Source organism: Crinia signifera, chromosome 9 (assembly GCF_055691185.1).
Source record: "Crinia signifera chromosome 9, ASM5569118v1, whole genome shotgun sequence".
Taxonomy (NCBI): domain Eukaryota; kingdom Metazoa; phylum Chordata; class Amphibia; order Anura; family Myobatrachidae; genus Crinia; species Crinia signifera.
In genome coordinates this window covers 145,282,799-145,805,880 of record NC_139225.1, presented here as the reverse complement: position 1 = coordinate 145,805,880, position 523,082 = coordinate 145,282,799, and the positions used below count along the sequence as shown (strand labels likewise).

The window sequence follows — 523,082 nt, the reverse complement described above, 5'->3', positions numbered from 1 at the left end:
TCGACATCCAGGTCTTCTGGCAGCTGCTGTCGACTTCCAGCAGCTGCCGGCATCTACCGCGACGCTCCCCGGCTTTCAGAGCCAGAGAGATCCTTCCTCTTCGGCGTCTGGGCTCAGAATGAATTCTGGCCAATCAGGAGCCGCCTAGCGGCCAATCAGGAAAGGTCTTTCCTGATTGGCCGCTAGGCGGCTAGGCGGCTCCTGATTGGCCAGAATTCATTCTGAGCCCAGACGCCGAAGAGGAAGGATCTCTCCGGCTCTGAAAGCCGGGGAGCGTCGCGGGAGATGCCGGCAGCTGCTGGAAGTCGACAGCAGCTGCCAGAAGACCTGGATGTCGACAGATGAAGAAAGAAGACCATCCATGGAGGACCTGTGTGAGTAGGATTTCCTTCCACAGGTCCAACATGGATTATCCTCGGACAGGACGCCGGAGCCGCCGACACGGAGCCGCCGACATGGAGCCGCCGACACGGAGCCGCCGACACCGGAGCCAGCGACCTACCAATGGGATCAAGATAGGTAAGTATCAGTATGTGTGTAATGTGTGTATTAAACTTTTATTTAAAATGGGTGTCAGTGTGTTTTATTTAACTATTTTTTTTACTGTGGCACTACAAGACCCAGCGGGCCCTTTAATGCCCAGCAGGCTGGGACTTGTGGTTCTCCAAGTCCCACCTTGCTGGGGAGGCTTGCTGGCACTTGTAGTGCCACAGTAAAAAACAATAGATTCATCTTTTTTTTACACCATAATCAGCCCGATGCCCACCGCCCAGGGGCATCGGGGACAGTACCAGGCTTCAGCCTGGTCAGGTAAGTCCTGGAGGGGGGGGACCCCTTCATTGGGGGGGTCCCCACTCCCCCAGGGCCCATGGCCAGGCTGACTGGTCGGTAGGGTTAATTCTTTGGCCTGGGGGACTTGCATAAAAAGTCTCCCCCCGGCTGTGGCATTACCCTGCTGGCTGGTTTTGCCTGGGGCTGGTTCTTAAAATACGGGGGACCCCTAGTCATTTTGTCCCCCGTATTTTGGGAACCAGCCCCAGAGCAGGAGCCTGGGGCTGGTTGTTAAAAATCGGGGATCCCCTATTTGTCGGGTTCCCTGATTTTTAATTACCGGCCCCCGTTCCTTCAGCCTGGTGCTGGTTTCGGCTGTGGGGGGGACCCCACGCCGTTTTTTTTTTATTATTTATTTAATTTTTCTATTTTTTGACACTGAAGCCTGCACGGATCTGATTGATCCGTGCAGGCTAAAACGCAAATAGAACAGGAAAATGGTGTTCTATTTTCCTGTCGTATTTGCGTGGGTGTTTCACACCACTAAGCAGCCGTATTGTCAGTAAGGCTGCTTAGTACATCAGGAATCACCATTCTTTTGAATGGTGATTTCTGTCGTATCCTATCGATGGTGTAGACATTCGTATTTGTAAATACAAATACGAATGTTCCATCTTTAGGACTACGAATTGTTGTATTTTTGGGATTGTAAATCCCGAAAATACAAATTCGTAAAAAAAAGGTGTATTTCTCCCTACGAATACACCTTTTTTCTACGAATCCATTTTGGTAAATGTCCCCCTATGTGTCTTCTAATGTCCAAAAAACTCTTTAATGAATGCTCCAGTAAGTTCAGTAACAATGCATTACACCCTGTTCTTCAGGTGCAGTATTTAAAACACTTCTGTTTATTGTCTTTACTTGTGGCAATTTATTTTAAACATGAATATGCCTGAAAAACTGTTTTGCATCCCCTATGCTGGGAACATGAATGGGCTGCATTACGGCATATAGAATACACGCGCGCTGTTGCCAGCAAACAATATAATGTAACCGACACAGACAGGATGACTCCCTGTCATTACCTAAATGCTACATATTCTCTGTATGTCAGACCCTCACATCCCCCCTCCCAGCATCAGCACAATGGCCCTTATTCTGATCGGTGCGGATATATCCGCGTGCGTTCGGGCCGGCGATGTTTTGTGTCTGCGCATGTGCAGAGGCGTCTCTGCGCATGTGCGAGCGGGGCGTACGGCCGAATCCCGCATGATATGTGAACACTCCGAACAGGGGGTGGAGAGGGGCGTGAAGGGCTATTTGGGCTCATTACCATATGCATACGCCCCGCGTTTCATGGGAGTGCCCATGAAAACGCTGGGCGTACGTATGGTAATGCGGCCGTGACGCACGTGTAGGGGGCGGACATATGACATCGCCGGATGTCAGCTGCCCGCCCAGATCCCTGCTTTTACACGGAAACATGTCCGTGTGGTCTGAGGTTGCGGGAGCTGGTGGAGCATTCGGTCCTGCATTCGATGGTCTGCGACCATCGAATGATGGGGGAGGTTCCCTTAGATGGAGGAGGCGTATTCCGTGAAAAATACACGTGCGGTTCGTTCGGCCAGCTTCTTACCGCATACGGACGGAGTTGGCGATCCGTATGGAAGGCGGGGTTTCGCACGCACGGTCCTGGCCGCATAATCGGCTCTGGCCGCACCGATCAGAATAAGGGCCAATGTCACTGACACACATACAGTACGCTCTGTATGTCAGACCCTCACATCCCCCCTCCCAGCATCAGCACAATGTCGCTGACACACATACAGTACGCTCTGTATGTCAGACACTCACATCCCCCCTCCCAGCATCAGCACAATGTCGCTGACACACATACAGTACGCTCTGTATGTCAGACACTCACATCCCCCCTCCCAGCATCAGCACAATGTCACTGACACACATACAGTATCCTCTGTATCAGACACTCACATCCCCCCTCCCAGCATCAGCACAATGTCGCTGACACACATACAGTACGCTCTGTATGTCAGACAATCACATCCCCCTCCCAGCATCAGCTCAATGTCACTGACACACATACAGTACGCTCTGTATGTCAGACACTCACATCCCCCCTCCCAGCATCAGCACAATGTCACTGACTGTAGGATTCTATGTGTACATAGCTGTCTTTATTATATCCTAAAACGTCTGTTGTGTAACTTCTTGTCTGCTCCTTGACCTCCCCCCTCCCATCCCTGTTTTATGTCGAGTGCAGACTCTATTTGTCCAGTGTGCAAACTTCTTGCTGAGTACAAAAGTTTACCAAACATGTAGTTCTGCTGATGCAGTATCCCCCTACGTCAGAGCCACCCCTATGCACCACTTTTGGTCCAATTAAATGTATAGTTCAATGTTCATTTTCTTGTCTACTGATATATATACCTATAATCTGTAACATTAAAGGCAGAGTTGTACCCTGCATACTTGGTCTTCGATTATTGATCATTCCTATACAGGGTCTCTCTCACGGAATTCTAAGGAGTCATCACATTGAGGTCTATCAGGTAAAGGAGAGATAAAATTACATCTCCCAACACTGACACACATACAGTACACTCTGTATCAGACACTCTCCTCCCCCTCCCAGCATCAGCACAATGTCACTGACACACATACAGTACGCTCTGTATCAGACACTCTCCTCCCCCTCCCAGCATCAGCACAATGTCACTGACACACATACAGTACGCTCTGTATGTCAGACACTCACATCCCCCCTCCCAGCATCAGCACAATGTCACTGACACACATACAGTATCCTCTGTATCAGACACTCACATCCCCCCTCCCAGCATCAGCACAATGTCGCTGACACACATACAGTACGCTCTGTATCAGACACTCTCCTCCCCCTCCCAGCATCAGCACAATGTCACTGACACACATACAGTACGCTCTGTATGTCAGACAATCACATCCCCCTCCCAGCATCAGCTCAATGTCACTGACACACATACAGTATGCTCTGTATGTCAGACACTCACATCCCCCCTCCCAGCATCAGCACAATGTCACTGACACACATACAGTACACTCTGTATCAGACACTCTCCTCCCCCTCCCAGCATCAGCACAATGTCACTGACACACATACAGTACGCTCTGTATCAGACACTCTCCTCCCCCTCCCAGCATCAGCACAATGTCACTGACACACATACAGTACGCTCTGTATGACAGACACTCACATCCCCCCTCCCAGCATCAGCACAATGTCACTGACACACATACAGTACGCTCTGTATGTCAGACACTCACATCCCCCCTCCCAGCATCAGCACAATATCACTGACACACATACAGTACGCTCTGTATGTCAGACACTCACATCCCCCTCCCAGCATCAGCACAATGTCACTGACACACATACAGTACGCTCTGTATGTCAGACAATCACATCCCCCTCCCAGCATCAGCACAATGTCACTGACACACATACAGTACCCTCTGTATGTCAGACACTCACATCCTCCCTCCCAGCATCAGCTCAATGTCACTGACACACATACAGTATCCTCTGTATCAGACACTCACATCCCCCTCCCAGCATCAGCACAATGTCACTGACACACATACAGTATCCTCTGTATCAGACACTCACATCCCCCTCCCAGCATCAGCACAATGTCACTGACACACATACAGTATCCTCTGTATCAGAAACTCACATCCCCCCTCCCAGCATCAGCACAATGTCACTGACACACATACAGTACCTCTGTATGTCAGACCCTCACATCCCCCTCCCAGCATCAGCACAATGTCACTGACACACATACAGTACCCTCTGTATGTCAGACACTCACATCCTCCCTCCCAGCATCAGCTCAATGTCACTGACACACATACAGTATCCTCTGTATCAGACACTCACATCCCCCTCCCAGCATCAGCACAATGTCACTGACACACATACAGTATCCTCTGTATTAGAAACTCACAACCCCCCTCCCAGCATCAGCACAATGTCACTGACACACATACAGTACCTCTGTATGTCAGACACTCACATCCCCCCTCCCAGCATCAGCACAATGTCACTGACACACATACAGTATCCTCTGTATCAGACACTCACATCCCCCCTCCCAGCATCAGCACAATGTCACTGACACACATACAGTACGCTCTGTATCAGACACTCACATCCCCCTCCCAGCATCAGCACAATGTCACTGACACACATACAGTACGCTCTGTATATCAGACACTCACATCCCCCCTCCCAGCATCAGCACAATGTCACTGACACACATACAGTACGCTCTGTATCAGACACTCACATGCCCCTCCCAGCATCAGCACAATGTCACTGACACACATACAGTACATTCTGTATGTCAGACCCTCACATCCCCCCTCCCAGCATCAGCACAATGTCACTGACACACATACAGTACGCTCTGTATCAGACCCTCACATCCCCCCTTCCAGCATCAGCACAATGTCACTGACACACATACAGTACGCTCTGTATCAGACACTCACATCCCCCCTCCCAGCATCAGTACAATGTCACTGACACACATACAGTATCCTCTGTATGTCAGACCCTCACATCCCCCTCCCAGCATCAGCACAATGTCACTGACACACATACAGTACGCTCTGTATCAGACACCCACATCCCCCCTCCCAGCATCAGCACAATGTCACTGACACACATACAGTAAGCTCTGTATGTCAGACACTCACATCCCCCCTCCCAGCATCAGCACAATGGCCCTTATTCTGATCTGTGCGGATATTCCCGCTTGCGTACGGGTCGCCGATGTTTATCGTCTGCGCAGGGGCGGATCCAGGATAAAATGACAGGGGGGGCACCATGATAAAAGAGGGTTTAGGTGGGGGAGGGCCAGTGTTAGTGGTGCCAGTGTACATGCTAAGAGAGCGGCAGAGAGGGTGGGAATGGGATTAAAAATAGGCCCTGGCATTTAAAGTACGCAGGCCCACCATGGCAACAAAAGTGAAGGATGTAGTTGTGCGCGCGCCGAAGGAAAAGGGGGTGTGGCCACTCAACAGGGGGCATGTCCTTGAGTGTAGTGTACAACACCATATACAACTTCTACACATTATGCAACAAAATACTAGACCCCATTATACTTGCCCCTTACACATGATGCCAAATGGAATGAGCCAAAATTCACATAATGCCACACGGATTGTGTCAAAATTCACATAATGCCACACGGATGGAGCCAAAATTTACATAATAACACACGGATTGAGCCAAAATTCACATAATGCCAAATGGATTGAGCCAAAATTCACATAATGCCACATGGATTGTGTCAAAATTCACATAATACCACATGGATTGTGTCAAAATTCACATAATGCCACACGGATTGAGCCAAAATTCACATAATGCCTCACGGATTGAGCCAAATTCATAAGATGCCATATGGATTGAGCCAAAATTCACATAATGCCACACGGATTGAGCCAAATTCATAAAATGCCATATAGATTGAGCCAAAATTCACATAATGCCACACGGATTGAGCCAAATTCATAAAATGCCATATGGATTGAGCCAAAATTCACATAATGCCACACGGATTGAGCCAAATTCATAAAATGCCATATGGCAGGGGTTCCCAATCTTTTTTGAATCGCGGCACCCTTCTAGTATCAGAATTTTTCCAGGGCACCCCTAGGCCCCCAAAAAATACAGTAGATTGTGTTTGTATGTGATTCTTTGGTTCCATTATGTGGTAAAGGGAAGGATTTGCTTCTGTTTGTACATATTTTATGATTGGCAGCCACCAGCACTGGTTTTGTCCATAAATAATTGATCATGAATCATTTGAATTGGTCCTGGACCACCAGCCCAAGGCACCCCTGCAAGTGTCCCAAGGCACCCCAGGGAGCCACGGCACCCAGTTTGGGAACCACTGCCATATGGATTGAGCCAAAATTCACATAATGCCACACAGATTGAGCCAAAATTCACATAATGCCACACAGATTGAGCCAAAATTCACATAATGCCACACGGATTGAGACAAAATTCACATAATGCCACATGGATTGAGCCAGAATTCACATAATGCCACACAGATTAAGACAAAATTCACAATACGCTTCATAAACAGGGACATTGTCCACCAAAGGCGTGCATTAAACATTTACACCATAATGTCCATTGCACGTTAAGTTACACGGCATGATGTCCATTATGTATTATGCCAAACACCATAATGCCTATTAAAAATTATGCTACATACAGTAAGTGCTACTTATCTACATGCTCATTGCCAAGGGTTTCGTGCTCATTGCCAGATGTTCCATGCTCGTTGCCATGTGGGATTACATGCTCGTGGTAAATGAGGGACAGCCGCCGCCAGGCAGAAGTGATAGCTACTGACAGTGGCAGAGCCTAGCTGTATTCCGAGCACTGCAGGTCCCAGCTATTTGAAATAATAGCCCTTTCACACCAGAAAATGCATTCCCAGGTTGGCCCCTTTTACACCAGCCTAGTTCCTGCATTTTCTGGTGTGAGGGGGAGAGAAAACCACCCCTCCCCCCCCTTTAACCAGTTATCTCATTTAACCGGCTATATCTTCAGAACTAACTGACCCATTTACATGAGACAAGTATCATATTGAACTTTTGAGTGGGCTTTGAATGATTTTGGTCCAGTAAAACTGGAACGTTTGGTTCCAGAGTAATCTGCCCTCAAAGAACATGAACAGCAATGAAATTACATTTCAAAAATAAAAAAATCGATTTACACGCTATATCTCTGGAACCGATTGACCGATATGGACTATCCTGGTATCATATTAAAGGCCCAGCGATTTGGAATTGAATAACATCAATCACAAGCTCCTGTGATGCCAGGGGGGGAACTGGCAGCTGTCGGAACCGGGTGGGGGTCGGAATTGACGGGTCCCATATTATCCTATGGGGAAAAAATGTTACAGCTTTGCCAGGCGATATCTCCGGTTCCCGGGGGGCTAGAGACATGGGGCTGGGCTCGTTGGAAAGCTCTGGTCCTCATCTACAAAATGAATGACAGGGGGGGCACGTGCCCGGGTGCCCCCCCCCTGAATCCGCCACTGCGTCTGTGCATGTGCAGAGGTCACTCTGCGCATTTGCAGGCGATTTCGCCGCATGGATTCTTTGTACGCCGCACAGGGGGCGTAGAGGGGCGTGAGGGGCTACTTATCCTCATTACCCTATGCATCCGCCCCGCGTTTCATGGGCGTTCCCATGCAAACGCGGGGCGTATGCATGGTAATGAGGCTGTGACGCGTGGGTACGGGGCGGGCATCTGACATCGCCGGATGTCAGCTGCCCGCCCCCATACAAGATTTCACACGGACAAGTGTCCGTGTGGTCTTGTGTTGCGAGACCTGGCGGAGCGTGCGGCCCTGCATTCGATGTTCGGCGACCATCGAATGCAGGGGCTGCTCCCACCATGGAGGAGGCTTATCCCCGTCCACATTCATGCGGACCGCCACATATCCGCATACGGACGGAGGTGGCGATCCGTATGGAAGGCGGGGATTCGCAAAGACGGACATAACCGCATATTTCTGATCGGGCCGCACCGATCAGAATAAGGGCCAATGTCACTGACACACATGTGGCAATCCACTCTGAGTGCCCCTGTGCCCTCAAAAAGGTTTAATGGCAGCCAATGCTGCTATTAGGAAAGACTGCAGCTTCATAGACACTGCAGGGATGTGAGGGGTTAACAGACCCAGCTCACATCCATGTGCAGAGAACCTGACACCCCTCTGATTAGCTGGCTGAGGAGGAGGTCAGAGGTCAGCTGTGCTGAAACTGAGGGAGAAGTCTGCAGCAGGATGAGAGGAAAAGAGACTCACGTGCTGCCAGAGAGGAAAAGCTGTGTAGTGTGTGTCCAGTAGCCAGAGCTGGGCAGCATGAAGTGCAGCAGCCAGGAGAGACCAAGAGAGAGAGAGCATCAAAGCAGAGCAGTGACCCCACAGACCCTGGATGCTAGAGACAGCTGCAGGAGGAGAAGGGACAGCTGCTGAGAGGAAGCAATCGTTACTGGCTGGAGCCAGCATCAGCAGCAGTAATCACAGGTACCCAGTCCCCCTTGGCTGACCCACCCATGTGCCAGCCTGCGTAGAACCCAGCTGAGGCCCAGTCCCAGGGACACCCCTAACCCAGCACCTGGAGAGAAGGAGGCCCCTTGAGAGACTCCCTTGGTGAAAGCTCCCTATTTTGCAAAGTGCTTCCAAAGCCTGTTGTTACCTGAGTACAGGAGGTTACCCCAGGAAACGGGAATCTGCCTGCCCCTCATTGAGGATTATTTTGTGAGTTACCCTGTTGTGGGTCTGTATAGATAAGTGTGCACACTGTTAGGGCCTAATTCAGAGTGAGGATTTGTGCGTCGTGGGACCGTTATTGCCCTCAGGAACTCTGTATGGTATCTGAGACTGCTGTTACAGGGTGTGCAGCGCCACCCAGTGGACAATCTGATTTCTAGCAGTACAGGTGTAGTTAAGCATTTTAGTGTCATATTATTGTCTTTAATGTTTCTCTCTTTAATAGTATTTTCTTTAAATGTCTTTGTCTTGGTTATTGATGTTTACATATGTGAAGGAGTATATCACAGCGACTAGTGCAGTTGTTTTTCTTTAATAAATATTTGTCGCTGTTAACCTAAGTAGCGTTGTCTTTTGTGGGTCCCTTGGGTTGTGCCGTTCCCTGCCACAGGTTCTCCAGCAGAAGCCGCGAAGAATCCAGAAGCCGCCGCCGTCACCAGCTCCAGATTAAGGTACGCCATCTTGCACCACACCGTACAGGGGCACTGTCACACACATACAGTAACCTCTGTATGTCAGACACTCACATCCCCCCTCCCAGCATCAGCACAATGTCACTGACACACATACAGTACGCTCTGTATAAGACACTCACATCCCCCCTCCCAGCATCAGCACAATGTCACTGACACACATACAGTACGCTCTGTATGTCAGACACTCACATCCCCCCTCCCAGCATCAGCACAATGTCACTGACACACATACAGTACGTTCTGTATGTCAGACACTCACATCCCCCATCCCAGCATCAGCACAATGTCACTGACACACATACAGTACGCTCTGTATGTCAGACACTCACATCCTCCCTCCCAGTATCAGCACAATGTCACTGACACACATACAGTACACTCTGTATCAGACACTCACATCCCCCCTCCCAGCATCAGCACAATGTCGCTGACACACATACAGTATGCTCTGTATGTCAGACACTCACATCCCCCCTCCCAGCATCAGCACAATGTCACTGACACACATACAGTACGCTCTGTATGTCAGACACTCACATCCCCCATCCCAGCATCAGCACAATGTCACTGACACACATACAGTACGCTCTGTATGTCAGACCCTCACATCCCCCCTCCCAGCATCAGCACAATGTCACTGACACACATACAGTACGCTCTGTATGTCAGACCCTCACATCCCCCCTCCCAGCATCAGCACAATGTCACTGACACACATACAGTACGCTCTGTATCAGACACTCACATCCCCCTCCCAGCATCAGTACAATGTCACTGACACACATACAGTACGCTCTGTATGTCAGACCCTCACATCCCCCTCCCAGCATCAGCACAATGTCACTGACACACATACAGTATCCTCTGTATGTCAGACACTCACATCCCCCTCCCAGCATCAGCACAATGTCACTGACACACATACAGTATGCTCTGTATCAGACACTCACATCCCCCCTCCCAGCATCAGTACAATGTCACTGACACACATACAGTACGCTCTGTATGTCAGACCCTCACATCCCCCTCCCAGCATCAGCACAATGTCACTGACACACATACAGTATCCTCTGTATGTCAGACACTCACATCCCCCCTCCCAGCATCAGCACAATGTCACTGACACACATACAGTACGCTCTGAATGTCAGACACTCACATCCCCCTCCCTGCATCAGCACAATTTCACTGACACACATACAGTATCCTCTGTATGTCAGACACTCACATCCCCCCTCCCAGCATCAGCACAATGTCACTGACACACATACAGTACGCTCTGTATGTCAGACCCTCACATCCCCCCTCCCAGCATCAGCACAATGTCACTGACACACACACAGTACGCTCTGTATGTCAGACACTCACATCCTCCCTCCCAGTATCAGCATAATGCATACCCTCCAACATTTGAGGGGCATAAAGCGGTACATATTTAGGAAGGGGGTGTGGCCATGGGCAAACCGGGCGTGGTCATGGGCAAAGTGGGCGTGGTCACGTCCCCTTTCCGAATGTGTAATGAGCATTTTTTTCCCCCACATTATTCTTGAAGTCTTGAAGACAGTGTGAAGTAATATAGTGGCCCTGGGGGGCATATGGCACTGACCCTGCCCCCTGGCCGAGCACCTAAGGAAGCTGATGGGCTGCTGGCATATTAAATCAATATATTTAATATACTTATTTTTTAAATAAGTATATTAAATATACTGTTTTAATATGCCAGCAGCCCACTACTAAGCCATGTCACATGAGCACTGCACAAAACAGGAGGAACACGATGCTGGATTATACTATGAGAGTCACTCAGCTCAGCTGGCGTGATAATTAAATTTACACAGCCACCTACTTGCTGTAGAGCAGTGGTCTCCAACCTTATTTGACCATGAGCTACTCGAGACAAAAAAAGACAAAAAAAACCTCCCGGAGAGCTACTAAAATTTGTCCAATGACCCTGATACTATGCCTCACACCGTAATGCCCCTGCACAATACGCCGCACACCGTAATGCCCCTGCACAATACGCCGCACACCGTAATGCCCCTGCACAATACGCTGCACACTGTAATGCCCCTGCACAATACGCTGCACTGTAATGCCCCTGCACAATACGCCGCACACCGTAATGCCCCTGCACAATACGCCGCACACTGTAATGCCCCTGCACAATACGCCGCACACTGTAATGCCCCTGCACAATACGCTGCACACTGTAATGCCCCTGCACAATACGCTGCACACTGTAATGCCCCTGCACAATACGCCGCACACCGTAATGCCCCTGCACAATACGCCGCACACCGTAATGCCCCTGCACAATACGCCGCACACCGTAATGCCCCTGCACAATACGCCGCACACTGTAATGCCCCTGCACAATACGCTGCACACTGTAATGCCCCTGCACAATACGCTGCACTGTAATGCCCCTGCACAATACGCTGCACACTGTAATGCCCCTGCACAATACGCCGCACACTGTAATGCCCCTGCACAATACGCTGCACACTGTAATGCCCCTGCACAATACGCTGCACTGTAATGCCCCTGCACAATACGCTGCACACTGTAATGCCCCTTCACAATACGCTGCACACTGTAATGCCCCTGCACAATACGCTGCACACTGTAATGCCCCTGCATAATATGCTGCACACTGTAATGCCCCTGCACAATACGCTGCACACTGTAATGCCCCTGCACAATACGCTGCACACTGTAATGCCCCTTCACAATACGCTGCACACTGTAATGCCCCTGCAATATACGCTGCACACTGTAATGCCCCTGCATAATACGCTGCACACTGTAATGCCCCTGCATAATATGCTGCACACTGTAATGCCACTGCATAATATGCTGCACACTGTAATGCCCCTGCATAATATGCTGCACACTGTAATGCCCCTGCATAATATGCTGCACACTGTAATGCCCCTGCATAATATGCTGCACACTGTAATGCCCCTGAACAATATGCTGCACACTGTAATGCCCCTGCATAATACGCTGCACACTGTAATGCCCCTGCATAATACGCTGCACACTGTAATGCCCCTGCATAATATGCTGCACACTGTAATGCCCCTGAACAATACGCTGCACACTGTAATGCCCCTGCATAATACGCTGCACACTGTAATGCCCCTGCATAATACGCTGCACACTGTAATGCCCCTGCATAATATGCTGCACACTGTAATGCCCCTGAACAATACGCTGCACACTGTAATGCCCCTGCATAATACGCTGCACACTGTAATGCCCCTGAACAATATGCTGCACACTGTAATGCCCCTGAACAATATGCTGCACAATCTCACTGCACATAATCTCACTGAGCACAGCAGTCAGCCTCCCAGTGATGGGGAGGCTTGCTGACACTCACCGCGCGGGTCTGGCCTCTCCAGGCTTCCAGGAGCTCGAGTTCTGCGGCTGTCTGGCTGACACCCAGCCTCTGACACTCACCGCACAGGGATGGCTGCTCCAGGCTGCCGGGAGACATTGGGCTGCGGCGGTCTGGCCGATACCCAGCCACTGACACTGCGTGGGGCTGGGGCTGGCTGCTCTGTGCCCCCTTTGCCCCCCTCTGTATTTGCGCCTGAGGGAGCACAGCGCTGCAGCGCTGTGTTTCCTGTCAGACGCTAGAGGTCAAATATGACCTCCAGCGTCTGTCTCCTCCGAAGTGAGGAGTGTGTGCACTGTGCAGGGGAAGGCGGCAGGCAGCGGACACACGGGAGGGCGGGCGGGAGGATGGACACACGGGAGGGGGCAGGAGGGCACAGTGGTCGAGCCACCCGTTACGCTCAGGCGAGCTACCGGTAGCTCGCGAGCGACGGGTTGGCGACCACTGCTGTAGAGTCACTGGCTCTCTGGAGGATGATCCGGATCGAGCTGTGTGGCAGGCAGCGGGGCCGGACCGGGACCAGGACCCGCTGCATCCTCCTGTTGAGATCCCCCCTCTTGCGCGCCCCGGCTGGCCACCGCACCCTATCTGGCCTCACATAATTGGCGCCAGTGAGGGCAGAGTCTCTCATCCGTCCCCTGAGTGCGCGGCATGGAGCGGCGCTGGCGGCACGTGACAACATGACGTCATGCAATGCCTGTCTGCCCGCCGCAATGCACTCATGGGAACGGAGCCTAGGAGGGGAGAGCCGGCGCACCACAAGTGCAAGCACCAGAAGCAAGCAGCGCCGGGGCCAAGCACTAAAAAAAGGTACATTCGGTACAAAGGGATTTTGCCGGTACAGACTGTTAAAAAACGGTACTGTACCGGCAAAATCGGTACAGTTGGAGGGTATGCATAATGTCACTGACACACATACAGTACGCTCTGTATGTCAGACACTCAAATCCCCCCTCCCAGCATCAGCACAATGTCACTGACACACATACAGTATCCTCTGTATCAGACACTCAAATCCCCCCTCCCAGCATCAGCACAATATCACTGACACACATACAGTATCCACTGTATGCAGCGGAGTAGCTACGTTTTGGGCGCCCCTGCCGCCCATTCAAACCCCCCCAATCCCCCGCAGCCTTACCTTTCACGCTGGTCCTGGCGGGTCCGTTCTTCTGCTGAGGACCACCACAAAATGGCCACCCACATACAGCAGACAGTTTCAGAGAACTGTGTGCTATATGGGGGCGGGCATTTTGTGGTGGTCCTCAGCAGAAGAACGGAGCCGCCGGGACCAGCGAAATAGGTAAGCCTGCAGGGGATTGGGGGGAGGTGTAACTATAGCACCGCAGCCCCCGGCACCCCCATATGCACAGCGCCCCTCCGCGGTGGCGGGGGCTACGGTGCTATAGTTACGCCACTGTCTGTATGTCAGACACTCACATCCCCCTCCCAGCATCAGCACAATGTCACTGACACACATACAGTACGCTCTGTATGTCAGACCCTCACATTCCCCCTCCCAGCATCAGCACAATGTCACTGACACACATACAGTACGCTCTGTATCAGACACTCACATCCCCCCTCCCAGCATCAGCACAATGTCACTGACACACATACAGTATCCTCTGTATCAGACACTCACATCCCCTCTCCCAGCATCAGCACAATGTCACTGCCACACGTACAGTACGCTCTGTATTAGACCCTAACATCCCCCCTCCCAGCATCAGCACAATGTCACTGACACACATACAGTACGCTCTGTATGTCAGACCCTCACATCCCCCCTCCCAGCATCAGCACAATGTCACTGACACACATACAGTACGCTCTGTATGTCAGACACTCACATCCCCCCTCCCAGCATCAGCACAATGTCACTGACACACATACAGTACGCTCTGTATGTCAGACACTCACATCCCCCATCCCAGCATCAGCACAATGTCACTGACACACATACAGTACGCTCTGTATGTCAGACCCTCACATTCCCCCTCCCAGCATCAGCACAATGTCACTGACACACATACAGTACGCTCTGTATCAGACCCTCACATCCCCCCTCCCAGCATCAGCACAATGTCACTGACACACATACAGTACGCTCTGTATGTCAGACCCTCACATTCCCCCTCCCAGCATCAGCACAATGTCACTGACACACATACAGTACGCTCTGTATGTCAGACCCTCACATTCCCCCTCCCAGCATCAGCACAATGTCACTGACACACATACAGTACGCTCTGTATCAGACCCTCACATTCCCCCTCCCAGCATCAGCACAATGTCACTGACACACGTACAGTACGCTCTGTATGTCAGACACTCACATCCCCCTCCCAGCATCAGCACAATGTCACTGACACACATACTGTACAGAACGCTCTGTATGTCAGACACTCACATCCAGGGCCGGTGCTAGGGTGCCCGGCGCCCTCCTGCAAACCATACATTTTGCGCCCTTTCACATTGCCATTGCAACAAGCTGCAGCCTGATTGTGGGAGTGTATGCAACATGCGATCCTATGGAGGATCTCGGGTGCATGTACATGTATGCATACACCATCTCAGTGCTGTGTCCGCAAAATGTTGCAAGCACTAAAGGTGCCCATACACACTGTGAGAATCGCATACGTTATGGGCTAGATTGCATCGCACGGCATGCATGCAATGTGTGTGCAATGCGATCTGAAAGCAGTACAAAAAGTATGTCCAGCACTCGTGACTGAGGGGGAAAGGAGGGGAGAGAAGGAGGAGATGGAAGAAGAGGGGAGGAGATAGAGGGGGCGGAGTATTGAGGACTGGCAGCGGCACTGGCACAGCACACTGAGAAGAGGAAAGGAAGGGGAGGCGGCGCTGCTGCCTGTTCATCATTTGATTGACAGGCGCAGGGAGCAATGGGTAGGGGGTGGATCCGGACATGACATGTCATCCAGGCATTCACAGACTGCACTACATGCCTCAGCGCAAGTGTCCGTGAGGAAGAGGGGGCAGGTCGCAGGAGGAGGACAGTGTGTGTGCGGTGCAGGGAGCTCTCAGCCTCTCCATACTGCCGCCCACAGTCAGAGAGGCACTGCAGGCGGCGTGCAGGAGGAGGGCAGTGTGTGCGCGGTGCAGGGAGCTGCTCAGCCTCTCCATACTGCCGCCTGCCCGCTGTCAGACAGGCGCTGCGGGCGGCGTGCAGGAGGCAGTGACAGTGAGGGCTGAGGCAGCTTTAGCAGAGCAGGGAGGGAGACAGCGCCTTTTTATCATGGCGCCTCCCTGCTTTGCAGGAGCTGCTGAGTGGGTAGCGCCGGCCCTGCTCACATCCCCCCTCCCAGCATCAGCACAATGTCACCGACACACATACAGTACGCTCTGTATGTCAGACACTCACATCCCCCTCCCAGCATCAGCACAATGTCACTGACACACATACAGTACGCTCTGTATGTCAGACCCTCACATCCCCCTCCCAGCATCAGCACAATGTCACCGACACACATACAGTACGCTCTGTATGTCAGACCCTCACATTCCCCCTCCCAGCATCAGCACAATGTCACTGACACACATACAGTACGCTCTGTATGTCAGATACTCACATAACCCCTCCCAGCATCAGCACAATGTCACTGACACACATACAGTACCCTCTGTATCAGACACTCACATCCCCCCTCCCAGCATCAGCACAATGTCACTGACACACATACAGTACCCTCTGTATCAGGCCCTCACATCCCCCTCCCAGCATCAGCACAATGTCACTGACACACGTACAGTACGCTCTGTATCAGACCCTCACATCCCCCCTCCCAGCATCAGCACAATGTCACCGACACACATACAGTACGCTCTGTATGTCAGACACTCACATCCCCCTCCCAGCATCAGCACAATGTCACTGACACACATACAGTACGCTCTGTATGTCAGACACTCACATCCCCCCTCCCAGCATCAGCACAATGTCACCGACACACATACAGTACGCTCTGTATGTCAGACCCTCACATTCCCCCTCCCAGCATCAGCACAATGTCACTGACACACATACAGTACGCTCTGTATGTCAGACCCTCACATCCCCCATCCCAGCATCAGCACAATGTCACTGACACATGTACAGTACGCTCTGTATGTCAGACACTCACATCCCCCTCCCAGCATCAGCACAATGTCACTGACACACATACAGTACGCTCTGTATGTCAGACCCTCACATTCCCCCTCCCAGCATCAGCACAATGTCACTGACACACATACAGTACGCTCTGTATGTCAGACCCTCACATCCCCCATCCCAGCATCAGCACAATGTCACTGACACACATCTTTTATCTGTTATATATTTAGCCAGATCTGTCACTCATCTCCTGTGTATATAACGTTCCCGCCCAGCGGCATACACCAACCCGCCCCCCTAGGGAAAAGACCAGTGTTTTATGTGTATAACGTTTTCATGTGTATAACGTTCCACCCCCTTGACATCACCTCCCCCCGCCCAGCCAGGGCTACAGTACACGCCTACCATCCACCATTACTCCTGCAACCCCCCGTCTCCCGCGACCCCCCTCCCGTGATTCGCGAGACCTCCGCACCCCCTCCCGCGATTCGCGGGACCTCCGCGCCCCCCCCCTCCCCAGCGATTCCCGGGACCCCCGCGACCCCCCCTCCCGCGATCCGCGGGACCCCACAACCTCCTGCGTTTCGCGGGACCCCCGCGACCCCCCCTCCAGCGCCCCTTCCCACAATTAGCAGACCCCCTCCCGCGATTCGTGGACTCCTGCGATTCATGCCCCCCCCTGCGATTCACGGCACCCCCCTCCTGTGATTCGCAGACCCCCCTCCCCTCGATTCCCGGCACCCCCGCGCCCCTCCCGCGATTTACGGACCTCCACAACCCACCCTCCTGCAATTCACTGACCCCGACAACCCCCATCCCGCAATTTGCGGACCCCCCTTCCCGAGATTCAAGCCCCCCACGGCTCCTCCCATGCTTTGCGAACCCCCTCCCGCTAATCGCGGATCCCCACACACCCCCTCCTGCAATTTGCAGACCCCCTTCCGGCAATTCCACCCCCCAGCGGACCCCCGCGACCTCGCTCCTGAATTTCACGTACCCCCGGGAGCCACAAGCAGGTGCCGCCCCTAGGTGGGAAATCTGGCCCTGGCTGCCGCGCTGCAGGTTCCCCCACTGCCAGAAGTGACCCCACAGTCCTCTGCACCAGCGCCACAACTTTTATCAATGTCTTGCCCACATACCACTATTATACAGCCTCCTGCTCTCATGTACGCTCACTCCCTCCCTGTGGGTGGAGACGCTCACCCACTGCCGGGAGCTGCATACTGTCCCCCACCCTCCTCCAGTTCTAGGGATGCCCATCGACCATCAATTGTTTATGGCCGATAGTTGAATACTTTTGCCATCAATGTGGGAGGACCAGATGGCAAAGGAGAACCGATCAAGTTTCAAATTTTTTTAAGGTGCCGGGATACGGAGCATAGGTCCGCCCCCCACACCCGGAAGTCCCGCCACCGAGTTGTGATTGACCCACGGCCTATTCAGTCAGATATAATGGATGACCATCGATAGCTACAACAATCGATGGTTATCCAAGTAATATGTTACTACTATCGATGGCAGGGTGCAAAATCGCCATCAATGCCAACCATCGATGGCATCTGCACCAATGCCTATCCCTACTCAGCAACAGCCAAAAACCTTTACTACCCCTCATGCCCACACACCTCTATCACCCAGCCTCCTGCTCTCATGCACCCTAACTCCCACCCAGTAGGAGGAGACACTGACTCAGGGGCACCGTCCTGTACTCCTGTGCTGCCACGCTGGACCCTCACCCACTGGCAGAAGCTGCACAGTGTCCCCCACCCTCCTCTTTAGTTCCCCTTATGCCCACACACCCCTATCACTACCCAGCCTCCTGTTTTCCTGTGTCGTGACCTCCGCCAGTGGGGAGCCGCTGACTCAAAAACACCCTACTATACTATTGTACACACACACCTCAACAACACGCACACACCCCCCACACCCACAAATGTCACTGTACCATCCACACTATCAATGTACATCTTACTCTGTAACCGCTTTTTAATTCAACAAAACAATACACACCCCCTTCCACATCATATGCTCTCTATTTAACACATTTCACCTATAACTCAAGTTGCAATACAGGCATCTTTCATACAATTCTAACCATATTTCACACAATACAAACGTTCACAAATTAAGGGGGCGCAGCCCCTTACGCCGGTGTGAAGAGCGCCCGTAGGGCGCGATGAATCACCTAGTACAGAATATATGACAAGACAGTGACTGCACTCAGAGGGTTTATTACTGCAGCAGCAGAGGAACAGGTATAACAGTGTAATCATGTCATAGGTAATAGGACAGCAGATTGGGGGTGGGGGGATACAAGAGGTCAGAGACTTCTCCATCACTACTCGGAGCTTCCTCACCAGCAGCACCACTGATGGTATAATGTCCATGTTCTCCTCTGTGCTCCTGGTCTTGTACATCTGCAGCCGGGGTACCTGGCATGGTGTGTTCCAGTCTCAGGCAGCATCTCTCAGGCATCAGGGAAACTGGAAGCAGGTGTGTGGGGAGGCACTGAGGGCCCTGTACAGGTGTATCTGACACTGGTGTGTGGGGAGGCACTGAGGCTCCTGTACAGGTGTATCTGTCACAGGTGTGTGGGGAGGCACTGAGGATCCTGTACAGGTGTATCTGTCACAGGTGTGTGCGGAGGCACTGAGGATCCTGTACAGGAGTATCTGTCACAGGTGTGTGAGGACCATTGAGGCTCCAGTACAGGTGTATCTGTCACAGGTGTGGGGAACCACTGTGGTCACAGTCCGCATGGTAGTGGGAGCAGTCTCTTGGAGGGTGTGCGCTATAAAGGCAGGAATCAGCAGGTGCAGCAGATTGTGGATCATTAATATCACTGCAGTGTGCACAAGATATTTCAGCAACCAGAGGTCTAATCCAGGACTGGTGGTTCTGGCTTACATGGTGCCAGAGAGCTCACCTTATCATTCCAGCCTAGTGGGACGTAGTTGTCTACAGCATCTCCTGCCAGAGCAACCATCTTTTTTCCTTGGTAATTTTCTTGGTCATACAGGACCCAGCATCCTGACTGCACTTTGTGAGATGAGATCATATTATTCATATCAGATGAACGTAGTGAGCGTGTTTCCTCTTTTATAACCACACGCTTGCCTCCATAGAAATAATGCTCATACACAGTGATCTCGGGATTATAGAGACCCCCTCTCACAATCCTCACAGAAGAGATCTTGTCGTCAATTCGAGGGAGGCTGCTGTACTTTCCTGCCTGGTAGATGTAGAATTCTCCAGCATAGTTCTTCTCTGTAAAGAGGACCCAGGCATCCTGCCCAATGATCTGCAGGGAGGAGGCAGTATTATTGAAGCCATAACCTGACACTGACAGGTCACGGACATCAGAAGTCACACTGATGGAGTTCCCTTTAAAGTTTCTATCTTCAAATAGCAAAAGCGAGCCCATCTTGGCAGTGGTCTGGTACAGGAGGTATCACGGTGTCTGACAATGGTCTGGTAGAGGAGGTATCAGGGTGTCTGACAATGGTCTGGTAGAGGAGGTATCACGGTGTCTGACAATGGTCTATTACAGGAGGTATCACGGTGTCTGACAATGCTGTGCTGCCCTCAGTACATGGCTCTGGTTTATATACTGTGGATATATGAGTTCTCAAGAAGTGGGGGTGGGAGGGGAGGGAGGGAGCTTTGGGGGTTTGGAGGTGGGGATAGGTATAGGTGAAAACTGGAATTGCTCACTGTGGATCTCTCTGTGCACGTCCCTGCCAAGAGTTGTGTAACTTTATGTATGTGACACAGCTAACACAGGAAACTGTAGGTGGATATTATTGAGAAAAAAACACTACACTGAACCTTATGGGGAATGCTCAGAATTGGAAGGTTTGCAAAGAAAATATAACGTAGGTTATCTGGATATGGGCGCCTAATTAAGAGCTGATTTGTCACGCAGCAAACAAAAATGTAGGGGGTATCACTCCCTCAAAAACACAAATAAACATGAAAAAAGCTGTTTATTGTAACTACATATATAAGAGACATTAAAAAACACAAATACTATAAAATGGAATAAAACAATTTTGATAAAAAAGTAAATGAGAAACGCTGAAGCTGCAATGGCAGGTGGTAGTCAATGGACTTTCCACTGTTATTAAATTGTGATAGTCACCCGTTTGGCCGTGTTTGCTAAAGAACTCGCAATGTCCTGATCACTGGAATGACCAGTGGGAGGGGGACTGGATTTGAATGGTTTCCTGATTCGTCTGTATCCTGGCCTGATTAGAGAGGTGGCGTTCCTCCATAAAAGGATTCTGCCGAGGTTAGATGAGGAAAGTTGATGAGCACAGGAATAAGTTCCCAAACCAATATATCCCACTGGTTTCTTCAGTATGACTGCACCAGCTATGTCAGGTGGGTGTCATGGTGTCACAGCATCAGCTTTCCAAGTGCCAAGGACCAACGCATTTCACTGCTTTTGCAGCTTTTTTTTTATGTCTTTTATATATGTAATTACAATAAACAACTCCTAAAGTGATATGCACACCTGCACATTACACAACCTTTATTCCTATATATTTAATTTTGATGGTTTGTCTGCTAAAAACAGTAACACTAGCCATGGGCAAAGTGATTCATTGAAATGAGTTGAGACACAAGGTTCAGCTCAGTGAAGTGTGTTGAATCAGTGACTCGGCTCTCGAGACACTACTCATATGGAATTACAGGCACAGAGAGACAGTGCGCGTCTCACAGCACACTCAGGGAGTTGCAGAGGCTCAGCCCCTCAGTGTGCTGGCAGACAGGAAGTAAGAGTGGCTGGGCTCACAACTCATATGGAATTATAGCAGGCACAGAGAGAGACAGTGCACGGCTCACAGCACATTTGGGGGCACATTTATCAAGTAATATTTGCGGCTAAATCCCTGAAAACACTCAGGGGTTAACCGCAGAAATTAAGTATCACCTACATGTATTAAAGGGGGACCGCAGCAGGAATCTCCGATCCCTCCTGCGATCTCCCCTGCAGTGCCGCCGGCCGCATCCCCCAGAGGTGTCTCTTTCGGATATATCAACATCGGGCAGCCCGGTTTCGCACCCCTGGGCTATCGCCATTCTGGGATGGCGATAGCCCATTGTAGGCTATGGCTACACATCACTGAGTGGCAGTGCAGTCAGCAGGGTCGTAGGGGGGGGGGGGGGGGCAGTGCATTACCGGAGCCCTGTCCCTGCGCCCTTATAAAGATACATACCGGCGGTATAGCTCGACACAGCAATGTGATGTCCGGTGATGTAATCGCTCTGGCATCGCTCTATAGTGAGTTGCAGAGGCTCAGTCCCTTGCTGCTGGGCATACAGTGCACTCTAGTCTACTCTGAACTGACTTGGACTCAAGTTCAACTCCTTCCTCCTGCTGAGCCAGTGATGACTCAGAGAGGAGGGGCTGAGCCTTGCTGCTATGCTATAATACTATGCTACTGCTGCTGTCTCGACTCATCCAACAGTGAGTGTCTCGAATCATGCAGCAGGCTTAATGATTCGAGACACTGAGTCGAGGCAGCGATTCACTAGCCATCTCTAATTAACACAGACCACTGATTACCTTAGGCAGCCAATTCAGGTGTGCATATGGTGCACTGATTACCTTAGGCAGCCATTCCAGGTGTGCATATGGTGCAATGATCACCTTTGGCAGCCAGTTCATGTGTAAATACGGAGCACTGATCATCTCAAACAGCCAGTGTGTGTGGGGGGGGGGGGTAGTCTGGATGCAGGGTTAGGAAGTATGCCAGCATTAGAGCGCAGGCTGCAGGGTGGTGAAGTGCAGGCTGCAGGGTAAGGGTGCGCGTCAGTGTGATAGAGCGCAGGCCAGGGGGTGAGCTAGTGTGTCAGTGTGATAGAATGCAGGCTGCTGGCTGATGAAGTGCATCCGTGTGATAGAACGCAGGTGGCAGGGTGAGAGAGTGCGTCAGTGTTATAGAACACAGGCAGCAGGGTGAGGGAGTGCGTCAGTGTTATAGAATGCAGGCAGCAGGGTGAGGGAGTTCGTCAGTGTTATAGAACGCAGGCAGCAGGGTGAGGGAGTGCGTCAGTGTTATAGAAAACAGGCAGCAGGGTGAGGGAGTGCGTCAGTGTTATAGAACGCAGGCAGCAGGGTTAAGGGGAGTTCATCAGTGTTATAGAACGCAGGCAGCAGGGTGAGGGAGTGCGTCAGTGTGATAGAGCGCAGGCCGTAGTGTAAGGTAGTGCATCAGTGTGATAGAGTGAAGGGTGATGGAGTGCTTCAGTGTGATAGACCACAGGTCCCAGGGTGAGAGAGTGCATTAGTGTTATAGAGCACAGACTGCTGGGTGAGGGAGTGCATCAGTGTGAAAGCTCGAAGGCCACTGGGTGAGGGAGTGCATCAGTGTGATAGAGCGGAGGTCATGTGTTTTGGTAGTGCATCAGTGTGATAGAGCGAAAGCTGCAGGGTGAGGCAGTGCACCAGGGTGAGGGAGTGCGTCAGTGCGATAGAAGGCAGGCCACAGAGTGAGGCAGTGCATAAGTGTGATAGATCACAGGGTGAGGGAGTGCATCAGTGTGATAGAGCACAGGCCCCAGGGTGAGGGAGTGTAATATATAACAGGCCGTGGGGTATGGAAGTGCATCAAAATGATAGAGCACAGCCTGCAGTGTAAGGGAGTGCATCAGTGTGATAAAATGCAGGCTGCGGGGTGAGGGAGTGTATCAGTGTGATAGAGCGCAGGCCATAGGGTGAGGGATTGAGTCAGTGTGATATAGTGGAGGCCGTAGGGTGAGGAAGTACATCAGTGGGATAAACCAAAGGCCACATGATGAGGGAGTGCATCATTGTGATAGAACGCAGGCAGCAGGGTGAGGGAGTGCATCAGTGTGATAGAGCGCAGCCCGTGGGGTGAGGTAATACGCCAGTGGGATAGAGCACAGGCTGCCAGGTCAGGGAGTGTGTCACTGTGATATAGTGCAGGCCCCAGGGTGAGGGAGTGCATCAGTGTGATAAAGCGCAGGTGGAAGGGTGAGGGAATGCTTCAGTGTAATAGAGAACAGGCTGCGGGGTGAGGGAATTCGTAATTAGTATGATAGAGCACAGGCCCCATCGTGAGAGAGTGTGTCAGTGTGATAGAGTGCAGGCCGCAGTGTGAGGGAATGCATCAGTGTGATAGAGCACAAGCCTCAGGGTGAGAGAGTGCGTCAGTATGATAGAGCGCAGGCCAAGGGTAAGAGACTGCATCAATGTGATAGGGCACAGGCCACAGGGTGAGGGAGTGCGTCAGTGTGATAGATAACAGGCTGCGGGGTGTGGAAGTGCATCAAAATGATAGAGCACAGCCCGCAGTGTGAGCACATGCCCCAGGGTGAGGGAGCGTATTATATAACAGGCCGTGCATCAGTGTGATAGAATGCAGGCTGCAGGGTGAGGGAGTGTATCACTGTGATAGAACGCAGGCCCCAGGATGAGGGAGTGAGTCAGTGTGATAGAGCGGAGACAGCAGGGTGAGGGAGTGATTCAGTGGAATAGAGAACAGGCAGCGGGGTGAGGGAATTCATTAGTATGATAGAGTGCAGGCCCCATCGTGAGAGAGTGTGTCAGTGTGATAGAGCGCAGGCCGCAGGGTGAGGGAGTGCATCAGTGTGATAGACCAAAAGCTACATGGTGAGGGAGGGCATCGGTGTGATAGAACACAGGCCGTTGGGTGAGGTAGTGCGTCAGTGTGATAGAGCACAGGTTGGTGGGCGAGGGAGTGTGTCAGTGTGATAAAACACATGCTGTAGGGTGATGTAGTGTATAGTGCAGGTCGCGGGGTTAGGGAGTGCGCCAGTGTTATAGAACTCTGCTGTTTCACAACACGCTGTTAATAGCTCACCAAGTTACACACAGCATATGTGGAAAACTTAAACACTGCTGCCAGTTGTCACGTATCAGCCTGTACAGTTATAGAGGATATATATACACACTAGGTGATTCATTGCGCCGTATGGGCGCCATTCTTCTTTATTGCATGAAATATGGGTTGAATTATATGGAGGATTTTCAGTATTGCTTCTTTAGTTAGAGGTAATATACTTTAGATTAAAAGTGCGTGTGATTGTGAAGGGGGTGTAGTGTATTCTGTTGGTATGAACAGTGCTTAGAGAGAGTAAGATGTATTGTAGAATGGAGTTATGGAGGAACTTTGTAGTAAAGTGTGTGCATGGGTGGCGGGGGTATGTGCATGGGTTGCCTGAGTGGGGGAGTGGTGGGTGAAGTGGTACTGCAATTGTGTGCGGCTTAGTTGCAGGGTGGGTGTTGCTGTGAGCGAGGTGTGTGCAAGTGTGCTGCGTGTGGGTGCGGTGATGATGGGGGGTGCAGGAGGGTGTCTGGGGGTGCGGTGGGTGGGGTAGATGTGTGTGGGAGGGTAGTGTGGGTGCTGGAGGTGTGAGTACTGTGGGTTGTGGAGGTTCATGTGCGGGGATACTGTGGTAGGGGAGTAATGGGTGTGGGGCGGCAGCGAGTGGTGGAGGTACGGGCAGGGCCGGATTTGGGGGTCAGGCCTCCGCTAGGAACCACACTTTAGTCCGCCCCCCCAGTACCTGCTCGGCCCATCTCCGGCACTCAGTCCTGCAGCCAGGCTCAGCGCCTCCACTTGGCTGGTCAGCCTCTTCACCTGCTCCCACAGCCGCCGGTCCTCGGCCTGCAGGTCAGCGACGGAGGAGGAGAGCAGCCCTGACAGCACGTCTTCAGTTCCAGCTGCCTCTCCAAGCCAGCGGAACTCCTCCATATCCGCCTGCAGCATCCCCCTGTCACCCTCCCGCCAGAGGCTCCTGTAGCTGGCAGCCGGCCACACCAACACCTCTGAGCCGGGTCCATGGATGTGCGGGAGGGAGAGTGCACGCCGGCTCGGGCAGCATTGAGGAGGAAGCACTAGCATCGGATACAGCACAGGTACTGCTGGACACCTGTGTGAGCAGGAGCCTCGCCCGGCACAGGTCACTAGCTCCTGGTCTCTACAGGCAGCTGTGCAAGGGGTGATGAGAGTGCTGCCGCTCGGTCATCCGATGCTGTTATCCATAGAGACCCGGAGCTAGTTACATGTATCGGGTGAGGGTCCTGGCTGCCTCACGGGCCTAGTGGCAAATCTGGCCCTGGGTACGGGTGGGTTGATGGCAGAGCTCTGTGCTTACATACACACAATAGTGGCAGCAAAGCACTGACTACAGTGTGTGCAGTGACTTTCAGCAGCCAGGCACTATATGCAACAGGTGTTAGTGCCTGTGACCGGGCCTCATTTTCTGCTATGTGGCCCAGGCAGCGTGCAGGAGGGTAACAGGCAGCAGAGCCGCAGGGTCACCCCCCATATGGCACCCCCTTCCCTGGCACTGACAGGCCTGTACACTAACATGCAGACCCAGGTCATCCCCAAGTCTGTGAGCAGGGCAGTGGGGGCTCTGGGATGGGTGTAGGCAGCCTCGGGGCTGGCAGCGGAGTCATGTTATAAAGTCACACTTGGAACTGTCCATTTACACAGCGCAGCCTGCACTCTTCCCCACATACCGGAGCAGGTGACTTTGGTACCTGTAGGAGGCCTGACCCCGGGTGCTGCACCTCATCCTACCTCCCGCAGGCTCTGTTTCTTCAGCAGTAGCGGCGGCGGCTGTGGAGGATGTAGGCAGTCCTGCCGTGACTCCAATGGGGACGGCTGTGGAGGATGTTGGCAGCAGGAGGGCTAGTCCTGAGCGCTGCACCTCATCCTCTCTCCTGCAGGCTCCATGACTGTAGCTCCGGCTGCTCTGTAAGATGTCAGTGGCAGCGCTGTGCTGTTTGAGGCCGTGCAGTGTCTCTGGGGAGGAGGAGGGGGTGGGGAGGACTGATGATGTAGGTGGGGAGGTTGAGCACCAAGGCCCTTATTCAGATCGGTGCGGATATTCCCGCATTCTTACGGAGCGGTCCGCACGCCACGGTGTTTTGCCGCGTGCGGCCATCGTCCGTAGAAACGCCCACGTGTCCTCCGCATTCGGACGGACTCTCTCTTTAAGAACAGGGCGTGTTTACGGACGACATACAAACCATGCGTGTGCGGGAGAAACACTCCGATTCTGCACGGTATTACAGAGTATTACAGAGTATGCTCGGGAATACCGCATCCGAACGGGAGCCAAGCGGTGCTACCGCACGTAAGCGGAGTATTTACGCCAAACAACCCACTATTAAGTATCTTCTGCAAGACATCACATGACCCACTTATTTAATTACCTATCCTCATAAAAAACTGCTTATTTGGAATTGGAATCAATTAGATGCCAATATATCCTTACAAGCATGCCTAACACATGCATTGCACACATTAACCCTTACAGCAATTTAAGTGCAATGGTTTGTATTAGACCCTGTGTAAAAGATTATAAACAATCTACACATATACTGTTTAATGTGCAAAGAAAACCAACAACTGTGAACTTGCATAAAGAATTTATTAGAAAAAACAATTAACATATAAATAAAAAAATATCAAAACATAAATTAAATAAGCAGATCTTTGAGGTCCTGCAGGTCGGCTAGCAGGAGCCTCAAGTGGTGCTCCGCCCGCAGGAGGGCCCCACGCACCCCCTCATCTGCCGGTGTGGTGTCATCTGTGGGCATGTGAAAGGGGCAAAAATTAGTCATGTTATTCATGCATACATTTCACATACTGCGACATAAATTCCACAAATGCTAGGTGACATGTGTGTGTGTATATATATATATATATATATATATATATATATATATATATATATATATATATATAATGCTAGGTGACATGTGTGTGTGTATATATATATATATATATATATATATATATATATATATATCTCTATCTATGTAGAGAGATAGAGACACACATAGATAAATAGATATGACACATACATATATACATACATGCAAACTTATTTACTACATACTGTCTTTTTTGGCCTCTACCCTTTACTCTGCAGAAGACATAACAGTCATATTGTTTCTTCTCAGTCACAACCCACCCATGACTAACCAATGACAAGCATGTCATGGCCTCCGTCAATAAGAACTTGTCACAATCTGCTCAGTCTAAGTTCAGTGATGGTTCGTGGCATGGGAGTTATGCAAATGTCAGGAATGCACAGTACACCTCCTCAAAATCATAATTCTGTCTAAACCAACCTACAATTCTGTGACGGCAAAAAAAAAATCTGAACTACAGGGGGTGTTTAGGTAGAGGAGGCTCCTGGGACACTGGCAACTTCTGACTCCATTCCAAGGTAGGCCGGCCCATACTCCATTTATAGCATACATCCTAGAGTTTATAAATAACATTCACCAACAATATAGATTCCACTATTTGATGGGTCATAATCTACGATTGCAGCAGGTGAATTTAATCTACAAATGATCCACTCATCCCTTTACTCCAGGATCCTGTTTAACTACAACGGTTATGTGGCAGTCAAAATGGAGCTCCAACCCATCCCACAAACCTGTGTAATTGAGAGGTGTCCTGGATGAAAGGGATGCATTGGACACCCCATCTAACCCGTACCTGTATCTGTAGCTACCCACTTTGGGGTCTATATGAATAGTATTGGCACACAATTTTTAATCACCAGTGCTACATAACAAATACCAGTACAACTACTTCATGAATGATGCATTATGTAAACATACCGATCTGCTGGGACTCCGGGGCTTGGCACGCCTCCTCCCCCTCTGAATCTGACTCCTCTGGGGCAACCGTGGCCTCCTCAGCCCCCTCCTCCGCCAGCTCCTCTGCCACCATCACCACGTCCACCTCCTCCGCCACAAGCACCTCCTCCTCCACCTCCTCCTCCTCCTCCTCCACCTCCTCCTCCTCCACCTCCTCCTCCACCACCACCACCTCCTCCTCCTCCACCTCCTCCTCCGCCACCAACACCTCCTCCTCTTCCACCTCCTCCACCAACACCTCCTCAGGCACCTCCTCCTCCTCCACCACCTCCTCCACCATCTCCTCCACCATCTCCTCCTCCTCCACTTCCTCCTCCTCCACCCTTGCCGCCACCTCCTCCTCTGGGTGTTGGGCCTCCTCCTGGGCCAGGGCTGCCTCGGCCTCTTCACGGGCCTGTCGGCCTCGGGCTCGTGCTGTGTGGTAGAAAAAAAAATCATGGTCAATGTCGGGTCATTGGGGCACATGTATTAATCCATAACAAGACATACATGGAAGGGTGATAATGATGGCAAACGATGCAGGCAAGTAGCTCCTTACTGTTAATGGACTCAAAAAAGTGACATTTAAATTATTATGTGATTGTTAGTAATTTGTTCAAACATTACAACCCTGGCATTTATCAATGTGTAACACATATTAGATCTGGCACATTGTATGCATCAGAATCCTCAATGCTATGTCATTACATATAAAAGCCACATGACTGCATGTTAACCAGGAAGAAGCACACATAACAGTCTATGGACTTTTAAACCCATGGACACCCACTTATCATGAGACACATGTTATTGTTGATATATGCTATGTTGTAAGTGCGAAATTTCATAGCTAAAATACTCACATTCAGCAATTTCGCCCCTGATTTGCTGCAATAGCTGGGGCTGGCGCCTGCGGAGGTCCGACCACCGCCTCTCGAGCTGCCCGAGGGACCTCCGCACCCGAGTGCGGGCGTAAATACGGCGCCCTGCCGCAGCATATGCCCTCCGCTTATGGCGGTTAGTTATAAAGGGCCCCGCACGGCCCAGCCTTGTCTCCATGACGGAGACCAGAACCCTCAGCTCCGCATGTGTAAAGGGGTCTGCCCTTCGTGTCTCCGCCATGTTAACAATGGCATCTATCAACCAATCAGGTGGTGGCATTGGTTGATCACAGTTATTTGTGTTAATAACTTTATTGTTCATCTTTACATGAACAGCGTCTCTGCGCCAACACAAATGGTGACAAATTCGCATGCCTTAAAAACAGTAGTGCTGATGTATGGCAATGAACAAATCTGATATATATAAAACACAGTGTGTATGCACTTAGCAAATCCAATGACGCCTGGCTCCGCCAAGTAACGCGTGCTATAGCTTAGCAACGCATAGCTGTAGTTAGCATTACTTACTCTATGCATCTATGTGTATGCGTACATTTATGTGTCAAAGACACATACACATACTTGCAGGTATCCTGAGACCAGCATTATACACCAGCCCTGCCTGCCTGCCTGCCTGCCTGCCTGCTCCTTGAAATGTTGAAACATGTGAATAAATTCAAATATCATATATATATATATATATATATATATATATATATATATATATATATCTGCAAACAAATCATACATCAACACAGGAAAAAATCCCCAACACATTAGAGAATAAATCAATGTACTCACCAGTCATCAGGGATAGTATCAACTACAATAATGAAGATATAACAAACACATAAGATCCCTTGTACAAGGTATAATAATTAGCACCTATATTGAACTTCCCCCAAAACTAAGCACATATGATAAATATCTCCTATTTCTTTGCCATTAGGAGGGCAGGCTGGCTAATTTTAGTTTTGTAACACTGACAACTAACACACTGTACTTATTTGAAGGGCTGATTTTGACTACAATTGGTGTGTTCTGTCAACTCGATAACATGTACCTGAAGTATCTTTGCGCCACAGAGTCCCGCAGCTGGTATCCCCTCCGGCATTCAGGGGCGCGGGATGGGCGCATGGGCGGATCTTGCGGCTCAGATGGTACCTCCCACTCATCAAAGGGTATCTCACGCCGCACAGCAATGTTGTGGAAAAATATACACAGGCCCACGATCCTCGACACCATTTGAGGCGCATATTGTAAGTCACCACCAGTGCGGTGGAGCACTCTAAATCGACCTTTTAAAAGGCCAATTGAGCGCTCCACCACTTGCCTGGTGGCAACATGCGCCCGATTGAATGCCTCCTGTGGGCCCGGTGCTGGGTAGCTGTACGGCGTAAGTAGCCAGGGCGTACATGGGTAACCGGAGTCACCCAGAACCCACGCATCACGGCCTTCCAGCTCTTGGAGTCTTTGCCATATCCCGGTTTGTCGGATGACATGAGAGTCATGGGCACTTCCGGGAAACTTCGAGTTGAAGGCGAGAATTTCCATGGATGGGCCACATACCACCATCACGTTCAGTGAGTGGAACAATTTGCGGTTCCTATATATCTTCTCACTTCGAGATGGAGGCACAAATGGTACATGGGTGCCATCCACAGCCCCTATCACATTAGGGAAGCCAGCAATTTGATGGAAGGCCTGCTGGCTTCTGCGCAGGGTCTCGGTGGCAAATGTCATGGCCATGAAGTGCCCCTTGCGCCTGAACATGGCCGACGTCACACGCCTCAGGATTCGGCAGAAGGCCGGCTGAGATATTCCAGCAAGTACTGCCACTACTTGTTGGAATGATCCTGAGGCGCAGAAATGCAACACCGCCAGCAGCTGTGTGTGAGGCGGAATTGCTGTCGTGATCCCGTGTAGAGGTTCCAGATCGCTCTGAATTAAGGTGAGCAGATCCAGAATGACATGTGGCGGTAACCGGTACCTAGTAAGTACCTCATCATCGGGCATAGCAAACAGAGTCACCCGTGTGCGATAGATTCTAGCACGTCCTGGCCTCCTTGGCCGACGAGTGGGGAGAGCCGCAAGTGCCCTTAGCCTCCTCTCCATGTAGCGCATCATTGCTTCAGCAACCTATATAGAAATGAACATAAATACTGATGCACCTATGCACATAATGGCCATATCCCACTACAAATAGATTTGTAGCCTTCAATACGTACAATAGATGGCCGCCCCGTGAAATCCCTCAGATCCATTTGACTCTATAATGATGACACAATAATATGAACTCAATACACACCGTCCCAAACACTCAGATAAAGGTGTCAGCATTTTTTGCCCACATCATGTACTATGAGACATTTCATCTATTGCTGGGACATGTTGTCCTGCAATAGATGAACCCACACAGGTTTAAGACCTGTGAGTGAAATAGTGAACATGTGACATGTTGCAATAATGCTACACGCACTTTGCTGACCCAACAATCTGTAGTCAGTTAGGCAATGGTGCATACATTCATACACTTACATTGTTAATGGATATCATATCTACAAGGAGCATGGAAGAGCTTACCTTAGACCCTGACAAGTCCAGATCTGGAGACAAATGCAGCAAGCAAGTCACTATTTATAGGCCTCTCACATGTGTGGTCTATAATAGTAGAGATGAGTATTGCATGACTTGTGGGCTGGATTATCTAAGGGATTGGGCTACTTTTAGCTTGCAATCAAACGCAACAATACCACAGTAGTCATGACTCAAATGTCATGTCATGCTAGCAAATAGCATGTGTATTGTGCAATAGTCACAGGTGTATCAGAAGATTCTATGCAATGTTAGCATTGGTGCCCAGTATTTCATGTAGAACTTTCGCCAGGTTTTACACAATGGAATTTCCGCCACCGTATGCGGCGCGAAAAAACAGCGACGTACGCTCACGCACGGAACGCAGCTGCCGCTGATGTCCGCCAAACAGGATACACAAACAGTATATAAAGGTGTATTAGAAGGTGACCATGTTGTTGCTAACATGTCTGGATCACAACCAGAGCTGGACCCAGATCTGCAGCAACTATTTGACCAGATGGACTCCAGCACCACCTATGTGCCACTGCACATGCGGGCAGTGGGTAATGAGGAGGCTGCTGGCCCTTCTACAGCAGGGCAACCTGCACCTGACCATTCTACAGCAGGGCAACCTACACCTGGCCCTTCTGCAGCAGGCCAACCTGCAGCTGGCTCATATGCACCATCAGCAGAATTGATTGGAACACAACCGGGGACTTCACAAGGTAGTACCATGGCCAGCACTTCAAGTGCAGCGACACGTGACAGGGGGCGTGGCCAAGGACGTGGCAAGGGGAGAGCCAGGGCAACAGAGGAACCACCCAAAAAAAATAAGGCATATGAAGCACAGGAGCTTGCCATCCTGGTTCCCCGAGCACGTGATTGGATTGAGTGTCCATCGGAGAAGCTGACACACACACGCAGATGGAAGATTTGGGAACAGATAACGGCAGAGATTAATGAAGTAGCGCCACAAGTTCGTGAGACGGACCATGTGAAGAAGAGGCAAGTTGTTTTGTGATACATGTGCCCAGTAATAGCCAAGTAATGATTGAATTGATGCTTAGATGGATTTTGCAAATGGCCCGTGAGGTTGTTGCGATACACATACATTATTGCCATGTTATTTCGGTGAGAGTTAGAGTAGGGTGATTGTGAATGTGTATTGTAACGGTGGATATCATAGTTGCATGTAATATTATCTTTCGGACATTAATCACATGTCGTAATATGTAGCACAGAGCAATGGCTGCAACAGCTAACATCTGGAGTGACATGTATTAATATGTCAACTTACATTGCAGGTGGCAGGACTTCAAAACCAACCTGAAGAGGAAGATGACCAAGCGGTGGGAACACAGCCAGACATCTGGGGCCGGGCCCATGCCATCAGGGCTAGAGCTCACCCCCCTGGAGTTGCTGGCCGAGAGCTGTATATCAGTTGAGGAGATCAGGGGGGTGAGCACGATGGATAGCGAGGCCCCAGCTGAAGTGTTTGCGTCTTTTCTGGAAGGTAAATATTGGTCATGCCATAAACTTGTGCAAGTAATTATCTTAGAATGTCTCCTAATTGTGTTTATCTTTTTCCACAGACACCCCACCGCTTGGTGACGACTCTGCTCAGGAGGTGGAGGAGTCCGTGCCACCTGGCCCCAGTGGTAGGCCTGTGCAGCAGCAGCCGCCATCGGCCCAAGCCGATTTGGCCGCCTTGGCCCAGATGCTTGGGGACATCAACCAGCAGGGAGACTTGGCATCAGAACGGATGCATAGGACCGAGGCGATCCTGGCGAGCTTGGTCAGCACCCAGCAGGCCATCGCTGCGAGCATGCAGGCCATGGCTGAGTCACATCAGGCCATGGCTGCAAGTGCTCAGGTGCTGGCCGAGCAAGCCACCCGCCAAAATGATCTCCTCCTCCACCATAATGAGCTTATGGTGGAGCTGGTTACCAGCAACAGGGTCCTAATGTCATCCGTTTCTGGTGCATTACCACCGGCAACACTCCCTGCTGGCAGGAGGGGTAGACCAGCCAACCCCTCAACATCATCTGCTCCACCTGCCCCAGCATCTGGCCGTCCCCGAAGAGCTGCTGCACAGGCCAAGGAGCCTACCAAGGCCAAACGTGGTCGCAAATGAACTTGTGGCTGCATTAATCTCCACCGTTATGTGGTCCCAAATCTTCCATTGTGCTGTGTGTGTCAGCTTCTTGTGTCCAATCACGTGCTGAGGGTAACCAGATGAGCCCTTGCTTCATATGTCCTTTTTGGTTCCCCTGTTGCCCTCTTTTGCCTGCCATTAGTGTCAGCTGTACTTGAAGTGATGGCCATGGTACTATCTTGTGAAGTCCCCGGTTGTGTTCCAAATGATTCTGCTGATGGTGCATATGAGCCAGCTGCAGGTTGGCCTGCTGCAGAAGGGCCAGGTGTAGGTTGCCCTGCTGTAGAATGGTCAGGTGCAGGTTGCCCTGCTGTAGAAGGGCCAGCAGCATCCTCATTTCCCACTGGCTGCATGTGCAGTGGCTCATAGGAGGTGCTGGAGTCCATCTGTGTGCAATTATATTTGTTTTGTATTATTATTTATTTTGCTACATTCCTGCCATGTTGTTTCTTTTTTGTATTTTGTATTTTTTGGTCATTGCATCACAGTGGCATTGACTGTGACATGTATACAAATAAATTTGTTTACTTTACCCAAAAATGTGTGGTTTCATGAGTACATGTCGAATACACATGTGTATTGATAGTATTAATATTCAGTCATGTCCATTGTTAGCAGTTTTTAAGTGTGGGACAAGTACAGCATATGTGGGGGATTACTAAGGTTTCCTTGAAGCAGCAATGGTTTCAATTAAAGCACTGACAAGCGGCCTATTAGTGAGTAATGAGTAAAGGAGTCGATTCTATTGGGTTCAGGTGTTAATGCTTGTAGTCATTAGGCGTACGTTCGCCTACCGCATGAACGAGTGGTGTCCGCTAAGCAATAGTACACTTGTGGACACCGCACATTTCTGCCCTTTTTGATCGCGTGCATTCGGAGTGCTATCCGAATGTACGCCCCCCAACATAAGTGTACTCCCCCGTATCCGCCCATGTTTCCGCCCCGTTTTGCCCACTTTGAAACTACGCCCATGTGTCATTCCGCATGACGCCCATAATACGCCCATATTTCCCGACTGATTGCGGGGAACAGTTTTGGACGGGATTTGGCCGAACTGGTACGGAGTCAAGGCGTGGCACATGCGCGTTGCGTTCTCCACGCATGCGCAGACGCCGAAAACACGCGATCCGAAAGTATGCGGTAAAGTCCGCGTCAATCAGAATAAGGGCCCAAGATAGGAGGAGGCGAGTGGAGTGGATGGAGGGCGGCATCTCAGCAGCAGCATTGCGTGCTGTCTGAGGGGATGCGCATGTATTCTGTGCAGGGCATAGGCGTGCGCAGCACATTGTATTAGGGGGTGCACTGTCAAAGGGGTGTGGCTAGCACCATCTATTGGGTATGTCTAATACCGCCCATTGGGTGTGTAAATCATGCGTGTCTACCATCATCTATTGGCACTCACTACAAAATGAAACGTCTCTCAGTCACACCATAATCTGCTGCCTATTTCAGTTTTAATCTGTGTAACAGTACATGCAAATAAAGTCACAAACATATATACATACAGGTATGTAGTGATATGACAATGGTCTAGTACCGTTAACAATGCAAACACACATAATTGGTTGATGGCCGCTTCTTTTAATGGAATACAGTTCAGAAAAGCAAAAGTAAGGGTGGGCACAGCATTAGGGGGTGCCTGTGCACCCCTAACACAATGTGCGCACACCTATGGTGCAGGGTCATTATGCGGGCTTGCCCCTCATACTACTGTTTTGTAAGTGTGATATTATTTTAGAAACTTTGTTATTTCCTATATACAGATGGGGTAGGTCCCATCCTTGCCGCCAGGCCGCCATGGCGGAGGTTCTGGCGCTCCGATATTCTTCTTGCGCCGGCGTCCGCCAAAGGGTGTGGGTGCACGTCATGCAATACAATCCGCCACCACTGGGTGGCTAATGCTCCATCAAGCTAGAGTCGGAGTGGTATACTGCAATGTGCCAATGGAAACCCGCCATTCGCTGTACGGAGCGCGCTTACAGTATGAGACGCTCGTGCGCGATGAGCCGCTCATAGGAAATGAGACGCTCGTGCAAATGAGTCGCTCGTGAACATCGGAGCGTGCAAAAGGGCTGTGTAGTGTCATGATCCTATACAAGCATTTACCTTCACGTTCACGTAGCCTATGCTGAATAATTTGAACTGTTGGTAATGTGCATAATGTGTATGCAGCTGAAGTCAATCGCCTCCTCCCTTTCCAGGGGTGGAGGGGGTCGACTTGATCTGAAATACAGTACAGTACATTACATCACATTACAGCGCTAATTCATTAAAGGACCGTATCAGATGCTGCCGGGACTCGGGTTTCGCCACTGGGGCTGCGGATGCCACAGATTATTATATTAGCACTCTACCGACCATACACATCACTGTGTTGCGTAGTGTAGTGGGTAGCTGTACGCGTCTTCATGCTGGAGACCCGTGTTTGATTACGGTGTCAATTTTTTCTTTTATTCGAATATTTTGTAGAGTGATATTTCTTAAAACTAGACCATGAAATGTAACCGTTTTAACAAAACTAGACAAATAGTCCTGTGCGGAACAAGCGTCGCATTCTGCGCGCCTGCCAGTGAGTAGTGAGTAGTTTATCACTGGCCAATCAGCTCCTACAGTAACTGTGAATTTACTGTACTGTACATGCTTGTCTTGAAAAAATGACAGGTACTGTACAGCACAGTAATGTACTGTACTACAGTATACAGTAGCAGCTGCTTGACCACTGATAAAAACCAGACATTGTATCACTTCAACGAGCTTACTAAATCTACAGTACCACTGTATACTGTACATGACTGTAACTGTGTAAAAGTAAAATGATCCCTATACGAATCAGTAACTTACTGTGAATGTCATAACACCAAAATGTGGCGACCGTTAGAACATATACTGAGACGCATTAGCGTCCGTGCCGCTCCAGTATAGTACCAGTATAGTACCCGTGCAGACGCTCAAGCACCCATGCACATTTAGACGCCAAGAAAGCCTTATTGGTAACCGAATTTTTTAGGTGTGTTAAAACTGCAATACTGTACTAGCCAAAGGCCAGCACCTTTCAACAAAACCAATGAGACGTACAATACAGTACAGTATAATTTAATGTAATGATTCTGTACGCAATGCAATGTAATTTTATTTATTAGTGTGTACACTATCTATAGAACAGTACAGCTTGGTGGACACAGCACAATAGTAGTAAAGTACTTTACTGTAGTACCCTGCCGTAATAACAACTCAGACGCAAAAGCGTCTCATTACTGGAACGTCTGTGCAACTGGGTCGCAAGAGCGTCCGTCAGAGACGCTCCTTCGTGTCAAACAAATGCAGCACCTCTCCGCCCGCGTCAGCATGACCCTCTCCTTCAAAGAGACGGGATCATGCTCGTGCCGAAGGTGTGAGAAAGGCGCTGACTAGGCTTGCCAGGGACAATAAATTATTTACGGCAGCACAATTTTTACGCATGCGCAAAGAGGTATTCAAAAGTGACATCTGGTGGATGATCACTGGTATTGCACTCATCGGAGACGCCATGGCGAATCGGCAAGCATTTAAAATGTATTGCGATGGCGGGCGCCGTGGCCAGCCATGGCCAGCTGGCGGAACTCTCGCCATAGGTAGCAAGGATGGGACCTACTCCATCCGTATATAGCCCAGAAATGTCAATCCATGACTTCACCCAGCGTTATACACACACTCACAGATTGACAGTTCTTGACAGCTATTATAAGAGAAGATATATACAGTCATACAGGATATATATATATATATATATAAGTCATAGAGGATAGTCCCCACCCACAGGAGGAGGGTTTTGGCCCGATGTTATTGTACGAATGCATATGTACCCGTGTGACTGCTTCTATACAACGGGATTTTTTTGCCTCTACTCTCTATACCCTCTCTGTCGGGTGCTGTCATACTGCAGTAAGTGCAGGGAGACACAGACCTTGCTTACTATCTAACAGCACTGTGACTACCTGATTGACGCTCAGTTCAAGGGGAAAGAGAAGGATGTCTATAGGCAGTGCACAAAGAAGAGATAATAAAATATAACTTTTATTGGTTCATCAAAATAAAACACTGCGAGACTGTAAAAGCAAACATATAACATATAAGACTAAAGAGAACAATTTAATAAGCATATGAAAATCCTGGCGTGGCGGGGTTAATGTGTCTGTAGTCTGTTACTATAAAGAGTTGAAAAATGCGTGGTTTGTAAAATGCAAGAATCACTGGTATAAAAATTGATACATTTCGTGCTTTGCCAGTTAATACAATGGGCGGTATTCAATGAGGCTGATTCGCCAGGTTTTTATGGCGATTTTGTGCTGTAAGGCGAATTTTTGACTAAAACGGTGAATCACCCTATTCAATGTCCAGATGGCGAATACATTTCAAGGTTTTTTTCGCCATGATTCACCGAGTAGCAATCACTATCTTTTTATGGTGAAGTGGAATGTGAACTTTTAAAATAAAGTGTTTTGTTTTTTGCAATTGGTATGCTATTTTTTTTTGGTATGCTATTTTTATTCATGTGCTGTAAGCACATGAATATATATTTAATTTAAAAAAATATATATATATTTTTTTTTTACACAGACCAGCCAGCAGGGGGCCGGAGCCGAGCCGCTCATTAGATATTCATATATTCACTTCACCCGATCATTTCATATGCATGATCGGGTGTAGTGAATATACCCGGTCCCCTGCTGGCACCCCCGGGGGAGCAGCCTGTGCTGCCTGGCACCCGGGGAGCCCACCTCCCCCCCACAAACATTCTGGATCTGGCAGGGAGACTTCCATCTCCCTGCCTGCCACCGTCCTCAGGCTCCCTGCCTGAGGATGGTGCCGGCGAGGCTCTGGAACGCGGCGGGCAGTGGCGAATGTGCAGCGAATCCTAAACAGGATTCGCTGCACGTCGTCAGTATTCTAATACTGCCCAATGTATCCAGTAGTAAGACTGTGCTGAGTAGGATATAATTAATATTCTAAGTGGAAGCTGACAATTTTTGGCCTGGATTGTTAAAGCTAATAGGGTGACCTCCCTGATAAATATCAGGTACCTTAATTTGTTACTTAAGGTATATAAAGTCAGGAAGTAGCTATCCAGCAGGAGACTAACATCAGGGAGACTTTTTCTTAAATGTTAAAATCTTCTACCTCCAATCAATTTCAAAAGGGGAGACGGTTGCTATATATCTTGCTAAAGAAAGTGATGCATAAATATTGGTACTTATGTAATATCTGGGCTCCCGTTTTTCTTATGACACCGCGTCCCCTTGCGGGGCTCGCTGCACTCGCCACGCTTTGGGCACAGTGGCTCGCTGCGCTCGCCACACTATATAAAATCAACTCCATGAGTAGTTGGATAGTAGGGGTATGGAAAAATGGGGTGCATTTAACATGGGAGCCCAGAAAATACATAAGTACCATATTCTAAATATTTATTATACCTGGAATAAGATTTAGATATTTTTCTATAATGTGAATCACTATATACTATAATCATATTCACTATTGCTACCAACCATTAGACAGTCTGAAGTGACTTAATTAACCAATTAATATAATGCCAAACTTTGCTGTCTGACTAGTATTTTATATAAGACACGGAAGGTGTGCACTTTTTGGTGCCTGATTATATCTGTTTATGTGAATTTAACCTGGTCCCAATGGTTTCCAGCTAAATATTAGATACTTTATGCGGTACTTGTTTCCTAGCACGGCGTCCGTCGTGGGTCATCGCATACCCTAAGTTAAGGTATGCGATAGATGCGACCGACGCGATTTTAGGGCTATTTTTAGCCTTTTCCCCGACACTTAAAAAATCGCGTCCATCACCTCCACCGCATGCCTTAACTTAAGGTATGCGATGCGACCAACGCGATTTAACATTGAATACATTAATTATAATGGCATACAATGCGACCGATGCGATGGACACGATTTTACATAGGGAACAATGTTAAATGGCCCAATGGACCCGATTTTTGATTGTATACCCACCCTGATGGGTAATTTGTATGTAAAATGCCCCCCCATCATTAACGCCACCCCACAATGAACGCCAACCCGAAGCGTGGCGAGCGGCGGCGGTACGCGTCCTCCGACCTTTTCATACCCCCACTATCCACGTTGCCATGGAGTTGATCCTATATAGTGTGGCGAGTGCAGCGAGCCACCTAGCCCGATGCGCGGCGATCGGATGCGTAATACCTGTGAAGTAATGCTCGCCACGCTTCGGGCTCGGTGGCTCGCTGCGCTTGCCACACTATATACAATCAACTCCACGCCAACGTGGATAGTGGGGGTATGAAAAGGTTGGAGGACGTGTACCGCCGCCCCTTGCAGGCTCGCTGCCCTCGCCACGCTTCGGGTTGGTGTTAATCGTGGGGTGGCGTTAACAATGGGGGGGGGGCATTTTACCCATTAGGGTGGGGATACAATGAAAATTTTGGTCTGGGGGGCATTTAACATTGGGGCCAATGTAAAATCGGGTCTCAGGGACAATTTTACATTGGTTCCAATGTAAAAATCACGTCAATCGCATCGCATGCGATTTGGTTGCACGCAATGCAATCGACGTGATTTTTTAGGTCCCGATGGATACAATTTTTATCGCTGGTGCCGTGCTAGGACACAAGTACCCTTTATGCTTACCACGAATTTCTCTATTTACACGACAGATACATTGGAAACATTGTTACTGTATACCCTGGGCAATAAGATACTAATTAAACAGCCTGACCAGACTATCTAAAAAACAGAAGTTGGTAACAAAATGACTTCAACTCTGTCATTCAGTGTTCTGTATGTTGTCTAAATTCTGTTCTGTGACCATTATTGCATTTAAACATAGATAGTGTGCTTTTGTGGTGTATACCCCCAAAAAATGTACCCTATCTGACTACCAGTGCCCAAACTGTGAGGAGACAGTTTGTTATAAATTCTTACGCACAGACTATGCACCACTATACAACACTTTTGTGTAAGTGCGAATGAGATATAAATTAATTGGTTACACAAGACTGCTTTATTACAGAACTTATAGATAAAACCTCCAAACTTGAATACAAATACTTGTATTACATTGTTGTTTGTTGTTGTGTGTTTTCTCTTACTGTCCATATATATTTTAAAAAATACTATTAAAAATTATGTAATAAATAGGTTTTGTCCCTCATACAAAACACAGATCGGCCATACTTTGGACACAGATATGTGTAGTTTGCTATATTATACTTAAACACTTATCATACATATTTCTCTAAGAAATTTCTTTCTTTCATAAGAGTGCCCAGAAAAAAAGAGAGTGCTTTCTTCTTCTTTTGCCTTTAAACTTATATTATTCTCTAGGGTGCTGCACCTCCACGACAATTACTACGGATGAGAACGCATCTCATCATAAACATTAGGAATTGTGGATGACTCTTATCAATTAACATTACCTTACGATATTGACCTGTGCACTGGTTTCCCCATCTCTCCCTTTCCCTTAACACAATATGTATTTGAAAAAATGTCAGGTAGGAGCTGATTGGCTGGCTGTTTGTCACTCTCCAATTTATCACTTTTGAAGCTTAGTGCATCTTGCCCAATATCCGTTAAAAATGCCAGCGCTGCTCACAGCGACTGTTCTGTTTTTTTGGAAGCAATATTTAGCAAAAACTTCAATTCTTTGACTTGTGTGTATTTGTATTGATAACGCTGATATTTATCTGATAAGATTAGATATGATTAATAACCCAAACCAAATATATTTACTTTATTACCTTTAAATATAACGGCAACGCTGAAATGATTGCACACCCACACAACCTTGTTATAAAATGTATGGCAATGCTTTACTTAAAGAATAGCTTCATTACAGGTATTTGCAAATGCAGACTAACACAAGAAACATAAAACTGACTAGCTAATACTTAAACAGTAATTCTAAATCAAATCAAAATGGACACCTTTCAAGGACAGTGATCAGCCATGATTAAACCTCCTTCATAATTACCTCCAGCCCCCCGTGCTTGCTGGTTCTTCCTCAACTACCTTTTCCCCTCCTTCTATAACTCTGATATTTAAACCTAAATCACATTAATTAATTAATTAATTAATTACTCATAAGCATTGAGTCTTATTGGAAAGCTCTGCTTTCAATCATGATGTCATAATTAACCCAACACCCAACTTCAGTGGCCCTGTGGGTCTACGCATGTGTGGCCTTGTTCCCATATAGTTGATGATTGTGGAGTCTAGGTGTCTGTCCTTGTTCTATTATACTGTCAACATCACATTCTTAAGCTTCTAAAACCAAAAACAATTCTCTATAAGAAATCACTTTTACAGCTCTGTTCTGAATGATTAGCCATTTTATAATATTATTATGCAAGTCATGGTTCAACAAAATGGCTGCCGTTTCTGACATATTATAACTGTTTAGCGCAAAGGGAAGGCCTCATACGCAGTGAATAGTACATTGTGCAACAAGCTAAAGTCATCTGCAGCAATAATAGCAGCAGTCAGGAAAACAGAATATAATAAAAGCATAGATTTATTGATTCGTTGATTTTCTGTATTATCAGTCCATCCTCAACTTTTTTCATATCTCCGAAGAAAGTTCATATCTCTCGTACTGTGCATCATTTGTTTCTCTCTTAATACATCGGAAAACCTGCTTGAAGCATTTCACTAGTATACAGAAAAATCAATAATATTATCTTGGCAAAAACATTAAACTTTTTTAAAGCATATATAACATTGACTTATGCGAACCAGTTATTGGGGTTCAACCAAATAAACCAACTGTAGGGAATCACATCACTCACACCTGTTCAATAAACTAATTTTTACCCCAAATAATTTCATTCAACTTTCCTTTTAACGTCATCATCCGTTTAGTATTTGTGATGCTTGTACCATATTTTAATTATATTCACAAATTCAAACACAATTTTATAAACTTGGGATATTGTAAATAAGTGTGTTTCTTTAATATACCATGTGTTACTTTCAAATCTTCATGTTGAATCACCACTGTATTAATTAGTAAAAGTACATTTTATTACAATAGATCTTGTTTGTAACCATTTAGAAACCTTATAATCCTTGTGGTAATGTCCATGGCTTATGAGACAGTATGTTTGAGAAAACATCTTAAGAAACAATTCAATGAGTACCCTTTTTTTTTATCTAAATTTTCCACTAGCTCACCCAACTCTGTCACATGATAACTACATGTTTTGTTTTACTCCAAAATATCTCCTGTTATTACACTCTTTACCAATTTTAAACCTAGGGAGAGTCAGTAACCTTATAAGATTCACTTGTGTAAATCCTACATAGAAAATTAAGTGTTGTTTGATTTGACTGCAAATATAAGTAGCCATTAACCCAACATTACTGGAGTGATACCGTAGATGACAATATAACCAACAATCAGTTTACCTTATTGTTCTTTTTATCAGCTCATGATGAGCGTCTTAAAGAAGAAATGTCAGTTTGCATATAGATATTAGGTTTGCACCATTGTTACCATCCTTACTTAGAATGCCTCTTCTTTACTGATACCTTACTAGATGTATTCTATCAATGGTTCCTGTGTGGGCGTTCTCAGTAACTTTTATGTTATTACTCATATATTTATTTTAAACCTTCTAATTAGTTTAACATATTGGCCATCAGTATTTTATTACCATCCTCTGATGCATACCGAAACCTGGGAGCATCAGTAGTATGATGTATATGTGTGTCTGTTATGATTATACTTGTGGGATTAAAATTAAAAGCAGAAGTAGAATACACCACCATGACTCTAGTAATACCTCTTTGATAACTATACACACTGTCCTTGCCAGCAACCAATCCCTGGTAACCCTCATTCACTATAAAAATATGAAAACTTAAAAAAACAAAAATGACTTCTTCAGTTAGTGAGTGTATGGGAAACTTGGTCACTCATGGGGATCATTGTTTTACACCTTGTCCACAACCCGCAGGGACACCACTAAGGATGCCCCCCGATTCCGTGGACCTTGTCTTAGTCTGTGTGGGGGCCCTGGACAGGCCCATCATCAAATAAGTTTATTAAGTTAGAATCAAAGTCACAATATTTATCTGCATCAGTTTCTATTTCTTTCAACTGATATCACCACCAGGTCGGAAACCTTCTTGCAGTGAGACGCATTAATTCAATTGGTTTGTTTTACAGGGACGGGTCTTGCCTTTGATCTACGAGACATTTAATTGTAAGAATTTTCTCACCATTGCATAGTCTCCAGGCTGGACCTTATAACAACATCCCTTCATTAGCTTGTTTGCTTTTCTGGTAAAGTATTTAGATGATGTGAGAATTAGAGTGACAAGTCTGCTGCTGGATGTTGAATAGGGTTTGATGTTCTCCCAAAAATAAAAAAAAATGTATATATAAATTAAAATAATAATCTTATAAGGGGACAGGTTCAGTGGCTGCTGAGGAGTAGTGTGAATGTTACACAAAACCGAAGACAAAACTTCAAGTCAACTCATGGTAATTTCCACACCCACCCTAAATTATGTGTTCTCAATATGCATTTGTTAACATGTTCAATTTTGACTAAAACCTTTTAGTGAATGGTGAGTGCAACCAACCTTCAATAACCATATATTGACTTATTCCTTAGAATACCTTTCCTGTCAAATATGTACCTCTATGATTATTTTAATACCATATACCTTATGGGATGACATATCTGCACACAAATTTCTCAATAAATTTCTTTGCTGCAAAGGATGCTGTACATGGGACAGCTGGGATGTTCCTTATAATCAAGATAACATATCAGATACCATTTAAATAAAATGACAATTTTGTATGCATGTAAATTCAATACATTTATTTTTAACCTTAGGAATGGACCAGTGGTAGGGGATATATTTGATGGTTCTATAGGAATTATTTTCCTGAGTTCATTCTCTTGCAGATGAGTTTGGGACTCCTTTTCTCTGCATAAGATGAAATCAAAATACATGCCCTCTCTCTCCTTACATGGGTCATCCCATGGGCAGCTTCTGCATATGCCAGGAGGAGGGGTTTGGGAAGCTATTGGTCTGCCCCCACCATCTTTACATATTCTCTGTATGTCAGACCCTCACATCCCCCCTTCCAGCATCAGCACAATGGCCCTTATTCTGATCGGTGCGGATATATCCGCGTGCGTTCGGGCCGGCGATGTTTTGTGTCTGCGCATGTGCAGAGGCGTCTCTGCGCATGTGCGAGCGGGGCGTACGGCCGAATCCCGCATGATATGTGAACACTCCGAACAGGGGGTGGAGAGGGGCGTGAAGGGCTATTTGGGCTCATTACCATATGCATACGCCCCGCGTTTCATGGGAGTGCCCATGAAAACGCTGGGCGTACGTATGGTAATGCGGCCGTGACGCACGTGTAAGGGGCGGACATATGACATCGCCGGATGTCAGCTGCCCGCCCAGATCTCTGCTTTTACACGGAAACATGTCCGTGTGGTCTGAGGTTGCGGGAGCTGGTGGAGCATTCGGTCCTGCATTCGATGGTCTGCGACCATCGAATGATGGGGGAGGTTCCCTTAGATGGAGGAGGCGTATTCCGTGAAAAATACACGTGCGGTTCGTTCGGCCAGCTTCTTACCGCATACGGACGGAGTTGGCGATCCGTATGGAAGACGGGGTTTCGCACGCACGGTCCTGGCCGCATAATCGGCTCTGGCCGCACCGATCAGAATAAGGGCCAATGTCACTGACACACATACAGTACGCTCTGTATGTCAGACCCTCACATCCCCCCTCCCAGCATCAGCACAATGTCGCTGACACACATACAGTACGCTCTGTATGTCAGACACTCACATCCCCCCTCCCAGCATCAGCACAATGTCGCTGACACACATTCAGTACGCTCTGTATGTCAGACACTCACATCCCCCCTCCCAGCATCAGCACAATGTCACTGACACACATACAGTATCCTCTGTATCAGACACTCACATCCCCCCTCCCAGCATCAGCACAATGTCGCTGACACACATACAGTACGCTCTGTATGTCAGACACTCACATCCCCCTCCCAGCATCAGCACAATGTCACTGACACACATACAGTACACTCTGTATGTCAGACAATCACATCCCCCTCCCAGCATCAGCTCAATGTCACTGACACACATACAGTACGCTCTGTATGTCAGACACTCACATCCCCCCTCCCAGCATCAGCACAATGTCACTGACACACATACAGTACACTCTGTATCAGACACTCTCCTCCCCCTCCCAGCATCAGCACAATGTCACTGACACACATACAGTACGCTCTGTATCAGACACTCTCCTCCCCCTCCCAGCATCAGCACAATGTCACTGACACACATACAGTACGCTCTGTATGACAGACACTCACATCCCCCCTCCCAGCATCAGCACAATGTCACTGACACACATACAGTACGCTCTGTATGTCAGACACTCACATCCCCCCTCCCAGCATCAGCACAATATCACTGACACACATACAGTACGCTCTGTATGTCAGACACTCACATCCCCCTCCCAGCATCAGCACAATGGCCCTTATTCTGATTGACGCGGACTTTACCGCATTCTTACGGATCGCGTCTTTTCGGCGTCTGCGCATGCGTGGAGAACGCAACGCGCATGTGCCACGCCTTGACTCCGTACCAGTTCGGCCAAATCCCGTACAAAACTGTTCCCCGCAATCAGTCGGGAAATATGGGCGTATTATGGGCGTCATGCGGAATGTCACATGGGCGTAGTTTCAAAGTGGGCAAAACGGGGCGGAAACATGGGCGGACACGGGGGAGTACACTTATGTTGGGGGGCGTACATTCGGATAGCACTCCGAATGCACGCGATCAAAAGGGGAAGAAATGTGCGGTGTCCACAAGTGTACTATTGCTTTGCGGACACCACTCGTTCATGCGGTAGGCGAACGTACGCCTAATGACTACAAGCATTAACACCTGAACCCAATAGAATCTACTCCTTTACTCATTACTCACTAATAGGCCGCTTGTCAGTGCTTTAATTGAAACCATTGCTGCTTCAAGGAACCCTTCCTAAACACCCACATATCCTGTACTTGTCAGACACTTTAAAACTGCTAACAATGGACATGACAGAATATTAATACTAGCAATACACATGTGTATTCGACATGTACTCATGAAACCACACATTTTTGGGTAAAGTAAAAAAATTTATTTATATACATGTCACAGTCAATGCCACTGTGATGCAATGACCAAAAAATACAAAATCAAAAAAATAAACAACATGGCAGGAATGTAGCAAAATAAATAATAATACAAAACAAATATAATTGCACACAGATGGACTCCAGCACCTCCTATGTGCCACTGCACATGCAGCCAGTGGGAAATGAGGATGCTGCTGGCCCTTCTACAGCAGGGCAACCTGCACCTGACCATTCTACAGCAGGGCAACCTACACCTGGCCCTTCTGCAGCAGGCCAACCTGCAGCTGGCTCATATGCACCATCAGCAGAATCATTTGGAACACAACCGGGGACTTCACAAGATAGTACCATGGCCATCACTTCAAGTACAGCTGACAGTAATGGCAGGCAAAAGAGGGCAACAGGGGATCCAAAAAGGACATATGAAGCAAGGGCTCATCTGGTTACCCTCAGCACGTGATTGGACACAAGAAGCTGACACACACAGCACAATGGAAGATTTGGGACCACATAACGGTGGAGATTAATGCAGCCACAAGTTCATTTGCGACCACGTTTGGCCTTGGTAGGCTCCTTGGCCTGTGCAGCAGCTCTTCGGGGACGGCCAGATGCTGGGGCAGGTGGAGCAGATGATGTTGAGGGGTTGGCTGGTCTACCCCTCCTGCCAGCAGGGAGTGTTGCCGGTGGTAATGCACCAGAAACGGATGACATTAGGACCCTGTTGCTGGTAACCAGCTCCACCATAAGCTCATTATGGTGGAGGAGGAGATCATTTTGGCGGGTGGCTTGCTCGGCCAGCACCTGAGCACTTGCAGCCATGGCCTGATGTGACTGAGCCATGGCCTGCATGCTCGCAGCGATGGCCTGCTGGGTGCTGACCAAGCTCGCCAGGATCTCCTCGGTCCTATGCATCCGTTCTGATGCCAAGTCTCCCTGCTGGTTGATGTCCCCAAGCATCTGTGCCAAGGCGGCCAAATCGGCTTGGGCCGATGGCTGCTGCTGCACAGGCCTACCACTGGGGCCAGGTGGCACGGACTCCTCCACCTCCTGAGCAGAGTCGGCACCAAGCGGTGGGGTGTCTGTGGAAAAAGATAAACACAATTAGGAGACATTCTAAGATAATTACTTGCACAAGTTTATGGCATGACCAATATTTACCTTCCAGCAAAGACGCAAACACTTCAGCTGGGGCCTCGCTATCCATCGTGCTCACCCCCCTGATCTCCTCTACTGATATACAGCTCTCGGCCATCAACTCCAGGGGGGTGAGCTCTAGCCCTGATGGCATGGGCCCGGCCCCAGATGTCTGGCTGTGTTCCCACCGCTTGGTCATCTTCCTCTTCAGGTTGGTTTTGAAGTCCTGCCACCTGCAATGTAAGTTGACATATTAATACATGTCACTCCAGATGTTAGCTGTTGCAGCCATTGCTCTGTGCTACATATTACGACATGTGATTAATGTCCAAAAGATAATATTATATGCAACTATGATATCCACCGTTACAATACACATTCACAATCACCCTACTCTAACTCTCACCGAAATAACATGGCAATAATGTATGTGTATCGTAACAACCTCACGGGCCATTTGCTAAATCCATCTAAGCATCAATTCAATCATTACTTGGCTATTACTGGGCACATGTATGACAAAACAACTTGCCTCTTCTTCACATGGTCCGTCTCACGAACTTGTGGCGCTACTTCATTAATCTCTGCCGTTATCTGTTCCCAAATCTTCCATCTGCGTGTGTGTGTCAGCTTCTCCGATGGACACTCAATCCAATCACGTGCTCGGGGAACCAGGATGGCAAGCTCCTGTGCTTCATATGCCTTATTTTTTTTGGGTGGTTCCTCTGTTGCCCTGGCTCTCCCCTTGCCACGTCCTTGGCCACGCCCCCTGTCACGTGTCGCTGCACTTGAAGTGCTGGCCATGGTACTACCTTGTGAAGTCCCCGGTTGTGTTCCAATCAATTCTGCTGATGGTGCATATGAGCCAGCTGCAGGTTGGCCTGCTGCAGAAGGGCCAGGTGTAGGTTGCCCTGCTGTAGAATGGTCAGGTGCAGGTTGCCCTGCTGTAGAAGGTCCAGCAGCCTCCTCATTACCCACTGGCCGCATGTGCAGTGGCACATAGGTGGTGCTGGAGTCCATCTTGTCAAATAGTTGCTGCAGATCTGGGTCCACCTCTAGTTGTGATCCAGACATGTTAGCAACAACATGGTCACCTTCTAATACACCTTTATATACTGTTTGTGTAGCCTGTTTGGCGGACATCAGCGGCAGCTGCGTTCCGTGCGTGAGCGTACGTCGCTGTTTTTTCGCGCCGCATACGGTGGCGGAAATTCCATTGTGTAAAACCTGGCGAAAGTTCTACATGAAATACTGGGCACCAATGCTAACATTGCATAGAATCTTCTGATACACCTGTGACTATTGCACAATACACATGCTATTTGCTAGCATGACATGACATTTGATTCATGACTACTGTGGTATTGTGGCGTTTGTTTGCAAGCTAAAAGTAGCCCAATCCCTTAGATAATCCAGGCCACAAGTCATGCAATACTCATCTCTACTGTTATAGACCACACATGTGAGAGCCCTATAAATAGTGACTTGCTGCTAGAATCATTTGTCTCCAGATCTGGACTTGTCAGGGTCTAAGGTAAGCTCTTCCATGCTCCTTGTAGATATGATATCCATTAACAATGTAAGTGTATGAATGTATGCACAATTGCCTCACTGACTACAGATTGTTGGGCCAGCAAAGTGCGTGTAGCATTATTGCAACATGTCACATGTTCACTATTTCACTCACAGGTCTTAAACCTGTGTGGGTTCATCTATTGCAGGACAACATGTCCCAGCAATAGATGAAATGTCTCATAGTACATGATGTCGGCAAAAAATGCTGACACCTTTATCTGAGTGTTTTGGACGGTGTGTATTGAGTTCATATTATTGTGTCATCATTATAGAGTCAAATGGATCTGAGGGATTTCACGGGGCGGCCATCTATTGTACGTATTGAAGGCTACAAATCTATTTGTAGTGGGATATGGCCATTATGTGCATAGGTGCATCAGTATTTATGTTCATTTCTTTATAGGTTGCTGAAGCAATGATGCGCTACATGGAGAGGAGGCTAAGGGCACTTGCGGCTCTCCCCACTCGTCGGCCAAGGAGGCCAGGACGTGCTAGAATCTATCGCACACGGGTGACTCTGTTTGCTATGCCCGATGATGAGGTACTTACTAGGTACCGGTTACCGCCACATGTCATTCTGGATCTGCTCACCTTAATTCAGAGCGATCTGGAACCTCTACACGGGATCACGACAGCAATTCCGCCTCACACACAGCTGCTGGCGGTGTTGCATTTCTGCGCCTCAGGATCATTCCAACAAGTAGTGGCAGTACTTGCTGGAATATCTCAGCCGGCCTTCTGCCGAATCCTGAGGCGTGTGACGTCGGCCATGTTCAGGCGCAAGGGGCACTTCATGGCCATGACATTTGCCACCGAGACCCTGCGCAGAAGCCAGCAGGCCTTCCATCAAATTGCTGGCTTCCCTAATGTGATAGGGGCTGTGGATGGCACCCATGTACCATTTGTGCCTCCATCTCGAAGTGAGAAGATATATAGGAACCGCAAATTGTTCCACTCACTGAACGTGATGGTGGTATGTGGCCCATCCATGGAAATTCTCGCCTTCAACTCGAAGTTTCCCGGAAGTGCCCATGACTCTCATGTCATCCGACAAACCGGGATATGGCAAAGACTCCAAGAGCTGGAAGGCCGTGATGCGTGGGTTCTGGGTGACTCCGGTTACCCATGTACGCCCTGGCTACTTACGCCGTACAGCTACCCAGCACCGGGCCCACAGGAGGCATTCAATCGGGCGCATGTTGCCACCAGGCAAGTGGTGGAGCGCTCAATTGGCCTTTTAAAAGGTCGATTTAGAGTGCTCCACCGCACTGGTGGTGACTTACAATATGCGCCTCAAATGGTGTCGAGGATCGTGGGCCTGTGTATATTTTTCCACAACATTGCTGTGCGGCGTGAGATACCCTTTGATGAGTGGGAGGTACCATCTGAGCCGCAAGATCCGCCCATGCGCCCATCCCGCGCCCCTGAATGCCGGAGGGGATACCAGCTGCGGGACTCTGTGGCGCAAAGATACTTCAGGTACATGTTATCGAGTTGACAGAACACACCAATTGTAGTCAAAATCAGCCCTTCAAATAAGTACAGTGTGTTAGTTGTCAGTGTTACAAAACTAAAATTAGCCAGCCTGCCCTCCTAATGGCAAAGAAATAGGAGATATTTATCATATGTGCTTAGTTTTGGGGGAAGTTAAATATAGGTGCTAATTATTATACCTTGTTCAAGGGATCTTATGTGTTTGTTATATCTTCATTATTGTAGTTGATACTATCCCTGATGACTGGTGAGTACATTGATTTATTCTGTAATGTGTTGGGGATTTTTTCATGTGTTGATGTCTGATTTGTTTGTATATATATATATATATATATATATATATATATATATATATATATATATATATATATATATATATATCTATATATATGATATTTGAATTTATTCACATGTTTCAACATTTCAAGGAGCAGGCAGCCAGGCAGGCAGGCAGGCAGGCAGGCAGGGCTGGTGTATAATGCTGGTCTCAGGATACCTGCAAGTGTGTGTATGTGTCTTTTACACATAAATGTACGCATACACATAGATGCATAGAGTAAGTAATGCTAACTACAGCTATGCGTTGCTAAGCTATAGCACGCGTTGCTTGGCGGAGCGAGGCGTCATTGGATTTGCTAAGTGCATACACACTGTGTTTTATATATATCAGATTTGTTCATTGCCATACATCAACACTACTGTTTTGAAGGCATGCGAATTTGTCACCATTTGTGTTGGCGCAGAGACGCTGTTCATGTAAAGATGAACAATAAAGTTATTAACACAAATAACTGTGATCAACCAATGCCACCACCTGATTGGTTGATACATGCCATTGTCAACATGGCGGAGACACGAAGGGCAGAACCCTTCACACATGCGGAGCTGAGGGTTCTTGTCTCCGTCATGGAGACAAGGCTGGGCCGTGCGGGGCCCTTCATCACAAACCGCCATAAGCGGAGGGCGTATGCTGCGGCAGGGCGCCGTATTTACGCCCGCACTCGGGTGCGGGGGTCCCTCGGGCAGCTGGAGAGGCGGTGGTCGGACCTCCGCAGGCGCCAGCCCCAGCTGCTCCAGCAAATCAGGGGCGAAATTGCTGAGTGTGAGTATTTTAGCTATGAAATTTCGCACTTACAACATAGCATCTAGAAACAATAAAATGTGTCTCATGATAAGTGGGTGTCCATGGGTTTAAAAGTCCATAGACTGTTATGTGTGCTTCTTCCTGGTTAACATGCAGTCATGTGGCTTTTATATGTAATGCCATAGCATTGAGGATTCTGATGCATACAATGTGCCAGATCTAATATGTGTTACACATTGATAAATGCCTGGGTTGTAATGTGTGAACAAATTACTAACAATCACATAATAATTTAAATGTCACAATTTGGAGTCCATTAACAGTAAGGAGCTACTTTCCTGCATCGTTTGCCATCATTATCACCCTTCCATGTATGTCTTGTTATGGATTAATACATGTGCACCAATGACCCGACATTGACCATGATGTTTTTTTCTACCACACAGCACGAGCCCGAGCCCGACAGGCCCGTGAAGAGGCGGAGGCAGACCTGGCCCAGGAGGAGGCCCAAGACCCGGAGGAGGAGGTGGCGGCAAGGGTGGAGGAGGAGGAAGTGGAGGAGGAGCAAATGTTTGAGGAGATGGTGGAGGAGGTGGTGGAGGAGGAGGAGGTGCGTGAGGAGGTGGTGGAGGAGGATGTGGAAGCGGAGTTGGTGGCGGAGGAGGAGGTGTTGGTGGCGGAGGAGGAGGTGGAGGAGGAGGTGGTGGTGGTGGAGGAGGAGGTGGAGGAGGAGGTGGAGGAGGAGGTGGAGGAGGAGTTGGAGGAGGAGGTTCTTGTGGCAGAGGAGCTGGCGGAGGAGGGGGCTGAGGAGGCCACGGTTGCCCCGGACGATTCTGATGACGAGGGGGAGGAGGCGTGCCAGGCCCCGGAGTCCCAGCAGATCGGTATGTTAACATAATGCATCATTCATGAAGTAGTTGTACTGGTATTTGTTATGTAGCACTGGTGATAAAAAATTTTGGGCCCATACTATTCATATAGACCCCAAAGTGGGTAGCTACAGATACAGGTACGGGTTAGATGGGGTGTCCAAGGCATCCCTTTCATCCAGGACACCTCTCAATTACACAGGTTTGTGGGATGGGTTGGAGGTCCATTTTGACTGCCACATAACCGTTGTAGTTAAACAGGATCCAGGAGTAAAGGGATGAGTGGATCATTTGTGGATTAAAATCACCTGCTGCAAGCGTAGATTATGACCCATCAAATAGTGGAATCTATATTGTTGGTGAATGTTATTGATAAACTCTAGGATGTATGCTATAAATGGAGTAGGGGCCAGCCTACCTTGGAATGGAGTCAGAAGTTGCCAGTGTCCCAGGAGCCTCCTCTACCTAAACACCCCCTGTAGTTCAGATTGTTTTTTTGCCCTCACAGAATTGTAGGTTGGTTTAGACAGAATTATGATTTTGAGGATGTGTACTGTGCATTCCTGACATTTGCATAACTCCCATGCCACGAACCATCACTGAACTTAGACTGAGCAGATTGTGACAAGTTCTTATTGACGGAGGCCATGACATGCTTGTCATTGGTTAGTCATGGGTGGGTTGTGACTGAGAAGAAACAATATGACTGTTATGTCTTCTGCAGAGTAAAGGGTAGAGGCCAAAAAAGACAGTATGTAGTAAATAAGTTTGCATGTATGTATATATGTATGTGTCATATCTATTTATCTATGTGTGTCTCTATCTCTCTACATAGATAGATATATATATATATATATATATATATATATACACACATGTCACCTAGCATTTGTGCAATTTATGTCGCAGTATGTGAAATGTATGCATGAATAACATGACTAATTTTTGCCCCTTTGACATGCCCACAGATGACACCACACCGGCAGATGAGGGGGTGCGTGGGGCCGTCCTGCGAGCGGAGCACCATTTGAGGCTCCTTCTAGCAGACCTGCAGGACATCCGAGATCTGCTGCTTTAATTTAGTATTTTATAATTTTTTTTTTCTATGTTAATGGTGTTTTGAAATAAATTCTTTATGCAAGTTCACAGTTGTTGGTTTTATTTGCACTTGAAACAGTATATGTGTAGATTGTTTATAATCTTTTACACAGGGTGTAATACAAACCATTGCACTTACATTGCTGTAACGGTTAATGTGTGCAATGCATGTGTTAGGCATGCTTGTAAGGATATATTGGCATCTAATTGATTCCAATTCCAAATAAGCAGTTTTTTATGAGGATAGGTAATTGAATAAGTGGGTCATGTGATGTCTTGCAGAAGATACTTAATAGTGGGTTGTTTGGCGTAAATACTCCGCTTACGTGCGGTAGCACCGCTTGGCTCCCGTTCGGATGCGGTATTCCCGAGCATACTCTGTAATACTCTGTAATACCGTGCCGAATCTGAGTGTTTCTCCCGCACACGCATGGTTTGTATGTCGTCCGTAAACACGCCCTGTTCTTAAAGGGCGGGATGCTATATAGCAGAAATGCGGTAAAAACCCCGTTTTCGGGGTTTCTACCGCATTTCTATATGCTATATGGCGCCTCCGCAGTGTCAGCGCTGCGGAGGGAATCGCCAGCTAAAGCTGGCGAATCCCTGCAGAAGCCTATGGGCTTCTTACCGCAGCGCTGTTTGAGGGATCCGTCACAGATCCCTCCCAGCGTGCCCTGCGGCCGGCGCCGGGGTCTGCGCATGCGCAGATGGACTCCCGGGTCACAGACCCGGAAGTCCAGCGCCGGCACCGCATCGCAAGGGACAGCTCTTACCGCAAGAGCTGTCCCTTGCATGAATAACGGCATATGTTATAGCATATGCTGTTACTAATAATGCGGTAGCCGGCGATAATGGGCGCGGATGTTACAACATCCCGCCACAGGAGTGAGTCCGTCCGAATGCGGAGGACACGTGGGCGTTTCTACGGACGATGGCCGCATGCGGCAAAACACCGTAGCGTGCGGACCGCTCCGTAAGAATGCGGGAATATCCGCACCGATCAGAATAAGGGCCAATGTCACTGACACACATACAGTACGCTCTGTATGTCAGACAATCACATCCCCCTCCCAGCATCAGCACAATGTCACTGACACACATACAGTACCCTCTGTATGTCAGACACTCACATCCTCCCTCCCAGCATCAGCTCAATGTCACTGACACACATACAGTATCCTCTGTATCAGACACTCACATCCCCCTCCCAGCATCAGCACAATGTCACTGACACACATACAGTATCCTCTGTATCAGACACTCACATCCCCCTCCCAGCATCAGCACAATGTCACTGACACACATACAGTATCCTCTGTATCAGAAACTCACATCCCCCTCCCAGCATCAGCACAATGTCACTGACACACATACAGTACCTCTGTATGTCAGACCCTCACATCCCCCTCCCAGCATCAGCACAATGTCACTGACACACATACAGTACCCTCTGTATGTCAGACACTCACATCCTCCCTCCCAGCATCAGCTCAATGTCACTGACACACATACAGTATCCTCTGTATCAGACACTCACATCCCCCTCCCAGCATCAGCACAATGTCACTGACACACATACAGTATCCTCTGTATTAGAAACTCACAACCCCCCTCCCAGCATCAGCACAATGTCACTGACACACATACAGTACCTCTGTATGTCAGACACTCACATCCCCCCTCCCAGCATCAGCACAATGTCACTGACACACATACAGTATCCTCTGTATCAGACACTCACATCCCCCCTCCCAGCATCAGCACAATGTCACTGACACACATACAGTACGCTCTGTATCAGACACTCACATCCCCCTCCCAGCATCAGCACAATGTCACTGACACACATACAGTACGCTCTGTATGTCAGACCCTCACATCCCCCCTCCCAGCATCAGCACAATGTCACTGACACACATACAGTACGCTCTGTATCAGACCCTCACATCCCCCCTTCCAGCATCAGCACAATGTCACTGACACACATACAGTACGCTCTGTATCAGACACTCACATCCCCCCTCCCAGCATCAGCTCAATGTCACTGACACACATACAGTACGCTCTGTATGTCAGACCCTCACATCCCCCCTCCCAGCATTAGCACAATGTCACTGACACACATACAGTACGCTCTGTATCAGACCCTCACATCCCCCCTTCCAGCATCAGCACAATGTCACTGACACACATACAGTACGCTCTGTATCAGACACTCACATCCCCCCTCCCAGCATCAGCTCAATGTCACTGACACACATACAGTACGCTCTGTATCAGACACTCACATCCCCCCTCCCAGCATCAGTACAATGTCACTGACACACATACAGTACGCTCTGTATGTCAGACCCTCACATCCCCCTCCCAGCATCAGCACAATGTCACTGACACACATACAGTACGCTCTGTATCAGACACCCACATCCCCCCTCCCAGCATCAGCACAATGTCACTGACACACATACAGTACGCTCTGTATGTCAGACACTCACATCCCCCCTCCCAGCATCAGCACAATGGCCCTTATTCTGATCTGTGCGGATATTCCCGCTTGCGTACGGGCCGCCGATGTTTATCGTCTGCGCATGTGCAGAGGTCACTCTGCGCATTTGCAGGCGATTTCGCCGCATGGATTCTTTGTACGCCGCACAGGGGGCGTAGAGGGGCGTGAGGGGCTACTTATCCTCATTACCCTATGCATCCGCCCCGCGTTTCATGGGCGTTCCCATGCAAACGCGGGGCGTATGCATGGTAATGAGGCCGTGACGCGTGGGTACGGGGCGGGCATCTGACATCGCCGGATGTCAGCTGCCCGCCCCCATACAAGATTTCACACGGACAAGTGTCCGTGTGGTCTTGTGTTGCGGGACCTGGTGGAGCGTGCGGCCCTGCATTCGATGTTCGGCGACCATCGAATGCAGGGGCTGCTCCCACCATGGAGGAGGCGTATCCCCGTCCACATTCATGCGGACCGCCACATATCCGCATACGGACGGAGGTGGCGATCCGTATGGAAGGCGGGGATTCGCAAAGACGGACATAACCGCATATTTCTGATCGGGCCGCACCGATCAGAATAAGGGCCAATGTCACTGACACACATACAGTAACCTCTGTATGTCAGACACTCACATCCCCCCTCCCAGCATCAGCACAATGTCACTGACACACATACAGTACGTTCTGTATGTCAGACACTCACATCCCCCATCCCAGCATCAGCACAATGTCACTGACACACATACAGTACGCTCTGTATGTCAGACCCTCACATCCCCCCTCCCAGCATCAGCACAATGTCACTGACACACATACAGTACGCTCTGTATCAGACACTCACATTCCCCCTCCCAGCATCAGCACAATGTCACTGACACACATACAGTACGCTCTGTATGTCAGACACTCACATCCCCCCTCCCAGCATCAGCACAATGTCACTGACACACTAACAGTACGCTCTGTATGTCAGACACTCACATCCCCCCTCCCAGCATCAGCACAATGTCACTGACACACATACAGTACGCTCTGTATCAGACACTCACATTCCCCCTCCCAGCATCAGCACAATGTCACTGACACACATACAGTATGCTCTGTATCAGACACTCACATCCCCCCTCCCAGCATCAGTACAATGTCACTGACACACATACAGTACGCTCTGTATGTCAGACCCTCACATCCCCCTCCCAGCATCAGCACAATGTCACTGACACACATACAGTATCCTCTGTATGTCAGACACTCACATCCCCCCTCCCAGCATCAGCACAATGTCACTGACACACATACAGTACGCTCTGTATCAGACACTCACATCCCCCTCCCAGCATCAGCACAATGTCACTGACACACATACAGTATCCTCTGTATGTCAGACACTCACATCCCCCTCCCAGCATCAGCACAATGTCACTGACACACATACCTGTACAGTACGCTCTGGTTTTTCAGACACTCACATCCCCCTCCCTGCATCAGCACAATTTCACTGACACACATACAGTATCCTCTGTATGTCAGACACTCACATCCCCCTCCCAGCATCAGCACAATGTCACTGACACACATACAGTACGCTCTGTATGTCAGACCCTCACATCCCCCCTCCCAGCATCAGCACAATGTCACTGACACACACACAGTACGCTCTGTATGTCAGACACTCACATCCTCCCTCCCAGTATCAGCATAATGCATACCCTCCAACATTTGAGGGGCAGAAAGCGGTACACATTTAGGAAGGGGGTGTGGCCATGGGCTAACCGGGCGTGGTCATGGGCAAAGTGGGCGTGGTCACGTCCCCTTTCCGAATGTGTAATGAGCATTTTTTTCCCCCACATTATTCTTGAAGTCTTGAAGACAGTGTGAAGTAATATAGTGGCCCTGGGGGGCATATGGCACTGACCCTGCCCCCTGGCCGAGCACCTAAGGAAGCTGATGGGCTGCTGGCATATTAAATCAATATATTTAATATACTTATTTTTTAAATAAGTATATTAAATATACTGTTTTAATATGCCAGCAGCCCACTACTAAGCCATGTCACATGAGCACTGCACAAAACAGGAGGAACACGATGCTGGATTATACTATGAGAGTCACTCAGCTCAGCTGGCGTGATAATTAAATTTACACAGCCACCTACTTGCTGTAGAGCAGTGGTCTCCAACTTTATTTGACCATGAGCTACTCGAGACAAAAAAAGACAAAAAAAACCTCCCGGAGAGCTACTAAAATTTGTCCAATGACCCTGATACTATGCCTCACACCGTAATGCCCCTGCACAATACGCCGCACACCGTAATGCCCCTGCACAATACGCCGCACACTGTAATGCCCCTGCACAATACGCTGCACACTGTAATGCCCCTGCACAATACGCTGCACTGTAATGCCCCTGCACAATACGCCGCACACCGTAATGCCCTGCACAATACGCCGCACACTGTAATGCCCCTGCACAATACGCCGCACACTGTAATGCCCCTGCACAATACGCTGCACACTGTAATGCCCCTGCACAATACGCTGCACTGTAATGCCCCTGCACAATACGCTGCACACTGTAATGCCCCTGCACAATACGCCGCACACTGTAATGCCCCTGCACAATACGCTGCACACTGTAATGCCCCTGCACAATACGCTGCACTGTAATGCCCCTGCACAATACGCTGCACACTGTAATGCCCCTTCACAATACGCTGCACACTGTAATGCCCCTGCACAATACGCTGCACACTGTAATGCCCCTGCATAATATGCTGCACACTGTAATGCCCCTGCACAATACGCTGCACACAGTAATGCCCCTGCACAATACGCTGCACACTGTAATGCCCCTTCACAATACGCTGCACACTGTAATGACCCTGCACAATACGCTGCACACTGTAATGCCCCTGCATAATACGCTGCACACTGTAATGCCCCTGCATAATATGCTGCACACTGTAATGCCACTGCATAATATGCTGCACACTGTAATGCCCCTGCATAATATGCTGCACACTGTAATGCCCCTGAACAATATGCTGCACACTGTAATGCCCCTGCATAATACGCTGCACACTGTAATGCCCCTGCATAATATGCTGCACACTGTAATGCCCCTGAACAATACGCTGCACACTGTAATGCCCCTGCATAATACGCTGCACACTGTAATGCCCCTGAACAATATGCTGCACACTGTAATGCCCCTGAACAATATGCTGCACAATCTCACTGCACATAATCTCACTGAGCACAGCAGTCAGCCTCCCAGTGATGGGAGGCTTGCTGACACTCACCGCGCGGGTCTGGCCTCTCCAGGCTTCCAGGAGCTCGAGTTCTGCGGCTGTCTGGCTGACACCCAGCCTCTGACACTCACCGCACAGGGATGGCTGCTCCAGGCTGCCGGGAGACATTGGGCTGCGGCGGTCTGGCCGATACCCAGCCACTGACACTGCGTGGGGCTGGGGCTGGCTGCTCTGTGCCCCCTTTGCCCCCCTCTGTATTTGCGCCTGAGGGAGCACAGCGCTGCAGCGCTGTGTTTCCTGTCAGACGCTAGAGGTCAAATATGACCTCCAGCGTCTGTCTCCTCCGAAGTGAGGAGTGTGTGCACTGTGCAGGGGAAGGCGGCAGGCAGCGGACACACGGGAGGGCGGGCGGGCGGATGGACACACGGGAGGGGGCAGGAGGGCACAGTGGTCGAGCCACCCGTTACGCTCAGGCGAGCTACCGGTAGCTCGCGAGCGACGGGTTGGCGACCACTGCTGTAGAGTCACTGGCTCTCTGGAGGATGATCCGGATCGAGCTGTGTGGCAGGCAGCGGGGCCGGACCGGGACCAGGACCCGCTGCATCCTCCTGTTGAGATCCCCCCTCTTGCGCGCCCCGGCTGGCCACCGCACCCTATCTGGCCTCACATAATTGGCGCCAGTGAGGGCAGAGTCTCTCATCCGTCCCCTGAGTGCGCGGCATGGAGCGGCGCTGGCGGCACGTGACAACATGACGTCATGCAATGCCTGTCTGCCCGCCGCAATGCACTCATGGGAACGGAGCCTAGGAGGGGAGAGCCGGCGCACCACAAGTGCAAGCACCAGAAGCAAGCAGCGCCAGGGCCAAGCACTAAAAAAAGGTACATTCGGTACAAAGGGATTTTGCCGGTACAGACTGTTAAAAAACGGTACTGTACCGGCAAAATCGGTACAGTTGGAGGGTATGCATAATGTCACTGACACACATACAGTACGCTCTGTATGTCAGACACTCACATCCCCCCTCCCAGCATCAGCACAATGTCACTGACACACATACAGTACGCTCTGTATGTCAGACCCTCACATCCCCCATCCCAGCATCAGCACAATGTCACTGACACACATACAGTACGCTCTGTATGTCAGACACTCAAATCCCCCCTCCCAGCATCAGCACAATGTCACTGACACACATACAGTATCCACTGTATGCAGCGGAGTAGCTACGTTTTGGGCGCCCCTGCCGCCCATTCAAACCCCCCCAATCCCCCGCAGCCTTACCTTTCGCGCTGGTCCCGGCGGCTCCGTTCTTCTGCTAAGGACCACCACAAAATGGCCACCCACATACAGCAGACAGTTTCAGAGAACTGTGTGCTATATGGGGGCGGGCATTTTGTGGTGGTCCTCAGCAGAAGAACGGAGCCGCCGGGACCAGCGAAATAGGTAAGCCTGCAGGGGATTGGGGGGAGGTGTAACTATAGCACCGCAGCCCCCGGCACCCCCATATGCACAGCGCCCCTCCGCGGTGGCGGGGGCTACGGTGCTATAGTTACGCCACTGTCTGTATGTCAGACACTCACATCCCCCTCCCAGCATCAGCACAATGTCACTGACACACATACAGTACACTCTGTATGTCAGACACTCACATCCCCCCTCCCAGCATCAGCACAATGTCACTGACACACATACAGTACGCTCTGTATGTCAGACACTCACATCCCCCCTCCCAGCATCAGCAATGTCACTGACACACATACAGTACGCTCTGTATCAGACACTCACATCCCCCCTCCCAGCATCAGCACAATGTCACTGACACACATACAGTACGCTCTGTATGTCAGACACTCACATCCCCCATCCCAGCATCAGCACAATGTCACTGACACACATACAGTACGCTCTGTATGTCAAACACTCACATCCCCCATCCCAGCATCAGCACAATGTCACTGACACACATACAGTACGCTCTGTATGTCAGACCCTCACATTCCCCCTCCCAGCATCAGCACAATGTCACTGACACACATACAGTACGCTCTGTATGTCAGACACTCACATCCCCCCTCCCAGCATCAGCACAATGTCACTGACACACATACAGTACGCTCTGTATGTCAGACACTCACATCCCCCATCCCAGCATCAGCACAATGTCACTGACACACATACAGTACGCTCTGTATGTCAGACCCTCACATTCCCCCTCCCAGCATCAGCACAATGTCACTGACACACATACAGTACGCTCTGTATCAGACCCTCACATTCCCCCTCCCAGCATCAGCACAATGTCACTGACACACATACAGTACGCTCTGTATGTCAGACACTCACATCCCCATCCCAGCATCAGCACAATGTCACTGACACATGTACAGTACGCTCTGTATGTCAGACACTCACATCCTCCCTCCCAGCATCAGCTCAATGTCACTGACACACATACAGTACGCTCTGTATGTCAGACACTCACATCCCCCCTCCCAGCATCAGCACAATGTCACTGACACACATACAGTACGCTCTGTATGTCAGACCCTCACATCCCCCATCCCAGCATCAGCACAATGTCACTGACACATGTACAGTACGCTCTGTATGTCAGACACTCACATCCCCCCTCCCAGCATCAGCACAATGTCACTGACACACGTACAGTACGCTCTGTATGTCAGACACTCACATCCCCCTCCCAGCATCAGCACAATGTCACTGACACACATACTGTACAGAACGCTCTGTATGTCAGACCCTCACATCCCCCCTCCCAGCATCAGCACAATGTCACCGACACACATACAGTACGCTCTGTATGTCAGACACTCACATCCCCCTCCCAGCATCAGCACAATGTCACTGACACACATACAGTACGCTCTGTATGTCAGACCCTCACATTCCCCCTCCCAGCATCAGCACAATGTCACTGACACACATACAGTACGCTCTGTATGTCAGACCCTCACATCCCCCATCCCAGCATCAGCACAATGTCACTGACACATGTACAGTACGCTCTGTATGTCAGACACTCACATCCCCCTCCCAGCATCAGCACAATGTCACTGACACACATACAGTACGCTCTGTATGTCAGACCCTCACATTCCCCCTCCCAGCATCAGCACAATGTCACTGACACACATACAGTACGCTCTGTATGTCAGACCCTCACATCCCCCATCCCAGCATCAGCACAATGTCACTGACACACATCTTTTATCTGTTATATATTTAGCCAGATCTGTCACTCATCTCCTGTGTATATAACGTTCCCGCCCAGCGGCATACACCAACCCGCCCCCCTAGGGAAAAGACCAGTGTTTTATGTGTATAACGTTTTCATGTGTATAACGTTCCACCCCCTTGACATCACCTCCCCCCGCCCAGCCAGGGCTACAGTACACGCCTACCATCCACCATTACTCCTGCAACCCCCCGTCTCCCGCGACCCCCCTCCCGTGATTCGCGAGACCTCCGCACCCCCTCCCGCGATTCGCGGGACCTCCGCGCCCCCCCCTCCCCAGCGATTCCCGGGACCCCCGCGACCCCCCCTCCCGCGATCCGCGGGACCCCACAACCTCCTGCGTTTCGCGGGACCCCCGCGACCCCCCCTCCAGCGCCCCTTCCCACAATTAGCAGACCCCCTCCCGCGATTCGTGGACTCCTGCGATTCATGCCCCCCCCTGCGATTCACGGCACCCCCCTCCTGCGATTCGCAGACCCCCCTCCCATGATTCACGGACCCCCGCGCCCCCCCGCGCCCCCCCTCCCTTGATTCCCGGCACCCCCCGCGCCCCTCCCGCGATTTACGGACCTCCACAACCCCCCCTCCTGCAATTCACTGACCCCGACAACCCCCATCCCGCAATTTGCGGACCCCCCTTCCCGAGATTCAAGCCCCCCGCGGCTCCTCCCATGCTTTGCGAACCCCCTCCCGCTAATCGCGGATCCCCACACACCCCCTCCTGCAATTTGCAGACCCCCTTCCGGCAATTCCACCCCCCAGCGGACCCCCGCGACCTCGCTCCTGAATTTCACGTACCCCCGGGAGCCACAAGCAGGTGCCGCCCCTAGGTGGGAAATCTGGCCCTGGCTGCCGCGCTGCAGGTTCCCCCACTGCCAGAAGTGACCCCACAGTCCTCTGCACCAGCGCCACAACTTTTATCAATGTCTTGCCCACATACCACTATTATACAGCCTCCTGCTCTCATGTACGCTCACTCCCTCCCTGTGGGTGGAGACGCTCACCCACTGCCGGGAGCTGCATACTGTCCCCCACCCTCCTCCAGTTCTAGGGATGCCCATCGACCATCAATTGTTTATGGCCGATAGTTGAATACTTTTGCCATCAATGTGGGAGGACCAGATGGCAAAGGAGAACCGATCAAGTTTCAAATTTTTTTAAGGTGCCGGGACACGGAGCATAGGTCCGCCCCCCACACCCGGAAGTCCCGCCACCGAGTTGTGATTGACCCACGGCCTATTCAGTCAGATATAATGGATGACCATCGATAGCTACAACAATCGATGGTTATCCAAGTAATATGTTACTACTATCGATGGCAGGGTGCAAAATCGCCATCAATGCCAACCATCGATGGCATCTGCACCAATGCCTATCCCTACTCAGCAACAGCCAAAAACCTTTACTACCCCTCATGCCCACACACCTCTATCACCCAGCCTCCTGCTCTCATGCACCCTAACTCCCACCCAGTAGGAGGAGACACTGACTCAGGGGCACCGTCCTGTACTCCTGTGCTGCCACGCTGGACCCTCACCCACTGGCAGAAGCTGCACAGTGTCCCCCACCCTCCTCTTTAGTTCCCCTTATGCCCACACACCCCTATCACTACCCAGCCTCCTGTTTTCCTGTGTCGTGACCTCCGCCAGTGGGGAGCCGCTGACTCAAAAACACCCTACTATACTATTGCACACACACACCTCAACAACACGCACACACCCCCCACACCCACAAATGTCACTGTACCATCCACACTATCAATGTACATCTTACTCTGTAACCGCTTTTTAATTCAACAAAACAATACACACCCCCTTCCACATCATATGCTCTCTATTTAACACATTTCACCTATAACTCAAGTTGCAATACAGGCATCTTTCATACAATTCTAACCATATTTCACACAATACAAACGTTCACAAATTAAGGGGGCGCAGCCCCTTACGCCGGTGTGAAGAGCGCCCGTAGGGCGCGATGAATCACCTAGTACAGAATATATGACAAGACAGTGACTGCACTCAGAGGGTTTATTACTGCAGCAGCAGAGGAACAGGTATAACAGTGTAATCATGTCATAGGTAATAGGACAGCAGATTGGGGGGTTGGGGGGATACAAGAGGTCAGAGACTTCTCCATCACTACTCGGAGCTTCCTCACCAGCAGCACCACTGATGGTATAATGTCCATGTTCTCCTCTGTGCTCCTGGTCTTGTACATCTGCAGCCGGGGTACCTGGCATGGTGTGTTCCAGTCTCAGGCAGCATCTCTCAGGCATCAGGGAAACTGGAAGCAGGTGTGTGGGGAGGCACTGAGGGCCCTGTACAGGTGTATCTGTCACAGGTGTGTGGGGAGGCACTGAGGCTCCTGTACAGGTGTATCTGTCACAGGTGTGTGGGGAGGCACTGAGGCTCCTGTACAGGTGTATCTGTCACAGGTGTGTGGAGAGGCACTGAGGATCCTGTACAGGTGTATCTGTCACAGGTGTGTGCGGAGGCACTGAGGATCCTGTACAGGTGTATCTGTCACAGGTGTGTGCGGAGGCACTGAGGATCCTGTACAGGAGTATCTGTCACAGGTGTGTGAGGACCATTGAGGCTCCAGTACAGGTGTATCTGTCACAGGTGTGGGGAACCACTGTGGTCACAGTCCGCATGGTAGTGGGAGCAGTCTCTTGGAGGGTGTGCGCTATAAAGGCAGGAATCAGCAGGTGCAGCAGATTGTGGATCATTAATATCACTGCAGTGTGCACAAGATATTTCAGCAACCAGAGGTCTAATCCAGGACTGGTGGTTCTGGCTTACATGGTGCCAGAGAGCTCACCTTATCATTCCAGCCTAGTGGGACGTAGTTGTCTACAGCATCTCCTGCCAGAGCAACCATCTTTTTTCCTTGGTAATTTTCTTGGTCATACAGGACCCAGCATCCTGACTGCACTTTGTGAGATGAGATCATATTATTCATATCAGATGAACGTAGTGAGCGTGTTTCCTCTTTTATAACCACACGCTTGCCTCCATAGAAATAATGCTCATACACAGTGATCTCGGGATTATACAGACCCCCTCTCACAATCCTCACAGAAGAGATCTTGTCGTCAATTCGAGGGAGGCTGCTGTACTTTCCTGCCTGGTAGATGTAGAATTCTCCAGCATAGTTCTTCTCTGTAAAGAGGACCCAGGCATCCTGCCCAATGATCTGCAGGGAGGAGGCAGTATTATTGAAGCCATAACCTGACACTGACAGGTCACGGACATCAGAAGTCACACTGATGGAGTTCCCTTTAAAGTTTCTATCTTCAAATAGCAAAAGCGAGCCCATCTTGGCAGTGGTCTGGTACAGGAGGTATCACGGTGTCTGACAATGGTCTGGTAGAGGAGGTATCAGGGTGTCTGACAATGGTCTGGTAGAGGAGGTATCAGGGTGTCTGACAATGGTCTATTACAGGAGGTATCACGGTGTCTGACAATGCTGTGCTGCCCTCAGTACAGGGCTCTGGTTTATATACTGTGGATATATGAGTTCTCAAGAAGTGGGGGTGGGAGGGGAGGGAGGGAGCTTTGGGGGTTTGGAGGTGGGGATAGGTATAGGTGAAAACTGGAATTGCTCACTGTGGATCTCTCTGTGCACGTCCCTGCCAAGAGTTGTGTAACTTTATGTATGTGACACAGCTAACACAGGAAACTGTAGGTGGATATTATTGAGAAAAAAACACTACACTGAACCTTATGGGGAATGCTCAGAATTGGAAGGTTTGCAAAGAAAATATAACGTAGGTTATCTGGATATGGGCGCCTAATTAAGAGCTGATTTGTCACGCAGCAAACAAAAATGTAGGGGGTATCACTCCCTCAAAAACACAAATAAACATGAAAAAAGCTGTTTATTGTAACTACATATATAAGAGACATTAAAAAACACAAATACTATAAAATGGAATAAAACAATTTTGATAAAAAAGTAAATGAGAAACGCTGAAGCTGCAATGGCAGGTGGTAGTCAATGGACTTTCCACTGTTATTAAATTGTGATAGTCACCCGTTTGGCCGTGTTTGCTAAAGAACTCGCAATGTCCTGATCACTGGAATGACCAGTGGGAGGGGGACTGGATTTGAATGGTTTCCTGATTCGTCTGTATCCTGGCCTGATTAGAGAGGTGGCGTTCCTCCATAAAAGGATTCTGCCGAGGTTAGATGAGGAAAGTTGATGAGCACAGGAATAAGTTCCCAAACCAATATATCCCACTGGTTTCTTCAGTATGACTGCACCAGCTATGTCAGGCGGGTGTCATGGTGTCACAGCATCAGCTTTCCAAGTGCCAAGGACCAACGCATTTCACTGCTTTTGCAGCTTTTTTTTATGTCTTTTATATATGTAATTACAATAAACAACTCCTAAAGTGATATGCACACCTGCACATTACACAACCTTTATTCCTATATATTTAATTTTGATGGTTTGTCTGCTAAAAACAGTAACACTAGCCATGGGCAAAGTGATTCATTGAAATGAGTTGAGACACAAGGTTCAGCTCAGTGAAGTGTGTTGAATCAGTGACTCGGCTCTCGAGACACTACTCATATGGAATTACAGGCACAGAGAGACAGTGCGCGTCTCACAGCACACTCAGGGAGTTGCAGAGGCTCAGCCCCTCAGTGTGCTGGCAGACAGGAAGTAAGAGTGGCTGGGCTCACAACTCATATGGAATTATAGCAGGCACAGAGAGAGACAGTGCACGGCTCACAGCACATTTGGGGGCACATTTATCAAGTAATATTTGCAGCTAAATCCCTGAAAACACTCAGGGGTTAACCGCAGAAATTAAGTATCACCTACATGTATTAAAGGGGGACCGCAGCAGGAATCTCCGATCCCTCCTGCGATCTCCCCTGCAGTGCCGCCGGCCGCATCCCCCAGAGGTGTCTCTTTCGGATATATCAACATCGGGCAGCCCGGTTTCGCACCCCTGGGCTATCGCCATTCTGGGATGGCGATAGCCCATTGTAGGCTATGGCTACACATCACTGAGTGGCAGTGCAGTCAGCAGGGTCGTAGGGGGGGGGGGGGGGGCAGTGCATTACCGGAGCCCTGTCCCTGCGCCCTTATAAAGATACATACCGGCGGTATAGCTCGACACAGCAATGTGATGTCCGGTGATGTAATCGCTCTGGCATCGCTCTATAGTGAGTTGCAGAGGCTCAGTCCCTTGCTGCTGGGCATACAGTGCACTCTAGTCTACTCTGAACTGACTTGGACTCAAGTTCAACTCCTTCCTCCTGCTGAGCCAGTGATGACTCAGAGAGGAGGGGCTGAGCCTTGCTGCTATGCTATAATACTATGCTACTGCTGCTGTCTCGACTCATCCAACAGTGAGTGTCTCGAATCATGCAGCAGGCTTAATGATTCGAGACACTGAGTCGAGGCAGCGATTCACTAGCCATCTCTAATTAACACAGACCACTGATTACCTTAGGCAGCCAATTCAGGTGTGCATATGGTGCATTGATTACCTTAGGCAGCCATTCCAGGTGTGCATATGGTGCAATGATCACCTTTGGCAGGCAGTTCATGTGTAAATACGGAGCACTGATCATCTCAAACAGCCAGTGTGTGTGTGTGTGGGGGGGGGGGGGGTAGTCTGGATGCAGGGTTAGGAAGTATGCCAGCATTAGAGCGCAGGCTGCAGGGTGGTGAAGTGCAGGCTGCAGGGTAAGGGTGCGCGTCAGTGTGATAGAGCGCAGGCCAGGGGGTGAGCTAGTGTGTCAGTGTGATAGAATGCAGGCTGCTGGCTGATGAAGTGCATCCGTGTGATAGAACGCAGGTGGCAGGGTGAGAGAGTGCGTCAGTGTTATAGAACACAGGCAGCAGGGTGAGGGAGTGCGTCAGTGTTATAGAACGCAGGCAGCAGGGTGAGGGAGTTCGTCAGTGTTATAGAACGCAGGCAGCAGGGTGAGGGAGTGCGTCAGTGTGATAGAGCGCAGGCCGTAGTGTAAGGTAGTGCATCACTGTGATATAGTGCAGGCCCCAGGGTGAGGGAGTGCATCAGTGTGATAAAGCGCAGGTGGAAGGGTGAGGGAATGCTTCAGTGTAATAGAGAACAGGCTGCGGGGTGAGGGAATTCGTAATTAGTATGATAGAGCGCAGGCCCCATCGTGAGAGAGTGTGTCAGTGTGATAGAGTGCAGGCCGCAGTGTGAGGGAATGCATCAGTGTGATAGAGCACAAGCCTCAGGGTGAGAGAGTGCGTCAGTATGATAGAGCGCAGGCCAAGGGTAAGAGACTGCATCAATGTGATAGGGCACAGGCCACAGGGTGAGGGAGTGCGTCAGTGGGATAGATAACAGGCTGCGGGGTGTGGAAGTGCATCAAAATGATAGAGCACAGCCCGCAGTGTGAGCACATGCCCCAGGGTGAGGGAGCGTATTATATAACAGGCCGTGCATCAGTGTGATAGAATGCAGGCTGCAGGGTGAGGGAGTGTATCACTGTGATAGAACGCAGGCCCCAGGATGAGGGAGTGAGTCAGTGTGATAGAGCGGAGACAGCAGGGTGAGGGAGTGATTCAGTGGAATAGAGAACAGGCAGCGGGGTGAGGGAATTCATTAGTATGATAGAGTGCAGGCCCCATCGTGAGAGAGTGTGTCAGTGTGATAGAGCGCAGGCCGCAGGGTGAGGGAGTGCATCAGTGTGATAGACCAAAAGCTACATGGTGAGGGAGGGCATCGGTGTGATAGAACACAGGCCGTTGGGTGAGGTAGTGCGTCAGTGTGATAGAGCACAGGTTGGTGGGCGAGGGAGTGTGTCAGTGTGATAAAACACCTGCTGTAGGGTGATGTAGTGTATAGTGCAGGTCGCGTGGTTAGGGAGTGTGCCAGTGTTATAGAACTCTGCTGTTTCACAACACGCTGTTAATAGCTCACCAAGTTACACACAGCATATGTGGAAAACTTAAACACTGCTGCCAGTTGTCACGTATCAGCCTGTACAGTTATAGAGGATATATATACACACTAGGTGATTCATTGCGCCGTATGGGCGCCATTCTTCTTTATTGCATGAAATATGGGTTGAATTATATGGAGGATTTTCAGTATTGCTTCTTTAGTTAGAGGTAATATACTTTAGATTAAAAGTGCGTGTGATTGTGAAGGGGGTGTAGTGTATTCTGTTGGTATGAACAGTGCTTAGAGAGAGTAAGATGTATTGTAGAATGGAGTTATGGAGGAACTTTGTAGTAAAGTGTGTGCATGGGTGGCGGGGGTATGTGCATGGGTTGCCTGAGTGGGGGAGTGGTGGGTGAAGTGGTACTGCAATTGTGTGCGGCTTAGTTGCAGGGTGGGTGTTGCTGTGAGCGAGGTGTGTGCAAGTGTGCTGCGTGTGGGTGCGGTGATGATGGGGGGTGCAGGAGGGTGTCTGGGGGTGCGGTGGGTGGGGTAGATGTGTGTGGGAGGGTAGTGTGGGTGCTGGAGGTGTGAGTACTGTGGGTTGTGGAGGTTCATGTGCGGGGATACTGTGGTAGGGGAGTAATGGGTGTGGGGCGGCAGCGAGTGGTGGAGGTACGGGCAGGGCCGGATTTGGGGGTCAGGCCTCCGCTAGGAACCACACTTTAGTCCGCCCCCCCAGTACCTGCTCGGCCCATCTCCGGCACTCAGTCCTGCAGCCAGGCTCAGCGCCTCCACTTGGCTGGTCAGCCTCTTCACCTGCTCCCACAGCCGCCGGTCCTCGGCCTGCAGGTCAGCGACGGAGGAGGAGAGCAGCCCTGACAGCACGTCTTCAGTTCCAGCTGCCTCTCCAAGCCAGCGGAACTCCTCCATATCCGCCTGCAGCATCCCCCTGTCACCCTCCCGCCAGAGGCTCCTGTAGCTGGCAGCCGGCCACACCGACACCTCTGAGCCGGGTCCATGGATGTGCGGGAGGGAGAGTGCACGCCGGCTCGGGCAGCATTGAGGAGGAAGCACTAGCATCGGATACAGCACAGGTACTGCTGGACACCTGTGTGAGCAGGAGCCTCGCCCGGCACAGGTCACTAGCTCCTGGTCTCTACAGGCAGCTGTGCAAGGGGTGATGAGAGTGCTGCCGCTCGGTCATCCGATGCTGTTATCCATAGAGACCCGGAGCTAGTTACATGTATCGGGTGAGGGTCCTGGCTGCCTCACGGGCCTAGTGGCAAATCCGGCCCTGGGTACAGGTGGGTTGATGGCAGAGCTCTGTGCTTACATACACACAATAGTGGCAGCAAAGCACTGACTACAGTGTGTGCAGTGACTTTCAGCAGCCAGGCACTATATGCAACAGGTGTTAGTGCCTGTGACCGGGCCTCATTTTCTGCTATGTGGCCCAGGCAGCGTGCAGGAGGGTGACAGGCAGCAGAGCCGCAGGGTCACCCCCCATATGGCACCCCCTTCCCTGGCACTGACAGGCCTGTACACTAACATGCAGACCCAGGTCATCCCCAAGTCTGTGAGCAGGGCAGTGGGGGCTCTGGGATGGGTGTAGGCAGCCTCGGGGCTGGCAGCGGAGTCATGTTATAAAGTCACACTTGGAACTGTCCATTTACACAGCGCAGCCTGCACTCTTCCCCACATACCGGAGCAGGTGACTTTGGTACCTGTAGGAGGCCTGACCCCGGGTGCTGCACCTCATCCTACCTCCCGCAGGCTCTGTTTCTTCAGCAGTAGCGGCGGCGGCTGTGGAGGATGTAGGCAGTCCTGCCGTGACTCCAATGGGGACGGCTGTGGAGGATGTTGGCAGCAGGAGGGCTAGTCCTGAGCGCTGCACCTCATCCTCTCTCCTGCAGGCTCCATGACTGTAGCTCCGGCTGCTCTGTAAGATGTCAGTGGCAGCGCTGTGCTGTTTGAGGCCGTGCAGTGTCTCTGGGGAGGAGGAGGGGGTGGGGAGGACTGATGATGTAGGTGGGGAGGTTGAGCACCAAGATAGGAGGAGGCGAGTGGAGTGGATGGAGGGCGGCATCTCAGCAGCAGCATTGCGTGCTGTCTGAGGGGATGCGCATGTATTCTGTGCAGGGCATAGGCGTGCGCAGCACATTGTATTAGGGGGTGCACTGTCAAAGGGGTGTGGCTAGCACCATCTATTGGGTATGTCTAATACCGCCCATTGGGTGTGTAAATCATGCGTGTCTACCATCATCTATTGGCACTCACTACAAAATGAAACGTCTCTCAGTCACACCATAATCTGCTGCCTATTTCAGTTTTAATCTGTGTAACAGTACATGCAAATAAAGTCACAAACATATATACATACAGGTATGTAGTGATATGACAATGGTCTAGTACCGTTAACAATGCAAACACACATAATTGGTTGATGGCCGCTTCTTTTAATGGAATACAGTTCAGAAAAGCAAAAGTAAGGGTGGGCACAGCATTAGGGGGTGCCTGTGCACCCCTAACACAATGTGCGCACACCTATGGTGCAGGGTCATTATGCGGGCTTGCCCCTCATACTACTGTTTTGTAAGTGTGATATTATTTTAGAAACTTTGTTATTTCCTATATACAGATGGGGTAGGTCCCATCCTTGCCGCCAGGCCGCCATGGCGGAGGTTCTGGCGCTCCGATATTCTTCTTGCGCCGGCGTCCGCCAAAGGGTGTGGGTGCACGTCATGCAATACAATCCGCCACCACTGGGTGGCTAATGCTCCATCAAGCTAGAGTCGGAGTGGTATACTGCAATGTGCCAATGGAAACCCGCCATTCGCTGTACTGAGCGCGCTTACAGTATGAGACGCTCGTGCGCGATGAGCCGCTCATAGGAAATGAGACGCTCGTGCAAATGAGTCGCTCGTGAACATCGGAGCGTGCAAAAGGGCTGTGTAGTGTCATGATCCTATACAAGCATTTACCTTCACGTTCACGTAGCCTATGCTGAATAATTTGAACTGTTGGTAATGTGCATAATGTGTATGCAGCTGAAGTCAATCGCCTCCTCCCTTTCCAGGGGTGGAGGGGGTCGACTTGATCTGAAATACAGTACAGTACATTACATCACATTACAGCGCTAATTCATTAAAGGACCGTATCAGATGCTGCCGGGACTCGGGTTTCGCCACTGGGGCTGCGGATGCCACAGATTATTATATTAGCACTCTACCGACCATACACATCACTGTGTTGCGTAGTGTAGTGGGTAGCTGTACGCGTCTTCATGCTGGAGACCCGTGTTTGATTACGGTGTCAATTTTTTCTTTTATTCGAATATTTTGTAGAGTGATATTTCTTAAAACTAGACCATGAAATGTAACCGTTTTAACAAAACTAGACAAATAGTCCTGTGCGGAACAAGCGTCGCATTCTGCGCGCCTGCCAGTGAGTAGTGAGTAGTTTATCACTGGCCAATCAGCTCCTACAGTAACTGTGAATTTACTGTACTGTACATGCTTGTCTTGAAAAAATGACAGGTACTGTACAGCACAGTAATGTACTGTACTACAGTATACAGTAGCAGCTGCTTGACCACTGATAAAAACCAGACATTGTATCACTTCAACGAGCTTACTAAATCTACAGTACCACTGTATACTGTACATGACTGTAACTGTGTAAAAGTAAAATGATCCCTATACGAATCAGTAACTTACTGTGAATGTCATAACACCAAAATGTGGCGACCGTTAGAACATATACTGAGACGCATTAGCGTCCGTGCCGCTCCAGTATAGTACCAGTATAGTACCCGTGCAGACGCTCAAGCACCCATGCACATTTAGACGCCAAGAAAGCCTTATTGGTAACCGGAATTTTTTAGGTGTGTTAAAACTGCAATACTGTACTAGCCAAAGGCCAGCACCTTTCAACAAAACCAATGAGACGTACAATACAGTACAGTATAATTTAATGTAATGATTCTGTACGCAATGCAATGTAATTTTATTTATTAGTGTGTACACTATCTATAGAACAGTACAGCTTGGTGGACACAGCACAATAGTAGTAAAGTACTTTACTGTAGTACCCTGCCGTAATAACAACTCAGACGCAAAAGCGTCTCATTACTGGAACGTCTGTGCAACTGGGTCGCAAGAGCGTCCGTCAGAGACGCTCCTTCGTGTCAAACAAATGCAGCACCTCTCCGCCCGCGTCAGCATGACCCTCTCCTTCAAAGAGACGGGATCATGCTCGTGCCGAAGGTGTGAGAAAGGCGCTGACTAGGCTTGCCAGGGACAATAAATTATTTACGGCAGCACAATTTTTACGCATGCGCAAAGAGGTATTCAAAAGTGACATCTGGTGGATGATCACTGGTATTGCACTCATCGGAGACGCCATGGCGAATCGGCAAGCATTTAAAATGTATTGCGATGGCGGGCGCCGTGGCCAGCCATGGCCAGCTGGCGGAACTCTCGCCATAGGTAGCAAGGATGGGACCTACTCCATCCGTATATAGCCCAGAAATGTCAATCCATGACTTCACCCAGCGTTATACACACTCACAGATTGACAGTTCTTGACAGCTATTATAAGAGAAGATATATACAGTCATACAGGATATATATATATATATATATAAGTCATAGAGGATAGTCCCCACCCACAGGAGGAGGGTTTTGGCCCGATGTTATTGTACGAATGCATATGTACCCGTGTGACTGTTTCTATACAACGGGATTTTTTTGCCTCTACTCTCTATACCCTCTCTGTCGGGTGCTGTCATACTGCAGTAAGTGCAGGGAGACACAGACCTTGCTTACTATCTAACAGCACTGTGACTACCTGATTGACGCTCAGTTCAAGGGGAAAGAGAAGGCTGTCTATAGGCAGTGCACAAAGAAGAGATAATAAAATATAACTTTTATTGGTTCATCAAAATAAAACACTGCGAGACTGTAAAAGCAAACATATAACATATAAGACTAAAGAGAACAATTTAATAAGCATATGAAAATCCTGGCGTGGCGGGGTTAATGTGTCTGTAGTCTGTTACTATAAAGAGTTGAAAAATGCGTGGTTTGTAAAATGCAAGAATCACTGGTATAAAAATTGATACATTTCGTGCTTTGCCAGTTAATACAATGGGCGGTATTCAATGAGGCTGATTCGCCAGGTTTTTATGGCGATTTTGTGCTGTAAGGCGAATTTTTGACTAAAACGGTGAATCACCCTATTCAATGTCCAGATGGCGAATACATTTCAAGGTTTTTTTCGCCATGATTCACCGAGTAGCAATCACTATCTTTTTATGGTGAAGTGGAATGTGAACTTTTAAAATAAAGTGTTTTGTTTTTTGCAATTGGTATGCTATTTTTTTTTGGTATGCTATTTTTATTCATGTGCTGTAAGCACATGAATATATATTTAATTTAAAAAAATATATATATATTTTTTTTTTACACAGACCAGCCAGCAGGGGGCCGGAGCCGAGCCGCTCATTAGATATTCATATATTCACTTCACCCGATCATTACATATGCATGATCGGGTGTAGTGAATATACCCGGTCCCCTGCTGGCACCCCCGGGGGAGCAGCCTGTGCTGCCTGGCACCCGGGGAGCCCACCTCCCCCCCACAAACATTCTGGATCTGGCAGGGAGACTTCCATCTCCCTGCCTGCCACCGTCCTCAGGCTCCCTGCCTGAGGATGGTGCCGGCGAGGCTCTGGAACGCGGCGGGCAGTGGCGAATGTGCAGCGAATCCTAAACAGGATTCGCTGCACGTCGTCAGTATTCTAATACTGCCCAATGTATCCAGTAGTAAGACTGTGCTGAGTAGGATATAATTAATATTCTAAGTGGAAGCTGACAATTTTTGGCCTGGATTGTTAAAGCTAATAGGGTGACCTCCCTGATAAATATCAGGTACCTTAATTTGTTACTTAAGGTATATAAAGTCAGGAAGTAGCTATCCAGCAGGAGACTAACATCAGGGAGACTTTTTCTTAAATGTTAAAATCTTCTACCTCCAATCAATTTCAAAAGGGGAGACGGTTGCTATATATCTTGCTAAAGAAAGTGATGCATAAATATTGGTACTTATGTAATATCTGGGCTCCCGTTTTTCTTATGACACCGCGTCCCCTTGCGGGGCTCGCTGCACTCGCCACGCTTTGGGCACAGTGGCTCGCTGCGCTCGCCACACTATATAAAATCAACTCCATGAGTAGTTGGATAGTAGGGGTATGGAAAAATGGGGTGCATTTAACATGGGAGCCCAGAAAATACATAAGTACCATATTCTAAATATTTATTATACCTGGAATAAGATTTAGATATTTTTCTATAATGTGAATCACTATATACTATAATCATATTCACTATTGCTACCAACCATTAGACAGTCTGAAGTGACTTAATTAACCAATTAATATAATGCCAAACTTTGCTGTCTGACTAGTATTTTATATAAGACACGGAAGGTGTGCACTTTTTGGTGCCTGATTATATCTGTTTATGTGAATTTAACCTGGTCCCAATGGTTTCCAGCTAAATATTAGATACTTTATGCGGTACTTGTTTCCTAGCACGGCGTCCGTCGTGGGTCATCGCATACCCTAAGTTAAGGTATGCGATAGATGCGACCGACGCGATTTTAGGGCTATTTTTAGCCTTTTCCCCGACACTTAAAAAATCGCGTCCATCACCTCCACCGCATGCCTTAACTTAAGGTATGCGATGCGACCAACGCGATTTAACATTGAATACATTAATTATAATGGCATACAATGCGACCGATGCGATGGACACGATTTTACATAGGGAACAATGTTAAATGGCCCAATGGACCCGATTTTTGATTGTATACCCACCCTGATGGGTAATTTGTATGTAAAATGCCCCCCCATCATTAACGCCACCCCACAATGAACGCCAACCCGAAGCGTGGCGAGCGGCGGCGGTACGCGTCCTCCGACCTTTTCATACCCCCACTATCCACGTTGCCATGGAGTTGATCCTATATAGTGTGGTGAGTGCAGCGAGCCACCTAGCCCGATGCGCGGCGATCGGATGCGTAATACCTGTGAAGTAATGCTCGCCACGCTTCGGGCTCGGTGGCTCGCTGCGCTTGCCACACTATATACAATCAACTCCACGCCAACGTGGATAGTGGGGGTATGAAAAGGTTGGAGGACGTGTACCGCCGCCCCTTGCAGGCTCGCTGCCCTCGCCACGCTTCGGGTTGGTGTTAATCGTGGGGTGGCGTTAACAATGGGGGGGGGGGCATTTTACCCATTAGGGTGGGGATACAATGAAAATTTTGGTCTGGGGGGCATTTAACATTGGGGCCAATGTAAAATCGGGTCTCAGGGACAATTTTACATTGGTTCCAATGTAAAAATCACGTCAATCGCATCGCATGCGATTTGGTTGCACGCAATGCAATCGACGTGATTTTTTAGGTCCCGATGGATACAATTTTTATCGCTGGTGCCGTGCTAGGACACAAGTACCCTTTATGCTTACCACGAATTTCTCTATTTACACGACAGATACATTGGAAACATTGTTACTGTATACCCTGGGCAATAAGATACTAATTAAACAGCCTGACCAGACTATCTAAAAAACAGAAGTTGGTAACAAAATGACTTCAACTCTGTCATTCAGTGTTCTGTATGTTGTCTAAATTCTGTTCTGTGACCATTATTGCATTTAAACATAGATAGTGTGCTTTTGTACCCTATCCGACTACCAGTGCCCAAACTGTGAGGAGACAGTTTGTTATAAATTATTACGCACAGACTATGCACCACTATACAACACTTTTGTGTAAGTGCGAATGAGATATAAATTAATTGGTTACACAAGACTGCTTTATTACAGAACTTATAGATAAAACCTCCAAACTTGAATACAAATACTTGTATTACATTGTTGTTTGTTGTTGTGTGTTTTCTCTTACTGTCCATATATATTTTAAAAAATACTATTAAAAATTATGTAATAAATAGGTTTTGTCCCTCATACAAAACACAGATCGGCCATACTTTGGACACAGATATGTGTAGTTTGCTATATTATACTTAAACACTTATCATACATATTTCTCTAAGAAATTTCTTTCTTTCATAAGAGTGCCCAGAAAAAAAGAGAGTGCTTTCTTCTTCTTTTGCCTTTAAACTTATATTATTCTCTAGGGTGCTGCACCTCCACGACAATTACTACGGATGAGAACGCATCTCATCATAAACATTAGGAATTGTGGATGACTCTTATCAATTAACATTACCTTACGATATTGACCTGTGCACTGGTTTCCCCATCTCTCCCTTTCCCTTAACACAATATGTATTTGAAAAAACGTCAGGTAGGAGCTGATTGGCTGGCTGTTTGTCACTCTCCAATTTATCACTTTTGAAGCTTAGTGCATCTTGCCCAATATCCGTTAAAAATGCCAGCGCTGCTCACAGCGACTGTTCTGTTTTTTTGGAAGCAATATTTAGCAAAAACTTCAATTCTTTGACTTGTGTGTATTTGTATTGATAACGCTGATATTTATCTGATAAGATTAGATATGATTAATAACCCAAACCAAATATATTTACTTTATTACCTTTAAATATAACGGCAACGCTGAAATGATTGCACACCCACACAACCTTGTTATAAAATGTATGGCAATGCTTTACTTAAAGAATAGCTTCATTACAGGTATTTGCAAATGCAGACTAACACAAGAAACATAAAACTGACTAGCTAATACTTAAACAGTAATTCTAAATCAAATCAAAATGGACACCTTTCAAGGACAGTGATCAGCCATGATTAAACCTCCTTCATAATTACCTCCAGCCCCCCGTGCTTGCTGGTTCTTCCTCAACTACCTTTTCCCCTCCTTCTATAACTCTGATATTTAAACCTAAATCACATTAATTAATTAATTAATTAATTAATTAATTACTCATAAGCATTGAGTCTTATTGGAAAGCTCTGCTTTCAATCATGATGTCATAATTAACCCAACACCCAACTTCAGTGGCCTTGTGGGTCTACGCATGTGTGGCCTTGTTCCCATATAGTTGATGATTGTGGAGTCTAGGTGTCTGTCCTTGTTCTATTATACTGTCAACATCACATTCTTAAGCTTCTAAAACCAAAAACAATTCTCTATAAGAAATCACTTTTACAGCTCTGTTCTGAATGATTAGCCATTTTATAATATTATTATGCAAGTCATGGTTCAACAAAATGGCTGCCGTTTCTGACATATTATAACTGTTTAGCGCAAAGGGAAGGCCTCATACGCAGTGAATAGTACATTGTGCAACAAGCTAAAGTCATCTGCAGCAATAATAGCAGCAGTCAGGAAAACAGAATATAATAAAAGCATAGATTTATTGATTCGTTGATTTTCTGTATTATCAGTCCATCCTCAACTTTTTTCATATCTCCGAAGAAAGTTCATATCTCTCGTACTGTGCATCATTTGTTTCTCTCTTAATACATCGGAAAACCTGCTTGAAGCATTTCACTAGTATACAGAAAAATCAATAATATTATCTTGGCAAAAACATTAAACTTTTTTAAAGCATATATAACATTGACTTATGCGAACCAGTTATTGGGGTTCAACCAAATAAACCAACTGTAGGGAATCACATCACTCACACCTGTTCAATAAACTAATTTTTACCCCAAATAATTTCATTCAACTTTCCTTTTAACGTCATCATCCGTTTAGTATTTGTGATGCTTGTACCATATTTTAATTATATTCACAAATTCAAACACAATTTTATAAACTTGGGATAATGTAAATAAGTGTGTTTCTTTAATATACCATGTGTTACTTTCAAATCTTCATGTTGAATCACCACTGTATTAATTAGTAAAAGTACATTTTATTACAATAGATCTTGTTTGTAACCATTTAGAAACCTTATAATCCTTGTGGTAATGTCCATGGCTTATGAGACAGTATGTTTGAGAAAACATCTTAAGAAACAATTCAATGAGTACCCTTTTTTTTTATCTAAATTTTCCACTAGCTCACCCAACTCTGTCACATGATAACTACATGTTTTGTTTTACTCCAAAATATCTCCTGTTATTACACTCTTTACCAATTTTAAACCTAGGGAGAGTCAGTAACCTTATAAGATTCACTTGTGTAAATCCTACATAGAAAATTAAGTGTTGTTTGATTTGACTGCAAATATAAGTAGCCATTAACCCAACATTACTGGAGTGATACCGTAGATGACAATATAACCAACAATCAGTTTACCTTATTGTTCTTTTTATCAGCTCATGATGAGCGTCTTAAAGAAGAAATGTCAGTTTGCATATAGATATTAGGTTTGCACCATTGTTACCATCCTTACTTAGAATGCCTCTTCTTTACTGATACCTTACTAGATGTATTCTATCAATGGTTCCTGTGTGGGCGTTCTCAGTAACTTTTATGTTATTACTCATATATTTATTTTAAACCTTCTAATTAGTTTAACATATTGGCCATCAGTATTTTATTACCATCCTCTGATGCATACCGAAACCTGGGAGCATCAGTAGTATGATGTATATGTGTGTCTGTTATGATTATACTTGTGGGATTAAAATTAAAAGCAGAAGTAGAATACACCACCATGACTCTAGTAATACCTCTTTGATAACTATACACACTGTCCTTGCCAGCAACCAATCCCTGGTAACCCTCATTCACTATAAAAATATGAAAACTTAAAAAAACAAAAATGACTTCTTCAGTTAGTGAGTGTATGGGAAACTTGGTCACTCATGGGGATCATTGTTTTACACCTTGTCCACAACCCGCAGGGACACCACTAAGGATGCCCCCCGATTCCGTGGACCTTGTCTTAGTCTGTGTGGGGGCCCTGGACAGGCCCATCATCAAATAAGTTTATTAAGTTAGAATCAAAGTCACAATATTTATCTGCATCAGTTTCTATTTCTTTCAACTGATATCACCACCAGGTCGGAAACCTTCTTGCAGTGAGACGCATTAATTCAATTGGTTTGTTTTACAGGGACGGGTCTTGCCTTTGATCTACGAGACATTTAATTGTAAGAATTTTCTCACCATTGCATAGTCTCCAGGCTGGACCTTATAACAACATCCCTTCATTAGCTTGTTTGCTTTTCTGGTAAAGTATTTAGATGATGTGAGAATTAGAGTGACAAGTCTGCTGCTGGATGTTGAATAGGGTTTGATGTTCTCCCAAAAATAAAAAAAAATGTATATATAAATTAAAATAATAATCTTATAAGGGGACAGGTTCAGTGGCTGCTGAGGAGTAGTGTGAATGTTACACAAAACCGAAGACAAAACTTCAAGTCAACTCATGGTAATTTCCACACCCACCCTAAATTATGTGTTCTCAATATGCATTTGTTAACATGTTCAATTTTGACTAAAACCTTTTAGTGAATGGTGAGTGCAACCAACCTTCAATAACCATATATTGACTTATTCCTTAGAATACCTTTCCTGTCAAATATGTACCTCTATGATTATTTTAATACCATATACCTTATGGGATGACATATCTGCACACAAATTTCTCAATAAATTTCTTTGCTGTAAAGGATGCTGTACATGGGACAGCTGGGATGTTCCTTATAATCAAGATAACATATCAGATACCATTTAAATAAAATGACAATTTTGTATGCATGTAAATTCAATACATTTATTTTTAACCTTAGGAATGGACCAGTGGTAGGGGATATATTTGATGGTTCTATAGGAATTATTTTCCTGAGTTCATTCTCTTGCAGATGAGTTTGGGACTCCTTTTCTCTGCATAAGATGAAATCAAAATACATGCCCTCTCTCTCCTTACATGGGTCATCCCATGGGCAGCTTCTGCATATGCCAGGAGGAGGGGTTTGGGAAGCTATTGGTCTGCCCCCACCATCTTTACATATTCTCTGTATGTCAGACCCTCACATCCCCCCTTCCAGCATCAGCACAATGGCCCTTATTCTGATCGGTGCGGATATATCCGCGTGCGTTCGGGCCGGCGATGTTTTGTGTCTGCGCATGTGCAGAGGCGTCTCTGCGCATGTGCGAGCGGGGCGTACGGCCGAATCCCGCATGATATGTGAACACTCCGAACAGGGGGTGGAGAGGGGCGTGAAGGGCTATTTGGGCTCATTACCATATGCATACGCCCCGCGTTTCATGGGAGTGCCCATGAAAACGCTGGGCGTACGTATGGTAATGCGGCCGTGACGCACGTGTAGGGGGCGGACATATGACATCGCCGGATGTCAGCTGCCCGCCCAGATCTCTGCTTTTACACGGAAACATGTCCGTGTGGTCTGAGGTTGCGGGAGCTGGTGGAGCATTCGGTCCTGCATTCGATGGTCTGCGACCATCGAATGATGGGGGAGGTTCCCTTAGATGGAGGAGGCGTATTCCGTGAAAAATACACGTGCGGTTCGTTCGGCCAGCTTCTTACCGCATACGGACGGAGTTGGCGATCCGTATGGAAGACGGGGTTTCGCACGCACGGTCCTGGCCGCATAATCGGCTCTGGCCGCACCGATCAGAATAAGGGCCAATGTCACTGACACACATACAGTACGCTCTGTATGTCAGACCCTCACATCCCCCCTCCCAGCATCAGCACAATGTCGCTGACACACATACAGTACGCTCTGTATGTCAGACACTCACATCCCCCCTCCCAGCATCAGCACAATGTCGCTGACACACATTCAGTACGCTCTGTATGTCAGACACTCACATCCCCCCTCCCAGCATCAGCACAATGTCGCTGACACACATACAGTACGCTCTGTATGTCAGACACTCACATCCCCCTCCCAGCATCAGCACAATGTCACTGACACACATACAGTACACTCTGTATGTCAGACAATCACATCCCCCTCCCAGCATCAGCTCAATGTCACTGACACACATACAGTACGCTCTGTATGTCAGACACTCACATCCCCCCTCCCAGCATCAGCACAATGTCACTGACACACATACAGTACACTCTGTATCAGACACTCTCCTCCCCCTCCCAGCATCAGCACAATGTCACTGACACACATACAGTACGCTCTGTATCAGACACTCTCCTCCCCCTCCCAGCATCAGCACAATGTCACTGACACACATACAGTACGCTCTGTATGACAGACACTCACATCCCCCCTCCCAGCATCAGCACAATGTCACTGACACACATACAGTACGCTCTGTATGTCAGACACTCACATCCCCCCTCCCAGCATCAGCACAATATCACTGACACACATACAGTACGCTCTGTATGTCAGACACTCACATCCCCCTCCCAGCATCAGCACAATGTCACTGACACACATACAGTACGCTCTGTATGTCAGACAATCACATCCCCCTCCCAGCATCAGCACAATGTCACTGACACACATACAGTACCCTCTGTATGTCAGACACTCACATCCTCCCTCCCAGCATCAGCTCAATGTCACTGACACACATACAGTATCCTCTGTATCAGACACTCACATCCCCCTCCCAGCATCAGCACAATGTCACTGACACACATACAGTATCCTCTGTATCAGACACTCACATCCCCCTCCCAGCATCAGCACAATGTCACTGACACACATACAGTATCCTCTGTATCAGAAACTCACATCCCCCTCCCAGCATCAGCACAATGTCACTGACACACATACAGTACCTCTGTATGTCAGACCCTCACATCCCCCTCCCAGCATCAGCACAATGTCACTGACACACATACAGTACCCTCTGTATGTCAGACACTCACATCCTCCCTCCCAGCATCAGCTCAATGTCACTGACACACATACAGTATCCTCTGTATCAGACACTCACATCCCCCTCCCAGCATCAGCACAATGTCACTGACACACATACAGTATCCTCTGTATTAGAAACTCACAACCCCCCTCCCAGCATCAGCACAATGTCACTGACACACATACAGTACCTCTGTATGTCAGACACTCACATCCCCCCTCCCAGCATCAGCACAATGTCACTGACACACATACAGTATCCTCTGTATCAGACACTCACATCCCCCCTCCCAGCATCAGCACAATGTCACTGACACACATACAGTACGCTCTGTATCAGACACTCACATCCCCCTCCCAGCATCAGCACAATGTCACTGACACACATACAGTACGCTCTGTATCAGACACTCACATCCCCCTCCCAGCATCAGCACAATGTCACTGACACACATACAGTACGCTCTGTATGTCAGACCCTCACATCCCCCCTCCCAGCATCAGCACAATGTCACTGACACACATACAGTACGCTCTGTATCAGACCCTCACATCCCCCCTTCCAGCATCAGCACAATGTCACTGACACACATACAGTACGCTCTGTATCAGACACTCACATCCCCCCTCCCAGCATCAGCTCAATGTCACTGACACACATACAGTACGCTCTGTATGTCAGACCCTCACATCCCCCCTCCCAGCATCAGCACAATGTCACTGACACACATACAGTACGCTCTGTATCAGACCCTCACATCCCCCCTTCCAGCATCAGCACAATGTCACTGACACACATACAGTACGCTCTGTATCAGACACTCACATCCCCCCTCCCAGCATCAGCTCAATGTCACTGACACACATACAGTACGCTCTGTATCAGACACTCACATCCCCCCTCCCAGCATCAGTACAATGTCACTGACACACATACAGTACGCTCTGTATGTCAGACCCTCACATCCCCCTCCCAGCATCAGCACAATGTCACTGACACACATACAGTACGCTCTGTATCAGACACCCACATCCCCCCTCCCAGCATCAGCACAATGTCACTGACACACATACAGTACGCTCTGTATGTCAGACACTCACATCCCCCCTCCCAGCATCAGCACAATGGCCCTTATTCTGATCTGTGCGGATATTCCCGCTTGCGTACGGGCCGCCGATGTTTATCGTCTGCGCATGTGCAGAGGTCACTCTGCGCATTTGCAGGCGATTTCGCCGCATGGATTCTTTGTACGCCGCACAGGGGGCGTAGAGGGGCGTGAGGGGCTACTTATCCTCATTACCCTATGCATCCGCCCCGCGTTTCATGGGCGTTCCCATGCAAACGCGGGGCGTATGCATGGTAATGAGGCCGTGACGCGTGGGTACGGGGCGGGCATCTGACATCGCCGGATGTCAGCTGCCCGCCCCCATACAAGATTTCACACGGACAAGTGTCCGTGTGGTCTTGTGTTGCGGGACCTGGTGGAGCGTGCGGCCCTGCATTCGATGTTCGGCGACCATCGAATGCAGGGGCTGCTCCCACCATGGAGGAGGCGTATCCCCGTCCACATTCATGCGGACCGCCACATATCCGCATACGGACGGAGGTGGCGATCCGTATGGAAGGCGGGGATTCGCAAAGACTGACATAACCGCATATTTCTGATCGGGCCGCACCGATCAGAATAAGGGCCAATGTCACTGACACACATACAGTAACCTCTGTATGTCAGACACTCACATCCCCCCTCCCAGCATCAGCACAATGTCACTGACACACATACAGTACGTTCTGTATGTCAGACACTCACATCCCCCATCCCAGCATCAGCACAATGTCACTGACACACATACAGTACGCTCTGTATGTCAGACACTCACATCCCCCCTCCCAGCATCAGCACAATGTCACTGACACACATACAGTACGCTCTGTATCAGACACTCACATTCCCCCTCCCAGCATCAGCACAATGTCACTGACACACATACAGTATGCTCTGTATCAGACACTCACATCCCCCCTCCCAGCATCAGTACAATGTCACTGACACACATACAGTACGCTCTGTATGTCAGACCCTCACATCCCCCTCCCAGCATCAGCACAATGTCACTGACACACATACAGTATCCTCTGTATGTCAGACACTCACATCCCCCCTCCCAGCATCAGCACAATGTCACTGACACACATACAGTACGCTCTGTATCAGACACTCACATCCCCCTCCCAGCATCAGCACAATGTCACTGACACACATACAGTATCCTCTGTATGTCAGACACTCACATCCCCCTCCCAGCATCAGCACAATGTCACTGACACACATACAGTACGCTCTGGTTTTTCAGACACTCACATCCCCCTCCCTGCATCAGCACAATTTCACTGACACACATACAGTATCCTCTGTATGTCAGACACTCACATCCCCCCTCCCAGCATCAGCACAATGTCACTGACACACATACAGTACGCTCTGTATGTCAGACCCTCACATCCCCCCTCCCAGCATCAGCACAATGTCACTGACACACACACAGTACGCTCTGTACAGGGGCGGATTGGCCCACCGGGAAACCGGGCTGTTTCCCGGTGGGCCGGCATAATTTTAGGGCAAAGGGCCGCCCTCCCTCCTTAACAGGGCCGGCCGCGGCATCTCCGTGTACTTGGCCCTGTTTAAAGATGGCCGCGGCCGGCCTCGAGCTGGTCCACAGTCAAAATGGCCGCGGGAGGGCTGGTGCGCATGCGCGGGCGCACGCAGCTGCTCCCGCGGTCCAGACAGAGACAGCCAGGCTTCCTGCTCTGGCTCTGCCCACGTGATCCAGCCATCCCAGCAGCGCGCAGGATTGCTGCTGGGTTGGATCCGATGGGCGGTAGCAGCACAATACCCGGCCAGCGCACACAAAGGTCAGAGGAGCACCCAGGTCACAGGTTGTTTTTAAACAATCCATTAATGGTGTGGAAGAATTAATATTTATCTATATATATATATAATATATATATATATATATTAGTGTATATATATATATTAGTGTATATATATATATATATATATATATATATTTATCGGGATCCCGGGATTTGGCCCCCAAATGCGCAGTCTAATGCCGGGCAGCGTCTGAGCATACGCTCAGACGCTGCCCGGCTTCTCCCATTCGCGGCAGAGCAGCGTAAGATGGTCGACAGTCATTAGGACGACACTATTGGGTCGACATGCTAGAAGGTCGACAGGTGTCTAGGTCAACATGGCAGAAGGTCGTCATGAGTCTAGGTTGACAGGGGACAAGGTCGACAGCTGTCTAGGTTGACATAGTGTTCCCGCTAGGCTGTTTTAGCGGGGCGCTGCGCCCTGCCCGATTTTTAAAGGGCAGAATGCGCCCTGCCCCTCTAGCAGCGCCCCGCTAAAACAGCCTGCTGCCTGCCCGCCGGAGTGCACCGGTGAAGCCCAGCGCCGCCATAGATTGCGGTGCAAGGCGCTTTCCCGGCAGCTCGGGGACGTAGTTACGGCCGGGCACGCCCCCTTCAGTGACGCGCGGCCCGGGCACGCCCCCTTCAGTGACGCGCGACCCGGGCACGCCCCCTTCAGTGACACGCCGGCCCGGGCACTCCCCCATTTGTGACGCGCCGGCCCGGGCATGCCTCCATTTGTAACGCGCCGGCCCGGGCACGCCCCCCTTTAGTGACGTTGGCGTGCCCGGTCAGCCCCTCCAGCGCCCTGCCCCGTTTGGTTCCTAGAAGAAACACTATGACAAATGCGTTAGGTCGACATGGGTTAGGTCTACATGGGTTTTTTCACAGTTTCTTGAGCTAACATGTGCCGACAGGCGGTATTTCATGCCCTACCATCCACCAGGGTGTGGTGGGTGAATAAAAAACACCGTGACCAAAGCATGGCGAGCGCAGCGAGCCATTTGAGGGGACGCGGTGCACTTAAAACAGTGTCCATGTCGACTGTGTCAACATTCGGGTAAAAAACCCTATGTCGACCTTAGCCACGTCGATTTAGACACCTGTCGACCTTGTCCCCTGTCGACCTAGCCGCATGTCAACCTTCTGCCATGTTGACCTAGACTCTTGTCGACCTTCTTTTATGTTGACCTAGACGCCTGTCAACCTTCCAGCATGTCGACCCAACAGTGTCGACATAAGGACTGTTGACCAAATAATCCCAACAAACACCTGCACAGTATGCATTGGATTAAAAGTCTCTTACTCTCTTTACTGCTCTTTACTTCCTGCCTGTGCCTGGTTCAGGGGCGGATTGGCCCACCGGGAAACCGGGCCGTTTCCCGGTGGGCCGGCACATTTTAATAGGGAAGCGGCCGCCCACCCTCCTAACAGAGCCAGCCTCAAGTCCTCCCACAGTTAAAATGGCCGCGGGAGCTGCTCCCGCGGTCCGTAGAAAGCCTGGCTGCGCTGTCCACGTGATCAGCCATCCCAGCAGCAGCACGCAGAACTGTTTCGCGTGCTGCGCTGGATGGATCTGTTGGGCGGCGGCAGGAGCATCAAGCAGGGAGAAGCCAGCACGCAGAGGCTAGAGGCCGGAGGGAGCACAAAATAAACAGCAGCCGGGGACGGTCTGACAGGAGGCCACAGGAGGAGGGTAAATACAAGGCACTGGTGCACTGGTGCTGGCAGAATTAATAATTTGTGGCCTCAGTATATATATATATATATTTGTTGTTTTTCATCTCCCTAGTAACCGGACTCCTGCATTCTGATCAGAACTGTGATGCATTTCCTGTGACTCGTCTTCTGGAGAAAGCCTGCTGGGAGAGGGGCGGCGCTGAGCGGAGGTCAGGTGAGAGCGACTTCCGCCGGTGTCTGCTTGCACAGTGAGGCTGACTGCCGGTTTTTCAATGGCGGACGAAGATCTGCATGCACGGGCTTTCTGTCAGGTACAGGGTTAACCGGAGGGTGGACGGGGTTGTTGTGGTGTGTATATATATGTCTTTTGTGTATTGTATTGTTTGAGTCCCTGATGACGGGGTAGATACCTGGTAACGGCGTAGGACCATCAATAAAAGTTTTTTGCATTTATATATATAGCTCCGATGTCCGGCCCGGGCACTCATTCCTTCAATGTGTGTCTGCTCCGGTGCCTTACAATACAGATTTTTAAGGTAAATGGATGAAGAAATGGCGGCACTTGAAGACTGATATAAACTGGGTAATTTTATAAAATCATATAGCAGTGCATCATACTCCGACGTTTCGGGGGATACAACCCCGTTTTTTAAGGTGCAGAAAGTGACAACGGTTGTCACTTTCTGCACCTTGAAAACGGGGTTGTATCCCCGAAACGTCGGAGTATGATGCACTGCTATATGCTTTTATAAAATTACCCATTTTATATCAGTCCTTGAGTGCCGCTATTTCTTCATCCATCTACCTTTATAAATAAATATAATATATATATATATATATATATATATATATATATGTATATAGAAACGATTTTTAGTGAAGAAATACCAACGTTTCGGGGTCTGCTAACCCCTTTTGTCAAGGTGTATAAAATAAGACAAATCAAACATACTGTACCTTATATAACAGTGCTGAGGTGCGTGCGGGAGCTCACGGTACTGCGGCGGGCAGGCGGCGTCTGACGTCACTACCGGTGTGATGCGTCATGTGGGGAAACTCTCCCAGCGCCTTAGATTGCTGGGCAGCGTTCCCGGCGTCTTGGGTTGCCAGGCAATGCTCCCAGTGCATGGAAGTTGCTGCCTGGGATGAAGTTTTGTACCCCCACCCCCTTAATGGGTATCTTGGTGTGTGTGGTATATGTATAATTAGCATCACGGTGTGTGGCATATGTATAATGGGCATTATGGTGTGTGGCATATGTATAATGGGCATCACGGTGTGTGGCATATGTATAATGGGCATCACGGTGTGTGGCATATGTATAATGGGCATCACGGTGTGTATCATATGTATAATGGGCATTACGCTGTGTGGCATATGTATAATGGGCATCACGGTGTGTGGCATATGTTTAATGGGCATCACTTTGTGTGGCATATGTATAATGGGCATCACGGTGTGTGACATATGTATAATGGGCATTACGCTGTGTGGCATATGTATAATGGAGCATCACGGTGTGTGGCATATGTATTATGGGCATCACCTTGTGTGGCATATGTATAATGGGCTTCATGGTGTGTGGAATATGTATAATGGGCATCACCTTGTGTGGCATATGTATAATGGGCTTCACGGTGTGTGGCATATGTATAATGGGCTTCACGGTGTGTGGCATATGTATAATGGGCATCACCTTGTGTGGCATATGTATAATGGGCTTCATGGTGTGTGGAATATGTATAGTGGGCATCACTGTCTCCCCTCCCTGCATCCTCCACCACTTTGTGACTCCCCTGCCTGCATCCCCTGCCACTCTGCATTCCCCCTCTTACCCTGCATCCTGTGCCACCATGCCCCCCTCACACTCTGCGTCCTGTGCCACCCTGTGTAAGTCCTCCATCCCTTCGTTCTCAGCCACCCTGCATCTCCTCTCCCAGCATTCTACACCACCCTTCGACCTCCTCCCTCCCTGCATCCTCTTCCACCCTGCCACTACTCTCACCCCTCGTCACCCCCTTCTCACCCTTCATTACCAACCCCTCTCACCCTGCACCAACCCCCTCTCACCCTGCACCAACCCCCTCTCACCCTGTGTCTTCTCATTCCATTGCATAATGTGAACTTTAGCTTATTTTTTTTAAACTCACTCTGTGTGGCATTTTGTGAATTTTGGATCATTCCACGTGTCATAATGTGAATATTGGCTCATACTGTGTGGCATAAGGTGTACAGGTTTTTCGATAGAAAAAAGGGCCCTCTTGTTATGGTGCATAATGTGTTCAAGGGAGGTGGCCCATACTCAAAGTCCCACGGGGCGGGAGGGGGGGGGCAGTTGGGAGACCCCCTGTCTCTATCTCCCCAGCCCCACAGGCTGCAGATTAGACCCTGTACACATGCGCCTATTCTGCAGCCTGAGGGGCTGGGGACATAGCCAGCAGCTCAGAGAACCACTAGCCATGCCCCCACAGCAGGAAAAAATTTCAGTGGCGTGGCCTCGTTTAAATAGGCCACACCCCCATTTTGATAGGCCACGTCCCCAAAAAAATTGGGCGCGCCTGCGGCGCGCAACTCCGCCCCCCCCTTTAGGGCTGCTTCAATATATTTCCCGGGCTGGTTTTAATTCCCAATCCGCCCCTGGCTCTGTATGTCAGACACTCACATCCTCCCTCCCAGTATCAGCATAATGCATACCCTCCAACATTTGAGGGGCAGAAAGCGGTACACATTTAGGAAGGGGGTGTGGCCATGGGCAAACCGGGCGTGGTCATGGGCAAAGTGGGCGTGGTCACGTCCCCTTTCCGAATGTGTAATGAGCATTTTTTTCCCCCACATTATTCTTGAAGTCTTGAAGACAGTGTGAAGTAATATAGTGGCCCTGGGGGGCATATGGCACTGACCCTGCCCCCTGGCCGAGCACCTAAGGAAGCTGATGGGCTGCTGGCATATTAAATCAATATATTTAATATACTTATTTTTTAAATAAGTATATTAAATATACTGTTTTAATATGCCAGCAGCCCACTACTAAGCCATGTCACATGAGCACTGCACAAAACAGGAGGAACACGATGCTGGATTATACTATGAGAGTCACTCAGCTCAGCTGGCGTGATAATTAAATTTACACAGCCACCTACTTGCTGTAGAGCAGTGGTCTCCAACCTTATTTGACCATGAGCTACTCGAGACAAAAAAAGACAAAAAAAACCTCCCGGAGAGCTACTAAAATTTGTCCAATGACCCTGATACTATGCCTCACACCGTAATGCCCCTGCACAATACGCCGCACACCGTAATGCCCCTGCACAATACGCCGCACACTGTAATGCCCCTGCACAATACGCTGCACACTGTAATGCCCCTGCACAATACGCTGCACTGTAATGCCCCTGCACAATACGCCGCACACCGTAATGCCCTGCACAATACGCCGCACACTGTAATGCCCCTGCACAATACGCCGCACACTGTAATGCCCCTGCACAATACGCTGCACACTGTAATGCCCCTGCACAATACGATGCACTGTAATGCCCCTGCACAATACGCTGCACACTGTAATGCCCCTGCACAATACGCCGCACACTGTAATGCCCCTGCACAATACGCTGCACACTGTAATGCCCCTGCACAATACGCTGCACTGTAATGCCCCTGCACAATACGCTGCACACTGTAATGCCCCTTCACAATACGCTGCACACTGTAATGCCCCTGCACAATACGCTGCACACTGTAATGCCCCTGCATAATATGCTGCACACTGTAATGCCCCTGCACAATACGCTGCACACCGTAATGCCCCTGCACAATACGCTGCACACTGTAATGCCCCTTCACAATACGCTGCACACTGTAATGACCCTGCACAATACGCTGCACACTGTAATGCCCCTGCATAATACGCTGCACACTGTAATGCCCCTGCATAATATGCTGCACACTGTAATGCCACTGCATAATATGCTGCACACTGTAATGCCCCTGCATAATATGCTGCACACTGTAATGCCCCTGCATAATATGCTGCACACTGTAATGCCCCTGCATAATATGCTGCGCACTGTAATGCCCCTGAACAATATGCTGCACACTGTAATGCCCCTGCATAATACGCTGCACACTGTAATGCCCCTGCATAATATGCTGCACACTGTAATGCCCCTGAACAATACGCTGCACACTGTAATGCCCCTGCATAATACGCTGCACACTGTAATGCCCCTGAACAATATGCTGCACACTGTAATGCCCCTGAACAATATGCTGCACAATCTCACTGCACATAATCTCACTGAGCACAGCAGTCAGCCTCCCAGTGATGGGAGGCTTGCTGACACTCACCGCACGGGTCTGGCCTCTCCAGGCTTCCAGGAGCTCGAGTTCTGCGGCTGTCTGGCTGACACCCAGCCTCTGACACTCACCGCACAGGGATGGCTGCTCCAGGCTGCCGGGAGACATTGGGCTGCGGCGGTCTGGCCGATACCCAGCCACTGACACTGCGTGGGGCTGGGGCTGGCTGCTCTGTGCCCCCTTTGCCCCCCTCTGTATTTGCGCCTGAGGGAGCACAGCGCTGCAGCGCTGTGTTTCCTGTCAGACGCTAGAGGTCAAATATGACCTCCAGCGTCTGTCTCCTCCGAAGTGAGGAGTGTGTGCACTGTGCAGGGGAAGGCGGCAGGCAGCGGACACACGGGAGGGCGGGCGGGCGGATGGACACACGGGAGGGGGCAGGAGGGCACAGTGGTCGAGCCACCCGTTACGCTCAGGCGAGCTACCGGTAGCTCGCGAGCGACGGGTTGGCGACCACTGCTGTAGAGTCACTGGCTCTCTGGAGGATGATCCGGATCAAGCTGTGTGGCAGGCAGCGGGGCCGGACCGGGACCAGGACCCGCTGCATCCTCCTGTTGAGATCCCCCCTCTTGCGCGCCCCGGCTGGCCACCGCACCCTATCTGGCCTCACATAATTGGCGCCAGTGAGGGCAGAGTCTCTCATCCGTCCCCTGAGTGCGCGGCATGGAGCGGCACTGGCGGCACGTGACAACATGACGTCATGCAATGCCTGTCTGCCCGCCGCAATGCACTCATGGGAACGGAGCCTAGGAGGGGAGAGCCGGCGCACCACAAGTGCAAGCACCAGAAGCAAGCAGCGCCAGGGCCAAGCACTAAAAAAAGGTACATTCGGTACAAAGGGATTTTGCCGGTACAGACTGTTAAAAAACGGTACTGTACCGGCAAAATCGGTACAGTTGGAGGGTATGCATAATGTCACTGACACACATACAGTACGCTCTGTATGTCAGACACTCAAATCCCCCCTCCCAGCATCAGCACAATGTCACTGACACACATACAGTATCCACTGTATGCAGCGGAGTAGCTACGTTTTGGGCGCCCCTGCCGCCCATTCAAACCCCCCAATCCCCCGCAGCCTTACCTTTCGCGCTGGTCCCGGCGGCTCCGTTCTTCTGCTGAGGACCACCACAAAATGGCCACCCACATACAGCAGACAGTTTCAGAGAACTGTGTGCTATATGGGGGCGGGCATTTTGTGGTGGTCCTCAGCAGAAGAACGGAGCCGCCGGGGACCAGCGAAATAGGTAAGCCTGCAGGGGATTGGGGGGAGGTGTAACTATAGCACCGCAGCCCCCGGCACCCCCATATGCACAGCGCCCCTCCGCGGTGGCGGGGGCTACGGTGCTATAGTTACGCCACTGTCTGTATGTCAGACACTCACATCCCCCTCCCAGCATCAGCACAATGTCACTGACACACATACAGTACGCTCTGTATGTCAGACCCTCACATTCCCCCTCCCAGCATCAGCACAATGTCACTGACACACATACAGTACGCTCTGTATGTCAGACCCTCACATTCCCCCTCCCAGCATCAGCACAATGTCACTGACACACATACAGTACGCTCTGTATCAGACCCTCACATTCCCCCTCCCAGCATCAGCACAATGTCACTGACACACATACAGTACGCTCTGTATGTCAGACACTCACATCCCCCATCCCAGCATCAGCACAATGTCACTGACACACATACAGTACGCTCTGTATGTCAGACACTCACATCCCCCTCCCAGCATCAGCACAATGTCACTGACACATGTACAGTACGCTCTGTATCAGACCCTCACATTCCCCCTCCCAGCATCAGCACAATGTCACTGACACACATACAGTACGCTCTGTATGTCAGACACTCACATCCCCATCCCAGCATCAGCACAATGTCACTGACACATGTACAGTACGCTCTGTATGTCAGACACTCACATCCCCCCTCCCAGCATCAGCACAATGTCACTGACACACATACAGTACGCTCTGTATGTCAGACCCTCACATCCCCCATCCCAGCATCAGCACAATGTCACTGACACATGTACAGTACGCTCTGTATGTCAGACACTCACATCCCCCCTCCCAGCATCAGCACAATGTCACTGACACACGTACAGTACGCTCTGTATGTCAGACACTCACATCCCCCTCCCAGCATCAGCACAATGTCACTGACACACATACTGTACAGAACGCTCTGTATGTCAGACCCTCGCATCCCCCCTCCCAGCATCAGCACAATGTCACCGACACACATACAGTACGCTCTGTATGTCAGACACTCACATCCCCCTCCCAGCATCAGCACAATGTCACTGACACACATACAGTACGCTCTGTATGTCAGACACTCACATCCCCCCTCCCAGCATCAGCACAATGTCACCGACACACATACAGTACGCTCTGTATGTCAGACCCTCACATTCCCCTCCCAGCATCAGCACAATGTCACTGACACACATACAGTACGCTCTGTATGTCAGACCCTCACATCCCCCATCCCAGCATCAGCACAATGTCACTGACACATGTACAGTACGCTCTGTATGTCAGACACTCACATCCCCCTCCCAGCATCAGCACAATGTCACTGACACACATACAGTACGCTCTGTATGTCAGACCCTCACATTCCCCCTCCCAGCATCAGCACAATGTCACTGACACACATACAGTACGCTCTGTATGTCAGACCCTCACATCCCCCATCCCAGCATCAGCACAATGTCACTGACACACATCTTTTATCTGTTATATATTTAGCCAGATCTGTCACTCATCTCCTGTGTATATAACGTTCCCGCCCAGCGGCATACACCAACCCGCCCCCCTAGGGAAAAGACCAGTGTTTTATGTGTATAACGTTTTCATGTGTATAACGTTCCACCCCCTTGACATCACCTCCCCCCGCCCAGCCAGGGCTACAGTACACACCTACCATCCACCATTACTCCTGCAACCCCCCGTCTCCCGCGACCCCCCTCCCGTGATTCGCGAGACCTCCGCACCCCCTCCCGCGATTCGCGGGACCTCCGCGCCCCCCCCTCCCCAGCGATTCCCGGGACCCCCGCGACCCCCCCTCCCGCGATCCGCGGGACCCCACAACCTCCTGCGTTTCGCGGGACCCCCGCGACCCCCCCTCCAGCGCCCCTTCCCACAATTAGCAGACCCCCTCCCGCGATTCGTGGACTCCTGCGATTCATGCCCCCCCTGCGATTCACGGCACCCCCCTCCTGCGATTCGCAGACCCCCCTCCCATGATTCACGGACCCCCGCGCCCCCCCGCGCCCCCCCTCCCTTGATTCCCGGCACCCCCCGCGCCCCTCCCGCGATTTACGGACCTCCACAACCCCCCCCCTCCTGCAATTCACTGACCCCGACAACCCCCATCCCGCAATTTGCGGACCCCCCTTCCCGAGATTCAAGCCCCCCGCGGCTCCTCCCATGCTTTGCGAACCCCCTCCCGCTAATCGCGGATCCCCACACACCCCCTCCTGCAATTTGCAGACCCCCTTCCGGCAATTCCACCCCCCAGCGGACCCCCGCGACCTCGCTCCTGAATTTCACGTACCCCCGGGAGCCACAAGCAGGTGCCGCCCCTAGGTGGGAAATCTGGCCCTGGCTGCCGCGCTGCAGGTTCCCCCACTGCCAGAAGTGACCCCACAGTCCTCTGCACCAGCGCCACAACTTTTATCAATGTCTTGCCCACATACCACTATTATACAGCCTCCTGCTCTCATGTACGCTCACTCCCTCCCTGTGGGTGGAGACGCTCACCCACTGCCGGGAGCTGCATACTGTCCCCCACCCTCCTCCAGTTCTAGGGATGCCCATCGACCATCAATTGTTTATGGCCGATAGTTGAATACTTTTGCCATCAATGTGGGAGGACCAGATGGCAAAGGAGAACCGATCAAGTTTCAAATTTTTTTAAGGTGCCGGGACACGGAGCATAGGTCCGCCCCCCACACCCGGAAGTCCCGCCACCGAGTTGTGATTGACCCACGGCCTATTCAGTCAGATATAATGGATGACCATCGATAGCTACAACAATCGATGGTTATCCAAGTAATATGTTACTACTATCGATGGCAGGGTGCAAAATCGCCATCAATGCCAACCATCGATGGCATCTGCACCAATGCCTATCCCTACTCAGCAACAGCCAAAAACCTTTACTACCCCTCATGCCCACACACCTCTATCACCCAGCCTCCTGCTCTCATGCACCCTAACTCCCACCCAGTAGGAGGAGACACTGACTCAGGGGCACCGTCCTGTACTCCTGTGCTGCCACGCTGGACCCTCACCCACTGGCAGAAGCTGCACAGTGTCCCCCACCCTCCTCTTTAGTTCCCCTTATGCCCACACACCCCTATCACTACCCAGCCTCCTGTTTTCCTGTGTCGTGACCTCCGCCAGTGGGGAGCCGCTGACTCAAAAACACCCTACTATACTATTGCACACACACACCTCAACAACACGCACACACCCCCCACACCCACAAATGTCACTGTACCATCCACACTATCAATGTGCATCTTACTCTGTAACCGCTTTTTAATTCAACAAAACAATACACACCCCCTTCCACATCATATGCTCTCTATTTAACACATTTCACCTATAACTCAAGTTGCAATACAGGCATCTTTCATACAATTCTAACCATATTTCACACAATACAAACGTTCACAAATTAAGGGGGCGCAGCCCCTTACGCCGGTGTGAAGAGCGCCCGTAGGGCGCGATGAATCACCTAGTACAGAATATATGACAAGACAGTGACTGCACTCAGAGGGTTTATTACTGCAGCAGCAGAGGAACAGGTATAACAGTGTAATCATGTCATAGGTAATAGGACAGCAGATTGGGGGTGGGGGGATACAAGAGGTCAGAGACTTCTCCATCACTACTCGGAGCTTCCTCACCAGCAGCACCACTGATGGTATAATGTCCATGTTCTCCTCTGTGCTCCTGGTCTTGTACATCTGCAGCCGGGGTACCTGGCATGGTGTGTTCCAGTCTCAGGCAGCATCTCTCAGGCATCAGGGAAACTGGAAGCAGATGTGTGGGGAGGCACTGAGGGCCCTGTACAGGTGTATCTGTCACAGGTGTGTGGGGAGGCACTGAGGCTCCTGTACAGGTGTATCTGTCACAGGTGTGTGGGGAGGCACTGAGGATCCTGTACAGGTGTATCTGTCACAGGTGTGTGCGGAGGCACTGAGGATCCTGTACAGGAGTATCTGTCACAGGTGTGTGAGGACCATTGAGGCTCCAGTACAGGTGTATCTGTCACAGGTGTGGGGAACCACTGTGGTCACAGTCCGCATGGTAGTGGGAGCAGTCTCTTGGAGGGTGTGCGCTATAAAGGCAGGAATCAGCAGGTGCAGCAGATTGTGGATCATTAATATCACTGCAGTGTGCACAAGATATTTCAGCAACCAGAGGTCTAATCCAGGACTGGTGGTTCTGGCTTACATGGTGCCAGAGAGCTCACCTTATCATTCCAGCCTAGTGGGACGTAGTTGTCTACAGCATCTCCTGCCAGAGCAACCATCTTTTTTCCTTGGTAATTTTCTTGGTCATACAGGACCCAGCATCCTGACTGCACTTTGTGAGATGAGATCATATTATTCATATCAGATGAACGTAGTGAGCGTGTTTCCTCTTTTATAACCACACGCTTGCCTCCATAGAAATAATGCTCATACACAGTGATCTCGGGATTATACAGACCCCCTCTCACAATCCTCACAGAAGAGATCTTGTCGTCAATTCGAGGGAGGCTGCTGTACTTTCCTGCCTGGTAGATGTAGAATTCTCCAGCATAGTTCTTCTCTGTAAAGAGGACCCAGGCATCCTGCCCAATGATCTGCAGGGAGGAGGCAGTATTATTGAAGCCATAACCTGACACTGACAGGTCACGGACATCAGAAGTCACACTGATGGAGTTCCCTTTAAAGTTTCTATCTTCAAATAGCAAAAGCGAGCCCATCTTGGCAGTGGTCTGGTACAGGAGGTATCACGGTGTCTGACAATGGTCTGGTAGAGGAGGTATCAGGGTGTCTGACAATGGTCTGGTAGAGGAGGTATCACGGTGTCTGACAATGGTCTATTACAGGAGGTATCACGGTGTCTGACAATGCTGTGCTGCCCTCAGTACAGGGCTCTGGTTTATATACTGTGGATATATGAGTTCTCAAGAAGTGGGGGTGGGAGGGAGGGAGGGAGCTTTGGGGGTTTGGAGGTGGGGATAGGTATAGGTGAAAACTGGAATTGCTCACTGTGGATCTCTCTGTGCACGTCCCTGCCAAGAGTTGTGTAACTTTATGTATGTGACACAGCTAACACAGGAAACTGTAGGTGGATATTATTGAGAAAAAAACACTACACTGAACCTTATGGGGAATGCTCAGAATTGGAAGGTTTGCAAAGAAAATATAACGTAGGTTATCTGGATATGGGCGCCTAATTAAGAGCTGATTTGTCACGCAGCAAACAAAAATGTAGGGGGTATCACTCCCTCAAAAACACAAATAAACATGAAAAAAGCTGTTTATTGTAACTACATATATAAGAGACATTAAAAAACACAAATACTATAAAATGGAATAAAACAATTTTGATAAAAAAGTAAATGAGAAACGCTGAAGCTGCAATGGCAGGTGGTAGTCAATGGACTTTCCACTGTTATTAAATTGTGATAGTCACCCGTTTGGCCGTGTTTGCTAAAGAACTCGCAATGTCCTGATCACTGGAATGACCAGTGGGAGGGGGACTGGATTTGAATGGTTTCCTGATTCGTCTGTATCCTGGCCTGATTAGAGAGGTGGCGTTCCTCCATAAAAGGATTCTGCCGAGGTTAGATGAGGAAAGTTGATGAGCACAGGAATAAGTTCCCAAACCAATATATCCCACTGGTTTCTTCAGTATGACTGCACCAGCTATGTCAGGCGGGTGTCATGGTGTCACAGCATCAGCTTTCCAAGTGCCAAGGACCAACGCATTTCACTGCTTTTGCAGCTTTTTTTTTGTCTTTTATATATGTAATTACAATAAACAACTCCTAAAGTGATATGCACACCTGCACATTACACAACCTTTATTCCTATATATTTAATTTTGATGGTTTGTCTGCTAAAAACAGTAACACTAGCCATGGGCAAAGTGATTCATTGAAATGAGTTGAGACACAAGGTTCAGCTCAGTGAAGTGTGTTGAATCAGTGACTCGGCTCTCGAGACACTACTCATATGGAATTACAGGCACAGAGAGACAGTGCGCGTCTCACAGCACACTCAGGGAGTTGCAGAGGCTCAGCCCCTCAGTGTGCTGGCAGACAGGAAGTAAGAGTGGCTGGGCTCACAACTCATATGGAATTATAGCAGGCACAGAGAGAGACAGTGCACGGCTCACAGCACATTTGGGGGCACATTTATCAAGTAATATTTGCGGCTAAATCCCTGAAAACACTCAGGGGTTAACCGCAGAAATTAAGTATCACCTACATGTATTAAAGGGGGACCGCAGCAGGAATCTCCGATCCCTCCTGCGATCTCCCCTGCAGTGCCGCCGGCCGCATCCCCCAGAGGTGTCTCTTTCGGATATATCAACATCGGGCAGCCCGGTTTCGCACCCCTGGGCTATCGCCATTCTGGGATGGCGATAGCCCATTGTAGGCTATGGCTACACATCACTGAGTGGCAGTGCAGTCAGCAGGGTCGTAGGGGGGGGGCAGTGCATTACCGGAGCCCTGTCCCTGCGCCCTTATAAAGATACATACCGGCGGTATAGCTCGACACAGCAATGTGATGTCCGGTGATGTAATCGCTCTGGCATCGCTCTATAGTGAGTTGCAGAGGCTCAGTCCCTTGCTGCTGGGCATACAGTGCACTCTAGTCTACTCTGAACTGACTTGGACTCAAGTTCAACTCCTTCCTCCTGCTGAGCCAGTGATGACTCAGAGAGGAGGGGCTGAGCCTTGCTGCTATGCTATAATACTATGCTACTGCTGCTGTCTCGACTCATCCAACAGTGAGTGTCTCGAATCATGCAGCAGGCTTAATGATTCGAGACACTGAGTCGAGGCAGCGATTCACTAGCCATCTCTAATTAACACAGACCACTGATTACCTTAGGCAGCCAATTCAGGTGTGCATATGGTGCACTGATTACCTTAGGCAGCCATTCCAGGTGTGCATATGGTGCAATGATCACCTTTGGCAGCCAGTTCATGTGTAAATACGGAGCACTGATCATCTCAAACAGCCAGTGTGTGTGTGTGTGGGGGGGGGGGGTAGTCTGGATGCAGGGTTAGGAAGTATGCCAGCATTAGAGCGCAGGCTGCAGGGTGGTGAAGTGCAGGCTGCAGGGTAAGGGTGCGCGTCAGTGTGATAGAGCGCAGGCCAGGGGTGAGCTAGTGTGTCAGTGTGATAGAATGCAGGCTGCTGGCTGATGAAGTGCATCCGTGTGATAGAACGCAGGTGGCAGGGTGAGAGAGTGCGTCAGTGTTATAGAACACAGGCAGCAGGGTGAGGGAGTGCGTCAGTGTTATAGAACGCAGGCAGCAGGGTGAGGGAGTTCGTCAGTGTTATAGAACGCAGGCAGCAGGGTGAGGGAGTGCGTCAGTGTGATAGAGTGAAGGGTGATGGAGTGCTTCAGTGTGATAGACCACAGGTCCCAGGGTGAGAGAGTGCATTAGTGTTATAGAGCACAGACTGCTGGGTGAGGGAGTGCATCAGTGTGAAAGCTCGAAGGCCACTGGGTGAGGGAGTGCATCAGTGTGATAGAGCGGAGGTCATGTGTTTTGGTAGTGCATCAGTGTGATAGAGCGAAAGCTGCAGGGTGAGGCAGTGCACCAGGGTGAGGGAGTGCGTCAGTGCGATAGAAGGCAGGCCACAGAGTGAGGCAGTGCATAAGTGTGATAGATCACAGGGTGAGGGAGTGCATCAGTGTGATAGAGCACAGGCCCCAGGGTGAGGGAGTGTAATATATAACAGGCCGTGGGGTATGGAAGTGCATCAAAATGATAGAGCACAGCCTGCAGTGTAAGGGAGTGCATCAGTCTGATAAAATGCAGGCTGCGGGGTGAGGGAGTGTATCAGTGTGATAGAGCGCAGGCCATAGGGTGAGGGATTGAGTCAGTGTGATATAGTGGAGGCCGTAGGGTGAGGAAGTACATCAGTGGGATAAACCAAAGGCCACATGATGAGGGAGTGCATCATTGTGATAGAACGCAGGCAGCAGGGTGAGGGAGTGCATCAGTGTGATAGAGCGCAGCCCGTGGGGTGAGGTAATACGCCAGTGGGATAGAGCACAGGCTGCCAGGTCAGGGAGTGTGTCACTGTGATATAGTGCAGGCCCCAGGGTGAGGGAGTGCATCAGTGTGATAAAGCGCAGGTGGAAGGGTGAGGGAATGCTTCAGTGTAATAGAGAACAGGCTGCGGGGTGAGGGAATTCGTAATTAGTATGATAGAGCGCAGGCCCCATCGTGAGAGAGTGTGTCAGTGTGATAGAGTGCAGGCCGCAGTGTGAGGGAATGCATCAGTGTGATAGAGCACAAGCCTCAGGGTGAGAGAGTGCGTCAGTATGATAGAGCGCAGGCCAAGGGTAAGAGACTGCATCAATGTGATAGGGCACAGGCCACAGGGTGAGGGAGTGCGTCAGTGTGATAGATAACAGGCTGCGGGGTGTGGAAGTGCATCAAAATGATAGAGCACAGCCCGCAGTGTGAGCACATGCCCCAGGGTGAGGGAGCGTATTATATAACAGGCCGTGCATCAGTGTGATAGAACGCAGGCCCCAGGATGAGGGAGTGAGTCAGTGTGATAGAGCGGAGACAGCAGGGTGAGGGAGTGATTCAGTGGAATAGAGAACAGGCAGCGGGGTGAGGGAATTCATTAGTATGATAGAGTGCAGGCCCCATCGTGAGAGAGTGTGTCAGTGTGATAGAGCGCAGGCCGCAGGGTGAGGGAGTGCATCAGTGTGATAGACCAAAAGCTACATGGTGAGGGAGGGCATCGGTGTGATAGAACACAGGCCGTTGGGTGAGGTAGTGCGTCAGTGTGATAGAGCACAGGTTGGTGGGCGAGGGAGTGTGTCAGTGTGATAAAACACATGCTGTAGGGTGATGTAGTGTATAGTGCAGGTCGCGGGGTTAGGGAGTGCGCCAGTGTTATAGAACTCTGCTGTTTCACAACACGCTGTTAATAGCTCACCAAGTTACACACAGCATATGTGGAAAACTTAAACACTGCTGCCAGTTGTCACGTATCAGCCTGTACAGTTATAGAGGATATATATACACACTAGGTGATTCATTGCGCCGTATGGGCGCCATTCTTCTTTATTGCATGAAATATGGGTTGAATTATATGGAGGATTTTCAGTATTGCTTCTTTAGTTAGAGGTAATATACTTTAGATTAAAAGTGCGTGTGATTGTGAAGGGGGTGTAGTGTATTCTGTTGGTATGAACAGTGCTTAGAGAGAGTAAGATGTATTGTAGAATGGAGTTATGGAGGAACTTTGTAGTAAAGTGTGTGCATGGGTGGCGGGGGTATGTGCATGGGTTGCCTGAGTGGGGGAGTGGTGGGTGAAGTGGTACTGCAATTGTGTGCGGCTTAGTTGCAGGGTGGGTGTTGCTGTGAGCGAGGTGTGTGCAAGTGTGCTGCGTGTGGGTGCGGTGATGATGGGGGGTGCAGGAGGGTGTCTGGGGGTGCGGTGGGTGGGGTAGATGTGTGTGGGAGGGTAGTGTGGGTGCTGGAGGTGTGAGTACTGTGGGTTGTGGAGGTTCATGTGCGGGGATACTGTGGTAGGGGAGTAATGGGTGTGGGGCGGCAGCGAGTGGTGGAGGTACGGGCAGGGCCGGATTTGGGGGTCAGGCCTCCGCTAGGAACCACACTTTAGTCCGCCCCCCCAGTACCTGCTCGGCCCATCTCCGGCACTCAGTCCTGCAGCCAGGCTGAGCGCCTCCACTTGGCTGGTCAGCCTCTTCACCTGCTCCCACAGCCGCCGGTCCTCGGCCTGCAGGTCAGCGACGGAGGAGGAGAGCAGCCCTGACAGCACGTCTTCAGTTCCAGCTGCCTCTCCAAGCCAGCGGAACTCCTCCATATCCGCCTGCAGCATCCCCCTGTCACCCTCCCGCCAGAGGCTCCTGTAGCTGGCAGCCGGCCACACCGACACCTCTGAGCCGGGTCCATGGATGTGCGGGAGGGAGAGTGCACGCCGGCTCGGGCAGCATTGAGGAGGAAGCACTAGCATCGGATACAGCACAGGTACTGCTGGACACCTGTGTGAGCAGGAGCCTCGCCCGGCACAGGTCACTAGCTCCTGGTCTCTACAGGCAGCTGTGCAAGGGGTGATGAGAGTGCTGCCGCTCGGTCATCCGATGCTGTTATCCATAGAGACCCGGAGCTAGTTACATGTATCGGGTGAGGGTCCTGGCTGCCTCACGGGCCTAGTGGCAAATCCGGCCCTGGGTACGGGTGGGTTGATGGCAGAGCTCTGTGCTTACATACACACAATAGTGGCAGCAAAGCACTGACTACAGTGTGTGCAGTGACTTTCAGCAGCCAGGCACTATATGCAACAGGTGTTAGTGCCTGTGACCGGGCCTCATTTTCTGCTATGTGGCCCAGGCAGCGTGCAGGAGGGTGACAGGCAGCAGAGCCGCAGGGTCACCCCCCATATGGCACCCCCTTCCCTGGCACTGACAGGCCTGTACACTAACATGCAGACCCAGGTCATCCCCAAGTCTGTGAGCAGGGCAGTGGGGGCTCTGGGATGGGTGTAGGCAGCCTCGGGGCTGGCAGCGGAGTCATGTTATAAAGTCACACTTGGAACTGTCCATTTACACAGCGCAGCCTGCACTCTTCCCCACATACCGGAGCAGGTGACTTTGGTACCTGTAGGAGGCCTGACCCCGGGTGCTGCACCTCATCCTACCTCCCGCAGGCTCTGTTTCTTCAGCAGTAGCGGCAGCGGCTGTGGAGGATGTAGGCAGTCCTGCCGTGACTCCAATGGGGACGGCTGTGGAGGATGTTGGCAGCAGGAGGGCTAGTCCTGAGCGCTGCACCTCATCCTCTCTCCTGCAGGCTCCATGACTGTAGCTCCGGCTGCTCTGTAAGATGTCAGTGGCAGCGCTGTGCTGTTTGAGGCCGTGCAGTGTCTCTGGGGAGGAGGAGGGGGTGGGGAGGACTGATGATGTAGGTGGGGAGGTTGAGCACCAAGATAGGAGGAGGCGAGTGGAGTGGATGGAGGGCGGCATCTCAGCAGCAGCATTGCGTGCTGTCTGAGGGGATGCGCATGTATTCTGTGCAGGGCATAGGCGTGCGCAGCACATTGTATTAGGGGGTGCACTGTCAAAGGGGTGTGGCTAGCACCATCTATTGGGTATGTCTAATACCGCCCATTGGGTGTGTAAATCATGCGTGTCTACCATCATCTATTGGCACTCACTACAAAATGAAACGTCTCTCAGTCACACCATAATCTGCTGCCTATTTCAGTTTTAATCTGTGTAACAGTACATGCAAATAAAGTCACAAACATATATACATACAGGTATGTAGTGATATGACAATGGTCTAGTACCGTTAACAATGCAAACACACATAATTGGTTGATGGCCGCTTCTTTTAATGGAATACAGTTCAGAAAAGCAAAAGTAAGGGTGGGCACAGCATTAGGGGGTGCCTGTGCACCCCTAACACAATGTGCGCACACCTATGGTGCAGGGTCATTATGCGGGCTTGCCCCTCATACTACTGTTTTGTAAGTGTGATATTATTTTAGAAACTTTGTTATTTCCTATATACAGATGGGGTAGGTCCCATCCTTGCCGCCAGGCCGCCATGGCGGAGGTTCTGGCGCTCCGATATTCTTCTTGCGCCGGCGTCCGCCAAAGGGTGTGGGTGCACGTCATGCAATACAATCCGCCACCACTGGGTGGCTAATGCTCCATCAAGCTAGAGTCGGAGTGGTATACTGCAATGTGCCAATGGAAACCCGCCATTCGCTGTACGGAGCGCGCTTACAGTATGAGACGCTCGTGCGCGATGAGCCGCTCATAGGAAATGAGACGCTCGTGCAAATGAGTCGCTCGTGAACATCGGAGCGTGCAAAAGGGCTGTGTAGTGTCATGATCCTATACAAGCATTTACCTTCACGTTCACGTAGCCTATGCTGAATAATTTGAACTGTTGGTAATGTGCATAATGTGTATGCAGCTGAAGTCAATCGCCTCCTCCCTTTCCAGGGGTGGAGGGGGTCGACTTGATCTGAAATACAGTACAGTACATTACATCACATTACAGCGCTAATTCATTAAAGGACCGTATCAGACGCTGCCGGTACTCGGGTTTCGCCACTGGGGCTGCGGATGCCACAGATTATTATATTAGCACTCTACCGACCATACACATCACTGTGTTGCGTAGTGTAGTGGGTAGCTGTACGCGTCTTCATGCTGGAGACCCGTGTTTGATTACGGTGTCAATTTTTTCTTTTATTCGAATATTTTGTAGAGTGATATTTCTTAAAACTAGACCATGAAATGTAACCGTTTTAACAAAACTAGACAAATAGTCCTGTGCGGAACAAGCGTTGCATTCTGCGCGCCTGCCAGTGAGTAGTGAGTAGTTTATCACTGGCCAATCAGCTCCTACAGTAACTGTGAATTTACTGTACTGTACATGCTTGTCTTGAAAAAATGACAGGTACTGTACAGCACAGTAATGTACTGTACTACAGTATACAGTAGCAGCTGCTTGACCACTGATAAAAACCAGACATTGTATCACTTCAACGAGCTTACTAAATCTACAGTACCACTGTATACTGTACATGACTGTAACTGTGTAAAAGTAAAATGATCCCTATACGAATCAGTAACTTACTGTGAATGTCATAACACCAAAATGTGGCGACCGTTAGAACATATACTGAGACGCATTAGCGTCCGTGCCGCTCCAGTATAGTACCAGTATAGTACCCGTGCAGACGCTCAAGCACCCATGCACATTTAGACGCCAAGAAAGCCTTATTGGTAACCGGAATTTTTTAGGTGTGTTAAAACTGCAATACTGTACTAGCCAAAGGCCAGCACCTTTCAACAAAACCAATGAGACGTACAATACAGTACAGTATAATTTAATGTAATGATTCTGTACGCAATGCAATGTAATTTTATTTATTAGTGTGTACACTATCTATAGAACAATATCTATAGAACAATAGTAGTAAAGTACTTTACTGTAGTACCCTGCCGTAATAACAACTCAGACGCAAAAGCGTCTCATTACTGGAACGTCTGTGCAACTGGGTCGCAAGAGCGTCCGTCAGAGACGCTCCTTCGTGTCAAACAAATGCAGCACCTCTCTGCCCGCGTCAGCATGACCCTCTCCTTCAAAGAGACGGGATCATGCTCGTGCCGAAGGTGTGAGAAAGGCGCTGACTAGGCTTGCCAGGGACAATAAATTATTTACGGCAGCACAATTTTTACGCATGCGCAAAGAGGTATTCAAAAGTGACATCTGGTGGATGATCACTGGTATTGCACTCATCGGAGACGCCATGGCGAATCGGCAAGCATTTAAAATGTATTGCGATGGCGGGCGCCGTGGCCAGCCATGGCCAGCTGGCGGAACTCTTGCCATAGGTAGCAAGGATGGGACCTACTCCATCCGTATATAGCCCAGAAATGTCAATCCATGACTTCACCCAGCGTTATACACACACTCACAGATTGACAGTTCTTGACAGCTATTATAAGAGAAGATATATACAGTCATACAGGATATATATATATATATATATATATATATATATATGTCATAGAGGATAGTCCCCACCCACAGGAGGAGGGTTTTGGCCCGATGTTATTGTACGAATGCATATGTACCCGTGTGACTGCTTCTATACAACGGGATTTTTTTGCCATGTCTGCATAGCTTAGGACTTACTGGCCCGCTGCGATCACCTCAGCCTGTTTGTTTCCAAGGCTGACGTCACAAACCCTCCCTGCTTATCCATAGACACGCCCTGAATACGGTCAGCTGACACCTTCTTCCGCCCATATCCGCCCTCTATCTGTCACTGTCCTAGCAAAGGACTGCATGAATGCTTTCTTTGCACAGACCCCATGCCCAGCGGCAATCCGCTTTGTGCGGGTACAATGTGGGTGCGTATTGCGGTACATACGCATGCCCAGTTTGGACCTGGTTGCAGTCGTGCAAAAAACGCAGCCGTGCGATCAAGTCTACATGACGCCCTGTGTATGGTCATTGAAATTTTAACACATTACGTTTCTTAAACCATATTTCACGCAATAAAGGCGTCTACAGGTTAAGGGGGCGGAGCCCTTTTACAACGGTATGAAGAGTGCCCGTAGGGCGCGATGAATCACCTAGTATATAATATACAGTATAGAGATCAGTCTAACTGGTCACTTGATGAGTGCCAATTTTAGTACAGCCTCTTTCTTTTCTTTGGCTACCTCTTCAGCCGCACATCTAAGCAGACGATGCATGCACTTTGTCACTCAGGTTATCCAGGTACGCCCTCCATCTCCCCCGCTACTCTCTTTACCCTCTCTGTCGGGTGCTGTCATACTGCAGTAAGTGCAGGGAGACACAGACCTTGCTTACTATCTAACAGCACTGTGACTACCTGATAGCCGCTCAGTTCAAGGGGAAAGAGAAGGATGTCTATAGGCGGTGCACAAAGAAGAGATAATAAAATATAACTTTTATTGGTTCATCAAAATAAAACACTGCGAGACTGTAAAAGCAAACATATAACATATAAGACTAAAGAGAACAATTTAATAAGCATATGAAAATCCTGGCGTGGCGGGGTTAATGTGTCTGTAGTCTGTTACTATAAAGAGTTGAAAAATGCGTGGTTTGTAAAATGCAAGAATCACTGGTATAAAAATTGATACATTTCGTGCTTTGCCAGTTAATACAATGGGCGGTATTCAATGAGGCTGATTCGCCAGGTTTTTATGGCGAATTTGTGCTGTAAGGCGAATTTTTGACTAAAACGGTGAATCACCCTATTCAATGTCCAGATGGCGAATACATTTCAAGGTTTTTTTCGCCATGATTCACCGAGTAGCAATCACTATCTTTTTATGGTGAAGTGGAATGTGAACTTTTAAAATAAAGTGTTTTGTTTTTTGCAATTGGTATGCTATTTTTTTTTGGTATGCTATTTTTATTCATGTGCTGTAAGCACATGAATATATATTTAATTTAAAAAAATATATATATTTTTTTTTTTACACAGACCAGCCAGCAGGGGGCCGGAGCCGAGCCGCTCATTAGATATTCATATATTCACTTCACCCGATCATTACATATGCATGATCGGGTGTAGTGAATATACCCGGTCCCCTGCTGGCACCCCCGGGGGAGCAGCCTGTGCTGCCTGGCACCCGGGGAGCCCACCTCCCCCCCACAAACATTCTGGATCTGGCAGGGAGACTTCCATCTCCCTGCCTGCCACCGTCCTCAGGCTCCCTGCCTGAGGATGGTGCCGGCGAGGCTCTGGAACGCGGCGGGCAGTGGCGAATGTGCAGCGAATCCTAAACAGGATTCGCTGCACGTCGTCAGTATTCTAATACTGCCCAATGTATCCAGTAGTAAGACTGTGCTGAGTAGGATATAATTAATATTCTAAGTGGAAGCTGACAATTTTTGGCCTGGATTGTTAAAGCTAATAGGGTGACCTCCCTGATAAATATCAGGTACCTTAATTTGTTACTTAAGGTATATAAAGTCAGGAAGTAGCTATCCAGCAGGAGACTAACATCAGGGAGACTTTTTCTTAAATGTTAAAATCTTCTACCTCCAATCAATTTCAAAAGGGGAGACGGTTGCTATATATCTTGCTAAAGAAAGTGATGCATAAATATTGGTACTTATGTAATATCTGGGCTCCCGTTTTTCTTATGACACCGCGTCCCCTTGCGGGGCTCGCTGCACTCGCCACGCTTTGGGCACAGTGGCTCGCTGCGCTCGCCACACTATATAAAATCAACTCCATGAGTAGTTGGATAGTAGGGGTATGGAAAAATGGGGTGCATTTAACATGGGAGCCCAGAAAATACATAAGTACCATATTCTAAATATTTATTATACCTGGAATAAGATTTAGATATTTTTCTATAATGTGAATCACTATATACTATAATCATATTCACTATTGCTACCAACCATTAGACAGTCTGAAGTGACTTAATTAACCAATTAATATAATGCCAAACTTTGCTGTCTGACTAGTATTTTATATAAGACACGGAAGGTGTGCACTTTTTGGTGCCTGATTATATCTGTTTATGTGAATTTAACCTGGTCCCAATGGTTTCCAGCTAAATATTAGATACTTTATGCGGTACTTGTTTCCTAGCACGGCGTCCGTCGTGGGTCATCGCATACCCTAAGTTAAGGTATGCGATAGATGCGACCGACGCGATTTTAGGGCTATTTTTAGCCTTTTCCCCGACACTTAAAAAATCGCGTCCATCACCTCCACCGCATGCCTTAACTTAAGGTATGCGATGCGACCAACGCGATTTAACATTGAATACATTAATTATAATGGCATACAATGCGACCGATGCGATGGACACGATTTTACATAGGGAACAATGTTAAATGGCCCAATGGACCCGATTTTTGATTGTATACCCACCCTGATGGGTAATTTGTATGTAAAATGCCCCCCATCATTAACGCCACCCCACAATGAACGCCAACCCGAAGCGTGGCGAGCGGCGGCGGTACGCGTCCTCCGACCTTTTCATACCCCCACTATCCACGTTGCCATGGAGTTGATCCTATATAGTGTGGCGAGTGCAGCGAGCCACCTAGCCCGATGCGCGGCGATCGGATGCGTAATACCTGTGAAGTAATGCTCGCCACGCTTCGGGCTCGGTGGCTCGCTGCGCTTGCCACACTATATACAATCAACTCCACGCCAACGTGGATAGTGGGGGTATGAAAAGGTTGGAGGACGTGTACCGCGGCCCCTTGCAGGCTCGCTGCCCTCGCCACGCTTCGGGTTGGTGTTAATCGTGGGGTGGCGTTAACAATGGGGGGGGGGCATTTTACCCATTAGGGTGGGGATACAATGAAAATTTTGGTCTGGGGGGCATTTAACATTGGGGCCAATGTAAAATCGGGTCTCAGGGACAATTTTACATTGGTTCCAATGTAAAAATCACGTCAATCGCATCGCATGCGATTTGGTTGCACGCAATGCAATCGACGTGATTTTTTAGGTCCCGATGGATACAATTTTTATCGCTGGTGCCGTGCTAGGACACAAGTACCCTTTATGCTTACCACGAATTTCTCTATTTACACGACAGATACATTGGAAACATTGTTACTGTATACCCTGGGCAATAAGATACTAATTAAACAGCCTGACCAGACTATCTAAACAACAGAAGTTGGTAACAAAATGACTTCAACTCTGTCATTCAGTGTTCTGTATGTTGTCTAAATTCTGTTCTGTGACCATTATTGCATTTAAACATAGATAGTGTGCTTTTGTGGTGTATACCCCCAAAAAATGTACCCTATCCGACTACCAGTGCCCAAACTGTGAGGAGACAGTTTGTTATAAATTCTTACGCACAGACTATGCACCACTATACAACACTTTTGTGTAAGTGCGAATGAGATATAAATTAATTGGTTACACAAGACTGCTTTATTACAGAACTTGGAGATAAAACCTCCAAACTTGAATACAAATACTTGTATTACATTGTTGTTTGTTGTTGTGTGTTTTCTCTTACTGTCCATATATATTTTAAAAAATACTATTAAAAATTATGTAATAAATAGGTTTTGTCCCTCATACAAAACACAGATCGGCCATACTTTGGACACAGATATGTATAGTTTGCTATATTATACTTAAACACTTATCATACATATTTCTCTAAGAAATTTCTTTCTTTCATAAGAGTGCCCAGAAAAAAAGAGAGTGCTTTCTTCTTCTTTTGCCTTTAAACTTATATTATTCTCTAGGGTGCTGCACCTCCACGACAATTACTACGGATGAGAACGCATCTCATCATAAACATTAGGAATTGTGGATGACTCTTATCAATTAACATTACCTTACGATATTGACCTGTGCACTGGTTTCCCCATCTCTCCCTTTCCCTTAACACAATATGTATTTGAAAAAATGTCAGGTAGGAGCTGATTGGCTGGCTGTTTGTCACTCTCCAATTTATCACTTTTGAAGCTTAGTGCATCTTGCCCAATATCCGTTAAAAATGCCAGCGCTGCTCACAGCGACTGTTCTGTTTTTTTGGAAGCAATATTTAGCAAAAACTTCAATTCTTTGACTTGTGTGTATTTGTATTGATAACGCTGATATTTATCTGATAAGATTAGATATGATTAATAACCCAAACCAAATATATTTACTTTATTACCTTTAAATATAACGGCAACGCTGAAATGATTGCACACCCACACAACCTTGTTATAAAATGTATGGCAATGCTTTACTTAAAGAATAGCTTCATTACAGGTATTTGCAAATGCAGACTAACACAAGAAACATAAAACTGACTAGCTAATACTTAAACAGTAATTCTAAATCAAATCAAAATGGACACCTTTCAAGGACAGTGATCAGCCATGATTAAACCTCCTTCATAATTACCTCCAGCCCCCCGTGCTTGCTGGTTCTTCCTCAACTACCTTTTCCCCTCCTTCTATAACTCTGATATTTAAACCTAAATCACATTAATTAATTAATTACTCATAAGCATTGAGTCTTATTGGAAAGCTCTGCTTTCAATCATGATGTCATAATTAACCCAACACCCAACTTCAGTGGCCTTGTGGGTCTACGCATGTGTGGCCTTGTTCCCATATAGTTGATGATTGTGGAGTCTAGGTGTCTGTCCTTGTTCTATTATACTGTCAACATCACATTCTTAAGCTTCTAAAACCAAAAACAATTCTCTATAAGAAATCACTTTTACAGCTCTGTTCTGAATGATTAGCCATTTTATAATATTATTATGCAAGTCATGGTTCAACAAAATGGCTGCCGTTTCTGACATATTATAACTGTTTAGCGCAAAGGGAAGGCCTCATACGCAGTGAATAGTACATTGTGCAACAAGCTAAAGTCATCTGCAGCAATAATAGCAGCAGTCAGGAAAACAGAATATAATAAAAGCATAGATTTATTGATTCGTTGATTTTCTGTATTATCAGTCCATCCTCAACTTTTTTCATATCTCCGAAGAAAGTTCATATCTCTCGTACTGTGCATCATTTGTTTCTCTCTTAATACATCGGAAAACCTGCTTGAAGCATTTCACTAGTATACAGAAAAATCAATAATATTATCTTGGCAAAAACATTAAACTTTTTTAAAGCATATATAACATTGACTTATGCGAACCAGTTATTGGGGTTCAACCAAATAAACCAACTGTAGGGAATCACATCACTCACACCTGTTCAATAAACTAATTTTTACCCCAAATAATTTCATTCAACTTTCCTTTTAACGTCATCATCCGTTTAGTATTTGTGATGCTTGTACCATATTTTAATTATATTCACAAATTCAAACACAATTTTATAAACTTGGGATAATGTAAATAAGTGTGTTTCTTTAATATACCATGTGTTACTTTCAAATCTTCATGTTGAATCACCACTGTATTAATTAGTAAAAGTACATTTTATTACAATAGATCTTGTTTGTAACCATTTAGAAACCTTATAATCCTTGTGGTAATGTCCATGGCTTATGAGACAGTATGTTTGAGAAAACATCTTAAGAAACAATTCAATGAGTACCCTTTTTTTTATCTAAATTTTCCAGTAGCTCACCCAACTCTGTCACATGATAACTACATGTTTTGTTTTACTCCAAAATATCTCCTGTTATTACACTCTTTACCAATTTTAAACCTAGGGAGAGTCAGTAACCTTATAAGATTCACTTGTGTAAATCCTACATAGAAAATTAAGTGTTGTTTGATTTGACTGCAAATATAAGTAGCCATTAACCCAACATTACTGGAGTGATACCGTAGATGACAATATAACCAACAATCAGTTTATCTTATTGTTCTTTTTATCAGCTCATGATGAGCGTCTTAAAGAAGAAATGTCAGTTTGCATATAGATATTAGGTTTGCACCATTGTTACCATCCTTACTTAGAATGCCTCTTCTTTACTGATACCTTACTAGATGTATTCTATCAATGGTTCCTGTGTGGGCGTTCTCAGTAACTTTTATGTTATTACTCATATATTTATTTTAAACCTTCTAATTAGTTTAACATATTGGCCATCAGTATTTTATTACCATCCTCTGATGCATACCGAAACCTGGGAGCATCAGTAGTATGATGTATATGTGTGTCTGTTATGATTATACTTGTGGGATTAAAATTAAAAGCAGAAGTAGAATACACCACCATGACTCTAGTAATACCTCTTTGATAACTATACACACTGTCCTTGCCAGCAACCAATCCCTGGTAACCCTCATTCACTATAAAAATATGAAAACTTAAAAAAACAAAAATGTCTTCTTCAGTTAGTGAGTGTATGGGAAACTTGGTCACTCATGGGGATCATTGTTTTACACCTTGTCCACAACCCGCAGGGGCACCACTAAGGGTATCCCCCGATTCCGTGGACCTCTTCTTGCCCACAACCCGCAGGGACACCACTAAGGATGCCCCCCGATTCCGTGGACCTTGTCTTAGTCTGTGTGGGGGCCCTGGACAGGCCCATCATCAAATAAGTTTATTAAGTTAGAATCAAAGTCACAATATTTATCTGCATCAGTTTCTATTTCTTTCAACTGATATCACCACCAGGTCGGAAACCTTCTTGCAGTGAGACGCATTAATTCAATTGGTTTGTTTTACAGGGACCGGTCTTGCCTTTGATCTACGAGACATTTAATTGTAAGAATTTTCTCACCATTGCATAGTCTCCAGGCTGGACCTTATAACAACATCCCTTCATTAGCTTGTTTGCTTTTCTGGTAAAGTATTTAGATGATGTGAGAATTAGAGTGACAAGTCTGCTGCTGGATGTTGAATAGGGTTTGATGTTCTCCCAAAAATAAAAAAAAATGTATATATAAATTAAAATAATAATCTCATAAGGGGACAGGTTCAGTGGCTGCTGAGGAGTAGTGTGAATGTTACACAAAACCGAAGACAAAACTTCAAGTCAACTCATGGTAATTTCCACACCCACCCTAAATTATGTGTTCTCAATATGCATTTGTTAACATGTTCAATTTTGACTAAAACCTTTTAGTGAATGGTGAGTGCAACCAACCTTCAATAACCATATATTGACTTATTCCTTAGAATACCTTTCCTGTCAAATATGTACCTCTATGATTATTTTAATACCATATACCTTATGGGATGACATATCTGCACACAAATTTCTCAATAAATTTCTTTGCTGTAAAGGATGCTGTACATGGGACAGCTGGGATGTTCCTTATAATCAAGATAACATATCAGATACCATTTAAATAAAATGACAATTTTGTATGCATGTAAATTCAATACATTTATTTTTAACCTTAGGAATGGACCAGTGGTAGGGGATATATTTGATGGTTCTATAGGAATTATTTTCCTGAGTTCATTCTCTTGCAGATGAGTTTGGGACTCCTTTTCTCTGCATAAGATGAAATCAAAATACATGCCCTCTCTCCTTACATGGGTCATCCCATGGGCAGCTTCTGCATATGCCAGGAGGAGGGGTTTGGGAAGCTATTGGTCTGCCCCCACCATCTTTACAAAGGCCATTAGCCTTTTGACTGCATCCATTCATCATCCATTGGCACATTCCTGTTAAATACACAACTCTTGATGTTTTATGAGATTCTGCTGGTCAATTGTAAAAACATTAAATTGTATAGTGGTGTGATTCACAACAGTGGCCATCTTATTTTTGTTACCAAGTGCAACAAGATCACTTTATAACATGTGAGCTTGACACTTAACAACTACTGCCTTTGCAGGGAGTTGCACAGCCTCAATGAGCTCCTTTACTTGCTGTGATATTAGCGTATTATATCATAGCAAAATCACGATGGAAAATGAGGATCTCTAAATCCAATACTACCACATATCCCGTATATGGCCATCCTGAGTCTCCTTGTTGGTGACAACTACAATCTTTGTAGATGGTAGTGGCGTGTCAGAGATATCAGGTCTAATTGGAGAAATTTTGCTTAAAATATTCCTCACAATCATGTTCTAAATCCTGCCTCTCATCCATCCTCTGGGACTCCCGGGTCCCACCAGGTAGCAGAGTAGCAGGATTTAACGTACCACACCTGACAATGGTCAAGTCATGTGGCGCCGGGAGCAAAAGTTCCCAACGAGAGAACCATGCACTGGAAATGTGTCTTGTCCGTGAAGAGTTCATTAGAAAAGATGTAGCATTAGAGACACATAGTGTGCGGTGTAATTTCTATACAAAGGCTGCAGCAGCCGCCACAGTCCTTAAACATGTTGGTAAAGCAGACGTCACTCGGTCAAGTGTGCAACTGTAGCACCTGATGGGTCTATGTGAACCCCCATGTATATGTGTTCAAACTCCCAAGGCCGCTGCTTGTTGTTCATTACAGTAAAGAAAGGTATATGATAAATCTGATATATCCAGTGCTGTGGTTTCTGTCAGTGCGTGTATCAGAGCCTTAAATGAACAATGATGTCAGTATATTGTACTTTGTCAGCTCTGTGTCAGTTAGATTTAGTAGTAGTAATAGAAAAGGTGTCTCAGTTCAGAGTAAGAAAACTCACTGAGAAGTAGACGTCACTCTTTAGACCATATTCTGAAAACTTATATGACTGCACGGAGGGAGGGTTTTACACATAGATCTGGGGGGTTGGGGTTAGGCTGTACGGAGGGAGGGTTAGGGTTTTACACATAGATCTGGGGGGTTGGGGTTAGGCTGTACGGAGGGAGGGTTAGGGTTAGACACATAGATCTGGGGGGTTGGGGTTAGGCTGTACGGAGGGAGGGTTAGGGTTGGACACATAGATCTGGGGGTTTGGGATTCGGCTGTGCAGAGGGAGGGTTAGGGTTTTACACATAGATCTGGGGGGTTGGGGTTAGGCTGTACGGAGGGAGGGTTAGGGTTTTACACATAGATCTGGGGGGTTGGGGTTAGGCTGTACGGAGGGAGGGTTAGGGTTAGACACATAGATCTGGGGGTTGGGGTTAGGCTGTACGGAGGGAGGGTTAGGGTTAGACACATAGATCTGGGGGGTTGGGGTTAGGCTGTACGGAGGGAGGGTTAGGGTTAGACACATAGATCTGGGGGTTGGGGTTAGGCTGTACGGAGGGAGGGTTTTACACATAGATCTGGGGGGTTGGGGTTAGGCTGTACGAAGGGAGGGTTAGGGTTAGACACAAAGATCTGGGGGGTTGGGGTTAGGCTGTACGGAGGGAGGGTTAGGGTTAGACACATAGATCTGGGGGTTTGGGATTCGGCTGTGCAGAGGGAGGGTTAGGGTTTTACACATAGATCTGGGGGGTTGGGGTTAGGCTGTACGGAGGGAGGGTTAGGGTTAGACACATAGATCTGGGGGTTGGGGTTAGGCTGTACGGAGGGAGGGTTAGGGTTTTACACATAGATCTGGGGGGTTGGGGTTAGGCTGTACGGAGGGAGGGTTAGGGTTAGACACATAGATCTGGGGGGTTGGGGTTAGGCTGTACGGAGGGAGGGTTAGGGTTAGACACATAGATCTGGGGGGTTGGGGTTAGGCTGTACGGAGGGAGGGTTAGGGTTTTACACATAAATCTGGGGGGTTGGGGTTAGGCTGTACGGAGGGAGGGTTAGGGTTAGAAACATAGATCTGGGGGTTGGGGTTAGGCTGTACGTGTCACAAACCGTGGGTCTCAGCCCCGTCTGAGACCACGTCCATTACCTTCCCGGTGGTCAGCGGTGAGAGTAAGGCCTCTGGTAGCTGTCAGCGCCTGGCGAGATGTCCCATGTTTGGCTGGTGTTGACCCGTGCAATCGACATGCCGGCACGCTGGAGCCCGCGCGTCATGGGCGCCGCCATGACACATGCGCTCAGCTGACCAGAGGGTCCAATCCCACGGTCCAGCCAGGGTGACCTCTGACCCACACACCTGCACACCTCTCAGGTGTACTCACTCTTTCCCTGGACTGATTGGTGCTGCTGACGCTAACCAATCAGTGCGCAGCAAGGGGGATATATTCCGGCTTCTAACTCACAGTCATCGCCTTGAATATGTGTTCATCTGACCTCAGTCCCTCCTGTGTTCAGCTGTTTCCAAAGGCTCCTGGTTATCCGGTCTCCCCGTGTACCTCTCGCAGTTTCCTGCATACTACCTGGTTTGTCATCTCCAGAAGACTCCTGCCATTCCACTCTGCAGTCGAGTATTACTCCTGTTACCATCTTTACCTGGCATACCATCTCCAGAAGCCTCCTGCAAAATAACCATCGTGCAGTTGAGTGATCTCATCGACCCTGCTGTCGACATCAGTGTTGACACTTTCACACTGTGCCCTCCAGAGACTATTCCAATTCCCAGTGTCTCCAATATCACTACCACTCTCCGCCTACGTCCAGAGGACCAGGGCAGAGGGCCGCGACCTGCCTGTCAGACGCAGCGAAGTCCATATCCCCTTGCGGGGGTCTCTGGTGAATACCGCTGGCAGGTTAGACTCCGCGCCTCTGTTTCTGGTTTCAGCCAACACTCTGGTACGCAAGGCAGTGCCTCTGTGCATGTCATTCATCAGGCCTCCGGCCTTCCGCTACACAGCGCCCTCCACTGGTCCACCACGGTCAGGGTCGGGAACACAGCAGACCCAGAACCTGACAGTATATTCAAGGCCGATGGACTCGGCCCAAGACCCAAGTGTGGGACCAGCGGTTCTTCAAAATGTTGCTGCCAGAATGGAGACCCAAGAAGCTACTCAGCAGCAGGTGATTAAATTCTTACAAGATGTATCCAGTCTGTTGGACACCCTGCAACAGTCCCTGTCGACTTCTGTGTCAACCACTACCGTAAGATCAGCAACACCAGCTTTATCATCCCGTCTCCACCTGCCAGCACCCACCAAATACGATGGTGACCCCAAGACCTGCAGAGGGTTTATCAACCATTGCCAAATTCAGTTCGAATTGGTTCCTCATAACTTTCCTACGGCCAGAATTAAAATCGCATACATGGTGTCATTATTAACTGGCTCGGCCCTGAAGTGGGTATCACCCTTATGGGAAAAAGCAGATCCTCTGCTGACAGACTATGACCAATTCCTCCTGACCTTCCGCCGCATATTCGACTTGCCAGGTCGACCCGTGTCAGCAGCTACCGACATCCTCCAGGTTAAGCAAGGGTCCCGCCCCATGGGGCAGTATGTAATCCACTTTCAAACTCTCGCGTCTGAATTACAGTGGAACAATGAAGCCCTGACAGCTGCCTTCTGGTTAGGAGTTTCTGACCGGATCAAAGATGAGCTGGCATCTCGCGACCTTCCTACCCCCTTGGAAGATCTCATATCTCTATGTGTCAAGATTGATCTACGTCTTCGTGAGAGAGGACTAGAAAAACACAAGAAGTTAATTCCCAAAGTTTCTCCCAAGATTCGTTCTGAGTCTCCTACGCGTGAAGAACCAATGCAAGTGGGTAGATCACGACTGACTCCCGAAGAACGCACCCGTAGGCAGCGCAATCGCCTGTGCATATATTGTGCTGCTCCCAGCCATTTCATTAACAATTGTCCCGAGCGTTCGGGAAACGACCGGGCCTAACCTGCAAGGGAGGAGTCAGGTTGGGTCAAGTGGCAAAATCTCCTCCAGAATATGACTTTGTCTTACCCGTATCTTTGGATACCCCTACTGGTACCCATTCCAGTACCGCCCTGGCAGACTCCGGCTCGGCCGGGAACTTTATTTCTCAAGACCTGGTTACTAAACTGAAGATTCCAATGGAACCATTAGTTCCACACCTAGCTGTGACAGCAGTTGACGGCAGCAGAATCCCAGGCAGTGAGGTTCGCTTCTGTACCAGTCTCCTCACCCTCAGAGTCGGCATGCTGCACCAGGAACAGATCAAATTTCTCGTTATTCCCAAATCTTCTTATGAAATCGTCCTTGGTCTTCCCTGGTTTCGTCTTCATAACCCAAACATCAATTGGAAAACGCTACAGATCGAGCAATGGAGTTCTCATTGCCAACAGCAGTGTATCAAGTCAGTGGTGCCCACTCGTTCAGCCAATGTAAAAGTTCTTCCTGGTCTCCCTGAAGTCTATAGTGAATTCGCTGATGTGTTCTGCGAGCAGTCCGCTGATACTCTTCCTCCTCATCGTGATTGGGACTGTACAATTGACCTTCTCTCAGAGAAATTCCCCCCTAAAGATCGAACTCAGGTCAAGGAAGTTTTGTCTCGTCTTCGCAGAAACAAACTGTATGGCAAAATTTCCAAGTGTACTTTCGAAGTCCCTTCTGTGCCCTTCCTCGGATACATCATTTCTGGGTTCGACCTACGTATGGATCCAGAGAAGTTAGAGGCTATTAATGGGTGGTCACAACCCACTTCCCTCAAAGCAGTCCAACGCTTTATAGGGTTTTCCAACTACTACAGGAAATTCATTCGAGGCTTCTCCACGCTGATTGCACCCATCACCGCACTCACAAAAAAAGGGGCTAATCCAGCCAACTGGCCCTCTGAAGCCATCGCAGCCTTCCAGTTTTTAAAACAAGCTTTTGTCACTGCTCCTATCCTGTCCCAGCCTGATGTCGACAAACCCTTTTTTCTTGAGGTAGATGCCTCTCACATAGGAGTCGGTGCTGTACTATCTCAAAAGAACAGTGATGAAAAACTCCACCCCTGTGGGTTCTTCTCTCGCAAGTTTCTTCCAGCAGAAAGAAATTACTCCATTGGAGACCAAGAATTACTGGCCATCAAATTAGCTCTCGAAGAATGGAGATATCTTTTAGAAGGTGCTAAGTTTCCCGTGACGATCTTCACAGATCATAAAAACCTCCTGTACCTCCAGTCTGCCCAGTGTATGAACCCCCGACAGGCTCGTTGGTCCTTGTTTTTCTCTCGTTTCTCTTTCAAGTTGTTATACCGTCCAGGCACTCAGAATGTGAAAGCAGATGCCTTGTCACGTTCCATGCAAGAAGATTCTGACTTGCAGGAAAATCGGCCCATTCTGGACCCCATCGCCTTTGCTCCCACTCAGGTGTCGCCTGTGCCTCCTCCTGGTAAAATCTTCGTTCCCACTGAATTACGTCAGAAGCTTCTTTCTTGGGCTCACAAGTCATTATTCTCTGGGCATCCTGGCGCTCAAGGGACATTAAAAATTCTTCAGAGATCCTATTGGTGGCCGCAGATTGGCAAAGAAGTAAAAGAGTTCGTGGCATCATGTCCAGAATGTGCACAGCACAAAGTATCCCGACAAGCCCCAGCCGGCCAGCTCCATCCTCTGTCCGTTCCATCTCGTCCCTGGACTCACATCTCAATGGACTTTATCTGTGACTTACCCAAATCCCAAGAGTACAACACCATATGGGTAATAGTTGACAGGTTTTCCAAGATGGCCCGATTCATCCCATTACCCGGGCTACCGTCCGCTCCCACTCTGGCTCAGCTGTTTGTACAGCATATCTTTAGAAGTCATGGCTTGCCTAGCGAAATTGTGTCCGATCGGGGGGTACAATTTGTGGCACGGTTCTGGAGAGCCCTGTCTAATGCATTCCAAATCAAATTAAAGTTTTCTTCAGGCTATCATCCCCAGTCCAACGGTCAGACAGAAAGGGTGAACCAAGATCTGGAGACCTTCCTTCGTCTATATATATCATCCTCTCAAGATGACTGGTCGAGACTCCTCCCGTGGGCAGAATTTGCTCATAATTTCAGGTCCCACACAACCACTGCTCATTCCCCTTTCTTTATAGTCTATGGACAAAACCCCCGGGCCCCCAATTTTGAAATGTTACCAGCGATAGAGATACCTGCAGCCGCAGCAGCCATTAACCATTTCTCTCAAATCTGGCGAGAGGTTCATTCCAACATCACGAAAGCCTCAACAAGGTATAAATTCTTTGCAGATCGCAAGAGAAGAGCTGTTCCTGAGTTGCACCCAGGAGATAGAGTGTGGCTTTCCACACGGAATCTCAGACTGAGAGTTCCCTCTATGAAATTTGCTCCCAGATTCATCGGTCCCTATACGGTTCTACAAAGGATCAATCCTGTCGCATACAAACTGAAGTTGCCCAAATCTTTACGCATCCCCAACTCATTTCACATCTCTTTGTTACGTCCTCTCATCCTGAATCGCTTCCATACTTCCTCACCCTCACTACCCAAAGTTCAAACCAGCAGGGGAGTAGAATTCGAGATTAACAAAATTGTTGATTCTCGTCGGAGGTATGGGCATCTCCAATATCTCGTTGATTGGAGAGGATATGGTCCTGAGGAGAGGAGTTGGGCAGATGCAGAAGATGTACATGCCCCCCGACTAATCAAAGCATTTCACGAAGAGAACCCGTCCAAGCCTAAAGGGTGTTCGGTGCCCACCCTAAAAGGGGGGGGTACTGTCACAAACCGTGGGTCTCAGCCCCGTCTGAGACCACGTCCATTACCTTCCCGGTGGTCAGCGGTGAGAGTAAGGCCTCTGGTAGCTGTCAGCGCCTGGCGAGATGTCCCATGTTTGGCTGGTGTTGACCCGTGCAATCGACATGCCGGCACGCTGGAGCCCGCGCGTCATGGGCGCCGCCATGACACATGCGCTCAGCTGACCAGAGGGTCCAATCCCACGGTCCAGCCAGGGTGACCTCTGACCCACACACCTGCACACCTCTCAGGTGTACTCACTCTTTCCCTGGACTGATTGGTGCTGCTGACGCTAACCAATCAGTGCGCAGCAAGGGGGATATATTCCGGCTTCTAACTCACAGTCATCGCCTTGAATATGTGTTCATCTGACCTCAGTCCCTCCTGTGTTCAGCTGTTTCCAAAGGCTCCTGGTTATCCGGTCTCCCCGTGTACCTCTCGCAGTTTCCTGCATACTACCTGGTTTGTCATCTCCAGAAGACTCCTGCCATTCCACTCTGCAGTCGAGTATTACTCCTGTTACCATCTTTACCTGGCATACCATCTCCAGAAGCCTCCTGCAAAATAACCATCGTGCAGTTGAGTGATCTCATCGACCCTGCTGTCGACATCAGTGTTGACACTTTCACACTGTGCCCTCCAGAGACTATTCCAATTCCCAGTGTCTCCAATATCACTACCACTCTCCGCCTACGTCCAGAGGACCAGGGCAGAGGGCCGCGACCTGCCTGTCAGACGCAGCGAAGTCCATATCCCCTTGCGGGGGTCTCTGGTGAATACCGCTGGCAGGTTAGACTCCGCGCCTCTGTTTCTGGTTTCAGCCAACACTCTGGTACGCAAGGCAGTGCCTCTGTGCATGTCATTCATCAGGCCTCCGGCCTTCCGCTACACAGCGCCCTCCACTGGTCCACCACGGTCAGGGTCGGGAACACAGCAGACCCAGAACCTGACAGTACGGAGGGAGGGTTAAGGTTTTACACATAGATCTGGGGGTTGGGGTTAGGCTGTACGGAGGGAGGGTTAGGGTTTTACACATAGATCTGGGGGGTTGGGGTTAGGCTGTACGGAGGGAGGGTTAGGGTTTTACACATAGATCTGGGGGGTTGGGGTTAGGCTGTACGGAGGGAGGGTTAGGGTTAGAAACATAGATCTGGGGGTTGGGGTTAGGCTGTACGGAGGGAGGGTTAAGGTTAGACACATAGATCTGGGGGGTTGGGGTTAGGCTGTACGGAGGGAGGGTTAGGGTTAGACACATAGATCTGGGGGGTTGGGGTTAGGCTGTACGGAGGGAGGGTTAGGGTTTTACACATAGATCTGGGGAGTTGGGGTTAGGCTGTACGGAGGGAGAGTTAGGGTTAGACACATAGATCTGGGGGTTTGGGATTAGGCTGTACGGAGGGAGGGTTAGGGTTAGACACATAGATCTGGGGGTTGGGGTTAGGCTGTACGGAGGGAGGGTTAGGGTTTTACACATAGATCTCGGGGGTTGGGGTTAGGCTGTGCGGAGGGAGGGTTAGGGTTAGACACATAGATCTGGGGGTTTGGGATTAGGCTGTGCGGAGGGAGGGTTAGGGTTAGAAACATAGATCTGGGGGTTGGGGTTAGGCTGTGCAGAGGGAGGGTTAGGGTTTTACACATAGATCTGGGGGGTTGGGGTTAGGCTGTACGGAGGGAGGGTTAGGGTTTTACACATAGATCTGGGGGGTTGGGGTTAGGCTGTACGGAGGGAGGATTAGGGTTAGACACATAGATCTGGGGGGTTGGGGTTAGGCTGTACGGAGGGAGGGTTAGGGTTAGACACATAGATCTGGGGGTTTGGGATTAGGCTGTGCAGAGGGAGGGTTAGAGTTTTACACATAGATCTGGGGGTTGGGGTTAGGCTGTACGGAGGGAGGGTTAGGGTTAGACACATAGATCTGGGGGGTTGGGGTTAGGCTGTACGGAGGGAGGGTTAGGGTTAGACACATAGATCTGGGGGGTTGGGGTTAGGCTGCATGGAGGGAGGGTTAGGGTTAGACACATAGATCTGGGGGGTTGGGGTTAGGCTGTACGGAGGGAGGGTTAGGGTTTTACACATAGATCTGGGGGGTTGGGGTTAGGCTGTGCGGAGGGAGGGTTAGGGTTTTACACATAGATCTGGGGGGTTGGGGTTAGGCTGTGAAGAGGGAGGGTTAGGGTTAGACACATAGATCTGGGGGGTTGGGGTTAGGCTGTACGGAGGGAGGGTTAGGGTTAGACACATAGATCTGGGGGGTTGGGGTTAGGCTGTACGGAGGGAGGGTTAGGGTTAGACACATAGATCTGGGGGGTTGGGGTTAGGCTGTACGGAGGGAGGGTTAGGGTTAGACACATAGATCTGGGGGTTGGGGTTAGGCTGTACGGAGGGAGGGTTAGGGTTAGACACATAGATCTGGGGGGTTGGGGTTAGGCTGTACGGAGGGAGGGTTAGGGTTAGACACATAGATCTGGGGGGTTGGGGTTAGGCTGTACGGAGGGAGGGTTGGACACATAGATCTGGGGGGTTGGGGTTAGGCTGTATGGAGGGAGGGTTAGGGTTAGACACATAGATCTGGGGGTTGGGGTTAGGCTGCATGGAGGGAGGGTTAGGGTTAGACACATAGATCTGGGGGGTTGGGGTTAGGCTGTACGGAGGGAGGGTTAGGGTTTTACACATAGATCTGGGGGGTTGGGGTTAGGCTGTGCGGAGGGAGGGTTAGGGTTTTACACATAGATCTGGGGGGTTGGGGTTAGGCTGTGCAGAGGGAGGGTTAGGGTTAGACACATAGATCTGGGGGGTTGGGGTTAGGCTGTACAGAGGGAGGGTTAGGGTTAGACACATAGATCTGGGGGGTTGGGGTTAGGCTGTGCAGAGGGAGGGTTAGGGTTAGACACATAGATCTGGGGGGTTGGGGTTAGGCTGTACGGAGGGAGGGTTAGGGTTAGACACATAGATCTGGGGGGTTAGGGTTAGGCTGTACGGAGGGAGGGTTAGGGTTAGACACATAGATCTGGGGGGTTGGGCTTAGGCTGTACGGAGGGAGGGTTAGGGTTAGACACATAGATCTGGGGGTTGGGGTTAGGCTGTACGGAGGGAGGGTTAGGGTTAGACACATAGATCTGGGGGGTTGGGGTTAGGCTGTACGGAGGGAGGGTTGGACACATAGATCTGGGGGGTTGGGGTTAGGCTGTACGGAGGGAGGGTTAGACACATAGATCTGGGGGTTAGGGTTAGGCTGTACGGAGGGAGGGTTAGGGTTTTACACATAGATCTGGGGGGTTGGGGTTAGGCTGTACGGAGGGAGGGTTAGGGTTAGACACATAGATCTGGGGGGTTGGGGTTAGGCTGTGCGGAGGGAGGGTTAGGGTTAGACACATAGATCTGGGGGGTTGGGGTTAGGCTGTACGGAGGGAGGGTTAGGGTTAGACACATAGATCTGGGGGGTTGGGGTTAGGCTGTACGGAGGGAGGGTTAGGGTTAGACACATAGATCTGGGGGGTTGGGGTTAGGCTGTGCGGAGGGAGGGTTAGGGTTAGACACATAGATCTGGGGGGTTGGGGTTAGGCTGTACGGAGGGAGGGTTAGGGTTAGACACATAGATCTGGGGGGTTGGGGTTAGGCTGTACGGAGGGAGGGTTAGGGTTTTACACATAGATCTGGGGGGTTGGGGTTAGGCTGCACGGAGGGAGGGTTAGGGTTTTACACATAGATCTGGGGGGTTGGGGTTAGGCTGTGCGGAGGGAGGGTTAGGGTTTTACACATAGATCTGGGGGGTTGGGGTTAGGCTGTACGGAGGGAGGGTTAGGGTTTTACACATAGATCTGGGGGGTTGGGGTTAGGCTGTACGGAGGGAGGGTTAGGGTTAGACACATAGATCTGGGGGGTTGGGGTTAGGCTGTGCGGAGGGAGGGTTAGGGTTAGACACATAGATCTGGGGGGTTGGGGTTAGGCTGTACGGAGGGAGGGTTAGGGTTTTACACATAGATCTGGGGGGTTGGGGTTAGGCTGCACGGAGGGAGGGTTAGGGTTTTACACATAGATCTGGGGGTTGGGGTTAGGCTGTACGGAGGGAGGGTTAGGGTTTTACACATAGATCTGGGGGATTGGGGTTAGGCTGTACGGAGGGAGGGTTAGGGTTTTACACATAGATCTGGGGGGTTGGGGTTAGGCTGCACGGAGGGAGGGTTAGGGTTTTACACATAGATCTGGGGGTAGGGGTTAGGCTGTGCGGAGGGAGGGTTAGGGTTTTACACATAGATCTGGGGGGTTGGGGTTAGGCTGTGCAGAGGGAGGGTTAGGGTTAGACACATAGATCTGGGGGGTTGGGGTTAGGCTGTACCCCAACCCCTCAGATCTATGTGTCCAACCCTAATCCTCTCTCCCCACAGTTTAAACCTAACGCTTCCCTGCCTGCAGCCTAAACCTAACACACATACCCCAATCCCAAAAACATAGTAATAGATCACATTTCACTTACCTGGATTTCTGTATTATGCTTTTTCTCTGCACCCCCGGACTACCCCCCAGTGTTGCCTATGCTTGGGTTGGGGTAGATGATCCCTGAAGAACAGGGCTGCCATCAGAAATGATGGGGCCTGGGACTTAGAGATAGAGAGAGATCAGCCTGAACAAGAATATATAGTATAATACAAGTACTCACTGTGGTGGGCAGGGAGATCCTTGCTGCAGTGTTTGCTTTGAATCCCTGTGACTTGCTGGCAATGCTAGGTCCTCCTCTTCCCCTCATCCGCACAGGCAGTGCACCATGATCTCCTCTTACCGAGAACTGCTTTCAGGCATCCATTAATCTGGTCTGCTCTGGTCCCGGACAGCAGGGGCTGCTGGGACATGTAGTTTTGTTTTAAGTGCCTGGCTGCCAGACACTTAAAAACAACAACATGTCCCAGCAGCCCCTGCTGCAGCGAGACCAGAGCAGAGTCTGGCTGCAGCAGAGCCGATGGACACACCACGGGGACAGAAATCAGGGGCAGAGATAGATAGCTGGTAAGGACATATTTAATATTTACAGTTGTAGGACCAGGTATGGGTCCCCTTCTCTGTCAGGGCCCGGGACTCCAGACCCCACCAACCCCCCCTGTAGGCGGGCCTGCGGGAGAAGCTAGAACATAAATGATACCTTAATATGCTTTTATCACCTGAACCAGCAGTGTCAGTAGGGCACGCTGGATTATCACCCTAAAAGGAGAGAAAGAATCACCTACTGTATATTCCCCTTTATTTTCCTGTATAACAAAAAGGAATACTACGCATGTGGTTTCCTTTTATTTTTCTGTCCACAATCATCTGGGAGGAATTCTGTACAACAAACTTAAGGTGGCCATACACATGCAGATTTATCTGCAGATCTGTCTGGTTGGAACAAAAACATGGTTATGGATGAGAGCAAATGACAGTTGACCATTTGCTTGGAAATGCTGGAAAACTGACAAACTGTCAATCATCCATAACCATGTTTTTGTTCCAACCAGCCAGATCTGAAGATAAATCTTACTAGTGTATGGGCACCTTAAGATAGAGGGACAGACAGATTGGACTGGTCTGATGAACATCAAACCCAGGAACGTATTCTATACACCTTTATACATCTGACCCACTAAGGCAGCACCATAGAGTACAGACTGGACACATTTTCTGGGTATGACTGTATGCAGGGCCGGATTAAAGCAGGGGCAAGTACCCCTGGGCCCCCTCTAGCTAGGGGCCCCCTGTATTTGGCATGTATTTTTTTTTAGCTAAAGGTTTTGTGCATGGGAGTGGGGTCGTGCTGCAGCTTCACCTATCTGCCAATGTGACAATGATTAATAATGCTGAGCATCGGGAGCCACGGCACACTGACTGCACAAGTGTGCAGTGCGTTACTGGGAGTTGACTGAAACTTTGCACAAGAAGGCAGAGGCTGAGAGGATTGTGCTGAGCTCTCATTCCATGCTTCTCAGGCCCATGGAGGACAGCAGCAGCCTAGTCATGGGAGGGTTTTTAATCAGAGGCAGCACTGGGACAGTGAGGTCTCCTACAGTCCTACAGAGTAAGGTGCAGAGGGAAAAACACAGGCTTTTCAAGTGGTATGTATGTATCTATCTATATATATATATATATATATATATATATATATATATATATATTCCCTGCAGTTACCCATTGGCCAAGTTCATACTGCCTTTACTCTGTGTTTTGACAGTGTAATATTCTCCCATGCAGTTTGCATCAAGTAATGGCAAGTGCAAGGGGGCCCCCATGTCTAAAGTGCCCCGGGCCCCCTGAAGGCTTAATCTGGCACTGACTGTATGTTTCTTATTACAGTGATAGGCCATATCTCCTGCGCCAACAGGGAAGAACCTTTCCACCAAATGTCCTAATCATTTCCTCCATCTATTGCCCCACAACAGCTACAAACCTTTGATCTTATACAAACCTCCGTTATCTCACTTACACCCACATCCCTCATAATCTTCTCTAAGATTACACAACTTTACACTAACTTAACGCTATCTTACCCCTAGAAATACAGATGGAGCCATCCTCATCTAGCCCTTTAATAGGATTAAGTGAGTTTACTCTGCTAATCCTTTATTCAGTGTTTTGCGCCCCCGCCAAATATTTCGGCAGCACCACCCCCTGCTTCCCCCCCCCCTCCCTAGATAAATTAATCCTCCCCTGCCTTTCCTCTCCAAAAGCTGCTTCTGTAGAAGGTTTCCGCACCTTGTCTGCGGTCCAGGCACCCCTGTCCGCTCCTGGCTCCAGCTTCTAATGGAAAGGACCATCACAAAATGTCCGCCCCCATATAGCAGACAGTTTTTCAGGATGCTAGAGAAGGCTGCCGCCTCCTCTAGCATCCTCAAAAACTCTCTGCTGTATGGTGGCAGACATTTTGTGGTGGTCCGTTTAGATCAGTGGTTCCCAACCTGGGGTACTAGTACCCCTGGGGGTACTCTGCAGACCAGTTGGGGGTACTTGAAAATAATATTGGTAATGGCGGACGATGAAAAGGTCTTTTGATGGCTGAAGAAGACCCGTTGCCATGGAGACCAACCATGTTGTGTCATATGCCTGACCAGCAATCCACTGGGAGCTTCCCGTGCTGCCCTCAGACATCAGCAGTCATCTGCCCAGCACTGACAAAGGTGGAGGAAGCAGCGGCATTAATCCTACTGGTGTTAGCGGGAATTCTGGAGATAATACACAACCAGTGTCTAGACACAGAAGGGCATGATTCCTTGCTGTATACTACTCCTCCGCTCCTCCTTAATATAAGGACATGCATAAGGATCCGCATACCGCTAAGTACTGTCCATATTTCAAAATGAGAGGAGGGGGTACTTATCAATGAAAAGCCTAATCAAGGGGTACGGGAGAGAAAAAAGGTTGGGAACCACTGGTTTAGATTAATAGCAGAAGCCAGGAGCGGACAGGGGAGCCAGGACCACAGACAAGTAAATGTGCAGGTCCCAGACACAGATCCGTCAGGGGAGGTCCTGGCAGGCAGCAGCGGCATTACAATAGCCCCACAGACCCCGGCGCCCACATCTACACATTGCCTCCCTGCCACTGCAGGGTCTGCGGGGCATTGTTATGCCACTGCCCCAACTGTATTGTTCTATGTATTGTATTGCAGCTGAGAACAATAGGCCTTGGCTCAGCATGGCTCACCATGGCTATCCAGAGATGGCTAGCTGAGGCTGGCTCCATCTGTAAAACACATGGACACAAATCTTACCGCTAAAAATAAACACGCGGACACAACTGCATGAGTTAAAAGACACACAAAACGTAATACCCGATAACAGTGGGTATCGGGAGAAGGGACGCCGGCATCAGGGGTTAATAGGATAGGATTTATAAGTGGTGCCCACATAGCAGTTATCTTCTCATAGTCTTATAGATTAAATATTGGCAGTGCCTCCACCACAATCACTACAGGCCCCATGGGTAATGGCCAGGTCTTCCATCCACGGGAAACCTCTGTCCCAAACCTGCTAAACTGATATAATCAACCGGTATAAACCACACAAGGTTTGTTGCCAAGACCACAATCCAGTGTGATAAACGCACAATCTCCATTGGCAGCGGCATTTGGTAACGACGTTAATTACAGACACATTATCAGTACTTAACGTTAATCTTTATATAATTACAGTGGTGCAGGGAAGGTGCAAGCCCCCCGCCCGCCCCAGGCAAAAAAAAACCCTGCGCCGCCCGTCCGCCCGCCCGCTTGGGGGGGGCACGGGTGCGGACGATACTGCGGCACGGGGGGGAGGGGGTGCGGCGGGCGATACTACCCCCCCCCTGGAGCATAGGTGGTGCCGCGCTGAAATCCCCCCAGCGGGGAGCGGGCGGCGCGAGGGGAGCAGGGACCATGCCACGGGCGAGATAGGAGAGGGGAGAGGGAGGATGGATCACACAGACTTACCTGCTCCCCGCTCCCTGCTTTCGGGTACCTCTTTATGGTACCTCAGTGGCTCAGTACCGCCCTCTAGCGGCCGGCGCCCTAGGCAAATGCCTAGTCCTGCCTAGTGGTGGCACCGGCAGTGGTGTCATTATTATGTGAAGTGTATTAGTCACGTGGGAGTAAGCGAGGTGACGGAGGTTTGTATAAGCGCCCAGGATTGCGGCTGTATCACATGAAGTATATATTTGATGGGGTTATAGAGGACTGATTTGATGGGGTATGGGTCATTGGATCGCCCAACCAAAGGTTGACATGCAATGAGTCGACCACTGAAGGTCGACACCTGAAATCGGTCAACATCCCTAAGGTCGACATTTGTGGAAGGTTGACGCAAGCATTAGGTCGACACAATCATTAGGTCAACACTTTTTCACTGTTTTTTTTTTGAATGCCGACATAGTTGACATGGTCACTGTATCAGTGTACCACGTCCCCTCCCATGCCATGCTCGCTATTATATTCTCCCTCCACATCCTAGCGGATGATGGGGCACGAATAACCGCCTGTCATATGTTGGCTTAAAAAAAGAAGTGAAAACCCATGTCAACCTTATGATTGTGTCAACCTTTTATCCATGTCGACCATAGACATGTCGACCTATTTCAAGTATTGACCTAAGCCACGTCCACCTTCAGTGGTCAACCCAATGCATGTCACTCTAACGACCGTATGATGATTGGATGGACAGCAATGGCAGCATTTTACATTTGGAGCTGGTTACTTGTAGGGATGTGCACCGGCCACTTTTCGGGTTTTGGGTTCTGATTACCTTGAGGTTTTGGGTTCTAATAGGTTTTGGCAAAACACCTCCTAAATGTTTTGTGTTAGGATTTTTTGGGGTTTGGGTTCTGATTTTTTTGTTAAAAAAGCATAAAACCTGCTAAAATCGCAGAATATTGGTTTTTTTTTTTTTTTTGCTCCTACGCTATATTCATCTCAATAACATTCATTTCCACTCATTTCCAGTCTATTCTGAACACCTCACAATATTGTTTTTAGGGCAAAAGGTTGCACCGAGGTAGCTGGATAACTATGCTAAGCCACACAAGTGTGCGACACAAACTCGTGGCTCATGTAAGAGTGGCACTGCAGCTGTAGATACGGCAGTACTAGGCACCAGACAGGTAGATAAGGCAAAACTCTGCACCAGACGGTAGATACGGCAGTATTAGGCAGTGAGCCCCAGACCAGACATGTAGTTACGGCAGTATTAGGCAGTGAGCCCCAGACCAGACATGTAGATACGGCAGTATTAGGCAGTGAGCCCCAGACCAGACATGTAGATACGGCAGTATTAGGCAGTGAGCCCCAGACCAGACATGTAGATACGGCAGTATTAGGCAGTGAGCCCCAGACCAGACATGTAGATACAGCAGTATTAGGCAGTGAGCCCCAGACCAGACGGTAGATATGGCAGTACTAGGCACCAGACAGGTAGATAAGACAGTACTAGGCACAAGACAGGTAGATAAGTCAGCAATACTAGTATTGTGCACCAGCAGAATTTATAATAATTAATTTTATTATTAGGTACTGCTTGGCAGTGGCACTCAGTGGCGCACGTCAGTGCACCAGCAGCATGGAATTATTTTTTACAGTCCCACGCAGCACAAGTATTATTTTTTAATTAAATTAGATATAGCAGCCTAGTATGTAGTTGTACTACTAGGTAGGTACACTTAGGCAGTAACACTGCCAGTGGCAACAGTGGACTGAGTAAATAATACTGGCAACCTCTATTCACAGTATTCAGTGCAGGCAGCACCAGTGGACTATATATAATTCAATTAATTATTAATAAAATAGCAGCCTAGTAGGTAGAGCAAATAAAGTACTAGGTAGGTAGGCAGGCAGGCAGTAGCACTGCCAATGGTCACCACAAAAGGTAGTTATTAATATTACACACCACCAGTAGCTTTATGCAGTGCACCAGCAGAATTTATATAATAATTAATTTTATAATTAGGTACTGCTTGGCAGTGGCACTCAGTGGCACACGTCAGTGCACCAGCAGCATGGAATTATTTTTTACAGTCCCACACAGCACAAGTATTATTTTTTAATTAAATTAGATATAGCAGCCTAGTATGTACTAGGTAGGTACACTAGGTAGGCAGTAGCACTGTCAGTGGCAACAGTGGACTGAGTAACTAAATAATACTGGCAGATTCAGTGCAGGCAGCACCAGTGGACTATATATATATAATATAATTAATTATTAATATAATATTACAGCACAGCACCAGAGGTAGGCCCCAGCACAGAGGAGACAGTAGTACTACAGGTACACAGTTAGACTGTTCTCCTAAGCAGAGAGGAGAACAGAGTACACAGCAGCACTGAGGGAGACAGCCCCAGCGAATAAAATAATTTCAGCGCAGCACACCAGAGGTAGACCGCACAGAGGAGTCAGTAGTACTACAAGTACACAGTTAGACTACACAGCAGCACTGAGAGACAGCCCCAGCGATTAAAAAATATTGCGGTCAAGCTCAAGTTTAAGCCCCAGCAGCAGCACCAACACACCCTCTCCCAACCCACTATTAGACTGGAGTGAAGATGGCGGGTGCAGCAGCCGCTTTTAAAGCCTCGTGAAATCCGGCGCCGGGAGATGACGTTCTGACCACGCGGACGGACCCGAGTCAGGCGGGAATCTCCGAGCGCTGCTGGAAACCGGGCTCGAAATGATGACGTCCGTGGGGGCTCAGATCTCCGGAATCTGAGTCTGCACATCTCTAGTTACTAGCCAATCAGAGCTCCTGAGCCAGCAGCCAATCAGGAGCAGTCGCAGTTCTTCACTGTTTGCTGGTCCACATACTCCAATTTTGGAATGCGGCTAGGGATGGCCATTGGTGCAGTCACCATCGATGGTTGAAATTGATGGTGATTCTGCATCCAGACATCGATAGTTAAAAACTATGTAATGGACAACCATCAATAGTTTTAGAAATAAATGGTTATCCATTCTCTTTGACTGACTGGTCTACAAGCCAATCAGAACGTGGGTGCAGGGCTGCCGAGTTGTCGGGGGTGGAGCTATCCTTCCCCATTGATGGCAAAAATATTCAACATCTGCCATAAACCATCAATGATTTTGAATCATCGTTTGTCGATGGCCATCCATAAATACGGCGTCATGTCCCTCTATAGCAGAGCTGGGCAACACCGGCCCTCCAGATGTTAATGAACTACACATCCCAGGATGCTTTGCATTAGTTTTGCTATGTGGCCATGCTGAAACTGATGCAAGGCATGCTGGGATGTGTAGTTCATTAACATCTGGAGGGTCGGTGTTGCCCAGCCCTGCTCTATAGCTTCCGTGTGCTGCTGTGGTCCGGCCCACTGCAGTCATGCATGCGTGTGAGGGAGGTTTAATGAAACCTGAATATACATGAATACCCATGCTCAACACAGGGGGGATGCACCAGGGGAGTTGGGGGCAGCTGCACTGGACACGCGTCCTCTCTGCTCACTACTGCTGGTAATTCCTGTACAGCAGCACATCAGGGAGTGACCGCAATGCACCCCTTTACATACTCAACCAGTAGCAGTGGGCCCTCTATCCGGGCCCCCTGCTTACCCCCCCCTCTTGGCACCACTGGTCATGGCTAGGAGCGCCATCTGATGACCTGCCGCTGGGGCCAAGAGCAGTGAATTGTCGGGGCTTCAGGGGGAGATTAAGGTGAGGGTGGGAGGTCCTGCCGATACTTCTGATGTAAAGATACCCCAAAATATCTGGTGCTTACTGCCCTGGCGGGTGCCAATCAGTTCCAGGTTGGGATGTCCGGGTGGCGTGCAAATTTGGGAGACTTACCTTTTATAGGGTAATGTCTATGTGTTTTGTAACCTTGATGAAAAATGTATTTAAAACACCTGAAATGTTGGCAACACGTGCTGGCGGACCTGTCACATATGCTGTTTATACCAGGGAGAGCTGCCTATCCATATTCATTGACACGGACAGTGTATTGGTTAGCATTACTGCCTCACAGCACTGAGGTCATGGGTTCCATTCCCACCATGGCCCTAACTGTGCGGAGTTTGTATATTCTCCCTGTGCTTGCGTGGGTTTTCTCCGGTTCCCTCCCACATTCCAAAAATATACTGGTAGGCTCATTGGCTCTCAACAAAATTAACCCTAGAATGTCTGTGTGTGCCTGTACATGTGGTAGGGAATATACAGTAGATTGTAAACTCCACTGGGGCAGGGACTGATGTGAATGTTCAACTATACTCTGTACAGCGCTGCGGAATATGTGTGCGCTATATAAATAGCTGGCAATAATAAATAACTTTTGTTTCAAGTTCGAGATGCCCCTGTAGAGCTGTTATAATCACTGCAATACTGGTCTGACTGTTTGGTTATATATTAAATGTTCAAGTAAAATTATGCTACGAAAATGTAATTAATTCAGAATATTTATACACTGTTATGTTGGATTCAGTCATTATTCTGTAAGGGGAGGGGGTACAAGACATTTTACTGAGGTGAAGTCAGCATCTTAGGAAATCTATAAGTAGCAGAGGTTACTGTACCCTTAGCATTTTCGGGCAGTTGTATTAAACTTGGCGAAGAGATAGGTGGAGATAAAGTGGAAAGTGATAACAACCCAGCCAATCAACTCATAACTGTCATTTTTCAAACACAGCTGATTGGCCGGTGTGTTATAACCTTCTACTTTATCTCTTCACCAGGCTTAATACATCTGCGCCATTGTCCGGTTCCGCCGGGCTGTGTCCAGTTCCAGCCTCTGTGGAAGATGCCAACCGAGAAATGGGCCGTGGCGCTATGACTGATATTACAGAGACAGAACAGCAGAGGTCGCTATATGCGGGGCGCTGGAGTTCATGTAAGTAGAACATTTTCTACAAGGTAGTTTTAAATGTTTCCAATTGTAACGTATCCTAATTATCTGAATTTGCATAGCTGGGATTTTGCAGCATTACTAGGTGATTGTTCTCCTTTAGAAATCTATTGCACCAAAACGTTTGTGGCACAATTTCCTGTCTCCCTTAGTATTGGATAATTTATTTAAGAAATTCCAGATCATCCTGTACAACTTCCTTTATCCAGTCCATCATATGGAAGACATCGGTATGGAAGTCCCGGGAATCTGCTGGAACTGGTGTGAAAGGCCTTCTAGACCCGATGCAGCTGTTCACGTTCCCCCAGCTTATAATTCCCACCTAAAGAAAAGTAAGGGAGACTCTTAGCTCAGCCACAGTAATAATGTCACCAGTTACCGACTGTAAGAACCAGAAAACATAAAATACAGGAAAGGATCGCTGAGACATATATGCCCTATAACACAGTGGGGCTGATTCGGAATCAGAGGATTTTCTGTCTGGACATGGACGCCGGCTTACTGCATTATTATAAGACGAGTGTCCTGACAACTAGTCCACAGTCAGGTTCACCACAGTTAATATTGTCTCCGAAACATTGGCGGGCACCATTTTTCTGGAGCCAGTCAGTAGGTTGCTATGGTCAAATGGCTGACATAGGAAAGGTGGAAATGGGGAATGTTGACATGGTCAACGTGCCAACTGAGTCAACATGTCAACATGAATAGGGTAGATGCATGAACCTTTTTGTGTCAATGTTGACAACTGTCGACATGGACCCCCAATTAGTTTAATGCCGAACCTCACGTGGCTCGCTACACTCACCATGCCTCAGGCTGGACACAGTATTATATTCTCCCTCTATGTTGACTCATGTTGACTCATGTTGACCTTGCCATGTGTCTACCTCTTTCATGTCAACATTTTGACCCTGTTGTATAAATGGGAGAGGGGGTGGGAAAAGGGGATCTGGGAGGGGATAGACCTGAGCACAAGTGACACTGAATGGTGTAGGTAATATCGTTGGGTCTTGTACTGAAATAAATTTACCACAGTAACTTTGCATCAATTAACAAATTAATTGGTAGATAGTGACGTGGCGGTGCTCCCCTGAGAGTAAGGGTAATATATCAAAGGTGAAGAAGAAAAGTACTCTCTTCTGTTTGGGGGCACTCCTTTAAATGGCAAAAAAGGTTTTTAATAAAATTTAACTTTTAATGGTTCCATAAAACTTATAATTCGACATACAGACAGACAACATCAAACATTAAGGATGGACAGTTGAATGATATTTAGATATTATAGAATAAATTTGTATTCAACTGTTGGTATACACACCAGGTTAATCTGATAGGAATCAAATAATAAGTAATGATCAGACAATCGGGGCTATTGTTATATATCAGCCAGGTTTCAGATTCAAATTTTCTTGTTCCTATCACCTGTGGTAAGGAAGTGATAAGCGAAATATAGATATCCGATTATTTGGCCAGAGAGAAATTGTTCTCCTCTGGTGCAGTCCGGATATTATCCCTTATAGCCTAGGCAGTCTCAGATGAGTCTATTATTCAATCAATCAGTTATACCGAGCTGCTTAGTGTGACATAGTTCAGAGATGCAGAGCCAATCTAGGTATGTAATTGCGTAGGTAACCGTTACAAGAGAGGGGGTATAAATGTGGAGATGTATATCAGAGATAAGTGACACTCACAGTCGTAAAGATTGCGGAAGCTGCTGCTGATTCTCTCAACCGTCCTGGTTCTCTGAGAGTCAGTGAGCGTTCGGCAATTTTTTAGCTGTATGTATAGAGTGTCAGAGTTAGAAAAGTGGGGTGTCTGCTTTCTCCTTTTTGGTAGTGCAACTACCCTGTTGTTATAATAACAGTGCAGGGTTGGGTGCCAATAAATACTTTCTGGAGATGAGAGTACCCCTAAGGAAAGGGATGTGCAAGAGGGATACAGTACAGAAGTTTTATGGAACCATTAAAAGTTAAATTTTATTAAAAACCTTTTTTGACATTTAAAGGAGAGCCCCCAAACAGAAGAGAGTACTTTTCTTCTTCACCTTTGAAATATTTTGACCCTGTCAACCCATTGCATAGGGCCATTTTTCATGTCGACCTTTTGGCGCAGTGGAACTATTGCACGTCGACCATTTGGGGTAGACCTATTGATCAGATGTGAATCAGGCCCATTGATGGGTGGCATTATTTGTAAGATACTCTGCTTCAGGCTTGCTAACCTCTCACAGGATGCAGCAGAAACATTTAGCACTGACTGTGCTGGACAGCTCCCCTGATCAGCTCTCCTCTCCTGTGACATCACCACCACGCCCCCTCTTCCTCTTTCCCCAGAACCGGACAGAGCTGTGGGGGTTATTCTAGTTCACTCTTTCTGACAAATTCCTTCTTAGATGGACAAAACCATGTGCACTGCAGGTGGGTCAGATGTAACATGTGCAGAGAGAATTAGATTTGGGTGGGGTTTTACTTCAAAGTGAGATCTATATTGCAGTGTAAAAATAAAGCAGCCAGTATTTACCCTGCACAGAAACAAAATAACTCACCCAAATCGAATTATCTCTGTACATATTACATCTGCCCCACTGCAGTGCACATGGTTTTGTCCATCTAAGAAGGATTTTGTCAGAAAGTGTGAACTAGAATAAGGCCCTGTGTGAGGTGCAGCTTCCTCTGCTCGCTATACACTTATACTGTAGATTTATTGTCCAATTTGGCTGGTTGAAAGGCAAATCTAGTAATATGTGGGTGTAAATGACATTTGTTAATTTGTTCCCAAACACTGAAAAACAGCCAAAAATTGAAAGTCAGATTAAATCCATTTGATTTTAACCAATTTATCTGAATGACTATTTCTGTCAGTTTTCCGGCACTGGGTCAGATATCATTGCCATACATTACCAGATTTTCATTCCAACCAGCCAGATTGGATAAATCTGTAGGTACAGTATATGGCCGGCTTAAGAGCTGGGGAGAATTTATCTGGCATCTCCCCTCCTCTCCTGCCCCAGCAGTTGTCTGGGTGTCAGGTGGTGATGGCACAGGTGAGCCTGCCCGGGGACACGGAGGTTCTGACTAGTCTTGGTGACTAAGAGCATTTATCTTCTGCTGCTTTTCCTGACGTTTGTGAGCTGTTAAACTACAAAATAGTTCTTATATTATAATTGTGCACACACAAACACACATACACACACACACACACACACACACATATATATATATATATATATATATATATATATATATATATATATACATGCATATACACACACACACACATACCCCTCTCCTAATACTCCATTGAGTAACCCAGTGTACATAGCCCTAGTCGCTGGTCATCTCTGCAGCCACCTGGTCCTCTCTGCAGCTGCCGAATCTGTACACTGAGGGCAGCGCTGGATAAATCACAGTGGATCACAATAATCGGGCAGACACACACGGGGAGAATGAAGGATAAGGTGAATAGAGGCCAGGAGGCCCCACAGAAACTGGCAACTGACTTCCAGCAGCCACTCAGTTGACATTTCTACTAGGTCGCATTAGATGCGACCATGTCAGGGAAAGCCCAGCCCGTTGTGGTTCTATCTGATATGACCACACCATGCAAGTGGCTAAAGGAACGACACAATAAACCTTCCTGTGAGTTATCATTCCATATATAGGGCAATAAGGATCATTAATTTGCTGCCCAATACGAAGACGAACAGAGCGTTACTGTTATTTCATTATAACGAATGTACCAGGAGTAACTCCGTGCTCACTTTCTGCTTGTTGTATCTCTTGGTACAGTCATTATGCTGGATCCTAACCTTTATGCAAAATCTACCATTGTGATCACAAGAGAGACGTTCACCTGCATGTAGCGTTTTTTGAATTCCACAATAAGAGGTCCTCCGGAGTCTCCTGCGACAGAAAATGGAGCAGTTAAATCTCAGATGCAGCTTGTTACCAAATACATGTCTTCTGGATTAAATTGAATACATTAATAAAATAAAATACAAAGGTAAGCTAACAAACCGGCCATAGGACCTTATTCTAAATGATCCAGTCCTCCGTGCGTTCGATGGTGTGCGTCTGTTTGCAGGGGCGAATTTAGGGGTCAGGCCGCCCCTAGGCACAACATTTTTGGCCACCCCCCCATATGTATGTATACGTGCACCTGCATATAATATATATATATATATGCCATAATAAATAAAAAACACCAGTACTCAATACTGGTGTTGGAAACACACAATAATTAGCTCTGGTAAGAGAGGCACAAACATTTTGCAGGCTAATTTAGTAGCACTTACTGTTACTAGAAGGGATGCAAACAGTTAAAGTGTCTGCTCCCGACACATAAGAGCGGAGGGAGGGCTCCGTAATCTGCACTGCAGGGAGAATACACACAGAAGATCAAAGTTTTTCACAGCCTGGGTGGACGGACTCCTCCGGAGTTTCAGGCTGTCAGCACATCATGCCCTGCTCAGAACGAGGGAGGGACGGGACAGGACTGTAGTTTCAGCCGGCAGCAGCAGCGCTGCCACTGAGACACAGGCAGTGCAGGAACCGCTGTGGGGATACAGAGAGCACCTCCCTGCACTGAGGAGCGGCGGCTCTGTCAGTGTCAGACTGACAGACTGTATGACAGCAGGTGCCTGGCGGCTGCCGCCCATGGCAGGTGCCGCCCCTAGGCCCGTGCCTCACGGGCCTAGTGACAAATCCGGGCCTGCCTGTTTGCCAAGGTGCATGTACCCTACACAGCGGGCAGGGGCGGGGGGCGCCAGGCAGCCCAATTAGCATATGGGAACACCCAGCATTTCATAGGCGTTCCCACTTCTCCTGATAATGAGGCCGTGATGTGGGTGCGGGGGGCGGGCAGCTAATGTCAGCGGATGGCAGCTGCCTGCAGATTAGAGACACCAGCTGTGAGTGCTGGAGAAATCAGTCGAAGGTCGCAAATGCAGGGGGGGGGGGGGGGCATCTGATGAACTCAGAAGGCTGTGTATTTCGCAGCCTTGCGAGTCAATCAGAATAAGGTCCATAGTGAAGGAGACATAGGATACATAAATTAAAGGCGATGGCCGGGACAGGAGGTTAAACATTCTGCCTAAACCACCACTTAGTAAATTTACCCCAGGGATCCCTTGAGTGAGATAGGCGATAAAACAAACACGCAGTCCCAGAGGACAGGTGAGGTACTGCAGTTGCTTCTTGATACAATCCGTCAGATTGCATTCCCTATAGAAACATATGGGGGCAGCTCTATTGGTTGAAAAACGAAAAAGTGTTATACAAGACATCCCAGTGTAGATCAGAATTACCTTTATTCTTGAATATTAAATTATGTCCAAGGTATTAACCAGTTTGGACACAATATCATCTTTAATACACTGATTGGCGTTATAATAGCGCTATATGTAGATATAGACCAGCGCTACCATAAGCACTCATTCCCAGTCACTGAACGTGGGGATAAAACCTGTATTCTGCAATACAATTGGCTGTGGACACAGTAATCAGTGAGGACAATAGCACTGTTCTTCAATATCCAATAGCAGTGGCTATTGGATATTGAAGATTTTTAAGTAGGGAGAAAAAGTTACATAGATTAAAGATTGGACTTATTCTGGAACGACTGTGATGTAACGCCTGTCTTCTTCTTATTCATCTCATTACAGGTATTTAACCTTACATGCCATTGCCAGTATTGAGTCACCATCACTCTGCCTGCATATTGCATTCTTATAGGTATTTAACCTTACATGCCATTGCCAGTATTGAGTCACCATCACTCTGCCTGCATATTGCATTCTTATAGGTATTTAACCTTACATGCCATTGCCAGTATTGAGTCACCATCACTCTGCCTGCATATTGCATTCTTATAGGTATTTAACCTTACATGCCATTGCCAGTATTGAGTCACCATCACTCTGCCTGCATATTGCATTCTTATAGGTATTTGTGCAATTGTATTAAGAATTAAAGTGAGTTTGAATGTATTAGTGGCTGGGATGGTATGTAACCTCTTACCATTTGTTTATCTTAGTTTTATTGCTAGTGGGAGAGGGGCTCTGGCTGGGTGGGGTCTTAATCAATTAACTTAGAAACAGCATTTAGTATTTAGTGAGAATACTAGGCGGACACAGCCTGGCTGACTATTGAAAGCTGACTATTGATATTTTGTCAGCTTTTAAAGTAGGAAGATTTTTAAGTAGGGAGAAAAAGTTACATAGATTAAAGATTGGACTTAAACTGGACAGAAACTGCCAACCAACTTAACATCTTGATATCAAAGTGATTCAGAAAAACAGAAACTACAGCAACTCAGAAAACCAAAGGACTGCTTTGAGTGAGCTCACTTCATACTCACAACATACTACTCCTGGGTATCTGACTGTTCATCCAGCTTATCACCATTTCTGCAACTGCTAAAACTTTGAATATCACTGTTAATGCTGGTATTTGCACTGTCTGTTTTGAAAATGCCCTGCTGTACCTCTAATGACTTCACCTCTCCTGCTCTTCCATTGATAATAGGTGTCCCCCCAAATTTTATTGGTCCTCTTCTTCTCTATCTCTATATGTCCTCTCTGGGTGAACTTATTTGCTCACTTAACTTCCACTATCACCTATATGCTGATAATACTAAAATCTACCGCTCCTTTTCTGATCTCTCTCCTTCCATCCTCACTCATATCTCCTACTGTCACTCTGCTATCTACTCCTGGATGACCCAGCGCTTTTTTAGACTTAAAATATCAAAGACTAAGCTGACCTCTTCCCACCCTCCAGCATAAAACCTGACCATCTCTCATCCTAACCTACTGTTTATGCCCACTTCTTTCCCTTCTGTGTCACCCCGTCTGTCTAACCCCCCCCTTTTAGAATGTAAGCTCTCACGGGCAGGGCCCTCTCTCCTCTTGTGCCTTTCTTAGAATATATAAACCTCTGCCACCCTGATGATTGCTTCAGTGTCCTGTCCCCTGATGCAACTATCCATATTTACCATGTACTTGTCCTAAACTGTCTTGTACTGTAATTTGATATGTGTTTTTGTTCCTAATTATGCTTTGTAAAGCGCTGCGGAATTTGTGTGCGCTATATAAGAAACTGTTAATAAATAAATAAATAAATAATAGTGGCGTAACTAGATATTTGTAGGTCCCATTGCAAAAGTTTGTAAGAGCCCCTATGTTCCACCCAATGGTGAAAAATGTATGTACACATGTTACTTGGAAAGGGAATGTGGGTTCCTTTCAGCTGTGGGCCCCATAGGAATTGCACCCCCTGCACCTATGGTAGTTACGCCCTTGTCCATTAGTGTATATATTGAGCGCCGTCCCTCAATAGCATTTATTACGGTTCGAACATTGGAGGGGAAGTACAGTGCAGTCCCAATATACTTACTAAAGTGGACAACAGCACTATTGATACCTAAGTAACAGTATACCAAAATACTCCTGGATTGTATATACCACTATTACAACCAAGGCATAGCTCACTGTTTGCAACAATTGGCAACATTGCATGAATAATGTTATGTTTAACATAAACACTGTATCAATTAGGTTTCTATAACATTCATTTCTAACTGGATTCAATAGGACATGGTGGAAATGTACAGTACACTAATAAAGTGCACACAATTGTAATCCTTTCACTTTTCAACACTTTACACACTTTTTTTGTTTATATCTCACTAGCTTTAAAATAGTTTTTTACTTGGAATAATAAAAGTTACATTTTAACAATAGTTAATTGTCTGCAATTAATATGATCAGTTATCTATTATTTACTTGTTTGATTATTAGTCCAAAGAGTACCCCATCATAGGAATACTTTTCTCTTTCTTCACTCCATGCTAGTACTTAATAGGGTAGATGTATTAAGCCTGGTGAAGAGATAAACTGGAGATAAAGTGGAAGGAAATAACACACCAGCCAATCAGCTGTGTTTGAAATATGACAGTTGGGAGATGATTGGCTGGTGCATTATCTCCTTCCACTTTATCTCCACTTTATCTCTTCACCAGGCTTAATACATCTGCCCCAATGTTCCTGGGAGTAGGAGCACCTCCTAATGTAACTCTGTGAATTACAAGACTAATAATATATATATATGTATATGTATATATATATATATATATATATATATATATATATATATATATATAGTCCCAGGGTGGCCAGGCACTGCCTCCTAAGTCGGTTACCGTCTGGGTGCTCGCACCAAACAAATGTATGTATATTCCCAGCGAGGGTGCTGCACTCCAACAAAATGCTTCAGTTAGTCCATATAAAATGAAGTTTTAATAAGCAACGTTTCGATGTCAGCGCGACATCGTCATCAGGCTTCAACATAATAAAATACAAAAGAACATACCTTTATAACAAACACCCAGGTGAGTTCCCAGACAGTGAACGCTGGAGACCAGCCCCTCAGCGCAGGCAGATGACGTCAGCAGCGCGAGGAGGGTCATCCAGTGATTGTGCACCCATCACCAAGACAACAGCAGTAAACAAATGGACGCGACCATGTCTTGTCAGGATCGTATACAAGCACACTGAAAAACAGAAAAACACATATCAATATATGCTGGAGGTATACTGAAAAACGCTATGCTAAATCATTAGAATTAGCATTAGATTTAGCATAGCGTTTTTCAGTATACCTCCAGCATATATTGATATGTGTTTTTCTGTTTTTCAGTGTGCTTGTATACGATCCTGACAAGACATGGTCGCGTCCATTTGTTTACTGCTGTTGTCTTGGTGATGGGTGCACAATCACTGGATGACCCTCCTCGCGCTGCTGACGTCATCTGCCTGCGCTGAGGGGCTGGTCTCCAGCGTTCACTGTCTGGGAACTCACCTGGGTGTTTGTTATAAAGGTATGTTCTTTTGTATTTTATTATGTTGAAGCCTGATGACGATGTCGCGCTGACATCGAAACGTTGCTTATTAAAACTTCATTTTATATGGACTAACTGAAGCATTTTGTTGGAGTGCAGCACCCTCGCTGGGAATATATATATATATATATATATATACTGTACATAGTATAGGACTAATCAGCCAATAGTGAATATAGTGGTCTGTGCGGATATCTCCAAACCCAGATACAGCTTACAGTATATACAAACACCATTATTTTTGCTTACGTATGTGGTGAATATATGGATACAATTCTGAGGCCACTTGAATAATCGTTTTTTTTAAGAATTTAATAATAAATATAAGTTGGCTTAAATGAGAGTTAGGTACTTCCAAAGTAGATGAAATTTAGTTTGTTAACGATTCCCTTAAATTAGAATTTGGAAAGGGAGGATGATTCTGGTGGCAGATCCTAATGCAGGGCTGGGCAACACCGGCCCTCCAGATGTTGATGAACTACACATCCCAGCATGCCTTGCATCAGTTTCAGCATGGCCACATAGCAAAACTAATGCAAAGCATCCTGGGATTTGTAGTTCATTAACATCTGGAGGGCCGGTGTTGCCCTGCCTTGTCCTAATGCATGAATTCTTAGATATTTTTTTTGTTCTCTGTGGATGTCTCCTTTAAAACAGTTACATTTTGAATGTAGTAACTAGATGAGAAGTCAACAGCCAATGTGTCAACAACAACGACTGGGATTGGGAACGGTAAAATGTTCTGAGTGCATCAGTAGTGTAGCGAGGTACCTAGCGCAAAACATTGCGAAGGAAGAAAGTAATTCGAATGAACGTGGTACATTAATGGGGGGAACCACACGCTCAGGAACCAACATTGACACCTGAAAAATTCATGTGAACATTTTTATTTGCCAACTTTTTCCATGTCAACATTCTGCTTGTTTTGACCTATTGACTGTTTGGTGTCATCCTACAGGCTGTCTATCTACACACTGTCAACTCCGTGATCTATAGGGATAAATTTACTAAGATAGGAATTCTGTTAAAGATGGGATGTAGCAAACAATCAGATTAGCACTTGCTACTTTTAAGTTTGGACTGGTAAGGATCTCTGCCTATGCTGCTATATTCCCTGCCAATCCCGGAATTTGTCCCTTTCATTGTCACCCTGTCCGGATTGCCCCCAATATCTCCCTCCATTGGAGATCTACTTCCATCGCACATCTGTGGTTCAACTATCCGCATTATCGTGAGGACCTTTCCACTAAACAGGAATTCGATCATCCTCCAGCGTGAGACCGACCACAGTGACCATCAACAATCAGCGCATCCTAGTGAGGACTCCCCTATTGGGAACAAGATCATCCTCCAGCGTCTTTCTATACAATCCAGGACAGCCCACTGTCTCCACCATCCTATTGGGCAACTTCCAAGGAATTCTAAAGCCCTTCAATTCCAGGGACATACACGGCAGCTATCCAGAGACCTAAGTATCACCTTACCTTGTCCTATTTTATTGTCATTTCTAATTATATTGTCATTATTCAATTTTTTATTATATATGTTCATTCAGCTGTTATTTTAACTTTATAAATATTTCATTAAATTTGTAATATTCAATTGATCCATTTTTAGCGCTCCACAACCTTTTTTTGCAGATTATATCTAGTATCTTCTAGAAGGTGCTAAATAAATAATAAATAGAATCTGATTGGTTGGTAGGAATAGATCCGAGAATAAGACCATCAGGATATTTCCCTGGGCTTCTTTGGAACATGGAACGGATCAGTGGTCTAGCACAAGAATGATGAGAAGCGTTGCTTTGGGCAAGGATGGACAAGCTGAAACTTAGACTGCTATGAAGATCTAACCAATATTAAGTCAGCTAAAAATTTCCCCAGATGGCCAATAACTTGAAGATCTTGAGCCAAGAGATAAAGGTCTATAGGGAAACCCTCTCAGAAATGCAGCTTCTTCTACCAATCCAACTCTAACACCAGGGGCAAAATTGTACGACACATCATACAGTATGATTATGGTCCCTACAGATGATAAAGATACTAGCCTAGGTTTATCAAAGACCTTGGGAAAAGTCCAGATAAATGCAGAAGAATGGAACTGGTCACTCAAGTCTTCCCAACAAGCTATGGTGCTCCAGGCAAGGACCTAATCTGATAAATATGAGATCATGAAGGCTACTTTGGCCCGTTTGAACTTCTCATCTTGAAGTGTCTTGTTTTGAGCATTGTTATCTGTGGAAACCAGTACAATCCGGTATATGAGAATCTACAGGTTAGGAACTCATTGGGCAAGAAGAGGAACAGCAGGTGTGGAACCAGAAATTTCACTAAAGTCCACAATGCCGGCAGAAGGAGTTGATAGGTATACAACATATATGGAAGAACGGAAACAAATGAAAAGTTAAACAGTTCTAGAAGAAATCATTATCCCTAATTACCTTTGCATGTTTGAGGATCAACCTGTGGTTCTATACCTCCTGTGCATAAGAAATTATCGGTCACAACGTCTGTAATATCGGCCACATTCTCAAACTGTTTCATGTTTTTGACATCCGTTAGGCAGGCGTCCCTCTGTGGGGGAGGAGAAAGGTGTCAGATGCAGGAAGGGAGATATAACCATACAGGGAAGACCGGACCCGGCGTCTGTGAACTATATTGTACAGGATCTGGGATATGACTGGTGTCCGGGACAAAGCGACATCACAGTAGGGCTGCCCCTGAGTGGGACTATCTCCTCAGCATTGCTCTGTGCCTGGACTTTCCTCTTAATTTATGACTGCCATCACCTGTGGTAAAACACATTTCTTATACATTAACCTGTTCAAAACAGGCGATGGCAGTCCAGAAACAGAGCATTTTGTCCCTCCTGGAGAGGGTCATGTTGGGAGGTATGATACAGTGCAGATAAATTAAATATACTGTAGGTTGTTGTTATCATTGTCCTGACGACAGGGCAGTGTGGCCCCAAAACGTTGACCACGGATTAAAGTTTGGTCCCACCCTTCAAGTCTCTGAGTGCCACTCCTTTACCTACTACAGAGGAATTAACCACTTACTGGAGCCAGTTACCCGCTATATATATATTATATATATGTGCCCAATGGATGAAGATACAGCGACTAATTGCTCTGATTTAAGATATGGATATAGCGGTGGTGCAAGCCTGAAGTTTTAAGATCCTATATAAATATAATGCTGGTGATTACAGTGTACATAGACCTGACCAAAGGTATATATATAGAAATAATTAAATATATAAATAATTGGTAAGAGAGTATAAAAGTATAAATGTAAAAAAATATATATTTATTTATACAGCATAATAAGAAGAAATAAAAGCAAAAAGATTTCTATCCTAAACTGGTTTGGAGATAATCTCTTACAGCAGTACTACAATGGGTGAAAAGTATATAAAATAAATCTAAGGCGCAAACAACAAGAAAGTGCTTATCTTTAGGCGAGGCAGGAGGGCTAGAGTCTCCCAACTTGTTTCGTCCTTCTGACTTTATCAAGGAGGTCTCTCTGAGATGCATCTTGTTTGGAGTTACATTGAGTTATACATATAGTATAATATAGGAGGGTGTGGTACCTTGCTCCTCTGCTTTATGAGAACATTCATCTGCTTCAGATCTCCTTGTGTTTCCTCAGCAATAAACATTGCTTTGACCAGTTCTTCTGAAAGTAAAAGGTTCCCTAAAAAAACACAAAAATAAATGAATAAAAATAAATGTAAAAATCTAAAAGTTTTACAACGTTAAATATATTACAATGCGAATATCTGTTATCTGAACTATTCCAAAAACAGTAGTTTTAGGACTGTACTTTTTTTTTTCTCCTGCTGACCGCCCACCCGGCACTTACAGCATCCCCTGGCAGATAAAGGCTCCCATGTACTGCTGCCCGCCCACCCGGCACTTACAGCATCCTACGGCAGATAAAGGCTCCCATGAGCTGCTGGCCGCCCACCCGGCACTTACAGCATCCCCTGGCAGATAAAGGCTCCCATGCAGTGTTCCCTCTAAGCTGTGCGCACGTGCGCGCGCACACAACTCAACGAGCGTGCGCACAGACATTACAACAGAGCGCACAAAGCAGCAGTGGTCCCTTTTTCCAGTTGTGGACTCAATTAATGTGTGTTTCACCTATTAACTACATTGTGTGCTGTGTTTTGAATGTTTAAATTTTTAATATTATTTTGAAGTAAAGTTAACACAAATGCTGAATGTCATTTTCCAGTTATGTATAAGTGACGCACAAAAATTTTAATTTCCTTCCAAAGTTGCACAGCAAAAATCTTTTGCCGCACACAGCCTTCGTAAAATTAGAGGGAACGTTGCTCCCATGTACTGCTGCCCGCCCACCCGGCCCTTACAGCATCCTACGGCAGATAAAGGCTCCCATGAGCTGCTGGCCGCCCACCCGGCACTTACAGCATCCCCTGGCAGATAAAGGCTCCCATGTACTGCTGCCCGCCCACCCGGCACTTACAGCATCCCCTGGCAGATAAAGGCTCCCATGTACTGCTGCCCGCCCACCCGGCACTTACAGCATCCCCTGGCAGATAAAGGCTCCCATGAGCTGCTGCCCACCCACCCGGCACTTACAGCATCCTACGGCAGATAAAGGCTCCCATGCGCTGCTGCCCGCCCACCCGGCACTTACAGCATCCCCTGGCAGATAAAGGCTCCCATGCGCTGCTGCCCGCCCGGCTGTTCAGAATCACGTTCACAATGAAGCATTGCGCGGGAGTGCAGGTGATGTATTGATGTCACCTGCGAAATGCATCTTTGAAAGCAGAGATGCCACTAAAGCCGGGCGCCGGGGATGCCTCTCAAGTCGGGACCGCCCCTGAAGCCAGACGCCAGGGGGCCACACAACCAGGTGAGTATGACATTTTTAAAATATTCCAAAATATGGAATAATCCGTTATCCAAAATGCTTCTGGCTCTGAGCATTTCAGATAAGGGACACTCAACCTGTATAACGAGGCGTACAACATTGCACATGTTTTCCTGCAATTAAAGCCCCAAAAGAACTGGAAGGTAATGGAAACATTTCACTGATACAGCTCATAGAGCAGGTACAGAGCATGTACAGAGCAGGTATAGAGCAGGTACAGAGCAGGTATAGAGCAGGTGCAGAGCAGGTGCAGAGCAGGTACAGAGCAGGTACAGAGCAGATACAGAGCAGGTATAGAGCAGGTACAGAGCAGGTACAGAGCAGGTACAGAGCAGGTACAGAGCAGGTATAGAGCAGGTACAGAGCAGGTACAGAGCAGGTACAGAGCAGGTACAGAGCAGGTATAGAGCAGGTATAGAGCAGGTACAGAGCAGGTACAGAGCAGGTACAGAGTAGGTATAGAGCAGGTACAGAGCAGGTACAGAGAAGGTACAGAGCAGGTAGAGAGCAGGTACAGAGCAGGTACAGAGCAGGTACAGAGCAGGTATAGAGCAGGTACAGAGCAGGTACAGAGCAGGTACAGAGCAGGTATAGAGCAGTTACAGAGCAGGTACAGAGCAGGTATAGAGCAGGTACAGAGCAGGTATAGAGCAGGTACAGAGCAGGTACAGAGCAGGTATAGAGCAGGTACAGAGCAGGTACAGAGCAGGTATAGAGCAGGTACAGAGCAGGTACAGAGCAGGTATAGAGCAGGTACAGAGCAGGTACAGAGCAGGTACAGAGCAGGTATAGAGCAGGTACAGAGCAGGTACAGAGCAGGTACAGAGCAGGCATAGAGCAGGTACAGAGCAGGTATAGAGCAGGTACAGAGCAGGTACAGAGCAGGTACAGAGCAGGCATAGAGCAGGTACAGAGCAGGTATAGAGCAGGTATAGAGCAGGTACAGAGCAGGTACAGAGCAGGTACAGAGCAGGTACAGAGCAGGTACAGAGCAGTTACAGAGCAGGTACAGAGCAGGTATAGAGCAGGTACAGAGCAGGTATAGAGCAGGTACAGAGCAGGTACAGAGCAGGTATAGAGCAGGTACAGAGCAGGTACAGAGCAGGTACAGAGCAGGTACAGAGCAGGTACAGAGCAGGTACAGAGCAGGTATAGAGCAGGTACAGAGCAGGTACAGAGCAGGTACAGAGCAGGTATAGAGCAGGTACAGAGCAGGTACAGAGCAGGTACAGAGCAGGCATAGAGCAGGTACAGAGCAGGTATAGAGCAGGTACAGAGCAGGTACAGAGCAGGTACAGAGCAGGTACAGAGCAGGCATAGAGCAGGTACAGAGCAGGTATAGAGCAGGTATAGAGCAGGTACAGAGCAGGTACAGAGCAGGTACAGAGCAGATACAGAGCAGGTACAGAGCAGGTACAGAGCAGGTATAGAGCAGGTACAGAGCAGGTACAGAGCAGGTATAGAGCAGGTACAGAGCAGGTACAGAGCAGGTATAGAGCAGGTACAGAGCAGGTATAGAGCAGGTACAGAGCAGGTACAGAGCAGGTATAGAGCAGGTACAGAGCAGGTACAGAGCAGGTATAGAGCAGGTACAGAGCAGGTATAGAGCAGGTACAGAGCAGGTATAGAGCAGGTACAGAGCAGGTATAGAGCAGGTACCAAGATAATAAACATCTGGATGTTTACATGCGCAACAAAATACAAGCGACTTCCATTAACTAGTACTCAGGGTTTATATGGGGTATGGGTCATAGGGACAACGGTATGAAGGTCGACATACATTATGTCAACCACTGAAGGTAGACATTGGTAAGGTCGACAGTCAAAAGATCGACATGAGTTTTTCCTGTTTGTCGTAGTCAACATGGACACCGTCCACTATTATATTCTGCCACCCCGTCATAGTGAATGGTAGGGTATGACATACCACATGCTGGCTCAAATAAAACGTGAAAAACTCATGTTGACCTTTTTACTATCAACCTTCCCATTGTCGACCTAATGCTTGTGTCGACATTCTAAGCAGCAGTTGTTCGCTGTTCTGCGAGCCCTGAAACGCCGCCCAGCCGAACGCCCCCTCTGCCGAATCCCCTCTGTACCATGCAAGAAGATGTATGCAAACATATCCCCTCGAATGCGGCTGAAGGGGAGAGAAATCATTCCGACCATTGAATGATTTCCGAAAGTCGGCTCTTGATTGGCTGCTAGGCGACCAATAGCACACTTCGGAGTGAGAAGTGCTGAATGTTAACAAGTTCGGCATGGTACGGGGGTGCGGTTTGTTTTTTTGCCAAGTATGTGGATTCTACATGGAAAGAAGAGGACGTGATCCCGCCAAGGTTTTGGTGAGTATATTTTCCTATATGGAATATCTACTGGACAAGGGGACCGATACCTACATGTCAAGGTAGGTGAGTATAGTATGTATGGGGTGTGTGTGCGTGTAATAGTTATACAAAGTTATACAAGTTATACATTTCTGGTGTAGATGTATGTTTATTTGGTTATTGGTTCTATGAGCCCACAATGGCCATGAATGCACTGCATGCTGGGACTTGTGGTTCTCCAAGACCTACTATGTGGGGGATGCTTGCTGGGACTCATAGTTTCACAGCAGAACCCAATAGTGACTGGGGGACAGCCCCGGGCTTTAGCCCTGGCAGGGTTAATCCTGGAGGGAGTACCCCTTCATTGGGGGGGGGGGTCCCCACTCCCCCAGGGTCCCTGGCCAGGCTGACCAGTCAGCGTCAGCCTGGTTCAGCCACGGGACCTTATATAATAAGTCTCCCCCCGGCTGTTGCATTACCCTGCTGGCTGGTTGGGACCGGTGATGGTTCTCAAAATACGGGGTACCCCTAGTCACTTTGGGCCTTATTTTGGTTCATTCTTTCTGACAAAATCCTTCTTAGATGGACAAAACCATGTGCACTGCAGGGGGGGCAGATGTAACATGTGCAGAGAGAATTAGATTTGGGTGAGTAATTTTGTTTCTGTGCAGGGAAAATACTGACTGCTTTATTTTTACACTGCAATATAGATCTCACTTTGAAGTAAAACCCCACCCAAATCTAATTCTCTCTGCACATGTTACATCTGCCCCACCTGCAGTGCACATGGTTTTGTCCATCTAAGAAGGATTTTGTCAGAAAGAATGAACCAAAATAAGGCCCTTTGTCTCCCATATTTTGGGAACCAGGACCGGCCCTTGAGCCTGGTGCTGGTTTTAAAAAATGATGGGGAACCCCTACTTTAATTATTCCCTGAATTTTTAAAACCAGGACTGGCTCTTTCAGCCAGGGGCTGGTTATGGGGGAACGACCCCACAGCGCTTTTTTTTCCCCCATTATTTATTTATTTAATTTTTTAACAATGAAGCCGATCAGTGCAGGCTACACCCAAATACGGCTGGAAATGAGTTCTAATTTCTAGACGTATTTTTGCAGCAATTAGCGGCCGTATATTACATGTGGCTGGTTAGTACATTAGGAATCGCCATTCAACTGAATGGTGATTCCTGCTTGTATTCTTTCGATGGCATAAAGACGAATGTGCCATAAATACAACTTGCATACGCCAAATACCCAATCCAGGTGTATTTAGCTTAGTAAATTCCCCCCTTTATGTCTTGGTATTTTCTATTTTTAATTCTTGAATACACTTCCCAATATTGATTCTTCATTTAGAACCCTTCCCCCAAGATGCCCTCTCCCCCGCACTCACTATGGTCGTTGCAAGACACAGATTTCCCTCGTAGCTTTAATGCCCAGGAGGCCCCAGTTGTACATGGAACACAGATGGGCCTGCAAATAGAAAGGACACTTTGAGATTCACTCTTGGCTTATACTGAATTCTACTTTGCTATAAGAATAATAATGTCTGGGGCAGAATTAGCATATTTTTATCACACAAATCAGTACTTTAATAAAGCAGACTCTAGAAACGGCGATGGCGATATAATGTTACTTGTGGTACATGGAGAATAGAGACATACCTCCCAACTTTTATTGGTGGACCAGCTAAATTTCTGGGGTGTGGCCTCGCATGAGGGGGCGTGGCATTCAAATCACATCACACGTGTGAGGCCACGTCCCCGTTTTGCCACTGCTGCCCGTCTGACTGCGGGGAATAGATGCCGTGCGCATGCGCACAGCGTCTATTCCCTGCTGACATGCGGATGGCAGCGGGGACTCCCAACTGCCCCCCCCCCCCTCCATGGGACACTGCTGGCCCCAGGCGGGCCGCGGGAACGTCCCTGAAAACCTGGATGTTCCCGCGGTAAACGGGACAGTTGGGAGGTATGATAGAGATGAGTGGTAAGCAACAACATAACCTGGAGACTAATGGAGTAAATGCAGGGCTCAACCCACGTCATACTTACCGACTTTCAAACTTACCTCTCCGGGGGCGGGATGTATCAACATACATCTCCGCCCTTCGCACGGCAGCCGCCGCGATGCTACCGCATATGTACTAACATATGCGGCCAGCATCGGGCTGCGGTAACGGAGACACCCTCTGGGTGGCGATACCCTATAGGAATTTCACCTTTTTCAGCTCGGGAAATTGGGTGAAAAGTGTGAAATTGTACAGTATATGTTTTATCTCCGATTCGATGCGCAGTCTTATGTGCATCGGATCGGAGCCAGTGATCGCAAGGGCTGTATTAAAGATTTGTCTGATCCCGCAGCCCCTGCTGTGATTGCATGCGATATACCATAGGCAAAAGGGCCGTGTACGATATATTGCATGCAATCCTGCCGCCAGGGAAACTCCTGGGTGGTTCAATGGGGGATTGTATGCAACTTCTCCCCTCGCATAGTGTTGCTTTTAGTGACTAATTACAAAGCACATACTCGGACTGTATATTTTATCTTAAGAAATATATACGCCTGGATTGGCGTATTCATAGGCAGTCATATGCAAATAAAATTCATATTCCTATTCATGACACATTCGTATTTACGAATGCAAGTGCCATCGAAAAAATACGAGTAGGACTACACTATTGGTGATTCCTAATTTACTAAACGCCTGTACAGTATGTGATATACGGGCACTAATCGCCACGAAAATATGCCATAAAAATACTCTTTTTCCAGGCGTATTTGGCTTTAGCCTGCACAGATCAGTCAGATTGGTGCAGGCTTATGTGTAATAATTTTTTTTTTAAATATAATTAAATAAAAAAAAAAAAAACAGCTTGGGGTCCCCCCACGGCCATATCCAGCCCCGGCTCAAAGAGCCAGTTCTGGTTTCAAAAATTGACAGGCCAAAACAAGTAGGGGATCCCCCGTCATTTTTAAAAACCAGCACCAGGCTCAAGGGTTGGTCCTGGTTCCCAAACTCTGGGGGACAAAATGAGTAAGGGTCCCCCGTATTTTGAAAACCAGCACCGGGCTCAACCAACCAACATGCTAAGTTCCACCGGCCAAAGCATTTGCCCAATGACCACCTAACGGCCAATCAGGAGCCGACTTTCCTAAAGTCAGCTCCTGATTGGCTGCTAGCCAGCCATTCTACTTACCAGCTAGCCAAGGAGCTGGTAAGTAGAATTTCCTTCAACAGGTACCCATATGGAGTATTTACTGGAGAATAGGACCAATAACTGTGTGTCAAGGTAGATAAGTATCATTATCCAATGTAATTAAGTTCTACATTTCTGGGGTGTCAGTGTGTGTTTATTTAACTTTTTGTACTGCTGTGGAACTATAAGTTCCAGTGGGCTCTGTAATGCCCCGCATGCTGGGACTTATGGTTCTCCAAGTCCCTGCATGTAGTGCAGGCTTGCTGGGACTCATAGTTTTTTACACCAATGCTATCAGCCTGGTGACCACCGCCCTGGGGCACCGGGGACAGCCCTGGGCTTCAGCCCGGGCAGGGTTAATCCAGGAGGGGGGACCCCTTCATTGGGTGGGTCCCCACTCCCCCAGGATCCCTGCCCAGGCTAACCGGTCAGGGGGAAAATGCTTTGGTCAGGGGAACTAATATAAATAATTTCCCACGACTGTGGTATTACCTTGCTGCCTGGTTGGGCCCGGTGCTGGTTCTTAAAATCCGGGGGGGACACTATTAATTTTGTCCTTTGTATTTTGGGAACCAGGACCGTCCTTTGAGCCTGGAGCTGGTTTTAAAAAATTACAGGGATCCCCTACTTGTTTTGCCCCGTGAATTTTTGTAACTGGGGCCTGCTTTTTGCAGGCTGGTTATGTGGGACCCCACGCTGTTTTTTTTATTATTATTATTATTATTGTTCCTTTTTTTTTACGCTGAAGTCTGCACGGATCTGACTGATCCCTGCAGGCTGACAACTCGTATTTCTATTTAGCGGCCGTATATACAACCCCTAAATACAGATAAAGCAGCATACGCCTTCGAGAAAATACAAATCCGTAAAGACGCCGGATTAGTAAATCTGCCCTTTTTACACATTGTATTTTCCCATAAATGCCGGTTGTATGAATTCATACCCGGTATTGGTCGTATTTGGGGATGTTAGTAAATGTCATGTTAATACGTTGCGAGAGAACAGGATATACTGTAGTTTACCTTCTATTTTTGGAAAACTCAATTGGTTCCCGAAGTTCCAATAAAGCCACATCGTAATCAAAAGATTTCTGAACATTTTTGTCTGCTTTGCCGGCAGGGTTGTATTTTGGATGGCGGTAGAGATTTTTTACTTTCTGCCCCCGATAACCTGCAATAAATTAAAATGAAACACAGCTCTATGATATTATATCAGTTTTTCTGCAGGAAACAACTTAAAATACACCCTGATGTCTACCTGATTACGTCATGGCAGCCCTGATGTATGAGCAACTCCGTAGCCGCTCTTTATATCGACAGTAAGTTGAACAATAAAGATGCCTACCATTATTATTTAACATGGTCAAAGGTCGATGTGACAATAGTCGACGCATCACATGGTTGAGGTGAGGTTTTTCTTAAACCTTTTAAAAAAAAATTCTAACTTTTCACCATCCACGTGGACTATGACTGGTAACGCAAACCTTGCCCGAATGGCAAGCACAACAAACCGTGGGAGGTCATGTGGAACACTAATTGACACCTCAAAAAACTATGTGTTGACTATTTTTATGTCGACCATTTTATTACGTCAATCTTTTTCTCATGTTGACCTTGTGCAAGTTGACCTTTTGGGGTCAACCTAGACACTCTCTAACTTTTTACTGTCGACCTAAAGAACATACCAAAGTTCCTCCATGATCATCTGATTAGAGACATGAACAAGCTGCAAACTCTGGGAATGTGTTGAGTAGTTTGACGTCATCTTCTCTTCCTGGTCTTTAACCACTTATCTGGCTTGGACACATCAGACGCGACCATTACAGGCTGGGGTTTCCCAGACACTGATGCAACTTTGTCAGAGCCTGCTGGCAGCTGCTGGAGACTAATCTTCCAGCAACTTCAGGCTTAGCCCCATCCAGCCGCCCTCTTAATTGTCTCAGCTCCTGCTGGCCACACCTCAGACAATGTTCCCGCAGTAGTGCAACCTGTATTCAGGGGATCATAGTTGTTTCTTTCCTTCTTTCCCGTCCCATGAATACAGTCACTACCATCGAGGGGACTCCAATGGGCAATCCTGCCACCCTCCTGGCACTCAGAGGCCCCTCCTGGGCTTGGATCCTCAGTGGGCCCTCCTGGGACTGGACATTCAGAGGCCTCTCCTGGTACTGGACCCTCAGTGGGACCTCCTATGACTGGACACTCAGAGGCCTCTCCTGGAACTGGACACTCAGTGGCCTCTCCTGGGACTGGACACTCAGAGGCCTCTCCTGGGACTGGACACTCAGAGGCCTCTCCTGGGACTGGACACTCAGAGGCCTCTCCTGGGACTGGACACTCAGAGGCCTCTCCTGGGACTGGACACTCAGAGGCCTGTCCTGGGACTGTACCTTCAGTGGGCCCTCCTGGGACTGGACCTTCAGTGGGCCCTCCTATGACTGGACACTCAGAGGCCTCTCCTGGGACTGGACCCTCAGTGGGACCTCCTATGACTGGATACTCAGAGGCATCTCCTGGGACTGGACACGCAGAGGCCTCTCCTGGGACTGGACCCTCAGTGGGACCTCCTATGACTGGACACGCAGAGGCCTCTCCTGGGACTGGACACGTAGAGGCCTCTCCTGGGACTGGACACGCAGAGGTCTCTCCTGGGACTGGACACACAGAGGCCTGGCCTCTCCTGGGACTGGACACGCAGAGGCCTGGCCTCTCCTGGGACTGGACACGCAGAGGCCCCTCCAGGGACTGGACACTCAGATGCCCCTCCTGGGACTGGTCCCTCAGTGGGCCCTCTTATGACTGGACACTCAGAGGCCTCTCCTTGTGCCCACATTGTTTACAGACTTAAACGTAGCAGGACAAAAAACTGAAAAATATAATTTTTGGGCATGGTAACCCCCTTTCCTAGATGTAAGCTGATTGCATCACTCACCGCCAAAGTCCACAGTGATAGAATGCATTTCTTCATCTATGAAGAAGCAGTGAGCCGCTGTCAGGATAAAGTTTTTGCTCACAATGGATCCTTTACATTTCTCCTGGAGACCCGGACGCTTCAGGTAAAATGAAGACAAAAAAAAATTGTTAAAAAATGACACTTACTATCTTTCAGATGCACTTACCCCTATTTATCTGGTGTTGCTTGCCCCAGGCTATCTGATGCGATGCCCCTCCGACATGGCTATCTGACTCCCCTCCGACATGGCTATCTGACTCCCCGCCGACATGGCTATCTGAGGCCACTCCGACATGGCTATCTGACCCCACTCCGACATGACTCTACATGTATATATCTATCTCCCACAGGTTGTCCATCACTAGAGTTGGATGGGGGCTACTTACAGTGATGGAAATCTTTGCAATCCAGGGAAATTTCTCAGACATGTCCCCGCCAATGATAACCTTTTCTTTGGAGAGTCCACACATCTGAAAGGCTTCTGTCTCGTCTGAGAGCGTGGCAGTGGGAGACAAGTGGAAACATGAAGAGATATGAGATAGATATATGGGAAAGAATAAGTCAAGTGAATCATGTGTTTGTGTCTTCATATGACGAAACAGATAATGAGGTCAACTGCAGAGAACACGGCTGCACTGATGACCACATGCCTGTAGATTAGGGACTGGTAGAACATTGTAGGCCCAGGCCCCCCAGCTGTTCTATGGACACCTAGCAGTGCATGTAGGAAATGATGTGTGCAGGTGTTGGTAATGTAGAGTTATATAGACACACACCAGCAGGTGACTCACACTATGAACAGCCCAGATACTTACAGATGTGGCCTTTCAGAGCTTGACTGGTGATGGGTACTCATAGCGGGACTTGTAATGTGGCATAGTATAATGTAGCATGCTTCCACTACACATTGACCATGCGCCACCAGCTTATAGTACATGGTAGTATATCCACATCGGCAAGAGCATTATCGGATCTAGTTGTAAACAATGTGTCCTGTCAGGTATATAGCATGGGCAGCTGACGGATATTATTCTTCCTGCAGCGGTCACTCACAGAGGGTCCACTAGGCCTCTCTGCCTCCCTACACCCTACCCCAGTGTGTGCCATGCTGCCGATTACTGCTGATGGGTAAGCAGGGCAGGCAGGACCCCCGTGTGGGGGACTTGGTGGTTATACAGAGGAGCAGCCATCCAGGAAATGTAAATCAACCCAGTGTGTACCTGGCGGCTGCTCAGGATCAACCACTGGGGAAATCAAAGTCAGAACGATCGTGGTTTCCAATTGGTTATTTTAAAATAATATTTTAAAAAATATATATATATACAAAAATGTTGCATAAGTTTAAATACACGTTCTTCGCTGTCAATTTCTGAGTGTTTTTTTGTTCTTGTTTGGAGGGGGGGGAGTGGTAAAGAAGGGTTTTTCATATTTCATTGCAACAGTTAAGCAATTTCAGTAGGTCAAGTTACTGCAAATGTAACGGGATGCCGGCAGTCTTAGAAGAGATGCAGGCATCCGTACTGCCAGCAGGAGACCTGAGCCGATATGCCCACATCGGTGAGGATGGCGGCACCAGAGTCCCAGCACCCGGCATCAGGCATGCAGGGAGCAGTAGCATCTGGCTGGTGTGGGGGGGGGGGGGAGGGGGTAGGTCTAGGCACTAGTAGGGAATTTATGGTTAGGTGGGGGGGCAGAGTTTAGGGTTAGGCACTTGGAAGGGGGTTTGGTGAAGTCGTCGGCAGGCTGCAGTGGGATTGTTAGCGTTAGGCTATGGGGAGCGAGGGTCAGGGATAAGTGGGGCAGTAGAAAGGTGAGTATACTTACCTAACCCCTGTCAGAATTCCCTGCAATGGAATGCTGGCGCCAATATCCCGGAGAAAGAGAACAAGAGTATCCGGAGTACGGTCACTTACCTATTATATCTTCAAAAGCCTCCTTCATGTCATCAACATCTCTCATCAGGAACACGTGTTTCTCATGGTCTTTCTTGGACGCAATGTCATTGAGTTCTGTAATACTGACATCATCACCCAGGCCGAAGACATAGACGTCTGTAATTAGGACACAGAAAGAGGCCCACTCAGTATCTGGGGCATTAATGCAGGAACTTTCACTGATACTACCAGTTACATCAGTGGGGAATTCACATACAGGAGGCAGGGCTATTTCTCAGCAGGCTCCAGCAGGAACTGAGGCCCTTATTCTAGTTCACTCTTTCTGACAAAATATTTCTTAGATGGACAAAACCATGTGCACTGCAGGTGAGGCAGGTGTAAAACCCCACCCAAATCTAATTCTCTCTGCACAAGTAACACCTGCCCCACCTGCAGTGCACATGGTTTTGTCCATCTAAGAAATATTTTGTCAGAAAGAGTGAACTAGAATAAGGGCCTCGGTTCCTGCTGGAGCCTGCTGAAAAATAGCCCCGCATACAGTAAATATGTATACATAATTAAAATAAAATAAAATAGCTTTATATTCCTATGATAATTAACGAGGGCGTATAATCAATGATGGTTCTTAAATGTAAAGAAACATACAGTGTTGGGCATAACAAATAAGAACATATGTGCCATCTACTGTCCAAAGTTAAAACTTTTTTTTTTTTTAAAGGCAGTATGGGGGCTATTCAGACCGAATTCGCTACCCCGGCCGATGGTGGGGGTTTGTGATTGTGCAATCGCACTCGCCGGGGCGTCCACTCAATGGTTTTATGGGTGTGCCTATGTAAACGCTGAGCATACCCCTGTGAACGCAGGTGTGCCCATGCATTCTCGGGGCTCGCACTGTGGTGGGGGTGCATGTGTTCGGCAGGGAGGCGTTAATCTACTCGCTGGGCTCCGAACACACTCAGCCCAGCGAACAGGTCTGAATCAGGCCCATAGTGACATTAATATTATATTTATCATTTGGATTTTTGAGACCCAAGTGCATGATTTTGCATTTTTTGGCATCCAACTGTAGTTGCAGAGGCAGAACTCTAGGAGGCAATGGATTCATCTGCCGCCGGGCTCCTGCTATCAAGGGGGCACCTCTCCACCACTGCCAGTTTAAAACCATTATTTGAAAGCCATCAAAATTGCTTCTGTGGCTAAGTTCTGAAATATATATTCTCTCTCTCTCTCTCTCTCTCTCTCTCACTCTCCTATATACGTTTGGAATAATGGTGTGTACTGTAGTTGTTATGCTCTTGACCATTCCTCTAATCTACCTAGATCAGGGCTGGGCAATTGCGGCCCTCCAGATGTTGAGGAACTACACATCCCAGCATGCCTTGCATCAGTTTCAGCATGGCCACATAGCAAAACTAATGCAAAGCAACCTGGGATGTGTAGTTCCTCAATATCTGGACGGCCGCAATTGCCCAGCCCGGACCTAGATCCTCAATCATTTGTTTTACCCCTCCTGCTGTGTCTACCCTGTTGCATACCTTTGTGTCATCTGCAAAAAGGCACACTTTACCCTCAATTCCATTTGCAATATCACCAATAAAAATATTAAAAAGCACTGGTCCAAGTACAGATCCCTGGGGTACTCCACCTGTAACCCTTCCCTCCTGTGACTGTACTCCGTTTACTACAACTCTCTGTTTTCTGTCCTGCAACCACGCTCTTATCCATTCAACCATTTTAGGGGATTATTTATTAAGATGGGAGTTATATTTCAAATGGGATGTTGCTATGGGAAACCAATAAGATTCTATCTATTCTCTTCTAGTCGGTGCTTAAAAAGATGTAGATTCTAACTGATTGCCAATAGCAACATCCCATCTGAAACAGATAAGGCCTAACTGTAAACTGTGATATTCTATCTATTAAATATCATTTATTCAACTAGGAGAGTGAAGGACTCTGGGTCCCCTCTGCCTAAAAACCAGGTCACTCTCTGAAGTAACACTCACATCTAAAAGGTGTCTTACGTACCTAAATATTCCTCTCGATTGTTGGTGATCTCCAACAGGTCTCTCATCGTCCTGATTTCTACAGTTGGGTCCCCTCCCATGTTGTACTTTCCTGAGGAATAAATAGTTAGTCACATAAGAAGTAGTCCTGGAAGCGGCTGTGTGAAGAATGAGGTACAGATGGGTTTTGAAAGGACTGTATAGCGCAGGCTGTGTGATTGCACATGGGCAGAAGACAGGGCACTCACAGTCATGTAAAGGAGTCAGGGGATGGGGCACTCACAGTAATGTAAAGTCAGGGGATGGGGCACTGACAGTGATAGTAAGGAGGGAGGGGATGGGGCACTGACAGTAATAGAATGGAGGGAGGGGATGGGGCGCTGACAGTAATAGTAAGGAATCAGTGGATGGGCACTGACAGTAATAGTAAGGAGTCAGTGGATGGGGCACTGACAGTAATAGTAATGAGTCAGGGGATGGGGCACTCACAGTAATGTAAAGTCAGGGGATGGGGCACTGACAGTGATAGTAAGGAGGGAGGGGATGGGGCACTGACAGTAATAGTAAGGAGTCAGTGGATGGGGCACTGACAGTAATAGTAAGGAGTCAGTGGATAGGGCACTGACAGTAATAGTAATGAGTCGGGGGATGGGGCACTCACAGTAATGTAAAGTCAGGGGATGGGGCACTGACAGTGATAGTAAGGAGGGAGGGGATGGGGCACTGACAGTAATAGTAAGGAGTCGGGGGATGGGGCACTGACAGTAATTAGTAAGGAGTCAGGGGATGGGGCACTGACAGTAATAGTAAGGAGTCAGGGGATGGGGCACTGACAGTAATAGTAAGGAGTCAGGGGATGGGGCACTGACAGTAATAGTAAGGAGCCGGGGGATGGGGCACTTACAGTGATAGTAAGGAGGGAGGGGATGGGGCACTGACAGTAATAGTAAGGAGTCAGGGGATGGGGCACTGACAGTGATAGTAAGGAGTCAGTGGATGGGGCACTGACAGTAATAGTAAGGACAGCAAAAAAGAGAGGGAGGGGAAAAGGGGAGAGGCCGAGGGCACTGGGCTATAATGACAGAGGGTAAGAAGGCATGCTCCAATCAATATGATAAAGTATAAATTAACGTTATAAGATTGTGGAGTTGCTCCCAGGGAGTAGGGTAATTGTAGTCAAAAAAGTTAGATATCCAAGAGAGGATATCAAAAAAGTCTCCCGGGTGGGGCACAGCCTTCTAATGAAAATGGATTACTGTTAATACAAACTTTATTTGTTAAAACATGGCCCTGAAATTGGGTCAAGCAAGGACAAAAGACAAAGACAAACAGATAACACTAATGAACAATATACGTGAGAAAGTAGTGAAATATTATTTCAAAATATTTCTGTCTGGGGATAATAAGATGGAAGAAATACTCCAATCAATAACAGTATATAAATATACTTATAAGAAATCCTTATAGACAGTAAACACCTCAAATACCAATATATATTAGGAATTAATGTAAAAAAATAACTTAATTTGGCAACCGTATTTCCTGTAGGTGACAGTGTTGTCTTAGCTGGGTAGGTCTGAGTATCTAGGTGGTAGCAGTATGATCAAGGTATAGAGACACCTGAGTATGGGTTTGCTAAGGGAGTCGCTGCTGCCTGTGCATGTGACGTTAGTCAGTGAGTGCGCAGTTGAGCGGACCCCAAGAGCATCACAGGTGTCGGAATATAGATGAGAGAGTTTCTGCTGTTTCCAGGGGTGACCTGTCCGGCTCTGTTATACAGAGTACAGCGCAGAGTCGGATCTCGGGTCCCCTAGAAATGAGAGAACCCTGAATAGATATAGAGTATAAGGTACTCCTTCACCCTGTCCCTGGTGTTTGCTGCTATCCTCTGTGTACAGAAATAACTGTACTGAACAGAGGTTGAGCGATACCACCCTGGTAGTGAAGTGTGGAAAAAAGTTAAGTTTGCACGTAGTGGTACGGTTGCCTGTGCAAGACAGAGTAAGATCAGAGACAGTTTTATAGGGAGAGGGTCAGCATAGATACTCTAGTAATAATACTGGCTGGGGCATATATAATATATTTTATGATCAGTAATTTTTGCGCTGTACAGTGGTTGTCAAAATACAGCAGAAAGTGCAAATATCTGCGATAGTAAGTTCAGCGCTCAAATTTGGATGAAGATGCAGAAGATGATTAAGTATAATGTCCAGCGATCTTTTGCCAATAATGCTGGTAGGGATACTCAGATGGTAATAGCTAAGACTAGTATAGTGGATTTTACAAGCAATAATTCTTGCGTTAAACAGTAACAGTCAGAAATTCAGCAAAAGTTGCCGGTGACTGCAATTTTTTAGTTCAATGCGAGAATTCAATTAATGCCACAAAAAATAAGGTAATAGAGGCTCAGACAGATATGGTGAATTTTGCGAACAGGAATTTATGCGCTACAAGATAATAGTAAAAATTGATGCCACTTTTCTGTGCTATGATTAGAGATAAAAAATGCTGTAAATACATATTAACTTACTGAACAATCAATTAACTGTTCAGTCAACACCAATATCACCTTAATTAATATCATTATCTCTATATCCTGACACCATCTCACTTATCACCACATTTCAATATCTCATCATAGATATACACAATGCCCACATATTTCCCTCTAGCTCCCATTTTTACATAATTATTCTTCTCCACTAATTAATTATTCTAGTATCCTCATCATGCTTCTTAATCACCATCCCACATAATCTTAATCCAGAGATTTATACATCTCTTCACACACCACCCTGATCGTCTTCTTCCCCCCCCCCCCTCCTTTTTCCCTCCCCCTTTTTTTACCACCAAGACACCCAATCACATTTTTTATTTAATGCACATAAATGGGTACTTATGTAGTAACTGGGCTGCCGATTTTTTGATTGTATGCCTTAAGTTAAGGCATACAATCAGATGCGATGCGATGCGATATCGCATCGCATCGCATCCGATATCGCATCCGATATCGGATGCGATGACCCGATTTTTCCATAGGAATCAATGTTAAAATGATTCCTATGGAAAAATGGGTCCTTTTCATACCCCTACTATCCAAGTGGGCATGGAGTTGGATATAAACCTGTGGCGAGCGTAGCGAGCCACCGAGCCCGAAGCGTGGCGAGCGAAGCGAGCCCCGCGAGGGGACGGTATTCGTCCCCTCGCGGGGCTCGCTTCGCTCGCCACGCTTCGGGCTCGGTGGCTCGCTACGCTCGCCACAGGTTTATATCCAACTCCATGCCCACTTGGATAGTAGGGGTATGAAAAGGACCCATTTTTCCCATTGAATTCCATGTTAAAATGGACTCAGTCCATTTTAACATTGATTCCTATGGAAAAATCGGGTCATCGCATCGCATCGCATCGCATCGAATCGCATGGTCGCATGCGATGCGATGCGATCTCCCGATCCGACCCGATTTAGAAATCGGCAGCCCAGTTACTACATAAGTACCCATAAATGTTTCTCACCTAGAATACACTTTTTACCAATCCCCCATTTCCCTCATTATCATTCAAGGGATCATACACAATTCACATTATTCCGCTGATCCCCCACATCATATTTTTCACCAATTATTTGCTCATTAACATCTATACATTTCATCCTCCATTATAGTGTATACTGTGCATACATTCACTATTGCTCAACACCATTATCCTTCTACTATTTACATCAATGTGGGTAACATTATCAACTCTATTAAATTATATTATTCTTAATATTTATCCATCCCTTTATTATCTTATACTTCTCCAGTTTCACTATATCACATCCCATTAACCCAACTCATTTATTTCTTTTTTCGTCTTCAATTACTCGCATGTAATTACATTTATTCTATTATTATATATATATATGTATATTTCTTTCTCCTTCAGCAATAATACTAATTACTATATCCTATAATTCTCATTATCATTATGATATATATCAGGGTCGAAAGGGATATAGGGAATCTATCAAATATCATTGCTACTATTACTTGTCCCAGCGCGCGTCCACACCATAGTTTCCTACTGTCCTCAAACCCCTCCCATCTCTCACCTGTTCCCACAGGGGATTGGTCACTAACCATTTAAATAATGAGCGGCCAAACACATCAGACACCCGATTGAGAAAGCTTAAACGGTGAAACGTACGTCTCGTGTGGTCCCCGCTGTGCACAAGCGGGACCCCTATCGCCTCATCTACCTGCCAGACAGCCTTCCTGTAGCCGACAGACCGCGACAGATCACGGAGCCCATCATTGACAGACTCCGGATGCCATTGGAGCTGACAGCTCACATTAAAACATACTGCCAGTTCCTTACGGCACAGCACATAGACTATACCCGCCTCAGGACTGACGCCAGACCGGCAGCTCACCTCTAAGCATACTACCGGTTCCCCTACGGAGTAGCTCCGATAACGCACCTGCCTCAGAACAGACGCAGTGCAGCCATAGCTATCTGGCTATCTTCCGCTGACACCCAGTGTCGGCGCATATACTCTCAGGCACCCGGACTCCAGCGCTCTCTGAGCACACAGTGCCGGCTCCTGCTTAAACATACAGCATTGGGATCCCGACGCCTGTGAGATAGAGGCACACGTCTCCCCTGCCTGCACCTGCGTCCCTCCTGTCACAGTGCCCCTGCTTTGTCTGTATGCACCCACCAGACTGGTTGGATCATCCACAACACGACCACTGCGGGTCCAAGTTTCGTGAGTGTATCAGCCCCAGGGGCATTAATTAATTATTAGCGCTGAATTCATACTTGTATTCACTTACACTCTGTGTAGAACCTTATTGTTACTTTATAGCGCAATATCTTTTGTTCGCTAAACTTATTATATCTACCTCAGCCTTTATTACCTGATAATCTGTGCTATGCTAGTATCACCTGTAAAAAATTGCAGGACGTTTTATTAAGAAGGGTTGTGGTAACCACTTTTCTGCATCTCTGTTCCCAATCCTAGCGCTGAATTCACCATTGCATTTATTTGTATTCCCTGCTGCACTTACTATACAGTGTAACAAATTACTGCTCATCAGTGACATCAACTGAATATTAACCTACAAATTGTAGCTATTTCACATATTGCAAAATTTGATTGTTACTGTGCAGCGCATGAATTTCTGTGCGCAAAACTTACTATATTTGCCTGAGCCGTCATTACCCGATTACCTGTGGCACTAATGAATTCTTGCACTGAACCCATAATTGCAGCTACCTACATCCTCTGCTGATTTCTTTACTGTTATTGCATAGCGCAAGAATTACTGCATGCAGTTTTAGCCAGCACCTTCTGAGTATCCGTGCTAGCATTACCAGTAAAAACTCGCCGGATATTACACTAAGAAGGGTTGTGATAATCATTTACAGCATTTTTTATCTCTAATCATAGCACAGAAAAGTGGCATCAATTTTTACTATTATCTTGTAGCGCATAAATTCCTGTTCGCAAAATTCACCATATCTGTCTGAGCCTCTATTACCTTATTTTTTGTGGCATTAATTGAATTCTCGCATTGAACTAAAAAATTGCAGTCACCGGCAACTTTTGCTGAATTTCTGACTGTTACTGTTTAACGCAAGAATTATTGCTTGTAAAATCCACTATACTAGTCTTAGCTATTACCATCTGAGTATCCCTACCAGCATTATTGGCAAAAGATCGCTGGACATTATACTAAGAAGAATTGTGGTAATCATCTTCTGCATCTTCATCCAAATTTGAGCGCTGAACTTACTATCGCAGATATTTGCACTTTCTGCTGTATTTTGACGACCACTGTACAGCGCAAAAATTACTGATCATAAAATATATTATATATGCCCCAGCCAGTATTATTACTAGAGTATCTATGCTGACCCTCTCCCTATAAAACTGTCTCTGATCTTACTCTGTCTTGCACAGGCAACCGTACCACTACGTGCAAACTTAACTTTTTTCCACACTTCACTACCAGGGTGGTATCGCTCAACCTCTGTTCAGTACAGTTATTTCTGTACACAGAGGATAGCAGCAAACACCAGGGACAGGGTGAAGGAGTACCTTATACTCTATATCTATTCAGGGTTCTCTCATTTCTAGGGGACCCGAGATCCGACTCTGCGCTGTACTCTGTATAACAGAGCCGGACAGGTCACCCCTGGAAACAGCAGAAACTCTCTCATCTATATTCCGACACCTGTGATGCTCTTGGGGTCCGCTCAACTGCGCACTCACTGACTAACGTCACATGCACAGGCAGCAGCGACTCCCTTAGCAAACCCATACTCAGGTGTCTCTATACCTTGAGCATACTGCTACCACCTAGATACTCAGACCTACCCAGCTAAGACAACACTGTCACCTACAGGAAATACGGTTGCCAAATTAAGTTATTTTTTACATTAATTCCTAATATATATTGGTATTTGAGGTGTTTACTGTCTATTAGGATTTCTTATAAGTATATTTATATACTGTTATTGATTGGAGTATTTCTTCCATCTTATTATCCCCAGACAAAAATATTTTGAAATAATATTTCACTACTTTCTCACGTATATTGTTCATTAGTGTTATCTGTTTGTCTTTGTCTTTTGTCCTTGCTTGACCCAATTTCAGGGCCATGTTTTAACAAATAAAGTTTGTATTAACAGTAATCCATTTTCAATAGAAGGCTGTGCCCCACCCGGGAGACTTTTTTGATATCCTCTCTTGGATATCTAACTTTTTTGACAGTAATAGTAAGGAGTCAGGGGATGGGGCACTGACAGTAATAGTAAGGAGGGAGGGGATGGGGCACTGACAGTGATAGTAAGGAGTCAGGGGATGGGGCACTGACAGTAATAGTAAGGAGTCAGGGGATGGGGCACTGACAGTAATAGTAAGGAGTCGGGGGATGGGGCACTGACAGTAATTAGTAAGGAGTCAGGGGATGGGGCACTGACAGTAATAGTAAGGAGTCGGGGGATGGGGCACTGACAGTAATAGTAAGGAGTCAGGGGATGGGGCACTGACAGTGATAGTAAGGAGGGAGGGGATGGGGCACTGACAGTAATAGTAAGGAGTCGGGGGATGGGGCACTGACAGTAATAGTAAGGAATCAGGGGATGGGGCACTGACAGTAATAGTAAGGAGTCAGGGGATGGGGCACTGACAGTAATAGTAAGGAGTCAGGGGATGGGGCACTGACAGTAATAGTAAGGAGACGGGGGATGGGGCACTGACAGTAATAGTAAGGAGTCGGGGGATGGGACACTGACAGTAATAGTAAGGAGTCAGTGGATGGGGCACTGACAGTAATAGTAAGGAGTCAGGGGATGGGGCACTGACAGTAATAGTAAGGAGTCGGGGGATGGGGCACTGACAGTAATTAGTAAGAAGTCGGGGGATGGGGCACTGACAGTGATAGTAAGGAGGGAGGGGATGGGGCACTGACAGTAATAGTAAGGAGTCGGGGGATGGGGCACTGACAGTAATAGTAAGGAGTCAGTGGATGGGGCACTGACAGTAATAGTAAGGAGTCAGGGGATGGGGCACTTACAGTGATAGTAAGGAGGGAGGGGATGGGGCACTGACAGTAATAGTAAGGAGTCAGGGGATGGGGCACTTACAGTGATAGTAAGGAGTCGGGGGATGGGGCACTGACAGTAATAGTAAGGAGTCGGGGGATGGGGCACTGACAGTAATTAGTAAGAAGTCGGGGGATGGGGCACTGACAGTGATAGTAAGGAGGGAGGGGATGGGGCACTGACAGTAATAGTAAGGAGTCGGGGGATGGGGCACTGACAGTAATAGTAAGGAGTCAGTGGATGGGGCACTGACAGTAATAGTAAGGAGTCAGGGGATGGGGCACTTACAGTGATAGTAAGGAGGGAGGGGATGGGGCACTGACAGTAATAGTAAGGAGTCAGGGGATGGGGCACTTACAGTGATAGTAAGGAGTCGGGGGATGGGGCACTGACAGTAATAGTAAGGAGTCGGGGGATGGGGCACTGACAGTAATTAGTAAGAAGTCGGGGGATGGGGCACTGACAGTGATAGTAAGGAGGGAGGGGATGGGGCACTGACAGTAATAGTAAGGAGTCGGGGGATGGGGCACTGACAGTAATAGTAAGGAGTCAGTGGATGGGGCACTGACAGTAATAGTAAGGAGTCAGGGGATGGGGCACTTACAGTGATAGTAAGGAGGGAGGGGATGGGGCACTGACAGTAATAGTAAGGAGTCAGGGGATGGGGCACTTACAGTGATAGTAAGGAGTCGGGGGATGGGGCACTGACAGTAATAGTAAGGAGCCGGGGGATGGGGCACTGACAGTGATAGTAAGGAGGGAGGGGATGGGGCACTGACAGTAATAGTAAGGAGTCGGGGGATGGGGCACTGACAGTAATAGTAAGGAGTCGGGGGATGGGGCACTGACAGTAATAGTAAGGAGTCGGGGGATGGGGCACTTACAGTGATAGTAAGGAGGGAGGGGATGGGGCACTGACAGTAATAGTAAGGAGTCAGGGGATGGGGCACTTACAGTGATAGTAAGGAGTCGGGGGATGGGGCACTGACAGTAATAGTAAGGAGCCGGGGGATGGGGCACTGACAGTGATAGTAAGGAGGGAGGGGATGGGGCACTGACAGTAATAGTAAGGAGTCGGGGGATGGGGCACTGACAGTAATAGTAAGGGGATGGGGCACTGACAGTAATAGTAAGGAGTCGGGGGATGGGGCGCTGACAGTAATTAGTAAGGAGTCAGGGGATGGGGCGCTGACAGTTATAGTAAGGAGTCAGGGGATGTCGCACTGACAGTAATAGTAAGGAGTCGGGGGATGGGGCACTGACAGTAATAGTAAGGAGTCGGGGGATGGGGCACTGACAGTGATAGTAAGGAGTCAGTGGATGGGGCACTGACAGTGATAGTAAGGAGTCAGGGGATGGGGCGCTGACAGTAATAGTAAGGAGGGAGGGGATGGGGCGCTGACTATTAGGTTGGGGCACTGACAGTAATAGTAAGGAGTCAGTGGATGGGGCACTGACAGTGATAGTAAGGAGTCAGGGGATGGGGCGCTGACAGTAATAGTAAGGAGGGAGGGGATGGGGTGCTGACAGTAATAGTAAGGAGTCAGGGGATGGGGCACTGACAGTGATAGTAAGGAGTCGGGGGATGGGGCACTGACAGTAATAGTAAGGAGTCGGGGGATGGGGCACTGACAGTAATAGTAAGGAGGGAGGGGTTGGGGCACTGACAGTAATAGTAAGGAGTCAGGGGATGGGGCACTGACAGTAATAGTAAGGAGGGAGGGGATGGGGCACTGACAGTAATAGTAAGGAGTCAGGGGATGGGGCACTGACAGTGATAGTAAGGAATCGGGGGATGGGGCACTGACAGTAATAGTAAGGAGTCGGGGGATGGGGCACTTACAGTAATAGTAAGGAGGGAGGGGTTGGGGCACTGACAGTAATAGTAAGGAGTCAGTGGATGGGGCACTGACAGTAATAGTAAGGAGTCAGGGGATGGGGCATTGACAGTAATAGTAAGGAGGGAGGGGATGGGGCACTGACAGTAATAGTAAGGAGGGAGGGGATGGGGCACTGACAGTAATAGTAAGGAGTCAGGGGATGGGGCACTGATAGTAATAGTAAGGAGTCAGGGGATGGGGCACTGACAGTAATAGTAAGGAGGGAGGGGATGGGGCACTGACAGTAATAGTAAGGAGTCGGGGGATGGGGCACTGACAGTGATAGTAAGGAGTCGGGGGATGGGGCACTGACAGTGATAGTAAGGAGTCGGGGGATGGGGCATTGACAGTAATAGTAAGGAGGGAGGGGATGGGGCACTGACAGTAATAGTAAGGAGGGAGGGGATGGGGCACTGACAGTAATAGTAAGGAGTCAGGGGATGGGGCACTGATAGTAATAGTAAGGAGTCAGGGGATGGGGCACTGACAGTAATAGTAAGGAGGGAGGGGATGGGGCACTGACAGTAATAGTAAGGAGTCAGGGGATGGGGCACTGATAGTAATAGTAAGGAGTCAGGGGATGGGGCACTGACAGTAATAGTAAGGAGGGAGGGGATGGGGCACTGACAGTAATAGTAAGGAGTCGGGGGATGGGGCACTGACAGTGATAGTAAGGAGTCGGGGGATGGGGCACTGACAGTGATAGTAAGGAGGGAGGGGTTGGGGCACTGACAGTAATAGTAAGGAGTCAGTGGATGGGGCACTGACAGTGATAGTAAGGAGTCGGGGGATGGGGCACTGACAGTGATAGTAAGGAGTCAGTGGATGGGGCACTGACAGTAATAGTAAGGAATCGGGGGATGGGGCACTGACAGTAATAGTAAGGAGTCGGGGGATGGGGCACTGACAGTAATAGTAAGGAGTCGGGGGATAGGGCACTGACAGTGATAGTAAGGAGTCAGGGGATGGGGCACTGACAGTGATAGTAAGGAGTCAGGGGATGGGGCATTGACAGTAATAGTAAGGAGTCAGGGGATGGGGCACTGACAGTAATAGTAAGGAGTCAGGGGATGGGGCACTGACAGTGATAGTAAGGAGTCGGGGGATGGGGCACTGACAGTAATAGTAAGGAGTCAGTGGATGGGGCACTGACAGTAATAGTAAGGAGTCAGTGGATGGGGCACTGACAGTAATAGTAAGGAGTCAGGGGATGGGGCACTGACAGTAATAGTAAGGAGTCAGGGGATGGGGCACTGACAGTGATAGTAAGGAGTCAGGGGATGGGGCACTGACAGTAATAGTAAGGAGTCAGGGGATGGGGCACTGACAGTGATAGTAACGAGGGAGGGGATGGGGCACTGACAGTAATAGTAAGGAGTCAGTGGATGGGGCACTGACAGTAATAGTAAGGAGTCAGTGGATGGGGCACTGACAGTAATAGTAAGGAGTCAGGGGATGGGGCACTGACAGTAATAGTAAGGAGTCAGGGGATGGGGCACTGACAGTAATAGTAAGGACTCGGGGGATGGGGCACTGACAGTAATAGTAAGGAGTCAGGGGATGGGGCACTGACAGTAATAGTAAGGAGTCGGGGGATGGGGCACTGACAGTAATAGTAAGGAGTCGGGGGATGGGGCACTGACAGTGATAGTAAGGAGTCAGGGGATGGGGCACTGACAGTGATAGTAAGGAGTCAGGGGTTGGGGCACTGACAGTGATAGTAAGGAGTCGGGGGATGGGGCACTGACAGTGATAGTAAGGAGTCGGGGGATGGGGCGCTGACAGTGATAGTAAGGAGTCGGGGGATGGGGCGCTGACAGTAATAGTAAGGAGTCGGGGGATGGGGCACTGACAGTGATAGTAAGGAGTCAGGGGATGGGGCACTGACAGTAATAGTAAGGAGACGGGGGATGGGGCGCTGACAGTAATAGTAAGGAGTCGGGGGATGGGGCACTGACAGTGATAGTAAGGAGTCGGGGGATGGGGCGCTGACAGTAATAGTAAGGAGTCGGGGGATGGGGCGCTGACAGTGATAGTAAGGAGTCGGGGGATGGGGCGCTGACAGTGATAGTAAGGAGTCGGGGGATGGGGCGCTGACAGTAATAGTAAGGAGTCAGGGGTTGGGGCACTGACAGTAATAGTAAGGAGTCGGGGGATGGGGCACTGACAGTGATAGTAAGGAGTCGGGGGATGGGGCACTGACAGTGATAGTAAGGAGTCGGGGATGGGGCACTGACAGTGATAGTAAGGAGTCGGGGATGGGGCACTGACAGTGATAGTAAGGAGTCGGGGATGGGGCACTGACAGTGATAGTAAGGAGTCGGGGATGGGGCACTGACAGTGATAGTAAGGAGTCGGGGGATGGGGCACTGACAGTAATAGTAAGGAGTCGGGGGTTGGGGCACTGACAGTAATAGTAAGGAGTCGGGGGATGGGGCACTGACAGTAATAGTAAGGAGTCGGGGGATGGGGCACTGACAGTAATAGTAAGGAGTCGGGGGATGGGGCACTGACAGTAATAGTAAGGAGTCGGGGGATGGGGCACTGACAGTGATAGTAAAGGTGCGTACACACGGGAATAAAATCACTGGCAATATGGTCGCTGAGTGACCATATTGCCAGCGATTGGAATGTGCACCGGTGATAAATCTCCGGGTGCGCGCTCCTGTATCCAGCCCCTGAATGGTCGCTGCTCCTCAGACCAGCGACTTCCCCCGCCTCTTCTCCCGGCAGTGGGACATTTTCATCAGTGACCATCTCTGGTCGCTGATGAAAACGGAAAACACTGAGCAATATATCGCTAGCAGACTGAGATGTAGTACTATGAAATGTAGATGACTATACATATGAGTAGGCAGTGTAAGTGGAGTGTGTGCGCGGAGTAGGCCTCTCCCCATGTACACAGCACAGGGAGTGCACCAGCTTTGCGCTGTAACACTGGACATGTGCGGTTCTCTTGTGGCGCACTTACCGTCTGTCATCAGCATAACGACATTTCTAGTCTTGTTGAAATTTTCTGGGTCTCTTATCTTCTGCAGCGACAGCATTCTATTAACCTCCAGCAGAGCTGCGCGCGTGCTAGTCCCTTGTTTACCCTCATGTTCTGCGGACACAAAAGCAGGAAGGTTCAGGAAATAAGCAACAGGAATTGGGATAAGAGCGAATACCATTGGTGGCTTCAGGGGAGGGGCTGCTGCACAGTGCAAAATTCAAATACAGATGGAGCTGGCCTCATGCTTCCAGGGGCTGGCAACCGAAACAACAGTGCCCTGTTCCGACGGAGATCTGTCAATCCCCGCCACCTCGTCGACAGTCCCTGTTGGTCGCCGCCGTCCCCCCCCCCCTAACCCTTTCCGTCTAACTGAATGGCAGTTGGTGGAAGTTGCTGTGCCTCCAGTGGCGTAACAAAGGGTCCGCAGCCCCAGCGGCTGCAGGGAGCGCCGGGTCTGGGATACCACAGATCGGAACTTTCTTACTGATCTGCTGTTCTGCGCTCCAAGCTCCCTGCTGCCCTGACTGACAGGGCAGTGGGCACAAGCAGAGTCCGGAAAGCTACCCCAGCCTGTGTCCACCTGCCTAGGGATGGCCATCAACCAGCAATGATTTGAAAACATCGATGGTTCAAGGCCGATGTTGAATACTTTTGCCATCGATGAGGGAGAACCAGATGGTTTCCCTCCATCGAGGGAATAGCAAAACAACGTTTTGCTTTATTTTTTTTTCAAAGTGCCGGGACAAGGAGCATAGTTCCGCCCCCCGACACCCGTGTTTTGATTGGCCCACAAGCAGATCACTCAAACACAATGAATGACCATCGATATGCAAAAATATCGATGGTCATCCATTGCATAGTTAAGCACTATCGATGGCCAGTTGCAGAATTACCATTGATGGCAACCATCGATGGCAATGGCAACGATGGCCATCCCTACACCTTCCCCAGCCATGTCACAGCGGCAGCAATGACAGTGAGTGATGACTGTGCTGTGCCTGTGAGTGACACGCGCCGCCGTGTAAGGTAAACTATTGTGTAAATTCACAGCAGGCGCTCGGGCCGGCTCTTTCTGCCAGTTCACCCGCACTACTGCTGTGCCCGCACTACTGCTGCCCCAGTAAGAATACATGCTGTGTGCTCCAGGCGTTATTTTTGGGGGCGAGGGGGGCGCCAGAGACTTTCTTTGCCGGGGGGGGGGGGGCACAAAATTTCAATTTACGCCACTGGGTGCCTCTCCTATTTGAATTTTGAACTGTGCTGCAGAACCCCCCTTCCCCGGAGCCACCACTGGCGAAGACCCATAGATTACTGAGAACTGTTGAGGTACATGTTCTGTGTAAAATATGGGTCTTCTGGTAAAATATTGGTATCACAGGGTGGGTGTGGCCTATATATGAGCAAAATGCTAGATTAGGGGCTAATTTATCAATGAGTGATAACACTAGTTGTGAATTAAAAAATCAGCCCCTAACTGTCATGTGTTTTGAAAAATAACAGTTGGGAGCTGATTGGCCAACACATTTTTATCATATGCAATAAGTTTTATCGGTACTCTTTACTTAGAAGGGCGCCCATCTCGGCCATCTCGGGCATTGAATGCACTAAAAAATCAGGTGCGATGCGACAGACGAGATGCCCGAGATTTCCCATAGGGAACAATGTTAAATGTCTCAATTGACCCGATTTTCCTGTTCAATGCCTCAATTGACCCAATTTTTTATTATAGAAAACAATGTTAAATGGGCCACAGAGGCCAAATAGGCACCCTGAAGTGAATAATGGCCACCCGAATTGTTAACGGCACCCCACGATCAACGTCAACCCGAAGCGTGGCGAGCGCAGCGAGCCCGCGAGGGGCGGCGGTACGCGTCCTACGACCTTTTCATACCCCCACTATCCACGTCGGCGTGGAGTTGAGAATAGAAAGTGTGGCGAGCGCAGCGAGCCACCGAGCCCGAAGCGTGGCGAGCGCAGCGAGCCCCGCGAGGGGACGCGGATACCTACACAGGTATCCGCGTCCCCTCGCGGGCTTCACAGCTGTGCGCTCGCCACACTTTCTATTCTCAACTCCACGCCGACGTGGATAGTGGGGGTATGAAAAGGTCGTAGGACGCGTACCGCCGCCCCTCGCGGGCTCGCTGCGCTCGCCACGCATCGGGTTGACGTTGATCGTGGGGTGGCGTTAACAATTCGGGTGGCCATTATACACTTCAGGGTGCCTATTTGGCCTCTGTGGCCCATTTAACATTGTTTCCTATGGAAAAATCGGGTCAATTGAGGCATTGAACAGGAAAATTGGGTCAATTGAGACATTTAACATTGTTCCCTATGGGAAATCTCGGGCATCTCGTCGGTTGATCGCACCCGATTTTTTAGTGCATTCAATGCCCGAGATGCCCGAGATTTTTTACTAACGATGCCCACGATCAAAATCGTGGGCGCCCTTCTAAGTAAAGAGTACCGTTTTATCATTCACAATGAAGGCCCCCATACACTAGACCGATATCCCTTGAGCTCCCCCGGCAGCTCCCGGGGAGGGCTCAGATGCTATTTGACACTTGATGTTCCATTTTTACATGTGATACATTGCATGTGATTTATCACATGTAAAAAGTGCCCCCAGGGAAGCTGCCAGGGAAGTCAAATGTTCAAATGAATGGGCGGCCGCTGATGAGAGCTCTCTCAGCCAATCAGCACCCGCGAGTCAGATTACGACTCATTTTATGCTCTGCCCATCGGACGTCTGATTGGATGTCCAATTTGTGTTGATTTCAACCGATTTCTCTGCCCTATCCATCAGAATCGGGTGAAATTGGGCCCAAATCAGGCAAGTGTATAGGGGCCTTGAGTTTTATCACTCGTTGATACATAGGCCCCTAGATGCCATAGAAACAAACAGAGAAACCACTATGGAAAAATGTATGCGGTTAACTGCACTAACAGGCCACAATGTAGTAGTGCCATGGTTCCTGTACTGGCATGGGAAGATTTAGGCAAGGGGAGGCTGCGGTCCATCCCGTTACCCCTGAGGTACTAATAACCCCTATTCCTCACTGTTAGATAACATCATGTATAAAGCAGTCAGTCAGAACATAGATTACCTTTATATCTGAACTGTTTAATTTTCTCAATGACTTGATCAGGATTTACACTTTCCTCCTCAGAGAGCCTCACAATAGGTTTAGCGTATGATGCGTAGGAGATGACAGCATATCGGGGCTCAAAGTCAAAGCTGGAAATCTGCAAACACATTCATACACACGTACAGTATTTACCCAATGTGATGACATCACTAACATAACCTTCCCTTTATTGTTCAAATTATTTGTTCTGTCATTTCTGCACTTTGTTGTAACCAGGGGTGGGGTAAAGGGAAGGGGGCAAATAAAAATTTGTGGCCACCCCTCTTGTGTACAACCTTCCAAAAACACGAAGGCAATTCTCTATACCACCAGGACTCTCTCATAGGTGTTCATAGTGTGAGCAGTTGGCAATCTAGGAGATGTTCTGGATCAATTATTCCACAAAAACATAGAGAATGAATGATGTTCAGACCAGAGGCGGAACTACCATTAGTGCAATAGATGCAGTGCACTGGGGCCCTGAGGACTAAGGGGCCCAGTCACCCTCTGCCTCTCACTTCTACACTCTGCCTCTCACTGTCAAACTCTGCCTCCCCTTGCCTCTCCCTGTCACACTCTACCTGTCATACTCTGCCTCTACCTGTCACCCACTGCTGCCCCAGTCACCCTCTTCCTGTCACCCACTGTGTTTCCCTGTCACCCTCTGCCTCTCACTGTCACCCTCTGCCTCTCCCTGTCACCCATTGATGTGTTGCATGATGTGAACTTCGGTTGGGGTGGAGGAGGGGGGCCCAAATTATATTTATGCACCTGGGCCCACCACCCACATGTTCCGCCATTGGTTCAGAAATATATTCATCCCCATTCAAGCACAGTTGTGTCATTGCTGGGGCATGCCAGGTTTCATACCTTTTCTATAAATGTTTCGCTGCTCTCCTTTGCAGTGTCAAAGTTATCTTTTCCTACACTTTTTGAAGCATCCAGGAGAATGAAGATGTTCATGAGGCCACCCTGGTTTATATGTATTTTGCGATCTTCTGTACCTGTAGGAAACACATGAGAGACCTGATGTTAAAAGACGAGGAAGAAAGTGAAATCCCTGAAGATGCTGGAATGTCCCAGAGACTATGTCATGTATTGCCGGCTCCCCCTCAATGACAGGAGCTGGTTGCTGCAGGATAATATATTGCAGCACCTGGCTCCCATCACTGCGGAGGAGCCAGCATTTTTATGTCACTTCCTTGAAAGTGACACCCGTGTGCAGGCCACACACCCCTTGTGATGCCTGTTACCTAAATTAATCTAATCGTAGTTAGTAAGACAGTGTTGAATCAAAGTAATTAAACAAATTCTTTAAATACAATATAACAATTTCAAAGAAGAAGATCGTAAGCGGCACACTAAGGCCCTTATTCACAACCGTGCACAGCGCAGGATTTCACTCTGTCGAGACATCAGTTATCGGATCGCAGGGCTCAGAAAATTAGCAGAGAAGAGATCAGGTCTGAATTACCCCCATCCTTGTATTATGTGAATATGATCTTTTCTCCCCATAAAACAGCTGGGTGCCCCCCTGCGAATGCAGGCGTGGCAATGCCTGCTCAGGGTGGGCGCGGCTGACGTCAGTGCCCACTTCCTTTTCGGTAATCTCCATCAGTAATATACTTGAGTTCAGACTGACTTTTATTACCAAAGCAGAAAAAAAATCATTCGATGGCCAGCGACCATCCAATGATTTCTCTCCCCTTCATTCGCATGTGGGGCGTTCTCGTACACATCCCCTCGCATGTTAGCGGGGGGCGGGCATTCATCGGGATGGACTGTTCACTAGGCCTGTAGGAAGTGAGCTCTCTAACATCTGTTTTCTATGACACGTACGGTTATAAGATTTTTTTCCTACTTTTAGTACAGTGGTTGACAATTTTTTTGGAATCACGACACCCTAGAGCAGTGGTGGCCAACCCGTGGCTCTTGAGCCTCATGCGGCTCTCCCCCTTGTAAAGTGCAGTTCCTGCTCCCAATGCTGCCTGCCGCCCACCGTCCGTCCCAGTCCCCCCTGCTGCCGGTTCCCTGAATCCCTTCTCCTTCTGAGGGGAGGAGAGTGCGCATCGCGCATCTCTCCTACCCCTTACTGTGCATCCTTGTGACTGGGCCGTCTGCCAATCAGAGCTTGCGGGCAGAGCCGGCCTTAGCCTAAATGACGCCCTAGGCAAGATTTTGGCTGGTGCCCCCCCCCTTTCCCAGCACCATCAACCCTCATCATAGCAGTCATCATTTTGGTGCTCCTACCCGCAATATTTTAAATATAAACAGCGCACACATTTGGTGCACAGCCCAAACAGAGGTGTGTTCTTGCTGGGAAGGGGCATGGCCACACAATTTTACCCCTATTCAAATTATGCCACACAGTAGTGCAACTTTATTCACATTATATCATGTGATGGTGTCCCTTATTCACGTTACATCACACTGTTGTACCACTTTACCTTATATACATTACTCCTCACATTATTCACATTATACCCTTAGAAAAAAATCCTGAGAAAATATTGTATTTTAACCACCTCCATGGCCACACTGCAACCCAGCACAAAGCAGTGTGTGCTGGGCAGAGGAGAAGAACTGCAGCTGCTGCTGTCACTTAAGGGGAGGAGGCCCGGGGCCCCCACTGGGCCCTCCCATCAGACTTTGGCCTGGGTAAATTGTACCCCCTACCCCTTTCTCTCGGCACCCCTGATAATACCACACAGTAATGACCCTTACACATGACACACATTATTAATGTCCTTATAACCATAATGCCCCTTACACATTATGTCAACCTTTATTAATGCCCTACATACACATAATGACACACATAATGCCCCTTACACATATGTTGCACATTATTAATGCCCTTATACACATGACACACATAATGCCCCTTACACATATGCTGAACACTATTGCACAACCAACCCACCCGCAGACAGCACTCGCACAGCCGCTAAAACTGTGACCTCTGCCTCTGCTTGATACAGATGATTCCTCATACATCTTGTCTCAATAGGCCATGCAGCTCCTGGCCAGTTCTGCTAACGTTGGGTGCCTTTTTTGCTGAAAATTCATCTTATTTGCATTGTTATGACCAGCACACACAAGGAGCTTCCGATGATTAAAATGATATGCAGCATGCCTATATTCTGTGTGCTACTGTGGCTGTACCTGCATACGGAATGCTATGTTACAGTGATTTCCATGAATACACTATTTCATATGCAGATACAGCCTCACTCACACACAGAATATAGGCATGCTGCATATCATTTTAATCAGCAGAAGCTGCTGATGCCCCTAGGCATTCCAAATGCCCTAGGCAATTGCCTAGTTTGCCTATGCCTAAGGCCGGCCCTGCTTGCGGGCCAGCAGCCAATCAGGAGCCGGCCAGCGAGCTTTGATTGGTGGACGGCCCAGTCACAGGAAAGTGAGGGGGAAAGAGACGCGCGGTGTGCTGTGCTCTCCTCCCATCGGTGACATGACAGGAGGACTGCAGGGGGACACCAGACTGTCCTGTCCCCGCTGGCGGCAGCAGCAACAATGGTGAGTGCTGCTGCTGGGAAATTTGCACTGTGGGGGCATAGCAGTTTGTGGCACTGTGGGGGCATAGCAGTTTGTGGCACTGTGGGGGCATAGCAGTTTGTGGCACTGTGGAGGCATACCAGCTTTTTGGCACTGTGGGGGCATACCCGGCACTGTGTGGTGCATACCTGGCACCGTGGGGGGCATATGTGTATCTGGCACTATTGGGGGCATATGTATATATGGCACTGCACTATTGGAGGCATATTTGTATCACACCCACCCAAGGGGTCAAAATAGACTACACCCCTTTTTTTGGCGCATGCACCTTCGGCGCGCGCATGATGTCGGCTCTTTAGCTCGACTACCGATATTTTTCGGCTCTTTACCTCTGACCAGTTGGCCACCCCTGGCCTAGAGCATCATATTTTTTTTCAAGGCACCCCTAGGGCAAAAGGATTTTTTTCAGAAATGGAAAAGAAACATAATGACATTACATTGTGTTTATATGTCCTTATAGGTGTTATTTTGTGGTAAGAACATAAGGGGTTATTTTTTTCTGTTTGACCACATAGCTTATAATTAGCAGCCACCAGCACTGGTTTTGCTTATTACATTGACCATAAATAATTTGTATTGGTTCTCATTGACCAACCTGAAGCACCCCAGGATGCCACGGTGCACAGTTTGGGAGCCATTGTTCTAGTACATAAAGCACGTCCTCTTGGATCTCTGTGACTTTTGTTTCTCTCAAGCAGGCTTTAATTGTTTAAACTTTTGCAACTGCAAGTACTGGGTGCCAGTCCCTTCCATTGTGATAATGTGACATTGAGTTAACGTGGCAATCCACTGCTTATTACAGCTGAATTGCCTTGTTTTGCTTGAAACTATTTATCATCAGTCTTTTCTGTGGCTTCCTGTAACACTCAGGGCTGATTCAATTTCTGCAACATTGCTGTAGCAATCTCTTCATCATCTTTTTGAACTCCAACCGACACTACTTACTTAGAAACAGACATCCATTTGTCAGTGTATTCATACTGCTGCTTTCACAAAAAATGGTGTTGTACCATGCACATGTTAAATATATAGTTCTCATTACACCGCCAAGACAGTATGCTGCCCCTAGTATAGTCCACATGTCTTTAACAGACATCTCATATTGGAGTGCGCATCTTGAAAAGGTTCCCTGGGCTGGCTATACCATCTTCTTTGCCAACAGGCGATTAACCAAGCATCCTCAGGACATCTAAATTCATAAGACGGACTTCTAACGAACTTATCTGGACGCAAGCTCAAGATCAGTGCAGGTTTATCAACCCTTCGTGGTGATTATAACACTCCATTTGGTTCTATTCACATGTATTTTTATATGTCATTTTTATGTGTTATATATATTTTTTTTATTATTGATGCATACACTGTTATGACATTTGCTTTCTGTTGTTTTTTGGCAGAGAGTCCTGCAAGGCTGGTCATCAACCTCTGCCAGACTCCCAGCTGTGCCCCTAATTGGCTTAAAGTGTAGCGGCACAGGAAAACAGATGCCACCTGGTACCACAAACCACCACCACTCACCAGCCCGCCTCTGCCAACGCCTAGTTTACCGATTTATTGTTTTGTGTTGTTCAAAACCTATATTTACTGTAGCATTGATAAGTCAAATTGTCTGTCTCCTTGTATATGTCTGTTCACTGTTGGAAACGATAAGTGCCTTAAAATATATAAATTATTATTATTATTAATAATAATAATAATAATAATAATATTTTTAAAAAATGCTTTTTTTTCCTACCTTCTTCTTTATCTGGGTCAGATGATTCAATTGTTTCCGAAAGGGAGGATGATAAACTGGAGGCCACCTCCTTGGGGGTGTCATATGTGTACCATTCTGTGGAGGAGAAGAGACCAGTCACAGATACATCAATACACCTTGGGCCTGATTCAGGTTCACTCACAAACACATTTAGATTGCTAATGGGCAAAACCATGTGCACTGCAGGTGGGGCAGATGTAACATGTGCAGAAGTGTTAGATTTGGGTGGGGTTTGTACTTCAAAATAAAGCAGCCAATATTTCTGTATTTCTGTGCAGTATTTTTCCTGCACAGAAACAAAAAAACTCCCCCAAATCGAAGTCTCTCTGTACGTTACATCTGCCCCACCTGCAGAGCAGCATGGTTTTAGCAATCCAAGGGGTGATTGTAATCGCCTCGGAACGGGGTGAATTCGGCCCCGTTCCGATGGTTGGTGGACTGCGCATTCACATGGTCTTTCATGCAAATGTGCAGGTTCCCTTTGCGAATGGCTTTTGGGGACTTGCATAGTCACCAAGCCGTTCACAGGGATTCAGGCCGGCCGGGGGCAGACGGCAGTGGGGTCGGGTGTTGCCCATGGGAACGCCCAGCATTTCATGCCCGCGCTATTTTGGTGTCATAATTTACAAGTGACACCCTATGTGATCAATTAAGCCCAACTAATATAAGTTCAGCATTTGATTGATTGGCAGAAGTAACCACTCGATCAGGACATAAACGGTTACTTCCTTAAATTCATAATCCTCTATAAGGAGATACAACATATAATCCCCCTGTACAAACAGTACCAGACCCTCAATTGAATTGATTGATACAAATGTATAAAACTCTCTACATAGAGGAGCTAATTGTGCTCTATATATAAGAGATATGATAGACTTTACTAAGTATTGTTTACACATCACAGGAGGATTGGCCGGCAAGTGCTGTCCTTCACAAAATAATCTATAAGAATTCAAGCACACACTTGAGGCCCGCGCGTGTAACATATGGAGGTCCGCGCGTGTAACTTTAAACACGCACAATTTTCACTTGTTTGTCCTATTTGTGTTTCTTATTAATATTTTGCTTGCTTTAAACATACTAATAAAAGTTATATTTTAGGACTGATTACTATAACTGGTACCCCACACCACGACAAATATTCCTCTTTCCCTCTCTTTTGACATATGTGCAAATTTGTCAGTGGGTAGCACACCCCTGAACTGAGTCTACCTATACGGTCTCTATAATTACAAACAGGGGGCCTATATGTGATAGTAACCAATAGTAATGCACAGTCTTGTGCGATTGTACCAAACCAATCTGTACTCTCTTACCTCTGCAGATTGGTTGTGTTCCCGACCAACGCTTGTTCTCCATACACTGCCGCTTGCTAGAACCGGTTAGCTTCATTTTATTTTGGCAATCATAGAGCACACTGTTCTCTATATTATAAGACGTTCCTACTTTGACCGACCCAAAAGGGACCCCTGGGTTGGGGCATTCTCCCTCTGTGTGAGGATAAAATGCAGAGAGTAGACAGACAGGCGGAAGAGAAACGGGAGAATACAAATGGAAAGAAACAAAAATAAATGTAATTGTACAATACATGATTCTTGGATACAATGGGTCTTATTCAGTGTCAGTCTGAAACCTAATAGCAATTTGTGTTATCTAAAGTTACACTTATGTGAGCTATTTACAATTATATTTTCAAAACCTGAGCTGTGTCTCCTTCCACCTGCTGCTACTCCCACCCCTGGCTACTACTCTCTCCCCCAGAATGCTACTCCCCCCCCCCCCCTACTCCCTCACCCTAGCTGCTACTACCTCCCCTGGCTGTGTTTCCTTCCACCTGCTGCTACTCCATCTCCCTGGCCGCTACATCCTCTCCATGGCTGCTACTCCCTCCCCCTGGCTGCTACTCCCTCCCCCTGGCTGCGTTTCCTTCCCCCTGGCTGCTACTCCCTCTCCCTGGCTGCTACTCCCTCTCCGTGGCTGCTACTCCCTCTCTGTGGCTGCTACTCCCTCTCCCTGGCTGCTACTCCCTCCCCCTGGCTGTGTTTCCTTCCACCTGCTGCTACTCCCTCCCCCTTGCTGCTACTCCCTCTCCCTGGCTGCTACTAACTCCCCCTGGTTGTGTTTCCTTTCACCCACTGCTACTCCCTCACCCTGGCTGCTACTCCCTCACCCTGGCTGCTACTCCCTCTCCCAGGCTGCTACTCCTTCTCCCAGACTGCAGCTCCCTTCCCCTGGCTGTGTCTCCCTCCCCCTGGCTGCTGCTCCCCCCCCCTGGCTGCTGCTCCCTCCCCCTGGCTGCTACTCCCTCCCACTGGCTGTGTTTCCTTACACCTGCTGCTACTCTCTCCCCCTGGCTGCTACTCCCTCTGCCAGGCTGCTACTCCCTCCCCCTGGCTGTGTTTCCTTACACCTGCTGCTACTCCCTCCCCCTTGCTGCTACTCCCTCTCCCAGGCTGCTACTTCCTCCCCCTGGCTGCTAACCTTGGGGATCCGATATGATTTCCCGGCGGTCAGGATCCCGGCGGTCGGAATCCCGACACTGGAATCCCGACCGCCAAAATCCCGACAAGGGGGGGACATGGATCGCCCCCCCTTGCGGGCTCGCTGCGCTCGCCACGCAGCGGGCCCGGTGCCTCGCTACGCTCGGCACGCTATTTTATTCTCCCTCTATGGGTGTCGTGGACACCCACGGAGGGAGAAAGTTTCGGGATTTCGGCGGTCGGGATTCCAGTGTCGGGATTCCGACCGCCGGGATCCCGACCGCCGGGAAATTAACCGCATCCCACCCTTGGCTATAACTTTCTACCCCACTAGCTGCTGCTACTCCCTCCCTCCCTCTTGCTGCTACTCCCTCTCCCATGCTGCTACTCCCTCCCCCTGGCTGCTAACCTAGGCTATAACTTTCTACCCCAGGTTGTGACTCCCTCCACCAGTCTGATTCCCTTCCCCCTGGCTGCTACTCCGTTACGCATCATTCCAGGACCAGTAATTGCCGCATTGCCGTGGTGTTGTCTAACATCTTATGCCTGTTTGAGAACCTGTATCACCTAATTCTCCACAGTACAGTATCTAGTAATTGTCCCTAATGACTGTCCTGGGACCCACTGTGGGATCTTTGGACCTGTTTTAAACTTCTACATTATATAAAAATTTGCTACACTATGACTATAATGTTTTTGTGTTATTTCATGTAACAATCCTCTGGATACCACATCAGGAATAAGGAGGAATCACTGTGCTTGATTGTTACCATCTAAAAAGCATTTGCAACATCTAAAGCATTGATACAGTTAAGTATTTGATGGTTTCTTGGTTTACTGCACGTGTGATGTGGAGAGGCGCTTGAATACAGGGATACCTCTATATCTCTTTATAGTATATTTACCGCTCTTGGGCTATTCTGAGTTTTATCCCATTAGTATCTTTCTGTTAATGAGCAGCAACCCCCAGTGTGCCCTGTGCGAGAGCTCTGATTGTTTTCCTATATTCTACTATCTCCTTTTGCGCTTTACTGTGACTGGCAGTGACTTCCTATTGGAAGTCCTACCTGCCAGTCACCCACATGGCAGGCAGTCCCATTGGGAGGTGACCCCTCCCTCGAGGGCTTCCAGTCTGTGCTGCAATAGGCAGAGAGCAGGCTTCCTGTGGTAAGCCGCACCCTACTCGCCATGGAGCTGTAGCCAGCTTCTATGGGCTGCTTCAAATGCAGCCCATAGAAGCCAGCCATTTGTACAGGCACAGTACCACCGCTGTGCACAAGTAGGAGCCGCTCCTGGTTATATTAGAAGAAACTATGAATGTCACGACTAGCAGAGCTGAGTGGCGTAGAAGAACAAGTAAGGAGGCTAATGCAGTAGTCAATGCAGGAGATATTGGGGGAAATTTACTAAGAAAACAAATACAAAAAATCGTATTCGTATTCTTAATACGAATGAATACGAATGAATACGACTGGTGTAGTCGTATTTACATTCGTATTGCGGAGGATAATTTACTAATCAGTCATATTTGACTGATTCGTATTATCCGATGGCGTATTGATTCGTATTTTTTCTTACACGAATTTGTATTTTTAAATACAAATTCGTATTTTTAAATACAAATTCGTATTTGTAAATACAAATTTGTATGTTAAAATACAAATTCGTATTGGTTTTAGCCTGCATGGATCAGTCAGATCCGTGCAGGCTGCAGTGTAAAAATTTTTTAAAAATAAATAAATCATTTAAAAAGTGTGTATGTGTGCTTAGTGGCCTTTCATAAGTCACACATTCATGATTTTGATCAGCTGGGGGTTACTTTCTGATTTTTTCCTCATGTGTAAAATTCTAAGATGTGAAATACACTTCCAAATCAAGGTGTATTTTTTTGGTGTATTTTTTTACAATTCGTATGCGTTTTCGATTTGTATTCGTATTTTTTACAAATACGAATTGTTAATAAATGACTAAAGTACGTTGTTTTCATGTTAAATATAGGCTTATTCTATCGATGTCGTATTCATTCGTATTCAAAAATACGAATACGCCATGTATACACCATGAATACGAATACACATCACCGTATTTTCAGGATAGTAAATCCTGAAAATACGAATACGCATAAAAAAATCGTATTTTGCTGTACGAATACGAATTTTTTATACGATTTTACCTTAGTAAATTTCCCCCAATGAGTGCAGGAATTAATGTGTTTGCAGAATTCCATTATTATCCACATAGAGAAAATGCTGAAATTCAAAGGACATTTGTTCGTTTTCCAGGAGGATTGGAACAGGGCAGTCTCACATACAGAATACATCTTCTACATTTGACCCCTTGCTCTTCCATTTCCAATGCTCTAGAACCCCCACCTCATTCTCACCTTGAGTATCACATATTGTGAGTTTCTCGCTCCATTTTCCATTCTCCAGGCACGTGTGACTTCCAGGTCCAAACATTTTTAATCCACTCCAGCATTCGATGTTCAGGACATCTCCGAAAAAATACTTTCTACTGCGGGGGAAGAACTCTCCACCCTCAAACATCACAGGTCTGGGACACTCAATAGCTGTTTGGGTAAAAAGACGAAGATTAGGAGGTATTGAATTTCCTTGGGAGGCTCACATAAGATCTGCGATTTATTGCATGTAATATCCCCGAGGAGCTGTGGATACCACATCAGGAATAAGGAGGAATCACTGTGCTTGATTGTTACCATCTAAAAAGGATTTGCAACATCTAAAGCAGGCATGTCCAAAGTCCGGCCCATGGGCCAATTGCGGCCCGCGCTGTCATTTCAAGCAGCCCGCAGCCTCCAGACAGAAGCGGGTGGAGCATCAGATGGTGAAGGTGCGGCCCCGGCGAGCGTACCTTTACCTTGCTGTCTGCAGCGGTGAGGAGGTGCCGGCCGCCACAGTGATATGTGTTTCACCCTCCTCCGCAATCACAGTGACAGCAGTGTTTGGGGAGGGGGTGCAGCAAGGGGGAGGAGGGTGGCAGCGGGAGCCCAAGCTTCTCCTGTCCTTGCAGTTCCTGCTTTGCCTCTCTGTCCTCTGGCTCACACAAGGGGCTTGGAGACATACAGAGAAGGGAGGGGGCAGAGTGGGGGACATACAGTGAAGAAGGGTCAGGCTGGGGGACATACAGTGAATGGAGGCAGTGATGGACATTCAGAGAAGGGGGGGCAGGCTGTGGGACATAGTGAATGGGAGTCATACAGTGAATGGGGGCAGATTGGGTGAAGGAGGGTCAGGCTTTGGGACATACAGTGAATGGAGGGTCAGGCCTTGGGACCTACAGTGAATGGAGGCAGTGATGGGCATTCAAAGAAGGGGGACAGGCTGGGGGACAGAGTAAATGGATGGGGAACACCGAGTGAATGGTGGACATACAGTGAAGGAGGAGCAGGCTGGGGGACATACAGAGAAAGATGGTCAGGTAGGGGAATATACAGTGGAGGGGGCAGAGTGGGGGACATACAGTGAATGGGGGCAGAGTGGGGGACCATTCTGATGTGATTAATGATTCAAAGAATGTCAGGCTGAATGGTCGGCCCCCACACATTTTCACCTCACCAAAACTGGCCCTCGTTGCAAAAAGTTTGGAGACCTCTGATCTAAAGCATTGATACAGTTAAGTATTTGATGGTTTCTTGGTTTACTGCACGTGTGTTTCTCTGCACATGTTCCATCTGCCCCACCTGCATGGGAACGCCTGGGTTTTCCCGGACACTCCCAGAAAACATCCGTTTACCACCCCCAAATGCCGGCGTCCTGTCAGGGAAGTTGCGAGAGAATTGCAACCAGAGTAATCGCTGATTATTTATGATGTTTGGCCTCAACATGCGCGCTTCGATCTATACACAGGTGAAGTCAAACGATATCGGCTTGTGAATTTGCACAATAGCGATCAGCCCGGAATAACCCCCATTATCAGTAGCAATTTACAGGACCGGCCCAGTCCTCTGGACATACCGGCCGACTTTTTGTTTCACCTCTTCAAAAGAAGCTCAGAGATGAGACTTTCAGCAGTGCTTCTAGGGGTGGGGCCTGAGCCCGCAGTAATCAAGCCCCACCCCCAATCTTAGAAATGCCATGATTTGTGGGTGTATGAGGAGGAGACAAGGCTAACATGGCACGGTTTGCACCATTTTAGCCCCTCTGCGTACACCCACGAATGTCCTGTGTGAGAAAGGGGGAATGCGGGGATCCAGGGACGTGCAGGAGGATTGTCCACCTTTCCGGGGGGGGGGGGGGGGGGACACATGATTTTTGGGAGCCTCCCAACAATTCCAGGAGGGTAGGCAAATATGCCTCTGTAAACTTATTTAAGTTCAATGAGAGAGGCCGAGGCACCACACATGCTTGGTGCAGAGAATGTCTCTAAAGATGCGCTTTTTTAATGAATTTAGAGAGCTCTGTTGTGAATGCATTTGCTAAATTTATATATAAATATATATTTGTGCAAATATATGGAATTTGTAGCTCTAACACCTTTAGATATCATACCCCTTGCACCTGGGATTTGGACGGCCAAAACACACAAAGTCACATCACAAAGGGGGCGGGGCAGGTGGCACATCATTAGGGGGTGAGGGAGGAGGCAGCATTTGAAGCTGACGCTGCCTCCTCTCTATAGTGTGAATGGGACCTGGGTTACCAGTTCACAATGCACAGCAACCCGAGTCCCACCTGGGATTAACCCTTCTTTTAACCCAGGTCACAGTGTCGGATTGCTGGACCAGGGTAATTTGAAAAGGCCCTTTCATATTGCCCGTCGACCAGGCAACAACCGGGGCTATTTGTGCGATGTAAAAGGGGTATAACATTCAGGCTGCGGTGGCTCCAGGTGTGAAGCTGCAGCACAGTCCAAATATATAGGGGAAATGCACTGACTGACAGTTAGTGAGTTGGGGATGGCAGTTGGTGGCAAATGCTGTGCCACCCCTTTTTGAATTTTGTACTGTGATACAGCCCCCCACAGGAGGGAGCAGGAGAAAAGAAGGATCAGGAAGCTGTAGTGCACAGGGGGGCAGAAGAAGGAGCAGGGAGCTGTAGCGCACAGGAGGGAGCAGGAGAGCAGAAAACATCAGAGAGGTGTAGCGCATAGGAGGGAGCAGGAGAGCAGAAGAAGGAGCAGACGTGTAGCGCACTAGAGGTAACAGGAGCAGAATCAGGAGTAGGAATCTGTAGTGCACCGGAGGGCAGGGAGCTGTAGTGCACAGGAGGTAGCAGGAGAACAGAAGGAGCAGAGAGCTTTAGCGCACAGGAGGGAGCAAGAGAACAGAAGCAGGAGTAGGAAGCTGTAGTGCACAGGCGACAGAAGAAAGAGCAGGGAGCTGTAGCGCACAGGAGGTAGCAGGAGAACAGAAGAAAGAGCAGCAGGAAGGTCTAGCACACAGGAGGGAGTAGTAGGGCAGAAGAAGGAGCAGGGAGCTGCAGTGCACAGGAAGGAGCATGCGGGCAGAATAAGGAGCAGGGAGCTGTAGTAAGCTAGAGGGCAGAAGAAGGAGCAGGGAGCTGTAGTGCACAGGAGAACACATGCTAAGAATTGTAAAGGCAGCAAGAAAAGATGGGGAGGTGGATGTCATCGTCCATCTAGGCACAAATGACCTGGTTAATGCTGAAGTCATGGCCGTAAAAGATGAATTTAGAAGGTTAGGAACTGCTCTAAAACAGGTGGCAACCACTGTAACTTTTTCAGAAGTATTGCCAGTACATCAAGGGGAAGATAGAACTCTGAGAATTAGAAACTTCAATGTTTGGCTAAGGAATTGGTGCAATGAGGAGAGATTTGGATATTTAGGTCAAAGTCAAGCTACCTGGCAAGACAGAGCCTTATATAAAAGTGATGGCCTGCACCCATCTTCAAGGGGAACGAGAATATTAAGTGAGAAGTTTGGAAGCTTTATAAGCAACTTTTTAAACTAGCAGAGGGGGGCAGTGAACCAAATAAGAATGAAGAAATCTGCTCCCCAAACCTAGAGGTATTGTCTCTGCATGAAAATGGAACAGGAAGCCTATCCACTGCAACAGAAGATAATGCCGATCAAAACGGAATAGATATAGGCAGAAAGATGAACATAGCTAGCAGCAGGAGAAGCACAAACACAACTTTAAGAGCTATGTGTGCAAATGCTAGGAGCTTAGGAAATAAAATCCCAGAACTAATTGCAATAATGACAAGGGATGAACTGGATATTGTGGCTATTACAGAGACATGGTGCAATGAAAATCATGACTGGGACATAGCTATACCAGGATATACTTTATTTAGGAAGGACAGAATGGGAAAAATTGGAGGAGGGGTTGCAATATATGTGAAAAAAAATATACTTAAGACTACCTTAATACAAAGTATTGAAGAAAAAACGGAGGCCCTTTGGGTGACCATAGAAACAGGGGAGAAGGCGATTCTTCGTATAGGGGTGATCTACAGACCACCAGGTCAGGAAGAGGAACTAGACAAGAGCCTATTGCAGGACATCAATAAAATGGCATTAAAAGGAGAGGTGATAATCATGGGAGACTTTAATCTACCTGATGTAAACTGGGAGCTGCCTGTTGCAAGTTCCACCAGAAGTAGGGACATGCTGAATTCCTTGCAAGGAGCATCCCTCCAGCAATTGGTGAGGGAGCCCACTCGTAAGGACGCAATATTAGACTTAATACTTACAAATGGTGACAGAATATCTGACATAAATGTGGGTGAAAATCTGGGATCCAGTGACCATCAAGCAGTATGGTTCAAAATAAAGACAGAGACTGACTCATCGCACACAAAAACAAAGGTGTTAGATTTTAGGAAGGCTGATTTTGTAGAGATGGGAAACTCTGTAAGGGATTCTTTGGCAGAGTGGAAGATCTTGGAAGGAGTGCAGGATAAGTGGGAAAAATTAAAAAGTGCAATTCTAAAAGCAACAGAACTTTGTGTCAAAAGAGTTATGAAAAACACAAGATAAAGAAAGCAATTGTGGTTTGCAAAAGAAGTAGCAAGTATTGTGAAAGCAAAAAAGTTGGCCTTTAATAAATTTAAGCAGACGCAGAAGAATGAGGACAAAGAGGTGTATCTTGTTAGACAGAAGGAGGCAAAGAAGGTATGGTGTGCTTTTGCACGGAAGGTGTGCTTTTGCACAGATGTGCAAAAGCACAGGCTGAAGAGAAAATGGCCCAGTCAGTGGGTAAAGGGGGGGAAACTTTTTTTAGGTATATAAGTGAAAGGAGAAAAACAAAAAGTGGAATAATTAGACTGAAGACAGAGAGTGGAAGTTTTCTTGAGGCGGACAATGTAATAGCAGATAATATTAATAATTATTTCTGCTCAGTATTCACTGCTGAAAGAGAGGGGAAGGGGCCACAGTTAAGTTGCAAGTATAGTCAGAAAACTGAGGGAGAGACAAATACATTTACAGAGGAGAAAGTCCTCACAGAACTCTCAAAACTGAAAGTGGATAAATCAATGGGGCCAGATGGGATACATCCAAGGATACTAAAAGAGCTTAAAGGGGAGCTGGTAAAACCAATAACAGAATTATTCAACCAGTCACTAGCTACTGGAGTAATCCCAGAGGACTGGAAAACAGCGAATGTAGTCCCACTGCACAAAAGTGGAAGCAAGGAAGAGGTAAGCAACTATCGACCAGTGAGCCTTACATCAGTAGTAGGGACATTGATGGAAACACTCTTAAAACAAAGAGTTGTAGAATATCTCAAAACCAGCAATTTACAGGATCCAAAACAGCATGGGTTTACTGGGGGAAGATCATGTCAAACAAATCTTATTGACTTTTTTGACTGGGTGACTAAAGTAATAGATCAAGGTGCGGCTGTAGATGTAGCTTATCTAGACTTTAGTAAAGCTTTTGACACTGTCCCACATCGCAGACTGTTAATTAAACTTGAAAGCTTGGGATTGAATTCTAAAATAGTTGAATGGATAAGAGCGTGGTTGCAGGACAGAAAACAGAGAGTTGTAGTAAATGGAGTACAGTCAAAGGAGGGAAAGGTTACAAGTGGAGTACCCCAGGGATCTGTACTTGGACCGGTGCTTTTTAATATCTTTATTGGTGATATTGCAAATGGAATTGAGGGTAAAATGTGCCTTTTTGCAGATGACACAAAGGTATGCAACAGGGTAGACACACCAGGAGGGGTAAAACAAATGATTGAGGATCTAGGTAGATTAGAGAAATGGTCAAGAGAATGGCAACTACAGTTTAATGCCAAAAAATGCAAAATCATGCACTTGGGTCTCAGAAAACCAAAGACTCAATATAGTATAAATGGCACTATAATGGAAACTACTGAGGAAGAGAGGGATCTAGGTGTCACTATTTCAGGGGACTTAAAAGCAGGTAGGCAATGTAACAAAGCAATGAAGAAGGCAAGTCAGATGCTTGGTTGCATAGGGAGAGGTATCAGCAGTAGAAAGAAAGAAGTAATAATGCCACTGTATAGGTCATTGGTACAACCTCACCTAGAGTATTGTGTTCAGTTCTGGAGGCCATATCTCCAGAAGGATATAAATACATTAGAGACTGTACAAAGAAGAGCAACTAAAATGGTGCATGGCCTACATCACAAAACGTACCAGGAAAGACTAAAAGATCTTAATATGTATACTTTAGAGCAGAGAAGGGAAAGGGGGGACATGATAGAAACTTTCAAATATATCAAAGGTTTTAACAAGGTACAGGTGGGAGACATTCTTCACAGGAAGAGGAGCAACAGAACACGAGGACATGCACTGAAACTAGAGGGAGGAAGATTCAGGAGAAATGTGAGGAAGAATTTTTTCACAGAAAGAGTAGTAGATAAGTGGAATAGCCTACCATCAGAGGTGGTAGACGCAAATACAGTAGTACAATTTAAACATGCTTGGGATAAGCATATTGATATCCTTACAAAAAAATAAGGATCAAATATGGTTTGAGGTAACATGTTTAAAAAAAGGGGCAGACTAGATGGGCCAAGTGGTTCTTATCTGCCGTCAAATTCTATGTTTCTATGTTTCTATGAGGAAGCAGGAGAACAGAAGCAGGAATAGGAAGCTGTAGTGCACAGGAGGGCAGAAAAAGAAGCAGGGAGCTGTAACATACAGGAGGGAGCAGGAGAGCAGAAAAAGGAGCAGGGAGCTTCAGAGCAAAGGAGGTAGCAGGAGAACAGAAGAAGGAGCAGGGAGGCGTAGCGCACAGGAGGTAGCAGGAGAACAGAAGAAGGAGCAGGGAGCTGTAGTGCACAGTAGATAGCGGGAGAACAGAAGTAGCACACATGAGGGAGTAGGAGAGCATAAGAAGGAGCAGGGAGCTGTAGCACACATGAGGGTGTAGGAGAGCATAAAAAGGAGCAGGGAGCTGTAGCACACATGAGGGAGTAGGAGAGCAGAAGAAGGAGCAGGGAGCTGCAGTGCACAGGAAGGAGCAGGGAGCTGTATTAAGCAGGAGGGCAGAAAAAGGAGCAGGGAGCTGTAGCACACAGGAGGGAGCAAGAGAGCAGAAGTAGTAGCAGGAAAGTGTGGTGCACAGGAGGTAGCAGGAGAACAGAAGAAGGAGCAGGGAGCTGTAGTGCACATGAGGGCAGAAGAAGGAGCATGAGCTGTAGTGCACAGGAGGGAGTAGGAGAGCAGAAGAAGGAGTAGGGAGCTGCAGTGCACAGTAGGGAGTTGTAGTAGGCAGGAGGGTGTCACAAACCCCAGTAAGCATCCCTCTCTGAGACCACGATCGTTACCTTCCCGATGGTCTGCGCTGCGGTTAAGGTCCTTGGTCGGTACTAGTGCTTGGCGCGATGTCCCCTGTGGGCCGCAGGTGACCGGCGATGTCTCTTGTCGCCGACACGTTGACATGCCTGCTCCGGACGGCGTGGATGCCGCCATGACACCTCTGCTCACCTGACTAGGTTGACCAATCCCGCTGACCAGCAGCCTGACCCCTGACCCACGCACACCTGCACAGTAAGCAGGTGTGTCTGTCTTTACCCAGCATTGATTGGTGCTGCGCCTGGCAGCCAATCACAATCCGGAAAGGGGGATATAATTTAGGCTCTGTGCCTTCATTCCTCGCCTTGAACAATTGCTTTATCTGCTCCAGAGTTCTCCTGTGTTCAGAGGAAGTTCCCAAGGCTCCAGGATATCCAGGCTCACCTGTGTCCTTGTCTCCAGCGTTACTCCAGCTGCTATTTCTTACCTGGTTCTTGCCATCTCCAGAAGACTCCTGCGATACCATCCCTGCAGTCGAGTATCAGGTGTCTCGCTGAGCACCTCTCTGGCTCTTAAGCCAGCTATCACCATCAGAGACTTATACCATCCTGTCCTGATCCTGTCGACAAGTCCCCGTCAACACCTGGGTTGACTAACGGCTATTGTGCTCCATAGTGACTATTCCACCATTGTCCTATCCAGCCAATACACCTGTCTACATTCCTGTCGACATCCCAAGTCGTCACTCCCGCAGTTCCCAGACTGCCCCCCAGTCACCCTGGTCTCCCAAGGCCGTTCCAGGATTCAGCCTCCCGAGTCCCAGCCTGCGTCCAGAGGACCAGGGCAGGGGTCCGCGACCTGCCTGTCAGACGCAGCTAAGCCCAAAGTTCCTTGCGGGACTCCCTGGTGAACACCGCTGGCAGGTTAGACTCCGCGCCCCTGTTCCTGGTCTCCGTCAACACTCTGGTTCGCTGTGCTCCAGTCCCCTTGTGCATGTCAATCATCAAACCCCCTGTATTCTGCTACACAGCGCCCTCCACTGGTCCACCACGGTCACAGCCAGGAACACAACAAACCCCTGAGCTGACAGTTTGTTCAAGGCCAATGGACTCGGCTCAAGACCCCAGTGTGGGACCAGCAACTATCCAAAATGTCACCGCCAGGATGGAGAATCAGGAAGCCACCCGCAGCAGGTGATAAAGTTCCTCCAGGATGTATCCCACCGTTTGGATACTTTACAGCAATCCTTGTCGACGCCTGTGTCAACTGTCCAGAGGAATACTTCACCGCCGGCTTCTCCTTCCCATCTCCAACTGCCGGTGCCCAGCAAATATGACGGCGATTCGAAGAATTGTAGAGGGTTCATCAACCAGTGTCAGATCCAGTTTGAACTGTCACCCCATAATTTCCCCACAGCCAGAATCAAGATAGCTTACATTGTATCTTTACTGACTGGCTCCGCCCTCAATTGGGTATCACCTCTGTGGGAGAAATCTGACCCCCTGCTGGCAGACTATGATAAATTCATTGAAGCCTTTCGCCGCATATTTGACACACCAGGACGCTCAGCTTCTGCATCCAATGACATTTTACGTCTCAAGCAAGGCTCCCGATCCATGGGACAATACGTAATCCAGTTCCAAACTACGGCCTCCGAATTATAGTGGAACAATGAAGCCCTGACAGCTGCGTTCTGGCTCGGCGTCTCAGATCGCATTAAAGATGAATTAGCAAGCCGTGACCTTCCAGATTGTCTGGACGATCTTATCTCCCTGTGTGTCAAGATTGACTTACGCCTCAGAGAGAGAGGTTTAGAGAAACAAAAGAAGTTAATTCCCAAGATTACCCCCAGAGTATGCTCATAGTCTCCTGCTCGTGAAGAACCAATGCAAATCGGTAGATCACGTCTGACTCCCGAGGAACGCACCCGTCGGCAATCACTTCATTAATGAATATTCCGAGCGGTCGGGAAACTCCAAGGCCTAACCTGTAACGGAGGAGTTAGGTTAGGTCATGTAGCAAAGTCTCCTACCAGTACCGATTTTGTCCTCCCAGTGTCCCTGACGACCCCGGAAGGGTCTGTCACAAGTTCGGCCCTAATCGATTCTGGATCAGCGGGGAATTTCATATCTCAAGGTCTTGTTTCCAAATTGCAAATTCCAGTGACTCCCATAAATCCCCGTCTTTCGTTCACAGCAGTGGATGGCAGCAAGATTCCTGGCAGCGAGGTCCATTCCCGTACCAGACCCGTTCACCTGAGAGTGGGTATATTACATCAGGAACTGATTGAACTCCTTGTCATTCCCAAGGTGTCATATGACATTGTGCTGGGAATCCCCTGGCTTAAACAGCATAATTCCAGTATTAACTGGGCAGTCCTGCAATTGGAGCAATGGAGTCCCCATTGTCACCAGCACTGCATCAGACCTGTCCTACCCATGCGCTCTGTCAAGACTACTTCTTTGCCCGGGTTACCGGAGGTCTATAAAGACTTTACTGATGTCTTCTGTGAACAGTCTGCGGACACGCTACCACCCCATCGTAAATGGGATTTTCCAATTGATTTACTCCCTGGAAAGACTCCCCCTAAGGGTCGAACCTATCCATTATCGTTTCCTGAGACCCAAGCTATGTCAGCCTATATTCAAGAAAATCTACAAAAGGGATTCATCTGACCTTCTAAATCTCCAGCTGGCACAGGTTTCTTTTTTGTGAAAAAAAAGATGGAGGCTTGCGACCGTGTATAGACTACCGAGGCTTGAATAATATCACAGTTAAAAACAGTTATCCACTCCCGTTAATCACTGAGTTATTCGATCGAGTGAAAGGTTCCAAGGTCTTTACCAAATTAGACCTGCGCGGTGCGTACAACCTGATAAGAATCCGAGAGGGTGATGAGTGGAAAACTGCATTCAATACGAGAGATGGTCACTACGAGTATTTAGTAATGCCCTTCGGCCTCTGCAATGCCCCAGCTGTGTTTCAACAATTTGTGAATGAGATCTTCAGAGATACAGTCAAGGGCGTAACTACCATTGGTGCATGGGGTGCAGCTGCTATGGGGCCCAGAGCTGAGATGGGCCCATTTTGCCTGTCAAAGTTACATGTGCTGTATATATTTTTCAGCATTAGGTGATAAATAAGGGGCCCTTACAAGATTTTGCTATGGGGCCCACATGTATCTAGTTACGCCACTGGATACAGTTATGCCCAAGTACATCGTGGTTTACAACGCGCTTTTGAGGGCTCTGACTCGCGAGTTGCAGATTGCGTTATGTCCTGCGTTATGTACCACGCCATGTAATACATAGTTTAACCACTGGGTGACTAATGCTCCACGTTAAGACTTTACGCTACGGATTTTTGCTAAACAGCCACTTTTCACTACGGATCTTGTCCTTACTTTACGGACAGATTGTTTGTATTTATTCGCAGAAGCAGCTACGTACGGTCATTTATGTAATTGGTGCAGAAGCCATGCTAACCTTTGCTATTGCTGGATGACAACTTAAAACATTATTTGAGGACCTACAGTATCATACTGTACTTTACACTACGGATTTTGTCCTTACTTTACGGACAGAGTTTTAGTATTTTATTCGCAGCCGCAGTGACGTACTGTATGGTCATGAACTGTATGTGATTGGTGCAGAAGCCATGCTAACCATCTGCCATCCCTATAATCACAGGCTACAGTGGCCTAGCGGGTAGAGCCACGGCTTCACTATCTCAGTATCAGTAGTTCGATCCTCAGTTGGTTACAATATATTTTCATTTTTTAGACGTACTTTTTTTTTTTTAAACCAATACAGGTACTGTAGTTACAGTAGTTGGTGCTTATCAAATTCTTTCGGACTTTTCCACAAACAAAAATTCACAATTGCAGGCCTCCATGTACACGATAGTTAAAATACCCATACTGTACATACTGCGCTACAGAGAACGTTTTTTTTCGCAAAATAGATTTAACTTTTCAGGTAAAATTCCTTGCTTTGAGGACCGTGTTTCGGGATTAAATTCGCTAACCTTTGCTAAACAGCCACTTTTCACTACGGATCTTGTCCTTACTTTATGGACAGATTGTTTGTATTTATTCGCAGAAGCAGCTACGTACGGTCATTTATGTAATTGGTACAGAAGCCATGCTAACCTTTGCTATTGCTGGATGACTACTTAAAACATTATTTGAGGACCTACAGTATCATACTGTACTTTAAACTACGGATTTTGTCCTTACTTTACGGACAGAGTTTTAGTATTTTATTCGCAGCCGCAGTGACGTACTGTATGGTCATGAACTGTATGTGATTGGTGCAGAAGCCATGCTAACCATCTGCCATTCCTATAATCACAGGCTACAGTGGCCTAGCGGGTAGAGCTACGGCTTCACTATCTCAGTATCAGTAGTTCGATCCTCAGTTGGTTACAATATCTTTTCATTTTTTAAACGTGCTTTTTTTTTTTTTAAACCAATACAGGTACTGTAGTTACAGTAGTTGGTGCTTACAGTATCAAATTATTTCGGACTTTTCCACAAACAAAAATTCACAATGGCAGGCCGCCATGTACACGATAGTTAATACCCATACTGTACATACTGTACTGCGCTACAGAGAACGTTTTTTTCCGCAACAATAGATTTCTCCAAACTCAGACACAGACCGACACCTCAGACAATAAGATGTTGATTGCAGTCATACAAAATACAGTATGTTAATTGCAGTCTGCCTTTTTGTTTCGCTGCTAATTGTACATAATTCAAATGCACCTATCAGCTTCGTGAAGGATTTCCTTTGTCTTTGCCAGCATAAATTCAGCTACAGATACTAAAGTTGTCAAACTATCCAGTTTGTTTTTCTGCATCTAAACCGTGTAGAATTGCTACGGATCGTCTCTTCATCTCTTGCCTGTATGCAAGCACGAGATTGTACCTGTACACCTGGACTATTCATTCTGCTGAATCCAAAGTCAAGTTGTTGCTGCGTTCCTGTTTCTACCAAGCTTTACCATCATACTGCCTTCCTTCCGCAAGAACAGTACAGTATCTTCTCGCTGGAGCAGTAAGTACACTATACAGTAGTACAGTCATTTGTACATTTGACTGATTGCTGCATTACAGTATACAGTAAGCAGCCAGGCTCCTACAAAACGGTCCCTGCGCGGAAGCGCTCGGTTCCCACCCTTCCCTGAATGAAGCTGTTTCCCTTCTTTCCCTACTGTTCAAATGCACCCGGTGCAGAATACTGTATACAATCGCCTGCTGTGTATACTGTATTCAGATACTGCAGGCTGCCGCTATGGGTATTGTCCGTAAATACTAGAGTCTGTTTCGCAGACTTACTGTATACAGTATCGAGTAGTGATATCGTGATTTTTGATGGCTTACACGTTCAGTGCAGTGCAGTAGAGATAGCGCCATTGAGAATATTGTACAATGTGTTAAAATTGCCTGGTGTGTATGGGCCGCAGATCCCAGACTAGCGATGACAATACTCTATTAGGGTGGGCTACTGTAGGCTGCTAAATACTAGTTCTCTCCGTAATACTATTGGTGTAATACTGTAAATAACGTATTTTTTCCTCAAACGAGGGGACCGGTGTTTTTCTCATATTTACGGACTGTTTCGCAGGCTCAGTCAGCAATAGGAGCACATGTGATATTGTCAGCCATGTTGGGAATCGACATTGCTGCACAGTGCAGTAGAGATACTGTAGCGCCATTGAGAATATTGTACAATGTGTTAAAATTGCCTGGTGTGTATAGGCCGCAGATCCCCGACTAGCGATGACAATACTCTATTAGGGTGGGCTACTGCAGGCTGCTACTATGGGTATTGTCGTATAATCTGTGCTACTGTAAATACTGGATTAGTCCGTAATACTGTTGGTGTAATACTGTAAATAACGTATTTTTTCGCTATTTCGCAGACTCAGTCATACTGTATTTGTGTAAAAAAATCCCCTAGCTGTGTACAAAATCCCCTAGCTGTGGGTGTTCGTATTGTAAGTACGAGGGGCGGCAGTACGCATCCTCTGACCTTTTCATACCCACACTATCCACGTCGGCGTGAAGTTGATCTTACTGTATATACTGTAGCGTGGCGTGCGCAGCGAGCCCCGCGAGGGGACGCGCATTACTTCACAAGTATTACGCGTCCCCTCACGGGTCTTGCTGCGCTCGTCACGCTTCAGGTTCGGTGGCTCGCTGCGCTCTATATACTGTACTGTAAAATCAACTCCAAACTCCACGCCGACGTGTGTAGTGGGGGTATAAAAAGGTCAGAGGACGCGTACCGCCGCCCCTCGCAGGCTGGCTGCGCTCGCCACGCTTCGGGTTGGCGTTGATAATGGGGTCTCGTTAACAATGGTGGTGCATTTAAAATAGTCATTACCCATCAGGGTACTCATCTGGTTGCCTGTACAATTAAAAATCGGTCCTATCGCTTCATATCACATGCGATGCGATGCGATTTTTGGTTGTACAATGCCCTGCGATGGAAATCGGGGGCGCCTTGATAATTACACAAGTACCCCATTTTTTTTAATCATGCTACTTTTTGCCAATTTTCAGATCTACAGTAAATCTCCAAGTGTGTATAGTGTAGGCCACCAATGGGAGACACAACACTAGCAAAGTCTCCCGTCTGCTGATTTGACCAGCATGCCAGCGATGATGGATAATTTTTCATCCATCATCGCTGTGTGTGTGTGTGTACGCCGCGCGTGCTTTCAACTTGTGGACCGCCTCTGCGCCTCCCCTTCTCCCGCCCCTGCTCCTTCCCCCTGCTCTGTGTTGTTATGAGCAGGGAGAAGCCACACATTACCGGCCGCTAGGGTTGCCACCTCATCCCTTTAATCCTGGAGACTGTACTGTATTTGGTACTTGTCTATTATCACGGCGCCCATCGCATCGCATACCACTAATTAAGGGAAGGCAACCCTACCGGCTGCACGTCCGGCCCCAACTTCACTCCTGCCTAAATATTTAAAAGATCTTTCGTATCTTTCAGGTGTGATTTATTACTTAAAACCAGGGGCTGGAGATAAAAATCTATAAATTCTGATAGATTTGAGGTCACCTCATATTTTAACAACCATACCATGTGAAGAAGACGTGGGTTATTACAGCGGACGTTAAGTCCCTGTATACAATCATAGATCATCAAATCGATATCCAGTCAGTGAAAGAGTATCTTAGAAAAAGCACTTTAGAACCTGACTTACAGGAGTTTTTATTGGAAGGGGTGGAGTTCATTCTTAAAAACAATTATTTCATGTTTGAATCCGGCTTTTATATACAGAAGGTGGGGACCGCCATGGGCACCAGGTTCGCCCCGAGCTACGCCAACATCTTCATGGGTAAGTGGGAGCAGGCCCATGTTGGGTGTTGGCTGGGTGTCGCGACGGGCCTGGTGTCCTGGGTGCGATACATTGATGATATTTTATTTTTTTGGAAGGGAAATGAAGAAGGTCTGGATGTTTTTTGTACGTTTTAAAATGACAATGACTGCAATATAGATTTGACTTTTAATAAAAGCCAGTCATCGGTGGATTTTCTGGACATAACCATTGAGAAGGGGGAGAATAAATGAGAGACAAAAACCTTCTCAAAGCCCACAGATACCCACTCATTTATCCATAAGACCAGCTGCCATCACCACAACTGGCTGGATGCTATCCCGGGAGGACAAATTAAGCGTGTGAGACGGAATTGCTCCAGAAAAGAAATCTTTGATGAACAGGCTGATGCTATGGCAAAAAAAATTATTTCCAGTGGGTATGATCCCATAAAAATCAACTCTATTGTCCTAGACGTTGGATCAGCTGAAAGGAATGATCTTTTAGTAACCAAGATTCCTGAAGATAGTCAAAAAACAGATTTTAAAATGTCTTTTATAACGGCCTATAGTGCACAACACAAAAGCATTGAACACTCTTTTAAGAAAAATTGGGACATTTTGAAGCATGACCCAGTTCTTGGTAAACATCTACCTCTGCGCCCTAATTTTATCTATATAAGGGCACCCAGCATTAAAAATAAGGTGGTTAGCAGTTCTCTCCCCACAGCCAAACGCCCAGGTAGAATACTCACCAAGGGGTTCCACAGGTGTGGAATATGCAAAGGGTGTAGAGAGGTTGGCAGTAATGGAACCAGCAAAATGTCGGACATAACCATAAATGGGACCAAACACATAATAAGTGATTTTATCACCTGCAACACCAGGGATATAGTTTATGGAATCGAATGTACTTGCCACAAATTCTATATTGGGCGAACGTCACGCCCTTTTAAAGTTCGACTTTGTGAACATCTCAACAACATCAAAAAAGGGCTAGAATCCCACTCCCTCTCCCAACATTTTAAAATGGTACACAATTCCTCTACAGCTGGGATTGTCAGGTTTTTCGGCATTAAGATCGCCCAGACTGGCCCTAGAAACAAAAATGTAGGGACATGTCTGGCTAGAGAGGAGATGAGACAAATTTACAAGTTCAACACTCTCAAACCCAACGGTCTTAATGCCGATTTTGAAGTAAAGTGGTTTCTATAAACAACATTTATACAAGTGATCTTTTATATTGCTATTATATTTTTATTGCTGTCATAATTTTTTAGGATGTTATTCTTATCATGATATATATATATGAATTTGATATATTTCTTATCGATATATGTTTTTTAATAATTCTTATCCTAATATATGCACTTTATATTTGTAGTGCTGTTTACAATGGAAGTGTCCGATCATATACGAAAAATCCAGTGGGTGAATGTATCCACATGCCTTGCACCAGTAGATCTCCGTGTCAGACCGGAAAGACAGGTCACCATGGAGACGTAAACAAGCTCCGTTCAGAGCTACCAGCCGCACACTTTCAATGTGAAGTTGCAGCATGAAGCAAGGGATCCGGAAGTGTGGCATAACAACATGACGCCGCTACCGGAAGTTGATGTCCGATCCGGAAGTGGGGCATGATCCTTCTCCCACAGTACCGCGACCGGAAGTCACAAGCCAATACCGGAAGTTAGCACCGGGATCGTGGGCTGACGCCTAGGATTGGACTATTTGGTGGATGGTTCTCCTATAAATAAGGTGACCAGAGTTCCTGCAGCCATACTCCTTGAAAAAGGACACATTGGTGTCCGAAACGCGTTGGAGCGGCTGCACCTACAAACTGGGGGATTTGGAGAAGGAGTGACCTCTCTGTGGACTGACGCTGTGGCTACCCGGGTCCTTAAACATCTGTCACCGTCTATGCCCAATCTGAGAGCCTTTTACCTGGTTCTCCATCATTTATGGTAAATTCTACCCCTTCTCTCGCCTGGATTTGTGTGTTTTTATCATTGATCTGTTTTTATCATTGATTTGTTTTACTTTGTGTGAAAAAATAAAAAAGTGGTATTGCGCAATATTCTTCTCTCTTCCTATGTGGGATACCCATTGTTGATGGAGTGTGTGCGGATTTGGATTACGAAAATGGTCCATGGTTATTAACCCTTGCTATCTGTTATTTGGAGAAGAGGATCGCCACAAAACCCTAAGGGAGGTGTGGTAGAATTTTATTTGTGTAAGCGCTGACAGTGAGGACCGACCCCCGCTTGTATCCTTGTGTATACTCACCTGTTTCACGTTGTCTTACCGCCATCTGGGAAGGCGGTTGGGGATTGGACTTCACAAACAGCAGCCCAAAACATTTTTTTCAGTGACCTAGTTTGCGCAGAACTATTGTGTCCCAGTTGAGCCTTGTTACTACAGCTGTAGTAAGCAGGAGGGCAGAAGAAGGAGCAGGGAGCTGTAGTGCACAGGAAGGAGCAGGAGGGCAGAAGGAGAAGGAGCTGTAGTGCAAAGGAGGGAGCAGGAGATCAGAAGAAGGAGCAGGAAACTTTAGTGCACATGAGGGAGCAGGAGGGCAGAAGAATGAGCAGGGAGCTGTAGGGCACAGCAAGGAGCAGGAGGTCAGAAGTAGGAGCAAGGAGCTGTAGTGCACAGGAAGGAGCAGAAGGGCAGTAGAAGGAGCATGGAGCTGTAGCCCACAGGAGGGAGCAGGAGAACAGAAGAAGGAGCAGGGAGCTTTAGCACACAGGAGGGAGCAGGAGAACAAAAGCAGGAGTAGGAAGCTGTAGTGCACAGGAAGGCAGAAGAAGGAGCATGGAGCTGTAGTGCACAGGAGGGAGCAGGAGAACAGAAGAAGGAGCAGGGAGCTGTAGTGCACAGCAGGGCAGAAGAAGGAACAGGGAGCTGTAGCACACAGGAGGGAGTAGGAGAGCAGACGAAGGAGCAGGGGAGCTGTAGTGCACAGGAAGGAGCAGGAGGGCAGAAGAGGGAGCAATGAGCTGTAGCAGAGGGGGAACTACCATTGGTGCAACAGGACTGAGGGGCCCACTGCTGTCACCCATTGCTGGTTGGCATAATGTAAACTTTGGTTGGGGTGGAAGAGAGGGGCCCAAATTATATTTTGCACCTGTGCAAACCACTCACAAGTTCCGCCATTGAGCTGTAGTGCACATGAAGGAGCAGGAGGGCAGAAGAAGCAGCATGGAGCTGTACTGCACAGGAAAGAGCTGGAGGGCAGAAGAATAAGCAGGGAGCTGTAGTGCACATGAGGGAGCAGGAGGGCAGAAGAAGGAGCAGGGAGCTGTAGTGCACAGGAAGGAGCAGGAGGGCAGAAGAAGGAGCAGGGAGCTGTAGTGCACATGAGGGAGCAGGAGGGCAGAAGAAGGAGCAGGGAGCTGTAGTGCACATGAGGAGCAGGAGGGCAGAAGAAGGATCATGGAGCTGTAGCACACAGGAGGGAGCAGGACAAAGCATAAAAGCAGGCAGGTAGGATCAGTATGGTCCTGAGTAAGCAGTGGCAGATTATTGATGTGGGTACTGTAGAAGAGGATAGAGATTGGTTACCTTTACATACAGACTTTATATTTTCTTTCTTCCAGTGGCCATCCATTAAGCACTCACGTGAGTAGGAGGGGTACGGGTACATCCCCTTGGGACAATTGTACTTCACCACTTTGCCAATGGTTACGCCATCACCATCAAGCACTGTGTAGTTGCCACCATCAATGGCTGCTTTGCTAAGGTCACATTCAGGTACATACAGAGCAATGGACACTATACGGAAAGACAGAGTTTTAAGTAAAGGAAAAAAGTAACATTGTACCCAGACAAATCTATATAATAAGTTGAAGAGTGTGTGTGTGTGTGTGTGTGTGTGTGTGTGTGTGTGTGTGTGTGCGTGTGCGCATATGTGTGCGGGTGTCTGTCGCATTGCATAGACACTGTGGCACTCAGAGCCACCAAATTCTGCAACAAGGTACCTCTGAACTCTGTGGCGGGCACCTCAAAGCCGATTTTGGGAAATTTCACCTAGAAATGTTAAAAACACCAGGGGGGACATTTACCAAAATGGATTAGTAGAAAAAGGGTGTATTCGTAGGGAGAAATACACCTTTTTTTTACGAATTTGTATTTTCGGGATTTACAATCCCGAAAATACAACAATTCGTATTCCTAAAGATGGAACATTCGTATTTGTATTTACAAATACGAATGTCTACACCATCGATAGAATACGACAGAAATCACCATTCAAAAGAATGGTGGTTCCTGATGTACTAAGCAGCCGTACTGATAATACGGCTGCTAAGTGGTGTAAAACACCCATGCAAATACGACAGGAAAATACACCTTGCTTTCCCTGTCGTATTTGCTTTAAGCCTGCACGGATCAGTCAGATCCGTGCAGGCTTCAGTGTAAAAAAATAGAAAAAAAAATAAATAGAAAAAAAAACCAGCATGGGGTCCCCCCCACAGCCGTAACCAGCACCAGGCTGAAGGAGCCGGGGCCGGTAATTAGAAATCAGGGAACCCGACAAATAGGGGTTCCCCGATTTTTAACAACCAGCCCCAGGCTCCAGGTCCGGGGCTGGTTCCCAAAATACGGGGGACAAAATGACTAGGGGTCCCCCGTATTTTAAGAACCAGCCCCAGGCCAAACCAGCCAGCAGGGTAATGTCACAGCCGGGGGACACGGGACTATGTAAAAAGCGGATCCGGACTAAACTCCGGACCGCCGGACAGGACATCAAAATCTGCAGTCCGGAGCTTGTAGGGTCCGGTCTGGGGGGTGTCCTGTCTTGTCCGGGGGGTCCCTGTTATAGCTATCACCAGGGAGATGGTGGAGGGGAGATTACAGCCTCCCCGTGTGGTCCGGACCATCCGGTTTTTGCTACATGCCCGGACCATACAGGGAGACTTTATTCTACCCCCTCCTCCTCTACTTGGTGACAGGTGTCACAGGCAACCCCCTGCACAGGACACCCCCGAACAGGACACCCCCCCGGACGGGAGGCTACAAGCTCCAAAATGCAGAGTTTGAAGTCTGGTCCGGCGGTCCGGGGGTTTTGTCCTGGTCCGGTTTTCATCCATACCCGGGGACACTTATTATATAAGGTCCCGCGGCCAAAACATTAACCCCCTGACCGGTCAGCCTGGCCAGGGGCACTGGGGGAGTGGGGACCCCCCCCAATGAAGGGGTCCCCCCCCTCCAGGAATTACCTGACCAGGCTTAAGCCTGGTGCTGTCCTCGATGCCCCTGGGCGGTGGGCATCGAGCTGATCGTGGTGTAAAAAAAAGATTAAACTATTGTCTAATACTGGGGCACTATGAGTCCCAGCAAGCCTCCCCCGCAAGCTGGGACTTGGAGAACCACAAGTCCCAGCCTGCGGGGCATTAAAGGGCCCGCTGGGTCTTGTAGTGCCACAGTATTAAAAATAGTACAATAAAACACACTGACACATACTTAATATAAAACTTTAATACATACAAAGCCCACACATACTAATACTTACCTATCTTCTTTCCGTAGGTAGCCCTGGTCCTGATGTCTTGCAGTCCTGTGTCGTCTTCGGGATCCATGTCGACCGTCGCTGTCCATGTCGGTGATGGCGTCCCCGTCCGGATCAGACGAAATCCATGTGGAAGGAAACCATACTCACCTGTCCCAGCGCGACGTAGTCCAGGTAAGGGTCTTGGCAAAAAAACAAACCGACACCCGAAACCAGCCGGACAGCAGGAGCCGCACGGTGTTTGTGTACATTGTGCGGCTCCGCCTCCCGAATCTGTTCGGCTGGTTTCACGTGTCGGTTTGTTTTTCTGCCAAGACCCTTACCTGGACTCTGTCGCTCTGGGACAGGTGAGTATGGTTTCCATACTCACCTGTGGTTTCCTTCCACAGCTTCCACATGGATTTCGTCGGACTCCGGACTCTGGACGCCATCGCCGACATGGACAGCGACGGTCGACATGGATCCCGAAGACGACACAGGACTGCAGGACATCAGGACCAGGGCTACCTACGGAAAGAAGATAGGTAAGTATTAGTATGTGTGGGCTTTGTATGTATTAAAGTTTTATTTTAAGTATGTGTCAGTGTGTTTTATTGTACTATTTTAATACTGTGGCACTACAAGACCCAGCGGGCCCTTTAATGCCCCGCAGGCTGGGACTTGTGGTTCTCCAAGTCCCAGCTTGCGGGGGAGGCTTGCTGGGACTCATAGTGCCCCAGTATTAGACAATAGTTTAATTTTTTTTTTACACCACGATCAACTCGATGCCCACCACCCAGGGGCATCGAGGACAGCACCAGGCTTCAGCCTGGTCAGGTAAGTCCTGGAGAGGGGGGACCCCTTCATTGGGGGGGTCCCCACTCCCCCAGGGCCCCTGGCCAGGCTGACCGGTCAGTAGGTTAATGTTTTGGCCGCGGGACCTTATATAATAAGTGTCCCCCGGCTGTGACATTACCCTGCTGGCTGGTTTGGCCTGGGGCTGGTTCTTGAAATACGGGGGACCCCTACTCATTTTGTCCCCCGTATTTTGGGAAACAGCCCGGACCTGGAGCCTGGGGCTGGTTGTTAAAAATCGGGGAACCCCTATTTGTCGGGTTCCCTGATTTTTAATTACCGGCCCTGGCTCTGTCAGCCTGGTGCTGGTTACAGCTGTGGGGGGGACCCCACGCCGATTTTTTTTTAAATTTATTTATTTTTCTATTTTTTTTACACTCTGCAGCCTGCACGGATCTGACTGATCCGTGCAGACTGCCTGTACGAATTCGTATTAGCGGCCGTATATATGGCTAGCTAATACGAATGGTTACACCATCGGAGGGTTACAAAGCAGTCGTATCTGACTGCTTTGTAATTTCCCCTCCGGAACACGACTTTGCATACGACTGAAACAGTCGTATGCAGCCGTAGGGGAAATACCAATACGAAAAACTAGGTTTTTCATATTGGTAAATTTCCCCCAAAGGTTCAATTTGCCTTCATTGATGATATGGAAAAAAGATCCACGATCTGGGAAAAAGATGACGAAGGAACAACACAGCTGGGGGTTATTCTCAGGGGCGGGCTGGGCCGGGGGGCATGTGCCCCCCAGGCCGCTCTGACAGGAGTGCTGCGGGCCGTGTCCGCGGCCGCCTTACCTAGCCCTGCACTGTCGGCGGCCATGTTCCTGTAGTCGTGCACTGTCTGCGTCTACAGGAACATGGCCGCCGGCCTCCACAGCTACGTGGAGGAGGGCCCGGCCCTCTGATCCCCGCAGTGATAGATGCTGGGTGTGGACGTCATGACGATGACGCCGCCCACCCACGCGTCTGTAGAGAAAGTAGGAGAAAGCAGGCTGGACCGGGGAGTCGGGGACTGTGGCAGCAGCAGCAAGCAGTGTATTAAAGCTGGGAGCAGCAGCAGGATGGAGAAACAAATAAATAAAATATATATATATATCTGCTGTTTCCTGAAATGACCCCCTGTATAATAATGCCATGGCACCACAGGCTGCTCCCCCTGTATAATAATTTATGTGTTATGGCACTGCTTTTATTATGTCATACAGGGGGAGCAGCCTGTGGTGTCATGGCATTATTATTATACAGGGGGAGCAGCCTGTGGTGTCGTGGCCTTACTTTTATATTATACAGGGGAAGCAGCCTCTGGTGCCATGGCATTATTATTATACAGGGGGAGCAGCCGTGGTGTCATGGCATTATGCCATGACACCACGGCTGCTCCCCCTGTATAATTATACACAGGGGGAGCAGCCTGTGGTGTCGTTATCATCTTTTTATTATTAATACCTATATTTTTAATGATGCGCTGTTACTTATGGGCCAGTGCTCTGGACTTGCCCCCCGGGCTAAAAGTTGTCAGCCAGCCCCTGGTTATTCTGGTTGATTTGTTGATTCGTTTGGATGCGAATTTGCACACTTGCGAGTCAACCAGAACCCGCCCTGCAAATGGTGTTACGCCTGCCCCTCCCTCACATGTCAGGTGGGTGTTGCCTCAGTTAGCGGACGTGGACCAGCACTGCGACACCTCCCCTCCCCCATTGTAATGAAGAGATGCTGTGCACATGCACACGCAAATTGTCGTTTTGCCCATTTTTACCATTAAGTAGGAGATTGATGTGTATGAAAGGCGACATATGTATATTGATTAAAGAGGGATAGCTGCTACTGAGGAGAGAAGAGATTGGGTATTGAAATGTCAATATGCAGATGGAGCAGAGCTTATTGTAGTCATTTTGCACAACAGCACAGAAAACCTTTTAGACAATAAATTGAACAACCCAGGCTAATTTCAAATAAAAATAATGACAGAATTTTCATAAGTTGTCGGCTTAATCATTAGTTATAGTGCACCAATTGCACAATAAATCCTGCTCCATCTGGAAGGTGGAATGCACGTGACAGGACATATCACTGTGTTACCTACCTGCTATCTGGCCCAGGAGGAGCAGAGGTAACATCCTGCCCAAGTGTATCCGATCTCTCTCCAAATACCTGACTGTCCGCAGCCCTCTCCTACTGTGACCAGTTTACCAGTGAGGAATTAGGGACTGCGTGTATATGAGGGGGTTGCTGGCCAGTGAACTTTGAAAGGGTTTGATGAGGTAAATTCCTGTAAATTGAACAATAAACAATTCTGTTTCCCAATAGGTGTTTACAGAGGAGGGGGTGGCGGGGGATTACACAACTGCCCAGTGTGAGAACACTGGGCATGTGTTTTTCTCTGTTGGCAGTGGCGCACACAGGGGGGGTTCTGACAGACAATGGGCAGTATTCAATGAGAAAAATGACGACGTGCAGCGAATCCTGTTTAGGATTCGCTGCACATTCGCCACTGCCCGCCACGTTCCGGAGCCTCGCTGGCTCTAGTATTCAACGAGTCAGGGGCTCGCTGCCCCCGACCGGTGAATTTTAACTCCTGCGGCGAATGCCGCAAGGAGCCTGAGGACAGCGGCAGGCAGGGAGATGGAAGTCTCCCTGCCTGCCCCAGAAGTTTGTGGGGGGGGGGAGGTGGGCTCCCCGGGAGCCAGGCAGCACAGGCTGCCCCCCAGGAGAGCCAGCAGGGAAGCAGATATTCACTGCACCTGATCGTGCATATGTAATGATCGGGTGCAGTGAATATATGAATATCTAATGAGCGGCTCGGATCCGGCCCCCTGCTGGCTGCTCGTGTAAAAAAAAAAAAATGTAATTAAATATATATTCATGTGCTTACAGCACATGAATAAAAATAGCATGCCCCTCCTCAGAATAAAATTCCTGATTTTTTGACACCAAATGTAAAAACTGGGTGATTCACCGTTTTAGTCAAAAATTCGCCTTACAGCACAAAATCGCCATAAAAACATGGCGAATCAGCCTCATTGAATACTGCCTTATATGTCCCCTATAATGTCTGATAGAGCTGGACCCATGTTATTAGGCCCTACTGCTGCAAAATTCAGCAATTCATAGGTCAATGGAGAGGGGGCGGGGTCAAAATGATGCAATTTTATCACAATGATATAATTGTGTTCCCCATCCTGATAGACCTACAAGTCCCTACAAAATGCCACGAGGGGGAGGGGCCTAAGGATATTGTCTCAGACCTGCAGCAGCTGTAGGGGTAATGTCCAGGACCAGATCACCAGAGGAAGTTTTGTGGAAACCCTTGTCAGATATTTTACTAAGACCACAACCATAAAAGGAATAGGATGTACTAAATTTGAAAAGTGATAAAACGGAGAGTGATAAACCACCAGCCTGTAACATAGCAGATAGGAGCTGATTGGCTGGTGGCTTATAACTCTAGTGGTAAGGTTCAGGACCACAACACCAGGTCACAGGTAACCACAGTACATACTTGCCTACCTGACCCTCTCCATGCGGGAGAAAATGCTCTGTTTCTGGACTTCCCTGGTAATGTAGGATTGCCAGCACCGGTGGTGAAACACCTTTACCTAGCTCCCCACAGGTGCTGGCAATCCTACATTACCAGGGAAGTCCAGAAACAGAGCATTTTCTCCCACATGGAGAGGGCCAGGTAGGCAAGTATGCCATAGTATCAACACCAAGAAGATGTCTACACTTGGAGTTAGGCTGCAGGAGGTTAGGGTTGGACTGCTGGAGGAAGAGGTTTAGCATTAGGCTCCAGGAGGAGGTTTAGGGATTTGGGTTAGGGATAGGGGAGAAATACTCACTGGAATAAAGGAGCATCTCTTGCCTGCTCCAGAAGTCACTGTTACTGCACCGCCAGGACCTCAAAGAAGATGCTATGGGCACCTCAAGGTGAGAAACCATCAGATCACCAATGTTGGTTTTTTGACAGTTCATCATGTCGACATATGTTCCATGTAAACATAATGAACTTGATGTGTTCATGTCTACAAGTCATACCACACCCATTACAAACTGATATGGCACATTTATAAATGGGGTACTACAACTAATGTTTTTGCACTTTTATAAAAAAAAAAAATACTCATACTGCAGCAGGCTCCCATTTTAGTAATAAATCTCCTGCTTTACCCCCCCCCCCCCCCCCTCTCTTGTGGCAAACCTTAGCAGGAGAGAGAGAGACACAGACACAGAAGCATATGATCACACAGGGTCTTCTTATCTGTGCTGGTGTGCACTCATCCATAGCATGCTTCTGCTTATAGTTAGTGACTGCTAGTAATCTGTTAGTAATCTATCTTTAGTTAAACACATTTGTTTAATTAGAATATCTGGTGCCCATACTGATTTGGTTAATTCTATAATGGGTATGGAAAACAACACAGCCAATAAATATAGGTAGTGCTTTCGAAATGTTCAGTGTTCACAATAAAATAACATTTAATACACAGAAAACATACTTCTATGCTTGGGGATGAAGTCACACAAGGTCAAAATGCATTTGGAATTTATTTTATTTATTGTATACTTTGCTGAGTTAGAAGAAAATAAACATCACAGTGAATGTATAGATAGAAATCCCATATTGCAGACAGATGTTAGTATTAATACTTGCAAAACTTCCCAAAATATATTGTTACTAATGTTATATAAAAATGTCTCACAACAACAAGCATGTATGCATAGACACGCCCATATGTGGAGCTAGACACGTCCCTTGGGCAGAGTGTGACACGCCCCCTCACACATCTCATCCTATTGTATGATGTATCCTGATTCTCGTTTTCAAAAGAAGGCCAGTATGCTGATACGGGTGTAGATTATTACACAGGTCCGATGTTTCCTTTGTGCACATGAGTATTTCTGCGCATGCGCCGTGTGAGTGCGGCCATGGTGATCATAGTGTTTCCTGGGTGCGCGCACCCAAGACTGCGGGTGGGGAGGCATGTGACGGTGGGCCGCATGTGACGGTGGGTCTGGAGATTAGTGCATGGCAATGCCCAGCATTTCATGGGCCTTCTCATGTATAAACACTGGCCGTTCCCATACAAATCGCCTGGTGACACGGTTGCGGGGAGCGGGCAGCTGACATCACCGGATGCCAGCTGCCTGCCCAGTTCCTGTCGAGTGTGCACAGAAATCTAAGTGACCTGAGGGTCACTATGTGTGCACCTTCTACATCATTTGATGATCGGCAACCATCGAATGATGTGGGTGTTTCCCCATACGCTGCGAATGGAAGTTTATGTAAAACATCCATTTGCAGTTGTGCGGGCGAACCCGGCGTGCGAGGGGGGGACGGGCGGATCTGCGAGGGGCGGGCAGCGTTTGTGGGACTCACAAGGCTGCGAATATAGCAGCCTTGCGAGTCAACTAGAATAAGGGCCTTTGTGTTGATTTCAGTGCTTTCATATGGGAAGAAGACACTCCAACACAAATGTTACCACACCGCCATTTGCACCATTACATGAAGTTGTTGTGTACGAGGCGGAACATCTGTATGACCTCATCACTAAACACCATACTGAGTTTAGCCGCCCACGGGAGAACCTAAGCCTACGTAGGCTCTTGGACAACACGACCTGCTGGTTCCTCTATTGGGTTGGGATCATTTGATCTACAGCATTATGGTCAACAGTCATTAGGTCAACACCATTAGGTCGACATGGGAAAAGGTCGACGTGGGAAACGGACGACATGGGAAAAGGTTGAAAGGTCATTAGTTCGACAGGTCGTTAGTTAGACATTGTCTAGGTCGACAGTGAAAAGGGTCGACATGGGGTTTTTCACAGTTTTTTTACCTGAATGTCAACACAGTTGACATGGACACAGTTTAAAGTGCACCGCATCCCCTCGGGCACGGTGCCTCACTGCGCTCGGCACACTATTTTATTCTTCCACCATGCCCTAGTGGATGGTAGGGCATGAAATACCGCTTGTCAGCACATGTTGGCTCAAAAAACAGTGAAAAACTCCATGTCAACCTTTTGACGGGATGCAGTTAAAATCCCGGCGGTCGGGATCCCGGCGTTCAGAATCCCGACCGCCGAAATACCGACACATTCTCCCTCCTGGGGTGTCCACGACACCCCTGGAGGGAGAATAAATTAGCGTGCCGAGTGTAGCGAGGCACCGGGCCCGCTGCGTGGCGAGCGCAGCGAGCCCGCAAGGGGGGGCGATCCACGTCCCCCCCTTGTCGGCATTTCGGCTGTCGGGATTCCGGCGTCGGGATTCTGAACGCCGGGATCCCGACCGCCGGGATTCAATACTGAATCCCCTTTTGACTGTCGACCTAGACAATGTCGAACTAACGACCTGTCGAACTAATGACCTTTCGACCTAGACCCATGTTGACCTTTTCCCATGTTGACCTAATGGTGTCGACCTAATGACTGTCGACCATAATGCTGTAGACCATGGGTCTTCAACCTGTGGCCCTCCAGATGTTGTGAAACTACATGTTCCAACATGCATTGCCCCATTTTTTCCTATAAGAACATGCCAAAACTGTCAGGGCATGCTGGGACATGTAGTTCTACAACATCTGGAGGGCCACAGGATGAAGACATGTACTGTAGACCAAATGACCGCATCCCCCTCTGTTCTGTTTCTTTGTCCTGGGCCCTTTCAGTCAGCCGGTGCAGGACACATGGAATCACTAGAAAAAAAGTAGTTTTTGGTCTGCACTGGACTGAGCACCCCAAATAATCATAGGTGGTAAATTTTGGGGTGACGTTTGTATTTGAAACCAACTTCACATAGATCATACCTCCCAACTTTTCATGTTAAGAAATAGGGACACTCGCGCGGCGAAGCCGCGCGAGCGCCCGAAAAGGGGGCGTGGCGTATGCAAATGAGGGCGCGGCTTATGCTAATTAGCCGCGACCTCATTTTCATACGAGAATAGACGCTGTGCGCATGCGCACAGCGTCTATTCTACTACATTGGGGGGTCTCCCAACTGCCACCCCCCCGCAGCGGGACAATGCCTGCCGCGGGTGGGACGTCGGGACAGGACCCGAAAATCGGGACTGTCCCGACGGAATCGTGACAGTTGGGAGGTATGCATAGATTGTTGAGTGTAGAGAGTTATACTCCTTTTAATATACAGTATATTGTGGTTGGTGGTGGTCCTTGAGTCAGAAATGAGTTATTATTTACAAGTAGACTAGAATACTCTTTTGTTGGGGAACTCTTAACAAAATATATGGGGGAAATGTTATAGGATGAGAGATTCAGAAAGTGAGAGATCTGGTAAGAAATCTCCAGTGTTTTTAAAGCGGAGATCATTTACACTGCAAAACCAGTTTGATGTTGCAGGGTAAATGATTGACGCTTTAAAAACAAACGGGAGATTTCTTCCCAAACCTCTCACTTTCTGATTCTCTCATCCTATCACATTTCCCCGATAGTTTCTAAAACTGAAAATATCCTCTTACTAAGTAATCTAGATCATGCCGATATTTACTTCATGCCTGTTGGTGCAAGATATTTCTATATATCATTAGTAACAAAATATTAGGGAAGTATTTTAGTTACAGTAATAACATTCCCGTCTGCAATATGGGGTTTCTTGTTTGCAACTATATATCCGTGTGATATTTATTTTCTTCTCACTCAGCACAATATACATGGTTAACGTGATGTCTATGCAATACCTTCCAAGGGGATGCAGTGCACTTTGAAATGTGTCCATGTTGACAGTGTCGACGTTCGGGTGAAAAACTGTCGAACTATTGACTGTCGACCTTGCCCATGTCGACATAATGCTTGCGTCGACCTAATGACATGTCAAAAATAGCCCATGTCGACCTAAACCCATGTCAACCTTGTCCGATGTCGACCTAGACCCATGTTGACCTTGCTGCATGTCAACCTATTGGTGTTGACCCAATGCTTGTCAACCTAGTTGTTGTAGACACTATGATCCACATCCACTAGAAAATATATTGACAGATCAATTGATCTGCCGATATATCTACAGACGGTTCGGGCAGCATGCTCTGCATACAAGCTGATCGATCCTTCGGGGCTGACATCACAACTGTCCTGCAGTGGCTGTTCAGGCAAGTTCTGCCAACAAGATAAGAACGCTAGGCAGATATGATCATTTCACTGAAGTTTTGTAGAGAACCTAAAACTGCTTTAAATACAGGGCATGCTTGGACTTGTAGTTCTACAGCTTGTAAACCACAGGATGCCAGTCTCTGAAGAATTTAGATTATATTCTGCAATGAATATTAGGTAATATTTATTAAAATAGTCTGAAAACGGGCCAGAATGGAGAAGCTGTCACTGGTGGAGAGGACTTGTTAAATAGGTGATAATAGATGGATTTAGGTCTTATCACCCATTAATAAATTTAGGACTTCAGTGCACCTCCCTTTAATAAATATACCCATATGCGCCTCTGTAGCTCCAAATAGCTTTAGTGTAATTGTGAACATATAACCAAGAGTAAATATTACTTTTATGATCCTGGAAATAGAGTGCACTGTCTCTTTAAAGGTGGGTGTGGTCTGCACACCTGGATGAGTAGGAGGGCCACACCCATGATAAATACCTGTGAACAGGTTATACCAACAATTAATAGGTGAGTGGAACTCTAGAATGTACCAAGACAGAAATTAATATCCATCTGCTATACTCGGGTTTTATATCACATTAACCCCTTCCAGGGAATCCCTACACTGCAGACACAGAGCCAGGAGGAAGCTCACACAGGCAGCGATGCAGTGTAATTATGTCACAGTGTGTATCTCCCTGCAGCTTGTTACTGCATCTGTGTGACATAAGGGAGATACACTGTAGCAGTATGGCTGCTGGCAGGGAAGGAGTTACACCTCAGTCTCAGGTATGTGTGCTGTGCACACCTCCACTCCCACCTTCTGTACTCTGTGGCCAGACTGGGACTGGGAGGTTCCTGGTGTGTGAGGTGAGGTGGCAGGGGAGGATCATACCCACTGGGACACAGCGGAGGACGGGGGACAGACACTGCCGTGCAATGGGGCTCCCACCTGGCACCTAGTCCTAGAGTGACCCTGTCCTGTGTCAGCTGCCTGCAGAGAAGGACTCGGAGCCTGTGAGTCACAGTGACAGAGCAGGTGGGTGGCGACTGTCATGGGGGAAGTGAGTACAGCATGGGTGACAGGACAGAGCAGGACAGCTGGAGGGGAATGACAGGGGGTCTTATAGAGTACAGGGATCTTTAGTAGAGGTGACAGTCTCATGTAGACCGTGATAGTCTCATGGGGTCTCTGCAGCATGAGATTATTATTGCTGCATGATCCACACACTGTGGGAGGAGAGGGGGCAAAGTTTACGGGAAGGTGTCAGTGGAATAAGTTGGTAATCCCAGTCTGGCCTCCGGCACATTCACTCCCTGCTACAAATGGCTCTCTGTTCTGTATGTGTGTGCAGCCTGCAGTGCTATGGACAAATTAAATAAAATACACCCCAGACGTGACAAGCCTGACGTAGGTAATTAATTATATGCTGTAGCGCACACCTACTCCGTATTCAGAGACTATAAAGTCATTCACAACAGGCAATATACAGACTTAAAACATTGACATAAGTAATTATTAAATTTAGGATTAATGTCTGCAGAATGTGGAAGGTGTCCGAAATTGTGTGCGAGATGTATTTGTAGACGTTTGTTTCATCTGTTCCAGTTATTTCCTACTTTAATACTCTCTCTTTTCTGTCCCAGCCATGTCCGATCTCTGCCGCCTGTGTTCCTGCCAGCTCCGTGGCTCGCGGCGAAAGTGGCTGTTCGGGGGTTCCAACACCCTCCCTGCGGTCCTCTCTCATATACTAGGTACTAATGTGGTACGTTCCACATCTGGATCACCTGACAGCAGGTCCCTCAGAGGAAAGGGGAGGCCAGAAGACGCTGAGTTTCTCTGCGGCAAATGCTGCCACACGCTCAATGTCTACCACCGATATGACTTGGTGTTGTCCCGTATGCGAGAGCTCTATGACCAACGTTCAACTCGTCTGTTGACGGAGCGGGAAAAGCTTTCGTTCACCCTACGTACCATCCACGCCAAGGCCTGGGGCCTTCCTCTGCCTGAGTACCATGGACATAACCCTGAACGCAATCATTCTGGCTATCGTGGTTCCTACAATGATCTCCGTTCACCCGGTTACTCCAAATCTAGAAATAATTCCCTTTCCCCAGGACCTAACTCACCATTTCCTGATCGCTCAGGCTCTTTCCGTGGTTCCCTAGGGTCGTTGTCCTCTGGGACACCTTCAAAGTCCTACCAACAACTTCTTGACCAAGACCGCTCACAGTGGGAGCACGAGACCTGGTGGGATGACCGGGCAGGTGGCTGTTCCCGTTGTGTGAGGGGGGAGAAGTGCCACTACTGCTCCTCCTGGAGGGTTTCGGATGCAAACTATGAATCTGTTTGCCCTGTACCGCGTAGAAATAGGCATAGTATGGAAAGACATGATAGCAACTCGTCCCTTCAAAGAAGCAAATCCCTGGGAAGCTTTGGTGGAGGCAGCAGTAAGGGGTCTCTGTCCTCTTTGTCTGCCACATCTTTGGAGGCCTTGTCCTTCACTGAGGAAGAGGAAACTGGAGTATTTTGGGAACCTCCCTTATTGTTGACCACCTCCCCTGTCGTGGGAGAAGTTTTGAAAAGCTTGAAAGAAATTAAATACACCCCAGTCACAACACCCACTCGGAGCAGGATACCGGTCCGGGGCCAACAGGCGGTGAGGGCAGAAAATGTGCACCAACAGATGGAACAGGGTAAAAGAACAGAGGAACCACTGGCTGAAGAAATGGGTGACAACTGGGATGCATACATGGTGATTGGATCTGAGGTATATATATGCATGTATATAATATATGTATCATTTTTTTTTTTTTATGCTAATATTCTTTCTGCTTTTGTGGAAAGTGGAACTAGAAGGCCTAGATCAAGTTTCCAGTCTGCTGGGCATGTGTAACCCGGCACATCCGCCTCCAGCAAAAGTAAATACGATTTTCTATTGGCTGACAGTAGGTTATGTTTGTTCTTGCTGACAGACGGTGTATAGCCCTGTATATAACGTACAGCATGATCCAATTGCACACACAAACCAAATATACAAATGATATTCCTTTATATTTGATGTCATATACCAAATATTAGCAACACACAATAGGCAAATACAGTTGGTGCAATCTGTGGGGTTATTTAACCATTTGAGTGCCAAGAACACTTGTCCAAATAGGTGTAGAATTTATTATTTATTTACAGTTTCTTATATAGCGGCAGCATATTCCGTTGCGCTTTACAATTGGAAACAACAGTGATTAAACAAACCGACATGGAGGTAGGAGGGCCCTGCTCGCAAGTTTACAATCTATAGGGATAATAGGAGGGATACATAAGGATAGGATCCCATAGCATGGCAGTCCCACCAGATTACAGGACAGTCCTGATGGGATGAAATTAGATATGAATGTTACTGGAGGTTGTGGAGGGTTCAGGAATATGATCGGCTTGCCTGAAGAGGTGAGTTTTCAGGGAACGCTTGGAGAATTGCCAAGCAAACCATTTTATTAACCCTTTCAGTGCCAATGATGCTGTGAGAGACCCTCAAAATATCTGTTAAAAATGCCCCTCACAGAATATATTTGCCTGTTATGGCAAAGAAAGTTAAATGCAGGCAGAAGGGAATATTCCGATTTCTAACACAATGTTATGTCACTGCACATGGGGGGTACAGAAGCAATGTGAGTAGAGTACGGTGCGGTGTATGTAAGGTGAATAAGCTGGGGATGAGCTGGGAGCTGTTTGCACTAAGTAGATTATGCCATGTGTTAAGCAACAGGCTGGGGATTTGCAGTACTGGACACATTCTGACATGCTTTGTAAGAGTATTGTAACTGCCCCTCAATATAACAATGTGCCTGTTTTAACACCATTGTCAGGGAATTTACAGTTGCTTAGTGTTTACTGCCATATTTCTAAAATTCTATTGCACATTCCAATTCGATCTCATCCCCCCACCTTCCAACAATTATTTCTTTTTAACAACATTTCTCTATGGGCCCCATTCAGACCTGCTCGCTTGGCTGCCTAACGGGCAGGTAAATGCCACCCGGCCGAACGCACGCCCATGAAACGCTGAGTGCCCACCCAAGAACGCCCCCTGCCTGTCAATTCAAAATTTGGCAGAGGCACTTGCTGCGGGGGTTTGGACATGCGCATTAAAGCCATTGCGCAGTCCCCTCAACCTCGGGTACACAATATTTAATGTTCTGCAGCAGACAGCTTCGTCCCATTGATGCAGTTTGCTAAAAATCTTCTTCACTGTTGAAGTGGATCATATCTGGGGGAGGGTGGTCTACTGTGACGGGGATGTTCCCCCAAATTTGGAGAGTCTCTGCCATTGGTTGCAGTAGAGAAATACGCTGCTGTGTAACATTTACCATGTTCCTGTCCCAATACAGAAAAGCCGCACCACCGTGTTCTATTCCTGCCACCATGATACACAGATGTGATCCTGTTCTTGGGGTGCGCCATAGTTTATTTTGTGGGCCAGAACCATGTTCTAAAATGTCTTTTTTAACAACTGACATATCCTCGGCTAAATGAATCCACTTATTCCAGCATTTGGAATATAAGTGGGAAAACAGGAGCAGAACATTATGACACTGCTATATCCAGCCCTGGTCGCAGCTCTATATCCCACTACAGTATCTCATCCATCTGTCTTTTAGGTCTGCAGCACCCAGGCCTCTCGCTCCCTTCATATCCGGGACACCCTACATTGGCTACAGACAGAGCTGAAGGCCACACAGGGAGGAGGGAACTTGCCAGGGCACCAGGTAATGGGCACATGTATAATCTAACATTATATGATGATGCAATGTTCTGTCATTTGTGTATATATGTCATTGTCAATACGTCATGCTAGTAATAACTGTATAATGTATATTTGTATCCTTGGCGTTTCTATGTCAGAATTACTGACTTGTTTGGTGACCTCAATTGGCTGTTATTGGGTTGCGGCATGTGTGATAATTAGACTGTACCTGGAACACCTAGAGTAGCACTTCCAGAAGGCAGTTCCGTATGGGTGTATATGTTGCATCTTCTGATTGAATTGGTATAGCCCAACTAATAGTCTCCTGGGTAAGAATGGAGGCCATTTTTTTTTCTACCCCCATTGTGATTGCAATGATAGTATGGGTGATCTGATTGTCTCAGACCCTTTCCAGAAGTTGCATCTGAGGGGGTGCCAAAACTGGTTTAATTGATCTTTTAATATGAATGTAGAATTTGCAGAATGTAAATGTTTATAGTCTTGCAGGAAGCAGTACATAAATAAGCCTCAAGGTGCAGAGAGCAGAATAATACCCCTTTCACACCGCACTTGTTAAACGGTATATTGCCGTTTTTTTCCCACTTCAAAACGTTTAAAGCTGCAGTGGGAAAGCGCCAGAGTTGATTTACCAGTTAAAGATAACCGGTATTTCAAAACGTTTAAAAAGCAGAGTCCTACACAGTTCAGAGCCGTTTTTTATGTAGTGAGAATGGCTCCAAAACGGTATTTAGTAAAAACAACAGATAACAGACCTGTCCCCTGCATTCTGCCTTGAAACGTGTTCAGGGGATTAAACGGGTTGACTGATGTGAATGGTACTTAAACGGTATTTAAAACGGCAATCTACTGCAATGTAAAGGCTCAGACCCGTTTTAAATACCGTAAAAAAATACTGTTTTTTTTTTTAAACGTTTTGGCAGTGTGAAAGCGGTATTATAGAGATTGTGTGGCACTGTGACCTCTGATTCTTTTACCTACTAAAGAACTCAATATTTTCACAGAAGCTTGAAAATTGTGACGGTTTAGCATCCTGTGCAATATTCCAAGTTGCCCTCTTTCCCATTCTGCTAATGTTATAATGTCAGTCGTGTATATACCTGACACAATAAGTTACACAGAAGCACAATGGGGGTGTACATCTATGTATGCGCAAGGTGGACGATTAGGAACATTGTCCATACACGTTGCTACTTTTAATATGGCCCCTAATGACTCCATAGTCTATATGACATTTTGGTATGGGGTTCCTGTGGATAAAGAATAAAACACCAGCTTATCCCATCTCTCCTAGGATCTCTCAACAGAACAGCAGGAGCTGATACGGGAACTCATGAGAAGTCTCAAATTTAAGGAAGAGGTCCTAGAGGTACGTGAAGGGGCGTCTTTGCGGTGCTGGAGGGAGAATGTGTTTCATTTTACACTTTGGGACAAATGTAATAGGGTGTGAGAATCAGAAAGGGGGAGATTTTGGGAGAGGTTTTCTTTTAAACCGGCAGTGAATTACATGGCAAAAATCACCCTGGGTGTTCGGCGTAAATGATTACTGCTCTACAAAATTGGAAATCTCCCCAAATTTTTTCTTTCTGATTCTCGCACCCTATTACATTTGGCCCTTTGTTTGGCCCCTTCAGGACTGTCTGACCTTACTGCTGACTCTGCCTGTGGCCTCGGAGCCCTCGGGGGACCTCATCATGGACTTTGTTGAGAAGATCCGGCTACGAGAAGAGCAGATAAAGGTGACGCCTTTACTTGTTCTGACCACCTTGCATTGGTGACATTCATGGCTTGGGGTCCACTTATGGTACATTGTCCTAGCCCATGTTCAGGGTGAGATATATCAAACCTTCTAAAGGGGAAAAGTGACGATATCCACAGTAACCAATCAGCTTGTAGCTGACACTTATCTGATATATTCTATAAAATGAAAGAACCAGATTGGTTGTTTTGAACACCTACTCCATTTGTGCTCTTTGGAAGGCTTGATTCATCTCAATCTCAAAACTGGTCATCAAGCTTCGTTCGCCTACCCCAAAGAGAAGCTCCAGGCAATGTATCATGGGAGGACATGGAAGCATTGGAGAATAACATTTCTCTTCCCACGCTGACTCTTTAATCAGAGAGAAGGGGACGAGCTGGAAGAGAGCAAGCGCCAAAGGGATGCCGAGGTTAAAAGTCTACAGGAGATGTTGAAAGCGAGAGAGGAGGACATATCGCGACTGTCAAAGGTTCTGCGCGAGAATCAAGACACCATAACTGTGAGTGGGGAATAGTCTGTTGTAGGGCAATGGTTGTGTGTGGGGTATAGTGGGGTCATGTTGTATTTAGCTATAGTGGAAGTTTAGTCTTCTACATTTATGTAAGATTACTGATCTATCTGTAATCTGTCTGCAATATTATTCTTGTTTATCTTCTGCATGCTATGGGTTCTGTCCTACTTGTATACAAGTCTCCCTCAGTTACTGGGAAATACAGACGATGATTATATTGTTCTAGCAGCAAACTATCTCCCTGGTCCTGGAGGTCCTTGGACAAGTGGTGGGACATGTCTGAGTGTTTCAGAAGTGCTTGGGGCCATTGAAAGTCTAGCAGACCCCATATCCGTGTTATCTGCTCCACCATACAGGCTTTGCGAGACATTCTTGGGGAAAAGGATTTTACGATCCAGCACTTAGAGTTGTCCCTGGACTCTGCAGTGCGGTCAGCAGCCTCGCAGGATGCTCTGCGCCTCTCTGCTCTGCGGGAGAAAGATGCCCTGGTTGCAGCACTGCAGGGGGCTCTGAGCAGCAGTAACCAGGACGTGCAGGTGAGGCCGCTGCATTGTACAACCATAGCCCATGCACTCTCTGCACCAAGACCTTCTCATAGTCACAGCCTGGACTCTCTCCCTACTGCAGGCCCTCGCAGACTCGCTCCTATCTGAGGGACTGGACAACCTTGGTGGCTCTTTTCCTGGTCTGTCTGCTCCTAATCCTCTCCTAGCCCAGCTGGAAGAGAAGGGTCGGCTCCTCTCCCAAGCCCATGCGGACAGTAAGCGGCAAAGCATCCAGCACCAGCGAGACATCCAGGAGCTGCTGAATGCTCTCAACGAGAGCCAGACCCTCCTTCAGGTAAGAGCTGTCTAAGACGTCTGTTCTACCTGGTAATGCATAATAGAAAAGGGGTAACAAGTGTCCCGAATAACCAGAAATATTGCTAAGGATATAGGGGATTTTGTCAATTTTTTTAGAATGAAGGTTAAAATCTAAGGTCCAAGTTGACACTGTAGGAAGGAGCTGGAGGCTGAAAAGCTGATTTTAAGGGTCAATGGCCATTGGCGAGGCCCCACATTGTGATAGCGTTGCCTAATTTCCGCTCTTCCTGTGACCCGGTGCTGGGGTCGGCAGTGATGTGGTTCAGCTGGGAATCTGGGAATGGGTTTCCCATGTGAATGATGTCTGAGCGACTTTGTGATGGTTCAGTGATCCCATTGTCTGTGTCCATTCATGCCCTCGGTGCCGGGATGTGTTAGATAACAGGAAGGTCCGGTCCCCTCGCTCTTCTTGGATTTCATGCTGTAATCGACCATATGTGTCTGAGTAAAGATATACATTATGTTAGCCCTGTGTTGGTGATTCTTTGTAACCTCACTATAAATTGTGATATAGGTGCCCACATGGAGGTGAGACCCTGAGTAAAGGGGTTGTGGTATAGCTGGTGGACGGTATCTAGGTCAACCATGTTATGGGTGACCAGGCTTAGTCAAACTGGTCTAGTTAGATGCCTAACGGTAGTCAACCGCGCCTAGAATGACAGTAAGATAGTTAGACGCAAGCGTTAGATCAACGGGAGTGTGATCGACAGTCACATGGTTGGCATGAGTCGTCTTTTTGGTGGCTATGGCGACATGGCTCAGCCCCAACTCCTGTGAAACTAGCCAATGGGAGTCGGGACTCGGGCTTATTGGATATAGAACAGCTGAGCGCTGTAAACCTGTGATGTGCTGGCTGATCGATGGGCAAGGCAGCCTGCATATATTTTTTTACATACAACTTTACATGTATGTTGACCAGTGGTGGCTGCAGAGCTGGGGCTGCTGCACAGTTCAAAATTCAAATAGGTGAACCACACCCACTGCCAGTGAGTCAGTTTGGAATGGCAGTTGGTGGCAGTTGTTGTGCCTCCCTATTTAAATTTTGATCTGTGCTGCAGCCGCTCCTCTGGCGCCTCCCCTGATGGTGATGTATGCGGTCTGCTACCCCTCCCCCTCTGTAGTCTTTGTACAGCGCTGCAGCCCGGGGCAGCATCCATCGTCCAGTATCAGAAGTACGCAGGAGAGGGCTTCCCGTATAGAATCACTTGCAGGAACAGAGTGAGGTCTCTAGAATGAGTTCTACACCATTGTAGTGAATGCTGTAGACAGAAAATGGCAAGCCGTTGATAATCGACCTAAACAGGTGGGTTTCCGGATGATATGTCCACACCATATGAACAACATGGTCAAAATGTCGACGCGTTCAAATGTTCAACGTGACAGTAGTCAACACAACATTTTTTGTGTATTTTTAGCATTTTCCCCGCTTTTTCATACTTTACCATCCACACGATTTGAAATGGTAACATAATGTGATGAAACCTACACTTTGACACCCTAAAAACATAAAAAAATACTTGTGTCAACCATTTTCACATGTCAAATTTTTTACCGTCGACCTTTGGACCTACACCCATGCAGGTATATTCAGTACACATTACTAGCAGCGTGTTGTTCATATGTGTGCCTGGTAAGTTACAGGATGCTAGCGCAGTATAGTAAGTCATTTGTTCTTAGAGGATTAATATCTATAATCAACCTCATTATAATGTCTGTCCTCCCTGGTACAGGGACAGCTGCAGCACTGCAAGAAGCGCCTGCAAGGCATGGCCCAGGAGCAGAAAGGGCTGCGAGATTCCCTGCAGGCCAAGGAGGCGGAGCTAAGGGAAGACCGGCGGAAGCACCAATCAGAATTGCAGGAAGCCCGTACGGACCTAGTGCAGCTTCAGGACACTGCCACTGAGAGAGATCAGACTACAAAGGTGGTGTAAAATTCCTGGGCCAGGAGCAGGGTTTATACTAGCCAAGTTCCAGTTATGCAATTATGAATAATCTATTAGAAAGGACCAAATACAGTATCAGAATAATACCGCAAATGAATAGCAGAGCAAATAAACCCAAAAAATACCGTATAATGCTCAAAAAAAGCAGCAAATGATATATCATATAATAAAAAGATGAAGTGAATATGGGTTACGGGTGTAACAGTACTTGCAAACTCTTTATACCCCTTTCACACCAGAAGCAATTTACCGGGTTAAAGATTTTCAACCCGGGAATTGGCTGAAAAACCCAGGTTTTTCTTTGGTGTGAAAGGGTCAGTACGGGTCTTAAATCCCGGCACTCCAACCATGGTCTTGACTAGGGTCGGGGTGCCAGGATTTACGACCCGTGTTGACCCTTTAACACCACAGAAAAACTGGGTTTTTCAGCAAATTCCCGGGTTGAAATTCTTTAACCTGGTAATTTGCTTCCTGTGTGAATTGGGGTCAGGCTGCACCCGGCACTCAAAAAGGCCGGGTATTTTCTGGGTGGCCAGTGTGAAAGTGGTATAAGTGACTAAAGTAAGATCAATGGCCTACCAAAAAGGACAACTGCTCACCATCAAAAGTTTGACGCGTTTCATCATGGTAAGAAGGTGACTTCTTCGGGGGTCAGTTTAAAGTCCTGTTGGGATTGGGCGACTTGACCGAAACTTGGGATCGCTCCAATAACTTGTTTACTCAAAGTATTTTGGGTTATGTTAAAATAATAATTGCATAATTTGATATATACTTTGGGTACTTATGTATTATCTGGGCTGCCGATTTTTTGATTGTATGCCTTAACTTAAGGCATACAATCAGATGCAATGCGATATCGCATCGCATCGCATCCGACCATATCGCATGCGATGCGATGCGATGACCCGATTTTTCCATAGGATTCAATGTTAAAATGGACTATCTAGTCCCCTACTATCCAAGTGGGCATGGAGTTGGATATAAACCTGTGGCGAGCGTAGCGAGCCACCGAGCCCGAAGCGTGGCGAGCGGACGGTATTCTGTGTCCCCTCGCGGGGCTCGCTACGCTCGCCACAGGTTTATATCCAACTCCATGCCCACTTGGATAGTAGGGGTATGAAAAGGACCCCTTTTCCCATTGAATTCCATGTTAAAATGGACTCAGTCCATTTTAACATTGAATCCTATGGAAAAATCGGGTCCATCGCATCGCATGGCACGGCATCGCATGGCATCGCATCGCATGCGATATGCTCGGATGCGATGCGATGGACCCGATTTCAAAATCGCAGCCCAGTTAGTACATAAGTACCATACTTTGTTGCAGATCTTTTGTTACAAAATGTGTTCATTTTAAACGTATCCCGATTGAGCTCTGTAACCAGCGGTCAAATCTAAGTTACGCCTGTACAATTCAGTCATGCTAGGATGCTAACAAGTGGTTACAGGTAGTCCCATTAATGTCAGTAAGGACTTCATACAAATCACCAGCCTGAAGTCTTTGCCTTGGATAATTGTTTTGGCTATGCAAGGCATATGTAGTTACAAAGATTTTGGGGGCTTCCGATTAAAGGTCTGCTCATGGTAAATAAATACATATAAAAATAGTATCCCTTACTAAAAACATAAAAAAAAAATGTATACTACATTTCCATAAGTACTAAACCTATGGGTCTTCTTTCCATATTGTGTTGTCAGAGGGATTTCACCGCTCCCAGAACCCCCTGGGGCCACTGCGCAATTCTGCTCCTAGACTCCCAGGTCATAAACCCGGAAGTCCAGTGACCGGTGCTGATCGCACAGAGCGGCTCTTATTGGGAGAGCGATTAGGATCAGCGCGATGTGTGGAAGAATGTTCAGCAAGAGGTTGATGCATCCTGCCCATACTGTACAATTATAGTATATATTCTATACATAGAAGAACAATATGAATGCATGGGCGTCATGATACCTTGGTTAGTGAAGAACAACCTGTAAATTACATTAATTTATTATATTTACAATGATTTTCCGTAAGCATTTAATGCAAAGTACAAAGCAGCCTATTACCAAGAGAAACCACTAAATACCCTGGAAAAATAAATGTGATTGGTGTTCGGCTATAATTCCTTGGAGACCAGGGAAAATGGGACTGACCATAGTCACATGACCGAACCCGACCAATGGCTGCCGCTGTCCAGGTGAATGTTCCTTTATCTCTCCATCTCCTGTGTCTTCTAGAAGCTGCTGCAGGATGCTCAGAGCAGAGACCAGACCATTAAGAGGCTGATCCTGAGTGGGGGGATGAGTAACACTCTGTGAGGTGAGTGCACACTGGGGGGAGATGTATCAAGCCTTAGAGACAGGAAGTAGCGTTTAGCTTCTAACTGTCACAGGACTGTGCTAGGTAAATGAAAGCTAGAAGCTGATTGGTTGCTTTTGTCAACTTCACTTTATCTCTTTCCAAGGCTTGATACATTTACAATGTTGCGATGGCCATGTTACTGGCGTTTCACACATGCACAATACAAAATGACTGGGGAAATGGCCACGGCGCCATTTTCCCAAAGACCTGCACATGCGCAGTAAACTCTGGGACAGCGCCAGGGTCCTCTAGTGCCAAGAATATACACCACTGCCGGCTATGGAGATCTGCACACGGACCTCCTCTTCTGTAGGTTCCCCAGTGCATACCATAGGCAGAGATGTGGAACCTTTTGGACCTATAGCTGTTTGTTAACTACACATCCCAGCATGCCCTGCAACAGTTTTAGCATGGGCAAATAGCAAAACTGTAGCAGGGCATGCTGGGATATGTAGTTCAACAGCTGGAGGGCCAAATGTTACCAAGTCCTATGGCAGGCATGAGGAAAAGAGGCCTGACTAAAGGCATGATTCAGGCCAGATCGCTTATCGGCAAATTTGAAGGTGACCGCAAGTGGTTAGCCGCCCAGACAGAGGGAGAGACTGCCCCTTGTAAATCTGTGCGTAAATTGTGAAAATCTTGCTATCATCCATACAAAATTCACACACCATCGAATAATTTTATCGATCTGTACGCACAGTCATCCGTTCATTGAACAGATTGCGAATTGGCACAACGGCAAACAACTTTGAATCAGGCACTAATATCATAGAGAACTATGCATACGGAACCATAGAGATGATTTGCTGGTGAGAGAGGCTGTCTGGGGTCAAAGCAGCTGCATACTGTACATCTGGGGGGGGGGGGGGTGTCTCTGCAACTCCTGCAGAAGCTTCAGACGTACAGGTGAAACAGAAACTGATACTTTGGGGGGGGGGGGGGGTGATCAGTTAGCCATGAAAGATCACCACGGGATAATTGATCACCTGGCGCTATCCAGTGATCCCAGATTCAGCAGTGATCAGGGATTTTTTTTCACCTGCCTCAACGTGTGAAAAAACAATCCATGTTAATGCATTAACGTCCACATTACTATAATAGGCGTTAACACAGCCTGAGGCCACAGCAATTTACCACAAATGATTGACCCCCGTCCCCTCCCTCCCCTATTTATTACAACAATCTAAAACATCAAAGATCTGACAGCAGTCAGAATAGATGATTCAATTATATAATAACTGAGTCAGTCATGCAAACATATGACATAAATGGAAATAAATGAGTGAGCATTGGAAGAATGAGTGCAAAGCAAGGCCGGGGCGCGCTGCTGGTGCTGGGAGGACATTGCATTGTGTAGTAAGAGGCCGGGGTGCGCTGCTGGTGCTGGGAGAACATTGCATTGTGTAGTAAGAGGCCGTGGTGCGCTGTTGGTGCTGGGAGGCCATTGCATTGTGTAGTAAGAGGCCTGGGCGCGCTGTTGGTGCTGGGAGGCCATTGCATTGTGTAGTAAGAGGCCGGGGCGCGCTGTTGGTGCTGGGAGGCCATTGCATTGTGTAGTAAGAGGCCGTGGTGCGCTGCTGGTGCTGGGAGGACATTGCATTGTGTAGTAAGAGGCCGGGGCGCGCTGCTGGTGCTGGGAGGACATTGCATTGTGTAGTAAGAGGCCGGGGCGCGCTGCTGGTGCTGGTAGGCCATTGCATTGTGTAGTAAGAGGCCGGGGCGCGCTGTTGGTGCTGGGAGGACATTGCATTGTGTAGTAAGAGGCCGCGGTGCGCTGTTGGTGCTGGGAGGCCATTGCATTGTGTTGTAAGAGGCCGCGGTGCGCTGTTGGTGCTGGGAGGCCATTGCATTGTGTAGTAAGAGGCCGTGGCGCGCTGATGGTGCTGGGAGGCCATTGCATTGTGTAGTAAGAGGCCGGGGCGCGCTGCTGGTGCTGGGAGAACATTGCATTGTGTAGTAAGAGGCCGGGGCGCGCTGCTGGTGCTGGGAGGACATTGCATTGTGTAGTAAGGGGCCGGGCACGCTGCTGGTGCTGGGAGGCCATTGCATTGTGTAGTAAGAGGCCAGGGTTTGCTGCTGGTGATGGGAGAACATTGCATTGTGTAGTAAGAGGCCGTGGCGCGCTGATGGTGCTGGGAGGCTATTGCATTGTGTAGTAAGAGGCCGGGGCGCACTGCTGGTGCTGGGAGGCCATTGCATTGTGTAGTAAGAGGCCGGGGCGCGCTGCTGGTGCTGGGAGGCCATTGCATTGTGTAGTAAGAGGCCGGGGCGCGCTGCTGGTGCTGGGAGGCCATTGCATTGTGTAGTAAAAGGCCGGAGCGCGCTGCTGGTGCTGGGAGGCCATTGCATTGTGTAGTAATAGGCCGTGGCGCGCTGATGGTGCTGGGAGGCTATTGCATTGTGTAGTAAGAGGCCGGGGCGCACTGCTGGTGCTGGGAGGCCATTGCATTGTGTAGTAAGAGGCCGGGGCGCGCTGCTGGTGCTGGGAGGCCATTGCATTGTGTAGTAAGAGGCCGGGGCGCGCTGCTGGTGCTGGGAGGTCATTCCATTGTGTAGTAATAGGCCGTGGTGCACTGCTGGTGCTGGGAGGACATTGCATTGTGTAGTAAGAGGCCTTGTGTAGTAAGAGGCCTGGGCGCACTGCTGGTGCTGGGAGGTCATTCCATTGTGTAGTAATAGGCCGTGGTGCACTGCTGGTGCTGGGAGGACATTGCATTGTGTAGTAAGAGGCCGGGGTGCGCTGCTGGGAGGACATTGCATTGTGTAGTAAGAGGCCGGGGCGCGCTGCTGGTGCTGGGAGGCCATTGCATTGTGTAGTAAGAGGCCGGGGTGCGCTGCTGGGAGGACATTGCATTGTGTAGTAAGAGGCCGGGGCGCGCTGCTGGTGCTGGGAGGTCATTGCATTGTGTAGTAAGAGGCCGTGGTGCACTGCTGGTGCTGGGAGGACATTGCATTGTGTAGTAAGAGGCCGGGGTGCGCTGCTGGGAGGCCATTGCATTGTGTAGTAAGAGCCCGGGGAGCGCTGCTGGTGCTGGGAGGCCATTGCATTGTGTAGTAAGAGGCCGGGGCGCGCTGCTGGTGCTGGGAGGCCATTGCATTGTGTAGTAAGAGGCCGGGGCGCGCTGCTGGTGCTGGGAGGCCATTGCATTGTGTAGTAAGAGGCCGGGGCGCACTGCTGGTGCTGGGAGGTCATTGCATTGTGTAGTAAGAGGCCGTGGTGCACTGCTGGTGCTGGGAGGACATTGCATTGTGTAGTAAGAGGCCGGGGCGCGCTGTTGGTGCTGGGAGGCCATTGCATTGTGTATTAAGAGGCCGTGGTGCGCTGCTGGTGCTGGGAGGACATTGCATTGTGTAGTAAGAGGCCAGGGCTCGCTGCTGGTGCTGGGAGGACATTGCATTGTGTAGTAAGAGGCCGGGGTGCGCTGCTGGGAGGACATTGCATTGTGTAGTAAGAGGCCGGGGCGCGCTGCTGGTGCTGGGAGGCCATTGCATTGTGTAGTAAGAGGCCGGGGCGTGCTGCTGGTGCTGGGAGGCCATTGCATTGTGTAGTAAGAGGCCAGGGTGCGCTGCTGGTGCTGGGAGGACATTGCATTGTGTAGTAAGAGGCCGGGCGCGCTGCTGGTGCTGGGAGGCCATTGCATTGCGTAGTAAGAGGCAGTGTTGCGCTGCTGGTGCTGGGAGGCCATTGCATTGTGTAGTAAGAGGCTGGGGCGCGCTGCTGGTGCTGGGAGGACATTGCATTGTGTAGTAAGAGGCCAGGCGCGCTGCTGGTGATAGGAGGACATTGCATTGTGTAGTAAGTGGCCGGGGTGCGCTGCTGGTGCTGGGAGGCCATTGCATTGTGTAGTAAGAGGCCGGGCGCACTGCTGGTGTTGGGAGGACATTGCATTGTGTAGTAAGAGGCCGGGGCGCGCTGCCTGGTGCTGGGAGGACATTGCATTGTGTAGTAAGAGGCCACGGTGCGCTGTTGGTGCTGGAAGGCCATTGCATTGTGTAGTAAGAGGCCGTGGTGCGCTGTTGGTGCTGGGAGGCCATTGCATTGTGTAGTAAGAGGCCGGGGCGCGCTGTTGGTGCTGGGAGGCCATTGCATTGTGTATTAAGAGGCCGTGGTGCGCTGCTGGTGCTGGGAGGACATTGCATTGTGTAGTAAGAGGCCAGGGCTCGCTGCTGGTGCTGGGAGGACATTGCATTGTGTAGTAAGAGGCCGGGGCGCGCTGCTGGTGCTGGGAGGCCATTGCATTGTGTAGTAAGAGGCCGTGGCGCGCTGCTGGTGCTGGGAGGATATTGCATTGTGTAGTAAGAGGCTGTGGCGCGCTGCTGGTGCTGGGAGGACATTGCATTGTGTAGTAAGAGGCAGTGTTGCGCTGCTGGTGCTGGGAGGACATTGCATTGTGTAGTAAGAGGCCGGGGCGCGCTGCTGGTGCTGGGAGGACATTGCATTGTGTAGTAAGAGGCGGGGGCGCGCTGCTGGTGCTGGGAGGCCATTATTGCATTGTGTAGTAAGAGGCCGTGGCGCGCTGCTGGTGCTGGGAGGCCATTGCATTGTGTAGTAAGAGGCTGGGGCGCACTGTTGGTGATGGGAGGCCCTTGCATTGTGTAGTAAGAGGCCGGGGTGCGCTGCTGGTGCTGGGAGGCCATTGCATTGTGTAGTAAGAGGCCGGGCGTGCTGCTGGTGCTGGGAGGTCATTGCATTGTGTAGTAAGAGGCCGGGGCGCGCTGCTGGTGCTGGGAGGCCATTGCATTGTGTAGTAAGAGGCCGGGGCGCGCTGCTGGTGCTGGGAGGCCATTGCATTGTGTAGTAAGAGGCCGGGCGCGCTGCTGGTGCTGGGAGGTCATTGCATTGTGTAGTAAGAGGCTGTGGTGCGCTGCTGGTGCTGGGAGGCCATTGCATTGTGTAGTAAGAGGCCGGGGCGCGCTGCTGGTGCTGGGAGGCTATTGCATTGTGTAGTAAGAGGCTGGGGCGCGCTGCTGGTGCTGGGAGGTCCTTGCATTGTGTAGTGAGAGGCCGGGGCGCGCTGCTGGTGCTGGGAGGCTATTGCATTGTGTAGTAAGAGGCTGGGGCGCGCTGCTGGTGCTGGGAGGTCCTTGCATTGTGTAGTGAGAGGCCGGGCCGCGCTGCTGGTGCTGGGAGGTCCTTGCATTGTGTAGTTAGAGGCCGGGGCGCGCTGCTGGTGCTGGGAGGCCATTGCATTGTGTAGTAAGAGGCTGGGGCGCGCTGCTGGTGCTGGGAGGTCCTTGCATTGTGTAGTGAGAGGCCGGGGCGCGCTGCTGGTGCTGGGAGGCCATTGCATTGTGTAGTAAGAGGCCGTGGTGCACTGCTGGTGCTGGGAGGCCATTGCATTGTGTAGTAAGAGGCTGGGGTGCACTGCTGGTGCTGGGAGGTCATTGCATTGTGTAGTAAGAGGCCGTGGCGCGCTGATGGTGCTGGGAGGTCATTGCATTGTGTAGTAAGAGGCTGGGGTGCACTGCTGGTGCTGGGAGGTCATTGCATTGTGTAGTAAGAGGCCGGACACGCTGCTGGTGCTGGGAGGTCATTGCATTGTGTAGTAAGAGGCTGGGGCGCGCTGCTGGTGCTGGGAGGTCCTTGCATTGTGTAGTGAGAGGCCGGGGCGCGCTGCTGGTGCTGGGAGGCCATTGCATTGTGTAGTAAGAGGCTGGGGTGCACTGCTGGTGCTGGGAGGTCATTGCATTGTGTAGTAAGAGGCCGGACACGCTGCTGGTGCTGGGAGGTCATTGCATTGTGTAGTAAGAGGCTGGGGCGCGCTGCTGGTGCTGGGAGGTCCTTGCATTGTGTAGTAAGAGGCTGGGACACGCTGCTGGTGCTGGGAGGTCCTTGCATTGTGTAGTAAGAGGCCGGGGCGCGCTGCTGGTGCTGGGAGGTCCTTGCATTGTGTAGTAAGAGGCTGGGGCGCGCTGCTGGTGCTGGGAGGACATTGCATTGTGTAGTTAGAGGCCGGGGCGCGCTGCTGGTGCTGGGAGGCCATTGCATTGTGTAGTAAGAGGCTGGGGCCTGCTGAGGCCATCCCTGGATGCTCATGAATCTAACTGTTGTCTCTTCTCTTTCAGGTCTGATGATCATCTAGTCATCCGATGGGAGCGGAGATGTCACTTATATTAATATAGTATTTGTTTGTTAGCTGGGAATACAGTTCTGGGATCACTTGGCTTTGTGAGCGGTTGGTGGGCCTTGAGTGACCAGGGGATAATGAGGGGGTGCCAGATGTGAGGTTATATGGCTTACTGAGGAGAGTGCCAGGCCTGAGGTCACATGGGTTATTGAGGGGGTGCCAGATGTGAGGTTATATGGCTTACTGAGGAGAGTGCCAGGCCTGAGGTCACATGGGTTATTGAAGGGGTGCCAGGCCTGAGGTCACATGGGTTACTGAAGGGGTGCCAGATGTGTGGTCACATGGGTTATTGAAGGGGTGCCAGGCCTGAAGTCATATGGATTATTGAGGGGGTGCCAGATGTGGGGTCACCAGGGTTATTGAGGGGGATACCAGGCCTGCTATCACCCGCATTGCTGACTAAGGGAGCTGGCCTGAGGGTTTGCCAGGGCTGGGGTCACATGGAAGCTCACCCACTACTACAGGATTGGCATACTGGTATAAACTATTGTGGTGTGAGGGTAAGAACACCAATCGCTACACAGTATGACTGGGGAAGGATGGATGGTGCAGGATTACTCAGGATTATAGTTTGTATATAGTCTCCTTGGTTACTATACCTCTATATACTGTACATATATGGCTTTCTATCGAAGGACCGTAATTTCTATTTTCAACTTACTTACCGATTCCTTCAGTTGGGGGGTGTACCGGTGCTCTGATGCTGCCATTTAGGGGAATAGGTGACCTGTTCCTCTGGAGCGGTTCAGGTCACGTACTAGAGAAACATAACCTTTTCTGTATTATGGGTCTGAGAAGGGTTCACTTGCAAAGCAAATTTGGTTTGCTAATGAACAAAACCATGCTGCATTGCAGGTGGGGCAGATGTAACAAGTGCAGAGTTATATTTGGGTGAGCTATTTTGTTTCTGTGCAGGGTAAATACTGACTGCTTTAATTTTGCACTGCAATATAGATATCAGTTTGAAGTACAAACCCCACCCACATCTAACTTTCTGCACATGTTACATCTGCCCCACCTGCAGTGCACATGGTTTTGTCCATTAGCAAACCAAATGTGGTTTGTGAGAGAACCTGAATCACCCCCTATGTTATATGTAGGATAATGCACTCTGTGCTGTACTGTACCTTCTGCTTATCTGATGTCAGATGAATATCTTATATGAAGAGTCGTTAATGGAACACTGGACCTTTCCTCACAAACCCGCCTGTGTGTGATTTGGGGACCTGCCCTCCCTATATTATTAATAGGAGTGACGAGGATGCGGCACTCCCATTATGTTTACTTTAAACCTATCATGAACAAAAAGTCTAAAAAGCAGAGTAATCTCGTCTGCTGCACTCAGGTTCTTAGGGGGTTATTCTAGTTCACCCTGACAAAATCCTTCTTAGATGGACAAAACCATGTTCACTGCAGGGGGGCAGATGTAACTTGTGCAGAGAGAGTTAGATTTGGGGGGGGGGGGGTTACTTCAAAGTGAGATCTATATTGCAGTGTAGAAATAAAGCAGTCCGTATTTTCCCTTCACAGAAACAAAATAACTCACCCAAATCTAATTCTCTCTGCACATGTTACATCTGCCCCCCTGCAGTGCACATGGTTTTGTCCATCTAAGAAGGATTTTGTCAGAGTGAACTAGAATAAGGCCCTTAGTGACAAAAAGTCATCTTTATTTAGTTATCAATAACGATAGTACATTTCCCATGCTACATTACTATAACTTTATGTAATATCAATATCCCAACATTAGTTGTTTATTTACACAAATATTAAAAACAAAGCATTAGTGTAACACAAGTTACAGTTAAATGGGCTGGCTCTTGTTCTTTATCTACTTTTAATTTGTTTTATCAAGCGTATGTAGGGAATCCTATAATAACAGAATGTGTTCCTCACCAGTGTTATACACGCCAGCAGCCACTAGATGGCACCAGATGAAGCAATTCAAGTGTTGCTCTGTTCTAGCAGACCGTTACGGGCAAGTTATGTCATTTTGGTAACTAGTTATTAAATAATGTATGTAAACAATTAATAAAGAATGTACTAGACTAATTGATCTTACATAAGATTATAATGAAGGATAAGGAATTTATTGTTTTAATGGGCAATTGAATAAAGCTTGAGTGTTTGTTTTTAGACTTGGACGTGTATGCACCAAACAGAACTCTACATTTTGTTCTGGATTATGAGATATCAGACATTCTGTGACTATAAAGCACAATTTTGTTATATACAGGAATCAGTGGTACATTTGTAATGGCCACAATGACCTACAGTGGGATTTACATTGTTCCTTATAAATTATAAATAAGAAGCACCTGTTTACATCACGTGTGCATTTTATATCATACGTGCCAGCTCACCATACGGAAAATGCTGCAGATTGTACATACCGTATTCTGTGTAGGTGGGGTGGGGGTATATTTTCTCTGGTCTTCCACACTGGTCTGGGAATACCGAATTGGTACTAGCACTGCTACATATTAGGGTACCAGGACATTAATGATGGAAGATAGATCATGCTCTTGTTAGATACTGTACTAGGCTCAAGTATTTTATCTTCTGACTGCCATACGCTTTGCTTATTAATAACTGCCATCAAAATACAGCACTTAATCGTCTAAGTTCATATGTGCTGCAAGAGGATGCTGTACTTCTACAGCAACAAAATAACTTTCCTCTAGCTGATGATGTATGAATTACTGGATAATGAAACGCACCCACTGTCAGTCTCTCTGATTTCTGCCATCGGAAGAAGAGTGACATATTGATAATCACCCTTGCATTCTATTCATCAGGACTGGCCTTGATTGTAGACTGCCATTTACTTGACTGCCGCAGACACATCCTCTTCATATAGTGCACAAAGTCCTACGGGTTTCCCCACCATCTTACAGTAGAGGACGCCCGCCGGTATTGCCAAAGCTCTCTTGGTGGTGGTCAAGACTGCCAGCTCCTACCTCTTGCTTTCGGAGTATGCTGCAAATGGAAATATATGCCAGGGCGTGGTACTTCGCCACATGGTGGGATACATCAAATCTGATGAGTCAATGGTCATTTGTATTTATTCATGTCTCTGGGATGTAATCTGCTTCAATTTTGTGAATAAAATGTCTATAAATTGTATTTGAGTGTTGTAGTTGATTAGTCACACATGCATATATGTGTGAGCCCACGGTTCTGGGCATACAATACACCACACACAGAGGTGTTGTACTCTCTCTTTAATGTGTTGATAGTGTCATTCATCCATTCTTGTTATACTGAGTGTCCCCACTAGAGGGCTCCAGGTGAAGAGATATTGGTAGAAGAAGACAACACATGTATATCCAGTGTATAGGTCATAGGGTCGGTAACAAGACCGTAGACAATCATTAGTTCAACTTTTTTTTTTTTTTTTTAACTCATGTTGACCTTTTTTGATAACAAATAAAACAGTGCAAGACAATGCCCATAGGGAAAGCCGCACCGGGTAAGATGGCATCAGGGTGTCCGAGAAATAGAGTCCAACAGCCAGTCCGGAATTGGGTGAACTCCTTGAGGTAATCCCAGAATGAGCCAACAGTGATTGACTCCTGATGAAGGACTTGGTCTAAAACGATTTGAGTGTGACTAGGACGCTCGACTTTCCCTGTGGAGAATTGCTGTTGGTTCATTCTCAGACCCCCCCAGGGCTGCCGTCAGAAATTGTGGGGCCCTGGACTGACCAATTGGGCAGGGCCCTCATAGGGCTGGGTGCTACAGTGTAAGTGGCATATATATATATATACACACACAAATATATACAGTATATATCTATATCTATAGATTATATATACACATACACCAGGGGCCTTAATCTGAGCCTGGGCTGCTTGACTCACCTGCTCCAGCTGTATGCCGCGGGTCCCATCGCGATCACGGGCTCTCCTCCTGCTCAGCTCCGGCAGCTCATGCTGCCAGCTACCTAGAAACTCCCTCCTCCTCGTCTGTCAGGCAGAGCCGATGGTCACTATCGGCTCCTCTATGCACCGCTTCTTTACTGCCAGAGACGCTGACGCTGAACACTACCATTATGAATAAGGCTCCTGATTGGCTGCCCTACGAAAGTCCGGGCTCCTGATTGGCTGCCAATTAGGAAGCTCCTATTGGCTGGGGGCTAGTGCCACTGATATATTCATAATTTGCTGTTAAGGGTCACCGTCTCTGGCAGTGCGGTACTAACCGTAATGCTGCCATACGGGCCCTTGGGACTAGAGGGGCCCAGGACTCGAGTACCCCTAGACCCCCCCCCCCCCTGTCGGCGGCCATGGACACCCCGATGCCATCTGACCCGGTGCTACTTTCCCTGTGGGCATTGTCATGCACGGTTTTAATTGTCTATAGATTGTATATTGAATACCCAGAAGATAAAAGGTCATCTGCACTATTGCTTATTCCTTTATGTCTCCCAGGCTATATAGGACTCCGGTCGTGTGGATTGGGAGATTATCTTTATAGATTTGGACCACCAGATTACTTACTTTACAACCAGTTTGAATACTACAAACAATGGGCCTTATTCTAGTTCACTCTTTCTGACAAAATCCTTCTTAGATGGACAAAACCATGTGCACTGCAGGGGGGGGGGGGGGGGCAGATGTAAAATGTGCAGAGAGAATTAGATTTGGGTGGGGTTTTACTTCAAAGTGAGATCTATATTGCAGTGTAAATATAAAGCAGTCAGTATTTTTCCTGCACAGAAACAAAATAACTCACACAAATCTAATTCTCTCTGCACAGTTTCCATCTGCCCCACCTGCAGTGCACATGGTTTTGTCCATCTAAGAATTATTTTGTCAGAAAGAGTGAACCAAAATAAGGCCCAATATCCTGGGAACTAGCAGTTGATACTTTTGGACCCATGTATTTGGTGACATAATTATATATATATATATGTTGTGATTTTATGTAAGGTCCCACATTGAGCGATTTGGTTGCGCACATGCTTTATATTGACCTTTTTCATGTCGACCAATAGCGGTCGATCTATTTGTTTGTCCACCTTTTTATTGTCTACCCGCCAAGTACATGACGTATATCCATTCCAGTGTAGTGATGTGCAGATTATCAGCAATCTCAGACTCCGCAATCCACGTAAATATCTTATACTTACCTGATGGCATGGCGGGGTCCAGAACTGTAACCTTATACTTACCTGATGGCATGGCTGGGTCCAGAACTGTAACCTTATACTTACCTGATGGCATGGCGGGGTCCAGAACTGTAACCTTATACTTACCTGATGGCATGGCGGGGTCCAGAACTGTAACCTTATACTTACCTGATGGCATGGCGGGGTCCAGAACTGTAACCTTATACTTACCTGATGGCATGGCGGGGTCCAGAACTGTAACCTTATACTTACCTGATGGCATGGCGGGGTCCAGAACTGTTACCTTATATGGCGGAGTCCAGAACTGTAACCTTATACTTACCTGATGGCATGGCTGGGTCCAGAACTGTAACCTTATACTTACCTGATGGCATGGCGGGGTCCAGAACTGTAACCTTATACTTACCTGATGGCATGGCGGGGTCCAGAACTGTAACCTTATACTTACCTGATGGTATGGCGGGGTCCAGAACTGTAACCTTATACTTACCTGATGGCATGGCGGGGTCCAGAACTGTAACCTTATACTTACCTGATGGCATGGCTGGGTCCAGAACTGTAACCTTATACTTACCTGATGGCATGGCGGGGTCCAGAACTGTAACCTTATACTTACCTGATGGCATGGCGGGGTCCAGAACTGTAACCTTATACTTACCTGATGGCATGGCGGGGTCCAGAACTGTAACCTTATACTTACCTGATGGCATGGCGGGGTCCAGAACTGTTACCTTATATGGCGGAGTCCAGAACTGTAACCTTATACTTACCTGATGGCATGGCTGGGTCCAGAACTGTAACCTTATACTTACCTGATGGCATGGCGGGGTCCAGAACTGTAACCTTATACTTACCTGATGGCATGGCGGGGTCCAGAACTGTAACCTTATACTTACCTGATGGTATGGCGGGGTCCAGAACTGTAACCTTATACTTACCTGATGGCATGGCGGGGTCCAGAACTGTAACCTTATACTTAACTGATGGCATGGCGGGGTCCAGAACTGTAACCTTATACTTACCTGATGGCATGGCGGGGTCCAGAACTGTAACCTTATACTTACCTAATGGCATGGCGGGGTCCAGAACTGTAACCTTATACTTACCTGATGGCATGGCGGGGTCCAGAACTGTAACCTTATATGGCGGAGTCCAGAACTGTAACCTTATACTTACCTGATGGCATGGCTGGGTCCAGAACTGTAACTTTCTTCACACACCGTAATGGTAAGAAAATGCCACACTTTAGAAGGAATCAATTTATTAAACTCTTTGGAAAATAGTAATCTTGTCTGTGCATCTATTCACACAAATATACAGTTATGTACACGTGAAGTCTCATGGCGTATACCGTAAAATAGCTAACCCTAATCTATAATCTGTAGATAAAAATCTGTCATTTATATACATTGTATAAATATGTACACCATAAAGTGCGTTCCATTGAAATCTATGGCTCTATGTAGCCCCAACCCCTTGCTTCATAGATGTTGCTGCAGACTCCTGACTCCTTCTCGTTGACGGTAACGCGTAAAGCATTCAGTCTGGAGACACCGGGGGCAACATCCAGCCAGGAAGCAGAGGGTGAGGGGCGAGGTCAGTATAGTCAGTATAAACATAGGGCATATACTGAATCAGATCCCCAAAATCCTGATTTAGGGAACCTAGATGAATTTAAAATGAAATAAAAACAGGCCTGGGCTAATTTCCACTTTTGCGTTAACATCGCAAAACAAAATGGCTAACCCCCAACTAAAAACTGCCTTTTGAAATGTTAGTTAGTACAACTTACCCCATTGGTATATGGATATGGTAGAGATCACATTGCTGGTTTTGGATTACATTTACAATAAAATAAAAGGTTAATAGATGTAAACTAATAATTAAACTCAGTACAAGTCAAATAAGACACAGTGATTACAAGTTGAAAAGAACACGACACGTAAGAGGCGTTAAGAACACCGTTCGCCTTCACATAGAGGAAGCAGCCATTTTGTGGGCTACAGTCATGACAATGCTGCCAACTAACTTACAAGCAGCTGGTGCTCCCAATTAGGCACCTTAAGACCGCTGCCGAGAGCGCCACAATTTCTGGGGCCACCTAAACCATAATGAGTAACCTGTGGTTCATTTAGTGGGGTCCCTTAAATTAACACCCCCCTCCACCTCAATGGTTTACAAAGGGAAGAGAGGGGTGGCATTAAAAGGAGTTCCTAGTACCCTTTCACCAGTTATGACCTCTGACCTTAGGCTCATACTCTTGGTGCTCTGACTTAAAGATGTCTGCCTCTGCTGCATAAAGTAGACAGGATCTTTTCAAAATGGCTACCTCCACTGCATGAAGAAGACAGCATCTATTCAAAATGGCTGTCTCCGCTAGATGAAGACAGCAACTATTCATAGTGCAATATAACGGCTTGTATTACAGTAGAAGGAAAGACAATAGAAAGCCTCTGTCACAGTTATGAGGTCACGGAAGGATTGGACAAGCACCGTGCCAAATTCTTCTCACTCTCCTGCTGGCCACACATGCAACGTATCAAGTATCCCCAATGCCCGTGACTCTAGTCGGCCCATGGCCACAGTCGGCCTGTCCGAGCAGTCATCTGGCCAAACACATGGCACAAGCGTCCTGACCAACAGGGTACATTTTGGAAAGCACATGATTGGTCAATGCATGGCTAACATCAAACCCTACTTCATTAAAGGAGTGTCAATGAAATGTAAACTAAAATGTCACTTTGCAATCTCTGGCTGACAGCAGAAAGTGATTGAATTGCAAACAAAATTGAATTAAAAAAAAAAAAGCATTAAATGTCTACGTGTGAATTATTTTTTCTTTTTCTTCTCATCCTTAGGTGGCCGATTCTTCTTGTTTAGGATTTTCATGAGCGACTTGGGCATGTAGTATGGTTTTTCTGCAGAGCCATCATTCCTTTCCAAGTCTTCCACTAGGGAATAAAATAAAGAAATTCAGGGGCCCTATTCGGATTTGGAAATAAAGCAAAAAAAAAAAAAAAAACAACAACATTGCAACAAAGAAAAATCATGCTGCGCTGCAGGGGGGGGGGGCAGATGTAAAACGGCAGCGAGATGTAGATGTGGTAGGGGGGGTCCAAACCTAAATATAAATTGCAGTGTACAAATAAATGTGTCCATCATTTGTAGGCTACAGGAAAAAGTAGGCCGAATTTATCCTGCACAGAAAAAAAAAATTCCCCATACTCCAACACCAAGGCTGAATTATGTTTAATGTGAGCGTGAGTTTGAGCAAGTAGGAGCCAGTGCCCTTGGGGGAGCACCAGTCTATAATGGGGTTGTACAGATCACCAGAATGGGGTTTTGCTTACTACCAATCAGATGAGGGACCGTTTCAGTGCTCCAATGATGATCTGTCTTAGGAACCTTTGAAAAACCAATCCTGTTTTTTGAGCTCTTAGAGGCCAAAAAGGCCCAAGTCCCTAATAACCACCTTATCGGGAGTTCAAAGATGTAGTTTGGAACAGATGATAGGTCTTGGAAATTTGCTACATCGGACCCTACAGGCCGTAGTTGTGCCACATGATTTCATGGTGGTCCATGACATTAGGTCAGGGATGAACGGCTTAATCTTTTATATTTGGCCTCACGTCTTATATAGACAGAGATGCAGCATTGAGCGATCCCTAAGGACACTTTATACATTCCTTGATACTGTAGATAAGCTCCATACACACGTTCTAGTAAAACAAGGACAGAAATACTCACAGAAGCACAGGAAGAGAGTGTCCACACACATGTTGTACACGCTAAAGAATCCCTGGGCAATCAGGTATGATCCGACAACCACCGTCTGCAAGGAAAGATAAACATTGTAAAACACCAGGATACGGAGAGTCTGTGACAACGTTTATAGTTGCAGACCATATTGGATAATCTAGACCCCAACCATTAATATTACTTGGCACACAAATTGTACGCAAGAGAGCCCCATCAAAGTCTGTATTTGGTTTTCTCTAGTTTCCAAATCACAAGCGCACTCTTGAAACGATAGTTTGGCCTTACAGCAACTCACCAAAATAGGTATCCAGTAATAGTTCAACGATGGAGACTTGAAAGCATCATTTGGGATTGGCAACCGACCGGAAAAGAAGAAGAACGCCAGGACTCCTGAGAAGGACAAGATTGGGAGAGATGTGATTAAGGTTGATCCATGTAGCTCCATAAAGTGGATGGATATGAGGAGAAGGACTAGGAACCAGAGAGAGAAGATGTTAAATGATATTAGAAGGTGTAATATTGGGGGTATTGGAGGGGGAGGACATTACAGTACATGAAATACACAGTGAACTGGTAGTCATGGTAGACCATGATGGACATGGTACTGCCCATGATAGAGGGTGAGGAGCAGGGTGGCGATTGTGCCAGCGGTAGGATTGTGGCATGAAGCATCAGGAACACATAGAATACATACTACAGGACAACATGGAGGCATACTTGCCTACTTTTGAAAACTAGTTTCAGGGAGATTATAGTTGGTAGCAGAATTTTGCACAGCGCCCCATTGAGGGGACGTGTCATGCTCCACCCACAGGGTGTGTCTGATTCCATATATGGAGAGATTGTGAAAAGAGATTGGCACCTCAAAGCATGGGTGTGCACTGCTGAGAGTAATCTTTTAAAATGATTTGTATCCAAATGTAGATGATCCCCAAAGCAGTTAGTAAGAGCCACAATACTTGTTAAAGTACTGGAAATTGGTGCTGATGCATACCTCCCAGGAGGGACACAAAGCTCTGCTCCTGGACTTGTCTCTTAATGTATTATTACCATCACCTGTTTTGAACAGGTTATCTAATAAGAAAGGTGCTTCACCACAGGTGATGGCAATCATAAATTAAAGGGAAGTGCAGGAGCAGAGCATTGTGCCCCTCCTTGAGACGGTCATGTTGGGAGGTATGTGGGTGATTCAATGTAAATGTATCTCTCTCTCATCATTTTTTCCACCAAAATGTAACAGTGTAATGTGGGCTAGGTGAAATGAGGGAGATTGCTAGACTAATGAGGGAGAGAGGGAGATTGCTGTTATTTCAGGGAGTCTCCTGCAAAATGCAGGAGGGTAGGAAACTATGCATGGAGGGTGAGAGGAAAATTATCTTAGAGAGATACGAAGGTCACAAGAGTTTTTCCAGCTGTTCTCACCTACGCCACCGACGACAATCAGTTTCCCAAAGAATATCAGCAAGTCAGTGACTTTGTCCAGGACAACCACCCTGCAGACAGACCGGACATATTAGGATATATCGAACAGGCCTTAAACACGGACAGACCACACCTCAGCAAAAGCTGGAAAAGAACCTGGAGATCTGAGGGAGCAGCGGCATGCTAAAAGCACACGTAGGTGACACGCTCAACACGCACTCAGCACGCCGAAGACACACATACTCACGGGACATATTTGCCTGGGGCAGACATTGCTAGGCCCTGTGTAGCAAGCAGGAAGTACTTAAACGGACAGATGTAATAACAACATGGGAAGAACATGGCCGTGTGCCCTTTCACCTCACTATGTTCCGCATCAGGAGCTTGAAGGCGTTCTTAGCAGAAACACAGAAATTCTTCCCATACACGGCAATCTGCACCGGGGAAAGAGGAAGACACATTGGTGACGTGAGGCGATATTGGCTGGTGACAGTCCGTGAAAAAAGGTGTTTAACAATTATGTCTTTCTTTCAATTATTTGTGTGTACTGATGCATTGTGGGATTGGAAGGTAGATACCAGAAGACCTGTTTCACGATTAGAGTCCACCACCAGGTGGTCTCTGTCATAGGGAGAGAAGACTGTAGCGGTTGTCCTATACAGTACTATACTACTATTTCCCAGCCCATCAAAATAACAGATCATCATAACAGTAATGTATAGTAATATAGGGTGCCATCTTGTGGCCGCAACTGTGCAAAACACTTGAATTCCCCCCATAGAGGTTAGGAGCAGCGTTATCTTTTTATAACAGGAGTATGCAAGGGGTGTTACCATGATATATGCATTGCGATTCAAGAACTTGATGAACTTTTCCAAACACCAGAAGCAGCATTTGAGGCAGCACATGAGGAAGCGGACGCATGGGTTTTGTGCCCCTAGTGGAGAGAAATGTAATGACACAAATATATGTACTTTGAATGTTGATTACATCTGATTTTACTAATCAAAACCTATCATTTGTTTGCACCTACTGTCTTCTTGCACCACTTGCTACATATATTGCTCCCCCCCCCTTTTCTCCAGTGTTTTAACTGTCACTAGTCAGAACTATTTTTGTTGCCAATGGCTACGGCGAATCTTCACTGGACACTAAGGCTTAAAAATTTACTAAAGCTTTAAAAAATGAAAAGAGGGGATACTGTCCATAGCAACCAATCAGATTCTAGGATGCAATAGAGAAATGATAGACAGAATAGTTGCTATGGGCAACCTCACTTCTTTTCATTTTTAAAAGCTTTCCTAAATTTACCAATCTTGCAAAATCCAAAGCTTCAAAAGCAAACTTAGGTATTGGGAATTTGGGAAAGCCCAGCAGGTGGCACACTGAGAGGGAAGAGGAAAGTAGAGTGCGCGTGGGACCGTCCAACCAGGTGGTCTACTAACTGGAGCACAGAAGAGGATGGTCTGTCTTATTTCTCACTCACCTCCAACAGGAACACATTTTATATAGGTGCCTTAGAGAAGTGGCGCACTCGGGGGGGAGCCCCCAGAGAATTCCTTTGTAAACCTGCAAGTACATGGAGTCTCACCTTTCAGTTTGTGGTCCAGATACTCCAGTATGATTCGAATCATCTGAACAATGGTGAGTATGAGGGCGCCAAAGGCGAGGGACCCCGTGTGATATCTTTGCATGTCCGAGAGAGAGAGAGAGAGAGAGAGAGAGAGAGAGAGATCACAAATCTGTGTGCTTATTAATTCTGACATTAACTTATTATTAAATGAATCTCCTAGTATGTTTACAAAGATTGTGAGAGAACCGGAAACATTATGCAACGAGCTGGGAAAGTACATGCAAGTTGCATGTACTGTATGTAGGGGAGGCTCGAGGGGAGGGGCTGCACAGTTCAAAATTAAAATAGGGGAGCCACACCCACTGCCATTACTAACGGACTCACTGGCAGTGGGTGTGGCTCCCCTATTTGAATTTCGGACTGTATTGCAGCTCCCACCCCTGGAGCCGCCACTGCATGTACATCACACACGACTCACCTCAGCGTCCTCATGAAAGCAGCGGACACAGGGAAGAATGGGATGTCCTTGGGTTTGTGGAAAGCCCAGTAGTAGGATGCAAAGGTTCCGGCTAAGACACACTGGCCCAGGGCGATGACAAAGTTAATGCACCACAGGAAGCCGAAGACATTGTATATCTGCAGGTTGAAGAGGTTTTGCTGGAAGATCCCCTCAGTGTTGTACTTGTAGAAGATGCACCGAGCCCCCTCACAGCCAGTGCTGGAGGCATTAAATGTCTGGGAGAAGGGAAGCGGGGTAGACGTTACACCTCACATTCATACAACCAAACCTGGGGGCTTATGTACTAAACAGTGGCCGTCGACTATCTGCGCTAATCACTGTCGGGCGTAAGAGAGATACCTCCAGTGTGGCTCAGTGAATTCCTTTGAGACAAAGGGTCGGATGTGTGAGGTTATCATACTCACTGTAAATCTGTAATTACTATATTTTATTAGGTGTAGTAATTAATGTACTATTTTAGTCCGTCGGTACCCTCTTATTCTCCATAGATGTTTCTATCCCCCAAATCTGTGTGTATTTCCAGATCAGATCGCTCTTGCCCTAATATGGTCTGCCAGGAAATACCCAGGAAATAATTCACCAAAAGGTTATGTCCCATTACCATACTTTTGTTCCTGCTATCACAGGAGGGTGGTAGCTGAGGGACAGTCTTCACAGGGGGTGATCCAATTCCCCTGCTATCAACAGGAAATGTTCACAGGGGGTAATCAGGACATAATGTAATCCGACTATGATTGTGTCTCTACCTTCAGCTCCTTTGTGTCAATACCAGACTTAGTGGAACCCGGCACCACAGGGGGTGATCAGCCCATAACGTAATCTTGTGTTGTATTGTATCTTGCTCTGCATATCCCTGGCCACTTCCAGACTTTCTGGAACCGACCCCAGCAGGGGGCAGAAGCAGATGGGCAGCAGCAGTACCTGGGAGGGGGGATAAACCTGACTTGAATCCACCAATAGGGATTGAGTGCAAGCCCACTGATGGTATGGAGAAGCGTGGGAAATTGGAAGTTTTTAAAATGACTGGCACACAAGCCAGGAGGAGAATTTGATGGACTGTCCTGGACTAAGAGGTTATGCTCTGTCTAGGTATCGTGTGGACTTATATGCTATCACTGCTGTGTGGAATAAGTGATAGTTTGGTGCTTTGGACTGTGATGCTACAAGGACTTTGCTACCCGGATGTTTTTATGCTACATTTGCCTCTTTTTCCTGTCTTCATCTACTTTCGTGTGCTGTGATAAAAATAAACCATATTTTGGTTTCATCTGCTCGGTGTCTGAGTGATTGAGGAACTCGTACCCTCACATTTGGCGGCAGCGACAGTGGGATCATTCAGACACCAACCATCGAGCACAGAAAGCACAGAGAACAGAGGATCAGACCATATGTAAGGAAACGGAAAATGCAATAAGGTGATGTTCAGCAAGTGAGCAGGTGTCAGTCCTGTGAAAGGGAAAATGTTTCCAAGGGAAGGAGCAGAGGAGCTCAGGGATGGAGGTTCTTCAGTGTATCGGCAGGCTGGGAAGCCGGATCTGTTATTTATTGTCAGAAAGATGCATTATATCTGGGAGTACTGGCAAGAAGCTCAGCAGATGGTCAGCGGGTGGAGAGTATCCAGCATACAGGACAAGTTGTGTTACCTGGGGGATGCATTCCTGCACTGTAAAGGTCAGGCCACCTCGTGGAATCTGCTGGGAGAGCCAGAGTTTGTAGAATTTACAGAGGAAGTGATTGCTACAGTTACCCAGATGCTACAAAGAGGACAATATTCTGAGGCTGAAGGACAAGTCCAGAATAAATTGATGCCCCAGATAGAACCAGAGGAAAGGTCTAGAAGGGGGCTACTGCAATCTGGGCAGACAACCGAGGGGTCTGCCACAGAATTAATTGTTACCGCAAGAGAAGGGTCGTTGTCAGGGGGGCCCCTAACTGCCCTTGAAGAAATGAGTATGGAGGAGCTGATAGCAGAATGTCAGCTGCGGGGTATACCAGTTCAATCCTGCACTCGCGGGGAAATCCTTCAGCAGATCCTTCACGATCAGGGAGATCCTACAAATGCATTTGCTGATTATCGGGCATGGATCCTCCATTTCGGTGCACAGCTGAGTGTGTGGGAACAATTGCAGTGTCTGGAGGAGTGCTTCGTGGTGGCAGAGGAAGAGGCGATTGATCGCGGGCTCCTGGATACCCCAGCATGGCAAGATCAGTGTCGCAGGGGGCGTGATGAAAGGCACCGTTTGCAACTGCTTCTCCCCCATCCTAGGGAGGAAGCTGCTCAGTGTTCTCTGCAGGGGGAGGTTATCCCCAACGTGAAGGAAGTGAGGCCTCTGAGCCAGGCACCCCGGGAGGAGCTGCACTACTGCTTCCCTTTTGCTGAGGTGGGAGATGCAGAATTATTAACCTGCTGCCAGGGGATCTATAAGGACTGCGCCCAGGAGGAGATCACCGTGGTTAGAGGAGTATCCAACAACATCCAGGCCACAAGCATACCAGTCGCAGATGATGTCGTGTTTCCGGCTGCCCAGCATACTCAGCTGGGGAAGGAGGCTATCGCGGAGAAGGAGGTGTGCGCAGAAGCAGCTGCAGGTGAGCATCTGGCTTTTAAGGGGACAGAGCTGACACAGCCTGTCCTGCAGCCACCAGCGGAATTGTTTGTGATGGAGGGTCCCTCCTCAGCCCTGGACATTGAGACCAAATGCTGGACTGAAATTTGCCATGCCCCTAGTTTGGGTTTGGGGGAGGAAGGACAGGACGGGGTGGTGGAAGTGCCAGGGCCAGAGCCCCTATATTGGCCTGCTGTTTGGCCCCTGTTCCTTGGGCAAGAGGGGGAGGTGGAAAGTGGTCCCTGCCCCATTGTGCCCGAGGCAAAAGTATTAGTAGGTTACAATGTTGCAGAGGGGGGGTACCCAGAATCCGAAGAAGAGGAATTGCTACAGCCCTTGTTAGTTCCAATGTATGACTTAGACTGTAATCATGCCCTTGCTGGTTCTGCAAACCAGCCGCCTTTTACAAGATGGGTTTGGTATGATGTCACCCTGTGGGACTCAGGTGGTAAATCCAAACCCCAGATTCTCTGCTCTGCATCCCGCTATTCCAGGTTGTTATTGGTTCCAGAACAGCTTGGTACCGGGACTACAATAGTAGGGGAAGGAATGTGAGGTTATCATACTCACTGTAAATCTGTAATTACTATATTTTATTAGGTGTAGTAATTAATGTACTATTTTAGTCCGTCGGTACCCTCTTATTCTCCATAGATGTTTCTATCCCCCAAATCTGTGTGTATTTCCAGATCAGATCGCTCTTGCCCTAATATGGTCTGCCAGGAAATACCCAGGAAATAATTCACCAAAAGGTTATGTCCCATTACCATACTTTTGTTCCTGCTATCACAGGAGGGTGTTAGCTGAGGGACAATCTTCACAGGGGGTGATCCAATTCCCCTGCTACCAACAGGAAATGTTCACAGGGGGTAATCAGGACATAATGTAATCCGACTATGATTGTGTCTCTACCTTCAGCTCCTTTGTGTCAATACCAGACTTAGTGGAACCCGGCACCACAGGGGGTGATCAGCCCATAACGTAATCTTGTGTTGTATTGTATCTTGCTCTGCATATCCCTGGCCACTTCCAGACTTTCTGGAACCGACCCCAGCAGGGGGCAGAAGCAGATGGGCAGCAGCAGTACCTGGGAGGGGGGATAAACCTGACTTGAATCCACCAATAGGGATTGAGTGCAAGCCCACTGATGGTATGGAGAAGCGTGGGAAATTGGAAGTTTTTAAAATGACTGGCACACAAGCCAGGAGGAGAATTTGATGGACTGTCCTGGACTAAGAGGTTATGCTCTGTCTAGGTATCGTGTGGACTTATATGCTATCACTGCTGTGTGGAATAAGTGATAGTTTGGTGCTTTGGACTGTGATGCTACAAGGACTTTGCTACCCGGATGTTTTTATGCTACATTTGCCTCTTTTTCCTGTCTTCATCTACTTTCGTGTGCTGTGATAAAAATAAACCATATTTTGGTTTCATCTGCTCGGTGTCTGAGTGATTGAGGAACTCGTACCCTCACAGGATGCACTAAGTCTCGGAGAGTGATAAAATGAGAAGTGATAAAGTACCAACCAATCAGCTCCTAAATGTTAAGTTACAGGCTGTGTTTGAAAAATAACAGTTAGGAGCTGAATGGTTGGTGCTCCATGATTACAGAGAGAGAGAGAGGGTGCAAATGCACTATGCGAGCATTACATTATATAATAAGAGGTTGTTGGTATGTCATTGGCCAAGAGGTGACCTGGATGATTGGTGGGCAGGCCAATATCACTGGCCAATGATATACCAACACAACCTCTTATTATATAATGTAATGATCGCATAGCGCATTTGCACCCTCGCTTTCTGTGTAAACCTTTTTATTCTCAGCAGATGGCACCTTTCATTACTGAGGGTGTGCAATTTAGAGCCATTTTTCCCTGCTCCATGAATTAGTACATCTGCCCCATAAGGCCTCTTGGGCAATGAGAGTACAGTGAATGGGCTTGGCAGCCGTCCAATCAGAGCTGTGGAAATAAGAGGTGTAAGATGGCCACACTTTATGAGTCCTTAGTAACAACGCATCCAGCGCTGGGAACTACTGTGTTTACGTCTATGGCGGGTATTTATCTGACATAGATTTACTATTATTTGACACTTCTAGGCAGCTTAGAATGTGAGGCACCCAATATAAAATCATTTGTGCTGCAGCTCAAGAACTATAAAAGCTAGTCAGTATACAAGAAGACCACTATCTAATGGGCAGCCATGTTACTGTGGCCCAGGCCTCCAGACAGGCGTGGGTACTTTATACCTGCCCACCCTCCCTCCTACCGCTCTGTGTCCCTGCTTAGAGAATATTCTCATGAATATTGTTCAGCCCACAACATGGCTGCCTCCGCTGCAAGAGACAGTTTCTCTAAGTAAGACCGAATGGGCCACTTTAGAACTCGCACCCTAAATGACACATTTCTAGGAACAGAAACACACGGTCGCACTTACCGTCGGATCACAAGAGGTGTTGGCAGTTATATTTGAACACCCCGGCATGGTGGAGTTCACAGTAGACAGGACATATAATGGAGTACCTGAAGTTGCCAAATATCTGGGAGAAGTTAAGGGACCTTTAAATCATCTGGTTCAATTCCACAATGTTGGTGAAAATGGCAGGGTGACCAAAACTCTATCCTAAAAGTACTCGTAAGCAACACTTGGAAATGGGTAGGTAATGCTAGGAAGCATTTAGGGTTATGGGTCTACTATTGTGTACCATTTTAGTTTACAATTAATAGTTATTAATATTAATTATCCTTCCCTATCTCCTTCAATTTCCTTCAGCTTCGCGTAATACAAAAGTAGAGATTTATCACAGCTTGGTCAAAGATAATGATATCGAGATTAAATACCAATCAATCAGATCCTGTTATTTTTCAAACACAACCTCCAACAGAGGGTGCTGATTGGCTGGCACTTTATCTCTCTCCAAGATTTGATCAATCTCCCTCAAAAACTTAATCAACTTTCTGATATCGTAAACAATATGGCTGCCTGCACATGCAGCCATTTTGTGGTCTGATCTGGTGTATGAATCCACTTGCAAAGATGGACATCTATGAGGTGAGAATATTGGTGCATTACCATGAGTGTACAGTACAGGGAATTCCCAGACTTATACTGGCGGAAGGATACAGTGCTGTAATACCCCAGTATGCCACGCAGACGAGCAGGAGGACGAATGTGACAATAGGATAGAACAAGGAGGACATGATGTGGCCAATCGCCCTGTGGAGGGAAACACAACAAAGTCACTCTCCTGCGCATTACCACGAAACCGCATTCCGACCGATACAGGTTCCCGCACTTACTTGCTGGCTTCTTTAATCAGCGCAATTGCGATGAGAATCCTCTTACGTAGGAACAGCAAAAGTAACAAGAGAATAACTTCAACCACGATGAGTATAATAACTGTAGGAATGAGGATAATTATGTCACCAAGCGGATAATTATGTCACCAAGAGGATAATTATGTCACCGAGGAGACTTCCTTTCGGATCTACATACTAAGTACAATATAGAAGAATGGCTTCGGTCAGTGCCGTACGTTAAATAAACTGCTACAGAATGAACCAAGTTGTCGGCCCATTTATCAATGAGTGATAAAAAGCACTGTGGAGAATAAATAGTGCTCCATTCAATTGGCCCCAACTGCCATTTTATACAGATGGCAGTTGGGAGCTGGACACAGGACAGTAATGGGCCGATTGGCTGGAACATCATTTATCGTTCACAATGAGTTTTCTAAATGAGCCCACATTTGTGTATATGGGCACTGATTCAGGACTGCTCGGTAAGCAGCGGTCTTTCGCTGCTTAGAGAGCAGCTTAACATCTCCTGGCCAAATTGGACATCTGTTTAAATCTTTGCACTTTGTTTGTATTCAGGGGTGTAGTCGTCCAGTTGGTGCTGGTTAAACAAATCTGTTTTAAAAACTAGCTGGAATTTCCAGAATCTTACCAAATCTCTCACTTTCTGTTTCTCTTACCCTAATACAGTGGTTCCCAAACTGTGCGCCTAGGCTCCCTGGGGTGCCTTGGAGCACTTGCAGGGGTGCCTCAGGTTGGTGGTCCAGAACCAATTCAAGTTATTTATGGCCAATGAAATAGTCAAAATCAGTGCTTGTGGCTTCCAATTAAGAATATGTGGGTAAACAGAAGTGAATCATGTTTCTCACCACATAAATGGACCTAAGGAAAACATTTAAATCACAACTAATTTAATATTTTTCCTGAAATTAGTAACCAACTTTTGGCCTAGGAGGTGCCATGAAAAAATATTGTGATACTTTAGGGTGCCGTGATTCAAAAAGTTTGGGAACAACTGCCCTAATACATTTCACCCTGGAAGTCCTCCTAGTAAAGTTATTAAATTAGTTGTTCTAGGACTATTGCTGTTGTAGTATTAGTTTTGGACAACAGATGGTGCTACAGGACACCTTACTAAAATCAGGCATGTAGTTTCACAACAGCTGGAGGGCCAAAGTTTGGATAAGTCCCATCATGCCTTGCCACAGTTTTGCTATTAGGGAATGCTAAAACTATGGCAAGGCATGCTGGGATGTGTAGTTTCACAACAGTTGGAGGGCCATCGTTTGGACATGCCTGATCTAAAGTAACTAGAGGCCCTTCTACTGTTATCTATTTCAGGGAGAGACTCCTATAAACCATACCACCCAACTGTCCCGATTATCGCATGACTGTCCTGCTTTTATTTTGGGACATTCCGCGTTAGTAATGGCAGCACCTGTGCACCAGCTAGGTGGTTTGGAAAATATCAATGTCAACCACTGATGGTGACCATCCCTAATACTGGGGAATTATAAATATAGAGCAGTGCTGAGTAGAACTTACAGATAGCCAGCCACGTCTCTTTGACTTGTCCGTAAGCGCTGACGTTGAAGGTGAAGCCCACATCGGCCACGGTCTGTCCTGCCTTGTTCAGCGTGTCATATTCCATGTAGCAGTGATAGATTCCTGTGAGGGGAAACCCATCAGTAGACAGAGTGGTGGAAGGAGAGACAGGCAGTTAGAGATACAGGGTGAGATGTATCAAATGGAAAATGCAGTAAAACCCCGGTTTTACCACATTTTTCTATGTATCAAAAATGATACCGCAGTGAAGGGTATCACCACCTTTGGGTGGCGATACCCTATAGAAGCCTATGGGCTTCTTTTCGCCGTCCGCCGACGCAAGCCCGCCGCCTTGCCGACCCCCCCTCTGGCTTACCTTCCTGAAGGGTCCTCCTGGACCCTGGAAGGTAAACCTCTCCTCCCCCTAGTAACGCAGCCGGACATCCTTCCGGCTGCAGGGGGGAGGAGGAGGCGCCGGGGACAGCTTGCTTAGCTGTCCCCGGCGTGATGCCGTGTGAGGGATGCAGGAGCCGGCTGGGAGGTGACGGAGACCCCCCGCACACCACATTCCAGGTATCGCGGGGGGCCTCCGTCACCGCACCACGATGCCAGCTGCATGTTAGTACATAGTACGGCGGCATCGCGGCGGGGAAGGGGGGGGGGAGAAGGGCGGCGATGTATTTTAATACATCCCGCCCACAGGCTGCGGGAACATTTGTAAGGAAGGGAGAAACAAAGAGACTGAGAACGCTGATGCCTGGGTCAGAACACGGTGATGAAGATACAAGAACATTAATTGTCTATGGTATATATTCAATTGATGCCGGATCCATTCCGAAATTGTTTTGCCGTAATGGAGCCATCATCTATTATTCAATCAGGGCCGGCGCTACCCACTCAGCAGAGGATGCAAAGCAGGTAGGCGCCGTGCAGGAGAGGCGCTGTCAGTGCTGTGCATCCTCTGCTGTCCTCCGTGCCTGCCGGCTGCTGCTGAGCCTGTCACACTTCATCACAGGCAGCAGCGCCGGAGGCACAGAGATCCCTTCTGCTTATTATCAGCTGGTCATCGGCAGGGTCCGAAAGGGGGCGGAGCTACACTGACGGAGGGGGCGTGGCCACACGGACCAGAAGGGGCGGAGCTACAAGGGAGCAAGGCTGACTGAAGACACCAGGAAACAGGAGAGGATGAGCTGCCACTGCCACCATTGTAAAGTGTGAGTGTACTAATGTCGGTAACAGATGTGGGCACGTGTGTAGGCAGCACTACTAATGTCAGCAACTGGTGTGGGCACATGTGTAGGCAGCACTTCTAATGTCAGCAACTGGTGTGGGCACATGTGTAGGCAGCACTACTAATGTCGGCAACTGGTGTGGGCACATATGTAGGCAGCGCTACTAATGTCGGCAACTGGTGTGGGCACGCATATAGGCAACGCTACTAATGTCGGCAACTGGTGTGGGCACGCATACAGGCAACGCTACTAATGTCGGCAGCTGATGTGGGCACGTGTATAGGCAGCGCTGCTAATGTCAGCAACTGGTGTGGGCATGTCTATATGCAGCGCTACTAATGTCGGCAACTCGTGTGGGCACGTGTGTAGGCAGCGGTACTACTGTCGGCAAATGGTGTGGGCACGTGTAGAGGCAGCACTACTAATGTCGGCAACTGGTGTGGACATGTGTAGAGGCAGCACTACTAATGTCGGCAACTGGTGTGGGCATATGGTTACACAGTGCTACTACTGTCGGCAACTGGTGTGGGCACTACGTTTAAGCAGAGGTACTACTTTCAGGCAACTGGTGTGGGCATGTGTTTAAGCAGAGCAACTACTTTTGGCAACTGGTGTGGGTGTTATGTATAAGCAGAGGTACTACTGTCAGCATCTGGAGTGGGTATATGGTTACGCAGCGCTACTACTGTCGGCAACTGCTGTGGGCACTACTTGTAAGCAGAGCAACTACTTTTCGCAACTGGTGTGGGTGTTAAGAATAAGCAACGCTACAAATGTGGGCATATTCAGGAGTACTCGGGGCATTAGGTGTAGCATAATGTGTGTCAATGTCATATGGGCATTATAGTGCATGGCATATTATGTAAGGGGAATTACAGTGTGTGGCATAATGTGTAATGGGCATAATGGTGTTCTGCATATTGTGCAAGGGGCATCATGATGTGTGGCATTACGAATAATGTGCATTACTGTGTGTGGTTACTATAATGTGTTATGGGTTTTGAGGTGTGAAGCATAATGTGTTATGGGGATTATGGTGTTATTGGTACTTTTATGTGACCACGCCAATTCCCCATGAAGCCACGTTTCTATAATTTTGCGCGCGCCTTCGGCGTGCACTGTCCCTGTTTTTTTCACACATGGCACCGAAATGGCTACTTACGGCACTGGTGAATAAGATTGTGCTACTAAGTAGTGTAATTTGGAGTGGGAGCATTATTGTGTGGCCACACCCCTCCCTTTGTAAAGTTTGGGTGGGCGCAAATTTATGGTTTGCAGGAGGGCGCCGAACCCCCTAGCACCGGCCCTGTATTCAATGCAGCGGCTTGGCCGACGATTGGTGCTCACCCAGCACGCGCTGGGACCGGGTAAGCACGGCGGCGGGAGTCAGGACGGGGCCGGTTGAGCTGCTCTCACTTGGGGGGAGATTCTCTAAGAATCTCCGCCCCCCTTCGCCGCCTATCGCATATTTAATTATCGCATATGCTGTAACATATGCGATAATTAAGGCAAAGGACAGCTCTTGCGTTAAGAGCTGTCCTTTGCGGTGAGAGTCGCCGGGTCCCAGCAGGTCCCGGCGGCTCTCCCCTCCCTCCCACACCCGGCGCTGCTGCTGCTGCGCCGGGCTCTCCTCCTCCCTGCACCCGGAAGAGGATCAGTGCAGGGAGGAGGTCACAGGTCCGGGCAGCACTGTGCGGGGCGGCGGAGGGTTGCGATAGAAGCCCATTGGCTTCTATTGGGCATCGCCAGATTTTTCTGGCGATGCCCCCAGCCGGGTACAGCATCCCAAAATGCGGTAAAAACCCCGATAACGGGGTTACACATGCCACACAGGGTTTTTACCGCATTTTTAGCTTAGAGAATCTCCCCCTTGGCCCGGCGGTGGGACAGGTGAGTGCGGTTAGTGGGTACGGGAATCGGCGGGCAGCAGCTGTGGTTCCGTCAAAAGCAGGTGGATTAGCGGCTATTCCGTCAATCCACCTGGTTTTTGGCAGATTGTAACATTTCGACCAGCCGGAAAAAAAACCAACTAGCATTTATGTAGAAAACTGACATCTTTTCAGCAGGACGGCAGTTTCGACATGCAATGAATATACCCCTATGACTGTCAGTGGATCCCCAGAAAGAATGACCACTGACATCAATAGTTTTGATTAAAGATTCAATAAACATATAAGGGATGGGATCCAGTCAGAGAGTAGGGAGGGAATCCGGAACCACAGTTTTAACACAGTAAAAGTTGCAGACTTCGTTCAGTGTCAATCAAAAATACCACATTGAGAAACCATATGGGGGCTTATTCATACCAGTAACACTACCCTGAAGGATATTTCAGTGACAATATGGTCAGTTATCCTCCTGTTGTTTTGTAATCTTATAGCCCCCTGTGGTACACTCACAGCAGATTCATTTCACCTTGGAGAAACGAATGATAGATAGATAGATAGATAGATAGATAGATAGATAGATAGATAGATAGATAGATAGATAGATAGATAGTGTATTGCAGGGCTGAGTACTGTGGTGCAGCTGGTATTTACCGTAACCAATAACTCCAATAACACCGATGATGAGTACCCACACCAGGATCCCGGCAGTAAACCGCAGCAAGATCAGGAAGAGGAGACTGACTACCATGGCAATAGCCAGAGCTCTGGAACACGATGGGATAAAGGATCACAAAAAGAAAGTCATCACGCCATCTAGATTATTCTTAGAACTGGAACTATTACTGTATTAACAGCATGCATTATCTTCTACATTAATGATACACCACGTTGTGGGCTGATGGCTCCTGCTTCCTCCAGCATACTCTTTCATATCCACCTGTCACTGTAACCTCCCATGCTGCCCAGCTTCTCCATCTCTCCCCACGCTGCCTGCTTCTTCCATCATACCCCTCCATATCCACCTGTCTCTGTAACCTCCCATGCTGCCCAGTTTCTCCATCTCTCCCCACGCTGCCTGCTTCCTCCACCATACCCCTCCATATCCACCTGTCTCTGTAACCTCCTATGCTGCCCAGCTTCTCCATCTCTCCCCATGCTGCCTGCTTCCTCATCATACTCCTCCATATCCACCTGTCTCTGTAACCTCCCATGCTGCCCAGTTTCTCCATCTCTCCCCACGCTGCCTGCTTCCTCCATCATACTCCTCCATATCCACCTGTCTCTGTAACCTCCCATGCTGCCCAGTTTCTCCATCTCTCCCCACGCTGCCTGCTTCCTCCATCACACTCCTCCATATCCACCTGTCTCTGTAACCTCCCATGCTGCCTAGTTTCTCCATCTCTCCCCATGCTGCCTGCTTCCTTCATCATACCCCTCCATATCCACCTGTCTCTGTAACCTCCCATGCTGCCCAATTTCTCCATCTCTCCCCATGCTGCCTGCTTCCTCATCATACTCCTCCATATCCACCTGTCTCTGTAGCCTCCCATGCTGCCCAATTTCTCCATCTCTCCCCATGCTGCCTGCTTCCTCCATCATATACCCCTCCATATCCACCTGTCTCTGTAACCTCCCATGCTGCCCAATTTCTCCATCTCTCCCCATGCTGCCTGCTTCCTCATCATACTCCTCCATATCCACCTGTCTCTGTAGCCTCCCACGCTGCCCAGTTTCTCCATCTCTCCTAGGGTTACCACCCGTCCGGGATTACTCCGGACAGTCCGGTAATTGACACCGGCGTCCGGAGTCCGGAAGGGTGGCTGTCCCGGACTATACATAGTCCGGGAATTGATCTCACCCCCGCCTGGCAGCGGCCAGCGGCACGGCCGAATACTGTAGGCAGCCATCACAGTGTGACTGTGTGAGTGTCACATTTAGTGACACCCACATGACGCCACGAGACATACCATACCAACTGAAGAAGGAAGATGGAGGGGGCGGCCACGGGGCGGTGACACACGTCGGGAACCGACCTGTCCTCTTCAGAATTCTTATCCATTGACGCTCACTTGGAGGACGAGGGAGGTGGGACACAGACTTGTAAGTGTCACTGTGACAGGTCTGACTCCTCCCCGGCTCCTCCTGCGGGCAGCAGCTGCGGCGCGACACAAACCAGCGGCCCGCCTGATAGAGTGTGACACGTGAGTGCTGCTGAGGCTGCCTGTGTCGGACTCAGTGAGTTAATGTGGGCTTGTGGCACCGCGCAGCACTGGCATCTTTCAGTAGTTATGATATGGGCTGTATTTACTAAGCAATGGACTTTTCTAGACCAGCTATTTTTGCTTGTAATATTTAAATAGTAATTGTAACATCAGGCAGACACTGTGAGGATGTGATGAAGTCCACTGCTTAGTAAATATACTGTACCCACCTTTTTACTGTGTTTTTTAAGCAACAGTACTTACTACTTAACAATGTTTATTTTCTCCCATTTTATGTTTTATGGACCTAAATTAATAGCTAAATCAAGTATAAGTTTATATAGAGTATTTTAATTAATTGAACTGGGAAAACTGCTCTAAAAGACCTATTGAGACAATTTATATCAGTGCTGACATACTAGTAGTCAGAAGAACAGCGTCAATCCAGATCATTTCTGTGCTAGTATCCTACAGCCTCTGAAAGTTCTCATAGTGAGGTATGGGTAAAAACCGGACCAGGACAAGACCCCCAGACCAGACTTCAAAATCTGCAGTCCGGAGCTTGTAGCATCTGGTCCGGGGGTGTCCTGTCTGGGGGTGTCCTGTCTGGGTGGGCTGCCTGTGACACCTGTCACCAGGGAGTGGAAGAGGGGGAGAATAAAGCCTCCCTGTATGGTCCGGGCATGTACCAAAAACCGGACGGTCCGGACCACACGGGGAGGCTGCAATCTCCACTTCCCCATGTCCCTGATGATAGCTATCACAGGAACCCCCCCAAACAAGACACCCTCCCCGGACCGGACACTACAAGCCCCGGACTGCAGATTTTGATGTCTGGTCCGGCGGTCCGGGTCCGGTTTTTACATAGTCCCCTCATAGTGTCCTTTTCAGTAAGGAGACATTTATCTGCTCTTAGGGTCAGTTTATATGATATCTGGATGATCAGTCAGTAGGTCAACACCACATAGTCCACATAATCAAAAGTAGGGTTACCATCCGGGATTACTCTGGACAACCCAGTAATTAAGCCCGGTGTCTGGAGTCCGGATGGTGTTCCCGGACTATACAATGTCTGGGAACAATGTCTGGGCCAGCTCTTTCCAGGGTATGTATATGGCGCAGAAGGCGGAAGCTCCCCAAGGACACTGGGTCAGGGGGGCTGCACTTGTGATCCAGCGGTCCTCTTCCCTCCCGGCGCCATTTGAATTTTGGGTGGCTGCCACTGTGACATCAGGCTGGCTGCTTCCTGTCTGTGTCCAGTGGCAACCACTGCCAGTTCCAGGGTGCCTGTGCCCTGCCAGCTGCCCTACAGAGCAGACTGAGACTGCTAGTAAGTGGGCACTAGCCGGGGAAGTACATCTTGCAGTGTGTAGTGCTACCTGCCCTAGAGGCTACAGCCCAGGGTGGCTGTGTGAGTCTGAGGCTGCCCTGTTCCCAGCGTGCTGAACCGCGTAATGTAACTTGCAATGTAAATGTCAGACCTGCTGTACGTTCTCTACTCAGCTGCCTGCTGCTGTCACCCTCACCTCCCCTGTGGTAGCAAGCATCTCACTCCCCTTGGCAATGAGCATGCAATAACGTGTAATGGGCATTCTGGTATGTGGTATAATATGGGTGTGTGACGTGTAATAGTCATTATGGTGCAAATTTTTGGTGCGCGCCTTGGCCGCGCACTGTCCATTTTGTCCTTATTTTCTTTCTAAATTTTACACTCATGGCATAACGTGTAATGGGCATCACGATGTGTGGCATAATGGGCATCAGTGTGTGGCATAACGTGTAATGGGGGGCATTGCAGTGTGTGATGTGACGTAATGTGTATGTGGCATTACCATGTGCGAAATCAAGAATAAATTTGAAGCAAATGTAAAAAAAAAACATAAAGAGATCAAGGGGCGTGGCTGGAGGCGGGTCAATGGGTGGGCTGTGGGTGTGTCGAGGGGCGGGTCATTGTCCGGGAATCGCTCAACACAAAGGTGGTAACCCTAATCTCTCCCCACGCTGCCTGCTTCCTCCATCATACTCCTCCATATCCACCTGTCTCTGTAACCTCCTATGCTGCCCAGTTTCTCCATCTCTCCCCACGCTGTCTGCTTCCTCCATCATACTCCTCCATATCATCTTGTCTCTGTAACCTCACATGCTGCCCAGTTTCTCCATCTCTCCCCACGCTGCCTGCTTCCTCCATCATACCCCTCCATATCCACCTGTCTCTGTAACCTCCCATGCTGCCCAGCTTCTCCATCTCTCCCCACGCTGCCTGCTTCCTCATCATACTCCTCCATATCCACCTGTCTCTGTAACCTCCTATGCTGCCCAGATTCTCCATCTCTCCCCACGCTGCCTGCTTCCTCCATCATACCCCTCCATATCCACCTGTCTCTGTAACCTCCCATGCTGCCCAGCTTCTCCATCTCTCCCCACGCTGCCTGCTTCCTCATCATACTCCTCCATATCCACCTGTCTCTGTAACCTCCCATGCTGCCCAGTTTCTCCATCTCTCCCCACGCTGCCTGCTTCCTCCATCATACCCCTCCATATCCACTTGTCTCTGTAACCTCCTATGCTGCCCAGTTTCTCCATCTCTCCCCACGCTGCCTGCTTCCTCCATCATACTCCTCCATATCCACCTGTCTCTGTAACCTCCCATGCTGCCCAGCTTCTCCATCTCTCCCCACGCTGCCTGTTTCCTCATCTTACCCCTCCATATCCACCTGTCTCTGTAGCCTCCCACGCTGCCCAGTTTCTCCATCTCTCCCCACGCTGCCTGCTTCCTCCATCATACCCCTCCATATCCACCTGTCTCTGTAACCTCCCATGCTGCCCATTTTTTCCATCTCTCCCCACGCTGCCTGCTGCCTCATCATACCCCCTCCATATCCACCTGTCTGTAACCTCCCATGCTGCCCAGCTTCTCCAGCTCTCCCCACGCTGCCTGCTTCTTCATCATACCCCTCCATATCCACCTGTCTCTGTAACCTCCCATGCTGCCCATTTTCTCCATCTCTCCCCACGCTGCCTGCTGCCTCATCATACCCCCTCCATATCCACCTGTCTGTAACCTCCCATGCTGCCCAGCTTCTCCAGCTCTCCCCACGCTGCCTGCTGCCTCGTCAAACCCCTCCATATTCACCTGCTACTGTAACCACCCATGCTGCCCAGTTTCTCCATCTCTCCCCATGCTGCCTGCTTCCTCATCTTACCCCTCCATATCCACCTGTCTCTGTAACCTCCCATGCTGCCCAGTTTCTCCATCTCTGCCCACGCTGCCTGCTTCCTCATCTTACCCCTCCATATCCACCTGTCTCTGTAACCTCCCATGCTGCCCAGTTTCTCCATCTCTCCCCTCGCTGCCTGCTTCCTCCATCATACCCCTCCATATCCACCTGTCTCTGTAACCTCCCATGCTGCCTAGTTTCTCCATCTCTCCCCACGCTGCCTGCTTCCTCCATCATACTCCTCCATATCCACCTGTCTCTGTAACCTCCCATGCTGCGCAGTTTCTCCATCTCTCCCCACGCTGCCTGCTTCCTCCATCATACTCCTCCATATCCACCGGTCTCTGTAACCTCCCATGCTCCCCAGTTTCTCCATCTCTCCCCACGCTGCCTGCTTCCTCCATCATACTCCTCCATATCCACCTGTCTCTGTAACCACCCATGCTGCCCAGTTTCTCCATCTCTCCCCATGCTGCCTGCTTCCTCATCTTACCCCTCCATATCCACCTGTCTCTGTAACCTCCCATGCTGCCCAGCTTCTCCATCTCTCCCCACGCTGTCTGCTTCCTTCATCATACCCCTCCATATCCACCTGTCTATGTAACCTCCCATGCTGCCCAGTTTCTCCATCTCTCCCCACGCTGCCCGCTTCCTCCATCATACTCCTTCATATCCACCTGTCTCTGTAACCTTCCATGCTGCCCAGTTTCTCCATCTCTGCCCACGCTGCCTGCTTCCTCATCATACTCCTCCATATCCACCTGTCTCTGTAACCTCCTATGCTGCCCAGATTCTCCATCTCTCCCCACGCTGCCTGCTTCCTCCATCATACCCCTCCATATCCACCTGTCTCTGTAACCTCCCATGCTGCCCAGCTTCTCCATCTCTCCCCACGCTGCCTGCTTCCTCATCATACTCCTCCATATCCACCTGTCTCTGTAACCTCCCATGCTGCCCAGTTTCTCCATCTCTCCCCACGCTGCCTGCTTCCTCCATCATACCCCTCCATATCCACTTGTCTCTGTAACCTCCTATGCTGCCCAGTTTCTCCATCTCTCCCCACGCTGCCTGCTTCCTCCATCACACTCCTCCATATCCACCTGTCTCTGTAACCTCCCATGCTGCCCAGCTTCTCCATCTCTCCCCACGCTGCCTGTTTCCTCATCTTACCCCTCCATATCCACCTGTCTCTGTAGCCTCCCACGCTGCCCAGTTTCTCCATCTCTCCCCACGCTGCCTGCTTCCTCCATCATACCCCTCCATATCCACCTGTCTCTGTAACCTCCCATGCTGCCCATTTTTTCCATCTCTCCCCACGCTGCCTGCTGCCTCATCATACCCCCTCCATATCCACCTGTCTGTAACCTCCCATGCTGCCCAGCTTCTCCAGCTCTCCCCACGCTGCCTGCTTCTTCATCATACCCCTCCATATCCACCTGTCTCTGTAACCTCCCATGCTGCCCATTTTCTCCATCTCTCCCCACGCTGCCTGCTGCCTCATCATACCCCCTCCATATCCACCTGTCTGTAACCTCCCATGCTGCCCAGCTTCTCCATCTCTCCCCACGCTGCCTGCTGCCTCATCATACCCCCTCCATATCCACCTGTCTGTAACCTCCCATGCTGCCCAGCTTCTCCAGCTCTCCCCACGCTGCCTGCTGCCTCGTCAAACCCCTCCATATTCACCTGCTACTGTAACCACCCATGCTGCCCAGTTTCTCCATCTCTCCCCATGCTGCCTGCTTCCTCATCTTACCCCTCCATATCCACCTGTCTCTGTAACCTCCCATGCTGCCCAGTTTCTCCATCTCTGCCCACGCTGCCTGCTTCCTCATCTTACCCCTCCATATCCACCTGTCTCTGTAACCTCCCATGCTGCCCAGTTTCTCCATCTCTCCCCTCGCTGCCTGCTTCCTCCATCATACCCCTCCATATCCACCTGTCTCTGTAACCTCCCATGCTGCCTAGTTTCTCCATCTCTCCCCACGCTGCCTGCTTCCTCCATCATACTCCTCCATATCCACCTGTCTCTGTAACCTCCCATGCTGCCCAGTTTCTCCATCTCTCCCCACGCTGCCTGCTTCCTCCATCATACTCCTCCATATCCACCGGTCTCTGTAACCTCCCATGCTCCCCAGTTTCTCCATCTCTCCCCACGCTGCCTGCTTCCTCCATCATACTCCTCCATATCCACCTGTCTCTGTAACCACCCATGCTGCCCAGTTTCTCCATCTCTCCCCATGCTGCCTGCTTCCTCATCTTACCCCTCCATATCCACCTGTCTCTGTAACCTCCCATGCTGCCCAGCTTCTCCATCTCTCCCCACGCTGTCTGCTTCCTTCATCATACCCCTCCATATCCACCTGTCTATGTAACCTCCCATGCTGCCCAGTTTCTCCATCTCTCCCCACGCTGCCCGCTTCCTCCATCATACTCCTTCATATCCACCTGTCTCTGTAACCTTCCATGCTGCCCAGTTTCTCCATCTCTGCCCACGCTGCCTGCTTCCTCATCATACTCCTCCATATCCACCTGTCTCTGTAACCTCCTATGCTGCCCAGATTCTCCATCTCTCCCCACGCTGCCTGCTTCCTCCATCATACCCCTCCATATCCACCTGTCTCTGTAACCTCCCATGCTGCCCAGCTTCTCCATCTCTCCCCACGCTGCCTGCTTCCTCATCATACTCCTCCATATCCACCTGTCTCTGTAACCTCCCATGCTGCCCAGTTTCTCCATCTCTCCCCACGCTGCCTGCTTCCTCCATCATACCCCTCCATATCCACTTGTCTCTGTAACCTCCTATGCTGCCCAGTTTCTCCATCTCTCCCCACGCTGCCTGCTTCCTCCATCACACTCCTCCATATCCACCTGTCTCTGTAACCTCCCATGCTGCCCAGCTTCTCCATCTCTCCCCACGCTGCCTGTTTCCTCATCTTACCCCTCCATATCCACCTGTCTCTGTAACCTCCCATGCTGCCCATTTTTTCCATCTCTCCCCACGCTGCCTGCTGCCTCATCATACCCCCTCCATATCCACCTGTCTGTAACCTCCCATGCTGCCCAGTTTCTCCATCTCTCCCCATGCTGCCTGCTTCCTCATCATACCCCTCCATATCCACCTGTCTCTGTAACCTCCTATGCTGCCCAGTTTCTCCATCTCTCCCTACGCTGCCTCATCATACCTCTCCATATCCACCTGTCTCTGTAACCTCCCATGCTGCCCAGCTTCTCCATCTCTCCCCACGCTGTCTGCTTCCTTCATCATACCCCTCCATATCCACCTGTCTATGTAACCTCCCATGCTGCCCAGTTTCTCCATCTCTCCCCACGCTGCCCGCTTCCTCCATCATACTCCTTCATATCCACCTGTCTCTGTAACCTTCCATGCTGCCCAGTTTCTCCATCTCTCCCCACGCTGCCTGCTTCCTCCATCATACCCCTCCATATCCACCTGTCTCTGTAACCTCCCATGCTGCCCAGTTTCTCCATCTCTCCCCACGCTGCCTGCTTCCTCTATCATACCTCTCTATATCCACCTGTCTCTGTAACCTCCCATGCTGCCTACTTTCTCCATCTCTCCCCACGCTGCCTGCTTCCTCCATCATACCCCTCCATATCCACCTGTCTCTGTAACCTTCCATGCTGCCCAGTTTCTCCATCTCTCCCCACGCTGCCTGCTTCCTCCATCATACCCCTCCATATCCACCTGTCTCTGTAGCCTCCCACGCTGCCCAGCTTCTCCATCTCTCCCCACGCTGCCTGCTTCCTCCATCATACCCCTCCATATCCACCTGTCTCTGTAACCTTCCATGCTGCCCAGCTTCTCCATCTCTCCCCACACTGCCTGCTTCTTCATCATACCCCTCCATATCCACCTGTCTCTGTAACCTCCCACGCTGCCCAGTTTCTCCATCTCTCCCCACGCTGCCTGCTTCCTCCATCATACCCCTCCATATCCACCTGTCTCTGTAACCTCCCATGCTGCCCAGTTTCTCCATCTCTCCCCACACTGCCTGCTTCCTCCATCATACCCCTCCATATCCACCAGTCTCTGTAACCTCCCACGCTGCCCAGCTTCTCCATCTCTCCCCATGCTGCCTGCTTCCTCCATCATACTCCTCCATATCCACCTGTCTCTGTAACCTCCCATGCTGCCCAGTATCTCCATCTCTCCCCACGTTGCCTGCTTCCTCCATCATACCCCTCCATATCCACCTGTCTCTGTAACCTCCCATGCTGCCCAGTTTCTCCATCTCTGCCCACGCTGCCTGCTTCCTCCATCATACCCCTTCATATCCACCTGTCTCTGTAACCTCCCATGCTGCCCAGTTTCTCCATCTCTCCCCCTGCTGACTGCTTCCTCCATCATACCCCTCCATATCCACCTGTCTCTGTAACCTCCCATGCTGCCCAGTTTCTCCATCTCTCCCCCTGCTGACTGCTGCCTCATTCACCCTCATGGTTCCAAGTTTCTTCATCACTCCTGCTTCCTCCATCAGCCCCCTCTATCCTTCTGCCTCCATGCTGCTCAGTTTCTCCATCTCTCCCCATGTTTTCCACCTGCCCCATCAGCCCCCATGCTGTCCGCCTGTCTCATCAGCACCCATGCTGTCCACCTGCCTCCATCAGCATCCACGCTGTCTGCCTGCCCAATCAGCCCCCATGCTGTCCCCCTGCCCCCATCAGCCCCATGCTGTCCCCCTGCCCCCATCAGCCCCATGCTGTCCCCCTGCCCCCATGCTGTACGCCTGCCCCCATCAGCCCCCAGGCTGTCCGCCTGCCCCCATCAGCACCCACGCTGTCCGCCTGCCTCCATCAGCACCTATGCCTGCATCAGCCTTGCAGCAGCTTGGGCTAGTAGCAGTGGCACTGTGGTGGAGGAATGGTAAGCTGGGTACACATTACATGGTTTTATGGCCCATATATCCTTACAATATGAATGGGAAAGATAAATCATTCACATGGTATAGTGCGGGCCCAGCTGTACAATGGCTACTGCTGCATTTCACCTACAGAATGTAATCATTCACATGGTATAGTGCGGGCCCAGCTGTACAATGGCTACTGCTGCATTTCACCTACAGAATGTAATCATTCACATGGTATAGTGCGGGCCCAGCTGTACACTGGCTACTGCTGCATTTCACCTACAGAATGTAATCACTCACATGGTATAGTGCGGGCCCAGCTGTACAATGGCTACTGCTGCATTTCACCTACAGAATGTAATCATTCACATGGTATAGTGCGGGCCCAGCTGTACACTGGCTACTGCTGCATTTCACCTACAGAATGTAATCACTCACATGGTATAGTGCGGGCCCAGCTGTACAATGGCTACTGCTGCATTTCACCTACAGAATGTAATCACTCACATGGTATAGTGCGGGCCCAGCTGTACAATGGCTACTGCTGCATTTCACCTACAGAATGTAATCACTCACATGGTATAGTGCGGGCCCAGCTGTACAATGGCTACTGCTGCATTTCACCTACAGAATGTAATCACTCACATGGTATAGTGCGGGCCCAGCTGTACAATGGCTACTGCTGCATTTCACCTACAGAATGTAATCACTCACATGGTATAGTGCGGGCCCAGCTGTACAATGGCTACTGCTGCATTTCACCTACAGAATGTAATCACTCACATGGTATAGTGCGGGCCCAGCTGTACAATGGCTACTGCTGCATTTCACCTACAGAATGTAATCACTCACATGAGGATCCAGGACCAGGACTTGGCAAAATCCTCAAATATCTTCTTACCCACGTTCTGGAGGTTGAATGAATCAACAACTTTACTAAAAGAGAAAAAGAGAACGTGAGGAACACAAATGCCACACGCACCGGGAGATACACAAATGCCACACGCACCGGGAGATACACAAATGCCACACGCACCGGGAGATACACAAATGCCACACGCACCGGAAGATACACAAATGCCACACGCACCACACCGGGAGATACACAAATGCCACACGCACCGCACCGGGAGATACACAAATGCCACACGCACCGGGAGATACACAAATGCCACACGCACCGGGAAATACACAAATGCCACACGCACCGCACCGGGAGATACACAAATGCCACACGCACCGCATCGGGAGATACACAAATGCCACACGCACCGGGAGATACACAAATGCCACACGCACCGGAAGATACACAAATGCCACACCGGGAGATACACAAATGCCACACGCACCGGGAGATACACAAATGCCACACTCACCGGGAGATACACAAATGCCACACGCACCGGGAGATACACAAATGCCACACGCACCGTGAGATACACAAATGCCACACGCACCGGGAGATACACAAATGCCACACGCACCGGGAGATACACAAATGCCACACGCACCGGGAGATACACAAATGCCACACGCACCGGGAGATACACAAATGCCACACGCACCGGGAGATACACAAATGCCACACACACCGGGAGATACACAAATGCCACACGCACCGGGAGATACACAAATGCCACACACACCGGGAGATACACAAATGCCACACGCACCGGGAGATGCACAAATGCCACACACACACACCGCACCGGGAGATGCACAAATGCCACACGCACCGGGAGATACACAAATGCCACACGCACCGGCAGATACACAAATGCCACACACACCGGGAGATACACAAATGCCACACGCACCGGGAGATGCACAAATGCCACACGCACCGGGAGATACACAAATGCCACACGCACCGGGAGATACACAAATGCCACACGCACCGGGAGATACACAAATGCCACACGCACCGGGAGATACACAAATGCCACATGCACCGGAAGATACACAAATGCCACACGCACCGCACCGGGAGATACACAAATGCCACACGCACCGCACCGGGAGATACACAAATGCCACACGCACCGGGAGATACACAAATGCCACACGCACCGGAAGATACACAAATGCCACACCGGGAGATACACAAATGCCACACGCACCGGGAGATACACAAATGCCACACTCACCGGGAGATACACAAATGCCACACGCACCGGGAGATACACAAATGCCACACGCACCGGGAGATACACAAATGCCACACGCACCGGGAGATACACAAATGCCACACGCACCGGGAGATACACAAATGCCACACGCACCGGGAGATACACAAATGCCACACGCACCGGGAGATACACAAATGCCACACGCACCGGAAGATACACAAATGCCACACCGGGAGATACACAAATGCCACACGCACCGGGAGATACACAAATGCCACACTCACCGGGAGATACACAAATGCCACACGCACCGGGAGATACACAAATGCCACACGCACCGGGAGATACACAAATGCCACACGCACCGGGAGATACACAAATGCCACACGCACCGGGAGATACACAAATGCCACACGCACCGGGAGATACACAAATGCCACACGCACCGGGAGATACACAAATGCCACACGCACCGGGAGATACACAAATGCCACACGCACCGGGAGATACACAAATGCCACACGCACCGGGAGATACACAAATGCCACACACACCGGGAGATACACAAATGCCACACGCACCGGGAGATGCACAAATGCCACACACACACCGCACCGGGAGATGCACAAATGCCACACGCACCGGGAGATACACAAATGCCACACGCACCGGCAGATACACAAATGCCACACACACCGGGAGATACACAAATGCCACACGCACCGGGAGATGCACAAATGCCACACGCACCGGGAGATGCACCGGCAGATACACAAATGCCACACACACCGGGAGATACACAAATGCCACACGCCCCGGGAGTAGACAAGAGAAAGATGGGGAGTGATTAACAGAATCTAGGCAGGGAAAAGACAATCTTTGGGGGCTTCATACAGAGAATCCCTAGTCAGCTGCGTAGAGAAATAAAGAGAAGCTTGCAGCATACTAGCCAACCTTTGATTTCTCTTCCCCATTGTACTAGAGACTGAAATGTACAGCACCATTACGGATATGGTTATATAGATAGACTGGAGTAGAGACATCAAGCGGACAGGAAGATAATGGTGCACAGAACAGGTGGTAACAGAAACTTACCTGGTCGCATTCATAATACTGTCACGTGTCTGGTTTGTGCTCATGTTGTCGATGGTAAAAGAAGGTGGAAGGACGCTACTAACATTGAAGAAACACCTGTTAAAGACTGAGAAGAGAGAGGTTTACGTTGTAAGTGATCGTTTATTTAAATAATAGATTGTACTACAGAAATGATATCAATACGCTGATTAGATGCACTTCATCTAAAGATATGATACATCTCCCCTTAAATCTTTCTCTGCGGCTGAAGAGGGACACTGACCGTGGGTTTAATTTCACTTTCATGAGGAAGGCTACTGGAAAAATAACTGACCATTCCTAATAACCCCAATATCCTGCTTCCCTCCTCTCTCATAACCATCAACATTTTTTGGTTGGGGGCAAGATAAATCTCAATTTGCTGCCCTAGCTTCTGGCCACCTTAGATGTGTTGCTTGTACCTGTACAGAACACTATAGAGTAGCTGGGAGTGAATGGCCCCTTATACACATTATGCCAGGGAGAGCCCATTACACACATTATGTCAGGTGGAGAACATTATACACATGATGACAGACAGAGCCCATTTACACACATTTCGCCAGGTGGAGCACCTTATACACATTGCATCAGGCAGAGCCCATTAAGGCAATACAGCCCCTTATACACATTATGCCAGGTGGAGCACCTTATACACATTTGGCCAGGTAGATCACATTGTATAATAATTACACCAGGTATAGCCCTTTGTACCCATTATGTCTGGTAGACGACCTCCTGCTCATTCATTTGCTTCTCACCCCACCCAAGGGTGGGTGACAGGGTACTTTGATGTTTAAGGGTAGTGTCCAGGGGTGGCTGCAGCACAGGCAAAGCAATGGAGGGGGGATTGCTAGGCACATATATACAATCAAATATGTTATCAGGTTTGTAATATATGTGCTGGATCGATTCCCCCAGGGATGGCCAACATTGAGTGCAATTGAGTCTCCACTGGTGCCCTGAAATCAGCACAGAGGGCCAATGCCGACTTTTGGTCATTTCAAAATAGTCCTTCAAAAAGGGAGACGCTGGGGACCGACAAGGAGCCGCCGGGACCCGATTCACATCGCAAAGGACAGCTCTTAACGCAAGACCTGTCCTTTGCAATAGTTATCACAAATGTTAGGACATATGAGATAATTATCTCTGCGGTAACCGGCGATGTGCGGCGACGTGGGGGAGCGGATGTTAGTGCATCCCGTCTATTATTTGCCTGTATTGTGTGTAGCCCGAGTGCCGGGTGACTCGCCGACAGTCGCGATCCTGACCAATAGGGGCTATTCTCCCTCGTGGGGGTTCACGACCCCCATGAGGGAGAATAGAACCTGTAGCAAGCGAAGCGAGCCGCCGAGCCTGCAAGGGGCTTTTTATGCTACCCCCCCTGTCAGCATACTAATGGTCGGGATTCCGATGTTGGTATACTGACTGTTAGGATCCCAACCATCAGCGAGTCATTCCAAACCCGAATAGCCCACAGGTACACTTTAGTCCAATGTGGGACAAAAAAAACCCATAATGACAGAATTTTTTATTTTATTTAAATGGACTCTTGTGTGAGGGAAGAGGGCCCCAAACCAGTATCTTGCATAGGGCCCCATTAGTTATAAATCCACCTCTGGGGCTTATAGTGCACGGGTTCTACCTGCCTACATGACACCGGCCTCACCTACTCCACTTCCCATAATAGGCCCTTGTACATTATCAGCTCCAGGCCCATGAAGACCTTAATCCAGCCCTGAGAACGCATGGCACAGCGTAGGGATCCATAGATCCCTACCTAATGGAATTTACCTTGCCAATAACAACCAGGGCTACACAAAGACATACACACACATGGCGATACTCACTGGGAGTGGAGGGGACGAGGAACACCGGACACAGCTCCAAAGAGGCAATATCCTGCACAGTCTAGAGTAGGAAAAACCAGACAGAAGAGTATTAGCAGTGTAAGGGTTAATCACATACACGGGATGACTTGAACACTGGCAAAGGTAGAACTTCTAGAGCTATTGCAAAAGTATGGGTATGGAATGAAAAGGGAAATGTTTTACATACATTATTGACCTTGATTCTCATAAGAAATTATACTGTTGGTGTCTTATCGTTGCCAATTTTATTATTCGCTAAACATATGTTAATCACTCCAGAAGATTTATTATATAAATATCATTACAATGCTGATCCATCAGGGACACACTGCTGATGGGAGTACAGTATAAACAGGTACATAATCCAAACCAGTGGTCGCCAAACCGGAGCTCGTGGCATCAATCCATGTGGCTCGACCACTCTGCAGTCACCCGCCCCTCCATTACCCGCCACTGTTTCTCTTCTCCCTCTGAGGGGAGGAGAGCACATTGTGCGTCTCTTCAACCCCTCACTGTGCATCTCTGTGACTAGGCCTTCCACCAATCAGAGCTTGCAGGCCAGCAGCCAATCAGGAGCTGGCCCGCGAGCTTTGATTGGCGGACGGCCGTCACAAGGAATTGTGGGGAAGGACAGACGCTCGGTGTGCTGTGCTCTCCTCCCCTGAGAAGGGAAGCATCGATGGAGGCGACACCAGACACAAGACACAGACAGCAGCACTGCAGGGGGACATCGGACTGTCCTCTCCCCGAAAGCAGCAGCAACAATGGTGAGTGTGCTGCTGCTGGGAAACTAGCACTGTGGGGGCATACCCGGCACTGTGGGGGTATACCTGGCACGGTGGGGGCCAGTGTTCCCTCTAAGCTGTGCGCGTGTGCGCGCGCACACAACTCGCCAAGCATGCGCACAGACATTACAACAGAGCGCACAAAGCAGCAGTGGTCCCCTTTTTGCAGTTGTGGACTAAATTAATGTGTGTTTCACCCAATAACTACATTGTCTGCTGTGTTTTGAATGTTTAAATGTTTTGAATGTTTAATATCATGTTGTTTTCCAGTTATATATAGAAGTGACGCACAAAAATAAAAATTTCCTTCCAAAGTTGCACAGCCAAAATCTTTTGCCGCACACAGCCTTCGTAAAATTAGAGGGAACATTGGTGGGGGCATACTTTTTTCTGGCACTGTGGGGGCATACCCATTTCTGGCACTGTGGGGTGCATATGTGTATCTGCCACTGCACTATTTGGGGCATATGTGCATCACACCCCCATTTTCATTGGCCGCACCCCATGTGGCATGTGGCTACACCCGGTTTTTTGGCACAGTACCGCCAGAGTATTAATTTAGAATGGAACCACAATGAGGCAGGAATTGTTTATCTGGCAGTGCTGGGCGGTATCGTGTTTATGGCATTACTGTGGGTATTGGGGGCATTGTGTAACTGGCACTGCTGGTGGCATCTTTATAGATGGCACAGCGTCTATTCAGAGAGAGGCTGGGGGAATGGCCATGCCCCCATAGCAGAAAAAATGGGGGATGTGGCCTCGCAAGAGTATCACGATAGGTCATGTCCCCTAATTTCGGGTGCGTGCCTTCGGCATATGCAGATGTCCCTTCTTCTCTGCCTCCAGTGTTTGGAGGTATGTATGCAACATATTGGACATTGCAGTGTGTGGCATATTGTGTCTAGGGCATTACAGTGAGTGGCATAATGTGTAAAGGGCATTACAGTAAGTGGCATATTGTGTCTAGGGCATTACAGTAAGTGGCATAATGTGTAAAGGGCATTACAGTGAGTGGCATAATGTGTAAAGGGCATTACAGTGAGTGGCATAATGTGTAAAGGGCATTACAGTGAGTGGCATAATGTGTAAAGTGCATTATTTGGTCATTAGGCAGGTTATTTTTTTTATTTTAGTAGCTCTCAGGCGGTTTATTTTGTCTCAAGTAGCTCACGCCCAAGGTTGGAGACAACTGATACAAACCTTCAACAATCCCATTAGTACTGAGCAGATATTACTCCATGGCATACTAACCAGGTGTGTAGTAGTCAGATTAATACTCGGCTGGCAGTACTCCTGGACATAGACGTTACTCGGGTTGCCAGTAGGAACAGATGCCTTGAATTCTGTGGGACAAGTAGTAACGCAAACCTAGAACGCAGGAGAATACACCGTAAGGATAACGGACACAACCACTTAGACACAAGAGAACTTTACATCATTGTTTTCAGAATTAAAAGTAAATTTTTTGTAAAAAAGAGTAAACACTGGACTGTTTGTATTACCGGCATTACAGGCCTTATCCTAGGCCAGCAGATTCCCAACCAGGGGTACATGTAATCCACTGGGAGCTAACTGCGCTACCCTCAAACACCAGTGATCATCTGCCCCGCACCGAGACGGGTGGAGGACGCAGCGACATCCTATAGGCGTTAGCGGGAACCCCAGAGACAGTACACAGCGAGCGGCCAGACACAGAGGGGCCTGATTCCTGACCGCACACTTCTCCTCCACTACCGGAGACAGTACACAGCGAGCGGCCAGACACAGAGGGGCCTGATTCCTGACCGCACACTTCTCCTCCGCTACCGGAGACAGTACACAGCGAGCGGCCAGACACAGAAGGACCAGATTCCTGACCGCACACTTCTCCTCCACTACCGGAGACAGTACACAGCCAGCGTCCAGACACAGAGGGGCCCGATTCCTGACCGCACACTACTCCTCCACTACCGGAGACAGTACACAGCCAGCGGCCAGACACAGAGGGGCCCGATTCCTGACCGCACACTACTCCTCGGCTACCAGAGACAGCACACAGCCAGCGTCCAGACACAGAGGGACCAGATTCCTGACCACACACTTCTCCTCCACTACCAGAGACCGTACACAGCCAGCGGCCAGACACACAGGGACCCGATTCCTGACCGCACACTACTCCTCCGCTACCGGAGACAGTACACAACCAGCGGCCAGACACAGAGGGGCCCGATTCCTGACCGCACACTACTCCTCCACTACCAGAGAAAGGACACAGCCAGAGGGACCCGATTCCTGACCGCACACTACTCCTCCACTACCGGAGACAGTACACAGCCAGCGGCCAGACACAGAGGGACCCGATTCCTGACCGCACACTACTCCTCCACTACCGGAGACAGTACACAGCCAGAGGCCAGACACAGAGGGGCCCGATTCCTGACCGCACACTACTCCTCCACTACCAGAGACAGTGCAAAGCCAGAGGCCAGACACAGAGGGGCCCGATTCCTGACCGCACACCACTCCTCCACTACCGGAGACAGTACACAGCCAGCGGCCAGACACAGAGGGACCCGATTCCTGACCGCACACTACTCCTCCACTACCGGAGACAGTACACAGCCAGCGGCCAGACACAGAGGGACCTGATTCCTGACCGCACACTACTCCTCCACTACCAGAGACAGTACACAGCCAGTGGGCAGACACAGAGGGGCCCGATTCCTGACCGCACACTACTCCTCCACTACCGGAGACAGTACACAGCCAGAGGCCAGACACAGAGGGGCCCGATTCCTGACCGCACACTACTCCTCCACTACCGGAGACAGTACACAGCCAGAGGCCAGACACAGAGGGGCCCGATTCCTGACCGCACACTACTCCTCCACTACCGGAGACAGTACACAGCCAGAGGCCAGACACAGAGGGGCCCGATTCCTGACCGCACACTACTCCTCCGCTACCGGAGACAGTACACAGCCAGAGGCCAGACACAGAGGGGCCCGATTCCTGACCGCACACTACTCCTCCACTACCGGAGACAGTACACAGCCAGAGGCCAGACACAGAGGGGCCCGATTCCTGACCGCACACTACTCCTCCGCTACCGGAGACAGTACACAGCCAGAGGCCAGACACAGAGGGGCCCGATTCCTGACCGCACACTACTCCTCCACTACCAGAGACAGTGCAAAGCCAGAGACAGAGGGGCCCGATTCCTGACCGCACACTACTCCTCCACTACCGGAGACAGTACACAGCCAGAGGCCAGACACAGAGGGGCCCGATTCCTGACCGCACACTACTCCTCCACTACCGGAGACAGTACACAGCCAGAGGCCAGACACAGAGGGGCCCGATTCCTGACCGCACACTACTCCTCCGCTACCGGAGACAGTACACAGCCAGAGGCCAGACACAGAGGGGCCCGATTCCTGACCGCACACTACTCCTCCACTACCGGAGACAGTACACAGCCAGAGGCCAGACACAGAGGGGCCCGATTCCTGACCGCACACTACTCCTCCACTACCAGAGACAGTGCAAAGCCAGAGACAGAGGGGCCCGATTCCTGACCGCACACTACTCCTCCGCTACCGGAGACAGGACACAGCCAGCGGCCAGACACAGAGGGCCCGATTCCTGACCGCACACTACTTCTCCCCTACCGGACACAGTACACAGCCAGCGGCCAGACACAGAGGGACCCGATTCTTGACCGCACACTACTCCTCCGCTACCGGATACAGTACACAGCCAGAGGCCAGACACAGAGGGGCCCGATTCCTGACCGCACACTACTCCTCCACTACCGGAGACAGTACACAGCCAGAGGCCAGACGCAGAGGGGCCCGATTCCTGACCGCACACTACTCCTCCACTACCAGAGACAGTGCAAAGCCAGAGACAGAGGGACCTGATTCCTGACCGCACACTACTCCTCCACTACCGGAGACAGTACACAGCCAGAGGCCAGACACAGAGGGGCCCGATTCCTGACCGCACACTACACCTCCGCTACCGGAGACAGGACACAGCCAGCGGCCAGACACAGAGGGCCCGATTCCTGACCGCACACTACTTCTCCCCTACCGGGCACAGTACACAGCCAGCGGCCAGACAAAGAGAGACCCGATTCCTGACCGCACACTTCTCCTCTGCTACCGGATACAGTACACAGCCAGCGGCCAGACACAGAGGGGCCTGATTCCTGACCGCACACTACTCCTCTGCTACACCTTAATATAAGGATACATACATACCACCCACTTCCACTCCACTAGTAAGTACTGTGGATATTTTAAATTTAGCGGAGGGGTACTCATAAATGAAAAGCCTAATCAAGGGGTAGCAGAAAGAAAAAGGTTGGGAACTGCTGGGCTAGTGCATGCACATGCGATGCGATGTAGAACACAAAGTACGGCCTGCACACAGTTTTGTACTATACAATTTAAAGTACGCAGGAGCGCGCAGCGCAAGCCCTGGAGAAAACGTGTATGGGCCCCATTAGGTTTCAAATGGTTTCGTTGTCGCATCATATTACAGTGTGACAGTCATTTTTACAGGAAGCAGAAAATGACGACGCAGGATTAGATGTATCAAACCTTTGAGAGAGATAAAGTCTAGAGAAACACATTTCCAACAAATCAGTGCCTAAATGTCATTTTTCAAGTACGGTTTCTGAAATGAAAGAAAACGATTAGCTGGTATGTTATCGTTCTCCAAGACTTGATACACCTCCCCTGAGAAACGTAACCATTTATAATGAATTGTTATTACTATTTACAATGTTTATTTGTTCCAAGTTAGCAGAAGGTGTGATGGGTCTGCCCTGGTGATAATTACAGCACTTCCATGGGAAGCTGCGATTACAGAGCTAGAGGTTGGAGAGCATTCACCTGAGTAGTGGGACACTGGAATCCATTCAGCGCAGTAGTCAGGGTGTTTGTACCGAAACATTTCAGTATATTATAGTACAAAACAAAGGGCTTGTCACTGCAAGAGAAACACACGTTATAGGGACAAGAAGAGAACACATGCAGGACAGCGGAGGAGAGAGAGAGGAGCAGATGATTAAAGAGTTGATACAGGAGGGAGGAGCTGAGGGGAGATGGGGTCATACAGGAGAGAGGAGCAGAGGGGACCTGGGGTCATACAGGAGAGAGAGGAGCTGGGTTCATACAGGAGAGAAAAGCAGAGGGGAGCTGGGGTCATACAGGAGAGAGGAGCAGAGGGGAGCTGGGGTCATATAGGAGAGAGGAGCAGAGGGGAGCTGGGGTTATACAGGAGAGATGAGCAGAGGGGAGCTGAGGTCATACAGGAGAGAGGAGCAGAGGGGAGCTGGGGTTATACAGGAGAGATGAGCAGAGGGGAGCTGAGGTCATACATGAGAGAGAAGCAGAGGGAGCTGAGGTCAAACAGGAGAGAGCAGCAGAGGGAAGCTGAGGTCATACAGGAGATAGGAGCAGAGGGGAGCGTAGGTCCTACAGCAGAACCGAGGAGAGGGGAGCTGGGGTCATACAGGAGAGAGGATCAGAGGTCATACAGAAGAGAGAAGCATAGGGGAGCTGGGGTCATAGGAGAGAAGAGCAGAGGGGAGCTGGGGTCAAACAGAAGATAGGAGCAGAGGTCATACAGGAGAGAGGAGCAGAGAGGAGCTGGGGTCATACAGGAGAGAAGAGCAGAGGGGAACTGGGGTCATAGGAGAGAAGAGCAGAGGGGAGCTGGGGTCAAACAGGAGAGAGAGGAGCAGAGGGGAGCTGGGGTCATACAGGATAGAGGAGCAGAGGGAGCGGAGGTCCTACAGGATAAATGAGCAGAGGGGAGCTGAGGTCCTACAGGATAAATGAGCAGAGGGGAGCTGAGGTCATACAGGAGAGATGAGCAGAGGGGAGCTGGGGTCATACAGGAGAGATGAGCAGAGGGGAGCTGGGGTCATACAGGAGAGATGAGCAGAGGGGAGCTGGGGTCATATAGGAGAGAGGAGCAGAGGGAGCGGAGGTCCTACAGGATAAATGAGCAGAGGGGAGCTGGGGTCATACAGGAGAGAGGAGCATAGGGGTGCTGGGGTCATAGGAGAGAAGAGCAGAGGGGAGCTGGGGTTATACAGAAGAGAGAGGAGCAGAGGGGAGCTGGGGTCATACAGGAGAGAGGAGCAGAGGGGAGCTGGGGTCATATAGGAGAGAGGAGCAGAGGGGAGCTGGGGTTATACAGGAGAGATGAGCAGAGGGGAGCTGAGGTCATACAGGAGAGAGGAGCAGAGGGGAGCTGGGGTTATACAGGAGAGATGAGCAGAGGGGAGCTGAGGTCATACATGAGAGGAGCAGAGGGAGCTGAGGTCATACAGGAGATAGGAGCAGAGGGGAGCGTAGGTCCTACAGCAGAACCGAGGAGAGGGGAGCTGGGGTCATACAGGAGAGAGGATCAGAGGTCATACAGGAGAGAGGAGCATAGGGGAGCTGGGGTCATAGGAGAGAAGAGCAGAGGGGAGCTGGGGTCAAACAGGAGATAGGAGCAGAGGTCATACAGGAGAGAGGTGCAGAGAGGAGCTGGGGTCATACAGGAGAGAAGAGCAGAGGGGAACTGGGGTCATAGGAGAGAAGAGCAGAGGGGAGCTGGGGTCAAACAGGAGAGAGAGGAGCAGAGGGGAGCTGGGGTCATACAGGATAGCGGAGCAGAGGGAGCGGAGGTCCTACAGGATAAATGAGCAGAGGGGAGCTGGGGTTATACAGAAGAGAGAGGAGCAGAGGGGAGCTGGGGTCATACAGGAGAGAGAGGAGCTGGAGTCAAACAGGAGAGAGGAGCAGAGGGGAGCTGGGGTCATTCAGGAGAGAGGAGCAGAGAGGAGCTGGGGTCATACAGGAGAAATGAGCAGAGGGGAGCTGGGGTCATACAGGAGAAATGAGCAGAGGGGAGCTGGGGTCATACAGGAGAAATGAGCAGAGGGGAGCTGGGGTCATACAGGAGAAACGAGCAGAGGGGAGCTGGGGTCATACAGGAGAGAGGATCAGAGTTCATACAGGAGAGAGGAGCAGAGGGGGGCTGAGTTCATACAGGAGAGAGGAGCATAGGGGAGCTGGGGTCATAAGAGAGAGGAACAGAGGGGAGCTGAGGTCATACAGGAGGGGGAAAGCTGAGGTCATACCGGAGAGGGGAGCTGAGGTCATACAGGACGGGGGGAGCTGAGGTCATACAGGACGGGGGGAGCTGTGGTCATACAGGACGGGGGGGGGGGGCTGTGGTCATACAGGAGAGGGGAGCTGTGGTCATACAGGAGAGGGGAGCTGTGGTCATACAGGAGAGAGGAGCAGAGGGGAGCTGATGTCATACAGGAGAAGTGAGCAGAGGGGAGCTGAGGTCATACAGGAGAGAGGAGCAGAGGGGAGCGGAGGTCCTACAGGAGAACCGAGCAGAGGGGAGTTGGGGTCATACAGGAGAGAGGATCAGAGGTCATACAGGAGAGAGGAACAGAGGGGAGCTGAGGTCATACAGGAGGGGGGAGCTGAGGTCATATAGGAGAGGGGAGCTGTGGTCATACATGAGAGGGGATCAGAGGGGAGCTGAGGTCATACAGGAGAGAGGAGCATAGGGGAGCTGGGATCATAGGAGAGAAGAGCAGAGGGATAAGGTGCTGAGGAGGTCATACAGGAGACACGATCAGAGGGATAAGGAGCGGAGGTCATACAGGAGACATGAGCAGAGTAAGTGAAGAAGAGAGTCATTACAGGGGATAAACAGAAGTATGGGGTTTGGATCTTGCACTGCTGACATCCTGGACAATTTATTAAACATTCCTCATAAAAAAACTAGTCAGCATTTCTAAGTTGGTGTATATAAACCATGTCACTATTGCAGAATGGGGATTTAATCCCAAGTAGATGGATCTTGAGTCACAGTAATGCAGGGAAAGGGGAGATTTGAGAGAGGCAATAATGTAGGACGGGAGGATTCTACCTAGTGGGCTTATGTAGGAAAGTAGAAGATTTGAAAGTGGAAAAGCAAGTAGGGTTTGGATTGGAATGGGTAAATACATAAGGTTGGAGGTGGTTGATAGTTGATGGATTTTGCCATGCATCCACGTAGTGGAGGAAAAGAAAGGTGAGGAGCAGGTAAGATGAAGGGGGGTTTAGGGGCTAATAGTTGGGAGCAATGGAGGGAGGGAGAGTTGTTCAGAATATCTCATAATGAATGCTAGAAGAGAGTTTGAAAGTTAGATCTTAGACCAGAGGTTCCCAAATGTGGTCCTCAAGGCACCCCAATGGTCCAGGTTTTACGTATATCCGAGGCTCAGCACAAATGGTTAAATCAAATTGTCTGAGGTACTAATTAAGTCACCTGTGGCCAAGCATGGATGTATTTAAAGCTTGGACCGTTGGTGAGCACTGAGGAACAAATTTGGGAACCTCTGTATTAGACGATTAGTAAACGGGAGACGGGAATCTCACCTGTTTGCCCCGACACCACAGTACATTCCAGTGGAATTCCTTGGGTAAATCACCTGGCGAGGATCTCCGTACAGCCAGGCTGGAGAGAAGGAAGAGTAGGACGCATCAGAGAAATGCAGATACATTGCACAGCACACTACATGCAGTAGGCTCACTTTTATCATCAGCACTTATATTTGGTTTTAGAACACTCTAGGCGAGATTTAGTGAAGTGTGTTTTTTTTTTCAAATGTGCGATTTTCCTGAAAAACGCACTATATCGCATTTTTTAGAAATCACATTTTTCTGTGAATTCGCAAATTTAATGAGATGCAAATTCGTGGCAAAAAAAGTGCGATAATGTGCGATTTTTATTCATGAAAATGTGAGATTTTTAAATCATGAAAATGTGCGAATTTGTTACAATGTGCGATTTTGTGATTTTAAAAATGAAAAAAGGCCCCCCCTCCTTAGCATAACCAGCCCCGGGCTCATTGAGCCGGACCTGGTTTCAGAAATATGGGGGACAAAAAGCCTAGGGGTTCCCTGTATTTCTGAAACCAGCCCATGACTCTTGGACCGGGCCTGGTTCCAAAAATACGGGGGACAAAAAATCTGGGGGTCCCCCGTATTTTGAAACCAGCATCGGGCTCAAACAGCCCGCGATGTCATGCCACAGCTGGGGGACACTTTTTATATAAGGTCCCCCGGCCGAAACATGAGCACTGTGGCTGGTCAGCCTTGGACGGGGTACCTGGGAGAGTGGGGACCCCCCCCCAATAAAGGGGTCTCCCTTCCCAGGCTTCACCCATCCAGGGCTGAAGCCCGGGCTGTCACCGGCGTCCGTGGAAGAAACTAAGGTGGCATGCACCCGCTTTGAAGAACAGTGCCGGATATCACATCCCCAAACACCATAGCTTGTCAATCAGGCTGTGGCTGACTGGATGCGGAGAGCCACATTGCAAGGCCCATTCTATGTAGGACCCCAAACATCGTATTTGTACTGAAACAATCGGGTTTGCTAAGTCTATGGTAAATACCATAAGATATCTAAATGCTACTCACAATCACCATACACACAAAATAAGCCACAACTTCAGCTGGCCATACACTTGTACAATTTGGACACTTTTCACCTGATTGAAGGGGTCAGTATTACACCAGATATCCCCAACTAACACAGCAATATCATTACTATCTGTGTTACAAATCCTTTTGTGGTGTGCCCTGACTATATGCCAAGTATACAGTTGATACTGCATATACAAATGGGCATTTAAGTTACATATTTAGTCCAGAATCAATTGTGGTATACCAATTATACTTAGAGTATCATATAAACTACATAAAATCCATAGGATATATATGCCCACCTATATGATATAAGGGCACAATATTACCGTATCGGCTCTCCCGCCTGGATTATACCACGTGGACTTATTATTAAAAAGACATACCACCGTCTATAAACTGCATATGTAGCTTAACAACTCCACATACCAGTAGAGTACCGTCTAGTGCCTACAAGGGTCCGGCAAGGACTACATAGCTTACCTGCCAGATATCAAATCAAGCAATACAGCGAATGACATAGAGATATCTGAGACAGAGTATCTCATTGCAGAATTATATCTCGTGCTATACATCCTGGTGTACTATATCCCAAGTCTAGAATCAGCATCTACCTACATTTTAAATCTATTCAGCACAAATTTTCTAAATTCTTTTCACATATGTTATGTATTTGTATGTTGCATGTTTGTCAATTTTAACCTCTTGATTTCGCAATTACAGTGGGCAATCCTGAATCCACTAACTAATAAAGATTAACAGGATTCCCATTTTTGAATAAAAATGGAATATATTCCATAAAAAAAAAAATCGATACAATAAACCCGCTTTCCTTTTGGTGTGCATCCGCCGCAACGACTCTTTCTCTTTTTTCTCGACTAGTAAGTGAGGGCGCCTGGGGGGCTGCGGGGCAATCGTTACCCACTGCCTCCACTTAATGTCGCCGCCGGTACCTGCCGCTGTGCCGCATCAGTCTGCGGTCCCGGCCGGGTCTCCCGGCTCCTACTAATGAAATTGACACTTAGAAAATGGCTGCCCCCGTACTGCAGACCGTTTTTAAGGATGCTAGAGGAGGCCTATGCCTCCTCTAGCATGGGTGGTGGGGTGGGGGTAAAGAGGAGGCGCTGCCAAAATGTGCGGCGGGGGGGAGCTTAAATAATAGTTACGCCACTGCCCCTTACCCGGCCTTTACACCCTAATTATCACTACTCACCTATAGTATGTAACAATACATATTAGCATCTACTAGCTGCGGCTATTTATGAATGTAACACCTTTTACTACTTCTAGTGTGATGCCATTGGGCGCAGGATCTGACGCTCCGAGAGGGCTATCTGCAACCATTGACGGTATAAAGACACATTTGTACAAGGTATATCATGAGGGAACAGAGGGAACCAACAGAGGGAAAGAGATGAGAGAGATAACAGATGCAGAGGTGACAGAGGGAGAGAGATGAGAGAGATAACAGATGCAGAAGCGACAGAGGGAGAGAGATGAGAGAGGTAACAGATGCAGAAGCGATAGAGGGAGAGAGATGAGAGAGGTAACAGATGCAGATGCGACAGAGGGAAAGAGATGAGACAAATAACAGATGCAGAGGTGACAGAGGGAGAGAGAGGAGAGAGATAACAGATGCAGAAGCGACAGAGGGAGAGAGATGAGAGAGATAACAGATGCAGAAGCGACAGAGGGAGAGAGATGAGAGAGATAACAGATGCAGAAGCGACAGAGGGAGAGAGATGAGAGAGATAACAGATGCAGAAGTGACAGAGGGAGAGAGATGAGAGAGATAACAGATGCAGAGGTGACAGAGAGAGAGAGATGAGAGAGATAACAGATGCAGAAGCGACAGAGGGAGAGAGATGAGAGAAATAACAGATGCAGATGCGACAGATGGAGAGAGATGAGAGAGATAACAGATGCAGAGGTGACAGAGGGAGAGAGATGAGAGAGATAACAGATGCAGAAGCGACAGAGGGAGAGAGATAAGAGAGATAACAGATGCAGAAGTGACAGAGGGAGAGAGATGAGAGAGATAACAGATGCAGAGGCGACAGAGGGAGAGAGATGAGAGAGATAACAGATGCAGAGGCGACAGAGGGAGAGAGATGAGAGAGATAACAGATGCAGAAGCGACAGAGGGAGAGAGATGAGAGAGATAACAGATGCAGATGCGACAGAGGGAGAGAGATGAGAGAGATAACAGATGCAGAAGCGACAGAGGGAGAGAGATGAGAGAGATAACAGATGCAGATGCGACAGAGGGAGAGAGATGAGAGAGATAACAGATGCAGAGGCGACAGAGGGAGAGAGATGAGAGAGATAACAGATGCAGATGCAACAGAGGGAGAGAGAGGAGAGAGATAACAGATGCAGATGCGACAGAGGGACACAGATGAGAAAAATACATGGAGGCAGAAACAAGAGAGGCAGAGAGGAGAGAAGAGGCGACAGAGACAAGAAAGAGGGAGGGGCAAGAGAGAGACAACACAGGCAGCAGAAAAAGACAGAGAAAAGGAGGCAATCAGAGGCAGAGACACAGATGTAGAAGAGAAGAAACAGAGAGGATTATGAGAGCAGATAGAAGGAGGGGGAATTAATGAGGGAGAGAGACACAGAGTAAGGAGACAGACGGCCGAATGCAGAATCGCACGCAAAGCAGTCACACCTGCCACTGCTCACACTCACAATTGCCACTTCTCACACTGAACACACTCACATGGTCGGTGGAGTCATACATTAGCATTTCTGTAGATCTATGATGCTTTCCAAAGCTGCACAGACGAATCTCCACCTGCGGCTAAATGAGCTGACACCAATAATCAGCTGGTCAGTTCCCTACAAACATGAGGATATCGCCGATTTCTGGTGTTATTCTACATTCTATTGCATGTGATGTGAAATGAGAACAACCCTGTGCAGTGTGTGCAGGTAATAGAGACACTGGACACTGTACCTACACAGAGAGAACGCCGGGCCACTGCATGCAGATAATCTCTTGTGATAACCGCCTCAGTCAGCCATCCTTACCATGGAAATGTATTCCTTTGCAGAGAGTTATCACCACTTACAATGCATTACAGATGATCAGGCTGAACAGGAGACTATGGATTAGCACCTCTAGGACTGTCTGCAGTAGGAGCATTCATAGCCGGCAGAAAGTTGAACATTGCATACATCACAGTACAGCGAATAAGGGTTGGTGTTTGGAAGCAGGAGAGGTAGTGGTGGAGGGGGGGGGGGGGGGGGTACTTATAGGGAAACAAACAAGTGTATTATTCTTACCCAAGATTCCAACCACCATATAGCCGAGAAGGAAGACCATAAACAGCACACAACATATTATGTCCGTGCAGCTCCTAGGGGGAGGAACAGAGGCAGCCAATCAGCAATGGTGGATAGACACACACAGGCCTGGATCTTATGAAACCACAAAGCTGCACAATACATGGTGCAACCATCTATATAGAATACAAATTGTGCCAACACAAAGTAAATCATCCTCAAGCATCTGTTTTTCCATTAAATAGGTAACGCTGGAGGAATTATAAAGGAATAAACCTTTGGGGGGAAAAAAAGAGAAGTCATTCTCAGAAATAATATGTATGGGGCGTAACTGAGCTAGAAGCACCAGAGCAGTGCGTGCTAGAAGCACCAGAGCAGTGCATGCTAGAAGCACCAGAGCAGTGCGTGCTAGAAGCACCAGAGCAGTGCGTGCTAGAAGCACCAGAGCAGTGCGTGCTAGAAGCACCAGAGCAGAAGCACCAGAGCAGTGCATGCTAGAAGCACCAGAGCAGTGCGTGCTAGAAGCACCAGAGCAGTGCGTGCTAGAAGCACCAGAGCAGAAGCACCAGAGCAGTGCGCGCTAGAAGCACCAGAGCAGTGCGCGCTAGAAGCACCAGAGCAGTGCGCGCTAGAAGCACCAGAGCAGTGCGCGCTAGAAGCACCAGAGCAGTGCGTGCTAGAAGCACCAGAGCAAAAGCACCAGAGCAGTGCGCGCTAGAAGCACCAGAGCAGTGCGCGCTAGAAGCACCAGAGCAGTGCGCGCTAGAAGCACCAGAGCAGTGCGCGCTAGAAGCACCAGGGCAGAAGCACCAGAGCAGTGCGCGCTAGAAGCACCAGAGCAGAGCGTGCTAGAAGCACCAGAGCAGTGCATGCTAGAAGCACCAGAGCAGAGCGTGCTAGAAGCACCAGAGCAGAGCGTGCTAGAAGCACCAGAGCAGAGCGTGCTAGAAGCACCAGAGCAGTGCGTGCTAGAAGCACCAGAGCAGAAGCACCAGAGCAGTGCGTGCTAGAAGCACCAGAGCAGAGCGTGCTAGAAGCACCAGAGCAGAAGCACCAGAGCAGTGCATGCTAGAAGCACCAGAGCAGTGCGTGCTAGAAGCACCAGAGCAGTGCGTGCTAGAAGCACCAGAGCAGAAGCACCAGAGCAGTGCGTGCTAGAAGCACCAGAGCAGAGCGTGCTAGAAGCACCAGAGCAGAGCGCGCTAGAAGCACCAGAGCAGAGCGCGCTAGAAGCACCAGAGCAGTGCGCGCTAGATGCACCAGAGCAGTGCGCGCTAGATGCACCAGAGCAGTGCGCGCTAGATGCACCAGAGCAGTGCGCGCTAGATGCACCAGAGAAGTGCGTGCTAGAAGCACCAGAGCAGTGCGTGCTAGAAGCACCAGAGCAGTGCGTGCTAGAAGCACCAGAGCAGAGCGTGCTAGAAGCACCAGAGCAGTGCGTGCTAGATGCACCTGAGCAGATTCACACCACAGGCAAGAAAGAGGTATCGCACAGCTTGTAATAGGTGCAGGATCATCCAAGTATGTCATCGCTTATAATTGTCCATAGATTATACTGGTCTGACAAGCGCAAAATGGCTGATAGGGAAGATGGCACAATCGCACATGGCACAATCGCACAATCGAATCACTCACCGAGATTTAATGGGACCTTTAAATTTCGGGTCAAATTTGGCGGGTTCTCCTATGGGAAAAAGAGAGAGAGAGGCATTAGCTGGCTTGATAAAGCAGAGTGGGACTTTATACAGTATACATGGCAGGACTACAGTATATAGTGGCATAGATCAGATTAAAAAAAAAAAAAAGACCTTTTTGTATGTAATCGTGTATGTTTTTTTTCCGATAAACAGTAAATGAGGGGTAGGAAGAAAAAAAAAAAAAAAGAGGTAGGGGAAGGGTACGCTTAGTAAAATGTGGGAAATGTAGATATATCTCAGTGCTTAACCCACGTGTCCCATGATGCCTCTAGTGTCCATGACATTCTTACCGACCTTGCTTCACCCTCCTGTGGGAGGGGGAAGCCTGGTCAGCGTAAAGGGGTGTGGTCAGCAGGTAGGTGGGCTGACCAGGTCGCTGGTTGCTATGAGGCCGTAACAAAGCAGGGAGGATTCTGGGAGGACTCTGGGTGACGGAGCTACACACATTTCTGCCAACTATAACAAGGCAGGAGGCCAAGAGGGGACCACTGTACATTAACATATATCTGTGCCAAATATGACGCAGGCTGTATTATTTATATAAAAGGGGAAATGGTCTGCAGCGCTCAAGTGGGGAGAGGTCACACACGTTGTATATCAGCAGCCACTAGATGGAGGTATGACAGCCTCCAATACATACCTCCCAACTTTTTGAAGATTAGAATAGGGACACTCACGCGGCGAAGCCGCACGAGCGTCCGAAAAGGGGGGTGTGTCATATGCAAATGGGGCGTGGCTTATGCAAATTAAGCCACACCCTCCTTTTCGGTCCCGAATAGATGCCGTGCGCATGCGCACAGAGTCTATTCTACTACATTGGGGGGTCTCCCAACTGCCACCCCCCGCAGCGGGACAATGCCTGCCGCGGGTGGGACAGCGGGACAGGACCCGAAAATCGGGACTGTCCCGCTGTAATCGTGACAGTTGGGAGGTATGTCAATGCACCATCGGCCAGTGTGTACTAGCGATAGATCTGAATGGATTTGGGTGTTTTTCTTGTTCTATTGGCATACCTCCCAACTGTCCCGCTAAACGCGGGAACGTCCCCGCGTCCCTCCCGCGGCCGGCAGTGTCCCGCTGCGAGGGGGGGCAGTTGGGAGTCCCCCCCAATATCACAGAATAGACGCTGTGCGCATGCGCACGGCATCTATTCGGGACCGAAAAGGAGGGTGTGGCTTAATTTGCATAAGCCACGCCCCATTTGCATATGACACACCCCCCCTTTTCGGACGCTCGTGCGGCTTCGCCGCGTGAGTGTCCCTATTCTAATCTTCAAAAAGTTGGGAGGTATGTATTGGAGGCTGTCATACCTCCATCTAGTGGCTGCTGATATACAACGTGTGTGACCTCTCCCCACTTGAGCGCTGCAGACCATTTCCCCTTTTATATAAATAATACAGCCTGCGTCATATTTGGCACAGATATATGTTAATGTACAGTGGTCCCCTCTTGGCCTCCTGCCTTGTTATAGTTGGCAGAAATGTGTGTAGCTCCGTCACCCAGAATCCTCCCTGCTTTGTTACGGCCTCATAGCAACCAGCGACCACGCTGACGTGATACATTACTGGGCACAGCAGTTATTATAGTTTGCTTTACTTGGTGTCCGTAGCTGCTTCAGGTGGGAGGCAGATGTCACATGACACCAAGGCCCGCCGCCAATTAGGCCATCTCCCGCCAGATTAAATGTAAGTCTAGCCTTACTTTTATTTGTGAAAGGAAGAAAAAGCATTCGCTGGTGTGTATACGAACGGATTCGGGTGGTGGGGGGGGGCGTGCCTCCATCATGCTAGGCAGTGAATATACACTGCCTAGCAAACAGGTTTGAATCAGGCCCACAGTTAAAAATTCGGTACTTATTTCCTAGCACGACGCCCATCGCATAAGATTGTATGCCTTAATTAAGTGGGGATAGTGGGGGTATGAAAATGTAAGAGGACGCGTACTGCGTGAGATCCATAAGATGCAATATTGTACATACAATTAAAAATCTTTTCAATTGTATAGATTGTATATCTCGTCGATCTCGTCCATGCACAAACACATAAGATGCATGCAATGCTTGCGATATCGTCCCGACAAATACAATCTAGATCGTGGGCGCCGTGCTAGGAAATAAGTACCCAAAATTCAAATAGGGGAGCCACTGCCAGTGCTTCAGTTTGGAATGGCAGTTGGTTTTAGTGGGTGTGGCTCCCCTAGTTGAAGCTTGAACATTGCTGCAGCCGCACCTCTGGAGCCTCCCCTGGTAATAATCATTCCCATATACAACATGTACTTCAGGGTTGCCTACCCTCCCGCAATGGCCGGGAGTCTCCAGAAAATGGAGTTCACCTCCCAGCCCCCCGGAAAGTTGGGCAACCCTCCCAGAAATCGGCGGCACCCCCCAAATCTCCCTGGCCACATCGGTAAATTACTGCGATTTGCGACTTTTTGGGGGAGAGGGTAAAATATGCAAATTGCGTTATTTGGCCCCACCCCCTCACTGCAGATCCAGGAATTGGGGGATTTGCCGTACTAGGGGAGCGGCTTGATGACTGCTATATCAGGCCCTGCCCCCCAAAGTGCTGCTGGCAGTCTCCTCCCTGGGCTTCTCCCTTACAGGAGAGTTTAAAAGTAGGCAACGCTGACGTACCTTAATCCATATTAATCTGTGACTTCACGCCACCTCCACCCCTCTCATTCCTCTCCCTGATCTCAGATCAGCGCTATCAGTAAAGTTATTATGTGATTACTGCAGGACATTTACAGCTGTTATCACTTAATTACCAGGAAAATGATGCACTTAACCTTGAATACTGTGAACAATACTGATTAGTCTTATCCACGTCTCTGTGGATTTACTACAGGACTTCAATTACATAAACTTTATTGTAATACACATAGCAGTAGTAAATACCAAACAAACAAACAAATAATAAAATGATATTATACTGTGTGTATATATATATATATATATATATATATATATATACCCCAAAACGGCCCGTCGAGGTCAATAAAGCATTTGACGTTTTCCAAGCTGCAGTGACGTGTTTGTTCCAGCAACCTTTGGGAAGGTGGGACCCTGCTTTTTATTCTAACCTCAACAAAGGCAACAAAGACCGGGCTGCTACCGTTGTCTTAATTGTGTAGTGTGTAGAGCCCTTATGACCGGCAATGATTTTGCACACCCCCTGACTGGCAAACGCGTCCCCATACGGCACATAGTCACATGCACGACTAAATACATCATATATCTTATATTGTGCCCGTGTGGCAAAGGTTATGTCGGCAAAACCGACCGCACTTTGCGGGAAAGGATTGCCGGACACAAGTCGACTTTACGTGCCGCATTTGCGAGTGGACATAGTGACCAACCTGTGGCTCGGCATTTTGTGACAGCCGGCCACAGCATGAGCCAGTTAAAATATATCATCATTGACCATGAACCTGCCAATAAAAGGGGTGGTGACCGGTCACTACGGTTGTTACAAAGGGAAGCACGTTGGATCCACAGCCTGGGGACCCTTGCTCCCAGAGGGCTTAATGAGTCCGCTGGATTACACTGTTTCCTATGATTCCCTGATCTCATGCACACTGCCTCTCATGTCATGTCTCTTGCGTGCACACTTTGCTGCACTTAACCGCAGTTGCGGATTACCGCACACCATTGATGCTTGCTAGGTTGCACTGCCATATTGATTTATTTGCGTCTTTTCGCTTACAGCTGCTATTGTGCTCGGCACCCTCCCAACATTGGCATCTACCCCAGCACCTGCGAACACGTTCTGCGATCGCTGCTATTTTTTCGCTGTACCTGCTGTGCTTGTATATCTCATTACTTACTGCTTATGTACTGTATGTGACATTTTTTCTTGTTTATATCGTGTATATTCACTTTTGTTTCACTGTTCCGTCTTTTGTGTTTAGATTGTTGTCCGGGCAACGGGCGGTGGATGATGGCGTCATCAGTGGGCGCGTCATTCGTGACCGGGGCCGTCGGGATGATTTCACGTGGTGTGGTGTTCCTGATATAGGTATGTGCTTTTACTTGTGTATTGCATCCTGATGAAGAAGTAATTAAACTTCGAAAACGTTTGATCCAGCTCTGTCTGCTTTGACTCATTGAAACAGCCTCCGGGTGCCGCTTGTCATCTTTCTATCACTGGATACTGCGGTATCATCTAGCTTGGCACCGGAGCACTTACATTTGTGTTTGGAAGTGCTGCCCCATCTGTACTATATATATATATATATATATATATATATATATATATATATATATATATAATAGCTGTCAACGTTTCGGGAGATTTAATCCCTTTTTCAAGACATGTCTTGAAAAAGGGATTAAATCTCCCGAAACGTTGACAACTTGACCTGTGTTTGGGTATCATTTTGTGACTACACATGCTGTTGAAAGTCTTCTGAGTGCCACGGACAGCTATTACCTTATTGATTTCCCTTCCTTAAGGGAATTGGAGGCACCTCTAGCAGCTGCAAATATTTTCTTTGCTAGTGCCGGACAACAGGATTTTCAGGGGGCGAGTTTATTTCTAAACATACCGTCTGGGGTGGGAGGGCTCTGTCTGTGCCACTGCCTTAAGTTATGTGGTGGGCACTGGGTTAGGAAGGTGGGCAGGCCGTCCTGAGTGTAGCTCTTTCTGCGCGCTGTGCGGCGCCAGCGTCTCCGTCTGACGTCAGACGCCGGCGCAGCACTTTATAGTTTATACCCAGAGGCAGAGCACAAAGCGCTGGCTGGCTCCCGGCTCCACTGCACTGACAGGGGAGTGAGCGGCGGGCGGCGGACAGTAGTGCGCACAATTAAAATGTTTGTGCGCACACCTTGCAGGGAACATTGCCGGGCGCCCTGGCTGTTTAACAGAGGCGGACAAGCCGTGCAGCGCCCCGGGCTGCTGCACGGCTTGTCCGCCTCTAGAAACGGCCCTGAACGGTACTTTAGCGCCTCAGTAATTTTGGGGGGGGGCAAGCTGCCCCCTCCCGTTCCGGCGCCACTGTATATATATATATATATGGATTAAATTAGTTGCGTCTCCAATCAGCACTATCTAGATGGTAAGTGTTCAGCCCGTCTCCCGGAAGTTTGTATGGTAGCGGTGCAGCAGCGTGTCAGCGTGTCAGTATGAAGGATTCAACCCTGCCATTGGAAGTGGTATATGCAGGTATACACCGGAAACGGGGCCAGCTGCTTTAAGCTTCAAAAGTGATAAAATGGAGAGTGATCAACAGACAGCCAATCAGCTCCTACCTGCCATGTCACAGACTGTGTTTGAAAAATGTCAGGCAGGAGCTGATTGGCTGGCTGTTTATCACTCTTCATTTTATCACTTTTGAAGGCTAGTGCATCTCTGGCCCTCGATCAAAATAGCTTTTCGACACGTTTCTCCACTACCACAAAAGTGTAGCAGTTTCATCAGAAGATATCCTTCTTCCAGAATAGTGGAGGCGCGGTCTGTTAGCAAGGGGTGTGGCCTGTACTCATGTTGCTCCTGTGAGGCCACGCCCCATTATGTGAGCCGCTGGTCACTCCCCCATCCCCTATGTCTCTGACAATAGACGCTGTGCAGAGCAGTGCCGGACAGGGGGAGACTTCCAACTGATCCCCCCCCCCACCGCGGGACACTGCCGGCCATGGGCGGGACATGGACAGGGCTGCCACCAGGAATTTTGGGGCCCGGGACAGATTTCCAGTCCAGGCCCCATGGGCCCCACCGTGGACCCCCATCCATCCTCCCCCCCCCCCCCCCCCCCACCTTCACTTTCCGCCCGACTCAGCAGGTCCCGAAGCACAGCCTGGCTGCCACGTAAAATGCAGCAACGGCGGGTGAGCCAATAAGAGCTTGTGTACCAGCAGCCGCTCTTATTGGCTAATGGTACACGAGCTTGGATTGGCTCAAAAGCCGGGGCAGCATTTTAATTGGCCGCCGGCTTCCTGCATTGAAGAAGCCAGGCTGTGCTTCGGGACCCGCTGAGGACCAAGTGCAGCGAAGGCAGCTTACATTGGATGATTGCTGTGGGCAAAATTAGCTGCCCGGGCTCTTCCAGAGCTGTACCCACCTTACCCCCTGTCGGCAGCCCTGGACGTGGAACCGTTCTATTGAACAGGACGGTCCTGCGAAAATCGGGACTGTGAGGAGGTATGGTTTATCCCTCTCCAAGATTTGATACACCTCCCCAGTTACGTCCAACACTAGTGTTAAGCAAAGATCTATGTACTGTACAGCCCTTATCACACTATTCTCACTCTCCTACGGAGTAAATATCTCTAATGACAACTTTATAATTTCCCGCTGGCGGCTACTGGTGTATACTGATAAGATGCTGTAATCAGGGCAGATAATTCCCAGTGACACTGATAAGCAGAGGCATCATCTATACACACTACGGAACACATGGAATGATCTGTGGACGTCCGCGTACTACAGCCACCAGCACAATGAGTTACTCCAGAACATTGTAAATATCCAGTGATACATATTGACATAAAGATTAGGGAATGTCAGTATAGCTGTAATACTGGAAGGTACAGAGACATAATGGAGGCACACAGCTCCGTGTCTGGATCAATATTGTGCGGTCACATTTCTGTTTAGTTTGTGAGCAATACAAAACACCAATAACAATCCACAGCAGGTATTACTGTATTACTACAGCGCGGTGGGGTCTGTACGCGCGGCTGTCTATAGGGGGCGACATCTCAAAGCCTCTAAAGAGGGCAACTCCTAGCGACTGGTGTACGGTCATGAAATCAACATGCATTGCGTCAACCACAGAAGGTTGACAAGTCGACACATGGAATAGGTAACAGGACTAGTTGACAGGGTTGGAAGGTTGACGTAAACATTAGGCTGACAATGGCTAGGTTAACAGTCAAAGGTCGACATGAGTTGTTCACATTTTTTTTGTGAGCCGACATGTGCCGACAGGTGGTATTTCATGCCCTACCAGCTACTAGGGCGTGGCGGGAGAATAGGATAGCGTGCCTAGCGACCTTTTGACTGTTGACCTAGCCACTGTCGACCTTCCAACCCTGTCAATCTTAGCCATGAGTGGGGGAGAGAAGCAACAGCAGCACCAGCCTGTCCTCTCTCTCCCAGAGTGGGTGTTGCACCCGCCGTCGCCAGTCCGTGACCCGCACACCTGGTATAATTTTTTTATGGGGTATGGCCACACCCCTCCCATTGGTCACGCCCCATACTTTTTTACCAGGGCCCGGCGGCGCTGACGGCGGGCCTGGTCCCAATCAATGTCAGCCTAATGACCTATACCCAAAGGGGCATAGAAAATCGGACAACACAGATTTTTGCACCTAACCCTATAGAGGTGCAAAGAAAAAAAAAAATCAATGAGTCCAGGGGTTCTACAAGGTCTAGTGACATCCCCCCCCCCCCCCCCCCCCCCCCCCATTCAGGTTTCGCCTTAATCTATTGCCCTCGAGCTGGGCACTCGTCCACCCCACCTATGCCCCCACTGTACACTGCCCCCTCCGCTTTCACTCTTGATTTCAGCTTTTGTAAACTACATAGAGGCTGAATCTAGATTTCTGTGTTTGTACAAACATCTCTCTGTAATCAGTGTGTAACTATGGTCTGGGTGTGGCAGAGAGTGTTCTGCAATAAGGAACAAAGGCACAGAGTTCTATTACCAGCCATGAATGTGCTGTTTATAGCCCACAAAGACTCATAATACTCTCCCAGGCTCACGCTCTTACTTTCCCCAGCCGTCCCCTAGGACTTCCCGCTGTAACCACTGCCCATGTTATACCCCCCCCCTCCTTATCTCTTTGCCTATCTCCCACACCTGTCGCTTATCTTTCATCCACGTCACGCGGCTTCACCCGGTTACTACTGTAGGACGCACGAACCTATTTCCCTGGCATATGCATTTATGGAAATATTTCCTCATCAGACTTGGCCGGCACCACATGGGTTAATGCAGGAGAGTTACTGGTATGAGGATAAACCTGGGCTGGAAATCTGACTGCTGGCGGTTATGACAGCATCACGCCTGCTGGTTTTACTAACAAATCACTGTGCTACAAGGGGTATGGGTCATAGGATCGCGTCAGTGAAGGTCGACGGCGCTTGGGTGGACACCTGAAATAGGTCGACAGTCAAAAGGGCGACGTGCGTTTTTTGCGGGTTTTTGTTCCGAATGTCGACATTGTCAACACGGACACTGTCTAAGTGTACCGCTCACCATGCTTCGGGCACGGTGCCTCGCTGCACATGGTACACCATTATATTCTTCCGCCATGCCGTAGTGGATGTTACGGTATAAAATACCGCCTGTCTGCACGTCAACTTAAACCAAAAAAAAAACATGAAATACTTATTTTATGTGTCGACCTAAGCACTGTCATCCGGTCGACTTACTGGTGCAATGCTCTGCAGTATCTAGCTAATGAATTGCACTGCAGAGTCCCTGGCGAGCACAGGGAGCCTAATTCATGTTTGTACGCCACGGCCGGTGTCCACGCCATGGAGTGAGTATAGGCAGTCTGAGCCAACGCCATGGTGTCGCGATCAATGCTCTCGCCATGAGGATTTCATGGAAAAGGAAGTGACCGTTTGGTTCACTGGAGACGCGCTGGGCACGGTCACCATGGCAACAACACAAAGAGTATAACACTGCGCAGGGTTTATTATGATTCACTGGACTGTAATAAAGTCACATGGGTACGGCAGAAAAGCGGAGACGTCCTCTATATTAGCAGTCATGGAGATAGAGAACCAAGCACAGGAGCTTGCACTCTAATAGAAGGAAACTGCACGTGCATTAGGGATGCACTGACCTCGTAATTACTAATTGCTGCAGAACATGTCAACACGGTCATATTCCCAGAAAGTAACCAGTAATTAAGAACAACAGAGGACACCATGGTAATAGGATCCCATGAGGCCAGCGATGGCCTGCGCTCCAGCAGCTTCCACCTCCGGCTCATCACTCCGACAACAGATACAGATCTCTGATCTATAGATATATAGGGCTGCATTCTATAGCATTATTCACATGACAGTCTCTCCACTGTATGTATACACAATAGGCTCCCTCGTAGAATACACTCAGCCTCCTGTAGTGCGCACTGTAAATGGATATTACCATGTAATACAGTCTCTCTGCCATTGTGACCTGTACAATTGTGCTCTTGTCTGCTTGGTCCCCATTGTACAGCACTGCTCTATCCTGCCATAGTCTTGGTCCCCATTGTACAGCACCGCTCTATCCTGCCCTAGGCTTGGTCCCCATTGTACGGCACCGCTCTATCCTGCCATAGGTTTGGTCCCCATAGTACAGCACCGCTCTATCCTGCCCTAGGCTTGGTCCCCATTGTACATCACCGCTCTATCCTGCCCTAGGCTTGGTCCCCATTGAACAGCACCGCTCTATCCTGTCCTAGGCTTGGTCCCCATTGTACAGCACCACTCTATCCTGCCATAAGCTTGGTCCCCATTGTACAGCACCGCTCTATCCTGCCCGAGGCTTGGTCCCCATTGTACAGCACCACTCTATCCTGCCATAAGCTTGGTCCCCATTGTACAGCACTGCTCTATCCTGCCCTAGGCTTGGTTCCCATTTTACAGCACCGCTCTATCCTGCCATAGGTTTGGTCCCCATAGTACAGCACCGCTCTATCCTGCCATGGGCTTCCTGTGATTTACTTTTATTATGCAGCATTACAGTGTGTGGCATCTCCATGTTATACCCCAAACAAGGGGAACGTAGAAGCACTCAGGGGTAGATTTCATTAAGTGCAAGTTGGCAGTCTGTGGAGATGTTGGCAGTCTGCAATGTGGAATCATGTCAAAAGCCTTACTAAAGTCTAGATGAGGTACAATGCCACCAATCCGATTTAACCTGCTATTTGATTCACAAAATAAAACAATAAGATTTGTTTGACATGATCTCCCCTGGTAAATCCATAATGTTTGGGATCTTGTAAATTGCTGGATGTAAGATATTCTTTTAAGAGTGTTTCCATCAATTCCCCCAACTACTTATATAAGGTTAACTGGTCTGTAGTTACTTGCCTCTTCCTTGCTTCCACTTTTGTGCAGTGTGACTACATTTGGTATTTTCCAGTTCTCTTGAATTACTACTATCCAGAAGCTGTTTAAATAAATCTGCTAATGGTGTTGCCAACACCCCTTTAAAATAATTTAGTTTTCTTAGAAGTATCCCATCTGGCCCATTGATTTATCAACTTCTAAAATAATGTATGATTGCAATTGCAGAGAATGTTGTACCTGAAGGAAAGAGTCACGTTCTGGGGGAAGGGGGGGGGGGGGTATATCACCTGGAAAGTTATATGGAAACATGTAGCGCTTGCAAGTAACAATGGACAAATGGAGAACCACAGAGCTCAATAAACCTGGATATTTTCAACAGCAATCCAATTTTAGGCTTTACAAGTAACACATCAGAGTATCGTACACATGTATTTTAATTACTGTTGTTCTATAAGCTTATTAAAAGCATAGTTACCGAATTTATGGCTGCACCAGAAGAGGGTGGTGCAGGGGGGCGTGGATAAGGAAGCTGTGTGTGGGAGGGGGAGGGACTATATCAATGTGGCCATGCCCCCACTACACAATGCAGAAATTACTGGCAGTGCAAATCAGGGTTACTGCTACAACGACGTGATCCAGTGCGATAAGTGTCTGCCCACTTGACTCGGCAAGTGGGCGGCAGGTTGAGGCAGTATCTGAGAGATTTGCTCACTCTAACAGGTGGGCGGGAGCCTCCTGGCTGTTCTAGCAAAGTAAGCGAGCAAGATAAAAAAAAATGTAAACGTATTTCTAAAAGTTAGAATACTTAGGCCAGATTTGATTATTGTTATCACTTGTTACTAATCTTACATGGTGCTCCAACCAATCAGTGCCTGTCATGCGTTTGAAAATGATAAATTAAGAGCTGATTGGTTGGAACACCATTAAATATTAGTAGAGTGAAAACAGGATTATCAGTAGTTAAATCTGCCCCTTAGTTAAATACCTTCTGGACTTTACCCCACCCACATTCTGTATTACATTTAAGTCATGCCATTTCAGTCTCTTATCTTCGAAATCTCTAGTAGACGAGACAAATGGGTAAAACAATACTGAAATACCACTTGCAGACGACATATACTTAAACCAGTTTAGCAGCATACCCTGCCTGCGACTGTTGCCATACACGAATGCGGCAGAATGTATTTCCAGAAAGATATATCCTGTTTAAATGTGTTACTAGCTAACGCTGGAGCAAACTTTTGGCCAAACATATGTCCCCACCTACCACAGCCAAGTGCCCTCATCAAGGCGGTCCCCATCTTTCCTAAGGTTCAAGCACTAGTAACACTTTTAGCATATTTCTATGTTTGATGCCGGTTGGGTTGTCCTGGGCCAGGGGGGCCCGTGCTCTTGATGAGCTGGGCCGATATTTTTGGCCAAAATTTTACTAATGATCTATATTTTACCCCATGTTCAATTGCAGAATTTATTATAATTGTACTAATACGTTCTTTGTGTTTAGTGTATGCACCTTTTTCTCTTCTTCTGTGGGGCACTATTCATTTATTTGATTTATTTATTAACAGTTTCTTATATAGCGCACACATATTCTGCAGCACTACAAGTCTCAGCCTTTGTAGCATCTCTTATGTTTAGAATTAGGGTGTGTAATTCCCCCTTCCCAACCCTAAAGGCCCCCCACATACACTACACAATTTGGGCCCAATTTCAACTGATTCCAACGGATCGGGTCGAGAGATCGGGTGAAATCGGCCAGTCAGAGGTTGGACATAAGATAAATCATGTGCAGCCATCAGCACCCAAGATGTATCGCATCCGATGAGGCGGGCGGGGAGCGGTGGGTGGTGACCGGAGTGCGGTGGGAGAATTAAAAATCCTCAGCCAATCAGGGCCCGTCCAGGCTTTTGAATAGGAATTTTCAATTCTAACAGGGCGGAAGTGCTATTACAGCGGCCACGGCGTGTATGATAATTTATTGATCAGATTCAGCAGCTGCAGTAGTAATACTTCAGCGACCAGCGGGACTCGGGGGGCGGCCAGTGCACCCACAGAATCGGCGCCTATGATTCTGGAGGACCAGAATTGGGGAACAGACACAACGGAGATGTACACAAGCACCATATTTGTAATAAAATATTTATATGTTGCTGGTTGTGAAGTGACCTGCAGATAGAACGTTGTCCTTCAGTGCAGCACACACCTGACCCCTCTGTCACTCTATTTCATAATCGCTAATTACGCTATATGATCCATTCATTTACGTACGTATGACAACGCAATAAACAAACCACAAAACACATTGTTTCATTGTTACTCCAGATTGTGCAACTGACATCAGTGTATACAGCAAGGGACCGCGCCAGGACAACTGATACACATAGGCCCCGAAGAGCATGGGCGTAACTGTCGTGGGTTCCATTGCTAAGGGGCCCAGAGGCTTAGGGGGGCCCAAACCCAGGTTATAGAGTTGCATACCAGTTTCACAGATTTACCTATTATGCAGCTGGGTCTGATGATCAGACTCTGATCCATCGCCCAGCTGGGCCTGACATCACATATTCAGTGGGAGGAGCATGTAGTTGATGTTAGAATGGTAAGAGGGTACTATAATGTTACAGAATGAGAATTGAAGCACGGTAGGAGCGTGTAGTTGATGTTAGAATGGTAAGCGGGTACTATAATGTTACAGAATGAGAATTGAAGCACTGTACTGTGGCACAACATGAAAAGAAGCCATTATAGTGTGGCCTGATAAAAACTTGGGCACTGTAACGTGGCGTACCATGAACTGTAGGGCACTAATGTGGCACAGAATGAACAGTGGGCACTAATGTGAAATAATTTGAACTGGGAACACTGTATGACATAATGGTCCTTATTCTGGCTGACCCCCACCCACACAGCATTTTTAGCAGATATTTTGTACGTCAGAGCGGTTGGCACTCAAAGGGGTTAAATTTGGAAAATGCGCGGTCCCCGTTGTATGCTCTGAGACCGGCACGTTCACCCATAGCGAATCATCTGAGATCACGGCAATTTAAGATAAGACTTTTATTACAGTTATCAATGAAGCCCTTAAATCCTCAGGCTGGAGAGACACCAACTGTGACAATAAAAGATGAAAGATTAAATTGCTATTATCCCCGACACCCAGTCTCTGACATTTATTTGCCGCTATGTCGCTAGATTTTGTTTTTGCAAGGTGACAGCATACTACAAATCTCCAGATGCTTTACTACAGTATTGCCCCTTTCAGACTGCACTTAAAAACCGGAATTTTGACGATTTTTAACCGTTTTAAAACAGTAATCTGTGCGGTCTGAAAGGTGCAGGACCACTTTACCGTTTTACAAAAGCCGTTTTTGTAAAACGGTTAAAATGGAGGGTCCTACCAGTTTCAGACCTGGTATTTTGGCATCAAATGGTTTTCCACCATTGGTGATGCAGAAGCAACACTGAGCTTAGCTCCGCCCCCAATACTCTGACAAAGCTCCACCCTGGGTTTTTATTGAACAATGGCCTATTGTACTGTAAAGCACAGGCAGCCCCCCCTGGACAGGACACCCCCGGACAAGACATCCCCTGGGGTGATGGTTCTCCTGCAGATGGTTTCACACCATCAGGGTTATTACCATCGATCGTAACCATTGTGCCTACATCCATACATTGGACATTGTGCTTTGATCTGTACTCTCTGGGATGTTAGACGTCAATGGGGTCGATCCTATATACTGCGAATGGTGCAATGGGCCCTTGCCACAGAATTTAAACACCGGCAATGGCACCCGATGTTGTGCGATTTCCAGCCATAAAATGATCACGGCTAATAGGATCAACCCCAATGTCTGTTATACTGACCCACATTCCAGGACACGTAGTTTGGCCCAAGGGGGCTTAGTATCCCAATTTGTGGCAAAGTGTGTCTTTAAGTCCTGCAATTGCCGCAACGGAAAGGGGGTGGGGCTTAATGATGTCAATTCCACCACCATGCCAATAAAATCCCCAATTGGTCCTCCACCCAGGAAACCGGTCGAGTACAATGAAAGCAAACATCTCATTGTTGCACTGATTTGGACACAGATTTGAGCATTTTAAAGTAAATGACCATCAGCGCCTGTGTGAGTCATATACCCAGCAGCGGAGATCCAAGAAATTGTGTCCCAACAGTCAGCCTGCGCAGATCATGGAGCAGAACGCAATATACAATATGTTCGGGTATGGATAAAAAATGTCACCAGGGGGAGAATAAAGCCTCCCGGTACTTATATGTTAGTTGGGCGCCCACTAAGCTATTTGCTTAGTTTTGTTTTCCGCCTCCCCTCGCTACGCTTCGGGCTCGGTGGCTCACCCCACTATATAAATTCATCTACATGCCGACATGTATAGTGGGGTATGAGTGTACTAACTATAGTGGGCGCCCAACTAACATATAAGTACCAGCCTCCCTATATGGTCTGGGCACGTAGCAAAAAGTGGAACGGTCCGGACCACAGGGGGGAGGCTGGGATCTCCCCTCTTCCCCATGTCCCTGGTGAAAGCTATCATAGGCATCCCCCCGGACAAAACATCCCCGGACCGGACACCCCCTGGACCGGACACTACAAGCTCCAGAATGCAGAGTTAGATGGGCGGTCCGGTGTTATGGGGTCTTGTCCGGCTCCGGTTTTTACTTAGTCCCGGTATGTTCTTGTTTCAAGTGTTTTACATGCAGCATACAAAGGAGGAAAAACTATTGTCAATCCTAACATGACTGGATCAAAGAGCCAGTGGAACGATAGGGATGAGAACACACAGATAGTGTATGGGTGAATACACAGAAATGACACAAATACTGACCCGATGAATGATGAGTACACACAGTAACAACGGACCAACGCAGGAGGTTTCTATGCAACGTTACAGCGGCAACCGAACAGGTGCTTCGTGTCCTCTGGAGAAAAACGCTATAGACTATTATATTTGTCATGCCGCCTCATTTGTTCGTATGTGTTTCAGTATATTTTTAATTACATTTAAGTAAGGTACCCGGAGGATCAAAATATTGACAAAGGTCAACACCAAGGTCAACATGCCTTAAGTCAACAGGTCCAAAATTTACAAAGATGGAAGATTGACCTTGACGAGTTTTTCAACCTGGCCACCTTTTATATCCGTCGACCTTGACCACTGTCAACTTTTCATGTCAAAAGGTCAACATGAGTAGAATAGTATGTGAGAGGGCGCAGTACACTTATACTGTGTCCATGTAGAGAGGGAGTATAATAGTGTGCGAGGGGAAGCGGTACACTTATACGGTGTCCATGTAGAGAGGGAATATAATAGTGTGCGAGGGGACGCGGTACACTTATACGGTGTCCATGTAGAGAGGGAATATAATAATGTGCGAGGGGACGCGGTACACTTATACAGTGTCCATGTAGAGAGGGAATATAATAGTGTGCGAGGGGACGCGGTACACTTATAGAGTGTCCATGTAGAGAGGGAATATAATAGTGTGCGAGGGGATGCGGTACACTTATACGGTGTCCATGTAGAGAGGGAGTATAATAATGTGCGAGGGGACACGGTACACTTATACTGTGTCCATGTAGACAGGGAATATAATAGTGTGCGAGGGGACGCGGTACACTTATACAGTGTCCATGTAGAGAGGGAATATAATAGTGTGCGAGGGGACGCGGTACACTTATACTGTGTCCATGTAGAGAGGGAGTATAATAGTGTGCGAGGGGACGCGGTACACTTATACAGTGTCCATGTAGAGTGGGAATATAATAGTGTGCGAGGGGACACGGTACACTTACACGGTGTCCATGTAGAGAGGGAATATAATAGTGTGCGAGAGGGCGAGGTACACTTATACGGTGTCCATGTAGAGTGGGAATATAATAGTGTGCGAGGGGACGCGGTACACTTATACGGTGTCCATGTAGAGAGGGAATATAATAGTGTGCGAGGGGACACGGTACACTTACACGGTGTCCATGTAGAGAGGGAATATAATAGTGTGCGAGAGGGCGAGGTACACTTATACGGTGTCCATGTAGAGTGGGAATATAATAGTGTGGAGGGGACGCGGTACACTTATACTGCGTCCATGTAGAGAGGGAATATATTAGTGTGCGAGGGGACGCGGTACACTTATACTGCATCCATGTAGAGAGGGAGTATAATAGTGTGCGAGGGGACGCGGTACACTTATACGGTGTCCATGTAGAGTGGGAATATAATATTGCGCGAGGGGACGCGGTACACTTATACTGTGTCCATGTAGAGAGGGAGTATAATAGTGTGCGAGGGGACGCGGTACACTTATACTGTGTCCATGTAGAGAGGGAGTATAATAGTGTGCGAGGGGACGCGGTACACTTATACTGCATCCATGTAGAGAGGGAATATAATAGTGTGCGAGGGGACGCGGTACACTTATACTGTGTCCATGTAGAGAGGGAGTATAATAGTGTGCGAGGGGACGCGGTACACTTATACGGTGTCCATGTAGAGTGGGAATATAATATTGCGCAAGGGGACGCGGTACACTTATACTGTGTCCATGTAGAGAGGGAGTATAATAGTGTGCGAGGGGACGCGGTACACTTATACTGCGTCCATGTAGAGAGGGAGTATAATAGTGTGCGAGGGGACGCGGTACACTTATACTGCATCCATGTAAAGAGGGAATATAATAGTGTGCGAGGGGACGCGGTACACTTATACTGTGTCCATGTAGAGAGGGAGTATAATAGTGTGCGAGGGGACGCGGTACACTTATACGGTGTCCATGTAGAGTGGGAATATAATATTGCGCGAGGGGACGCGGTACACTTATACTGTGTCCATGTAGAGAGGGAGTATAATAGTGTGCGAGGGGACGCGGTACACTTATACTGCATCCATGTAGAGAGGGAGTATAATAGTGTGCGAGGGGACGCGGTACACTTACACGGTGTCCATGTAGAGAGGGAATATAATAGTGTGCGAGGGGACGCGGTACACTTATACTGCATCCATGTAGAGAGGGAATATAATAGTGTGCGAGGGGACGCGGTACACTTATACTGTGTCCATGTAGAGAGGGATTATAATAGTGTGCGAGGGGACGCGGTACACTTATACGGTGTCCATGTAGAGTGGGAATATAATATTGCGCGAGGGGACGCGGTACACTTATACTGTGTCCATGTAGAGAGGGAATATAATAGTGTGCGAGGGGACGCGGTACACTTATACTGTGTCCATGTAGAGAGGGAGTATAATAGTGTGCGAGGGGACGCGGTACACTTATACGGTGTCCATGTAGAGTGGGAATATAATATTGCGCGAGGGGACGCGGTACACTTATACTGCGTCCATGTAGAAAAGGAATATAATAGTGTGCAAGGGGACGCGGTACACTTATACGGTGTCCATGTAGAGTGGGAATATAATATTGCGCGAGGGGACGCGGTACACTTATACGGTGTCCATGTAGAGAGGGAATATAATAGTGTGCGAGGGGACGCGGTACACTTATACTGCATCCATGTAGAGAGGGAGTATAATAGTGTGCGAGGGGACGCGGTACACTTATACAGTGTCCATGTAGAGTGGGAATATAATAGTGTGCGAGGGGACACGGTACACTTACACGGTGTCCATGTAGAGAGGGAATATAATAGTGTGCGAGAGGGCGAGGTACACTTATACGGTGTCCATGTAGAGTGGGAATATAATAGTGTGCGAGGGGACGCGGTACACTTATACGGTGTCCATGTAGAGAGGGAGTATAATAGTGCGCGAGGGGACGCGGTACACTTATACTGCGTCCATGTAGAAAAGGAATATAATAATGTGCGAGGGGACGCGGTACACTTATACGGTGTCCATGTAGAGTGGGAATATAATATTGCGCGAGGGGACGCGGTACACTTATACTGCGTCCATGTAGAAAAGGAATATAATAGTGTGCGAGGGGACGCGGTACACTTATACGGTGTCCATGTAGAGTGGGAATATAATAGTGTGCGAGGGGACGCGGTACACTTATACTGCGTCCATGTAGAGAGGGAATATAATAGTGCGCAAGGGGACGCGGTACACTTACATGGTGTCCATGTAGACAGGGAATATAATAGTGTGCGAGGGGACGCGGTACACTTATACTGTGTCCATGTAGAGAGGGAGTATAATAGTGCGCGAGGGACGCGGTACACTTATACGGTGTCCATGTTGATGTATGACTATATGGACACCATGACTAAATGGACACCATGACTATATGGACTGTTGAGCTTATCTATGTTGACCATAAGCTTGTGTCGACCTAAGGCATTTCAACCTCTTCGGTGTCGACCTAGACATGGTCTGTCATCTATACCATAACCAGTAGGCCCTGGGCAAAGCAATGCACTCGGGCACCTACACACCCATTAACAGAAAGCAATTAAAAAGTATTATAATCTGCTGCCTCTTCCATACAGTGAGTGTCTTTTAGCACTCTGATTGGTGGACCGATCCAGCCATCCATCAAACCTCAATATTACACAGGTCTCTGGAAACCCTCCATAACCCAACAGCATCGGAGACGTAGAAAAGGAAGACATTAAAAGGTCTCCAACATACTGAAACTCAGCAGCCATTACACAGGGTGAGGGCGCGCAGTTAGACATTAATCCAGAGCTGTCAGCTTCGTGCTAAATGTCCCCATAAAAATGGATGATACATTAACGTGGCAGTCAGCACAGGGCAGAGCAATGCTGCTGGGGATTTGCAAGGTTTAAACGATTGCCGATCGACAGGGTTTTTTTCCTGGTGTGGAGGGCTCGATTCACACCTGATTGCTAGGCTGCGTATATTCCGTGCCAAGCGGGCAGATAAACGCTGCCCCGTCAAACGCACGCCGCCACTTACACAAAAATCATTTGATGGTCACTCACCATCGAATGATGTTACCTACCTTTGCAGATAGAAGTCTATTTACTTTTATCCTGCACGGTGATGGCCGAATTGGGGGCGGGCACTGCCATCATGTGACATCATCCGCCCACCCCGAGCAGCCATGAGCACAACTCTGTTCCCAGGTCCCCCCCCAGCTTTTCCATGGGCGGACCCACCGTTTTTGTGGGTACGCCCATGTAACAATGGGCGGACCTCAGAGACCACCCTCTGCCTGGCCAGCATTTTAGCAAACGCCCCGGCGAGTGTAAAACTCACCAAAGGCGCTTGCCCCAGGGGTGTAGACTTGCGCATGAGCAACTATGAGCATGCGCACTCCTCCACCAATGGGGACGAAGCCGAATTCTGTCTGAATCGGTCCCAAAGTTTTAATCAATATCTCAGGCCCAGCACAGTTTTACGGTTAGGGAATGCTAAAACTGGCAGTGCATGCTGGGATGTGAAGTTTCATCATAAAGGCTGGTGAACCATGACGTTGGCCCAGACACTATTAGTCCATGAGGAGTCAGGGTTTGTGGCTTAGATTTGCATAGACTTCTTAGATTTCCATACCCACAAGATCAGGAAGCACCAGAGGGAAAACACACAACCATAGTGATCAGATATCTGCACAACAACACAGGATGACACAAAGAGTCGCACAAACCTTCTATGTAGTATGCCAAGTCTAGCCTGATAGGTATCACTTCTTTTTTTATTTCACTGTCGAAATAAATGAACACATAAAAATGTGCAGGTGACAAAATAATCCAACAAACTAGAAAATAAAAACGGACACATTAACCGCAAGTCTGATCTACTGGCGGGGGAATGATCAGAGACCGCTGTATTTTACAAGCTAGGGTCAAGGTGCACTCGCTCTGGTTAACCACTCTTTGGGCCAGATTCTCGAAGCTTCAAAAGTGATAAAATGGAGAGTGATAAACAGCCAGCCAATCAGCTCCTGCCTGAGATTTTTCAAACACAGTCTGTGACATGGCAGGTAGGAGCTGATTGACTGGCTGTTTATCACTCTCCATTTTATCACTTTTGAAGCTTCGAGAATCTGGTCCTTTATCTGTATGTGCCGTGACAGACGGTTGTACTGGAAAATGATTGGATAGTGTTTTATAAATAACTGGCAAAGAAAAAAAATTGCCCCACCAAGGGCAGTTTGCAACCACACCTCCAAGTGTACATGGATTGAAAATGAACATAAACCCCCATGTCAGTAAATCCTGCTGGCAGGTGGCTTAGATACCTGCCCAGGTAGCCTCAGATCTGTCCAGTTTGGCGCCATACATTTTTGTTTTGAATTGCGGTGATCCAACAACCAGCCGGCCAGATCAGCCAGTGGGTCCAGCCTCATGTCTAGGATTGGGGCCAACAACAGAAATAGGGGAATGGTGAGGTGAGAGGAGAAAGAGGTTCCTCAACAACCTTCCTCATTCACGCTCCACTACTAGAAGTGGTGGGAAGTCCAACCTGGGAGATTTGGGCAAAAGCATGGAAGCCAGCAAACCCTTTACCTGGGGATCGAAAGTTCATCTGTCTTACAATGACCACTTCTCCGATCAATGTAAGCAGAACGTGCAGGCGGTGGGCCCAGGAGCAAAGGTATTGAGTCATTAGGATGACAGTAAATGGGTCAACAGTCAATTGGTCAACCACTTTTGGTTGCCACATGAAAAGGTCAACATGGAAAAAGGTTGACATTGGTACTTTATTTTCCCAGTGGGCATAGAGGGAGAAAATAAAAGTGCGATGAGCGCAGCGAGGAACCGTGCCCGAAGTGAGGGAACGCGGTACGCTCATACATCTGCCGACATAGACATGTCAACATCTGCCGACAGACACCAAAAAAAACCTTATCCCGTGTCACCTTTTTTTCTTTGACCATGTCCACTTTTTTTGCTGTGTCAACCTTTTATCTGCTGTTGTTTTTGGGGGGTGCCGCACCCTGCACCTAGATAGGGACCCCCAGTATACAGCGAAGCCTTGACGTTGGCTTGGGGGCATACACGGAATTTTGCGCAAAATATATGTAACCAATATCTCTGAATTCTATTATCACGTAGTGTTCTAGTCTGGTTACTACTAATAACATTCAGTGAGCTGGGGGAAACCATGTACTGTTACTTACTCAGTATTACCCCGCCTACCATGCCCCTGAGTGGTGTTACTAAGCTAACTGAGCACCTGCCACTATCTATAAACATGGGATAACTTCTCAGACCCCCAGCTATCGTTTATCAGTGGATTATACTTCAGGCGCCCAAGGCATAATCCGTGGATAGCTCCTGGTGAATCTACTACCTGCGGGAATTTACTACAGATAATTGGAGATCGTCCTAAACCTTAAAACTAAATAATAAACAAAGAAATGAGATGTTACTTGGAGGAATAACACAACTAGTAGGGTGGCAGTAGAAGGAACGCCAGCTATCAGTGATGCCACTTGACTGAGGCAAGTTCACTTCCAATAAAATCTGCATTAGACAATTGCCATGCCAACAAAAACAATGAACAACAGATATCTAACTCCAACAGCAATAGCACATGCAAATCCCAGCCAGCAGAGCGGAGCCACTGAGCACAGTACAGTAGGGTGACGTGCTTCTGCTAGGTAAGTATTTATGAAGAGAGGCAGGGGCGCCGAGAGGCGGGACGGGCAAGAATGGATTACTCATGCCTGGCCTTGTTAAAGGGGACCTGGCTTGTTTATAGGGCCCAGATTGGTGAAAGTGGGCCTATAAACAGAGGTATGCCATATACACATACAAATGAAACTCCCACACGATATGTACATAGATTACCGATTATAAATATATACGCCTACATGTTTGACAAGATAAATACAGTTCTTATGAAAACGACCAGAAACAACATTTTTGCAGCAGCTAAAAATAAGATGTGGTGAAATACTGAAGAGATTAATGGCTGAAAGTATAATAATATAGCATTGGTAACCTCCATTAGCACACACGGCTAGCAATCATTACACAATACGCTTGCATCCAGTAAGAGGGATGAGGTGTGCCGGCCGGAGGAAGCACATTTGTGACTCATATATCAGCTCTCTGGGCGCTGGGAACACCACTGGCAGCTCTCAGTGGGGTCAGTGAGGAGAAGGCTGGAATTACACCCATAAAACACAGCTTGTCAGCAGCTGGGTGGTGGGGGGAGAGGCAGGTAAAACTGGTTGTACCTGGGTCATGAGTAAAAAGGCCACTAGTGAGAGGTGACCAGGGCTGCAGTGCTAAGAGAGCGAAATATGGCGGGAGACAGACAGTACGTTGAAGTTTGTCATTGGGAACAGACAGAGGAATGAGTGAGGGGGCAGGAATTTACATAACACACATGCACATATCCCGGCCAGGGATATTCAGGGGGTGCCGCCGGTATCCGGGAGGGTTGCCCACCTTTCTGGGGGGGGGGGGGGGGGAGAAATACATGATTTTTGGGAGCCTCGCAGCCATTCCGTAAGGGTAGGCAACCCCGGTTCACATACATACATACATACATATCCAATTTTTTTTTTTGTTTCTTAAATAGCGCAGCATATTCCGTCGCGCTTTGCAATAGGATATACCATATGAGCTTTATCAAGGTCCACAGCAGTACAGCTGGACACTGTTTCTGCATTTGGCAAGGTCTGTGTCCAGTTGTTGCTTTTGCGTCTTTTCATTCTAATGTGTATAGGCCGACTCGAAGCAACAGCTTGGAGAGTTAGTCTGCTACCTTCTGTGTTTGTGCATGTGTGAGAATGAGATGTAGCTTCACTTTCTGCCAGCAGATGGCAGTGTTTCGGAGATTAGCGGACACTAGCCATATACTGTATAGATAATTATCCGGAATTTGTATGGAGCCACAAGGGGTCTGCAGCGCCTTACAGAGTGCAGTAACAGTATGAAAACAATAAGAAAGAAGTAAAGAGCATTACAGGATAGACATGGACAAGGTTTATACACATTGCTGCATCAGCGGCCAGAATACCCAAATCAGCAGCGAAGCAGCTGATCTTCTGTTATTAAGTTACTGTGCTGTATACACAAGAATTGGCATTGATTTCCTGCATGTTTTACCCTGGTATCACTGATACAGTAATGGGAATGGGAACTGGTGACAGGAAAACTGCTGCTATAAGGGGACAGAGAAGGACAATATTGATACAGTACTTAGGGACGTGACACATAGTTGCCTACCCTCCTGCATTCTGCAGGAGACTCCCTGAAATAGCAGCAATCTCCCTCTCTCCCTCATTGGTCTAGCAATCTCCCTCATTTCACCTAGCCCACATTACACTGTTACATTTTGGGGGGAAAAAGTAATGAGAGATAGATACATTTACATTGAATCATCAGCGCTATTTCCCAGCACTTTACCAAGTATAGTATCTCTTACTAACTGCTTTGTGGCTCATCTACATTTGGATACAAATCATTTTAAAAGATTCCCCTCAGATGTAGTGGTACACACCCACGCTTCTAGGTGCCACATTCACAATCTCTTTTCACAATCTCTCCATATATGGAACTAGACACGCCCTTTGGGTGGAGCATGGCACGCCCACTCAATGGGGCGCTTGCAAAATTCTGCTACCAACTATAATCTCCCTGAAACTAGTTTTCAAAAGTAGGCAAGTATGACGTGACAGTGCTGGACATGGCGAATACAGTACATAGGGACAGGTGACAGTGCTGGACATGGCGGATACAGTACATGGGGACAGGTGGCAGTGCTGGACAAGACTGATACAGTACATAGGGACAGGTGGCAGTGCTGGACATGACTGATACTGTACAGAACATAGAGACTAGTGACAGTGCTAGACATGGCGAATACAGTACATAGGGACAGGTGACAGTGCTGGACATGGCGGATACAGTACATGGGGACAGGTGGCAGTGCTGGACAAGACTGATACAGTACATAGGGACAGGTGGCAGTGCTGGACATGACTGATACTGTACAGAACATAGAGACTAGTGACAGTGCTGGACATGACATACAGTACATAGGGACAGGTGGCAGTGCTGGACATGGCTGATACAGTACATGGGGACAGGTGACAGTGCTGGACATGGCTGATACAGTACATAGGGACTGGTGGCAGTGCTGGACATGACTGATACAGTACATAGGGACTGGCGGCAGTGCTGGACATGACTGATACAGTACATAGGGACTGGCAGCAGTGCTGGACATGACTGATACAGTACATAGGGACAGGTGGCAGTGCTGGACATGACTGATACAGTACATAGGGACAGGTGGCAGTGCTGGACATGGCTGATACAGTACATAGGGACAGGTGATAGTGCTGGACATGACTGATACAGTACATACTGGGACAGGTGGCAGTGATGGACAAGACTGATACAGTACATACTGGGACAGGTGGCAGTGCTGGACAAGACTGATACAGTACATACTGGGACAGGTGGCAGTGCTGGACAAGACTGATACAGTACATACTGGGACAGGTGGCAGTGCTGGACAAGACTGATACAGTACATAGGGACAGGTGGCAGTGCTGGACAAGACTGATACAGTACATACTGGGACAGGTGGCAGTGCTGGACATGACTGATACAGTACATAGGGACTGGCGGCAGTGCTGGACATGACTGATACAGTACATAAGGACAGGTGGCAGTGCTGGACATGACTGATACAGTACATAGGGACAGGTGGCAGTGCTGGACATGGCTGATACAGTACATAGGGACAGGTGATAGTGCTGGACATGGCTGATACAGTACATAGGGACAGGTGGCAGTGCTGGACAAGACTGATACAGTACATAGGGACAGGTGGCAGTGCTGGACAAGACTGATACAGTACATACTGGGACAGGTGGCAGTGCTGGACAAGACTGATACATTACATAGGGACAGGTGGCAGTGCTGGACAAGACTGATACAGTACATAGGGACAGGTGGCAGTGCTGGACATGACTGATACAGTACATAGGGACAGGTGGCAGTGCGGGATAAGACTGATACAGTACATACTGGGACAGGTGGCAGTGCTGGACATGACTGATACAGTACATATGGACAGGTGACAGTGCTGGACAAGACTGATACAGTACATAGGGACAGGTGGCAGTGCGGGATAAGACTGATACAGTACATACTGGGACAGGTGGCAGTGCTGGACATGACTGATACAGTACATATGGACAGGTGGCAGTGCTGGACATGACTGATACAGTTACAGTACATAGGGACATGCCCTGCTGAGACCGTAGTGGACAGCTGATCAAGAGCAGACCACAGGGCTGGATTATACCTAATACAGGTTACTGGGTGGCATGTTTTACACTCTCCAGGTGAGCCCAGGTAACTGTAACGCCAGGTAAGTATAATGTTCCTGTATACAGCACTCACCGTACTCCTCCGCCATCTCTCCTTATCCCCTTGCTGCCGCTACCCCGGGCGCCTGGGTCTCCCTTTCCCTCTCCCGGTCCTTGTTGTCACCTGGTCCCGCCCACCGCTATCACCTGTACTGCACGCAGCTCCGCCCACAGATGTGATCCGTATCGCCCGGAGTCCCGCCCACCGCTCTCACCTGTATTACTCGGATCCCCGCCCACTCCCAGAGGGACACGCCCTCCTTCCACATCTCCGGGACAGAGCTCCGGTAACACGCAGCAGCGCTATGTGCTCCCTGCCATCCATTACACAGGAGACCACTGACCTGGGCTCATTCATAATTACCCGTGAGACGGCTAGGGGGGCGGGGGCGGGACTGTCATGATGATGTGTGTAATGTCCATTAGCTGCTGCTATAGCCATGAGCCTCACACTGGCCCTTATTCTGATTGATGCGTACTTTTCCGCATACTTTCGGATAGCGTCTTTACGGCGTCTGCGCATGCGTGGAGAACGCAACGCGCATGTGCCACGCATTGACTCCGTACCTGTTCGGCCAAATCCCGTACAAAACTGTGCACCGCAATCAGTCTGGAAATATGGGCGTATTATGGGCGTCATGCGGAATGACACATGGGCGTAGTTTAAAAGTGGGCAAAACTGGGAGGAAACATGGGCGGACACGGGGGAGTACACTTATGTTGGGGGGCGTGCATTCGGATAGCACTCCGAATGCACACGAACAAAACCGATAGAAATGTGCGGTGTCCATAAGTCAAGTATTGCTTTGCGGAAACCACTCGGTCTTGCGGTAGGCGAACGGAACGCCTAATGACTACAAGCATTAACACCTGAACCCAATACAATCGACTCCTTTACTCATTACTCACTAATAGGACGCTTGTCAGTGCTTTAATTGAAACCATTGCACTTCAATTGCTGTAAGGGTTAATGTGTGCAATGCATGTGTTAGGCATGGTTGTAAGGATATATTGGCATATAATTGATTCCAATTCCAAATAAACATTTTTTTATGAGGATAGGTAATTGAATAAGTGGGTCATGTGATGTATTGCAGAATAGACATAATAGTGGGTAGTTTTGCGTAAATACACCGCTTCCGTGCGGACGGACCGCTTGCCATCCGTTCGGATGCGGTATTCCCGTGCATACTCTGTAATACCGTGCAGAATCGGAGTGTTTCCCCCGCACACGCATGGTTTGTATGTCGTCCGTAAACACGCCCTGTTCTTAAAGAGTGAGTCCGTCCGAATGCGGAGGACACGTGGGCGTTTCTACGGACGATGGCCGCACGCGGCAGCACAGCGTGGCGTGCGGACCGCACCGTAAGAATTCGGGAATATCCGCATCAATCAGAATAAGGGCCACTATTTGTGCTGAGACGTACTAGTCATAGAGACACTGCCCCCTGCTGGCTGTGCTTAGCCACATACATTGCCCTCTGCTGGGTGAGCATAGCCACAGATACACGGCCCCCTGCTAACTGAGCCTAGCCACAGAGACACTGCCTTCTGCTGGCTGAGCATAGCCACAGAGACACTGCCCCCTGCTGGATGTGCTTAGCCACAGACATTGCCCTCTGCTGGGTGTGCATAGCCACAGAGACACTGCCCCCTGCCAACTGAGCATAGCCACAGAGACACTGCCCCCTGCTAACTGAGCATAGCCACGGAGACACTGCCCCCTGCTGGCTGTGCATAGCCACAGAGACACTGCCCCTTGCTAACTGAGCCTAGCCACAGAGACACTGCCACCTGCTGGCTGTGCATAGCCACAGAGACACTGCCCCCTGCCAACTGAGCATAGCCTCAGAGACACTGCCCCCTGCTAACTGAGCATAACCATAGAGACACTGCCCACTGCTAACTGAGCATAGCCACAGAGACACTGCCCCCTGCCAACTGAGCATAGCCACAGAGACACAGCCCCCTGCTAACTGAGCATAGCCACAGAGACACTGCCCCCTGCTAACTGAGCATAGCCACAGAGACACTGCCCCCTGCTAACTGAGCATAGCCACAGAGACACTGCCCCCTGCTAACTGAGCATAGCCACAGAGACACTGCCCCCTGCTAACTGAGCATAGCCACAGAGACACTGCCCCCTGCTAACTGAGCATAGCCACAGAGACACTGCCCCCTGCTAACTGAGCATAGCCATAGAGACACTCTATCCCCACTTCGATAGTATAGCATGAACTAGTCAGTTTAAAAAAAAATCATGAAAAACGCATGGCTACCATTTTCCATGTCGACGTTTCACCATGTTCAAGCAATGCATTTCAACTTTATTCATGTGTTGACCTTTTGACTGTCCATCAATAGTGGTCAACCTTTTGACTGTCGACCTTGACACTGTCGAACTAATGAGCGCACAACATTCCAAGTGACCGTCCAGTACTTACAGCACTCTGCAGTCACACAGAAGTGGCTGTGAGAATCTGTGTGTGAATAATTGCTTACCCGTTATTTATATAGCGCACACCAATTCTGCGGCACCAGGGGAGTCTAAAGAGAGGAGGCGGCCCGTGTGCAGCCTCCTCGGCCGGTCCAACTCATCTCTGCCGGGAGTGGTAGTGTCTGAGTACTAGAGCGCTCAATCCCTACTGCGCATGCGCCAGCCTCCACTGCCTTGTGGAGTCTGAGCACTAGAGCGCTCAATCCCTACTGCGCATGCGCCAGCCTCCACTGCCTTGTGGAGTCTGAGTACTAGAGCGCTCAATCCCTACTGCGCATGCGCCAGCCTCCACTGCCTTGTGGAGTCTGAGCACTAGAGCGCTCAATCCCTACTGCGCATGCGCCAGCCTCCGCTGCCTTGTGGAGGCTAAGCACTAGAGCGCTCAGTCCCTACTGCGCATGCGCCAGCCTCCGCTGCCTCATGGAGTCTGAGCACTAGAGCGCTCAATCCCTACTGCTTATGCGCCAGCCTCCGCTGCCTTGTGGAGTCTGAGCACTAGAGCGCTCAATCCCTACTGCGCATGCGCCAGCCTCCACTGCCTTGTGGAGTCTGAGCACTAGAGCGCTCAATCCCTACTGCTTATGCGCCAGCCTCCACTGCCTTGTGGAGCCTGAGCACTAGAGCGCTCAATCCCTACTGCTTATGCGCCAGCCTCCACTGCCTTGTGGAATCTGAGCACTAGAGCGCTCAATCCCTACTGCTTATGCGCCAGCCTCCGCTGCCTTGTGGAGTCTGAGCACTAGAGCGCTCAATCCCTACTGCGCATGCGCCAGCCTCCACTGCCTTGTGGAGTCTGAGCACTAGAACACTCAATCCCTACTGCGCATGCGCCAGCCTCCACTGCCTCACGCAGTCTGAGCACTAGAGCGCTCAGTCCATACTGTGCATGCGCCAGCCTTGGCTGCCTCACGGAGTCTGAGCACTAGAGCGCTCAATCCCTACTGCGCATGCGCCAGCCTCCGCTGCCTTTTGGAGTCTGAGCACTAGAACGCTCAATCCCTACTGCGCATGCGCCAGCCTCCGCTGCCTTGTGGAGTCTGAGCACTAGAACGCTCAATCCCTACTGCGCATGCACCAGCCTCCGCTGCCTTGTGGAGTCTGAGCACTAGAGCAATCAGACTCCACTGCGCATGCGCCAATCACTGGCTCTCGCCGCAGGACTCCAGAGGAAAAGTGGGTGCAGTGCGCGCCGTGTGGGCCCCCCTGGGACCAAAGAAAAAGTTAATAAAAGGAAGCAAAATAGAATTTCTAAGCAATTTTGGGAAGTAACTCATTCATATCAGAGTTTATGGGTGTGGGTCAGTGGGGTGACCAGAATCACAGCAAAAGTGAATAGGTCGACCCCTTTTGTTTGATGTGCAGTAGATCGACTGGGACAAAATGTCAACAGGTCAGTAGGTCAACATGCAGGGCTATTTTTGGCCCTGAACACCGTTCCTGAAGCTCTTTTGCATTATGAAATAATTCATCAATTATATAGTTTACTTTTAAGCAATATGCACGGTTATATTTTTTCATGCAGGACTCCGGGAAAAGTGTCCTATGAATGGCCTCACAATCACCTTGCGTTACAAGGAAGTAAGATAAGCATTATTATTATATTCAGTATCAGAGTGTTGGCAGTGAGGTGTAAGTATATAAAACAGTGATAAGGGTGGAGAAGCGGAGCCAGCGGAGAAGCGGCCCATGGCATCCAATCAGCACTGACATAACATTTATCATGTACATACTATAAAAGTATACAGAGCAGCTGATTGGTTGCAATGGATAACAACTTCTCCAATGGCACACTTCCCCACTCGTATAACCACTTCATACATTTCCCCTTGTGTTACATATCAGAGGGAGAGAATACTATATATCTATCTACACATTGCAATATGCTGCTTAGCCATTTAAAAAAATGTAGCTGCCTTTTTCTATAAGTCTGTGGCTGTGTAAGATCCACAGGACTTGTGTGTCTCAGGTAAGGTGTGTATCACAGATGTTAGTGTAAGTCACAGATCCAGTGAGTAATCCTACAGCATTACCGGCCCATCTCAGGCACTGGACTTGTGTGTCTCAGGTAAGGTGTGTATCACAGATGTTAGTGTAAGTCACAGATCCAGTGAGTAATCCTACAGCATTACCGGCCCATCTCCGGCACAGCACTTGTGTATCTCAGGTAAGGCATGTATCACAGATGTTAGTGTAAGTCACAGATCCAGTGAGTAATCCTACAGCATTACCGGCCCATCTCAGGCACTGGACTTGTGTGTCTCAGGTAAGGTGTGTATCACAGATGTTAGTGTAAGTCACAGATCCAGTGAGTAATCCTACAGCATTACCAGCCCATCTCCGGCACAGGACTTGTGTCTCAGGTAAGGTGTGTATCACAGATGTTAGTGTAAGTCACATATCCAGTGAGTAATCCTACAGCATTACCGGCCCATCTCAGGCACTGGACTTGTGTGTCTCAGGTAAGGTGTGTATCACAGATGTTAGTGTAAGTCACAGATCCAGTGAGTAATCCTACAGCATTACCAGCCCATCTCCGGCACAGGACTTGTGTCTCAGGTAAGGTGTGTATCACAGATGTTAGTGTAAGTCACATATCCAGTGAGTAATCCTACAGCATTACCAGCCCATCTCCGGCACAGGACTTGTCTCTCAGGTAAGGTGTGTATCACAGATGTTAGTGTAAGTCACATATCCAGTGAGTAATCCTACAGCATTACCAGCCCATCTCCGGCACAGGACTTGTGTGTCTCAGGTAAGGGGTGTATCACAGATGTTAGTGTAAGTCACAGATCCAGTGAGTAATCCTACAGTATTATCAGCCCATCTCCGGCACAGGACTTGTGTCTCAGGTAAGGTATGTATCACAGATGTTAGTGTAAGTCACAGATCCAGTGGGTAATCCTACAGCATTACCGGCCCATCTCAGGCACAGGACTTGTGTGTCTCAGGTAAGGTGTGTATCACAGATGTTAGTGTAAGTCACAGATCCAGTGAGTAATCCTACAGTATTATCAGCCCATCTCCGGCACAGGACTTGTGTCTCAGGTAAGGTATGTATCACAGATGTTAGTGTAAGTCACAGATCCAGTGGGTAATCCTACAGCATTACCGGCCCATCTCAGGCACAGGACTTGTGTGTCTCAGGTAAGGTGTGTATCACAGATGTTAGTGTAAGTCACAGATCCAGTGAGTAATCCTACAGTATTATCAGCCCATCTCCGGCACAGGACTTGTGTCTCAGGTAAGGTATGTATCACAGATGTTAGTGTAAGTCACAGATCCAGTGGGTAATCCTACAGCATTACCGGCCCATCTCAGGCACAGGACTTGTGTGTCTCAGGTAAGGTGTGTATCACAGATGTTAGTGTAAGTCACAGATCCAGTGAGTAATCCTACAGTATTATCAGCCCATCTCCGGCACAGGACTTGTGTCTCAGGTAAGGTATGTATCACAGATGTTAGTGTAAGTCACAGATCCAGTGGGTAATCCTACAGCATTACCGGCCCATCTCAGGCACAGGACTTGTGTGTCTCAGGTAAGGTGTGTATCACAGATGTTAGTGTAAGTCACAGATCCAGTGAGTAATCCTACAGCATTACCGGCCCATCTCCGGCACAGGACTTGTGTATCTCAGGTAAGGCGTGTATCACAGATGTTAGTGTAAATCACAGATCCAGTGAGTAATCCTACAGCATTACCAGCTCATCTCAGGCACAGGACTTGTGTGTCTCAGGTAAGGTGTGTATCACAGATGTTAGTGTAGGTCACAGATCCAGTGAGTAATCCTACAGTATTACCGGCCCATCTCAGGCACAGGACTTATGTGTATCTCAGGTAAGGTGTGTATCACAGATGTTAGTGTAAGTCACAGATCCAGTGAGTAATCCTACAGTATTACCGGCCCATCTCAGGCACAGGCCTTGTGTCTCAGGTAAGGTGTGTATCACAGATGTTAGTGTAAGTCACAGATCCAGTGAGTAATCCTACAGCATTACCAGCCCATCTCAGGCACAGGACTTGTGTATCTCAGGTAAGGCGTGTATCACAGATGTTAGTGTAAGTCACAGATCCAGTGAGTAATCCTACAGCATTACCGGCCCATCTTAGGCACTGGACTTGTGTGTCTCAGGTAAGGCGTGTATCACAGATGTTAGTGTAAGTCACAGATCCAGTGAGTAATCCTACAGCATTACCGGCCCATCTCAGGCACAGGACTTGTGTATCTCAGGTAAGGCGTGTATCACAGATGTTAGTGTAAGTCACAGATCCAGTGAGTAATCCTACAGCATTACCGGCCCATCTTAGGCACTGGACTTGTGTGTCTCAGGTAAGGCGTGTATCACAGATATTAGTGTAAGTCACAGATCCAGTGATATTACCAGCCCATCTCAGGCACAGGACTTGTGTATCTCAGGTAAGGTGTGTATCACAGATGTTAGTGTAAGTCACAGATCCAGTGAGTAATCCTACAGCATTACCGGCCCATCTCAGGCACAGGACTTGTAAGGTGAGAAGTGACAGAATGCAGACTTGGCTCCGCTATGTTCTCATCATCACGCAGTAGATCTCCAGTTGTTCACTTCCGACCCAGACACACACATTAAAAACAACCAAAATAACCCATCAGATAAGGTGGTGATGAATCTATACCAAAACATAGCTAGTTGGTATTGGTGGAGGGTTTTCAAGTCAGGCTATAATTAGTCACAAACAAAAAATATAATATTACTTCTCCTCTAGTCATCGGATTTATTAATTATAAGGCTCTAACTTCCATGGAATCTCCTGCACAGCGCAGTCAGTGATATAGGAGTTTATGAAGTTTCAGCTGTCAGAGCTGGATGCCAATATTAAGCAGCAGATCTCCCAGAATGCAAAGAGGGATCTATATAGATCCCTCCCCAAAGTGTGTTATATAACGCCACACATGCATCTTAGCATGGCTGGGAACATAACCCAGAACTTGTGGGCCCCCTAGCAACATACAGAAGATTATGCCCTATTACAGGGCCTTAGCTCATTTTCAGAAGCATAGTAGTGCCCTAGTTTTATTTTGTGTACCATTGTAGCTCCCTAGTTTACATGATGTCACAATGTAGGGTTACCTGTACACATTATGCCACACAGTCACCATCTCATTTGATGCCCCATTGCAGTGGCCCCTGGTCATCCTGTGCTATGTTAGTGCCTCAGTAAATATTACGCCATGGCAGTGCCAAAATGTTATATTCAGCAACATTAATGTTCCCAGTTCTATTGTGAAACACTATAGTGCACTCAACCAGGTCAGATTATAGCACATATTAAGGTGGCCATACACATGCAGATTTATCTTCAGATCTGGCTGGTTGGAACAAAATCCTGGTTATGGATGAAAGCAAATGACAGTTGACCAGTTGCTTGGAATTGCTGGAAAACTGACAAACTGTCACTCATCCATAACCATGTTTTTGTTCCAACCAGCCAGATCTGAAGATAAATCTTACTAGTGTATGGGCATCTTTAAAGTACCCTCCAGCCCGCTATTGTGCCCCATTACCATGATAACATTTAATACAACCACCTCACCCTTTAAGTGTAATGTCCCATGATTCAGGCTGTGCAATGGATCAGATTTGTTTAGCAGGAAAATTGATATGCAACTTTACAATCTGGGTCCAGGCCCCACTACAGTTACTCTCAGGCAACAGTACAAACTCTGACCCTGCCTGGGACAGCCCTGTTCAGAGCAGCTCTCCTGGTTAGGAGACAATTATAATAAACACATTACCAAGTCACCACAAATAGGAACATTAAGTTTCCGGACAGGTCACATTCTTCATCTAAGTGCCCCTTAGCAACAAACAGACAATGCCAGAGCCGGATCCCTGTGAAGGTGTTAACGGAAGTGCAGCAAATAACTCAGCCGCAGGCACAGCAGTGTAACTACAGGCTTCTCCTGTGGTCATTTCATTTATATTCAGTCATACAGAGGGAGGAGTATTGCAACTTCATGATTTCTTTAAGTGCCCCAACAACAAGTTACCCCATGGTAAATAAACCCTCCAAGCCATCCGTCACGGCTTCCCTGAGTATTGGCGGTACCTAGTGCAGCACCCTGAAAATTCAACATAAGCCAGAAAGCCCAGAGCAGCACACCAGTGAAAAAATTAAAGTGTTAATAGGTGTTCTTGTTAAGAAGCCAGCTACGTACAAAAAGTGATACAAAAGGTGATGAATGGAAATAAAATATTAAAGAGTTAGTCGAAGATTAGAAAGAGAAAAGTGTTAAACAGAATGTAATAATGTGACACACCTATCAACACTTTTCCTATTGGTGTACTGCTCTGCGCTTTCTGGCTATTACTGATTTATTGGAGTGCCACACCCCGTACCTATATAGCAACAGGGACCTCCAATACTCTTTGAAGCCTTGACGGATGGCTTGGGGGCTTACCCATGTATTTGCAAATATATGTAACCAAGATCTCTGAATCCTACTATACGGTTTTTAAATATGGTTCCAGATTTCATTCAGTGTGCCGGGGGAAATTATTATTTTTTTTCTTACCTGACACGTCAGAGGTTGGCCTACCTCTGTTTAGCTTCTAGCCAGTAATGTTGCTGTAATTCTATACACTTGTATATACCTAACTAAACAGCGATCATACGTTTAAAACAAATCTATTTAGATAGACACCCATATGCCCTGCCCAGGACACCGGCCAATATGTTAATAACTGCCAAAAGAATCCCATTTCCCAGATAGCTGCCGTTGCGTCACGCTTTGCATTCTGCAGTAGATGTGAATACGCGCTGACAGAAGTGCAAATATAGCTGATCCCACAAAGTGCAGAGCAAACAAATGCACCGCTAGCCACTGTGTATTTCTGTACTGCCCGACTGATGCACAAGGCCGGAATCTATTTAGCTTTAACAGAGTTCACAGATAACCAGAAGGAAGCAATAGAAAGGGGAAATCCCATTATTTATATATATAAAAAAAGTCAAGATCTTTATTTTTATTTAAGAGACTGGACGCTTTAGAAGACCAAGATCAGTCAGGCGAACGCGTAACAAGAGCAATACTCTGCAGTAGCGCCATTTCATCAAGGAAATCAAAATGCTCTGCAGGTCCAATGGCCGGAGGTGCCTTAAAAGCGACACCAAGTTCGCCTGGCAGGGCACAGGTGAACAGTGAAGATGCTCAGCAGGTTCTCCGACATGACGGAGAGACGCTCTGCGGGGCATCCCTGGTATGAGTTAAAAGAGCGGAGCTCTGACATGTAAATCTACAGTATCACACGGGCTGAGGCGCTACAGCTGGCATTGGCACGGAATCGGGAACCTCCAGCCGGGCGAGGCGGCTCTGCTCCAGGGCGATGGCTTCGGCTGAGTGTTTACACCTCTCGGAACCACACTGGCAGGTAAAATATTTACTCTTTATGTCCCAGAAACGGTCTCCGTAGTCAAATCTGAAGGAGAAAAGGGAGGGTGCGAGAAGCAGCATGAATGTAGGGAGCAGAGAGATTGGAAGACCTGAAACAAAGGGGGACCAATCGTAAGAGGTATAACATCTCAGAGCAGGGAGGAAGAAGGCTAACTCGCCAAGCACACACTTCTATAGTCACGTCACTGGAACATTTTGTTCCCTATCACGCAATGGTCATGGTTTTCTAGATATTTAGCAGAAACTGTTTACCCTTAACCAGTTCCATGATGTGGGGGTGGGAGTTGCATTGGGCACCTTCGTTACATACTCATGTGTCATCTCAACTACCTGCAAGGGGCCTGAGCTCACAGATTTTTGGACACTTTAAGGGGCTGCAAACAGAAAATCTGAGTCCGCTGGTACTGTACAGTGCAGCACATAGCCAAACTTACTTGCTGCTTATTAAATTAACCAACATAAGTGGAAATAGAAAAAAAAAAAAAGATTTTTTGCGGTCACCAAAAGTGAAATATGAAGAGTCTGGAAACGCTGTGCTTTAAAACAGAGAACAAAAGAAAAATAACCAACAAGCCCTCTTGCTACTATTAGACTTACCCGAGCTCTTCCCCCGCACGGATGTCCCGCCCACTGAAGAAGGCAATGCGGGGAAACCGTAGGTCCTGGTGGGACATGAAGACTCGGACAGGAATCAGGTTGGGCTCACACAGGTGGTTAATGAAACGGCTAACATTGCCATAGTATCGGGCATCAATGCAGTACACCTCCCCGTCCTGAAAGAGAAGGTCCAGCACAGCGTGAGCGAGAGAGGAGGTATTATTGCAGCAGGGAGATCATATTGCTATGGCAGAGATGGAAGAGTTCTGGTCATCAGCCTCGGATAAAGGAGGCAGGTAATATTAGCATCTAGAATGGACGTAGGTTTTTGTTTTTTGGCGAATGAAATGTAAAGATGACACCTTGACATTTACTACAGATACTGGATCTAACCTTGTTGTCCAGGTCAAACAGATAGGAATCATCTTCTCTCACATCAGCCTCTGCATCTGAGATGAGCTCGCCCACATATCTGTATGAGGATTACAGGTCAGAGTCACATACAGTAATGTCTTATCAGGAGTACAGAACAATGTTCAGCATGCGAGTAAGAGCCTCATCCAGTGCAGTACATAGAGTCAGCAAATGCCTCGGAGAATCAAGGACAATAGGGGAAGAACGTAAGATTCAATAAAATGGAAGTCTATAAATCAGTTTTGTAGAAGACACATAGGTGACTGAATCCCCAGTTGGCAAGGTGTAACCTGCACAGAACGTTAGCAGGAGCAGCACCAGTGGTAGGTGACTGAATCCCCAGTGGGCAAGGTGTAACCTGTACAGAATGTTAGCAGGAGCAGCACCAGTGGTAGGTGACTGAATCCCCAGTTGGCAAGGTGTAACCTGCACAGAACGTTAGCAGGAGCAGCACCAGTGGTAGGTGACTGAATCCCCAGTGGGCAAGGTGTAACCTGCACAGAACGTTAGCAGGAGCAGCACCAGTGGTAGGTGACTGAATCCCCAGTGGGCAAGGTGGAACCTGCACAGAACGTTAGCAGGAGCAGCACCAGTGGTAGGTGACTGAATCCCCAGTGGGCAAGGTGTAACCTGCACAGAACGTTAGCAGGAGCAGCACCAGTGGTAGGTGACTGAATCCCCAGTGGGCAAGGTGTAACCTGCACAGAACGTTAGCAGGAGCAGCACCAGTGGTAGGTGACTGAATCCCCAGTGGGCAAGGTGTAACCTGTACAGAATGTTAGCAGGAGCAGCACCAGTGGTAGGTGACTGAATCCCCAGTGGGCAAGGTGTAACCTGCACAGAACGTTAGCAGGAGCAGCACCAGTGGTAGGTGACTGAATCCCCAGTGGGCAAGGTGGAACCTGCACAGAACGTTAGCAGGAGCAGCACCAGTGGTAGGTGACTGAATCCCCAGTGGGCAAGGTGTAACCTGCACAGAACGTTAGCAGGAGCAGCACCAGTGGTAGGTGACTGAATCCCCAGTGGGCAAGGTGGAACCTGCACAGAACGTTAGCAGGAGCAGCACCAGTGGTAGGTGACTGAATCCCCAGTGGGCAAGGTGTAACCTGCACAGAACGTTAGCAGGAGCAGCACCAGTGGTAGGTGACTGAATCCCCAGTGGGCAAGGTGTAACCTGCACAGAACGTTAGCAGGAGCAGCACCAGTGGTAGGTGACTGAATCCCCAGTGGGCAAGGTGGAACCTGCACAGAACGGTAGCAGGAGCAGCACCAGTGGTAGGTGACTGAATCCCCAGTGGGCAAGGTGTAACCTGCACAGAACGTTAGCAGGAGCAGCACCAGTGGTAGGTGACTGAATCCCCAGTGGGCAAGGTGGAACCTGCACAGAACGGTAGCAGGAGCAGCACCAGTGGTAGGTGACTGAATCCCCAGTGGGCAAGGTGTAACCTGCACAGAACGTTAGCAGGAGCAGCACCAGTGGTAGGTGACTGAATCCCCAGTGGGCAAGGTGTAACCTGCACAGAACGTTAGCAGGAGCAGCACCAGTGGTAGGTGACTGAATCCCCAGTGGGCAAGGTGTAACCTGTACAGAACGTTAGCAGGAGCAGCACCAGTGGTAGGTGACTGAATCCCAAGTGGGCAAGGTGTAACCTGCACAGAACATTAGCAGGAGCAGCACCAGTGGTAGGTGACGGAGGGGCAGATTTATTAAGCTCGTGAAGTGATAAAGTGTCTGGTTTTTATCCACGGCCAATCAACTCCTTACTGTGAAGTTACAGGCTTGGTTTGAAAAATGACAGGTAGGAGCTGATTGGCCGGTGATAAAAAAACAGACACTTTATCACTTCACCGAGCTTAATAAATCTACCCCTTGATCCCCCAGTGGGTAAGGTGTAACCTGCACAGAATGTTAGCAGGAGCAGCACCAATGGTAGACATTGGTGACCGCCAGGACCCAGTCACAGAGTGGATTGTAGGACAACAGGAGGGTTCCCTGAGGATAACAAGGAGAGGTCCACAAGGAATTCGTACATGGATAAATGAGACTTACTCGCAGATAAAGGTTCCCTGTGGAATCGCTTGCAGAGCCCGGACTCCCCAACCCATTTTCGCTGTACGGTATAACTGTAGCCGGACCCTAGAACAGAGAAGTTGGGTTACATTTTAGGGTTTTACATGGTAATACATTTAAGGAAAGCTACAATCCATTCTTACCCCCCAAACCGTGCCTAGAACAGGACATGTAAATGAGATGGCCATGCAGAAATCATTGCATCTGCCTATCTAGCCTTGTCTGCCAGTATAGATGTCAGGTAAACCCTCTGTACACCCCATTGCGGGTGTAGGACTTTAGCAATGTATTATTAAATAGCACCAAAGACCAACTACATTAAGCATTAAAAGGTAGAATAAGCTGCTCGGTTTTTAAGCTCCCTACTTCTGTGGGCACTGAGAAAGTGGAGCACCCCCTCTCAGTCCTGCTTTGCCCCAACATTGAGGGCTCCCCATAGGATGTAAGGAAAAGGGGCATGTGCATCTAGTGACAGAGGGTGTAACGGGAATGGTGACTGGATAACAACAGCGTATGTACAATCTCCTTAACGAGGCCCTACAGATTGCATTAAAGATGGCACTGCCTAGATCAACAAAATGACAACTGTCAATTTATAGTGCAAAATTGGACCAATAAAGATACACTTGTTCAAAAAAAAAAACAGATCAAACATGTGATGGATTTAAAAAAGGACTTCAACTGCGCACAGGAGAATTGCGTTTTCTACAGTAATTCGTAGTGTTTAATGGTTTTTATATCATTTATACTATTTAGGTCTAGATCTAGATTCTCAGATATCAATGACTGAATGTAAACCAGCAACACATATTTAAAGAGAGACTAGGTCAGAACTATGCAGCTACTGTTTCAGGAAGTAGTATTACTGCGAAACACGTGTAGAGGAAAGGACTCTAGCATCTATTTCTATGTGGCTTGGGACCACTCAAAGCTCCAATGTGTGAGTCTTATATCAAGGACACATAACTGTACAACACATTGGATCTATTATTGACTTTTCCGATTATCTTACACAGAAAAATATAAATATACAGGTGCCTACTATAACACGAAGAACATTGGTAATCAGAAGAATAATAAACTCTGAAATAGAACATGGATCAAAATTGAGGTTCTTAGCATAATTTTTGGTAAAAAAAAAAATACGACCAGGTGACCTCATCAGGTTCCTAAGTTCCAAGTCCAAAACACTGTACCTCCCCTGTGCCAGTGCAACTCAACCACCCCAAATCATCACTAATAAGTAGCCGTTAATAGGAAATAGCAGCTATGCGGGCCCAAATTTCGGGTCAATTGTTCTGATTAGCAAAGTCAGTGTTCAGAGTGAGCACCTGTTTTTCTTCTTCCCCTATGTGGCACTACAAGTCTCAACATGGCAACAACGGTTATGTTTAGAATTAGGGTGTGCAGACAGACACCCCCCCCCCCCCCCCATTATTATTTTTTTAATCTTTCCTCTGACCTCAAACCAGACGCAAGGATGATTCATTATGGGCATTTTGTGTGTGCTTTAGTTCTGCATTTTACACCCAGAACCATTTAAGTGTATAGACAGGTCACGTGAATAGGCTCCTGTGTTCTTCACACGTACTTGATGCCACTCTGAACCACCCGGTTTTTGCACGTTTGCCAGCAGGCACAGGCTTGGTTACATTCAAAGATTAGGGGAGGTTCAATCTTGTTGAATTCCTGAAGAAGACGCCCATCCTGCAAGCACAGAGAGGAGGTCACTCAGCAGACGGAGGAGCAGATTAGGAGGGAGATGGTTCTAAGCACAACACAGGGACTCACCTTATCATACCAGCACCGGATACTGAGCTGGCCGCAGAGGCAATTACTAGAGGAACAGTCATCCAGGCAGCTGCAATGCTGTACACACAAAGGCAGGTAAGTAACGGATGCAGTAATCATATTTGGAGAACCAAGAGGGGTTCTGGGCTCAGTACCTGGAGGTGGGTGATGTTTCGATCAATACTCATGGCTGACGTCTCGCAGTTCTCCGACACGTATTTATAGTCATCCGGAGTAAGCTCTTCGTCCACACCATTAACACAAGGAATAGAAATCCGTTCGTATCCATGGGCAATATCCCTATGGGTACAGGATGAAGACATCATTCAATGTGCTGCAGTGACATCACTCCAAGTACCGCCAAGGTGCTTACAACGGCCACTCAAATCAACATACCTCAAGTCAGTCCAACAGATGGACATGTCTGACTGCTAGGATAAGTTATATATAGCCTCTATACTCCCAAAGCTGGGAGTATTTTTGTACCTATAGTGAAGAGTCCTACGGAGCACTGCCCCCCCCCGGTAACCTGCAGGATTACCCCGGTGCACTCACTTGCTGATGATCCGCTCTGTGCGCACCGCCCTGTTGAGGATTCCTTGTCGGATCTTGCGATTGAGTTGCAAAGCGTACCAGACTTCGGTGTGCTCCAGGGTCAAGTCGCACGGTGTATCCCCTTCGTTGTTCCGGGCCTCCGTGTCGGCCCCACGAGACAGAAACAGGCTAATGAACAGGAGGGACGGTATAAACACAAACAAAATACACGAGCCAAGACAAAGCACACGTTCTCTCAATTCCTTCATATTCCAAAACACACCCCATTCCTTACAGGATCTGCATTTTCGGGAATTATCGCTTTTGACCAAGACAATGGCAGGAGTATTGGACTTCTGATAAATCGAATTAATCCATTGGGGGACTTTGGAATCATGGGATATGGAGTCCCAAGCAGGAGTTGGCTCTGTTACAAAAGCTAAAATTAGATTCAGGGTTCTTCCCTCTCTTTAACCATGAACCTGCTGGGAATCTAATGATCTCACTAACCAACCCCACACGACACACAAGGAACAAACTACATTGCTTTTTAGCCAATAGATTTAACCACTTGAGTGGTATGGCTGGAAATTTTCCACCAATATGAAGGTGTGCGCCAGTGGTACCTGCAGCTGTGCACCACTACCGCATCACCTGTCCGGGGCACCCCCACCTCCTCCTCTCGCCATTAGTTGCAGTGGGCAGACGGCAGGCTCGGGAAGGTTCGGTGCGGCTCAGAAGGTCGGGCACCAGAGTCCTCCATGGCCGCATATGATGGCTGGAGTGGAGATAAGCGACAGGAGTGTGTGTGTGTGTGTGTGTGTGTGTGTGTGGGTGGGTGGGTGTGGGGGGGGGAGGGTGCCCTACACTCTGTGGTAGGTTTTGCTGGAGCAGGACAAGCCTGCCCTGGTAGGTTTGTCCTGGCCCAGCAAAACCCACCCACTCAAGGGGTTAAAGCAGCAATTACATTTGGGCCTGCCATCAAGAAGAGTTTTTAAAAACTTTGAGGAGTCCTGAATGCCAGAATCTTAAGTCCCTTCTCACACTCCTCCTGAGATTAAAAATTGAGAGTCTGACACCTGGCAACAGTAGAAACCCTCACCCCCTAGAACATTAGTCACCACAATGGTCCTCGAGATCCACTAACAAATTAAAATTTTCCAGACCATCTAGCTCAGGAGTGGCCAAACCTGTCCTCAAGATCTACCCACAGTCCATGTATCTCAGGCCACCTGTGGATCTAGAGTAGAAATGAATGCAGCAGGTTTGAATATGTGAGTTAGTAATGACTACAGCTGTGCACCACCTAGGATGTGGACCACTGGCCACCCCCGGTCTAGCTGGAGCACAGGTGCAGTCATTACTGTCACATTTTCAAACATGCAGCATTAATTGCTAATAGGCACATTCTACAGACTCACAGGTGTCCTGGAAAACATGGACCATTAGTAAATCTCAAGGACCAGTTTGCCCACCCGTGCCCTAGGACATCCCTAACCCCTACTGACACAACATCCCCAGAAGAGGCCTAAAAGCTCTTACTTGACGCAGTTGCTGAAGCCCTCGCGGGAAGCAATGTGCAGAGGAGTGTCGCCATGGAAATTGACCGCGTGAATATCACACTGAGCGTTGAGCAGAACCTCCGCAATCTCAGTGCTGCCGGTGAAGGACGCCCAGTGTAAGCAGATGTTTTTCTCCTGAAAGGGATCAGTAGGGTGAAGGAGCGAATAAAATCCAGAGGTCAGAAGATGGAGAAAAACCAGGCTCGTTGTAGACATTTATAGTATAAAAGGAAGTAGTGCGATGCTTACATTATCCTCCAGCGTGACATCTGCCCCCCGCATCAGTAACATCCGAATCACATCAATGTGCTTGTGCTCAGCAGCCCAGATGATGGGTGTCCAGCCACCATTATCCTACAAAGTGCGTCAATGGTTAAGTGGCAATGCCTTCTGGGAGTTCATGAAATTTGAATATAGAATGGGTGGCACTCTGACCTGGGCATTCACGTTGACTTGACCTGTAGACAGCAGGAAGCTCAGCATCTCCTGATTTCCGCTTTTGGCCGCATGGTGAAGACAGGTGGAACCGTCCTCCTCCTGAGACACATCAGTAGGTTAAATGGTCAGAAGCAAACGCTCCAGCAAATACACATAACTCCTTGATCATGGAACAGCGCCACCTTGTGGCAGAACTTTAATAAGATGACGTGGTATAATAGGTCCGTGGACCCGATTTGAAAGCACAGCAAAAATATCACCAATTAACTTTGTAGCTGGAACAATCCATGCTGCCATACAAGAGGAGCAAATACATGTATATCGTTTCAGTGCAGGGTACATACCATCTGCTTTTGCATGTAGCCACAAATGTTAGAGAGCCGCACCTAAATCTAACTCTCTCTGCTCATCCGGTAGTGAAGCATGGTGCAGCTTAGAGGCACAGTAACCTTTTTTTTGCTCTAGAGATCAGACTCTGATCTCTATTCTTGAACTTCGTTATCCAAAAATGAAAATAAATATTGCAGAGGGTCCATGATGATGTCATATACACATATGCGGACATGGTACCTCGCACGTCTCTTCCTGAAGTTACTATTAAGGTCAGCAGTGCCGGGAAGAGAAGAGACTTGCAGTCACATGGGTTTGTAGAAGTGGCAACAGCAGAAGGTGCTGGCGGCAGGGACATGGGTGTGTACTTGTGTATGATGAGATCTACAGAAAGATGGGCTGTCAGCAACAGGGTCAGTGACATCACAGTGAGGAGAGTCTTTCTTTGGCGTCATTGAAGTAGAAAGATCGGTATAGGTTAGTAGAATGAATGTGTGGCGTCCGCTGCAAGAGGAGGTTAGTGTATGGATGCGAGTGGATATTTAGAGGTGTTTTATTGGTGGTAGGAGTAGAGGAGTGTAGTTAAACTTAGAGAGATGGGTTTATTTGTACAGGGTGGGAAAGTACATGTAGGAAGCTCCATTACATGTAGGGCTGCAACAAACGTCTATGTACTACTGGAGACACATACATGCACCAGCTGTTAGGACGGGGTTACCTGTAGGAGGATGGGTTTAGATTTGGTGTGCAGGATGGATCACTAGGAGTACAGATTTGTGTAGTATTAATCAGAGTTGTTTCGGCCTTGGCAGGAAGGGTCAGTGAATCACCTATACCAGTGGTAGCCAACTCCAGTCCTCGAGAGCTACCAACAGTTCACATTTCCCAGACAACTTCGCTGCTGCACAGGTGCACTCATTACTCGTGGACACATTGTAAAAGATCCACAGGCGGAGCCAATTACTTCACTTGTGATTCTGTTAGGAGATCTGGAAAACATTAACATTTGGTAGCTCTCGAGGACTGGAGTTGGCGACCCCAGACCTATAGCATGACGGGCTAGCACTTGGAGTATGGTGAGTGTGTGGAGTTACCTGGTGGTACACGCATGCTCCGTTTTGCACCAAATATTTGGCAACCTCTAAGTGATTGTTGACGACAGCTTCTAGGAGAGGGGTACGTAGAACTTTGTCAGTGGCATTGATGCTGGCACCGGCCTAAGATCAAAACAACGATGCATTAAACACTGATGACATAAATGAGACCCAGCATAAGCAGGAATGGTGGTAACAGCGCCCCCACCTGTACAAGGATGTGAGACAGCTCCAGGCTCCCCCGCTGTGCAGCTGCGTGGAGCGGACTCCTCTTCAGCTGCTGATCATTCAAGAAACTAGAATCCTGGTTATCCACTAAGGGAGAATTGGAGAGGGGAAAGAACACAGGAAATCAGGATCTTCATATTCACATTAAATATATGTGTGGGGGAGCACTGCCACATGGGGTGTAAAGGGATTTGTTCATTCTCTATATGGCCAACCTACAGCGATCGCCATTCATTCCTCCTCTATGGGGCCAACCTACAGGGATCGCCATTCATTCCTCCTCTATGGGGCCAACCTACAGGGAACGCCATTCATTCCTCCTCTATGGGGCCAACCTACAGGGAACGCCATTCATTCCTCCTCTATGGGGCCGACCTACAGAGAACACCATTCATTCCTCCTCTATGGGGCCGACCTACAGAGAACACCATTGATTCCTCCTCTATGGGGCCGACCTACAGGGAACGCCATTCATTCCTCCTCTATGGGGCCAACCTACAGAGAACACCATTCATTCCTCCTCTATGGGGCCGACCTACAGGGAACGCCATTCATTCCTCCTCTATGGGGCCAACCTACAGAGAACGCCATTCATTCCTCCTCTATGGTGCCAATCTACAGAGAACACCATTCATTCCTCCTCTATGGGGCCGACCTACAGAGAACACCATTCATTCCTCCTCTATGGTGCCAATCTACAGAGAACGCAATTCATTTCTCCTCTATGGGGCCGACCTACAGAGAACGCCATTCATTCCGCCTCTATGGGGCCGACCTACAGAGAACACCATTCATTCTTCCTCTATTGGGGCAACCTACAGGGAACGCCATTCATTCCTCCTCTATGGGGCCGACCTACAGAGAACACCATTCATTCCTCCTCTATGGGGCCAACCTACAGAGAACGCCATTCATTCCTCCTCTAAGGGGCCGACCTACAGAGAACGCCATTCATTCCTCCTCTATGGGGCCAACCTACAGGGAACGCCATTCATTCCTCCTCTATGGGGCCAACCTACAGAGAACGCCATTCATTCCTCCTCTATGGGGCCGACCTACAGAGAACACCATTCATTCCTCCTCTATGGTGCCAACCTACAGAGAACGCCATTCATTCCTCCTCTATGGGGCCAACCAATAGACATCACTATTTATTCCTCCTCTATATGGCCATCCTACAGAAAACTCCCCCTCCAAGTATAGTGTAGCGCTTGGCTCGCCATGCTTTCCCAATCGGAGTCCATGTGGATGGCATACCATGAAAAACCATTTTAACCTTTTTGTGCGTCAACCTAGACATTGCCTGTGTGTCAACGAATGAATGTGCACACATTTACCTTCATGTGCATTACCTCTATATTTCCACCTACCTCCACAGGTGTTTAGGGGAGGGGGGGGGGGGGGACCTCAAGTACTTTAAATGCCATCTAAGTCACAGCCACTGTGTAAACTATTCAATGACTGAGTGAGGCTTTGGGTTTCTCTATATGAAGAGGAAATAAATACATAAAAGATCCACATTTCCTAACAATCTCTGAAAGTTAATTAAATTAAGTAGAATAACGTCTCCTACTGTTGACTTAACTAAGGGTGTGGCTTTATAAAGGCAAAACATTCAGAGTTTACATTCAAAACACTGTGCAGAAGGGGAAATGCACGACCTGTGTACAGACCCGGCCGAGGGGAATTTACTCCGCTTACTAGTTTGAGGAGGAAAGGGTTTTATTATTTTACTGTATAGAGTTACATAATCGGTGTTCTTAGAGAGTGCACGTGTGCTTCCTTTTCCCTGTATGGCACCTCAAGTCTCAGCAGTTCAAGCCCTTTCCTCTGTATGTATGTATGTATGTATGTATGTATGTATGTATGTATGTATGTATGTAATGTACACTTGAAGGCAGACTCCTTCTGTTGGGTACAAACCCCCCCCCCCCCTCCCCCCATCCGAACAGGTTACTGCATTGCTGTCTACATATTGCAATGGGCACTATTATGGGGAAATCTTTGATAAATGTATATAATGGGTTAGTATTAGGGAATTCAGGGAACCATCTGATGAAAGTTCACCTTGACCTTGTGGGTGGGCTCACGTATTAGGCCAAATATGCCCAGTCAGCTGTAGAGATAGATTATCTGTATTAGGGCAAAAGTGTGTGCCACTGGCATTTCCTCTTTCCTTCAGGACAATTCAAGTCCCAGGATTGTAGCACCTCTTACTAGGTTTAAAACTAAAAGATGTAAACGTGCAAACAGTATTAAATGTCAACTGTACAGCTTTCTTTCCCAAAGTATAACGAAATATAATAGGCCCCAATGCAACAGCGCCTCCTTGTGGTCAGACAATGATCTTGTATTATATGAACATCACACTTATTATGTAAAAACGTTTTTTGCATATAATATTTTTAGTAGGTCATGAAGGATAGATTTCTGTAATTCATTTGCAGGTTTTTCTATATATTTCTGGTTAATAGTGTAAAAAAACAAAAAAAAAAACAAAGAACACTTTTCTGCTCTTACAAGTTTGGACCCTAACGGGCGAGATATTGGGGGGGGGGGGGGATATTGGCACTCACTCAGCACAAGCAGGACTTTCTGCAGCTCTCCTGCCTTCACGCTTAGGTACAACTGCCGTGAATTGTAGCGGATCTTCTTCCTGCGATCTCTCTTCTGCTGAGATAGGCTGCAAGAACAGGACAATTACTCCCCGCACCCAGTGACCAGCTACAAAGATGGTAGAACATGGAGAATGAGTGGGGTAGAGAGAAGTGAAAAGGAGAAGATAAAAGGGAGGAGCAAGACGCCCTAATCTCGTACTTATCAGTCTCCTGGGACATTAAGGCTTTGTCAAGAGCTTCGCGGGCCGGGCCAGGCGGCAGTCCGGCTGCACTGAGAGACACTCCAGAGGGGAGGAGGACAGAGGGACCGGTGACTCCTCCATTGATCGCTGGATCGTCTAGCAGAGAACGTTTGCAGTCACCTACACCGCTCATTCGGGCACTAAGAGCACAGAAACAGCAAATCACAGGAGGCTAAGCAGCAGTGACTAGGCCCAGAACACACACACACACACTGTTCAGGACAACAGACGGTTAAACTCACCTGGGTTGTGTAGTATCGGCCCTTCCTGTGCCACTGCCCTCATGCTGGGGCGGTGCAGGAACGGGCACTGGGATGTCCGCCTTCGCTATGGTGATCAGCTCCGCTTCCGACGCATCCTCCCCACAGTGCGGGCAGAAAATGACACCGTTCAGAGGAGAGACACAAGCCTTGTGAAAGCGGTGATTGATCCGGAAATCCGGGTGGCACTCCAAGAACGTTCCCTGCAGAGGAATGACGGTATTAATACAATATATAATGGTATATAATACACCAGAGGTGTCAGAGCTCTGTAATATGGGCACTTACACTTGTGCAGAAGTAACCGCAGCCCGGGCAGCAGTGATGTTTGACCATGCAGGCACGGTGGTTCTCACACAGGACCATGAGAGGGACCCGACTTGACGGGCGCATAGTCTCCCGCTTAGTGATGGGGACATTGCATCCACTCAGCTGGATAGAAAATAATGAGAAACTATTAAATACGGCTTATTTGTACCAGGCACTAAGGGCTACTCAGCTCGCACCACCCACAGTAGGTTCTGCTACCTACTTATTACCTAACCTCCCCATCCACGCTCTCTGTGGCCATACACATTGTTGGGTGGGGGTATCCACTTATAGAACCTCAGCACTCACCTCCCCATCCAGCTCTCTGTGGCCATACACATTGTAGGGTGGGGGTATCCACTTATAGAACCTCAGCACTCACCTCCCCATCCACGCTCTCTGTGGCCATACACATATTGTAGGGTGAGGCCTGCTTATAGAACCTCAGCACTAACCTCCCCATCCACACTCTCTGTGGCCATACACATATTGTAGGGTGGGGACCTGCTTATAGAACCTCAGCACTAACCTCCCCATCCACACTCTCTGTGGCCATACACATATTGTAGGGTGGGGACATGCTTATAGAACCTCAGCACTCACCTCCCCATCCAGCTCTCTGTGGCCATACACATTGTAGGGTGGGGCTTGCTTATAGAACCTCAGCACTCACCTCTCCATCCACGCTCTCTGTGGCCATACACATATTGTAGGGTGGGGCCTGCTTATAGAACCTCAGCACTCACCTCCCCATCCACGCTCTCTGTGGCCATACACATATTGTAGGGTGGGGGTACCCGCTTATAGAGCACTCACCTCCCCATCCACGCTCTGTGTGGCCATACACATATTGTAGGGTGGGGGTACCCACTTATAGAGCACTCACCTCCCCATCCACACTCTCTGTGGCCATACACATATTGTAGGGTGGGGCCCGCTTATAGAACCTCAGCACTAACCTCCCCATCCACGCTCTCTGTGGCCATACACATATTGTAGGGTGGGGACCTGCTTATAGAACCTCAGCACTAACCTACCCATCCACACTCTCTGTGGCCATACACATATTGTAGGGTGGGGGTACCCACTTAAAGAACCTCAGCACTAACCTCCCCATCCACACTCTCTGTGGCCATACACATATTGTAGGGTGGGGGTACCCGCTTATAGAGCCCTCACCTCCCCATCCACGCTCTCTGTGGCCATACACATATTGTAGGGTGGGGGTCCCGCTTATAAAACACTCACCTCCCTATCCACGCTCTCTGTGGCCATACACATATTGTAGGGTGGGGGTATCCGCTTATAGAGCACTCACCTCCCCATCCACGCTCTCTGTGGCCATACACATATTGTAGGGTGGGGGTACCCGCTTATAGAGCACTCACCTCCCCATCCACGCTCTGTGGCCATACACATATTGTAGGGTGGGGGTACCCGCTTATAGAACACTCACCTCACCATGCACGCTCTGTGGCCATACACATATTGTAGGGTGGGGGTCCCGCTTATAGAACACTCACCTCCCCATCCACGCTCTGTGGCCATACACATATTGTAGGGTGGGGGCCCGCTTATAGAGCACTCACCTCCCCATCCACGCTCTCCGTGGCCATACACATATTGTAGGGTGGGGGTACCCGCTTATAGAACACTCACCTCCCCATCCACGCTCTCTGTGGCCATACACATATTGTGGGCCTGCTCACAGACTCTTTCCACACTAGGAGCCTCCATACGGCAGCTGCACAGTGGGAGTTCCTCAAAGCGCTCTGTGTCCATGGAGCTGGATTCATTGCACACACCTGGGGGAAGGAGGAAGAGAGTCAGCCAGGTAAGGGAAACACCACAGACATGTAACCGAGACAAGATAGAGAGAGGTAAGTAGCAGCCACATGATCAATGAGTAGAGGGGACCAGGGATTGGCTATAAGGCAGGGGGTGAGCTTGTGCCAGGGGATGTAGGTGAGAATGCAGCACGGACATGCACAGCAGCTAGTGAGTGTTACGTACTAGGTGAAAAAGTTACCTGTGTTGTTGGGAGACAATGCCCCCTCGCTGGGCAGATCCAAGGATCCCAGAGGCACCTCTGTGTACTCACTGTGTGATCCCCCCACGGAACTGACAGCTACAAGAGCGGGGTAACAAGTAGGGTGGTAGATCTGTGACTACGATGGAAATACCCAACCTCATCTATTGCTGTCTACCTCCCCTACATGTCCCTCACCCACAGCTCCCACCTGCCCGCTCACCTGCTCCAGGTTTCTCCCTCTCCCGTCTCTTCCGTTTCCGTGTTGGTTTGAGCCAGGCTTTGTCCATCTTCCATTTCTTTTTACTTTTCTTCTTCAGGCTACTGGAGCTCTGAGCAGGGAGAAGTGAAGAAAGAATAGAATGGCTCCAATATAAAATTACCGTCCGACAGACGGGCAAAAGTTTATGCAATTCTCAAAAGTTTTGTAAAGTGAAAAGGTTTTTAATTTAATGGACCCTTCTAGGCCTTTAACCCCTTTGGTGGTATGGCCGGAAATTTCTTGCACCACCATTTCCCCCCCCCCCCCGTCGCTGATCCCCTCCCCCATTGCCGCTCTTCCCTGTCGCCGCTTGGGAGGTTAGGCCGTGATAGACAGTCGAAACACAGGAATGCTCCCATTCCCGATCCCCGCCAAGCGGCCCCGAAATTCTCCAAGCAGCCGCAAACAGTCAAAGCCAACAGCAGAAGCCCCAGGGGAGCTGCCACTTCTGTGGAGAGTATTTCTGGGGCAGGAAAAACCTACAGCAGCCTGTGCACCAACAAACAGCACGCACCCCCTGCACATTTTTTTTTTTTACAGGTACATGACCATGCCCCTCAGTTGACCATGCTCTTTTACAGGAGCCAGACGGCACTTTCAGAAGTCATAAGCTTTCCAACGACACATCACAATGCATGAAAACAACAGAAATAGCACGTACCCTTAAGGGGTCGTCCAATTAAACCCATCTTCGAACTTAAATTGTCCCTTAAGATAAGGTAGTGTGCAAAGTTTGAAGAGGATTAGTTACAGCGTTCGAGAATTATCATGGAACACATATATCATTCAATTATATTTGCAAAAGCAGCATCTTCCCAGGACTTACCCTTTCTGACTGGTTTCCAGAGCCCTCCTCTTCCTCCTCCTCCTCATCCTCGTCTTCTTCCTGCCCATAACCACAACAGTCAGTTTCTAGCTGATAATTGCTGCTCTCTTCGCCGTCTCACCAGGATGGTACTCACCTTGCTGTCACTGTCCCCCTGCTCCTCCACAGAAAAACTGTCATAGTAAAGGCTAAACTCTGCCCCGACCTCAGGATCCCAGTCCTCGGGCTCTGCCCCATCGGTGACCCGGGAGGACCCAGGAGCAGGGGAGGGAGTCACTGAGGGTTCCTGGATGAGAGATAATCTGATACATTAGTACCATCATAATGACTCAATCCAAACTTGCTGCACATTGACCACTACCCATCACTCACATCTGCCTCTTTGGACTTCGTAGCAGGCGTCTCAGCACTCTGGGAGGAGCTGGTCCTCCTCTGTGTGGAATCTAGAACAGTGAAAATCAAACAATAGCAAAAGGAACCAACTGCTGCCATTACCCTTCTCTCCCACCTCCATGGGCCGTCTGTTCTCTCATACCTGGACTGTCTCTCTTCTCGGAGTCAGCATCCTTTCTAACACTGCCACCGTCTGCAAAGAACATTCCTTCCCCCGGCACCTAGAGCACAGTGATATCAGGCACAAACCGTGAGACCTAGTCCGTTTAGTCATGCTCAGTCACAGTAATGTGGGGCAACCATTATTTACTGATGGACTCACATTGCCAGCCCGAGGGATGGTCTTCCTGGCACGGTGTACTTTATCCACTCCGTCCCTGTTTATATTCAACAATCGCATGGCCAGGCTTTGCGTGGTGTGGGGCAACTTTCCGGCCCCTGTGAGGGACATCTTGGCTCTGCTGGACATGGGTGAGGAGGACAAAGAAGGAGGTGCTGGAATGGACTTGGACGCATGGCCTGTTAAGGGGTGAAACCAGTGTGAACATTTATAGGTAACTGGAGGAACATCCCAGATAATGGGCAGCTCTGAAACTGCTGAAATCTCATCTTGGCTGCTGAACCTTCCAGGCTTACTGAAATAATTTCAGTGGAACATCTGCCCCACTATATATGAGGTGCAGAGGTTCCACATAAAGATAAGCACTGCAGCCAGAGGGCACCTCAGTGGGAAGCCCACCATCTGTAGCATTTGCATACACAAGCAGCCCATACCCAGCATGTGTACGTTTTACCCTCAGGTGACAGCATTTATTTAATGGTGACTCTAAGACTCATTCACACATCAGTAACAGGCCCTATCTCTCACCAGTCAGCCCTCGTCCGACAGGGGAAAAACTCAGGTTCTCCTTCTCAGCGCCCCCCTTCTTCTCCTCCTCAGGTGGCAGGTCTGTAGAGGAGGCATCTAGAATCACTTCAGCATCACCTGAATAGGTTTATAACCGAGCATATTAGTATTTTGATAGAGATAAGCATGCCACATTAAATTGATTGACCTTCAGTGACCGGCTCCATGCAAGATTACCCAACATTTTCATTTTTGGTACTTGTTTCCTAGAACGGCGCCCACGATATTGATCTTAGGCATCGCAAGGAAAAACATCACGTTGATCGCATGGCATGCGGCCAAAAAAAAAATCGCATGCGATGCGACCACCGCGATTTTACATAGGGAACAATGTTAAATGGCCCACAGACCCCAAATAGCCACCCTGAAGTGTGAAATGGCCCCCCCAATTGTTAACGCCACCCCACGATCAACGTCAACCCGAAGCGTGGCGAGGGCTGCGAGCCCGCAAGGGGCGGCGGTACGCTTCCTCCGACCTTTTGATACCCCCACTATCCACGTCGCGTGGAGTTGAGAATAGAAAGTGTGGCGAGCGCAGCGAGCCCCGCGGATACCTTCACAGCTATACACATCCCCTCGCGGGCTTCACAGGTATCCGCGTGCGCTCGCCTCGCTCGCCACATTTTCTATTCTCAACTCCACGCCGGCGTGGATAGAGGGGGTATGAAAAGGTCGGAGGACGCGTACTGCTGCGCTCGCCACGCTTCGGGTTGATGTTGATCGTGGGGTGGCGTTAACAATTGGGGGGGCCATTTCAAACTTCAGGGTGGCTATTTGGGGTCTGTGGGCCATTTAACATTGTTCCCTATGTGAAATCAGGTCAATTGGGCCATTTAACATTGTTCCCTATGTAAAATCGGTAATCGCGTCAGTCGCATCGCATGCGATTTTTTTGCCGCATGCGATGTGACCGACGCTATTTACATTTTACCATGCATTTCTATGCGATGCCCGCGATGGGCACCGTTCTAGGAAACAAGTACCTCATTTTTTTATTTCATAAGGAACCTACTAAGCAAATCATTAGTTTAAACTGCAAAAAAATATATACTATACAGACAAAAAAAAATAAAAAATCATTAAAATCCAGTCATATTACTAACAGGGAAAAAAAGAAGAACGAGTGCATTAGAATTAATGAAAATAGTGTATGTTATTTCAATATATGTATGGGCTACAATTTCTGCTCACCTCTGTTTGTGCTGGCAGACAATCCCATGGCTTCCTTCTCATGAGGGGTGTCTCTGTCAGGCTCCCTTGCGGGCAGGGCCTAAACGGAGGAGAGCATAATCTGTTAAAGTAGATATCTTATAACGGAATCGGTACATCTGTCAGAATGAACTTAGGTCTACAGTCATTAGGTCGACTGGCAGGAAGGTCGACCTGATTTAAGGTCGACATGGGCCAAGGTCAACATTACTTAAGGTCGAATTTGCATAAAGGTCGACATGAGGAAGGTCGACTGGTCATAAGGTCAACATGGGTTTTTCATTGTTTTTTTATCCGAATGTCGACAGAGTTGACATGGACACAGTTGGCAAGGAGAATCGGACCCTCGCATCGCTCGCTATGCATCGGGCACGGTGGCTCGCTTCGCTCGTCACAGCTTTAATAACCTCCTCCACGCCCTAGTGGATGGTAGGGCATGAAATACCGCCTGTCGGCACATGTCGGCTCAAAAAACAGTGAAAAACCCCATGTCGACCTTATGACCAGTCGACCTTCCTCATGTCGACCTTTATGCAAATTCGACCTTAAGTCATATCGACCTTGGCCCATGTCGACCTTCCTGCCAGTCGACCTAGTGGGGTCGACCTAATGACTGTAGACCTAAGTTCATTCTAATAGATGACCGCTTCCCCTTATAATGCACCCCCCTCTTTTCTGTCATCTTTTCTCCACATTATCCCCCCTATAAGCACGGGATGCGGTCATCTATTAGAATGAACTTAGGTCTACAGTCATTAGGTCGACCCCACTAGGTCGACTGGCAGGAAGGTCGACCTGACTTAAGGTCGACATGGGCCAAGGTCGACATGACTTAAGGTCGAATTTGCATAAAGGTCGACATGAGGAAGGTCGACTGGTCATAAGGTCGACATGGGTTTTTCACTGTTTTTTGAGCCGACATGTGCCGACAGGCGGTATTTCATGCCCTACCATCCACTAGGGCGTGGTGGGAGAATAAAATAGTGTGCCGAGCGCAGCGAGGCACCGTGCCCGAAGCATCGCGAACGAAGCGAGGGTCCGATTCTCATTGCCGACTGTGTCGACATTCGGATAAAAAAACAGTGAAAAACCCATGTCGACCTTATGACCAGTCGACCTTCCTCATGTCGACCTTTATGCAAATTCGACCTTAAGTCATGTCGACCTTCCTGCCAGTCGACCTAGTGGGGTCGACCTAATGACTGTAGACCTAAGTTCATTCTGACAGATGTCCCGATTCCCCTTGGGGAAGCGGTCATCTATTAGAATGAACTTAGGTCTACAGTCATTAGGTCGACCCCACTAGGTCGACTGGCAGGAAGGTCGACCTGACTTAAGGTCGACATGGGCCAAGGTCGACATGACTTAAGGTTGAATTTGCATAAAGGTCGACATGAGGAAGGTCGACTGGTCATAAGGTCGACATGGGTTTTTCACAGTTCTTTTAGCCGACATGTGCCGACAGGCGGTATTTCATGCCCTACCATCCACTAGGGCGTGGTGGGAGAATAAAATAGTGTGCCGAGCGCAGCGAGGCACCGTGCCCGAAGCATTGCGAGCGAAGCGAGCGATGCGAGGGTCCGATTCTCATTGCCAACTGTGTCCATGTCGACTGTGTCGACATTCGGATAAAAAAAACAGTGAAAAACCCATGTCGACCTTATGACCAGTCGACCTTCCTCATGTCGACCTTTATGCAAATTCGACCTTAAGTCATGTCGACCTTGGCCCATGTCGACCTTAAGTCAGGTCGACCTTCCTGCCAGTCGACCTAGTGGGGTAGACCTAATGACTGTAGACCTAAATGCAGTCTGACGAATGATCCCATTCCATAAGCACATACCGCTCCATGTTATAATCCCCCTATAAGCACATACCGCTCTATGTTATATCCCCCCTATAAGCACACACCTCTCCATATTATCCCCCCTATAAGCACATACCGCTCCATGTTATATCCCCCCTATAAGCACATATGTCTCCATGTTATCCCCTCTATAAGCACATACCGCTCTATGTTATATCCCCCCTATAAGCACACACCGCTCCATGTTATCCCCTCTATAAACACATACCGCTCCATGTTATATCCCCCCCTATAAGCACATACCGCTCCATGTTATATCCCCCCTATAAGCACATACCGCTCCATGTTATATCCCCCTCTATAAGCACATTCCGCTCCATGTTATATCCCCCCTATAAGCACATACCGCTCCATGTTATATCCCCCTATAAGCACATACCGCTCCATGTTATATCCCCCTATAAGCACATACCGCTCCATGTTATATCCCCCCTATAAGCACATACCGCTCTATGTTATATCCCCCCTATAAGCACATACCGCTCCATGTTATCCCCTCTATAAGCACATACCGCTCCATGTTATATCCCCCCCTATAAGCACATACCGCTCCATGTTATATCCCCCCCTATAAGCACATACCGCTCCATGTTATATCCCCCCTATAAGCAAATACCGCTCCATGTTATATCCCCCCCCTATAAGCACATACCGCTCCATGTTATATCCCCCCCTATAAGCACATACCGCTCCATGTTATATCCCCCCTATAAGCACATACCGCTCCATGTTATATCCCCTCTATAAGCACATTCCGCTCCATGTTATATCCCCCCTATAAGCACATACCGCTCCATGTTATATCCCCCTATAAGCACATACCGCTCCATGTTATATCCCCCCTATAAGCACATACCGCTCCATGTTATCCCCTCTATAAGCACATACCGCTCCATGTTATCCCCTCTATAAGCACATACCGCTCCATGTTATATCCCCCCTATAAGCACATACCGCTCCATGTTATATCCCCCCTATAAGCACATACCGCTCCATGTTATATCCCCCCTATAAGCACATACCGCTCCATGTTATATCCCCTCCTATAAGCACATACCGCTCCATGTTATATCCCCCCCTATAAGCACATACCGCTCCATGTTATATCCCCCCTATAAGCACATACCGCTCCATGTTATATCCCCCCTATAAGCACATACCGCTCCATGTTATATCCCCCCTATAAGCACATACCGCTCCATGTTATATCCCCCCTATAAGCACATACCGCTCCATGTTATATCCCCCCTATAAGCACATACCTCTCCATGTTATCCCCCATTTACAAGCACATACCCCTCAATGCTATCCCCCCATATCTATAAGCACATACCCCTCCATGTTACCCCCCCTATCAATAAGCACACACCTCTCCATGTTATCCGCCCCTATCTATAAGCACACACCTCTCCATGTTGTCCCCCATCTACAAGCACATACCCCTCCATGTTATCCCCCCTATCTATAAGCACACACACCTCTCCATGTTATCCCCCCATCTATAAGCACATACCTCTCCATGTTATCCCCCCCCCCCCATTCTGTAAGCACATACCGATCCATGTTATTACCATGTACAAGCACATATCCCTAGGTTATCCTCCCATCAATAGGTGCATATGACGTCACTATAACTCACTATTGTTGATCATGAACATCCCCTGACAGCCTATCACTCCCCCAGGTGCTAGGTACCATGTCATCTATTACATGGCCCTTATTCCCTATTTACCCCTCTGTATCCCAAACTCTGACAGCTACTTTCTGCCCTAGCCCTCCACGTATCTCCCCCCTTCTCTCTCATAAGTTGCCACTTCTTCATGTTGCCCTTGCATCTACCCCACACTGCGTGCGCCCTGCATCCCCTTGGGGTGCCCACACTGCATGCGCCCTGCATCCCCTTGGGGTGCCCACACTGCATGCGCCCTGCATCCCCTTGGGGTGCCCACACTGCATGCGCCCTGCATCCCCTTGGGGTGCCCACACTGCATGCGCCCTGCACCCCCTGGGGTCCCCACACTGTGTGCACCCTGCACCTGCATCCCCTGGGGTCCCCACACTGTGTGCACCCTGCACCTGCATCCCCTGGGGTCCCCACACTGTGTGCACCCTGCACCTGCATCCCCTGGGGTCCCCACACTGTGTGCACCCTGCACCTGCATCCCCTGGGGTCCTCACACTGTGTGCACCCTGCACCTGCATCCCCTGGGGTCCCCACACTGTGTGCACCCTGCACCTGCATCCCCTGGGGTCCCCACACTGTGTGCACCCTGCACCTGCATCCCCTGGGGTCCCCACACTGTGTGCACCCTGCATCCCCTGGGGTCCCCACACTGTGTGCACCCTGCACCTGCATCCCCTGGGGTCCCCACACTGCGTCCACCCTGCATCACCTGGGATCCCCAAACTGCTTGCATCTGCCTGTATCCCCACACTCCCTGCACACTGTCACCCCTGTCCTATTTTTAGCTTCCATCAGACACTCCGTCCTCAGTCCATAATCCCGCCGCCTGTACGTGCCCATAGCCCCCGTTCATGGCTCTCCACGTCCCCTCCCCGGGTCTCCCGCGGCTTCCCCCCTATTATCTCTCACTCTTTCTCCCGCCGCCTCCATCGCTCCTCAGCGCACACAGCACCTTCCTGTCTGTCTCCTGACCTCACATCCGGCCGCCGGCTCTCCGGATTGGGGGCCTGGTCCTCCCGCCGGCCTGGTGCTACAGCACGGCTAGCTGCTGTGGGATTGGCTCTCTAGTCGCCCTGGAGACGGATGTCTCACCGCCATTCGCTGATTGGCCAGCGGCACTTCGCATGCGCGCCAAAGCCAGTGACGTACAGGCTCATGACGGCTACCTGATTGGTTCAGGTTGGCGTCAAGCCTCGTTGTCGCAAATGATGCGTTCCAGCTCTTAAAGCGGCGATGTCAGATAATGCTACCACTCAATACCGGTAATAATAAAATAATTATAATAAAAATAATAATCACATGGATAATTTTATTAATAATAATTACAATGATTTTGATTATCAAAATAATAATAATAATTATTAGGGTACTTCCTCATCTTTGCGGCCACTTACATTAGCCGCTTTCAGAATAGCATCATTGTCCCCTTGCGGGATCGCTTCGCTCACCACGCTTCGGGCTCGGTGGCTCGCCACAACTTTACTAAAGGTAATAGATGGTGGCGTGGACAAAGGAGGGTGGCATGGACTCGGGGTGGTGCGCTGTACACTACTAAGTTCCGTAGCATAATCAGTGGCCGCAAAGATGAGGAAGTACCATTATTAGTAATAAATAATAATTTGCAGTGTCCTGTATAAGTCTTCTCATAAACTACAAGTGGAACCATCGATGGTCCAGACTTCGATGGCTGTAATGTGCCCATGTGCAATCAGGGGTGTCCCTGAGCTTCGCAGGTGCTGTCTTATCTTCTGTGTCCCAAAAATGTTGTAAAGTCTCAGCACGGTCACAGGTTCCTCAGGTATGGGAAGGCTGCCTTTCGAACTATGGCATATAGTTGTCTACTCTCCCGCAATGGGCTTTTCCCAAAAATGAGGTGCTGCTCCTGGCCCCCTGGAAAAGTGGCAAAGTCTCTTGATCCAACCAGGTAGCGTCTGGTACAGTACAGAAAAGAAAGTAAGGGTAACGTATAGTTATCCTTTCGAGGGGCGCTTGATAAATGAGTTGTATCACACAAGCTGCAGCAGTTTCAAGAGGTTGTCAGCCTCCAATATGATAGAAAGAAAAAAGGGGGGGGGATTTTTGCTGCGCTTTTTTGAAGTAGATACATTTATTGAACAAAATTATTATACACAGTTTAAAAATATATATTCTACACAATTTATTAAAATATTAACAATAAAAAATGTAAAATAAAAAATAAGATATATAAGGTGCGTGAATGATTTTAAAGAAATTTCTCTTGAAAAGTTTGCATGCTAAGGTGCAATTACATAGCAGTATAGTCACCCGTAACCGGTTACCAGGTATAGGTCCGTTCTTTTGGGACAATGGAAAATGGGTTCTTGGACTGGGTTGTTAATTCCCCCTTGGCACTTTGTAGATTTGCAGGAGTCCTTTATGGATTTGGCGACAGGTTGTGTTCCTGTGAGTTGGCAGTTGGCTGTATGGGGTCAGCAAGCTGGATATGCCTCTTTCTCTTATTGCCCAGGTTTCCAAACGTATGGCTCCAAATTTTCAGCAAATAAAGTGCTAGTGCAGGAAAAAATTGTAGGTCCAAGGGTAAGTGGTATGGTGACCCAAATGGTTAGCTGCTGGCACCCAGCGTCTGGTACAGGCCACTATGAGGCGATTTTCGATGAGATTGTGTCCGCAACCTTCAGCACTGCCCACTTCTGACACAAAAGTCAGCAAATATGCCACAGGTTCACCTACCAACATCTGTGACATGGGGCCTTATTCTAGTTCACTCTTTCTGACAAAATCCTTCTTAGATGGACAAAACCATGTGCACTGCAGGGGGGCAGATGTAACAGGTGCAGAGAGAATTAGATTTGGGTGAGTTATTTTGTTTCTGTGCAGGGTAAATACTGACTGCTTTATTTTTCCACTGCAATATAGATCTCACTTTGAAGTAAAACCCCACCCAAATCTAATTCTCTGCACAAGTTACATCTGCCCCACCTGCAGTGCACATGGTTTTGTCCATCTAAGAAGGAATGCGTCAGAAAGAGTGAACTAGAATAAGGTCCATGGATCATTAGGGTGAGGTCATTTTAAGGTGAACTTTTACCGTTCCCCCTCAACACCTCCCTCCCTATGTCTTCGGAACAGGTGTTTTTTTGTTTTGTCCTAAAGTCTACATTCAGAGCAGGTGTTCAGTCAGCATCCAACAGCAACCAAGCAGCTATGGTAAATCTAGTGCACATTAGACCATAAAAGGTATTGACGGTAGTTCCATGCTGAAAGATGTTAGTGTACTCTGTATAACCTCCTCCCCCCCCATATTGTTTTATTGCATATCTATAATGACAATTGTACATTTGCAGTTTTGCTCCTAATTAGTAATACTGTGTTCTTACTGCCAGTGAGCAATACATGGCTTTTCCCCGGCATTAAAATGCTGGGGACTGCAGGGACTGACCCCCGTTCTCACTGCAAGGCAAATTCCCGGGTGAAGAAGTTCTACCCGGTAATTTGCCTTTTAACACAGGTTTTTCTGCAGTGTGAACAGGTCAACCCGTGTCTGCATACCCGGATCTCAAAAACAAGTAAAAAGAAGGGGGTACTTATGTAATATCTGGGCTCCCGTTTTTCTTATGAGACCGCGTCCCCTCGCCCCTCGGCACGGTGGCTCGCCACACTATATAAAATCAACTCCATGCGTAGTTGGATAGTAGGGGTATGAAAAAATGGGGTGCATTTAACATGGGAGCCCAGATAATAAAGTACCAAGAAGGGTTTTAGATCCGGTTATGAGATCCGGTTATGCGACCCGTTCACACTGCAGAAAAACCCGTGTTAAAAGGCAAATTCCCAGGTCGACATGATAGACCCGGGAATTTGCCTGCAGTGAGAACGGGGTATTACTGACCACTAATATGCCAGTTTCTGCTGCTTTTTAGAAACTACCAATTTCTAGTCAGCCCCGTTTCAGGTCCAAGATGTTACAAAACATCAGGCTGTAAAACCCGGCACTGCTGTTTGTGTGTATGCCCAAAACACTCTGCCTAGCCCATTTATCCAAAAGCTACAATGAGCTGCGCAGGCCAATATCAGGAATTCTTTGCATTCCAGATATTGGTTAATTGGGAGCATCACATCCCCATAGAAACCTATTGAGCTTGTGGCTGTGGGTGTAAATGGAGGGATCCCTGCTTCAGTCCCTACTTCGTATTTATAGAAACATAGAATTTGACGGCAGATAAGAACCACTTGGCCCATCTAGTCTGCCCCTATTTGTGGTTATCCCCTAATAGTTATTATGTATGCCTTATGTAATCGCCTGCAAGGCCAGATTTGCCTTTTAAGTTATTGCCATTGTCTGCTGTGCAATACAGGTTGAGTATCCCGTATCCGTATATCCGTTATCCGAATTATTCCAAAAACTGTGGTGTTTTTTTTGTTTTTTTTTAATAGTTCTATTTTTTTTTTCCTCCCCATACCCCTTTTTTATACTTACCTAGTCTCCCGGCGTCCACGGCAGGCCTTCAGCTTCATCTCCGGCGTCTCCAGCGGTCCCAGGAGTGCATTGTGCGAGTTCCCAGGCCCACCGGTGCCTGGGAACTCGAGCAATGCACTCCTGGGACCGCTGGAGATGCCAGAGATGAAGTTGAAGGCCTGCCATGGAAGCCGGAGGACTCCATGGACGCCGAAGGACCAACGGGGGCCCACCAGGGGAGAGGTAAGTATGTAAAAAATATATATATTCCAAAAACCGTAAAAATCCCTGATTCGGAATGCTCGTGGTCCCAAGCATTTCAGATAAGGGATACTCAACCTGTAGTTGTAAGTTAATTTGACCCCCTAGTGCGGTCCTGGCCAATCTGTAGCTCTCCAGCATTTGTGAAACTACATATCCCAGAATCCCGTCACAGTTTTAATATTTCCTAATTGCAAAACCAAGGAAGGGCATGCTGGGACTTGTAGTTGTACAACAGCTATAGAATTACAGGTTGGCCAAGCCTGACCTAAGGGTGGAATCAGACCCATTCATATGGGTCCAAATTCTGCCCCGTTTTCAATGGCGTGGGGGGAGGGGGGGGTTCTGCGCATGTGTAAATCCCTGTGCGAACGACCAACGTCAATGTTTCAAACTTGAGACACACACACATGCAGGAGATGATGTGGATGGGGCCAATCAAAGAACAATGGTAACAGCAACACAGAGTATTTAATCTCATCCAGGGCAGCACATACATTTTTTAAAAACACACAAACAACCTCTATTTACACAGATACAAGATAATACAAAGTGGGGTTGGATGAGAAGGTCATAAAATTAATAGAACATTTCAAGTCTCTTAAAAACTCAGTATCGCTACAGCAGAACTCAAATAGAAGATAGCAGACAATTAGTCAGCAATATGGATTAAAAAAACAACAGCAAATTCCAAAAACAACACAGTGTCCAGAAAACAGTCCAAAAATCTATGGATCACTTGAGTATAAAAGAGGAAACTTCTGTCCTGCAGGTCACCAACGCAGAGAAAAAGTCTTCAAAAACTACAGCGGTCAGAAAACTAGTGCAAATCAGATAAAACATATTTAAAGCTCGAAAGTCTTGACCTGCCGAGGGCCATCCAAACCAAAGACCCATCCAGTCAGTCCCTCATCCCATCATAAGACCCATTTCAGGAGCCCCAGTATCCAAGGCACTCTGCACGGCAATATTCATCTCAACCGCTCCAGCTTCTAAGACGTTCTGCGCAGTGGTCTTTCCGTGTTGTTCCTTGAGATGCCGTCTTATGGCCGGCTTGTGGGCGAACCTTACATCACAGTAAGAACAACGGTAGGGTCTCTCACCACTGTGGAGATTTAAGTGGTCGTGAAGTGTGGATTTTTGAGTGAAGCACTTACCGCATATGGTGCAAGAGTGGGACTTCACGCCCCTGTGCACGTTCATGTGGCGGTTGAGGTTGCTGCTGTGGTTGAACTGTTTCCCGCATCGTGGACACATGAAGACAAAATGCTGAGCCCTCATGTGGAAGACAAGTTTTTCCACACCTTGGAAAACCTGTTCGCACTTACCGCACCTTAATGTTCGCCTGTTCCCGAACCTTGCATCATCCATGGACACTGAGCTGAATGGTGATGATCCTCCGAGACCACCAAGAGCATCTCTTGAAGTTCCATCAATCAAAGCACTGCTTTGGCAGCCTCCTGTTCCACCATCTAATAGATCTTCCTCTTCTTCATGGTAGCTGCTGGGAATAATGAGCACCCCTTCACCACCTTCCACCTCATCACTGTAGATGGCCTTCATCATCCCCCCTTGATGGATAGCTCCATCCCCAGCTTCTCCTTCCATAGTAGAATTGACCAAAGCCTCTTCAGGCTGTGGCAAAGAATTACGCTCATCTTTCCTCCAAGACCTTCCCTTCTTTGTCCCTTCATTATCACCCATTCCAGCCTCTACTTTAACAATGCAAATATCTGTAGGAGATTCGTCCTCCTCCTCCTCCTCTTCTTCGTCTTCTTCTGCCATCATTAACATCTCCTCCTCACTTTCGTCCATTGCCTTTATCTGTGTTTTCGATGGTGTACAGTTCTCAGCCGGACGACTTGGGTGCATCGTAGTGGTTGTTGATGAAGCACTCCAAGAGGGCATGCTTTTAGCATCCCGCACACCTATTTGTGGGTCTATAAACTGAGTCAGGGCTTGGCGACATTTTTCCACCACATGTTCCATCTGCAAGTAGCTGGCCGCTGTTAAATAGTTCACAATGTCTCTGACTGAGAATTCCAGGAGCCCAGTGTAGCAGGAAAGGAGGAGGTCTGACACCACCCTGGGTCCATGCATGAGAGAAACCGGAAGTTCAGAACCTGGATTTAGAAGGAACTGGTCTCTGAGGAATGGAGAACAAGCAGCCAGCACCACCCGGTGGCCCCGGAACTTGAGCCCATCGGAGACAATAGTCACATCACAAAAGCGCTCCTCTGACCGCAGTTGGTTCATGCTACGGAGTGTGGCTTCTTCATGGCCAGGGAGCTGGAAGCGGAGTGTCTCATAGGCAGAAGTCATCCTTGATACGGACAGCAGACTAGGAAATTCTTGGTAATTGGTTAACGTGCTTCCCAAAGGAACCCCAGTTTGGTGGATATCTTCTTGTCTTAGTTCTAGTGAACCAGGCCCAATGAGTGGCGAGACTGTTAGTGGGGAGAGAGGAAGAGATGATCACTGAGAAAAAGTTGATGGTGTCTCTTCTGTGGGCCACCAGCTTTGTTGCTGCCCAGCCACGTTTCACTGCTGATCTGCATCTGTATTGGACATTTCATATTCAGCGACAGCATAACCTGCACAGAAAAGAATAGATGTCAGTAAGCTAAAGGTCAACGAGTGGTCTATTTTTTTGACATAATGGTTAAAAACTACTGCACACCCAAAAAATAGGTGTTAGAGCAGTTACCTGGAATGAGGGAGGGTTAATTCGTAGGTTATACCGACACATTGCAGAAAAGTAGGTAGCATGGCCGTGCGTCCCCTTGCTGTTTAAGCGGGGCGCTGCACCCTGCCCGATTTTTAAAGGGCAAAATACGCCCTGCCCCTCTGGCAGTGCCCCTCTAAAACAGCCAGCCTCCTCCTCTTATCGTGATACCGGGGAAGCCCGGCGCCGCAGTATATAGTGGTGCCCGGCGCTTCCCCAGCAGTATAGAGCCTTCGGGGGCGGCCGGGCCCGTCACCTTCAATGATGATGGCCGGGCCAACCCCTTTTCGTTACGGCGTGGCCCAGGCACGCCCCTTTTGGGACATCGGTGGCCCGGGACTGCCCAGAACAGTGACGTCGGAGGGCCCGGTCCACCCCCTTGACGCTGCCCCCGTGCAGTGGCACCCTGCCCGCCCCTGTTCCTAGAAGGAACACTAGTATAAGTGTCTCCTCGCTTGGCTTGCTATGCTTGGCACACTATTTTATTCTCCCTCTATGTCCACAAATATGAACAAGCCTGTCAAAGCAAAAAAATCATGAAAAACACCTGTGTCGACCTTTCACTGTCGACCACGTTCCTGGCAAGCTTTTGCTTGCCTCGACCTAGGAGCTCTTGACTATGTTTAGGTGCTTAACTAATCACGTTCAACCATTAGTGCTCGACCACGTGACTGTTGATTTAGACATCATCGATCCGTCGACCGGACATAGTGGCATTCAATGTGCAGGGGGTCCTCAATCCACTGTCACCAATGTTGGGAGGTGCAAACACATAGAGTACATACAAACTACACACATACAGGCTCCTGGTCTAGAATCGAACTCTGCATTCCTGTTCCTGGACATAAGCATCTGCTTTGCAAACTGGCACAACACCTACTGCGCGCCAGCCTCGCTGTAGCAGTGTAAAGTGAGGGTAAGGGTGTTGGTGGGCACCAGACGATAGAGGGTGAAGGTGAAAATTGCAGGAGATGACCAGCAGAGGGTGCCCACAAACACCTTGTGAGCACCTGGCAATGGAATATATGGGCTGCTGGTGAAGTCCTAGAGCAGGCATGTCCAAAATGTGGCCCTCCAGCTGTTGTGAAACTACACATACCAGCATGCCTTGCCATAGTTTTAAAATTCCCTAATAGCAAAACTGTAGCAAGGCATGATGGGGCTTGTAGTTTCACAACAGCTGGAGGGCCATAGTTTGGACATGCGGCCTGTCTAGAGGGTGGCCTGCAACTGGAAAGGGGTGTATCTCTGTGGCTGCCTGCAATGGAGGGTTAAGCATGTATAGTGTGGACAGGAAAGGGTTAAGTACAGGACCTCCACACACCTCTCAGTAGGGACTATATAATAGAAAGTGGAGGCATAATAAAGAACACACACAGGGCGGGATGTATCAACGCTTACCGTGGCGTTGACATCCCGTTTTCGCGTTGGTCCCTTGTTCGCTTCATGTATTAATAAAGTTTTCGTTTTCTATTGTTGAAAAAACTCCGCCGGGTTGAAGTATCGCGGAGTTTCCGGCGCGAAACATCCTCCCATTGGACAGCATTGTAGCTGAAGCGCTGTGTGATGTATTAACACTCGCAGCGCTCAGCTTCTCTTCTATATAATTCGCCTTATATTGCTGGCGAACTGCAGTTGTGACAGGTCAATTATTAAAGTATAATGTATTTTTACAGTGTGTTATTTACCTTATGAAAACAGGTTGTGCTGTGGGATGTATTTTACTTGTTGTATGGGAGGCAAGATTGGTTCTTTTTTGGAAGGTGTGAGGCACAGATCATCAGGGCTAGGCAAGAGGCAGTGTGCCTCACACCTCACTGCCTCTTGCCTAGCCCTGATGATCTGTGCCTCACACCTTCCAAAAAAGAATCAATCTTGCCTCCCATACAACAAGTAAAATACATCCCACAGCACAACCTGTTTTCATAAGGTAAATAACACACTGTAAAAATACATTATACTTTAATAATTGAACTGTCACAACTGCAGTTCGTCAGCAAGTCAAGCTGAGCGCTGCGAGCCGGGGAAACCCAGCCAGCAGCAGGACGCATCTGCGCATGCGCACAAAAAAAAAAAAAACGAAAAGATTTCGGGAGAGGTCCACATTAGCGCGGACCAAAGATATGCATAAAATCATCGTAAATAACGCGAAAATCATCGCAAAACAATCGCGAAAAAAGCGCGAAAAAACGGAGTCCACTTCACTACAGAAAAGTGAATATTGATACATCCCGCCCACAAACACACACACCTGATCAGAGATATATAAGTATACAGACATTAGTGACGTCTACAGCTCTGCTCCCCCTATACCCTGACCCAGCAGCACCCTCACCTGCATTACTGGTACTTCTATAGCCACCTGCATTACTGGTACTTCTATAGCCAGTAATGCACATGGGAAGTAACTATTCAGGGGATAATGGGGCTGTGCGACCTGTGCATGCTGTCTCAGGCAAGAAAGGGGTTAATAACCATGATGGAGGAAAAAGTTTAATTAGGGACACCTCTCAACCCCACCCTGCTGCGTCCCTACCCCACCACACGCCCTCCTCTCCCACCAGGAGCCCCGGTACCAGTTTTCCCCGACCTAGTTCATTTAAAGGTACATTACCTCCCCACACACAGATGAGTGCAGGCTCTCTCCTCCTCTTCCTGTTGCCTGTGTCTTCCCTGCCACCCCTCCCATTCCCAGTGCCACTCCCACCCACTGCTACCACCACTCCCAGTCCTCTCCCTGTACCCGCTGCCACCCCTCCCAGACCTTGTCTATGGTATTTAAAAGGGCCCTGCTGGAGAGGGATTTAAACGTCCATTAGCCAGACAGTAGCCCTTTCAGGGAGGGATGTAATGATAGACATGTCCAGCAGGGGGCAGTCATTACTTGGAACTGTATTATTTTTACAACAGTATTCTGAAATGCAAACACGAGTTGCGGGCTCCCAGTGACGGGATTATTATGGAGTACTAATGTCTGTCTTTTAACTTGAGAGATAAAACGCGATTTAGATCTATGATTTTTAAACTTTTTGTGGAAATACAAGCTTATCGTTACATGCTGGGACTTGTAGTTTGACTGCAGTAGCACAGATGGCTTGACATTGTTAGGTCGACATGGGACAAGGTCGACATGGGTTTAGGTTGAGAGGTCAATATGTCGACACAATCATAAGGTGTGGTTTTTGATCCGAATGTCGACATGGACAGTTTCCAGTGCACCGCATCCCCTCGCATTGCTCGCGATGCTTCGGGCACGGTGCCTCGCTGCGTTCGGCACACTTTTATTCTCCCACCATGATGGTAGGGCATAAAATACTGCCTGTCGGCACATGTCGGCTCAGAAAACCCCTGAAAAACCCCATGTCGACCTGTTGACTGTCGACCTGGACACTGTTGACCTAATGCTTGTGTCGACCTAATGACCTGTCGACCTAGACCCATGTCAATCTTGACCCATGTCAAACTATCCCCATGTCAACCTAACGGTGCCGACCTAATGACTGTCGACCAACTTGCTGTAGACCCAATGACCGTATCCCACCCGAAGCGTGGCGGGCCACGCGAGAAGACGCGGGACACTTATACGGTGTCCATGTCGGCCTATGTCATCACAGACACCAAGAAAACTGTGAAAAACTCATATGGACCTTTTTTCACGTTGACCTTTCGCTTGTGTCGACACTGATGTATGTCAACCTTTTTTTCATGTATCGACCTATGACCTGTTGACCTTAATTATGTCGACCCTATGACTCACACCCTTGAGGCTCTTCTGCAGCATCAAAAGGCCCCAATAAATTAGCAACAATTCCCCGATCCCCTGACGCGGCTTGGTGGAGGGACGCCTGAGTCCGGGAGATTTGCCCGCGATTCCAGGCAGCCGGGAGCACCCTCCGGGTTTTCAGGAGCCTTCAATACATTTGTCTCAACGGCAGCTTCCCGGCGGTTCTGGTATACCGGATCGACGCTGTCTAGAACGTCAGTCACGTGGTGGACCACTAATGGTGGAATGCGTCCAGTTAGAGGTCTAAAACTGTCGGCAGCATATTGATCAACAGTAACAGAAGATCGCTGGAAGCTAAAGGTTGACAGAGACATGGTGGATGGTGACAAGGTCGACACAAATTTTTAAAAACTTTTGTGTCTATATTGACATAGGTCAATATAAGTGTCCCGTACCCCCACGTATGGGTCGCTGCACTCACCATGCTTCAGGCAAGGCGCCTTGTTCTCCCTAAAGTATGAACATGTCGGTTAAAGAGAAAAAAATAATGAAAAACTCCTGTCGACCTTTCACTGTTGAACACGTTCCCGTCGACCTTTAGCTTGCGCCGATCTTCTGTTACTGTCAATCTAAACGCTGCCGAATATTTTTAGCCATCTAACTAGCCGCTAATGGTTGACAGTGACTAGGTCTACACCGGGTAGACTTACCTTAGTTTTTCATGATATTTTGGTGTCTCGTACGTCGACATGAACACCGTATATATGTACAGAGTCCCTCGCATTCCTCGCTGCGCTCGGCACACTATTGTATTCTCCTTCTACGCCCTAGTGGATGGTAGGGTATAAAACGCCGCCTGTCGGCACAAAAAAAAACCCTTGAAAAACTCACGTCAACATTTTGACTGTGGAACTTCCCATTGTTGACCTAATGCTTGTGTCCACCTTCCTACCCTGTCGACCATAGCCAAGTCAACCTTAGCCTGACAACCTAAGCCCTGTCGACCTTCATTGAGTCAATCTAGCGACCGTATCCCTGAAAAACCACCTTTTAAAAAAAAAAATCATGAAAAACTCAAGTTGACCTTTTGACTGTCTACCTTGCTTATGTCGACCATAAGCTTGTGTCAACCTTTTGCCATTGTCAACCTAAGGAATGTTGACCATTTTTAGGTGTCAACCTAGTCACTGTCGACCGATAATGTTCAACCTAGTGACTGTCGAACTAGACATTGTCTACCCAGTGACTGCGTACCGCTAATGCACTAAAACTAGAGGGAGGAAGATTCAGGGGAAATGTGAGGAAGAATTACTTCACAGAAAGAGTAGTAGATAAGAGGAATAGCCTACCATCAGAGGTGGTAGACGCAATTACAGTAGTACAATGTAAACATGCTTGGGATAAGCATATTGATATCCTTACTAAAAAAAGGGGCAGACTAGATGGGCCAAGTGGTTCTTATCTGCCGTCACATTCTATGTTTCTAATAGAACATTGGCAGTGGGTACAACAAAGGAGTACATTTACTACCGCTTCTATAAGTGAAAAGTGGGGATGTTTCCCACAGCAACCAATCAGATTCTGTCTATCATTTGTCTATTGCACTCTAGAAGGTGATAGACAGAATTTGTTGGTTGCTATGGGCAACATCCCTTCTTTTCACCTCTATAGTAAATATACCCCTAAGAATCAAGAGGTCCGATACAGGACCGGTTCCCAGGAGGTCTGAATTCGCACCCTGGCTGATGGTGGGCCGCTGCGCATGCACATAGTCACATGTACATGTGAGGGGTCCGGCTGCAAATTTTCCCTTCACCGAGGCGCTCGCAACCTGACTGACAGGTAGGGGCATCACCAGGGTGGACCCCCCACAAAAATGGTGGACGTGCCCATAGAAACGCTGGGCAGGCCCCAGTGAACGCAGGCATTCCCCTCCCTGCTCGGAATGGTCACATGACATCAGTGCCCGCCCCGTTTCCGCAATGCTACAAGCAGCCGCTGATTGACTCCTGCAAGCAGCCGCTGATTGACTCTGCCCGGTGCCTGCAGCCCCCATGCGGGAGCTGCAGGCACCGGGCAGAGGAGGAAAAATCATCCGCTGGTAAGTAACCAGTGCGGGTGGTAGCAAACAGATGTGCACCTGTACATGGGCTCAGCTGGCGGTGGGGGGGGGGGGGGTCTGTGCGGCGTTAACCTGCTCCAAACACATGCAGCCTAGCGAGTAGATCTGAATCCGTAATGTGCAGATGATCCCGCCCTCTCTATGCACGTCACTCTGTGATTGGCCTGTCACTGTTATGTCACACATAATAATGGTTCAAACCACCAATGGTTTTCTAGGGGTGGTGTCCTACCATGGACAGTATAAATGGTACAAGAATAATAATGGCATCCCGTTACAGAATCTGGGACAAAAAATCATGAAAAACTCATGACGAACTTTCGACTGTCGATCTTCCCATTGTCAACTTAATGCTTGTGTCCACCTTCCGACCCCGTCGACCTTAGCCATGTCGACCTATTTCAGGTGTGAACCTAAGCCCTGTCGAGCTTCAATGGTCGACCCAATGTATGTCGACCTTCATACAAGGTCAACCCTATGACCCAAACCCCAGTGCAAGGTGTCATGGCACCCAGGAAATAGTGCAACCGGTCATCGATGGTAGCATACTATGCAATGGATGATCATCGATGGTTATACCTATCGATGGTATTCATTTTCTGTTACTGAGTGGTCCGTGGGCCAAACAGAAAAATGGGGTGTGGCTTCACAGGTGTTGGGGGTGGAGCTATAGGGAGTCTCCCGACCCCTTGGGAGAACAAAAACTATTCCATTAGGCTGAAAAGATAAATGTAGTAACTGATGAATTTATACGTTTTAGTTTTTAGACTAGGGGGGATTCTCTAAACTAAAAATGCGGTAAAAACCCTGTTATCGGGTTTGTACCGAATTTTGGGATGCTCTAAGCATCCACCCCCGGGTTACCGCGGCGGGGGGCATCGCCAGAAAAATCTGGCGATGCCCCATAGAAGCCTATGGGCTTCTAACGCAAACCCACCGCACCGACCCCCGCCGCCCCGCACCGACCCCCCCCCCTCACCTGTGTCCGGGCAGCACAGTGCTGTGCTGCCCGGACCTGTGACCTCCTCCTCCCTGCACTATAATCCTCTTCTGGGTGCAGGGAGGAGGAGAGTTCAGCACAGCAGCAGCAGCGCCGGGTAAGAGAGGGAGGAGAGAGCCGCCGTGTCCCCATGGGACCCGCTGACTCTCACCGCAAAGGACAGCTCTTAACGCAAGAGCTGTCCTTTGCCATAATTATCGCATATGTTAGTGCTTATGCGATAATTATGAATGCGTTAGCCGGCGATAGGGGGGCGCGGATGTTAGAGCATCCCCCCCTAGGTCACAACACAGAGATTTAAACATGGACCAGAGGTCCTGGATATTCGCATTAACAGTATTTGTCCGTATATGAGATTTTTCAGTTCCACCAATCGGAGGAGGGGGAGGGACCTCCCCGGGTTTAAATATCAATCCCAGAATTAACACACCACTTCCTTGATAAAGACCTTCCTGGCCGAAACGCGTTGGTGGTGGTGTAGTGGACTCCCCTCAAATCTTTATACACATATCTTTGGTAAGAGACACCGGCTTTTTTTCCTTACCTTTAATAAGAGAGACATTGGTGTATATAATTGATTGTATTCAAGCTTTTTGATGTTGAGGAGGATTTCCACATCTTCTACTGTTTTATTTGTATATAAAAATAAAACCTTTTTTTATGTGAATACTTACGACGAGAGATTCTTTGATTTGGGGGGTCTAAAGTAACCTTTATGGGATTTTCACAGCTGGAATATACTTAAGCACGTGAGCCTATAATGTGTATATTTCCACATGTGGGTACCTTTTCATCCATCTTGGACCTAAGGTGGTTAATGCTTTTAAAGAAACCTTTATAAGATTCATCCCATCTATAAAGTGTAAGCACCAAAGTGAGCATTGATCTAAGTCAGGGATGGGGAACCTTCGGTCCTCCAGCTGTTGTTGAACTACACATCCCAGCATGCCTTGCAACAGTTTTAGCATGGCCAAATAGCAAAACTGTTGCCAGGCATGCTGGGATGTGTAGTTCAACAACAGCTGTAAGGCTGAAGGTTGCCTATCCGTGATCGAAACTACCCCGTCACAGGGTCACCCTTACATCAAGAATAGAACACACCCTCCCGGGCTTTGTTTTATCCATTTCTTTGGGGAATTCTACTTGCATCATGATATCACTGAGTCCTGTGGAACTTTGCCTCCAAGATGTTACTAGTGACTAGGGAATGGGCAGGCTGAATATTGGGGGTTATTCAGTACCTTCACCTCGGCCAGATGGGGGGACAGTTCTAGCGCTTTAATTCCACTGGTATGGGGAAGGGGAAACACTGGGCCCAGTAAGTGACTCTCCTGATGGGGTTTGTAGCCCCTGAAGGATGAGACAGTGAAAGGCTCAGTTTAGTATCCATTTCCAAGGAGCGGAGAAAGGCTGTGACTGAGTAGATCGCTCCCATTCCAGAGGTTCATAGCCTCTGATGGGGAGTCAGCGGAAAGCCCAGCTTAGTACTTGGGATGCGAGAAACACTGGGATTAAGTAGATTGCTCTTCCGAGGGGACTTCAACCCCTATGGAGTCAATGGAAAAGCTCAGTGGAGTATCCATTCCCATGCCAGGTGCTGGAAAGTGCCCTATGATGGGAGCAGAGAAACACTTGGTTGGATGCTGACTGGACGGCTGCCTGGAGCCCGAGGCTGCACTGTGCCCCTGGGGAAACTCGGGGGTGCCTGAACCCTGCACTGGTGATCCCCATGTCACTATGCACAAGTAATCACTTGCACTGCGCACTCTCCCTTTAGGTTAGCGCTTCACGTCCTTACCCTGGGCCTTTTTGGCTGGGGTAGGACAATTTTTCCCACCCCCACCCTGGTGGGGTCTCTTTATTTTTATTTATTTTCACGTTTTCTGTTTTTTGGTAGCGTGTCACGTTTTTTAGGCTGTGTGTATGACCCATATGGGCTAACCACTCCCCATGTACCAAAGCTCTCTTTTTTTGGGGAGAGCTGTGGTCTCCGAGGGCGACCCCAAGCCGCAAGGCGGAGAGAAGCCTACTGAGAGTCTATCCGGTGCGGAGGACCCACCCGCCCTAACCCTTCTGGGGGTTGAGGGAAGAGGGTCTCTCTGAGCTTCGGTGAGGTGGACCCACCGATCCCTATTTTCCCCTCTTCGGCCTTATGGCTGGGAGGGGTTAGGGGAGTAACGGGGCCCTTCTCCTTTGGGAGAAGGTCCATAAGTACGTACGGCCCCCTATGCACCTCGGGCTCCCTGAGTTTCTTCAAACTCATTGGGGGGTTATTCAGACTTGATCGTAGACCTGCGATTTTGCAGGGCGAACGATAATTGTTCTACTGCACATGTGTATGGATCGTGGCGCGCGTGCGCAAGGCCATTCATTTTTGACCACTGGCCATTCGCAAGTTGGGGTGTTCTGGCGTTTGGGGTGGTAACCGGCTGCTTTCTGGGAAAGTCAGGGAAAAGTGGCAGATTAGCCCACACACTACGGGAAAATCCGATTCCCCTTGAGCCGTCCGGGATCCTCGTGATACATCACATCGCCCCTTCATCATGCGATGTGTCACATGCAATCCCCGTTACCTGCCACCAGAAGGGGGTCCGACACGGAGATCATACATGCAGCATGTATGTTCTCCGGGTCCAATGTGATGCGTACCTAATAATAAAATTAATTATTATAAATTCTGCTGGTGCACATGCTATTTGGCACATTTTTACCCGATTTCTCAGCCCGATCCTCCGGAATCGGTTGAAATTGGGCCCAAAATGCATTGTTCTATGGCGCAATAAAGCTGCCCCATCTTTGAGGAGAGAGGAGGAGGGGCGCTGGCGTATGCTGGGAGGCGTGGCCTATCATAAGGGGCATGGCCTATGCTCGCGCTGCTCTGTGAGGCCACTCCCCTGGTCTCGCCGCTGTGGGGGCATAAATAGCGTCTATTTACTGGTGACAAGGGGGGACACTGGCAGCCCTGGGCGGAATGTGGGAACATTCCCCAAAAATGGGACGTTCCCGTGGAAAGCAGGACAGCTGGGAGCTATGTGTTAGTGACTGGTGCCCTTTAAGGCAACAGAGCAGACTTATCGGATATGACAAAGCGGCACAATGGTGTTCTGTACTGTAGTGACAATCTACACGCAACACTATCCAGCAGGCCAGAAAGGTAATCCCACAGGGTATCACTGCAGGTAAATATGTACCTACAATCATTCATCACACCGGTAAGGTACATAAGTGGCTGTAAGCTCAGTGTAAACGCTGGATAATATCTTTGCAAACACCTGTAGGGTCACTAACAATGGCGACACTGGAGGAGCATCAGATTCCTGGCACAGTAACCGCTGGAGATAACCACTTGTATTTGTTTTATTTATTTATATAGCGCCGGCATGTCCACAGAGCTTTACAGCTGGGAACAAATGAATAAAACAAACCTGGGTGTTAACAAATAGACAGGAAGGGACGTACTCATTTTTTTTTTGCTGAAAAAATACGCTTTTCATGGTATTTATTGTAATTACCCTTTAGAAGCCTATGGGCTTCTTTCCTTATTCCTAGCTGAGAGGGATCTGATCAAACCTTCTTCATCAGGAGCAGATGAAGCTGGGGGACTTACCCCAGGAAACGCGTTGAGCCAATACCTACACATACTGTATACCACTCATAGGCAAACGCAGGGGGTGGGGGGGTGGGGGTTCTGGTTGCCCAGAAACCCCCATCCTCTTGGCAAGTGGTTCAAATTATAGCAACGGTATATAATGCCATTACTGGAGCTGTCGCCACATCATGCAGTATAAGGGACAGAGCGGAACTGCTGCACATGCCCAGTGGTAGTAACTTCTTCTGCCAAGTTGGCTGTGTCCTCAGTCAGTGCACTGGACCAGAGAGCAACTGCCAGGAAGAAGAGACAGGAGCCTTTTCATGAGGTGGGAGAATGTGAGCTTTGAAAGTGCAGTACTGGTTCTATTAAGCTTGTGTATTTATTCATTATGGTATGTGCAACCTTTTCCTGACAACTTATTTATATTACTAGGTGATTCATCATGCTTTACTGGCGCTCTTCACTCCGGCATAAGGGGCTGCACCCCCTTAATTTGGTAACGTTTGTATTGTGAGAAATATGGTTAGAATTGTATGTAAGATGCCCTGTATTGCAACTTGAGTTATAGGTGAAATGTGTTAAATAGAGAGCATATGATGTGGAAGGGGGTGTGTATTGTTTTGTTTAATTAAAAAGCGGTTACAGAGTAAGATGTACATTGATAGTGTGGAGGGTACAGTGACATTTGTGGGTGTGGGGGGGAGCGTGTTGTTAAGGTGTGTGTGTGTGCAATAGTATAGTAGGGTGTTTTTGAGTCAGCGGCTCCCCACTGGCGGAGGTCACGACACAGGAAAACAGGAGGCTGGGTAGTGATAGGGGGGGGACTAAAGAGGAGGGTGGGGGACACTGTGCACAGGGCCCCAGGCGAGTCGGGGTGGGGCGCCCCGGTGCGGGGGGGGGTGTACCTGTCCTGCTGCGGCGCTGTGTATTTAAATCTGGCGGAGGCAGCCGGGGTCCCTGCAGTCCATTAGAAATCACGAGCGCTATCCGCCAGGCTATGTGGAAGCGCTTCTAGTGTGAAAACACTGGCAGCACGCTGATTGGCTGAGATCAGCGTGCGCCGTGCTGCCAGAGTTTTCACACTAGAAGCGCTTCCGCATAGCCCGGCGGATAGCTCTCGTGATTTCTAATGGACTGCAGGGACCCCCGCTGCCTCCGCCGCCAGATTTAAATACACAGCGCCGTAGGACAGGTACCCGGGCGGCACAAAATGCCGCCCTCCAGTGGCCGGCGCCCTAGGCAAATGCCTAGATTTGCCTAGTTGTGGCGCCGGCCCTGACTGTGCAGCTTCTGCCAGTGAGTGAGGGTCCAGCGTGGCAGCACAGGAGTACAGGATGGTGGCCCTGAGTCAGTGTCTCCTCCTACTGGGTGGGAGTTAGGGTGCATGACAGCAGGAGGCTGGGCTATGAGGCATGATAGGGGTATGTGGGCAACACAGCGTCAGCAACTCACCAGTGGTGAAAGTTACAGTTCAGGAGAGCAGGAAGCTGGGTAGTGATAGTGGTGTGTGGGCATACAGGGGACTAAAGAGGAGGGTGGGGGACACTGTGCAGCTTCTGCCAGTGGGTGAGGGTCCAGCGTGGCAGCACAGGAGTACAGGACGGTGGCCCTGAGTCATTGTCTCCTCCTACAGGGTGGGAGGTATGGTGCATGAGAGCAGGAGGCTGGACTATGAGGCATGATAGGGGTATGTGGGCAACACAGCGTCAGCAACTCACCAGTGGTGAAAGTTACAGTTCAGGAGAGCAGGAAGCTGGGTAGTGATAGTGGTGTGTGGGCATACAGGGGACTAAAGAGGAGGGTGGGGGACACTGTGCAGCTTCTGCCAGTGGGTGAGGGTCCAGCGTGGCAGCACAGGAGTACAGGACGGTGGCCCTGAGTCATTGTCTCCTCCTACAGGGTGGGAGGTATGGTGCATGAGAGCAGGAGGCTGGACTATGAGGCATGATAGGGGTATGTGGGCAACACAGCGTCAGCGACTCCCCAGTGGTGGAAGTTACGGTTCAGGAGAGCAGGAAGCTGGGTAGTGATAGGGGTGTGTGGGCATACGGGGGACTAAAGAGGAGGGGGAGGGGACAATGTGCAGCTTCTGCCAGTGGGTGAGGGTCCAGCGTGGCAGTACAGGACAGTGGCCCTGAGTCAGCATCTCCTCCTACTGGGTGGGAGTTAGGGTGCATGAGAGCAGGAGGCTGGGTGTTAAAGCATGATAGGGGAATGTGGGCAACACAGGGTGAGCGGATCCCCACTGGCAGAATTTACGGGGCAGGAGAACAGGAGGCAGGGCAGTGATAGAGGTGTGTGGGCATGAGGGGTAGTAAAGGTTTTTGGCTGTTGCTGAGTAGGGATAGGCATTGGTGCAGACGCCATCAATGGTTGGCATTGATGGCGATTTTGCACCCTGTCATCAATAGTAGTAACATCTTACTTGGATAACCATCGATTGTTGTATCTATCGATGGTCATCCATTATATCTGACTGAAGAGGCCATGGGTCAATCAGAACTTGGTGACGGGACTTCTGGGTGTGGGGGGCGGAGCTATGCTCCGTCTCCCGGCACCTTAAAAAAAATTTGAAACTTGATCGGTTCTCCTTTGCCATCGATGTAGGGAAACCATCTGGTCCACCCACGTCGATGGCAAAAGTATTCAACATCGGCCATAAACCATGGATTATTTGAAATCATTGATGGTCGATGGGCATCCCTAGAACTGGAGGAGGGTGGGGGACAGTATGCAGCTCCCAGCAGTGGGTGAGCGTCTCCTCCCACTGAGAGGGAGTGAGCGTGCATGAGAGCAGGAGGCTGTATAATAGTGGTATGTGGGCAAGACATTGATAAAAGTTGTGGCGCTGGTGCAGAGGACCGTGGGGACACTTCTGGCAGTGGGGGAACCTGCAGTGCGGCAGCCAGGGCCGGATTTCCCACCTAGGGGCAGCACCTGCTTGTGGCGGTACAGGATCCCCCATTGTCACGGGGGTACGTGAAATGCGGGAGCGGGGTCGCGGGGTTGCGCTGGGGGGTGGAATTGCCGGAACGGGGTCAGGGGGGTCTGCAAATTGCGGGAGGGGGGGTGTGTGCGGGGGTCCGCAAATCGTGGGAGGGGGCGCGGGGGGGCTTGAATTCGCCGGAAGGGGGGTTGTCAGGGTCAGTGAATTGCGGGAGGGGGGGTTGTGGAGGTCCGTTAATCGCGGGAGGGGCGCGGGGGGTGCCGTGAATCAAGGGAGGGGGGGGGCGCAGGGGGGTGGCGCGGGGGTCCGTGGATCGCGGGAGGGGGGGTCGTGGGGGTCTGCGAATCGCAGGAGGGGGGGTGTGGGGGGTGCCGTGAATTGCGTGAGGGGGCGTGAATCGCGGGAGGGGGGTCCGCGAATCGCGGGAGGGGGTCTGCAAATTGCGGGAGGGGGTGCGGGAGGGGGCACGGGAGGGGGTGTGTGAATCGCAGGGGGGGCGCGGGAGGAGCCGAGGGGGTCCGCAAATCGGGGGGGGGGGGTGAATTGCGGGAGGGGGGGTCACAAATCACAGGAAGGGGGGTGCCGTGAATCGCCGGAGGGGGAGGGGGCGGTGGCGGAATGTTATACACATGAAAACGTTCTACACATAGAACACTGGACTTTTCCCTAGGGGGGGCGGGTTTGTGTATCCCGCTGGGCGGGAACGTTATATACACAGGGGATGAGTGACAGATCTGGCTAAATATATAAGAGATTTAATTAATAAATGTATTAGTTGGATACATCCTAAACTGTAGTATAGATAGTACTTTAGTACTTTATTCCATACAGTCTCCAGTGTATAAAAAGGATAGTATGTACATTAACTTTCAGGGGTCTTTCCTAGTTTCTGTTAGCGCTCCCCCAGACTCCCACTCTTGCTCCAATGTTCCAGCGGAGAATTTGTGGACTGCATTCGGAAACCCCCCTCTAGAAATCCTGCGTTTGTCACTGGAGGAATCTATACCTAAATTGACTCTTTATTTGGACTCTGTTATCATTTTCCGGGGGCTGATCCGAGGCGACCACAGAACTGTTCATCCAGGTTTACCATCCACCTGGCCCAGGTGACACCGTGGGAGATTCCATCTCAATCCATCACCTTCCAAGGGACCTGCCCACTTTTTTCGGAGGGTAGGCAAGTGTGCCTATAACCCAGATTCTGATACTATGTGGTTAATTTACTAAAATGGGAGTTTTTTGAAGCTGTGATGTTGCTATGGGCAACCGTTCACACTATTATCTTATAGAAGGTGTGCTAAATAATTCTAAGTATAATTTGAATGGTTGCTATGGGCCCCTTACTATTACATTGGGGCCATACCTTGCTATCTCAGCACTGTCCACAGTGTGCCCTCAGCTTCCCGATAGGTTTGGCTTTCTGCCACATCCGTGTGTACTGATAACATCAGCGATGACTGTGATCCACTTATAGTAATCCTATGTAACCCTGCGGCCATGTAGGTAGCAGCACGTAAGAGGTGAAAGAGGAATTCCAGGATCTAAGATCTTTACTGAAAAGCCTGGTGTTATTATTACCATACATGTGTACTGTTGCATGACAAGGAATGTTACATTGCAATATTGTTGTAATGGTTGTGTAATATCCGCGGCAGGTGTTACCTGGAGGTTATTGCGTATCTAAGCGGAAAAGGGAGTACCGTAATACTTATTCTCTTCCTTGGACAGTGATTTTAGAACAGTGGCTCCCAGAGTCGGTCCTCACAGTGCAGGTATTAAGGATATCCATCTTGAGCACAGATGCCTAAATCAAAATAACTGACAAACTAATTCATTCGTATCTGAAAAAGGGTCCGGGCCTCGGGTGGAGGAAGCAGGGGCAAGCGCCATTGGTATCATGTAAAAAAACCTGTATCGTTAAACTGGCCGTACACATAAAGATTTAACGCTTTCACTAGGCCGACTTGTCTTAAGGGCAAGTCGGGCCTGATTTAGCTTGAGCTTCCTGCGGCGGCTCGCATCGGACTTCGCACTTGATGTGCCATTTTTTTTGTATGCGATAAATCGCATGCAATTTATAACATGTACAAGGACTCCCGGGGAAGGGAAGTCGGATGCGATACATCGCCGGTGCTTTTTTAGCACTGCTGTACTTCTGACGGTTTATACGATTTATCTTATGTTCAGCAACACCGACCTCCGACTCTGACCCGATGCACATGGGACTGTGCACTGGGTTGGAGCCGATGTTAATAACATGCGGTTTGGCCCAATTTCTCTTGGTAATTCAGACAAATGAACTTAACCAATCTGATTAATAATTTTTTGTGGGTTTTTCAGCGTTTGAGAACAAATTATCAAGTGCCATTTGCACTCATACGAGGTTGGATACAAACTTAGCGATTGGAGGCACCACCGATGTTATCGGCGATGCTGTAGGAAAACGATATATAATATTGTTCATGATATCGGTCAGTGATGTCACACAGTGATGTGTAAAGGGTGTTAATACTGTGTGGTGTAACAGGTATAAGGAGTACTACTGTGGTGTTACATGAATAAGGGCTCTTCTGTGTGGAGTCACATATAAAAGGAGTGTTATTGCAGCATTATGTGTTTATAGGGAGTATTACTGTGGTGTAACCTGAATAAGGGTCTCTACTGTGTGGCATCAAGTGTATAAGGAGTGCTACTGTGGCATAATGTGTATAAGGCGTACCACTGCGGCGTAACATGAATACGAGGTTCTACTGCATTGTGTAACATGTATAAGAATGCTAATGTGTATAAGGTGTACTACTGCGGTGTAAAATGAATACAGGGCTCTACTATGTGCTGTCACTTGTATAAGCACTAATTTAAGGCGTAAAGGGGATAAGGAGTATTACTGTGGTGTAATAATGTGTGTTTTTACCTGTGGGGGACATTGAGATGTTTTTTTCTCCGTGTGGGGGCTATTGTATGTGTTTTTTCCCGTAAGGGTTGATGTTTTCTGTGGCAAGATGTGTGTGTGTGTATAAGGGACGGGGGGTAGTGACATAAGCCTGCTCTGGGTGCATGACGCTACACTACGTCTCTGTGACAGGAGCATCCCCGGCTGGAAGACATCCAGGAGCTGCAATAGATTCTCTCATTTGGCCAGTATTACCGTCTCCCTACTGTTCAGAGACGCCTGACCCAAATACAACAAACCTATTTCTTCCTCCTTCTGAAAACAATATTTAGTGTAATTAATATATCTTTCATCTCATCTTACTCTGTAACATGTGCTCTACGGGATTATAACATCTTGGCAGGGCGACCAGCATTAATAGGTAGGAATTATGCTCTAGCACTTGTTGATAACCGAAGTGGGACAAAGTATAAGTCTGTAAGATAATAAAGGTAGGAATAACGTAACAAGTCTATTTCTCTGTTTTTAAAATAACACAATTACACAGGCTCTTCTGTACTGATGTGCACTGACACATAGCATGCTGCTGCTGTTAGTGAATGACTTAAGCTGTGTACCCACAGGACTCTGTACTGGCGATTTCGGCTGAGCTACATCTTGGGGGCTGATCATCGCTATTACCCGCTGTGGTGTATACGCGGACGATCCAGGCAAACCTTCTAGGTGATTTTGACAATTTAGTCAAAATCACTTAGAAGAATTGCCCCATGTTTTTTTTCTGAATGACATTAATTTTTGCTAGTAATCTTTCTTACATTAAACACATATGTTTAATTAGAGTATCTGGTGTCCATAATGATTGGCTAATACAATAATGGTATAACAACCAGCACAGCTAATACATTTGTATACATTTGTACATTTGTAAGCACACATGAATTTAGTATGTACACTATAGGAGGCGGATGTTCCGCATTGAAGATGCAATGCTTAGTACATTCTGTCCCCAGCTTATAACATTACAAATAGAAGCTGGCTGGAACTTTGGGGGTGACCCGCAAAGCCGTGCCCCCCCCCCCCCTCGCACACCAATTTCCCCACACGCATGCAAATGGATGTTTAGCATAAACATCCATTCGCAGCTTGCGTGCAGGGGCGAAATCATTCGATGGTCGCAAAACATCGAATGATTTCTACAGCGCTCATAGATCTACGACACCTCTCTGGGCGTTCCCATGTGTGGAACCCCTTGCAATCAACGCCCCCCCCCCCCCCCCACCCGCCTGCACTGCTACGGGCCGGCGAATAAGCAATTTGCCGTGCCCGCCAGCATCAAGCGGCTGTACATGAGCATAACAGTTTCTGCGCATGCACAGTCGCTAAACATCGCTCCCCTGTGCGAACGCAAAGCAACCTGAATGAGGGCCTTTATCTCTATCCATGGCTTAGTGCCTAACCCTAGCCAAATATATTTACAGTATATTGCAAATATCTGAGAATGCGTACATATGTTTTCATTACAGAATTGAACTAGTCCCAATGAAGGTGCTTATAAGTTTTCCTACAGAGCTCATCAATCAGTGCAGAAGCCATTGTTTCACTTCTCTTCCCTAAGTAACGCCACTACTACTACTTCAATCACCTTGAGCGGTGATGCGTAAGTAGCTTCGGGGTGGGGCCTAGTTGCCATTTTCCTCCATACCACCTACAGAAGACAGGGGACGGGATGCTAAAATGGTAATAACCCCGTTTTCAGGGTTTTTACAGCATTTTTGTATGCAGTAAAACCCCTCTGTCGGGGCACCAGAGGGACTCCCGGGTATCAGAGCGGGAAGTCCAGGGACGGCGCTGCATCGCTAAGGACAGCGCTTATCGCAAGAACTGTCCTTTGCTCAGGGTTGCCGACTTTTAAAAGCTCCTCTCCGGGAGAAGCCCGGAGAGGAGACTTTCAGCAGGAGCTCGGGGGCGGGGCTTAAATGTGACATCATTAAGCCCCACCCCCATGAAGGAAAGTTACTTAGTTTACCTATCTCCGTGGAGGGGGCAGGGCTAAATTATGACGCTTTAGCCCCTCCCCCTCCCCGGAGATCTCTGCAGACACAAGGTAATTTAAACGCGGCGGTCGGGGGGGTGGGGTGCAATCAGAGGGGGGGGGGAGCGGGGGTCCCCCAGAATCCGGGAGGGTTGGCCACCTTTCCGAGGGGCCGGGAGGGTGACCCGATTTTCGGGACCCTCCCGGCCATTCCAGGAGGGTAGGCAACCCTGCCTTTGCTAAACTAATGGCGTATGTTAGTGCATAGTGCATATGCCATTATTATAAATGCGGTAACCGGGGATGTGGGGCAGTTAGGGGTGGCAGATGTTAGAACATCCTGCCCAAAATCTATCTGTGTTTTCAACGTCCTCACCTGATCCATGGTTATTTTGAAAGCATAAAAGTTTAATGATTAACTGCAAAATTACATCCAAACAGCACAAACAAAAGTGTGCTGACCCAGCTGTGGGGCCCCGAGGGTAGGAGGTACAGTCATTGGGGGCCCATGTGAAAATCTACAAAATGACACTGCAAAAAAGGAAAAATGCACGTTGACCTTTTTCACGTGTCGACCATCTTTATGACCTTGTGCATGTCAAACTAGAGACTGTCAGCCCTTTGATCCACATCTGTGTCAGCTGCCTTGTATTCCAGAGAGAATCCCAGAATATAGTAAGTGCTCAGGGCGTCGGCTGGGTCTCTGCACACGGCCCCCGGTCACCACCCAGGCCAGAGGACAACTGTGCGACCCTTGACCTGTGCGGCCCTTCTTCTGCATAAACAATTCCTGTAAATGTCACGCTACTGGCCAATATTGACAGAGGGACGAATACACAGATGATGCCGGACATCAGAAGCGAAAGTGACACTAACAGGTTTACACATATAGACATCGGGAATTTCCAGGAACAAGCCAACTTGGAATTTGTTTTTAATCAGCCAAAGAACCTGTAGGTGTATCAAATTATGGGGCTATCATGGCAACCCTAAATAGTGATTCGATACTTAATTTCTGTTCAGTCTTCAAAATGGCCGCCCTCCTTGTGCGTAGGCAACTGATGCTTTATGTCACAAAACAGTAGGCCTATGCGATTTCCTGATCCCCTACCACTTATAAAAGGGCATTTCCTCTTCTTAAAAAAGATCCTAAAAAAATAAGCCAAGAGTGAGCAGAACATTGTGGCCAAAAGTTCCCAATCAACATGGCCTGGATTCCACTTCCTGTGGTCGTGACGGTAACAGCCATTATAGGTTATCCAGGTCCCCAATCACATCTCAAAGATCTTTAACTCATAACCTGAGGCATGGACGCATCCCTCAACCGCAGCCTGTATTCCACTGCTCTATCCTACCAATGAGCTCAAACCTTCACAGTTTGCCGCTTACAATCTTGTATTCTATTGGTTACAATTCAATTTCCTCACCAAAGTCCTGCAAGCTGGCGAATCGGTGCCAGTCATACTAGCAGCCACTATCCGTCATACAGCGATAAGCCGCCAATCCACCAAGCGTACTTGCCAGTGTTGTAGACCTACCATCTGGTAGTTGCAGGTCTACAATTTCAGGGTCATGGAAGTCCCACCTCTGTATCCCGGACTGGCTGCTGAGGCACACTGACATCATCCCAGACCAGGCATCTACCTCTGCATAACGGGTGCATAGTGCATCACTGGTGGGTTGGCTATGATGATAACGATGACATTCATCCCATTAAAGCCAATCTCAAGTAGTGAACACAGTCCAAAAATAAACTACCCACATCCCAATCCTCCCCACTCTCCACTAACAGCGATCCAGAGACCATCTGCAGGACCGGAAGGAGGCTGTGTTTCAGGCTGTGTTTGAAAAATGACAGTTAGGAGCTGATTGTCTGTTACTTTATCACTTTCCACTTTATCCCTTTTCAAGGCTTAGTACATATGTCCCCCCCTCTCTCCTCTTCCTTACTGTCATATTAATTTAAAACTCAGTCCCTGCAGATTATTTCTGACAGGAACTTTGTGGCCACACTCCTCTGCAGGTTCTCTCCTCCCTGAGGGTGTTCCCTGGTCTCCATTCCGTCAGATCACTGTGTGTCCTGGGATCAGACCTCGGAGCTGGGGAATGCCACAGGTTGCGATGGGGCACAGATTGGGCGCACAGTGCAGAACGTCCAAGGGATTTCTCTGGGTCACCCTCCTCCTGGTGCCAATATTTGCAGTGGGTAGGTAACCAATATACAGACCAGATGTTCTTATCTGATATTGATCACACACACGTTATATGTATATTTGTGCATTCCAGGCACATCATTCTGTTTATCTACCTCCTCTGTTTCTTTACATTATGTGTCCTGATCACATACCGTACACAGAAGCAGAGTTAACCTTTGATTGTCTGTAAGGGTTTTACATACGAGTGTTGGGTCACGGTGCAGATGGACAACCAAATCCAGATCCTTGTTATTAATGGGGAAATATATGCAAATTAATAGACCCTGTGGTCTATGTACTAAGCCTTGAAAAGAGATACAGTTGAAAGAGATAAAGATCCTGACTCACACCTGTTAGCAGAGGGACAAAATCATGCTGCACTGCAGGTGGGGCAGATGTAACGTGCAGACAGAGTTAAGGCCCCCCATACACCAGAACGACGTTGCAACTGAACGCACAGTCTCGACGGGTCCTGCGATGGATCCTGTGCGCATCATGCGTAATGTTGTTGTGATGCGTGGTCCCGCGGGTCGTGAAGTCGTCCCTCAGATCAGACGCGCTGCACGTATCATACGTCGGTTCTCTTTGCGGTCGTGAGCAGATCGTATATGCTTCTTAAGCACATACCATCGCTGGTCCGACCGATCCATGGCCTGCGTATGATCAGGGCATGTGCAGGTCGTCCCGATGAATGGCCGGCTTTAGATTTGGGTGGGGTGTGTTCAAACTGAAATCTAAATTACACTGTAAAAATAAAGCAGACAGTATTTAGCCTGCACAGAAACAAAAGAATTCCCTCAAATCTAACTCTCTCTCTCTGCAGGGGCAAAACTAGATCTTTGTGGGCCCCATAGCAAAATCTTGAAAGGGCCCCCCTCACACCACCATTGAGAGTGAGGGAGACCGGGTCAGCTTTCCGCCCCCTCACGCATGTCACAACCGCATTTCCCGACCATGAAACGCAGGGCGTGAGCACATGGTAATGACCATGATCAGGCTGCAATGCCCCTCTTCACCCCCTGCACGCTTGGTATTTACACCACTGTCTCTCAAAACATGGAAAGGATTGATAACAGGTTATCAAAAATTGGGGGTGCAAGTAATATGGGGTGCTTTCTCAAGCTGCAGTGTGGGTAAGGGGTTGTCCCACCCCTACAGAAATGCAAAAAGAAAAGAGGTACACTGCGCTATGCAGCAGATAAATGAATTAAATTGCGTGTTGCCAATTAAGCATAAATGTAAATTTAATAACATACATACAGACATGAATTGTCATTGTCATGTCTTAATGTCTGTATGTGCTGATTGTTAGTGATGGTGTCTACTGTAAGAGATGGTGGTGATTGTTAGTGATGTTAGTGATGGTGGTGGTGATTGTAGTGATGTTAGTCATGGTTTGTGATGTTAGTCATGGTTAGTGTTGATTGTCAGTGATGATGGTGATTGTTAGTGATGGTGGTGATTGTTAGTGATGGAGGGGATTTTCAGTGATGTTGGTGATGGTTAGTGATGGTGGTGATTGTTGGGGATGTTGGTGATAGTGGTGATTGTTGGGGATGTTGGTGATAGTGGTGATTGTTGGGGATGTTAGTGATGGTGGTGATTGTTAGTGATTGTGGTGATGGATATTGATGGTGGTGATTGTTGGGGATGTTGGTGATGGTGGTGATTGTTAGTGATGGTTGTGATGGTTAGTGATGGTGGTGATTTTCAGTGGTGGTGGCGATGGATATTGATGGTGGTGATTGTTGGGGATGTTAGTGATGGTGGTGATTGTTAGTGATTGTGGTGATGGATATTGATGGTGGTGATTGTTGGGGATGTTGGGGATGGAGGTGATGGTTAGTGATGGGGGTGATTGTTAATGATGGTGGTGATTTTCAGTGATGGTCGGATGGTTAGTGATGGTGTTGAAGGCTAGTGATCTTTAAGTTGTTTATACAGGATTACTGATGGTGTGGATGGTTAGTAATTGTTGGGGATGTTGGCGATGGTGGAGATGACATGACACTAATACTGTAGGTCTCATTAGCAATAATGATGAAACAGCTTATAGGGAGGAGATACGATCTCTTGCTGTTTGGTGTGGTGACAACAATCTGTTACTTAATACTAGTAAAGCAAAGGAGATCATTGTTGATTTCAGGAAGCAGAAAGGCAAGCAGGTTATTCCTATCCAGATAAATGGGATGGAGGTAGAAAGGGTCCCGAGTTTTAAGTTTTTAGGTACCTACATTTCAGAGGACCTTTTTTGGTCAGTTAGCAGCAAGGGTTTAGTGAAGAAGGCCCATCAATGCCTTTTTTTTCTAAGGGTGCTAAAAAGACATAATGGGGGAAATTTACTAAAGGAAATTTGTAAAAAATAGGTGTATTTGTATCCATAAATACACTTATTTTTGACATTTACTATCCTGAAAATATGGCAATTCGTATTTGTATTGATAACACATCAATACGACTACGAATTGCCGTATTTTCGATATAGTAAATGTCAAAAATAAGTGTATTTCTGGATACAAATACACCTATTTTTTTACAAATTTCCTTTAGTAAATTTCCCTTGTCAACAAGTATACTGATGAATTTCTACCGCTGTACGATAGAGAGCATACTGACCAACTGTGTGACAGTCTTGTATGGGAATTGTACAATGCAGGAGCGTAAAATGCTGCAGAGAGTAATTTAAACGGCCGAGTGGATTGTAGGGAACACTCTCCCATCAGTGGAAGCTATCCAGCGGAAGCGCTGTATGCGCCATGCACATAATATTGTAAGGGATCCGACGCACCCAGCGCAGGGTTTATTTACACTTTTATCATCTGGCAAGCGTTTTAGATGTTTTAAAAACAGGACTAGCAGATTGAGGAATAGTTTCTTTCCTTCAGCTGTTTTAGCATTAAATACTGTAACAGTTTTTATGTACTGTAATAGTTTTTATGTATTGTGATTAAGTGTTTGTTGATGTATACTGGATTACGGACAGATGTTAAAACTTAATTTTGTTGTCCTGTCATGGGGCAATGACATAAACAAATCTGAATCTGATTGTTAGTGATGGTGGTGATTGTTAGTGATGGTGGTGATTGTTAGTGATGGTGGTGATTGTTAGTGATGGTGATTTTCAGTGATGGTGGTGATGGTTAGTGATGGTGGTGATTGTTGGGGATGGTGGTGATTGTTGGGGATGGTGGTGATGGTTAGTGATGGTGGTGATTGTTAGTAGTGGTGCTTTTCAGTGATGGTGGTGATGGATAGTGATGGTGGTGATTGTTGGGGATGTTGGAGATAGTGGTGATGGTTAGTGATGGTGGTGATTGTTGAGGATGGTGGTGATGGTTAGTGATGGTGGTGATTGTTGAGGATGGTGGTGATGGTTAGTGATGGTGGTGATTGTTGAGGATGGTGGTGATGGTTAGTGATGGTGGTGATTGTTGGGGATGGTGGTGATTGTTGGGGATGGTGGTGATGGTTAGTGATGGTGGTGATTGTTGAGGATGGTGGTGATGGTTAGTGATGGTGGTGATTGTTGAGGATGGTAGTGATGGTTAGTGATGGTGGTGATTGTTGGGGATGGTGGTGATTGTTGGGGATGGTGGTGATGGTTAGTGATGGTGGTGATTGTTGAGGATGGTGGTGATGGTTAGTGATGGTGGTGATTGTTGGGGATGGTGGTGATTGTTGGGGATGGTGGTGATGGTTAGTGATGGTGGTGATTGTTAATGATGGTGGTGATTGTTGGGCATGGTGGTGATTGTTGGGGATGGTGGTGATGGTTAGTGATGGTGGTGATTGTTAATGATGGTGGTGATTGTTGGGGATGGGGGTGATTGTTAATGATGGTGGTGATTTTCAGTTATGGTAGGTTGGATAGTGATGGTGTTGAAGGCTAGTGATTTTTAAGTTGTTTATACAGGATTACTGATGGTGTGGATGGTTAGTGATTGTTTTCGATGGTGACAATGGTTTGTGATGGTGGTGATGGGTTCTTTTACTATTATTACATAATACAAATCTCATAGACCAACACATAAGAGAACTAAACAAGGGCCTGGAACTTTTTAGGTATTTCATGACCAACTTGTCTTGTGCTCTTCCTTCTCCATGTTCTTCTCACAGCAGGTGACTCAGCGGTGACGTGTCCTCCAGATGCAGGGTTCCCGAATGGGCTCACACACCTTACCAATGGTCTAAATGTGGGAAGCACTGCGAAATTCCTGTGCCCTTCCGGAGAGTACCCATGGCCTGCTAACAGCCGGACGTGCCAAGCAAATGGGCAATGGAGTATAATGAGATCCACCACTGGGAGAAAGATGACCAGAATCTCTTGCAAAAGTGCGTAGTAATATTTGGGAATTAATGATTTGGGAACTGGGTTCAGTCATTGCCAAGGGCAGGGGTATAGAACTCACTACCACGTTCAGGAAACAGTGGGGGTGAAGATGATGAGCTACTGTCACTGAGACATATGGTCCGGTTCAGACCCATTCGTTATGTCCCGAATTTGTCCCCGTCCCCAATGTTCGGGGTTTGTGCATGCACAAACCAGGGGATCAAACAGTTTAGGCTAATTTTACACTCATAGAGCCATTCGGTACGGGAAGGGAGGGCCAGGGGCGGGCAGGGTGTGACAGCTGCATACCCCCAGTGTTTTATGGACGTCCCTCTGAGACCCCAGGCGTGGCGATGCCTGCTAGGAGCAAGTGGCTAATGTCACATGATGTCAGCGCCTGCCCCGATAGTGGCCAGAATAAAAGACATATATTACCGAAGGGGAGATAAAGCATTCGATGGTCGGCGACGCTTGGCTGCAATTACACGCGGCCTAGCGAACAGGGCTGAGTCGGGCCGATAGTGTCAAGAGCTGATACTATCATGTGGCCATATTGGTTAGGGAGATAACATGGAGGCTTCAACAACAGGTGCCTGGCAGCTGTGAGTCATGTAAGTGTAACAGCCATGTGGCAGCTGTAGGTGGTGTATATGTAATAACCACGTGGCAGCTGTAGGTGGTGTATATGTAACAGCCACGTGGCAGCTGTAGGTGGTGTATATGTAACAACCACGTGGCAGCTGTAGGTGGTGTATATGTAACAGCCACGTGGCAGCTGTAGGTGGTTTATGTGCAACTGCTACATGGCAGCTGTCAGTGGTGTATATGTAACAGCCACATGGCAACTGTAGGGGGTGTATGTGTAACAGCCACATAGCAAAAGTAGATTGTGTATGTGTAACAGCCACATGGCAGTTGTAAAGTTGTGTCTGTGACATGAAAGTAGCCCTATCCCGTACGGTTATATCAGCTGCCAAAATCTCTGTCTTATACTTTCAGAAATGAGATGTCCTGAACCTCTGTTGTTTGAAAACGGAGGCTTCCACCCCAGGGGTCCGCACATAGTAGGGACAAATGTCACCTTCATGTGTGACGATGGCTATCTTCTCAGGGGATCCGTGATAAGAACGTGTAAGATAAACGGAAAGTGGAGTGGTGAGACTGCAGTCTGTGATGATGGAGGTGAGTTTCTACAACGTATACTCTCCTGCGTACAGAGGAATGTGCCTCCTACAGTCCTGGGCAATACAGATTCTGGTGGTCACTATAGGGGTCCACTTCAAAGCCTTCCAAGCAATCACTCAAGTTCTCCAAGGAAGACCAGCATAAGGGGGGAGGGTTAGTGTTAGAGATAGGCTACTGCGAGGGGTTAGTGAGGCCAGGGTGAAGGTACGTATACTTACCATACCCTGTTGGGATTCCCTCCATTGCGGTACCGACATCAGTATTCTGACCACTGGCATCCTGTGCACCAGTCATGCTTATTCTGTTTATAATACAGTACATACAGCACCACTAGTTAATACAAGATTGCATCTTGGGACAATTCCGAACTGTCCCACCTATCAGTCAGTCAGCCGGGCACATGGCATTTTGGGGGTCAAACCTTTACCTTACTCATACAATGAATCAGCAAACTGAATATAGAGGGGGGATTCAGTTAGACGTGCAGTCATTCCATAGTTGCTCGAACTGCGAGTTCGTTGATCAGCAATCAACCCTGAATTGGCATTTATAATTGAATTGAGCACGCATGAAGGCTAAGTGTGAATGTCTAATTAGGTGAGGTTGCCTTCTTCAAACTCTCACCTGATTGAATTCCCCCATAGACTAGGATGGTATATTTTGTAATTATCCTTTATAGTATTTTTAGTTGCTAGTTTGTTTGTATGTTTTTTTGTGACGTTTATTCACAATTACCTGTGGTGTACCTGACAGCTGGTCACTGCCCTGACCCGGGGGTACCTCCTGGAGCAGTAAAAACAGGGTTGCGATATGATGTGGACGAGAACATCTCATACAGGTGTGCCAGTGGCCTCTCTCTGATGGGGTCAGCACAGAGAACTTGTTTGGAGAGCAGGCGCTGGAGCGGGACGGAAGCCAGCTGCCAATGTGAGTCCTGGACCCAGGTTCTAGCACTTCTCTTGTTCGTTATATTATATACCCTGTGGTATGTGCTCATTTCCACTTTGTCACCTTCTGTTTCATGCTACTATTATTTATACTGTTATTTAGATATCTGTTCACCAGATGACTTATAGCACTCTCATTCCATCCGAACCTTCAATGATTCCCGATTTTGTCCAACCTGTTACTGCTAACTATCATTATAGTAGCTGCTACTCTTGTTTCTTCTCAGTCCCTTATTCATTCGACCTGCCTGAGGAGGTGGGGAAGCATTTTGCTGGGTCACTTTCTGGGATCTTGAGCACCAAAGAAAAGAAAGGTAATTTGTTTACTACACACGCACTCGCACAATTCACACGCGATCGGTGGTGACTGCTTTCACAATGTGTAGGCAACCTGCGGCTCTCTTGTCTTTGTGGGACTACAGTGCCACTGTATCTTGTCCATTAGCATTAGCTGGACCTCATTTGGTGAGTCCCCTCAGACCAGCACAACCCAACTGCCCCAAGTTATCACACTTGCCACAGCTCTTGAGGAGCACAACCCAACTTGCCACAGCTCTTGAGGAGCAAAACTCAACTGCCCCAAGTTATCACACTTGCCACAGCTCTTAAGGAGCACAACCCAACTGCCCCAAGTTATCACACTTGCCACAGCTCTTGAGGAACACAACCTGACTTGCCACAGCCCTTGAGGAGCACCACCCAACTGCCCAAAGTTATCACACTTGCCACGGCTCAGATCCCCCCCCCCAGCCTGATGCACTCTCTGTTGGTACTCTTACAGATATCACTTGAAGGACATCTCCCACCGAAACCAGTGGGAGATGAAAATGATAGATACCATGATACATTAAATTGCGCAATATGTATTCATATTTTATGGTGTTTCTTATGTTTTTGTAGAATCTTCATTTGGAGAAGCCTTATGCAATAAAGATAGCATACATCAATATCTCTCATGTCATCCTCTCTAGAATCATTAAGCGTTGGGCGCACAATAAAGATAGAGAAGGACGGCATCCTCAATGTGTATATCCTCTTAGATGCCTCACAGAGTGTCGGTGAGGACAACTTCAAGATCGCCAAGGACTGTATAATTCAGTTTGTCCAAAAGGTTTGTGTCCCACTTTGATGGTTGTGTGACCGTTTGTGCAAAGCTGGAGTTCCACCACTCAATCCATAATTATTGCTTGGGAGAGAGAGAAGGTGAGGGAGAGAAAAAAGGGAGAGGAAGAGAGAGTGGGGGAACCACCACCAGCCATTGGTGGCAAACCATTAATGGTCGTGGTCATCCTTAGGAGGAGGTAAGGGAATGGAAATGGCAATGTGGATTGAGCTTGACTGACAGGAAGCCGGCGTTTGGGGGCGGATATCTGCCATTTTCTGGACGTGTTTGAAGAAATGCGGGTGTGCCCAGGTGTTTTTGAAGAAGTTCTGTGACATCAGCACTGACCACTACTAGCCCGAATCAGTGACAGATTAAGTAAAGCCTCAGATATACACATATTTGCATAGAAGGCAAAGGGTGAAACGTAATAGGGTGAGAGATTCAGAAAGTGAGAGATTTGGTAAGAAATCTCCAGTTTTTTAAAGCGGCAATCATTTACACTGCAGAATCAAACTGGTTCTGCAGTGTAAATGATTGCCACTTTAAAAAATGTGGACATTTCTTACCAAATCTCTCACTTTCTGAATCTCTCATCCTATTACGTTTCACCCAGAGTTCCTTTATTGTTTCGGGAATTGCGTATGTATTTGCAAAATGATTTCGATTAACCATTTTTTCCCAGACTGGGTGGCGACTTTCTCCTCATAATCCTCTGCAAATTCTGTGATTAGCGAACCATGCCGAATTAGGCGCAATATAGGTACAGGCTTCACAGTTGCACAGCGCATACATCCCAGAGATTTGGTAAGAAATCTCCATCTTTTTTTAAAGCGGCAATCATTAATACTGCAAAACCAGTTCAAAGTGTAAATGATTGCCACTTTAAAAAACTGGAGATTTCTTACCAAGTCTCTCACTTCCTGATTCTCTCATCCTAATACATTTCACCCATAAGGTCTTACCCCCAGCGCACCTAAAGTTTTCAGCTATAAGACTTGAACACTTTCACACCGCACCTTCAGACCCGGGTAATTGCTGGGTTGGTAACGCGTTGAGCTGGGTCGAGGTGCGGTGCGAACGCACCAAAACTTATAACCTGGGTCAATCAACCTGGCAATTTGACCTGGGTTAAAACAAGGGTTAACCATGGTTCTATCTATATAATGGGCGACCCGGGTTAAATGTGAAAGCGCCGGACCCGGGTCTGTGCACAGTCGGACCCGGGATCGAGATTCCTGGCATTTAAATGTGAACGGTGTATTATAGATCTTAGTTGTATACAGTGGTATGTCCAGAGGTGGAGCTGCAGCACAGTTCAAAATTCAAATCGGGGAGCCACACCCACTGCCAGTGAGTCAGTTTGGAATGGCAGTTGGTGGCAATAGGTGTGGCTCCCCGATTTGAAATTTGAACTGTGCTTCAGCCCCAGCTCTAGAGCCGCCACTGGTTGCATATATTTGCAAAGATATGGTTAAGCCCCAGGTGTCCGCAAGGCTTATCTGGTACGGGTGGTCCCTTACGCTACTCTGGGTCATATAACTGCTTACTGTTGTGGCACAACAAAAATATATCTAAATTGTCGATAAATATTGACCTTTTGTATCTGATAACCTCATGCCCATTGACCATATGCTAGTGATTTAATTAATCTACACCGTTTCCAATAACTGTGCTGTATATTGAGCAGTCCTCCATTTTCCAAGTATAGTGGGGCCCTTGGGGCCGGGCAACTGCCCATTGAGCCCATAGGAAGAGGTGGCCCAAGCATTCACCTCCTCTCCTCCTCGCTGCTACATCTGCCCCACCCAATCTTACTCTTGTTGCCTCCAGCTCGGCGAGTTTGACATGAAGATTGCATTTGGAATACTCTCATATGCTTCGGAGCCTAAAAGCATCATCAAGATTCATGACGATTTAGCGGATGACCCTGAAGAAGTCTTAGATCTGATTGAGGACAATCTCAAATACAGCGGTGAGTGCCATTGTTCTCCTTCTCTTACCCTTTCTGTGACTTATAGAGACATGTAGAGCTGGAAGGACGTCAGTAACCTATACAGAGAATTCTGTGTTCTCGCTCTAGACCACAAGGACAAATCAGGAACAAATATTTATGCTGCTCTGAAAGATGTTCTAGACATGATGTCATTCCAAGGGAACCGTTACCGGAACAATACAGAATGGGAATCTGTCCGCCATGTGATCGTCCTGCTGACCGATGGTGAGAGGTACAGGGCCCTATGCAGAGCCGCACGCAATGCCGATAATTGTGCGGTTGAGCGGTTGTTTGCAGCGGTTATGGAATGCATCATAGACTGACTCATCATAGACAGTCATAGGGGTCAACAGTCACAAGGTCTATGGGTGAAAGGTCGATATGGTTAAAAGGTCGACATGGTGAAAATGTCGACATGGAAAAAGGGTCGACGTGGAAAAAGGTCAACATGAGTTTTTAATGGTTTAGGGACATTGTCTAAGTGTATCGCGTCCCCTCGCATGGCTCGCTGCTCTCGTCACACCATTTTATTCTCCCTCCATGCCCCCCATGTGGATGGTAGGGCATAAAATACCGTCTGTTGGCACATGTCGACTGTAAATTTTACTAAAAAATGCACGTCGACACTTTTTCAGGTCGACCTTTAAACCATGTCGACATTTTCATGTCGATATTTAGACCCTGTCGACCTTTAAACCCTGGAGACCTTTTGACCCTTTCGACCTTGTGACTGTGGACCATTAGTGGTCGACCATATGGCTGTCTATGATGAGTCAGTCTATGATCAGTCCGTATACCACAGAGATGAGTTATACACCCACTGGCTTCTCACCGGGGAACACTGGCCCTGGCAGATCGCTCAGCACACAGCGCTGACATAGCGCTCTAGTATCGCTCAGCACACAGCGCTGACACAGCACTCTAGTATCGCTCAGCACACAGCGCTGACACTTCGCTCTAGTATCGCTCAGCACACAGCGCTGACACATCGCTCTAGTATCGCTCAGCACACAGCGCTGACACATCGCTCTATTATCGCTCAGCACACAGCGCTGACACATCGCTCTGGTATCGCTCAGCACACAGCGCTGACACATCGCTCTAGTATCGCTCAGCACACAGCACTGACACATCGCTCTAGTATCGCTCAGCACACAGCGCTGACACATCGCTCTAGTATCGCTCAGCACACAGCGCTGACACATCGCTCTAGTATCGCTCAGCACACAGCGCTGACACATCGCTCTAGTATCGCTCAGCACACAGCGCTGACACATCGCTCTAGTATCGCTCAGCACACAGCACTGACACATCGCTCTAGTATCGCTCAGCACACAGCGCTGACACAGCGCTTTAGTATCGCTCAGCACACAGCGCTGACACATCGCTCTAGTATCGCTCAGCACACAGCGCTGACACATCGCTCTAGTATCGCTCAGCACACAGCGCTGACACATCGCTCTAGTATCGCTCAGCACACAGCGCTGACACATCGCTCTAGTACCGCTCAGCACACAGCGCTGACACATCGCTCTAGTATCGCTCAGCACACAGCGCTGACACATCGCTCTAGTATCGCTCAGCACACAGCGCTGACACATCGCTCTAGTATCGCTCAGCACACAGCGCTGACACATCGCTCTAGTATCGCTCAGCACACAGCGCTGACACATCGCTCTAGTATCGCTCAGCACACAGCGCTGACACATCGCTCTAGTATCGCTCAGCACACAGCGCTGACACATCGCTCTAGTATCGCTCAGCACACAGCGCTGACACATCGCTCTAGTATCGCTCAGCACACAGCGCTGACACATCGCTCTAGTATCGCTCAGCACACAGCGCTGACACATCGCTCTAGTATCGCTCAGCACACAGCGCTGACACACCGCTCTATTATCGCCCAGCTCACAGCGCTGACACATCGCTCTAGTATCGCTCATCACACAGCGCTGACACATCGCTCTATTATCGCTCAGCACACAGCGCTGACACATCGGTCTATTATCGCTCAGCACACAGCGCTGACACAGCGCTCTAGTATCGCTCAGCACACAGCGCTGACACATCGCTCTAGTATCGCTCAGCACACAGCGCTGACACATCGCTCTAGTATCGCTCAGCACACAGCGCTGACACATCGCTCTAGCATCGCTCAGCACACAGCGCTGACACATCGCTCTAGTATCGCTCAGCACACAGCGCTGACACAGCGCACTAGTTTCGCTCAGCACAAAGCGCTGACACATCGCTCTAGTATCGCTCAGCACACAGCGCTGGCACATCGCTCTATTATCGCTCAGCACACAGCGCTGACACATCGCTCTAGTATCGCTCAGCACACAGCGCTGACACATCGCTCTAGTATCGCTCAGCACACAGCGCTGACACAGCGCTCTAGTATCGCTCAGCACACAGCGCTGACACATCGCTCTAGTATCGCTCAGCACACAGCGCTGACACATCGCTCTAGTATCGCTCAGCACACAGCGCTGACACATCGCTCTAGTATCGCTCAGCACACAGCGCTGACACATCGCTCTAGTATCGCTCAGCACACAGCGCTGACACATCGCTCTAGTATCGCTCAGCACAAAGCGCTGACACATCGCTCTAGTATCGCTCAGCACACAGCGCTGACACATCGCTCTAGTATCGCTCAGCACACAGAGCTGACACATCGCTCTAGTATCGCTCAGCACACAGAGCTGACACATCGCTCTAGTATCGCTCAGCACACAGCGCTGACACATCGCTCTAGTATCACTCAGCACACAGCGCTGACACATCGCTCTAGTATCGCTCAGCACAGTCGCTCCGTGTGTATGCCCCATAACAGAGAGGTGTGTGTCTTTTTACCCACTGCCTGTCCTGAGCATAGCCCACTGCATATCCCCTGCATCACCCACTGCCTGTCACCAAGTGCCTCTCCCCAGTGTTACCCACTGCCTCTCCCCAACATCTCCCACTGCCTCTCCCCAACATCTCCCACTGTCTCTCCCCTACATCACCCACTGCCTGTCACCAAGTGCCTCTCCCCAGTGTTACCCACTGCCTCTCCCCAATATCTCCCATTGCCTCTCCCCAACATCTCCCACTGCCTCTCCCCAACATCTCCCACTGCCTCTCTCCAACATCCCCCACTACCTGTCCTGTGCATAGCCCACTGCATGTCCCCTGCATCACCCACTGCCTGTCACCAAATGCCTCTCCCCAGTGTTACCCACTGCCTCTCCCCAACATCTCCCACTGCCTCTCCCCAACATCTCCCACTGCCTCTCCCCAACATCTCCCATTGCCTCTCCCCAACATCTTCCACTGCCTGTCCTGAGCATAGACTACTGCATGTTACCTGCATCACCCACTACCTGTCACCAAATGCCTCTCCCTAGTGTTACCCACTGCCTCTCCCCAACATCTCCCACTGCCTCTCCCCAACATCTCCCACTGCCTCTCCCCAGCACCCCCCACTACCTGTCCTGTGCATAGCCCACTGCATGTCCCCTGCATCACCCACTGCCTGTCACCAAGTGCCTCTCCCCAGTGTTACCCACTGCCTCTCCCCAACATCTCCCACTCCCTGTTGTCAACTGCCTATCACCCACTGCCTCTCCTCGGTATCACCCAATGGGGCAGATGTATTAAGCCTTAACAAGAGATAAATGCAAGGGTGATAAAGAGAGATAAACATCCAGCCAATCACCTGCTAACTGCCATGTTACAGGCTGTGTTTGAAAAAAGTCAGTAAGGAGCTGATTGGCTAGACATTTATCTCTTGTTAAGGCTTAATACATCTGCCCCAATGCCTGTTATCAGCATCATCCACTGACTGTCACCCCGTGCCTCCTCCCCCGGTGTCACCCACTCCCTGTCACTCACTCCCTGTCACGCATGCCTCACCCCAGCTTCACCTACTGCTTGTCATCCACTGCCTCCTCCCAGTGTCACCCACTGCCTCTCCCATTTGTAAGAGGGCACAAATTTAATTTACAGAGGGAGCTGTACACCCCAGCACTGGCCCGGATTACAATCATCCATCACAAAGCTGACCCCACAACCTGCACAGCCAAGGTCAACTAAATCACTGATCATCTTATAAATTGCAGGAAAAGCAAATATGGGCGGGCGACCTGTGGAAATGATAAAGAAAATTACAAGTTTCCTGAACATCAAACAAGGCAGGGAGGATTATCTGGGTGAGACAAATCTATCTACCCGCCCACCCGCTGCACCGCACCCGCCGACAGCTGAAGGCCTGCTTCTAAGCGGCATCCCTCTATCTATCTATCTATCTATCTATCTATCTATCTATCTAGGCCACCCGCTCCACCACGCCTGCCGTCAGTGGAAGGCCTGCTTCTAAGCTGCATCCCTCTATCTATCTATCTATCTATCTATCTGTCTATCTATCTGTCTATCTATCTATCTATCCATTCCAGTTAAGTTTATAGCATTCTTTTCTGTCCTCATCTCCATAGACATCTATGCCTTTGGCATCGGCAATGACATAGATAAGACTGAGCTGAGTCAGATTGCTTCGCAGAAGGATAAAGAAGAACATGTGTTTATCTTGGAGAATGCAGAAAAGATGAAGACCGTGTTCCAGGAAATCACAAGTACTGTGCTACAGATCCAATCGCTCTCCTGCCCTTACTGCTTTCACTGCCCTTCACCCCTCGCCCATCACTGGTAACAGTGCGGTACATGTCTCCTGCTGCTGCCATAGGCAACACTCTACAGCCGCTGTGTCAGCCAGTGATGTGTGGTGGGGTCAGAGGCTGGGGTGGCACTGGCCAGTATGCGAGCCAGATTACACACATATACAGTATAGAACCCGAGGGTTCATGTAGACATTATACAACGATGAGCGCTGCATATTTGATGAGTTTTGACTATAATAATGACAGCGACACTACAAAGATGATATTTCTAAGTTTATTGGGTATACTGCTTTGCCTCCCCTGCCTTCCCATGACCGCACATCACAGCTGCCAGCATTCCCTCCGGCAGAGGCAACACTGTGTCTGGTGTGTCTGGTGACACCCGGTGCACACTCTATATATACCCCAACCATGAGCTGGAGTTGTGCGCACTCAAAAGGGGTGTGACCTAACTTAAAGGAGGTGTTTCCTCATAAGGAATTCCAATTATATCAATGTGGGGGTGTGCCAAGCATCCACGGAGATGCTGGTCTGCCCCTAGAGACAAGCGACTGCTCTGACGGCTCCTCCTCTGTAACAGGAGCTAAGGCTGCAGGAGAATGTCACAGTGCAGCACCGGACTCCTGTCACAATCATATGGGGCTCATGTATAGGCCATAATATGTTGCAAGGGGCACTACTGTGTGGGGCATAATATGGTGCAAGTGGCATTACTGTGTGGGGCATAATATGGTGCAAGCGGCATTACTGTGTTGGGATAATATGGTGCATGGGGCATTACTGTGTTGGGATAATATGGTGCATGGGGCATTACTCTGTTGGGATAATATGGTGCATGGGGCATTACTGTGTTGGGATAATATGGTGCATGGGGCATTACTGTATTGGGATAATATGGTGCATGGGGCATTACTGTGTTGGGATAATATGGTGCATGGGCCGTTACTGTGTTGGGATAATATGGTGCATGGGGCATTACTGTGTTGGGATAATATGGTGCATGGGCCGTTACTGTGTTGGGATAATATGGTGCATGGGGCATTACTGTGTTGGGATGATATGGTGCATGGGCCGTTACTGTGTTGGGATAATATGGTGCATGGGGCATTACTGTGTTGGGATGATATGGTGCATGGGGTGTTACTGTGTTGGGATAATATGGTGCATGGGGCATTACTGTGTTGGGATAATATGGTGCATGGGGCATTACTGTGTTGGGATGATATGGTGCATGGGGTGTTACTGTGTTGGGATAATATGGTGCATGGGGCATTACTGTGTTGGGATAATATGGTGCATGGGGCATTACTGTGTTGGGATGATATGGTGCATGGGGTGTTACTGTGTTGGGATAATATGGTGCATGGGGCATTACTGTGTTGGGATGATATGGGGCATGGGGCATTACTGTGTTGGGATAATATGGTGCATGGGGCATTACTGTGTTGGGATGATATGGTGCATGGGGTGTTACTGTGTTGGGATAATATGGTGCATGGGGCATTACTGTGTTGGGATGATATGGGGCATGGGGCATTACTGTGTTGGGATAATATGGTGCATGGGCCGTTACTGTGTTGGGATAATATGGTGCATGGGGCATTACTGTGTTGGGATAATATGGTGCATGGGGCATTACTGTGTTGGGATAATATGGTGCATGGGGCATTACTGTATTGGGATAATATGGTGCATGGGGTATTACTGTGTTGGGATAATATGGTGCATGGGGCATTACTGTATTGGGATAATATGGTGCATGGGGCATTACTGTGTTGGGATAATATCGTGCATGGGGCATTACTGTGTTGGGATAATATGGTGCATGGGGCATTACTGTGTTGGGATGATATGGTGCATGGGCCGTTACTGTGTTGGGATAATATGGTGCATTCAGCATTACTGTGTTGGGATAATATGGTGCATGGGGCATTACTGTGTTGGCATAATATGGTGCATGGGGCATTACTGTGTTAGGATAATATGGTGCATGCAGCATTACTGTGTTGGGATAATATGGTGCATGGGGCATTACTGTGTTGGGATAATATGGTGCATGGGGCATTACTGTATTGGGATAATATGGTGCATGGGGCATTACTGTGTTGGGGCATAATATTGTGTAACCTCCTTTCCCGCATCTGCTTTGGCTATGCACTAATGTCTGTAGTCTGGTCACAGAGTTAGGAAGGGGCAAGAATGAATGATAAAGATGAATTAACATAGATACACATGCTGGTGGCTTCTCTACAGAAATCAACAAGTATGGGGAAATGTGTGGCCTCAACGTCGAGACCTCAGAATCGGGAAAGAGTGAGCGCTACCCTTGGAACGTGCTGGTTTCGGTGAGTAGAAATATCGGGTGTGGTATAGGGGTCCGACAGTCGGGATCCCGACAGTCATTAGCCCGACGTCGGGATCCCGACTGGCCGGACCCGCCACGCTGCGGGCACGGTGGCTCGCTGCGCTCGCCACCTATTCTATTCTCCCTCTATGGGGGTCGTGGATCCCCACGAGGGAAAATAGCAGGTGGCCGTCGGGAACCCGGCTGTCGGTGTTTTGACAGTCGGGATCCCGACGTCGGGTAAATGCCTCTCGGGATCCCAACTGTCGGGACCCCGTCCGGCACCCGAAATATCGGTGTTACTTCTGAATGGTACTGTGTGGTATCACCATACATGCATAACGGGGGAATATCACAATCACATTTATTCAGCAGTGGATACAACCCCGGAGATATTTCCTAGCTGACAACAAACACAGACACCAGTATTTCACTTATTGGTTTTTAATACCAGGTTCTTCATCAGCGATTGAAGGGTGCTCTATGGTGGGGCACTCGTACTCATGAAATAATTTACATTTTTTTTTAAAACTTAACTCTTAATAGTTCTGGATAGAGTGTTGGTATAACCATCAAGCAGAATGTCACTTTAATCATGTATAAACAAAGGGTTCCGTGCGTTCTAAGGGCCTTAATCTGATCACACCGCTCCCCCGCGTGTTCGCACGGAGGAGTGACGTTTAGCATCTGCACATGCTTGTTCGCCGTCTCGTTCACCGAGCAATGTGGGCGGGGAGAGTGGAGCGATGTCGAGGGGTCGCACCGATGGGAACACCCAGAGATTTATGGGCGTTCCCATGAAAACACTGGGGGCGTTCCCATGTAGATGTGCCCATGACGCGAGTGCAGGGGGTGAGAAGCTGATGTCAACGGATGTCAGCTGCCCGTCCGCTTCCCGCACAGGGAGGTGTCTTACATCTGCGAGCGCTGTAGAAATCTTTTGATTGGTCGCCGACCATCAAATTACTCCCCCCCCACCACCACCACCACTCGCACCCAAGGCGGGGGAACTCGGTGAGCGGCATGGGGGCGGGGGCAGCTGTTCATGTGGGCGGCAGGTGGCCTACGGTATTAATAGGTCACCTCCACTTACAACAGATGGTTATTAAGGATGCTAGAGGAGGTGGTGACCTGCTCTTGCATCCTAAATAACGGTCTGCTGTAAGGCGTCGGCCATTTTGCAAGTGACATTCTAGAGGAGAAGCGGGCGGCTGAAGATAGTTACAGCGGTGACTGGAGGGAGGGGGGCACTCATTGTAGTGGTGGGGGGGGGGGGCGCTCAAATTAAAGTTACGCCACTGCAATGGACCCAATGGTTCTTATCTGCTGTTATATGTTACTGTATCTATGCGTCCATTAGAACGTGATGCAGTCAAAATCCAGACAGGGTCATAATACCGACATATAGAATGTACAGGTGAAACAGTCAACATGACTTTCCGTCGACAGGTCGCAAGGTCGACATGGTTTTTTACACTGTTTTTTGACCCAACATGTGCCGGCAGGCGGTATTTCATGCCCTGCCATCCACTAGGGCGTGGTGGGAGAATAAAATAGTGTGCCGAGCGCAGCGCGGCACCGTGCCCGAAGCATTGTGAGTGAAGCGAGCGTTGCGAGGGGCTGCGGTTCACTTCCAACTGTCCATGTCGACTGTGTCGACATTCGGGTAAAAAAAACAGTGAAAAAAAACATGTCAACCTCGCGACCTGTCGACGGTAAGTCATGTTGACCATTTCACCTGTACATTCTATATGTCGGTATTTTGACCCTGTCGGGATTTTGTCCTTGTCGGTATTATGACCCTGTCGGGATTTTGACCATTGGGATTTCATACCGAATCCCCTTAGAACGTATACTATGTAGCTATACAGACAATCAGTCCTGTGGGGAATCTCTCCCATTTTTCGGATGTACCTGTAATGTAACTACGCAGTTACAGTCTCACAGCTGACACATTGCTGTATGAGAGCCGCCATCTGCATTATATGTTTCTGTTTTCCAGTCTCAGTCCACAAACCCCTGTATGGCGTCTCTGATCTCCAGCTCCTGGGTCCTCTGTGCTGCTCACTGCTTCCAAGCAGACCAACCGCCAAGTGTCTACTCGTTCCAGATTGGTAAGAACATACGGCAACTGCAGATGGGCAATGCTGACCACAATATGTATTCTCTCTCTCTCTCTCTCTCTCTCTTTATAAGCCTTTACACACTATGCGATGCTGGACGCGGGTCACCGATATTGAGTGTACACGCTGAATGATATCGGTAAATGATATTGTTCAGTGATGTCACCAGGACCTGCAGAACATGTGGGTCATTGGTGGTTTTGGGCCGAGTCTCTGAATGTCTCTCTGCCATCTCATCTTGAATGTCTTCTCGCCAGCTCAAACTCAATATTTCCAAAATGAAATTACTTATATTCCCACCAGCCAAGAACAGTTACCATCCTGATACCCACCTTGACCCCCTCCCTCGATTTGCGGGACCCCCGCGACCCCCCCCCCTCCTGAGATTTGCGGACCACCGCCCCTCCCGCGATTCACGTCACCACCGTGACCCCCCTCCCGCGATTCGCGGGACCCCCGTGAACCCCCCTCCCGTGACAATGGGGGATCCTGTACCGCCACAAGCAGTTGCCGCCCCTAGGTGGGAAATCCGGCCCTGGCTGCCCCGCTGCAGGTTTCCCCACTGCCAGAAGTGTCCCCACGGTCCTCTGCACCAGCGCCACAACTTTTATCAATGTCTTGCCACATACCACTATTATACAGCCTCCTGCTCTCATGCACCCACACTCCCTCCCAGTGGGAGGAGACGCTCACCCATTGCTGGGAGCGGCATACTGTCCCCCACCCTCCTCCAGTTCTAGGGATGCCCATCGACCATCAATGATTTCAAATAATCGATGGTTTATGGCCGATGTTGAATACTTTTGCCATCTATGTGGGAGGACCAGATGGTTTCCCTACATCGATGGCAAAGGAGAACCGATCAAGTTTCAAATTTTTTCAAGGTGCCGGGACACGGAGCCCCCCACACCCGGAAGTCCCGCCACCAAGTTCTTATTGACCCACGGCCTATTCAGTCAGATATAATGGATGACCATCGATAGCTACAACAATCGATGGTTATCCAAGTAATATGTTACTACTATTGATGGCAGGGTGCAAAATCGCCATCAATGCCAACCATCGATGGCGTCTGCACCAATGCCTATCCCTACTCAGCAACAGCCAAAAACCTTTACTACCCCTCATGCCCACACACCAGACACACCAGGTGAGCGCCCCACACCTCCATACCTCCCAACATGACCCTCTCCAGGAGGGACAGAATGCTCTGTTTGTGAACTTCCATCTTAATTTATGATTCTCATCACCTGTTTTAAACAGGGTAATTGATAAGAAAGGTGTTTAAGCACAGGTGATGGTAATCCATAAATTTAGAAGAAAGTCCAGAAACAGAGCAATGTGTCCCTCCTGTAGAGGGTCATGTTGGGTATGCACCTCCCTCCCTGCCCCCCCCCCCCATTCACGGTAACCCCACGATTAAATGGCACATGCAAAACACTGACATGGCTATGGTCGACAATGAAAAAGGTTGACATGAGTTTTTGAAGATTTATTTTTATTTTTTCATATTCATTGTCATGTGTCGACATGGACACCAATGAAGTGGCACACTAATGTTAACATTTCCATGTGTTGACCTTTCTGTGTTGATTTTCTCTTGTGGCGATTCGCGGCACCCCCCGCGACCCCCCTCCCGCGATTTTCAGCACTCCCCCCGCAATTCACGGCACCCCTGGTGACTCCCGCGATTCGCGGCCCCACCCCGTGACACCCCCCCCTCCTGCGATTTGCGGCACCCCGCAACCCCCCCTCCCACGATTCGCGCCAACTCCCCGGGCCCCCCCTCCCGCGGTACACGGTGCCCCCCACGACCCCCCCTATCGCGATTCCCCACCCCTGACCCCCCTTCCTGTCATTGCGGCAACCCCCCGCCCCTGCGACCCACCCTCCCGCGATTCACTGCAACCCCCCGCGCCCGCCCCCCCCCACACGATTTGTGGCATCCACACCCCCCCCCCCCCCCCGCCACCCCCGTGACCCCACCTCCCGCAATTCACGGCATCCACCCACGACCCCTCCTCCCGTGATTCGCGGACATCCCTCACCTCCTCCCTCCCCCCCCCCCACCCCCGCGATTCACGGCAACCCCAGGATTAAATGGCACATGCAAAACACTGGTACGGCTATGGTCGACAATGAAAAAGGTTGACATGAGTTTTTGAAGATTTATTTTTCTTTTTTTGAATGTTTTCATATTCATTCTCATGTGTCGACATGGACACCAATGAAGTGCCACACATGTCAACATTTACATGTGTTGAACTTTCTATGTTGATTTTTTCTTGTAGCAATTTTTTTCCAGTGACAACGTTAAACTTAAAAATCATCAACCAATTCTTTGTATAATATATAACACCTGTTCTGTTTTACTGTAGGTGTTTTAAGTCAGATCTTTTACTGCTACTATTACTGTTTATGTAAATGCATTCTGAATGACAGCAACATCCTACCATCCTCCTACAAGAATATATAACCAACTAGGTGATTCATCACGCCCCGTGCCCCCCCTCCTGCGATTCACAACCCCCCCTTGCGCAATTCACGCCCCTCCCACGCTTTGCGGACCCCCGCCCTCTCCCGCGATTCGCGCACACCTGTGCCCCCTCCCTCCCTTGATTCACGGCACCCCCTGCAATTCACGGCACCCCTAAGCCCCTCTTTAGTCCCCCGTATACTCACACACCCCTATCATTACCCAGCTTCCTGCTCTCCTGTACCGTAACTTCCACCACTGGGGAGTCGCTGACGCTGTTTTGCCAACATGCCCCTATCATGCCTCATAGCCCAGCCTCCTGCTCTCATGCACCCGAACTCCCACCCAGTAGGAGGAGACACTGACTGAGGGCCACCATCCTGTACTCCTGTACTGCCACGCTAGACCCTCACCCACTGGCAGAAGCTGCACAGTATCTCCCACCCTTCTCTTTAGTCCCCCTTATGCCCACACACCCCTATCACTACCCAGCCTCCTGTTTTAGTGTGTCGTGACCTCCGCCAGTGGGGAGCCGCTGACTCAGAAACACCCTACTATACTATTGCACACACACACACCTAAACAACATGCACACACAGCCCCCCCCCCCACACCCACAAATGTCACTGTACCATCCACACTATCAATGTACATCTTACTCTGTAACCACTTTTTAATTAAACAAAACAATACACCGCCCCTTCCACATCATATGCTCTCTATTTAACACATTTCACCTATAACTCAAGTTGCAATACAGGCATCTTTCATTTAATTCTAACCATATTTCTCATATACAAGTGTTCACAAATTAAGGGGGCGCAGCCCCTTACGACGGTGTGAAGAGCGCCCGTAGGGCGCGATGAATCACCTAGTATATATATCATCGCTGAATTTCTACAAATAATTCCTACAATGTGAGATCACCTGAGGGGGAGACAGGATCCTTCTAATGCCCATACATATGTGTGATTGCATTCGATTCGATCTCGGGTTCGATTTCCCTTGAAGCTCAGCATTTGATAAATTGCATGAAAAAAGCATTTTAGTGCATTCAATTTTGCATTCGATCATGCGATTTATCGAATGCACCATTCTATTAAAAAAAATCAAGAATCGCACGTCGGCATTTAGAAAAATCACATGTGCGTAAAACAGCATTCGACCGCACGTACAATTCGAGAAATATTATGTGCATTACATAAGACCGTGAGACGCGACATTCGAGCGGCGTGCCCGCGCATCGCGATGAATGGTACACATTTTGTGCATACAATTAGTCGATTTCTCGGCCAGATGAGGTCGAAAAGAATTGTATGCGATATCTCACATATGTATGGGCAGCATAAGATTGATAACCCCCCCCCCTCTCTCCCCATGATGGCTTTCGGTGCCCTGATTGGTAAATTACATCTCACAAAGCTCTGTCTGGTTCCCTGTCTCGGTTTCATTTATTTAGGTGGAGAATCATACCATGGAAAGCAAATTGAGTTCCATGACTGCTACAAGCTGCAGCGGAAAGTGACCAGCGGAATAAAAGAGGATTACGACTATGATGTGGCTCTTGTAAAACTGGATAGGAAAGTCACATTCTCCAAGCAGGCCAGGTAGAACATCATCTTATTTCCATAGTGGCTCAGTGGTTATCACTGTTACTTTGGTTGTCAGGGCACTATCTACTCACCTGGGATCTGGTGGCTTCAGTGGTCTCCCATTGCCCAAGAACATCCAGGTAGATTGTAGGTTTGGGAGTGAATTGCTGTAGTACATTATCTGGTGTGCAAGCTCCGCGGGGGCAGGGCTTATAGAATGTCCTTGTACTGAGCTGTATAAAATATTGGTGCTATATAAGTGGGTGCATGTTCTGATATTGTCTTTCTGTGCGACAGACCGATCTGTATCCCCTGCACAGAACCAGCCAACAGAGCCATGAAGAAAGGATCCGCTGCGAACTGCAATGAACACCGTAATTAGTCTTCTGTGGCATTTGTCTGTACTGTACACCAAGGGCTTATGGGTGACCGGCAGATGGGATGCTGGTGGTCAGAATACCGATGGTGGCATCCCGAAGGCGGGAATCCTAAAAGGGGTTATTTAGTTATACAGACCATCTCCCTGCCCCACCAAACCCTAATCCCCCCTTCAGCCAAACCTTAACCCTCCCCGCTAGCACCTAACCCCCCTTCTAGTTGCCTAATCTTAACCTTCATTCCCTACAGCCTAACCCTAACCCATCCCCCAGCCTAACTCTAAGTCCCCCCTTTTAGGTGCCAAACACTATCCCTCACTCCCTGCAGCCTATCCTTAACCCCCCCCCCCCCCCTTTCTGGGTGCCGAACCCTATCCCTCCCTCCACAGCCCAACCATAACCTCTCCCTGCCACCTAACCCTAAGTCACCCCTCCTAATGCCCCTAAACCTAACCCTCCCCCTTCCCCCGCCTGCCCCTAAACTTTTCCGGTATACTAAAGCCTGGCATCCCGGCAGTTGGGATTCCCATGCTCGTATCCTAGTTGATGTCAGAATTTCGGTGCCGATCTCCCGGTGGTAGTCAGGAGGCAGACTTCCATGATTCCGAACAAATCCCTATTTTAAAGCATGTGCTACTTTAGCAGAATCTGAACCAACTGAGGCCTGGATAGGTCTGGAAGGATATACACAAACAATAGCCTTATTTATGGCACAAATCACTGAGTAAGATAGCAAATGGAAGAACAATGTGTATTTAAGGGTGCCTGTACACATGTATATTGTGTTCTGCATATTCCTCCAGGTCAACATTTATTGGGCAACCATGAAATACCAGCTGGATTTTTGTCTAAAAATCAAGGTGATAAAACCTTGGAAGAGAGACGCGTGACGATAAAGAGCAATAATGCCGTGAGTAATGGTCAGGACCCTGACTGGGGTGGTGGGTTTGTTATAGATCACATGCGCTATATAGTACATTCCATCACATTATCTCTTGATAAGAAGAGAGGTTATACGAAGATACTGCAGTTCTTATTGAAAGATGAATAACATGTTCTTCACCAAAAAATGCAACATATTAGGTCTACTTGTCTCTAGTAAAGCAATAGTAAAGTAGACCTGAGGAGTTCCGCTACTTCAAGTTCTGTATCAAGTTTTTTAGGTAACCATGAGTGCTGATACTTCATGTTCTGTATCAAGTGTAGGAAACCATAAGTGCAGCTACTTTATGTTCTGTATCAGGTGTAGGAAACAATAAGTGCTGCTACTTCATGTTCTATATCTGGCGTAGGGAACCATCAGTGCCGCCACTACATGTTCTGTATCAGGTGAAGGCAACCATAAGTGCTGCTACTTCATGTTCTATATCTGGCGTAGGGAACCATCAGTGCCGCCACTTCATGTTCTGTATTAGGTGAAGGCAACCATAAGTGCTGTTACTTCATGTTCTATATCAGGTGTAGGAAACCATAAGTGCTGTTACTTCATGATCTATATCAGGCGTAGGTAAGCATAAGTGCAGCTACTTCATGTTCTATATTAGGCGTAGGGAACCATAAGTGCTGTTACTTCATGTTCTGTATCAGGATTAGGCAACCATAAGTGCAGCTACTTCATGTTCTATATCAGGCGCAAGCAACCATAAGTGCAGCTACTTCATGTTCTATATCAGGCGTAGGCAACCATAAGTGCTGTTACTTCATGTTCTGCCCACGCTTCATGTTCTGTATCAGGTGAAGGCTACCATAAGTGCAGCTATTTCATGTTCTACATCAGGCGTAGGCAACCATAAGTGCTGATACTTCATGTTCTGTATCAGGTGTAGGAAACCAAAAGTGCTGCTACTTTATGTTCTGTATCAGGTGTAGGAAACCATAAGTGCTGCTACTTTATGTTCTGTATCAGGTGTAGGAAACCATAAGTGCCGCTACTTTATGTTCTATATCAGGTGTAAGAAACCATAAGTTCAGCTACTTCATGTTCTGTATCAGGTGTAGGAAACCATGGGTGCCGGACGGGTTCCCGACAGTCGGGATCCCGACAATCATTTACCCGACGTCGGGATCCCGACTGTCAAAACGCCGACAGCCGGGTGCCCGACGGCCACCCGCTATTTTCCCTCGTGGGGGAATAGAATAGGTGGCTCGCGTAGCGAGCCACCGTGCCCGCAGCGTGGCGAGCGCAGCGAGCCCGCAAGGGGCTTTTTTGCACTCGCCATGCTGTCTGACTCTGGCCAGTCGGGATCCCGACGTCGGGATAATGACTGTCGGGATCCCGACTGTCGGAGTCCCATACCACACCCGGAAACCATACGTGCTGCTACTTCATGTTCTGTATCAGGTGAAGGCAACCATAAGTGCCCATGCTTCATGTTCTATATCAAGCGTAGGGAACCATCAGTGCCTCTACTTCATGTTCTGTCTCAGGTGAAGGAAACCATAAGTGCAGCTACAGTACCTCATGTTCTATATCTGGCGTAGGGAACCATCAGTGGCGCTACTTTATGTTCTGCATCAGGTGTAAGCAACCATAAGTGCTGCTGTTGTGTATCAGGCGTAGGCAAGTCATTTAAGACAATTACTGAAGGCCCAGTGAATCAAATATAATTCCAAAATGAAAAAAAAAAACATTGTTGTAAAGAATATGTGAACCAATTGGATTATAATTGAAGAAGTTAATAAGAAAGTATAGCATAGAGGTAGCCACTACTCTAATAGAAGGACCTTTGTTGCCCATTTGATGTTTGGACCACCAGGAAGACTACTAGATGATTGCTCTGGGGATGGATGAGTTTGAAATGAGAATGGTTTGTGTTAGTTTTGCCATGGGACAAGGGGGGTTTGATGGGACTGTGGACTGTCAGGTCATCTGTTTTTGAGGAGAAGCCCAACAGAAGACGGGTCTTCCAGCAGGATACCACCCTAAACACACAAATCAGTCTACATAAAAAAACTTGCACTTGGAATGGCCGAGTTTATGCCCAATGTTTAATTCAACAGAAATGTTGCATCATGAACTTGAGTTAGATATACTGTATATAGGCAAGAAAGCAACCATCTTGCCAACATCCAGGTCTTTAAGAACGCATGTGGAAAACTTCACCTACACCAATATTTACGACTGGTCAACAAGGCACCTGGATGATAGCTGTCCACCTATTTAGGTTGACATATGTTCGAAATGCAGTAGGTCAACATGGTCAAAAGTTCGATATGTTCATGTAAAAGGTGAACAGTGCATAAGGTTGACAGGTACAAAAGGTGTAGAGGATCAAATGGTTGACATGACAATCGTCAACGTATATTGTCAACGCAAGATTTTTTTTTTCAACCTTTTCATCCTTTACCATCCACATAGACTAGGTTTGGGAATAGTAACCTTGTTCGAAGCATGGTGAGCAAAGAGTTACACTATCAGAGTATTAACGCTGCCTAACCTTCTTCTGGCAAAGAAGGCCCAGCAGCGTCTTTATCACCTTAGACGACTGAAGGACTTTAGACTATCCTCAAGGGTACTAAAGAATTTCTATTCCTACACCATTGAGAGTATACTGACAGGAAATATCACGGCCTGGTTTGGCAACAGCACCAAAAAGGACAGACAAGCTCTCCAGTGGGTTGTGCGATCGTCAGAGCGTATCATCCGTATCAAGCTTCCAGACCTGGACACTATATACAGCAAGCAATGCTGGACCAAAGCCAGGAAGATAATGAAGGACCTCAGCCATCGCAACAATGGACTATTCTCTCTGTTGTGATCAGGGAAACGATACCTCTCATTAAAGGCAAACACAGAGCGAATGAGAAGGAGCTTCTTCCCGCAGGCCATTAGAGCCCTCAACCAGACCTCCTAATACTGGGACTTTCTTTCTTTCTCTGTAGACCTACCCAACACATTCTCTCTACACTCTTCCTCAGCCGATCTAATTATCATAATGTAGGACAGTTGTATAATAAGCATTTCACTACATATTGTACTATGTATGATTTTTGTATGTGACAAATAAAATTTGATTTGATTTATGTGCTTTAGCAAAAAAACTTACACCCAAAAAAACTAACTTAAAAAGGTGTCAACCTTTTTTGTGTTGACTATTTCCATGATGACCTTTTGAGGTGTCTACCTTTTCAATGTTGATCTAAGGACCCAGTTGACTTATGTCATTTGGACAATACGGGGTTGACCTTTTGACGATACCCAAGCAACAATTCCCGTAAACGTCTGATTAAAGTCAATGCCGCTTAAAGTAGGTCACCGTCACACCAAGCTAATATCGGCATATAACAAATCAATGTATTGTTGGGTATATATATCCCACTCATCAACCGGTGTGTTTCTATTTCTTCTTTGCCCAGAGAGATGAATGTACATTGGGTCTTCACAAGTGGGATAAATTTAAAAACATTACCATCAAGGACATGGTGTCACCGCGGCATCTGTGTGTACAGGGAGACATGTCGTGCAAGGGTAAGTTATTTCTGTGGATATAGAGACCAAATAAAATGGATTAAATAGTAAAATATTAACTTCTACTGGAATCATACCCAGGAATGATAGCGAGAGGGAATGGGTCAGAACGGATCACCAGCACCTGTAATGGTAGGTGGAAGTAATTCCATCTCCACTATAGCCCTGCACAGTAATTCCAACAGCAATTGCTCATTATGCTACTGTGTGGCATAACGTGAATAAGGGGCACTGTTGAGTAACGTAACTTGAATAAGGGGAACTACTGTGTGTTGTAACATGAATATGGGCACTACCATGTGGTGTAATATGAATCAGGGGTACTACATGCGGTGAAGTGTGAATAACTGTGCTTCTGTGTGGCAAATATTTCATTGGGGGCACTATTGTTTGACCACATACCTTTTTGTGAGGTCACTGTCCCTATGTAAAATATGGGAGGTAGAGCACAGTATATAGTTTGCAGGGGGGAAACCCCAGCACTAGCCTTGGCTCTGGTTTATGTCGGGAGGGTGGTGGGGAAGGTGGTGGTGGGGAGGGGGGGGGATGTGTTTCACCATCTCTCCAGGACAACTTTAGATCATTTGCAGGCAATAAATACAGTGATTCATAGTCCTCGACTACAGCCCCGGCATTTTTAGTGGATATTTTGCACATCTCTCTCAGCAACGTTGCCAGTCAAAGGGTTAAAGATGGGATGTTGCCATAGCAAACAGATTCTATCTATTATCTTAGAGAAGGTGGTCAACAAATAAGTAGTGAATCTGATTGGTTGCAATGGGCAACACCCCACCTTCAATAGAACCCCCATCTTAGTAAATTTACCCTCAATTGTTGCCTGTCAATGTATCTCTTCAGGCAAGTGTATCAAATTTCAGAAACGCCCACTTAACCTCCCTAAACGATTTTACCTGCACAGCTCACACAGAACTTACATGTGTTCTCTCTCTATACTTAACTACCCCCCTGGGGTTGCTGGTTTCACTTCTGCTGAATCAACCCACCAATCATTTAATAAAGTTTTGTTATTGTTCTATTGATTCTGAATTGGATGTTGCGGGTGTCCCCGTGCATCTCCGATAAACCGAATAACGTGTCCCATTTTCCGTCCCCTAACAGGAGAATCAGGTGGCTCTCTCTTTGTTGACCTGAGGGATAGGCAACGATTCTTCCAGGTGAGTCACGCGTGAGAGCATGACAGACACAACATATGATGGAGAGCAGAGACAGACTGCCAATAGGGAATTAGCTTTCAAATTTGCGCTACTTATTTTATTTATAAAGTAACAGTTTCTTACACAGCGCAGCAGGTTGCGTTGTGTCTTACAATTGGAAAACGGGATAAAAACAACCTGGGTAGTTACTGACCGTCAGAATGGTGGGCAGGCCCTGCTCACAAGCTTACAGCCTATAGCTACTTAGTCTTGCAGCTAGTTTTTGATTGGCTGGTGAAGTTACGACACTGTTATTACATCACTTACAAAACCTCTGGGCATATTACCCTTCCAGACTCATTTACTCATGTGCAGGGCCGGCGCCACCATTAGGCGGCTGGTTGGGGCGCTGGGATCTGGGGGCGCCACTGAATCTACCTATAATGAAATTAAGAATGTCTATAAGAAAGACATCCCTATTGTACTTGAGGGGTTATTCAGACCCATTTGTATGGGTCCGTATTCGGGCCCGTTTTTGATGGTCGGGGGTTTGTGCATGTGCAGACTACCTGTGCAAACACCTGAGGCGAGTATCACACTTCGCAGTGGCATTTGCGCGGACAGGGGAGGGAGGGGGTGGGCAGGGGGATGCTCAACTTTTTATGGGCATCCCCATGAAAACGCTGGGCATTCCCCTTGGCACAAAGGAGTGGCGTTGCCTGCTCTGAGTGGGCGGCTGACGTCAGCACCCACCATGTTTAGACGGACTTTGATTCCTGAAGGGGAGAAAAATCATGCACGGGGATGTGGGTGGTATTCTCCTCCCCTCTTAGTGACTTTCCGTGGTCTCTCAGTAACTCACTCTCCTACCCTCTCAGTGACTTTCCGTGGTCGCACAGTAACTCACTCTCCCCCCCTCTCAGTGAATTTCTGTGGTCTCTCAGTACATTTACAGAGGAGAAAGTCCTCACAGAACTCTCAAAACTGATAGTGGATAAATCAATGGGGCCAGATGGGATACATCCAAGGATACTAAAAGAGCTTAAAGGGGAGCTGGTAAAACCATTAACAGAATTATTTAACCAGTCACTAGCTACTGGGGTAATCCCAGAGGACTGGAAAACAGCGAATGTAGTCCCACTGCACAAAAGTGGAAGCAAAGAAGAGGTAAGCAACTATCGACCAGTGAGCCTTACATCAGTAGTAGGGAAATTGATGGAAACACTCTTAAAAACAAAAACAGTTGTAGAATATCTCAAAACCAGAAATTTACAGGATCTGAAACAGCATGGGTTTACTGGGGGAAGTTCATGTCAAAGAAATCTTTCACTCTCCTCCCCTCTTAGTGACTTTCCGTGGTCTCTCAGTAATTCACTCTCCCCCCGTCAGTGACTTTCCATGGTCTCTCAGTAACTCACTTTCCTCCCCTCTTAGGTTGGAATTCTCAGTTTTGGAATCTATAACCCTTGCAAAACACGTTTGTCGCGTATACCCAATGCTAACGCCCGGGATTTCTACGTGAACGTCATAGAGGTCCTGCCCTGGCTGCGCAAACACCTGGCGGGAGAAATGGGATTTCTACCAGGAATTCCGGACCAGGCTGAGGTCGTGTGTCCTACGTAATCCCTGGCCCAGCGCAGATCTGTTCCCGATGTAATCGCAATATGTTAACCGCACCTTAACTTCCTTAGCGTGTCACGTGATGCTGCCAGATGTATTTTATATCGCAGCTTTTTATATTGGCCACATTTTCTTGTTTGAATAAATGTAAAGGTTATATTTCGTCTAGCAAGTTGCTGCCCGGCTTCCTGTGTGAAAAGTGTTGATTTTACTGACTGAATAAATAGCCATTTAATAACACCAGGGTGAGTAGCATTTAACATTTAAATCTCATTGGTTACGCGATGGGTGATGACCATCAGCTGCTTTGTATAATTTAATATTATTCAAATTATAGATGTTACTTCAGTACTGATTGGTCAGCATGGGCCGCTTCTCCTCCCATGGGCGTAACTAGACATTCGTAGGCCCAATAGCAAAAGTTTGTAAGGGCCCCCTATTCAGCAACTGATGGTAATAAATGTATATAGCACATACAACTTAGACTGGAAAGATGGGCCCCCTTCAGCTCTGGGCCCCATAGCAGCCGCACCCCTTGCACCTATGCTAGTTACGTCCTTGGGTGGTGCATAATGTCATTACTCCTCGTCCGCTACCAGCCTTGATTGGAAAACTATTATAAACATACAGGACGATAACGTAGATTTTATAAACTTTAATACCCTGAAATTTATCCTTACGCTGATTATTTCCCTTTGAGAGCACCAAGTGACATACACTGTCCCGATATAGATCTGTATTCTATTTTGGGGGGTTACAGAGCGCAGACCCCAATGAGTATAACCATAGGCAGAACCCTCAGAAGGGCTCAATATCCTGCTCTCAAATGTCTCCCACTGTTGCTGGTCGATAGCCGTACAGATGAAGCCACACCGTTCGTGGTTATGGTGCAGCTGCTAGTGTCTGTTTGGCGGAGCAAGGCGCACCCGCGTTTTAGAGCGCCGCACTGTATACAACACTGCCGACCGTCTCCCAAGTTGACTGCAGTGTTATTAATACCCCATTTCATTCCCTCTAGCAGACTATGGGGGCCATTCGGAATTGTTCGCATGGTTGGTGGACTACACATGCTCGCAGTCTTTTGTGTGCATGTGCAGATCCAAGGTGCAAATGGGCGCGGCGATTCGCACAGTGCGGGGGTGGGCGTTTGGCGGCGCCCTTGGGTGTCACCCAATGTTTCATGAGCATCCCCATGAAAATGCTGGGTGTAAACTACATATTCATATACAATCTATACAGTAGTAAGCAGTGTTTCCGCACACATTTATTTAACACTTGAGTTGGGGTCAGAACACGATTCGTAATCGATCTTCAGCTCCTGCTCGTCTTCCTGCCACCGGTGAGGTTAGAATGACCCATAGCCAACCAGATCGTGCAAGAGATCACAGCAGCACAGAGTGTGTCAGGATCTTTTGGGAGTGCTGTCCGCTCGTGTAGTTGTGTGTAATGCAGGGTACACACCACGTCGACCCGCTCACGATGCACATCGTGAGCGGGTCGTCAGTGTCTCGTCCGACCCGCTCACGGTGACGTGGGGGGGCACGACCCGCTCACGATGTGCGCTGTGAGCGGGTCCGATCCGATGGCGACCCGCACCCGGCTGTATGGTCGTCATTCAGATCCTACCTGCAGCAGGTAGGATCTCAATAACGACCAACCGACCCGCGGGACCGCACATCGGATCGGTAACGGTCCACACCAGGACAGAAAAGGGCCCAATCACCACACAATCTACATCCAATTGGTCGGAATTAGGTTGAGATTGAGGGGATCGGGCCCTAGTCATCCTGGTGTGTACCCAGCATTAGGATGTTATGGTAGCTAATGCAGGGCAAGATTAACAATGAGGCGGATGGAACTACTGCTCTTGGCTTCCGCTTTAAATCAGGCCCATCAGCGTGACAGCATGGACGTGACCAGCCACCAGTAAGGCCATATATCATAAAGGATTAATACCCCAGCACACAATCTGACAGAGAACAATGATTTATTATACAGCATTAAACATATACAGGTTACATTGGAAGCCGCTGGCCTATCTAACCAGTCCTGACACCGCTGCCATCTGCCACCGCATGGGAGGGCTCTTCCCTTGTCTACATCAGACTCTCTTCTACAGCAGGTTGGTCCATACCGAACAGATCCTCGGAATAGTCGACCGGGGGCCCCTTTTCTAACTGTGGCCCCGTCTCGTTGTTTTCTAAAGCTGCACAGAGGGGAGAGTGTGTTACGTTACTGAACATTAATATCCCAAGCGTTCTAGCAGAAACGTGGAAAGGAGGCGGAATATTTACTAAGTGGCGTTCTTCCAATACGTCAGCATTTAATGTATATCCTGCAGGCCAAAGCACCACAATACAAAATGCAGAAACATGTAAAAAAAAAAACAATGCGGCTTAGTAAACAGACACCAGAGATCTCTCCATGGCAACTAACCAGCTTTGATGTCGCCTTTATCAAGTAAATGCTATAAAATGATAGATAAAAGCTGATTGGTTACAACGAGCAACCAATCCACTGCTTACATGGGTGGATGCATCTCCCCAAAAGCTGATTGGTTACAACGAGCAACCAATCCACTGCTTACATGGGTGGATGCATCTCCCCAAAAATGCACAGTATTCATTGCAAATAAATCAGACATGAATGGACGACAGGGAATTGGATATATGGGACCTTCTGGTTACAACAACCCCAAACTAGAGATGTGCAGGCTCTGATTTACTCTGATTTCAAAGCAGGATCTTATTGGCTATCAACTGTCAACAACTGTCATGTGATTTGGGATAGCCAATAAGATCCTGCTTAGTGAGCCTGGCATACATATCCGTTCGCAGGCTAGCGTGCAGGCCCGAACTCATCATCAAATGATTTCTCCAGTGCTCGCAAATCTAAGTCGGTTTCTACTGATTTAGATTTGAGGCATCCTGTTCCGAGAACTGGGCGGGCAGTTGATGTCCGGTTACGTGAGCTGCCCACCCACGGAACGCAGGTACCCACCTGCGTTCGCATGGGGACACCCAGCGGGTTTCCCGGCCTCACCCAGTGTTTCCGTGGGTACGCCCAGGAAACGCCAGGCATTCGCATGTGAACGCGTCCCGCCAGCCTCCAACTAGGCAGGTCTTCGAAGGCGCCCGCACAGAAGCCCTGCACATGTGCATAAGCGTGTATGCGCAGGGCGGATGACGTCAGTGCGCGCCTTCAAATGGGCCATCAGCGTACAGTATAAAAGTAAGCCGTGGCTTAAAAAAAAAAAAAACAGTCGATGGTGAGTAACCATCGAATCATTTGTCTTCTGTGCGGGCGCACGCCATTGGATGTGTAAGCGTACACATACGCTCACAGCGCCACAAGAGTATTTGTCCGGCAGGTAGGCGTGCGTTCGGCGGCGTTAACTCGTTAGGCAGTGAATATACGCAGCATAGCGAGCCAGTCTGAATTAACCCCGTGTACCACCATAGCTGTTATACTGTTTTCTTATCTTACCATTTTAATCAGCAGAATCTGCTTGTGCGCCTTATACGCAATGTGAAGACATGTTTTTAGTGGGGGAAAAAAAAAAAGGACACCTGATGCTAACGAGTGGCCCAGGTCCTGACTAATGGAACCTGTAAGAGCAGACACCACAATACATAGTCATAGGACTCCAACACCTTCCCGGAAGAGAAGACCTAAAGGCTACACAAATGAAACAAGTGAATTGGACTACGAGCAGCCGCAGCAGCGATGGTCCGGTAACCAGGGGCGATGGGGTGCTAGTGCCCACTCATTATTACGCAGTACACCCTATCATATCTATATTGGTGTGAGCACAGAGACTGCCCCGGGTTCCCAGCCCCATGTAACTCACCTAGTGGGCCCCACAAGGATTTCGCTATGTCTGCGTCCTGCGTGGGCTGCTTCCGGGCCATGCTGACCTTCACCATCACGTCCTCGATCATCGTGTTATTCAGCTGGGGAAACACAGACATAAGAGACACTGAATGGCTGCAGAGATCACACAATGGGCCTGATTCAGGCCTGACCGCTAGGCTTACATTCTGCTGCATGGTTCTCTCCGAATTGGTGCAAGACGCTGATGTCATGTGACATCATCCGCCCGCCACCAGCAGGCCTGGGAACGCCTTAGTTACCCGGGGTCCACCCTAGTGTTCAATATGCCCAACCACGCTTTTGTGGGTATCCCCCCAGAATGGCCCCCTGTGTGTAACACAGGACCTGCTCAGCGTGTGTGATAGAAAACAGGCTGCTCGGGCCGGAGCAGACGTCACACACCCTCCCTGAAAACCGTACGCATGCTCAATCCATCGATGATCGGCCGGCCTGTGAATTTGCAGCCCAGCGATCAGGTCTAAATAACCCCAAGGTTGAAGTAGCTTGGAAGCAGCAGTGATAGACAGTAGGAGGCATCTATTACAGGTAGACTCCTGGTGTAGTAGTGATATCACTGTATGGTGATGCAGCATGAGGCGTCTATTAAAGGCAGACTCCTGGTGTAGTAGTGATATCACTGTATGGTGATGCAGCAGGAGGCGTCTATTACATGAAGACTCCTGATGTAGTAGTGATATCACTGTATGGTGATGCAGCACGAGGCGTCTATTACATGCAGACTCCTGATGTAGTAGTGATATCACTGTATGGTGATGCAGCAGGAGGCGTCTATTACATGCAGACTCCTGATGTAGTAGTGATATCACTGTATGGTGATGCAGCAGGAGGCGTCTATTACATGCAGACTCCTGATGTAGTAGTGATATCACTATATGGTGATGCAGCAGGAGGTGTCTATTACATGCAGACTCCTGATGTAGTAGTGATATCACTGTATGGTGATGCAGCAGGAGGCGTCTATTACATGCACACCCCTCCTGCTGCACTAGTTCTTGACTTGTGGCCTAGGCCGCTGCAACAGATGACTCAATGTCAGGTGGCTTGTGGCACTATGGGGAAGTGCAAGCCACCCGTGGCAGTGGTCGGCAAATATCTGTCCAAGAATGGGGACACCTTTCCTCTTCCCTCCCCCACTATACGTCTTAGTTTCATGTACAGAGGCCCTCGCTGCACCCTCGCTGACAGTCCGCTACTGTCCCTACATCCTTTGTTGCCCCTGTTTGCACACATGTAGAACGCAGCTCCACTGGACCTGAATGAGGTCCAATATTCCCAAAGTGCTCACCAATAACAGTCACATGTGGATACCTGCAAAATAAAACTTATTCCAAGCCATTAGCAGATCATTTCCCCCGAATCCTATATTTTGTGATGAGGCAACAAGCCGTCCTTATTTCAATCCATTTCCCGACATCTATCTATATGCAAAGCCCTAGATCAGTGGTAGCCAAGCCTAGCCCTCAAAAGCTACCAACAGTGCACATTTTCCAGACAACCTAGCTGCTGCACAGCTGCACTCATTAATCACTGACACATTTTAAAAGATCCACAGATGGAGCTAATTAGCTCACTTGTGATTCTGTGAGGAGACCTGCAAAACATGCACTGTTGGTAGCTGACGAGGGTTGGCTACCCCAGCCCTAGATCAACAGAACGGGGCTACATGACCTTTGGATATGTGAACATTGTCCATTTCTCTTGTGTCTCATCTCCAAAGCATTTTTGCTAACCTTCATGTTTTTTTTCTAGCAGACCTTAAAACTACTCCAAAAACATATCGACAGACACAATGATTCTACGTCCCATTAAGTCAACCGGATTACCCTACTAAAGCAGATCCTAACCTGCAGATCTGTAGCTAACATGAGCCCCACTAGGCCACGATAAAATGGCGGATTGGATTTCGAAAAAAAATTGTATTTATCTTTAAATGTTTTTTAAATGTTCCTTATTCCGTAATCCATTCTATAATCTACTGTGCGGCTGACTGGGCGGTCGACGTGGGGCGCGTGTGCAGATTGGGGCCTGCAATGCCGAAAAAAGCTGCAGCATGAGTGACATGCGGCTGGCATTTATGGAAGGTGACCGGCAGTGTTCCAGTAAACAGGAGGGTCGTCCCCATTTACTGGGCGCATTGAAGGACGCAGATTTTACTGGCCATCCTGAGGATTGATCTGACGGCGGCTGTGCCATTGGATGCAGCAGCTGAACAGGTTAGGAGACATCTATTTATATAAGATGCCTGAAACCAAAAGGCTGTATTATATGCAGGGGCATTAAATTCCTTGCCGGATAGAACATTTAAAAAAAATTATAATAATTTTCAATGTTTTTAGGTTGAATTTACATTTGGCCTATTCAGTTAAACTGACAATTTTTAAACTGTCCAAAAATCAGACATGGTTCAACAACAGGTGGATCGATGAATAGTTCGCCGATCCACAAGTTTTAGTCTATATTGCAACAGCTTTCGCCTGGGGGGGGGGGGGGAGGAAAATACACATTATAGATCAGCAGAATCACAGGATGTTAATGAAACAGATAAACAGGACTGATTCAGGGTTGCAGGAGGGGGGGGAGGGGCTGATTGATATAACGTGTGCAGAGAGATTTATATTTGAATGGATTACAGTTTTTCTGTGCAGGGTACTGGCTGATTTTGCATGTAGCCCACAATTAGACAGTTTAATTTTTATACTGCGATTTAGATTTCGGTTTGAAGACATCCCACCCAAATCTAACTCTGCACATGTTACATCTGCCTCGCCCGCAGAGCACAATGTTTTTGCCCATTTTTTGCACTTTGCTTGCAGATCTGAATCAGGCCAAAGTCAGTCCGAAGGCACATAGATATCATTTCAGCAAGTTTGCTGTTGGTAATCACAGGACGGATCTCACCTCCTGAATGGCCTGGTCAGCGGATTCTATCTTCTCAAAGGTGACAAAGGCGCAACTGGAGGCACAAGATACAACGGTCGCATTATTTATTGTCAATACTTCTATCTTGTGTTGCAAATGTAAAACCCTTTGGGCTCAGTGTAACAGCAGGACGTGCGAGATGGTACACAACTGTTCTCGGATTATTAAAGCGGCCATCGTTTAGACGGTACACCAGGTTGGTTTTGCCATTTCAATGATTGCCGTTTTAGAAATCTTTCCAGACTCGCACGAATTTGCACACTTGCTTTCCGAGAGCTAGTACTTAGAATCTTACTGGGAGAAAAGTGCTATATATACACACACACACACACACACACACACACACACACACACACATACACACACAACATTAATTATTATTATTCTGAATAACTGACAAACCCTTTCAATAATATATCTGTGAGTGCTTACTTCTGCGATGGCTCTGTCGAAAGATCGTTAATCTTCCCAAATTTGGCGAAGGCGTCATTAAGCATCGGCTTCTTCATTCCCACGCCTTGTACATACAACGTGTACCCTTTCCTGGGCTCGCGGGGGTCAGAGAAGCCACCTAGCCGTACAGGTAACACAGACAGATAGCTCAGGTTTGTATAGAAATCTTTCTACCAAGGCATATAGAAAAGGGATCACTGGGGACTACAATATTAAAACAAATAGTACCTGTAATAAGGCAATAAAACGGTATATATTTAGAGTACACCCAAATACAGATGGAGCGGCATTATCTTTGGCCGGCGCTCGCCAGATCCCTTGCACACACGCGCATCCCAGTATCACGGTGGCTGGGCAGCGTCTCCCTGCCCGTATCCGCTTCAGGGAGATGCTGACAGTTTGGGGGGGGGGGGGGTGTGAAGCATAGTACAGAGGTTGCTGATATTCAGGCATGTGGCAAGAAATAAATTCAAAATCTACGGTATCATCTACAGTATGTGCATTTTAAGGTATAGGATAGTACTGAATCCAGGATGATATTTCTGACAGGCAGAAATAATCAGATGTTTTTCACAAGAATAGGTTGAATATTTTGTAATATTTAAATTCAGACAGTTGGAAAGCCTGCGGAATGTGAAAACAGATGTATAGGGTGAGATTTAATAGGATGAGAGATCCAGAAAGTGAGAGATTTGCGAAGAAATCTCCAGTTTTTTTAAAGTGGCAATCATATACACGGCAAAATTAAACTGGTTTTCCAGAGTAAATGGTTGCCGCTTTAAAAAAACTGGAGATTTCTTCCCAAATCTCTCACTTTCTGGATCTCTCATCCTATTAAATCTCACCCCAATAGTCAAAATCGTCCGCAGATTCGACAATCCAGCCTCCATTTACAACAAAGCAAATTCAACTTTTTACAAAAGTTGAATCTGCATAAACGTCTGGGATCGAATACTTTTGGCTGATATTTCAGCCTGTCAGATATATTGGCCAGGATTAATTACCCCCCTAAACTTTCTTTGTTCCAATACCAGAAATCTATAAACACAGTTGTCTAAACTATTGGTACAAATCTAATGTACTCCAGTATCTTTACATTTAATATACCCAATACGTACTTCACAACATGACAAAATGCTCCCTCTACCTGGACGTTCCACTTAATTTACGGCTGCAATTACTGAATTACTGGTGTGAAATAGTTCAACGCAGGTGACGCCAATCCTATATGAAGAGGGAAGTTCAGGTAGAGAGCATGTTGTATCTCCTGGAATAAGTTATGTGGGGCAGGATGTATTAAAATACATCGCCGCCTGCCCGCCGCAATGTACTAACATATGCAGCTGGCATTGCGGTGCAGTGATGGAGACACCTCGCGATACCTGTACTGTGGTGTGCGGGGGGTCTCTGTCATCTCCCTGCCGCCTGCCTCTCCCCTCACGCCGCGGCGCCTCGTCCTCCCCCTGCAGCCTGAAGGACGTCCGGCTGCGTTACTGGGGGAGGAAGGGCTTACCTTCCGGGTCCAGGAGGACCTGGACTAAGGTAAGCGAGAGTGAGGGGGACGGCGGAGGAGTCGGTGGCGATAGAAGCCCATAGGCTTCTATAGGGTATAGCGATACCCTACAATGCGGGGTTTTACCGCATTTTCCCCTTAGTACATCCCGCCCGTGGGGAGGTAAGGGCAATTAAGATAAACAACCCCTTCCCCTGGGACCCCCCTGTCTTAATTGCCCCCCCCCCCCCCCGATGCCTTAATCCGGCCCTGTGTACAACCCAGTGTGATCGCATGTCACCCCATTTCTATCTAATTACTAAGAGCAATATGTACAGACCGTACGGCACATGAGTAAGGATTGCTCACCTAGCGGGCCCCACTGTGATTTCTCCACGGCTGCGTCCAGCAAGGGCTGCTTCCACGCCATGCTGACCTTCACCGGAACCTCATCTATCATCGTGTTATTAAGCTGGGGGCACACAGAGTTACTGATGGGTTTATTTACCAAGCGTCGCACTTTTACTAGCGGTGTCTTTCTGGTAAAAACACTGCCGTTTAACCCTTTGAGTGCCAAACGTTGCGGTGAGAGATACTCAAAAGATCTGCTATAAATGCCAGTGCCCCTCGCAGCGACTGTTCTTTTTTTTTTTTTGGGGGGGGGGGGGGGGGGGGGGGGGGTTCAAAATGTAACTACATGTCAATGAATGACTCGGCTGTATTTGTATTTATTTATACAAAAAGAACAATCGCTGGGAGCGGCGCCGGCATATTAAGCGGATATTGTGGGGTTCTCTCACCGCAACGGTGGCACGCAAAGGGTTACCACTTAGAGCCACAAATACACATGGACATCTGTCAGACGGTCTCTATGTATGGGAAGTAAGAAGGCACTCGTTTCTTATGGTATGTCCACATGGGCTGATCTGGCAGGTATGTGTCAAAGGGTCGACAAAGGTTGACATACATTGGGTCGACCAAGGAAGGTTGACATGCAACAAGGTCGACGTGTTAGGTCGACAGAGTCATTAAGTCGACAGTCACCGTCATCCTCATTGAGGTCAGGATTTTGGCGCCTGTCTCCTGGCCAGGGCCATATTGAGGGGGGTTCAAGTGGGTCAGTACCCCTCTATGCCCTCTAGGCATGTATTTAAAAAAAAAATTAGCATAAGGTTTTGTGCAAGGCAGCGGGTTATTGCTGCAGCTTCACCTATCTGCCAATGTGACAATGATAAATGGTGCTGAGCACCAGGAGCCAAGGCACACTGACTGCACAAGTGTGCAATGCATTACTGGGAGATGACTAAGTCCCATGAGACTTGCACAAGAGGTCAGAGGCTGAGAGGTTTGTGCTGAGCTCTGCTTGGTGGAGATCATCATATGCCCATGGAGGACAGCAGCAGCAGAGGCCTCATCATAGGAGGGTTTTTAATAGAGGCAGTGCTGAGCCTGTCAGGGCTCCTACAGAGTAATGTACAAAGGGAGAAAAACAGGCTTTTCATTTGGTATTATATATATTTATTTATTTATATTAATCTCCCCCCTGCAGTTACCCATTGACCAAGTTTATACTGCCTTTACTCTGTGTTTTGATAGTGTAATATTCTCCTGTTTGGAGCCAGTAATGACAAGTGGAAAGGGGCCCCCCCTGTCTGAAGTGACCCAGGACCCCCGAAGGCTTATTCTGGCCCTGCTCCTGGCGGTAGGATGCTCAGGATGCTGTGTTAGTATTGTGATCAATGGTATACTAACCTCCGGGATACTAAACGCATCCCCAACGTAGCGGTGTCATAAGGAAGAGGATCTCTCTACTCTGGCATTGTAAAGAATCTGGCTCCGGAAACACGTCGTGTGCGCCTCCGGTGACATCTCTAATGCGCAAGCGCAAATCCCCGCGGTGGTTATTTTCCCAGTGAATTCAGTGTGCAGCACCAGCCACTGCAAGACTGCGGAGGGGCAAGGATATATAAATGGGTGCAGGGTGTGCACCCATTATAGATTCACTTATGGACAGAAGGCAGGTTCCTCCCAGGTTCCGGCTAGTTCGCCGGCCGATAGGCCACAGGACATATCTCACCTCTTGAATGGCCTGGTCAGCGGATTCCATCGTGTCGAAAGTGATAAAGGCGCAACTGGAGGCACAAGATACAGTGGTCACATGACTTACCCAATTTACCCTTTAAATAAATACACATTAAATGTGACTTACTTTCGAGCGGTTTCCGTCGCAAGGTAAATAATCTTCCCAAATTTGGAGAAGGCCTCGCTAAGCATCGGTTTCTTCATGCCCGTTCCGCGGACATACAATGTGTTCCCTTTCCTTGGCTCGCGGCGATCGGAGAAGGAGCCTGACCGTATAAGTAAAAGAGAATATAGATTCAACCTACTAATGACAAGTAATAATAAGGCGACTACTTCTCCAGTGCTGGAAGAGCGCTCAAACCGAAGCAATTCATTGGACGGCAAGACTCCTACTTCCTATAGGAGTGTTCAGTCTAGCACCCTGCACCTTTCAAAAAACATGCAGTTCCTCCTTCTTGTCTGGGGTGTCGCTCTTTGCTGTATGGTCTCTCGGCACTGAAGATGAACCGCTTTAATGAACCATTAGACCAAAGAAAGTCGTTAACTCCATAATTAAATTAGACCTTCTAGATTACAGTCAAGCTCCAGTGGGAGATCAATTGAGAAAAGATCCCACATCCCGTTTTATTGGCCCGATTCTGGTTCACTCGCAAAAAAAAAAAATTCTCTCTCTAATGGACAAAACCATGCAGGTGGGGAAGATGTAACATGTGCAGAGAGAGTTCGATTTGGGTGGGGGCATCTATATTGCAGTGTAAAAATAAAGCAGCCAGTATTTACTCTGCACAGAAACAAAATAGCACCCAAATCTACCTCGCTCTGCACATGTTACATCTGCCCCACCTGCAGTGCACATGATTTTGTCCATTAGAGAGAGAATTTTGTTTTGCGAGTGAACCAGTATCAGGCCCTCTATTCCTCCTAACAGTATTATATTTCTGACCGGATAGACCCTAAAGAGTGAAGAGTTGACTCCATGGGGCCACTAAGGTAGAAGCACAAGTACGGTCCTAGCGGCTCTACGAAAGTATGTTCAGAATGGAATGTGCTTATAGCACCATGGCCCCACCAACCTCAGAGAGGATCGGATGGTGGTGCACAGATTATCCACAGGGGCGTATAAAGGTTCTGTCTACAATCTGGGGTACCACGGATGATTTGACATGGTAGATCAGCAGCTTCCTGCATTGGGCCCATAATTGTCCAGAGTTTTATGGGCGTCGGCGCCTGCCCTGTCTTCAGAGGAAATAAAAAAGTCAGTTTAGACTTAATTCCAAAAGCAGGAGAGGTAATTCCATGGTCGGCGACCAAATAATTTCTCCTGCAAGCTTTTAGGGAACACATGGAAGGGAAGAAATTCGGGCGGTGGGGGAGAACTACTGCTTAGCGAGCAGTCCTGAATTACCCCCACTGAACGAACCACATGTACTGTAATAACAACAGAGAACCCTCTGATAGCATGAGCCGGAAAGGCTAGAGAGGAATACAATGGAGGTAAGAGGAGGAAAAGAAACAAAATACTTCCTAGACTTAAAGGGAGTCCTGGAGGAGAAGGCCCCCAATGTGTCTTCAGTGAAGGGTGGACATAATGAGCGGTGGATGTAGGACCACTGGAAATGGGCAGGAGCTGTAGGCCCGCACTGGCAGCAAAAGAGCTGTAGGGCAGCGCAAGAGCCGTAGGGCGGCACTGGCGGCAAAAGAGCCGTAGGGCGGCACTGGCGGCACAAGAGCCGTAGGGCGGCACTGGCGGCACAAGAGCCGTAGGGCGGCACTGGCGGCACAAGAGCCGTAGGGCGGCACTGGCGGCACAAGAGCCGTAGGGCGGCACTGGCGGCACAAGAGCCGTAGGGCGGCACTGGCGGCACAAGAGCCGTAGGGCGGCACTGGCGGCACAAGAGCCGTAGGGCGGCACTGGCGGCACAAGAGCCGTAGGGCGGCACTGGCGGCACAAGAGCCGTAGGGCGGCACTGGCGGCACAAGAGCCGTAGGGCGGCACTGGCGGCACAAGAGCCGTAGGGCGGCACTGGCGGCACAAGAGCCGTAGGGCGGCACTGGCGGCACAAGAGCCGTAGGGCGGCACTGGCGGCACAAGAGCCGTAGGGGGGCACTGGCGGCACAAGAGCCGTAGGGGGGGCACTGGCGGCACAAGAGCCGTAGGGGGGGCACTGGCGGCACAAGAGCCGTAGGGGGGCACTGGCGGCACAAGAGCCGTAGGGGGGCACTGGCGGCACAAGAGCCGTAGGGCGGCACAAGAGCCGTAGGGCGGCACTGGCGGCACAAGAGCCGTAGGGCCGCACTGGCCGCACAAGAGCTGTAGGGCCGCACAAGAGCTGTAGGGCCGCACAAGAGCTGTAGGGCCGCACAAGAGCTGTAGGGCCGCACAAGAGCTGTAGGGCCGCACTGGCAGGAGCTGCTCCTATTACTGAAAGGCCAGGTCACTTGTGCAGGACCAAACTGATCCAGAAACCAATGTAAAAAACGGCCACATTTTAAACTGCCGGGATTGGCCAGCAGGAATTGCAATTCACTGACTGCACGTCCAGGTTTAAGGTAACCAGAGAGAGGAAAGTTTTCCATGCAAAGTTCTTTTTAGAAACTTTATTTAATGTACCCCTTAATTTATATTAGGACATGTTACATCCACAGTATTCCTGCACAGCTGTGGGCAGTGTGTATACAAAAGGACCCGATTCTGCGATGGGAGCAGGTATATGGGCACCTAGATCATCCATGTGGCATATAGCCCATACACCCTGGCTTTAGTTTAACACAGCAATTGAGAGTTTGGACAACTCCCTCCCAAATCCAACTCTCCCTACACAGGTTACATCTGCCCCACCTGCAGCACAGCAAGGTTTGAACTGGTGCACACGGACTCACCCGTCTGTTCCCACGCTGATTTTTCTGAGACCGCATCCAGCATGGGCTGCTTCCGAGCAAGGCTGACCTTCACCATAACGTCCTCCATCATTGTGTTATTAAGCTGGAGATACAGAAGGCAGATGCAAGAGAGGCTCACAGTTAGCAGGCACACAGAGAACGACGGCAAACTACACTCACAGCAACTAAAGACACCAAACGCAAATAATGTCACCTGCACCAGTAATGTTTATCTTCTGTTAAAGGGTCATTTCCATTAAAAAATATTTTTTTGCGCTGTTATTATGGCTCGTTAGAGCAGAACTAGCTGGGCCTCTGTTCTTATGCAACCACCGTAATCGGCTCTGGACCCCATGTGTAATACCAGGGAGTGCTGTGCTGCTTGTAGCACAGTGTGGTCTGTATTTCAGCACTGACATACAGACCACACTGTGCTAGAAGCACCACAGCAGAGAGCGACATCCCAGGCAGGAAAGAGGAACTGCGTGGGTTTTGAAAGATGCAGGGTGCATGAATGAACACTATAGGCCAAATGAAAAAGGGTGCGAGAATCAGAATCAGATTTTGCTACAGGGTTCCCATTTAAAAAAAAAAAAAAAAAAAAAAAAAATGGGACACCTCTCCAAGGAATCTCTCGCTTCCTGATTCTCGCACCCTATTTTGTTTGACTCTATAAATACCCACTTGGACCAGACATGTAGTGGTTCTAATATTTTGGATTATGACCAGTTGTTACATACATACACCTACATAGTAGGTGAGGTTGAATAAAATAACTTGCATCCATCTAGTTCAACCACTCATCTAGATTGTCAAGATCATTTTGAAGCGTGGTGACATCTTCTGATGATTTAATAACTCTCCTCAGTTTTGCATCATTCGCAAAGATGGATACATTGCTGAGTAACCCCATCCCAATATCGTTAATAAAAATGTTAAATAAAATGGGGCCAAGAACCGAACCCTGTGGCACTCCACTTAGTACTGGTATCATATTAGATACGGCACTGTTCACGACCACTCTTTGTTCTCTATTACACAGCCAGCTCCCTACCCATCAACAGCTATTTGCCCCTAATCCCAGGTCCTCCATTTTATTTATCAACCTCTTGTGTGGTACGGTGTCGAAGGCTTTAGCAAAATCTAGGAAAATCACATCTACAGTGTTTCCATTATTATTGTAAATCTCACTGATCCGTCGGGCTGTCAGTTTCTCTGGAGATTTGTTTGGTCTCCTATGAATGCGGCTACTTTGCCATTTGGTAACCACAGAACAGATCTCACCTCCTGAATGGCCTGGTCGGCAGATTCCACCTTCTCATAGGTGACAAAGGCGCAACTGGAAGAACAAGATACAATGGGGGAAATTTACTAAGATGGGACTTCGATTTCACATCGGATGTTGCTACGGGCAACCAATCAGGATCTACTTCTTATTTAGCACCTTCTAGAAGATGATCGATAATAAAAAAAAAAAAATATATATATCCTCTCTGTAACTTCTTACTTCTGTGTCGGGTTCATCGAAAGATCAATTATTTTCCCGAATTCGGCGAAAGCGTCACTAAGCACCGCCTCTTTCATGCCCACGCCGTGAACATACAACGTGTTTCCTTTCCTGGGCCTGCGACGGTCAGAGAAAGAAGACGACCCTACAACACACAGAGAAATATAGGTCAGCATGAACCCTGATCATCGGAGAGCAGCACATAGAATTCTGACCAATAAGGACCACGCGTGACCCGTCCATCTCTCCAGGGTCACGCAGGAAACACTACGCCTAGATATCACGAGTACACCAACTTCGATCTCTGTCGCTTCGATCTCTGTCGCTCCGATCTCGCTCCCTGTCTCTATCCCTGTCGCGGTCTCGCTCTCTGCCCCGATCTCGGTCATAAGGCTCCCTCCATCCACGACGGGCGTCTCGGTCGCTCTCTCGGTCATCTCTGTCGTCTCTTTCCGGGTCCCGGATCCGGTCGCTGGAGCTGACAAAGCTGAGACAGCAAAACAACGATAAACGATAAAACATGGAGGAAAGGGGAGTATATACAGCACGTACAGTAGCATGGCAAGACAATTCCCCTTTACCTTTCATTAAGAGACTTTCTATGAGCGCGCCGTGAGCTCTGGAAGTGGCGAGAGAAGAAACAAATTGAGCCGGTGGCACTGACCATAAAGTGGCATCCAAGAGTTCAGCCACGTGTCTTACCTCAGCTTGGTCCTCATCCACAGAGAAACTACGCTGGAAAGGTTGGAAGGTCGCCGCCGGGCCTTTTTTTGGGTCCTGAAAGTAAGAGTAAAAGGTTTTGACACAGTCGCTCCATAGAACACATATATGATTAGAAGCACAACCAATTGGAATGTGATGGTGGCACGGTTACGGTATAAATTGTAGACAGACTCATGATAGACAGTCATAACAGGGTCTAAAGGTCGACATGGTTAAAATGTTAATATGGTTAAAACGTCGACATGGGTTTCTAATGTTTTTAGGGTGTCTATGTCAACATAGGTTGACATGGACACGAATACCCCTTTCACATTGCAGCTTTAACATGGTATATTGCCATTTTTTTACCGTTTTAAAACGGGTACAGCTGCAATGTGAAAGCTCCATAGTCAATTTACCGGTTACAGAATACCGGTATTTTGAAAACGTGTTAAAAGCAGGATCCTACACGTTTCTGAGCCATTTTCCCTGCAGTCTGAACAGCTCAGAAACGGTATTTGCTACAAATGATAACCAAACAAGGGTGATAGGTTATCTCCCCGCATGATCCCCGCCCACAAGCAGGAAATAAACATTAAAAATGACATTGTATGGCTTTCTATGGGTGAAACGGGTTGAATCTGAAAGGTACAAAAACGGTATTGAAACTGCAATATACCATTTACAACATGCAATATGAAAGGGGTGTAACTGGCTTTTGACCCGTTTTAAGACACGTTTACAAAAACGGGTTGAAAGGAGGTTTGTAATTTGAAACCAGTATAAGTGTACCGCTGTGCTTGCCGTGCTACGGGCTCGGCACACTATTTTATTCTCACTCCACGCAATAATGGATGGTAGGGCATGAAGTACCGCCTGTCGGCATATGTCGGCTGAAAATTTAGTAAAAAAATGCCTGTCGACGCTTTCCATGTCGACATATTGCCTCTCGACCTTTAGACCCTGTTAACATTTTGTGTGTCGACCTTTAAACCCTGTTGACGATGAATCAGTCTATGATCAGTCCGGATACCGGTGGCACACGGAGCGAATACTGAGCGTACCTTGAGTTTGCCCTCTTGATTCCGAGAGCGCTTGAATCCGCTGTTTTTGGCCCCAGACTTAATAGCACTAATAGCTCCAGACTTCACCAGCATCTTGGCCTGTTCTGTAGCTGTGGCGGTGTCTACAATAGGCTGGTCTGAGAGAGCTGGAAGGATGACACATAAGATATTGGACATAGCTATGTACCAAGCAGCGAGAACAGTGGAGAAGTAGACCAGAATAGCCGCTAATCAGCATCAACCTATCGTATTATAGAATGTACTTGACACATGTTTACTCAAAGCTGATTGGTTGCTATGGGCTACACACTTGTCACTGCTTGAGACATGAACCCTACAGTTTGCCAGGGCTTGAGGTCACCGGAGAAATGTGGTCACGTAGATAACGCAAGAGCAATCTCGGAAGGAGCACTCACATCTCTTGATGCCAGTCTGGCTTGTCTGGTTTGTGGAGGTCTGCTTCTTCAGAGCTAGCAATGCTTTCTTCTGTAATGGGACAGATAGGAAAACACTGAGGAACACGCGTCTACAACATGGAAAGGAAGATCTGCAGACAAGACCCCAGCCAGCAGGTAATACATTAAACAATAACAGAATTATGTGCTGACATCTGCAAAATACCAAAAGGAGGCAACAAAACCCTGTGGTGCTTCTGACAAACCCAATAATTTTTAAATTGGCCTCTAGAGACTTATTTTTTATTTCTGGAAATAACAAATCAGCCAGGAAAATGGGCGATGGTAGTGCCTTCAACCACACTAATGTTTATCTTAAATTAACCTTCTTTTTCAGCTTGGCAAACTTCCTCTGCAGTGCTTCCTCTTCCTCTGTCAAGCTGGTTGGTAGTAAGACCATGATGCCAGGGCCAGGTGGATACCTAAAAAAGGAAATCGGTATCAGGCTGTGTCACTAGATAGATACACACACACAGGGCCGTATTTCAGTGCCATAGCGCCCTTAGGCACCACATTTTTGCCGCCCCCCCCCAACAAGAGAGAGAGAGAGATACCTTCAGCAGCGCAGGGCTGCAGTTCCCAGGTCAATCCCTGGCAGCACAAAGTCGGAGGCGGGGCCTGATCCCCGTCTAGCTGCCGCAGGCACAGTCACCACCGCGCTGGGACGCCTGCTCCCGAGTCCCTATCTGGCCACCAACGGGTCCCCACTCCTGCCTCAGCAAAGGTCAGGCAGGGAGGAGCCCAGGCTGCAAACAGGTGGGGAAGGGGGCCATCGCAGGGCAGCTTCACTCGTTCCCCAGCGCCAGAAGCACTATACTGGCTGCTTTTCCCCGGAGCCGGGTGCTCAGCAGTACCACTCGTTCTCCAGCGCCGAAAGTGCTACGCTCCTGTCACTGACATGACAGGGCTGCCTCTTTCCGGCGCTGGTCAGCACTTGATCCCCGGTGCAGGTAAACAACTTCACAGATGCTGCAGGCAGAGCTAGGGGAGGGGGGCGGCACTTGCCGTGCGGCGCAAAAGTGATTAAAAAAAAAGTGACAAAAGAAAATCACGCCACTGCTTGCCGCCCCCAGCAGGTGCCGCACACACACACACACACACACACACACACACACACACAGGGAGTGCAAGAAGTCCCTCAATAGTGACTGTGTGCTATGTCTCCCTGTGGAAATGTGTGGAAAAGTATTAGGACAATTTACATGAAATGAAAGAGAATTTGTGAAATACTTATCTACATAGTGTTAACAGTGTTGTCTCCTCTCTGGTCTCCCAAAGTTGCAGAGGGGATCTGCAGCCAGAGACTGCGGAGGGAATTGTTGCACTCACTGCATAGACAGGTGTGTGTGTAGCAAATTGTATACATTTATAATAACAGATTTTGTTTTAGTAATTATACAACTCATATCTATATTTCTGTTCCATATACAGAGCTCTAAGCCTGTTCCCCCCCCACACCCCTTTTTCATAATTACCTTGCCCCCCAATGTCCATAGCAGCCTTCAGGATCCTTTTCAGCGGCATCTCAGGTCCCAGAGGTGCACTGCGACGGTGACATGACCGGCACTCACGCAATGCACCCCTGGGGCCAGAGATGCCGCTGAAGAGGATCCTGAAGGCCGCTGTGGATGTCGGGGGACCATCGTGGCACCAACAGGGGACCAAGTAAGTATGGGGGGAAAAAAATTCTAAAATCCAGAAATATCCCTTATCCAAAATGCGTGTGGTCCCGAGCATTTCAGATAAGGGATACTTAACCTGTATTAACCTGATACTCGACCTGTATTAATTTGCAGCAAAGAAAACCAACAAAAATGTTATCTTGTCCTGGCAATCTGGATGCTGCTTTAGAATCCATTAGACTTAAGTTGGTGACACATTATAGGATGTGCACCCAGTGCGATGTTGTGGGTGACATGACCTGGCATCTGCAAAGGCATACACATGGCGCTACGACATGGGGGGGGGGGGGTTGCACCCTTAGGGTGACCAACTCATCCCTTTAATCCGGGACACATTAATTACACAGGTTCTGTGGCAGTTTAAAACCAGGTGAAATGGAGTCTTGAGGTGTGGCAGTTTAAAACCAGGTGAAAGCCAGCCACAGAACCTGTGTAATTAATATGTGTCCCGGATTAAAGGGATGAGTTGGACACCCTACGTACAGATGATGGAGGACATTGCTATCGACCCACGGGAGTGTGCATCATTAACTATATAGTGCATACACCAGGGTTGCCGACCCTCCCGGAATTCCCGGGAGTCTCCCGAAAATCGGGTCCCCCTCCCGGTCCCCCGGAAGGGTGGGCAACCCTCCCGGAATCTGGGGGACTCCCCTGAGCCCCCCGAATCGCGGCATGTAAATGCCGCAATCCGCGGGTCTCAGAGGAGGGGGCGGAGCTAAAAGGCACAATCGCGTCATTTTAGCCCCGCCCCCTCCATGTATATCAGTCATTTCTACTATTTCCCGTCATGGGGACGGGGCTTAATGACGTCACCGTCAAGCCCCGCCCCCCGATCGGGTAAGGAAAGTCTCCTCTCCGGGCTTCTCCCGGAGAGGAGCATTAAAAAGTCGGCAACCCTGGCATACACACTAGACAATATGCAATAACATATTGTTAACGATGGTCATTATTGTGCAGAACGTTTAATTTATAGTCTAATGTATACGAACCTTTACCATGCTATCCCTTAAACTGGGATATCCATGGATTACACAGGTTCTTGGCTGATTAAAACCAGGTGAAATGTAGAGATGTGCAGGTTCTGATTTACTCTGATTTCAAAGCAGGATCTTATTGGGTATCCAAAATCACATGACAGTTGTTGACAGTTGATAGCCAATAAGACCCTGCTTTGAAATCAGAGTAAATCAGAGCCTGCACATCTCTAGTGAAATGTAGGCTTGAAGTCAGCCAGCCACAGAGCCTGTGTAAGTCATGTATGTCCCAGTTTAAAGGGACAGTATAATAAACCTACAGCAAATGATAACTATATAAAAGATGACGGTACTTGTGTACTTTCACGGCGCCGTGCGTCTGTGTGCCCTTGCGGGGCTCGCTACGCTAGCCCACGCTGCGGGCTCGGTGGCTCGCTACGCTATCTAAAATCAACTCCATGCCAACGTGGATAGTGAGGGTACGAACTTTACACAATGCCGTGGAGTTTTCAGCCCCGTAGCTGGACACAGACGCACAGCGCCATGAAACTACACAAGTACCAAGATGACTGAACACAATACACAGAGAGCACACTGAAATAAAACCTCCTATTATTACAGAACCCGGTACCAGCATAATATACCAGTGTGTCCTATATCTGTCAATAGGAGCCTCTCCTGCATGATAATACTGTTTTCCAAGTGGTGTAATGTGCCCAGGCGCCGTGGAAAACATGTTTATTCTCAGTGCACTCATTCAGACGCATTGCTAAGCCTGGAAAATAAGTGTGAAAAGCAGAAAGAGTTGGAAAGGGCAGTAGGACACAGTTATAGGGGGTCAGGTGGGCCGGTGGACATGCATGTGCATCTCCTCAGACACACAGCAGAATTACAATACAATATAACTTAGACTAATGTACAATTATGCTCATATACAGCCAGCAGAGTAACAGCTAATACACCACACTATATGACAACAAGGCTAATACCCACATAAACATGCTCTGCTGGACACAATACCCGATTACAGTACACAAATGAACCGTACACGTAGCTGTCATGCACACTAACTGCTATACTAATAAGCTTCCCCCATAAATTGTGCGGTATTTACCTCTCTTAAATGTTGGTCGCACTTTTAATACGTCACCAGCAATAATCCTTCATTACCAACCAGCTGCAACCGGGACGAATAACGCGTTTGCTAATCACTGACGTCACTGCGATCGCACAGCCAATCCCGGTGCCTCTCCCGGCGCACACCTTCGCCACGCGCGTCTGTACTGCCCACTAGGCGGCGAGTCACTTCCGCCACACTTCATGTATTCTGACCAATCAGCTGCCGGGAGATGTGAGAGAGAGGGCCTTCTGATTCTGGATAGCTTTCATGACCATCCTTTACAAGCTTGTGCTACTAGTGCTGTATATACAATTATGTGTATACCTCTAGGGCAACTAAGCTGCATGTGCACATTGTACAACTGTTGTATACAGCAGCTCTGCAGGGTGGATGAGACTGAAGTGGTCATAGGATTAAGCAATAGATTGTCGACATTTTAGTGTTGACCCATTGACTTATTCTGGGATATTTTATAGTCTATATATAAAGCAGTGATTCCCTTCCGTTTTTTTGTTCCAGAGAGAAATTGAAGCTGTATTACTGGGAAAATTTATATGGTGCCAATTTATAAAGTAGTTTTACAAAGAATGTTGAATCCTCCCTTTACATCGCCCTTCCCAGAGTACTCGCCCATGGTGCTACAGCAATATGCTCATCCCCAGGCCTGCTACCTTGCTGGGTAACCATAGCTGGACTGTGCAAGCTAAGGTGGATGCATCAGTCCATCTGGAGCCAAGGAAACAGGCCACACCTACTTACTGTAATACGCTACTAACCCTGAAAGGCAAATGCCCCCTTTCAGGATACAACTTGTGTTACTTTTGGGTAATGCGACATCTATATCTGACGTGAAGTAGGCTGTGGATGGTATGGTCTACACTACAGTATCTAGGACGGCATGCAAAATGGCTAAACTGGCAAAATGTCGCCATTGACAAAGGTCAATACAATCAAAAGGTAGACACTTGAAAAGGTCGAAATTACTGTTTACGTTTTTTCCCCAATGTCGACGTGGACCTCCCAATTAGTGTAGCAGGTATGATCGCCATGCTTCGGGCACGGGCCTCGCTGCACTTGGCACACTTTGCGTTCTCAATCACACATGTGGTAGGGAATATAGAGTGTAAGCTCCACTGGGGCAGGGACTGATGTGAATGTTCAAATATTCTCTGTACAGCGCTGCGGAATATGTGTGCGCTGTATAAGAAACTGTAAATAAATAATGGATGTTAAAGAATTTATTCACTTACATAAGGTATATACTGGCTCTGGGTTATGCATTGCATTCATGTCCAAGGTTCTGGGTTATGCATTGTGGGGCGATTCTGGTTCACATGCTTGGCAGCAGTGGCTATTTGGCGGGGCGGCGTCACAGAGGCTCGGTAAGGTGCGAGTTTCGTGGGTACGCCCAGGAAACGCAGGGCTTTTGCATGAGAACGCCCCCTGCCCACCTCCATCACGCCTTCGCCTATGCGGCGCCACCAAGTCTCCGAAGGCACCCGCACAGAAGCCCTGCACATGCCCATAAGCAAATATGCAAACATGTTGGGTAGCGAAGCAATCAGAATCAGGCCCATAGTGAGAGGCTGAGTTGGTGTGGTAAGGTATATAAATATGACACCTGCAGTTAGGGGGAGGAGCCAAAAGGAACCGACACAGGGAGGATCCTCAGAACACACGGAAGGTAAATACGTATACTCCATCATGATCATTGTAACCATATACCTGCAGGCATATCATACTTGCCGACTTTTCATATAGCCTCTCCGGGAGAAGCCCAGAGAGGACAGCAGGATCTCCAGGGCAGGGACGGGGCTGATGACGGAAAGCCCCTTCCCCAATCCATGCAAACGCCGCGATTTGCAGGTCCGCGAGTAGGGGGCAGGGCTAAAATTATGCGATTTGTGTCATTTTAGTCCCGCCCCTTGCCACGGACCCGCGAAAATCCTGTAATTAGGCAAGCCTGAGGCATAGGCGTAGTTGTGGTATAGTGTTGGTATATTGTTATCTGTTTGCATTATGTTATGTAAGTAGTTAAGGCAGCATGAATAATGACCATTGTGTTTCCTTAGCTTGTATATTGTATGACCAGGAATAAATGCATCCATGAAATAGACAGTGGATGGGAAAGTATAAAAAAGTTCGGTACTCTTTACTTAGAAGGGCGCCCATCTCGGGCATTGAATGCACTAAAAAATCAGGTGCGATGCGACAGACGAGATGCCCGAGATTTCCCATAGGGAACAATGTTAAATGTCTCAATTGACCCGATTTTCCTGTTCAATGCCTCAATTGACCCAATTTTTCCATAGGAAACAATGTTAAATGGGCCACAGAGGCCAAATAGGCATCCTGAAGTGAATAATGGCCACCCGAATTGTTAACGCCACCCCACGATCAACGTCAACCCGAAGCGTGGCGAGCGCAGCGAGCCCGCGAGGGGCGGCGGTACGCGTCCTACGACCTTTTCATACCCCCACTATCCACGTCGGCGTGGAGTTGAGAATAGAAAGTGTGGCGAGCGCAGCGAGCCACCGAGCCCGAAGCGTGGCGAGCCCCGCGAGGGGACGCGGATACCTTCACAGGTATCCACGTCCCCTCGCGGGCTTCACAGCTGTCCGCGTGCGCTCGCCACGCTTCGGGCTCGGTGGCTCGCTGCGCTCGCCACACTTTCTATTCTCAACTCCACGCCGACGTGGATAGGGGGGGTATGAAAAGGTCGTAGGACGCGTACCGCCGCCCCTCGCGGGCTCGCTGCGCTCGCCACGCATCGGGTTGACGTTGATCGTGGGGTGGCGTTAACAATTCGGGTGGCCATTATACACTTCAGGGTGCCTATTTGGCCTCTGTGGCCCATTTAACATTGTTTCCTATGGAAAAATCGGGTCAATTGAGGCATTGAACAGGAAAATTGGGTCAATTGAGACATTTAACATTGTTCCCTATGGGAAATCTCGGGCATCTCGTCGGTTGATCGCACCCGATTTTTTAGTGCATTCAATGCCCGAGATTTTTTACTAACGATGCCCACGATCAAAATCGTGAGCGCCCTTCTAAGTAAAGAGTACCAAAAGTTCTCCCAAAAAAACCTACCAAAAAAGTTCATGTCGACCTTTTGTGTTGGCCATTGGCTTGTTGACCTACCATTCAGTTCCCATAATAAGCTTTAGATGAAGATCAACCAACCAGCTCGTAACTGTCATTTTTGAAACCCAGCCTGTAACATTACAGTTAGAAGCTGATTGGTAATTTAGGTACATGGTGATTTCTGCAGTGTGTATTAGGGATGCCAATCCCGGGGAATTTTTTAAATCCCGGAAACCGGGATTTAAAAATGCTTAATCCCGGGATTGACATCTGTAAGCGGTAGAAGCAATGATCAGGGGCAAAAAAAAAGCCGCCGCCCCGCACATTCACTTACTTAGGTGGGCGGGCAGCCAGGAGCAGGGCAGACATCAGTGGTGCCTTCAGGAGCGTGCGGGTGTCGTCGGCAGTGGCAGAAGCAGAGCAGCCCGGAGGGAGGGCGGCCAAAGCTGCAGACATGACTCAGAGGGGAGGGGTCACTCTGGAGCGGATATGGGCAGTGCGGCCCGCGCAGCGCGACAGTCAGAGGTCACGCTGCGCAGGTCGCACTGCCCATACCCTCTTCAGACTGCAGGCCAGGGATCAGGAACTCCTGGGCAGCATTGAGCGGGTGTTCAGACGCTGCCCGGCATTAGATATGCACATGCCCAGCGTTTTTTGGGCCAAATCCCACCGATCCTGGGATTGGCCACCCTATTGTGTATTTGTACCTCTCCTGGAAGATGGTGGCTGCACCATTTTCCAGAAGATCTGTGCGGTGTCCGGATGACATGGTCAAAGGTCGGCAATAATCGGCACATGAAAAGGTCATCGTGAGGTTTTTTTTATTTTTTTCATTTTGTTAAACTTTATCACACTTGCCCAAAGCATGACAGCGAAATGAGGGTAGATTAATTTGATGTCCATGTGCTGAAAGTTACAAGATGAAAAACCCTTTCTCGTGTTGACCTTTTCACACGTCGACCATTTCCATGTGGATCTTCTGTCACTAGAAGACAGACAAGCTGAGCGATGTGTCACATGCTGCAGCAGGTCAGTGAAACACAGTGATGTGGTGGGTAAGGCAGCCAGCACGTTACATTGTATGTATGTATGCATGTATGCATGTATGTATGTATGTATGTTTACATCTGCTGACCAGCTCCCACCTGAAATGTGTGGTCGACGCTGCTGCCATAGGGCAGTCACCACCACTGCCAAGCACCCAGTATAGACACGCCACTGTGTGTGGATGGTTTTGTACATCATGATAGAAGAAAGAACATAGAGATTCATCTATTACAGAAGTTTTCGCTGAGGCAGGAAGGAATACAAGATGGCAGCTGTTAAACATTATAAATCATCCAAGCAGCCGGCCACAAAGCATGACACAAGCCAAGAAATGAGAACAGGATCTCTTTTACTTCTGGATGGCTTCAAATACAGGCTCGGATCTGGGCAAATTCCCTGACATTGCAGTTCTCGTGATTTATATATAAAATTATCGCCTGAATGGCCTAAATCCTGACTCAGAGGGCAATAAACCTCACAGAGGTTACACCGTGACGGCCTTGAACGTCATAAGCCATTTTGTCAGAGACCGCATAGACACCATTTTCCCAGGAGATGTATGGCAGGGGACGATGTGATGATAGAAGCAGGCTTTCCTCATGTCAGAGTCATCCTAAATCAGAAAGCAGAATTGTAAAGAAGGCTTAAACAGAGTAACATATATTAAAGCGTAGGTGATGATGTATTTACTAGGGCGACATAAATGGAGGGTCTTTATTGAATATGTATGAAATGCTGAGGAAAATAACAGTAAACAGCTATATAGCAACAAGTATGTTACAGACGCAACATAAAAAAAGTTTGGTTATGGCTCCAGCAGATTCTGCTAGTATAGTCTTGTTACAGGAAGGAGGCAGCCATCTTGCTTTCATCAGGCATTGGCTGCTTTTCCTGTGTGGTGCCTATACTTGTTACTGAGTTATGACCTGAGTGGTTTACCTAAAAGTGGGTAGTTACAATGGTTTCCTATGTTTGGAAGAAGTGTGGCACCTAAAACAAGCCAATACGGCTTTTATGAACAGGACAAATTTCACAGCCAATCGGGAAGTTTCACTTAAGGAAATCCCTAAAACATGGCTTGATCTGATTGGTTAATCAAGTTCTGTCTGCAGTGTGTTATTATATGCACCATAAGAGTGTCACTGTGGGATGGGGGAATGCATTAAATGTGGGACACTAGCTGGAACACAAGCATAGTAACACTGGCAAGGTACCCTTATGCTGACATCACTGCGTGTACAGGCTGGCAGCGAAGACGATATCCCTTTTGATAAGCTGAGAGGCGGCGTCCATCTTGGCACACAGTGTGGCATCTCCAACCAGTCGGGCGGCAGATCGCACATCCCTGCACGCTTCGTCCAGGCGCTGAACGCAGCGCACAATGAGGCCTTCCTGGATGTCCGTCAGAGTCATTATCTCAGAGAAGGGCTGTAATGGAGTAACGAAGATCACCCTCATCATGTAAATGCTGATTGGTGCATTATATAAATGTTTAAGCATAGTTATATACAGATGTGTCCCAATACATCCAGCCTCAATTCACCGCACAGTGCGAGATGCTGGGTGTGAGTGAGCCGCCAGGTCCTGCGTGTGGGCCTTATTCTAGGTCACACTTTCTGACAAAATCCTTCGTAGAAGAAAACCATGTGCACTGCAGGGGGGGCAGATGTAACGTGTGCAGAGAGAATTAGATTTGGGTGAGTTGTTTTGTTTCTGTGCAGGGTAAATACTGGCTGCTTTATTTTTACATTGCAATATAGATCTCACTTTGAAGTAAAACCCCACCCAAATCTAATTCTCTCTGCACAAGTTACATCTGCCCCACCTGCAGAGCACATGGTTTTGTCCATCTAAGAAGGATTTTGTCAAAAGGAGTGAACTAGAATAAGATATACAAGTGCTATATTACATATTCACAGTCTCCTTGTGGACGCACTAGGATGCAAGTCACCATGAGTTGTGACAGACGCAATTTCAGCAGAAAATAATCCAAACCTAGAAACCTGACGTCAAGAGGGGATGTTTGGCGCGACTGCAGCAAAAATGATGGTGCACATGTGCATACATGACTAACACATTTACAAACATGCTATGACCCACAGGTTGCCTGGAAAACATGGACCGTTGGTAGATCTCGAGGACCGGTTTGGCCATGCCCCTAGTGTGCTGTTGGATTGCCTTCAACCAACCCCCCACCCCATGCCGCGGGGCCCCTTAGCAGCTGCAGCCCCTCTATAGTTACACCACTTTCACTAATAAAGTAGTAAAGGGATAGGGGCATAGGATTACCATCAGGGAATGTCAATTCAGATCCTGGGGGGAAAAAAGCCCCCTAATTATAACATCATTCTGACACAATGAGGATAATATTGCGGTAGATGATCTTCCCAAATCTTGATTGAAAACCATTTTTGAATGTTTTTCCTGAAAAGCAGTCGGTCCATTCAATGGATGATGATTTAATCTATGCTGGTGTAATGTCACAAAGGATAGAAAAATAATACAGTCCACAAGTTTGCAGAGCAGCCAATGTACAGAGCTTTGTGGAGAGAGGCTAATGCTTAGGAGATGACAGTATTCCTACACAGTATAAATAGTCTCCCTTTACCTCGCACCCACCCACCAAACGGTGACTTACCATGCCACGTGCCCACTCGTATACCACCTCCGTCAGACCAAACTTGTACTGTGCCACAAAGTCTTCCACAGACTCCCTGAGACCACACTCCCGCTGAACCAGTGCCAGGCGCTCCGCCAGCTCACGCACCTTCTTCACGCCCTGAGTGTGACCAGAAACATGTTATGTCATTTTTCTAACCCACCGTCACAGTCCCAGTAGTCCAGGCACCGAAGCGTATCGCAAAGGGCAGTTCTCACTGGGAGAGCCGCCCTTTGTATTACTAATCGCTTATGTTAGTACATATGTGACGGGTATCGGCACGATGGGTGGGGGGGGTACCGCAATTGGTTGGTACATCCCACTCTATATCAGATCTGTTCTTACCTGCTTCAGTGTGTCTGTGAGCCGAGGCTCACACTGGGTCTTATGCTGGAAAACCAGGCAAGACAGCAGAGCTGCAATCTCCTCAGGGGCGAGAGGCGACAGGGCCCCGTCTAGGACCAGCTCCGTAACCAGCAGCTCGTGGCTGCAGACCTCACAGGCCACCCGGCCCTTCAGCTGAACGGCACCACTGCCATCTATGTACTGCAGGGTCTGCAGGACCTAACATGGGGACACAGGTAACAGAAGGGGAACACATTAGACACGGAAATCTCACAGATCATTCAGAGAGTGCCAGAAATCAGTCCAGGAGAACTTCAAATATTCACTAAGATGGGGTAATTATCATTAACGAGCGTGCAATTAGCCCGAATGGATCAAATCTATTCTTCGGACATCTTTTCCCAATGACAAGTAATTATGGGGCTAATTCAGATCCAGAAGTATCTGCATCCTGATGCGCAAGTACTGATATTCAGGACCCGCCCAGCTGGAGAGGCACAGGTTGGATGGGCCTGCCTTAAGGCCCCCATACACTAGGGCGACTTGTCCTTAGGACAAGTCGCCCCCGACTTCCCCCTGAGCTTCCCCGGCTGCTCCCCGGGGGAGCTTGATTAGATTGGCACTTGATGTGCCATTTTTTACATGTGATAAATCGTCTCGATTTATCACATGTAAAAAACCCGGGGAGCAGGGGGGGGGGGGGGGGCTACAGAGCAGGGCTGCTGGTGGGAGCAGGGGGGGCTGGGGACGCTGCGGGGGACACAGGCGGCATAGAGCCGGGCAGAGGGAGCCGGGAGCTGTCAGTGCTAGAAAAAAAAGCCTATACAATGAATGGGCAGCCTGTGATTGGCTGAGCGCTCTCTCAGCCAATTGCTGACTGGCTGAGAGAGCACTCAGCCAATCACAGGCCGCCCATTCATTGTATGGGCTTTTTTTTTTATTCAGTACTGACAGCTCCCCGCTCCCCCTGCCCGGCTCTATGCCGCCTGTGTCCCCCGCAGCGTCCCCAGCCCCCCCTGCTCCCTCCACCGCCGCGCCGCCCCACTAGGTCCCAAGTCGGGTGGTCGGACGTGCAGCAGGTCCGACCACCCGACGCAGATCCGATGCGCACGGGACCGCGCATCGGAGCTGAGGGGACATCAAAACTAGCCGATTTTGGTCCGATTTCGGCCAGATCCGACTGATCTGGCTGAAATCTGACCAAAATCGGCTAGTGTATGGGGGCCTTTAGTCTGCTCATAACTCAGCCACATGTAGACCCAGTAACGCTTTGTGCCTAGGGAACCTCTCCATTGGCCAATCCGTGGAAAAGCCTTATTGTCTCACATCGATTCTCTGCTGGTATTCAGGCAAGAGGCTCAGTGATTGGTCAGAAGTGAGGAAGCGGAGGCGATCCAGCTCGTCCATGACCTGCGACCTCTGCTCCAGGCGTTGATACTAGAAAACATATAAGGGGGAGGAGTAATCAGTGTATCATCCAATGGCGGATGTAATGTCAGCCTGGTGCTCATACTCTATATAACAGTTACTGATTATAATCACCTGAGAGGTAAACCGGGGGCTCTTAGGACAACTGAACTCCCTCAGCGCTCCCTCCAGTCTCCTGATTCTGGTAACTGCCTCCACCACTTCCACCTCCTTCAGCTGGAGATCATTAATAGGGCACAGGGAAGTCAGCGACCCCGGGGGAAGGTCTGCCAGCCGAGAGAGCTCCTGTGTCACACCGGACATTGCGGGACCCGGAGGGTCATTCCTGCGGGTACATGGAGAGGGAGCAAATTCATACATGGACGATGTTGGCAACATTATTTCAGCGAGTGGGGAAAACCCAAAAGCCCATTACCTGAAGCGAGGGGTCTGGGTCCTGGTGACTTCATCCACGACTTTATCGGCCTGGACTCTCAGTGTCTTCCCAGTTATCAGGAGGATGTCTGTGGGGCGAAGCTTGAGAAGGGTGCAGCCACATGGGCCTAGAGAAAGGGGAGCCATCAGGTTCTCCATACGTTGCGTGCACAAACTCACATTGACCGTCTCTTACCCTCTGGTCGGAACACTTTGCCCATCAGCAGATCATCCGGGCTGGGTGCCTTGTTCTCCTTCTCCACTTGTTCTACTGCAGCTACTCCATCTCGCTTCTTCTCGCACAGCACCAAGGTGGTGTAGACCCTATTGGTGGCATCTGAAGACACCTGAGGGATAAGAGAAGGTGGTTATCTGCGCTAGACCAAGTCCCCAAGCCTATGATTGTCCCTGGGCTGACCGCTACCTGTAGGATCACGCCGGGTACCCAGGGGTGATACTCGGTGCTGATGATGATGATCCGCCCCACACTCAGACACTTCATTCCATTGATGGACTCTACCACTCTTTTCTGGAGAAGGACAGATGATAAATAAGAGAGCGCGCACACATCACTGCACCGCTGTATAATGGAAGTTCAGCACTGGTTCAGTTCCAGGATCCTACCTGCAGAGTCTGCCTGGTGCGGATCAGTTCCTGGACGGTGACAAAATAGTCCTGAAGGTCTGCCAGGATCCCAGAGCAATCAATATCTCCCATCTCTCCTAATGTCTTGGTGAGGACCTTTATACGTTGCTCATGGCTCTGTCAAAGTAAAGAACGTCATTGGCTCTGACTCTGAGGTGGCCAGAAGAGTAGATAGCACAGGTCCCTCAGTCTGCAGGGGAGCGAACGGGCTGACTTACGCATTTAATGCAGGTGGGATCCCCATCAGCTCCCACTTCGGTGTCACCCCGCTGCCCGGGTCACTATACCTTGCTGTCCTTTTGCGTCCTGGCTTCTGCAAAGCTCCTCTTCATCATGTCCTCTACTCTGAGAGCCTCAACGCGGAGGAGATTCAGGATCATGGAATACGTCAGGCGGAACTGGGACTGCAGCTGAGTGGGCTTCCCCTGGAAAGGAAAGAGTGGGGGGGGGAGGGGGGGGAGAGATACTGTGATTCGTGGCAGGAAGAGACATTGGGACAACATAAAAGAGGGAGAACCCAAATACATTTAGGGACTGTGAGATGGGAAAAACAAATAACAGATACAGTAAGATTCTGACATTTCTGTGACCACTTTAAATGATTATGTACGATATTTCCTTACCAGCATCATCCTGTGCAGATCGCTCATCTCCGGCACATCCGACTTACACAGTATTATCACCATACCGGTAGTGTCCAGTCCTCGCCGCCCGGCGCGACCGGCCATCTGTATATATTCCCCTGTGGACAGAGAAGTTACTTGCCACACGAATATAATGGCTACACTATTCCGGGAACATATGCAGATTATGTAAGCAAGCTGCTCCAATAGGAATACAGGCTTCCAGCTAAGGCTGCTCCTATTCTCACCCCTGTCTGCCCCTCCCCTTTAGAATGTAAGTTCTCACGAGCAGGGCCCTCTCTCCTCACATGCTTCTCCATTACTAACAAACCATTTTCTATGGAAGCAAATCCTGTGGGTTTCCTGATACTTATGTCAGCTGCATCAGCAGAGGACACTATGTGTATGTACTTGTCCTCTGTTCTATGCACCTGTAAATAAATGTTTTCCGTTTGGTTATGTGTTTATGTGCTCTGTAGTGGGGCGCTGCGGATCCCTTGTGGCACCATACAAATAAAGGATAAAAATAATAATAGTAACTATTTCAGTCAGCATATTGTCTGCTGTAGCGGACACAGGACATCCAGCTAGAAGCAGTCTGTTTTACCCTTGCCACTGAGCAGGATACGTTGTTAGATCCAGTGCTAGACTGCCAGCTTCACTAGAACAATGATAAAGGCCCCCATACACTAGGGCGACTTGTCCTTAGGACAAGTCGCCCCCGACTTCCCCCTGAGCTTCCCCGGCTGCTCCCCGGGGGAGCTTGATTAGATTGGCACTTGATGTGCCATTTTTACATGTGATAAATCGTCTCGATTTATCACATGTAAAAAACCCGGGGAGCAGGGGGGGGGGCTACAGAGGTGGGAGCAGGGGGGCTGGGGAGGCTGCGGGGGACACGTCTGTGTCCCCCGCTGCTGGGGACAGCGTCTGTGCTGCGAGGCGGTAGAGCAGGGCTGGGCAACACCGGCCCTCCAGATGTTAGTGAACTACACATCCCAGGATGCTTTGCATTAGTTTCGCTATGTGGCCATGCTGAAACTGATGCAAGGCATGCTGGGATCTGTAGTTCATCAACATCTGGAGGGCCGGTGTTGCCCAGCCCTGCGGTAGAGGGACCAGGGGGGGCTGGGGACGCTGCGGGGGACACGTCTGTGCTGCGAGGCGGTAGAGGGAGCAGGGGGGGCTGGGGACGCTGCGGGGGACACGTCTGTGTCCCCCGCTGCTGGGGACAGCGTCTGTGCGGCAAAGCGGTAGAGGGAGCAGGGGGGGCTGGGGACGCTGCGGGGGACACAGGCGGCATAGAGCCGGGCAGGGGGAGCCGGCCGGGAGCTGTCAGTAATGAATAAAAAAAAAAAGCCCATACAATGAATGGGCAGCCTGTGATTGGCTGCTGAGCGCTCTCTCAGCCAATTGCTGACTGGCTGAGAGAGCGCTCAGCCAATCACAGGCCGCCCATTCATTGTATGGGCTTTTTTTTTTTATTCATTACTGACAGCTCCCGGCCGGCTCCCCCTGCCCGGCTCTATGCCGCCTGTGTCCCCCGCAGCGTCCCCAGCCCCCCTGCTCCCTCTACCGCCGCGGCGCCCCACTAGGTCCCAAGTCGGGTGGTCGGACGTGCAGCAGGTCCGACCACCCGACGCAGATCCGATGCGCACGGGACCGCGCATCGGATCTGAGGGGACATCAAAACTAGCCAATTTTGGTCCGATTTCGGCCAGATCCGACTGATCTGGCTGAAATCTGACCAAAATCGGCTAATGTATGGGGGCCTTTAGAGTCTGGGATGTGCTTGAAGCTACACTTCCAGGTACAAAACGATTTCCCGACAGTCAAAATACCAACAAGCATTCACAGACAGTCAAAATACCGTCATGTTAAAAATGCCTACATTCATTATGCCGACATGGTCAAAATGCCGACATGTAAAAAAGCCATGCTTATGGCACGGTACCTCCCTGCGCTCGGAAGACTATTATAGTCTAACTCTATGCCCACTTGGATCGTGAAATAAGTCGGTTTCCAAGAAAAAATCATGACAAAAACTCATGTCGATATTTTAAATGTCAATACTTTGACCATGTTTGTATTTTGACCATGTCGGCAGTTTGAACGTGTTGGTATTTTGACTGTCGGACAATGGTTGTCTGTATTTTGACCATCGGTAAACTGACTGCATCCCACGCTTCCTCAGCATGTCTATAAATGGCAGTGTCCAGAAGCCTATTACAGTGCCGGTGACTTACCTGGCGTCAGGTCTCTGAAGTTTGAGCCGTCGTGTTTTCTGATTGAGTCGAATACAACAGTACGAGCCGGCATATTAACTCCCATAGCAAATGTCTCGGTGGCGAATAGGATCTGAGGAACACAGAGGGGGACAGTTAGAAATGATGCTCTGTAGAACATTAGTTCTATGAAGATTGCTGAAGGGAATAAGGGACAGCAGTGCACCTAAAATACGGACTTCTAAACAAACCCCTAAATGTCTCCCACTACGTAAATGAATTTCTATTCATGTTTAATTCTTATCTCCCCAAATAATAATATGTTTTACGAGCTGGCAGGGTGGAGCGGCACTGTGGACGCGCAGAGTCTGTTAGCATTACAAAGACCCTGTGCCCCGCCAAAGATGGCCGCCACCACAAAGGAGACAGCCGCTAGAGGTCCTCCTGCCCCTCTAGTGTCTGTCAGTGCTACAGATGCTAGAAGTGCAGGCGTACCTCTAGCACAGTGGTGTAAACTCCTGGCCCTCCAGCTGTTGTGGAACTACACTTCCCAGCATGCCCTTGCAAAGATTTTATATAATGGATTACTAAAACTGTGGCAAGGCATGCTGGGATGTGTAGTTCCACAGCAGCTGGAGGGCCATGAGTTTGACACCACTGCTCTAGCATGTCTTTTCTATGGCGGTGGCCATTTTTTGAGGGGCGCAGGGTAATGCTGACAGACTCTGCGCCTTCCCGGCATTGCACCACCCCCGCCAGCTCGTTAACGCAAAAAAAAAATGTATTCGCATTATAGTGCTGTGGGGTTAATGCGATAATAATGTATTGACGTGTCCAGCACTATTGTTAATACACATATAGTTTAAGAAAGGGGCAGTTTTGCCATCTATGCCAGAGCTTCCCAAGCACGGTCCTCAAGGAACTCGAACGCCGCAGGTTTTAAGTATATTCATAGCTCAGCACAGATGTTATATATAAATATACTTTAAAAATAGCCCGTTGCAGTGCCGTGAGGACCGCATTTGAGAACCTCTAGTCTATGCAGTTTCAAAGGCCACCTACAAGGCTTTCTCCTCCTCCACCGCTCCTTACCTCTCTTCACTGATCTCTATCCACACTCCCTCCCGTCCTCTTTGCTCCGCCGCTGACCGCCGACTGACCTCTCACCTAATCACCTCCTCCCACTCCCGTGTCCAAGATTTCTCTTGCGCTTCCCCCCTGCACTGGAACAACCTCCCGCCACCCATCAGGCTATCTGATTCCCTTACCTCCTTCAAGCGCTCCCTCAAAACCCACTTCTTCCGACTGGTCTATCCCTCCTCCTAACCTCTTTTGATCCTCCTATCCTGCCTCCGTTCCCCTCCGTTCCTACTTATCCTGTTGTTTTTCGTTCGTCCACCCACCTATTTTTAGTATGTTAACTCTTATGAGTAGGGCCCTCCTTCCTCACGTACTCACCCTACCTCTTTACCTCACCTGTCCTCCTGTCCTGTTCTTCCCTTCCTCTACTTCATCTTCAGTCTCCTCGACAATTTTGACACCTACTTCTGAACTGATGCTGATTTTATTTCTACCAGCTATACCCCTATTTATGCTGTATTTTTCAACACACCCTGTACGTTACCTTGTCATTTGTTTTTTGTTTGCTATGTACGGCACTGCGGACACTTTGCGGCGTCTTATAAATAAACGTACTACTACTACTACTAAAGGGGTGGAGAAGGAGTAAAAAGAAATAAAAAAACTACTTAAAGCTGATAAACTAATGCTAACAAATGCTGCAAAGTAAGAATGCTGTAAAACAACAAGTGAATGGACAGAAGAGAAATCTAAATCAAATCCATATTTGGTGTGACCGCCCTTTGCCTTCAAAACAGCATAGATACTTCTAAATCCATTGCGCAAAATCAGGGATTTGGTAGGATTATAATGATTAACCGATCATCCCAAACCGGTAAGAAAGATCATTTACATAAGTAGGCTGAAACACAGTCATTAACTGAAACAGAAACAGCGGTGCAGGAGGCCGATTCAGGAACAGACAAACTCTGCTGCAAAGGTAAGGCTGCGGAAGACGGTTTCATGTCACTGGTCATACACCACAAGACTGGGCAGTGCAACAAGACAAAGGCAAAGATTTCAAAGCAGATGGGGGTTTAAAGAGGAGCTGCACAGATCCAGTTGCTGGAGAACTTGGACAGATGGCTAAACTGCAGGCAATAGGGGAAAGCAGTCTCTTTCCAGACAGTCACATTGGGGATTTACCAAAGATCCCCAGATTCATCTACAAAAAGGCTCCTAACATCACAAACAAACTGGTACGGAGCTCCTACAATGCCCCTAAACCAACTGGGAGAGTACTTACTAAAGGCTTCCATAGGTGTGGCCTATGTAGAGCCTGCAAACTGATAAAAAGTGGCGGTTGCTCTAAAACCACAGCTTTAACTATCAATCATACCCCAATTACTATTGAAATTTTCATAACATGAAATACGTCTAACGTGGTTTATGCTATTGAGTGTTCATGCCAGCTCTTCTACATAGGTCGAACTTCGAGACCTCTAAAAACCAGACTGGTTGAACATCTTAATAATATCAAGAAGGGTTTGGAAACACATAGCCTATCCCACCATTTTAAAACTATGCATAATTCAAACACAGGAGATATAAAGAGGTTTCTGGGTATCAAAATCGTCACAAATGGCCCCAGAAAAAAGAATAAGACCTCTGATTTAGCCCGTGAGGAAATTAAATGCATCTATAATTATGACACCTTGCATCCACACGGGCTGAATAAGGATTTTGAGGTCAAGTGGTTTTTATAGAGGAAATTTTATCATCCCTTTTCCTAGTAATGTTTTTAATCAGTTCAACCATGTCATTTTAAGTATCTTTTTTAAACCAGAGGGCATCCAGAATATTTATATGTTATAAGCCTGATCCAAATTTGATATCTATGTTCAATATGTCTTTTATGATATCTTTTATACTGTTTCCCTTTTTATGCACATAATATTAATTATGATATATTTTTAGTTTCTATGTTCCCTAACTGTATTAAACTCTATAAAGAGCATCCGAGATACATCTCCAATACTAAACAAAAAAGATAGAAGCTGCCGTGTGATAGTGACGTGATAAAGAACCAGCCCCGTGACTGCATTGTAGAGATAAGTAATTCAATCACATGACCAGAAGCGGGGAAGCCCTCCGCCTCCAGACACAGACGGAAGTGGGGAATACTGAGCAGCATCGCCATCACGTGATGTCACCGTCTGTACATGACACCGACTCACGTAACACAGACACAGAGGGAAACCCCAGCCGCTTCACGCATCACGTGATCGGAAAAACAGCGCTAATGTGAACGCACACCGGATAGGCTACCTGCCCTATTTATACCGCAATGGATCCCCATTTTGGACACATCCTTGAGAAAGACCGGAGTACCGGTAGAAACGTGTCAGATCATTCACCAGGACACCCGTGGGACCTACTGTTTGCCGGAGTCAGCTGTGCCACTGTTGAGAGTTTCTGGGACTTTTAAACTTTGAGCGCATATGAGAACTTGTTCCATCTTGTTCTCCTCTACCTCTGGTAATTGTCCGCTCCCACTGCGGTTTCCCTTTTTTATACATGTTTTTACATTATTACCGGTCATTCAATATTAATGTATGTTTGCACTAAATAAAATAGTGTTACACTATGTGGCCATATCTTGTTTCCCATATATGTTATACTTCTGGATACGGATTTGTGATTGGTGAATTTGGAAATTCTACCACCCAACGCTGATTGCTATCTTTACTGTGCGGAGAAGAGAGACGCATATCCCCAGATAAGGATGTACGGTATCTTCTCCTTTTCACTGTGGTGAAGGGAAACTTTTTTCAACGTTGATTGCTGTCCTTTACATACGGAGAAGAGGAGACGCATATCCCCTACTAGCTGACCCGCCCGGCGTTGCCCGGGAAAACCTTGGGGTTTCTTTATTTCCAAAATTGCTGAAAAATGTCATCTTACAATATGCTGTGCCAAAGACCTAAGATTGTAATTTGTTATAGATTCCACCATAATGTTAGAATGTGTTTGCATTGATACTCAATGACGGCAATGAAATCACGTGTGGTGTTGTTGTTTGAAACACAACGCTCCTGAGTTGATAACTTGTATGTGTTGATGAATTCCACATCCACTCCTGAGATTTAGCACCTACTGTATGACATATCCTCCAACATCTGAGGGTCAGAAATCAGTACAAAATCAGAAAGGGACGTGGCCACACCTCCATTTCTATACTTTCAATGGTACAGTTTCTAGGGTGTGTAATTACAGGCGCTGAGTGCGTGGGGTCCGGGGTGGGCGTTACTTACCGCGCCATAATTAATTAAAAATTCACTGCTCCCTGCCACTGCCGCTCCCCTCACCGAACCTGCAGCAGTCTCTGAGGTCTGGGGATCTGTAAAGCACATGCACCGGGCATCTCTACCAAACAGTGGGGCAGCCCCTGAGTGTGGGAGCAGGTCCACGGGCCTGGCCACATGACGTCATGATGCGACGCACGCTACCCGCACCACTGTAATGTCCCACTGGGAATGGGTGCAATGGGCCAAATTCTTCCCTACACCCGCCGAGCCAATCCACTGATCCAGCCATCACAATCATCAATGGGTGCATTGATAAGGTCTGAGTGTAAGAAGTTGAAGAATAAGACTGAGATGAAGAATTGCCATGTTACAAAGTGTACAATTTACTCAATAAATCGTGAAAAAAATATGTGTACATAGAAGTACAATCAAGAAATGAAAGTAGGATTAAAAAATTAATTATGATTCAAACTGATAATTGTTTGGATGGGGTGGGTTGTGAAACAAATCTATAGGTGGGGGTATGGATATTGTGGGCATAATTGGTGTTTGTTACACCTACAGGGGGCCCTCAATTGATGGGATTTTCACTACAGTGTCACGGTCACAGTGTCACCATAGGGGGATTCCCAATTGGGGTCCAGGTGGTCTTTTAGGGACCCTTTACAATCCTGTAGGTCTCTTCTCCTTGAGCTTACAGTCTCCCTTAATGATAGTCAATCACTGAGGGAGACCGTAGGCTCCAGGAGAAGAGACCAACGGGATTGTAAAGGGGTCCCTAAAAGACCACCTGAACCCCAATTGGAAATCCCCCTACGGTGACAATGTAGTGAGAATTTCTCATCAACTGGGAACCCCCTGTAGGTGTACCAAACACCAATTATGCCCACAATATCCATACCCCCTCCACCTATAGATTTGTTTCGGAACCCACCGCCATCCAAACAATTATCAGTTTGAATCAGAATTTATTTTTTAATCCTACTTTCATTTCTTGATTGTACTGTACTTCTATGTACACATATTTTTTTCATGATTTATTGAGTAAATTGTACACTATAACGTGACAAATCTTCATCTCAGTCTTATTCTTCAACTTCTTACACTCATAACATTCAAACAAATGCATGCAGCGCTCATGCCCATCGACCAAACATTATCTATGAACCAAAAGAGTCTGGGAAACCCTTAAGGCAGAGCAGTGCCTGATATCCAACTGACTAACAGGGTGAGTGCAGTGTACCCACTTTGTATTGATCAATGGGTGCATTGGCCAGGACAAAGATTTCTCAGTGCAACTGGCCGGGGAGCGCAGTGACAGGCTGGAGGACTGGAGAGACGGATATGGGGAACAAAGTAGAAACGGTACATTAGGTACAGTTTTTATTTGCCGGTACAGACGGTTAAATAAACGGCAAATTATTTTTTATGTGTTCTGTGTGTTTGTGTGTGTTGTACTGTTTTTGTGTGTGTTGTAGTGTATGTGGTTGTGTGTGTTGTATTGTATTTATCTGTCCAATGCGTAAGTGTGTGAGGTGTGCTACGTATATACAGTATGTGTGTGTTGTGTCTTTGTGTATCTGTGCAATGTTTAAGTGTGTGTTTTGTGTGTGTCGTACTGTTTTTTGGGTGTGTGTGGTGAATGTGGGTGTGTGTTGTGCTGTTAGAGGTATGTTATGTGTGTGTGTTGTGTGTATCTGCCCTATGTGTAAGTGCGTAAGGTGTGCTATGTATAAATCTGTGTGTGTAGTGTGCTGTGTGTATCTGTGCAATGTTTAAGTGTGTGTTTTGTGTATTGTACTGTTTTTGGGTGTGTGTTGTAGTGTGTATGGATTTGTATTGTACTGCATGTGGTGTGTTGTGTGTGTGTGTATCTATCCAATGTGTAAGTGTGTGAGGTGCTCTACGTATAAACAGGGCCGTTTCTAGAGGCGGACAAGCCGTGCAGCAGCCCGGGGCGCCGCACGGCTTGTCCACCTCTAATAAACAGCCGGGGCGCCCGGCAGCAGCTCCCCCCAGCGCTGCCTCCCTTCCTCCCCCCTCTACGGCTCGCCTCTCAGCGCTCACCGTCGGCGCCGCTGATTGATTTCCATGGGGAGGGGAGGGAGCGCATCGTGCGTCTCTCCTTCCCCTCTCTCACTGTGTCACTGGGCTGTCAGCCAATCAGGAGACAGCCCGCGATGTATGGATGGCTGACAGCTCAGTGAAGGGGAAGGAGAGACATGCGGTGCGCTCCCCTCCCCTCCCCAAGGAAGATGAACAAGAGGCAGCACTGCAGCAGAGGCGATGGCAGCAGGGGGAGGCACGCACAGTGAGTTACTGTATATGCTGCTTCCGGCACTGTGGGGCATATTGGCACTGTGGGGCATATTGGCACTGTGGGGCATATTTGGCACTGTGGGGGCATATATCTGTGGCACTGTGGGGGGCATATTTGGCACTGTGGGGGCATATATCTGTGGCACTGTGGGGGCATATATCTGTGGCACTGTGGGGCATATTTGGCACTGTGGGGGCATATATCTGTGGCAAAGTGGGGGCATATATCTGTGGCACTGTGGGGGCATATTTGGCACTGTGGGGGCATATATCTGTGGCACTGTGGGGCATATTTGGCACTGTTGGGGCATAGCTGTCACTGGGGGCATATATGTGTGGCGCTGTGGGGGCATATGTGTGGCACTGTGTGGGAATAGCTGTCACTGTGGGGGCATATATGTGTGGCGCTGTGGGGGGCATATCCAGCACTGTGGGGGCATATATCTGTGGCACTGTGGGGCATATTTGGCACTGTTGGGGCATATCTGTCTCTGTGGGGGCATATATGTGTGGCGCTGTGGGGGCATATGTGTGGCCTTTGAGGGAATAGCTGTCACTGTGGGGGCATATGTGTGGCACTGTGGGGGCATATGTGTGGCACTGTGGGGGCATATCTGTGGGGACATATCTGTGGGGGCATATTTGGCACTGTGGGGGCATATGTGTGTCACTGTGGGGGCATATATGTGTGGCACTGTGGGGGCATATCTGGCACTGTGGGGGCATATTAGTAAATGGCATCAGTTGTGCGGCAGCAGCTCGTGGGGCATAATGTGTAATGGGCATTACGGTGTGGGGAGTATTGCGTAATTGCCATCCCAGTGTGGGGTGTAATGGGCATCACAGTGTGCAACAAAAATGTGTCATTTTTATCACGGTGTGCGGCGTAATATGTAATTGTCATCACAGTGTGTGACGTAATGTGTAATTGGCATCACGGTGTGCGGCGTCATGTGTAATTGGCATCATGGATAAATAGTGTATAATGATTTAAGTAGCCTGTCATTGTTTGGCCTTGATCTGTGAGGTGTACTAGGTAACTGTGTGGGCCTTTATGTTTTTTATGTCACTGTGTGGCCTTCAGCCCGCCAACTTAAGTGCAGGAGGACAATGACAACTCCTGCGGTAACCAATGTCTGGTCACGCAGGTCGCAAAAGTGTGATGTAAGGTAATTGTTTTCTGGCTAGGCCACGCCCTTATATTAAGCCACACCCCTTTTAAATTAAGCCACACCCCTATTTCGGCGTGCGCCTCCGGCGCGCTCAATTTCTTCTATACCATGTTATGTATTTGGGGGGGGGGCGCATTTTTTTTTTTCGCCCTGGGAGCTAAATTGTCTAGAAACGGCCCTGCGTATAAATGTGTGTGTTGTGTGCTATGTGTGCGTATGTGGTGTACTGTGTGTGTGTTTGTGCCTGTACAATGTGTATGTGTGTGTGTGTGTGTTGTGTGGTCTATGTATATCCTTAATTATTTCCTAATTGTTTAAAGCCTTCACCATAATGTTAGAATGTGTCATTCACTCAATGACAGCAATGAAATCAGGTGTGGAGTTGTTCCTTCGCAAACGGTTTCCCAGATCATCGATCTTTTCCCCAGAACATCAATGAAGGAAAATTACAACTTGGTGTTTTTTAAATTTCTAAGTGAAATTTCCCAAAAACGGCTTCGAGGTGCACACCACCGGGTCCAGAGGTATCTTGTTGCTGAATTTGGTGTCTCTGAGTGCCACGGTGTGTCCGCAATGCGTCGGACACGCACACAGACTCTTCAACTTATTATATAGATAAGGGATGTACGGTACCCTCTCTATATGCCTGTGGTGAAGGGTAGCCTGATCTTTGAGTACATGGTGGAAGAGATTTATTGAGACGGAGGAAGTTTCTTTTACCATTTAAAGAAAGGCGGGAGCCACCAAACTTTTTATTCAACATACAGAGCGCAGGAGATCTGGACACTATCGTGTGTGTCTTTGACACATCATCTTTGTTTGGGGATCCATCCAGTATAGGAAGAGGATTCAGACCTGATGGTTGATGACGCCCCCCCTCCCTAAATCCGACTGGATTATGATTTTCCACATATGATTGTTTGGCCAGTTTGATTGAGAGTCATTGGAATTTGCACGTGTGCCCTCAGCAAGGTCACATATGGTAAAACGAGTGTGGGAAATATCTGTCAGGCTCAGGTGAACCTTCAGACACAAACATTTGCAGAAGCATAAAACAGAGCAGTCAGCAGATAACAATCTCTCTCTGTTACCGGTAAAGCAAACCAAACAATGATATGGAATTCACCCAATCAATCAGTCAGGTTATGTCCCCATGTCATGCTAACTACACACCTTAATGAGGCTGATTCTCGGTTGGACTGATCTCTTTCTAAGGTCATAAATAGTTATGCAAAGCTGAGCATTTATGTATCACTGGCCGATATGAGACAGACAGATCTGATTTTCTGAGAATGGGGGTTTCAGGGCAGAGACAATGGGACAGCATTTATTTCTTTATTCCAATTTACAAGATTCAAAATAAATCAATGCAGAACACAGAAAAGGGCGATACCTAACATCAGCCAATAGTGCAAATGCCTTACACCGACAAATGGCACCAGACCTAAAACCAGCCAATGACGCCCAGACCTAACAGCAGCCATTGACGCACAGACCTAACAGCAGCCATTGACGCACAGACCTAACAGCAGCCATTGATGCACAGACCTAACAGCAGCCAATGGCACACAGACCTCACACCAGCCAATGACGCCCAGACCTAACACCAGCCATTGACGCACATACCTAACAGCAGCCAATGACGCGGAGACCTAACAGCAGCCAATGACGCAGAGACCTAACAGCAGCCAATGACGCACAGATCTAACAGCAGCCAATGATGCACAGATCTAACACCAGCCATTGACGCACAGACCTAACAGCAGCCAATGGCACACAGACCTCACACCAGCCAATGATGCACAGACCTCATACCAGCCATTGACGCACATACCTAACTGCAGCCAATGACGCAGAGACCTAACAGCAGCCAATGACGCACAGACCTAACAGCAGCCAATGACGCACAGACCTAACAGCAGCCAATGACGCACAGATCTAACACCAGCCAATGACACACAGACCTAACAGCAGCCAATGACACACAGACCTAACAGCAGCCATTGATGCACAGACCTAACACCAGCCATTGACGCACAGACCTAACAGCAGCCAATGACGCACAGACCTCACAGCAGCCAATGACGCACAGATCTAACACCAGCCAATGACACATAGACCTAACAGCAGCCAATGACGCACAGACCTAACAGCAGCCAATGACGCACAGATCTAACACCAGCCAATGACACATAGACCTAACAGCAGCCAATGATGCACAGACCTAACAGCAGCCAATAGAGTATTTGGCACAAGATATAGTATTAAAATTACTGATGGTACTTTTGCCCCTTATTTATTCACAAGGTTATGGACACCTTCTGGCACTCCGAGATCACGGTTCTGCAAAACACTAATGCTCGTATAGCTAAACACCTGTGGAAATGTACATTTCAGATGTGACGACATGTGGGTTATAGATCAACTACTGGTAACACGAAGTAGTGTGACTTTAAATCAGGCAAGTACTCTCCAATCGGTACTTGTGTAGTTTCACGGCGCCAGCACAAACTATGTTTAAAAAAGTAACAGAACTCCATGCCAACATGGATAGTTCATACCTCCACTATCCATGTTGGCACGGAGTTAATTTTAAATAGCGTGACGAGCGTAGTGAGCCACCGAGCCCGCAGCGTGGGCGAGCCCCGCAAGGGGACTCAGACGCACGGCGCCATGCTGGCGCCGTGAAACTACACAAGTACCCTCCAATGTTATGTGATACCCACTAGGGGGCGCTGAGGGAAGATACAGGGCAACTAATACAAATATGCTAAGAGATAGAGTTCTGCTACATAACTTACACCCGTATATTTATTCAACAATGTAAACTAAAAGGAGTTTAATTCCATAATGACCCCTCCTCACCATGACTACAGTGTATGTTTCTGCCAGAATAATTTGACATTTTAGGGGAAGCAGCACCATGGCAGACTCTGTGGGTGAAATTCACTAAGAAGGGAGTAATATTTCACCTGGGACATTGCTATGGGCAACCAATCAGAACCTACTTCTTGTTTATTTAGCACTATCTAGAATATAATAGATCGTATCTGATTGGTTGCCCATTGCAACATCAATAGGACTCCCATCTTAGTAAATTTACCCCATGTGCTTCTTCATTAAAGGGCATCCAGTAAGCTGGCCAAACAGTGCAAGATCACCAGGAATATCTTCCAATTGGCCCAATACCGCAGAGGGTGGGGTGCAGAAACAATCCCATTGTCCAATAATAACCAGCTTGGAAAGAGTGACCACTAGGTGGCGACATTGTATGTCTTACACACTGACCTTGACTAACCCCCGGCTGAATAACATCTCCACCACCTCTTTCAGGATGGGCAGGATCCCACTGTGATGAATCCCAATACCTCTCTTCAGCAGGTCCAGCATGTGTAACACCTGCAGGAGGAATATACCCACATTAATCACCCACAGCAGGTTTCGCTTACTGTGCCCCTCCTGTGGACAAACCTCAGCAGTGTCCCTGAGACAGGATGGAGGAGAAATCAGCTCTATAGAATACACCTAGGTATAAGACACTATGACCCACAGACCTGGGGAAGCTGGCGGTCGCCCCCCCGCAGGCGGCTCAGGCACTTGTTGTAGTAAGTCTGGACTTCGCTCCGTTCTGCCGCTGTGCACAAGTCTATGGTGGTCAGCGCAGATGCGTTCTGCTCACACCGGGAACGGGAGAAAGTGAAAATCACAACAGGGAGAGCATCCCGCTGCCGGAGAGAGTGAATCAGAGACAGCCACGTGCCCTTGTCCTGTGGAGACAGACAGGAGACTCATTTGTTACTGTGTTCTCATATCATCCCATTCTGTGCTCTGATATAGTCACCTGTGCTACCCTCAGCTCACTCCTCTCATTCTGCGCTCTGATACAGGTCACCTGTGCTACCCTCAGCTCACTCGTTCTCATTCTGTGCTCTGATACAGGTCACCTGTGTGACCCTCAGCTCACTCGTCTCATTCTGTGCTCTGATACAGGTCACCAGTGTGACCCTCAGCTCACTCGTCCCATTCTGTGCTCTGATACAGGCTACCTGTGGTACCCTCAGCTCACTCATCTTATTCTGTGCTCTGATACAGGTCACATGTGTGACCCTCAGCTCACTCGTCTCATTCTGCGCTCTGATACAGGTCACCTGTGACCCTCAGCTCGCTCCTCTCATTCTGTGCTCTGATACAGGTCACCAGTGTGACCCTCAGCTCGCTCATGTCATTCTGCGCTCTGATACAGGTCACCTGCGACCCTCAGCTCACTCCTCTCATTCTGTGCTCTGATACAGGTCACCTGTGTGACCGTCAGCTCATTAGTCTCATTCTGTGCTCTGATACAGGTCACCTGTGTGACCCTCAGCTCGCTCGTCTCATTCTGTGCTCTGATACAGGTCATCTGTGTGACCCTCAGCTCGTTCATCTCATTCTGGGCTCTGATACAGGTCACCTGTGTGACCCTCAGCTCACTTATCTCGTTCTGTGCTCTGATACAGGTTACCTGTGTGATCCTCAGCTCACCCATCTAATTCCGTGCTCTGATACAGGTCACCTGTGTGATCCTCTGCTCGCTGGTCTCATTCTGTGATTTGATACAGGTCACCTGTGTGACCCTCAGCTTACTCATCTCATTCTGGGCTCTGCTACAGGTCACCAGTGTGACCCTCAGCTCACTCGTCCCATTCTGTGCTCTGATACAGGCTACCTGTGGTACCCTCAGCTCACTCATCTTATTCTGTGCTCTGATACAGGTCACATGTGTGACCCTCAGCTCACTCGTCTCATTCTGCGCTCTGATACAGGTCACCTGTGACCCTCAGCTCGCTCCTCTCATTCTGTGCTCTGATACAGGTCACCAGTGTGACCCTCAGCTCGCTCATGTCATTCTGCGCTCTGATACAGGTCACCTGCGACCCTCAGCTCACTCCTCTCATTCTGTGCTCTGATACAGGTCACCTGTGTGACCGTCAGCTCATTAGTCTCATTCTGTGCTCTGATACAGGTCACCTGTGTGACCCTCAGCTCGCTCGTCTCATTCTGTGCTCTGATACAGGTCATCTGTGTGACCCTCAGCTCGTTCATCTCATTCTGGGCTCTGATACGGGTCACCTGTGTGACCCTCAGCTCACTTATCTCGTTCTGTGCTCTGATACAGGTTACCTGTGTGATCCTCAGCTCACCCATCTAATTCCGTGCTCTGATACAGGTCACCTGTGTGATCCTCTGCTCGCTGGTCTCATTCTGTGATTTGATACAGGTCACCTGTGTGACCCTCAGCTTACTCATCTCATTCTGGGCTCTGCTACAGGTCACCTGTATGACCCTCAGCTCACTCGTCTCACCCTGTGCTCTGATACAGGTCACCTGTGTGGCCCTCAGCTCACTCGTCTCATTCTGTGCCCTGATACAGGTCACCTGTGTGACCCTCAGCTCACTCGTCTCATTCTGTGTTCTGATACAGGTCACCTGTGTGACCCTCAGCTTTCTCATCTCATTCTGTGCTCTGATACAGGTCACCTGTGTGACCCTCAGCTCACTCATCCCATTCTGTGCTCTGATACAGGTCACCTGTGTGGGTCACACAGGTGGACCCACACAGGTGACCTGTATCAGAGCACAGAATGAGTCAATAACCCCTTAACACTCCTCATCTGTCACTCACATGCCCACTTCCACCTCCATGAGGGTGTTTCGCTCCAAATGTTTGTGAATACTTAGATGATCGCTCCTTCTTTGCTTCAACTGCGGCGTAGTATCTGAGGGTATGAACAGAAATGTCTGCTGAGAACTCTGGGAAGGGACCATTACACTAAGTAAGAGAACAGTCATACGCCTGTACCGCAGAGGACTCTGGAAAAGGGACCATCACAGTACATAAGAGAACAGTCATACGCCTGTACCGCAGAGGACTCTGGAAAAGGGACCATCACAGTACATAAGAGAACAGTCATACGCCTGTACCGCAGAGGACTCTGGAAAAGGGACCATTACAGTACATAAGAGAACAGTCATACCCCTGTACCGCAGAGGACTCTGGAAAAGGGACCATTACAGTACATAAGAGAACAGTCATACCCCTGTACCGCAGAGGACTCTGGGAAAGGGACCATTACAGTAAGTTAGAGAACAGTCATACGCCTGTAACGCAGAGGACTCTGGGAAAGGGACTATTAAAGTAAGTAAGAGAACAGTCATACGCCTGTACCGCAGAGGACTCTGGGAAAGGGACCATCACAGTACATAAGAGAACAGTCATACCCCTGTACTGCAGAGGATTCTGGGAAAGGGACCGTTACAGTAAGTAAGAGAACAGTCATACGCCTGTACCGCAGAGGACTCTGGGAAAGCAGATCCTATAGACACTATTCCCCAATGTCAGCAGAGAAATGTCATTGCCACTGCGGCTGACAGACCTGTGCCGGTCACACTGCATTCTGTGAGTAATCCCCAGCAGCTCCCCGCATGATGTGACGCAGCCATCTCACCCTTTAGTCTGGAAGGTCCCAGATGCGTCCTGCAGCAGAAAAAACTGATTCTGCGTTTTCTGACTGTTGCCTGTGTACAGGAAATGCTCCAACGGGACTGGCCGCCTGGTCGTGCTGATCACGTACAGTTTCCTCTTCTTAATTCTCCTGTAAGGATTGGATCACACAATGAGACTCAATCGAAGAAGTGTGGAGCCCCCAACTTGTAATATCCCTGTATCTTATCTCGTCCTGGCCCAGTGATCCTGAGCATGTACTTTTTTACAGGTGGTCTCTATGCTTCCGAGTGTGTGATACAGAGCGAGGAGCTGCATGCCCGAGGGGGGAGAGCCTGTACTGCATCTTATAAGAGAGTCCGAGGGGTGTTGTGGAGTCACGGACGGTGTAATGGTTAGCACTACTGCCCCACAGCACTGAGGTCATGGGTTCCGTTCCCACAGTTGCCATATCTGTGTGGAGTTTGTATATTCTCCCAGTGCTTATGTGGGTTTCCTCTGGGTACTCCGGTGTGTGTGTGTGTGTGTGTTGTACATGGGCAGACGCGATGGGCGAAGTGGTTCTTATCTGCTGTCACAACTCTATCAGGCAAATTTAAGCTTCTAAAAAAGAGGAGAGGGGATACCGTATCAGCCAATCAGATTCTATAATTTATCTACCGCCTCCTATAAAATTATAGACAGAATCTGATTGGTTGCTATGGGCAACATCACCTCTTTTTAGTTTTAGAAGCTTTAGTAAATTTGCACCTATGTTTCTATGATGCTACGATGTCTGTTACTAGGTATTGCCTGGGATGTGGTCGACAATAAAAAGGTTGACAGTCACTAGGTCAACGACTATTGGTCGACACTCAAAAGTTCGACATGAGTTTTTCATGATTAAATAAAATAATTCTAATAGAAGCAATGTGGTAGACTTATAGTGTCCATGTCGACATAGACACCAAAAACAACATGGAAAACTCACGTTGACCTTTTCCATGTGTCGACCTTTTGAACAAGTCGACCTTTTGACTGCCAATCAGTAACAGCGGTCGACCAAATGACTGTTGACCTTTTTACTGTCAAACAAACATTCCACACCCGTGTAAGTCAGGATTCCAACGGTCGTGATTCAGATGTTGGCGAAACGGCCAACAGGGGGTCGACATGCGGCCTTTCATCCAGCACCCGTACAACCACAGGCAATATGCCTGTGGTTGTACGGGTTCCGGACGATTCACCGATAGTTGGGATTCCAACGGCCGTTTCGCCGACATCTGAATCCCGACAGTTGGAATCCTGACTTACACGGGCTATTTTCCCTCGTGGTGGTCCACGACCCCTATAGATTGAGACTAGAATACGTGGCTAGGCTCTGAGCCTGCAGTGTGGAGAGTGCAGCAAGCCTGCAAGGGGTCTAAAATACGCTCGCCCCCCTTCTGGCTCCTGACAGTTGGGATTCCGATGTTGGAGAAACGACCGTTGGAGAGTTATACCATACCAGGTTGTATTTGGAGCAATTGCCTCGACTTCCCTGTACTGTAAAAAAGCCTGTTATTATATAGTTATACAGCCCGTAGGGCGATACTGCCGTTCTGTAGTATCGCCCAGGAAGTGAAAACTCTGCAGAACTAAAATAATACAGTTTTCTGTTACATGAAAAAGTTCTGTACCAGCAGAACTACAATGGCTAATGGACATTACTATAAATGACATGACCATCTACCACAGGGGCAATCAACATGCGGCCCTCCAGCTGCTGTGGAACTACAGATCCCAGCATGCACTAACACCATTTTTTTGAATGCCCTATTAGCAAAACTGTGACAGGGCATGCTGACATGTGTAGTTCCACAGCAGCTCAAAGGCCGCATGTCGACTTTACCTACAGACATATTTGCTCCAAAGCTCACCCGATCCAGTCTGCGAACTCCACGGTGTTGGGAACGGTGGCGCTCAGTAGAATGATGTTCACATGATCTGGTAGCATTATAAGAACCTCCTCCCATACAACGCCACGCTGTGGGTGGAGTCACAAGCGGTGTTAATAGAGAGGAACATAAATGAGAAGGGGTGAAAGCAGAGACACTTACCTCCACATCATTAATATAATGAACCTCATCAAAGATGACCCATTCGAGGTCTCGAATGACATCAGAACCATTATACAACATGGACCTGGATGGAGAAAGCGTAGCGGGTGATTTGGTGGGAAAGAGAGAACACGGTATGAAGTTCAAAAGTACAAGACCAGTGGGCCTGATTCACGTTTGTTGGCAAAGCAAAAAAAGTACACAACTGGGCAAAAACATGCTGCACTGCAGGTGGGGCAGATGTAACATGAGCAGAGAGAGTTAAGGGGTGTACATACTGGGAGATTTTGAATAATGGACAATTTTGACTAAAGGCCCGTACACACTGGGCAACTTTGAGCTGAAAATCGCTCAAAACAGCAGGTTTGAGCGGCTTCCAGCTCAAAGCCGCCCAGTGTATGGCCCAGCGATGAGCGGTGAGTGCTGCTGAGCCCTCCCGCATCATCGCCGGGAAAGCCGTTCATCTGCTGGTTATACCAGCAGATGAGCGGCTTTCAGGACGGCTTTGCATAGTGTTGCGCTATGCAAAGCAGTCCACCCCCCACCATCGGCGCCGGGCAGGGGGAAAGCCGCTCACTGTGTATGCACTGAGCTGCTTTCCCCGCACATCATCGCTGGGCATAGTCACCCAGTGTGTATGGACCTTAAGCAATTTTGAAATGATAGTCTATGATCTAGTCAAAATCTCCTGTTAAAAGTTCTCCGTGTGTACACCCCTTTAGATTTAGGTGGAGCGTGTTCAAACTAAAATATAAATTGCAGTGTAAGAAGAAACCAGCCAGTATTTACACTGCACAGAAACAAAATAAGTCACCCAAATCTAATTCTGCACGTTTCCTCTGCCCCACCTGCAGTGCAGCATGCTTTGCCAACAGAATCAGGCCCAGTGTTTGGAATATAAGGTTTTGTATCTAGAGGCACCTGCAGGTTACCAACACGGATGACTCAGGTGGATGTCTTTAATAAGGAGCGCAGTACAGTATACAGAGTGAGTAGAGCATTACATGCTACGGACACAGTACTAAATCCTGACGGTCGGAATCCCGGCGGTCGAAATACCGAAGACGGAATCTCGACCGCCGAAATCCCGACAAGGAGGGCCGTGGATCGCCCCCCCCTTGCGGGCTCGCTGCACTCGCCACGCAGTATTTTTGGACATGTTGTTCAATGTAATGAAATACATAAGCACAGCCTGGAATTTGTAAGCCCTTATGGATCAGATTCTGGTCTTCCAATTCAGAGATGATTGGCGCCAAAAACTTGCTCTCTTAAATACCCCTTTTACACCGCACCTCGGACCTGGGCAATTGCCAGGTTTGCTGACGTGTCGACTCGGGTCGAGGTGCAATATGAAAGCACCAGAATTTATAACCCGGGTCGACCAACCAGGCAATTCGACCTGGGTTATAGAAGGGTTAAACCCGGGTTGCCCTTTGTAAAATGAGCGACCCGGGTTTAATGTGAAAGCATGGACCTGGGTTGGAGCTGGGTAGGGCCTGGGATCGAGTTCCCGTGTCTGACCCGGCATAGCGATGTGAAAGGGGTATAACTCGCTGTGAGATAACGGTCACAGAATAAAAGATCATTCGGCTAATCTCAATCAAAGAGGACTTAATAATTAAAGGTGATCCAGATAACAGATCGACAGAGTCTAGATCAACACTAAAAGTAGGCATTTACAAAATGTCGACATGGCAAAAGTCGACGTGCGGTTTTCATGTTTTTTTTTCTTTTTTATGGGCTTTTTCATACTTTAACGTCGACACGGAATAGAGGCATAGAGGCACCCGGCCCGGACCATAGCTAGTGAAGTATAAAGTCATATGGCGGTATTCAATGCCTCTGACGGCGAGCTATACAGCAAGCAGTGCCGATAGCTCGCAGTCAGAGTATTTAACGAGCCCCTCACTTGCCGTTTCCACCTCGCATGCTCCCTGAGGGGACGTAGAAGCGGCATGTGCGGCAATCACAATGGCGAGGCTCGCTGCTATATACAGTGGCATCCCTGCATTTGCGGCAAGCCACCCTCTGACGGCCAGGATTTCCCCGGAACATAGAATAGGACAGCGACGATGGATTTTCCTTGCTAAAAAAGGCTATCCTCGCCGTACAACACATAAAAAAAAGGAAGCATAAAACACATACAATTATTTCTCACTCTGTTGTTGCGACGCGTTTCACAGATGACTTCTGCTTTCTCAGGAAGTGCCGGTTGGAAGCGGAGGTCATTTATGAAACACGACACAGTGAAAATCCGACTCTGTTACCATGGAAGCATTACTCCGCACTCCGTCCCAGTGTCAGGTGTCAACCCAAGTGCTGTTGTACTTCAGTGGTCAACCTAATGCAGGCGACCTATGACCCATACCCTTTAGTTACGTAAAAACACTACAGCTATCATAGCGTCTCCCACATATATACACACACACACACACACACACACACGTCATACTGTTCCTTTATTTGCTCTACATCCGCACACGTACCTTAGGATCTCTGTGGTCATGATGAGGCACGCCGCCCCGGTATATAGCTGGACATCGCCTGTAATTAGCCCAACATCTCCAAATGTGATTTTGAAATCTCGAAACTTCTGATTGGACAAAGCCTTGATCGGGGAAGTGTATATAGTCCTAGGGCAGAAGAGGTACAGACTCAGTGCGGTTACCAAGAACTGCAGATTTACTATCCGGAACGCAGAATGAGAGCTACATTAGTCAGTAATAGTGACAGCGTGGATATCCGAAGCCAGCCTGATACACAGAGCATCTAGCACCCACAGTAGCTGCAGACTCACCTGGTCATGTGCTTGAGAGATAACGCGATCGCGTACTCAGCGACCACAGTCTTCCCCGCAGACGTGTGTGCAGCGATAAAGACAGAGGAACCGCACTCTAGGCACTGAATGGCCTTCTTCTGAAAGGGGTCTAGTTCAAATGGATGCTGCAAACACAGTCAGTATATAGCACTGGAAGATCACATATATCAATTCTGCCAGCAACAATAAGTGTCAGAATGCCCCCCCCCCCCATATTAGAGAGGAACCAGTGAATGGATTACGTTGCTGGGGGCCAAGGGGCTACCACGGGGCAGTGTCAGGATGCACTTCATAGATGGATGGAAAGATATAGTGATGTACTGAATATAAATGTTATATACAGGTTGAACATTGATTATCCGGCACCTGATGGTCCGGAACCTCCTTTAATCGGGGCACATCAGGTGCCAGGGGGAAGTTAAATTCAGGCAGGTGTTAGATGTAGAAGAGGTTGTGGGAGGGATAAGGAGGACAGTGGGAGGGCTGAGGGGCAGTGGGAGGGTTCTGGGATGCAGGTGGGAAGGGGGGGGAGGAGTTGTGCTGCAGGGTTGGGGGGGCGGGGTTATCCATACAGGTGATACTACCGATAATCCAGCAAAATCCTTAATTCAGCCCAGTGCTGGAACCGCCTATAACGAATAATCAGTATTCATCCTGTATATAGCTGCCCCCAAGGAAGCCAACTATATATTGCACCCTCCCCACCTTAAAACCATTACCTGTAACAGAACCCCAAAAGTCTTGATTTGAAAAGGGGACGTGACCTCTCAGATATAGATATAGACTACCCAAGCCCCTTATGTTACACTGCGACTTCATTTTTCCTCTTTTATATTGTGTTCCGTCGTTCTTCACGTTCCTCCGGAAATTATTTAAAGATCTCAAGTGCAGAAAACTACGACGATTTTAGAAACCGGCACACATGTAACACCTATGTAATAGCCAAACATTTGGTTGGACACACAATCTATCCCCCACCTTAAAGGCCAGCTCGGGAATGCGCTTGTAGAAATCATCCACAGGGGAGTTACTGTCCAGGGGAACGGCCCATTGCTCCTGGGAGGTTTCCGGTGGGGGTGAGGCTGCAGGAGCAAGCGCAGGAGACGATGACGTCTGAGGGAGACAAAAAGAGAGTGGGACAGTTTGCATAAGCCCACTGGATGTCCTGCGGGTGCAGCAATGGTGTATAACCAAACAGCGATCCTGTATATGTTTGTCAAATATTCTAAGCAATCTATTGGGAATCGCTTCTGCTACAAGTTACATCTTCTTCCTTTGGCCACTTGGGGCACTGTTACGCAGAGTCTGCAGATTAGGAATCATACATCTACAGAGCTACCAAGCTGCATATACCATGTATATAGCGACAAGATAAAAGCCACTAGCTGCCAATGGCCTTTCCCTATATAACCGACCTCCACACCCAGCTCTTCTAGGCTGTTTGTCCGAGGGAGAACCTCAGACTTTGCCCCCTTGTCCTTGGTTTTTCCTTTCACGTCCTCCTCATCCTCACTGGAGTCTCCAAATGTGAAATCTTCCAGAGTCCCCAGCATGCTGGCAAGAGGCAGAATCCCGGGGGTCTTCAAGGCATCTGTCAGGAAGAGAGGGCATCCGATGCAATTGTTACTTGGTCCAAAATATACATTCGATTTATAGCGGATCCAGTCACCTACACACAATGGGGTTACTAGAGCAGGGGTTCTGTAACTCTGTCCTCAGGACCCCAGACAGTTCATGTTTCCCAGTATGACATCACACAGCCCCCACTGTCTTCATTGTCGGGGTATCACATCCCTCCCCCCATTGCACATTAGACCTGCGATGTTTGCAGATCTGCAGGGTTAGTTTAATTAGCCCCATAGTGCGTACACCCCAGACATCGTTAACAATAATCGGCTAATGTGTACCCAGCTTTACGGTTTGTACTTGTCATTATACTGAAGAACACAATCACTGATAAAACAATGCAGATAATACCCCTTTTCCCCTAGCCTAAATATCACGCAAAACCCGGGATTGTAGGCAGGTGGATACGCTACCAGTTGAAATGACCCGGGTTATGAGAGCGGCATTTTAACCCAGGTAGCGACCAGGGTCGAACACGGGTTCAACCTGGGTCACTGTGCGACCCGGTTCCCGTTCACTGCAATGTAAAAGCCAACCCCGGGAGATGCTTTCTTCTCCCAGCAGCGCCCCAGTGATCCAATTCCCTCTGGCATTATGGCGGATGGGGACTCAGATGGAAAAGGGTTCCCAAGCCGGGTCGCATCCGGGTACAAAATCCCGTGTGCAACCCGGTCGGTAGATGGAAAAGGGGCATTACTAAATTACAACTATGACGGAGAATGCGTAGAATTGCTCCCAGAATGCAAAGTTCGATGACTACCTGGCTGCTGGAAATTCATTCCGTGTTTCCATCCGGGAGGAACAGTTAAAAGATCTATTTAGGGTAAAGAGAAAAATGATTAGCATGACTTCTCATGGCCACCGTTATTATCATCTATTATTTATATGGCGGCATGAATCACCCAGCACTGATATTGGAGCTTTCCCTAGCACGCACTCAATACTAGCCACCGTGCCACTTAGAGCACATGCATGTCCAGTCCACTGATGTTTTAATAATGGTTTTCCCAGTGTTTTTAACACCATCAAAGGGCATTTAAAATAAGTGTAATGCAAGAAACAGTCTTTTCTAGTGTTCCATATGAACTACGATGATGCAGAACACCTTTCGAAAAGGTGTAAAAACATAACACAGAATAATACATAAAATGTTATAGGTGTGAGTGTAAGAATAATACACCTGTCTGTTATAGGTGTGAGTGTAAGAATAATACACCCGTCTGTGCTATAGGTGCGAGTGTAGGAATAATACACCCGTCTGTGCTATAGGCGCGAGTGTAGGAATAATACACCCGTCTGTGCTATAGGCGCGAGTGTAGGAATAATACACCCGTCTGTGCTATAGGCGCGAGTGTAGGAATAATACACCCGTCTGTGCTATAGGCGCGAGTGTAAGAATAATACACCTGTCTGTGTTATAGGCGCGAGTGTAAGAATAATACACCCGTCTGTGTTATAGGCGCGAGTGTAAGAATAATACACCCGTCTGTGTTATAGGTGTGAGTGTAAGAATAATACACCCGTCTGTGTTATAGGTGTGAGTGTAAGAATAATACACCTGCCTGTGTTATAGGTGTGAGTGTAAGAATAATACACCTGTCTGTGTTATAGGTGTGAGTGTAAGAATAATACACCTGTCTGTGTTATAGGTGTGAGTGTAAGAATAATACACCCGTCTGTGTTATAGGTGTGAGTGTAAGAATAATACACCTGTCTGTGTTATAGGTGTGAGTGTAAGAATAATACACCTGTCTGTGTTATAGGTGTGAGTGTAAGAATAATACACCTCCCTGTGTTATAGGTGTGAGTGTAAGAATAATACACCTCCCTGTGTTATAGGTGTGAGTGTAAGAATAATACACCTCCCTGTGTTATAGGTGTGAGTGTAAGAATAATACACCTCCCTATGTTATAGGTGTGAGTGTATAAACAGGAATTCCATTTCCTCAATCCGAGAGCAGGTATCACGGAGACAATATTCTGGGTTTGAACAGGTCTTATGCTGGGTACACACCAGGACAACAAGGGTCCGATCACATCAATCTAGATCCAATTCCGACCGATTGGATGTAGATTGTGTGGCGATTGGGCCCTTTTTTGATCCGATTCCGATCGGATGCGTGGCCCCGCGGGTTGGTTGGTCGATAATCAGATCCTACCTGCAGCAGGTAGGATCTGGACACGACCATACACCCGGGTGTGGGTCGTGCGCTCCGCGTCATCGTGAGCGGGTCATCCTGGTGTGTACCCCGCTTTAGATTAACATGATAAAAGAATCATCAAATCTGTTCAAATCAGTTTCTGAATTTTATGAAACATGCCACCTAATATTAAACCGAATCTGAAGAGCCATTTTCTTCATTAAATAAATGTAAAAGCACTTTGGGTGGTATTCAATTGTTTTTCACCAGCATTTCAGCTTGCTATCCCTGGGGGTGGTGAGCTGAAATGCGCGAATGCGTGGCTAAACCTGACCATAATGAGCGCGATATGTGCAACAAAATTGATCAATTGAATATCACTCGACGATCTCCTGTCACACGCGATGAAACAATTGAATACCACCCTTTAAGTCCTATTGGTATTAGAAATCCTTAACTGCTGTTTCCATTCAGTCTGCTGGTTTACGAAGATTATAAGAAAATTTGATTTGGATTTTTGAATTGTAATTCAAACAGTTCCAAGTAACGATTGATCCAACTTCTGACCCAAATCCTCAATGTGTGTTATACATTTCTGCGGTACAGAAATACCTAATATTCCAAGATGAATCTGAGGGGTACATGTACGGCATTCTGATGATCAACAGTTCTGGCATGGGTCATAGGGTCAAAACGACGAAGGTCGACCATTAAAGGTCGACAGGGCTAAGGTGGAAACATTAAAAAAAAATAGGTCGACATGTCAAAGGTCGACACAAGCATTAGGTCAACAATGGGAATGTCGACATGAGTTTTTCACAATTTTTTGTCCCGCATTTCGACATAAGTGAACATGGACACCATATCATTGTACCGCATCCCCTTGCTTCGTCCTGTCAACCTTTAATGACCTTCAGTGCTGACCTAGTGATCGTACACCCTGACAAATTGGCAGCTTCTTCTGTGTGCAGTTTATATGTGCATTTTACATAGGTCAGGTATGGTACCTGTGCTGAAGTCCAAGGCTTCATCTTTCTCATCCATGGCAATTATCTGCTCGAGTGTGGGTTCATCCATTCCACCTGTGAACAAATACCAGATGTTGGCACAAAGGTGATGACTTCTCTGTTAGATAAAAGCATGCTTTGTATAGGCTGTGTATACGTCTTACCAGGCCAAAAAGGGAAGTTGGCGGTACTACCCCGGACAGACTGTGATGGAGGCCCTGGAGGGCGCCGGAGGGAGAGCGAGTTCTGAGCAGAGAGGCTAGCGTGGTTTACAGAGATCTGATGAGAAGAAACCATGGACGATACAATACCGAGTTATCAATATCTGCCGCACAGCGCCATTTATCTCCTATCACCTTGTTTCCCAAACTGGGTGCTGTAGCACCATGAGTCAGAGGCATGGGGGACCACACCCGGGTGTAACTCTTGGAAGGGATGACACTAAAATAGTGGCTCCTCCATGGCAATAGGAGCCAAGTGCTGCACTGTTACATTATCTGCAGCACAAGGCTCCTGTCACTGCTGTGGTCTCTATGGACAACCCAGAGGCCTGATTCAGACTTGCTCACTAGGATGTGTATATTCGCTGCCTAGCGAGCAGGTAAACACCGCCCTGGAGAGCAAATCCCCGCACTAGCATGTGAGCGGATGTGTACGCTTACACATCCGAACGCATGTAGATGCGCAGAGGAGAAATCAATCAATGGCCGCGCACCATCGAATGATTTTTCCAGCCTTCGGTCTGCCCCCGCATCGGGGGCAGATGATGTCATCACGTGACATCAGCCGCTTGATCGGGGATGCATCGGCACGTCTGCATTCGTAGGGTACACCTTGAGTTTATATAGGGGCGCCCACCATCAGTGACTGAAGGCCCCGTCTTCACGGTTCTTTATGCTGAGCTGCGTATGATCAATTGTTTTTTATTCTGAATAAATAGGCAGTTCACCAATTTTTGGTGTTGCCTATATATAATACGACCTCAGATGAGACCCAAGATGCTAGTCGGACATGACAGAGTTCTACCTCGCCTATGCCGCGCAGTTCTCCAGTGGCCGAGTTCCGCTCCATATTAAGCTCAGTCTGCGGGGCGCTGATGTCCATATGGTACAGAGAAGCCACATCCTTGACCCGCGGCCAGGACCTGAGGTAAAAACACGGAGGTTGAGTGTTCTGCCTTGGGTCACCTCTACTGGTCATAGAACACCTTGCTCTCCAGCTTTTTCATTACCTCGGACATCTATCAAAGTCATGGATAGAAAGCCATTCGGGGTCAGCAAGATATTTCTGGATCACGTCAACGGACAGATCCACGTCATATGGTGGCAAGCCATTAGGTATCTAGGACAGCAGGAAGGGAGGCAAGGGATCAGCATAGTTTAAATAAAGGAATACAAGAAAAAACAAAAGTATCAATTCTGTAGCGAACGTACCGTGGATAGTGGTAAAATAGAACCGTTAGTGTTGGGAGGGTTAGTGATCAGTTCTAATCTCCCGGCAATGCCAACTTCTAGGATCGAGAGCGGGAGATCCAATGGGTCTACGGCCGAGAGATCTTTTGATGTTTGATGGGGGAAAAAAACCTTTATAAGCCATGAAGGTACTACACAGAGTGTGATTCAGAGTCACATGCTATGCTAACATCCTGATCATGTTCGTACACAGTCGCAAAAGCAGTTTCAGTAGCTCGGGCGAAGAAGTGTAGGCGCAAATGTTTTCAAACATAAAAAACAATCTGCATTTAAAGGTGTTCCTGTAATAAATATCTCATTTGAATTAAGTGGCCTGTAATGCTCCAGACCCAACTACAGGTCCCACAAAGTCAGCTGCTCTGGACACTGCTGAATATGGATCATTATAGCGAAGATAACAACTATTTGTAAAGAATAAAAAACAACTGCAAAGTCCAACAATTTAAAGACAATTTTAAAGCAGCAAAATCCAATTGACTGAGTCAGAAAATGTAGATTTGCCAGGTCATGTGGGCATGTACCACGTATTAAACCATAAGACTGATCAGCCGCACCACGGCTATTATTCTAATTGAATTGCTCCCCTGCCTGTTCGCACAAGGGAGCGATTTTTATAGACTGCATATGAATTGCTTATTCGCTGGCCACTTGCACACAGCAGTGCGGGCGGGGGTCGTGGGGTGGCAGACCATGGTCGCGCCCCCATTGTTTCATGGGCGTTCCCTCTTCCCGTACAGAGCGCTGCAGATCTAAGGCCAGCAGAGACTGTGAGCACTGGTGAAATCATTCGATGGTCGGTAACCATCAAATGATTGCGTGCAGGGAGATTCGCAGTGCATGTGGCTGGCGTGCGGCGCTTAGATGACCCGAATTTCGCAGCTTTGTGAGTCAATCAGAATGAGGGCCCATATGCGCTGGTCATAAATCCAGGTACAATTGGCCAAGTCAAATACCATTATATAATGATTAGTGTAAACTGGGACTGACAAAATTGGCAGGGCACCCCTCTCCCAGAGAGCATAGGTATATGGGGAGAGGGGGAGGGGCAGAGGAGCTACAGCGGCGGTGGGAATCAATTAGTGCATAACCATGTGTAAATGCCTACCCAACCACTGCACAGCCTACACACAGCCAGCCTGACTCCCAGGACGCACATGCAGACGGGACAGCTGCACAGGTTTCTCTCACATTGCCATCCCGCAGCAGAGCTTCTTTGATTTGCTGCCACACTGCTGCTTCAGCACCGCTCCCGGCTAGAGGCCAACACCAGGAAGTATCTACTAGCCAGAACAGCTGACAGCTTCCGGATTGCGTTCCGCGAGGGAAGGCTAAGCACAGAAGCTCTGCTATGGGACGGCAATGTCCTGCCCAGCTGTCTCGTCTGCATGTGAGTCCTGTGATTCTGTCTGGCTGGCTGTTTCCAAGGCTGCCCACTGACAATGCACACCGATGTCCCAGCATGCCCTGCCACAGATTTTATATAATGGATTGCTAAAACTGTGGTAGGGCATGCTGGGACATGTAGTTCCACAACAGCTGGAGGGCCATGAGTTTGACACCACTGCTGTAGACCTACAATTAGTGTACCAGTTCGCTCGCCATGCTTCAAGCCATGTCGACATATTCATGTGTTGCCCAGTGCCATGTGAACCTCCTATAGATGAAGTAATATAGAACATATACGGGGACACAGACATGCATGCCGTGTATTAGAGACGTCATTACCTAGTTTATTCATCGCAGAGGCTTTGATGTCACAGGGTACCGAGAAGAGGCTTCATTAGACGCTGCTGTGAGGGGAAAAAAAACAACAACACAAGCTTTATTTATAAGTCGCACACAACAATACGCGCAGATAAACGTGAAGGTCTAGGGTGAACGATGTGATCTGAAATAAATTAGGGATGGCCATCGACCATCGATGTTTCTAAATCATTGATGGTTTATGGCGATGCAGAATAGTTTTGCCATCGATGGGGGAGAATCAGATGGTTTCCCTCCATCGATGCCAAGCATAAACAAATAGGGTACTTATGTAATCGGGCGCCCAATTAACATACGTACGCTTGCGCAAGGAAATCGCATGTCCCGTTTTAGTGCGATGCGATCCATGCAATGTGATCTCAGTAGTTTATATGGATAGAGAACTTATAGACGTTTGTCAGTTACCGTAACTATGCTTTCTGAATAAGCTTAAGCTATGGAAATAGCGTAGCCAGTCAGAACCTGGGTAAGTGCTCCCGGGCACTCACTCTGAGGTGATTAGCTGACAGTGATGCATACCTCCCAACTGTCACGATTCCGTCGGGACAGTCCCGATTTTCGGGTCCTGTCCCGACGTCCCACCCGCGGCAGGCATTGTCCCGCTGCGGGGGGTGGCAGTTGGGAGACCCCCCAATGTAGTAGAATAGACGCTGTGCGCATGCGCACAGCGTCTATTCTCGTATGAAAATGAGGTCGCGGCTAATTAGCATAAGCCGCGCCCTCATTTGCATACGCCACGCCCCCTTTTCGAGCGCTCGCGCGGCTTCGAGGTATGGTGATGGTGGAGGTATGGTGGAGGTATGGTGATGGATGCTGCACAGAATTCTCAGAGTGTGACAGAAGTGACCGGCGTAGCAGGTGAACAACTGACCATGTTCACCTTGCCTACATCTGAGGAGGAGGCTGTGGTGTTTTGGCAGCAACACCACTTGCTGCCCGTTACGCAGAATTGCGTGACCGGCCATCCAATGAGGCTGTCTTTGAAGGAAGGGACATGGTGCTGCCACATAAAATCATGTAGGAAGAAGGTCAGTGTTCGAGCGGCCCACTGGTTCCCGGTTACCCTTCCTGACCCTGGTCCGTTTCGTCTACTCATGGGCACAGGAGATGACCAGTGTACTGTCCTGCGAGAGGGAGCTGCACATGTCGATAAAAACAACTGTGCAGTACAACAGTCTTCTGAGGGAGGCGTGTGCCATGGATCTGCTTTCCCAGCCGCAGAGGCAAATTGGAGGCCCTGGCATGGTGGTGGAGGTTGACGAGAGCCTCGAGGGGACGCGGATTACTTTACATGTTTTCCGCGTCCGCTCGCCATGCTTCGGGCTCGGTGGCTCGTTGCGCTCGCTACACTGTATAAAATCAACTCCACCCCGACGTGGATAGTGGGGGTATGAAAAGGTTGGGAGGACTTGTTCCACCACCCCTCGCGGGGCTCGCCATGCTTTGGGGTGGCATGGATAGTGGGGGCTCGCAACGCTTTGGGGTGGCGTGGGTAGTGGGTGGCTAAACATTGTAGTACAGTTAATGCCATCGAACCCTAAAAAATCACATGCAATCGCATGCGATTTTGCATGAGGTACAATGGCATGCGACAACAAAAGAGCAGTGAATAAATTACTTAGTAAGATCGCATCGCACGCATCGTATGGCACTAAAACGGGTCATGCAATGCGATGCGATCTCCTTACGCAGAATAGCCCACTAAGCAAAGTGCTTAGTGGGCGCCCGGGTACTACATAAGTACCACAACTAGTTTATAGGGACACGGAGCATTCTTTTCCAAACAAAGAAAAGGGATGGCCATCGATAGAGAAAACATCGATGGTCATCCGTTGCATCGTATGCAACTATTGATGGCCAGTTGCCCTATTGCCATCGCAACGACGGCCATCACTAATAAAAACACTATTATCTCGAAGCTTGGCATTAGTTACTGTGTAATTCACATCACTATAGCACCCGATCGTCAGGGGAGAACCAGGGTGCTAGACCCAAAACCCAGGCACTGAGGGGCACTGACTAACTAATGTATCCCTATGTCCCGCAGCAGAACACACTGCTCCAGTCCCAGATCCCAGTGAACAGGAAGCTATGCTGTATAGGAACTTACCGGCGCTGTCTTGTTAATTGCCCATTATATGCATACAATATATATTTAAATTAAAAAATGCAATACATAATAATGCAATGAGTATTGTGTGCAATATGTAACTCTCTGCTAGTGCTACATATGTTGAATACACAGACTATAGGGGCTACATTGGCAGTTCACTCAATTCAAGCAGACAGTCTGAATATACTCCTACAGTAAGTTTTCTATACGTACCTTTCAATTAGAAAGCAGTACTAACAGCATTCTGCCGGTGTGTCATGGCACAGGGGAATCAAATATGGCCGACAGACAGGGGCCGTGACGTCAGTGTGTGGCGGAAGTACTGCAGTCTTTAACCTGTTCTAATGACAAGGAGACATTTAAGATGAGCCAGATACTTGCATGGCAATACAATTTGGTCTTCAACAAAATGGCCGCCTTTTCAAGCCCTCTCCTCTAGTAACGAGAAGCAAATCTCAGGGAAGTCACCTGATCCTGCCTCTGACTGCATCATCATCGTGCGTATACTACTCAGTCACTACAGAGAGTTGCAGGCAGTGTAGATGATGTCATAATATTTATCAAGAATAACTTGCATATGGTTTCCAGATACAGGGAGGATGCACTGCTTACATTGCCTTTCTTATCTCTGCTTTGTTATGGAGTGTGGGGGATGCCTGCAATATATTTATAGAGCTTCTGCCAGTCTGAGCTATCTCCAGTAATGGTATACTGCAGGCAATTGCTTGGGCTTATGTACATAATTGCAAAGAAAATATGCATATATTATGTTAACCCCCGTACAGATGTGTACTGATGCGTTATTGCACTATTTTGCGCTGTTGTCCTTTTCTCTGACTTTTGTGCATTAGAACAACACAGTGCACCGGACACTGACAAGTACTTTTGTTGCAAAGGAATTGGAATAAGGCTAAAGGAGCCCACACACGCTCCGTTCTGTGCGTCCGTTCTGTACTTTTAATGTACACATGAGTACACCTGTGTGTGCGATGACCTGGGAAGTGTGTCAGTGAGTAATGAGTACACCTGTGTGTCTGCGCTGTGACCTGGGAAGTGTGTCAGTGAGTAATGAGGACACCTGTGTGTCTGCGCGGTGACCTGGGAAGTGTGTCAGTGAGTAATGAGTACACCTGTGTGTCTGCGCGGTGATGTGGGAAGTGTGTCAGTGAGTAATGAGTACACCTGTGTATCTGCGCGGTGACCTGGGAAGTGTGTCAGTGCATAATGAGTACACCTGTGTGTCTGCGTGGTGACCTGAGAAGTGTTTCAGTGAGTAATGAGTACACCTGTATGTCTGCGCGGTTATGTGGGAAGTGTCAGTGAGTAATGGGTTCACCTGTATGTCTGCGCGGTGACCTGGGAAGTGTCAGTTAGTAATGAGTACACCTGTGTGTCAACGCTGTGACCTGGGAAGTGTGTCAGTGAGTAATGAGTACACCTGTGTGTCTGCGCGATGATCTGGGAAGTGTGTCAGTGAGTAATGAGTACACCTGTGTGTCTGCGCGGTGATGTGGGAAGTGTGTCAGTGAGTAATGAGTACACCTGTGTATCTGCGCGGTGACCTGGGAAGTGTGTCAGTGCATAATGAGTACACCTGTGTGTCTGCGCGGTGACCTGAGAAGTGTTTCAGTGAGTAATGAGTACACCTGTATGTCTGCGCGGTTATGTGGGAAGTGTCAGTGAGTAATGAGTACACCTGTATGTCTGCGCGGTGACCTGGGAAGTGTCAGTTAGTAATGAGTACACCTGTGTGTCAACGCTGTGACCTGGGAACTGTGTCAGTGAGTAATGAGTACACCTGTGTGTGTGCGGTGACCTGAGAAGTGTGTCTGCGTGGTGACCTGGGAAGTGTGTCAGTGAGTAATGAGTACACCTGTGTGTCTGCGCTGTGACCTGGGAAGTGTGTCAGTGAGTAATGAGTACACCTGTGTGTGTGCGGTGACCTGGGAAGTGTGTCAGTGAGTAATGAGTACACCTGTGTGTCTGCGCTGTGACCTGGGAAGTGTGTCAGTGAGTAATGAGTACACCTGTGTGTCTGCGCGGTGACCTGGGAAGTGTGGAAGTGAGTAATGAGTACACCTGTGTGTCTGCGTGGTGACCTGGGAAGTGTGTCAGTGAGTAATGAGTACACCTGTGTGTCTGCGCGGTTATGTGGGAAGTGTGTCAGTGAGTAATGAGTACGCCTGTGTGTCTGCGCAGTGACCTGGGAAGTGTAAGTGAGTAATGAGTACACCTGTGTGTCTGTGCGGTGACCTGGGAAGTGTGTCAGTGAGTAATGAGTACACCTGTGTGTGTCTGCGCGGTGACCTGGGAAGTGTGTCAGTGAGTAATGAGTACACCTGTGTGTCTGCACGATGATTTGGGAAGTGTGTCAGTGAGTAATGAGTACACCTGTGTGTGCAGTGACCTGGGAAGTGTGTCAGTGAGTAATGAGTACATCTGTGTGTCTGCGTGGTGACCTGGGAAGTGTGTCAGTGAGTAATGAGTACACCTGTGTGTCTGCGCGGTTATGTGGGAAGTGTGTCAGTGAGTAATTAGTACGCCTGTGTGTCTGCGCAGTGACCTGGGAAGTGTGTCAGTGAGTAATGAGTACACCTGTGTGTCTGTGCAGTGACCTGGGAAGTGTGTCAGTGAGTAATGAGTACACTTGTGTATCTGCGCGGTAACCTGGGAAGTGTGTCAGTGAGTAATGAGTGCACCTGTGTGTCTTCACTGTGACCTGGTAAGTGTGTCAGTGAGTAATGAGTTCACCTGTGTGTCTGCGCTGTGACCTGGGAAGTGTGTCAGTGAGTAATGAGTACACCTGTGTGTCTGCGCGGTGACCTGGGAAGTGTGTCAGTGAGTAATGAGTACACCTGTGTGTCCGCGCGATTATCTGGGAAGTGTGTGTGAGTAATGAGTACACCTGTGTGTGTGCAGTGACCTGGGAAGTGTCAGTGAGTAATGAGTACACCTGTGTATCTGCGCAGTGACCTGGGAAGTGTGTCAGTGAGTAATGAGTGCACCTGTGTGTCTTCGCTGTGACCTGGTAAGTGTGTCAGTGAGTAATGAGTACACCTGTCTGTGGGATCTGTGAAGTGTCGATGAGTATGCCTGGGAACTGTGTCCACCTGTGTACCTTGCGGGTGACCTTGGAAGTGTGTCAGTGAGTAATTAGTACACCTGTATGTTTGCCCGGTGACTTGGGAAGTGTGTCAGTGAGTAATGAGTACACCTGTGTGTCTACGCGGTGGTGTGGGAAGTATGTTAGTGAGTAATGAGTACACCTGTGTGTCTGCGCCTTGATGTGGGAAGTGTGTCAGTGAGTAATGAGTACACCTGTGTGTCTGCGCGGTGATGTGGGAAGTGTGTCAGTGAGTAATGAGTACGCCTGTGTGTCTGCGCGGTGACCTGGGAAGTGTGTCAGTGAGTAATGAGTACACCTGTGTGTCTGTGTGGTGACCTGGGAAGTGTGTGTGAGTAATGAGTACACCTGTGTGTGCAGTGACCTGGGAAGTGTCAGTGAGTAATGAGTACACCTGTGTATCTGCGCTGTGACCTGGGAAGTGTGTCAGTGAGTAATGAGTACACCTGTGTGTCTGCGTGGTGACCTGGGAAGTGTGTCAGTGAGTAATGAGTACACCTGTGTGTGTCTGCGCGGTGACCTGGGAAGTGTGTCAGTGAGTAATGAGTACACCTGTGTGTCCGCGCGATTATCTGGGAAGTGTGTGTGAGTAATGAGTACACCTGTGTGTGTGCAGTGACCTGAGTAGTGTCAGTGAGTAATGAGTACACCTGTGTATCTGCGCAGGGACCTGGGAAGTGTGTCAGTGAGTAATGAGTGCACCTGTGTGTCTTCGCTGTGACCTGGTAAGTGTGTCAGTGAGTAATGAGTACACCTGTCTGTGGGATCTGTGAAGTGTCGATGAGTATGCCTGGGAACTGTGTCCACCTGTGTACCTTGCGGGTGACCTTGGAAGTGTGTCAGTAAATAATTAGTACACCTGTATGTTTGCCCGGTGACTTGGGAAGTATGTTAGTGAGTAATGAGTACACCTGTGTGTCTGCGCGGTGGTGTGGGAAGTATGTTAGTGAGTAATGAGTACACCTGTGTGTCTGCGCCTTGATGTGGGAAGTGTGTCAGTGAGTAATGAGTACACCTGTGTGTCTGCGCGGTGATGTGGGAAGTGTGTCAGTGAGTAATGAGTACGCCTGTGTGTCTGCGCGGTGACCTGGGAAGTGGGGAGAAAAAGAGGACTCTGTTTTTGGGGCACTCTTATGATATGATTATTTGTAAATAAAACTTAGCTTTTATTTCATTATTTTTTAAAATAAGGGGCTTAGACTAAGGGTAGCCTTATTTGTTCAATATCTGTCACCAGTCTTGCAGTGAGCTCTTTATACACTGGCGTAACTAAGCTACCGCAGCCCCCGCCATGGCGGGGAGGCGCAGAGTAACTATGGGCGCCTGGGGGGCTGCGGTGCTATAGATACCCGCTGCGTTGCTGCCCGGCCGCATCTGCGGTCACTGCCCGTCACTCGCTCCCGTCGCCGACTCCTGCTGATAATGAAAAGTGACACTTAGAAAATGGCTGCCCCCGTATTGCAGACAGTTTTGGCAGCCATTTTCTAAGAGTCACTTTTCATTATCAGCAGGAGCCGGCGCCGGGAGCGAGTGACGGGTCACGGGACAGTGACGCAGATGCGGCAGGTCAGATCCTCCACTCCTCCCTTTTTCGCGCTCTCCGTTCCCCCTCTACCCCGCTCCCGGAGGCTCATGGGGCATGTAGTCCTCTTCCCAGGGGTCCCCTCACTGCGCTTGTGCTCGGCTACTGCTGTGAGGGAGATCACAGCGTCCAGGTATTTACCTGGCTAGGTGGGGGGGGGGGGGCGCCGAAAAAATTTGGCGGGGGGGCACAAAATATATAGTTACGCCACTGTCTTTATAGTATATGCTATGCTTTATTTTGATAAAAAATTCAGATTGGTTCCACACTGGGGCCAATTTGAATTAGTCATGTGCACCTAGTGAGCCTTGCGGCCGATTATAACTAGGGCACGTTAGAGGCGATGTTTTTGGGATTTAGAGGGTTTAATTCCCTATTGTTATGGAGACTGCTTGTCAGTTGAGCGCTGCTGCTTTTTTGCGCTAAAAGAGGGAGGGATTCTCCCTTTTGCGCTAAAAAAGGCACCGCAGTAGTTTGCAGTGGTCTATTAGCTGCCCCTAATTAGGCTTAACGCAATTTCTTAAGTGGAAACGTAAGACCCTATTCAGTGATTCAAGCTTCGAATAATGCCTTGCTGCTTGGTCCAAGATTCATTGGTCCAAGATTATTGGTTTCAATAAAGATTAGTGCTAATTCTGCTAGCGGCTGCAATATGAACAAGTTTAATCTGTACTGCCACAGTCTATCTTGTACATTTTATAAACAGTGTATTTGCCGTCAAGCCAAACGCCCGATGAGTACTTTCAATAAAGGTTAGTGCTGTTTTTGCAAGCAGCTATAATGTCGACATCTTACTCTGTGCTGTTGACGGAATCAGATTCAGTACAGGCAAACAATTTAGTATAAACAGTATATTGGCCGTCAAGCCGGCAGCCAAGTGAGCACTTTAAGTAAAGATTAGTGCTATTTCAACTAGCGGCTTTCAACCTGCTTCCTGCAGGCACCAACAAAAAACTGATTGCATGAGCCTGGAGGTGGGGTTGTAGGGGAGAGGGCCCTGGGCATCCTGGGAAATCTTCAAAGCTTCGCTGATTGGTGCCTCGGACCCCCTGGATCCGCCTACAACCCCGATGTCCCCTGTGGGACCCATGGACCCTGACAAGGAAATTATATTAAACATTTAATCATTCAAAACACAGCACACAATGTAGTTATTGGGTGAAACACACATTAATTGAGTCCACAACTGCAAAAAGGGACCACTGCTGCTTTGTGCGCTCTGTTGTAATGTCTGTGCGCATGCTCGTCGAGTTGTGTGCGCGCACGTGCGCACAGCTTAGAGGGAACACTGGTCATGGGGGTCCGTGAATCACTGGAGGGGGGGCACGGGGGTCCGCGAATCACGGGAGGGGGGCACGGGGGGTGCCATGAATTGCGAGAGTGGGCTGTGGGGGTCCGTGAATCACGGGAGAGAGGGGCGCGAATCACTGGAGGGGGGGCACGGGGGTCCGCAAATCGTGGGAGGGGGGGTGCCGTGAATGGCGGGGGAGGGGGCGTGGATCGCGGGAAGGGGGGGGGTTGTGTGGGTCCGTGAATTGCAGGAGGGGGGCCGCGAATCGCGGGAGGGGGGGGTCACAAATCGTGGGAGGGACAGTGCAGGGGGGTTGCCGTGAATTGCGGGGGGGGGCGCAGGGGTGGCCGTGAATTGCGGGGTTCTGCGAATCATGGGGTGGGGGGTGCCATGAATCGCGGGAGGGAGGGCACGTGGGGGGGTCGCGAATCGCGGGAGGGGGCGGCGCAAATCGCGGGAGGGTTTGCAGGGGTCTGCAAATCGCGGGAGGGGGGGTGCGGGGGCGGTGCAGTGAATCGTGGGAGGGGGGCACGGGGGGAGGGCGCGGTGGCCCGCAAAACGCGGGGGGGGCAAGGGAGGGCCTGTGAATCCCGTGCGGGAGGGGGGGCGCGAATCGCGGTAGGGGGGGCGCGGGGGGCAGGGTGTGTGGTGGTGGTGCTGCTCACCTACACCATGGTGGATGGTGGGCATGTACTGTAGCCCTGGCTGGGTGGGGGGAGGAGATTCAAGGGGGTGGTGGTGTCTATAACACTGGTATTTTCCCTAGGGGGGGGGCGGGTTTGTGTATAAGTCTGGGTGGGAACTTTGTGTGTATGACGCTGGTCTTTTCCCTAGGGGGGGCGGGTTTGTGTATTACAAAGGGCGGGAGCGTTCTACACACAGGGGATGAGTGACAGATCTGGCTAAATATATAAGAGATCCGTAATATTCTTGCCACGGGTATGGTATACCATCGGCTTCTTTCTACTAAAGCTAGGTAAGCTGGTGTCTGTGGCCACTATGGGCCACTAAGTGCCTAGAGATGACCGCTCTCCCCGTTGTTTACCCATGGAATATTATGGTGGGAATGATGCATCATAGCCTCTTTGTGCAAAGTTGGATACTACTTTAACAAGTTCACCTTCCACTTTGTTGCGGTCACTGGTGATCCGAGCAGCTCTTATCAACTGCGATTTGGGAAGTCCTCCTTTGATGCTTTAGGATGGGGGCTCAATACTTCTAGTAATGTGTTTTTAATCGGTGGGTTTAGTGTAAACTGTGGTGTCTAAAACACCATTCCTGATGCTGACCAACACATACAAGTAGTTAATGGCCTCCGTGCTAATCTGATATGTGATCTTAATTGGGGAATTCTGTTACTGATAGTAGAAGCCAAAAGGTGTAAGGCTTGTACTTCCCATTGTGCGTTCCAAAATGTGGTTAAAACCCCGAAAACAGGTCCCGTCTTACCCCCATGCAGGGAGAAAGGGAAAACTGTCCCCCAGGCGAGCGGTGTGTTGCGGACTGATGATTCTTTGATACAGCGCTGTGTGGGGAGGCTTGGTGCACAGAGGCGGCTGACCGTGTTCGTGGAATACAGCGTCTGACGTCATCAAGTGGAGACGCGGCCGGCTGCACGAGCTGTGAGCGGGGACCGACAAGCGCTTGCGGAGGAAGGAGGTAGCAGCGTGGTCCAGCACAGACAGCGGTACTATCCCAGTGGCCTGCGCAGATCCTTTGGCCTGGGACACACGGCTGGGGACAGCTATCCGGTAGCCCGGCACCGGTGAGTGGTGCCTGGAGCATATATTTAATACAACATTTGTGACACTTTGATTGAGCTGCTGTTTACCGCAGTATATCTTCAAGGTCGAGGACAGATCTGTTGGCAGCCCTGCTGAGTGGCATTTGGAGTATAGTATATTGAACTGCTTACACGGTGCTTTTGACTGCGGTGTTATCATTGGAAGTGTGATAGCCGGTCACCTGTAGACCTATCAGTCTTATTTTCTGACTATTTGGCACAAGGGGTGTGCAGTGGAGTGTTGGCCCAATCTGTGTTAGTGAAGTGGGCGGTGGTCTTGCTGCCTGGTGGCGATTGGTCACAGTTCAGGAGAGAAAATGGGTAAAACTGGGCAAAGCTCGGCTGCCGCCAGGCTCGAGAGATATGCCCGCGGTCAGACGCAGCCTGGGAGCAGTTCTCAGCTAAGTACCCCCTCAACTACACCAGTAAAAGCAAATACCACTCCTGTAGCCCCAGAGGTGTCATTGCAGCAAGTGCTGGAAGCTATCAATAATTGTGAATCTCGGCTTATGGAGCAGATGCAGAAGGTTCAATCTGATATCATGTTATTACGGAACGATGCACAAAAGACCCGAGAAAGGGTAACAGAGGTGGAGAATAGGGTCTCCTCGCTGGAAGATATGCTCAATCCTGTGCAAGCAAAAGTGGAGGCTATGTCGGGTCAACTTGCTGATATGAGGCATAGATTTTCAGATATGGAAGGGAGACTTAGAAGGAACAACATTCGTTTTGTGGGGTTTGAGGAGAGGGTGGAAGGGACTCAACCAGAAAAGTTTCTGGAGGATTGGTTAGTCCAGAAATTTGGAAGGGACACACTCTCACCTCAATTCGCAATAGAACGGGCACATAGAGTTCCAGGTCGCCCCCTTGCTCCTGGTTTCCCTCCCCGTACGATAATCGCCAGAATCCTTAACTTCAAAGACAGAGACTGTATTCTGAGATTGTCAAGAAGCAAAACTGAATTAATATTTAATGGTCAGAAAATCGCTCTGTTTCCGGACTTTCCAATTGAGGTCCGTAAAGAACGTGCCAAATTTAAAGATATTAAAAGTCGCTTGAGGGAACTTGGCCTCAGTTACTCAATGATCTTTCCCTCCAAATTGCGCATCATTGAAGGAGACAATACCAAGTTCTTCTTTTCTCCGGTAGAAGCAGCCAAGTGGCTTGATGTAACTTACCCAGCAAAAAAGCAGCTGTTGATATAATAATTTGAAGAAAATGGTCACTTTGTGTAGTTGATCTGCATGGGGGGGGGGAGGGGGGGAAGTGGGAAGAGTAATGTTAAGATATTCGTGTTGATACAGTCTGGGCATGGGGGGGGTGGGGTGGGTTTTCTCTTGGTGGCTATTAGAAGTTTGCCCTTGGGAGAAGAATTGCGAAGAAAGTGGTGGTTTAGGTGGGTTAAACAGGTATGCCTAGAGGGGTAGGTAATACAGGGTGGGGGAGGGGGGTGGGGAGTATGTGTTTTGTCATGCTTTTGTTTGTAGTATTGTTTGTTTCAGGCTGGTTAATTATGGTTAATGGAAAAATGGTAGAAGATCTGTGTTTCCATCAATTTGAGAATGATTAAAATTATTACCTGGAATGTCAGGGGGTTAAATAACCGCTTTAAAAGAGCTCTAGTTCTAAAACAATGCAAAGAAACTGACGCAGAAATTATATGTCTTCAAGAGACACACCTATGTAAAGACAGGATACTTTAGCTCAAACGTCCATGGATTGGGCATAATTATCATTCCTGCTTTACATCCTCATCGCGAGGGGTGTCTGTGTTGATCAAAAAAACTGCTCATTTTGTTCCAGGAGAGGTTAAGATTGACCCTCGGGGGCGCTTTATTTTTATCCAGGGTGTTATAAGTCATGTTAAAATTTGCATCCTTACAGTTTATGTTCCCCCTCCCTTCTCTTATGAGGTTATTAAAGCTGCCGTTGAATTTTCAGTTAATCATCAAGATAGCCAGGTAGTCTGTTTAGGCGATTTTAATAACGTAATTGACCCACGATCTGATAGATGGAAAAGTACTGTCGGGGATGTATCAAACGAAAAGGGATGTAGTCTTAAGGAGAAGACTAAAGAAGAACCAAAAAGGTTTTTGGGGCACACTTGATATAATAAATTACAGTTTAATTGGTGTACATATGATATAACAATAAAACGTAACTTTTAATGGAAAGCTTTGTTAATAAAATAAATTCATATTAATCTATCCACACACTGTAATTTATTATATCAAGTGTGCCCCAAAAACCTTTTTGGTTCTTCTTTAGTCTTCTCCTTTAGACTACATCCCTTTTCAGTGTATATTCTGAACTTTGTTTGGGAGCACCACCAACCGTCAATAGCCAGTCAGGGTTTTTCCCGCATGGCCTTCTGCTTATGTTGGTTTACATTAATTAATAACACCTAAATTATATTTAATAATTGTTCCCTAAGCCTGTGCCAGCCCAACCCCTGTCTCAATCGGGGATGTATCAAAGCAAGGCAGTAATTTTGCAGAGTTTATTAGAGAGATTGGTTGGTGGGACCCTTGGAGACTTAAATATCCGGATTCTCAACAATTTTCCTACTACTCCCCTGTACATAAAGTTTTTTCTCGCATTGACTTGATATTAGTCTCCGTAGGTCTTCTTAACAATATCACTCGGATCGAGTATAAAGCTCGAGGAATCTCTGACCACTCTCCGGTTGTAATGCATTTGGAACTGGAGGGGGATCAGGGATTTAAATATTGGAAACTACAGCCATTCTGGATTTCTCAAATGGGTGATAAAAAGGTGTTGGAGGACACAATGGCTGAGTTTATGTCTTTAAACTCTGGGACCTCAAATAATATTATTGTGTGGGATGCCTTTAAGGCATTTATTCGGGGAGTTCTAATCAAGAAAATCGCCACTCTGAAGAAGGAACATAGGGTCAAGGCCTCTGAACTAGAAAGAAGGGCGGGGGATTGTGAAAGGTGTTACCTTGGGAGTAAAAGTGAGCTGGATAGAGAAGCATGGCAATTGGCGCAAAGGGAATGGGTAGATTATCTACAAGATATCACGTCGAGAAGACTGATTGCTAACTCCCATCGTTGGTACTCGGTAGCAGACAGAGCAGGGAAGTGGATGGCCTACTTGGCAAAACAAGATCAGCCCTCTAATGTGATATCTAAAATACAACTAGGAACTGGGGAAGTGATAAGTGAGACCCCACGGATAGTTCAGGCATTCGTCGATCACTTTAGTTCTTTGTATAAATCCCAACTTATTATGAGTAGTAGAGATGTGGAGGAATATCTGGGCCAGATTCAGCTACCCCAGATATCGCAGGAGCATGCCGAACTTTTGGAGGCTCCAATACAATTGGAGGAAATAAGTGAGGCGATTAAATCAATGCCGGCAAATAAAGCTTCCGGATTAGATGGACTCCCTGGGGAGCTGTATCGCGAGTTTGCTCCATTTATTGCTCCACACCTCTTGGACCTTTTTCAGTCAATGGAAAGGGAAGGAAATACCCCCACCTCTATGACTGAGGCCTCAATTATTGTAATTCCCAAGAGCGGGAAGGACCCCTCTCGGGTAGAGTCGTACCGCCCGATATCATTGATCACTTCAGACGCCAAGATTTTTGCAAAAATTCTGGCAGTACGTCTTGGTAAAGTGATCAATGATATTGTACATCCCGACCAGACGGGTTTTATGTCTGGTAAATCTACAATGACTAACCTGAGAAGGCTTTTTTCATACCTGCAAACTGCAGCAAATAGAGAGGAAAATGTTACAGTGGCCTCATTTGACGCAAACAAAGCGTTTGACTCTATTGAGTGGCCCTATCTTTGGGCTACCTTAAAAAGATTCGGTTTTGGGGACCAGTACATAGGGTGGATAAAACTTCTGTATAAAGATCCGAAGGCTAGGATGACCATAAATGGATATTCTTCCCCCCTATTTTCATTATTTCGGGGTACAAGGCAGGGGTGTCCGCTTTCTCCGCTACTTTTTGCGGTGGCAGTGGAGCCCCTGGCCTGCGTGCTCCGAGATACTCTACAGGAGTCAGATGCTGCCCACAATATGATATCATTATATGCGGACGACCTATTGGTGGGGGTCTCGAACCCAGGGAGGGATATTCCTAGAATAATAGAGAAGATACAGGTATTTGGGCTGCACTCAGGTCTAAGTATGAATTGGGGAAAATCGTGTTTGCTCCATACGGCTGATCAATCTCCTATTGGCCTGGAAAATATCCCTATTCAATCTACTTCCAAATTTAAATATTTGGGTATTGTTGTATCTAAAGATACGAATGAGTTTATTAGGGATAACTTACTGCCATTGTTAAATGATATTAAGAGCAAGTGCAGTTGTTGGAGCAAACTGCCGTTAACGCAAATTGGACGGGTTAATCTTATTAAGATGGCCATTCTTCCTAGACTATTGTAAATTTTCCAGCAGTCTCCTGTATATATTAAAGATGCATATTTTCGGAAAATTAAAAGCATTATCTCAACATTTGTGTGGAGAAATAAGAAGGCAAGAATTAGGATGGAGACATTGTATAGAGATCGGGATAGAGGAGGACTTGCAATTCCTAATTTTAAAGAATATTACGTATCCGCACAATTGGTCCATATTTGTTCTTGGGTTCGGGAAGAGGAAGCCTCTCTAGACCTGCGTGCGCTAGTGAGCTCTACTAACTTGAATTTAACCCCACTACAACTGTTATTGGAGGGCGAACTAAGACGACACTTTCCCCCAATTATTAAGCAAGCTTTGATAATATGGAAATGGGTGGGAAAAATAACTAAGTATGAGGGTATTGACCCAGAGTTGTCTTTGTTCTCCATTGGGACGCTTAAAACAATCAGAACATATCAGGGCAGGGTCATTTGGAGTAGATTAGGCATAGAGGTTGTTGGTCAGCTGTATCAGGAGCAAACTATTAAATCCTTTTCTGAATTGCAAGTGGAATTTGATATACCCAAGCATATGTTTTATAGATTTCTGCAAGTCAGGAGTGCTTTAAATGAAGCTGGAGTTGGAGATAGGATTAAGATAAGGGAGTCTCCTGTTAAGAGATTCATTAGGTTGGTGAGCTCTGGAAAAAGACTCTCGAAAATACATAAATATCTTAAAACACTTACCCAAGACACGGAGCTGCCACTCCTGAAAAGGAGATGGCTGGAAGATATCCCACAGATGGGTGATCTTGAGTGGAGGGAGATTCTTGCAGCCCCAAGTAGGGCCACAACATCAATACGAATACAGCAGGTGCAGTTTAATATTTTACATCGTAGTTATATTACTCCCGTTAATTTAAAAAAAATGGTTAATACTAACTCTGATAAGTGTCCCAAATGTAAGGTTGGGATTGGGTCTTTTAAGCATCTCCTGTGGGAGTGTGTAGTGATAAAGGGATTTTGGGCAGACATAATAAGAACATTGCGGACGGTGGGAGCCCCCTCTGAATTACTCTCTGTTACCAATCTCATTCTGGGGGTCTGGCCCGTGAGTACGTATGGTAGGGAGTGGGAACACCCATTGCAGGCGTTCGGAGCAATTGCTAAGGTGATTATTGCTAGACATTGGTTATCATTAGCCGCACCTGATAAACAGGAATGGATAAATTTGATGAATACAACGTGTGCCCATGAGAGATATGTGTATGCAACAAGGGGTAATGGGGCTAAATTCTTAAATATATGGGGTCAATGGAAACAATCTCGTTTCTTTGAAGTCATTGATTGGAAGGATAGGTAAATTCTTTCTCTCTTTCCCTTTTTTTTTTTTTTTTTTTGGGGAAGTTGGAGGGCACGTGTTTTTTTAATTAGTTACGTTAGATAATGTAGAATGTAGATAGTAGCACTGGTAATAATATTGTATTGGATAGGCAGATAGCATATGTAATATTGACTATTGTATGTGGAAAAGATCCTGTAGGGGATTATTATTGGATATTAAGTCAGATAAATAGTTGGGTTGAAGATTATATCACTAAAATTTAGATGACACGATGTTAAATACTGTCTGGTAAGAGATAAATTGTGTTATAGTTATTATACACACTGAATAAGACACCAATTTTTTTTTTTTTTTTTTTCCTCTCTTATAAAAATATAGGATAGGAAAGCACATGAAATATATTGTAGTAGTGTTAAAACACTGATATTATGCTTTGTAGAATTCTTGTACATCGAGTAGTGTTTAAAGATGGGAGTTGGTAAGGGGAAATTCACGATCACAGTAAGCAACTTGAGATATTAAGCTGGATAAAGAGGTGGTGTGTCAAAGATGGTATTCATTTATTTATTTCTATTTATATTATTAATTTTTATCCACCAATGTGTTTTTTTTTTTTTTTTTTTTTTCTCTTTGCATGTTTTGCGTATACAGAATTTATTTCGATGTGCAGATAAAAAAGTTAATTCTGATTAATGACCTTCAGTTTAATGAATTGCAGTAAGTAAATCCATTGCCCCCTTTAAAAGGTAACCCTATGATAGTATCGAATTGATTTTCTGCCATGATGTTGATAGCAAGAGGAATTGGGATTTGTGACCAGAATCAGCCTGTAAATGTTGTCTGTTAGTGTATGTGATGATGTTAGGAAGCAGTACAAAAAGGAAGAATTATTGATATATGTTAAATATGGGGAGAATTGCACTGGTTTCATATATGTATGTTTGTATGTATAAAATTTTGTATTCTTTGTATAAATAAAACTCAATTAAAAAAAAAAAACCCCGAAAACAGTGTTTTACCGCATTTTTAGTTTAGTACGTCCCGACCTGTGTCTGTAACTTGTTCAGCCATCTCTGGCTATTATCTAGTTGCACTGCTGCCTTAACACTGGGTTCCATCTGGGCTAACTTACTGCGGGTGACTTCCAGTTCCTGGCCCGCCTCCTCGATGACGAGGAGCATGAGTTCTAGGCTGCAACGGTTCAGGATTCCTATCCACTGATCCTGAGGCCCCTGGGAATCATTTACTCCCTGAAAAATCTGTTTCGCATTTTTCTATTTCAGGATTTGATGATATCGCTCCTCTGATCTCAGATCAGTGAATTGCCTATATCGCATAATGGGGCAGATGTATTAAGCCTTAACAAGAGATAAATGCAAGTGTGATAAGGAGAGATAAACATCCGGCCAATCAGCTCCTTACTGACTTTTTTCAAACACAGCCTGTAACATGGCAGTTGGCAGGTGATTGGCTGGACGGTTATCTCTCCTTATCACCCTTGGATTTATCTCTTGTTAAGGCTTAATACATCTGCCCCAAAGCATGGTGCGGCAATCATTATAGGACACACAAGCAGGAAATATACCAGTGACCCGCACATCTCTCTTCCGCGTTCCAGCTAGAGCGGAAGACATAGGACACCGGAACCGGAAACTGCGTCAAACACATGCCGCGATTTGTAGTCCGGAACACAACCGGATATACGTAATACCGGAAGTCGTGGCTTTGTGATGCCGCAACCGGAAGTAACTACACGTAGCGGGCCGCGGGTAATGAATAACAGAAAACCTGGAGACGGACCTATGTTTGTTTGATGTATAAATGTATTGTATCAGTAGCAATTAGAAAATCTATGTCTGGTATTAGGACATTATTGCTTAATGAGCTAGGGGGTTTAAATACCCTCTCTAATAGCCACTTACACATGCCTTGATAAAGATACCGCAAGGTATCGAAACCGGTCGGCCTGTGGCTATTTGGAAGCAGTAAGAAGGTTTGGAGGACTCTTTCATCATTCTGACACCCGGGGACACCTGTTTTGATGTAACATCACATGCCTTTATTGTCTACAGTTGTTTGTGGACAATATCAAATGGTGAGAGTCGTGTAATCCTACCTGCTGCTGCACGTTTTTAAATTGTTTTATTAAATTGGATATACTGCACCATGATGTACTTTCCATCTTTTTGAGATATCGCCTACTTTTGAGGAGAGAGAGAGGTTGGATCCTCGGTGACATACAGTGTCCCTCACTTTATGCAAGTTTGTCTACTAGCTTTGTAGACCAATCATCAATTTGGTACGAATTAACATTTACACAGTTGGATGTCACTTTATTGTTGGAACACATTACACTATTGTGGCTCTTTTCTTCTCTTTTTTTTGGGTACACCATCTCGACCTGAATATTTTTAAGCACCTTGGAAACCTGCCAAAAATCTATGTCGCACTATAACGGTACTCCACCCCGTTTTCTTCAGCGTAACATATGCTCCCACACGTTCATGGTTTTATATCACTCGTTTGCAATACTTGCTGCATTAGGTTCTTAAGTGCACCAATCGCCACAACGTGATCTGATTCCATCCGCTTTATTACACCACACTTTACTTGTTTATGTTGGTTACCAGGGTAACCCCAAAACTCACAAGTGACGTCGGTACGGACCGGAGCGGAAGTGAGAATCCCCGGGGGGGTATATATTAGACTTGAGAAAGTAAAGTCTGCATTTATAATGGTGTTTTTATATACTGTAGATGTACAGTTACCATTGTGCTTGCACAGTTGGGGGCGGGATTGAGGTGGGCAGGGGGTGTTCACATGCCTTTGTCCAGTGATTCCTGGGCGTACCCACTAAAATGTTGGGTGTGCCCAGGAAAACGCTTGGCGACCCCATGAGAACGCAGGCAGGAAGCAACCACCCCGAGCAGGCATGGCCACGCCTGCATTTGCTGGGGTACGCCCAGCTTTTCTATGGGCGCACCCGCCATCTTTGTTGGCACGCGCATAAAACGCTGAGCGGTCCCCAGCACCCGTCATCTGCCTGTCCATCATTTTGCAAACGACCCGACGAGTGTAAAACTCGACGAAGGCGTTTGCTCCAGGGTTACGGTTAGCCCCACCAGTAACAGGGTGCCGAATTTGCTGCTCATCAACATGTCTGAATCGGCCCCTTTATACTATTTCCCATTAGATAACTCACTTTATTAACTTCTCATATGGGCTACCTTTCCTCATCTTATGACGTCTGCCCATTTTTATGTAGCTGTTAATTCATTTTAACAAGTGTATTAAGATTTCCATTTTTGTTAATCCATTATTTATTTGTATTTTCTTAGAGTTAATGCACCAAAGATTCATTGGGGCATTTCAAGAAAATACTTATAACATAAGTTATTGCCAATGCCGAATTATTGTGTTATTCCTCATATTATACAAGATATTGGGAACATTAGGGAACATTTTGTAAAGTGTGATTTGCATTTGCAAAATTTGCAAAATTTATACCCGCAATAATATCCCTTTTATTGATAGGGGGCCCCTACACGTTTGTTGTCCAGGGCCCCCACAGATCTTATTCAGGCCCTAGGTCAGCGGTATAACTATAAAATTTGCTCCGCAGAGCCAAAATAGTTTCTGGTGGCCCCCCTTGCCCTTAAACATTACGCCACACACCGTTATGCCCTTATACATTACGCCACACACCATAATTCCCCTTACACTATACCCCACACACCGTAATGTTTATTAGACTATACCCCACACACCGTAATGCCACTTACACTATACGCCACACACCATAATGCCCCTTACACTATATGCCACACACCATAATGCCCCTTACACTATACGCCACACACCGTAATGTTTATTACACTATACCCCACACACCGTAATGCCTCTTACACTATACCCCACACACCGTAATGCCCCTTACACTATACGCCACACACCGTAATGTTTATTACACTATACCCCACACACCGTAATGCCTCTTACACTATACCCCACACACCGTAATGCCCCTTACACTATACCCCACACACCGTAATGCCCCTTACACTATACGTCACATACCCTAATGCCCCTTACACTATACGCCACATACCATTACACATTATGCCACACACCGAAATGCCACTTATCTATGGTTGGATGATTCCCATCATATAGCACCTGTAAGGAAGGACTGAAGGCTTGGACCCTGATTGCAGTGAATCAACGATCCTGCTGGCCTCCTGCGGGATAAGACTTCACCAATAACAGCCACTTTTGTGGGGCCGAATTAGGTCGGGCACCAGACCGGTGCCGCCTGGTCTTAAGTGGAAACAAGGTGGCCCACAGGAAGTAGAAAGCACTGCAAGATGGGGTGAACAGGCGTACACAGTCAGTCTACCCAGACGTGGGGAAAGAAATCCCACGGGTGCAACAATGCACAGATGACAACTAGGAAATGTCCCTAAACGGCACTATGTGTGATACAATGCACAGATGACAACTAGGAAATGTCCCTAAACGGCACTATGTGTGATACAATGCACAGATGGTTAACAATAATAACCCTGTATACCTGCACTAGGATAGAGAAACCCCCTGGGCAGGCAAGGCCTGACGCTCCTGTGCAACAATGCAGAGATGGTTAACAATAATAACCCTGTATACCTGCACTAGGAGAGGGAAACCCCCTAGGAAGGCAAGGCCGCCTGACCCTCCTGTGCAACAATGCAGAGATGGAAAAAACACAGAGAATATATTATCTGCAATAAGGGACCCGACTGCTCTGGCAAGGGACACTGCAGCACGCCACACACACCAAGGGGCAAGCAGGAACCAGGAACAGCTGACAGTACAGTCAGAGAGCTGCTGGTCTGCCCCAGGTTTTATTCATAATACCCACCATGTAATTAGTGGTGTCAGCGGCCGCCTGCAGGGAGGAGGAGAGACGCTCGGGGCGTTGCCTAGCAACGTCCCCAACGCTTCCTAGCAGAGCCGAGCCGGAAGATGGCCGCCGCCGGGAGGACGAGAAACGCTCGGGGCGTTGCCTAGCAACGTCCCCAACGCTTACTAGCAGAGCCGAGCCGGAAGATGGCCGCCGCCGTGAGGAGGAGAGACACTCGGGGCGTTGCCTAGCAACATCCCGAATGATGCCTGCTACCGGTAGCAGGGACTGGGAGCCGGGCCGGATGAAGATGGGCACCGCTGACCTCCGACCCCAAGCCTCCGGCACCGTGAGTACCGCCGGAGCTTGGGGAGAGAGGGAGGAGGCGGCAGCCACACAGACGCATAACAGAACGATGATGACGGTGAGATAGCCCCCTAGCTACATAGTGGTCCCTGTATATAGGGCTAATGGGTGGATGAGGGCACCCATCACATCACACCCATAATGATAGTTAGACAGCCACTTGCATATACAATATATATAGGGGACATTACATAGGGGTTAGTGGGTGGGTGGTGGTCCCATCGCATATCCCCCTGATGACATGGAGACAGGTTCCTACATACATGGGGACACTGTACATAGTGTCAGGGGGTGGGTGGGTGATGGCCCCCTGATGACAGTGAAATTAAACTCCGGTACTTGTGTATTATCACGGCTCCCACGATTTTGATCTTATGCCATCGTATACAATCGCATCGCATACGATATAGTGGTATGCGATGCGATGCGATACGATACAATACGATTTTTTATTGTATAAGTACCCTGATGGGTGCAAACAATTTAAAATGCACCACTATAGTCAATTCCACCACCACTATCAACGTGAACCCGAAGTGTGGCGAGCGCAGCAAGCCCACGAGGGGTGGCGGTACACGTCCCCCGACCTTTTCATACCCCCCACTATCCACATTGGCATGGAGTTGAATTTATATAGTGTGGCGAGCGCAGCGAGCCACCGAGCCCGAAGCGTGGCGAGCGGACGCGGAATAGATGTAAAGTAATCTGTGTCCCCTTGCGGGGCTCACTGCGCTCGCCACGCTTCGGGCTCGTATTACGCGTCCACTCACTGCGCTTCGGGCTCGGTGGCTCGCTGCGCTCTCCACTCTATCTAATATCTACTCCACGCAGACGTGGATAGTGGGGTTATGAAAAGGTCGTAGGACGCGTACCGCCGCCCCTCGCTGGCACCCTACGCTCGTCACGCTTCGGGTTGGCGTTGATAGTGGCGGTGGCGTGCCGTTGACAATGGGGGTGCATTTTACATTAATAGCACCCATTAGGGTGCTTGTACAATTAAAAATTGCATCGCATGCCATTTTGGTGCCATACAATGCTATACAATGCGATGCGATTTCCATTGTATAAGCACTCCCATTAATTTAATAGGAAATCGCATCGCCAGGGGCGGAGTGGCCCTGGCGGGAAACCGGGCAATTTCCCGGTCGGCCGGTCCATAACACACCAGAACCGGCCGCTCTCCCCTTGGCTGGGTGGCAGCCGCGCCGTTTTCACAGTTGTCAATATTTCACAGTATGGCCGCGGGAGGGCTGCTGCGCATACGCGGCCGCACACAGCTCCTCCCGCGGTGCTTTGCTGAGTGAGTTGCCACCGCATCTACTGTTCTGGAAGATTACTTCCTGCAGGTGACATGAGTTATACACTAGGGGGAGGAGTAGGGTTAGGCTGCAGGTGACATGGGTTATACACTAGGAGGAGGCGTAGGGTTAGGCTGCAGATGACATGGGTTATACACTAGGGGGAGGTGTATGGTTAGGCTGCAGGTGACATGAGTTATACACTAGGGGGAGGTGTAGGGTTAGGCTGCAGGTGACATGGGTTATACACTAGGAGGAGGCGTAGGATTAGGCTGCAGGTGACATGGGTTATACACTAGGGGGAGGTGTATGGTTAGGCTGCAGGTGACATGAGTTATACACTAGGGGGAGGTGTAGGGTTAGGCTGCAGGTGACATGGGTTATACACTAGGAGGAGGTGTAGGGTTAGGCTGCAGGTGACATGGGTTATGCACTAGGGGGAGGTGTAGGGTTAGGCTGCAGGTGACATGGGTAATACACTAGGGGAAGGTGTAGGGTTAGGCTGCAGGTGACATGGGTAATACACTAGGGGAAGGTGTATGGTTAGGCTGCAGATGACATGGGTTATACACTAGGGGGAGGTGTAGGGTTAGGCTGCAGATGACATGGGTTATACACTAGGAGGAGGCGTAGGGTTAGGCTGCAGGTGACATGGGTTATGCACTAGGGGGAGGTGTAGGGTTAGGCTGCAGGTGACATGGGTAATACACTAGGGGGAGGCGTAGGGTTAGGCTGCAGGTGACATGGGTTATACACTAGGGGGAGGTGTCGGGTTAGGCTGCAGGTGACATGGGTTATGCACTAGGGGGAGGTGTAGGGTTAGGCTGCAGGTGACATGGGTAATACACTAGGGGAAGGTGTAGGGTTAGGCTGCAGGTGACATGGGTAGTACACTAGGGGAAGGTGTATGGTTAGGCTGCAGATGACATGGGTTATACACTAGGGGGAGGTGTAGGGTTAGGCTGCAGATGACATGGGTTATACACTAGGAGGAGGCGTAGGGTTAGGCTGCAGGTGACATGGGTTATGCACTAGGGGGAGGTGTAGGGTTAGGCTGCAGGTGACATGGGTAATACACTAGGGGGAGGCGTAGGGTTAGGCTGCAGGTGACATGGGTTATACATTAGGGGGAGGTGTATGGTTAGGCTGCAGGTGACATGGGTTATACACTAGGGGTAGGTGTATGGTTAGGCTGCAGGTGACATGGGTAATACACTAGGGGAAGGTGTAGGGTTAGGCTGCAGGTGACATCGGTTATACATTAGGGGGAGGTGTATGGTTAGGCTGCAGGTGACATGGGTAATACACTAGGAGGAGGTGTAGGGTTAGGCTGCAGGTGACATGGGTTATACAGTAGGTGGAGGTGTCGGGTTAGGCTGCAGATTACATGGGTTATACACTAGGGGGAGGTGTAGGGTTAGGCTGCAGATGACATGGGTTATACACTAGGGGGAGGTGTAGGGTCAGGCTGCAGGTGACATGGGTTATACACTAGGAGGAGGCGTAGGGTTAGGCTGCAGGTGACATGGGTTATACACTAGGGGAAGGTGTATGGTTAGGCTGCAGGTGACATGGGTAATACACTAGGGTAGGTGTAGGGTTAGGCTGCAGGTGACATGGGTTATACACTAGGGTAGGTGTAGGCTTAGGCTGCAGGTGACATGGGTTATACACTAGGGGGAGGTGTAGGGTTAGGCTGCAGGTGACATGGGTAATACACTATGGGGAGGTGTAGGGTTAGGCTGCAGGTGACATGGGTTATACACTAGGGTAGGTGTAGGGTTAGGCTGCAGGTGACATGGGTTATACACTAGGGGGAGGCGTAGGGTTAGGCTGCAGGTGACATGGGTTATGCACTAGGGGGAGGTGTAGGGTTAGGCTGCAGGTGTCAAGGGTTATACACTAGGAGGAGGCGTAGGGTTAGGCTGCAGGTGACATGGGTAATACACTAGGGGGAGGTGTAGGGTTAGGCTGCAGGTGACATGGGTTATACACTAGGGGGTGGTGTAGGGTTAGGCTGCAGGTGACATGGGTTATGCACTAGCGGTAGATGTAGGGTTAGGCTGCAGGTGACATGGGTTATACACTAGGGTCGGTGTAGGCTTAGGCTGCAGGTGACATGGGTTATACACTAGGGGGAGGTGTAGGGTTAGGCTGCAGGTGACATGGGTAATACACTAGGGGGAGGTGTAGGGTTAGGCTGCAGGTGACATGGGTTATACACTAGGGTAGGTGTAGGGTTAGGCTGCAGGTGACATGGGTTATACACTAGGGGGAGGTGTAGGGTTAGGCTGCAGCTGACATGAGTTATACACTAGGGTAGGTGTAGGGTTAGGCTGCAGGTGAAAACAATATATTTTGAGCGCTATAGGCCAGTGTTTAAGTGCTGTGTGCAAATGGCTGCCCTCTGGGAGGGGGTTGCCGCCCCCAAAAAAGGTTAGTAAGAAGAAGAAAAGTACCAGTGGGCGCCTTGTGCACACAAATACGACAATTTATTAAATGGACATTTCATACAAGAATTAAATTAAACTAATTGGACACAGAATATACACACAACAATAGCAATATAAGTATAAAATGGTTAAAAAAACATGTGCAATAACAACAGCTGATTTAATATGGTATATAGTTACCAAGTCCCAGTGGTTTTTTGTCATATGCGCATATGAAGCCAGGTACTAATGTCCCAAATTTGAAAGGTAAAATGCCGGCGCTCTGTGGGAGTGAATAACAACTGTAGAGTCTCCCAACAGGATTTTTGTAATCCACAACGGTGGTTTTGAATGGCTTTGTAGCAGCAGACAATAATTATGATAAGCCGATGCAGTCGACACTTTTGTGTCGATGGAGACGACAGCCACAAATCTTACTTGCGGGCAGATAATCTGCAGCAGATCCCAATTCGGGAGAACGAGTGCGCCAATGTGCCCCACGCCTGACAGTGTCAGATGGTAACAAGGCAGCCGCACCGGCCAGACAGCCAAGTACGAGCCGCTGGACACTGTGACAGGCGGAGACTGCTTGGGACGGAAGTCTCTTGCGCTCTGCTGTGAGCGTAGCTGCTGTGTGCCGCGAGGTGGTGTGGTGGCTATGTGTCGTCTTCGGTGACACACCGCTGTTGCGCTTGTGAGAAGGTAGCAGGGACCGAGGTAAGCTGATTATCGTGGAGCTCAATAGATGAGAGATTCCTCCAAGTCCTCTGGCTCAATGGCAGCAACAGGGCTCCTATTCAAAACGCGTTTCGCCGCGCTACGGCAGCTTTTTCAATTGAGGATGAAAGATTCAGCTGAGTGGGCTGGACTTATACCTGGCTAGGTATTGTGCACAGGTGTGTGTGGCCAATTGTTAGTGGCTTCACTGTTAGCGGTTTCATTACCATGTCTCACATTGTGAGTCAGCTGAAGAAATCATTTTAGTCTTTTAGCATAGCTGTTTTATGCACAAAGTCTGCATTTTGCATTAGCACATGTATATATATAATTTGTAATGTACATACACATAATTTCAGAATATAAAAATACAAAAAAATATAGAATAGAAATATAAACATAAAAAAGTGGGTATAAGCAAATATATACATATTTTAATTATTAGGAACGTGCATTCCACTTTCCACTATGTTTAAATGTGTCTCTAGAATTCATACATTCAACGAGTTTGAAAAAAGGCTACACTGACAGACTATTCCTAGAGTGGTTCATCAGAGAAAGAATAGTGGACTTTGTATCGGACTATATTTATAATGTTCATCACAATAATCCTTCCTTTGAGAAGAAATGGGGAGGAGCGCTAAACAGAGCATTACTAAAAAACAATAATATATTATATTGACCCGTTTGGGCTAGTCCCTAGATGATTTGTTACTATAGATCAGATGCATTCCGATATATCGGACAGGACAAGGAAAAGAAAAAAATATAAAAAATTTTTTTTTTGATAAAGGATAGGCTAGTCCAATATGGGTATTATGAAAAGTAATAAATAATAATGAATAAATAGTGCATCCTTTAATATTGATGATGTGATATACTAATCAAGATTCTATCACAAGAGAACACACATATTAGTGCATATATACATATATGTGTGCAACCAGAAAAAATATACATTTAAATATACATATCCAAAAGATAAGAAGATAATAGCAGATAAGCACCCAATATATTTATTTATTTATTAACAGTTTCTTATATATCAGGAACCATGTGGATATAAATACACCTGCTTTAATGTAGGGGAGCACATACACACAAAGAATGTGTGGAGGTGTATACCCTATTCATAATAATACATTAAGTGAATAGTGGGGCATATGGACCCCAAAAGATGGGGTCGTCCAGGAAGTAAGAGATCCATTGGGTTTTACAGGTGTGGTATGTGTCTACCATGTAGGCACATAAAAGGCGAGAAAAGTAAAACCACTGAAATTGAAATAAACAATAAAGTCGTAAACATCAAAGAGTTCATTACGTGCAATAGTCACAATGTTATTTACGCAATAAGGTGCTCTTGCAATCTGTTTTATATAGGGAGAACTTCCCGCCCTCTCAAAACACGTATTGCAGAACATCTACGCAATATTAAGAAGGGTGTAGAGACCCATGCCCTTTCATTACACTTTAAAAAGAAACACAACTGCTCGGGTTCACATATTACAGGTTTTTTTGGCATCAAAGCCATTTGTCCTGATCTCAGAAACAAAGATTCAGCCTCGAGATTAGCGAAAACCGAAATGCAGTGTATATTTGACCATAAAACTTTAAAACCTACAGGGCTTAATTGTGATTTTGAGATCAAATGGTTTCTCTAAAGTACTCTTTGAAGCATATTGTTTTTTCTCTCCTTAAAAAATCTCCATAATATCATGTTTATGTAAAGCATCCCTTTGTCCATGTCATGTCAAACTGACTCTTCTCTCATATATATTTGTTTTCAGCATCTTCACAAGAAATCCCTCATCCAACAATAATGATTTTTGTATTGTACTGTATTTTTTAGTGTACTGAAAATTTTATTGCCCATAATATTGTCCATTAACATTTTTATAATATTTGTATAAAATTTGAGAATTTTTTATATATATATATTTTTTACATATTTTTTTACATATTTATGTATAAATATTCTTGTCCTATGCCAATACCCCACTTAATGTACCATCAGCATCCATATTCACGCTGCACCTCCAGCGACATAGCTATGTGTGTGAACCCGTCGCTATGGTTACAGCATGAGGTGACACGCAGAATAAGGAAGCATGTACGGCGCCAGATGACACGCATATCTCCGGAAGGCTGTGTTAACACACATACACTTTCTGTCATCTGGCACGCAGAGACCGGAAGTGTATGCGGCAGTGGAACGCATACACTTCCGGTATCGCGGCTACATAGCCGCGAATGCCGTATACATGCCTGTATCATCTGAATTTGTGGACACTATACACTGAGGGTCATTGAGGAGTGGGTATATTAAGGCGCCCAAGGGATTATATTGGTTACCCTTTATTGTTACCCTTACATAACTTCCTAGAAATAATTCACGCGGACACCTTATCTAAAAATAAGACTCAGACAACCATGGCATAAGTTTAAAATGGTCAAGTTATTTATTTAGGTGGTATGACCCTTGTTAGTCTATCAAAGGAAAAGCCAAGACAGCACTTGAGACCAGCACCAGTCAGAGGTGTATGTCAATGGCAGCGACTGCATCGCTCCAATCTAACAAACACACCCCTTACGTAAGGTACAGCCTGCACCGTGACGGCTCCCCGCCCCCTCTAAGGTAGGGCGCGGACACCTCAAGGAAGTACCCACCGTCCCCGCTCATTTTGGGACTCGCCCACCGTCCTGGCAAGGGGGGGGTAATACCGCACGGTGACCACCTGACACCTCACCCGACTGCTGGTCGAGAGCGCCTTCTCGCCGATTTTTAAACTAAATTAAATGTAACCGAATTGTTTGGACAGCCCGAAGGCAATGAGCACCAGAGAGAGGAAAGAAAAGAAGGGATGGGAGGGTGGGAATCCGGATTCCAAGAGGAAGTTCCTCCCCCAAGCTGGACCCTATATACCCCACTTAAGCTACCTCCCCTCCTGGTGCTGATTGGCCCCTATGCACCACATGTTAACTTGCCTAAGAATTACACACTGCTCTGTGTTGCATATGCATCTACGTTTAACCCCCAAATCCCCGGGCTCTTAACTGCACTCTGGCCTATGCAGCCTTTGTTTTGCCTAAGGCGCCCAAGGGATTATATTGGTTACCCTTTATTGTTACCCTTACATAACTTCCTAGAAATAATTCACGCGGACACCTTATCTAAAAATAAGACTCAGACAACCATGGCATAAGTTTAAAATGGTCAAGTTATTTATTTAGGTGGTATGACCCTTGTTAGTCTATCAAAGGGATGGCCAAGACAGCACTTGAGACCAGCACCAGTCAGAGGTGTATGTCAATGGCAGCGACTGCATCGCTCCAATCTAACAAACACACCCCTTACGTAAGGTACAGCCTGCACCGTGACGGCTCCCCGCCCCCTCTAAGGTAGGGCGCGGACACCTCAAGGAAGTGCCCACCGTCCCCGCTCATTTTGGGACTCGCCCACCGTCCTGGCAAGGGGGGGGGGGTAATACCGCACGGTGACCACCTGACACCTCACCCGACTGCTGGTCGAGATCGCCTTCTCGCCACTGCCAAGGCTCCCCAGACCTAACACAAGGTCGCCCGGGACCAGGCCCGCCACCCCTCAACTAGACCTAATGCCTTACTGTTGCCGAGTTACACCAGAAAAGATGTCGCCCAGGAAAACTTCCATGCCCGCGTCAGACAGGTGGACCCCGTCTGACCTAAACAGGTGGGCCGACTCCCTAACTATCGTGGGGTGCCGCACCGCCCTGCCCCCCATGGCGTTTACCCTCCTGGAAACAGCGTGGTTCACCTTTCGCCTTGCCCTATCTATGGCAACTGCATTCCTGCAGCCCCGCCACTGAAGCCGGGGGACAATATCAGACCACACTATCAGCACTCCTGGCCAAAGGGCCGCAATGCGCTCAAGGTCAGCCGTTATGCTGCAAATTAGGGAGAGCCCCGTATTTTTAACCAGGTCGTTGCCCCCTAGATGTATTATCAATGTGTTGGGGGGCCCTGAACTGCGGGCCTTGGAAACCAATAGGCTATAAAGCCCACCCCACTGAAGTCCCCTAACCCCGAACCACTGCACTGAATCAGCTCGTAGCAGGCCTAAAGCCCTGGAGGCCATGGGGTGCCTGCCCGCCCAAAAGATATATGAGTGGCCCACTACCCAAACTATCCCCTGATGTGATGAGGAAAGGGAAAAGGCTGAAAAAGAAAAAACCTAACGTTAACATCAATATAATATACACTGTAACACAACCAGAATACATGATACAGCCCAAGTGAAGGTGAAAAACTTAAAAAACCTCCGGTGAACTTTAGGTGACAGCCGAATTGAATTAGTTCTATCTCGGAGGAAAAAGTAAAAAATTCACTCCACACCGTCGATTCCAGAACGCTAGCCGTTCCAGAACCGATTGTAAACTTACGTTTTTGGGCTGGCGCAACAGGCGCATTCTACAACTTATCTACCTTATCTATCTTATCTAATCTTATATATTTCTTATAAGCCGATGACTTCCACCTCCCTACCTTCTGTATGGCAGAGGGTGGAAGCCCCGCCGCCGCTGCGCATGTTGCGGCCCCTATGCGAAAGGAGTGTGTCCCATAATCCTGAGCCCTCAGGCCTATGCCGGTCAAGCACCGTCTAAACACAGCCCCGAACTGAAACCGGGTGAGGGGCACACCATCTGTGTGCACCAAAAACTGCATGGCTCCAACCGGCCTAAGAGACATGTAGTCCCTGCACAATGCTACAGGACAAATGGCTTGGTTCACACTGGATCGCAGGGTGGCCCAACTACCCCTCCCCAATTGGTCTGTTTTGGATCTCTGTATCCTACACAGGACATGGTCTTCATGGAGAACCACGTCCTCCGACCTAAGACCAGACTGGGCCTTCTTGCTTGCAGCTACCAGCTCCCCGATCCTGAATGCCCCGAAGAAGGCGAATGAAAAGGCTAACTTCAGGAGCGCAGCCTCAAAGGCGCTAACAGCCACCTTATCCAGACGTGCTACTAATTCCCCCAGCATGCGCTCATCTATAGGCCGCCGAGCGTCAGGAGGCACCGGCCGCTGCTTAGCCCAGCCCCTCAAAGCCTTACTCAATACAAAAGACCCTGTGGGATCCTGCTCCCCTCTTAGCCTGCTGTGGAAAGCTATACCAGCCAAAGCCGCCGCCATAGCCGACTTTGACCTGCCTCTTACATAATGGCCCCATACAAATGCGAGTAACCGGTCTTCGACCGACTTACCGCTAGCGTCAGGTGCAGACCGAAACTCCTCCCAGTCCCTCCAGGCCGCCGTGTAAGCCCTGAGGGTTGAGGGCGCCAGTGACAGCAGTGCCAAACCCTTCATGCCGATTCTATGATCTGCCATACAAGATTTGGACACCTAAGCCCCAGGGGTGACGCCTCGGGAGCCAGCTCCCGAAACTTTGTAAACTGAAACCTAGAAAGGGCGTCAGCAATAGTGTTCTCTATGCCTGGGACATGCCTAGCCCTGAAATGTATGTTGTTCTTCAGGCAATGAAGTACGAGGTAACGCAGTAACCTAAGGGCCTCGGGGGAAGCCGCCCTCTGATTGTTAATTGCGTGTACCACCCCCAGGTTGTCACACCAGAACACTATGTTCCTATTTGCCAATTCTGGCGCCCACAGCTGCACTGATACTATGATGGGGAACAGTTCCAGCAGCAGAAGATTGACCGTGAAACCCCTGTCAATCCAAGACTGTGGCCACCGTGACACGCACCATTCCCCTTGAAAATAAGCCCCGAATCCTGTGGAGCCAGCAGCATCTGTAAAGAGCTGCAGTTCCTTGCTAGATTCGGGCTCCGTGGGCCATATTAGCTCTCTATTAAATTGCCCCAGGAATGTGGACCACACTTCCATGTCGTCTCGCATTTCCCGTGACAGCCTGACCGTGTGGTGGGGGTCCCGAACCCCCGCCGTGGCCCTCTCGAGCTTGCGGCAGAACACCCTACCCATGGGGATGATGCGGCATGCAAAATTAAAGGACCCTAGCAGGGACTGCAATATTCTCAGCTGTATCCTTTTCTTCTGCAAACACTCAACTATCAACCCCTGAAGCTTTGTCATCTTATCCTCAGGTAAGCGGCAGCACCCCGCAGCCGAGTCTATTTCTATACCCAGATAAGATAGGACCCTAGTGGGGCCCTCCGTCTTATCCTCAGCTATAGGGACCCCCAGTTCCTTTAGCAGGGAAACCGCCCGGGACAATATATGGGCGCAGGTGCCGTCATCTCCTGGTCCCACAAAAAGAAAGTCATCCAGGTAATGGGCGACGCCCGCACAACCTGTGTTGCTCTGTATGCACCAGTGTAAAAACGTGCTGAATTTCTCGAAGTAGGAGCAGGAGACAGAACAGCCCATAGGTAAGCACTTGTCTATATAAGAGCCACCGTCTAACCTGAAACCCATGAACCTAAAGGACTTGGGGTGTAATGGGAGGAGCCTAAACGCGGATTCAATATCCAGTTTGGCCATAAGTGCTCCCTGGCCGAAACCACGGACTATGTCCAGTACCTCGTCAAATAGCTGGTACTGCACACTACAAAACTCATCCGGGATGGCGTCGTTTATGGACGCGCCATGGGGGTGCGACAGGTGCTGTATCAACCTGTACTTACCCGGGGTCTTCTTAGGGACCACCCCGAGAGGGGAAAAACACATGTCAGGAAGGGGATCCCCTTGGAAGGGGCCCGCCATCCTGCCCTGCGCCACTTCAGCCCGGACCTTCTGTCGGACCACATCGGGAAAATCCCTGGCAGACTTGAGGTTCCTAATGCAGGAAACTCTGATTCCGTCAGGGATAGGGAGAGGGAAACCAAAACTAAACCCGTCTAACAAAAACCGTGCGTCAGCCCTGTTGGGGTACGCCATTAACCTGCGAGCCAGGGCCTCTACCACAATTGGGGAAGGGGCCTTACTTTCCGCCAGTGCCGGCGTCCCCGTGATCCCCGCCCTTGGCCGCAGACCTGCAGGATTTGGAGGGGTGCCCCGCCCCCCCGCAGTTACTGCAGTCGTGACGGAAGCGGCACTTGGCGCCCCTGTCACATTTGCCTTCGTTGTATGCAAAGCACTTCCCTTTGCCGCCGGTTTTGGAACCGGGTTTGGCCGCAGGAAATGGCTTCCTGCCCGAGGTGTCTGAGCTATGCTGCCCCTTGCCTATGACCTCGAGCCATATCTCCACGTGCTTGCAGCCCATGGGCATGACCCTTGACCCGGCATGGGCGAGGCGGAACTTCTCATCGTAGTTCCGCCACGCCTGCCCCTTATAATCCGTGTACGTCTCGTTCACCAGGAACAGGTAGCGCAAGACGTTCACGTGCTCCCCGGGCCTTGTGCTCAGGTAACAAGAGGAGAAGATTAAAAAGCCTTTGAGCCAATTGTGGAAGCCTTTAAAGGCCGCCTCGCTACCACTTCCCGCCTTCTTGGCTGCCTCAAAATCTTTTTTCATGTCGACTGTCAGTGTAAAGAAGTCGACAAACTTTCCCCTTTTTATCTTATCCTTTATACCCTTACGCAGGCCCCTGGCCATGGCGGTATTGGTGCAATGTACCATATCGCCTGCCGTGGTAGCTACTTCTGGCTCCGCCTCTTTCCTAGCCCGCTTAGCGCCACCCACTTTCTTCGCAACCGCGCGCGCAACCATTTTTGCAAACTTGCGCGGGCGCTTGGGGGACCCAGACTCGTCACTACTAGCCGACGAGTGGGAGGAAGAGGATGCACACTCTGAGGTATTATCGTTCTCACTGTCTCCAGAAGCTTCGCCTTGAACCACGGGATCCCCCCGTGCTGTGGCCCCCGTCCCCGCAGAAGTGGATGCCTCTGCTCTCGACGTGGACGCCGGGGTCTCCGTCGTCCTGGGAGCCGGCGCTGGGACCCTGGCTATGGCTGGAGCCGCCACCGGTGTTGCTGGCCTGGATTCCGGAGCCCTCCTGGACCGTTCTGTATCCTCTTCCTGACCGAAAATGACACTCCTGCCACCGACAGAGGATACCTCGGGAGATAAAGGGGCAGTGTTAGGACCATATCCTGAACCCGACACCCTCGCTGACCCTCCCGCTGCTGTACCAGAGCTCCCCGGGCCCCCAGTCGCATAAACCTGGTTGACCTGTTGAGCCTGGGCATACATGTTGGGGTGAGTGTAAGCCGCCCCTTGAAAAGCCTGCTGTTGCCCCCCCCGGGCCCTGTGGGTGCGGTGCACCAGCACCCTGCCATGTTCCCCCGAAATACCCCCCGGGAAAACCGCCACCTGCCCCCGCTGTTTGGGGGAAGTAAGGAAAAGGGGGCGGTTGGGTCCCTGTGTAGGGCCCGTACTGTGAGTTGGGCAGAGGGTACCCCGGGTACCCCCCTGCATTCGGACCGGGAAAAGCCCACTGCTGTTGTTGCTGCACGGGGGGTTGCATATATGCCTGCTGACCCGCACCAAAACCCGTGTGGCCAAACCCCTGGTGTCCCCCCTGCCCCGCCGGGGCCCCGGCGAAGCCCTGAGGGGCCGCAGGGAATGGCTGCTGGCCCTGATGCCACTGCTGTTGCGGGGCCTGCCAACCTTGAAAGGGGGCGGCACCGCCATCCATCTGGCCGCCGACGAAAGCGTCCCCACGGCCACCGTCCCAACCCAAGGGAATGAGCGGCCCCCTAACTGGGGCCATGATGTGTGTCAGGGAGGCCAAAGGGGCCTGACCCGCGCCGCGCTGCCCCCTTGTATTCACCCGCAGAGGGCTCCATGTGGGGCCCCCCGTTATGACTTGCAGCGGACTCCCTGGGCCCTGCGCCAATGGGGTACTAGTCCTGGGGGGCACCCCCCCATCCCCCCCGCTGATTGAAACCCCCCCATCGCTCACCCCGCTGCCTGAGGCGCGCGGGGTGTCTATTGGGGTCTGTACCACCTGCGCTGGCGTTAAGACGCCAGCAGATGGCGCCAAAGCGCTGTCCCCAGCAGCGCTACTCGCTGCTGGGTGCCCTGCATGCGCTGCTGGCGCAGCGTGCTCCCAGCTCACAGCAGAGCCCTGCTGAGCCGGGGAGACGCTTCCCTGCGCTGGGGAAACATGTCCCCCAGTGATGGAGTGTGCAGGAGACGGCGCGCGCACCCGCGATGACGCGGTCGCGGCCGTCCTGCTGCCTCCCCTGCCTCCGCCGCGCGCTGGTACAGTCACCAGCGGGCGGGCTGCGTCTGCCAACCACCGTGGAGGTGGTGCAGATCTCTTGGGGCGGCCGGACATGATTGCAGCTGCGTGATATATACAGGCCTAAAAACAAGGTAAAATGTACTTAGCTTCGCGTGCTGCACTGTGTAAATCCGGATTCCAAGAGGAAGTTCCTCCCCCAAGCTGGACCCTATATACCCCACTTAAGCTACCTCCCCTCCTGGTGCTGATTGGCCCCTATGCACCACATGTTAACTTGCCTAAGAATTACACACTGCTCTGTGTTGCATATGCATCTACGTTTAACCCCCAAATCCCCGGGCTCTTAACTGCACTCTGGCCTATGCAGCCTTCGTTTTGCCTTGATAGAGTTGTCTCATGCATGTATTTTATATGATTTTATATGAATTGTATTAAATCGGAAACCGGAAGTAGATGAACTTCCGGTCGTATGGTATAAAAAGGCCATCGAAAAATCAAACAGCATCCCTTGACAAAGGTCCTTGTGGATTGAAATGCGTTGGGAAGCTGTGGAGACACCCTGACCCCTTGCCAGTCAAGACTGATACACCCTGGACTCTTACTATCTGTGTGGACGGTCCGGACTTACCCACATCCAGGTCATATTTCTTCCATCTTTGACTTGTGTATCTAGTTTTTTCTCCAAGGTGAAAAGGGCCTCCCTGTAACTTTTTGGATTGTATACTTTTTTATCTTTCATATGTTCGGAGTGCTTTATGAATAAAATCTTTTTTGGACACCAAACCCAAGTGTCATAAAGAAACCTTGATGGGAGTTGCACCTCTTTTTCCACAGTGAGTTGGGGTACGCTCCCCATGAAATTTTCTTTCTAAAAGATACCTTTATATGAATTTTCTGCCTTCCTTTACTGTGAGTGGGGTACGATCTTCCATATTCTTAAAGATACCTTTAGATGTGGGTCCCGCACCTCACTAAAGTGAGTTCATCGGTACGATAACATTTCTGCACTTGAGGGTGGAAGGACATCTATCAAAGCACCTGTGTTTTTCCCCTGAGAGTGAATCACATTGGGACTTTATTTTTCCTATGTATGATTATATGTATTCTGACAGAAAATACATTGTCTTTATTTTCCCATGCTTCTGTATGTGAATATTCCTATGAGACACCATTGAGGAAGTTAAGATCCTTCACGCCATCAGACCCTCAATGATAAATAAGGGAAGTGACGTGTATACTTTTTGTCATATCTGTCATCCATTAGCGCTGTGTAGACTCCACTTATACTCTTTTGTTGACATATCGCTCTGTGTTCACCCAGTGTAAGTTTTATGTACAGCTCTGTTTTATGAAGAATAATCTGAAGTACACGGTGTTGCCTGTGTTTAACTCTTCAGTTTATTAAGTGATCAATGAGTTGGGTGTAACTGTCAACATTTAAAAAATAATAAACAGCTTAGCAGCTCTTTCAACACACCCATGAGGTGGCTGCGCAGTGTCGTTTTTTTTAATGGGGTGTCGCCAGTAGCCCTAATCCCCAGATCACAGAGAAGGAAAGTAGTGACTGCTTAGAGTCTTTTTAGCAGTAGTGTACAGTTGGCACATTACATCTTCAGAGACGTAGCAGGGCAGGCAGCAGGTACAGGATGTTTCTAGGGTGTTTTGTGCAGGTCGCCGTTAAACGATGAAATAGTATCCGGCTCCATTGGCACGTTATGATATGTTTTACCCCATTTAGGGCCAACAAATTGTATGTTGTCAAATAGGATTTGGTCGGTGGCAGGAATTGGCTCTTTCAAAGCTTCACTGTAGGAAACAGGAATTGTATCTAGATTGTTGAAGCGTTTGTGCGGTTGGACAACTGGGGATGCAGCTTTTCCAGTTTCTATTCTTTTCCAGTTAACTGAAGAAAAGAAGGGGTGTTTTCGCACATTGCCATTTACCCCGAGCCGGAGGGTGGGCTTTTTGCACAGGAGTTCAGATATAAAGTCCTTTGCTACGAGATCAGTAAGCCCTTGATATGATGGTTCTTGGTAAAGGACCCTTATATTTATCGCTTCACTATTGCATCCAGGAAAAGGGTCGGACTTTAGGATGAGGGCATACAGCATAACACCAAGGGCAAACCAGTCTACACCTGCATCGTATGACTGGTGTGTTAACAGTTCTGGAGCCATGTAGCCAGGTGTTCCAACTATGGCATTGCTTGTTCCACATGCATTCACTAGGGACAGACCAAAGTCAGTGATTTTTACATGTCCGTCCGTGGTCAGCAAAACGTTGTCCAGTTTCAGGTCTCGGTGTATTATTCCGCTGGAATGCAAGAACTGCAAACCGCAGACCAGTTCTGCCGCTATAAATGTTGTTGTGACTGGGTTCAGCGGTGAGTTCTCTTTCTTAAAATCAAACAGGTCTCCGCCGTCAGCCAGTTCCATCACATAGTATAGATAGCTGTTTGTGTGGAAGGCGGCATATCCGTGGGTCAGAAAAGGACTCTTATGTGCCAACTGTAGTACCCGATGCTCGGCAAAAATGTTCTCCTCTGCCAACAGCTTTGAGTCCCAAATGAGTTGTCTCTTCTTTAAGATCTTAACTGCCACTTTGTCCTTACGAACGGCATCTGTGGCGAGCATCACTTTGCCAAAACTTCCCTCTCCAAGTAGTGAGTGAAAAGTTAATGCTTCCACTGTTAAGGGAGCAGTGCCGCTGTCTCGTTGTCCTCTGCCAATTGCTGTTAGAAATTGATTTTTTTTTTTTTTAAGAAAACCAGCAAATCTACGCCCGCGTCCATGTTTGGCTCCTTTGGGTGATTTATCTCTGGTTATCTCTCGCTCCGGCAGATTTGTTTGGCCTGCCCAATGGCTGCATCCTTCACCTGGATCTTCAGCAATGGGCACGATTTTCCGGTCTCTCCCTTGCCAAAATCTGGGACAATTGCTACATAATTTTAAGAACTGATCTCGTTTTTCTTTAAGAAACCCTGCCATTCTCTCAAAACCTCTCTCTATACCTGCAAGAACTGCGTTTTGTTTCCGTTCTTTCGCTGCCTGCTTTCTTTTTCTGCTCTCTTTTCTTTTCTGTAATTTCTTTCCTATATATCTCCATGCTTTCTCCTTCGCTTTCTTTCTCTCTGTAGTTCCCATGTTATGTCCAAAGACAATAATAAGGCTCTTCGAGAAAAAATCACTAGCACAATCACAAGCTGCAAGCTGCAGTCAGGACTTTAGCTAATCTGACCATCAGTGCCTTCAGCAGCTGCATAAGTAGCTCCGTGATGTCATCAGTGATTGTGATGTCACAATGGTGCAAAAGAGCATAGTCTTAAAGGTCACCTACACTATTGCAGCTGATATATATGAAATAGTTAACCTTTTCAAATGCTGTTTTTTTTTAACCAGTTGTGATTTTTACTACAGGTTGAGTATCCCTTATCCAAATATCCATTATCCAAATTATTGTGAAAACCATAGTTCCCAAAATAAAAAAAATGAAAATTCTAAAAACCTACTGGGTACATTTGTAACAGGCAGTACTGTTTACAACTGTCACTGGCAAATGATATGTAACTGCCACTAAATCAATAAATTGTATGCTGGCGAGCAGGGCCTTCCTAGTCCTTTGACTGTCTGTAACTACCCAGTTTTTTATCTCCCTATTTTCAATTGTAAAGTGCAACTGAACTTGCTGCGCTGTATAATCAACTGGATATATAAGCTGGTGGTACTCTTTACCTATCACGGCGCCCATCGCGGGCATCGCGGGTACATTTATGTCTGGCCGCGACGCGACCGACGCGATGCCCGCGATTTCCCATTGAAACCCATGTTAAACATGGAAATCGCGTCGGTCGCGTCGCGGCCGGCCATAAATGTACCCGCGATGCCCGCGACGCGATGCACCCGATTTCCCATAGCAATCAATGTTAAATGGCCCGACCGACGCGATTTTACTGTTAAATGCCTCAATGGACCCGATGTGGCCATAGGAAACAATGTAAAATGGGCCACAGAGGCCAAATAGGCAACCTTGACTGGGAAATGGCCCCCCCAATTATTACCGCCACCCCACGATCAACGTCAACCCGAAGCGTGGCGAGCGCAGCGAGCCCGCGAGGGGCGGCGGTACGCGTCCTCCGACCTTTTCATGCCCTACTATCCACGTCGGCGTGGAGTTGAGAATAGAATAGTGTGGCGAGCGCAGCGAGCCACCGAGCCTGAAGCGTGGCGAGCGCAGCGAGCCCCGCGAGGGGACGCGGATACCTTCACAGGTAAACGCGTCCCCTCGCGGGCTTCACAGGTGTTCGCGTCGCCACGGACACCTGTGAAGCCCGCGAGGGGACGCGTATAACTGTGAAGGTATCCGCGTCCCCTCGCGGGGCACGCTGCGCTCGCCACGCTTCGGGCTCGGTGGCTCGCTGCGCTCGCCACACTATTCTATTCTCAACTCCACGCCGACGTGGATAGTAGGGCATGAAAAGGTCGGAGGACGCGTACCGCCGCCCCTCGCGGGCTCGCTGCGCTCGCCACGCTTCGGGTTGACGTTGATCGTAGGGTGGCGTAAACAATTGGGGTGGCCATTTCAGAGTTCAGGGTAAGTATTTGGGCTCTAAGGCCCATTTAACATTGTTTCCTATGCTAAAATCGGGTCCATTCAGCCATTTAACATGAAAATCGTGTCCATCGAGCCTTTTAACATTGATTCCTATGGCAAATCGTGGGCATCGCGACGCGATGTCCATGTTTAACATGGTTTTCAATGGGAAATCGTGGACATCGCGTCGGTCGCGTCGCGTCCGGGCATCTTTAGCCCGCATACGACGCGACCGACGCGATTTTTTACCTCACGATGCCCACGATCAAGATCGTGGGTGCCGTGCTAGGTAAAGAGTACCAAGCTGGTTATATAGTTATATCAGTCAAAATAAATGTATGTACCCCGAGCCTTCATTTCCCATAATTATTATTTATTAGTGTTGGAGAATTTTTTGGTTGGAGTTACAGAAGAATTGAACGTATTAACACTACTCTACTAACACAGGAGATCGTAGTTTCAGTGCTGGCCAGGGGCGTCAACAAAGCGGTGTTGTGGGGCAGCCGGTCATGTGTGAGCGCTCTTTAGCAGTGCCCTATGCCGGGTTCCCCCGCAGCCCGCCCTCACTTTGAATCAGGCTCTGTACATGGCATCCATACTTTATCTTCCTTTATAAAGTTTGAAAAAGAGATGATTTGCCTACTTAAGCTGTACTTGTTATTTAACCCCTTCCGTGGTGGGTATTTTTTTTAGGAAGCGCTCCCCACTGGGCGAGTGTTTTCTGGGGAGCGCTCCCTAAAAAACCCACCGCTGTCTACCTGGGCAGTGCAGCTGAACCATCAATCAGCCGCTGCCCGGCTCTCTGTCCCTACATGCGGCGACTGGCTTGTCGTCATAAGCCGGCGCTGCAGGCTGTAATGCAACAGCTGGGGGGTGGGGGGGGGCGGTGTGAGCTGGAGCGGTGTGTCTGGCTTCATCGGCTGCTGTTTGTCGCTGCATTGTTCAGACGCTTCCTCCTGCTGGACACTGGCTGATCCTCGACGTCTCCTTTTGGTGCCTGACTGTCTCCTGGGGTGCTCGGGTTCCCTCTGGCTGGTGAGCTTTTGTGTTTTTGGTGCATCTGTAGCCATTTTGACACCGTGGGCCTTATTCTAGTTCACTTTTTCTGACAAAATCCTTCTTAGATTGACAAAACCATGTGCACTGCAGGGGGGCAGATGTAATATGTACAGAGATAATTAGATTTGGGTGAGTTATTTTGTTTCTGTGCAGGGTAAATACTGGCTGCTTTATTTTTACACTGCAATATAGATCTCTGAATTAAAACCCCACCCAAATCTAATTCTCTCTGCACATTTTACATCTACCCCCCTGCAGTGCACATGATTTTGTCCATCTTAGAAGGATTTTGTCACAAAGAGTGAACTAGAATAAGGCCTTGTGTGACTTTGGCCCTTATTGCAGTACAAATTTGTTCTCAAAATGGGCAAAACCATGTGCACTGCAGGTGGGGCAGATGTAACATGTGCAGAGAGAGTTAAATTTGGGTGGGGTGTGTTAAAACTGAAATCTTAATTGCAGTGTGAAAATAATGCAGCCACTATTTAGCCTGTACATAAACAAAATAACCCACCCAAATCTAACTCTCTATACATGTTACATCTGCCCCACCTGCAGCGCACATGGTTTTGCCCATTTTGAGAACAAATTTGTACTGCGATCAGATCTGAATATGCGCCTTAGTGTCTTTGCGAGCAGTGTGCAGCATACCCTGGGATTAGGGAGGCCAATCCCGGGATCCCGGGGTTTTAGCCTAAAATAGTCGGGATTTGAATCCAGGATTCCAGGATTAGTACCTCCATGCAAAAATGAACTTTTTGTTTTAAGCCGGGCAGCGCTGAGCACCTTAGAATATGGCTCAGATCCTGATTGATTGCTCCTTACCCCCGCCCGGTGCCACTGTTCTGGAGTCGGGGCAGTGTGCTGTGATGACAAGCACGGCGGCGCCCAGGCTGCGCGGCGTGACCCCTGACATCACGTCAACCTGCGCAGCCTGGCCACCGCTATGCCTGTCAGCACAGCACACTGTCTCGTCCGCCCGCCGGGGATAGACGTGCTGCTGCTGCCTGTGACCTGTCACCACCGCCGCCGTAAGTGACGGGGCAGGGAGGATGGGCACGGGGAAGATTAGTGCTGTGGGGGAGGGGGGGGCTTATAAATCCTTTTATAGTGACATTTGGAGGAGGGGCCTATTTTTTTAATTAGGGAGGCCAATCCCGAGAATCCCGGGATTGATAAAATGCCCCGGGATTGGCATCCCCACCTGGGATATTCATCTGCTGCTGTCTCCTGGCAACATTGACTCTAACTGGGTTAATATTGGATTCATAGCCTTACTTGGTGCTGTGCTAGCCACCGCCAATTCTGTCTGTACCCTTTTACAGCGGCTGGCCTGGTTTCTCCACCACTCTCTACATCTCACTGGAACTATGGATGTAAAAAAAGCTCCTTCAGGCTATATATGCCAATACACAGCTGTTATACCAGTGGGCGCCGTGTCTCTCTCTGGTCACTCTGGTATACCGCTACAGATAGGCCTTACACTACTACTGCTGATCTTCAGAGGGATATCCTTCCTTTCTCACATACACCTGAGCAGCATGTCAATGGGGCTGAGGGGGCTATACCTGTGCTGGAAGCCCATGCAGTACCCACTGCTCCATTATTTGCTCCTACCCTGGATATTTTTCAATAGTCTTGTCGAAACCTGCCAATCCTTATTTCTTCATACCTGAATGCTTCAATGTCGCTGTGGTCCACCCATACCGCCTTTGACTTGATTCTGGTGCAAGCTATGTGTCTCTGGGATTATACGATTATATATCCTGGGCGCTCCCCTGGGTCTCTCCGAGTGACCTGAGCCACAACCATTTGTTTACTTCTGTCATTCCTGGCTGGACTAGTGATCCCAGGTCTATTATTCACATACCCTGTTCTTCATTTTATTTTATGTTTCTCAATTGCACTGCATGTTATATATCCTGTTTTTCTTGTAATTCCCTTGTGTGATGTACAGTATATTTTCTGTTATTATACCATGTTTTATATGTGCAAACTTCTCTATATATGGTGGTGAAAAGGGTTTAGTTGTCTAAGGGATGTTAGGTTGACGGCCCTCTCTGCCACGTGCCCTGTTATTCTTTATGTGTAATCCTTTAGTCTTCATTCTAGCACCCTGCTCCTTGTAAAATCCTTGCAGTTCCTCTTTCCTGCCTGGGGTGTCACTCTCTGCTGTGGTGTTTCTACAACAATCTGATTTGTATTTCAACATTGACATACAAACCAGACTGTTCTTGAAGTACCACAGCAGACAGCGACACCCCAGGCAGGAAGGAGGAACTACAAGGATTTTACAAGGAGTAGGGTGCTAGAATGAAAACGAATCCTTCATACATGATAATTAATAATCTAGCCAGAAGGATTTCTTTATTAACGTGGGAGAGCTGGGATTCACCCAGCTTAAGGTCATAAGTTCTTTGCCCGTTTCTTTGACGTGGGTGTAGTTAGTCTAGTTAGCAGGGTAGGGGTAAGATGTTTTAGGGATCCAGGTATGCCTGAGTTAGGGGGTAGGTTATACAGGGTAGGGGGTTATGGTGAAGGGTTGCTTTGGGTTTTATAGTTTTGTTTTATTAATTGAATCTACACTTTATTTTATTTTCGTGAAGGTTGGGTGTATCTTCATAGTACTCTCTATACTCAAATTGTGATATACCCCCTTTTATATTATGTATACCCTCATACGTTTATTTACCCTTCCTGTTTCTTATTTTTCTTGGTTTTTGTGTTTTTGTTTTTTACAAAGCTCAATAAAAAATATTGGTACTTATGTAGTATCTCGGTGTCCGATTTAGAAATCGGATCGGATCGCATCGCATCGCATGCGACCAAATCGTATGCGATGCGATGGTCAAGATTTTTCCATAGGATTCAATGTTAAAATGGTCTGAGTCCATTTTAACATAGAATTCAATGGGAAAAAGGGGTCCTTTTCCTTTCCCCACTATCCAAGTGGGCATGGAGTTGGATATAAACCTGTGGCGAGTGTAGCAAGCCACCGAGCCCGAAGCGTGGCGAGCGTAGCGAACCCCGCGAGGGGACACAGAATACTTTTTAAGAAATATGCGTCCCCTCGCGGGGCTCGCTCGCCACGCTTCGGGCTCGGTGGCTCGCTGCGCTCGCTACGCTATATAAAATCAACTCTATGCCCACTTGGATAGTGGGGAAATGAACAGGACCTTCTTAACATTGAATCCTATGCAAAATCGCATCGATTCGCATCTGATTGTATGCCTTAAGGTAAGGCATACAATCACAAAATCGGCAGCCCAGATACTACATAAGTACCGTAATACCAGCTGACGGATGTCCCTTGCTTTGGACTCTGGTAGGAATACCCGGTGTAAATGGGTGTCCAGGATTACTCCCAGAAACAGCAATCTCTGTGAGGGAATTAAAAGGGTCTTGGGCAGATTGAGCACCCATCCCATGTCCTGCAAGGACTGTGTCGCCACTGATAGATTTTCCGGTACTTGTGTATTTTGGCGGCGCCTGTCGTGGGCATCGTGTGCCTTAACTTTAAGGCACAGGACGCGACGCGATGGACGCGATTTCTCCATAGGCTTCAATGTTAAAATATTTTTAACATTGAACCCGATGGAGAAATCGGGTCCATCGCGTCGCGTCGTGTGCCTTAAAGTTAAGGCACACGACGCGACCGACGCGACCGACACGATTTCTCCATAGGCTTCAATGTTAAAATATTTTTAACATTGAAATACTGTCGGTCGCGTCGGACTTGTGCCATTATAATGGCACAAGATCAAATGTAGTTGATAAAGTCCATCTAACATAGAAAACAATGGGAAATGGGCCAATATGGCCCATTTCTCATTGTATATGGCCCCGTCATGTCCAAATATAAATGCCCCCCATTGTCAGCGGCACCCCAGTATTGACGCCAACCCGAAGCGTGGCGAGCGTAGCGAGCCCGCGAGGGGCGGCGGTACGCGTCCTACGACCTTTTCATACCCCTACTATCCACGTCGGCGTGGAGTTGAGAATAGAATAGTGTGGCGAGCGCAGCGAGCCACCGAGCCCGAAGCGTGGCGAGCGCAGCGAGCCCCGCGAGGGGACGCGGATACCTTCACAGGTATCCGCGTCCCCACGCGGGCTTCACAGGTGTCCGCGTCCCCTCGCGGGGCTCGCTGCGCTCGCCACGCTTCGGGCTCGGTGGCTCGCTGCGCTCGCCACACTATTCTATTCTCAACTCCACGCCGACGTGGATAGTAGGGGTATGTAAAGGTCGGAGGACGCGCACCGCCGCCCCTCGCGGGCTCGCTGCGCTCGCCACGCTTCGGGTTGACGTCAATACTGGGGTGCCGCTCACAATGGGGGGTCAGTTATATTTGGACATGACGGGGACATATACAATGAAAAATGGGCCATATTGGCCCATTTCCCATTTTATTACATGTAAAATGGACTTTATCAAGTCCATCTTATCTTGTGCCATTATAATGGCACAAGACCGACGCGACCGACACGATTTCAATGTTAAAATATTTTAACATTGAAGCCTATGGAGAAATCGCGTCCATCGCGTCGGTCGCGTCGTGTGCCATGTTAATGCACACGACGCGACGCGATGGACCCGATTTTTCACACACGATGGACGCGATCCTCATCGTGGGCGCCGCCAAAATACATAAGTACCGATTTTCCTCTGACTCTGCTTTGAATAGCAGATCATCTAAGTAGGGGATAATAACTATCCCCCTCAGCCTGAGTGACGCTGCCATGACAGCCACCACCTTTGTGAATACCCTCGGTGCTGTGGAAGGACCAAAGGGTAGGGCTTGAAACTGTAAATGGGTCTCCCCTATCGCAAAGCGAAGTAAGTACTGATGTTCTTTGCATATGGGTATATGCAGATATGCATCCTGAATGTCCACGGATGCCAAAAATTCCCCTGGCTCTATGCTGAGCGCAGGGACTCCATGCGGAAGTGATCCACCCAAAGGTGTTGGTTTAAAGACTTTAAATTTAGTATACAGATGGAGCGGGTGTTATCTTTGCAGGGGATGGCGGAGGATTCGCCACCCGCCATCCCCCGCCCCACGCCATCTGTATGTCGGAAGGGGGTGCTTCCCCCGGGTCCCCGACTGTCGCCCGGGGTCGCACCCCCCGCACCCCCCTGAAGCGGGAGACGGACAGGATTGCATCCGCCTCGCCGCCCCGCCGCCCGGATACTCAGACGCGCGTGCGTGGGAGATGCACGCGCGTCTCAGTCAGATGTGCGCTGTGCTGCTGGTGGATCGCCAGCTCTATGCTGCTGGCGATCCGCCAGCAATAACAAGACCTGCTCCATCTGTAGGTCTGACTGACCCGTCTGGTTTGGGCACCAAGAAGAGGATTGAATAAAAACCTTTCTTGTGTTCCTCCTGAGGAACCGGGACCACAACCCCCTTCTCCCTGAGAGCCAACGCCGCCCCCAAAAGGACCGTGCGTGAACTGGCTTCCCTTGGCAAAGGGGTTGGAAGAATCCCCCCTGAGATTTATCCGATAACCTCTTGAGACAATTGAAAGCACCCAAGGGTCTGAGGTTGGAATATTCCACCTGTCCCGAAACTGCAGGAGACGACCCCCCACTCTGAGACCAGAACGGGGAGCCTCCACCCCATCATGCAGAGGATTTATCCTCTCCTTTTGACACTTGCTTCTTACTAAAGGCCCCAAACCTGGGTTTGGGGACTTTTCCTTTACCGGCAGGGAATCTACCTCTTTCCGCCTGTCCTTTGCTGGACGCTCCACATCGAAAGGAAGAGCGAAAAGCAGGCTTAAACACTCCAAATTTTGAGCCTGAAGCTTTTGCAGTGGAAGAAACATACTCTTTCCCCCTGTGGCTTGCTTTATGATAGACTCCAGTTCAGAACCAAAAAGCAGCTCCCCTTTAAATGCCAAAGTCTCAAGGGCTTTCTTTGATTCGCTGTCTGCATCCCAGGCCTTAAGCCAGAGGGCTCGCCTAGCAGACACAGATGTGGCGGATACCTTGGATGCCACCTTAGCGCCTTCTTCCCCAGCCTCAGTGATGTACTCTGCTGCACATCTGAGTTTTTCTGCTAGGATAAATGCCTCAGAATCAGGCCGCAGCTGATCTCCCAAAGTCTCAGCCCACTTAATCATAGCTTTCGCTACCCAAGCTGAGGCAATAATGGGGCAGAGTGTATAGCCCACTCCCTCAAAAACTGCTTTAAGGCAACCTTTCACTTTCTTGTCTACTGGGTCCTTAAAGGCTGCACCACCTTGGACCGGCAGCGCTGTAGCTTTTGACAATCTAGCCACAGGAGCGTCTACCAACGGGACTTTCTCCCACAATTTCACATGCTCCTCAGGCATGGGGTACATATTTGCAAACCTCTTGGAAATAGTCACTTTTTTATCAGGGACTTTCCAAGCTTCCCCTAACAAGGAGACCATACCTTCATCCGAAGGAAATGTCACAGATTGTCTATGCATTCTCTTGAACACACAATGAGCCTGCACCTTGTCCTCCTCCGACAAGTCTAGCGCCTGTTTTTTTACGGCCAGGATTAAATCCTCAATGCCCAGGACAGAAGCATCAGCCTTGTCCCGTTGGTCCCAAGTTAAGTCATCTGCACAGACACCATCATCATCATCAGAATCTAAGGATAACAGAGGAGGTGTAGCTGAAGGCCGCCTGGAGAAAGGACTCTCAGGAGGTTTTGCAAACTTTTCCATAAGGGAATTCATCTTATGGATACCTTGTGCAGTGTCCTGCATGACCTACAATAACATGGGTCCCCTTGCGAAGGAGCAATGGATCCCATAGAAGTTTGGGAGGAAGAACTAGGGCCAGGAGACTTAATTAAGTTATCCTTCTGCCTATTAAGAGCCTCAGCCAAGGCATTCACAGACCTCCCCAAAGCAGCAGCCCACGCCGGTTCTTGTTGCTCAGACCTCTGGGCATGCGCATCACTGGGCACAGTTTCACAAGCAGGGCAAAGGTCCCCTTGATCCATCTGTTCACATGTTAATTTAACCCCGCAAATACTGCAGTCCAATAACATGCCCCGCATCCCCGTCCCCCCCCCCACAGCAGCAGCATGATCACCCGTGTCAGTCATTTTAACCCCTGGTGCACAATGTCAGGCAAAGCACAAAGCAATATATACAGCGTACTTATCTGTCTGCTTGCTGTAAGTGACCTCAGCGTCAGCGGAGATAGCGCTTTCCAGGAGAAACTGCACCCTATGTACTTTGGAAGAAACAGCCAGGCTTCAGCTCCGCAGTATGGAGAGAAAATGGCGCCCACACACAGAGTAGGAAGAGACTAAGTCCCTGTTTCAGTGGGGTAGGAAGCCAGAATTGGTGCCTTTCTCCCACAAGTGTTTCTCCTCACCTCCAGTGCCTCCCCTTCACTCTGGGATCACTTGGAGTCGTCCAGCTGCGCCAGACACCTGTAATAGATTTCACCTCCCTAGTGGGATTTCAGTCTATAAACCCTTCCAAGATGGCGCCCGCCATCGCGGGAGGTCCTTCCCCCATGATCCCCTTCTAAGCAAGGAGCCAGTTCCTGATGCTCCCAGGGCCCAGGCAAACCTCAGTCAAGCTGAGGTTAAGCGCTGTGCAGTGGGTGTAGACAGCCCACCCCTGCACACAGAGCGCTGACAGGACACGCTTCTGTCAGCCTCTCTGCACTCTCAGTGTGCAGCGCTTCTGTCAGAAGCATCACACTGGAGAAAAACCTGCACTAAAACACTAAGTTAATAAAACAATAAAAACCTAGCTATTCTAGTAAAAAATCCAGAAAAAAAGCCGGCTGCAGCAGCAGCCGATCAGCATAGCACCCACTTCTGTGGGCACCTAAAACGAACTGGAGCATGATGGGATGAAGATGGGAGGAGCCTGCGTCCAGTGGAAAGCTTTTCAGCATAGGTGCCTTGGCTCCTGCGGACCCTCCTACATCCCAAGGTTAGCTGTGTCACCGGGATGGACGAAAGAGAAAAGACATTTGCAAAGAAGAAGAATATTATGTCACTAAGACACTATACGAGTAAATGCAAATTGACAGTAACTTGAAATGTCCGCCCGATGGCACTACGCACCCTATATACGCTGAACTGTAGTCTCTGCCTTAAGCAAAAAGTCACTGACTCAGAGGAATGGTCCCGCAAAGGAAGGTCCTCAAACTTGACAAAAGTTAGGCCTATGACAGTGTGCACACGACTTTATGTCTTACGGGCAGGAATAAAAATGAATGGTCCTCAGGGAGAGGGACAGGCAAGCTCCCTGTTTTTGGGGTAGCTTCCTGTGTGGTGTATTTAAACAGAGTGACAGTTCTGAAACAGAATGACAGTTCCTGTTAGCAAGTGAATAGCGTGACTCTCCCAACTCCGTCCCCTAAGCTTGAGTGCTGGGACATTGACCCCTGAGAAAGGGACTGGGGCTCCCCTGCCCTCTGTAGCCCGTCACTTGAGAAATAACTGTTCCGACTATACTGGTGGCTGCCAAGGTAGCAAAGCTGGGCTGTGCAGGGGAAACAAGCAGTTCACAGCCACGGTGCACAAGCGGGGAACAGTGAGAAGCAATTTAGACTGGGTACCTGAGTGTGGTTGGCCAGCTCCTGCAAGGCTGCTCCAGGCTCTCCTCTCTGGCTACCATCTGGATTGGCTCTCCGGCGGGGACACTGTGCCCTCTGCCCGCCCGCTGACTTCTCCTCCTGTGTTCCCGGTGGCTGACAGGGCTGGGAAGTTTCTGGGGTCCTGCTCCCTACAGACGCCACGCCGGTCGTTGGCAGTAGCGTGGGGAAGCCTGCAGCGCTGTCTGTACAATGCCGTCCACTCCTGCGGCTCTGTCCCCTTCTCTGGCTGGGTTTGCCGGCTGTCAGTCACCGCCAGGCGGCAGTGGAGATACGGTAGAGAATAGATCCCCTTCAGTTTTGATTACAGGATGTGATGTTCAGTGAGGGCGGAAGTTATTAGATGCACTCACAACGTTTTTTTATTTTATCTGTAATTCCTTAGGTGTAGATTATTTTGTTTTATTTTAGCTGCATTGTACCCTCGCGGGCTCGCTACGCTCGCACGCTTCGGGCACGTTGGCTCGCTTCACTCGCCACAGATTTATATTCCCCCTCCATGTATACGTGGACCCAGGGCATGATGGGAAAATTGTCAAAACTGAAGGAGATCTAGACACTACCATGGAGATACAGCGGTGCCATGCAGAGTCAGCGTCTTTCCTCTCCTACACTCCGGTCAGCGCGGCTCTGCAAAAACCCCAGGGCAGGCTCTCCTCTCCTTCACTATGCCGTGCATCGCTCTCTGTCTCGCACGTGGGTCTCGGTCCCCACGTCGCTCACGCCACTTCCCCTTCCCGCACGCATCTCCTTGGCTGACCTCCTGACCTCTCATTCGCGCTGCTCCCTCCTCCAATCCCCTGGGAGCATGCTTTCTCCTACACACTCCAGGTAAGGGTGACCGCTGGGTCCTAGCGCCCGGTAGGCCTGGTTAACCCTTCAGCCTCTGGGCTGCAGGGCAAGGGTGATGCAGGTTCTTTGGGGCACAGGGTGTTCCAAGAGGTACCCCTGAAGTGGGGTGCCACAAAAGCTTTTGACTAATTTTTCACTCTCCGGGGCATTTGCAAAATGATTTACAGCCAGGGGGCAGTCGCTGGGGTCCACCCAGCGTTTCATGAGTGTGCCCATGAATGCAGACATGCCCATGCCTGCTTGGGGTGGGCGGATGACGTCACATGTGTGCGTGCGGTACTGTGTACATAAAGGTATCTTTATGTTGAAGATGGTCTTCACCAGAGTCCACCCAGTGGTAGGGATTAATGGACGTACTTAGGATGGGGATAGAGGAAGCATATAAAGGTTTCTTTTATGGGTGTACCCCAAGTCACAACTGAAGGGGAGGTTTAAATCACATCAAGGTATCTTTCTCTTTGATTCCGGAGTATCACAAAAAATGGGATTTATAAGTCACAAAAATATTTAATGTTTGTGTTTTTATGCTTGGGTTTTGATCTATTAAATATGTTTGTGACTTTTAAATCACATTTATTGCGACACACTGGAATCAAAGAGAAATATGTATGCAGGTATTTTTTCCTTTAATTGAAGACAAACAGGGTTTATTTTAAAGTATAAACATTTTAACACACAAATTAATGTAAAAAGACAAACATGGATAATGTGTTCCTAACACCCCTTTCACATCACAAATACAGGGTCGCACCTGAAATTTGGACACAGTCCCGGGAGCGACCTGGCATTTGCCATGCAAGGTCCCCCACAGCGACCCAGCAATATGCCCCATCACTGGCGTCATTGGGGGAGGGGCAGGGTGAAGTGTTGGCGCATCATTGGGGGAAGGGGGTAGGCAGCTCAGAGCTGACGCTGCCTCCTCCCTCCTCCCTATAGGGTTACCCGTTCACACTGCAATGCAACCCAGATCCTACCCGGGATTAACCTGGGTTGAAATGCCGGGTTGCTGGACCCGGGTATTTTTAGAAGACCCTTTCACATTGCACGTCGACCCAGCAACAAACCCGGGTCAGAACCAGGTATTTTGTGCGATATGAAAGGGGTAATAAGAGTAGAAAGAGTAGACTTAAAGGTTAAGTTTTGCAGAGAAATAACATGTACCTACCACTCCACACAGGTCTGCAAGAATAATAAAGTGTTTAGGTAGTTACAGTAGGTGAACATTAGCTGTGTGGGATTGTGCAATTATCTGGGCACCTGATGGAGGTGCACCTGTTACAGGTTGATCGCAGGCTGTGCGCAGCCTTAAGGCCCCCATACACTGGTCTGGTCTGACTTGTCTAAAGGAAAAGTCAGACCAGTTTTTTCCTGAACCCCCAGCAGCTTCCTGGGAGTGCTTCCTCTGACTTGGCCATTTTTTACATGCAATATATCGCATGCGATTTGTCACATGTAACAGGACTCCCAGGGAGCTGCCAGGGGGAGTCAAGGGAAATTGGATGCGATACATTGCGATGACAACTGCTGCACATTCGATTTATCTTTATTTGCAGCATACAAAAACAGGTTGTGGGATATGGCCTCTCTTTGGCGCACTGCTGCCTCTAGTGCGTACTCGTCCCTAGTTATCACCAAATAACTAAAACAATAATACAGAAATATACAAATAGGATTTTCCAAACTGTATGAGGCGCAAAACTGTCCAGATGTTTTTCTAGCAGTCAAAATTCCATTCAATCTTCCTGACCATTACACAATGGATCTCGGAGCGAATCAGGAAAAAGAAGAAAAAAACACCAATTAGATATAAACTGGATCAGGAGACTTTTACTAGTGAAGCCAAAAGTTGAAGAGCATAAACGGGCGTACCCAACTCACAGTATGGATAGCACTGTATGTGCACGTAGCGGGTACTTGTTCCGTTATTTATGGATCTTCTATGTTCTCCCTCTTGGCTCCCAGTGTTATGTGTACCATAGAAAAAAAATTTAACAACAATGTGTGACTCTGAACAAATCAATACTGTGTATATGATTGTGGCAGGAAAAGAGCTCTGTAGGCGCACCTCACTCACTTATAACAAGAGGGAGGCACACATATAAAGGTTTCTTTTCCAGTATTAGTGCATCAAATATGTGCACAAGTGAAGTGAAGAATAGTAGGCGTACCCTACTCACGGTAAAGGTAAGATGGTATAAGCCCGTAGCAGGTTCTTTGCCTTTCTTTTCAAAAATTCGTGACTTGTTCCACTGATTGTGAATCTTCTATATTCCCCCTCTTTGCTCCCGGTTTTTTGTGTACCATAAAAACAAAATTAAACAACACTGTGTGACTCCGAATAAATCAATATTGTGTGTGTTTATTGTGACGGGAGACGAGCTTTGTAAGCACACCTCACTCACTTATAGCAAGGGGGAGGCACACATATAAAGGTTTCTTTCCCAATATTAGTGCATCAGATGTGTACACAAGTGAAGTGAAGAATGGTAGGCGTACCCTACTCACGGTAAAGGCAAGATGGTATAAGCCCGTAGCAGGTTCTTTGCCTTCCTTTTTCCGAGGTTCGTGACAGTTATAGTTCTCTCCGTCCCATATGTGTGGGTATTAAAAAGACAAAAAAAAGTGCAATGTGTAGTCTCGTCATCAAATTTCTATGTCTCAATAAACAATTTATGAGATTGTGAAATATTTATAGTACCAATAATTATGGTGAAGTACTGTGTATATCCGTACCGGAACTCACACTAAAAGGTGTTCTCAGTTTGTGCATAAAGGTATCTTTTGGTGCTCATAAATTGTGAGTAGATATCCTCCACCAGATCAGAAGAAGTTTTTATACCCCATGTGAATGGAACACTTTAAATGTAGATCGTATCGGCGTACCCCGACTTACGATTGAATAGGTGTTTATACTCCTGTAGCATTTTCTTTCTGCCCTGAGTTGTTGGTATTGTACTGGGGTATTCTCATCCAGACATATACCCGAGACGTAGAGGGCAAAAAAGAAAAAATATTGTTTCAGAGTTTATACCCAAGGAGCAAGAATTCTCCCTTTTGGGGGTCTAACGCCCCCCAAAAAACTCAATATTTCCTCCGTAAAAATTTTTTTATTTTACACTTAAAAATCCTTCATCCCCACAATGATAGGATACTACAAGTCCTCAACAAATAAGAACCACAATGGTCATACACAAGATAAGAATCGAGATAAAATGTCCAAAAAAATACAAAAATATATGCAAAAAATAAAAAAAATAAAAAATGTTTTTTTAAAAAATTCCAAGTTTTATACATACATCCAATGTCGGATAGGATTCTATCCGACATTGGATGTATGTATAAAACTTGGAATTTTTTAAAAAACATTTTTTATTTTTTTATTTTTTGCATATATTTTTGTATTTTTTTGGACATTTTATCTCGATTCTTATCTTGTGTATGACCATTGTGGGTCTTATTTGTTGAGGACTTGTAGTATCCTATCATTGTGGGGATGAAGGATTTTTAAGTGTAAAATAAAAGTTTTTTTACGGAGGAAATATTGAGGGTTTTTTGGGGCGTTAGACCCCCAAAAGGGAGAATTCTTGCTCCTTGGGTATAAACTCTGAAACAATATTTTTTCTTTTTTGCCCTCTACGTCTCGGGTATATGTCTGGATGAGAATACCCCAGTACAATACCAACAACTCAGGGCAGAAAGAAAACGCTACAGGAGTATAAACACCTATTCAATCGTAAGTCGGGGTACGCCGATACGATCTACATTCAAAGTGTTCCATTCACATGGGGTATAAAAACTTCTTCTGATCTGGTGGAGGATATCTACTCACAATTTATGAGCACCAAAAGATACCTTTATGCACAAACTGAGAACACCTTTTAGTGTGAGTTCCGGTACGGATATACACAGTACTTCACCATAATTATTGGTACTATAAATATTTCACAATCTCATAAATTGTTTATTGAGACATAGAAATTTGATGACGAGACTACACATTGATCTTTTTTTTGTCTTTTTAATACCCACACAAATGGAACGGAGAGAACTATAACTGTCACGAACCTCTGAAAAAGGAAGGCAAAGAACCTGCTACGGGCTTATACCATCTTACCTTTACCGTGAGTAGGGTACGCCTACCATTCTTCACTTCACTTGTGTACACATCTGATGCACTAATATTGGGAAAGAAACCTTTATATGTGTGCCTCCCCCTTGCTATAAGTGAGTGAGGTGCGCTTACAAAGCTCGTCTCCCGTCACAATAAACACACACAATATTGATTTATTCGGAGTCACACAGTGTTGTTTAATTTTGTTTTTATGGTACACAAAAAACCGGGAGCAAAGAGGGGGAATATAGAAGATTCACAATCAGTGGAACAAGTCACGAATTTTTGAAAAGAAAGGCAAAGAACCTGCTACGGGCTTATACCATCTTACCTTTACCGTGAGTACTGTACGCCTACTATTCTTCACTTCACTTGTGCACATATTTGATGCACTAATACTGGAAAAGAAACCTTTATATGTGTGCCTCCCTCTTGTTATAAGTGAGTGAGGTGCGCCTACAGAGCTCTTTTCCTGCCACAATCATATACACAGTATATCACACAGAGTAGAGTCACACATTGTTGTTCAATTTTTTTTCTATGGTACACATAACACTGGGAGCCAAGAGGGAGAACATAGAAGATCCATAAATAACGGAACAAGTACCCGCTACGTGCACATACAGTGCTATCCATACTGTGAGTTGGGTACGCCCGTTTATGCTCTTCAACTTTTGGCTTCACTAGTAAAAGTCTCCTGATCCAGTTTATATCTAATTGGTGGTTTTTTTCTTCTTTTTCCTGATTCGCTCCGAGATTTATTTGCAGCATGTCCGACCTCTGACCCAATGCACACCGGACCGCACATTGGGTCGATTCAGATGTCAAACACATGCGACTTGGCCTGATTCCACCATGTTTCTCGGCCTGATCTGTCAGAATTGGGTGAAAAAAAGGCCAAATCGCACTAGTGTATGGGGAACTTTAGACTTTTACTCAGAGCCTGCAATCTGTTTGTTTGCACCAATGCCCAGAGGGGGGTGCTTGCCGGATGATGCAATGCGGCGTGTGTTGCCGCAACGTTCCAGGGGAAGCTTGCCGGGTGATGCGGCGCGGGTCGCCGGGTTGCTCCACGGGGGGTGGGTGATGCAGCGGCCCTGATTCGCTCCCGGGGGGGGGTAGTTGTGACCGCAACCAGCGCCACTAACCTCCATCCGCGGGGGGGGGGGGGGTACCAGCTCCAAACTGCCGCCCTCCAGTGGCTGGCGCCCTAGACAAATGCCCTGCCGACGCCCCACATATTCACAGCAGCGGGGCTCCACCTGTTTGTTTTGCGGCACACGCCCGCTGCGCACCTCTCTTTGCAGGGGTGTGAAGCCGCACCCCCAGACCACCCTCAGCATGCCTCTTTCTCTGTACCTGGTTGCGAGCTAGTTTTTGATTGTGCTGCTACGATATTTTCGCTGCTATCATTCTGGCACATGCGCGGTAAGCGTCTGGCACAGACACAATTAAAAAAAACCTGTGTGCTGTGAATTCGCAGTCGTGCGATCAGGCCTGAATTAGGCCCAATGCCCATCCTCCTCTCATTTCTCTTGAATTGAAGGAAACAGTTTCTCTTGTGGGGTCCACCTTCCTTGTGATACCTGTTGTAACAGATGTGCTCCCCATTCTTCTAACTTGCAGCTGTTGTACGTATTCGGTACTATGGCTGCAATAGCGCTGTTGCCCTGTTTTCTAGTTCCACAAATCTGGAGACATTATTATGCCCTACATTACCCAGGTGCCGGATGACGTCCTGATAGTCGGGATCCCAACAGTCAGTAAACCGACATCAGAATCCCGACTGATAAAATCAAATGCCCAACTCCCAACTGACAGGGGCTATTCCACAACTCCTATAGAAGAGAATAGAACATGTGGCAAGGGCAGTGAGCCACCAAGGCCGCAGTGTGGCGATCACAGTGAACCCACAAGGGGCTTCTTTGCACTAATCCCCGGAGTACCGGCGGTAGGGATTCCGGTGTCAGTATACTGACCGTCGGAAACCCAACTATCGGGCTGGCCTACCACACCCCCAGCAGTGCCCATTAAGGTTGCATCTATTGATCTCAGCCCAGCTCCACCTAAACCTTTGTGGGTGCTGGGCTATGCATGCAGTGGTGGGTTTCCCTGGTTAGGAAAGAGCTGTCGTCAAGGGTGACCTGCCGGGAGAGGAGTTCTGACAGAGGAAGGGGTCCACACCTGATTCAAAGCAGCAGCATATTCAGATGGGATAGTATCCCAGGGCCTCACATTACAACAAACAATGGGGGTTATTCAAACCTGATTGCACCGATTAGCAAATGACTGCGCATGCGTATGAATCATATCACGTATGTGCAAGGCCATCCAGCGATATAATGCAGCATCTTTTCTAATTGCAGGGTGATGGCATGGCTCTGCTAAATTGCCCCACAGCGTTCAGGTCTGAATTACCCCATTGACCTGATCGCAGGCTCCGTAAACCAACGCAGTTCATGTAGGCTGTCATAGGCAGGTGTTTCGGCAAGGCTGAATCACCTAATGCTTGGAATGGCCCATCCCCCATCTGAGACCTGCTTCTATAACAGGCAGTGTCACGTATCTCTCTTTCTCATCCTCGAACTCTCTCATTTTCTCACACACCATTAGGTGTAAATTTACTAAGCTTGCCAAATACGGCCGATCCACGGTACAAACGGGTACGGGCCAGGATCACCCGTAATTGGCCAAAAATATGACCAGATAATATGGCAAATTTACTAAGCTACGGTATTCCCTGGATTCTTATTTTCTGGCAGTGTGGCAGCATCGCACGGATCAGTCAGATCCTGTGTAAAAAATAGAATAAATAATTGAAAAAACAACGTGCAGTCCCCCTGCCTGGCAATATCCGGCCCGGGCTCTTTGAGATGGTCCTGGTTCCTTAACAGAACCAATAGCCCTATAGGTAACACTGACGCGTAGAAAAAGAAAAGTTTAAATCACACAACATTCACACATATATACCTATCTTGCCAGTTTCGGTCCACTTCTCCATTAGTGCCTGTGAAAGGAGATTAAACTCACCATCCCCTCCAGGGAAGATCACTTCCTCTTTGTTCCATAGAAGGAATCCACGGGTGTAAAAAATCACAAACCACTGACCCAGATCCAAACGAACCCCTTCAGTGTAGATGTGTTGACACTTGCAGCTCCTCCCCGATACTGAGGGATTCACCAATGATGTCATTAACCGGGTCCTCCCTCAGCCAATCAGGTGCGGCTCTGGGGGCAGCTCTGGGGCTGATTGGCTGTGCATGGTTCCATAGACACCCATGTTATGAGTTTAACATGGGCGTCTGTGGCCGTTTCTCCCCACCAGGGCCTAATTCGTACCTGTGCTAGCAAGTTCTGAATCAGCCCTCTTGCTCCACTAGATCTGGAAGGTAAAGGTACTTTAACCTGTTTGGTTCTAGCATTATCTTTTTACTGTGCGCTTTATACTTCCCTGATTGTCCTCAAACAGTTGTCGGTTGAGCTACTGACTCTACCTAATCCTGTAGAAGCCGACGAAACCGAACAACTTCCTGCCTGGCGTCACCAGCTCACATGTATTTGGCTTCTGTTGATGATAAAGTAGTTGACATTTGCTGTAACTGGACCATGACATTGGACTGTTCCCAAGTTGAACAAGTAGCCACTTGTTGATTTGCAATCTCTGTAAACAACGGCATCTACACATCCATGCAAATTCACGTTAGCTTCCTGCTGACAACAGGCCTGGTTCACACCTGTTTGCTAGGCTGTGTACTCGCCGCCTAGCGAACCGGTCAGCATCGC

The 523,082-nt window shown here is 48.2% G+C and overlaps 8 protein-coding genes across 15 annotated transcripts; 2 read left to right on the top strand and 6 right to left on the bottom strand.

Moving 5' to 3' along the window:
* Positions 1 to 136,050: 136,050 nt before the first annotated feature.
* On the bottom strand, positions 136,051 to 211,714 carry LOC146036243 (complement factor B-like). The gene is made up of 18 exons (XM_083160121.1): positions 211,557 to 211,714; positions 206,690 to 206,899; positions 188,479 to 188,664; positions 184,932 to 185,105; positions 183,592 to 183,687; positions 179,148 to 179,281; positions 178,257 to 178,395; positions 175,132 to 175,263; positions 162,713 to 162,802; positions 160,703 to 160,840; positions 159,176 to 159,279; positions 158,769 to 158,886; positions 156,860 to 157,007; positions 154,034 to 154,113; positions 149,004 to 149,107; positions 147,853 to 147,985; positions 140,367 to 140,416; positions 136,051 to 136,836 (listed from the first exon to the last, which is right to left on the bottom strand). The coding sequence occupies exons 1-18, from the start codon at positions 211,588 to 211,590 to the stop codon at positions 136,678 to 136,680; spliced, it is 2,229 nt and encodes a 742-aa protein (XP_083016247.1). The 5' UTR covers positions 211,591 to 211,714; the 3' UTR covers positions 136,051 to 136,677.
* A 6,680-nt stretch (positions 211,715 to 218,394) lies between these two features.
* LOC146036241 (uncharacterized) lies at positions 218,395 to 239,005 on the top strand. Of its 4 annotated transcripts, none has more exons than XM_083160120.1 (11): positions 218,395 to 218,440; positions 219,218 to 220,341; positions 222,230 to 222,337; positions 223,628 to 223,702; positions 223,968 to 224,072; positions 224,454 to 224,591; positions 224,960 to 225,139; positions 225,231 to 225,443; positions 227,197 to 227,388; positions 229,630 to 229,711; positions 235,820 to 239,005. In XM_083160120.1, exons 2-10 carry the CDS (start codon positions 219,220 to 219,222, stop codon positions 229,708 to 229,710), a joined length of 2,214 nt encoding a protein of 737 aa, XP_083016246.1. In that variant the 5' UTR covers positions 218,395 to 218,440; positions 219,218 to 219,219; the 3' UTR covers position 229,711; positions 235,820 to 239,005. The 4 variants fall into 4 exon arrangements, with proteins under 4 accessions (XP_083016246.1, XP_083016244.1, XP_083016245.1 ...); XM_083160118.1 differs by lacking the exon at positions 218,395 to 218,440 and adding an exon at positions 218,452 to 218,609; XM_083160119.1 differs by lacking the exon at positions 218,395 to 218,440 and adding an exon at positions 218,458 to 218,587.
* A 3,263-nt stretch (positions 239,006 to 242,268) lies between these two features.
* SLC44A4 (solute carrier family 44 member 4) lies at positions 242,269 to 314,926 on the bottom strand. Of its 3 annotated transcripts, XM_083160114.1 has the most exons (22): positions 314,828 to 314,926; positions 289,445 to 289,493; positions 287,810 to 287,883; positions 283,472 to 283,550; positions 279,926 to 280,022; positions 276,297 to 276,413; positions 274,240 to 274,300; positions 272,372 to 272,477; positions 270,000 to 270,083; positions 259,509 to 259,621; positions 255,737 to 255,859; positions 254,195 to 254,294; positions 254,019 to 254,111; positions 253,332 to 253,434; positions 248,248 to 248,504; positions 247,788 to 247,882; positions 247,030 to 247,133; positions 246,557 to 246,630; positions 246,197 to 246,267; positions 245,070 to 245,164; positions 244,763 to 244,847; positions 242,269 to 243,966 (listed from the first exon to the last, which is right to left on the bottom strand). In XM_083160114.1, exons 1-22 carry the CDS (start codon positions 314,841 to 314,843, stop codon positions 243,845 to 243,847), a joined length of 2,118 nt encoding a protein of 705 aa, XP_083016240.1. In that variant the 5' UTR covers positions 314,844 to 314,926; the 3' UTR covers positions 242,269 to 243,844. The 3 variants fall into 3 exon arrangements, with proteins under 3 accessions (XP_083016240.1, XP_083016241.1, XP_083016242.1); XM_083160115.1 differs by lacking the exons at positions 287,810 to 287,883; positions 289,445 to 289,493; positions 314,828 to 314,926 and adding an exon at positions 287,244 to 287,305; XM_083160116.1 differs by lacking the exons at positions 287,810 to 287,883; positions 289,445 to 289,493; positions 314,828 to 314,926 and adding an exon at positions 285,735 to 285,830.
* Positions 314,927 to 324,270: 9,344 nt separating this feature from the next.
* EHMT2 (euchromatic histone lysine methyltransferase 2) lies at positions 324,271 to 347,449 on the bottom strand. The gene is made up of 28 exons (XM_083160113.1): positions 347,295 to 347,449; positions 342,817 to 342,895; positions 341,587 to 341,703; positions 341,041 to 341,237; positions 340,861 to 340,939; positions 340,698 to 340,768; positions 340,462 to 340,611; positions 340,326 to 340,385; positions 339,461 to 339,569; positions 339,238 to 339,336; positions 338,868 to 339,013; positions 337,188 to 337,331; positions 336,882 to 337,102; positions 336,597 to 336,779; positions 336,356 to 336,462; positions 333,760 to 333,866; positions 333,552 to 333,674; positions 332,125 to 332,226; positions 331,939 to 332,043; positions 331,670 to 331,824; positions 330,149 to 330,316; positions 329,749 to 329,893; positions 329,594 to 329,671; positions 329,394 to 329,509; positions 327,782 to 327,868; positions 325,711 to 325,789; positions 325,318 to 325,493; positions 324,271 to 324,745 (listed from the first exon to the last, which is right to left on the bottom strand). Exons 1-28 carry the CDS (start codon positions 347,313 to 347,315, stop codon positions 324,571 to 324,573), a joined length of 3,399 nt encoding a protein of 1,132 aa, XP_083016239.1. The 5' UTR covers positions 347,316 to 347,449; the 3' UTR covers positions 324,271 to 324,570.
* Positions 347,450 to 351,535: 4,086 nt separating this feature from the next.
* ZBTB12 (zinc finger and BTB domain containing 12) lies at positions 351,536 to 356,542 on the bottom strand. Of its 2 annotated transcripts, none has more exons than XM_083160111.1 (2): positions 356,424 to 356,542; positions 351,536 to 353,678 (listed from the first exon to the last, which is right to left on the bottom strand). In XM_083160111.1, the coding sequence occupies exon 2, from the start codon at positions 353,404 to 353,406 to the stop codon at positions 351,994 to 351,996; it is 1,413 nt and encodes a 470-aa protein (XP_083016237.1). In that variant the 5' UTR covers positions 353,407 to 353,678; positions 356,424 to 356,542; the 3' UTR covers positions 351,536 to 351,993. The 2 variants fall into 2 exon arrangements, with proteins under 2 accessions (XP_083016237.1, XP_083016238.1); XM_083160112.1 differs by lacking the exon at positions 356,424 to 356,542 and adding an exon at positions 353,792 to 354,834.
* Positions 356,543 to 374,166: 17,624 nt separating this feature from the next.
* LOC146036236 (complement C2-like) lies at positions 374,167 to 404,857 on the top strand. Its single transcript, XM_083160110.1, has 18 exons — positions 374,167 to 374,325; positions 378,431 to 378,646; positions 379,644 to 379,826; positions 380,583 to 380,756; positions 381,004 to 381,090; positions 381,748 to 381,887; positions 383,712 to 383,853; positions 383,962 to 384,099; positions 387,981 to 388,070; positions 388,353 to 388,490; positions 390,789 to 390,880; positions 392,882 to 392,993; positions 396,938 to 397,085; positions 397,368 to 397,444; positions 398,251 to 398,357; positions 401,804 to 401,915; positions 403,035 to 403,090; positions 404,504 to 404,857. The coding sequence occupies exons 1-18, from the start codon at positions 374,226 to 374,228 to the stop codon at positions 404,690 to 404,692; spliced, it is 2,301 nt and encodes a 766-aa protein (XP_083016236.1). The 5' UTR covers positions 374,167 to 374,225; the 3' UTR covers positions 404,693 to 404,857.
* Positions 404,858 to 406,659: 1,802 nt separating this feature from the next.
* NELFE (negative elongation factor complex member E) lies at positions 406,660 to 426,063 on the bottom strand. 2 transcript variants are annotated; one of them, XM_083160109.1, is made up of 17 exons: positions 425,911 to 426,063; positions 422,463 to 422,559; positions 422,099 to 422,168; positions 421,683 to 421,828; positions 420,619 to 420,693; positions 420,498 to 420,535; positions 420,213 to 420,403; positions 419,917 to 420,061; positions 419,694 to 419,748; positions 418,410 to 418,512; positions 415,657 to 415,795; positions 415,525 to 415,579; positions 413,817 to 413,919; positions 411,935 to 412,073; positions 411,482 to 411,536; positions 408,540 to 408,642; positions 406,660 to 406,895 (listed from the first exon to the last, which is right to left on the bottom strand). In XM_083160109.1, exons 2-17 carry the CDS (start codon positions 422,535 to 422,537, stop codon positions 406,786 to 406,788), a joined length of 1,602 nt encoding a protein of 533 aa, XP_083016235.1. In that variant the 5' UTR covers positions 422,538 to 422,559; positions 425,911 to 426,063; the 3' UTR covers positions 406,660 to 406,785. The 2 variants fall into 2 exon arrangements, with proteins under 2 accessions (XP_083016235.1, XP_083016234.1); XM_083160108.1 differs by lacking the exon at positions 425,911 to 426,063 and adding an exon at positions 425,790 to 425,909.
* Positions 426,064 to 429,073: 3,010 nt separating this feature from the next.
* On the bottom strand, positions 429,074 to 468,086 carry SKIC2 (SKI2 subunit of superkiller complex). The gene is made up of 31 exons (XM_083160107.1): positions 467,961 to 468,086; positions 465,596 to 465,660; positions 463,832 to 463,953; positions 463,630 to 463,739; positions 463,425 to 463,542; positions 462,563 to 462,677; positions 462,399 to 462,473; positions 460,011 to 460,064; positions 459,040 to 459,215; positions 458,603 to 458,737; positions 457,604 to 457,749; positions 457,293 to 457,439; positions 454,807 to 454,891; positions 454,627 to 454,733; positions 452,733 to 452,879; positions 451,910 to 452,003; positions 449,802 to 450,014; positions 449,536 to 449,646; positions 438,411 to 438,522; positions 436,165 to 436,283; positions 435,829 to 435,966; positions 435,521 to 435,658; positions 435,321 to 435,425; positions 435,093 to 435,243; positions 434,898 to 435,024; positions 434,597 to 434,807; positions 434,381 to 434,491; positions 433,055 to 433,273; positions 432,689 to 432,829; positions 431,265 to 431,478; positions 429,074 to 430,663 (listed from the first exon to the last, which is right to left on the bottom strand). Exons 2-30 carry the CDS (start codon positions 465,606 to 465,608, stop codon positions 431,278 to 431,280), a joined length of 3,741 nt encoding a protein of 1,246 aa, XP_083016233.1. The 5' UTR covers positions 465,609 to 465,660; positions 467,961 to 468,086; the 3' UTR covers positions 429,074 to 430,663; positions 431,265 to 431,277.
* Between the last annotated feature and the right edge of the window lie 54,996 nt (positions 468,087 to 523,082).

Bases quoted from the DNA above. Each gene is read 5' to 3' on its own strand.
- LOC146036243 (XM_083160121.1), bottom strand. From the start codon at position 211,590: ATGTTACCTCTGCTCCTCCTGGGCCAGATAGCAG. The intron at 185,106-188,478 runs GTGAGAATGAGG...ATCCTCACACAG, and splicing joins CACAATATGTGATACTCAAG to AGGGAGAATGCCCCAACCCA. The intron at 158,887-159,175 runs GTAAGTAGCCCC...TTTTACCTGAAG, and splicing joins TTGCAAAGATTTCCATCACT to CGTCCGGGTCTCCAGGAGAA.
- LOC146036241 (XM_083160117.1), top strand. From the start codon at position 218,937: ATGGACAAATTAAATAAAATACACCCCAGACGTGACAAGCCTGACGTA. The intron at 223,703-223,967 runs GTACGTGAAGGG...TGGCCCCTTCAG, and splicing joins TTAAGGAAGAGGTCCTAGAG to GACTGTCTGACCTTACTGCT. The intron at 224,073-224,453 runs GTGACGCCTTTA...CTCTTTAATCAG, and splicing joins TACGAGAAGAGCAGATAAAG to AGAGAAGGGGACGAGCTGGA.
- SLC44A4 (XM_083160114.1), bottom strand. The intron at 254,112-254,194 runs GTAAGTGCGGGA...TTCCCTCCACAG, and splicing joins CTGATTAAAGAAGCCAGCAA to GGCGATTGGCCACATCATGT. The intron at 246,631-247,029 runs GTAACACCCCTT...TCCCCGGTGCAG, and splicing joins ATCGCAATGCATATATCATG to ATTGCCGTGTATGGGAAGAA.
- EHMT2 (XM_083160113.1), bottom strand. From the start codon at position 347,315: ATGGAGGCGGCGGGAGAAAGA. The intron at 340,940-341,040 runs GTGAGTCCATCA...ACTGTGCTCTAG, and splicing joins CCATCCCTCGGGCTGGCAAT to GTGCCGGGGGAAGGAATGTT. The intron at 336,780-336,881 runs GTGAGTTTAACC...CTGTGCTCTTAG, and splicing joins GCCGATACTACACAACCCAG to TGCCCGAATGAGCGGTGTAG.
- ZBTB12 (XM_083160111.1), bottom strand. From the start codon at position 353,406: ATGACTTCTGCCTATGAGACACTCCGCTTCCAGCTCCCTGGCCATGAA.
- LOC146036236 (XM_083160110.1), top strand. From the start codon at position 374,226: ATGCCACAGGTTGCGATGGGGCACAGATTGGGCGCACAGTGCAGAACG. The intron at 388,071-388,352 runs GTGAGACAAATC...TCATCTCCATAG, and splicing joins AGGCAGGGAGGATTATCTGG to ACATCTATGCCTTTGGCATC. The intron at 398,358-401,803 runs GTGAGTAATGGT...TTCTTTGCCCAG, and splicing joins CGATAAAGAGCAATAATGCC to AGAGATGAATGTACATTGGG.
- NELFE (XM_083160108.1), bottom strand. From the start codon at position 425,857: ATGACAGCTACGTGTACGGTTCATTTGTGTACTGTAATCGGGTATTGT. The intron at 420,536-420,618 runs GTAAGACACGTG...CGCCACTTCCAG, and splicing joins TGGATGAGGACCAAGCTGAG to AGCTCACGGCGCGCTCATAG. The intron at 406,896-408,539 runs GTGAGTTACATG...CCCTCTGTGCAG, and splicing joins ATCCTTGTGGGGCCCACTAG to CTTTAGAAAACAACGAGACG.
- SKIC2 (XM_083160107.1), bottom strand. The intron at 462,474-462,562 runs GTAAGACGTATA...ATTTGTTCACAG, and splicing joins CAACTTCCCTTTTTGGCCTG to GTGGAATGGATGAACCCACA. The intron at 454,892-457,292 runs GTACGTGTGCGG...TTCTCCATCCAG, and splicing joins ATGACCACAGAGATCCTAAG to GTCCATGTTGTATAATGGTT.